Below are 457,500 nucleotides of genomic sequence, written 5' to 3' on the forward strand. Positions count from 1 at the left end.
CACCCCCCCCAATCCCCTCCCCCTCCCCCAAACCCCTCCCCCTCACCCCCCCCACCCCTCACCCCACCAATCCCCTCCCCCTCCCCCACCCTCAATCCCCTCCCCTCACCACTCCCCTCACCCCCAAACCCCTCCCCCTCACCCCTCACCCCCCCAATCCCCTCCCCCTCCCCCAAACCCCTCCCCCTCCCCCACCCCCCAATCCCCTCACCCCTCACCCTCCCCAATCCCCTCCCCCTCCCCCAAACCCCTCCCCCTCCCGTCACCCCCCAATCCCCTCCCCAAACCCCGCCCCCTCCCCTCACCCCTCCCCCTCCCCCTCCCCCCTAATCCCCTCCCCCACCACCGCCCAATCCCCTCCCCCTCCCCCCACCCCCCAATCCCCTCCCCCTCCCCCCACACCTCACCCCCAATCCCCTCCCCTCCCCCCAATCCCCTCCCCCTCCCCCCACACCTCACCCCCAATCCCCTCCCCTCCCCCCAATCCCCTCCCCCTCCCCTCACCCCCCAATCCCCTCCCCCCATCACTCACCCCACCCAATCCCCTCCCCCTCCCCCCTCACCCCCCAATCCCCTCCCCCTCCCCCCACGCCTCACCCCCAATCCCCTCCCCCTCCCCCAATCCCCTCCCCCTCCCCTCACCCCCCAATCCCCTCCCCCCCGTCACTCACCCCACCCAATCCCCTCGCCCTCCCCCCCTCACCCCCAATCCCCTCCCCCTCCCCCAATCCCCTCCCCCTCCCCTCACCCCCCAATCCCCTCCCCCCCGTCACTCACCCCACCCAATCCCCTCGCCCTCCCCCCTCACCCCCCAATCCCCTCCCCCTCCCCAATCCCCTCCCACTCCCCAATCCCCTCCCCCTCCCCCCAAACCCCTCCCCCTCTCCCTTCCCTCCCCCTCCCCCTCCCCTCCCCTCCCCCTTCCCCAATCCCCTCCCCTCCCCCTCCCCCCACCCCCCTCACCCTCCCCCATCCCCAATCCCCTCCCCCTCCCCCACCCCTCCAATCCCCTCCCCCTCACTCCCCTCCCCCTCCCCCCTCACTCCCCTCCCCCTCACCCCTCACTCCCCTCCCCCTCACCCCCCCACTCACACTCCCCCTCCCCCTCACACTCCCCTTCCCCACCCTCACTCCCCTCCCCCACCCTCACTCCCCCTCTCCCTCACCCTCCCACTCCCCCTCTCCCCCACCCTCACTCCCCTCCCCCTCAATCCCACCCCCTCCCCCACACTCTCACTCCCCCCACTCTCACTCCCCACTCCCCTCCCCCACCCACCCCCCCCACTCTCACTCCCCTCCCCCACCCACCCAACCCCCCCACTCTCACTCCCCTCCCCCACCCCCTCACTCTCACTCCCCTCCCCCACCCACCCCCCCACTCTCACTCCCCTCCCCCTCACATGATACAGGGCCCCGCCCACACACACAGCACAAACACGTCATGTACAGTAAGACAGGAAATAGCATCATTCACACACACACACACAGCGACTGTGGAGAATACATTCAGCAGCCAGCACATCACTTCTCTTTTTTTATTTCCCTCCCAGATAAAAGTTAGCTTTCAGTGCCCCTCTTTGCATCCCTCACACCCCACCCCACCCCACCCCACCCCAAACCCCCCACCCCAACATCTCTCACCCCAACCCCCCCACTCCACACCCCCACCCCAAGCCCCCCACTCCACACCCCCAACCACCAACCCCCCCCCCCAACCCGATCCCCAACCCCAACCCCCACGCCACCCCCACCCCCCCAACCCGATCCCCTTGGAGCAAAGCTTCATTGTGCCCCATACAGTGATACGGGAAGGTCAGCTCAAATCTCCCAGGGATGACACAGCATCCCAGAAAGCAGGAAGGAGCTGCTAACTTTGCACTGGGAGCAGCAGCAGCAGCAGCACTCTGGGTTGGAGCTGCTGCCTGCAGATTTCAGGATTTTTTTTTTTCTGTTCGTTTTTTGCGTGTGTCTGACATTTTCGCACATCTGCAAATTCAAACCCGAGGCAGTTGGGGAAAGAGCTGAGCCTAACTGGGCTAGTCTGTAATCTTCTTACACACACACACACACACACACACACAGACCAGCCACTCCCTCATCCCACCACCCGCTTCTGTTTAAGGACCTGCAGCAAATGTAAAATACAATTCTTCAAGATGGAGCCCCTATTCAGAGTTCATGTGCAGTATTGTGCATATTCTTTGGGGATCCCAACCAGCAACCCCCAACCCACCCCCCACAAAAAAAAACTAGTTTTGTTTTAAACACTGCATGCTGGTTCAGAGGACGCCCTTTATTTCACATTTAAAATTCATTAGATTTAAAAAGTCTTAAGTCAAGGGTTCCCAAACCATGGGTTGCAACCACCGCCACCCCCCCCCCACCCCCCAGTGGAGTCACAGAACAAAATTTTGGGGTTGCAAAGTCTGAGATCATAATGGCAGCCATGGAATGTCCTATTGGAACTCTTGCAATGAGCCACCTTGATAGAACTACAACTCCCCAACCTGCTCCCTGGCAAGATGCTCGCTAGTTATCGTGAGCTCTGCTCTGGAGGTGGCCTCCATTTTGCTGCTTTGAGATTGATCCAGCGGTATTGACTATACTGCCCTTGGGAGGGATGTGACAAGCGACAGTGTCAGGGAACGGAAGGGAGCCAACATTGTTTATGACTCTAGCATAAATTGCAGTCTGAATTTCAACTGCCTATTCTCTGGAAGCACATTATTTAATTTATTGTGCATTTATATGCGAAGCAAGACAGTGTGCATGCTCTGAGGTACAGTCCTTTTTCAAACATATCCACTCCATTGATAAAAGCAAAAAACTGCAGATGCTGGAAATCCAAAACAAAAACAAAAATACCTGGAAAAACTCTGCAGGTCTGCCGGCATCTGCGGGGAGGAACACAGTTAATGTTTCGAGTCCGAATGACCCTTCAACAGAACTAAGGGAAAATAGAAAAGGGGTGAATTATAAGCTGGTTTAAGGGGTGGGGGTTAGGTGGGGCGTTGGGACAAGAAAAGCTGGATAGAGGGCCAGTGATAGGTGGAGATAACCAAAAGGTGTCACAGACAAAAGGACAAAGAGGTGTTGAAGGTGGTGATATTATCTAAAGAATGTGCTAATTAAGGGTAGAAAGCAGGACGAGCAAGGTACAGATAGCCCTAGTAGGGGTGGGGTGGGGTGAAAGAATTGAGAAAGGCTAAAAGGTAGAGATAAAACAATGGATGGAAATACATCTAAAATAATGGAATAGGTGGGAAAAGAAAAATCTATATAATTTATTGGAAAAAACAAAAAGGAGGGGGAAAATCGGAAAGGGGGTGGGGATGGAGGAGGGAGTTCACGATCTAAAATTGTTGAACTCAATATTCAATCCAGAAGGCTGTAAAGTGCCTAGTCGGAAGATGAGGTGCTGTTCCTCCAGTTTGCGTAGAGCTTCACTGGAACAATGCAGCAGGCCAAGGACGGATATGTGGCCATGAGAGCAGGGTGGGGTGTTGAAATGGCAAGCGACAGGGAGGTCTGGTTTATGCTTGTGGACAGACCGAAGGTGTTTTGCAAAGCGGTCACCCAGTCTGCGTTTGGTCTCTCCAATGTAGAGGAAACTGCATTGGGAGCAACGAATGCAGTAGATTAAGTTGAGGGAAGTGCAAGTGAAATGCTCCTTCACTTGAAAGGAGTGTTTGGGCCCTTGGACGTTGAGGAGAGGGGAAGTGAAGGGGCAGGTGTTGCATCTTCTGCAGTTGCATGGGAAAGTGCCGTGGGAGGGGGTTGAGATGTAGGGGGTGATGGAGGAGTGGACTAGGGTGTCACGGAGGGAATGATCCCTACGGAATGCACCCGGGGGGGTGAAGGGAAGATGTGTTTGGTGGTGGCATCATGCTGGAGTTGGCGGAAATAGCGGAGGATGATCCTTTGAATGCGGAGGTTGGTGGGGTGATAAGTGAGGACAAAGGGGACCCTATCATGTTTCTGGGAGGGAGGAGAAGGTGTGAGGGAGGTTGCGTGGGAGATGGGCCGGACAAGGTTGAGGGCCCTGTCAACCACCGTGGGTGGAAAACCTCAGATAAGGAAGAAGGAGGACATGTCAGAGGAACTGTTTTTGAAAGTGGCATCATCAGAACAGATGCGACGGAGGCGAAGGAACTGAGAGAATGGGATGGAGTCCTTACAGGAAGCGGGGTGTGAGGAGCTGTAGTCGAGGTAGCTGTGGGAGTTGGTAGGCTTGTAATGGATATTGGTGGACAGTCTATCACCAGAGATTGAAACAGAGAGGTCAAGGAAGGGAAGGGAAGTGTCAGAGATGGACCATGTGAAAATGATGGAGGAGTGGAAATTGGAAGCAAAATTAATACATTTTTCCAGGTCCTGAGGAGAGCATGAAGCAGCACCGAAGTAATCATCGATGTACCGAGAAAGAGTTGTGGGAGGGGGCCGGAGTAGGATTGGAACAAGGAATGTTCCACATACCCCATAAAGAGACAGGCATAGCTGGGGCCCATGCGGGTACCCATAGCCACACCCTTTATTTGGAGGAAGTGAGAAGAGTTTAAGGAGAAATTGTTCAGTGTGAGAACAAGTTCAGCCAGACGGAGGAGAGTAGTGGTGGATGGGGATTGTTCGGGCCTTTGTTCGAGGAAGAAGGTGAGAGCGATCAGACCATCCCGGTGTGGGTTGGAGGTGTAGGGGGATTGGACGTCCATAGTGAATATCCACTCCATGACTCATTAAGTTTATATGTGACACTGGAACTGAACTGATTTTAATGCTGCCACTTCATACATCCCTCACATATGACGGACTTGGGTCACATCACTTGCAACCAACCTGACAACAATGCAAGTTACACAGCCCTAACCCCACCCCCTGCTCTCACAACTCTCAGCAAACAGCCCTCCTTGCTCCTCCCCCCATCACCACACCCCGACTCTCACTCCGGGGTCACATCAATTTACAAGCATGAAAATGGGGTCACAATGGGAATGAGTTTGGGAGGCATTGGTCTAAGTCAAATCCTGTGGATAGTCACATTGTACATTAAATCTGGCATTCACCATGTCAAAAGCACAGAGGAGCTTTGTGCTTTTGGGCTGGGGTTTAACCTAGAGAGATGCCATAAATACAAAATAATGTTTCAATTTAATGACTGCTCAAATGCTCTAAATTAATTCATATGTCTACAGCGTTATAAAATGCCTTTAAGGGATAGCAGCATGCCATCACATTAATGGAAGTGTGCCATGTGATCCAGCCTCAGTTTCATTTTGGCCTGGAGCAGGACATAACAGACACAGCACTGTAACTCTGATGTCTTCAAACTTTCTGTTCATGTATACCTGTTCACATGTGCCTAGAGTTAAATGAACCCACAATGTGTTTGCATAATCCCTTACGATCGGTGCCTTTATATCATTGTAACACACACAATATACAAAACCTCAGTTTATTTGCAAAATCTATGCAGAGTAAAACCATGTGACATGCAGAGCACAGTTCCAGTAATCTGCAATGCTCCACCAATGGCAAAAACAGTTCCTGTGCCTCTTATTGTTGCAGCTGCAGCATTCCCCAGTTCTTCATAAGAATGTTAATTCCACTGAAACATATTGGAGGAAATTAACTTAACAGATTTATGTTACTGCCACTAGCTTTTTGTTCATTAATAATAAGGTCCATAAGTATAAGGATAAATATGGTCCATACATGTTACCAACCAGCAACATTGTAATGTTCGCAAGTCGCCTCAGCTTCCGGCTGAATAGTGTTACCTGCTGCAGGTTTGCATCAGTTTTAGGCTCCATTACAATTCCACTCAAGAAATAGAGAACAGGTAAAGGATTAGCCTGACAAGATCCTCAAATGTTGCAAACAGCCTATTGCAAGCGCAAAATGGAGCTGGAACATTTAGCCAATTGACCTGGACATTTCATTTGGTTAAATTAGGATTTTATTGTACGGAATGGGTTTTGAAAACTTCAAAAAAAAAATTCTATGTCCACATGAAATGTATTAAGTCTTTAATATTCATGCAAAGTAGTGTTTAAAACAATTTGGGAGTAGGATATGTGGTATGCAGCTGTCTGTTTTCTCTCCAACAGGAAACAATTTCAGACATTCTGGATTTGAGCTTTTGCCCATAACACAGTATCCCTTACTTCCATCCATATGTCTTCCACTCAGTTTCTTCCCATCTTTTCCCTTCTAACATTCCATCTTCTCTCCATTCCTCCTCATGTGCTTCTAACATCTCTCCCTATACTTCTCTATTCCCTCTCTCCTCCCAACTCTTTTCTATCACTTGTCCACCATTTCCATTTCCTGGTCTTTAGAAATAACTTATACATCTATCAACATTGAGAAAATATTACCAGTAAGAGATTTCCAGTCACAAGCAGCTCATAAACTGTGAACACATGGGGTGTGGGGGAAATTGGGCCTCGTTGTACCAATTTGCAAGATATAAAATTGGGCGGTGAGGATCACTTTCAAGACGCACTATCTATGCCTAGGGTATAGGAGCTGCCATCTTGTTCAATATAACTGCTAGGGCATGTGTGGCATTAAGCTGGGGGGTGGTGGCGGTGGCAATGGTGTAGGGGTAATAGTAATGTCACCGGACTAATAACCCAGAGGCCCAGGCTAATGTTCTGAGGACACAGGTTCAAATCCTACTACAGCAGCTGGTGGAATTTAAATTCAGTTAATATATCTAAAATTGATAGTGACCTGTAAGTCATTGTCAATTGTCGTAAAAATCCACCTGGTTCACTAACGTCCTTCAGGGAAGGAAGCCTGCTGTCCTTACTTGGTCTGCCTTACATGTGACTTCAGACCAACAGCAATGTGGTTGATTCCTAAATTCCATCCGAAATGGCCTGGAAATTAAGCCACTCAGTTGTATCAAAAGGAATGAAACTGGACGGACTGCCCTGCATTGACTTAGGCACTGGAAACGACAGCACCAAAACCAGCCCTGTAAACCCTGCAAAGCCCTCCTTACTAACATCTAGGGGCTTGTGTCAAAATTGGGAGAGCTGTCCAACAGACTAGTCAAGCAACAGCCTGATATAATCACACTCATGGAATCGTACCTTGCCGGCAATGTCCCTGACACCACCACCACCATCCCTGGGCATGTCCTGTCCTATCTGCAGGACAGACTCACCAGAGGTGGTGGCACAGCGGTATAAAGTCAGGAGGGAGTTGCCCAACATCAGCTCTGGACCCCATGAAGTCTCATGGCATCAGGTCAAACATGGGCAAGGAAAGCTCCTGCCAGTTACCATCTGCCACACCCCCATAATCAACCCCCCCACCCCCCACAACCTGTAACTGATTAGTCCATACTGCTCCATGTTGAACATCACTTGGAGGAAGAACTGAGGATGGCAAGGCCAGAGAATGTACTCTGGGCGGGTGACTTTAGTGTTCATCACCAAGGATAGCTCAGTAGCACCACTACTGACCATGCCGGCTGAGTCCTGAAGGTCATAGCTGCTGGACTGGGTCTGCAGCAGGTGGTAAGGGAACCAACAAGAGGGAAAAACCTACTTGACCTTGTCCTTACCAATCTACCTGTCACAGATGCATCTGTCATGACAGTGTTGATGGAAGTGACCACTTCAAAGTCCTTGTGGAGATGAAGTCCCGTCTTCACATTGAGGATACCATTCATTGTGTTGTATGGCACTATCACTGTGCTAAATGGGATAAATGTTAAACAGATCTAGCAACTCAAAACTGGGCAACCATGAGGCCCTGTGGACCACCAGCTGCAGCAGAATTGTAAACGACCACAATCTGTAACCTCAAGGCCCAGCATATTCCCCACTCTACCATTACCTTGATAGAAGTTTACAAAATTATGAGTGGCATGGACAGAGTTGATGGTCAGAAGCTTTTTCCCAGGGTGGAAGAGTCAATTACTAGGGGACATAGATTTAAGGTGAGAGGAGAAAACTATAGAGGAGATATGCGGGGCAAGTTTTTTACACAGAGGTTAGTGAGTGTCTGGAATTCGCTGCCAGAGGAGGTGGTGGAAGCAGGTACGATAGTGATGTTTAAGAGGCAGCTTGACAAATACATGAATGGGATGGGAATAGAGGGATACAGACCCCGGTAGTGCAAAATGTTTTTAGATGACAGGCAATATGATCGGCGCAGGCTTGGAGGGCTGAAGGGCCTGTTCCTGTGCTGTACTTTTCTTTGTTCTTTGTTTGTTCTTATTACCACCAAGACAGGGGATCAACCCTGGTTAATGAAGAGTGCAGGAGGGCATGCCAGGAGCAGTGCCAGGCATACCTGAAAATCAGATGTCAACCTGGTGAAGCTAAAACACAGAACTAGTTGTATGCCAAACAACGAAAGCTACATGTGATAAACAGAGCTAAGCCATCCCACAACCAATGGATCAGATCTAAGCTCTGCAGTCCTGCATCATTCAGTCGTGAATGGTGATGGGCAGTTAACCAATTAACTGAAGGAGTAGATTTCACAAATAGCCCCATCCTCAATGATGGGGGAACCCAGCTCATCAGTTCGAAAGATAAGGCTGAAGCATTTACAACAATCTTCAGCCAGAAGTGCCAAGTGGATAATCCATCTCATCCATCTCTTGAGGGCCCCAGCATCACAGTTGACAGTCTTCACCCAATTCAATTCACTCTACATGATATCAAGAAATGGCCAAAGACACTGAATACTGCTAAGTCTATGGGCCCTGTCAACATTCCAACAAAAGTACTGAAGACTTGTGCTCCAAAGCTAACTGCACCCTATCCAAGCTATTCCACTACAGCTACAACACTGGCATCTACCCGGCTATGTGGAAAATTGACCAGGTATGTTCTGTCCACAAAAAGCAGGACAAATCCAACCTGGCCAATTACCGCCCCATCAGTCTACCCTCCATCATCAGTAAAGTGGTGGAAGGGGTCATCAACGGTGCTATCAATTGGCCCTTACTCAGGAAAAGGAGTAAGCAGGGGAGTCAATGGCGTAGTGGTATTGTTGCTGGGCTAGTAATCCAGAGACCCAGGGTAATGCCCTGGGGACTGGGGTTTGAATCCTGCCATAGCAGATGGTGGAATTTTAATTCAATAAAAATAAAAGTCTAAATGATGACCATGAACCATTGCCAATTGTTGTAAAAACCAATCACTAATGCCCTTTAGGGAAGGAAATCTGCTGTCCTTACCTGATCTGGCCTACATGTGACTCCAGCCCCACAGCAATGTGGTTGTCTCTAAAATGCCCTCTGAGCAAGGGCAATTCAGGATGGGCAATAAATGCTGGCCTAGGCAGTGACACCCACAGCCCATGAATGAATAAAATAATTAAATGCTCAGTTTGGGTTCTGCCAGGGCCACTCAGCTCCTGACTTCATTACAGCCTTCGGCCTAACATGGACAAAAGAGCTGAACTCAAGGGGTGTGGTGAGAGTGACTGCCTTTGACATCAAGGCCACATTTGACCGAGTGTGGCATCAAAGAGCCCTAGCAAGACTGGAGTCAATGAGAATCAGGGGGAAAACTCTCCACTTCAACTGTTTCATCCATCATAAGGTCAGAAGTGGGATATTCACTGCTGACTGCACAACGTTCAGCACCATTCGCAACTCCTCAGATACTGAAGCACTCCATGCCCATAAGCAGCAAGACCTGGACAACACTCAGGCTTGGACTGATAAGTGGCAAGTAACCTTCATGCCACACAAGTGCCAGGCAATGACTTTCTCTAACAAGAGAAAACCTAACCATCTCCCCTTGACATTCAATGACTTTACCATCGCTGAATTCCCCACTATCAACATCCTGAGGGTTACCATTGACCAGAAACTGAACTGGACCAGCCATATAAATACTGTGGCTACAAGAACAGGTCAGAGGCTAGGAATCCTGTGGTGAATAACTCACCTCCTGACTCCCCAGAGCCTGTTACAATCTACAAGGCACAAGTCAGGAGTGTGATGGAATACTCTCCACTTGCCTGGATGAGTGCGGCTCCCACAACACTCAAGAAGCTGGATACCATCCAGGACAAAGCAGCCCGCTTGACCGGCACCACATCCACAAACATTCACTCCGTCCAACACACAGTATCAGCAGTGTGTACCATCTTCAAGATGCACTGCAGCAAATCACCAAGACTCCTTAGACAGCACCTTTCAAACCTGCAACCGCTACCACCTAGAAGGACAAGGGCAGCAGATGCATGGGAACACCACCACCTTGCAAGTTCCCCTCCAAGCCACACACCACCCTGACTTGGAACTATATCGCCGTTCCTTCACTGTTGCTGGGTCAAAAACCTGGAACTCCCTCCCTAACAGCACTGTGGGTGTACCTACATCACATGAACTGCAGCGGTTGAAGAATGCGGCTCAGCACCACCACCTTCTCAAGGACAATTTGGGATGGGCAATAAAATAGCTGGCCCAGCCAGCAATGCCCACAACTCATGAAATTAATCAGCCTAACCCCTGTTTCAGGGTCCATTGAGAAATTCAGCAGTGCAAAGCAGAGAGGACATCCGACCTGTATTACCTCATCTGCAGGATGCCTAACCAGTTGTCCTTATACACAAGTTCTAAAAACAATTTAGTGTAATTTGGACTGGGGAGGAGCGCTAATGTAGGCTACTGCTGTTCTTTTATACCCCAGGACTTCCCCAAGGATCACGATTGGTGAGGCACATCGCCAAAATTGGATCCCAAAATGGAGAAAACTGACTCTGGAGACATGATGAACTCTTGTAGCTCACCGTTATTTTACAATGACTCCTGAAACTCAAATTTTCGCTGAACCATGGGATTCCTGTTTCGGGCACGCATAAGATGTTTGCGTAAGAGTTGTCCATCTAAAATTATAATGAATGAATCGTAATGAAATTCTAGTCCATGGACCATTGTTTATTTTATTGTCTGGATTGAAATGTTAAATTCTTCATTCAAATTGAGTTTGTCTCACTTTCAAAGATTGAAATTTGACAGACTTGGTGTAGGAGAGCAGATGCTGGGAGCACCACCACTGCCAAGTTCCCCTTCAAACCACATCATATTGACTTTGGAACTGTATCGCCATTCCTTCACTGTGACTGGATCAAAATCCTGGAACTCCCTTCCTGACAGCACTGTGGATGTACCTACACCACATGGACTGCAGTGGTTCAAGGAGGCAGCTCATCACCAACTTCTCAAAGGCAATTAGGGCTGGGCAGTAGCCAGAGATGCTCGCATCCCATAAAAAGGATTTGGAAAATCACCCTTCTCTGTTTTTCTTCCTTTCCCTTCATTGTTTTCTCATTTCACATGATTTCCATCAGCTTCTCACTGACTAGAAATTATTGTTAGTGAGGTCACCAAATAAATGCTTAATGCATTAGAGTAGTTTCTTCGATCACTTTCTCATCACAGGTGTTAATCCCAAATTTGACACAGCTTGTGTCAGAGTAGCAATGTTTTATAATGTGTTTGACATTCACATACTAATTCACAATCAGTAATTTGTAGGTCTTTATCTGTAATGACTTGAAGTACCAGACAGGTTTCAGAGAGCTTTTCAGGCGCTACTTGCTTGAACAGGGTCCTTGCCAAGAAGCCCTGTTCCCCCCCCCCCCGGGTTACCCGCACTTAGGGCTCATTGGCCAGAGCCTCCACAAACAATCACATGATCCCTGTTAAGCAGTAGGAAAAGCTATACCTTCAGTTCCTACACTATCATAAGAAATTTTCTCTCTCAAATTCAGTGTCTTTTTACAGATAATGTCAGTTTGCTTCATTTTGTAGATACCAAAATAATACTAGTCTCAACTCAGGTAATGCTCTAAACAAGTAGAATAATTTAGACGGTATAGGAAATAAATATAACCACTCTAAAACTGTCACCAGTCCTCTTTTCACATGTACTATTCACATATCATGCATGATCACACTGTAGTCAGCTTTAATACAAGATCTGCTATATGATTCTTTTGGTGGGTTTGGACACAAGAGGATGGAATGAATAAATGGACACGACCTAAAAACTGTTGGTAAGGTATCAGTGATAGCTTGATGACGGAAGTATTCCAGTTGAGTCGTGTTGCTGGTACATAGCAGTGCTAGCGTTCGCATCTGTGTGAAATTTGACATGTACAAAACAAATTACCGTTAGCTATGATAAAGTAACTCAATTTGAGATAAGAACTTCTTAAGCTGGTTTTCATATGCTTGGCCATGGACCATAAACATTTGTATACTGTCTTATTTCCTGTTGTGGTAAGGTAATATAAATTGTGTTTAGAAAATTGAAAATCTCATTGCGATAATTTATAGTAAAGGATTTTGCAACAAAACAGAAACACGTGCCTCCATCTCTCCCAATTTTAAATAAATGTTGTCTTATAAAGCAGACAAACAGCACTCTCTCAAGGTCTGGAGAAAACTATCACAACCCCCCCTTCAGTTCTCAGCCCTCTGCACTTCAACAGCTAATATCATATTCACTTATGTTACACTGTAACCGGTTGAGGCCAGAAAGAGATTTTTATTTTACCACAAACGCACATGGTTGCAAGTTAAAATAAACACGCGCACAATTCAATAAAGCTGGAAATGATCAAATGGTACTCCAATTTGTACCAATAATCCATTAGTAAGTTCCTCCATTTCAAGACCAAGATGCTTTGTTCAACAGTGCACAACTATATGCAAATGCTTATAGTGCTGGGTAAACAGAATCAACCTACCATGTTTCCAAAATTTTTAGGTGGTCAACAATTTGCTGATTATTCAAACATTTGTTGATCTGCAAGGCTGTTTGCAAAATGTTTTCCATATATCTCCTAATCCATACCGAACCATGACCTGCTCTAAGTTCAAAGGCAACATTGGGCAATGCCGACAGGGTATGAAACGAACCTACACAGTGGCAGATTCTCATCGTCACTGCAGATGTTGTCATCTGGCGGAGCAGATCATTTGCTCCTTTGTACAATCCATCTGATTTTTATTCAAGTGATCAAGTGGTTTTGATCAAGTTGTGCCTTAAAATAGCCATGAACTTCACTCTGCCAGTTTACTGCCCAGATGATGAAGAGGAAAACCTATCCCATAGTGAATAGGTGTATGAAATCTCTTTATGTCTTTTTTGTGCACCCTGGAACGCTCAAAAGTCAAACACAGTACATGGAACGGATGCTGCAAGAACATTGTTGTTGTGCAACGTGATATGCAAAAAAAGAACTCTGGTAAGATTGTTGTTCATGCATATTCACTGCAAAAAATATATTCATTTTATAAGAAGCTTATTTTCTAAACAAACTGTGGTCAGAAGGTTTTGTTTCCTCAAGATTTATTGCAGTTACCTGTAAGATATTCTAATCAGTTGCAAATAGTCAAATTTGGAAAGTAAGACCCAGTCGCATTCAAGTTGAAGTGTCTGCATATCATGGTTGTCATGGCATCAAGTATTGGTTGTCATGGCTCATTGGAGCACAAGCATGAATCACGAGGTTTTATTGTGGTACAAAACTATTCTTTCGTTGATAATTGATGCTGCGTGGCTCGGTTCTCATTGAAATGATAATGAAGACAGTGTTTATAGAAGGTACCATTTAAGATTTGTAAATATTTGGACGCAGTTGGGACATCTTACATACAAGCAAAATTTTAATTATGGAAGTTCTGGCAATATAATAACTGGGATGGAATTTTGTGTTGAATTGGGGAATTGACATAAAGTAGCAAAGTGTGAAAAAGGTTGCAAAAAGGTAAAAGACATGGGATGCATCAAGATGTCGTGTCAGGAAGATGCAAAACCTGGGTTTGTTAAAGTTCAGGAGAAAGCAATTACCGAAGAAGATAAAAGGCTTGATGTTAACTTCTAGGAGGGAACACGATTAAGCCAGTAGCATGCCAGCCTTCAGTGTGACACCAAGCTGGTTAGGCTGCGCTTTGTGAATGAATTTCTCCTCCTCTGGAGGAGTGTTTTCCCAGGAAAGGTGAGGCATCAATCCTCTAAAAGTGACATCAGGTCAGAAGTGTTCTTCTGGGTTTCAGCCAGGTGGGACTGAAGGTGAGCGGAGAATCCTCATGCAGCGGCCAGGTAAGTCATTAAGATATATAAATGGATCATTAAGTTGTATTTTAACCAAGGACTCTGGCTTCAACAGCCAGTGGACCTATTTCCCAAGTTGTGTGGTGGACACTTGGAGAGAGGGAAGAATGACTGCTGCTGTAAGGTGTGCTGTTCTGAGGAGTGCTGTGCAGGGGAATGCTGCGTCTGAAGTTTGACACCTGAAAGTGCTACGCCATTCACTTGTCCTGCCCTCCTGAGGTCCTGGATCTTCTTGGTTCATTGTCTCCAGGGTAAAGAGACTGCATTTCTACTGATGACTCCTGTGACCACTTCCATCCACTCCTGCTTGGTTAGAGAGGTTCTCCTTTCCCTGAGAAGGATCACCTCATTGCAGCCCCTCCGATCCCATGATAAGACCTCCAGGTAGGAATGAGCAGCAGTCTTCACAGGCTTCCATTTGCTGCAGTTGCCACAACCTCAAAAATCCATATGCAGGTTAGACATTGTAACACAAGCTGCGGTCCCTATGATTAGAAATCCTTCCTTTTGCAGTCCCAGTGCATCATCCTGCCTGCTCTCCCTGATTGGATAGAAAACTGGGAGGTGGGATGGTTAAAGAGTCTCAGCAAAGCTTGCCATAGCTGTCAAAGGTTCCTGACCCACTACATTTCCCATTGTTTCAGCAGGGATTAGGTTCAGAAAATGCCGTCCCAATGCATTGGGAGACTGTTAAAGGTTATGAGTTCTGAGAGCAGTTAGTTAAGGTTCCAGTGGTGCATAACTTTAGGCAAAAATCTGAGAAATTAAGTAACCATTTCAAAGCCTAAAAATGTGATCATGTATTAGGTTAAAGCTTTCAAGGTGGTCGATCACTGAGAGATTTTTTAAAAATTCCATGGTTCTAGAAGTGCAAGTGTGGAAACTAAAAGCTGATAGCAGGAAGGATGAGATAAATAAACATTTTTTAGAATGTAAGAAACAGGAGAATGACAGTCCATCATCTGCCATTCAATGTGACCATGGCTGACCTCCTGTCTCAACTCCACCCTTGTGGGCTGCAGAGACCAAATTTAAAAGGAATTATCCAAAGGCCATCTCCGTTTCATAAGCCAAACCTGGCCAACCAGAGCTGAGTTGTCTTTAAATGCTTAATTGTTGGAACATTAACAATCTCAGGAACCCAGACAAAGGAATATACACCCTTTGTTAAAGCCAAAGTGGAGAGTTGGGAGTCATGTGACATGGGCCTCCTAGATGGGAGAACCAGTTATGCTGTCTTGCCGTACCACAAATCAGTCTGCTGTCTTCTATCTACCAAGCAGTGGCACAGAAAAGGAGCTCTGTCCAGGTTTGAATGCCTGGCCCCCATCTACACTGTTTCTACTGGAACTTCTGAACTTCTATATCATTGCCTCCAAGACTATTTGATCTTTCTGTGCCTATCTCATCGTGGAAGTCATCTGTCCTGGAGAAGTGAATTATCCAGCATCTGCTTTCAACCTGCAAACCTCTGTGAAAGAATATACCATTGGACTTTGATTCTGAACTCTAGACTCATGTGAAACAATAATTATTTACTCTGTGGTCTTTACCATGTAAACCTTTCTTTCTCTATCCCTCATTTATTGTATGAATGCACTGGGGGGTGGGGTGGGGGAAGGGCTATACAGTGACACCCCCTCCCACATTTAGAGTGTATTAATAAAATAACCCTCTGAATGTACCCTATCTCAAGTTTGCTATCAGGTTATTGATAGAAATTGGATCACGCCAAAACTGAAGGGTTGGGAAATACGTCACCACTTACATGGGGGAAATCAAAATCAAAACACCTTTCTGTTTATGGATGGTGGTGAAAGGAGAAATTAGGGTTGTTTAAATTAAATCCCCTCCTGTCCTTAACACCTGAGAGACCAAATACCTGCCTTATATGACAGAGCATCCACAACTCTCTGGGGTAGAGAATTCCAATGAAGATTCATAACTCTTTGAATGAAGAAATTTCTCCTCATCTCAGTCCTAAATGATTATCCCCTTATGCTGATGAGATTGTGCCTCCATTTTCTAGATTCCCCAACCAGTGGAAACAATCTCTCAGCATCCATCCTATCAAGTCCTTTCAGAATTTAGATTTCAATGAGATCACCTCTTATTTGACTAAGCTCCAGAGAATATAGACCCAATTAACTCAGCCGCTCATCATAGGACAACCCTCTCAACACAGGGATCAACCTAATGAACCTTCACTGCACTGCCTCCAATACAAGTATATTCTTCCTCACATATAGGTACCAAGGGCTGAATTTTCATCTCCCAATGGAGCTGAGAGTCAGAGGTTCACAAAACACTGAAATTGTTTTTCATCGCTGGAAAAGCAGTTTTCTTTTGCCTTCCCAACCCAACACCAATTTTGTGTGGTCATTTAGAGGATTGGGAAGTACTTGGATGCAAAATACGCAAGCACCTTTTCCAAGGTCAAGGTTCCCATTGTGAGGACCACAGGAAAATTGCATTTTCACCCACAGACTATTTTTGTGAGCTGGTGTATGTTTTGGAAGACCTAAATAAACACACCTCCTTGGTGAGTTCATGACCACTTGGAGAAGCCTGCAGAGAATCGGGAACATTCTGAAAGTTAAGCATTTTGACACTTTCAAATGTTACTATTACATGCTGTATTGCAATGTAGATGTGTTTTTCATGTAATGATTCATTATAGGGATCTGTCCTGCATAGGTAAGTTGACCCTTACATACACTAGCCCAAAAATACTTTGACCAAATTGCATTACAGTGCTTTCCCAATTGTCAGAAGTGCTGTAATGCATTAAAAATGTAAAATAAATGTCCTGTCAGCCTCCCCTGTCACATTTGCATTGTGATTTACATCGGCTGACAGCTGTGGCTTTTTAAAAAAATCCCTGCTTTTGAAATTTGAAAATAATCTCTGCACTTGGCCTCCTCCATTGACTCACAGGGACTCTGCTTTGAAATTTTGGGGAGACGGTGTAGTGGTGGTAATGTCACTGGAATTTAAACTGAGTTAATAAATCTGCAATATAAAGCTGGTCTTAGTAATAGTGAACCATGAAACTATCATTGATTGTTGTAAAAACCCATCTGGTTAACTAACATCCTTTAGGGAAGGAAATCTGCCATCCTTACCTGGTCTGGCCTATACATGACTCGAGACCAACAGCAATGTGCTTGATTCTTAACTGCTCTCTGAAATGGTCCAGAAAGCCAATATAGGGCAATTAGGGGTGGGCAACCTATGCTGGCCTTGCCAGCAATTCCCATATCCCATGAAAGAATAAAGAAAAAATTGGAAATGGGTCACCATTCTGTTCTGACAGTTTCAGTTAATATAGCTGGAAGCTTTTGTTATGACAGCTTATTGTGATAAATTCTTTGCTGTGCTTCAAAAGCTAATAAATGGCATCTGCTTTGCAGGTGGTCTATTGAAATAAGAATGATTGAAACTTTTAGGAGGCTGTAATAGCAGTTATGCCATTGATGTGGTTTCTTGTTTGTTTACAAAACTAATAGGTACTTAAAGTGTTACTTTTTTTTAAGAGTTGTATTTCTTTCTTTCCATATCAATGATAGCGTCTTTGAATTCAGAGTTTTATTAGATTGTTAGAGGTTTAAGTTTTTTCCAAGGGCTTTAAAATAATTCTCACTGCCAATGCATGGCTCCTGAGGACTGTACATAATGGATACTGGGTGAATATGGAGGATACTTGGGGACGCATGAAGGGAGGCATGGGGATCTGAGGGAAAATGGGGTGGGTGGGGTGTAAGGGAGATCTCAGGGAGCATGGAGTGGCATGGGGGCTGCATGGGGGCTAGTGAGGAAAGTGAGGGATGAGCATTAGGGAGCCTTTAAATCCTGTTGGGAGCTGGGCTACTGTGTTGGAGAACCGATCGAGGTGGCCTTCTAACCGGTCCACCACTGCACCTGCACTCCTCACGCACTCTATTGTGGCTCACAAAGTGCATTACAAACTCAACCCCATGTACGAAAAGACAAAAATCCTAGCCAAATTTGCATACGTGTTGGAATGCATTTTGGAAAGTGCAAAAAGTGCGTAGCTCTGATTTTGCTGAACCCACACAAAAATCCAGGTCCAAAACTGCACACAGTATTCTAGATGTGATCTCATCAAAGCTTTGCACAATTGTAGCAAAATTTCTTTAATCCTGTACTCCAGTCCCCTTGCAATAAAAAAACAACATGCCGTTTGCCTTCCTACTTGCTTACTGTAATCTGCATGCTAACTTTCTGTGTTCCTTTTACGAGTACACCCAAGCCCCTCTGATTATCAACATTTACAAGTTTCACGCCTTTTAAAAAAAACTTCCAATTTTCTAAAAGTGAATAACCTCACACTTCCCCATGATATTCTCCATTTACCACCTTGTTACCCACTCACTTAGCCTGTCTATATCTCTTTGCAGCCTCTTTGTGTCCGCCTCACAGCTTGCATTCCCACCTTCGTATTGTCAGCAAACTTGGATAAATTACAAAAGCAAAATACTGTGGATACTGGAAAGCTGAATTAAAAACAAAAAGTGTGGAAAAACTCAGCAGGTCAGGCAGCATCTATGGAGAGAAACAGATGTTTCAAGTCAGGTGACTTTTTATCATTTATTCTCTGTCTTTTTCGTCCACGTCACTAAAGTAAATTGTTAATAGCTGAGACCCCAAGACTAATCCTTGTGGCACTCCACTTGAAAATGCCCCATTTATGCCCACTCTCTGCTTCCTGTCAATTAACCAATCCTCCATCCTAATTAGGACTAATATATTACCCCGACCTCCAGGAGCTCTTAGCTTGCATATTAACCTTCTCTGTGGCACCTTGTCAAATGCCTTCTTGAAACCCAAGTATTCTACATCTCCTGGTTGCCCTTTTTCTACCCTACTAATGACATCCTCAAGCAGTCTAATAAATTCGCCACAGCACCAGCAATCTTCCAAGGAAAAGGAAATATGAACTGGGATGAAAAGAGATTGAAGAGACAGAAGCCATGATTTTCTGGGCCTGTGGTGACGGGACCCACCGTGGGAGATTTGGTGGCCCAGCCAAAGGTCCATTGACTTCCAGCGAGACTGGACGATCCCGGCCGTGGGCCAGGCTGGAAAATCCCACCCGGAAAAACGTAGGGGTAAGTTTAAAGAATTGAGCTGGGCAACTAGGGAAGCTCCTTTATCAAGATAATTGGGGTCAAGATAATTAGGGTTATTTTCTCCTGCAGTGATACTTTTAGGCTTTTATTATATCTGTTAGTAGATGTTGAAAAAATGTTTCCCCTCCAATTATTTCTTAATTTTTTAGGAGAAAATAATCCAAAAATCAGTTTTTCTTTGGTAGAAATAGCAATTGCTCTCTCAAAAGTGTGGAATGGAGGATTTCTTTAAGCAACAGTAGATTTTATGAAAGGTACGGATAGGGTGAAGTTGGTTTGAATTGTTTTAAATTAAAAAAGACTCCAGAGTGCCAATTTTCCCCCGCCCCTCCATCTAGGTACACGTCATGTAGAGTTCACCCTGAATGTGCTCTGATTGACCTGGCCTGAACCCATCCATATTTGCAGCTGAAGATCAATTAAGTTAGCCCAATGTATCACAAGTCCAGACCTATTCCTTGGCGTGGCCTTACACCTGGAAAGAGGGGCAGTAATCATGCCACTTCTGCTAGTGCAAGGCTGTGGGGGGAGGGGGGCATTCTGGCTGTCATCCCAGAAGATGGTGTACAATATCAGCAATAAAACGTTATTAACCTTTATCCTGGCACCATATTTATGCTGACGATATCTTTTCAGTTCTTCTTAATCGAGTGGAGCTGGACACAAAGCTGAAAGGCTCAATTGTTCTGGTCACAGCTCCAATTCAAGATCAAAATAAGTGCGAAGTCTCATTATACCTTTCCAGCCTTCACAAAGCGAATGGAGACCTGTCATCACAGTTCTTCACACCTCTTCATCACTTTGCATCTGGGTACTGAGCATTTCCCAAGTTCAAAACAGAGGAAAATAAGGCATCGCACGTATTAGGCAATATGTTTTAAGGAGAAACAGTAGAACAACAGATAAGAATGAACCAAGACGTTGCATTATATGTGAAGAGAAAATGGAAGAATCAGGTATCAAAACACCACCCCCAACCTTCACCCCTGTGCCAGCTTAATGTCAGTTTAGGTGTGTAATTTGTTGCAGCAATTCTGAAAGAGGTAGATACAAAACTAATCAGACAAGGCCAGTATTGAGGAAACAGCATCAGAATTGGGAATAAGAAAAATTAAGGTCAGAGGGATTAGCTGATTTAGCAAAAAAATCATGGGTGCAGATGGGCTGATAGCAAGGAATAGATACTGCATACTGTGTCAGAGATTAAAGTGGGTTGTGCATCTGCAGATTCAGCCAACACATTGCTTGCAGTATCAGTGGAGAGAAGACACAGCAAGGTAGCAAAGATAGTACAAAAAAGGCTTACAATCTTCCTCGTATTCCTAGCACTGTCTTTGAGAGGTAGCATGTATCATATCCAAGATGATCCATCACTTGTCAAAAATATCACAATTCTCTCCTGCAGCTCGATCGAGTGATTCAGATTTCCAACGGAAATTAACGTGTGTCTTAATTTAAAATGGATCACTTGCTGGCGTACAAATTTATTCTGGCCATTTCCCATTCATGCGGTATGTGTCTCTGAAATCGTAAGCCATCCCTGAAATCATTAAAAGATCACATAGAAAGCTGATTAAAGACTCTTTTTGGAAGATTGCATTTGGAATCATTTATGGCACAAAAGGTGGCCATTCGACCCATCAAGTCTATGCCAGCTTCCTGCAGAGCAATCCAGTCATTCCCACCCCCGCTTGATTCACAGTATCCCACAGTAATACAGGGTATCAGGCTTGTGGGGGCTGTGTGGATGTTGTGTGTGTGACTAATTTAATTAAACTAAAGGCAATCAGAGGGCAAGGTTTAAATCATCAAATGGTTAGGTGTAAAGGCAAGCATTTTTGACCTGGAGATGGACAACATGAATAGAAATTTACTTTAGGAGATATATGAGGAGTTGAATTTTTAGCTGTTGAATTTCAAAGAGAAAGAAAAGGAAGTTTTACAACTGGCAAAGATCATAAACGAATAAAGTAGTTATTAACAACACAAAAGCAAAAATAAAAATACCTGGAAAAACTCAGCAGGTCTGACAGCATCTGCGGAGAGGAACACAGTTAACGTTTCGAGTCCGTATGATCCTTCAACAGAATTAAGGAAAAGTAGAAAAGAGGTGAAATATAAGCTGGTTTAAGGGGGTGAGGGGGTGGGTGGGACAGGTAGAGCTGGTTAGAGGACCAGTGATAGGTGGAGATTGCCAAAAGATGTCATAGACAAAAGGACAAAGAGGTGTTGATGGTGGTGATATTAGCTAAGAAATATGCTAATAGGTGACATTAAGGGTAGAAAGCAGGACAAGCAAGGTACAGATAGCTCTGGTGGGGGTAGGGTGGGGGGAAGGGATCGAAATAGGCTAAAAGGTAGAGATAAAACAATGGATGGAAATACATTTAAAAATAATGGAAATCGGTGGGAAAAGAAAAATCTATATAAATTATTGGAAAAAAGAAGGATCAGAAAGGGGGAGGGGATGGAGGAGAGAGTTCATGATCTAAAGTTGTTGAACTCAATATTCAGTCCGGAAGGCTGTAAATTGCCTAGTCGGAAGATGAGGTGCTGTTCCTCCAGTTTGCAATGAGCTTCACTGGAACATTGCAGCAGGCCAAGGATGGACAGTTGGGCATGAGAGCAGGGTGGAGTGTTGAAATGGCAACAGACAGGGAGGTCTGGGTCACGCTTGTGGACAGACCGAAGGTGTTCTGCAAAGTGGTCTCCCAGTCTGCGTTTGGTCTCTCCAACGTAGTTATTAAGTTTACTTTTCCCGAAAGTAGTGGCCATAAAGACAACATGAAAGATTTTTATATTCTAGGAGAAGTAACTTCCAAAGAAAGTTAAGAACAATGGGTTTAAAGATGAAAGAGAAAAACATATTTTCTCAAAAACATAAGGAAAGCTGTATGAGGTGTGGTCATGCGAAGTCTTGAAGAGTGTGCTGTTCAAGGACAGACCAGTGAAGGAAGCAGCCTCTAGCCATCCCAGAGAAGTGTCTAGTTACTCCGGAAAGCAAAGTCTTGTTACAAGCCTTGGATTTCCATTGTCAAGTAAGAGAGAGAAAGAAACCATGTGAGGCACCTCCCCTGTAGCAGCAGCAGGTGACTTGCAGTAATATTACTGGATGTCTTATAGATTAAGGGTCTGTTAGGATCTGTTGCCTGGACAAATGTGTTTATTTGTGAGTCTAGCTAAGTAGAAATCTTTTGAGAAATGTGATAAGACTAAATTTAATGATGTAACTCTCATCTTGTGTATTTAAGGTTACTTTTCTTTTGTTAATGAATGTTTTAATTTAATATTTAAAATCTCCAGAAGTGGTTGAGGAATCTTTACTTCTGATTCCAGTACATGTACCTTCTCATAATAAATAAATAGCTTGACCAAGTTTCCCTTTGGGATTTGATCAGCCCCAGCAATTACCACCTACCATATCATAACAAATGACTCATTGTTTCTGCACCTACCTTGTTTGTGGGCAGCAAACTCCAGGCCATTACCACTTGCTGCATAAAAATGTTCTTCCTCACACTCCTCCTGCATCTTTTTGCCCAAAATATTAAATCTGTGTCCCCCTAGTCCCTGTACCATCAACTGATGGCAAGAGTTTTTCTTTGTATATATTATCCAAGTCTGCCTTAATCTTGCACACCTTTATCAAGTCTCCCCTCAACCTCCTTTGCTCCAAGGAGAACAATCCCAGTGGAAAACCCCCATCCCTGGAACAATTCTGAAAAATCACCACCCTCTCAAGGACCTTCACATTTCTCCTAAAGTGTGATGACCAGAACTGGAGCTTTTTAAAGGTTCAGCATAATTTCCCTGCTTATTGTACTCAATACCTATATTGATGAAGCACAAGACCTCATATGCTTTGCTAACTACTCTCTCAACATGTTCTGCCACCTTCAAAGGTCGATACATAAGCACCGCCAAGGCCCTCTGTTCGTGGACACTGTTTAGAATTGTGCCATTAGGTCGATATTGCCTCTCCCTATCCCTTCTGCCAGAATGCATCACCTCTCGCTTCTCTGTATTAAATTCCACCTGTTACTTGTCTGCTCATTCTGCTAGCCTTTTTGTCTTGTTGCAGGCAATTTGTATCATCCTCACTATTTACCACTCCTCCAAGTTTGGTTTCAGTGGCAAAATTCTTATCTAACATCCAAGTCATTTATATATAACAAAAAAAGCATTACTCCGAGCACTGTCTAGCACCCTCTAGTCCAAAAAAAAAACCATCTACCACAACTCACTGGGCTGAATTTTCCCCCTGTCGGGGTGGGGGGGGGGGGGTGTAGTTGATGGGTGGGTGCGTTCGGGAGTGCTTCTGATTGGCGCCACTGATCGGAGGTGCGCTGCCATTTTATGTGGACGGGCCAATTAAGGCCCGCCCAGCGTGACGTCCACAGGGAAGCGCTATGCAACCCCTGTGCGGGCGGGGAAAGGGGGATTCTTAAAATTGAGAGCGTGCTCTTTTGCGCATGTGCATGACAGAGCGCACTCATCTCCCTGAAGCTAAGTGCAGCCTCAGGGAGATCGGCTGTGAAAAAGCTCAAAATAGAAAAATAAAATTTCCCTAACATGTCCCCTCACATGTGACAATGTCACATGACATGGGACATGTTCATAATTTCCAAAGAAACTTTATTAAAATTTTTAAAACCCTGCATGAAACCTCATACCGCTGGTGGATGAGGTTTCATGCTTTTTCTACTTCCCGCCAGGGCTCCTGGACTGCTCGCTAACCTTAAGGTTGGACGAGCAGGTCCACCAATTGCTTTAATTGATCTGTCAATGGCCTCAATTGGCCATTGACAGGTCGGCGGGCGTGCAGCTGATTTTGCTGCGCCCCCACCTTCCTGAAAATTTTAAATGGGGCGGGGTGATGTAGGGAGTTCCGCCCAACACCATCCCGTGTCATTTTACACGTTGGCGAGCGAGCCCCGAGTGGTAAAATCCAGCCCACTACTTCTGTCCTTAAGCCAATTTTTAAAATCCAATTGGACACTGACCTTTCTATTCCATAGCCCCCAATGTTATCAATCAGCCTTTTATTTGGTACCTTGTCAAACGTTTTCTTAAAAATCCATCTGGGCAACATCTGCCGTATTTCCTTCATCAACTTCCTCTGTTGCTTCATCAAAAATTCAATTAGTTTAGTCGAGCAAACAAATCTTTGTTGGCTCTCCTTAATTAACTCAAACCAAGTGCCCATTAATTTTTTTTCCCAGATTAAGGATTCCAAAACCTTTTGCACCACTGATGTTAATTAATTGGCTTGTAGCTGCTTGGACTGTCACCTTTTTCTGAATAAGGGTATCATATTTGCCACTCTCTAATCCCTTGGCAACTCCCACATATCTAGGGAAGATTTAAATATTAAGAGAAGCCCTTTGCTATCCCAACCCACCATTTCCTTTAGCAACCTGGGCTGCAAGCATGTGGACCAGGTTACTTAGCTAGCCAATCTTTCCAGTGATGCCACCTCTTCAATTTTCATAGTACCCATTGATTTCATTATCGCCACTTGTACCGATATTTTGGTCAGATTCTTCTTCCCTAGCAAACATTGATACAAAGAACTCATTAAGTATTCTAGCCTTGTCCTACATTTCTATGTATCATAGCATCACCATTTTTATCGCCAATTGGACCCACACCACCTCTTACTTACCCACTTACTATTTACTTGCTGGTAGAAGATTTTTGCCATTCTATTCTTACACTCTCTCTTTGCCTGTCTTATATTCCTCTTCATCTCCCCTCTCAACCTATTGTACGTGACCTGGTTCTTGCTTGAATAATTCGCCTGACATGGATCATACACCCTCCCTCTTTGTTCATCATAACATCATCATCCAAGGAGCCCTGTTTTTGGCTCCTTTACTTTTCACCCTTGTTCAAACATACCTAGCCTGCACCTGAAGCATCTCCTCTTTAAAGATCACCAATTGTGTCATTATAGCTTTTCCTGCCAATGTTGGGTTCCATATTATCTTGCTGAGAACTCTTCTCATCATATTGAAATTAGCTCTTTTCCAATTTAGAAGTTTTATATTAGATTGCTCTTTACTCTCCTCCGTTATTAATCTAAACCTTACAATATGATGATCACTGAAACCAAATGTTCCCACACAGACACTTGATCCACTTGGCCCACCTCATTTCCCAGCACCAGATTCAGCAATATCTCCTTTCTAGTTGGGCTGAGGACATACTGGTCATGGAAGTTCTCCTGAATACAGTTCAGAAATTCCTCCCCCTCCTTACCCTCTACTTTAACATCAATCAATATTTTGGTAATTAAAGGTCCCCAAATATTACCACCCTATAGTTCTTGCACATCTCTGTGATTTCCCTGCAGAGTTATTCTTCTCCTCTCTCTCACCATTTGGAGACCTATAGAATATTCCAAGTAGTGAGATCTTACCTTTTTTGCTTCTCAACTCTAACCAAATGGACTGTGTCTTTGCCCCTTCAAGGAAATCGTCTCTTTCCAATACAACACGGCCTTCCCTAATCAGTACTGCCACCCTACCTCCCTTTTTTCCTGTTCCATCTTTTCCGAACACTTCATATCCTGTATATTAAGTGCTGAGTCCTCACCATTTTTAAGCAATGTTTCCATTACTGCCACTACATCATATTCCCACATGGTTATTTGTGGTCATGCCTCATCCACCTTCTTCACCACACTTTGCGCATTTACATACATGTGTTGTAGTCCTGTCTTTGCGTTCCTTGTAGTCCTTCTTAGCCGACACCTATCTAATATTGTACTACATCCTTCTCTACTACTGTCCAACAATCTCACTTTATGCATCTTATTCTTCTTTTCTACTCTACATGCTGGTGCCCAGCCTCCTGCTAATTTAGTTCAAACCCTCCCCAACCACACTAGTGAACGTTCGCAGGGGACGTTGGTCCCAGTCCTGTTGAGGTCCAACCCATGCCTTTTGAATAGATGCCTTTTGCTCCAGAACTGGTCCCAATGCCCCGAGAATCTGAAGGCCTCGCTCCTGCGCCATGTTTCAAGCCATACATTTATCCTCCTCATCTTCCTGTTTCTACCCCGGCTAGAATGCGGCATTGGGAGTAATCTAAAGATTGTCACCCTCAAGGCCCTACTTATTAAACTTCCTCCCTAGCTCCTGAAAATCAGACCTCAGCACCCACCCTCTCTTTGTCGTTGGTACAAACATGTACCGTAACCCGAATCACTACCTTCTCCTTGCAGAATATTGTGCACTCTCTCCGTGATGCCCTTTCCCCTGGCACCAGGGAGACAACACAACATGCAGGACTCACAATGATGGTTAAAGAATTGCCTAACTGCAGTTGCCCTAAATAACAACTCCATTTCTACACTTTGCTTTTTCCTCCAGGACAGTCCCTTGCCCATTGGTGTCATTGTCTGGGATGCATTCCTTCAGGGTATTGTCACTTCCAGCAGTCTCTAATAATGAGTCTGACCTCCCGAAAACTCCTGCACTTTCTGACTCTTCCTACTTTTCCAGATGACCAATCGCCTACTGCCCCGACCTCTGACTGCTTGTGGGATGACCATCTCTTGGAAGGTACGATCCAGGAAGCTCTCATCCTCCTTGACGCTCCGCAGGGCCTCCAGCTGCTCCTCAAGCTTGGAAATCCTGAGCTTGAGCTGGAGCAGCTGATGATACTTCAGGAAAACATGGTCACCCAAAACACGTGAAGTTTCCTGAAGTTCCCACCTGGCAATTGATGGAATTTATATGCACACTGTCATTGTGTGAAGATATAATTTAAGAGGGGGTATTTTTCCCCTGCGAATTTGAAAAGAACAACCAGAAACAATGGACAAAATCTTGCTGAGGAGTGGGGGTCTTACCCACCGAACCACATTCCAACCAGGGAGTGGTGAGGCCTACCCTTGGAATCAAGACCCCGGGGTGGAAGTCTCACCTACTGAGAGCTGCTGACCAATCAGAGGCCGGCAGCTCTTGTGTGCTCAGCAGCGCCACTGGAGAGGCCTTTGCTGCTGCTGGAAGGACAGGCACTGGCGTCCCAGGATCGTGGAGTGACCAGGCCACAGTTAATTAATGTGGGGGAGGAGGGGGATTTTGCCATGTGGGGAGGTCACAGGGAGAGGGTGCAGGGAGGTTGGCAGCCAGGGCAAGGCGGTGGACCTCAGCAGATGCCCCCCCCACCACCCCCCACCCCCAATACCCAATGTTCAGTCCTTCGATCAGGGACTGAGTGCCTTTGATCGGGGCACCACTCCCCCCAAACTCTGGTTGTCCTGAGGTGACAAGCTGGCCTCAGGGTTTCAGAGCTGCTGTACAGGCTGCACAGTGACAGGCCCACCTGCAGCTGGGTTAATAACAGTGGTTGTGGGATGAGGCCCTTAAGTAGTCATGAACTGGCTACTCAAGGGCCTCAACTGGCAGTGGGGCAAGAAGGTTGATGATGGGCCTTCCCGCCCAGAACTTAATTCTGACAGAGTTAGGAAGACAGCAGGGTCCCGGTATGTCACCACCCCAGCTAAGGCTGCAGGGCAGGGCATTTACTGGGGCAGGATGGTGGTATACTGGAACCCCGTCGCCTTCCCACCTCTGCTAGAATTAAGCTCTCTCCAGGAAGGACAATGGTCAACTTTTCCACCCCTCTGCCAATTGAGGGCCTTAAGTGACCAATTAATAACCACTTAAGAGCGTCATCCCACTACCACTGGTAACCCAGCCACAGGCGGGCCTGACACCATACGATGTGCACAATGGGTAAACCGTCCGTCCAGTTTGTCACCTCTGGAGAGTGGGGATCCCTTGATCAAAGGCACTCTGTGCCTGACCGAGAGACTGGACATCGGGAAGCTGAGCGCTGCTGAGAGCCAACCGACCCCCTCCCGTTCCCCTCTTCCCCCACCCCCATATTGCTTACCCGTGGCCTGGTTCACTCCGTGATCCTGGGACTACGGTACCTGTCCTTTTGGTGGCAGCCACAGCCTCCTCAGTGGCCGGCAGCTCCCGGCAGGGGAGAATTCCACCCCGGAGCATTGATTCCAGGGGAAGGGCCGCTGCTGGACTCTCCACTGCCTGGTAGGCGTGTGGGGCCTTTCCAGAAAGAGGCAGAGTGGGTCTCTCGCTGGCTCTCCAGGAGGCAGGAAAGACCCCCGCACATCAACAAGATTTCACCCAATGTTAATGCCCTTGCCTCCTTCAAGCTCACCACCATCATGAGCACAAGATTCTGGTCAATGATGCTGGTCAATGACTGCAGTAATGCTTGTTGCTGTGCTGTTCATCCTAGTGATCTTCAGGTAATAATTTTACATCTGAACAATTAAACGGGTGAAACAAAAAATTGCAGTACTGTAGCATAGAAATTCAATGTACCATTGATCCCACCTATTAAAAACAAGCAATTTTTTAAAATATTACTCTTCAGCCTTCTAAGTTATTGATGTTTAGCAGATGCGCAGTAGATCTATGATATCTCTGTGTGCTGTAAAATTCTGCTGCTACAGCTTGTCCTGTCTCAGTTTTTAGTTAAGTTGGCCTGTCCATGAGTCCCACATGAGGTGAACTTGCTGATTCAAATGCTGACTTTTCTGTTTTGAAGCGCAGGGAGATTCAACCCAGTCAGAGCATTCCTAACATGTTCTTACATGAGTTTTCTGGCTACATGCAAGTAACTGTCACGTATAATAATGGGATAAACCTGTAATTTTTTTCCTTCCCAGGTGCACAGTGCTTCTTCTTGGTGAGCTAGTGACAAACTGGGTGAGGGAATGGCCTTAGGTGCAGGATATCACCCGGAAGGAACAGGTGAATCGGTGAGTGGCAGAAGTAAATATGCCAATGTGATAAAACTTTTATCCTGAAAGGTCAAAGTCGTTTTAATGATGCAAAACTTATTCCCAAATTAAGCATAATTTCAATGTTAGTTGAATTCCCCAAGGAGTCAGCACAGAGGATCCTGATGTTTCTTCTTCATGTAAACTTGTCAAATCTGATGACATATTAAGAGTAGATAAAGGAAACAGCCTTGTAAGTTTCAGACAGAAGAGTCCCTCATCTACTTACATTCCTAAATTCTGACACATCTTAAACTAATCATAGCTACTGACGATGATAATTATGGATTATATCAAAAGTTAATTTAGAATTGGTTTCAGTTTTTTAATATTCTTTCACTGCGTGTGTCACTGGCTGGGCCAGCATTAATTGTCCATCCCTAATTGCCCTTGAGAAGGTGGTAGTGAACCACCTTCTTGAACCACTACAGTCCACCTAGTGGAGGTACAGCAACAATTCTGTTAGGGAGGGAGTTCCAGGATTTTGACCCTGTGACAATGAAGGAATGGCGATGTATTTCCAAGTTAGGATGCTGTGTGGCTTGGAGGGGAACTTCCAGGTGGTGGTGGTGTTCCCACACATCTGCTGCCCTTGTCCTTCTAGATGGTAGCGGTCGAGGGTTTGGAAGCTGCCAAAGGAGGCTTGGTGATTTGCTGCAGTACACCTTGTAGATGGTACACACTGCTGCTGCTGTGTGTCGGTGGTGGAGGGAGTGAATGTTTAAGGTGGTGGAAGAGGTCCCAATCAAGAGGGCTGTGTTGTCTGAACAGTGAGTTTCTGCAGTGCATCTTGTAGAAGGTACACACTGCTGCCACGGTTCGTCAGTGGTAGAGGGAGTGAATGTTTATGGAAGGGGTCCCAATCAAGTGGACTGCTTTGTCCTGGATGGTTTCAAGCTTCTTGAATGTTGCTGGAGCTGCACTCATCCAGGCAAGTGGGGAGTATTCCATCACACTCCTGACTTGTGCCTTGTAGATGGTGGACAGGCTTTGGCGAGTCAGGAGGTAAGTTACTCGCTGCAGAGTTCCAAGCCTCTGACCTGTTCTTGTAACCACAGAATTTTTTTGACTGGTAGAGTTCTGGTCAATGAAAACCCCCAGGATATTGATAGTGGGGAATTCAGTGATGGTAATGCCATTGAACATTAAGAGGCGATGGATGGATTCCCTTTTGTTGGACAAGACACTTGCCTGACTCTTGTGTGGTGTGAATGTTACTTGCCACTTGTCAGCCCAAGCCTGGATATTGGCCAGGTCTTGCTGCATTTGGAGAAGGACTGCTTAAGTATCTGAGGAGTCACAAATTGTGCCGAACATTGTGCAATCATCAGTGAACATCCCCACTTCTGACCTTATGATGGAAGGAAGGTCATTGATGAAGCAGCTGAAGATGGTTGGGCCGAGGACACTACCCTGAGGAACTCCTGCAGTGATGTCCTGGAACTGAGATGATTGACCTCCAACAACCACAACAATCTTCCTCTGTGCAAGGTATGACTCCAATCAGTGGAGATTTCCCCCTGTTCCCATTGAGTCCAGTTTTGCTTAGGCTCCTTGATGCTACATTTGGTCAAATGCTGCCTTGATGTCGAGGGCAGTCACTCTCACCTCTCTCTGGAGTTCAGATCCTTTGTCCAAATATGGACCAAGCGTGTAATGAAGTCAGGGGTTGAAGTTATTTCCCTCAAGTACTCATTCAATTTCCTTTGAAGTCTTGATCATCTCTGCTTTGGCCACCCTAGTAGGCAGTGAGTTCCAAGTCAGTAGCACTCTGATTAAAAATTTCTTCCTCACATATCCCCATAGCTCTTGCACAAAACCTCAAATCTGCTTCCCCCAGTCCTTATACCATCAGCTAATGGAAGCAGCTTGATTTTGATAACCTATCTAAACTTGTCATAATCTGCACATCTCCATCAAATTTCCCCACAACCTTCTTTGCTCTTCAGAAGAACTCTGTTTCTCTCTCCACAGGTGCTGCCAGATGTGCTGAGTATTTCCAGCACTTTCTGTTTTTACTTAACTCCAACTGGTGACCTGGTGAAAACATGCAACTAAGATCAGAGCCTCATTCCAAAATGAAAATCATTTCCTTCTCATTATTTTCAGTTCCAATTAGAATCCCAGGTATTGCTCTGATATGACTGAAACCTACCAGGCTTAGTACAAGCTCATTGCCACTCTGAAGAGAGGAGACTGAGATCAGCAGATTCCATATGTCAGGTTACAAGCAGATTGAAAAAAAAAGCCAAAGGCTGATGTGGGAGAGAAATTGATGGTCATTGTGATATTTTTATTTCCTGCATTTCTGATACTACAGTGTAATGTGCGACATTTCACCTTCACAGTTGCAGTTAAACAGGATTCAGTTTAATGCATGATGTAAATCACACCAAACTGCCAACAGCTGGGACCTTCGATCACAGTGCAGAATGATAGTTAGTGTTGTGAATTAGTCATAGCTTCAAGTAAAGCTGCTTCTACTGGGGCTGCCGAAATAGATAAACATTTGCTACATTCTTGATGAATTTCTTGCTACGATCCATCGTGTGAAAATAAATTATTTATGTACAGTGTGCATTTTCACACGAGTCCAGACACTCCTGGACCATATGGATCAGCAGTATAGTCTAACTAGAAAGACTTGTTCTTGAAATTTTATGTCTCTGGCATAGCCAGTGTTTATTGTCCATCTCTGATTGCTCTAAGAAAATGGTGGTGGGCCTTCTTGATTAGTTATAATTACTTGCAGTTTGATCCAGGTGAGTGGCTTATTAGATCACTTCAAAGGATAGTTAAGAGGTCAACCCAAAGGTGTGGGACAGGAATCATATATAAAGGCCATCCCAGGAAAGGATGTCAAGGTGCTTCCCTAAAGGACATCCAAAACTCTTCTGCCTATATCCTAACTTGCTCCAAATCCCATTCACCCATCAGCCCTGTTCTCACCAACCTACACAGTCTCCTGATCCAGAATTGCCTCAATTTTTAAAATTCTCTTCCTTGTTTTCTGATGCTCCTATATCTCTGTTACCTCCTCCAGCGCTACCATCCTCCAAAATGTTTGTCCTCTCTCAATAAGGGCCTCTTGCTCATCACTGATGTGCCTTGTTCCATCTTTAGTGGCTGTGGCTTTAGCTGCACAGGCCCTAAGTTCTCAAATTTTCCCCCTAAAACTCTCCACCTCTTTATCCTCTTTGAAACTTTTCTCTTTGACCTTTTCCTGATATTTCTTTGTGTGGCTCGGTGTCAAATTTTGTTCAATAACCACTCCTGTGAAGTGCCTGGGATGTTTAACTGCTTTGAAAACACTAAGGCCAGGATTTTCCCCTTGACGATTTGGGGGCGGGGCCCGGTCACCGAGGGGAAAATGACCCGGGATGTGGTCGGGAGGAATCCCCGACATCATCCCGGTCCAGTTAAATTTTTAGGAAGCCGGGGGGACAGTGAAATCAGCTGTCCACCCACCGACCTGTCAATGGCCAATTGAGGCCATTGACAGGCTATTTAAAGTAATTAAAGGCCTGCCCGTCTAAGCTTGAGGCTGGCGGGAAGGCCAGGAGCCCCAGCGGGCTCCAGATTATTCATGAAACTTCATCCACTGGCGGGATGAAGTGTCATGTCCGTATTGTACAAAATTAATAAGGTGTATGTGTTCTTTATTAACACGTCCCATCTCGTGTGACATTGTCACATGAGGGGGATATGTTAATAATTTTTTAATGGTTCTATTTTTAATGTTTTTGACTTTGCCTCAGGGAGCAGGGTGCTTTTTCCTGCGCGTGTGTGAAAGAGTTCACTTTGACAGCTGGGGATTCCCTCCCACCCCCCGGAACAGGAAGTGCATAGCGCTTCCCATCGGGGATGCCGCTGGGCGGGCCTTAATTGGCCCGCCCACTCAAAATGGCGGCGGGCCCCTTTTTGGTGGTGGGGGTCAGCTGCCCGCCCACCATCCAAGGGCAAAATTCTGCCCTATATAAATGCAGCTTGTTGTTGTGAAGCAGTTTTATTTTGTTTTTCAGAACAATCCAACATGGTTACTTTTACTATCACCATTTTTAAATTACATTTCTTTTTAAACTGGATTGAGATCCTCATGCTGCAATATGGTTGGACTTAGACTCAAGTTCTCAGTCTGGGCCTCTTGGTTACCATTCCAGTAACATTAACACAATACCATACCTAATTTGCCCATACAGATTCATGCACTATAAAATAGAGGGAGATACCGCAAACATTTAAAGCTGAGGGAGAGTCATGTGGACTCGAAATGTTAACTCTGTTTCTCTCTCCACAGATGCTGCCCAACCTGCTCAGTTTTCCAGCACATTCTGTTTTTATTTGCTTTTAATAAACTGAGCAGTCAAGTTTTGTGATGTGATAGTTTAGGACTTGTGTACAAGATTCGATAATAATTAATCTCAAATTAAAATGTCACAAGGTGTTTCACAGGTGGATAAACTAAAGAAAAATTGTAAGGCTAAACAGTTTGTTATACAGTCTGCCCTTTAGGGAAGGAAATCTGCCATCCTTAGCTGGTCTGGCCTACATGTGACTCCAGACTCACAGCAATGTGGTCGACTCTCAAATGCCCTCTGAACAAGGGCAATTAGGGATGGGCAATAAATCCCATATCCCATGAATGAATAAAAATAAAAAAAACTATGGTATTAGCATTTACAATTACAGTTCAGAAATGCACAAAAACCAAAGGGGTGATACTACCCAAGGTGCTGCAGCAGAATCAACAATGCTGATACACAAACGAAGCCTTAAAGCAGCTGGCAACCTACACAAAAACCCGCACAGTTGACGCCAGTATTATTTCAACAATAATGTCAATGGGAATACAGTTGCTTTTCGCACAGAGTGAGTTTCCAGCATTTTCCAGCAGGGGTCACTTACAGTAAATGGAAAGAGAAAATTTTGGCTGATTTTTTTACTCCTTATAAAAGCCTACATAAATTCTTGCACTCCTACCCCTGCCCCTGTTGAATTCAGCCAACACGGTCCAGGCCCAGCCTTAACTGCTCTTATATGTCTTAGCCTCATACCAGGTAGAGCAAGTGAGGCAACAAGCTAACTCTTGGCTTTTTAAAATACATGGGCTGGATTTTGTGCGGGGGGGGGGGGGGGGGGGGGGGGGGGGGGGGGGGGGGGGGGGGGGGGGGGGGGGGGGAGATGGGTGTTGTGTTGGTGGAGGGAGTGGCCATTGACAGTGAACTGGCAGCATTTGCCATATCACCCTTCCGATACTGCAAGTTCAGGATGTTAGAAATGCGCAGACCTATTATTCAGTGCTCTGACAAAGGCTGCATGGTGGATGTCTCACTCCCAGAGCCAGCAATCACTGAAATCAATAAGAACTTTAAATTTCCCATCTGTAGCGTTGCTGTTAGAAGCCCCATAAAAAGTTACATCTTGCTCATTCAGGTGAAGTTGTGTTTTTAATGGTGATGTGAATACAAAAATTTGAAGATTAGAACTAGCACTGAGAAACTAATTTTCTAATCACAGAGAGGTGTTAAATGATCAAGTAGATCTTTTTTAAGCTATCTTTCATTTATTTTAAAGAAAAATCAGAATATTTTACTTTTTAACTTTACTCCATTTGTATGTCCCAATCTTTAATTTGTTCTCTGTAAACATTTGTGAAAGTGCTTTTATTCTTCTGATTTTGGTTTCCTGCTTGTCTGTCTGTGAAAATCCTTTAATGTGATTGACTGCTGCTGCTCCATACCAGGAATGCCGAGTAAAGAACTCCGCCATCATTTGAAGAATCACTGCATGCTGATAGAGATCAAATTCTCACCAAGATCATCATTAGATTTCTCAGCAAGATTTGCTCGTGGTCAGTGGTGAACACCTTGCTTTGTCACTGACCACAAACGTAGGGCCGTGGTTTCCACTTACAAACCAGGTATGTAACTACAATATTTCAATGATATTTGCAAACAGTAGCTAACAGTAACAGTCTATAAAAAAAAAGACAAGGAAATACACAGAATCTTTGTTTGTCTGATTTTATTCTGTTCAAATGACTTCCAATGCTAAAAGGGTATTTTCAGTCCCAACTAGCATTTGGCATTATAACAAGCTATATGACAGCAGAAAAGACTTGTTCTTAAACAAGAGAGAAAAATTATAGCCGATATGGACATGGTCAGGCTACCATACAAAATCTCAGTCAATTGCTATCACATCTCCAGTAAAACAGGCGCAAATGTTTGGTCTAAGTTAAGGCCATAACAAACAGTGTCAAAGAGAAAATACCGGTCTGCCACGAAATCTAATCACTTTACACCTCATTTGATACAAAGCTCATTTTTAACAGCACACGCAACAACTGGATATACGGCACAGTAACAGGCCATTCAGCCCAACCAGAAATTGTAGAAACAGAATTGTAATACATGAGTTGCACGCTGGAATATTGTCAGTTATTACAAAATAAGCTCAATAAATTCAAAACAGATTTCCCCACTCCAAAAAAAATCACATCACACCTTACACTGAACCAGTGGTTCACTTGTTTTAACTGTTCATGGTGAGAGTAACACTAATTCCCATGGTGTATCTGCACGCAGATGGCCTCACTGAATTCGGGAAGTCTATTTCAGTGTTACATTCAATTGTTTCCGGCAGGGGGGCAGATTCCTATTATGCCCTCCCAATGTAACAGACTTTCTGGATCACAAAAAGGTATCTTGCTGAGTTTCTACTTATACATCCCAATTCAGGTTTTTCATGCAGTTAACAAGATATTTGGGGAACTGTTAGAACAATCTTTGTCAGAGCAGGTGGCATTGGAACCAAACTCCCAGTTCTTGGAGTTTCCACTTACGTCCAGTTCAATAGGTTGCTCATGTTCACATTTCTCACTCCTGATCAATTTGGATAGCTTTTTGTACAAGAGCCTTCAACCACCTATATAAAACTTTGCATAACTCAGTGACACATTATATGTCAGTTTTTCAACATTTTAATAGTAAACAGCAAAGAATTAGATTAATCTAATCTTTTCTCAATAGGTTACTGCAAATCCATTTAGCTTAATTAAGACTATCGTGGTATTGCCAAATTTACAGATTTAAATGTGGCTCTTAATTCATCACAAATATTCGCATTTCTTTGAATGAATACACATTTTCCAATGCTCCAAATGAGAATTGGTCTAAGGTTTACCAACTCAAGTCATCACAATATGCTGTTGGAGTGGGCATCCCCTAATTATTGAACATTATCAGCTTGTTTTGTGACTATGTGCACCTACCTAACAGTGCCATTATGATACCAACTTAACCAGGCTCTTTGACAAATAAATCATTTGTAGCTTAAATTTGCCATTTGTTGGTTGGAGCATATTCTCCTGAGATAAGTAAGCATGCAGCAAAAGTGCATCTGGCACACAATGAGCACTCTAAGACTGAACAGTGAAACATACAACAGTTTGCAATACATACAGTCTTTGCTTTTTGGTGCTTTTGCCCAGAGGTATGATTAATTCCTGAGTATGTAAAGTCTCCTAGTATTGTACATGCAAACAAATAAATGCAGAATACTTACAGTTCTCTTACAGCAAAATTAGAACAGTGGATATCTCCCCATGGTGAAATCACAACCCTTAATAGAGTGGTAAAATTTTGGATTTGCACAATTAAAAGCAATCTAGGCCACAGCTGTGCCTTGCATTCTTTATTTTTTCTGTAAGTTGTTCTCTTTAACTATCTCAGACTGTTACTGCACTATGCCATAGGGAGAAGATGGACTGTTACTGTAGAGTGACAAAGTGCCAGTTTATTTTTCTCCCCACACTGGTCAACCAATTAATGATTAATTAAAGATTGATGGCTTGTCACACAACTGGTTGGTGGTTATCAAGTTCCGGAATAGTTCATTTGGTTTTAAATAGAAATGTCTAATTAATGAACCGAACCAGATTGTTGTAGTACATTATATAAATGACCAAGAGAAGACATAATTTTTCAGTTTCAATAAACTGCCAAAATTCTGGAAATACGTCACTACATGGCCGAACATAAGGACATCATTACTACTTCTTATGTTACACAATTTTGCTATTTATTCATATTTTGAAGAAAGATCATGTTCCCCAGTTAGTGTTGTATTCAGAGTGACTCCTCTAAATGTTTTATGCATCTACTAAAGTTTTCTCAGGATTTTGGATTGTCTGATCTTCCATTGAAATAGATCTGATCCACCTTACTAAAGTTAATGATTCCAGGACTGTACCACTTACTAAAAAGAAATATTCTTTCAAGTGTTCATTTGTGCATGAGATCACATTGTGTGAAAGATGGTCCATAACTACATTTGCATTAAAAAGTCTCATTTTTGATTTATTTTGTCAACTTTGTCACAATTGAATATCCCTGTAGCTTTTTCCTTTTCTAAATTGACATTACTCTGAAGGTTTGTTCATGTTGAGCTGAGATTCAATGCTCCACCTCATACTTGTTCTAGGATCTTACTTCTGATATAAGCCAATAAACTTCTTTCCCCCAGTAGACTGGCTGACTAAATGTCAGCTCCTGATGTTATTATTCTACTTATTCTATACAGTTATTCTAACCACCATCCCCCCACTACCCTCCCCACCCCAGCTACAAACATCTAGCACTAAAATGATTACAGTAAAACTTGAAAAATTCCGGGTATTTCATTAACTTTGCTTGCAGTTTATCTTGCTTTGTGTGTGTGCAATTACTTGATGGCATTCTAACGTGGCAAGTTACTTCACCAGTCTGTACAAAGCACAGCAGCATGGTGTTGACTACTTCAAGGACCAAGGAAAGAAAAAGCTGATGATTTCATTGATAATATATCTTAAATAGTTTCAAAAAGTAAAAAAAAACGTATTCAAACATAACTTTTGAAGTACAAAACATGTTGTGCTAGTTTTATAATCCATAAACAAATTGACAAAACATAAAACGAATAGAAAATGTACAATTTACAAATTATATTTGTCTTCAGCCGTTTACATTTTAACAATTTTCCCTTCAAAATGTTTACTAGTGAAAGTTGTTTCCTCATTTAATATATTTTTAAGGAGATTCCATGTATGAAAATTCCTATAAGTGCTCACCCACAAAGTATTCCTCTGTACACTTTTGCTTACATGCAACATATGCTTGTTTCATTACAAGTCTTAATATCATTGACAATATTTCTTGCTTGCACATCATAAAGAAACAATATTAAAAGAAAGGAACAATCTGCCACTATTACAAATCTGGCAAAAATACAAATTATTAATACACCAAACATCTTTATACAGTATTTACATTCTGGTATTACAAATAATACATCTCAAATTAAAAAGCACTTTGTGAAGCTGAACATTATCCAGTATGAAACATGCTCTAAATAGAATTAGCAATTTAAATCAAGAATGCTTATGAATTAAGAGAGGTTCTCTATTTGTGCTGTTTTAAAAAGCAGCGAGAAATGGCCTGCATGGACTATCATCTTTACAATTATTACAAAGTAATTATTCACATCTTTTGACATCTTAACCACGTTCAAACACTTGCAGATATTTTCTTTAATGGGTAATGCAATAAAGAATCCACTAATGATTTTTTTTTAAGTTCACTTATTTTTCTCTTTTCATTATTTTCTCCCAAACAGTGCATCTTGGCCAACATGTTACCTGCTCAGCAGGCTCCTGTTACACACATATTTCCATAGAATGGTTATGTGCGGCTCTTACCGAGGCTCTACAATAATTTCCTGTCCAGAAACATATAATGACTTCCAGGATTTGCAGCATGACCAAAGCAACTTTGGCCTTTTATCCAAAAGCCATACAGCAGCATTTACTGGAAGTATGAATTAGCAACAAAATCTAAAAAGAAAATTGTGCAGGCATTTAAATACGTACATTTCCAATAACATTCTAAAATTCGCCTCTTAATTTTTTTTAATCCATTCTATTTTTTTGTGAAAGGGCTTCATTGCACTTTTTTAAGTACCATCTCTCATGATCACACTTTCATCATATTGAAACAGAGATGATAAATAAAGAACATAACAATTTTGCCAGAAGTATTTTCATGTAAAATAACAATTTGGACTATTCTGCATTTAACTGATAGGGTGCAAAATATGAAAAAGGGTTTTAGAATTTTAGGGGCCATTTGCACTTTCACAGAATATTTGAGAAGAGAAAGGGTTCAAAGGATCTAATACTCCCAAATACACATTACACAGACAAAAACTCCCAACTAAGTTTACAGAACTTTTTGGGCGAGCAATCAACAAAGAAATAAAACATTAAAACAGCAAAGGTTAAGAGAAAATCTGATACTGATGTCCAAAATAGTGAAAGGTTTAGATGAGGCAAACATGGAAAAATAATCTCTATGATCAGTGACTCGGTAACTAGAGGGCAAAAATTTAAGATCATCCCAAAAAAAATGAAAGGGAAAGTTAGAAGATTTTGGCCTGGAGTTTTCTCTCGATGTACGTTGCGTTTTTGGGTGCAGTTCACCCAATATCAGCATAACTGAGCAGATGATCATAGAATGTTAAACCCAAATTGCATTCAGTGCAGTTTGGGTTTTTTTTATTCATTCATAGGATGTGGGCATCGTTGGCTGGGCCAGCATTCATTGATCCCCAATTGCCCTTGAGAAGTTGATGGTGAGCCGCCTTCTTGAACGCTGCAGTCCAAGTGGTGTAGAAATCTTTTACACTCGTTTTCAAAAGATTATGTCTAGAAGCAGCCCCCACCCACAAAACCGGCCATGTCCCCAGGGTGAATTACTCATCGTTGGGAGTTTCTGCTAATTGTGCTTGTTCAGGCACATGGTCACTGATAGATAGATCTTGAATGAATTTTTTAAAGTGCTCAGGAACTGACTGCTGTGCCCCAGTGTAACTAGAAAATTGTGTATTTCCAACAGTCAATTTTAGTAATTTAAAATTAGGTTACTTACAGGTGGTGATTCAACACTGTGATTTAGAATGCTTTTTTTATTGATGAAAACATTCTAACTGTATTAATCAAACAATATCGAATTGCCTTTATTAAGTATATTAATGAATCCTTTTCAATGTAATTTTATTTCCTTTAATTATTTTTAATTGCGCTGGTTCAATGCCGGCTTTGCTTTCAGCAAAATGCAATTGAATTGGATCTGAAACTTGGGGAAAAAACACTTATAAAAATAGGCACAATTTTGGGTGTAGTTTGCAATAGAATTGCCAATTGCACCACAGCAGGAATTCTACCCCATAATTATTGCGCAAAGGATCATTCGAAAATAAAATACCCTACCTAACAAAGACATTAATGGAAGCAGAATCCATAACAGCTTTTAATTGGGTCGTAGATAAATATTTGAAAAAGTAAAAAAAAGTAATGGAAAGGAATGCAACTACGTGGATAGTTATTTCAAAGAACAGTAAAAGTTGTGATGGGTCCTTCCATGCTGTAATCTGGAATTCTATGGAATGACTATATAAGCTAAGAATCTTTACATATCATAGAATGGCTACAAAACAAGACCATTCAGCTGTCCTGTCTGTGCTAGGTCTCTGAAGGGGTGATTCACCACAAGCCACTCCCCCACCTTCTCCCCATAGCCCCACACATTCCTTCTTTTTGGATAATAATCCAATTTATATTTAGCATTTGTGATGGTTTAAGGTGCAGCAACAATTGCTTCACCTGCTTAGATGAAAGGGGTGAATGTTGCAGAACTGTGTGTTGCTGGTGGAGCCTCAGCTGCAACCCACACAGATTGGAAATTGGCTAACCCTCAACATCTGTTTTTCCATCCATTGATTTCAATGGACAGAAAATTGTGTGCAAAGCAGCCAGAAATTCAAGATTTGTGCTGAACAGATGACACTTGGCAACAGAGCCTTAGAATACTTTCTACTATTGCTGGCTGTATGACGTACTCATACTGCTGACCCATAATAGGCAAGTCTTGCACAGCCAGTTACACTAAAGATGTGCCAATTGCGTCTGTTAAGGCTGGCTGACTCCAGACAGAAGATTTTAACACTCTTAACCCAATGAGAACCAGATGTAATGGAAGTTCAAAATTAAATGACTCTATTTGCCACGTTATTCCCATGCCAATTAGGATTACTACTGAGGTGGAGGATAAACATCAATGAAAATTAAAGACACAAACAGCCCAAATAGGTTTAATGATATTTCAAAAGACCAAGATATAGTTCAGGTTGAAACCTACTAGATGATTTCTTTAGTCCTGATTCAAAGCATTTATCTCAGTTTTACAACTTTGATAATGTAGTATTGCTGAATTTGAGCTCATGAATATTAAAGAAGCTAGATTCCAGTGGTGAAATTATTTCCTTTATTAAATTTCAGCCCTGTTTCTTTTAGTGTTGAAAGTTACTGTGTGAGGAAGCATTTTTGATAAAATTAATTTACTCTGTTATATCCCCCATATTCAAAATGTTTGTTCCCTAGAAGGATGGTACAAATAGGTTCCCTTGCTAGTATTACCTGAGTGCTTCATCATTAACTGAGCTGTGTGGTTCCACTCAAAGCAAGCCCCATCATTTTACTATTAATCACAGCTGAAATTATGGAAAAGGTTGTGTGAAGTCTTTCCCGGAATGAAACTTACAGCTTCAGATTCATCTTCAAGCAATCAAATTATACTGGAATCAATTATTCACGCTAGGCAAATTCGGTGACAGTTCCATCAGTGAAAAACATCCACTTAGATTGTGTGCAAGATATGAAGAACCCTTTCACAAAAACATTGCCCTTATCCAGTATTATTTTTGTAAAATAATGTGGTAAGCACTTTACACCAAGACAGAATGTTCCACACAAACCAACTCCCCCAAATACCTCTTTAAAGCTGTATCTTCTTCTGGTTACTAAGTTTTTCTTACATAATTAGGCATCTTTGTTGCCATGACAGCTGACTAAGAATCAAGGACAAATTATAGCAGCAACATTGTTCCTGTGTAAAGCCCACTTTAATAATGCAATGCATGTTATTTAAATAATTAAATGGATACTTCAGCCTTGGGTTTCATTGGAACTGAGTCCTTGATGGACCCATAATTCCTTGCAAAAAACACAATGTCATGACAACCAAGTGGTCTCAATAAATAAGTGCTGAAAATTTAATGAAAACTAAAAATCATTACAGTTGAAAAAGAAAGTGGGAGAAAAAGTGGGCAATGTAATGAAAGGGATATATTTAATTAATTAAAGTTAGTTCTCTTTTACCAGAATACATGAGTCACTTGTGGTTCTAAATTAACTACTAGAATTAACTATGTTAAAATTGCATGAACATTCAATGTGTCTATAGGATTTCCTTCTGTCTATCTTAATGGAGGTATTAATTTGTTAACCTGGATAAATGTCCTAAGTGGATAAAGGAATGTCATATGAGTTATATCTTTGTTAGCTATTATCATGAACAGTCATTCTGACCTTGTAAGCCTTATAACTTATTCAAGGATGTGCTTATATTGTTATAACAGAATCAAACCACAATATTTATGAAGCTCCGCTGAACAATCAAAATGATATTTTTCGATAGTTTTCAACCGGAATCAAATAAGTGCACCAAACAGTCAGCGCATTGTAATTTTGTACGTATTGCACAACTGCTTCATATATCATCCACCTGACAATGTAAGGGTGCAGCAACTGTCAGTTTATTTTATTAATTGCTGCAATGAAATGTAATTGAAGTAGATGGCAACTGAAATTGAAAGCTTAGGCCAGAGCGAGGATATGCTCCCAGGGCATGCGCAAAAACATTAAATTAAATATCTGCAGTATTTCACGAGCTAACAGATTAAACCAGCAATATTAAAGCTTCTGTGAGTATATGATATGAATCTGTGCCATTTACTGCTCACAGGCTCCAGCAATGTGAGGGAGTTAGCTACATAAAGAGACAGTATCCCCTATTTCAAACATGCTCAAAAGGGCATAGAGAAAAACCACAAAATTCCCACATTTTGGAAATGAAAGCTCAATGTGATATAAAAATAACCGAAACAGGCTGTAGGTATTAACAGCTCATTGAATCAAGCGTTGCTTTTGTATTGATAGTCGATTGCCCTTTCCTCCCTCATTTTCTCTTTCCTCAGTCAGCCATCCCTCTGCAGCCAAGATGCTTGGGCAAGCAATGCCTCCTTTTGTTGACCACCAGGAGGAATGGCAGTGGCATAAGAATGGTGAGAGTCATTCAATTTTGCCCCTTGCTTTTCTTCTCTGATTGAGTTTAGGAAACTTGGAAAACAAAGCGCTCAAGGCCAGGAGCTTGATAGCAGAATGGAAAATCCATTCTGAATCCAACCAATCCGGAACACCATGCTGCTTTGTAATTAGCACGATGCTAATAAAATCAAGTGACTTTCCATTACTGCTTTGCTAATAGTGACATATTTGCTAATTTTCATCTCCCATCTCGGGATTCTAACCTGGCCTTCCCACAGCTGTAAAGGTGAGGCAGTCAAAGTGGGCTTGGATAAATGTCTCCTGGTCTTCTGATGGAATACTTTAAGTATCGAAAAGTTCTATTCCAGAAGCTGTGGAAACTGACAACGCAATCCTCAGTCTAAGACACAGTACAACTTGAGCAAAAAGCTTCTAAATACTGCACAACTTTTGAATTCTTTCCCAAATCGCAGAAACACTGGGTTCTCTCCATAGTCTACTTTTGTAGCTTTTAATGCACTGTACATTCTACAATCAGAATTAGATTAACGCACCATGCGGTTACTTCTTTAGAACTGCAAAGCAACCATCTTAGCCTGGTAATAATGTCATGATTTCAGTAATACAGAATTACCAGTTTCTTCTGCTTTACCAAAATGCATCGATAGTAGTTGTTCGGAGCCGGCAGTTAGGAATCTCTGTGTTATAGTGTCGGACAAAAGCAAAAATATTACTTTGCAGATGGTCACTACGAACAATGCTCGATGCACAAGACAGGATTTTCATAATCAGCCTCTGCCTAGACAATTTAATTTGTATCACAACCTCAGTCTTTTAGTAAAAAAACATGAAGTCATGCAAATGCAAGTTTAAGTCCTTGAGTACATCGTATTTATTTTAATCCACAATAACGTAAAATACCCTCATTTTCAGTTACAACAGTACCTGTGAGTAAATATTTTGAAATTTTTTTTTGAAGTAACAGCAACATCAATTTAATTAAGAAACAAAGTCCAACAAATTTACAAAGCAACATTACTGTTTGTGGAAATAAACTTAGCACGCAATCTGCTGCATTCTGCCCTACAGAGCACATCTTCTTTCAGGTCAGATTCTCAAAGTAAATGGCATTGGACAGAAGGCTGTATTACACTGGAGAGAAGGGAATGAGCTTAAAGTCCAGCAAAATAAGAAAATAAATATGACAAATTATTCAAGCATTACTTCCGTTATGAACCAATTTCAAGGCTTGGTAGTGCTAACAACATTTGATTCTCATATTCTGTAACTTTTGATAAAGCCTGCACAACATGTTAACAAGTGTCAAAACATGTCTCTTCAATGCCTTGCACCATATTGAGTAAGATGTTAAACAATGCAGCAAAGCAGACAAAGGCTGATGGGAGGCTGTTGACACCAGTGGTATTTAGTGAAAATGAGAGACAAAACCCATTTACAGGGACATATTGGATGAAGGGAAGGAAAAGATAAAGAGTTAGAACAGGCACAGATATCACAGTAATCCTCATTGTGGCATCGTCCCATGTGCGTGAGGGAACAGCTGAGAGCCTGAAGCCAGTGAGGAGAAAGAAGAGGAGGAAGGTACTCGTCTCTCAGGTCTGGACCTGGAATACAAAAAGTAACAATTAATATAGATTTCATTTTTGCATGCTGCATTATCTTAATAAAATACAATTTATTCCAAAAAACTTGCAAGAATCCCACTTGCACACAATCTAGGCTGACACTCCAGAGCAGTACTTGCTTAAATGGAGTCCCTCCTGTCTTGTCCTTTCAGATGGATGTAAAAATCCCATGGCACTATTGAAAAAAGAGCAGGGGAGTTATCCCTCATGTCCTGGCTAATAATTATCCCACAACCAACATCACTTAAAGATTATCTGGTCACTATCTCAGCGCTCCTGGTGGGGTCTTGCTGTGTGCAAATTGACTGCTGTGCTTCCTACAGGAAAGGGACTACATTTCAAAAGTACTTCATTGGTCTAAAACGCTTTGGCAGTTCTGTTGAAGGGTCATGAGGACTCGAAACGTCAACTTTGCTCTTCTCCGCCGATGCTGCCAGACCTGCTGAGGTTTTCCAGGTACTTCTGTTTTTGCTTTGGAATATCTTGTGGCGGTGAAAGACATGTTTGAAACGCAAGTTGCCTCATTCTTTAGTTTCAAGATTATTAAAAAGGATATCCTGTCTTGCACATATAAGTGTTTCACTCCTTCAAGATTGCCAGTTCTGCTGGATTAAAAGTAACACTCTAGGTCTTTCAACTGTCTGATTGTACCTTCATGGGTAGCTTCTTCATGAAAATAGCTGACTGACAGGATCTGTGGAATAAAGTGGGAGGTGTTACAATCCCAGACCAGATCCCCAAATTTTGTTACAGTCCTGGATGGGACCTGCAATTTTGTCACAATCTGCTGAGGGACCAGTAATTTATTTCTGTCAAAGAATTGGAAATCTCACAGGATGAAGCCGCAAAATTCCAGTTTTGAACAAAGAAAAGAAATTTTACTATGCGCCAGTTAACAAAGCAGTCAATACTCTCTCTTATACTCTAACGTGCAGAATTAACACGAGGTAAACATTAATTAATAGGCAAACTGGGTTGTACACACCACAAACTGCATATTGAATGGCAAGCACAACCAAGACAGGTCACCCGAATTTCTCAGCAACCCACCCAGATGTCAATCATCACTGTGAGTCACAGTAATTCTTTAAAGACTCTGTCTTCCTCATGATGGGTTTCAGCTCCTCTCTTTCAAAGAGCAAGTTTGATCCCCAGCCGGCAGCAGCTCTGCTCCACCCAAGTTCCACGGGTATAATCCTCACCTAAAAGGCACACGATTCTAGACCTCTCTCAAACCTGCTCCCAGGTGCCTTCTTGGTCTCTTTTCCAGCTGAGCTGACTTACCTCCATGACTGCACTCACCTTGGATGGCCAGGTTACACTCCAGTGTCTAAACGCAGGCAAGGTCCCAACCACTCAGCCACACTGCTGCCAACAACGGCTTCTGGGCTTTCACAAGCCCCAGTCTCCTCAGCAGCACTGAGCAATCCCTGCTCTGGTCTTCCCTGTGCCCAACTCTTAGCCAAATGGAGCTAATGGCTCCCGGAGCTTCTCTGAGCCCCAGCCTAGCATTAGCATGGAACCGACCCTCCTTTTTGTCTGCTCACCATGGGCTGCTGTTTAATCTGGCCCTCGAATTGATCTAAATGACCTGTTGATGTCTCCCAACAGGATTCCACCCCTGTTCCTAGGTAGGATCAACTGTATCAACCCTTGTTAAAAGAATGTTAAAATCTCCAGTCAACCAAAGGTCAAGCGCCCCCCCCCCCACCCCCCCCACCCCGACAGGTGCTAACTTACACACACGCACACAAATCCAAAAAATATCAATTCCCTCGCAGAGGGAAGACTGTTGGAAGGAACGATACAAATGGGTCCATGGGACAAGACTGGACCAATTTTACGCAAAAGGCCTTATTGAGGGAATTTCTGAGTTTGGTTGAATGAGGACTCGAAACGTCATCTCTTTTCTTCTCCATCAATGCTGCCAGACCTGCTGAGTTTTTCCAGGTAATTCTGTTTGTGTTCAAACCAGGTCATTTGGATGCTAGATCTGGTTCAGAGGCTGGGAGGAGAGCTGGGAGACAGGAAGGGGAAGATCAGGGCTAATATGTCTCTGGAAACAGGAGGATTCAGTGAGAAGGTAGATAAGTAAAGTTGAAATCAAGCAAAAGGGTTAAACTTCTTGAACCAAATATAAAAACAAAAAAACTGCGGATGCTGGAAATCCAAAACAAAAACAGAATTACCTGGAAAAACTCAGCAGGTCTGGCAGCATCGGCAGAGAAGAAAAGAGTTGACGTTTCGAGTCCTCATGACCCTTCGACAGAACAGTTCTGTCGAAGGGTCATGAGGACTCGAAACGTCAACTCTTTTCTTCTCCGCCGATGCTGCCAGACCTGCTGAGTTTTTCCAGGTAATTCTGTTTTTGTTTTTGTTTCTTGAACCAAATGTTCTTTTCCAGATCCTAATTTATTTTATTTTCTCATGACTTGTGAAAACACTTCCTGGGTTACCATTACTTTTATCAAGATTAAAATGGTGATACTGGCAGTTCAGACAAGAATGACAAATATATCTTAAGGTAATGATAATTGTGACTAAATGCCTCAGCTTTTTGAGTGCATGTGAGAAACTTTTTTTCTTACCAAGAACTTAGAGAATTTTACTCTGCAAAAAAAAAACAACTGTTTAGATTTGTGAAGTTCTCACCATGATCTTGATTTCCTAACCCTTGCACTGGCTGACCGATCTGGGAAGATAGAACTGTGATGATGTAGCTCTCCTCCAGTTGCTCCTTGTAGTGACCTGGACCGTGGGATCTCCAGCTCAAACACTGTGGGTGTTGCCATGTCTAATTCCAGGAAAAGAATGTTTTCAGCCTAAACCAGATAGGAAACAGATTCACAAGTTACACTCCGATTCTGCATCACTTCTGAACTGCATCATCAGTGTCCCAAAAATATCACAGCTGTTCTAGCCTATTCCCACTGTAATTTTGACAGAAAAACACTGAAATGCCTAGAAACCCAGCCTGGCCTCTGATACACTGGACCCCAACAAAGCAGCAAGCTTTCTGGGAAGGCCAGAATCTCCAATTGTCCCCTTATAAAGACATCAACATGAAGGCAGGGGAAACTCTGAATGACCAGGGGTATACAGTCAGGAGGGAGTGGCTCTGGGAGTCCTCAAAATCGACTCCAGGCCCCACGAAATCTCATGTCATCAGGTCAAATATGGGCAAGGGTACCTCCTAGGTTTTTTTTTAATTCATTCATGGGATGCGAGTGGCGCTGGCTAGGCCAGAATTTATTGCCCATCCCTAATTGCACTTGAGAAGGTGGTGGTGAGTTACCTTCGTGAGCTGCTGCCGTCCATGTGGTGTAGGTACACCCATAGTGCTGTTGGGAGTGAGTTCCAGACAATTTTGACTCATCCGCTGCCCTCTCTCAGCTGACGAATCAGTACTGTTCCATATTGCACACCACTTGGATGAAGTACTGAGGGTGGCAAGGGCACAGAATATTCTCTGGGTGGTGGCATCAATGTCCATCACCAAGGGTGGCTTGGTATCAATATTCTTGACTAAGCTGGCTGCGCCCTCAGGGGCATATCTGCCAGACTAGGCTGGCAGCAGATGGTGAGGGAACCAACACGACAGAAAAACCTACTAGACCCTGTCCTCACTAATTTGTTGCAGGAGCATCTGCTCATGACTATATTGGTAGGAATGACTGCCACACAGTCCTTGTGAAGAAAAGGTCCCATCTTCACACTGAGCAGACCCTCCATCATGTTGTGCGGCACTACCACACATTTTGACCCAGCAACAGCGAAGGAACGGTGATATATTTCCAAGTCAGGATGGTGAGTGGCTTGGAGGGGAACTTCCAGGTGGTGGTGTTCCCATGTTTCCGCTGCCCTTGCCTTTCTAGACGCTAGAGGTCATGGGTTCGGAAGGTGCTGTTTAAGGAGTCTTGGTGAGTTCCTGCAGTGCGTCTTGTAGATGGTGTACACTGCTGCCAATGTGCAGCATTGGTGGAGAGAGTGAATGTTTGTGGATGTGGTGCTAATCAAGTGGACTGCTTTGTCCTGGATGGTGTCAAACTTCTTGAACATTGTTGAGGCTGCATTCATCCAGGCAAGTGGGGAATATTCCGTCACACTCCTGACTTGTGCCTGGTAGATGGTGGACGGGCTTTGGGAGTCAGGAGATGAGCTACTCACCACAGGATTCCTAGCCTCTGACCTGCTCTTGTAGCCACAGTATTTATATGGTTAGTCCAGTTCAGTTCCTGGTCAACAGTAAGCCCCCAGGATGTTGATAGTGGGGGATTCAGCGTTGATAATGCCATTGAATGTCAAGAGGTGATGGTTAGATTCTCCCTTGTTGGAGATGGTCATTGCCTGGCACTTGTGTGGGGTGAATGTTACTTGCCACTTATCAGCCCAAGCCTGGATATTGTCCAGGTCTTGCTGCATTTGGACATGGACGGCTTCAGTATCTGAGGAGTTGTGAATGGTGTTGAACATTGTGCAATCATCAGCGAACATCCCCACTTCTGACCTTATGATGGAAGGAAGGTCATTGATGAGGCATATGAAGATGGTTGGGCTTAGGATACTACCCTGAGGAACTCCTGTAGTGATGTCCTGGAACTGAGATAACTGACCTCCAACGATCACAACCATTTTCCTTTGTGCTAGGAATGACCCCAACCAGCAGACAGTTTTCCCCCTGATTCCCATTGATTCCAGTTTTGCTAGGGCTCCTTGATGCCACACTCTGTCAAATGCTGCCTTGATGTCAAGGGCAGTCACTCTCACCTCACCTTTTGAGTTCAGTTCTTTTACCCATGCTTGAACCAAGGCTATATGTCAGGAGCTGAGTGACTCTGCCAGGGCCCAAACTGAGTGTCAGTGAGCAGGTTATTGCTAAGCAGGTGCCGCTTGATAGCACTGCTGATGACCCCTTCCATCACTTTACTGATGATGGAGAGTAGACTAATGGGGCGGTAAATGGTCAGGTTGGATTTGTCCTGCTTTTTGTGGACAGGATACACCTGGGCAATTTTCCACATTGCCGGGTAGATACCAGTGTTGTAGCTGCACTGGAACAGCTTGGCTATGGGCACAGCTAGTTCCGAAGTGCAAGTCTTCAGTACTATTGCCGGAATATTGCCAGGGCCCATAGCCTTTGCAGTATCCAGTGCCTTCAGCCATTTTTTGATATCACCTGGGGTGAATCGAATTGGCTGAAGACTGGCATCTGTGCTGCTGGGGACCTCTGGAGCAGGCTGAGATGGATCATCCACTTCTTACTTCTGGCTGAAGATTGTAGCAAATGCTTCAACCTTATCTTTTGCACTGATGTGCTGGGCTCCCCTAGCACCGAGGATGGGGATATTTGTGGACCCTTCTCCTCCAGTGAATTGTTTAATTGCCCACCACATTTCACGACTGGGTGTGGCAGGACTGCAGAGCTTAGGCCTGATCTGTTGTTTGTGGAATCACTTAGCTCTGTCTATCACTTTCTGCTTATGCTGTTTGGCACGTAAGTAGTCCTGTGTTATAGCTTCACCAGGTTGACACCTCATTTTTAGGTATGTCTGGTGCATGCCCTCCTGCACTCTTCATTGAGCCAGAGTTGATCCCCTGGCTTGATGGTAATGGTAGAGTGGGGGACCTACTGGGCCATGAGGTCACAGATTGTGTTTGTGTACAATTCTGCTGCTGCTGATGGCCCACAGCGCCTCGTGGATGCCCAGTTTGGAGTTGCTAGATCTGTTCGAAATCTAGCCCGTTTAGCATGGTGATAGTGCCACACAACACTGTGGAGGGTATCCTCAGTGTGAAGACCAGACCAAACCACCACAATGACTGTGCGGTGGTCAATCCTACCGATACTATCATGGACAGATGCAACAGGCAGGATGAGTATGTTTTTCCCTCTAGTTGGTTCCCTCACCGCCTGCTGCACACCTAGTCTAGCAGCTATGTCATTTAGGACTTGGCCAGCTTGGTCAGTAGTGGCGATACTGAGCCACTCTTGGTGATGGACATTGAAGTCCCCCCCCAAAGTGCTTCCTTGTCACCCTCAGTGCTTCTTCCAAGTGTGTTCAACATGGAGGAGCACTGATTCATCAGCTGTGGTGGGGGTGGTATGTGGTAATCAGCAGGAGGTTTCCTTGCCCATGTTTGACCTGATGCCATGAGACTTTAAGGAGTCTGGAGTTGATGATGAGGATTACGAGGACAATGCCCTCAGATATGTTACCATATCTGCTGGGTCTATCCTGCTGGTGGGGCAGGACATACCCAGGCTGGTGATGGTGGTGTCTGGGACATTATCTGTAAGGTATGATTCTGTGAGGATGACTATGTCAGGCTGTTGCTTGACTAGTCTGTGAGACAGCTCTCCCAATTTTGGCACTAGCCCCCAGATGTTAGTAAGGAGGACTTTGCAGGGTCGACAGGGCTGAGTTTTCCATTGTTGTATCCGGTGCCTAGGTCGATGCTGGGTGGTCCATCCAGTCTCATTGCTTTTTGATTTTCTAGCAGTTTGATACAACTGAGTAGCTTGCTTGGCCATTTCAGAAGGCAGTTAAGAGTCAACAACAGTTCTGTGGATCTGGAGTCACATGTAGGCCAGGTAAGGGTGGCAGATTTCCTTCCCTAAAGGACATTAGTGAACCAGATGGGGTTTTACAACAATCGGCAATGGTTTCATGGTCATCATTAGACCTTTGATTCCAGATTTTTGTTGAATTCAAATTCCACCATCTGCCATTGTGGGATTCGAACCCAGGTCCACATAGCCTGACCCTGGGCCTCTGGATTACTAGTCCAGTCACAATAATGCTGGACTATTCAAGTGGCACTTACATAACACTAACCTACTCAATGATGTTCAGTTAGAGTTCTGCCAGGGCCACTCAGCTCCTGACCTAATTTTGTCCAAACATGGAAAAAAGAGCTAAACTCCAAAGGGGAGGTGAGAGTGACTGCCCTTGACATCAAGGCAGCATTTGAACTAGTGTGACAACAAGGAGCCCTGGCAAAATTGAAGTTAATGGGAATCAGGGGGAAAGCTCACCGCTAGTTGGAGCCATACCTAGCACAAAGAAAATGATTGTGGTTATCGGTGCCCAATCATCTCAGTCTTAGCTCATTATTGCACAAGTTCCTCAGGGTTGTGTCCTGGGACCAGGGTACGGGCTCCATATTTGACCCATCCTCTGGGTAGAGAGGTTCTTCCTGAATTCCCTAATGAATTTATTAGTGACTATCTTATATTTATAGTCTCTAGTTGTCATCTCACATTATAGGCTGGACTTAGTTGAGTCTGCCTGAGTGGGCACGATGGCTGGGAGTATTGAGCAGGAGTACTCACCTTGGATTCCTGATATTGGGAAAACTGTTCCCAATTAAGTTGGGAATGAGAGAATCCCACTCGCTGGCACCAGGAAGGCAATTTAGCTCATAAATGAGCTGTTTAAAGCCAATTATCCCTGAGCCCATCCAAACTTAGTGGGAGCTCAGGGACTTAACGAGATTCATACGACTCTCCTGTTGTTCCTGAAGGCTGCCCAGTGAACTCCTATGGGTTTACCTATGGACTTGTGGGAGGCCATTCCTTGTCGTGTTCGATCAAGGGACCCGGCATTGGGAAAGATTGATGGGGGTGGGGGGAGGTGCTTTGAAAGCCAATCCCTGTCCTCGCTTCCAAACTCCCTGCCATTGCCCGCTGGCAACCCTCTCCCCACTCACCTGTGTACTGGGGTCCAGGATCCTGGGGATGGGCCTCAGTATATTACTGGCAGCAGCCACTGTTCCTCTGATTGTCCAGCAGCTCTTGGGGGCGGTATTTCTGCCATACATGGTTTGATTGAGTGCAAGCCCGACGTTGAGCTGTTAAGTGCCCAATGGACGCTTAACTGCATTGGGCCTCCCCTACAGAGGTGACGTGGGGTTCCCGCTGATTCTCCAACCAGTGGGAGAGGCCCATTTCGTTGCAACAAAGTCCAGCCCTATGTCTCCTCTATGAAACCCCTTCATAATCTTCAACATCTCAGTCTTCTTTTTTATAGAGAAAAGAGCCTCAGCTTGTTCTCTCACTCCTGATAGGTATAACCTCTCAGTTCTGGTGCCATTCTGGTCAATCTTCCTTACACCTTCTCCAGTGCATCTCTGTTGCATTTGATCATCTATCCCGCTTGACCTGCTGCGAATTTCCAGCATTTACTGTTTATCATTCCCCTTTAATTGTCAGGTTATTTTTTTTGTTGGACTTGTACCACTCGCCACGTGTGCAATAGACCGAACAGTTCTTGGGCTTGCATTCTGTTAAACACAGGGCAAAGGCTCACACTGGAAAATTTGTGCTCAGCCCATCAACTGTGCTGGCAATGCAAGTGTTTCCAGCTGAATCCTATTTTCTCTATTAATGGAAAAATGTAGCCAAAGTCCAATAATCAGCAGAAATTTATCCCATTCTTAGCAGGTGGTTAGGCAAAAGTCAATGAAAGAAAAAGTTGGATAATTCTAAAATGTCAGAACTTCAAAAATATTAGCACCTATTATGTCATGAACATAGCATCGCTATTAATTGAAAAATAAATATTGGTAAAATATTCTCACGTCTGCATTTTTTTTCATCGTACTTTTCCGACTCTTCATCAGTTCCAATGTTTTGTTATTTTAGTAATATGCAACCTTCAGAATGAGTAACCATCTGAGCTTGAGTACAAATTAAAACAGAGCGGAATTTCACGTGCACCTAGTGGGCATGTTTCCCGCGGGCGGGGGGTGGGGGGGGGCATGTAAAATAGGGCGGGTGCCTACCCCACTGCCTTCCTGTCCACCCCCGAGCTTGCCTCCATAATATGGGGGGGAGTGGGAGGGGGGAACAGGCGGGCACCGAAATTGATCCTGATAATATGTTTGCCCACGTCACAAAAGGTTTGGAGTGGGCAGCTGGGTGGGAGCAGGAAGACTAATTTTTTAACTTAAATGTTTAAAGGGTGGAAAGGAAGGGGGCGGCACTCTTCAACGGCTGCCCTTAGCCGATCCCCTCTTCCCTCCTACCCTCTCCCTCACTTAAATCCACCGTCTCCCTAACCTACCCAAACCCTACCGGCCCAAGACCCCCGGACTTAACTACTCCAGGAATCCTTGGGCCTGGATCTTCCTTTCCTTTTGCAGTCCCGGCAGCAATCGCCGACATCTTTCTCGCGCTGTCCGGGGGCTGATGGTGCTGTTGGCCAATCCCAATTGGCCAGCACCTCCAGAAGGCGGGGCTTCCACCCTCATGAGGTGATGGAGTTCCCACTCAGCCCTCATTGGTTCCTGGGTGCGGGGGCGGGTCGGCATGGAGCACGTCGGTTCCACACTGTCATTGTTTCCCGGGTGAGGGGGGAGTGGTGGTGGGGGTGGGGGTGTGCCGTCTGCCCCTCCGTATTAATTATTCGGCCCAGAATTACTGTTCCTGGGGCAGGATTTTCCCATCGGCGAGTTGGGGGGGGGGGGGGGTTGGTGGGGGGTGGGGGCAGCTTGCCGACGTATAAAATGACACGGGATAATGTCGGGCGGAGCTCCCGACGCCACCCCGCCCCATTTAAATTTTCAGGTAGGCGGGGGCTCAGCAAAATCAACTGTGCGCCCGCCGACCTGTCAATGGCCAACTGAGGTCATTGCCAGAGTCAATTAAGTAATTAAAGGACCTGCTCGTCCAACCTTAAGGTTGGTGGGTCAGCCAGGAGACCCGGCGGGAATTAGAAAAAGCATGAAACCTTATCCACCAGCCGGATGAGGATTCATGTAAGTTTTTAAAAATTTAATTTTAAAGAAGTTATGGACCATGTTCCAACTCATGTGACTGTGTCACATGAGGGGACATGTCAGGGAATTTCTTTTCTATTTTTAATATATTTTACTGTAGAGACGCTATCCCTGAGGCTGCACTTAGCCTCAGGGAAATGAGTGCGCTCTGTCGTGCGCATGTGTGAAAGAGCACACTCTCGGGTTTAGGGATTCCTCCCCCCACTCCCGCCCTGCCAGGCGTCACGCTGGGTGGGCCTTAATTGGCCCGTCCATGTAAAATGGCGGCACGCCTTTGCGCACCTGCACTTCAACTCCCCACCAACCGCACCCCCCCCCCCCCCACCGCCCCCCCCGACGGGGGTAGAATCCTGCCCCTGCTGTTGGATTAAATTGCGTCAACTTTAAAATGTATTGAATGGATAGCAGGATGTTACCAGGCTGTAAAATCACCTAATTCCATTCTGATAACAATATTAAACACCAAAATATCCTGTACAATGTGCCACATTTCATTATTATAATACTGTAATAACTGGGCAGGACAATTTTGTGAGCTCATTATGGGAATAAACATTACAGCAGTTCTGCCCAAGAATAATGCTGATCAGTTTGCAACCACTCCAACTGGGGTACGTCAGACAATAGTCACTGATCCAAACAGCAAATTACTTCATCTCTTGACCTTAATTTGTAGCTCTTTTTCAGATTGTAGCTACTCAATGATTGCAGTGTCAGTCATTGCTCACCTTTTTAATTCATTCATGGGATGTGGGCATTGCTGGCTGGGCCAGCATTTATTGCCCATCCCTAATTGCCCTTGAGAAGGTGGTGGAACCGCTGCCGTCCGTGTGGCGTGGGTACACCCACAGTGCTGTTAGGAAGGAGTTCAATGACTTGCCTTTATTAGCCGAGGCATAGAATATAAGGGTAGAGCAGTTATGCTGGAACTGTATAAAACGCTGGTTAGATCACAGCTAGAGTAGTGTGTGCAGTTCTGGAATCCGCATTATAGGAAGGATGTGATTGCACTAGAGAGAGTGCAGAGGAGATTTACCGGGATGTTGCCTGGCCTGGAGAGTTTTTGCTATGAGGAGAGATTGGATGGACTGGGATCATTTTCCCTGGAGCAGAGGAGATTGAGGGGGGACATGATTGAGGTGTATAAAATTATGAGGGGCATAGATAGGGTAGACAGGAAGGAACTTTTCCCCTTGGTGGAGGGATCAATAACCAAGGGGCATAGATTTAAGGTAAGGGGCAGGAGGTTTAGAGGGGATATGAAGAAGAATTTTTTTCACAGAGGGTGGTGGGAATCTGGAACTCACTGCCTGAAAGGGTGGTAAAGGCAGATACCCTCATAACATTTAAGAAGTATTTGGATGTGCGCTTGCGATGCCATGGCATACAAGGCTGTGGGCCTCATGCTGGAAAATGGGATTAGAATGGTTAGGTACCTGTTTGACCGGTGCAGACTCGATGGGCCGAAGGTCTACAATCACTCTATGACTTTGACCCAGGGACAGTGAAGGAACTATGATATATTTCCAAGTCAGGATGATGAGTGGCTTGGAGGGGAACTTCCAGTTGGTGGTCTTCCCATGTGTCCTGCTGCCTTTGTCCTTGGATAGGAACAGTCGTGGGTTTGGAAGGTGCTGCCTAAGAAGCTTGGTTATTGGTAGCATACCTGCTTCTGAGTCAGAAGGTTCTAGGTTTAACTCTCACTCTAGGACATGAACACACATAAGAAGGCTGACACTCTGGTGTAGTACTGAGGGAATGTTACACTGCCATAATGGTTAAACCTCTCAAGTCAGATGTAAAAGATCCCTTGGCACTATTTCAAAGAAAAGCAGGGTAGTCCTAATCAACACTTATCTCCCAATCAACATCACAAAAACAAATTATCTGATCATTATCACATTGTTGTTTGTGGGCATTTGCTATGTACAAACGTGTTACATTCTGACAATGATGACACTTCAGAAGTACTTCATTGGCTGTAAAGCAACCTGGGGTGCCATGTGGTCATGAAAGGTGCTATATAAATGCAAGACGTTCTTTTAGTAAATTTTCTTTGGACACAGGCAGAATCATGGTTGCTTATAGAATATAGTCACTTACAAAATGACAAGTCACATCCATCAGCTTAACTGACCAGAAATCAGACCTCACTTCTTATTTTCTTTAATAGCGCAGCCGAACATTCTTCTTTGATCTGTTATACTCACCTCACGCCAACAGAGGGAGTTATTACATTAGTGAACACAGATTTGAGATCTGCATTGAGCGTGACCGAATATTTTTAAAATTTAGCACTTGCAGTACAGAGCTTTACTCAATGGGAAGGCATATTCGAAATCTGGGTGCAGAGGGCAATATGCCTAATTCATGGTCCGGTCTATATTCCATCCATTAAACTTCCAACCTCTTTCCTTCTCAAATGCTGACAGACCTGCTCTATTGACAGTATTTCATGTTTTCATCTCAGGTTCCCAGATAAAGCAGTTGATGCTGGTTAACGTGATTATACATTTTTTTTAAAAAGTTAAAATTATTCCAAGAACCGGCCTATCTCTGGATCAGTGGCCTGAATTTTCACGCAAATGGGAAGGCTCACCATCTTGGTGAAAATGGTTGCAGGGGCACGAATCCAGCAGCCCCACCCCCAACCCCCAAAACCCAAACCCCCAACACCCCCAAACCTAGCCACCCCATTTTCACAGGGGGTGGGGGCGGGTTCTAAATAGCGCATCTGTGGCTGAAGGAGGCAACTGCACATGTTGAAGTTCAGCTATCCAAAACATGACTTAACACAAGAAATTGGAGCAGGAGTAGGCCCTATGGCCTACCAAGCCTGCCCCGTCATTCAATATGATCATGACTGATCTTGGGCTTCAATTCCATTTTCCTGCCCACTCCCAATATCCCTTAATTCCCTGAGAGGCCAAAAATCTGACAATTCAAGCTTTAAATGTATTCAGTGATGGAGTAACCACAACCCTCTGGGGTAGAGAATTCCAAATATTCCCAACCCTTTGAGTGAAGTAATTTCTTCTCATCTCAGTCCTAACTGATTTGCTCCTTGTACTGAGACTGTGCCCCCACGTTTTATACTCCCTGACCAGTGGAAACAACCTCTCAGTGTTCACCTTATCAAGCCCCTTCAGAATTGTGTAGGTTTCAATGAGATCACCTCTCATTCTTCTAAACTCCGGAAAATATAAGCCCAATTTACTCAACCTCTCATCGTAGGACAACCCTCTCATCCCAGGGACCAATTTAGTGACCGTCACCATACTGCTTTCCAATGCAAGTATATATTTTATATCCAAACTTGCACACGGTACACCAGATGTGGTCTCAACAAAATCCTGTATAACTGTAGCAGGATTTCTTTATTCTTGTACTTCAACTCCCTTGCAATATAGGCCAACAGGCCATTTGCCTTCCTAATTGCTTGCTGCACCTGCATGCTCCTTGTTCCAGCACACCCAAGTCTCTTTGAACATCAATACTTACAAGTTTCCCACCTTTCAAAAAATATTCTATTTTTCTTTTCTTAAGACCAAAGTGAATAACTTCACACTTCCCCACGTTATATTCCATCTACCATCTTGTTGCCCGTTCACTTAAGCTGCCTATATCTCTTTGCAGCCTCTCTGTGTCCTCTCCACTGCTTACCTTCTCACCTAGCTTGGTATCGGCAGCAAACATTGATAAATTATTCTGTTTCTTTGCCTAAGTCTTTAATATAGATTGTAAATAGCTGAGGTCCCAGTACTGATCCTCATGGCATTCTACTATTCACTGCCTGTCAACTTGAAAAAGCCCTGATTATACCCACGCTCTGCTTTATATTCATTAACCAATTGTCTATCCATGCTAAAATATTATCCCCAATTTCATGAGCCTTTATCTTGCCTGTTGACCTTATGAATGGCACCTTTTCAAATACCTTTTGGAAATCCAGGTATATTACATCTCCTTTAGCTACCCTACTAGTTACGTCCTCAAAAAACTCTTAAAATATTGTCAAACAAGATTTCCCTTTAGTAAAATCATGGTGACTTATTCTAATCATACAATGCTTTTCTAAGTGCATTGTTAAGGCTTCCTTAATAATAGATTCTAGGGGCAGAATTTTTAAACAGTGACCACTAGTTCTAGATTCTCCCACGAGAGGAAACATCCTCTCCACATCCACCCTGTCATGACTCCTTAGGACCTTAAAGATTTCAATTAAGTCAACCCTTATCGTTCTAAATTCCAGTGGATACGAGCCTAACTTGTCCAGCCTTTCCTCATAAGACAACCTGCCCATTCCTGGTATTAGTCTAGTAAACCCGCTCTTAAATGCTTCTAATGCACTTACATCTTTCTTTAAATAAGGAGACCAGTACTGGACACAATATTCCAGATGTGGCCAATGACCTGTACAAATGAAGCATTACATCCCTACTTTTGTAATCAATTGCCCTCACAATAAATTATAACATTCTATTAGCTTTCTGAATTACCTGCTGGACCTGCATACTAACCTTTTGTGATTCATGCACTAGGACTCCCAGATCCCTCGGAACCTCAGAGCTCTGCTATCTCTCACCATTTAGATAATAAGCTTCTTTTTCATTCTTCCTGCCAAAATGACTGATTTCACATTTGCCCACATTACACTCCATTTGTCAGATCTTTGCCCACTCTCGTAACCTATCTATGTCACTTTGTAATCTCCTTATGCCCTGTTCACAATTTACTTTCCTACCTCTCTTGGCATCATCAGCAAATTTAGCAACCATTCCTTCGATCCCTTCATCCAAATCATTTATATAAATTGTAAAAAGTTGAGGCCCCAGCACTGATCCCACTTGTCACATTCTGCCAACCAGAAAAAGACCCATTTATGTCAACTCTCTGCTTCCTGTTAGCTTGCCAATCTTCTGTCCATGCCAATATGTTACCCCCTTCAACATGAGCTTTTATTTTCTGCAATAACTTTTGATGTGGCACTTTATCAAATGCCTTTTGGAAATTCATCAGTTCCCCTTTATCCACAGCACATGTGAATCCTTCAAAGAACTCCAACAAATTGGTTAAACATGATTTCCCTTTCACAAAACCATGTTGACTCTGCCTGATTGCCTTGAATTTTCCTAAGTGCCCTGCTATAACATCTTTAGTAACAGCTTCTAACATTTTCCCTATGACAGATGTTAGGCTAACTGGACTGTAGTTTCGTGCTTTCTGTTTCCCTCCCTTTTTGAAGAAAGGAGTTATATTTGCTATTTTCCAATCTAATGAAACCTTCCCCAAATCCAGGCAATTTTGGAAAATTAAAACCTGTGCATCAACTATCTCACTAGCCACTTCTTTCAAGAACTTGGGGTGAAGTCCATCCAGATCTAGGGATTTGTCAGCCCGCAGTCCCAACAATTTGCTCAATACCATTTCCCTGGTGATTGTAATTTTCCAGAGCCCTCCCTCTCTTCCATTTCCTGATTTACAGCTACTTCCAGGATGTTATTTATGTTCCCTATAGTGAAAACCGAAGCAAAATACCTGTTTAATTCATCCACCATCTCCCTAGTTTCCATCAATTCCCCATTTTTTATAGGATCAACACTCACTTTATTAAAATAAAAGCAAAAAACTGTGGAAGCTGGAAATCCAAAACAAAAATAAAAATACCTGGAAAAACTCAGCAGGTCTGACAGCATCTGTAGAGAGGAACACAGTTAACATTTCGAGTCCGTATGACTCTTCAACAGAACTAAGTAAAAATAGAAAAGAGGTGAAATATAAGCTGGTTTAAGGTGGGGTGAGGGGGTAGTGGGATAGGTAGAGCTGGATAGAGGGCCAGTGATAGGTGGAGATAGCCAAAAGATGTCACAGACAAAAGGACAAAGAGGTGTTGAAGGTGGTGATATTATCTAAGGAATGTGCTAATTAAGGGTAGAAAACAGGACAAGCAAGGTACAGATAGCCCTAGTGGGGGTGGGGTGGGGTGAAGGGAAGGAATCGAAATATGCTAAAAGGTAGAGATAAAACAATGGATGGAAATACATTTAAAAATAATGGAAATAGATGGGAAAATAAAAATTGATATAAATTATTGGAAAAAAGGCGGGGTTCGGAAAGGAGGTGGGGATGGAGTAGACAGTTCATGATCTAAAATTGTTGAACTCAATATTCAGTCTGGAAGGCTGTAAAGTGCCTAGTCGGAAGATGAGGTGCTGTTCCTCCAGTTTGTGTTGAGCTTTACTGGAACACTGCAGCAGGCCAAGGACAGACATGTGGGCATGAGAGCAGGGTGGTGTGTTGAAATGGCAAGCGACAGGGAGGTCTGGGTTATGCTTGCAGGCAGACCGAAGGTATTCTGCAAAGTGGTCACCCAGTCTGCGTTTGGTCTCTCCAATGTAGGGGAAACCGTATTGGGAGCAACGAATGCAGTAGACTAAGTTGAGGGAAGTGCAAGTGAAATGCTGCTTCACTTGAAAGGAGTGTTTGGGCCCTTGGATGGTGAGGAGAGGGGAAGTAAAGGGTGAGGTGTTGCACCTTCTGCAGTTGCATGCGAAAGTTTCGTGGGATGGGGTTGAGGTGTAGGGAGTGATGGAGGAGTGGACCAGGGTGTCCCGGAGGGAACGATCCCTGTGGAATGCCCCCGGGGTGGGGGGGGTGCAAAGGGAAGATGTGTTTGGTGGTGACATCATGCTGGAGTTGGTGGAATTGGCGGAGGATAATCCTTTGAATGCGGAGGCTGGTGGGGTGATATGTGAGGACAAGGGGGACCCTATCATGGTTCTGGGAGGGAGAGGAAGGTGTGAGGGCGGATGCGTGGGAGATGGGCTGGACATGGTTGAGGGCCCTGTCAACCACCGTGAATAGAAAACTTCAGTTAAGGAAGAAGGAAGACATGTCAGAGGAACTGTTTTTGAAAGTGGCATCATCAGAACAGATGCGACGGAGACGAAGGAACTGAGAGAATGGGATGGAGTCCTTACAGGAAGCGGGGTGTGAGGAGCTGTAGTTGAGGTAACTGTGGGAGTTGGTAAGCTTGTAACGAATATTGGTCAGTCTCTCACTAGAAATTGAGACAGAGAGGTCAAGGAAGGGATGGGAAGTGTCAGAGATGGACCATGTGAAAATGATGGAGGGGTGGAAATTGGAAGCAAAATTAATACATTTTTCCAGGTCCAGACGAGAGCATGAAGCAGCAACGAAGCAGTCATCAATGTATTGGAGAAAGAGTTGTGGGAATGGGCCGGAGTAGGACTGGAACAAGTGACTGGAACAAGGACTGGACTCAGTTTATTAACGCTTTTCTTATTTAACTATCTATAGAAACTGTTACTACCTGCCTTTATGTTACTCGCTAACTTTCTCTCATACTCTAATTTTTCTGTCCTTATTAATCTTTTTGTCATTCTTTGCTGTTCTTTATATTCTTTCCAATTTTCTGACCTGCCATCTGTCTTTGCATAATTATATGCTTTTTCTTTAAGTTTGATACTGTCTTTAACTTTTTTAGTTACCCACGGCTGTTAGTTAACCAATGTTTGCCACTGAACCTCTATTGACATATCCCTTAACCTCATTTGCCAGTTCACTTTAGCTAGCTCTGCTTTTGTACCCTCATAATTGCCTTTATTTAAGCTTAAAATACTAGTCTTGGACGCACTTGTTTCTCCTTCAAAATGAAGGTAAAATTCAATCATATTATGATCCCTGCTACCTAGGGGTGTCTTCACTATAAGGTTATCAATTAATCCTATCTCGTTGTTCAATGCCAGTTTTACTATAACCTGCCCTCTGGTTGGCTCCAGAATGTGCTGTTCTAAGAAACTATCCCAAAAACACTCTATGAAGTCCTCATCTAAGCTACCTTTGTCCATCTGATTTTTCCAGCCTATATGTAGATTAAAATCCTCCATGATAATTGCTGTACCTTTCTGGCAAGTTCCTATTATCTCTTCTTTTATACTCTGTCCTGCTCTGTAGTTATAATTACAGGGCTTGTACACCACTCCCCCAATGATTTCTTGCCTTTATCATTCCTCATCTCTTCTAGATCACTCTTGCCACTTTGATTGCTCTAGTCTATTTAAAGATTAAAATCCCCCACAATTATTACATTTCCTTTGTTACAGTCTCCAATAATTTCTTGCTTAATGTTCTGTACAATGGTATACCTACTGATAGGGGGCCTATAACCTCATCCCTCTGGGGTTTTCAGTCTCTTGCTATTCCTAATTTCCTCCCATACTGATTCTACATCATGCTCTTCTGAGGCCAGATCTTTTCTCACTAATGTCCTTATGTCATCCTTTACTATCAGAGCTACCCCTCCTCCTTTGTCATTCTGTATGTCTTTCTGAAATATTGAGTATCTTGAATATTTATTTCCCAACCTTGATCACCTTGCAACCATGTCTCTATAATAGAGATTGATCCTAATAATTTACCTCTATTTGAGCCACTCGTTCAGCAATTTTATTGCAGGTGCTTCATGCATTTAGATAAAAAACCACTAATTTAATTTTTTTACTTCTATTCCTTGCAGTGACCTTATTCGCCCATGTACAATTTTTGTTAATCTTTCTGTCCCTTCCTGTTCCACTCTGTTTGTCTTCACTCCCATTGCTACATGGACCGATGCCTCGACCCTCCTCCTTGGATTTCTAAGTCTCTCTTCACTCAAACCCTCCCTGCTTCTGTTACTTTAAAGCTCTGTTCACAGCCCTAGTTATACAATGGCCAGGACATTGGTCCCAGCCCAATTTAAGTGGAGCCCATCCCAACTGAATAGCTCACTCTTCCCTGAGTACTGATGCCAGTGACCTCTGAATTGAAACCCCTTCTTCCCACACCACTCTTTGGGCCACGCATTTCATTCTCAAGTCTTCTTGATCCTCCGCCAATTGACACATGGCTCAGGTAATAATCCAGAGATGATAACCTTTGATGTTCTGCTTTTTAATTTGGACCCTAACTCCTCGAATTCTCTTAGCAGAACATGGTTCTACATATTTCGTTGTTTCCCATGTGGACCACAGCAACTGGATCCATCTCCTCCCACTCCATGTTCCTCTCCAGCGTGAGGAGATATCCTTAAATGCTGGCACCGGGCAGGCAACACAACCTTTGGCGCTCCTGGCAACAGCTGCAGAGGACAGTATCTATCCCCCTGACTATACTGTCTCCTATCACAACCACATTCCTCTTCGCTCCCCCCACTTGAAAGGCATCCTTCACCATGATGCCATGCCTAGTCCACTAATCCCCTTTGCAGCCCTTCTCTTTATCCTAATGAGTTAGAAAGCACCTCGTCCCTGTTGGACAAAATCAGCGGCTGAGGCTCCTCCGTCACTACATGCTGATTCCCCATACCTGCATGACTTGCAGTCACACTCTGCTGTCTCTGATCATTGTGCATTTTAGATCTGGTAGGAGAAGGTCTTAACTTACCAGGTAAAGTGCCCTTTTGGATATGGTCCCTGGACACCTTTGAGAGAGGTCAGCTGCCCTTTGGGAAAGGTCAGCTGCCTTATGGGAGAGGTCTTGGGATTGTTAAAATAGATATGAATATGTGTAAGAAGTGCATAAACTCATTGGAACTGTCAAGAGAACTGTCAAAGGGAGCTGTGAAAGGAGCTGGCATGCTGTCAAGCAGTTTAAATCTCCTGCCCTTTAAATACTTGGGGCAGGATTTCCCCTTCGTTAGGTGGGCGCAGGAGTGGCCATGAAATGGACTGCCGCCCATGACCGGGCCCCGACCATGGTTTCACGTTGCTGGCCAATTAACGGCCAGCTAGCGTGAAACATGTGCTGAGAACCTCAGTGTTGCTGGGGTGGGGGTGGGAGGAGGGCAAGTGTTAAAGTCTGTGTATGCGCAGGGGTGCGGGCACTGAAAGCTCCCTAAAGGCACAGATCTGCCTCAGGGAGCTGAAGAATTTTACAATGAAAAATAAAGATTTTTAAAATAAGGGAAGCAGGCTCCCACATGTGACTCAGTCACATGAATAGGGATATATTAAAAACGATGGTTAAAATTTTTTATTTTTTTAAATTACTGTTGGAAACCTCATCCCGCCCGTAGATGAGGTTTCCTAAAAAGTGCAACGGCTGCCTGGCCTATTCGTCTACCCGCCAACTGTAAAGTTGGATCGGCAGCAAAAAATACAAATTAATTGCTAGTTTAATGGCCTTAATAGGCCTCTTAATTGTCGGCAGGCGGCTGCTGACTCTCGCGTGTGCCTGCTAACCGAAATATCACACGAGTGTGCGATGACATTGTGATGCTCGCCCAATGTCATCATGCACTATTTCACTCCTGATTGGGTTGAGTGCACGCCCGCCCACGGGATTTACGATTCTGCCCTTGAAATAAAACTCTGCAGTGTTTTTAAAAAATCAGTGCTTGCTATTTCACTCTTCAAGTTGAGCATTACCATTATTGGATTAATGCTGCATGACTGATTCATAACCTATCATTATCGCAATGGGATGCCTGTCAGTTCATAGTTTGATTGACAGCTCCATGTACTTATGAAGTCTTTGAAGTGGGAGTATGATTAAGGAAGTTAAGTGTAGTGAATGGTATTTATTTATATCAATGATAGTGTTTTTTTTAAAAATAGTGAATTGATCAATAGACCCTTAAGAACTTTATTTAATCTCAGCATAGGTCCTCGGGTCTGATGTTGATGGATACTGGGTGAGTTGGTATGGAAGGTGTAAAGCCAAAGGTTATTTTGCGTGGGTGGAATGGGTTAGCATGGAGGGTTTGGGGACCTTGATAGAGTGGGCGAGGGGCATAGGTTGGCATGGAGGGTGAGGGGCGATGGAGGTGGGTAGAAGGGCATGGGTTGGCATGGAGGGTTTGAGGATCCATGGCCATGGGGGTCAGGTGGAGTGCATGTGGTAGCATTGGTTGGCATGGATGGGGCACAGGGAGTTTGTGTGGGGTGGTGAGGGGGGGGCGGTGTGAGGAGTGAGGGCTGTTTTTTGTTTAATTTCCTCTTTTCAGGAACCTCTTTCCTAGCCTGTCTCTGCACTCAGCAGCATCTGAACTCTTTCTGAGGGCGCTGGGCATGCCTCGCACGTTCACAACCCCCCACCACCCTCCCAAACCAACTAGGAACGTAAATGTAAACTCCTGGAACGTTCTCTCCAGGGTTGCATTTGTGGGGCACACTCTGCACTCCCGACCTGGGGGTGAAAATTCAGGCCAATTTGTCAACCATTTTCAAAGCAAGCTGAAAAATTTGTACGCAATTTGTGTCCTTTAACCAGAGACCAGTGAGAGACAGAAGCTGACTTGCCAAAAATAAGTCCTACTTTTCCTGTGAGCAAGGCTCTGGCTTGCACTAAGCCTCTCTCCATGGTAGCTCACCACTAACCATCTGGCAAAGATATGAATCTGTTCCTGTGTCTCTGTACAGCTACATACTGTTACTGGGCACTTGAATGATTCACTGTTTGCAGATGCACATACAGCACATAATTTCTGAAGCAAGCCAAAATTTTATGTGAGCGAGTCACTGTTCAATTTTTTTTTTCAAATCTCATACAACATCTCGATACTATTTAAGTGACAGGTTGGTATTCAAACAGTGATGTGTGAATGGTGAGACAAGTGGAGCATGCCATGGCAAACTGTAAGATAACGAGGCTAAATACAGCAATACGGACATGTTTTCAAATTATTCTATATTATAAGAAGACGAAAACAACCAATCCACATTGCTGAAAGCAAAAAGAACAAATGTACGTTCAGATGAAGCTGACAGGTTTCAGGTTTGGTTTCAGATTGCTGAACTGCTGTGATGATCCATGCAGTAATTAGATAGTTTAATTGCACTTCACTGATTACAAATCCAATTTCTCATATTCCACCATATTGGTTCTCAGAGGTCACAATGGCCCAAGGTTATTCCAAAGTACGCCAAGTTTATAAAAGGATTCAGGAGCAAGATGCTGCAGATCTTATAGAAAACGCTGGAAATTGATTTGGACCAATGTTGGGTCCAGGCACCGCCTTACGTGATTACTCTGCGCCCAGTCTCTTTGAGGCAGATGGCACGCAAACTCTATGGGTACAGCTCTGAAAGAGCCCATTTCATTCAGCATCACCAAGAACATCCAGGATTGAGTCATAGAGTCATTTACAGCACAGGAAGCCACTCAATCCATCAAGTCTATACCAGCTCTCTATGGAGCAATCCGGTCAATCCCACTCTCCCGTTCAATCCCCTTAACCAGTAACTCAGTAACTTTATTTCCTTCAAGGGTCCATTCAATTTCTTTCTGAACTGATTGTTTCTGCTTCCGCCACCCTTGAGGGCAGTGAGTTCCAGGTCATCACCACTAGCTGCTTAAAAGAGTTCTTCATATTCCCCCCTGCATCTCTTGCCCAAGACTTTAAACCTGTGTCCTTTGTTCCTTTGTCAGGTCAAATAGTCGTAAATATATATGACTTGATAGTAATTACAGGGGCTTGGCTGCAAGGTGACCAACACTGGGACATGAATATTCAAAGGTACTTGACGTTTCGAATGGACAGGAAGCTAGGAAAAGGTGCTGTGGTCGCTCTGTTAATTAAAGATGACATTAGCACAATAGTGAGAGATGACATAGAGCAGCATTTTCCTGTCGGCAAGCTTTGGGGTGGGGGGGGCGCGGTTTTGCCGACATGTAAAATGACAGGCAGTGATATTAGGCGGGCACTCCAACATCTCCGCATGCCATTCAGATATTCAGTTCGACAGGCATGCAGCCAAATCGGCTGCGCACCCACCGAACTGTCAAAGGCCTGTAAAAAAGTAATTAAAGTAATTAACTGAGCTGCCCATCCAACCTTAAGGTTGGGGGGGGCAGGCGAAGAGCCTAGGCGGCCTTTGCATTTTTCATGAAATCCCATCCATGGGCGGGATGAGGTTTCATGAAGGGTTTATTATTTAAATAAACATTTTTGAAATAAACGATGGACATGTCCCAGCCCGTGTGACAGTTTCACATGAGGGGACATGTCCTTAAATTTTTTTCCCACCTTTATTCAAATTTCCATAACTTAAACAAATCTTCCTGAGGCACCTCTGTGCCTTAGGGAGATGTGTGCACTCTTTTGCGCGCATGTGTGAAAGAGCGCAGGGAACCACTCAGGGAATCCCACCTTGTCTGCACAAGGAGCGCTCAGCGCTTCTGGGCGCACATCACGATGGGCGGGACTTAACTGGCCCGCCCATGTAAAATGAAGGCACGGACCCGTTTGGGGGCGCTGATCAGGTTCGTGCCTGCCCCTGCACAACCACCACCGCCCCCACCCCTCCCCCCCTCCCCCACCCCTCTTGATGGGGGGAAATTTCTAAAGATCAGGTTGTAGAATAAGTTTGGATAGAGGTAAGAAATAGCAATGGGAAAAAGTCAATCATGGGAGTAGTTTTTGGACCCCCTAACAGTAACATCACTTTAGGATGGGGTATACAAGAAGGAATAATGGGTGATTTTAATCTACATATAGATTGGGCAAATCAGATTGGCAAAGGTAGCCTGGAAGATGAGTTCATAGAGTGTTTTCAAGGCAATTTCTTAGAGCAACACATTCTATAGCTAACCAAAGAGCAGGCTATTCTAGAGCTGACAGTGTGCAATGAGGCAGGATTAATTAATTACCTCATAGTGAAGCAGTTTTCATAACATGATTGAATTTTGCAATCAGTTGAGGGAAAGAAGTGTGGGTCTAAGATGAGTTTTTAAACTTAAATAAAGGGAATCACAAGGGTATAAAGACAGAACTGACTAAAATGAACTGTGAAATTAGGTTAAGGAAAAGGTCAGTAGAGATGCAGTGCAGACATTTAAAGAGATATTTCACATCACTCAGCCAGAAAGAAAGACTCTAGGAGATGAATTTACCATCCATGGTTAACTAAGGAAGCTAAAGATAGTATCAAATTGAAAGAACAAGCATACAATTTTGCAAGATTAGCGGTAGGTCAGAAAATTAGTAAGAATTTAAAAACCAGGAAAGAATGACTAAAAGAGTAATAAGGAGGGAGAAATTAGAGTATGAGGGGGAGCTAGCTAGAAATATAAAATCAGATAGTAGGAGTTTTACAAGTATTTAAAAAGGAAAAGAGTAACTAAAGTGAGCATGGGTCCTAGAGAGTAAGTCTGGGGAATTAATAATGGAAAATAAGGAAATGGTGGAAGCGTTGAACAGATATTCTGTGCCTGTCTTCACTGTAGAAGACACAAATAATATCCCAAAAAATACTTGTAAATCAAGAGGTGAAAGGGAGAGAGGAACTTAAAACAATTACAATCACCAGAGAAAGGGTACTGAGAAAACTAAAGGCTGACAAGCCACCAGAACCTGATGGATTTCATCCTAGGATCCTAGAAGAAATGGCAGTGGGGATAGTAAATGCGTTGGTTTTAATTTTCCAAAATTCCCTAGATTCTTGAAAGACCCCATCAGATGGGGAAATAACAACTATAACTCCTCTATTCAAGAAGGGAGTCAGGTAGAAAGCTGGAAACCACAGATTAGTTAGCCTAACATCTGTCACAGGGAAAATATTTGAACATATTATTAAGGAGGTTATGGAAGGGCACGTAGAAAGCCTTAATGCAATCAGGCAGAGTTAACATGGTTTTGTGAAAGGGAACTCATGTTTATTTATTTATTAGAGTTCTTTGAGGAAGTAACAAGTAACATGAATAAAGGGGAACCTGTAGGTGTGGTGTACTTGGATTTCTAAAAAGGGGTTTTATAAGCTGACACATCAAAGGTTATTCACAAAGTAAGAGCTCATGTTGTAGGGCACAACATATTATCATGGATAGAGGATTGGTTAGTCACAGGCAGCAGAGTGTAGGGGTAAATGGGTCATTGTTCAGGTTGGCAAGCTGTAACTAATCGAGTGCCACAGTGCTGGGGCCTCAACTATTTGCAATCTACGTAAATGACATGGACCAAACGTATGGTTGTCTTGCTGATGACACAATGATAGGTAGGAAAATAAATTGTGAGGAGAACATAAAGAGAGGACACAAAGGGATTTAGATAGGTTAAGTGGGCGAAAAATTGGCAGATGGAAAATAATTTGGGAAAATGTGAACTTGTTCACTTTGGCAGGAAGAACAGCAAAGCAGTATATTATTTAAATAGACAGCAGTTCAGAGGGACCTGGGTGTACTGGTACATGAATCACAAAAAGTTAGTATGCAGATTCTGCAAGTGATTAGGAAGGCAAGTTGTTGTTTACTGCTGGTGGAATGGAATATAAAAGTACCAAGTTTTACTGCAAATGTACATCTGGAGAATGGTGTAGAGTTTTGGTCTCCTTACTTAAGGATATAATTGCATTAGAAGCAGCTCAGAGAAGGTTCATTTGACTAGTTCCTGGGATGAAGGGATTGTCTTTCGAGGAAAGGTTGGGCAGGTTGTACCTGTATCCACTTGAGTTGACAAGAATGAAGGGTAATCTTCTTGTAACATACAAGATCCCGAGGGGGGCTTGACAGGGTGAATTCTGAGACTAGAATTACGGGACACAGTTTAAAATTCCCTTAAAAATAAGGGATCTCCCATTTAAGACAAAAATGAGGAGAATTTGTTTCTCTCAGAGGGTCATAGGTCTGTGAAATTCTCTTCCCCAGAGGGTGGAGGAGGCAGGGCCATCAAATATTTTTGAGGCTGAGTTAGATAGATTCTGAATTGACAAGAGAATCAAAGGGTATAGGGGTAGGTGGAATGTGGAGTTGAGGCCCCAATCAGATCAGCCATGATCTTATTGATCATGAGGGGCTGAATAGCCTACTCCTGCTCCTAATTCATACGTTTGTATGTCTGTCTGTACCATTAGCTAATGGGAACGGCTTTTCCTTGTCTACTTTATCTAAGCCTGTCATATTCTTGAACACCTCTATCAAATCTTCCATCAATTTCCTTTGCTCCAAGGAGAAGAACCCCAGCTTTTCCAACCTAACCTTGTAACTAAAACCCCCATCTCTGGAACCATTCTGGTAAATCTCCTCTGGACCCTCTCAAGGACGTTCACATCCTTCCCAAAGTGTGGTGACCAGAACTGCACGATATTCTAGTTTGGGCCTAACCAGAGCTTTATAAAGATTATGAAGCATAACATTGTTGCTTTTGTACTCACTGTCTTTGTTTTGCTAACCATTCTCTTAATATGCCCTACCATCTTCAAAGAGATGCACATGTATCCCCAGTTCCCTCTGTTCATGCACACTCTTTAGAGCTGTGCCATTAAATCAATATTGTCCTCCCTCATCTCACTCTCCTTTGTTGTAAATTCCATTTGGGACTTGGCTACCCATTCTGCTAGCAATAGGATATTGGATGTTCCTGTTCAATGTCCCTTCTCAAATCCCTGCTCACCTGCATCCTGCATTCTGCAGAGGTGTGAACATGGATTGTTTGCTTTTCAGCCCAACCTCCCCCTTCTGTGGCTCCAACCACCCCTTCTGAATATATCCTTTCAGCCACCCAAGATTTGTCACCTGGCCAGCCACAATAGCCTCCTGAGGAAGGATGGGAGCAGCACCACACCAGTGATAAAAATGCATCATCACTTGATCTGGCACTCAGTGTCACCTGCACTGGCACTGTGCATACTTTATAGGGTAGTATAGATGCATGATCAGCATGTGATCAGTCACCAGGCATGAGTGGGCTGTAGCCACATCTTGGGGAAAGGGTAGCGTGTGTTTACCAGAAGGGAAGGTCGTATATGAGTTTTGCTGTAGGGGCTCAGATGAGGATTTTGATGAGATGAGCTGGATTTGTAGTCACAGAGATAACATTTCAGGTTGATTAGCTTTTTTTTAAATCATTGGATGTGGGCATCGCTGGCCAGGCCAGCATTTATTACCTATCCCTAGTTGCCCTTGTTCAGAGGGCATTTAAGAGTCAACCACATTGCTGTGGGTCTGGAGTCATATGTAGACCAGACCAGGTAAGGACGTCAGATTTCCTTCCCTAAAGGACGTTAGTGAACCAGATGGGTTTTTACAACAATCAACAGTGGTTTCATGGTCATCATTAGACTTTTAATTCCAGGCTTTTATTGAATTCAAATTCCACCATCTGCCGTGGGGGATTCAAACCCGGGTTCCCAGAGCATTACCCTGGGTCTCTGGGTTCCTAGTCTAGCGGCAATACTGAAAGGTCATCGTTCATAAGAAAATAATCAGTTTGAAATAAAATCTTATTTTCTAGGCATACTGGAATGTATTTCCTGTTCTGGATGCAGTGGTGTTAATCCAGAAGGTGCACAAACTCAGGTCACATTATACATTAATGAGCCAGAACTCCCAACATTTCCCAAGGCCCAAGTGCTGGAAGGGTGCTGCCCCCATGGGTGAGATGTCTACGTCAGATTTTAAATGTAGCAGATGTGCATTAATGGGACACCCAGCCATCTAAGGATTGTCATTTTTGCTGCCTGCAATTGGCCTGCCATGGGATAAATGGCAGAAGGTGGTGCAAAGACCTGGGGGAGGTTTGCACCCTTTATGTGAGCACGTTCGGGATAATTCTGAGCGGGATGCTAGAAAGGAGGGTCAGGGGCATTTGGCTTAAATGTCTGTGGTCCCAGTGCTGCTTGGGAAGCAGCGACAAAAGGAGGTGAATGTACTTCACATATCTTGACCACCTCTCAGAAAAATTAGTGCAACTAGCATATCATTGACTCAAATTTTGGAAGGTAGAATGGAAAACATCAGTGTAACCTCAGAGCTCTTTAAATATACATCATTTTATGAAACTTTCTAGTGAAGGCTTGTCTCTCGGGATGCCTCAACATACTTGTTATCCAGATGACTGATTTAAGTTACCCATGCAGAGCCAAAAAGTTGGGAGGCCCACAGTGTCAGGCATGGTGCCAATTTATAACCCAGCAAAAGGAAGTAAAGAGCTACCTCTATCCCCCGAGCACATTTTGTGACATCCAGCAGTTAGCTTCCTAAATTCCTTCTCAACAACAGTTTGTATTTATATACCTCTAACATCGTAAAACATCCCAACCCACTTCACCGGAGCAATTCTAAAATAAAATTTGATACCGAGCCAGATAAAATATCAGGAAGGGTGATCGAACACTTGATCAAAGGAATAGATTTTAAGCAGCAGCTCAAAAGGAGGAAAAGAGATAGCGAGACGGAGGGGTTTAGGGAGGGAAGTCCAGAATCTAGGGCCTAGACAACTGAGATAGCAAAGAGGATTATAGTCATTTGACAGAACTTGAGTATTGCTGAAAAAAGAGGCATGTCTGAGCTTTTCGTCTTGCACTCACCAGGACACTCGCAAGAGGGCCAATATAAGGGGAAAACAACAATTTATACTGTAGGTGAAGAGTGTGTTGATTGGTTGGCAAGTGGCGTTGTCATGGAGAATGCACCAATGATGGTGACTGACAGTTAACTGCCACGCATTGTTTAAAATTTAAATCAGGTAGCTTGAACCTGATTGGTCAAGGCACTGCCCTGAGGAATGAGTCAGTAAACGAGTCACATTTTGTTTAGCTGAAACAGATGCAATGTGTGTACACATGTTCTTTCTGTCTGCAACGAACAGGGCCCTGTGTATTAATATATGTAGATTCTAGTACACGCAAATGCATTATACTGTGAACCTGACTGATGATCTTAAATTGGTTGTCAGCGTAATTCTGAGCACACTTAGGATTATTGAGCAAATGCTGTCCAATCACAGAATCACATCTAATGTTGGACACTGTGTTTTAAGTTTTGCCAGCACGGGCTGGTTGGGGACGGTCTGTACTCTGACCGTTGTGGACAGCGGCTGGTTTGATACAATCCACCAGACTTTCGGACAAATGGCCCATATACCTAGCATCACACTGGCACTGAAATTGATATACCACATTACTCATTTGTGTGATAGACAGAATGTCTTTTTGGCTTGACAGCAGTGGCGAATACCCCTCGTGTTGCTACTGCATAGTAGCAGCGTGAAACAGCTAGCTTCACCTGTTGCTCAAACTTTTGAGATACCTTGCCCTTCCAGGGTAAAATGAGGCAGACTGGGCACTTTTCAGGGCTGCAAGTGACAGCCTTAGGCCCGTACATGAGGTTGTGTGAAATATAGCGCGATATGATCTGATCAGGGTAGCCATTATCCTGCAGGATGTCTTTGATGCCCATATTTCAGCATCAAGCTTTCATGGTGAGCAAATGGCTCGGGCCCCATTTACAAGGTTGCCAATAAGGCCAATCTCATAGCGTGTGGAACTGTAAGAATCCCAACACGTATGTTGACCAGTGAAGATAGGTTTATGGTAGACCATGGTAAAGAAACCCCTGGCAGATTTCTCAACTGGTACGTCAAGGAAGGAGGGTTCATCTGAGTGCTGCATTTCAAAGGTGAATTTGAGCGCAGGATGGATCCCATTAAGACATGTAAGGAAATTATTACACGCTGCTACAGATTTAAATATAGCAAACATATTGGAAATATGTGAGGGGCAGGAGGTTAGGTGTCATTCCATCGAAGACATGTTTCTCATGGAACCTATCAAAGATGTTTGTGAGAGCCGGGCCTAGAGGGGATCTCGTGGCAAGACTACCTATTTGGTGGCTGGTCCAGGTCCCCGTGATATAGTGCTGGCTGTAACAATCATTTGCTCAATTCATGTTGTGCAGAATGAGTTATAGACAAGATGGGGCGGAGAGGGACATCGCTTTTGTGTGTCTTGGGCAGCCCATACATACACCGATAGCAAGCTGTGAGGACGAACCCTGACATAAATATCACGCGGTAGCTCAGTGCTCCTCACAGGTCGCCTTGGTTCCTGCACAAGATAAAGGCAGGTGTCTCATCCCAGGGCCTCTTCCCTGTGCAGCGTGTAACCTTCAGAGCAAAGTGATCGTCCGGCTTCAGACTCACTGGACACATCAGTGATGCCTGCACCTCGACGGTGCTGGTCATTGCTGCCAGAATGTCATGGACAGGCGTCACAGAGTTCCCTCATTCTCTCTGTGTGCGCTCAGCACCTTTGAGTTGGGGTTGGTCCCCTATCTCTTCAGCATCTGTGCCCAGCGACGCTGTGCTCCTGAAGGGCTCAGGTGCTGAAGGCTGACAAAGGATCAGGTGCATTTAAAGTTTCACGGCTGTGTCTCCATGATATGACCCTGATCAGAGTGCAAGCGAGCTGGCCTCAGACAGATAGGAGTCAGGTGCTCACAGAGGCTATAAGAAGATCTATGGAGTGTCCTCACTTCAGGTTTCATCACCCTCCTGGAATCTAGTGAATATTAGTTCCTCCGCTGCATCTCCATGACATGAGCCTGAATACAGAGGGTATGGGCACTGCCATCAGGCACACAGGAGTCAAATGCCTACAGATGCAAAGGGAGGATGTCAGGACTGTCCTTATTGCAGCTCATCATCATTCCCCTTGAACCTTGCGGCTATTGGGGCCTCATGAGTGCACCTGTCTCTACTGGCCAGGGCCTCATTAGCTGCATCCCCTTTGATGTCCTCCTGATCAGAGGAGATGTGCAGCTCTGATCTCCTCCTCACCCCAGTTGCAGCGCCAGGTTGCGGAGACTGCAGCAACCTATGATGATGCACAACACCCTCTGGGGATTGTATTGCAGTGCTTCACCGGACCTGTCGAAGCACCGGAACCTCCTTTCCAATGTGCAAATCATTTGTATATAGTCCAGGATGTGGCGTGAGCCTCGTTATTATTGTTTCTCTGCTGCAGTTTCAGGCCACTACATGGGCATCATCAGCCACATCTTCTGTGGGTAGCCCTGTCACCGAGAAGCCAGCCCTGTGGCCTCTGTGGACCCTGGAAGATGTTGTGGATGCTCCCTGGGAATCACGTGCAGACCTTCAGGGTGTGTGGTCGCAGACCAGATGACCATTTAGCTGGAACTGCTTGTTGCCACGGAGATCTAAGCACCACACAAGTACAGTCGATGGCACCCTGCACCTGTGTGACTCCTGAGATCTGGGCAAATCCCAGCACTCTTGCTTCATGGCTTGCCTGATCCCAGTTGAAATGCACAAAGTTGTGTGTCTTCACGAAGATGATGTCTGTGACCTCCTGGACACCCCTGTAGGTGAAAGCTTGCGAGGTCACACACAGGTCACCAGGCTCCATAATCTTGATGTTCTCCTCCTGCAGTATCAAAGAGAGAGATGCAAGGGCTAGCATATGTCTCCTCAGGACCTCTCTTGGTTAAGTCTCTGGCTCCGGCTGTGCCTCAAGTTCCCTTCACGCATGCCAGAGAGTGCTTGGATGGCCACCACTTGGATGGCTAGTGTGTAGTGTGCTTCATGGCTGTCCGAAACCCCACCCACCTCCGCCCCACACCACTGGACGACAGCTGCGGCCACTGGACTGCACACTGTGCTCTCAGCTCATTCTCCTAACCCGCACTGCAAGGCTGCGCTGTTAGCTTGAACCATGAAGGTTACTGGCCCAAACCTGAATAAATCGACTGCACAGGACTCTGAGCAGCTCCATCAGTGACTGCTCCAGTCGTCCAGTTGCTTCTGCAGCCCCCTAAAAAACTCCCATTAATTCACAGCCTGCGCGAAGGGGTGAAAAATTATGGAGCATTTGGTGGCGGCACATTCTTGCATTTGTGTTACTTGAGTGGGCAGAAATGCTTCACAGACCCGACTCCAAGCAAGTCAATTGAGCTTTTATTAAATATACATTCCTGGGATGTGGGTGTCTCTGGCTAGGCCCAACATTTATTGCCCTTGTCCAGAGAGCATTTAAGAGACAACCGCATTGCCGTGGGTCTGGAGTCACATGTAGGTCAGGCTTCCTTCCCCATGGGACATTAGTGACCCAGATGGGTTTTTAACAACAATCAGCAATGGTTTCGTGGGTGTCATCAGACTTATTAATTCCAGATTTCTTATTGAATTCAAATTTTGCCATCTGCCATGGTGGGATTTGAACCCAGGTTCCTGGAACATTATTCTGGGTTGTTAGCCCACTGACAATACCACCAACTCAGAAGAATGCTTATTTTTGACAAGTTTTCCAAGTGTGCGGCCACTTCCCGCACTCTTCCCCACCACCGACATGTGCTTGTGTACTTCCATCAGTCTGTGCTGCCTTGGCACCCCCCATCCCCCCACCCCGGGCACCACCCACACTGCAGCCCTTGCCCCGACACCACACTGAAAGTCAGCCGGGAAAAGGCAACTTTCCTGTGCTTCCCCCCCACCCAACCTACAGGATGCGCAGCACCTCTTGCTTGATGTCCAAGGGCGATCCTCACAAGCGCTGCTCAAGGCTGTGTGCACTCACCCTCTGAGTTGTCCTTGCATTTCAGCTCGCCAGGTGCACACCTTTTAAAGGCAGTCGCAAATCACGCCATTCTGAAGCCATGCTGACGTGGGAGGTAAACATGACACGAGGGGATGATTCCAGTGTGAGGGCACAATAATGAGATGCAAATGCATTCAAGTTCCTGAGGTTGGACAGCAGGAAACCTGGCCGGCCATTGACGGGCAGAGTGGATGATCACAACCTGGTTTCCCAATGGCATAAGACTGATTTTTGGCCTTCCTGCCATATTGTCCGTTCACACCTCCAAACGCGCCCATGGCCAATGGGAGCGGAAAAGTCTGCCCAAAGGATGCACAGAAAGATGAAGGAAGATGTAAGTCAGATACCAAAATGTGGGGTCTTGGAAGAAAGGTGTGTTGTGGGAGCCCTAGGCTTAGTCTACATTAGGTAGTTATGTAGCCTTAGTATAACTTGAATGGGAGCACTGCTTAGCAGCACTGAGCTGGAAGTATTGATATTTTTCAGGGCCGTGGAGGTCCTGGAGTTGGAGAGCAAGGGATTTCAGAGTACCTTGTTGGTGAGGGGTGAAAATGTCCTAGATTTAGGCATCACTGGTGATTGTTTGGGTTTGGCAGTAGTCGTTAAGTGTTTTGTGGTATGGGAACCATGAGGCTCTTGAGGATTAGATGGGGGGTGAGATAATTTGGTAAATATGAGGGCCCCTTGAAAGTAAAAGCAATGGAGGAAGCTCTGCAATGTGAGAGCACGGGGAATGATCTTAAGGCGTTAAGACACAGGAGAAGGAAGTCCCAGAACTTTTGAGTATTAGAGCAATGTCCAGGGATTTGCAATGAATGAGAACATGTCCTCAATTTTGGAGCAATGGTAAGGGCTTTTTGGGGGTGTTGAGCATTGGTGGGGGTGGGCAGAGGAATCCTGTGTCATGCAAGTGCTAGGGTTGACATCCTGAGGTATGGGTGCTACATGAGTGGTCTCCTTGGGTGTAAAGACCACTGGGATCAGAGCTTGGAATTTAGGACTCGCAGAGAGAAGTTCCAGGATTGGAGAGCATTGAGGTGGTGGAACTTTGGATTGGTATTGGAATTGGTGTTAATGGGCCCAAACAAGTGGCTGATGAAGCTTGTTGGATAAAGATTGACCAACAGGGCTGCTTTGGCCAACAACCAAAGTGTTTGCAGGGTGGTCATGATTTGCGGAGGAAGCCGTGCTCTGCAGCAGCTGCTGTTACTCCCGGCCTCACAAAAAATACTTTCACACTTATCTTAGCCGGGCTTCTTCTGCCCTGTCACCCATGGACATGGGGAACTTGATTTGCATGTCGAAACAGGCAGGCACTTTGGGTACCCATCATTGGGCCCAGTTCAACTTGGCGCAGCTGTATCATCAGTGTTCACAATGTTCGGTTTGGCTCCTGTCCCCATTTTGAGGTAGTTATATCCCAGCAACGTCAGATGTAGCGAGTGAAAATCAACCCTCTAGAATGGGGTGTGGGCCCATGACCTTCTGGCCCAGAGAAAGTGCAAGTTGAACTGGTTCCGCTTCAGATTCAGAGTCTGTAAACGCCTTCAGTATCCAATCAATAACTAAGCAGGCGCCGTACAATATCTAGGCAGGATCATTCTCTGAAAACAAATTTAATCTTTATGATGTAATATGACCAAATCAAAGAAAAATACCAAGGGACAATATAAGATTAAAATCAAGGGTGAGCTCATCCTGCATCCCAATAAACAGTGATAGTCTAAGGAAGCAATCTCCAAGATAAACAAACCCACACAATAGCTCCCACTGATTCCAGTTACTAGCTGGAGCATTAGTCATTTATTCCTCTTATAGGATATGAGGAGCAACAGCCAATCTAGTTCACAACAGGGCTGACACTGGAAAATAAATCGAGCAGGGTGGAGTTTTCTGATTTTGGGAATCCAGTAGGGAGGCTCATCCAGCGGGAGGACATGTTGGGGATTCTGCTGTTATTGATCACGTTGCTAGGTATTGAAGCAGAGGCCAGCTGCTCACAACAATCAGAGCAGCCTGGGTGAAATACAGTCAGCCCTCTTTGCGAGGAGGCCAAGCTGCTGCAGTATTATTTATTAATGCATATGTTTCATTAAAATATGCCAAGAGCCCATGAATAATAACTAGCTGGACCATTTTGAAAAAAAAGTCTTGCCTGCTCCCAATTCACCTGCATCAGCTTCTCTTTTAGCTTGAGAAATGCTATCCAAGGTTTGATTAAAATTCAGACAGTTCTGCCTTGAATAAAGTTACCAGAACCCAGCAATTTTTCAAGCTAATTATACAAGCTTGATTTTGTCATGAAGTTACTTCAACGGCAGTGTAATGGCTTGCAGACTCATTTTGAAAACAGCACTGGGCCGCTTTTATTTCAAGGTTAAATAGAACCACCTAGTGGTCAGAGATTGAATGGATGAAAAGAAACAGCACACATGCTCCGGAAAGGGAGCTAACTTCTTGAAACTGTGCTTGATACTTCTTGGAGATAATCTTCTCACAGTTACCATTAAAATATATGGCGGTTATAAGTGGTGAGTCCAAAAATCCACAGGCCTTCCAGTGCATTTCCACCAATAATCAGGCAAGAGCGCAGCAGAAAGTCTATGAATTAGGCCAAGACTAGCAGGTACGCCAAATCTCAGCCTCTGATAAGAGCATCTTTGGGACCTTATTAAAAGGTGGAATTTCCATTCATCCTAGACATCAGCCCCCAAATCAAATGTGGTGTGATTTGGGTAAAGGGCAGTCCAGGAGTTTCTGTGGTTTTGACCTAGGTTTTGCTAGGGACCTATATGCATAGTGAAATCAGGCACTCTCAGTTGTGAGCTGATGGAAGTGAATACATTTGGGAGAGGGGGCTTTGGGGAGGGCGTGGTGGGGGTGTAGGGTTGCTGATGAGGTTTAGGTCTGGACCTGGGCCTGATTGCCAGAAGAGACTGAAATCAAGTAGCAGCTTGGCCTCCTTGTGAAGGGGACTGATAGACCCTTAATGCTTCCCCCCCGCCCATCAATCTGCTGTGGTTGCCAATAGCAACGGGCCTCTGTGGCATTACCTGCAATATTTTGATGAGCATGTGAAATATACTCAATAATATGGGATCCTGCCGGTTTCATGCAGTTTCCTCTTGTCCCTACGTACTACTTTTGGATCAAGCACTGGAAATTTCAGTGTGCTGTGCCTTATGGGATGTAGCTATATAATGCAATACATAAATCCTTTTGTTTTCCGATGCTCCTTCTGAATTGCAGAGCATTAGTATCAAAGCTTCCCCGAAATACAGGGTAATAGAATTCCTGTGGGGCACTAAGCAATGTGAAATTGCTGCAGGGCAGGTTAGTTAAAGTGGAACTTTGAGTTACTGAAAATCAGTGCATCTGATAGGAATATAATTCAGCCACATAATTTCTGGTTGGTCAGAGAATATTGTACCATTTGGAAATATCACCATCATAGTTAACTTAACATGCACCTAACCTGAGAAGTGGATGTTCTGCTCACAGGCACTTCCTGAACCTTGCCATCTCGTGTAGCCTCTCCTCTCTCATGGTCTCAATCAATGACCTATCTCTGACCACTTCCTGGTATTCTTCACCACCCATCTCCCCTTATCCTCCTTTAAGCCAATTTTCTTCTGCATCCATCTGGAAGAAACTCTCCCAAGTGGTTCACAATTGTTTTCTTGACCTCTGTAGTGCTTTGGCTCTCCATGCACAAGAAGTGCTCCCAATCGGCTCTGCTTTTGATACCCTTATTACAAATACAACTTTCACCATATTCTAGTTAAGTAATTTCTTTTAATATGACCTCCATCTTTGTTCCCTCAGGTCCAAGAAATGCAAATTGAAGCAGCCTCAGTGCACACTGGCTTAAGCATTCAATGCCTGATCTGCCTTGACTACATTAATCATTACCATACCTTGCTTTCCTCGACCAGAATGGTCCATAACTTTAAGATCAATGTGGGAGGAATAAATAACCCTAAGCTTCGTTTTACCAGAACAATCATCTTCTTAAAACCCTTCCCCCACTTCCACTCTATCAACTATTGCAAGAACCTCATGGATTTCACTGCTGATCAGTTGCTTCCCCCCTTCCCAAGCCAAATCGCCCTGTCCTGTCCCTAACCCTTAATGGCTTCTCTGGCATTCAGTGTTGCATGAACTAACTTACTCCAACTAAAGAATGGAAAGATTGAAGGTCATCTTCAGTCCCCAATTACTCCAGCCCCCTGCATGGTCCTGTCTTAGGCTGAACTAGACAGTTCACAGTTTCAATGTCCTGTTCGACTCTGAGCTCTGCTTCCAAAACTCATATTCTATCATATGAACCACATCCACTGATCACCTAACCATGACCCTTCCACCTCCCTAGCCCATATGCCACTACAACCTTCATTCAAGCCTTTGCCACTTGCATGTATGCTCTCCAATATCTCTAAGCCACTCTTGGCTTGCAGGACAAAGTGCTGCATACATGAGGGAGGGGAGCAGACCAAGAACTTGAACAGCTCTCCCTCATTTTAAATGCTTTAGTCAGTATGAACAGATCATGGAGATAATGGAGGCATTCCCAAAGCTCAGGGTTAATCCCATCCATTCTTTGTTATCCATGCCTTTCTCTATGCATTCACTCACACTTCTACAGTGCAACACTTTTGTTATGTAAGCCTTGTTTCAGGGAGTGCATTTCAGCTGCCATGTTTGTTTCTCTGTTTCAATCAAAGACCCCAAAGAAACAGCAGTGTGGCCCTGTAGCACCCATCACCTCATAGTACTCAAAGCAGCAGCCACTCCATTTGTAGCGAATGCCCTGGATTCTCTTGTCACTTCGACATATGAATGTTCAGCAAGGAGACCAGTTGTTCACCATCTGGGTTAGTTTCGTCTTATATGTCTTGATTTGCAGATCCAATTACAAATATTACATATGAAGTCACTGGTGGAGGGTTAGGTGAAGTCATTGGCTTTGCGGTGTGCTTGCTCGTTCTATAGAGACCGCATATTTTCTCTCAAATGCTGAGAGTGCTTAATAACAGATACTTTCTCCATTTGGATCTGTCCAGTGTTTTATTTTCCCATGTAATGGGGTCCAGCCCACAGGCTCAGAGGTTGGCTTTCAGAATGTCTTCATATCTAAGTGTGGGTTCCCACACTCAGTTGGCTGTAGAATGCTGCCTTTGGTATGTGCAAAGCCTCCAAGCAAACCACACGGCCGACTCAACAAAGCTGAGTTCTGATGAGCGTGCTCGCGATACGAGGTACGATGTCGCACCTTGCAAGAACTTTGGTGTTCGGGATTTTGCCCTATCACTTGATGTTGCAAGTGGATCTTAAGCAGCAAAGGTGGAATACATCTGCTTGCTTTATGTGATACCATGATTCATAGCTATACAGAAGTGATGTCAGAACTGTTATGAGTTCAAACAGTGCTTCTAGTACAATGACTTTGTTGAACTGAATGTAAGATGGATCCCATCCCCCCCACCCTTGCAGCCCTGTACCACGTGACAGAGGTCACATGACTACATAAGCCAGATAGGACTTTTCTTACATGATTCCATTTCAAAACCCAAAGCAAAAACCACTGCCTGGTAGACTTTGTTCTTTGTTTTCAGACAAAGTCCATTCTCTCTCCAAAGCCTGTGGGTGAGCCTGCCGAATGCTGAGCTTGGTTTTGTCTGGTGATGGGAGATTTCATCATCCAACATGGTGTTGTTGGAGAGGATATTCCCAACAACAAACACCAGCACAAATATATCCGATTTAGGAGATTTAGGTGGTAAGTTTGAAGTGTGCCCACCAGGTGAATAATAGATTACCAGTGAATAGGAGCTGAGTAGCGGAAACCTGTTAACTGGACTAACAGCATATGTTCTTCAGCAGCTACAAGGTCTGGGTATTCAAACCATACTGGGGGCTCACCTTTAAAAAAATGATGCTCTCTGAATACCAACATTTTCTGTCAGCATTAGAGTGCACCAAGTACTTGCAAGCTCTGAGGCCAAGTGCGGAAGAGACAGGTTCCTGTGCAGTGCAGTCATAATCTGGAACTGCAGTTCACAGTGTATGTGGCAATCCCAGAAAAGAAACCAAAACATTTCCATTGATGTCCCTTGACATTAAGCACCGACAACAAAGGTAGTCTGGTACATGGTGTGTAGGTATCATGAGCAGCTTGTCAATATTGTTGAACGCATTACTCACAATGACAAATGTCGCACAGGAAGATCAAGGATGCATTAGGAGGTCAATGTTAGTAATTAGATTACTTCAGTTGAAGTGGGTGCAGAAGATAAGATACTGCACAATCAAAGCACCAGGGTATTATGAATAGAATATTTTCTGAAACAATTTGCAGTAAAGCTGTCCTTGACGAATAGAACATGTTTGGAATTGTTCGTAAGTTGATACTGGATGACCTATTTCTACTCCATCTTTATTGGGTTGGTAAATACTTTAATCCCTTTGTAGAGCTTATATTTTGAAAGCCTGTATACAATATTAATATTGATATTATAAATTAATTCTTATTTGTATTTAATGACAATGGAAACCTCTTAACGCACATGGTGAAACAGATTTTCTTCATGAAACAATTATTTTGCAAGTCTTGTTTATCACCTTCTGGGGAGGCATGAAAAAGGCTGTTTTTGTGTCATATTTAATGGTTTCTGCAGACCCGTTAATCTCTTAGTACATGATTTATTACTTACCCTGTATCTGGGATGAATACCCATTGCCATAGCAACTCTAGCATACTGACTGATTGGTCGCTTGTAGCCGACTGCAGACGTAGACCTTTTCTTCATTTGGTGACTGATAAAAAGAACATAGAGATCACAGAGGAACCGAATAATAAAGCAAAAAAAACAACATTTCTTCAGACTGCTCTGAAACCCTAAACCCCGTGCATTTTAATGAAGAACTTTCAGCGTAAGGCTTTCACAATATGATTTGCATTGTAACAATAACCGACAGATCTGTACTGATAGTATCTTTGCTCTACAATATTAAGGCAGTTCTTTAATTATAAAAAATTAGCTCAGTGAAACTGTATCAATAAACTCTGGAAATGTTACTGTTAAAATGAACAACATTTCTGACGACATTCTGATGAAGGACCCGCAATGTCGGGCGGGATTTCCTGGCCCAACCCAGCGCCAGGGTTGTCCGGTCTCGCCGAAAGCCAATAGGCTTTTGGCAGGGTCGCCGAGTCTCCCGTGGCGAGTCCCGCTATGACGGGGCCGAAAAATCCCGGCTGTTAGCTCGTCTGTTCATTCCGCAGATGCAGGTAGACTTCCTGTGCGCTTCCAGCATTTGCTGCTTTTGCAACCTGCCATAGAAATTTGAGCCCACCCAAAAATGGCCATGGTTTAGGCTTCCATTATTATTGAGCTGGCGAACTGTAAACACCAAATGGATATCCCCAGGCAGCTTCAGGGGAGAGGAGGATCAAAGATCAGGCTACTGCAACCCCCAGGAGCAGCCCTCAGCTGAGTCCATGGAGGGAACCAGGAAGGAGGGTAGCAGTCAGTGCGGATCGGGGAGGTAGAGATTGAGATCGGGGAGGATCTTTCAATTGTAGTCAATGGAAATGAAAAATATCAGAAGAGATGTGTGTAAGTGGTGGCTGAATCGATAACACCTGTTTCACTCTATCACCCAAAGTCAATATTACCACCAGTAACTGTGAGACGGTACATGGGGGAAGGCTGGATGATGTGAAACACAGAGATTTGAGGGCTTAAGTTCACAAGACATTAAAAGCATTAAATGGATAAGGCCATAAAAAAGCAAATAATGGCTTTTACAGCAAAAAGGTGTGGAATACAAACATTGAGATATAATGGTAAATCAATATAAAACCTTAGTTTTAAAAACTGTGCAATTTTGGACTCCAAAACAATAGGAAGAATACTGAGGCATTCTACCCTCGGTCGACATTTTTAAAAAATGTATTTATTCACGGGATGTGGGCTTCTCTGGCTGGGCCCAGCATTTATTGCCCATCCCCTAGAGGCCTTGAGAAGCTGGTGGTGAGCTGCCTTCTTGAACCACTACAGTGCATGTGGTGTGGGTAGACCCACAGTGTGGTTAGGGAGGGAGTTCCAGGATTTTGACCCAGCGACAGTGAACTCACGGTGTTATACTTCCAAGTCAGGATGGTGAGTGACTTGGTGGGGAACTTCCAGGTGGTGGTGTTCCCATCTATCTGCGGCTCTTGTCCTTCTGGATGGTAGTGGTCGTGGGTTTGGAAAGTGCTGTCTGAAGAGGCTTGGTGAATTCCTGCAGTGCATCTTGTAGATGGTACACACTGCTGCTACTGTGCACTGGTGGTGGAGGGAGTGAATGTTTGTGGATGTGGTGCCAATCAAGTGAGATGCTTTGTACTGGATGGTATAAAGCTTCTTGAGTGTTGCTGGAGCTGCATTCATCCAGGCAAGTGGACAGTATTCCATCACACTCCTGACTTGTGACCTATAGATGGTGGACAGGCTTTGGGGAGTCAGGAGTTACTCATTGCAGGATTCCTAGCCTCTGACCTGCCCTTGTAGCCACAGTATTTACATGGCTAGTCCAGTTTAGTTTCTGGTCAATGGTAACCCCCCCAGGATGTTGATAGTGGGGGATTCAGCAATGGTAATGCCATTGAATGTCAAGGGATGATGGTTGGATTCTCTCTTGTTGGAGATGGCCATTACCTGAAACTTGTGTGACGTGAATGTTATTTGCCACTTGTCACCCCAAGCTTGGATATTGTCCATGTCTTGCTGCATTTGGACATGGACTGCTTCAGTATCTGAGGAGTTGCAAATGGTGCTGAACATCGTGCAATCATCAGCGAACATCCCCACTTCTGACCTTATGATGGAAGGAAGGTCAGTGATGAAGCAGCTGAAGATGGCTGGGCCGAGGACACTACCCTGAGGAACTCCTGCAGTGATGTCCTGGAGCTGAGATGACTGACCTCCAACAACCACAACAATCTTCCTTTGAGCTAGGTATGGCTCCAACTAGTGGAGAGTTTTCCCCCTGATTCCCATTGACTCCAGTTTTGCTAGGGCTCCTTGATGCCACACTTGGTCAAATGCGGCCTTGATGTCATGGGCAGTCACTCTCACCTCACCTCAGGAGTTCAGCTCTTTTGTTCATGTTTGAACCAAGGCTGTAATGAGGTCAGGAGCTGAGTGGCCCTGGCAGAACCCAAACTGGGCATCAGTGAGCAGATTATTGCTAAGCAGGTGCCGCTTGATAGCACTGTTGCTGACCCCTTCCATTACTTCACTGATGATGGAGAGTAGACTGATGGGGCAGTAATTGGCTGGTTTGGATTTGTCCTGCTTTTTGTGTACAAGACATACCTGGGCAATTTTCCACATTGCCGGATAGATGCCAGTGTTGTAGCTGTACTGGAACAGCAAGGCTAGGGGCACAACAAGTTCTGGAGCACAAGTCTTCAGTACTATTGCCGGAATATTGTCAGGGCTCATAGCCTTTACAGTATCCAGTGCCTTCAGCTATTTCTTGACATCAAGTGGATGAATCAAATTGGCTGAAGACTGGCATCTGTGATGCTGGGGATCTCCGGAGGAGGCTGAGATGGATCATCCACTTGGCACATCTGGCTGAAGATTGTAGCTAATGTTTCAGCCTTATCTTTTGCACTGATGTGCTGGGCTCCTCCATTATTGAGGATGGGGATATTTGTCGAGCCTTCTCCTCCTGTGAGTTGTTTAATTGTCCACCACCATTCATGACCGGGTGTGGCAGGACTGCAGAGCTCAGATCTGACCTGTTGGTTGTGATATCGCTGAGCTCCGTCTATCACTTGGTGCTTATGCTGCTTGGCGTACAAGTAGTCCTGGTTATAACTTCACCAGGGTGACATCTCATTTTTAGGTATGCCTGGTGCTGCACCTGGCATGCCCTCTTGCACTCTTCCTTGAGTCTTCATTCTTCCCTCCATAAACTACACTGACCTACACTGGCTCCTACTCAAGCAACATCCTGATTTTAAAATTCTTCACCTTGTTTCCAAATCCGATCAAGTCCTTGCCCCTCACTATCTCTGTAATCTCCTCCAGCCCCTCACTGCACTCCTGTATTTCTGGCCCCTTAAGCACAAAGGATATTAATCATTCAAACGACTCTTCTAAAGAAGAGTCATATGGACTCAGTGTTTTGTTTTTATGTTAATCATGCCACCATTGGTGGCCATGCCTTCAGCTGCCCGGGCCCTTCTCTCCCTATAATAAAAGCAAAATTATATGTTTGCTGGAAATCTGAAATAAAAACACAAAATGCTGGAAAAACTCAGCAGGTCTGTCAACAACTACGGAGAGAGAAACAGAGTTAAGACGTTTCGAGTCCATATGACCACTTCAGGGCTGAAGAGTGGTAGAAATGTGATGGATTTTATACTGCTTAAGAGGGGGTGGAGTGGGTGGAGTGAAAGAGAAGGTCAGAGATGGGTGGGAGCTCAGGAGAGATTTGACAAAGATGTCATGGACACAAGACAAAGGGAGTGTAAATGGTGATGGTAAAGATTAAGACCGTGATTCTTTGGTCCCGTCGGGGTGGTCCCCACAATGGAAGATTTGGCTGCTCAGCCAAAAGTCCATTGACTTTCAGTGGACCAGATGAACCTGGCTGCTGGCAGGGCCGAGAAATCCCGCCCGGAAGACAAGGTGCTGATAGTGGTATAAAGATAAGATAGCAGAATGTGTAATAGCAGAACAAGGGTCAGCGTCACATCGTCTGCCTTAATTTCTCTGCTCCTCTCACACACTCTAACCTGTCCCCTTCTGAACTTGCTGCATTCTGTTCCCTTAGGTCCAACCCTGACTTTGTTATCAAACCTGCAACAAGGGTGGTGCTGTTGTTGTCTGGCGTACTGACCTCTACCTTGCAGCGGCTGAGCGTCACCTCTCACACAAATCTCCCTGGACCATGACTCCATCACCAAATATCAAGCCATGGTTTCCAGGGACTGTCACTAACCTCATCTCCTCTAGGTATCTTCCCTCCACTGCTTCCAACCTCATAGTTTCCCTACCCTGCACAGCCTGCTGTTACCTTCTTCCAATGTCCACAAACAGGACTGTCCTCATAGACCTATTGTGCCAGCCTGTTCCTGCCCCAAGGAACTCATTTCTTCCCACCTTGACTCCATTCTCTCTCCACTTGTCCAGTCTCTTCCCACCTACATTCACTATTCCTCTGACACCCTGCTTCATATCAACAATTTCCAGTTTCCTGGCCCTAACCGTCTCCTCTTCATTTTGGGTGCCCAATCCCTCTACACCTCCATCCCCCACCAGGACAGTCTGAGGGCTCTCCGCTTCTTCCTTGAACAGAGGCCTGAACAATCCCCATCCACCACCACTCTTCTCCACCTGGCTGAACTTGTTCTCTCATTGAACAATTGCTCCTTTAACTTGCCTTACTTTTTCCAAATAAAAGGTGTGGCTATGGGTAGCTGCATGCGCCCTAGTTATGCCTGTCTTTTTGTAGGGTATGTGAAACATTCCTTGTTCCAGTCCTAGTCAGGCCCCCTCCCACAACTTTTCTCCTGGTACATCGATGACTATATTGGTACTGCCTCATGTTCTCATCTGGACCTAGAAAAATGTATTGAGTTTGTTTCCAATTTCCACCCTTCTCTCACCTTGACATGGTCCATCTCTGACACTTCCCTTCCCTATCTTGAGCTCTCTGTCTCCAATTATAGTGATAGACTGTCTACCAATAAACATTACAAGCCCACTGACTCCCACAGCTGCTGCGACTACAGCTCCTCACACCCTGCTTCCTGTAAGGACTCTATCCCATTACCCCATTCCTCTGCCTCCGTCACATCTGTTCTGATGATGCCACTTTCCAAAACAGTGCTTCTGACATGTCTTCCTTCTACCTCAACCGATGATTCCTCCCCACAGCCCTCAACTATGTCCGACCCACCACCCACACCTCCGCCCTCACCCTTTCCCCTCCCTTCTGGAACCATGAAAGGTTTCCCCTTGTCTCATTTTTCAGCCCACCAGCCTCCGCATTCAGAGGATCATCCTTGGACATTTCTTCCATCTCCAGCACGATGCTGCCACCACACACATCTTCCCCTCACCCCACCTTGTCAGTGTTCCATAGGGACCGTTCCCTCCGTGAACTCCTGGTCCACTTCTCTATCACCCCCTACTCCTCACCCCCTTCCCATGGCACCTTCCTTTGCAATCGCAAGTGTACCCCCTGCCCCTTTACCTCCTCCCTCCTCACTGTCCAAGGCCCTAAACACTCCTTTCAGTTGAAGCAGTGCTTCACTTGAACCTCTTTCAGTTTGGTCTACTGTATTCACTGATCCCCATGTGGTCTACTCTATATTGGGCAAATTGGGTGACTGCTTTGCGAAACATCTTCGCTCAGTCCACAAGCATGGCCCAGGTCTTCCTGTCACTTGCCATTTCAATTCACCATCCTGCTCTCATGCCCACATGTCCATCCTTGGCCTGCTGCAATGTTCCAGTGAAGCCCAACACAAACTGGAGGAGCAGCACCTCATCTTCCGGTTACACACTTTACAGCTTTCCGGATTTAACAGTGAGTTCAACAACTCCAGACCATGAACTCTCTCCTCCATCTTGGCCCCTTATTCAATCCAATATTTTTCTCCAACTGCAACATTCCCCCTCCCCCGCCCCCAACACTACCGCGCCAACGCCCCCCCCGCCGCCACCCCCCACCCACCCCCCCCACCCCCCCACCCCCCCAACACCCCCCACCCCAAGGGCCATCTGTCACTTGTTCTTATGCTTTGCTTTGAAAGTGTGCTGACCCTTGTTCTGCTATTAACACATAGTGCTAACTTACCTTTAACCACAATAGGCACCTTCTTTAGTCTTTAACACTATCATTAACATTCCACTTATCCTGTGTCCATGACATCTTTGTCAAATTTCTACTTAGCTCCCACCTATCCCTGACCTTCTATTTTGCTCCACCTGCTCCACCCCCTCTTAAACAGTATAAAATCCATCATATTTCTACCTCTCCTTAGCCCTGAAGAAGAGTCATACGGACTCGAAATGTTAACTTTATTTCTCTCTCCCCAGATGCTGCCAGACCTGCTGAGCTTTTCCAGCATTTTTTGTTTTTACCCCTACTCTCCTTCTGCCTCTCCCCTTCCAAACTTCGCTTTCCTCCTTTAAAATAATCCTAAATCTACTTCTTTGACCAAGGTTTTGGTTATTTTATCTAATATCACTGTATGTGGCTATATATATACACACATACATACACAATGTTTTGTTTTATAATGCATCTGTAAATCTCTTTGGGACATTTTCTAACTATAAAGGTGCTGTATTCGATGAGTGTTAGCTGTGGCTCACTCTCACCTCTGAGTTACAAGGTTCAGGGTTCAAGTCCACCCCAAAGCTGGAATACAAAAATCAAGGCTGACACTCCAGTCCAGTACTGAAGGGGTGCTGCACTGTCAGAGATGCCACCTTTCAGTTGAGATGTTAAACTGAGGTTCTATCTGCTTGCTTGAGTGGATGTAAAAGATGGCAAGGCACTATTTTGAAGAACAGCAGGAGAGTTATGCCCAATGTCCTGGCAAATATTGATCCCTCAATCGACACTACAAAAACAGATTTTCTTGTCATTATCACATTGCTGTTTGTGAAAGTTTGCTGTGTGCAAATTGACTGCTGCGATTCCTACACTACAACAGTGACTACACTTCAAAAATACTTATTTTTTCTTTCATGGGACGTGAGTGCCGCTGGCTAGGGAGGGAGGTCCAGGATCTTGATCCAGCGACAGTGAAGGAACGGCGATATGGTTCCATGTCAGGATGGTGTGCGGCTCGGAGGGGAGCTTGCAGCTGGTGGTGTTCTTGTGCATCTCTTGTCCTCGTCCTCCTAATGGCAGAGCACATCTGTTTAGAAGGTGCTGCCGAAGGAGCCTTAGGTGACTTGCTGCAGTGCATCTTGTAGATGGTACACACTGCTGCCACCGTGCGTCGGTGGTGGAGGGAGTGAATATTTAAGTTGGTGAAAGGGGTGCCGATGGGCTACTTTATTCCAGATGGCATTGAGCTTCTTGAGTATTGTTGGAGCTGCACTCATCCAGTCAAGTGGACGGCATTTCCTCACGTTGCTGCCTTGTGCCTTGTAGATGGTGGACAGGCTTTGGGAATCAGGTGGTGAGTTAGTGACAAATTCCCGGCCTCTGACCTGCTCTCGTAGCCACAGTATTTATATGGCTGGGTTAAATTTCTGGTAAATGGTAACCCACAAAATGTTGTTGGTGGGGGATTCAGTGATGGTAATGCCATTGAATGTCAAGGGGATAGGGTTAGATCCTCTCTTGTTGAAGATGATTATGGCCTCACACTTGTGTGGCATGAATGCTATTTGCCACTTATCAGCCCAAGCTCTGTCAGGTAATGTTCCCCACTTAGGGGTGTGAAGTTGGAAGCATTATCCCCATGGCCTTACAAACTGGAGTTATAATTAAGATTAAGGGCAACGTTTACTATGTTGGATGTTTGCAATTGGCTTCCTTTTCTTTCTTCAACAATCCTTTATTCTGCATTTTTTTTTAAACATAAAGAGGACATGTTCTGAGACCATATTATTTCAAATCACACTCACTTTTCAGCAGGGACTAGAGGCAGGAATTTCCACTGATCCTCCTCACAGTCAAAACACAACCGGTTCATGATCTTGTTTTTCTCTTCAGGTGGAATAAAATTTTCAATTATCAGGTACCTGAGGAAGACAAAGGCATGAGATGAGCTGAAGAACCTTCTGAACCATGGGTTGTACAGGAGCAAACCTTGGGATAACTTTTATCGCACGAATTATGGGACGTAGCCGATGTAGATGATGAAATACCGATTATGGAGACAAAGGATAAGTTACAAACTATTTCAGCAAATATGTCAGCAAAACTTGTAACATGGATCAAAAATAAATGCAAGAAGACAAAGGTAAATCACAAAAAAGAGGACCCTCAAAATCTGACCTTGGAATGAATAATATGGACGTAGAGCAAGTCAAAATAATTGTTTACTTCAACAGTTTAATAACATCAGGTGGCTGAAGCAACAAAGAGGTTAAACAGAGAATAACAATCAGAAAAGAGACAAATGAAAGTGTATCTGTGCGGTCGTAATATTAAATTGGTGATAAGAAGTAGAATGATTAAGTGTTATATGTGCTCAACAACATGACACAGATGTGAAAACTGGACCTTGAATCCTGAAGTAAGGAGACTCGAGGCATTTGAATTATGATGCTACAGATACAGATTGAAAATTAGTTGGAACAAGAAGAATGAGATGATCCTTGAGCTAGAAGAAAAGAAAGAAATATGATACACTGTGGGGCACATTATTCAGGAGTCACAAGAAAAGTTGGGGTTAATATCTAGAAAAGGGAGAGATAATAGAGCAAGAGGTAGGACACAAAAATAAAGTGGCTAGATCACAAAATAAGTACCAATCGGTCTGGTCATTCACCATTTTTCTCATCCATGCTCCAATGTCTTCACTGTCTATCCTGCTGTTCTAAAATATTCCAGTTATTTTTGCCTCCAATATTTTGCTTGGAAATCCATCCAATGTGGTAACAACCTTTTGGGGGGAATCTTGTGGAATTGACAGGGTTCTTGTCCCCACCCTCCCCCCACCTCTTTTTGGGTAGTTCTGCCGCATCGTTTGCCAGCAGCAGGTTTTTCCCTGGGATCAAAACCCCCTCCCCGACTCTGCTCGCTGAGATCTGTCAGCCAATCAGAAGCCAGCAGCTCTTCTGGACTCAGCAGCGCCACCAGGAGGTGGTGGTTGCTGCCAGTATACCCATCTAAGGCCTTGGATAGAAAATGCAAACATTCTGCACAAGGCCCAAGGGATTTTAACTCCGGGCCTCATTTGCCTAGGTCCCACCAGTCTCCCTCCTGAACCCACAGTAAATAAGCAGGGGGAGGATTCAGGTGGGAGGAGGCTGCCGTTGGGACACTGGGGAATGGTCTCAGTTGGTGGGGGGGGGGCATCACAGTTCTGGGTGGGAGGGAAGCTTGGGGCAGAGGACACCCATGGTTTCCTTGTGGGGCTTAAACACTCCTGTTCCTCCTGGCCCACAAGGAAACTGAAAAAAAACTTTGCTACCTGGGTCTTTTCTGGCTCTGACTCCTCTTGCTGCCAGGTTGTCTTAGTAGGAAGAACACAACAGCTTCCCCACACAGGCCTGCAGTTAAAATTACAGTCAGGCCCGGATGATGGTATTGGAGCCTGACCTGCATATTTAGAGAATGTCCCCATTGTCTATTGGTGCAAGTTCCTCTCGCCCATTCAGAAGAGCAAACTAAGAGTGTAACCTGCATGGAGGCAAGTAAATTAGTTTTAAACGCCTGGCTGCTTGCCTGGTTTTTGCAAAGCAGGTGGGGTAGAATCAACTTTGTGGTTTATATTTGTGGATGATTTAAATGTGATTTTGTTGTTATAACGAACTAATTGGCATGAAATATTTTCACTTAACAAACTGTGTGAGTCACAGAGGACTGAGATGATGGACAGAATTGTTATCATTATTAGCATTGATGATAGCCAGACGCTAGCAGTGGCCTTTAATGTTGAGTCACAAAAATGATATCCTATTCGCTGGACTGAATAGTGTATCGTGTTTTTGTCTGGATTTCCATACCCAAATAGTGATATGGATGATTTTTCAGCATACTTATGGCATCTGCGACTATGTCTGGGCTAGAACCCTGGGTTGAACCTCTTGCACGTAAGGGCTGCTACTCCTGGGCCATTTCCCCAGTATGTAAGAAAATGCAAGGCAAGGATCAAATGATGTTCCATATCTGAAGTGATGGTAGAAATTACTTGAGTTCTGCTTTTAATGTGATAGGACTGACAGGGGAACGTCCTCCTGCGGATTACAATGGTGGTTCAAGGAAGTGAGTGCACAGCTGAATGATTCCTTTCATACCAAAATCTGATGCTACTGCTTCAATCCCAGAACTGCCCTGTCAGGGCTGAACTCTTCTGAACACTCTTTACTACTGCAATAACTTCATGACTGGGGCAGGTATGTCACTGTTGCTGCCAATGATCCTAATCAGACTGTTGGTGATAAGCCCATTTGATCGTGACCTTTTCAACAAAAACACTGAATTAATGACAACTGTCCCAATGGAAAGGCTTTTATTAGTGTCCCTGCACCAGGGCAATTTTTTCAAAACAACACTTCAGGGCTATAATTGTCACATGAATTTAATTCTTCATAGTCGAATTAGGAGAATCTTGTTCACAACAAGAAATTCTAATACCTTTAAATGAATTATTATAGGCAACTGGTTACAAACAAGGAACGAGATTAACAAATCTTTGCAGTTTTTGAGATGTGATGGTTTCCAACAGCAATATAAAAACAGGTGACCACTCTACATAAGTGTGCTCCATATGCTGCAAATGAATACATATTTTATCGGTGTGTACATATTCAATATTGAACTGTATATTACTCAGATTTATAGAAAATTAAATAAGCTGTTGAGTTTGATCACTATAAAGGATTAATATAGCCAAACCTTCCTCAGAAAATTAGGTTCCTATTCATTTTACTGTCTTAATTAGATGAGCTTTTAACCTGGCTCTGTTCCTTACATTGTCTGCCTTATTATTCAAACTTAATTATATATGCATTATTATTCATTAGTAAATATGTTGTTATTATTATTAAATTAATAAACAAAATAAAAGCCAAGTATATTTTTCTCGTAATAAGTCCAAAAATTGTTGGACATATACCGCAGGTCTAGCAGCATCTGTGTCGAGAGAAACAGAGTTAAATTTTCAGGTTAGCGACCCTTCATCAGAACTGACAGTTCTTAGGAAATTTAACAAGCCTTAAGCCAGGCAGCAAAAGGTGGGGTGCAGGTGGAAAGAACAAATGGGAATGTCTGTGATGGCTGGAGATATTAAATGGCAAAGCAAAAACAGGTGGTAATGGGACAAGTAAAGGAGTAAGAGATATATTTCGAGATGTAAATGGGAAGGCAGAATCACCACTAACAGCTGCCAACCAAAAAAGGCAGAGGTTATGACATCAAATTGTTGAGGAACAGCACCCCATCTTTCAATTCGGCATTTTATAGCTTTCTGTACTCAACACCGAGTTCAACAATTTCACTATCACCCCTTTTGTCATTTAATTTCTCTGCCTTCTACCCCATCACAAACCTTGTCCATTGGTTCCTCCCTCCCCTTCCCACTTTCCCTGCCTTGCTTAAAAACTGTTACATCTCTAAGTACTCTCAGTTTCGGCAGAGGGTCACCAACCTGAAATGTTCGAAGAGCTGAGGGCCGCCAACAAAAGTAGGAGATTGCAAGGACACCTCAACTTAGAGACGTCCTCTGAACACTTAAAATTGTTCAAAGTAAGTATGGCCAAAGCTGTCAGGCCATCACTGTGAAAGGTGATCTCATAGTCTGCGGCCGTGGCCTGATGATCATTGTAGCTCCTGGAGGGCAGGTTTAAAGAAGGTGTTGATGGCTCCCTGGCCTCATGCCTTCAATGAGCTAGTGACCTCGTGAAATGCGGAAATGGGGGGTGCTACTCCGGCAGTAGGAAAATATCAGGGACATCGCAAAATGGCTCCTAAATAGACCCTTAATTGCACAAATTGGTTGTCTGCCTCCCTGGAACGGGCAGTTAACCCTGTTACTAACCCACCCCTGGAGAAGTTCCCCGATGGTGGGAAGGCGTCGGGGAGCCATTTCGATGGCAGCTCCCCAATATTTTCCTGGCCCCCCCTTGTCCAAATCTGTCTCTCCACGGGACCAGTAAAATCCAGTCCATTAACTCTGTTTCTCTTCCCACTGATGTTGCCTGACCTGTTGAGTATTTCCAGCATCTTCTGTTTTAGTTTCAGATTTCCAGCATCCACAGTATTTTGCTCTTAGCAGCATCTCATATCAGCTTCTCTAAATCCCTGGCCTGGTGCTGAATAAAATTTAAATCAGTCGGACAATCTGGGTGAAGTGAATGTATCTCATCAAATAATACGAAAAGCTCTCTGGCGATTTGACTAATATTAGCAGGAAGGACAAGGGAAATGTTTGAGCAGCTAACACAGCAGTTATTTTGCAATGGCGGTGATAAAAGATATATTTTAATATTTTATTTTCCCCTGAGGCGCTATTCACGTTCTTTTCAAAGGCTGAAGTGAGAAATACTGCCAGCAGATAGAAGGGAAAGAAACATCAAGTTAAGTCATGGGTATAGGCTCAATACATATATGGTGCACAAATGGTTGAACCAGATTTGGCTTGAGCACATCAAACCGTATAGGGCCTTGTTCTCCACTGCTTTCTCCTTTCTCATCAAGCCAAACCTATCCCCAGGCTCCCCTATTCCTGAGCTTACATCTGTCTCGAGTTTTTCTCCCACTGCCTCTCATGACTTTCTTCAAGCTCATCAGGAAACTTATCTTCTCCTTGATCCCATCCCCACTAAACTGCTGACCATAAGCTTACTTTCCTTCTAGCATCCCCCCTCCACCCAATCCCCAGTGCCAATTGACATTCCTCAGCTACCTCTCAAAACCGCTGTAATTCCCACTCTCCTCAAAAAAAAAGACATTCCTGACCCAGCGTAATTGCAAACTACCACTGCACCTCCAAACTCCCTTGCATCTCCTACATTATTTAACCATATTGCTGCTTCTAAACTCCATGCCCACCTTTACTTTAACTCCCTGTTTGTATCTGTCCAATGAGGTTCCCGCACCTGCCAAACTCCCAAAGGAGACCTACTCAAAGTTTCAAATGGTATCCTCTGTGTAACCATGGTGCATTATCCCTCCTTGACCTCTCTGAAAACACTGACATGGTCAATCATACCATCTTGATCCAATGTCTCTCCTTTGTTGTCCAGTTCACTGCAGCTGCCCTCATTTAGTTCCATACTCACCTGTCCACAGTGGTCACCAGAACATGTCCAGCAAAGGTTAGAAGCTGCTCTTCGATGACATCTCAGATACAGGGGGTCGGATTTTCTGAGGCGCTGTGATCCCCAACACCGTCCCCCCCCCTCCGCCCCAAGCACATGGTTCCGTCAGCTGCCCAGCATTTAATGCGGGGAGCCAGGTTAATTGCTTTAAAACGAGACTACCGCCCTTATCTGGGGAGGAAGTCCCACCTTAGAGAGCTACCAGCCCATCAGGTTGGCCAGCCACTCTGTAGCCTCAGCAGCGCCAGCCAGGAGTGGTGGCCACTGCTGGCAGTACAGGTAGTCTCAGCGCACTGAGGAGCCCAGTTAAGTCCAGGGTTAGGGGCCTCAGCGACGGGGGTGGGTGGGTTAGGAGGCCGGGTTCAAGAAGCCAAGGGGATGGTTAAAGGCAGGGACAACCTTTGTGGGGGGTGCCTCCGAATGGACCCAGAGGGCCCAAAAAGTAGGCTCCCCCCACACCACCCCCTCCTCCCTTGCCCAACAGCAGCTCATGCAGCTAAAGCTGTTGGACTTCCCACATTGTATGGGCCTTCCCTTGCCATGGGTAAAATAGTGGCAGGATGAGGCCCTTAGCCGACCATTAATTAGCCACTTAAAGGCCTTCATAGACCCAAGAGTGGGCCAGCTACTCGACACCTGCCCCGGACCCTGTAAAATTTCAGGCAGGTCGTGGGCGGGCATGTATATGGAGGGAAATGCCATATTCCACCAATTGCACGTCCAGTCTCATACTAAATGCACCACACTCCCATCATTCACCTACCAACAATCGAACGGTCACACCTCATACCTCACATTCATAGCTTTTCCTCACACTCACATATTTAACACTACTGTAAGTCTCACATCATTATCCAACAGTCTGTGCACATTATTCGACCAGGACAGACAAATCATCCAAACCCTTGCACCACACTCACTGCCTTTCACTGTCAGGACAAGATGTTATGCAATCGCAAGAGCAACTGGTAGAAGACAGCTTCAGCAGCCAAGACTGAGGCTGTGGCCAATGGTGGGATTGAAAAACCATCAAAGGTGATGGTATATTTGTGCCTAATCCTCCTTTTCACATCCTACTTCCCTTTCATCCACCATGCCTTCTGACTAACAAGCTGCAGATGGTCTAAGCACACATCTCTTGCTTTCAACCCCATCCCGCATGACCCCACTACAACCCCATCCTTGTGCCTTTCTCCTCTCAGATACTTAACAACTGAAACCTGGCCAGATAGTGGTGCAACTTCAGTCAGGCAACTTCAGTCTTTTTGGCACATGAGGTCAGATTGCTGCCATCATGGTTGTGGATAACCATGTACAAAGGGACTTGCAGGGTTTCACAGCGATCTGCCCTCCAACATCTTATTAGGATTGTTGAAGTATTGCTGCAGGGAAGTGGCAGTAGCTCCGCATTAGGGTTAGGGTTAGGGTTAGGGTTAGGGTTAGGGTTAGGGTTAGAACGCTACTGTTCTCTCTCAGGATGACAGCACATGTCCTTCCATCAATGTCACAACGCTCTTGCTGTCACTTGTCAGCCAGCCCAGATTGTTGCCAACTACAAGAGGATGGTACAATCCAAAGTCAGGACTTCTGGATCCAGAGCTGCTTGGGTTGTCCTGCAAGTCCATCTGCAGTTTTCCCCACTGAAAGTCAGCAGCCTTCCGACAGCCACCCTCCAGCCACATCTAGCACTGTGCAAGAACGCCAGGGCAGGCAAAGGTACATGGAAGGCATGTACTAGGGAACGTATAAGGGTGATTAGTTGATTTTTATACATCGACCATCCAATATTCCATAGAGACCTGGTTTGGACTGTTTGTTTAGTGGTGACATGTATTTCAGCATTGTGACCATTATGACGGTCAGCAACAGAGGGAAGGCAAGGTGTGGGTTGGTGAATGAGGAATGGGTTTGCATTCACTGCTACTGCAGTCAATTAGGCCAATCACAGAAAGCTCGGCCTTCTCTCTTCCTCCTGCCAAAGGATCAAAAGTGATGTTTAGCAACTCAATGGGCTGCTTGATCACATATTGTGTGGCAGTATGGCTTGCATTCCACACATGTGTGGGCTGTGCAGCAGAGTTATAAACAAGGTGGTCTGTAGATAGCCCTTGTCACCCAGTGACCACCCTTTGATTTATCATAGTGGCTCAAATATCGATGGTACAGCAGATTGCCACAAAATAAATGGATCATAACTACTGATAGGGTATCAGTGCATCTTGCAGGTCAATGCCTAAGTATGGTTGCACACCTGCTGGACAATAAGGGGTTGGAATCCTTTCTGATTGGGGCATAGATCTGAATTTGCGTGAGGCACCTGCAAACTGTTGTGTGCCATCAATGGGACTCTGCACCATGGGCAGTTGCAAGCATTATAAAACCACGTGCTTGCTCTGCCTGCTTCTCTCTGGAAGAGAAAATGAAAGGTATTCATGTCTCCTTGTATACAAAGTGCCACAGGCCATCCTCAAGTAGCAATAGATGGCAAATCGGAGATATTGCAAATCCCGCCTGCTCCAGCCTGAAAGGAGCCTAATGCAAAGAAATTCATGGCTGTAGACACCTTCACAGGCATATGCAAAGCCTTGAACTCCAGTAGCATGGAAGGTTTCAATGAGTACCACCATTGTGAAATGCAGGCGTCAGACACATTGTTTATTGCTGAGACTGAGGTGAGAAAAATTCTTCCTGAAGACCCTGGCTGCATATGGTCCCGGCTGAGAACTTTTCTCCTGCTCCTCCTCCTCCCTCTTCGAGCTGTTTGTCCTCCATGTTGTGTCTGCTCATTCTCCCTGTCATGCTGCATGTCGAAGGGTATAAAACTACTGCAGCTATGACTGGGAGCAAGTGGCCTGAGCAGAAACCTTGAAGTCTCAACCAAGGCCTTCACCACATTCCACATCACACCCTGTAGACTTTGGCAACTTCAAATCACAGAAGAAACCATCAAATACTTCTCTACCTACTCAGCGCAGCCAGTAGAAATCAGACAGTAACAAATCTGGAAGTAGTTGATAATCTCTTTAAATAGTACTGGTCAGAGGTCCTTGCTGCTCCTGAACACATGTTCAGGAGTGCATGCGGTCAAGAAAAGATGTTAGCTGTAGTGTTCAGATCAAAAATGGCATAGGTGGCATCAAAGCAGTGTTACACCCTGAATGATATTATAATCTGCCAACTTTGCATACTTTCAACTCTCAGTCCCATCACCTGCGCCAATGACCTACCCAAAATGGCATCTGTTGCAGCTCATACCAGAAGTGAACATACACAGATGCCATTTTGGTACGAGAACTGCAGCTTTAGCACAGAGGTTACAGGGGCTCGACACAACTGAATGTTGCGGTCTATGTTTTTATATATTTTAAACTCATCAAAGTCGTTATCATCAAAGCACACTTGAAAGTGAAACATCAGGAAGAGCCAGTAATTACTGTTGAACTTATCATAACAGCATAGTACTGCTGCCATAGGTACTCAACAGCACATGATATACCGCACAGATCTTGGGGTAATATCAGAAGAAAAGAGATTCTATTAATATGGTCATTCCTCTCCCCATGCGCCCCCCCCTCCCCAGAAACAGTATTGCAAAGGAAGTCAGCATCTGAAGAGGTACTGTCACCAAAGATATTGTGACTTACTTGAGTTTAAGCTCTCTTGTCAGTTCATTCTGTGTATGCTCCAGGTCCTGTCGCTCCCTCACATGTTCATCCTGTAGATCCTGAATCTCGGTCTTCACTGCTTGAAGTTTTGCGAAGAGCTGTAGTGGGATAATGAGAATGGGAGAGATGGGAACCATTTTCACCAGTGTTCATTATTACATTACAAAAACGTCGTTGAGTCTAAAATATGAGACGATTCATCAAACTTTTCATCTTTAAATTTTACCAGGCAACAGGATACATAATTACAGACCTTGTTTGTAATAATGCTTACTTTTTAAAATAAGCTTTCGTATGATTTCCCCTACAGATGCACAAGCAATTAACTGTTGCTGATGAACTTATAGAAATGTAGCAGAATTTTGTTTGGCGGAATCACATAAAATCCTTCAATCCCTGATTGTAGATTCATTCCCAACTTTAGTGCCATATGCATGCTGCTCATGGATTTGATCTGTAAGAGAAAGCCAGACCAGCTGATCCTGGTCCTTTCAAGTGGAAAACTCATTTGTAAAATTGAAAAATGGCTTGAGTACTGATTTCAGCACTAACCAAGATAGATTACCCTCAAGAGTTTCATGTCCACATGGTAGCAACAGACAGTTGCACTTGTGCTATGTTAAGGCAGATGAGTTAATCTGATGAGCGCCTGTTATTTTATTAATCATTAAGCCTGTGTAACCACTGAGAAAGAATGACTCGTTTGGGTACAAGAAGAGTTGCGGCTACATATGTACAAAAGAAAGACTTGCGTTTTTTTGCACCTTTCATGACCACAGGATGCCCCAAAGCATTTTATAGCCAATAAAGTACTTTTGAAGTCTAGTCACTGTTGTAATGTAGGAAATGCGGCAACCAATTTACACACAACAAACTCACAACAACACCAATGTGATAATGATCAGATCATCTGTTTCTGTATGTCCCTTGAGGGATAAATATTGGCCAGTAGACTGGGGATAACTCCCTTGCTTTTCTTTGAAATACTGCCGTGGAATCTTTTAGATTCCCTTGAGAAGGCAGAGAGGACCTCGGAATAATGTTTCTTCTGAAAGATGGCACCTTTGACTGTGCAGCACTCCCTCAGTACTGCATTGGAATTAGCCTTGGTCAATGCTAAGGGATTAGTTGACATACCTATTTGAGATAGGGATGTCTTTAGAAATTTAATGAAATGTTTTCTTACTATTGAGACCATAATTCATTGGTCAAGGAAGCTTGGACATTTCGCAATACATCAAACAGGAAATTTATGATGCTACATTGTCTGATGAGCATGTTAAGGATATTAAAATATGGTGAAGGTTGCTTTACATCATTACTTACATAATGAGTATTTGTCTGCTGGACAGATGATGGATGACAGCCAAATGTAATGCAGAAATCTCCCAACTGTCAATGGTATGTGGGAAATTAATAAAAATGATTGCAATTGGTTCATTAGCAGTCAGACTGGTTGTAAGGAAAATTTAAAAGGACATTGTTTTACCAAGTTCACAGGGTGTGGGCATTGCTGACAAGCCCAGCATATATTGCCCTTGAGAATGTGGTTCTGAGCCAACTTCTTGAATTGCTGCAGTGCATGTGGTGTATGTATACTCACAGTGCTGTTAGGGAGGGATTTGCATGATTTTAACCCAGCAACATTGAAGAAACAGTGACGGTGTGTGACTTGGAAGGGAACTTGAAGGTGGTGGTGTTCGCAAACGCCTGTTGCCCTTGTCCTTCTAGGTGGTAGAGATTGTGGGTTTGGAAGGTGCTGTTGAAGAAGCCTTGATGAGTTGCAGAAGTGCATCATGTAGATGGTACGTGCTGCTGGCATGGTGCACCAATGGTACCAGTCTGGGGTATCAATCAGGGCTGGCAGCTTCTGGCACAGACTCAAATCCTTAATAGGGACTGCAGTTCCAGAAGCAGCCACTTAATTGACTGTTGCTGGCAAATTGTGGCCCAAGTCCCGCCAATGTGGGGACGCCCCCCCCCACTTTCAGTCATATGTGCAGGACTTCTGCCAACCCTGCAGAATGCTGGTCATAGAGTCAAAACGGCACAGAAAGAAGCCATTTCGCCTATCAAGGCTATCCCAGCTCCCATTCCCCCACTCTATCCTCGTAACCCCACAAGTTTATTTCCCTCAAGTGCCTATCCAATTTCCTTTTGAAATCATTGATCATCTTCATTTCCACCACCCTTAGGGGCAGCAAGTTCCAGGTCAATACTTGCTTTAAAAAGGTTCTTTCTCACATAATCCCATATCTCTTAACATTTCGAATCTGTGTGACTCTTCATCAGAACTGAGGAAAAATAGAAATGAGGTGAAATATAAGCTAGTTGAGGGGGGTGGGACAGGTAGAGCTGGATAGAGGGCCAGCGATAGGTGGAGGCAAAGAAGAGATTGCCAAAGATGTCATAGCCAAAAGGACAAAGGGGTGTTGATGGTGGTGATATTAGCTAAGAAATATACTAATGGTGACATTAAGGGTAGAAAGCAGGACGAGCAAGGTACAGATAGCCCTAGTGGGGGTGGGGTGAAGGGAAGGGATTGAAATAGGCTAAAAGGTGGAGATGAAACAATGGATGGGAATACATTGAAAAATAATAGAAATAGGTGGGAAAAGAAAAATATATATAATTAGAAAAAGGGGGATCGGAAAGGGGGTGGGGATGGAGGAGAGAGTTTATGATCTGAAGTTGTTGAACTCAATATTCAGTCCGGAAGGCTGTAAAGTGCCTAGTTGGAAGATGTTCCTCCAGTTTGCGTTGAGCTTTGCTGGAACGATGCAGCAGGCCAAGGACGGACATGTGGTCATGAGAGCAGGGTGGTGTGTTGAAGTGGCAAGTAACAGGGAGGTCTGGGTAATGCTTGCGGACAGACCGAAGGTGTTCTGCAAAGCGGTCGCCCAGTCTGCGCTTGGTCTCTCCAATGTAGAGGAAACCACATTGGGAGCAGCGAATGCAGTAAACTGAGGGAAGTGCAAGTGAAATGCTGCTTCACCTGAAAGGAGTGCTTGAGCTCTTGGACGGTGAGGAGGGGGGAAGTAAAGGGGCAGGTGTTGCACCTTCTGTGGTTGCATGGGAAGGTGCCGTGGGAGGTGTAGGGGACTCAGTTTCATACCCTTACGCCCTCACCTCAATGAATTTCGGGCTCGGCAAGATGCTGAATTCTTCTTCCACCACCTTTGTCTCCGTGCTCACTTCTTTGTGCAGCAGTCCTCTCCCCATTCAACGGATCCTTTTACCAGCCTCCAATATTCTCCCTCCACCTGGAACCCTCCCTCTGGATTCTTACCTGCTCTTGATCTTTTCATTGAGAACTGTCGGCATGACATCAATCGTCTCAATTTCTCTGCTCCTCTCACCCACTCTAACCTGTCTCTTTCTGAACTTACTGCACTCCGTTCTCTCAGGTCCAACCCTGACATTGTCATCAAACCCGCTGACAAGGGTGGTGCTGTTGTTGTCTGGCTCACTGACCTCTACCTCGCGGAGGCTGAACATCAACTCGCAGACACTTCCTCCTGCCTCCCCCTGGACCATGACCCTACCACTGAACATCAAGCCATTCTTTCCAGGACTGTCACTGACCTCATCTGCTCTGGAGATCTTCCCTCCACAGCTTCCAACCTCATTGTCTCCCAACCTCGGACGGCCCGCTTCTACCTCCTACCCAAAATCTACAAACAGGACTGTCCTGGCAGACCAATCATGTCAGCTTGTTCCTGCCCCACGGAACTCATTTCTTGCTATCTTGACTCTAGTGTCTCTTCCCTTGTCCAATCTCTTCCCACCTACATCAGTGATTCCTCTGACACCCTACATCATATCAACAATTTCCAGTTCCCTGGCCCCAACCGCTTCCTCTTCACCATGGACATCCAATCCCTCTACACCTCCATCCCCCCCTAGGATGGTCTGAGGGCTCTCCGCTTCAACCAATCCCCATCCACCGCTACTCTCCTCTGTCTGGCTGAACTTGTTCTCTCACTGAATAATTTCTCTTTAAACTCGTCTCCCTTCCTCCAAATAAAAGGTGTGGCCATGGGTACCCGCATGGGCCCCAGTTATGCCTGTCTCTTTATGGGGTATGTGGAACATTCCTTGTTCCAGTCCTACTCAGGCTCCCTCCCACAATTCTTTCTCTGGTACATCGATGATTGCTTCAGTGCTGCTTCGTGCTCTCATCTGGACCTGGAAAAATTTATTAATTTTGCTTCCAATTTCCACCCCTCCATCATTTTTACATGGTCCATCTCTGACACTTCCCTTTCCTTCCTTGACCTCTCTGTCTCAAATTCTGGTGATAAACTGTCCACCAATATTCATTTCAAGCCCACCGACCCCCACAGCTATCTCGACTACTGCTCCTCCCACCCCGCTTCCTGTAAGGACTCCATCCCATTCTCTCAGTTCCTTTGCCTCCATCGCATCTGTTCTGATGATGCCACTTTCTAAAACAGTTCCTCTGACATGTCTTCCTTCTTCCTTAACCGAGGTTTTCGAACCACAGTTGTTGACAGGGCCCTCAACCGTGTCCGGCCCATCTCCCGCGCATCCGCCCTCACACCTTCCTCTCCCTGCCAGAACCATGATAGGGACCCCTTGTCCTCACCTATCACCCCACCAGCCTCCGCATTCAAAGGATCATCCTCCGCCATTTCCGCCAACTCCAGCATGATGCCACCACCAAACACATCTTCCCTTCACCCCTTCTGGCTGCATTCCACAAGACTTGTTCCCTCCAGGACACCCTGGGCCACTCCTCCATCACCCCCTACACCTCAACCCCCTCCCACGGCACCTTCCCATGCAACCGCAGAAGGTGCAACACCTGCCCCTTTACTTCCCCTCTCCTCACCGTACAAGGGCCCAAACACTCCTTTCAAGTGAAGCAGCATTTCACTTGCACTTCCCTCAATTTAGTCTACTGCATTCGTTGCTCCCAATGCGGTTTCCTCTACATTGGAGAGACCAAACGCAGACTGGGTGACCCACTTTGCAGAACACCTTCGGTCTGCCCGCAAGCATTACTCAGACCTCCCTGTCGTTTGCCATTTCAACACTCCACCCTGCTCTCATGTCCACATGTCCGTCCTTGGCCTGCTGCATTGTTCCAGTGAAGCTCAATGCAAACTGGAGGAACAGCACCTCATCTTCTGAATAGGCACTTTACAGCCTTTCGGACTGAATACTGAGTTCAACAACTTCAGATCATGAATTCTCTCCTCCATCCCCACCCCCTTTCCGATTGCCCCCCCTTTTTTCCCCATAATTTATATAGATTTTTCTTTTCCCACCTATTTCCATTATTTTTAAATGTATTTCCATCCATTGTTTTATCTCTACCTTTTAGCCTATTTTGATCCCTTCCCTTCACCCCACTCCACCCCCACTAGGGCTATCTGTACCTTGCTTGTCCTGCTTCCACCCTTAATTAGCACATTCCTTAGATAATATCACCACCTTCACCACCTCTTTGTCCTTTTGTCTATGACATCTTTTGGCTATCTCCACCAATCACTGGCCCTCTATCCAGCTCTACCTGTCCCACCCCCCCTTAAACCAGCTTATATTTCACCTCTTTTCTATTTTTACTTAGTTCTGTTGAAGAGTCATATAGACTCGAAATGTTAACTGTGTTCCTCTCCGCAGATGCTGTCAGACCTGCTGAGTTCTTCCAGGTATTTCTATTGTTCAATCATTCCCTGTCAACAAAAAGCTGGGCAAAGGCCAGTCAGTTTAACATCAGTGGTGGGTAATATTCTAGAAACAATAATCAGAGAAAAAATCAGCAGGCTCTTGGAGAGGTTTGAGTTAATCAAGGATAGCCAGCATGGATTTCTAAAAGGCAGATTGTGCTTGACTAATGTGATTGAATTTTATGATGAAGTAACAGAGCACATTGATAATGGAATTCAGTGGATATTGTCTATATGGATTTTAAGAAAGTGTTTGACAAAGTACCACATAAAAGGCTGCCGAATAAAATTGAGGCTCATGGAATTGGAGGATCAGCGTTAGCTTGGATAAAAAATGGCTTGAGGACAGAAATCAGTGAGTGGCTATTTTTCAGATGAGAGAATGGTAGACAGTGGTGTTCCTCAAGGGTCAGTGCTGGGACCACTGTGTTTATGAGATATATATATATATATATATAAATGACATGGATATTGGAATTCAGAGTAAAATTTCAAAATTTGCTAATGATACCAAACATGGAGTTGTGGCAAACAGTGAGGATGATTCCAATTGATTGCAACAGATTAGGCAGGGAAGTGGCAGATGGAATTTGATACAGAGAAGTGTGAGGTGATGCATTTTGACAGAAGGCTAAGGAGAGGAAATATATACTTAATGGCACAGTTTGAAAGATGTGCAGGGACAAGAGGGATGGTGTGGGGGGCAGTGTTGGGTGGGGTTCATGTGCATAGATCTTTCAAGGTGGCAAGATATATTTAGACAGTAGTTAGCAAAGCATGTGGAATATTGGGTTTCATAAATAGAGGTATTGAACACAAAAGCTGGGAAGTTATGCTGATGTACTTATGTTTTATAAAGTCTGGTCAGAGTATGGGATCCAGTTTGGTCACCATAGTTTAGGAAGGATGTGAAGATCCATGAGAGGGTGCAGGGCAGATTTACAAGAATGGTTCCAGAAATAAGAGAGTTTAGCTCTATGTTTGGGGAGGAGAAGCTGGGGCTTTTTCTCCTTGGAGCAAAGCAGGTGGAGTGGAGATCTGAGAGAGGTGTACAAGATTGTGATAGGTTTTGATGAGGTAGACATTAACTGATGGTACAAGGACTAGGGGACACAGATTTAAGGTTTTGACCAAGAGATATGGGCTAAATACTGAGGATGCTGGAAATCTGAAACAAGAATAAAAATAGCTGGAAAAACTCAGCAGGTCTGACAGCGTCTGCAGAGAGGAACACAGTTAACATTTCGAGTCTGTATGACTCTTCATCAGAACTGTGGAAAAATGGATAAGAGGCAAAATATAAGCTGGTTGAGGGGGTTGGGACAGGTAGAGCTGGGTAGGGGGCCAGTGATAGGTGGAGGCAAAGAAGAGATTGCCAAAGATGTCATAGACAAAAGGACAAAAGGGTGTTGACAGTGGTGATATTATCTAAGGAGTGTGCTAATAGGTGACATTAAGGGTAGAAACAGGATGAGCAAGTAACAGATAGCCCTAGTGGGGAAGGGGTGGGGGGAAAGGATCGAAATAGGCTAAAAGGTGGAGATGAAACAATGGATGGGAATACATTTAAAAATAATGGAAATAGGTGGGGAAAGAAAAATATATTTAAAAAATATGAATTGTTGGAAAAAGGGGGATCGGAAAGGAGGTGGGGATGGAGGAAAGAGTTCGTGATTTGAAGTTGTTGAACTCAATATTTTGATAAAAACAAAAAAACTGCGGATGCTGGAAATCCAAAACAAAAACAGAATTACCTGGAAAAACTCAGCAGGTCTGGCAGCATCGGCGGAGAAGAAAAGAGTTGACGTTTCGAGTCCTCATGACCCTTCGACAGAACTTGAGTTCGAGTCCAGGAAAGAGCTGAAATATAAGCTGGTTTAAGGTGTGTGTGTGGGGGGCGGAGAGATAGAGAGACAGAGAGGTGGAGGGGGTTGGTGTGGTTGTAGCGACAAACAAGCAGTGATAGAAGCAGATCATCAAAAGATGTCAACAACAATACTACAATAGAACACATAGGTGTTAAAGTTAAAAACAAAAAAACTGCGGATGCTGGAAATCCAAAACAAAAACAGAATTACCTGGAAAAACTCAGCAGGTCTGGCAGCATCGGCGGAGAAGAAAAGAGTTGACGTTTCGAGTCCTCATGACCCTTCGACAGTTCTGTCGAAGGGTCATGAGGACTCGAAACGTCAACTCTTTTCTTCTCCGCCGGTGGTGTTAAAGTTAAAGTTGGTGATATTATCTAAACGAATGTGCTAATTAAGAATGGATGGTAGGGCACTCAAGGTATAGCTTTAGTGGGTTTTTTTTATTATAATAAAATAATATTATAATTATTATAATTATTATATAAAATAAAAAAAAAAATTAAAAAAAAAAACCCACTAGAGCTATACCTTGAGTGCCCTACCATCCATTCTTAATTAGCACATTCGTTTAGATAATATCACCAACTTTAACTTTAACACCTATGTGTTCTATTGTAGTATTGTTGTTGACATCTTTTGATGATCTGCTTCTATCACTGCTTGTTTGTCGCTACAACCACACCAACCCCCTCCACCTCTCTGTCTCTCTATCTCTCCGCCCCCCACACACACACCTTAAACCAGCTTATATTTCAGCTCTTTCCTGGACTCGAACTCAAGTTCTGTCGAAGGGTCATGAGGACTCGAAACGTCAACTCTTTTCTTCTCCGCCGATGCTGCCAGACCTGCTGAGTTTTTCCAGGTAATTCTGTTTTTGTTTTGAACTCAATATTTTGTCTGGCAGGTTGTAAAGTGCCTAGTCGGAAAATGAGGTGCTGTTCCTCCAGTTTGCGTTGAGCTTCACTGGAACAATGCAGCAGGCCAAGGATGGATATGTGGGCATGAGACCAGGCTGGTGTGTTGAAATGGCAAGTGACAGGGAGGTCTGGGTCATGCTTGCGGACAGACCGAAGGTGTTCCGCAAAGCGGTCACCCAGTCTGCGTTTGGTCTCTCCATTGTAGAGGAAACCGCATTGGGAGCAGTGAATGCAGTAGACTAAATTGAGGGAAGTGCAAGTGAAATGCTGCTTCACTTGAATGGAGTGACCTCACCCCATCCCCACTAGAGCTATCTGTACCTTGCTTGTCCTGCTTCCTACCCTTAATTAGCAGATTCCTTAGATAAAAACACCACCTTCAACACTTCTTTGTCCTTTTGCCTGTGACATCTTTTGGTTATCTTCACCTATCACTGGCCCTCTATACAGCTCTACCCCCCCTTAAACCAGCTTATATTTCACCTCTTTTCTATTTTTACTTAGTTCTGTTGAAGAGTCATATGGACTCGAAACATTAACAGTGTTCCTGTCCGCAGATGCTGCCAGACCTGCTGAGTTTTTCCAGGTATTTTTATTTTTGTTTTGGATTTCCAGCATCCGCAGTTTTTTGCTTTGACCTTAATGATTGGACAATGTTCCCCATTGTTGGGTAGATGCCAGTGTTGTACTCGTACTTGAACAGCTTGGCTAGAAATGGAGACAGCTCTGGTGCACAAGTCTTCAGCACTCCAGCTGGGAAGTTTGTCAGGCCTATGATATTTGGCATATCAAGTGTGCTCAGCTATTTCTTGATATCATGTGGAGTGAATCAAAATGGCTGAAGACTGGCATTTTTAATGGTGGGAACCTCAAGAGGTGACCAAGATGGATCTGTCCATTTGACCTTTCTGGCTGAAGATGATCAGCCTTGTCTTTTGCACTGATGGGCTGGGCTCCCCCATCACTGTGGACGGGGAGTTCATGGTGCCTCCCCTTCCTGATAATTATTTCATTTTTCAATGCCGTTCATGGACGGATGTGAAAGGATTGCAGAGCTTTGATCCATTCATTGTGGGATTGTTTAGTTCTGTCTACAGCATGCTGCTTAAGATGTTTAGCATGCATATAATCCTGTGTTGTAACCCCACCAGGTTGGCACCTTATTTTTAGGTATACCTGCTGCTGCTCCTTCAATCTTCTTTGATCTAAAATTGCACCCTGGCATGATGGTAATGTTAAAGTGGGGGATATGCTGGGCTGAACTGAAACATATAAGATCCTGAAGGGTCTTGACAGGGTAGATGTGGAGAGGATGTTTCCGCTTGTGGAAGAATCTAGAACTAGGCTCAATGTTTAAAAATAAGGGGTCGCTCATTTAAGACAGAGATGAAGCAAAAAAGTTTTCACCCAGAGGATCGTGAGTCTTTGGAAGTCTCTTCCTGGAAGGGTGGTGGAAGCAGAGTCTTTGAATATTTTTCAGGCAGAGATAGATATATTCTTGGTAAGCAAGGGGTTGATAGGTTATCGGGGGTAAGTGGGATGCAGATTTCAGGTTACTTTCAGATCAGCCATGAGCTTACTAAATGGTGAAGCAGGCTCGAGGGGCTGAATGGCCTACTCCTGCTCCTTGTTCGTGTGTTTGTATGTGTTACAGATTGTGGTTTAATACAAATCTGCCCCTGATGGTCCAAAGAGTCTCATGGATGCCCAGGTTTGAGCTGCTAGATCTGTCCTGAAGCTATCCTATTAGCATAGTGGTAATGTCAAACAACACAATGGAAGGTGCCTTCAGTGTGAAACTGGGATTTTATCTCCTTAACAATTGTGCAGTGGTCACTCTTATCAATAATGTGATGGACAGATGCATCTGCAACAGGTAGACTGGCAAGGACAAGGTCAAACAGGTGTTTCCCTCCTTTTGGTTCTCTAACCATTTGCTGCAATATGTTCTTCAGGAATCGGCCAGCTCAGTTAGTAGTGGTCTTGTCAAGCCATTGTTGATGTTCAACATGGAGTACTGATTCATCAGCAGAGGGAGGATGGTGGGTGATAATCGGCAGGAGGTTTCCTTACTCATTTTTGACCTGATGCTATGATACTTCAGGAGGACCAGAGTCAATGTTGAGGACTCTCATGGCCATTCTCTCCCAACTGTAAACCGCTGTGTTACCACCTCAGGGATGGTGATGGAGGAGTCTGGAACATTCTAAGGTATGATTCAGTGAGTATGACTATGTCAGGCTGTTGTTTGACTAGCCTGTGGGACAGCCCCACCAATTTTGGCACAAGTCCCCAGATGTTAGCGAGCAAGACTTTGCAGTTGATTGGGCTGTGTGTGCCTTTGTTGTGTCTGAATCAGACACTTCCTTAGTTATCAAAAGCTATTTATACCTGGCAAAATATATTTTTGTTTTGTTCAAGTTGAAAACATGACCCTATCTTCAGATCAAAATATGTGCGCCGCTGATTTGGAAGCAACAGGCCCTTTTGTATGTAAGAGTGGAGTGAATATTATAGGTGTTTTCATAGCTTCATTAGCTAAATATTAGCTACCTCATCTGGTAGTGATCCAGAACGATCATACACATAACAGAGATGAACCCCAGTTTGTGCTGGGATTGTGGTTGGAGAGTTATGATTGGGGTGTTACTGCTCCATAGATTAGGGAAGAGAAAAACAATCAGGATCCTTATGACTTTTACAGCTACTGGCTCTGAGATACTGATCCTGACATTCATATTTAAAGATAAAGACTAAAAATGCTCCAATTTTACTTCAGTGTTTCAGAACGCAAGTTCACTCCCATGGTAATCTTCTAACACGAGCTCTCTTTGTTCTAATAAGACCAAAGAGTTTCTCCATTGCAGCTGGAGGATGCCACCAATGCCACTCTGAGTCTGGTTTGTGTTTGCAGGAGTATGGCATGAGGAACATGAAATGATTCACTCCCTTTGAAATATTTTTTCACCTACAGTGCAGCTAAAAAGGGAAACCCAACAGATTAGGAGACCAAACCTATGGCAACTGGATCTTGATGCTGCAGGGAACCAAAGCACCACTGCACCTTGATAATGTTCTCCAACTAGCTGAGACCAGCAAAATATTGGTGGTGAAGTTATTATCTTCATTGCAAAGCTACTTCTTAAAATATAGGATTTCTGGTTATTCTTTCATCAAAGATTTTAATTAATTAATTGAATCAAAACTTATCATTCTGGGAAAAGCACCCGGCTCATGCCATCCCCAACCCCCATTCCTTTCATCCCTCCTATGCAATTCCCATCTCTCCCACCGATTCCATTGCATCCCTGATGGAGACAATCTCCACAGAGCAAAGCTCGCGATGGCTATAAAATCTCATACAAACGTTTCTCACTGGGATTTCAAGGTAGGTCTGACAGCAAACGTGGAAACATTCATTCATTTCAATAGTGAGAGCGGGTCGTACAATGAGAGATTTTGTCCTTCTCAACTTGGGTTAAGTCTGGAAAATCTATGGTGAAGGGTGGGTAGTTATAGACTTCTCACTGATTATTATACATAGCAAGAATAATTTAAAGTAGTGTAACACTCAAACATAGCATTGAAGCATCTTGAGTTCTGTGCACTATAGGCAAAATTGCATTGACCTGAGTTTGTTGAATCGCTCTAGAGGTAATTTACCCACCCCCCACCCGGAATGCACTGTAGAAAGATGCTAGACACAGCAGCAGTTGCTGCTTGGCTGGACTCCTGTTATTTTGCATACATGACATTCTCCGCTGATATATGTTCAGTCTGAAGCTCAGACACACTCTAGCAGATGTGCAGTCAGCTAATCATAATGACAGTTGTGTGCAACCCAGCATTAAATGCGCTGCTAAGAGACTGCACACCTCAGCTAGGGGCCTAGCAACTTGTGCAAAGCTGGCCCTACTTACAGCTTAAAGTGGCGGGGGTGGGGGGGGTTGTATTTGGCTGTACTGGAAGTGGCTGGGGAAGAGTTTCTGAGAAAGCAGAACAGTACAAATGGTGCAACAGAAGAAAGAGCGTGCTCCAAAGTTCTCTGATACGGCACTGGAGATGCTGGTGCAGGAGCTGGACAGGAAAAGAGAGGTCCTCTATCCAGGACCAGGACATCCTCCAGACATACACCGAGATGGTTGTGGGAGCAGATAGCCAGGATTGTCAATGCTAGCAGTCTAGTTTGAAGAGTTGGATGCAGTGCAGGATTCACCACCCCACCCCTAGCACCTACACTTAACTACCAACAGTCTCCATTGAGCGTAACTCATTTGTAACATTCATAGCCTCACCTCATCCTCATGCACATTGTACTGCTGCAAACCTCACACCTACAATACACTGCCAGCTATTCAATTGTGGCAGACACACTACCCAAATAAATTGCACCACAATCATTGACACACCTCCTTCTCTATTGCAGGACAAGATGCCACATACCACAGAGAGCAATACCTAACCAGCAGAAGACAGGCAGCACGACATGTCCTCACCCCCATGGAGGAGATGGTGTTGTCCATCAATGGAGTAGAACAATTGAGCCCACAGCCAGGGGTGGCTGGACTGAAACATTAGAAGGTGATGGTATGTTCCTGACCTGCACTTCTTACCTTCCCCTCGCTCCCTCTTCTCACCCTTAACTTTACAGATACTCAAGAACTGCCACAGGGACAAATACTGTTGAGAGAGTGTGAAATACAAGAGCAGCAGAACACTGGTGATGATGAAACACCGTCACTCACAACCACCAGCTCAGATACTAGCACTGCACAAACTTCAGAGAGCGCATAGAGGTGAGATCTGCAAGTGGTGAACCACTGGGCATGAGTGGCCTGCAGTCTTGACAGTGGGAAGGTTCAGGAAGGTGCCAGTTCCCAAGAGCGTGGGGCCACATAGAAATTCTGCTGCAGGAGACTCAGATGAGGACTAAAATGGGGCAGTTTACATAAAAAGGCTAGTGAGAATGCACAATGAATGCTTGGTGCATTTAGTTGATTGCCAGAAAGCCTGTTGGATTGCCAAGGAGCATGGAAGAGTTTGGCTTCAACTTGGAAAAGGTGCTTGCGAGAACACAAGAATTAGCGGCAGGAGGAGGCCATTCAGCCCCTCGATCCTGCCCCATCTTCAATAAGATCATGGCTAATCTGATCGTGGCCTCAACTTCACTTTCCCGTCTGCCCCCCATGACCTTTGACTCCCTTATCAATCAAAAATCTATATAACTCAGCCATGAATGTATTCAGTGACCCAGCTGCCACTGGTCTCTGAGGAAGAGAATTCCACACACTAACAACCCTCTGAGAGAAATAATTTCTCTTCATCTCAGACTTAAGTGGGAGACCCCTAATTTTTAAACTGTGTCTCCTAATCCTAGAATCCCCACAAGGGGAAACAACCATCTTGTCAAATCCCCTCAGGATCTTATATGTTTCTATCAGGTCACCTCTCATTCTTCTAAACTCTAATAGGTACAGGCACAATCTGCTCAACTTCCCAACATAAGCTAAACCCTTCATCCCAGGAATCAGTCAAGTAAACCTTCCCTGAACTGCTTCTAATGCAATTAAGTATTTTCTTTAGTAAGGAGGACAAAATTGTACACAGTACTTCAGATGTGGTCTCACCAAGGTTCTGTACAACTGTAACAAAACTTCCCTACTTTTATATTTGATTCCCCTTGCAATAAACGCCAACATTCCCTTTGCCTTCCTAATTAATTGCTGGACCTCCATGCTAACTTTATTGTGGATTATGTACCAGGACACCCAGATCCCTCTGTACCATAAAATACTCAAGTCTCTCTCCATTTGCAGTGCAAAGAGGTTCAACGCCATAGTCATCTGCCACTAGCAGCGTCATCCTTGCCCTGTTCTGAGGTTGCATGTCTACCTGCAAGAGGTAGTAGATTTCAGTGAGCACCTTCTTTGTAAAATGGAATCATCATACACATTGTTCTGGCAAGTGGTCTGGCCAGAACCCCTGAAGTTGCAGCCAAGACCTTCTGGACATGCAGCACCACCCTTATCAACTTCACCAACTTTAAACAACTTTGCAAACCACCAAGTACTTCTACAAATTCAGACAGAGCCAGCAGAAATGAATCATTAACCAAGCTGAGAGTGGTTGATGATCCCTTTAAATAGCATTGGCGGGGGTCCTTCCTCCTGCTGGACGTCTGTCTGTGTTTGAGAGAGGGTGTTAGCTGGCACTGCGAGGTTGAAAATGGTAGTGCTGGTGTCAAATCAGTGTTATGTGCTGACTGACAACAATCTGCCTACCCTGCATATTTCTAGCACATGCCACTGATGCCCATGTTACTAACCTTCCTGCTCACTCCAGAAGCGTGCAAGAGCTGCTGACTCCATTTTGGAGCCAAACAACACCAATAATAATGAAACCATGGGCACCACTGGAGCAAAATTTTGTGGCCCTAATTTAATTAGTTTTGTACCCTATGCTTCAATTTATAAAACCCAAAATAGCGATTTAAAATCATTTTAGCACCCACTTTCTTAGGGAATTACATATTTGAAGCCATTGATCTCTCCATTCAACACCGTTCAGCATCTTTTCATTACTTTTCCGACAATTGTTAAATAGAATTCACCTACGTTATCAGTTTATCTGCCCTTTGAATCTCTCTTTACACCCAACTTCCACCTTTATCTTTAGTTTTAATAACCCTAATTTTAGTTTCACTTTGCTCTCTATTCAATAATAAAAGTCTATTCTTTGATGCTCCCTCTTTTTGTCACACAGAAAAATATTTATTTTATATTCTACCAGTGTAAAATTAGAAGACTTTCCAGTTCTGGTATGAGAAGCTGTTTACATATTTTTCTGTCTAGTTAATTTAGGCCATTCACTTCTTATCTCCCTGAGCTTTGCCTCGTTTGAGCCTTGTACCTGTATCTTTGATTTAATTATCACAAAATCATTTTCATTTTTAATATTACTGAGCCACTAGGTGTGAAGTGAATTGTGAGAAATTCAAGGAAATTTCCCTGAAAAACAGCTGTCACCAAGAAGACACAAGGTGAGATTTTCCTGGACTCAGGAATCTTTCTTCCAGTTAATTGATAAAATAATGGCTACCGTTTGTCTGCCTTGCACTTACCCACAGAGTTTCTATGGAGTTTTGTGCAGCAAATTGCTGTCAGCAGGACATCAAAATGGCATGGTGTCCCCTGGAGGGCATCTGGTACCTTTATGAACAGGGCAAGCAACTATGTCTCTTTCATCAATCAGATTGAAAAATTGTTAATGAGCGGTGTAGAGTCTGAATCAGGAAGTGTAAACTGGGACAGTGAATTCAATGTCAAATTAGGTACAGAAATTGAAGCAAAGAGAAGGGAGCAAAGGCTAGATTAAGAGAGAAAGAGCGTTAAAGAAGACAGAAAGAAAAAAATTTAAAAATTATTTTTTACAATTTCCAACAATAATTAATCAACAAAGGAATGGGTGTCCACATTTGTATAAATTAATTTTCAGTGCCAGAGAGGTTATTTGGCAGTAGTTGAGACTCACCACACTATTTAAAGTGTATCTGGACTGGAATTACTTGGCTCAGCATTTTGTGGTGAGTTGTGTCTATTCTTGATGTCAGTGCAGGATCTTCATAACACTCAATACATGAAAATGGGGAACCAAACAGTGAGATGCCATCTTCAAACAGTTTATAGAACATTGGTGCCTTTCAGACAGCAACATCTGGATGATCGCATTTAACTGTACCTGTGTACTCGAGATAAATTGCTGTCTGGTTTGAACATAAATGCCAGTAAGTGCTGATAGCCCCTCTGTTATTTTCACAACAAAATCTAGCCCATTATGTCAGTCCTTTATGAAATACAATACCCTGAGTGGTCCTTTGTCACAAATTAATGGCTAATAATTCTAGTAGACTATTGGTTGATACTCAGACCGAGACAGGTGCAAATGCAGCATCTTTCTCTCTTTGTGAAAGCGAATGTACTTAAAATGAACGTGAGGCCCAGGTAGATATGGCGGTGGTGTCATGGTAATGTCACTGGACTAGTAATCCAGAGGCCCAGGCTAATGCTCTGGAGACATGGATTCAAATCCCACTACAGCAGCTGGTGGAATTTAAATTCAATTAATAAATGTGGAATTGAAAGCTAGTCTAATGTTAACCATGAATTGATTGTCATTAAAACCCATCTGATTCCCTAATATCCTTCAGGGAAGGAAATCTACTGGTCTGGCCTACATATGGATCCAGACCCACAAAAATGTGGTTGACTCATAAATACTCTGAAATGCCCTAGCAAAGCCTAAAAGGAATGAAACCAGACAGAGCAGCTGAATGACCAAAAATAACAACAGCACACCCAGCCCCGATGACTCTGCAAAGTCCTCCTTAATAACGTCTGGGGACTTGTGCCAAAATTGGGAGAGCTGTCCCACAGACTAGGCAAACAATAGCCTGATAAAAACAAAAAACTGCGGATGCGGGAAATCCAAAACAAAAACAGAATTACCTGGAAAAACTCAGCAGGTCTGGCAACATCAGCGGAGAAGAAAAGAGTTGAAGTTTTGAGTCCTTTTGATCATACCTTACAGGCAATGTCTCAGGCACCACCATCGCCATGCCTGGGTCTGTTCTGTTCCCACGACAGAGGTGGTATACAGTCAGGAGGGAGTTGCTCTATTAGTCCTCAACTGCGACTCTGGACCCCATGAAGTCGCAATGACATCTGGTCAAACATGGGAAAGGAAACCTCCTGCTGATTGCCAGCCCTCAGCTGATGAATCAGTGCTCCTCCATTTGAACACCACTTGGAGGAAACACTGAGGATGACAAGGGCACAGAATATACTCTGGGAGGGGGACTTCAATGTCCATCACCAAGAGTGGCTTGTTACCACCACTACAGACTGAGATGGCGAGTGTTGCTAGATGGTGTCTGTTGGCAGTTTGTGAGGGAGCCAACAAGAGGGAAAAACTATTTGACCTCATCCTCACTAATCGCAACCTGTTGGGATGGATCTGTCCATGAGATTATTAGTAGAAGAAAGTCCCGTCTTCACATTAAAGATACCCTCCATGGTGTTGTGTGGCATTACCATCATGCTAAATGGGATAGATTTCGAACAGAAGTAGCAACTCAAAACTGCTCATCCATGAGGCTCTGTGGGCCATGTGCAGTGGTAGAATTGTATACAACCACAATCGGTACCTCATGGCCCAGCATATCTACCATAACCATCAAGCCAGGTGATCAGAACTGGTTCAAAGACGTGTGAGGAGGGCACACCAGGAGCAGCTCCAGTCAAACTTAAAAATGATGTGTCAATGTGGTGAAGCTACAACTCAGGACTACGTGCATGCCAAATAGCAGAAGCAGCATGTGATAGACAGAGATAAGCAATTACACAACCAATGGATCCAATCTAAGCTCTGCAGTTCTGCCACACCCAGTTGCGAATGGTGGTGGACAATTAAACAACTCACTGGAGGAGCAGGAGGCTCCTCAATTATGGGGGAGCCCAGCACATAAGTACGAAGGACAAGGCTAAAGTATTTTCAGCCATCTTTAGCCAGAAGTGCCCAGTGGATGATTTATCTTGATCACCTCTTGAGGTCCCCAGCATCACAGATGCCAATTCAACTCACTCCACATGATATCAAGAAACGGCTGAAGGCACTGGAAACTGCAAATGCTATGGGTCCTGACAGTATTCTGGCAATAGTACTGAAGACTTATGCTCCAGAACTTGACCCGCTCCTAGCCAAGTTGTTCCAGTACAACTACAACACTGCTATCTACCCGGCTATGTGGAAAATTGCCCTGGTATATCCTGTCCACAAAGAACAGGACAAATCCAACCCGGCCAATTATCATCCTATCAGTCTATTGATCATCAGCAAAGTCTTGGAAAGTATCATCGACTGTGCTATCAAGTGGCATTTATTTATCGAAAACATGCTCACTGATGCTCATCTTGGTTTTCTGCCAGGGCCACTCAGCTCCCGACCTCATTCTAGCCTTGATCCGAACATGGACAAAAGAACTGAATTCAAGAGGTGAGGTGAGAGTGACTGCCCCAACATCAAGGCAGCATTTGAGCCAATTAGAGCAGCCTTCCTTCCTCAGCTTGTTCCCCAACAAGACTCCCTCAAAACAAGCAGGTTCACAACTTAAGTTTTTCTTTCTCACACCCATGGGATTTCTCGCAAATTATCAACCTCCCTTTTCTGTTTTGTTTTTCTGCATCAATTAAAGTGATTGCAGCTCAGAACAAACAACCAGATCCTTCCTCAAGTACCGTGAAGCTCAGTGATTTCTTGGGAGAGGCCTGCTTGTTGCCAGTTCCGAGGTGAATTTATGACCTTTTTAAAAAAAATCCCAGATTAGCATCCAAATGTCCAGGTCATGCCATGTCCTTCCATTTTGCAAAAGAAAAGTTCAGTCTTGTGAGATATGATTCTAACACTGATAAGTGGCAAGTAACATTCATATGACACAGTTGCCAGGCAATGGCCATCTCCACACAAGAGAGAATCTAACCATCTCCCCAAGACATTCAATGGCATTACTATCACTGATTGAAAATGGGAAAGTGGGAGCTGCACCATTTGGATAATCAACACCTGAACCATGCTGAAACCAGTGTCCTGGTGAATCTTATAACTAGGGTGGTAGAGAGGGCTTTAAACTAAATAGTGGGAGGAAGGGATCATGTGAGATGAGATATAGTAAAGTAAAGGGAAACAACAAAGTAATAGAGCATGGCAGCAATTTGGGTAATGACTTCCAGAGTCTGACAGGAAGGGACAGAAAATACAATCGTAAGAATGCTCCAACAGATGAAGCTGAAGATAGTAAAAAAAAAACAGAGTTTAAGGCCCTATATCTGAATGCAAATAGTATTTGTAACAAAAGGGATGAATTGTCAGCACTGATAGAGATAAATATGTATGACCTGATAGGCATTTCAGAGACATAGCTGTAAGGTGACCAAGGCTGGGACCTGAAGGTTGAAGGGTATTTGACATGACTGGAAGCGAGGAAAAGGTGGTTGGGTAACTCTGTCAATTAAGGATGGCATGAGTTCAGGACTGAGAGAAGACCTTAGCTTGAGAGAGCAAGATGTAGAATCAGTTTGGGTAGAGATAAGAAAATAGGAAAGGTACGAAGTTACTTGTGTGGGTAGTTTATAAGCCTCCAGCAGTCGTTACTTTGTAGGATACAGGAAGAAATAAACGGGGGGTGTAAGAAAAGTATTGTGATAATCATGAGTGACTTTAATCTACACGTAGATTGGGAAAATCAGATTGGCAAAGAAAGCTTGGAAAATGAGTTCATAGAATGTTCTGGGACGATTTCTTAGAGCAGTCCATTCTTGAGCCTGCCTAGGAGCAGGCCATCCTAGACCTGGTAGTGTGCAATGAGACTGAATTAATCCATAGCCTCATGGCAAAGGAGCCTCCAGGTGACAGTGATCACATCATGATGGAATTTTATGCTCAGTTTGGAATGGAGAAGTGTGGGTCCATGACTAGTGTTTTAAATATAAAGGTAACTATGAGAGTGCAAAGATAGGGTTGGATGAGGTGTACTAAGAAACTAGGTTAAAAGGTAGCACAGCAGAGTTGTAGTGGCAGCCTTTTAAGGAGATATTTAATAATGCTCAGCAACGATTTATCCCAGTGGGCAAGAAGGGCTCTTTGAGAAGGATGCATCATCCATGGCTAAATAAGGAAATTAAGGGTAGTATTAAATTGAAAGAAACACTGTACAAATCTGCAAAGATTAATAGCAGGTCAGAGGATTGGACAGATTTTAAAAACCAGCAAAGAATGGCGAGAAAGATAATAAAGAGGCAGAAAGCAGAGTATGAGAGAAATCTAGCTAGTCATATAAAAGTTTCTTCAAGTATTTGAATAGGAAAAGAATTACTAAAGCTGGTGCTGGTTCTCTGGAGAGCAAGTCTGAGGAATTGATAATGGAAAACAAGGAAATGGCGAAGGCGTTGAACAGGTATTCTGTGTCTGTCTTCATGGTAGAGGGCTTAGAAAACCTCCCAAAGATACTTGAAAATCAAGAGGCGAAAGGAAGGGATGAACTTAATACAATCACCATCACCAGGGAAAGGGTGCTAGAAAAACTATTAGACCTAAAGGCTGACAAGTCTCCAAGACCGAATGGCTAGTATCCTAGGCCTTAAAAGAGGTTGGGTACAGATAGCAGATGCATTGGTTTTAAGCTTCCAATATTCCATAGATTCTGGAAAGATTCCAGCGGATTGGAAATTAGCTAATGTAACACCTTTATTCAAGGAAGGGTGGAGGCAGAAAACAGGAAACTGTAGGCCAGTTAGCTTAACTTCTGTCCTAGGGAAAGTGCTAAAGTCCATGATTTCATCAGGCAGTGCTAGAACATATTACTAAGGAGGTTATAGCAGGATACTTAGATAATCACGATTTCATCAGACAGAGCCAACATGGCTTTGTGAAGGGGAAATCGTGTTTAACTAATCTGTTAGAATTTTTTGACAAAGTAAGATTCAAGGTGGATAAAGGGGAACCTGTAGGTGTGGTGTACTTGGATTTCCAAAAGGCATTTGGTAAGGTACCACATCAAAGGTTACTATACAAGATAAGAGAGTAGGGAGTAGGGGGTAATATATTAGCCTACCAATCATTTATTTATGCTAACAGGAAGCAGAGAGTAGGGATAAATGGGTCTTTTTCAGATTGGCAAGCTGTAACTAGTGGAGTGCCACAGGGATCAGTGCTGGGTCCTCAGCTATTTACAATCTATTTCAATGACTTGGATGAAGGGACCGAATGTATGGTAGCTAAATTTGCTGATGACATCAAGATAGGTAGGAGTGTAAGTTGTCAAGAGGAGGTAGAGAGCCTGCAAAGGGATATAGACAGGTTAAGTGAGTTGGCAAAAATTTGACTGATGGCGTATAGTGTGGGTAAAATGTGAACTTGTTCACTTTGGCAGGAAGAATAGAAAAGCAGTATACCATTTAAATGGAGAAAGTTTGAAGAACTTGGTAGTACAGAGGGATCTGGGTATCCCGGTACACGAATCACAACAAGTTAGTATGCAGGTATAGCAAGTGATTAGGAAGGCAAATGGAATGTTGGTGCTGATTGCAAGAGGAATGGAATATCAAAGTAGGGAAGTTTTACTACAGCTAAACAGGGCTTTGGTGAGACCACATCTGGAACACTGTGTGTATTATGAAAGTATAATAATTTTCATAATATTATCCTGGTTTATTGTCAAGTAGGTTTATGGGTGTGTGAGTGTAGATGGTTCTGTCTGGGTGATTTAATTATATTTGGAGTCAGGTACACTGCAAGCTTGAAATTATCAAAAGAAGTTAAGTGTAGAAGTGAAATTGAAATGCTAATGAGTAAACATGGATGCTGTCTTAGCATATAAGGTGTGAAGGAAATTTGCATTTTTAGTTAAGTGAAGGGGTTGTTTGAATTTCAAAGGGGTGTTAGGATGTTCACAACTAGCCAGAAAAGCGAGGCCAAACAGTGTGTTTATTTTTCCCAAAGGTTACTGACAATATTGGCAACATGAAAGATTTTATATTATGGGAAAAGTACATTTCAAAGCCATATGAAACAATGGAATTTACAGATTAAGGAGGGAGAAATGTATATAAAAGGAGAACAAAAGGTTATGTTGGGGGTCATTTAAGATCTCGCAGGAGAGTGTGAAACAATGCTCAGGAAGCCTCCAGCCATTTCTGCATAAGTCTGTTGAGTCTAGTAACTAAAGTTGGAGACAAGCTTTGGGATTCTGTTATCAAGTGGGTACTGTAGTGACTCATTAGCTTGCTTTTTAAATTTAAAATCTATTTTAGACTGTTGCCCTCAAGGGGTGTGTAACTTGGAGTCAGGTTAATTAGGAATTTTAGGATTTGTTATAGTATTAACTAATTGTAGCCTTATGTACGTTCTTCAAATCCTATATTTTGTTCATAAATATTTTACTTCATTTTTAAGATCTCTAAAGGTCTTAATGGACTCATTACTCCTGAATTCAGTGCACACAACTTCGTGTAATAAATACGAATTGCAAAATCATTGTGACGGTGTGGTCAAGTTTCCCTTGTGGATGTGGTCGGCCTGGCACACGTCATCTGCCACGTCATAACAGTGTAGATTTTGGTCTCCTTATTTAAAAAAAAAGATATAATTGCTTTAGAAACAGAGAAGGTACTGTAGACACGTTCCTGGAATGAATGGGTTGTCTTATGAGGAAATGTTGAACAGGTAAGGCCTATACCCATTGGAGTTTAGAAGAATGAGAGGTGATCTTATTGAAACATATAAGGTTCTGAGGGGGCTTGATTGAGTGGATACCCGGAAGATGTTTCCTCTTGTGGAGGGGGGAGACTACACTAGGGGACATAATTTAAGAATAAGCGGTTTCCCTTTTAAGACAGAGATGAGGAGAAACTTTTTCTCCCAAAGGATTGCTGGTGTCTGGAATTCTCCACCCAAGAAAGTAATGGAGGCTGGATCATTCAATTCATTCAAGGCAGAGTTAGACAGATTTTTGTTAGATAAGGGAGTCAAGGTTTATCGGGGCAGATAGAAAAGTGGAGCTGAGATCACACCCAGATTAGCGATGATCTTATTGAATGGTGGAGCATGAATTCCTCATTGTCAACATCCTGGGGGTTACCATTGACCAGAAACTGGATTAGCCATATACATACTGTGGCTACAAAAGCAGGTCAGAGGCTGGGAATTCTGCAGAGAGTTAACCTCCTGACTCCTCAAAACCTGTCCACCATCTTCAAGGCACAAGTCAGGAGTATGATGGAATACCTTGCATTTGTCTAGATGAGTGCAGCTCCAACAACACTCAAGAAGACTGACACCGTCTAGGACAAAACAGCCCATTGGCACCCCATCCAACAGCTTAAACATTCACTCCCTCCACCACTGATGTACAGTGGCAGCAGTGTGTACCATCTACAAGATGCACAGTAGAAACTCATCAAGGCTTCTTCGACAGCGCCTTCCAAACCCACGACTTTTATCACCTAGATGGACAAGGGCAGCAGATTCATGGGAGCACCACCACTTGGAAGTTCCCCTCCAAGCCACTTACCATCCTGACTTGGAAATATATTGCTGTTCTTTCACTGTCTTTGGGTCAAAATCCTGGAACTCCCTCCCAAATAGCACTGTGGGTGTACCTACACCGCATGGACTACAGTGGTTCAAGGTGGCAGCTCACCACCACTTTCTCAAGGGCAATTAGGGATGGGCAATAAATGCTGGCCTAGCCAATGAAGCCCACATCTCATGAATGGTACAGCTACATGGCAGACTTCACTGTGAAGTGGAGTCACTGAAGATGAGTCTTCTCACATACTTAGGAAGGACTTCCTGGATCATTAAATTTGGGTCCTGGGTAGATAATGTGTGAGGAATAGTTACAGCTGCTTTTTGCTCCTCCAAAATTAGGTGTGTCATTGCAACCTTAAAATTAATTCCACATAATATGCCAAAAAATTCTAACTTTGCAAGCAACAATGCAATATGCTATCAATCTTTAAAAGATTCAGCCCCCTCAAGCCAGGCCTTTCATTCATTGTTGTGACCATTTTATTTACGCACACTGAGCTGCAGGAGTGGAACTGGTGAAAATGTTGCTCAATCCAACATGGGTGATCTTTAAATAACTTTGGTAGATGTATTGAAGCTCGTACTGACCAATGGAGCAGACATCAACAACTTGGGAATTTTCTTTACCACAATATGTGGTATATTGGCCTGCATACAGCATGAGGAAAGTCTTGTGACATCGGGCATAAAAGGCACACTGGTTTGACTATCATAAAATACTATAAAAAGAAAATAAATTGCTGTTGATTGGTTAATGCTGACTGTCTGTGAAATATGACTGGGCAAATGGGGAAGCAGACAAAAAGCGTTACCAATGCAGAAATGATAAATAGGGAAGCAGGAGGACCAGCTCAAATACTTGTTGAAAATATTTTCAACCATCATTTTGCTTTGTTAGTTATCTAAGGAAATAGAACTAAAGATCATTTATAATAATTTCCAAAAAAGTTCTTCAAAACATCAACTAAGTAGTCCATGTCTTAAGACTTATTGCTTTCCTGGAACTTGCTTCACTTAGTCTAGTTTTCCCACCATCACTTTTGGGCCTCTGCACATATGTGGCCTCAGCGGCAAGTGAAATGTTCACCATTGAGCAAGCTATTGCAAGTTATGATATAAAGTGCCCTGAAGATATGACCAACATGGCTGGTTCCACACCTTTTGGCAGACCTGCCCAAATATTATTTTCAGAGAGACTTTGTATGTGTCTTCTAGCTTTGCTTCCTCCCTACTTCTGTGTTTTAGCACCATTTGTGGCCAGTAATAGTGAGCAATACATGGGATTCCTTCGTGGATATATATTCCCCATATGTTCATAGAAGGGAGCTAGGGGGGTCATTGAATGTCATAGTTCTTCAGGTTAGTTTTTTTAGTGTATCTTAATGAAGGAGGCTTTAACTCCTTTATACAATGATTTCCAATACATTTCAAATCAATAACATTTAATTGAAAATATATAGGTCAGAGTAATAGATAAAGAATTAAGCCATTTCTTACTTTTTTTCTCACCTTTTTCAGCTTCTTGGTTTTAATTTCTACTTCTTGCTGGAGTGAGGTGTATGTGTCTTTTAGTTCCATGGTCTCTTCATCTTGTAGCAACATCTGCTGTTGTATTTCTCGCTCTCTTCGTTTCTATTTAAAGGTAAAAGTAGAATATCTGCTGGTAGATATTGCATATTTTCCATTTCTGTATAAAAGGTTATTTCACAGAATTCTATATATTTTCACCTTACTGTAATTTTTGCCCTTTTTCTCAGCCTTTCATAGGCCTATTTTGAATGAAAAATAAATGATATACTGCTTGAAAAATGTTTCTGCTGTTTAGTGCCCAGTTTGTCTTACATTTCAGTGTGTGGTTTTTTTTTAAATGGCTTAATGATTTTCTTAAAATTTGGCAGGGCATTAACTTGTATGTTGTAATCAGTATACATAAGAACTCCAGAATTGTTAGAGAACTTCAATCGAGGATAAAATATCAAGTTTGTCATAGTTTTCATACTATTCTAAATAGTAACATTTATTTTAGTTTACATATATGGAATAAAAATGCTAACTTGTCGAAAACACCACCAAAGTAAACCCAATGCTTCCCTCTTCAAACGCACATGGTCCCAGAAATCATAAGCCCTTGTACGGAGTCATGATGGTTCTTGCCTTGTAAGAGTACTGAGGGAGTCAGGAAAGGCATTCTCTAAGTTCTCTTATCAATCTGCTCAAACTCTCTCTCATCTTCCTTCTCACTCTCTCATTCACATAAGCATACCACAGAACCATACTCCTGTTGTACATAGTATCTGCTACAACTGGAGCATTACATGAAAGCTGTTTTATTTCTCATCAGTGCGATAGCATGAATCCCATGCCAGTGGATGAGCGACACTCTCTCTCTCTCTCTCTCTGGAGGATAGAGTCACACTTCAGAGTCAGTTGGACTTTCAGAGCAGTTTTGGTTCCCACCATGTAAAGTGTGAATATATAATTCACCATTCTGGAGATATTGCAGATAATGTGCAGCCACAGAAGAGGTAACTTCATGCTTTAATACCAGTGAATCTAAGGGGGACAAAACTTGACCCTCCCAAAAATAACAAAAATCTATCACTAAAAAAAAGGGAGGATATGAAAGTAAAAGAGATAAAGAGATCCAAAAGAAAATCAGTGAAGAAAACCTTTGCCACTTTAAGTGCTCCTTTGTACATGGAGTTAGCATGTTCAGGTCTCCATGGCTGAATATTACACCAGGCACTGCCTTTACTCAGCAGGCCACTAATCAATATACTTTCAAGAATCTGTATATAATGACTGAATACAGGAGAATTCAAATGATTTATATGAACAGCAGCTTGTGCACACTCTGTTCACCACTAATTGCCAAGGATATCGTAAAATTTCTTCATTATTCATGAAGGTAATAGAGCAAAATGCTAAGATAATGCTTTAACATTACCAACCATAATGTCAATGAAAGAAACATTTACCTGCTCTGCAATCTCTTGCCTCTTCTGCTCCAGCATTTTTTGTTGTTCGTTGGTATGGTCCATGATGTTCTTGCCTCCAATGAGCAGCTTGCTTTCCATAGCCTGCAGAGAATAAAGAAGATCATCCATTTAGAATACATCATAGAATCATTCAACTATCCTTTTGAAATTCCAATTCTAGAGTAACAAGAAATATTTAGAGCATTAAAGCATAAATAATCTCTTAGAAAAAACAGAGGTCCAGAGGTCCCAAGCATCACAGGTGCCAGAGTTCAATTCGATTGCCATTGATATCAAGAAATGGCTGAAGGTGCTGGATACTGAAAAGGCTATGGGCCCTGACAATATCCCGGCAATAGTACTGAAGACTTGTGCTCCAGAACTTGCCATGCCCCTAGCCAAGCACAGCCAATTACCCCCACCCAATCTACTCTCCATCATCAGTAAAATGATGGAAGGGATCATCAACAGTGCTATCAAGTGGTACTTGCTTAGCAACAACCTGCTCACTGACGTTCAGTTTGGGTTCCACCACAGTCACTCAGCTTCTGACCTCATGACTGTTCAAACATGGACAAAAGAGCTTAACTCCTGAGGTGAGGTGAGAGTGACTGCCCTTGACATCAAGGCAGTATTTGACTGAGTGTGGTATCAAGGAGCCCTAGCAAAACTGGAGTCCATGGGAATCAGGGGGAAAGATCTCCACTGGTTGGAGTCATACCAAGCACAAAGGAAGATGGTTGTGGTTGTTGGAGGTCAATCAACTCAGTTCCAGGGCATCACTGCAGGAGTTCCTTAGAGTAGTGTTCTAGGCCCAACCATCTTCAGCTGCTTCATCAATGACCTTCTTTCCATCATAAGGTCAGAAGTGGAGATGTTCGCTGATAATTGCACAATGTTCAGCCACCATTTGTGACTCCTCAGATACTGAAGCAGCCCATGTCCAAATACAGCAAGACCTGGACAATATCCAGGCTTGGGCTGACAAGTGGCAAGTAACATTCGCACCACACAAGTGCTGGGCACTGACCATCTCCAACAAGAAAGAATCTAACCATTGCCCCTTGATGTTCAATAACATTACCATCTCTGAATCCCCAACTATCAACAGCCTAGTGGGTTACCATTGACCAGAAACTGAACTGGACTAGCCATATAAATACTGTGGCTGCAAGAGCAGGTCAGAGGCTGGGAATCCTGCAGTGAGTAACTCACCTCCTGACTCCCCAAAGCCTGTCCACCATCTACAAGACACATAATGTAATGGAATACTCTCTGCTTTTCTGGATGAGTACAGCTCCAACAACATTCAAGAAGCTTGAAACCATCCAAGATAAAGCAGCCCATTTGATTGGCATCCCTCCACAAACATTCACTCCCTCCACTACCAACGAACAGTGGCAGCAGTGTGTACCATCTAGAAGATGCACTGCAGAAACTCACCAAGGCTTCTTAGGCAGCATCTTCCAAACCTAAGATTTCGACCGACTAGAAGGGCAAGGGCAGCAGACAGAATCACAGAATTTTAATGGCACAGAAGTAGGCCATTCGGCCCATTGTGTCTGCACCAGCTCTCCAAATGAGCATTATGACCTAGTGCCATTGCCCTGCCTTTTTCCTATACCCCTGTACATTGTTCGAATAGAAAAAATCATCTAATGCCCTCTTGAATGCCCTAATTGAACCTGCCTTCACCACACTTCCAGGCAGTGCATTCCAGATCCAAACTGCTCGTTGTGTAAAATAGTCTTTTCTCACATCACATTTGCTTCTTTTACAAATCACTTTAAAGAGCTGTGCCCTCTCATTCTTGATCCTTTTATGAGTGGGAACAGCTTCTCCCTATCTACTCTGACCAGCCCTTTTATAATTTTGAACATTTCTATCAAATCTCCTCTTAGTCTTCTTCTCTCCAAGGAGAACAGTCCCAACCTCTCCAACCTATTTTCATAACTGAAGTTTCTCATCCCAGGAACCATTCTTGTAAACCTCTTCTGCACTCTCTCCAATGTGTTCACATCCTTCCTGTAATGCGGCATCCAGAACTGTACACAATACTTCTGCTGAGGTCTTATATAAATTCAACATAACCTCCTTGCTCTTATACTCTATGCCCCTATTAATAAAGCCCAGGATATTATATGCTTTATTCACTGCTCCCTCCGCCTGTCTTGCCACCTTCAATGATCTATGCACATATACGCCCAGGTCTTTCTACTCCTGCACGCCTTCAAAATTGCACCCCTTATTTTATATTGTCTGTCCATGTTCTTCTTACCAAAATGTATCACCTCATACTTCTCCACATTGAACTTCATCTGCCACCTATCTGCTCACTCCACCAACTTATCGATGTCCTTCTGAAGTTCCACACTGTCCTCCTCACAGCTTACAACACTCCCAAGCTTCACATCAACCTCAAACTTTGAAATTGTCCCCTGCACACCAAGATCTAGATCATTACTATATATCAGGAAAAGCAAGGGTCCCAATACCGACTCCTGGGGAACTCCACTACAAACCATCCTCCAGCCCGAAAAATATCCATTGACCATTACTCTCTGCTTCCTATTTTTCAGCCAATTTTGTAATCCATCTTGCTACTGTCCCTCTTATTCCATGAGCAATAACTTTTCCCACACAAAAACAGAATTACCTGGAAAAACTCAGCAGGTCTGGCAGCATCGGCGGAGAAGAAAAGAGTTGACGTTTCGAGTCCTCATGACCCTTCGACAGAACAAGTTCTGTCGAAGGGTCATGAGGACTCGAAACGTCAACTCTTTTCTTCTCCGCCGATGCTGCCAGACCTGCTGAGTTTTTCCAGGTAATTCTGTTTTTGTTTTGGATTTCCAGCATCCGCAGTTTTTTTGTTTTTAACTTTTCCCACACGTCTGTTGTGTGACACTGTATCAAATGCCTTTTGAAAGTCTATGTACACCACATCAACGGCATTACCCTCATTGACCTTTTCTGTTACCTTTTCAAAAAACTCCTGCAAGTTAGTTAAACATGATTTCCCCTTTAGAAATCCATGCTGGCTCTTCCTTATCAACCCATATTTTTCCATGCGACTACTAATGCTGTCTCGAACAATTATTTCTAGAATCTTGCCCACCACTGAAGTTAAACTGACTGGTCTGTAATTGCTGAGCTTATCTTTACAACCTTTTTTGAACAAGGGCATAATGTTTGCAATTCTCCAGTCCTCTCCTCTGACACTTTTAGTCTAGGGAGGGCTGAAAAATTATGGCCAGTGCCCCTGCAATTTCTACTCTTGCTTCCTTCAATATCCTTGGATGCATCTCCTCTGGCCCCGGTGCCTTGTTAACTTTAAGAACCGACACTTCCTCCTTATCAATTTTGAAACTTCTACTGACAGAGTTTCCTCATCCATCACCATTGCCTGGGTAGCATCTACCTCCTTGGCAAAGACGGATGCAAAGTATTCATTTAATATATCAGACATGGCCCCTTCACCCATGTGTAAATACCCTTTTAGGTCCTTAAATGGCCCTACTTCTCCTTTTACCACCATTTTACTATTTATATGACACATGGGAACACCACTACCTGGAAGTTCCCCTCCAAGAGGCTCACCATCCTGACTTGGAAATATATCACCGTTCCTTCACTGTCACTTGGTCAAAATCCTGGAACTCCCTCCCTAACAGCACTGTGGGTGTACCTATACCACATGGACTGCAGCGGTTCAAGAAGGCAGCTCACCACCACCTTCTCAAGGGCAACTAGGGATGGGCAATAAATGCTGGCCCAGCCAGCGAAGCCCGCATCCCATCAATGCATAAAGAAAGGTCTCCAGGTTTGTAATTACTCTGATAATAGAATGATACCAGCAATCAGCTCCACTGCAATGGTTGACATGTTGTCTCCAAGGAAAAGAGGTCGTAGGTTTCTTGTTCCCCGCTTGTAACAATAGAAAAAGGCTTCTGAAGTAGTCAAAGAATTACTAATTTAACCCATTAATTGGGCAATTGATCCAACTTGACTGGCCACAGCTTCAGTTACATGTACCAATTGACCTTCAACACAATTAAAACTGGTGCTAAGGGAAACATTCTTCACCAAATAGCAACAATACAGTCAAGTTGAATTTTTTAACCTGGTGGCTGCGGTCATTCCTTTTGGTAGCCGATGGTGGAACATCCTGGTCAGTTGCCCAGATTCCAGCAAAGTGGCGCCTTTGATTCTGAGGCCCTGGCTTCATTACAATTCGACCAGTGAGCTGCTCACACCAAAGCAGCAACCCATTGTAACTTGCTGGCTGGCTGGGATACAGGCAGAGACCTGCAGGTAGATTTTGGGGGTGGCAGGTAGTGGGTGTGCGACAAGGGCAGGGTGGCAGTGTACTATAGTATTTTCATGGAGACAGAATAAGCACTTTGGCTCCTTCCAGCTTCTCAAATTGGTAAAAGCTGGAAAATATGCATGATGGCTAGTTTTAACTTTATGCACTCTCGAATATTCACCAACCTTAGATTCACACACTATTGCATCAGGGGGAATGCCACAGTGTGCATCGCTAAACAACAACTTCTACGCTGCACAGAGTAGATAGAGGTTGTCTTATAGGAAGAGGTTGGCTATGATAAAGACTGGACATCTTCACTGGGAAATCTGTCAGATCCACATGTCAACTGCTGTCACTTCCTCATCCATTACATCATGGCAAGTGGCAGCAGAGAGACATCCACTTAAAAAGAAAGAATCATCAGGGTTTTCACTCGGTGAGGCACTGATTATTGGAAGTGAAAGAGATGAAGAGTATCACAAGGATACCTCAACTCAGATACTGACATGTTCATAGTTTGATCTGGAATGATCGGGGACAGAAAATGGAGGAAATAGGTCAGAGAGGTCAGTCAAGTCCCTCGGTCCTATTTATGAAGTGCATTGCACACCTGAGAAGTCTTTAATGGGACTGGTGCTTTTAAAGGAGGAGAATCCAACTGGAATTTCTCAGTTGTTGGTTAAACGCATTTTGCTTCTTTTGCAGCCCCAAATCTACTTCAAAACAGATGGTAGTTCGGGGGATTATTGAAACAGAAAGTATTCCCATAACCATTGCTAGAAACTAAACCCACAAGGATTTTAAATGGAAATTAATTATATATGAAAAAGAAAACATTCAAAGGGTATAGGGAAGGGGCAGGGGGATGGTATTATATAAAGGAGAAGCATAAGTACCTGTTTCTGTGGCTTAATTTCCATAAAACTATTGAGGGAAAGAGCAGGAAATAGGATGAGAGCTAGGAGCTCTAGATGATCAGCTGGGACAGGTATATGTGATGCACTAAATGGCCTCTTTCTGTTCTATGATCTGTACAATACTGTGAGTATGTGACTGTGGTAGTACATTTGGTGCTATTTTGGCAGCAGAACCATTGCTGCTGGCTCATGTGACTATGGCCCTGCAAACTGTTCACAGGAAATGTTGGAGGGGATCAGTAGCGCTCTTTGATGGCAGAGTGTCTAATCAAGCCATACTTGGAATAATTTATACATACGAGATCAACTGCTCAAAGTATTACTCACCCTGCATCTGGGACTTCATGTTCATGTCATTAACCATTGCTAGACCAGCTAAAAGAGGGATTTTGCTCCCTTTGATTTCCCTCCTGCATTGAACGTCCACGTTGGATTTCTTTCTGAATGCTAAGCTTTATTTCTTGAATAAATGAAATAAAACCAGCACAGAATAAAAATCTATTACAATACATTTTTTCTCAATGCTCCCTCCAGTTACAACTATAAGTGAAATTGTAACTTCACGGCAATAAACTACTGCATTCGTTTTATATCCTCATGATTTATTCGGAAGGTAACTGTTTTTGCAAATTTTGAAAGAGGTTCAAAATAGTTAGTTAAAAAAAGTCAAAACTTAATGATTGTATTTCTCCTAAACTGGTAGTGATTTTCGTACAAGAAACAACATCACACAGCATTTCACATCAAATAAACTCCTTTTTGAACATCAATCACTTCTGAGAGTACTATTTTTTAGGTAAACCAGCTCAGCACCCTATTTGGACACAGCAGGTACCACACAGAAAATGAGTTGAACTGTTACTGGTGATATGAGTCCAGGGAGAAATATTACTCATGATACCAGGGAAACATCCTGTTCTGTCCTGCCCTGGGATTTTAAATATTCACTTGAACAATTAGACATGGCCTGGTTCAATGCCTCAATCTAAAGACGATGCCTCCAACAATGCAGCATTCCCTCATCATTATAATGAAGTAACAGCCTAGATTATATGTACAAGTGACTATGCAGAGTGAACCCTTCTGGCTCAGAGGCACTCTAGTTGATCCAAGATGACACTCAAGTAATAAAAAAAAGTCACAACTGAGGGGTTAATTCGCTTTGTACTGTAAACTGATAATTGTGCAAGTGTGAGGTGCCAAATGGCCTCTTTCTGTGCTGTGGGCCTGAATTTTTCAGGCGGTGGGTGGGCTTGGCGAGAGCGGGTGGGGGTGGTCGTGGAGATGATCGCCGCCCACAATCGGCTTTGTGCCACCATTTTACATGGGCGGGCCATTTAAGGCCCGCCCAGCATAAGACATGAGCTGTAGCGCTGAGTGCTACCTGTGCGGGCGGTGGGGAGGGAGGAGAGGTGGTCGGGGCCAGCGCTCTTTCACACATGCGCGGGAAAGAGGCCTTCAATCGTGCCTCGGGGAGATTGAAACGGTTTTTAAATAAATAAATGGCTCTAAAGTTTATTTAAGCATGTCCACTCATGTGACCGTGTCACATGAGAGGGGACATATTTTTATCTTACATAAAAGATTTTTATTTAATTAATAAACACTTTAGGAAACCTCATCCCGCCCTTGGGTGAGGTTTCCTAAAAAACATGAAGGCCGCTTGGCCTTTTTGCCTGCCCGTCAATCTTAAAGTTGTTTGGGCAGTGTCAACAATTTCATTAATTACTTCCTTAATGGTCTTAATGGTCTGTTTAAATATCGGCCGACTCCACCGAACGAAACATGCCCATGTCATCCTGCGTCATTTTACACATCAGTGTGTCAGGCCCATCCCCTGCACGCTGACTTAAAAACCCTGACCATGACGCTGTGAATATGTGACTGTGTTAGTGCTCTCGGTGCTCTTCCAGTAGCAGTGCCACAGACAGTAGGCGGCAGATATGACTATGGACCTACAAGCAATAATTTGCCATTAAATCTTAATAATTAACTTTTGCACACGTCCTACACCAAGTTGCCATTATTGCTATTTATTAACCACTTGTTAAGCAGCAATTCATATGAAAACATATTCAGGGTTTACTTCCCTAAGACATGTTAATTTCTCCCACCTGAAGCTTGGGTTGCAGTACAGCATTCGAAAGGTGAAGAGAACGAACGCAGGAAAACTCATGCCACATGGCTGACTGCTTCCAGGTTGCTGCTCATTCACACCTTAATTGCCCCTGGGTGACCTAGGACTGATGATTACTTTTCAGCTTCAGTGCAGAAAGCTTCCAAGGGGAGGCATGTACAGCAGTATATTATCTTTCCAGGTGATGTAAATGATTTCTTTGGGTGTGAAAGGATTCAGATGTTTTACACAAGCTCAGCTCGAGGCTTTACTGGCAAAATATGGGGCTGATTCAAATCATGCTACCACCATGCTCCCATCCAAAAAATGTGCTGGTAGCGAGGCAAATATCACAGAAATAAAACTTTGCATTGTCTTCCTGTACACTGCAATTTTGATGGGGGCCAGAATTAGATGTCCAATAAGGCAAGCCTTATTGGTACATTCAGATCAGAATGTTATGAGGTGTTTAGGATGTCAATGCAATTCTGGTCTGTCACTGGATCAAGAGATCACTCAAAGCCACTCTAAAAAATTAAAGATTTCCTGAATGAATTACTCTATATTGGCCCATCTTCCTCGCTCCACTCATATTGTTCTGTCCATTGCCGATCTCTCTACCCCTCCCAGCATCAGCACTCCCCACCCCACCCACACCCAATTTATCTAAGCTGACTCTGCTTTGTGGAGGTTGTAAAGATTTTCCGCCCCACCCCACCCCCCCACCATTCGTCTCCCCCCCTCCCACCCCACCCCCTCCTTGCTATCACTCACCAATTTTATTGGAATAAGAACGCAACATCAGGCAGCCAGGGCAATGTCCGCGCCCACTTGATGCCCATCTAATTTGAAAATTGGCTCTACCCTGCAATGAGTTACATCATGTACATTTCGTCATCTACCAGGCAGATGCTGTATCGTGTACAACCAGGCCATCTTGCTTGTTCTGCGCCAGCGAGTACAAAGCAGCTGGGAGCCTTTTCTCACAAAGTGCTGTGAGTCTACTTAAAGAGCTATTAAGGTCTCCTGGACAATGCTAGAAAGTGAACATCATCTCAGAATATTTTCCTCTCCTTCACTTTCATGGCAGTTCTTCTGTCCGCAGGCAATACACAGGCCTGTCAAAGCCAAATGAGAGTTCAACATGAGCTTATTTGGTCCCCACTGATTTCTTTCTGTTTTGGATTTAAGGATGAGGATCAGCATTTAGAACTGGGAAGGAGGCTGCTCACTGCTGGTCTTAAGTTTGGCAGCCGAACCATTTGGCTATAAACCCACTGTGCCATTCCAGACTGAAGACAATCAACTTGTCAACATTGCTGTATTTTGACAACTTCAGGGTTCAGTTGGTGATACAAAGAAGCCTATGATGCTTGGTTATCAACGTTTCAATACTTCCATTTTTGAGTTCAGAAATACTTGATTAATGTACCAGCAAAACACTGTTAAAAGAGGCTGGGAAAAGGAAAAGTGGTTTATGCCTACGTACGCTCATTATTGGTTGTTCTCAAAGAGGAGACTGTTCAACTTTTTTTTTTTGACTACAAATGAGATTTTCTGCTCCTCTGTTTTCACATCATTTGCTGTCCATTTTCAACACTGCCGATCAGCATGCCTCTGAAATACCCCCCTAGCACCCTAAATTCAACTTTAAAAATGATGTGGCCTCAGTCTGGCTGCTAGATGCTTCCAATTAGATCCTCTTGCACCTGCTCCATGTATCTGACTTCTCTTGGTTTCACACTTCACTTGCCCAGATTCCTCTTCCCTATATCTCCAAGACTCCCCATCACCTTACACTTGTGGCTGCCAAGGCTAAGAATAGCCACGGACACTTAATGCTCCCTTTTGGCGAAGCCTCAGGAGAGTGGTCACGGAGACGGATGTGGGAGGAGTCACGGTGGTGGTCTGCTTGACTAATGTCACGCAAAGTGCTGGGGGAGAGTTTTCTCCCCGTCGTGTGGGCTGGGCGAGAGTGGGTGCGGGCGATTGCCACCTGCGATCGGCTGCGTGCCGCCATTTCACATGGCCGGGGTAATTAAGGACGGCCCAGCGTGACGCGCACCCGGAAGCACTCAGCACTACCTGTGCGGGTGGGGGGAGGGGTGGGGTGTGGGGGAGGTGGGGGGGGGGGTTAGGAGGAAGACTCGGGGCCTGCGCTCTTTCGTACATGCGTGCAACGGAACGCAGAAACCTCCCTGAGGCACGGAGCTGTCTCAGGGAGATTAAGTTCATTGTGAATAATGGAAAAAAAAAATTTAAAAAATCACTCAGGCAAGTCCCCTCGTGTGATAGTGTCACATGGGCTGAGGCATGTTTATGTATTTCAATAAAAATTTTTAATTTAGTTTATAAAGCCTTCATGAAACCTCATCCCGCCCGTGGATGAGGTTTCATGAGAAACGCGAAGGCCGCCTGGGCTCTTTGCCTGACCCCCACCCCCACCCCTCACCCCTCCCCCGCCAACCTTAAGGTTGGACGGGCAGCCCAGACAATCAGTTCAATTAGTGGGTAAATGGCCTTAATAGGCCTTCAACAGTTCGGCGGGTGCAGAGCCAACTCTGGTGCTGAACTGAAGATTGGAATGATGTGCGGTGACTTCGGGATGCACGCCCATGCTAGCAGCATATCTGGAGGTAAGGAAGCACATAAAATTGAATGGGCGGCTAGCCCCCTGTCTTCCGGCCCACCCCGAGCTATTTCCCCATAACACGGTGAGTGGGTAAGGCATCAGCCAGCTTGCTCACCCTCAGCCCTACTGAGGCCCTTAACTGGCCACTTAACGACCAGTTAAGGTCCTGTTTCTGTCTCCACCGCAATAATAAGTGTGGCCGGGGAAGGCAGAATGAAGGAGGTCAGCCCGATTTTCCACCAGCTTGGACTAAAAGGTGGGAAGGAAGTGAGGGTATCTCCTTTTGGGGGGTGCCCTGTGCCCCATGAGGCCCTTGGCCTCCAGAACCTGACCCGCCCAACCCCTTCCCCGCTCCCTGGGGTCACAAATCCCTCCCCGAACAAAACCCCACACTCACCTTTTCACCTGGCACTCACGTTCCTTTTCCTCGGGACTGCTTGTGGTGCCAGCAGCGGGTCACCAATGAGCTCTGGCGCCGCTGGGACTTCTCCGCTGCTGACCAATTTGATTGGCCAGCAGCTCTCGGGGGCTGGACTTCCCTTCCCTGAGGGACGGAAGTCCCACTCTCAGTTTGGTGAGGCTGCCCCCAGCATATTATCATTGGGGATCAGCCTTTTTTTAAAACATTTGTCAGCTTAAGACTGACTTAACTATTGGGGGTGGGGGTGCGCAATATGCCCCACCACCACCTATCCCCCCTCCCCCCACACCCATCCCCCCACACCCAGTAAAATTCACCCCGTGGTCACAATTCTGCGTCTCTGGCTGATGGCCTTTTTTTCTCTAAGTCCATGTTTTTTTTTTAAATTAGTATTTTGAAGGAATTGGCCCCATCACAAAGCGAAACCTTCCATTTATAAGCACATGCTACAGTTTAAAAAAACCTTGTAAAAAGAGTTTCATGGGGAAAGCCAGAAAGGTTAGCATGACAACTGATGCAGACTTAATTTTATGGGCAGTATCCTAACTAATATTGATAACTGTTAACCTTGCATTTACCACTAGAAAAAAAAAGGAAAGCAATGAAGTGATGCCTGGTATTCAATGCAAAGTGGTATTGTGATTCAGATCTTCCAGAGAACCCAGCGCACAGGAGAGTACGATAACCTCTCTAATAGCATCCCCAGTGTCATGAATATTGGATGAGATTTGCTGCTCCTTTGTCGAGCCCTTCTGTTTATTAATAGAGTGGAGGGCGTAGATGCTGCCCTAGATGGAACAAAGCAATTCACAGATGTTAGATTCTGAAACAGATGCCATTGGTTTTTCATCTCAGTTATTCCTGCAGCCACTGATTTCAGTTACTAGTAAATAATAGGTGATTGAATGGATCCACACCGGTTATTGTAAAATGATTAGTTTAAAATAAGTAGGACATGAAGAAATCGAAAACGTTAGCAACCTTTTCCATGAGACCTTTTCGAAATTTCACCCAAAGCTCCACGTTTAAAGGCTGCTGATGCCAACTCCCAACACCTGGTGCAGTCTGCTGCAAACAGAAAATAAATTTCTCGGGATTGTCACTGCTGGTGAAAGCACGGACACAAGCATGCTGTCGGAATGATTTTCAATGCGCGCTGCCTCTTGTTCAGAAATTATCTACGCAGTTGGTCTCTCGTGGCAATACAAAGGGGGAAATAAAAACAAAGTGTAGTCTTCAGGTTAAGTGGGATTAGAGGGGAAGCTATTAATCAAACAGGATGCAGCAATGTAATTCATTGACACATTTTAAAGTCCAATATTTTGCCTTTCTTTCACATAACATTATCAGAGGGGAATAGAGAAAGCTTCTGCAATTTCGAAAGCAAAAAGAGAGTTGGAGTTGGTTGAACTGTAGAAGTTTCTACAGTTGAGGAGCTGAGAGATGAAAAATTGGGACACTATTGCACCACAAGTTGTGCAAGGTTGTATCAGCAGGAGTACAAGTTTACATCAGCAGTTGTGGATATAGGAATTTATAATAGAATTGTGAGCAGATGTAAGATTTTTAATGGGTTATTAGTTGATCTTTCATGTTGTTTCGTGAAGTGTAGTTTTCAATTTAAGTGGAATTAGAGAATAAAGGATAATTTAGCCAAGGTATGTAGTCATTATCATATAAAAGAAAACACTAGTCAGTCAATCTCTTATTGGGTGAGACACAGGGAGCTGAATGTTGTGGCAGGCACGGGACCACGATGTTGGGGTGATAAGGTGGGGTCTTGAGCCTGCACTTGGCATCAAGGCACCCACCAGTGCAACCTTTGAAGAGTCGCCTCCTAATTTGTCACCTCCACACTTGCCATTCCATTGTGTTCCTGAGGTGGGAGGCCCAATCAGAGGGCCTACATCAGAGAACAGCCAACAATGCCCCTACAGGAATGATTTTGGCCACAGCTGCAGCCTCTCGTCCCAGCAACTCCTTCATTGAGTCATGGAGACTCTGGCTCCAATAGATCCCTGGCGAGTTGCCCTTGACTTTGCAAAACGGCCCCTGATAGGGCCTAAATTGGCCTAATTGGCTGCCCATCTCCATGGAGCCGGCTACCAGTTTTGTTCCAGCCCGCTCCTGGGAAAATCCCCTGGAGGCGGGAAGGTATTGGGGAGCCACTTATTTTCCTAGCTTCTCCCACCTTTGAAATCTGCCCCCCACTGGACTGGAAAAATTCAGTCCAAGGAGTCAACATTAAATTTAGTTTTTAGATAAGATGTGATGAGGGCAGAGGCAAGTGAACTACAACATACAGGTGTAACTCAGGCCCTATTTTGAAGTAATATATTCTGTTTTTATTTTTTACATTTCCATTATCACAATTATAAAGAAAACTCTTCATGTAAACACATTGTGCCCATTTGAACCTAGTCAAGGAATTGGGTGAGCCTGCCAACATTAATCAATCTCATTATCATTGCCGAGTGGCCAGTCCTTAAAAAAATTCTATCAACTTTAGATTGACCATATCCAGGACTTGTCATCTCTCAATGTTTCTTGAACTAATTATATGCCTCGGACTGGGAGTATAGAACCACAGGACACAGATTAGTCATTAACCAGCCTTAAATGTGAACTGAAATTAGGAGATTATTTTTTTCACGTATGCAAGACTCCCAACTGAGTCAGTTGATTCCGTATCAATTAATTCCTTCAAAAAAAAACTGGGAACAAAAATCTGGAAGTTAGTTTAAAGTTATTATAAACATAGTTGGTCAAATATTCACTGGTCAAGGTGATTCCTGTATTGTTGGAGTCAAGTTGGGGATGGAACAAGTGGCTGTCTCAACAATAATTAATTTCCTTGGCTTGAGTTTACATGTCACCCAGAGCATATTATGGCTCATTTTCAAAAGTTTTGTGCTTTCTATTTTTTTTTAAGTAAATGCTTCAGGTTTCTTGTAATCCTTTCACAGACTGTACACATTTCTGACTGTCAGTGAACTTCAATCAAGCAAGAAATAGAAGATGTGAAGGACAGGCTGGCAATGGCTGTGTAAACCACACCAATTATGGTGCTTGGTCATTGATCTCCATGATTTTAATTGGGATAAGCTTCAGTCCTAAGCTGATGACTCTCAGCAAGTGCAGCGATAAGGTCACTGCCTGATCAGTGAGCGAGAAAAAGGAATCCCCTGTGATTGCTTTCCAGTGTGACTATACTTAAATACATGAAAACTTGGACACCAGGGGCAGAATTTTCTGCCTGTCGGGCAGGCCCGACCCAATCTCCGGTGGGTGGGGAGCTGATCCCCTCCAGAGAAGTGGGCCCCACTGGCATTTTAAGTGGGCGGGTCAATTAAGGCCCACCCAGCGTGACATCCAGTGGGAAGCGCTATGCGCTCCCTGTGCAGGAGGTGGGGGGGGAGGGGGTGGGGCGGATTCCCCAAAAGCGAGAGTGCGCTCTTTCACGCATGCGCACGAAAGAGCGCACATCTTCCTGAGGCTAGGTGCAGCCTCAGGGAGATCACTGACAATTTGAATAATATTAAACATAATTAAAACAAAATTCCCTAACATGTCCCCCTCATGTGACAATGTCACATGAGATGGGACATGTTCATAATTTACAGATTAACTTTATTAAACTTTTTTAAACCCTACATGAATCCTCATCCCGCCGGTGGGTGAGGTTTCGTGTTATTTCTAGTTCCTGCCGGGGCGCCTGGCCGACCTGCCAACCTTAAGGTCAGACGGGCAGGTCCTTTAATTGTAAAACTGATCCTGTCAATGGCCTCAATTGGCCATTGACAGGTCGGCGGGCCCGCAGCTGATTTTGCTGCGTCCCTGCCTTCCTGAAAATTTAAATGGGGCGGGATGACGTTGGGGGTTCTGCCCCGACACCATCCCGCATCATTTTACGTTTGGGTGAGCGGGCCCCGCTTCCTGCTCACCAATGGCAGAATCCTGCCCCAGGGAAGGATGTGGTCAGGTTGAGCTCTGATGGGCTTTGCAGTTAAGAAATTGAGCAATACTCACTACGAAGGCTCACAAAAGCAGGATGGCTGCTTATTTCATTTCAGGTTAATGTCGCTTAAACGTTAAGTTTGTCCCAAATATCACAGCTTGTTGTTTTAATGACAGCATTAGTCTGTTCATTTGAAGCTTTGTTTTATGCAAATTAGCCACTCTTAAAATAGCAGCGAGAATAATTTGATCTGGATGTGCTAAGATTTCATAGAATCATATTGCAGTGTGATTTCCAGGCTTGGCTGTGGACTGCTACGGCACAGGATATTAATTGTCAGTAGAAATATAAATCCAAATATTTCTTAAAGCAAAAGCAGAATAGAAGGTACCATTTCATCAAATTTTATCTATAGGATCTTTCATACTCTGGCCTTAATTAGACATGTCACTGAATTGACTGGTAGTCTGAACTGCTTAATTAGATATCTCAATGGAAGAAATGCTTAGTAGGAGGGAAAAAGAACAGATGCCACAACATATTGCTTGGAGTGGGGGATTTTGCGATTCATAATATTCTAATTATTATAGAAAATATACAGACTGACAACTTCACTACGTCAAATGGCATCTCACCAGCATTCTTTAACAAGGATAAAAGCCCCAAAACATACCCTCAAGCACTGTGGGTGAGAGTTAAGAGAACCATTCTAGAGATATGCTCTGCGAATGAACATCTCATCAGTCATTTGAGAGCTATTCTTTATTCTGTGTGGCTGAAGGATCCTGAGAATATTAGTAGAGGATAAAAGGGACAATTTGCCAGGTTAGTAACAAGAGCTCAAGAGTATAATCAGAAACTTATTGCCATAAATTCAAAGCCCAATAGTAAAAAAATAAAATCAATGTAATAATGGTGTCTTTTACTAAGGTGCAGGATTTTCTGTGCTCATGACTAGCCACATTGTAAGTGTTCTAAAATAAAGCGCTTAGAATGTCATGAAAAATAGGGAACAGAGTGCACTTTTCTCTGAATTGGTCTGCACTGATATGCAGTTTCCCTAACAGTTCAGCAACAAAAGAATGACAACAGGATCGGAGGATAAGCGCCGTTGGCTTTGTGCAGAACTGACACAGTCTGAAAACCCAAATGGGTAGCAATGGTCCTCAATTTAATGTGGAAATGAATGTTAACAATGTGTGATCTATTTCAAAAAACAAAAACTGAATGTGTTGAAATAACAGTTAGTCAGTCAGCATGCGTGGAATCAACAAGCAAATTGGTATTTGAGGCTGTGCTGTTATTACCTTGTCCTTTTGTGAGGCTCTCAATGCCTTGGCTTTTTGGACATTTTGTTTCGCTAATTTCTTTAACCTCTCTTTCTATTGCTCGATTTAAAGATTATCTCAGTCGACATTCATTTAAACAGATTACAAGTCATTCTACGGATAGTTCCTTTCTGGTTTTGTTTATCATTTGAAAACATTTGCAGAGATTTGGGGAAAGGCAGTGGAGTGCGATGAGGTTAGTTGCTCTTACCGAGAGCTGACACAGTGGGCTGAATGGCTTTCATCTGTGCTGTAACCATTCCACAACTCAGAGTCTAGTTTCACTCCCATTCCTTTATTTTTTACTTTTAAAAAAAAATTAATACTTTATTCTAAAAAATTAACAACAATCATAATAAGTAACTGTACAAACAAAGCTTACAGTACAGCAATAATTCAATACACTTACATTTGGAAGAGAAAGAAAGGAAGAGAAGTAGAAGGAAGGAGGAGAAAAAGGAAAGAGAAAAAACCCCCTCCCCAGCCCCTTAAAATAAAATAAGAAAATCAACAACAATCGCAGATCAGGTATAGTTTCACCCGATACAATACATACAACCTAATTAGGGTCAGTTATATGAAAGTAGAGGTTCCTCAAAGTAATCTAAGGAAGGTTACCAAGCTACATCAAATCCATGGAGCCTCTTGTGGTGTACTTTATTTTCTCAAGTTTAAGATTCTGCATATGATCTTGTATCCAATTAGTTAAAGGAGGAGGGGCAGACTGTTTCCAATTTAATAGAATAATACCTTTAGCCAATAATGTTGAAAAGGCGAGTGCGTCAGTCTGAATTTTTATGAGGGATGCCGCTTGGTTTCGCATCAAAGGGTGCTGTAATAGCAGAAGGTTCAATGTTGCAATTGAAAATATGAGAGAGTGATCTAAAAAATTTTCTGTAAAACAAAGCCAATTTAGGACACGACCAGCACATATGAATTAGAGAAGTTGGAGCAGTATGACATTTATCACAGGTTGGATCAAAACTTTGATCATTTCATCTTGGATAGATGGATATGGTGTAAGATTTTAAACTGCAGCAGCCCATGGGCAGATTCGTCCCAGATTTGTCCTAAGTTTGATGGTGGGCGGGTAAAATGATGTTTTACTCGCCGGCTGCAATAGCGGCTTTTCATGCCATAATGTCCCAAATCGGCCGCATCAGTTATGCATTCCTGGGAAACGCACTGAGCAGAATTTTCTACCTGTCGGGGGTTTGGGGTGGGGGGGGGTGGTGTGGTTTGGGGGGGAGCGGGCACGGGCCTGATCGGCGCCCTTGATCAGGTTCACGCCGCCATTTTATGTAGGCGGGCTGATTAAAGCCCGCTCAGCGTGACGCGCACCCCGGAGCACTCCATGTGGGCTGGGGGGGTGGGGGGGGGCGGAGTTGCCTGAATTGGGAGTTACCTGAGTTGGGAGTGTACTTTTCGTGCACGTGCGCAAAAGAGAGTAGAAATCTGTGTGCCCCAGGGAGATCAGTTTTAAGTTTTACCAGTTCAATAAAGCGGTGAGAAAATTTTGATGACATGTCCCCTCACGTGGAACTGTCACATGAGCTGGGACAGGTGCATTCATTTCAATAAAAGTTTTTTGTCAAAATTTAAAATCCTTCATGAAACCTCCTCCCGCCCGTGGATGAAAAAAGCGAAGGCCGCCTGGGCTCTTCGCCTGCGCCCCCAGACGCGCCCCCCCCCTCCCCCGCCCCCCCACCCCAACCGCCAACCTTAAGGTTGGACAGGCAGTTCCATTAATTATTTTAATTACATGTTAAATGGCCTTAATAGGCCTTTCACAGCTCGGTGGGCGTGCAGCCGACCCGAGTGCACGCCCGCCAAACTGAAAGCCTGAATGACGCTTGGCGATGTTGGGACGCACGCCCGACATGACCCTCGGTGAGCAGGCCCCGCCCCTGTCCCTGCCCCCGCTCGCCAAGCGGAAGATTCAGCCCCATGTTTCAACCCTTCACGCCATCACCTCGCCACTTCATCGCAAAGGGTGCCATATTTAAAGTCCAGAGGTATGCACGCATCGGTGTTCCCAGCCCAGGACCACTGCGGGAAAGATGTCCACAAAAGGCAGTAAGACTGCGGCCCCCAAGGTTTAGTGACCTGAGCCCCATGGAGACCCACCACAATGTCCTCTACCCCAGCTCTGGCCGCAGGATGGGCAATGGTGTGACCAACCAGGCTTGGGAGGCGATGGCAGTGGTGGTCAGTGCCACTGCTGCACAGAGGAGGTTGGTCATCCACTGCAGATAGAGGATGAATGATCTCATCCGTGCAGCCAGGGTAAGACAACCATCTCATCACTCTAAACTCACACACTCAAGCCCATCACACATTCACTGGCATCTCACTCACTGCCAGCTCAAGGGATATCACCACTCACTCTCTCACACACACCCTCACATGCCCATCTGGCCTCATCTCCTCTGGAGACTGCCTCCTCCTCAACCATCTTGAGGCCACTTGCACAGATCAACATGTGCCCCCACACACACACCCTGAGATATCCACCTTCCCCAGTACAGCCCTTGTCCTGCAGCCTCTTCCCTTGTCTGAGGCCAATTCTCCCCCTTCCCCAAGCAAGCCCTTGCCCTGCAGCCATTGAAAAGCCACCCACATACGGCTGGTCTGGTAGGTAGAGACCTGCCATAAGCCCTCCTAAAAGTGATGTGGTGCTGCCAGTGAAGCCTGGCGCTGATGACTGCGAGGGCTGACCGAAGTAAGGTAGGCAAACAAACCTTAAAGTCCCGAGCGAAGTGCAGCCCACCAGGTGCTAGCGGTTTATGTGCTGTTGTGAAACACATCGGCGTGTTTTCCCACTGGTGTTTGAAGACGATCCGGTGGGGGTGAATGATTCCAGCGGGACAGCCTAATAATGTGGTTCCCGATGTCCAATGGTGGGAAACATGGCCCGCCATTGGCGTGCTGAGCAACCAGCGCAAACTGGTTTCACACCACCGAACATGCTTGACACCGGTGGGCACGGAAAATCCCGGCCCATGTCTTGCATAATCAGATGAGGAATGTACACTAGAGAGAATAGACTTCCAGTTACCTTCTGATAAGTCTGAATCAAAATCTTGCTCCCAAAGACTTTTTAAGGTAGAAAGCGAAGGGCAGTGTAGTGAAAAAAATTAGAGAATACAATTTGGAAATGAAATCCCTCCTAAATTTAATAAATTTAACATAATATCTATCGGTGATTTGGGGGGTAATAAAGGAAACTGGGCAATTTTCTTTGGGCGCAAAATCTCTGATTTGCAAATAGTGAAAGAATTATGTGTGACAGATCTTCCAAGAGAGAGTGTCAAAAGAAGCAAAAGTATCATCAATGTATAAGTTAGCGAGGGTTTTGATGCTTCTCAAGTGCCAAGACTTGAAAGGCAGAATCTCCTAATGAAGGCGGGAATAAATGATTTGCATCAATAGGGCTGCATAAAGAGAGAGATTGCAGCCCAAAGTGTATTCTGAACTGGGTCCAAATCTTAAGTGACTGTCCAACGATAAGGTTTGAAGAAAAGTGATTGGTTGAGAAAGGAATGGAAGAGCACACCAGAGCAGGCAGAGGTGTGGAATGACAGGAGGCTGCCTTCAATTGCACCCACGCTAAACTAGCCAAATCCGAATGAAGCCAAATAAAAATATTACGGATATTAGCAGACTAATAATAAAACTGAAAATTTGGCAATGCCAAACCACCTAAATGCTTGGGACTTTGTAGAAAAACTTTACAAATTCTGAGCGTTTTCTTATTCCAAATAAAGAAAGAAATTAATTGGTCTATTGCAACAAAAAAAACCAATTGTGAATAAACAATGGAATGCGCTGAAGTAAGTATAGAAATTTTGGCAAAATATTAATCGTTACAGAATTTATATGACCAACTAAAGAAAGGGGTGAGCTAGACCAACATGTTAAATCCTGCTTCGTACATTCCAACAAAAGTTCAAAGTTGAGCTTAGAAAGGTCTCCAAGGGATCGAGTGACTAAAATTCCCGAATATTTAAAACTGCTTACTGAGACCTTAAAAGGGAGGGGAGAAAGATGATAATTCTTTGCAATACAGTTAATAGGAAAAATTTCACTCTTTTGATTCCATTATTGCTCTTGTTTGTTTTCCTTATATCCATTTGTGTGAAATAACTCTGCGCATCAATGGAAATGCTAATCTTCCCCATTCATAGCGGAGACTTAACTAACCACATTCTGATTTTCTGCCACTATTTTCATGGGGCAAAGCCTTGCATAAAACATTGAAAATATATGTTTTTTTCTCAATTGTTAACAGCGTAATTTATCCACTTAGTTACTGTTCTACAAGACCAAAGTTTGCACTATTCTATGCTTTTTTTTCTCTTCCTCATTAAGACTCCTCCTCATTAATTAATGCGTTGTCTTGAGATCTTTTGTAAGTCTGAAAGGTACATATCCTTGTACAGCAAATGTCTTTCCTCAGATGGTAGCAATAGGAGGATTTGGGGTGGAGTTTGGAGACTTGAGGCACTAAAAATAAGAGGGAGGGTCAAATGGAGGCAATGTCTACCATAAATAACTCAATTCTCAAGAGTACAAAGAACAAGAAAATGAATGGAAAATCTGATCTGATTGACCCAGATATCACATAAAAGGAAAAAGAAAGTCTTGCATTTATATTACATCTTCGCAACGTCAGGATGTACTTTAAAATCAATGTGTTTTTGAACTGCAGTCCCTTGTTGTAATTTAAATGTAGCAGCCAATTTGCACAGAGCAAGCTCCACCAAAGAGTAATGTCATCATGACTAGAGAATCTCTTTTTTTTTTATGTTGCTGGTTGAGGACTAATTATTTGCCAGGACACTGGGGAAAACTTCCCTGTAAAGTAGAGCATGAGGCCTGGTCAGCGATGCCCACATCCCATGATCGAGTAAAAAAAAATTGAATTTATGAACTTAGCAACTCGTGCAGTCGAGTTCAGTATTAACGATACCATCAATGCCCAAATAGATGGTGTAGCCAATGGGGTCTCCTCTAGGTCCAGTGCTCACTAACATTTTCATTGGTTTCCACAAGAAATTCATTTTTAACTGAATGACTCCTAACCTCCAACTTCATGTATATTTCCGTTAGGTAGACAATTTGTTCGCAATCTTTGAATCTGCTGCAGTGTATAAGGATTTCCTTAAACATCATAATCTGCTCCATCCTGCACTCATTCACTTTTGGGAGTGAACAGTCTAATGAGTTCCCTTTCCTTGACATGCTAGTTGAGAAATCTGTTGATGATTCTCCACTGCTATCTATAGCAAGCGTACCTTCACCAGTCAATACACACGTTGGGATTCGTATAACTCCACGTGATATAAGCATGGTCTTATCTGCAATCTTCTAAACAGGGCTCTAGCCAATTTGCTCACTTCGCAAGCTTGAGGAATAATTGGAGCATATCAAAGATATCCTGCAGGGCAATGACTATCACGATCAAACCATTTATCACTGTGTATTGTGCAAACAGGCCAAAGGCTACCACTTTCAGACCTGAAAAGTGCCTGGTCTACCTCAGATTATCCTGGAAAGGCAAAGTATCTCAAAAATGTAAACAACAGGTTAAGCAAGCCGTTTTATGTTGCCATGATGCAGTGGCTATGTGAGTACTATTTACCACCAACGGGGTGCTGCAATTAGTCCAAAAAGATGTTTTGCCTACCATACAATTTAGCAACATCGTGTATGAATGTGCAATGCCAGGTATGTAGGCGTTAAGTCCCAACCACTGACTGATTGTTCAGAATAGGCAGAGTACAGGCCGTACTCAACCAGTCCACTCTTGTAAGAGCCAAAACAAAATGACTACTGTTAGATGCGATTCAGTGATTGGGCAGCACTTGCTGAACAATCCTGAGTGCTCAAATAGCTACACAAACAACCAATTTAAGATAAATAGTCAAGCTGGTAATATGGCTCATTTACACTTGCTAGAAGTGACATGTATTCATATGCAGGGACTCCTTCGCTGCAAACAAAAGGAATATATTCAAGTTTTGCCCTTTTTTTGAATTACCTTGGAGTTTGGCGAGCCTATAGTCCCCTGTTACTTTCTCAATGGCAATGCCTTGACCAATCAGAGTTGACTTGCCAACCAATCAGCACCCTTTACTCCTTTAGTATGTATTGTGCTTGTTTGAAATTTGACATTCTTGCGTTTGTCCTGATGAGTGTAAGACAAAGCTTCAGCAACATGTCTTTCTTTTCAGCAATATTCAAGAAGTGTTAACAGAAGTATTGCTGAAACTGAAAGGAAGAATCTACAAGACAATTGTGAGACTGGCCTTGTTATATCGTGCAGAAACTTGGGCAACATCGTGAAGGGAGGAGTAAGGACTGGATACTAATGAGATGCTGATGCTGAGATGGATGTGTGATGTAATGGAAAGGACAAGATCAGGAACGAGCACATCAGGGGGTCAAAGAAAATGGTGGGAGCACTGAAGAAAGTAGTTGAGCAGATTGAAATGGTCTGGTCACCTGTTGTGGAGAGTGAAAGGGGATGTGCTGAGGTAAGAGATAGAGATGGGACTGCCAGGAAGAAGGAGAAAAGGAAGGCCTAAGACCAGATGCAGTGGTGCGCGACTTAAATGCAGCAAGATTGGAAGAGGAATGTGTGACTAACAGGAGATGAAGGAAGATGATCAAGTACCATTGCACCGACCCCAAATAATATGGGAGAAGCCAAAAGAAGTGGTGGCTGTCCACTTATTTGCATGACTAAAGTTATTTAACACAAGATCTAATAATAGATAACTTATCTACACAATATAAGTTGTATTATGTCACTATCCATGCCTACTACAATATTTAAATCCATAAAAGGATATTTTAAATTCTGTGTAGGTACTTGAATAAACTGATTTAAAAAGTCAATGATCGTTGCTGTTAGAAGTCAGGTGGCCAGGCTGTGAAGGATAGAACTGAAACCTAATCTTTCAAGGCCTAGAAGCTTTTATTTATAGAAATACATATTACATGTCATGCACCTCCAAACCACCCACCACAGTTTCAGCCTGCTCCTATGTATACAACTCTTTTGATCCAAAAAGAAGATTGCCAATAACTAAGAGCTAAATGCCCCTAAGGGACCACTGATATACAGTAACAAAAAAAAAATCTTTTTAAAAAAAACTTAGCTAACCAGATTAAAGTGACAGTTCCAGGGGTGACAAGATACTCCCAGTCCTCCCTGCTCTTACATATATAGCATAGGGGGATCCCCAGTTAATGCCCATGTGTATATAATTGAACACCCAATTACTATACAATTAACAGTTTTAAAATAATATAAAGACATACAACCTGCCCAATGAAAAGATAATTACATAGAATGATATTACAGAGTATGAAGCCATTTAACCCATTGTGCCTGTGCCAGCTCTTTGAAAGAGTTATCTAATTAATTCTAAACCCCTGCTCTTTCCACATAGCCCAACAAATGTTCACCTTCAACTATTAATCTAATTCTCTGGTGTACCCCATTTCCACATTAAAATGGTAGAGGAATAGTTGAGGGAAGATCTGACAGTAAGATGTCATAGTGAAAGAAAGCAATTGCTTGCTATTACTCCTATTAGTGGTGCTGTATTAGTTATAAGTTCCAGTAAAGGCTGCCAGAGAATTTCCAAACCTGGTTGTGAAGAATGCTTTGGTAAAGCCTGTTTATTGCTCACTTTAACAACCCACACCTCATCCTGGATGATTCCTCTTTATATGCACATTGGAGTATAATTAACTAATCAATACCAAATACCTGTTCACCTAATTATTTTCACACAGAGGGTATTGAACATCCATCAACAGAGGCGTAGTGGTATTGTCGCCGGACGAGTAATCTAGAGACCCAGGGTGATGCTCTGCGGAACCCAGGTTTGAATCCTGCCATGGCTGATGGTGGGATTTGAATTCAATAAAAAAATCTGGAATTAAAAGTCTAATGTTGAGTGCTGTAAAAACCCATCTGGTTCACTAATGTCCTTTAGGGAAGGAAATCTGCTGTCCTTACCTGGTGTGACCTACATGTGACTCCAGACCCACAGCAATATGGTTGACTCTGAAATGCCCTCTGAACAAGGGCAAGGGCAATTAGGGATGAGCAATAAATGCTGGCCTAGCCAGCGACACCCGCATCCCACTGAATGAATAAAAAGAAAGAGAACCTATTAAATCCTAATGTAGGCATATGAGTTCTGCAGGAGACTTTGCATCAATTCCTGTCAGTTAAATCTACTCTTAAATGGGTGCAAGTGTCAATGTAATTTCTGCCTGAATGTGATTGCAACATTCGGCCACATAGCCACTGGTGCAAATTCCGTAATTTCTATACCCTGACAAGTGGAATTTGATGAAGAATTATGGTTGCATTGCGTTGCTGTTTAGTTAACTTGCACTGCTCATTGGAAGTAGACTTTTAAATGCGTTTAATTGGATGACTGAAATACTGAATATACTGGTAATGTAAAGCCTAATTGCTATCTGCTCTTTTCGAAACAAGTTTAGCAAAGAAAAGGAAAGTGCTGGGAACGTATAGATTGGTAAACATCTGTGAAGACAAAAGACAAGATCATGTTTTGGATGTGACCTGCCATCAAAATTTCAATATCAGTGCACAATAAAGGCTCTACTTCAGGGGGTTGTCTCTGCAACTGAGTGGGTTAGTATGGAGCAAGAAGCACTTTGCACTTAATGAGGGTTTACACTCTACTGGTATCTACAAACTCTGCATTTATACCAATGATCAATGGTTATTAGCTATTCACTAAACATCATGTGGTGTATCACATGCGTAGTTGATTTTCTCGGTTTGTTTTCTCATTAGTGCATTTTGCAAAGTTAGAAATTTGAACAATTTTACGATGTAAACACAGTACATAATACAAGACTGACATCGAAGGGAACACCCTTACCAGTAAGGTAAAAATGAAGTCATAGCTTGCTCAGATGTCACTGAATAAACAGATTAGGATCGGAAGAAGGGAACCTGTATTACATATGGTCACGAAAAGCTTCTTTTACTTCCAATCCCAGTTTGTTCTGCATTAGGTTTCTGGAAAACCGACACAGCAACTGAACCAGCACTTGAGGAAGTTTTGGTCAGTACATGATAAGTAACTGAAGGAAAGTTCAGGAGAGTAGCAGGAATGCCCTTACCCCTGACCAAAATCTAGAACTGCCATAAAACACTACGGATTGAGTGTCAGAATCACACTTTAGTCTTAGAAAAAATGATGCTCTTTAGTTTGTTGGTTCTTTGTCAAAAGGGACAGCCTTGGTGATCGACTCATAATGAAATTTAAAAAAACACTGTACATTAAACTTTGATTAGCAAGCTTTGTCAGGTGAACAGCAAAAGACGTATTTTCATACTGTACTTATACCACAGTTCAAACACTGGAGTTTTTAATTGAAGATAACCATTCAATAACAGAAGAACAAATCAGAACTCTGATTGCTTTTAAAATTTCTTGACATATCTGTGGGTGATACTCACAAAATGTTTGGTGACCTATTCATTAACCATTTCACACGCTCATTAAATCTACTATAGAAGGTGGGAGGGGAGGGGGAATCAAGAAAATAAATCATAGTCTGTGATGAGTTGAAGGTGAGAGGTTAAATGTGGGAAAGGATCAAAACACCTTCTTAAAGTAGCAGCAATTTGGTTAGCCATGTTCTGTGGTAAAACAGCACATGAACAAAGATCAAACTTGGAACAGCATGCAAACTAACTTCCCTTGAATGTAACCCCTGCCCAGTGACACAAAAATATTTGTACCAACGCATAAGATTGTCAACATTAGAAGAAACCACTGCCTTTGATTCAATAATGGAACTATTCAGCGGGGATTTGCTCGGAGCTTTTTTATGTTACTATTCTTGGATGGATACGTGATGAATTGAAGATGAGAGATTAAGTGTGGGTGAGGATCATAGCACCATCTTGAAGTGGCGGCATTTGGTTAACCATGTTCTGTGGTAAAACAGTTATTACAAAAATTGAAACTTGCTTCCATTTTGCACCTTATCATGTATTTTTTTATTCATTCACAGGATGTGGGTGTTGCTGGCTGGGCCAGCATTTATTGTCCATCCCTAATTGCCCTTGAGAAGGTGGTGGTGAGCTGCCTTCTTGAACCGCTGCAGTCCATGTGGTGTAGGTACACCCACAGTGCTGTTAGGGAGGGAGTTCCAGGATTTTGACCCAGCGACAGTGAAGGAACGGCCGATATATTTCCAAGTCAGGATGGTGAGTGGCTTGGATGGGAATTTCCAGGTGATGGTGTTCCCATCTATCTGCTGCCCTTGTCCTTCCAGATGGTAGTGGTTGTGGGTTTGGAAGGTGCTGTGGAAGGAGCCTTGGTGAGTTCTGAAAATGTCTCAGAAACATTTCAAAGCATTTCAAATACAATGAAATATGTTGAAGTACCGTGGCTGTCATTGTGCAAACAAATGTACATTGGCCTGAATTTTGAGTTCTGAGGTCAGGCATGTGCCCAACCTGAATGCATGTAAAATTGAGCGAAAAGACATCGGGCGTGCATCCCAACGTCATTAGGCACACATACGCAATATTCAGGCTGGTGGGCACGCGCAGGAGTCGGCGTAGCACTCACTGACAATTAAAGGGCCAATTAAGGCCATTAAAAAGCCTATTGACCATGATTTTCCATTGCACCTGCAATTTTTAGCTTGTCACATGGGCAAAACGGGTGGGCGGAGTTCATGTTTCAATCATTTCCTCATTCGCGGGAGGTATAAAAGGCCCCAGAGCAGCAGCACTTTCTCTGTCAGTGCCAGTCCTTTGCTGTGTGAGTACAGAGCTGTCCCAGAGTTTCTTGGCAACTCATTCGATAGTCAAGTCTGCCTTTCTGCATCTCAGGTCTTCATCTTCCCTGGAAGGTTCCTCTGAGTGTTGCAGCACAGAGCTCCTTCATTTTCAAGGCACTGCTCCCCTGTCTCCCATCTAATGGGGGTGGTGTATTCTGCTGGTGGAACCTCCGCTGAAGAGGAGGAGAGAGGCAGGAGGGAGAGGAGGCCAAGTGGGCGCAGGCAGCATCCCAGGGTCAGACCTTTAAGAGGAGGTGGCACAGGCTCAGTTGGTACAGGACCAGCAGGGAGGCCAAGGCAGGAGGGCACGCCAAAGATGTCACTACCCAGTGTCTCGAGTGTTCAGGCAGCACTCTAACTGCCTCCAGATGTCCGAGGTCCAGTGCCGCCTCTCCAGGGACACAGTGACAGCAATATGTCACATGATAGGTCCGGAAATCGCCTCCAACTGTGTGGGTGGATACCCCATGCCGGTGGCTTTGAAGGTCACAGTGACCCTCAGCTTCTCTGCCTCTGGCTCTTTTCAGGGCTCAATGGGGGATCTGTGCGGTGTTTCTCAATCAGCTGCACACAGTTGTGTCAAGCCCGTTACTGATGATATCTTCAGACACGTCCACACGTTCATCCACTTCCGGACAGACAAGCCGAGCCTGGTGGAGTGAGCATGAGGCTTCACTGTGATGGCTGAGTTCCCCTACACTCACGTAGCCATCAAGGCACCAGCAGGTGAGCCTGGAGTTTTCATAAACAGAAGGGGGTTCCACTCAATGAATGTTCAAATCGTCTGTGACCACAGGACACCCATTCTCCTAGTTTGTGTCCGTTACTCTGGGAGCTCAGACGATGCTTACGTCTTGCAGCACTCACAGGTACCAAGGCTGTTCATGGCTCCTGCGTGAGTGGATGGATGGCCCCTGGGTGACAAGGGCTATCCCTGGAAGAGGTGGCTGATGAGCCCTCTCTGTTACCCAAGAACTGAGGCCGAGGAGAGTTACAACAGGAGTCATGCCTCCACAAGGGCAGTGGTGGAGAGGACCATTGGGCTGCTGAAGATGTGCTTCAGATGCCTGCCCCGATCAGGGTGAGTATCGCAGTATCTTCCAGAGTGTGTCTCCCTCATAGCCGTCACATGCTGCACTCTGCACAACCTGGCTCTGGCAAGGGGGGACCCACTGGAGGCTGAGAAAAGCGAGGCAGCTCCACAGGCCATGGAGGATGACTCAAGTGATGGCTCAGAGGAAGAGCCTGAGGAGGCGCAAGGTGAGGACCTCGAGGCAGAGGACAGGAACCCTCATGGAGACAGGGACATCAGGGATGCTTTGATCCAGCGAACTTTCTGCTGGGCATCCAATATACCGATGCCTCGTCAAGCCAAGGGCACTGTCTCCTTTGCTAATAATCAATAAATGAGAACCCAACCCAGTACGCCAGCTCCACACAACACCATACTTTTACAAGCCTGTGCTGCATCTGGCAGCTATTCAAACCATCCAGCAAACTCAGCCCATTTAAATCAAATAAATGTTTATGTTACTTCACATGAACAAAGAACAAAGTGTCCATCCCTAAACCAAGAGTCAAAATAATTAATGCAAAAAATGTTACCCATGACACACACCTGCTGGGCTCAAGGTGCCTTCAACTCACGTCTGTGGGAGCTGTGTCTTGGTGCCCACGCACTCCCCGTCCCCCCTCGCTGACAGTGGTGTTGGAGGCAGTTGCTGACTCTGCTGTCCTGGTGGCCCTGATGACCTTGACAGTCGTCCTCTGGCCGCCTGAGCCAGAGCTGGCTCCACCTGTGAGGGTGCATCCAGCCCCATAGCTGGGCACGACATCATCAGATGCAGCGGCCACTGGCAGAGGGGTGGAGGAGCTGGTGCCCATGTCCAGAGGGCCCTGAGAGAAGCCCATAGAAACGACAGGCAGCTCGTCTGCCGGTGTGAGGTGTGTTTGCACCTCCCTGCTCACCATCGATGGACGGGGATCTAGCAGTGAGACTAGGTGCCTCATCCACTTCTCATACTGGCAGTGACCTCCTGAGGTCATTGTCTGTGTAAGGACTTGCAGGTCCGAATGCCAGGAACCCCTGAGTCGGCTCCTGAAACTGCCTCTCCATGAGGGTCGCTGCTCTCTCAATGGAGGAGGCTGTGCGCTCGGTGTTAAAGGTGAACGAAGAACTCATGCTCCACGTGGGCTCCTCCATGACGGAGATAGTGGTGCACAGACCCTCATGGATCTCAGCCAGTTCTCCCCACCCACCCTGCAGGACATCCAGCATCTGTCGTCTGATGGGCCACTCCAGAGGCTTGTCATCTGCCTCGGACTCAGCTTGGTCCTGGTCTCCAGCTGCGCTCCCACTGTCAGCTCCCTGGGACCTCTCTGTCCCTGACAGCTCCTCATGCGAGTGTGAATTACCCGCAGAGCTGAATACTTAATGTCCACTGATGTGTGAGTATCTGCGCTGGTGCCTGGTTCAGAGAGATGGTGTGACGTTGGTGCAGGTGTGATGTCTGAGCTCAATGGGGGGTCCTCAGTGTCGCAGTAGCTCCTGTGGATGATGTATCTGCAGGAGGAAGGCAAAAGATCAGTACATTCAATCATCAAAGTCACTCTGCATGCTGGGCGGGCCGAGGAGAGAGTGGAGACCTGCTGCATGGTACCATTTCCATTGGCGCTTCAGTGGGCTCTCTGGCTACGACAGTTCAGTTCCTGATGAGAGGAGTCCGTTATGTTTCCAGTACCTATCGCACACGCACCTGTCACCTGCACTCTTCATCCGAGACTCTGCCTCACCGTGACCGGAAGAGTGAGCTGGCCGTTGGCGTTCCAGCTCCAGTGCATCGCTCGTGCTTAGTGAGGAAGTGCAGATTTGGCTCCTCCACCTGTTCTGTGTTGTTCTGTGGCATTATGACTCCTCCTGACAGGGAATAATGGTGAATTGGCATTCACAGGCTTAGAGCCCTGAACATCCGAGAAATGGGCACCCAACTAAAGTTCTCCGCACAGGTCCATGTCATTTCTACACTTACACTTGCTGACAGTAGCATATCATTGAATCTTTTGCAGCACTGAAGCCGCGCCCAGTACTCCACGCCGTGCCACTGACCTGGGTGGCGACCTCTGTCCAGGCCTTCTTGGTCAGGTGGGGTGGCATTCTCTTGCCGCGCCTGGGAATTAAGATATGCCACCTGGCGCTGACCTCCTCAAACAGCACTTCCAGGTACTCATCCGAGAAACAGGGGGAGGGGGTGGGGGGCAGAGTGCCCACCCAACTTGCCCTCCCACGACCACCAGCGGCTGAGGCCGTGTCTGTACACCAGGTCACTTCTTCAACAGCTTCCAAACAGCCCCCTCAGCACCCCCCACAACTCCTGGCAGCCTTCAGGGAGCCGCCTCTTCCGATTTTGGAACACCCTGCCGAGTCCCCACTGGACCCGGCGCCCGACATGTTCCTGCCCCGGCACACTGAAAACACATCCGGTGGGCACGTTTCACCCTGGGCGGGCCTCAATTGGCCACCCGGTGTAAGATAGTGTTCACAGTGCGAACTCAGCCGGGAGTGGGTTTTACATCTGCTTCCAGCCACACTAACTTCGGGCACGCCTCGAGAGTAAAATTCAGGCCATTGTGTGTCTTTGTACACTACCCTGTGTTATTTAAGCATAAGCCTTTTATCTGGTGTCAGCTTCTGTTCATGGTTCACAACAAAGCGACTTTGGCTAGTGCTTTAAACGGTAAGCCTTCATGTTCTAGGAGTCATCCTTCTACTCATTGATTCCCTTCAAAAAAGCCCGGCAATTATGATTGGTGTAAAATAAAAGCACGCTAGAAGCTGTCGGGAAAGCAGGACCTTCGGACAAAGATCGATGAATCAGAACTGGTTTCATTTCTCCTGGATGACAGCATTATGGAAAGGGTCCTAACTCGGTTGCATGGATGAATCAATCACCTCTGAACTCTTGGAAAAGCCAGCAGCCAGGTAGACTGGCAGCCAACGCTCTCCTAAATAATATATTTGTCCCGTCTTCAAGGAGTAATTTACAATAATCCAGGTGACATTGCAGAAGTTACCCACTGCTGGTCTGGAAGGAACTGGACACTTAAAAAATTGATGGCTACCATGACCTTGACTACAATTGGCAGTGCCAAACTCCACAGCAGGAGTTGTCTTGAAGTCTTCCTGCAGAAGGTGGTACAGTGCGAGCAAACAAACTCACTGCTTAACCTCATCATCCAAAGGCACTGATGTTCACTCAATCACAGGCAACAATGATATACCCAATAGTTACCACAATAACAAGTCCAGTCAGTGTGACCTCATTTTCAATTCACTCAGGGAGGGAGCAATGCCAGGAGGGGCGTTGGGAATGATTTTTGGATGGAAAACCAGGATGACAGGCACGTCCTGTCGAAATTAACTGCAGGGTGTCTTTTAGATTTTTTTCAACAAACTTCCCATCTGTCAGTTAGTGCGGGGCCGGTTAGACTGGTCACATGGAGGTAAACTTACTGGGCTGGGATGAAACACTCCTGCTTCTCCTGGCAGATTGCAAGAGTTTTTTTTAGATATATAAAGGGTAAGAGAGAGGCAAAAGTGGACATTGGGCCACTGGAAAATGACGCTGGAGAAGTAGTAGTGGGAAACAAAGAAATGGTGGAGGAACTGAATAGGTACTTTGCGTCAGTCTTCACGGTGGAAGACACGAGTAACATCCCCAAAGTTCAAGAGAATCGGGGGCATAGGTGAGTATGGTGGCCATTACCAAGGAGAAGGTGCTAGGAAAACTGAAAGGTCTGACGGTGGATAAATAACCTGGACCAGATGGATTACATTCAGACCACAGTTAGAATATTGTGAGCAATTTTGGGCCCCATATCTCAGGAAGGATGTGCTGGCCCTGGAGAAGGTCCAGAGGAGGTTCACGAGAACGATCCCAGGAATGAAAGGCTTAACATATGAGGAACGTTTGAGGACTCTGGGTCTATACTCGATGGAGTTTAGAAGGATGAGGGGGGTTCTGATTGAAACTTACAGAATACTGAAAGGCCTGGATAGAGTGGATGTGAGGAAGATGTTTCCATTAGTAGGAGAGACTAGGACCTGAGGGCACAGCCTCAGAGTAAAGGGAAGACCTTTTAGAACAGAGATGAGGAGAAACTTCTTTAGCCAGAGAGTGGTGAATCTATGGAATTCATTGCCACAGAAGGCTGTGGAGGTCAGGTCATTGAGTGTATTTAAGACCGAGATAGATAGGTTCTTGATTGGTAAGGGGATCAAAGGTTACGGGGAGAAGGCGGGAGAATGGGGTTGAGTAACTTATCAGCCATGATTGCATGGCGGAGCAGATTCAATGGGCCGAATGGCCTAATTTCTGCTCCTATGTCTTATGGTCTTATGGCTCACAAATAGGGCAATCAAAGTACTTTCTTGGTGGATTTGCCAGAAACCCCAGCCTCAACGAATTAAAAAGTGAAACTTCAGTTGAAATGGCGACTCGCAGTCTCCTGAGTGACCGACTGCCTTCCGAGAGAGGCTCCCTCCCCCAAGCCGCCTCCATTAAAACCAGGAGTGGACGGGTTGGGTTTGAAAACTAACCATGGAGGTTATTTTTCTCTTGGGCCAGGATTTTTCGGATGGTGGGGTTTCCTTCCCCACCATCTAAGAAGTCGGCTGAGGACACATCCTCACTGGTACTGTCTGCCCTGCAGCCATTCCACCTTGCAACGAGCTTTAATTGACTGGGAGGGGTTTTCCGCCCCTCATTTGGGAGGAAACTACCGATTGGCTGGCAGCTCTATAGTCCCAGGAGCGGCAGAGGCTGCAATGGACAGGACTGGGGCTGCAAGCAGCCTTGACAATCTGAGTCCTGGGAGACCAGGACCGAGTACGTTTTGGGGTTCTCAGGCCAGGGTGGGGAGGTGAGGCCCAGGGGGGTAGGTGGGGGAGGGGGTGGGGGTGTTGGGGTGTTGGCGGAGGGGGCAGAGTGGGGGAGGGGGGGACCTGCAGGGGCCAGTCCTTTTGGGGAGTGTCCGATGTTTACAGGCTGCTGATGGAGGTGCCCCCAATTACCTCACCCGAGACCTGGACAGGTTGCTTTTCTGGTTCCGTCCCTGCACCTGAACTCCTCCCGCCACCTACAAGCCTTGCCTATCCCAGCGTAAGATTGCGGAGAGGTTGGGATGGGCAGGAACCCAATGGGAAGGCTATCCGAGAAATTTTACAGCTATCCTCCCCCCCAGCCTACAAACCCACCTGTGAGGAAATGTATAATTCTGCCCCTAGAATTTTTTCTGCTATGTGATATCTCTGGCAGGCCTTCCCTGTTCTTGAATTGTATTAGAGAGGCAAGCAAGTGCTAAAACCAAGTGCCTTGCAGTGTATCTGGAACCAACCGAAAGCAGTCATTGTTTTCTTAATGCAATAAGTGTTGCTGGCTCAACTACTGCCGTGATTCATATGGATGATCGGAATGCACTCAGTGAATGGCCATTACAATCTTGCATGACTTCCCCCGTAGTGAGTAACTGTTCCCTGAATAACAGGCTAAACGAATGTAACAAATCAGTGAGGGAAGCTTGTGCAGACAAACGTCTTTGATTTTAGAAATAATTTGAGACCAAGTCTAAGTCAATTCCCAAGTACAGGCTGGCGATCAGTCAATCTGCCAATATGCTCAAATAATTTCAATGCTAGGCTCAATACAAACAGTAATTTCTACACTTGTGCTTAAATATAGTTAAATTACATAACCAGTGATGCAATTAGTGTATTGCATGACCAAATGCACCTGATGCTACAAACATACTCACTTAGCCCGAGCTAAGATAAAATAAATAACTATTTTGTAAGAGATTGCTCTACACTACATTCAAAATCCGCAGAGATATAATATTTTCTCCAGGAGCTAATACAGTTTTTGGTATATATTGTTGGAATGTGGAATGGCTGCAGGGCAGGCAGTATATATACACATTCAGCAATTAACCCCTGATGAGCTAACTGGGTCCCTCTAAAGAAGGCTTTTCTTTGGGGGAAGATGTCTTACTTGTACTGGCTAACTTCATGTAGATCTTAACACATGCATGATCTAAATATAAACTTCCTCCAAACTGGACACAATAATATATTTTGGAGAAGAGCTAAAGGGAAACATTGTCTCAAGATGCCACGATAGCAATGTGTTCACAAAGCTAAAAATTTAATCACTGCAAGAAGTGCTGCTTGTTTTGAGTTTAATCTCTGGGTGGGGACTTCAATGTCCATCACCAAGAGTGGCTCAGTAGCACCACCACTGACCGAGCTGGCTGAGTCCTAAATGACGTAGCTGCTAGACTGGGTCTGCAGCAGGTGGTGAGGGAACTAACAAAAGGGAAAAAGATACTTGATGTCATCCTCACCAACCTGCCTGCCGAAGGTGCATCTGTCCATGACAGTATCAGTAGGAGTGACCACCACACAGTCCTTGTGGAGACAAAATCCCATCTTCACATAGAGGATACCCTCCATCGTGTTGTGTGGCACAACCACCGAGCTAAATGGGATAGATTTCGGGTCTAGCAACTCAAGACTAAGCAACCATGAGGCGCTGTGGGCCATCAGCAGCAGCAGAATTGAACTATCTGCAACTTCATGGCCCAGCATATCCCCCATTCTGCCATTACAACCAAGCCAGGGGATTAACCCTGGTTCAATGAAGAGGGCAGGAGGGCATGCCAGGAGCAACACCAGGCATACCTAAAAATGAGGCGTCAACCTGGTGAAGCTACAAGGACTACTCATGTGCCAAACAGAGCATAAGCAGCAAGCGATAGACAGAACTAATTGATTCCAAAACCAACAGATCAGATTTAAGCTCTGCAGTCCTGCCACATCCAGCCATAAATGGTGGTGGGCAATTAAACAACTCACTAGAGGAGAAGGCTTCACAAATATCCCTATCCTCAATGATGGGGGAGCCCAGCACATCAGTGCAAAAGATAAGACTGAAGCATTTGCTACAATCTTCAGCCAGAAGTGCCAAGTGGATGATCCATCTTGGCCTCCTCCGGAGGTCCCCAGCATCACAGATGCCAGTCTTCAGCCAATTTAATTCACTCCACATGATATCAAGAAACGGTTGAAGGCACTGGATACTGCAAAGGCTATGGGCCCTGACAATATTCCGGCAATAGTACTGAAGACCTGTGCTCCAGAACTTGCCGTACCCCTAACCAAGCTGCTCCAGTATAGCTACAACACTGGCATCTACCCAGCTGTGTGGAAAATTGCTCAGGTATATCCTGTACACAAAAAGCAGGACAAATCCGATCCATCCAACGTCAACCTGATCCCTAACTGCCCCAACAGTCTACACTTGATCATCAGTAAAATAATGGAAGGGTTCATCAACAGTGCTATCAAATGGCACTTACTTAGCAACAACCTCCACCCTACCTCTCAGTTTGGGTTCTGCCAGGGGCACTCAGCTCCTGACCTCATTACAGCCTTGGTCCAAACATGGACATAAGAGCTGAACTCCAGAGGTGAAGTGAGAGTGACTGCCTTTGACATCAAGGCAGCATTTGACCGAGTGTGGCTTCAAGGACCTAGTAAAACAGAAGTCAGTGGGAATCGGGGGAAATCTCTCCTCTGGTTGGAGTCATGCTTAGCACAACGGGAGTTGCTTATGATTGTGGGAGGTCAATCATCTCAGTCCCAGGACATCGCTGCAGGAGTTCTTCAGGGTGGTGCCCTAGGCCCAACCATCTTCAGCTATTTCATCATTGACCTTCCCTCCTTTATAAGGTCAAAAGTGGGGATATTCGCTGATGATTGCTCAATGTTAAGTACCATCTGTAACTCCTCAGATACTGAAGCAATCCATGCCCATATGCATCAAGACCTGGACAAATTCAGGCTTGGGCTAATAAGTGGCAAGTAACCTTCACATCCCCCAAATGCAAGGCAATGACCATCTCCAACAAGAGAGAATCTAACCATCTCCCCTTGACATTCAATGGCACTACCATCGCTGAATCCCTCACTATCAATATCCTGGGGTTTACCATTGACCAGAAACTGAACTGGACTAGCCATATAAATACTGTGGCTACAAGAGCAGATCAAAGGCTGGGAATTCTGCAGCCATTAATTCACCCCCTGACTCCCCAAAGCTTGTCCAGCATCTACAAGGCACAAGTCAGGAGTGTGATGGAACACTCTCCGCTTGCCTGGATGGCTGTAGCTCCAAGAACACCTAAGAAGCTCAACGTCATCCAGGACAAAATAGCCTGTTTGATTGGAACCCCATCCTACACCACTGATGCTCAGTGGTAGCAGTGTGTACCATCTAAAAGATGCACTGCAGCAACTCATCAAGGATCCTGCGGCAGCACCTTCCAAATCTGGGACCTCTACCACCGAGAAGGCAAGGGCAGCAGCTGCATGAGAATGACGCCACCCGAAAATTCCATTCCATGCCACACCCCATCCTGACTTGGAATTATATTGCCGTCCTCACTGGGTCAAAATCTGGAACTCCATCCCTAACAGCACCTGCACCACATGAATTGCAGTGGTTCAAGAAGGCAGCTCATACCCAGCTTCTTAAGGGCAGCTAGGGATGTGCAACAAATGCTGGCTTAGCCAGTGATGCCCACATGCTGTGAAAGAATAAAAAACGTGGACAAAAGGAAAGACCTGAACTGTATATTTTACATCACTGAGAGAGATTGCCCTCTATCCTGGGGTTGAGCAACTGTGAAGAGCTGCAGCTGACCTCAGTAAATCATGAGGTGAAGGAGGCATCACTAGAGATTGATGGTTGTACCCCCATTGAAAAGCACCCTCCAACCAGAAGCAAGAAACATTTGGTACTAATGTACTGAGAGTGTTTTAATGAGACGGCTGCATGCTTTGAAGACTTTGAGTATTGCATGAATATTGATCCAGTGATGAAACCAGTGATTCATACCCCACACATAGCACCAATGGAATGAAAAGGCTCCAAGAGATGGAAGAAAAGAAATCAATTGGCAGAGTCACAGACTCTACAAGTTGAGTAAATTCCATCGTGGTGAGAGAGGAACCAAAATAATGAGTTCTGTTGAAGGGCCATGAGGACTCGAAACGTCAACTGTTTTCTTCTCCGCCGATGCTGCCAGACCTGCTGAGTTTTTCCAGGTAATTCTGTTTTTGTTTTGGATTTCCAGCATCCGCAGTTTTTTGTTTTTACCAAAATAATTTGTCTGGATCCCAAAGATCTTAATCAAGCAATAAAGAGGAATTACTCCCCTATTCCAAAATCACACCAGCACTGACAGGGCAAAAATTTTCAGCAAAGAATGATAGCAGAAACAGCCACTGGAATGTGAAGTTTGAAAAGGAATCTTCGCCCTTGGCAACATTCAACACACCCTTTGGCCACTACAAATTCCTACAGCTACCTTTTGGTGATAAAGGATGCGTTCCGGCAGAAAGTAGATGTGACATATCGAGGATGTAAAGGAGCAGTTGGCATGACTAAAGATATCCAGATATATATGGTGCAGATGAAAAAAATAAGGACTGCCATCTACATGAAGCCATGGAGAGAACCAGGAAAGCTAGGATCAAGTTAAGCCCAGACAAATGCATTGTAAAGGCGATAGAATGCCAGTTCTTTGGAATGGTGTACACAACTGGCAGAGTCAAGCTATCTCCGAGAAGAAAACTCCAAGAGACAAGAAAGAGCTGAGAAATTTCCTTGGCTTGATCGAGTGCATGAGTTCTTTAGTACTTCACATGTCAGAACACACAGCAATCCTACAAGAGCTGATGAGAGAGGATGTTGCGTACAAGTAGTCAGTGTCACACAAGAAGAGTTTCAATAAACCCTAGGAGACAAATCTATTATATGACAACAGAAAAAAAACTGAGACTCTGCAAGTAGATGCTTTTACAAAAAGACTGTGAGCTGTTTTGGTACAAGGTGGAAAGCTGGTAGCATTTGCATGAAAACCCCAACATCAGCTGAGATCTAGACCAGCTATGCCAACATAGAAAGAGAGCTCTTAGCAGTCGTGTAGGATTGTGGGGAACTCTGTACGTAACTTTATGGGAGAAATTTCATAATGGAGAGTGATCCTTGTCCACTTGAGCAGATCTACAAGAAAAGTCTGTGTAAAGCACCAGCAAGATTGCAAAGGTTACTCTTGATGCTTCAGAGTTACAATTTCCCTCTGAAATACAAGCGGGGGAGAGAAATGGTGCTAGCAGATGCCCAATCTCAGTTGGCACCACAGGAGAAACACAAGATAAAAGATCTAAGTTTAAAGATCTATTACCTAGTGAATGTAACACCACCAAAACTGAGTCAAATTAGAGATGGGACCAGCAAAGACGAAGAGTTCCAGATACTCTCTCGTCAAGTGATCCAATGTTAGCCTGATAAGATACAGCAAGTACAATCAGCAAGATGGCAGTACTGGTCTATCAGAGATGACATCTTACATGTTCTGATGGCTGGATCCAGAATCAGCGTACCCAAAACACTGCAGAGAAATCTTCTCCAGAAGATACCTGAAGGCCATATGGAGGAGAGTAGGCGCAAAGGTCATCTGTGTACAACATATATAAAGACAGTGAAAGAAAGGTATATACCAACACATGGGCCTGAATTTTACCTTTGGTGGGCCCACACCATCGGCAGGCCCAGAGCGGTTGGGAAAGGGACTGCCGACAGCGATGGGCCCCTGACCGCGATTTCACACCGGCTGGCCGGTTAACAGCCAGCCCGCATGGAGGGCGCTGGAATGCTCAGCACTGCCGGAGTGGGGCCAGGAAAAGGGTGGGCGATAACGTCAGGGTGGGCTCGGGTGAGCGCTGCCAGGCAGCTGCCTCGGGGAGCCACAGATCGAAAAGTCATTTCTTAAAAACGGTTAAAAAAAAATGTCCATGCATCACAATTCCATCACCTGAAAATATAGCTGATAAAAATGCTAACCACAGATATTAATTTTGATTTAATTCCATAACGGAAATTTTGTCCCGCCCTTGGATGAGGTTTGATGTAAATACAAAGTCTGCCTGTCTCATTGGCCCGTCCGTCAACTGTAAGGTTGGACAGGCCACGAAAAATTGGAGACAATTGCGCCGTTAATGGGCTTAGTTGCCCTTTTAATTGTTCTGATTATTGCATGTGTGGGCCGAGCGAAAGATCACACGAGTGTGCGATGACGCCGGGATGCTCGCCTGCCGTCTTCTCGCACGATTTTAGGCCCGATCGGGTCTGGTACGGACCCGCCTGCGGGATGTAAAATTCAGCCCATGAACGTGGAGCAGGAGTAGGCCACTCGACCCCTCAAACCTGCTCCGCCACTCAATAAGATCATGTCTGACCTGATTGTAACCTCCCGCCTACTCCCGATTACCTCCCATCCCCTCGACAATCAAGAATCTATCGAGCTCTGCCTTAAAAATATTCAAAGGCTCTGGGTCCACTGCCTTCTGAGGAAGAGAGTTCCAAAGACTCACTACCCTCTGAGAGAAAAAAATTCTCCTCATCTCTGCCTAAATGAACAACTCCTTATTTTTAAACTGTGACCCCTAGTTCTAGATTCTCCCACAAAAGGAAACATCCTCCCCACATCCACCCTCTCAAGACCCCTCAGGATCATAAAGGGTTCAATTAAGTCATCTCTTACTCTTCTAAATTCCAGTAGATACAAGCCTAACCTGTCCAACCTTTCCTCATAAGACAACCCGCCCATTGTTGGTTTTAGTCTAGTAAACCTTCCCTGAACTGCTTCAAAGGCCTTTACATCTTTCCTTAAATAAGGAGATGCCTATCATACATAGCACTTCAGATGTGGTCTCACCAGCGCCCTGTGCAACTGAAGCAGAACTTCCCTACTTTTATAGTCAGTTCCCCTCACAATAAGCATAACATTCTATTAGCTTTCCTAATTACCTGCTGTACCTGCATACTAACCTTCTGTGATTCATGCACTAGGACACCCAGATCCCTCTGAATCTCAGAGCTCTGCAATCTCTCACCATTTAGATAATACACTTTTTTTTATTCTTCCTGTCAAAATGGACATTTTAACATTTGCCCAAATTATACTGCATTTGCCAAATCTTTGCCCACTCACTTAACCCATCTATGTCACTTTGTAGCCTCCTTATTTCCTCTTCACAATTTACTTTCCTACCTGTCTTTGTCAGTCAGCAACTTTAGCCACCATTCCTTCGGTCCCTCCATCCAAGTCATTTATATAAATTGTAAAAAGTTGAGGTAAACCGGAAATATAGGACCACACAGCAGAAAGCGAAAGTGATAGCGACTGAACTATCACCCAGATCATGGTGTACTGTGGGAGCCAATTTATTCACACACACTCAAGAACGGTATTTCATCTAAGCAGACTGTTACTCAAAGTTCCCTTTTATCAGAAAGGTGAATGATTTGAGAGCTCCAATAGCCATGTCAGCAGTACAAGTTCTGTTTTCTGAATAAGGGATTCCTGAAAGAGTAATATATGATAATGGAACCCAATTCACCTCCAGAGAGTTTAAGGAATTTGCTGAACCCTATGTTTTCAACATCATCACCTCATCACTACATAATCCAAGGGGGGACACAGTTCTATAGAAAGACACATCCAGACAGTCTGGAGAGCCCTCATGAAATGCTCAGAGACTGTTGATCCAAACCTTGCCTTCCTGTCACTCCCAACTACACCTCTCAAGGCTGACATGAAATGGTCTGCAGAACTACTCAATGGAAGAAAGTACAAGACAATTTTGCCAAGCCAGGTACACTCTCCAAATGACCAATAGGAAGTAAGACAATAACCCGCAGATGCATAAGTCAAAGGAGATCAACACTTCAAATATGTTAAATCTCTGCCTGAGCTGTTGAGAGGACCAACTGTGCATGTACAGGATCCTGGAACCTGGAGAAGGCGAGACTGCAAGGTCATACATCATCGAGACTGAAGCCAGTAAGCAAATGAAGGCCCATATTTGACCTGCACTTGAGCTGGAAAAGCAGAAAAGACCATCAGCAACATCAGCGACATCACTAACATGCGAGGCAACATCAACAACATCACCAACAGGCAGTGCAAAATCAATAACAAGCAACACAACATCAGCAAAAGCACGCACAAATCCTTCAACGTCAGGCAGAAGATCAACAGTACAGCAGGCCCACTCATCACTGAGAACAATAAATGCCAATTCCATGAGATGGAGACACAACATTCTGCAAACTAAGCAAAATGGTGAATAATGTTTTGGAAAAAGAAAAGCAATCTAGAAAAGACTCGTACGGCTTTCAGTTTAATTATAAATGTCGATTGTTAATCTTTAGCTTAGACTTAATATAAAAAAAGTCAATGCTTGGAACAGTTATATTGATATATCGAGGCATTATATTTTTTCAAAGAGGGATGTCTTATAGTTCTATTATTCATAAAGAGTTAGGAACTATATTTTTATGTGCGTGTATATTCAGAACGCTACATTACTCACCGATGCGCTACAGTCATGTGCTGAGCAGCAATGTATCAGGCTGCAACATGTGGTCCAGCATTTTTGATTATTTCAAACTTCTGGGAACCACAGGACATGGGTTGGGGGGGGGGGGGCCTTGAATCCTGAATAATGAAGCCATTTTTAAAAAGAATTAAAGGTTTGATCGTGGTCCTACATGTGAGGGGAGGCATCTCTGTTGTTTCTATGTTTTGGGGGGTATCCTGCACCCCACCCCTCAAAGGGCCTCGGCATTTACATCAGACTGTGATAAGACCTGCCCTATGGTAGGCGCTTACACTCAGCCCCGCACGGCACAAGGATTTGCCATTTGTTGGTTAATTAGGGAACCTCCCAAAGTCAAGGTTCATCACCACAAATTCTGAGTGTGGAATCATCTCTGCTGGCACAATCTTTGACTGTGGGAAAAAGTGTATTCGTTGTTCAGACTTCCTTGAACTGAGCCAGATGAACAAACAGGAATTGAAACATCATTTTTCCTTAGTGATTGAGCTATTATTTGCCACTGTAAACAAAATATGATATCTGATTTAACTGTCAGCAGTCCTTGCTTTCCTCTTTGACAATATAGCCAAGTTATACTGAGGTAAAAATGCATTGTATACTAAAATTGTATACTAAAAATTGTATACTAAAATCAATCATTGATACTAATCATTGTATACTAAAATCATTGTATACTAAAATCATTGTATACTAAAATCAACCATACAGTGCCTATTCAATATAGTCACATTGTGCAGCATATCCCCTGTCACAACAGCTTCTTGCCTGCCTGTGAGTTATTACTTCCTACTGTATTTGTACGCACAGCAGAGGACTTTTTAAATACATGAAGTGAGCATTTGTTACATTTATTTATACATGTAAATGTTAATGCTGCAGTTAAATTATTGCACTTGAAGATGAAGTCTCCTATTACATTTCAGGTTTTATGTGACCTCTGCATTAAAAATTCTGCAGAAGTCACGCTATGGACCTTTAGCGACAGGGTAAGGGTTGGAATTAACACTTTACATTTGGTCGGAAGGCGATTTTTGCCCCACCTGTTTGGAGGGGATTCAAATCTACACCTTAGAGTCAATAGGATACCACATATTGGTCTATTTGGAATATCAATTCAACCACATCATAACGCCCGTGGTGAGCAGATATGTTTTTGCAGGCAATGAGGTACATGATCCATTGTGTCTGAATTCTAGTAGTGATTCAAATCAAAAGAATTGCAAGGGATGTATTGAATGCTAGTTCACACAATATTGATTATATTGCTCTTTTCTTTAAAAAAACACACCTGACTCAGTTCCATATTTTCTTCAGGATTCAAAAATAATTTGCAGTTGAACAGTAACATGGACTGTTGCCATCAGAATCCATCGATATTGAGTGCTCTGCTGCATCCTAAATAAAACTAGAACTCCATCCTGTGCGTTTTGAAAACCACAACCGACAATCAAAATAATGACAACCAGTGAAGAAGATATCTGTACCTGAGTTTTGGATTGGAATTCAGCCCAAAAGATTTTCTTTGTGTCAATGCTGAGCTAGGGTGATTGGGCATATGTCATCAGACTTCCAGCACTTGCAATGCATTGCTCTTTCTCCTCATTAAATGCAACTTGGCACAACATAGCTGCAAATTTTAATTATTCATAATGCTGGAGGGAATGGCTCAGGACTTAGCAGCATTATATTCCTTGCCAGTGCTTCAGAATGAAAACAGGAATGAAAGCAGTGCCAGCAATACATGCAAACCTACATTTATTGTGCAGATAGCAATATCCCGTGTGTGAAAAGTGGCCATTAGCAGCAGCAATGCTTGATGCATCAATGTTAACAGTGATGAAAGAATTGTAGACAAAATGCTTTTTATCAACCCACATGCAATTTTTTTAATAAAACCTTCTACATTATAAAAGTAACTTGAGGGGATTGTGCAGAAGCACTAAGCGTCTAACGCTTCACAATTACTCTCAATAAAGAGACAAATTTTGCGGTCTTATAGTACAAAACAATGCTCTCTACTTTGCAAAATGCTTTGCAAGTAACTCTGAATGAGTAAAGACTGGGAAGCTTTTCTACACACTGACATGCTGCTGAACAGTCAGTTTGATTCCCTTGACCTTGCATGTTCCAGTGCTGCCCCTTACATTATATGGACCCATTTGCTAAACAGTGAGAATAAAGCCTAGGAAGAGCATTACTGCTATGCTCCGGATGTTGGATATCTGAATAAAAAAAACACACCAGCAGCAACAACATGAACATAATCCAGTTCAGTGCCAGTCAGTGCGGAAGCCAATCAAAGTATTAGACATGAATGTATTGCATCCCAACAATCACCAACCAGCGCCACCCCCCCAACAAACCCTGCACTGCCCCATCAGTGTTTGTCAATCAAAAATGAGTTTCTGCAACTGAATTATTTATTAATTAATTCAGCAGTATATTTCTCAATCAATCCCTAAGGATCCAAAGAGGCCACTATGATTATTTTGCTTTTCCTTAAATGGCCTCCTACTCTGTCTTTTTTTAAAATTGTGCTGCCTTGTGTAGTTTCTAATTGAATATCTTTTTTTTCTCACACCTCTGGGATCACCCCTCTCCAGAGGTTACTGAAGTAACGTAATTTATTCCTCTGCAGGTGGCAAGTTATAGGCAGCAGATTGTTCTGTGACCTTCCACGGTTAAATAAATCAAGGGTCAATGATAGCTGATGGGCTCAGCTTTCACTGTGACTGCTGCGTGTCTCACTTGAAAACATGCCTAATGTGGGGCAAAAATGACCTTTGCTGCTGAGAGATTCAAGATCTAGAATACCAACCTTCTCAAAAAGGACAACTGGTGCTGAAAATGACTCACCAACCACACAGTGTGGTATGGAACCGTATAACTCGGCTGGTAGAGTCGGCTTTAAACGAAATAGTATGGGGAAGGGACCGTGTGACAGGAGATGTAGTAAATCAAAGGGTTAACAACAAGGTACTAGGGCAGTGTAGAGATTTGGTTAAAGATAACCAAGAGTGTGGCAGAAAGGGACAGAGAATACAAAACTTAAGATTAGGCACCAGCAGATAAGGCCAGAGATTGCAAAAATCGTAAAAAGACAGAGTTAAAGGGTCTGTGTCTGAATGCATGCACCATTCGTAACAAAATGGATGAATTGTTAGCACAGGTAGAAATAAAAATATATGACCTGATAGCCTTCACAGAGACATAGTTGCAGGGTGACCAAGGCTGGGACCTGAATATTGAAGGATATTTGACATTTCAAAAGGATAGGAAGCTAGGTAAAGGTGGCGGGGTAGCTCTCTTTGTTTGGGTTTTGAAATAGAACAGCACGATATGTTCTATCTGGCTTGCTATAGTCACGCGAACCCTGCTATGAGGGCAGCTCTGTAAGCTGCCATCTCACAATCAGTTCAATATAGATGTCAGACTGAGAAGACGCTGCAATCTTTGAACATGAAACACAGTGTCAGGAAGTGGAGATAAAATCAGGTTTTGAAATCCTGGAAATGCTGCAGAGAAGGCACAGCTCAGAAAGACACAGGGAAATGTTCTAATCTGCTAAAAGCTGCTACAAAAAGGTCAAGGAAAGGCAAACATATACCGAAGGCGTGGCTGCAAGTAAAAACACCGGGTTGAGTGAACGTGACAGTAAACTTTCCGCTCCCAGCTCCTGTCAAAATGAGATACGTGGCAGAACTGGCAGGTTTTTCCATTGGCAATAACAAAACTAAGAGCTGGCAACAGATTTAATTAACAAGCTGGAACTGCTAAGAGTAACCACACTTCTAATATTGCTGGGCAGGGACTGCTACAAATTGCGCACCATCTTAAATCTAACTGATGAACAAAGAAAACAGACGAAATCAGATATTTGAAAGCCTTGAATGAACATCTTGAACAGTGATTGAATGTCACTTACGAATACTATGTATTCAACACTAGAGCTCAAGGTGAAAACAAGCCCATTGATCAGTACGTGACTACAGTAACACAGCTTGTAGAATCGTGTGAATTCTGATAGCTAAAATATCATCTTATTAAAGATAGAATTCTCTTAGGCCAATGAGACCTACTGAAAAAGGAGAAACTTGTGCTCAGGAAAGCGATAGACGTATGTAGAAATACGGAGGTTGTAAAACGTCAGTTAGAGTATGTGTATGGCAGAACAGACCAGGAGATACCATAGAACCAAACAACACTACAGCACAGAAAAACAGGTCATTCGGCCCTTCTAGTCTGTGCCGAATTATTCTGCTAGTCCCATTGACCTGTACCCAGTTCGTAACCCCCCAGACCTCTCCCATCCATGTATCTATCTAATTTATTCTTAAAACTTAAGAGTGAGCCCGCATTTACCACGCCAGATGGTAGCTTGTTCCACACTCTCACCACCCTCTGAGTGAAGAAGTTCCCCCTAATGTTCCCCCTAAACCTTTCCCCTTTCACCCTAAAGCCATGTCCTCTCGTGTTTATCTCTCCTAATCTAAGTGGAAAGAGCCTACTCGCATTTACTCTGTCTATACCCCTCATCATTTTGTAAACTTCTATCAAATCTCCCCTCATTCTTCTATGCTCCAAGAAATAAAGTCCTAACCTGTTTAATCTTTCGCTGTAACCCAACTCCTTAAGACCCGGCAACATCCTAGTAAATCTTCTCTGCACTCTCTCAATCTTACTGATATCCTTCCTGTAGTTAGGTGACCAGAACTGCACACAATACTCCAAAGTTGGCCTCACCGATGTCTTATACAACCTCACCATAACATCCCAACTCCTATACTCAATACTTTGATTTATGAAGGCCAGTATGCCAAAAGCTTTCTTTACAACCCTGTCCACCTGTGATGCCACTTTCAGGGAATTATGTATCTGAACTCCCAGATCCCTTTGTTCCTCCGCACTCCTCAGTGCCCTACCATTTACTGTGTATGTCCTACCTTGGTTGTCCTTCCAAAATGCAACACCTCACGCTTTTCTGCATTAAATTCCATCTGCCATTTTCTGGCCCATTTTTCCAGTTGGTCCAGATCCCTCTGCAAGCTTTGAAAGCCTTCCTTGCTGTCCACAACACCTCCAATCTTAGTGTCATCAGCAAACTTGCTGATCCAATTTACCACATTATCATCCAGATCATTGATATAGACAACAAACACAACCATGGTCCCAGCATAGATCCCTAAGGCACACCACTAATCACAGGCCTCCAGTCTGAGAAGCAATCATCCACTACCACTCTCTGTCTTCTCCCACACAGCCAATTTCGAATCCAGTTTACAACCTCTCCATGGATACCAAGTGTCTGAACCTTCTGAACTAACCTCCCATGTGGGACCTTGTCAAAGGCCTTACTAATGTCCATGTAGACAACATCCACAGCCTTTCTTTCATCTACTCTCTTGGTAACCTCCTCGAAAAACTCTACAAGGTTCATTAAACACGACCTACCATGCACAAAGCCATGCTGACTATCCTTAATCAGCCCTTGGTTGTCCAAATAATTGTATACCTGATCTCTCAGAACCCCTTCCAATAATTTACCTACTACTGACGTCAGGCTCACTGGCCTGTAATTACCTGGTTTACTTTTGGAGCCTTTTTTAAACAACGGAACAACATGAGCTACCCTCCAATCCTCTGGCACCTCACCCGTGGCTAAGGACATTTTAAATATTTCTGCCAGGCCCCTGCAATTTCTACACTAGTCTCCCTCAAGGTCCGAGGGAATATCATGTCAGGCCCGGGGGATTTATCTACCTTTATTCGCTGTAAGGCAGCAAGCACCTCCTCCTCTTTAATCTCTATATGTTCCATGACACTACTGCTTGTTTCCCTTCCTTCCTTATACACAATGCCAGTTTCCTGAGTAAATACTGATGCAAAACAACTGTTTAAGATCTCCCCCATCTCGTGAGACTCCACACATAGACGGCCACTCTGATCTTCAAGGGGACCAATTGTGTCTCTTACTATCCTTTTACCCTTAATATACTTGTAGAAACCTTTCAGGTTTACCTTCACATTATCTGCCAAAGCAACCTCATATCTTCTTTTTGCCTTCCTGATATCCTTCTTTAGTATTTTCTTACATTTTCTATACTCTACAAGTACCTCATTTGCTCCTTGTTGCCTATACCTGCTATACACCTCTCTCTTCTTCTTAACCAGATCGCCAATATCCCTTGAAAACCAAAGTTCCCTATGCCTGTTAACTTTGCCTTTAATCCTGACAGGAACATGTAAATTTTGCACTCTCAAAATTTCACCTTTGAATGCCTTCCACTTACTGAACACTTCCTTGCCAGAAAACAACTTATGCCAATCCACTCTTTCTAGATCCTTTCTCATTTCCACAAAATTGGCCTTTCTCCAATTTAGAATCTCAACTCGAGGACCAGACCTATCCTTATCCATAATTAACTTAAAACTAATGACATTGTGGTCACTGGACCCAAAATGTTAGCCTACACATACTTTTGTCACCTGACCTATCTGGTTCCCTAATATGAGATCAAGTATTGCATCCTCTCTCATTGGTACCTCTATATATTGATTTAGAAAACTTTCCTGAACACATTTGGCAAACTCCAAGCCATCCAGCCCTTTTACAGTATGGGAGTCCCAGTCAATATGTGGAAAGTTAAAATCTCCTACTATCACAACTTTCTGTTTCTTACATCAGTCTGCTATCTCTCTACAGATTTGCTCCTCCAATTCTCTTTGACTATTGGGCGATCTATAATATAACCCTATTAGTGTGGTCAAACCTTTCCCGTTCCTCAGCTCCACCCATTTGGCCTCTGTAGATGAGCCCTCCGGGCTGTCCTGTCTATGCACAGCTGTGATATTTTCCTTGACTAATAATGCCACTCCTCCCCCTTTCATCGCTCCCCCTCTATCACGTCTGAAACAACAGAACCCCAGAACATTGAGCTGCCAGTCCTGCCCCTCCTGCAACCAAGTCTTACAATAGCAATAATGTCGTAATCCCACGTACCAATCCATGCCCTAAGCTCATCTGCCTTTCCAGCAATACTCCTTGCATTGAAATAGATGCACCTGAGAACATTTCTATCACGTACAAACCATTGATTTCTGTCTAAAAATGCATTCCTCGCTTGACCTTTATCCTCCTCCACATCATTATCTGCTCTAACACTCTGGTTCCCCTCCCCCTGCAAATCTAGTTTAAATTTAAATTTAAATTAAATCTAGATACATTATGCTGCAAGACAACCCAGGCCGAAAGAGCAGAACAATCGCAGATAAAAGGCAGGATGCAAATACTCTGGCAACATCATACAAAAGAAAAGAAGCATAGCCCAGCATTGGGGAAAGCAGTGGAAGAAGCAGAATCATTTTGTATACAAGCGTTTAGCTAGAAAAAAGCAAAACATGCCTATACAGATGCCACCTGAAAGATATCAGCAGAAGAATCTGATGAAGCACTATTTACGATACAACAGGTTGATTTTGTCAAGTCTATATGGGATATAGATGATTTGTGACTGTTACAGTGAGGATTGCAGGAGAGTATCAAGTGAACAAAGAGTGCCAGATAGCCACTGGTGTGTGATGCAACATCATGACCCGCACATCATGACCTGTGCGAAGTGGCTCAACAAAGCAATCCAAAAATGAAACCCTTGAAAGTAAGGTTGAGGCTATATGATGGCACGATACTCATAACAAGAGGACAAATTAGTCTGAGACCCCAACGCCATGATAATAAGGAAGATCTAGGGTTCCAGGTCATGGATGGGGCGAAACAGCCATTCATATCAGCTGGAGCAAGTCCAAAGCTTGGACTGGTAACAAGGATTTACAACATGTCTTGGCACACAAAACCATTGACTGTCGAACAGATCCTAGAGGGGTACAAAAATGTGTTTACAAGGTTGGGATGTTTACCTGGAGAATATCATCTAGAAGTAGATGACAGCGTAAGGCCAATTCAGCATCTGCCAAGAAGGTTCCAGCTGCCCTCAAGTCGAGCCTAAAAAACGAGACAGAAGAGCTGGAAAAGAAGGGAGTAATCAAGAAAGTGACAACTCTTACAGTCTGGATTAGCAGCATGGTAGCAGTGAAACAACCTGGAAAGCTGTGAGTATGCTTTAACCCAAAGGATCTAAGTAAAGCGCTGAAGAGATCTCTCTACCCGATGCCAACCATTGAAGGAATTTTGCTGCAACTTGCCAAGGCAAAGATCTTTACTACCCGAGATGTGAAGGATGGTTACTGGTAAGTGAAGCTGGATAAAAGCAGGAGCTTCCTCACAACATTCTGGATGCCGTTCGGGAGATACAGATGGTTGTGCAGGCTGTTTGGCATTTCCAGGGCTCCAGAAGAGTATCAACGCAGACAGCATGAGGTAGGCAGTAATCTTCATAGAGCGGAAGCCGTAATGGATGATCTACTAGTCTCTGGATGTGGAGACACATTGGAAGAAGCCATAACTGACCATAATCAGAATTTAATATAACTGCTGGAGAGAGAGCTCACCAGATGAACCTGAAGCTGAGCAAAAAAAAAAATGTAACTGAAGATGCATGAAGTCAAGTACATAGGTCACGTACTGAAAGCAAAAGGTCTTTGCTCAGATCCTGACAATGCGAGAGCTACAACAGCGATCAACAGATGTGATAGCAGTGCAACGATTTGTTAGGTTTGTGAACTATTTTTGCCTAGTCTGTTGTTGGAATGTGAACCATTATGCAAGCTCACTGCCAATGAGGTGCAGTGATATTGGGACACAGAACAAGAAGCAGTGTTCACTAATATCAAGCAAATAGTGACAACAACACCAGTGCTGAAATACTATGACTTCAATGATTAAGTCACTTTGCGGTGTGATGCCAGTGAGAAAGGTCTTGGAGCAACCCTAATGCAGCAAGGACTACTGGCCACATTTGCATCTAGAGCAGTAATGCAAACGGAATGATGCAGCGGTCAGATTGAGAAAGAGTGCCTGGCTATTGTTTTTACTTGTGAGCATTCTTATCACTACCTGCTTGGGAGAGACAAAGTCACAGTGGAATCCGACCATTTTTCTCAAACCACTACTATCTTCTCCAAAGCATCAGCAAAGAATGTTACTTCATTTACAGACACATCATCTGGATGTGACATACAAGCAAGGGACACAGATGTACAGTGCAGACATGATGTTGAGAGCAGCACTTCCCATGCAGAAAGTTGAGGATGCTATGACAGAATGTAAAATCTTCCAGATTCAATGTGAAGCAGCAGCTAGACATGATCTGGAAGTGATCAACCCAGCAGAGACATTGAATCTGACAGACAAGCGCCTTTCTCAAATCAAGTGAACCACCCAACAAGATGCAACTCTCCAAGCACTACAAGAAGTGGTGATGAAGAGCATCAAGGACACACTTGTAGTCACAAGAGCATGTTGGGCATACTAAGATGAATTGACAGCCCAAGATGACATCTTGTACAAAGGGAGTAGAGTTATCATTCTTAAGGAGATGAGAGGAGGGATGCTGAAGTGCATCCATGCAAGCCATCAAGGAATTGAACTGACTTTGAGAAAGGCAAGTGAAGTGCTCTACTGGCCAAACATGTGCAATGAAATTAAAGACCACATAGGCCAGTGCGGTGCTTGTAACAAGGACCAAGCTAAACAAGCTAGTGGGCTGTGATTGATGCATGACATCCCAGACAGACCATGGATGAAGCTGGGAGTAGACCTTTACACTTTAGCAAGAACTGAAGACTTCATTGTAAACTACTATTCTGACTACTGGGAGTTAGACCAACTGACTTCAACGATGACAGGAGAAATAGTAGAATGCCTGAAAGCACACTTCAGTCCGTATGGCATTCCAGACATTGTGATGAGTGATGATAGTCCTTAGTTCACGAGTGAAGAATTCAGTCGTTTCACAAAAGATTGGGAAATTCAGCACCACACATCATCTCCACACAGTCCCCAGTTGAATGGAAAGGCTGAGAAGGCAGTGAAAATCGCCAAAGGACTCATTAAGAAATCGAGCAAATCTAGCACTGATGTATACAAGGCGATCTTTGAGTGGAGATACACATCAACTAAAGGTATGGAAAGTAGCCCAGTCCAAAGCCTAATGTCATGCTCCACCCAAACTACTCTTCTGATAGCAAAAACCTACTGAAACCAGAAGTAGTAACAGGCGTGAGTGAAAAAATCAAGGTGAAACAGCAGAAAGCTAAATTTTAGTTCGACAAGACCACTGCCAGGGCTGAGCATTGGAGAGACAGTCAATGCTCTCAACAGGAGTCAGACCATGTCAAAAAGTGGGACATGGATAGAGAAATTGTCACTGCGATCGTATGCATGGAAGTGAATGACCAAATATACCGGTGCAACTGCAGGCATATACACATAACTATTGAAACCGTTCCTTCACAGAAATTGACTAGTCAGGGAGAAGGGTTCTCACCAGCTGTACAGGGGTCCCCAGCAATGGCAACAGAGCAACAACAGTTACTACGGCAACAAGTGCCATCGGAGCGACACTTGCTGGACAAGGAACATCACCCAGACAAACAGCCAATGACAACGCGCATACGTACCATTAAGAGGCCTGCATGATTTAAAGACTATGTATGCAGTGCAGGGGCAGAGATTGACTAGTAGGGTAAACAGTTATCAATGCATGAGAACAGTGGGTGTATAGTGGGTAACTTGGGTAACTCACAACTACACATGATTGTGCATGTAAATGTGTCTTCTGTTCGTTAGGAAAAGGAGGATGTTTGGATCTTTTGTTGGTTATGAAAAGGGGGGTGTTTGGGCTTTGAAATGCAACAGTACTACTTGTCCTAATGAGCTTGTTGTAGTCATGGGACCTCTGTCATGAGGGAAGCTCTGTAAGCTGCCACCTTACAATCAGTGCCATAAAGACTTCAGACTGAGAAGATGGTGAGGTAGCACTGTAATCTTTGAAGAGGAAACACTGTTAATTAAGGATGCCATAAGTACAGTAGTGAGAGATGACCTTAGCTTGAAAGGGCAAGAAGTAGAGTCAACTTGGATAGAGATAAGAAATAAGAAAGGTAAGAGGTCACTTGTGGGAGTAGTTTATATGCCCCCTAATAATAGTCACACTGTAGAACAGAGTACACAGCAAGGAATAAATGGGGCTTGTAAGAAGAGTATTACAATAATCAGGGGTGACTTTAATCTACATGTAGACTGGACAAATCAGATGGGCAAAGATAGCAGGGAAAATGAGTTCATAGAGTGTATGTGGGACTTTGAGCAGTACATTCTAGAGCCAACCAGGGAGCAAGCTATTCTAGACCTGGTAATGAGCAATGAGACAGGATTAATCAAAAATCTCATGGTAAAGGACCTCTAGGTGACAGTGATCATAACATGATAGAATTGTATGATCAGTTTGAAGGGCAGAAGTGTGGGTTTAATACAAATGTTTTAAATCTGAATAAAAGGTAGTTATCAGGGTATGAAAGCAGCTAGCTCAAGTGAACTGGGAAACTAGTTCAAAAGGTGGGACAGTAGAAAAGCAGTGACAGCCTTTTAAGGAGATATTTAACAACCCTCAGAAAAGATTTATCCCAGTGGGAAAGAAGGGCTCTTTGAGAAGGTTGCATCATCCATGGCTAAATAAGGAAGTTAAGCGTAGTATTAAATTAAAAGAAGCACTGTACATACCTGCAAAGATTAGTGGTAGATCAGATGATTGGACAGATTTTAAGAACCAGCAAAGAATGACTAGAAAGATAATGAAGAGGGAAAGAGTTGAGTATGAGAGAAGACTAGCTAGTAATATAAAAACAAATAGGGTTTCTATGAGTGAATGTGGGAAATTGATGAGGGAAGACAAGAAAATGGCAGAGGCACTGAACAGTATTTTGCATCTGTCATCGCTGTAGTAGACTTAACTAACTTCCCAAAGATAGTTGAAAATCAAAAGTTGAATGGGAGGGAGGAACTTAAAACAATCATAAGGGAAAAGGTGCTGGGAAAACTATTAAACTGACAAGCCTCCAGGACAAGATGGCCTGCATCCTAGGGTCTTAGAAGAAGCAGCTGCAGGGATAATAGATGCATTGGTTATAATCTTCCAAAATTCATCAGATTCTGGAAGGGTCCCAGTGGGTTGGAAAATAGCTAATGTAACACCTTTATTCAAGAAAGGAGGGAGGCAGAAAGCAGGAAGCTATAGGCCAGTTAACTTAACATCTGTCATAGGGAAATTGCTAGAATCCATTATTAAGGAGGTTATACTTAGAAAATCATAATGTGATCAGGTTGGGTCAACATGGATCTGTGAAAGGGAAATCATGTTTAACTAATTTATTAGAGTTTTTTGTGGAAGTAACAAGCAAGGTAGATAAACAGGCAGCTGTGGAGCACTTGGATTTCAAAAAGGCAATTGATAAAGTGCCACATGAAAGATTACTACACAAGATAAGAGAACAAGGTGTAGGGGGTAACATATTAGAATGGATAAAGGATTGGTAAACTAACAAGAAATAGAGAGTTGGAACAAATGGGGTTTTTATTTTTGAATTGGCCAGCTGTAACTAGTGGAGTGTCACAAGGATCAGTGCTGGGGCCTCAATCATTTACAATCTACATCAATGACTTGGGTGAAGCGACTGAATGTATGGTAGCTAAATTTGCTGATGACACCAAGATAGGTAGGAGAGTAAGTTGTCAAGAGCAGGTAGAGATTCTGCAAAGGGATATAGACAGGTTAAGTGAGTGGGCAAAAATTTGGCTGATGGAGTATAGTGTGGGAAAATGTGAACTTGTCCACTTTGGCAGGAAGAATAGAAAAACTGTATATTAGTTAAATGGAGAGAGATTGGAGAACCCAGTGGTACAGAGGGATCTGGAAATCCTGGTACATGAATCGCAAACAGTTAGTATGCAGGTGCAGTAAGTGATTAGGAAGGCAAATGGAATGTTGGTGTTTAACGCAAGGGGAATGAAGTATGACAGTAAGGAAGATTTACTGCAGTTGTACAGGGCATTGGGTGGGGACCACATCTGGAGTACTGTGTACGGCTTTGGTCTCTTTATTCCAAAAAAAGATATAATTGCATTAGAAGCAGAAGAAATGGTTCACCTAACTCATTCCTGGGCTGAAGAGCTTATCCTATAAGGAAAGGTTGGAAAGGTTGGGCCTATACCTATTGCAGTGGAGAAGAATGAGAGGTGGTCTTATTGGAAGGTATAAGATCCTGAGGGGAATTGATAGTGTAGATACCAGGAGGATGTTTTCACTTGTGGGGGAGACTAGAATTAAGGAACACAGTTTAAGAATAAGAAGTAATTGTAAACAAGATGGGGGAGGAGGCCACTTGAATCAGCTTTAGTCATCTCTAAGCTACAGAGCCAAAAAATCAGCTCTGGTACCCAATACTCATAGCTACTTACTGACCACAATGACAAAGTGCACAATTTGGGGGCTGGACAAAGAGATGCATGGACTCATTCACAATGGCATACCCCCACTCAGATAGCTTCCCAACATCACTGCCTGGACTTAAACATTAAGAATGATACCAGAGGGCTCCAAATGGTCAGAGAAAAGGTGGCAGATTTAACTGCCTTGGTGAGGTGAGACTCTGTTCCATTAGGCCAAATGTCTAAACACTATTTCAGCTGATATTTATATATTACTGTTGTATTCTTTCTTCTGGGTTTAAAAGAAGTGCCAGACAATCAAACTTGGAACAAGCAGAGTAATACTAGAAAATAAATCTAATGTAAATAGACATTGTGGGCTGGGTTTTCACGCCTCCGTCTGGGTTGGAACAGAGGTGAGTGAGGTCGGAGCTCAATTATGTGATTTCTGCCAGCCCGCACACAACATGCCTGTCCTTGCTGGCTGCATTGCAGGGCTGGGCATTTCAAACCTTCAGCCTTTTAATGGAGCAGGGCCTATTCCTTTAGTAGCTGTGGCTCACAGTACCTCAAAGGAGTCACGAACGATGGGGAGATCCTCGTCCTGAATGGCCAATCAAAGAAAAGCAGCCATTTAACATTCCCTTTGAAATACATTTCCCCTCTTACCTTCTCATAAAGCTGTCAATCAATTGCAATCATTTTTGTTTCAATGACAATAAACTAAAGCTTACACTTCTTAATCTTAAACTCACACAGGTACTGTAAAACCACATCAAAGCAAGAACAACTTATTACAAGATAATTAAGATGCCAATCAAACAAAGCTTGTACTCCACTCTGCAACTGTGTCAACATGGCGTGCTGAGCTGAGTGAATTAGTCATTCTTGGAGCTTAGCGAAGCATTCATAATGAGGCCATCTGGCAACTATATAAACAAAAGCAGGCTGAACAGATAGTCAGTATGCTTTTCCAGAGGGCTGAGGGCTTGAAGGCCAGGCAGTCATGATTACATCTGGGCCAATGTCCCAGTGAGCAGAAAGGGGACCTTTTTTGCCTGCCGACCTCACCATCCTGCCTCTGGAGGCCGTGGTCCTGATTGCATCCTACCCCTGCCACCCTGGAACAAAAACATGCCAGGCACAGGCCTCCCTAACAGAGACAGGTTTGCGGGTTCGGAACTTTCCCGCTTCAACGCCTCCTGTCTCCTTCATGAAATTCCGGCCCTGTGAAATCAAGCAAGAGTGGAAAATATATATAGTATGGATTTCTGGTATGTGCATATAGAGCCCGGGTATCTTTACTGTTGCCAGCACTACTCCAACTGTGGAAAAATTGAGATACACGAGTGCAACCAGAGACAGGCGGCCCTCACAATTTCATCCCTATAACTCCCAATCATTTTATTCTCCATTGCAATAAATGGGGAATGTGCTGGGTGCATATGCTTTCAACAGCAGGTCTTTTCTCTCACTGTCAAAGCTTTACCACAATAATTCCGTTCTGAATTAGCTCTTATTCAGTATTATGAATCTAATGCCGGTAATTAATCCATTTTTAATTCAGTTTCTTGGATGAATAATGTAATCAGTATGTAATCATCAGAAACAATAACAGTTTTTTTAAAAACCTTCCCTACTGTTTTCTGTTGAGGTAACTATTAGGGCAAGGAACCAATTCTTTTAGTACGTTAAAAAATGATCTCCATGTATTACAATAATTTACAGCCACCACTGTTCCTTTTTTTCACTAGTCTCTCTTTTCCCCACCTCTTTTGAAGGTATAAATTGCATGTTCACAATACCATAGACATCAGCCATTCTCTTAGTGAAAATAGTGTTATTCAAATATGACATGGTTCACAGTGACTGTGAGGAAGATATTTCAAAATAGAGGGAGGGAGGGTGGGTATTAACACTGTCAAACTTGATCGTTTCCTGAATCAATATTAAAACATAGGCTTCTAAAGGCATTGCTGAAAAAAGAGACATGTCTAAGATTTTCATTTTGTACTCATCAGGACACTTTGCAAGAATACCAATTTAAAGGGAAAACAACAATTTATTCTGTATGTGAAGAGAGTGATGATTGGTTGGCAAGTGGTGTTGCCATGGAGAATGGACCAATGATGGCGGCTGACAGTTAACTGCCAAGCATTGTTTGAAATTTAACCCAGGCAGCTTGACCCTGATTGGTCAAGGCATTGCCCTGAGGAATGTGTCAGTGAATGGCTGTCACTTATTTTGTTTAGCTGAAACAGGCGCAATGTGTGTACATGTTCTTTCTGTCTGCAAAGCTGTGTATTAATGTATGTAGCTTCCACACTATGAGCCCAACTGACAATCTTAAATTGGTTGTCAGCATAATTCTTAGCACACTGAGGATTATGTAGCAAATATTGTCCAATCCCGGAATCACATCTAATGTTGGACACCGTGTTTTGAGTTTTTCAGGCACAGGCTGGTTGGGTACGGTCTGTACCCTGCCCATTGTGAGCAGTGCAAGGGACATGCTGTTCAATACCAACCAGCAGTTTCTGGGATGAACTGCCTACGTACCTAGCATCACACTGGCACTGAAATTCATATACCACATTACTTATTGGTGTGATACGCAGCACATCTTTTTGGCTTGACGGCAGCATCCTGTCAGTGGTGAATATCACTTATGTTGCTACTGCACAGTAGCAGCGTGAAACAGCTAGCTTCACTTGTTGCTCAAATGTTTGAGATACTTTGCCCTTCCAGGGTAATCTGAGGTAGACTGGGCACTTTTCAGGGCTGAAAGTGACAGCCTTAGGCCCGTACATGAGTTTGTGTGAAATACAGCGTGAAATGATCTGATCAGGGTGGCCATTATCCTGCAGGATGCCTTTGATGCCCCTATTTTAGCATCAAGCTTGCATGGTGAGCAAATGGCTTGGGCCCTATTTACAAGGTTGCTGATAAGACCAATCCCATAGCGTGTGGAACTGTAGGAGTCCCAACACATATATTGACCGGTGAAGGTAGGTTTGCGGTAGACCGTGATAGAGAACCCTCTGGCAGATTTTTCAACTCGTATGTCAAGGAAGGGGAGTTCATTTGACTGCTCCATCTCAAAGGTGAATTTGAGCACAGGATGGTACCCATTAAGGCATGTAAGTAAATTATTACATGCAGCTGTAGATTTAAATGTAGCTGATGTATCATCCACATATCGGAAATATGCAAGGGGTAGGAGGTTAGGTGTCATTCTATTGAAGACACGTTTCTCGTGGAACCCAGCAAAGATGTTTGTGAGAGCTGGGCTTAGAGGTTCCATGGCAACACCATCTATTTGGGCATACATGGCGTCATTAAAACTGAACTCAACTGTGAATTTCCAGGATAAGCTCAATGAATACTGATTTGCACAATGGTGCTGGATCTAGATTGCCATGATATAGGGCTGCAGCGCAAATATCTGTGGCTTCCTTAAGTGGAACATTGGTGAAGAGGCTAGCAAAGTCAAATGAGCACATGGACAGAGCATTGCTGTCGGTATACAAATGTGAAGGAGTTCTTTCCCCTGTATATGGACAATGTGGTCAAAACTGGTTGTAACAACTCACCCAACCCTTTGGCCAATTCATACTGTGTAGGACCCATGTAAAGGGGCAGCACTTTGTTGTGTCTCGGGTAGCCTGTGCATACGCGGACGTAGTGAACCGGGAGGACAAACCCTGTCATCTATATAGCTCATCGCTCTTACTCAAGTCTAGCAAGTGTTTTTTTCAGCTTACTTTCGAGCTGTCTGGTCATGTTGAACAGCAGGTCCAATAGATACGACTTTGGACCTGTCATTAAGAATGGCGTGCATTTTGTTGATCTAGTCACGCTTGTTAAGGATGACTATTACTGTCCCTTTGTCAGGTTTATTGATGTATATGCCCAGGTTGGTCTTAAGGCCTTGCAACACTGTAAGACACTCGCGTTGCATGTTAAAGACAGACAGCTCGTTTGAAATCCCGCAATATTTGTGCACTCGATCAGCTCGGCATGTTTTCAAGGATTCAGCATCTTCAGTGAATGCTGGTTTGTGGTGGGACAGTTGAGAGTAGAGGAGTTTGAAATCAGCAAATACCTCTTCCTCTTTGATTTGGGATGAAGGCACGCCAAAATTGGAACCATGCGCAGGAACAAACTCCTCGCTTTCTGAGAGTACATGGTCAGAGGGATTTGTTATGTATTTAGTGGCATCATTAATTGTTTTGCCAAGCTACTTTTGTTTAAGTGAATTTATGGTGCTGAAGCGTTTCAATCTGGTACTGTTTATGGTGCAGTCATCTATTGAAGCAATATAGCGGCATATATGGATCAAATAGAAAAGTGAAAGTAATTTGCGCACTTCAGCATAAATTGATAACCCTATTACCAATTTGTTCAATGTCATCCTGCACATAAACACTCGCTCCTGGCAAAGACTGTCAGACAATAATCAGGAACAGGAATTATGAATCTTAAACCTTAAAAGCCTCAGGTTCACAGCAAGATGTTTGTCCAAATAATTATTCTGTGACTCTCAAAATATGAAACTTTCTTCATGATATGGCTGTTGCAATGGACAAGATTCCCTCAACAGTCCATACCATCTGATTTGAGCTCATCATTCATGTGTTATTCATCATTTTCTTCGCTTGTAGAGTTAGTGCAGGTTTAATACCTACAGTGAGCAGTATCTTCTGTCCATTTCACCATAAACAATTTGCAGAAAAACATAACAAGCCTAGTTCTTCTGTGATTCCATCTGAAACAGGGATGGGATAATGGCAGAGAGTAAGCCATATCCAGCACTGTGGACTACGACTGCCAGGTTACCATGGTTTGAATTTCTCTCCCCTTGGCTGTATCCCTTTCTGAGTGCCCCTTTCCTGCCCTCCAGGTCCTGAAATTGTGGAGCTAGGCACCGGCAGGTCACCTCCTGGCAGCAGCAATCCTAAGGGGAACTTGGTGTGCGTACCCTATAACCTCTCACCAAAGAAAATGGGCTGATGTTGTGATGGAGTTGGAGAGGCAAGCTCAAGTCCTACCCTGGTGAAACATGTTAGAGGATTTTCAAGTCGCTTTGGCTCTTAGTCAAAAAGCTTCAGTTCAGGCCTGTCAGGTTGGACACGTAACCACAGCTGAAACCTCTTTTGTTTAGTGGGAACATATTTTTTTTTAAACGATGAACTATGATTCTAAAAAAACTGCAGCTACAGATTTGGTTGGCTATGCAATAACATAACAATTATGTGCTGTGTCACTGAGAGCTATCTGTCTATGATAAAATGTCACAAAAGATACTTTACCATGGCAACACTGCCCATTTAAATTCATAAATCACTGCATGCAACATTTTTAACACTCAATTTTTCAAATGTGCTACTTTCCTTTAACCTGAAATATTTCCTTGATTTATGAGGGCAGCTTCCTCATCAAGTCTTCATGCATAGCTACTGCTGAAACAAGGAGATCATAACTAGATTTCAAGCTGAAGAGTGCGCCGGTTCATAATTTTAAGCTGCAGCTGAAACAGAATCATTTCTTGTATTATCCATTATTGAATTGCGCAGAATGTCTCAATAGGGTCATTTTGCTGATGAGATGAAAACTGGAATGTGACTGTTTTACATTGAACCTTCAATGGCCTGATCGAGTGACACAACTTAAAATCCATAATTTCCTTAAAACACAGGATGAATGTCAAAAATATTTACGAGTTTGGTTAAAATGTATTTCAAATGCATATCACATTACTACACCACACATGCACACTACAGCACTCATAGTGACCTTTATGTGAAACAGAGCCAGCTCTGGCCGAACCATAAATTGTCCACTTTTGTCAATTGCCATACATTCCTGAAAATTACGCAATTCTGAATAATTAAAATCTTCTGTGTTAATTAAATACATAAGCTAAAATGTCTGCTACACAGGGATGTGATAATTATCTGACATACAAACTATCAATTGTAAATGTCATGATACAGGTTAAAGCATTGTATCACTTTGTATGTGCAACCAGATCATTCCTCAAAAATGGTCAGGATTGCAGCTCAGGTTGTTAAGCAGCACCCCTAACTATTTCCCCTTTACAAAATGCAAAGTTTGCATTTAGTTACAAAATTCCTAAGCTGTACCTTTTACCTGGTACCTATTCAGAAAATATGGAATTCCTTCAATCAGTGTTGCTTAAGGATCCTTTAATATGGAAAATTGAAGATTGTAATCATCTGGACGACTACCAATCCACATAAACACAGCAACATATCATTGGGGTATAATTAGAATTCTCCTCTCAGCCTGTTATTAATTTCCTTTCAGGCTTACAAACATCATGAAATCTTTCGTTCACAGGCAAAAATGTAATTTCAGACGATGACTTAAAAATGGCAATTTGAATAAAATATAACCTGACAAGCAGTTAGTGCCCCCACCACCGCCAACACCACCTCCCCGCACCCCCCCACCCCAACCACTACCAGGCCCCTTCGCCACTTAGAAATAGGCCAGTCTTGGTTCAAGACCCAACACTAAACTGGGTCTTTGTTCTGACCTTAGACATTTCCTCGGGGGATCTGCAAGCAAGGTTTGAAAAAGATTACAACATTTTCCCAGCAATGTAAATACTTCACGGCAGAACCATTACCAGAACCTGTCTGGAGAAGAATATGTCATGCAGTAATAGAATTAGCAAAGATGATTAAAGATATGTCATAGAGATGAGCTTTAAGATTTGTGAAGGTGGGGTAACAGGGTGAATAAAATGGGAGGATTTGGGGTGTGAGTTCTCGGGGTTGGTAAAGGTTTTGGGACCGATTAAAGGATCATCGAGACACGAGAAGCCTGATGAAAGGTCAGCGACATCAACTCTAATCCTCTCTCCGCAAATGCCTGACCTGCTGAGTATTGCTAGCATTTTCCACCTTTATCTCATTTTTGTCAGCATCAACAATATTTTTTTTGTTTAAAAATTAGCATAGAAGGAAAGCCAGATAGGACTTTTCACCTGAAGAGTAATACCATTGCGAAATATGTCACTGGACAAGGCAACTGAATCAGACAAGGCAACTGGGTTTAAGAGAGATATCGATGCATATGCAGAAAAAGGAGATGTTAAAGGATATGGTGAGAAAGAAATGGCGGCAATTAATCTATGAAAAAGAAATACAAGGCATAGGAAAAAGAAGCAAAACTGGACCATTTTGCCCCTCGAGCATGACTCAGCCATTCAGTAAGATCATAACTGATCCGATTGTGGCCTTAACTCCACTTTCCTGCCCCCATCACACCCCACCCCCACCCCCCCATAACCCTTGTAGATCAAAAATCTGACAAAAATCTCAACCTTGAATATATTCAATGACCCAGGCACCACTGCTCCTTGGGATAGAGAGAGAATTCCAAAGAATAAAGGCTCTGAAAGAAGAAATTTCTCCCCATCTCCATCTTAACTGGGAGGCCCCTTATTTTGAAACCATGCCCTCTAATTCCAAATTTCTCCCTGAGGGGAAACATCATCTCATCATCTACCCTGTTAAGTCCCCTCAGAATCATACGTGGTTCAATGATGAGCTTATTTGTGACTAATACTCTTTATTTCTGTTCTCACTATTTTGTTCTAATAGTAGGAATGATTCTTAAGCATAAGTTTTGGTATTGTCACAAGTGAATGTTTACATCACTTTTACTCAGAATGGATGCTGCTCTATACATTGGGATAGGTAGAATTGGTCTTATAGAATTTTCACAGCATATCAATGACCTGAGATATCTAATTTCACACTATTCCTAAAAAGATGGAATACATCTTTAACTACATTTTAAAATAGTTTAGATATATGCAGGTATCTGGGATGACATTCCCATGGATTTTTCATTGCCACCTAACTCTTCGATGATGAATAGTTACAACAGATATAGATAAAGTGCTCTGGAGAGAGAGGACGATGCAAAGGTTGGACGGGCAGCTCAGTTAATTATTTCAATTGGAATTTAAATGGCCTTAACAGGCCTTTGACAGTTCGGCGGGTGCACAGCCGACTCCGGTTCGTGCCCGCCGAACTGAACGTCTGAATGATGCGCGGTGACGGTGGGGATACACGCCTGATATCACCGTGTGTGTCATTTTACGACCCGAAGACTCTGCCCGTAGCATGAGATCACTCTAACGTTGCTTACTGAGCTGCAGGGATGTCTCCACATTTCTTCTTGAATATTCATCAGTTATTTGATTTTAAATTTCTATCAGCAATTGACTTTATTTCTGGCCGTTTGCCTGCCCTTTCCAGCCAGCTGCTTTGTCTCCAGTTTGTGCTGCATTATTCACAGAAATAGGTTTCAATCATGCTAGAACAGTATGGGATAAACTGACACACAGTGGGTGCTCTATGGATGAGACCTTGAGTGAGATATGTCTTGGTTCCCCACAGTCTCGAAGCTTCTTCAGCAGAAGACAGCTTTGAAAAGCTAAATGATTTAGAATTGTTTACGGGGTATTGCAAAGCCTCTATGTTTAGTTTCATTGCAAAGTGATAATTTTGTTCATTTGCTTCTGGCTCATTCTGGCCTGATGAAGGTGTTTTTTCAATATCTGGAAACCCTTCAAGGATACAATCAGATTCATTAAAGATATGAAACAACAGCTGCATATTACAGCATCCATCTCTGATGACCTGTGCACTCTAGGCTGCAATGTAAAATCCGGGCAACGATATTGAGAAAATGTTTTCAGAGAAGAATTTAAAATTGCTGTGAAAACTTCTAAACATTGATTCCTTGTTAGCTTATGGCTTTTTAAACCAAGAAAACATGATGTCAAGTTAAGAGCGATCACATACCATTCTTATGGGAACTGCTTCCTTCCTGTCCAATGCTGCTTTTACAAATTTAGGTAGGAGCTGACTGTTTCAGTTCATTGTACCAATGTTATGATATCAACACCTTCTCATAGTGTTATGGTGTTATCATATCCTGGCGCATAATGAGTTGATTTGCACCAGGATCGAAGGGCGGGCTAAATTGTGCTCCCAATAATTATGCGGAGAATTCTCTCCCTGTCAGGGTGGTTGTGTGTTGGTGGGCGCGAGTGGGCGTGGGTGGGTGTGCAGCCGATCGGCTGGGCGTTGCCATTTTACATAGGCGGGCCTTAATTGGACAGCGTGACACGTTCCCGGAATCCTGTTCGGGCGGCGGGTGGGGTTCCCTGACTTGGGGCCTGCGAATGAGCGCAGAAATCTCTCTGAGGCACAGAGCTGCCTCAGGGGGATTAGATAAAAATAGTTCTGTTGAAGGGTCATGAGGACTCAAAACATCAACTCTTTTCTTCTCCACTGATGCTGCCAGACCTGCTGAGTTTTTCCAGGTAATTCTGTTTTTGTTCAGGGGGATTAGTTTCACTTATGAAACATTGAAGAAAGGTTAAAAAACAAATTAAGGACATGTCCCCTCATGTGAAACTTTCACATGAGCTGGGACGTGTCCATTAATTTTATTGAATACATTTAAAACACTTCAAAAACGTTCATGAAACCTCGTCCCGCCCGTGGATGAGGTTCCATGATAAATGCGAAGGCTGCCTGGACTCTTCACCAGCCCCCCCGACAACCTTAAGGTTGGATGGGCCGCGTTGCTAACAAGTTTCATTGATTTTTTTAATGGCCTGAATAGGCCTTTGACAGTTTGGCAGGGGCGCAAACGCCTCTGGCGCACGCCCGCCCAACGCAATATCTAAATGACGCGCGGTGACATTGGGATGAGCGCCTGACATCACCGCTCATCATTTTATGTCTCGGCGAGGGGGTCTCCGCGCCGCGCCCCCCCCCCCACCCCCCACCTCCCCACCAAACTGAAGATTCTGCCCCATGAATTCATCTTTGTTGGAAATTTGGATGTCACAAAATGATCAAAGTTACGAAGGTTATGGTGGCACAAATGACTGCATTTCAATGGGCGGAATGGTCCCAGGTTTGCACTAAGTCCGCCAGCGGTCGTGAGAAAGGATGTTTTACCCGCCGGCTGCAATGGCAGCTTTTCGCGGCCAATTGTCCCAATCCTGCCTCGGTAATTATGCATTCCCGGGAAACATGCCGTTTCAATGGTGGGTGAGCTCTCATACAGCTGTCACACCATCACCTCGCTGCTTCCTCATGCCAGGCGCGCCATATTTAAAGTGCAGCCACGCAAACACCTCTCAGCGCTTCCGGCTCAGGACTGCTGCACAGAAGACATGGCCCCGAAAGCCAAGAAGACTGAGGTGCACCCCCCCTCCCCACCCCGAGATTTAATGACGTGTCCCTCAAGCCCCTTTTGGATGCAGTGGAGGCCCATTGTGAAGTCGTCTGATTCACCAGTCCAGCACGAGAGGTGATGGCAGCGATAGTCAGCGCCAACGTCCTGCAAAAGAGGACAGCCACCCAGTGCCACGACAGGGTGAATGGTCTCATCCGTTCCTCCAGGGTAACTCACTCATCTCATCGCTCTCAGCTCACACACTCACAAACCCATCACACACCCACAGGGATCTCACACCTCAAGGGACAACACCGCTAACTCTCACACACACCTTCACATCTCCATTAGGTTCATATCATCTGGAGGTCGCGTCCTCATCCTGTTCATGGTTCCACTCACCACACAAACGTTCCACGCAGTCCTGCTCTCATATTCTCCATCTGTTTTCATGCAGGAGAAGCTGGCTCACAACAGCAGGGAGAGGTCCCAGACCGGGGGTGGAGTGGCCCACATTAGGCCCCTCACTCACTTTGAGGACTGTGCCACCGCACTGACTGGTGAGAATGTGGACCGTGCACGTGGTAACAGTGATGCCAGCGGTGAACACCCAGGTGAGGATCCTGCACCACATCAGCCCTCTCTCAACACAACTGTGAGTGTCTCTCTCCTGTTTTTGACTCTGCTGCCAGGCACTAATTATCTCTACTTTGGTTCACAGGTAGCTCTGCCAAGTGACTGACACCCTCAGTCAGCCAGACCCTCAGCTCCATCCAGGTCCTCACCTCCAGCCAAGAGGAAATCTCCTCCATTGAAGAGCTGGAAATAAACAGCCTGGAAGACCCGTCACAGCGCTTACCCACACCTTGCACCAGCGCAGAGACACACACCTCACTGGGACCTAGATCTAGAGCAGGTTCGGGTTCACAATCTGGTGGTCACCACACGGACACATGTCCGCAGCAGGAGGAGGCAGGTTCAGCTGAGTTTCCTGGCACTCTGAGGACTGCTGGGGAAGAGGCATCTGTGAGTCCAAGTCAGATGATGAATCTCTAAGGTTAGGCCTCCCAACTCATCCTGGAGAGTCAGCAGAAGGCGGGGGAATGCAGAGCTGTTGTAGGTCCTCAACAGAATGGCTCGCGAGTCAAGAGGAGTGTACCTGCCTGCTCTCTGATGAAGTGCTGCCCACATGTGCGCATATGGAGGTCTCCATGGGGAGAATGGTGGATGTCCTGGAGACCCTGGTCCGGCAGAACATGGAGATACATGCAGACCTGCGCTGCATTGCGGGAACCATGGGTGAGCTAGTAGCAACGTGAGTGGGAAACTGGGCATCTCGATGCCCCCTGGTGCTCCTTCTGCTCAAGGAGTCAGGCCGGGGCCCTTGGGCATCCGAAGGGAGGAGGAGCAGCAGTTGGACACTCCTGGGTCACCCTTCAGGAATCTCAGAGGCTGTCCTCTCCCTCCGAGTCCCCTTTGCCTGTGAGCCCCTCGGTCTCATCCTCTGTCACTGTAGAAGGAGCAGCCGGCCCATGGATCATTCTGGAAAGAAAAGTGTGTGGGCCAGGACCTTTTGGAGCCTCATTCAAGCACTCTCCCATGCATGTGGATCTTTCCCACATCACGTTCATCTCAATGACCTGAGCATTTTCAATGCTGCCTGCTGGGGTTCACTTTCAGTTGTCGATCTGAGCCTGACCTGCATCTCCACCCACCCACTGATCACACTCCCATGCAGCACCTGATCTCACTCACCGTGACTCTCGTTTCACTTTTGATTTAGCAAGCATGATGCGTCTAACATTTTTATTCAGGTCCCCCATCATTTCCTCTCCCCCAGGCACCCATTTCCTTTCCCCAATCACTGTCGACCCCTCTGGCATCACTTTCCACCTCCCCCCTGTCACCTACCAGCCACAACCCTTTTCTTTCAGGGATGTCCAGGTGTGTGTGCATGTTCCCCTCCTTCCTCATTCACCTCCCCAACTTCTTCCTTCCCACCCCCAGGCTTTGTGTCAGCCTCCCAGTCTCCACCAACCATCCTCACTGTTCCTTCTAATGATACGTTCCACCCTATTCTCCCACCCTACCACCTCACTCTGCCCTTGGTCATTCTCACTATTCCCTCCTACCATGCCCACCCTCAGTTTGCTCCCCATGAGGTAGTCATGGACTCAGCAGAGCCCTCCCTTGCACGTTCACCTGGACATCCTCTTCTCTGGACTCCGTCCCAATTTGGAACTCCTGCCCAACTTGGAACTCCTTCCCACCACCACCCCTGAACTCCCCCAACCCCCAGGCTCTTCCCCCCCTTCATCCTTCCCCCTTCCTGACTCCTCCCTCCACACTTACTTCTTCCTCCAGCCTTACTCCTTCCCCCTTCCCGAATCCTTCCTCTGCCCTTATGTCTTCCTCTACTCTTACTCCCTCCCCTGGACACCTTCCCCTCTCCAGACTTCTTCTCCACCAGATTCCTTCTTCCCCCTGGTCTCCTTCCTCTCTCTGGACTCCTTCCCCCCTCCAAACTTCTTCCCTTACACCTACCTCCCCAGTTGCCATCTTCTACTCTATTACCCCTCCTCCCCTCATAGTCTGCCCGCACCCCCCCCAACCTCAGAGCCCCCGTCATCTTGGTTCCCCGTCTCCTAACCTCGTGCCCTGACATCATTGCTCCTCCACTCCGCTGACATGGCTGATGATCCAGCGGTGGGGAGGGGCGAGGGATGATTCTGGCTGGCTGAGCTTATAATGATATGCAGATGTATTACAATGAGGTTCCCAAGATCCGATGCTGGGAAATGCGGACCGCCGTTGACAGACAGAGCAGACGATTGCCAACTGCTTTCACAATGTCATGAAACCGATTTCTGGTCTTCTCACCATATCGTCTGCTCACATCACCAAACACGGCAGCGAGCAGGGAAAATTCCACCCTACATATTTTCATGACGTTTTGGTGACTGTGCTTGAGGCTTGGTTCAGTTCAGTGTTTTCTGTAGGCCTGACCCTTGTACCATTCCCCCTTTCACTCCAGGAAAGACAGAGAATCAGACACAAATTTGAATACAGACTGAAATAGCTCACTCCCATATCATGTCAAAATGTTTTATTGAACCTGCAATGCTTCCCAACATTAAGTTGGCACCTCAAAGGGATCGTATCCGACTATCTTTTCAGTTTGATCTATTTAGGTTATTGTTCAAAGCGATACTGGGCAGAAATTTTTTAAGATGTACACGTGCCAAAAGTTGTGCTGGCAGCAGTTTGGAAATGTGTCTGAAGTGGAGGCTGACTTTACTATGTCTCTTTAGCATTAGCAAGCTGTTCCCAGGTTCCCTGACAGAGATGGGGGGGGTGCGATGGCTCTACAAATCTGTATCTAGTGAAAGGACCCGCACAGGAATCAGACTGGCTGAACTACGCATGGGGCAGAGTCTTCGGTTCAGTGGACAGGGGTGGGGCCTGCTCGCCGAGGTGTAAAATTCTGTGGGATATGATGTCGGGCGTGCATCCCCACACGTCCCCACACGTCATTTCGATTTCCAGTTTGGTGGGCGCACAGCTGAATTGGCAGCGCCCCCACCGAACTGCCAAGGGCCTATTAAGGCCTGTTAAAAAGCAATTAAGGCAGCAGGCTGAGCTCCCCGTCCAACCTTAAGGGCGGGGGGCAGGCAAAGAGCCCAAGCAGTCTTCGCATTTTTCAAGGAACCTCATCCATGGGCGGGAAGAGGTTTCATGAACGATTTAAAATTTTCAGGAAAATTTTTATTAAAATTAATGCACCTGTCCCAGCTCATGTGACAGTTTCACATGAGGGGACATGTCATCAAAATGTTTTCAATACTTTATTAAGCTGTTTAAACTTAAAACTAAGAGAGGTACCTCAGGGAGATTTCTGTGCTCTTTCACCCCCGCCAGCCCGCACAGGGAGCGTACAGCGTTTCCGGGTGTGTGTCATGCTGGGCAGGCCTTAGTTGGCCCACCCCACCTAAAATGGCGGCAACCACGCCAACCCCTGCACAACGCACCCCCCCTCCATCAACGGGGAGAAAATTCCCCCCTTTATTCTGTGGCTTCAGGTATGGAATGGAAACCTAGGAAGGCTGCTCCACAAGGTCTTCCACTCTTACCTGGAGGCCCTACTGTGGAATCTGAGGAACCGAGATGAGGTGGAGTGTTAAAGACAGGAGGAAAAGGACAACCTCTCAAACCAAACAGGTATGGATGGAGGGAATTGGCCGAGGAAGTAGCCCCAGAGTTGCAGTCCCTCAAATTTGGAGACAGTGCCCCAAGAGGTTCATAGGCCTCAGGAGGACAGCAAAGGTGAGCTACATAGCATTTTCAGGTGCCAAACTCCAGCTTTCTCCAGCATTCTTCAGCATAACACTCCTCAGAACAATGCACCTTTCAACTGCATTCATTACTCTCTCTGCAGGCACCTCACATCGTCATCTGGACTGCCAACTCTCACCCTCACCCTCATCTTTGCACCTTTCATACCAATGCCCCAAATTAACCTTCCACAGACACTGTCACTTCACTCCACACAACCCGTTTCTCACCCTCACAACTTTCTGCTGTCTCTCCTTGCAGAAGAGAGTGTAGAATTCCAGAAAGAAGCCAAGAGCAATGGAAGGTGAGAGGGCAGATTGGCACTGCCTGGCCCCTAGTGAAGAGCTCTTGTTTCAGGAGGCAGCAGATATCAGCAGCAACCTGCTCTAGAAACCAGAGTCTCCTGAGGCACTGATGAAGTTCTGATGGAAGGTCATTGACATGAAACGCTAACTCTGCAGGTCTCTCCATAGGTGTGGCCTAACCTGCTGAGTATTTCCAGCAATTTCCGGTTTTGGCATCCTCTTGAGGCGCTGGTGCTTGCATATGCCGAGAGAGGTGATCCTCTAATCATAGAGTCTGTGTGGGGAGTCCCATCTCCTTCAAGCTGGAAACAAACCCACTGGGGGGACATGTGGCTGTAGAGAAGGCAACTGTTGCTGTGGCTCATTGTGCTGCAGCTGTGGCTGGCTGCTCCTCTTGTCCTTCATCATTCCTTGGCTGCATAACTTGCTTCAACGCTACAGTGAAGGCTGGCAGTGGGAAAGTTCAAATGAAGGTAAGTCAAGCCTCATTATGCAATCTTGGCTGAGAACCCAGAAATCCATTAGATTTCGCTCTGGCTCTCTGATCTCTTCTGTCAATGCACAATGTTTATTTACACAAGATAAAGAGGTTTCCTGTGCTTTCAGTTTCTGTTATTGGTACTTATCAGATGATTGACACTTTTATTGGCCTGTAATAAAATAGGTTTTCTTTGGAAGGTGAGAAGTTATCAATGAATGACTTTTTTTAAAGCTTTTTTTTTAACACATCCTATCATCACTATAGGGTTCAATGGCTCTTCGGTGTCTAGTGAGTGAATGAGAATGGAAATACCATAGCTTGGCGTAGGGGACATGAGGGGCCATTCGAGGTGGGTTGTGGGGGCATACCTTGAAATTGGAGGCACGGAGAGCCATGGGAGGTGTGTGGAGTGGCATGAGGCTCCATGAATGGGGCATGGGGAGTGTGTTGTGCGTGGGAGGTGAGAGGGTGTGAGATGTGACAGCTACCTTTTTCACTGTTACTGGGCCGAAGACCCAAAGCAACAAGGCAGGCCCGCATTTTAAACAACCTGCCTTGGCACCCAGAAGCCCGTGGTTGCCTCCGAGCATTTTCCTGGGGCCTCTCAGACCAACTGCGGCCTGTGCCCATGCCCCCAAATGACCCCCAGCCCCCAGGAATGAAAATCCTGTCTTTCCTGGCACTTTTTCCTGAGGAGGGTGGGGGAGGGCCGAGACAATATATCTCCTGATTCCCGCTACCAGCCTTGAAGAAGGAAATCGAGCCTTAGATTTTTTGAAGTGTGGCAATTGATCTATTCACGAATAAATTTGAATCTTTAGACGTGAAGACACTATAATCAATAAATCAGTAACTTTTTGTTTACTTCCCTCAGGCTTTCCTTCTCCTTCTAACAGCTCCAGACTTGTAAAACTGAAGTTGTGTCATCTAACTACTATTTCCTGACCTACTGCTTCTCGTTGACTGTTTTCAAATGAGATTGTGTCCTGCGCATTTGGCCTTAGCCCTTTCCCTGGGTATTCCAACAAAATCAAGCTGCACCACACCATTGTCCTTACCATCCTGCTACTTGGCACAGAATCCTAAGTCCATCGTAGGCACCACATCAAATCACCTGAGGCCCATCATGAGAATCAGATGGCGGGACAAAATCACAAAGAACGAGGACCCCCATCAAGCTGGGCTCAACAGCATGGAGACCACTCATTGGAAAAATCAACGGAGATGGGAAAGCTCTGTCTCCCATGTGGAAGGTTACAGAATCCCCGAGCAGACTCTGGGCAGAAGATTATGCTTGGCGTGCGGGCGCGTCACGAAATAAACTTCAGTTCATGGGTCAGCATGATTTGAGGGTCATCCACACCAAACTTGTAACATCCAAAGTACCCAGAGAAAAGCCAAAGGTAATGCAGCTGTAGAAAGTTCTCCCAGGCATCAATAGTGTCAACATGAACTGTCAATTCTGTGAATGTCCACATTGATCCAGGTTGGACTCTTCAGTCATGAGAGAACCCAGAGAAGACAATAAAATCACTTACAGGTTGGACATATTTGAACAACGAGAAGTCTACCATTAGCAATAAAAGTGACCTCAAATTTCCTTGGGACCGTGGGTGGAGTTCAATGGCTAAAGGAGCTGGACCTGGAAACTCCTGAAATCCAAGGTTGGGAATTCCACTGGAGGCGGGGCTGATGGAAGTTCCGTCCAATGCATTGAAGGTCTGAAAAGGCACTTTCACTGCTTGCACATGAACAACTCAGGCAACAGCAAGGTTAAAATAGGGAATAGGCCTTGGCCTACAGCACCCCCAGAACATTGGAGGGTGGCAAAATAAAGAAGGCCAATTTCCAGAGTTCTTTACACCTTCAGTTAATGTTATCAGTTCTTCCCTGAGCCACTGTTAAGTGCTTCATTTTGCACCCCTTCTAGTTATCACCCAAAAATGTGCCACCCTTGTGTAGGTGCCTGCTTGGTTCTTTATAACTACCAGACCACAGATATTTTGGCAGGGTCAGGCTTGATCAAAGCAGGGCGAAGATTTTGCTTTGCCAAGTTACAGTGGAAAAATGGGATTGGGGTTTTTGGTTCCTGTCTGTCACTGAATCTCATGGTACAGTTGTGTTAGATATAGTGTCCCTTTGGGAAATACATTATAACCTCTCCAGTCTGAAAATCCAAAATGCAGAAACATCAGTGCCAGTAGGGTTGGCACTTTCGGTTTGGCACATAAACTGAATCACAATATCAGCAGCGTTTAGGTGAAAATTAATGAGATTAATGCAACCATGAACTCAAACTGTACAAAAAGCAATGCTAAATGGCTATGTCCCCATGGGAACAGGCTCCCAGCCACCAGAGGGCGAAAATGTATAATGGAGGTGACCTCTTTCTCTCTTTCCTGTACATCAAATTCCCATCTCGTATTAGCTAAAAATGCCAAATATGTTAACAAGATGAATATATGAAAACTGGTGCTTCTTCGCATCAAAATTAACTCCCAGGTGAACGAAGGTGCCCATAAAATGCAGCATCATAAACATAGGAAACAAAAATCCAAACACATGCATAGGAATTGCAACAAACGGTATGCATACAGGGCATACAAACACATTTCACAGGGGCAGCTTTATGAGGAGTTAAGAGGGCTAATGTATTTCAATAAGAATGTTGATCGGTTGTTTTCGTTTTGGTTGATGACTTGGGATAAGATCCCCCCCACACCCCCACCCCTCCCCCCCACCCCACCCACCCCCAGTTCATGACTCTTCTGAGGTGCCATGAACCATGTCCACCAACAGAACAGGCCCGACTCCACTAAAATTAAAAGGGGTTGGCAGTGGAAAAGATTGAAACGCCCACACCCACGATGATGCTGGCAAGGGTAGGAGTGCCATGTGCAGTGGCTGGCTAGCCCCGCCCTTATGCTGTGCCAGCCAAAATTGCTGGAAATGGGAACAGGGGCAGGAATCCTGGATTCAGGTCCCACCCGCCATTTTTAAAGGGTCCGCACTCGGCTTACCTCCGAAAGCCCGGGCCAACCTTTCTGTAGTCCGCTGCAGTTTCTTTGCATCCTCCTCACCACCACCTTTCCCACCTAACTTTGTATTGCCAGCAAACCTAGACACATCGCACTCCGTTCCCTCATCTAAGTCATTATATACTGTGGATTGTAAATAGCTGAAGCCCAAGTACTGATCTTTGCGTACGCTGCTCAACCTGAAAATATTTCGTTTATTCCTCCTCTCTGCTTTCTCTCCATTAACCAATCCTCAATCTATACTAATATACTACCCTCAATCCCATGAGTTCTCATTTTATGTAAGAACCTTGTGTGTCACTTCATCAAAAGCTTTTTGAAAATCCAAATACACTCCAATCACTGGTTTCCTCTTGTCCTCCATTTACATCTTCAAAAAATCCTAATAGCTTTGTCAAATATGATTTCCCTTTCCATAAATCTGTATTGATTCTGCTTAACCCTATTTTCTACGTTCTGTCTGACCATGTCCTTCATAACAGATTCGAGCATCTTGCCTACTACTGACGTTCGGCTAACTGGCTTATAGTTTCCTGTTTTCTCTCTCCCTCCCTTCTTAAATAGCATGGTCATGTTTGCCACCTTCCAGTCTTTAGGAACTGTCTCAAAATCTAAGGAATTCTGGAAGATCAAAGCCATAATCTCTGCAGCTACCTCCTCTGAAATCCTAGGATGCAGGTTGTCAGGTGCTGGGAATTTGCTGCCACTTAGTCTCATTAATCCCTCCACTTCTAACTATTGCTTTACTCATACTGATTTTTGCAAGTTCCTTATTCTCGATTGACCCTTGGTTTTCCATTATTTCTGGATTTTTTTTTTACACACATCTAATCCAATTGTTCTGCAAAAAAATGATGATGCATATTAGCAAATACAACGGCTGATTCGCACTTCCAATTTTCAGATTCTTTGCTGTGCAATGACCACATATGTACCTGAATGAAAACATAACCTGAATAAACTGAGCACCATACAACAGCATGGCCATACTCTGCATTTAGCTAAAAAGTTAAAATAAATGCTTCACTGTAGATTTCATCAATTACAACAGGCTACCGACACAATAATAGATGGTTAAAATATTAATTGGAACATCCAGATTTTCCATCAGTGTTCCTGCAGATGTTTTTTTTCCTAATATCCATAACAACACAAGTGAAAAATAAGCTGGTTCCAATCATTATTTTAAACATCTTCAAAAAACTCAGGAATTGTGAAGTTATACACCACTATTTGTGACACAAGTTGAGTTCGAGCAATATTAAAGTATCAGCCCATTTGAACATCAGCCAAACATAAAACTTGGGGTAGAATTTTATGGTTCTCCACTGGTGGGTTTGCCCCCCCACCCCATCCACCCTCAGACTGCTCCCCTGACCTGTCCACAATTTTATGGGGGGGATGGGCAAGGCCTAGGGTAGCCCACCCACCCACCCTCACTCCAATTGAGGCCCTTAAATGGTCAATATTGTGCAAGTACACCCAGAGCGCAGTTAGGAAGAAAGTTTCAGACCCAGCGACAATGCAAAAACAGCGATACAGTTGCAAGTCAGGATGGTGCCTGACTGGGGAGTGAACTTGCAAGTGGTGGTATTCCCTTGCATCTGATACCCTAGCCCTTCAAGGTGCTAGAGGTCGCAGGTTTGGAAGGTGCTGTTGAAAGAGGTTTGGTGAGTTGCTGCAGTGCATCTTGATGTATCGTGCACACTGCTGCCACTGTGCGTCAGTGACGGAGGGAGTGAATGTTTAAGGTAGTGGATGGGGTGCCAATGGGCTGCTTTGTCTCAGATGGTGTCCAGCTTCTTCAGCGTTGCTGGAGCTGCACTCATCCCAGGCAAGTGGAGAGTATTCCATCACACTCCTGATTTGTGCCTTGCAAATGGTGGACGGGCTTTGGGGAGTTGGGAGGTGAGTTGCTCATGACAAAATTCACAGTGTCTGGCTTCCTGTTGTAGCCACAGTATTTATATGCCTGGTCCAGTTCATTTTCTGGTTAACGGTATCCCTCAGGATGTTGAAGGGGGATTCAGCAATGGTAATGCCATTGAATGTAAAGAGGCGATGGTTAGATTATCTCTTGTTGGAGATGGTCATTGCCTGGCACTTGTGTGGCACAAACGTTACTTGCCACTTATCAGCTCAGATATCACTATAATTACCGAATGACTTGATAAAATATTCATTGCTGTGTTTTCACTGTCATTTGATGTCTTTGGAGCATTCAACAACTACATTATGGCACATTCATTAAGCTTTGAAATGATATAAAGGCTAGGATCTCTCCTGCTGCAATAGTCTTACCTCACAGTCATAGCACCTGCTGTCAAAATCACTTGCTCACCAGTGCCCACTCTGCAGGAATGGGTCAGCTTTCCTGCTGATAATGTCAACTAGGATCATTTCAAGCCCGAAGCTTATGGCTGCAGAACGACCAACTATTATCCAAGTTTCTAAAATGATTAGTGATAACAGTAAATAGAGGCAGGCTAACCAACAGCTTTACTGTTATTAGTAACAACTAATAACTAATTATAATAACTTTACTCGTGCATCTTTCTTATCAAAATGGTTGAATCCTTCTGAATGAAAAATATCAGTGTTACAGTTGTGCAGATAAACTGCAGGTTTTTAAAAAAAACATTGTCATACATTCACGGGATGTGGGCTTCGCTGGCTGGGCCAGCATTTATTGCCCATCCCTAGTTGCCCTTGAGAAGGTGGGGGTGAGCTGCCTTCTTGAACTGCTGTGGTCCATGTGGTGTAGGTACACCCACGGTGCTGTTAGGGAGGAGGTTCCAGGATTTTGACCTAGTTATAACTTTTCTTTGTTTTAACATGCAACCCCAACCATACTTTTCAATCATTCATTAACATGAAACATAATTTAGGTATTCCAGAACTCACGCCCAAGGGAGCCGAAGGCTCAGCCACCAATGGTAGAGCAATTAAAATCAGGGATGCACAAGAGGGCAGAATTAGATGAGTGCAGATTATCTCCAAATTTAATCTGCCACTTGTCAGCTACCTGCCCCAAACAGGTGGGATGTGACGCCTGGTCAAGTGAGCGAGAGTGAAATTCCAGGTTGCAGGAGAACAACAGAGTAACGATTGGTACCTTCACCTGCCCTCACTACAAAAGTTAAAAAGAAACCTTTCTTAAATGGTCTTTCAGATCCTGGATCCTCTTACCTCTCTCTTCACCCGGCACAACAGCTCCCCAGCTCAGGCCACAGTTGCAATTGTAGTCAGGGCCCAATGGTATCATCAGACCATGATCTGGATAGTTAATGAAGGACCTCGCTAACTTCAGGCTGGTGATATTGTCGCCTGCTCAGGGGGGTGCAGGTTGAAATTAAAGATGGTGATATCCATAAGGGAGGTCAATGGGGAAATGCAGCTGATGATTCTTGCTGCCTGTCTGTCAAGTTTCCCCAGGTGGTTAGGAATAAAATCTCACATGATGGGACTCCTTGCTGGATTTATGCAATGCAGAAAACTGGGAGCCAATTAGAAGCCTGACTGACAGATCTTAATAATCTACTTTTTAAAGCCTGCAGTTGGAGTTTAATTGCTGAGTTCTGTCAAATTGCAGATTGGTACTCTTAACACTTGTGGAGTGCACATTCAGATCAGTGACTGTCATTAGATGAGCAAATGAAAGTAGAATTAGGATACTCATTTTGGAAACAACAGCTTTTGAAATAAATCGTGATATCTTTCTATATTTTGAAGTACAAAAGGATGATGCTCATGCTCAGTGAATTCCAGAAAGTTTTTATTGATTAGACTTTACTATGATATAATTTTTTACCAATGTACACTGAAAAATCTCCTTCCTCTAGATTAAGTTTCTTTCTTGCAGCTTAGACAGGGTAAACACATTCTTCTGTGAGAGCTGAGTAGTTAATTAGCTAACTGGTTGACTCTGGCTTCTCTAGCTCCTGTTTAGTTGGCTATAAATATAGGGCTCGTTAGTGAAGCCTTGGCAAACAAGTGCAGCTGAGGAAACTGAGTGCAAACCTCAGAGTTTGGTGAGTGGGGCAGTTTGGTGAAGCAGGAAGGAGGTGTTCATTTCCTTTTGCATCTCTACCTTTCTCACCCTGTTCTTACTCTACTACAGGGAAAGGAGCTAGTTGCTTGTTGAATATCTGGTAAGTGGTTAAGGTTTATTCTATTCCTAAGGTTTAAAACAGTATACAAATTGGTGGTAAAGTTACTAAAATATATTTAAAAAGCAACATAAATAATTGAACAATATGATTAAGTAATTAATTAAAGCACATTAAGAATGGTAGGACAGTTAATGTGTCAAGGCTGCAGCATGTGGGAGCTCCTGGATAACATTGTGATCCAAGGTAAACACGTCTGCAGTAAGTGTTTGCAGCTCGAGGAACTTCGGCTCAGAGTCATTGAGCTGGAGGCTGAGCTGCAGACATTGCAACACATCAGGGAGGGGGAAAGTTACCTGGATACTTTATACCAGGAGCAGTCACACCACTTAGGATAGGGTCTTTTGATTTGGTCAGTCATCAGGGACAGGAGAGTGTGACTGTGAGTGAGGCAGGTAAGGGGACCCAGAGGGCAGGAGTGCAGGAGTGTGAGCCTCTGCAATTGTCCAATAGGTTTGAGGTTCACTTAGTTTGTTTGGATGAGAGTGGGGGCTGCAGGGTGGATGAGAAAACTAACCATGGCACCATGGTACAGGAAGCCATTCAAGTGGGGGGAGAAAAAAGGAATGTAGTGGTAGTACGGGACAGTATAGTGAGTGGGGATTAACACTGTTCTCTGCAGCAAAGAACGAGAGTCCAGATGGCTGTGTTGCCTGCCTGGTGCCAGGATTCAGGACTTCTGCTCAGGGTTGGAGAGAAACTTGCAGTGGGAGGGGTAAGATCCAGTGGTCATGGTCCATGTAGGCACCAACAACATAGGTAGAACTAGGAAAGAGGTTCTGCATAGAGAGTCTGAGAAGCTAGGCACCAAATTAAGAAGTAGAATCTCAAAGGTTGTAATATCTGGATTATTATCTGAGCCGTGTGAAAATTGGCATAGGGTACACAAAACCAGAGAGATGAACACGTGGCTCAAAGACTGGTGTGGGAGAAGTGGGTTCTGGTTTGTGGGGCACTGGCACCAGTACTGGGGAAAGTGGGGGACTGTACTGCTGGGACAGTCTACACCTGAACCACATAACTAGGGAATTAGAGAGGGTTTTAACTAAATAGTGGGGGCAAAGGATCAGTTGTGGGAGGATGTGGTGTATCAAGGAGTAGAGACAAGGTAAGAGAGGAAAATAGTAATACAAGAAATGAGGGTCAGGGAATGGCAGGGAGTGACAGAGAGAAAAAAAACCTAAAACTGCACCAACAATCAAGACTAGATGTTACAAAGGTAACAAAAAGACAAAGCTAAAGACTCTTAATGTGTAGGGCATTCATAACAAAGCAAACAAATTGATAGTGCACATTGAAGTAAATAAATGTGATCTAATAACCATTACGGAGATATGGTGGCAGGATGAAAAGGATTGGGTGCTGAATATTGAGGGCTAGATGACATTCAAGAAGAGTAGGCAGCTAGGTAAAGGTGGAGGGGTAACACTGATAATCAAGGATGGCATTGGTGCAATAGAGATGACCTTGGTTCAGGAGATCAGGATGTAGACTCAGTTTGGGTGGAGATGAGGAATAGTAGGGGAAAGAAGTCATTAGTGGCCCCCTACTGGCCCCCTAACAGTAACCACAATGTAGGACAAAGCATACAAGAAGAAATATCGGGTGCTTGTGATAAAGGGACTGCAATAATGGGAGACTTTAATCTACAAATAAACTGGAAAAATCAGATTGGCAGTAATAGCCTGGATGAGGAGTTCATAGAATGTTTTTGAGATTCGTTCCAGAATGTGCTACTCTAAGAAGCTATCAGAGAGCAGGTTATATTAGATTTGGTATTGTGTAATGTGACAGGATTAATTAATGACCTCAGAGTAAAGGCACCACAAGGTAGCAGCAACTACAATATGATTGAATTTTACATCCAGTTTGAAAGGGAGAAGAGTGGGTCTAAGACAATTATTTTAATCTTAAATAGAGGCAACTATGTGGGCATGAACTAGGCTAGGGGATAGATCAATGGAGAAGCAGCGACAGATACTTAAGTGGATATTTCAGAATACTCAAAGTATATTTATTCTATAAAGAAAAATTCTAAAGGGAGGACCCACCATCCATGGTTGACTAAAGAAGTTATGGAAAGCATCAAACTTAAAGAAAAAGCATATAACTGCGCAAAGATGAGTGGCAGGCCAGATGATTGGTCAGAATATAAATAACAGTAGAGAATGACTAAAAGGTTAATTAGGAGAAAGAAATTAGAGTATGAGAGGAAGCTAGCTAGAAACGTACAAACGATAGCAAGAATTTCTACAGGTATTTAGAAAAGATAAGAGTAAGTAAAGTGAGTGTTGGTCCTCTGGAGAGTGAGAATGAGGAGTTAATAGTAGATAATAGGGAAATGGCAGATGAAATGAACAAATATTTTGCTTCTGTCTTCATTATGGAGGATACAAAAAACATTCCAGTAATAGCTGTAAATCAGGAGGTGGAGGGGAGAGAGGAGCTTGGTGAAATTACAATCACCAGGAAAGCGGTACTGAGCAAACTGATGGAGCTGTGGGCTGACAAGTCTCCAGGTCCTGATGGACTTCATCCTCGGGTCTTAAAAGGGGTGGTTATTGAGGTAACAAATGAGTTGGTGTTCATTTTTTAAAATTCACTAGATTCTGGAAAGGTTCCATCAGGCTGGAAAGTAGCAAATATAACCCCTCTATTCAAGAAGGGAGGGAGGCAGAAAACAGGAAGCTATAGGCTAGTTAGCTTGATGTCTGTCATGGGGAAGTTGTTAGAATCAATGTGAAAGAGGTTGTGGCTGGGCACTTAGAAAAACTCAAGGTAATTGGGAAGAGTCAGCATGATTTTATGAAAGGAAAATCATGTTTAACCAATTTATTAGAGGTCTTTGGAGGAGTAATGTGTGCTGTGGATAAAGGGGTGCCTGTAGACATACTGTACTTGGATTTCCAGAAGGCATTTGATATAGTGCCACATCAAAGGATATTGCAGAAAATAAAAGCTCACTGTGTGGGGGTAACATGTTAGCATCGATAGAAGATTGGCTGGCTGACAGAAAACAGAGAGTATGTATAAATGGGTCTTTGTCTGATTGGCAGGATGTGATGAGTGGAGCCCTGCAGGGATCTGTACTGGGGCCTCAATCTTTTACAATTTATATCAATGACTTAGATAGACATGGGGAGTGAAGGCATGGTAGTTAAACTTGCAAACGACACAAAGATGGGTAGCAAAGTATGTTGTGAAGAAGACTTAAGGAGTTTGCAGGCGGCTATAGATGGGTTGAGTGAGTGGGCAAAAATCTGGAAGATGGAGTAGAATGTGGGAAAATGTGACGTTGTTCACTTTGGCTGGAAAAATAAAATTCAGATTATTACTTAAGTGGAAAGTGACTGCAGAATTCCGAAGTGGGACCTGGGTGTTCTAGTGCAAGTGTCACAAAAAGTTAGTATGCAGGTACAGCAAGTAATTAAGAAAGCAAATGGAATGCTATCCTTTATTATGACAGGAATTGAACATCAAAGTAAGGATAAAAACAAAAAAAAACAAAAAAACCCCCAAAAAAACTGCAGATGCTGGAAATCCAAAACAAAAACAGAATTACCTGGAAAAACTCAGCAGGTCAGGTAGCATCGGCGGAGAAGAAAAGAGTTGACGTTTCGAGTCCTCAAGACCCACTCACTCAAGTTCTGTCGAAGGGTCATGAGGACTCGAAAGGTCAACTCTTTTCTTCTCCGCCGATGCTGCCGGACCTGCTGAGTTTTTCCAGGTAATTCTGTTTTTGTTATCAAAGTAAGGATGTTATGCTTCACTTATACAAGGCACTGGTGAGACCGCATCTTGAATACTGTGTGCAGTTTTGGCCTCCTTATTTAAGGAAGAATGTAAACGCTTTGGTTCAGAGAAGGTTTACTAGATTGATACCTGGAATGAGTGGGTTGTATTATGAGGATAGGTTGGACAGGCTGAGCTTGTTTCCACTGGAATTTAGAAGGGTGAGAGGCGATTTGATAGAACTAGATACGATCCTTAATGGTCTTGACAAGGTGGATGTGAAAAGCATGTTTCCTTTTGTGGGCTTCTTGAGTCCAGAACTAGGGGACAATGTTTTAAAATGAGGGGCTGCCCTTTTAGGACAGGTGGGTCAGAGGGTTGTGCAACTTTGGAATTCCCTTCCTCAGAAGGTGGTGGAAGTGAGGTCATTGTATATTTTTAAGGCAGAGGTGGATAGATTCTTGCCAGACAAGGGAATCAAAGGTTATCGGGGGTAAATGGGAATGTAGAACTCAAGACACAAAAGATCATGATCTTACTGAATGGCTGAGCAGGCTCAAGGGGCCGAATGGCCTAACTCTGCTCCTATTTCGTATGTTCCAACTGGAAAGATAAAATTAATGTGAAATTGGGATCATTCAAGGGAGAGCAGACTGCTTCATCAACATGTAGCACTGGATGAGCAGAAATTTCCTTCAACTAACTACTGGGAAGATTGAAGCTATTTTTTTGGTCCCCACTCCAAACTTAGTTCTCTATCTATCGACTCCATCCCTCGTCCTGGCAACAAACTGAGATTAAGCCAGTCTGTTAGTAACCTTGATGTCATATTTGATCTTGAGATGACCTCCCGACCTCATGTTCATGCCATCTCTAAAATCGCTCATTTTCATCTCCATAACATCACTCAACTTTGCCCCTAGTCAGCTCACCTACTGCTGAAACCCATATTCATGCTTTGTTACCTCTGGAATTGACTATTCCAACGGACTCCTGGCCGGTCTCCCACATTCTACCCTCCATTCACTTGAGGTCATCCCAAATTCTGTTGCCCATGTTTTAACTTATAGCAAGTGGTCACTAATGTCCTTTAGGGAAGGAAGTCTGCTGTCCTTACTGGTCTGGCCTACATGTGACTCTAGACCCACAGGAATATAGGAATGACCTGGCAGGCCACTCAATTGTATCAAAACCGCTTAAAGTCTACAAAAAGGAATTAAACCAGATGGATCATCCGGCAAAGATCTAGGCACCGGAAATGACAGCAGCTAACCCAGACCTGTCAATCCTGCAAAGTCCTCCTTACTAACATCTGGTGGGGGGAGAACTGTCCCACAGACTAGTCAAGCAACAGCCTGACATAGTCATACTCATGGAATCATACCTTACAGAAAATGTCCCATCACAACCATCACCATCTCTGGGTACATCCTATATCACTGCCAGGGGAGACCCCAAGAACTGGCAGCACACTGGGATACAGTGGGAAAGGAATTGCCTGGGAGTTTTCAACATCGACTCTGGACCCCATGAAGCCTCATGGGCATCAGGTCAAGCACAGGCAAGGAAACCTCCTGCTAATTACCACCTACCATATCCTCTCAGGGGAATCAATATTCCTCCATGTTGAACAACACTCGTAGGGAGCACTGAAGATATGTACTCTGGGTGGGGGACCTCAATGTCGATCACCAAGAGTGGCCCGGTAGCACCACTAATGACCAAGCTGTACCAGTCTCAAAGGACATAGCTGTTAGACTGGGTCGGCGACAGGCTGTGAGGGAACCAGCAGGAGGGAAAAACCTACTTGACCTCGTCCACAATAAACCTGTCACAGATGCATCTGTCCATGACATTTTTTTAAATTCATTCATGGAATGTGGTCTTCGCTGACTGCATTTATTACCCATCCCTAGTTGCCCTTGAGAAGATAATAGTGAGCTGCCTTCTTGAACCTCTGCAGTCCATGTGGCGTAGGTACATCCATAGCGCTGGTAGGAAGGGAGTTCCAGGATTTTGACCCAGTGACAGTGAAGGAACAGTGATATATTTCCAAGTCAGGATGGTGAGTGACTTGGAGGGGAATTTCCAAGAGGTGGTGTTCCTTTCAATCTGCTGCCCTTGTCCTTCTAAATGGTAGTGGTCATGGGTTTGGAAGGTGCTGTTGAATGTGCCTTGGTCAATTCCTGGAGTGCATGTTGTAGATGGTACACACTGCTGCTACGGTGCATCGGTGGTGGAGGGAGTGAATGTTTGTGGATATGGTGCCAATCAAGCGGGCCGCTTTATCCTGGATGGTGTCAAACTTCTTGAGTGTTGTGGGAGCTGCACTCATCCAGGCAAGTATTGGTAGGAGTAAACAAGTATTGGTAGGAGAAAATGCCACATCGTCCTTGTGGAGATGAAGTCCCGTCTTAACATTGAGAATACCCTGCATTGTGTTGTGTGGCACTATCACCATGCTAAATGGGCTAAAGTTCAAATAGATCTAGCAACTCAAAACTTGACAACCATGAGGCATTGTGGGCCATTAGCAGCAGCAGAATTGTACTCGATCACAATCTGTAACGTTATGGCCCGGCACATCCCCCACTCTATCATTACCATCAAGCCAGAGGATCAAACCTGGTTCAATGAAGAGCGCAGGAGGGCATGCCAGGAGCAGCACCAGGCATACCTAAAAAAATGAGGTGTCAATCTGGTGAAGGACTACTTGCATGCCAAACAGCATAAGCAGCATGTGATAGATAGACAGAGCTAAGCAATCCCACAACCAATGGATCAGATCTAAGCTCTGCAGTCCTGCCACATCCAGTCATGAATGGTGGAGGACAATTAAACAACTCACTGGAGGAGGAGGAGGCTCCATAAACATCCCCATCCTCAATGATGGAGCAGCCCAGCACATCAGTGCAAAAGACAAGGCTGAAGCATTTAGAATAATCTTTGGCCAGAAGTGCCTGGTGGATGATCTATCTCGGCCTCTTCCGGAGGTCCCCAGAATCACAGATGTCAGTCTTCAGCCTGTTTGATTCATTCCACATGATATCAAGAAATGGCTGAAGGCACTGGATACTGTAAAGACTCTGGGCCCTGACAAAATTCCAGCAATAGTACTAAAGACTTGTGCTCCAGAACGAGCTGCACCCTCAGCCAAGCTGTTCCAATACAGCTACAACACCGGCATCTACCCAGCTATGTGGAAAATTGCCCAGGTATGCTCTGTCCACAAAATGCAGGCCAAATTATCACCCCATTGCCTGAAGTCGCCTGCTCTGCTGTTACCTCATGGAGTCGAAGGTCCTGGCGCCATTTTTAAAGGACACCCAGACACATATTCACTCACTGCAGAGCAGGAGCTCCGCACTACCCCTCCAGAGTCCTTGCCACTGCAGCTCATACTGGAGAGACTCACAAATGTGAGCGTCTACATCCCAGGGCACCGAGGGTGCCTCTGGCATTGCCTTTCACTCATCTCTAGATAAGAACACCGCCAGCGATACACCCATGGCTGGACCAATGCTCGCTGTTGCAGTAGTCCTTGTTTGCCAGCATCTTGACCTTTATTGAAACTCCGCTGCCTCTTGCTGTTCAGGCCCTTGCTCCTCATGACCCTGTGCCAACTGGTGATGGGCCCTCCATCGCCTCGTCTGGATGAGAGCCATTGCAAAGGCAGGGATGCATACATAAATTCGTATGGAGACATTGCTCTTTGACCCAGGGTGATGAGAGCCATGTGCAAGAAGCCCCATAGCAGACACTTCTCCACTTGTCTCGACTACCCTCAAGACTCTATAGAGAGACCACTGCCTTGGCACAATAGAAAGACTAACCACATGATCCTTGTCAGCCGTGACCCTTCACCCAGGAGGATGGAGGTTTGGAGCCGTGAGTTGGCTACCCAGCATCAGCCATGCACCTTGGAGAGATCTCACCTCCCTTCCTCCCTTCATCCCTGCCTATGACTGCAGCCGATGGCAAATACCAGAGAATGAACGGCAATTCCACATCTTGCTGGGATCTCGATGTTATGTGACCCATGAGTCAGGACCAAACCTGCTGCAATACATGCTTCACCATAGGGATGGGAACATAACTGAACATCTTTGACATCCAGTTGCCTCATTACTATTATTAACCAACCTTTAGTTGGTTACTTGTGCTGACCTTGAACACTACCCACCCAAAAAGACCCTCCTCCCTCCTTGAGGGATCTCACTGACTGACTAACTGCGTGGTCAAGATCAGTTTGGAAAAATGGTGCACATCACCTTTCAAGCTTACTCCTCTTACCCTCTCCCTGTCACCCACCAACATCCCTCCATCATCATAGACCCACCCTCTGTCACTCTTGAACTTGGCCCAGTACTCTGGACCCCATCATGATCCACCTCCAAATGCCTTTCCTCTCCTCACAGCTGATACCTGTTACCATCCCAATGCCCACTCTGACCTTTACCCTCCCATTATCCGAGCCACCTGTCTTGTCCCCCTCCATGACTCACCCAATGAGACCTTCACCAACAAGTCTCTCACCCCTGGACCCTACCACATCTTACTCCTCCCTCTGACTGTGACTGTTTCCTCCTACCACCAGTACCCTGAGTTCGCCCCCCCACCAGGACTCCACCATTGACTACACCAACCCCACCCTCTAAGACACCCCTCCAACTTCCCTGGACATTTGCCCCAACCGCTTTCCCCAAACATTCCCCCGCCTTCCCCGGACACTTTTTGTCCCTCCTCACTTTCCTGGATATTCCCTCCCCCCTTCCCCGGACTCCCTAGTCTTCCCCCATAAGCCTACCTCCCCTGTCCAGCCTTCAATCCACCCTTCCAACGTAACCCCTCCAACCACCAACCTTCACCTGCCTCCCTTGTCCAGCCTTGGTGCGGTGTTTGCTACCAGCACTCGAATGATGTTATGCGAGGTCCCCAAGAAGGAGAAAGTAATGTCTACGGACCTCAAAGTCGTGGATGAGGTGAAGCTCATCAGGTGCACACCACTTATATACAGTCATATAACTGAATGTTCTAATTTCTCACTGGCAGGGAACTTAATTTGGAGGGCAAACTTAATTCTGGCGAGGTGGGCATTTAATTAGCATGCATGAGATGCTAATGAATGCAAATAGGGTTCCCGACATTATTCGCTGGGAATCTCGCCCCGCCTTTAGCCCACCTAGAAAGCCGGGAGAACAAAATTACAACAGTTTACCCCGCCTTCAAGAAACAGACTTTTTAACCTCTCACCAAATGAAGTGCTCCGCCTGCCACAATTCCCGCTGCTGGCGGGGGTTGAAACTCCTGCCCTCCAAATTCAAAGAGGTGAGACTATGCACCTGATTTTGGTTACCGAGGCAGGTAGCTCGAATTGTAAAATTTTCTGATTCACCAGACCCGCCTCGGTAAAAAATACCCCGAATATCTCATTTTCACCTTGGAGGGGCAGGTGGTCATGGGGGCAGAGCGAGTGTTGAAGCAGGCTGGTTAGAGGGCCCACTTTGGTTCTCTGGGACTTTATCCCAGTTGTTAGGCCCTCTAGCCCTCACCTCTCATACCATCTCACCTCCTACCCACCACCCCCCCATGCCCTCTCATACTCTCCATGCCAGCTCAAGGCCAACTCATTACCCCCACCTGCCCACCCCATGGCCCCTCATACTCTCTATGCCAACTCATGCCCCCACCACCCTCCCAAGGCCCCTAATACCCTTCGTACCAAGTCCATGGCCCCTCACCTAGTATTCACCATGGGCAGACCTCAGGAGCCATGTGGAAATGAAAAAAAACTTATAAGAACCTAATACAGTTCTTATTCCTCCATGCTTGATAGTGAAAAAAGAAACTCCCATTAAGAGAATCCATTCAAAGCTTTTAAATCTCAAGACATTAATCTTTTATAAAAACAAACTTCTATTCAGACCCCATAGCGAAGACAGCTAATCCTTTAATAGACATTTTAAACTGTCAATAAAGCTGTGAATTCAGAAAACCCTGCTGAGATAATTGTAGCTTTTGAAACTCATCCAAATATTTATAATGACATAATGTTATCCTTTGCAGAAATGTCCACAAAGAGCTCCATTGGAACTTAACAACCACATACGACTTTTTTTCTAACTTATGCCTGTCAATCAAAGTAGCCCAGCAGAGGGTTTTTTTTAACTCTCACTGACAGCTGCAGCCTGTTTTTTTTTTAAGTTTAAAGTTTAAGTTTAAAGAGCTGGGCATGTAACAACTTCAGATCATGACAGTTATACAGACCTTATTCGCCCTTCAAGAGTGTTTAGGTCCACTCCATTAATTTATGATACCCATACAATAGGTTAAGGCCCTTGCAACAGCCAAAATGTGGTCTGTTTGAACTCATTGCTGATGAGCTAGTAGTTATTACTAAACTATTCGTAATTATATTCATCGGCCAAAAACTAAGTTGATGTCTGCTGGACTGAAGGTATGTTTTGGGTAATCATTTTGCCAGCTTCTGAAAACCAAATTTTGAATTCCAGAGGTTTGCCATTCTCTGAAATCTGAATGACGGGGTTTGATACTGCACTTGCAGCTGTTGGCCTTGTCAGTCACTGCTACTTTTTTAACATTGCCAATTGGCACCGGAATGTATGCAGCACAGGGTCATAACTACCAGCAATCTGATTGAATCTTTGTGAACCCACTTCACTCAGGATGTGCATTAATTGCGAGAGAGCCGAGGCTTTCATCCCATTGGCTTGATTAACGTTGAACCAAATGCCAGGAAACAAAGATGCGGGCGATTGTCCATGACAAGGAATATTTTCTGATAGGTAAATGTGACACTAACATGAAGTATCAAAACAGTGTGGAAGTTTGTGGCTGTTTTCCTTGCATTAACAGTACATAAATGGTGCAGGTTCTTTTTAAATTAGGAAAATCAGTTGGACGCTGTTTCTTCTCATTTTGTTCGATTCAAACCCTTCCCTGCCCCCTCCCTTGCCAACCCTCTCAGTGCTTTTACAGCCTTCCTTTGACTTGCCCAAGCCTCCGCTGAATTTATTTGCATATATCAGAATGAAGGACAGAGTCTAGCACCCACAGCTTTCTTGGCTTGGTGCTCCTAATGCACATTGGGTAACTTAGACTGAGACATATGAGGTGTTTCAGCTACCAATAATACTTGATCAAGACAAAAGTGAGGGAGCTTTGAGCCTGAAGCATTTAAACGCTGATTTCTACTGCCATGGAACACTTATTAACAAATTTGTCCTTCAGATTTCTGAGTACTGCATTTATTTCCGACAGGGTTAATCCACCAGCCTGATTTTGGGACCCCACCCTCCACTCAAAGTTAGGGCACGGCAGGAGAAGGTATCGAATTCCTGTCGGGAAGACTGTTGGATGCTATCATTATGACAAAGGCAAAAGAGCAGCACAGGATGAGGCAAAGGAGAGTTAGGTAGCCTTCATGGAAGATGCAGCCTACCAGGTGTTGCTAGCCACCTATGCATCTTGCCTCCAAAAGAATTTACAGGCAGAACAGACCTTATAAAATTCTTTCACAGAAGTTGTGCCTAAGCAGAATGTGGTTCAGCAACAGGAAATTTTATCTCCCTGTGACCTGCTGCAAGAAGACGGCAAGCCATATTCATTTGTCCCCATTGCGCACTCATTAACTATGAAGGTGACCATCAACTTCAATATAAGATAAAAAGCAAAATACTGTGGATGCTGGAAATCTAGAACAAAAATAAAAAATACCTGGAAAAACTCAGCAGGTCTGACAGCATCTGCGGAGAGGGACACAGTTAACGTTTCGAGTCCGTATGACTCTTCAACAGAACGGAGGAAAAATAGAAAAGAGGTGAAATATAAGCTGGTTTAGGGCGGGGGGGGGGGGCGCGGTTGGTGGTGGTGGTGTGGGGGGTGGGGGGGTGCGGGGGGGCTGGGACAGGTAGAGCTGGATAGAGGGCCAGTGATAGGTGGAGATAACCAAAAGATGTCACAGACTAAAAGGACAAAGAGGTATTGACGGTGGTGATATTTAATATCTCTGGTTTGTGGGGGACCTATATAATATCAGCCAGAGTGTAGTAGGGTGGTACGTACCTCAAGTTTCTGATAGCCTTTACAGAAAAGCAGGTCAATTCATCACTTTTGGCATCACAGCAAGGCAGCAGAAAGATAGAAGCATACCGCTGTATGGAGTTGCAATCAATGGCATCCACAGAACACCCACTCGGCAAGGTCGAAAAGAAGGGTTTCACCCCCACAGTATTCAGATTATGTACGCACTCATAGTGCAAACCCAGGAAAAGCCCAACTGTTAACCCACTCTGTCATAAGCCAACAAAAGTGGGTACTCCAGTAACAAGAAGGCTCAAAAAGTGATAGAGAAATTGGGAGACCTGCTTTAATTGTGCGAAACAGGCTAAAACGACTTCCACCTGATTCCTTTGCCTAAAATTAATTCCTGTGTCACTTTTATCCACTAATATACTAAAAGCAGTTAGGAAATTCCACCCCCACCCCAACCCAGTCCTACCTCCACCACCCCCCAGAGTGTTCTCTGAAAGTCAGGATGTTAGCACTGGGGAAGGACATATCTTAACCCAAGCCTATGTAAACAGTAATATTCCTTAATACTCCTGTGTATGTATGAGATTCAGTAATTATATTTTTAGTTTCCTTAATACTGGTTAATCAGTGTGGTTTTTTTTAAACTATAGGTTTTTACTGGTTTTCGGTGCTGATTGCCATTTGACACTTCGTTTGCCTTCACTTTCAGCCCTGCATAATGATGGCAACCAAATAAGGAGTTTCTTTGAGTGTGTTCAGCAATAAGGTCATTAGAAACAGTTTTTTTTTGCGGTAATGATGCAGACTCCTCTGCAGCTGCTGTGAAAGTCTCATTATCTGACTCCACACCACAAAGACAGCTGTGTTGTGGATCAATTCAGACATTATGATCATTATTCTGCATGCTGTTGCAGAAAAAAAAATCCTTTCTCAGAGCAAGGAACTAGCATAACCTATGTCTCTCTGCATTATCAGAAGGGAATAGTTCTATGCAAAAATAAATTAACAGTTTACGAATGGGGCCTTGAAATCGTCAGTAACAATGGACTATCAAGGTGTGACTAACCCATTAACTAACTTTCACAAGTTAATGTTTTGCGTGTGGCACAAGATGGACGTTGGTGAGGATTTTATTTTAAACAGATCCGCTACAATTGCTATGAACTTTTAAGTTTGGGGTACATAATTCAGAAGATGGTCTAGCAAATATATTATTTTGATTTTTTTTGCAGACTGTTGCTACATTGGAGCCATCAGCTTTTTGGTTTTCTCAAAACATGAGCAAGCAGGAAAAGTGACTGTACTTCTTTAAGAAAAAGAATTTAAATAGCAAGAACTATGGGATGGTTGGAATATAGAACAGTTGGAAGGGACCAATGGCTCTGGTTGTGCAATGAATACTGTCCAACTCCAATGCAGATAGATTTCTACTTTAATGTAAAATCTTAACCACAAATCAAAAACTTGTAAAAATGAAGTGATGCTAAGCTTCCAAAGCTTCATTTACAAAGGTCCCTCATCAGTTGATTTGCCCTTATTTAAGTGGAGTCTAAAAATAGCCGTAACTCTACTGGCATCAATGTTCATTTGACATTACATGAGTGTAGGATGTGACATGAGGAAGCAATATGACAGATGGTATGTCATCAGATTGGGTAAGCAAACAATATGGTAAAAGCAAAAACAAAAATACCTGGAAAAACTCAGCAGGTCTGACAGCGTCTGCGGAGAGAGACACAGTTGACGTTTCGAGTCCGTATGACCCTTCATCAGAACTAAAAAATATAGAAATGAGATGAAATATAAGCTGGTGGGGGGGGGGGGGTGGTGTGGGTGGGACAGGAGAGCTCAACAGGGGGCCAGTGATAGGTGGAGGCCAAGAAGAGACTGCCAATGATGTCACAGACAAAAGGACAAAGGGCTGTTGACGGTGGTGATATTATCTAAAGGATGTGCTAATTGGGACATTAAGGGTAGCAAACTAGTGGCAGATGGCTCTGGTGGGGGTGGGGGTGGGGGGAAGGGATTGAAATGGGCTAAAAGGTGGAGATGAAACATCTCTGGCAGTCTCTTCTTGGCCTCCACCTATCACTGGCCCCCTATCGAGCTCTCCTGTCCCTCCCACACCCCCCTCTACCAGCTTATATTTCATCTCATTTCTATATTTTTTAGTTCTGATGAAGGGTCATACAGACTCGAAACATCAATTGTATCCCTCTCCGCAGGTGCTGTCAGACATGCTGAGTTTTTCCAGGTATTTTTTTTTTGTTCTAGATTTCCAGCATCCGCAGTATTTTGCTTTTATCTTAGTACGGTAAAAGCAGTCAGGCTACGTTTGGATCACAATTCACTCAAGGCCATTGGGACAAATAACGTTTTGCTGTGTTAATAGTGCTGTTATATGACTCATAAGACTGATCCTACAGTATTCCTTTCAATCATTGTGGTTTAAGTCCCTCCACTGCTTGACTCTAGTGTCGAGCATCAGGATCCACCATCCATGTTTGAGCTGACTTTCATTCAGTTCAGGTTTGGTAAGCCGGATCAGTTTTACTCACTAAACATGTTCAAATTCTCAGGTTTTAAGTTTTTTAAGGCATGCTACAATCTTGATAAAACTGTAAACAGACAAATTCAGTAACATGGCAGTTGTTTCAATTATCCTGTAAATGTTTGAAAAGATGTGTGCAATTTTAGCCTGACCTGTTTGGCGGGAAACTATGGGGATCAGGTCAGAAAGCCTTGTTATATTTTGCCTGATTTTCCTTTCCAATGATTTCAAGAGAAACAATAAAGAGAAAGAAGTTCCCGGAGTAAAAATACAGCAGCTGAATAACCAGTTTTCATAACAGGCTGGGCCCAAAGAACTCCAATTTGGCACAACGTCTCTTTAAACCTGTGAACCATATGTGATTTATCTGTCCGTAGGTGGAGTCCTATATCGTTATTGTCCTACTGTGCTAAAATTAAACATCACTTATTTTTAATTCACAGGCTTCCCTGGCTGGGCCAGCATTTATCACCCATCTGTAGTTGCCCTTGAGAAGGTGGTGGTGAGCTGCCTTCTTCAACTGCTGCAGTCTATGTGGTGTAGGTACACCCACAGTGCTGTTAGGAAGGGAGTTCCAGGATTTTGACCCAGTGACAGTGAAGGAACAGCGATATATTTCCAAGTCAGGACGGTGAGTGACTTGGAGGGGAACTTCCAGATAGTGGTGTTCCCATCTATCTGCTGCCCTTGTCCTTCTAGATGGTAATGGTTGTGGGCTTGGAAGGTGCTGTCTAAGGAGCCTTGGTGAATTCCGGTAGTAAATCTTGTAGATGGTACAAACTGTTACTGTGCATCGGCAGTAGAGGGAGTAAATGTTTGTGGATGTGGTGCCAATCAAGCGGGCTGCTTTGTCTTGGATGGTGTCAAGCTTCTTGAGTGTTGTGGGAGCTGCACTCATCCAGACAAGCGGGGAGTATTCCATCACACTCCTGACTTGTGCCTTGCAGATGGTGGACAGGCTTTGGGGAGTCAGGAGGCATGTTTCCTAGCCTCACTGAATGGAGTAAAGCATCTAAGCAGGGAGTATAGAATTTCTCAACATCTTTAATGGTGTAAGGATTGGGCTAAAGGTCGGTTTGCTTAATCATAAATGCAAAGCCTCAGTAGAGTTCACGCGGTGGGTGGGTGGGGCAGGGTGGTTGCTGTTTGGGTGGGGGGGGGGGGTTGTTGGGGGGGGCGGTGATTGGGCTGTCTGCTGTTGCTCCATAACTTAACCAAAACTATCAGAGGAATGATGGGTGGGAACAAAAAAATCATGTGGCTAGTGCCTGAGGACATTCAAAATGAAATAAAATGTGATCAAACAGTCTAATGTAGGAAAGGTGCAATATAAAAATACATGGCTTTAGTACTTATTTTGTTCTAAATAGAGCTACACTTCATATGATCTAGAAGCCTAAGTCACTAATTACTGTGCAAACTGACTTGTACGAAGTCCCATAAAAGGGTCTATAAAAGAATAGAATAAAATGGTTACAGTACAGAAAGAGGCCATTTGGTGTGTTGTATCGGTACCAACTCTCAGAAAAGCAACTCATCTACTCCCACTTCCCTGCCTTTTCCGAGAGCCAAAATTTTTTTCTCTTCGGATAATTATCCAATTCTTTTTTGATATCTACTGTTTGAATCTGCCTCTACCACGCTCTCATGCAGTGCCAGGTCTTAATCACTCACTGCGTAAAAACATTTTTCCCCATGTAACCTTTGGTGCTTTTCAGCTTCACTCTATAGGGGGATAAACTAGTGAAGTAGAGAATGTTCCCTTTGCAGGGGTCAGTAGAATTAAAATAAGGTGGGTTCTATAAAAAGCAGGCAATGCGGATTACTGTGCAGGCGGTGACGATGAAAATCTATCCCTTAGTGCTTTCTGAAACAGTGAGATAAAAAAAAACCCATCCCATTGCAGCATGAATTGCTTGGTACAGTAACACTAGAGTCATGTGAAGTATTATTACTGAGGCATGTGATAGTCAGCAGCATCTGCCGCCTAGCAGATCACCCCTCAACTCTGCTAGAAGAACAAAGCATAACTGTTTCGAGGCAGCTCTACAGGGTTAAATGAATTAATCTCACAGTTTATTACATCATTGACAAGTCTAGAGGTGTCGTTACCTTGTAAAACATTCTTTTCTAACGTGTCACCTCCTGGATTGAACACAGCATTATTATTCATTACAGTTGTCCCTCTAAAAGTGGGTTATTTGTTTTATTTGTGGTGCAATATGAGCTCAAGGGTGAACAACCTTCCCATACTTAAACATCAATCCAACAATCTCTGCTAATAATTGATGCTCTAGGTTTTGATTTAAGTGATGTCATGGCCTGCCATTTTATCTAAAGACACCATTGATGAATTCATTGTCAGTTGGGGCATGGCTTACATAGATTTTCATAAGGCATTTGATAATGCAAAACATAAGAGACTTGTGGCAAAGGCACACTAAACTTAAGGAAAATGGCTACTTGAAGATAAAACTGTTGGAGTGCAGGAAGCAAAGGATGGGAATAAAAGGAAGGCTCTTGGGCTGGAAAGGCGTGGTGCACACTCGTCCACAGGGTGTCTGTGCTGCTGCTATTGAAAAATGCTGGCAACATGAAATTGCAGTGCAGACAAATTGAGACAAGGGTTGTGAAAGACTGCAAGAGGATACAGACTAGCCGGATGGAAAACAGGCACGATTCAATATAGAAAAAAAGTCAAGTATTATATTTTGGAAATAGGTGTAGGCAAAGAAAATAAACTTTAAATGATGATCTTTAAAAGAGGCACAAGAAGAGAGGGACTTTGTCGTGCAGATATATAGGTCAACAAAGACGGCATACAAACAGATGAGACTAATAAAAGGACAAATGGAAATTTGATTTGCATCTACAGACACTGAATACAGAAATTAGATACTGTTGAATTTGTACAAGACTTAAGTTAGATCATATTTGAAGTCATGTGTGCAGCATTTTGGCAATGAGAAAAAAACAATTGAAAAGGTGCAGCCTGGATTCACAAGTAATGATGTTATATTTATGAAAAAAATATTGGGAAATTAGGATTTTTTTCACTAGCACTTAAAAGGCGACATGGTGACCTAACAGAATGTTCAAACTATGTAAGATTATGATAAGGTAAAAGCAATTGATTGCTTCTCTTGGTTGGTGAGATGGTAACAAGAGGGCAAAAAAAATTAAGAGAGTCATAAATATAACAAGATGTTGTGTAAAAAATCTTTACACGACATTGGCCAGGATTTTCTGGCCATTCATAATCTTATACTAAAGGATTGTCCAGGGAAGAGTGATCACAATATGATTCAATTTCATACTAAGTTTGAGAGTGATGTGGTTAAATCTGAAACTCTACTGAAAAAAATGGCACAATCACGGCTAACTAGAGAAAAAGGTACTACTGGGTTAAAAGAAGATGCTCACAATGTTGCCAAAAAAAGGAGTAGTAAAGCCTGATGATTCAGAAGAGGTTAAAAATCAGTAAAGGATGATCAAGAAATTGATGAAGATGGAGGAAAAAAAATTGAGAGCAAATCAGCAATTAGCATAAAATAGATTGCAAGAGCTTGTACAACTATGTAAAAAGAGAATAGTGAAAGTAAATATGGGACCCTTTGGGAGGGAAACAGGAGAAATTAAGATGGAGAATGGGGAAATGGCAGAGATGTTAAACAAATGTATCTGTTTTCACGTAAAAAGACAAAGAAAATACTGGAAATTGTGGGGAACCAATAGTCTGATGAGAATAAGAATTTACAGTTATTGATTAGTGAATAAAAAGTGCTGGAGAAAGTAATGGAACTAAAACCAACAAATCCACAGACCTAATAGCCCATATCCTAGGATTTTAAGAGGTAGCTGCAGAGGTGTTGGATCTATTGGTTTTGATCTTCCAGAATTCCCTGCATTCAAGAATGGTGCCTGTGGATTGAAAAGCAGCAGATATAATCCTACTGTTCAAGAAAGGAGGGATAGAGAAAACAGGGAATTATAGGCCAGTTAGCCTGACATCCACAGTAACCAAAATGCCAGAATCTTCATTAAGGGCATGGTAATAGGACATTTGCAATTCACAATACCATTAGGCAGAAAAAAAATTGTGTTTGACAATTATATTAAATTTTTTTCAGAGCAGAGTAGATGGGGGGTTGGGGCGGTGGGGGGGAACCAGTGGATGTTCAGAAGGCATTCAATAAGGTGTCAAGTTAAAATAGCGGTCATGGAGTTTGAGTAATATATTGCCAAAGATTGGTTCTGTTATGATCCCAGCTGAGGTTACCCCTGGACAAGCCTGATCCCAGAGTGGAACCCAGGTTGATAGATCCTAACTTTTATTTGTTTGTTTAGATACGGGGAGAGTAGCAACTGAGCAGTGGCACAGGAGTCAGTTGATGAACTTTGAACAAAATAATAAAACATTTATTCAACAAGAAAAGATGAACCATATTACAATACTCCTTCACCTAGAACTATACCTTTACAGATTTTTAAAGATAACACAAGTTACAAAAGCTATCTTATACTCTCATGATCACAGTAAATACACAGTCCATGTAAACCAATAGGCACCCTGTAGTCAGACACACCACACTCTGAAACCAAGTGATAGACGCCACCTTAACCAGATGCTATGGATCTCTCCTCAACTCTCCCCAGATACTAGTTACACCCTGAGCCTCATGCACTCTGTCTTTCACATGAGGGTTTCCAATCTCCACCTTCCAAGAACTTGCTTTGAAATCTTCTCCCAAACTGACACTTTCTCTCAGATTTCTTCCACAAGGGTTCACCTCCAGGGTTTTGAACTCTCCTTCCAATGTTTCTCTTTCCTGAATCACCACATGCATCCAAGCTGTCTTCCACGTACTCTCTCTCATTAACTCAGCTGTCAACAGTACACCACTGCTTCACATGCCCATAGCAAAGAGTTATAGGCCTTCAGTTGTCTCTTTGGAACATCTTGCCTCTTGCAAGCTGTTCTCGCTATAAATCTGCATTCTGCAGCTTTTGTCTCTTTAAATCTGAAGCTTGGAGCCTTTCTCTCTGCCCCTCACTCTTAACTTAATCAATAGGACTTTTTCCAGGTCCCTGTCCTTCCTTTAACTATAAGGTTTGCTTTGGATATTCCCCTCTTCCACTCCTCTGGATTTTGGGGTTTTCCTTAGCTTGGGACTGGCTTTCTGTCTTCTTCTATGTTATTTCTGCTTCGCCGCTGCCTTCAAACCAACTGAACGTCAACAGCTTCCAAATCAAACTGCTGTTTCTAGCTTTTCTGTGTCTGTGGGAGGGACCTGCCTCTTTGGGCCCCTGTTGCTAGGCAACAGCCCAATTCTTCCACCCTTGTTTGTTTACCTTCTCTTTAGAAGTTGTAAAACTCATCAGAAATGCAGGCACCTTTTTAAAGTAGAACTAAAACTCAATTTTACCTTTTCTTAACACACATACAGAAATGCAAATCAAACTTAAACTTATAAGCTAAAACTCATTCCTAACACCTATAAATACCAACATAACTTACTTAAACTATCTCTATTTCCTACCAGTTCATGGACAGAAAACAAGACAGTATAAATAAATGGGTCATTTTCTGGTTGGCAGGTGTATGCATACTTGGCTGAGGGCCCATACCAATAAAAGCATGAGCTCAGCAGGTACTCTGTTTTGACAAGTGAAGAGGATTGTTGGCATTGCTAGATTGACAACTTTATGTGATTATTAGATGTTGTTCTTTCTGTGATCTCTTTTCTCAATCTCAATGTTTATTTGGACAAAATTTAAGAGGGGTGAAGTGTTTGAAGCCTCTGTCATTGATATTTTAATGGTCTGTCTGATATACACTTTCATAGGGTGGTAGGAACAGCAGTTCCTTTTCCAAAGAACATTTCTGTATGTGTTTTTTTTTTCTTTCTCAACAGTTCCACATTTCTCATTGTCATTATATGGCTCATTGGTTAAGTACATGGTGAATACTGGGTGAACGGGCATGGAACGGGCATGAATCACAGAATCACAGAATTCTTACAGTGCAGAAGAAAGCCATTCAGCCCATCATGCCTGCACCGGCTTGCTGAATGAGCAATTCACTTAATGCCATTCTTCCACCTTCTCCCCATAACCCTGCACGTTCTTTTCAGATAACCCTCAAATTCCCTTTTGAATGCCTTGATTGAATCTGCCTTCACCACACTTCCAGGCAGTGCATTCCAGACCTTAACCAGCTTTTTTTCATATTGCTTTAGCTTCTGCTTTTGCAAATTACTAAAATCTGTGCCCTTGTCCTCAATCCTTTGACAAGTGGAAACTTTCTCCTTATCTACATTGCCCTCATGATTTTGAATACCTCTATCAAATTTCCTCTCAATCTGCTCTTCTCCAAGGAAAACAGTCTTAACTTCTCCAATCAATCTTCATAATTGAAGTTCCTCAACCCTAGAACCATTCTCCTAAATCTTTTCTGCACTCACTCCAATGCCTTCACATCCTTCCTGAAGTGTGGCACCCAGAACTGAATGCAGCGCTCCAGTTGAGGCTGAACAAGTGTCCTATACAAGTTCAACATAATCTCCTAAGGCTAGAATACTATATTCTTTATTAACCGCGGTCAGAACCTGTTCTGCCACCTTCAATGACTTATGCACATTTGCACCCTCTACTGCATTTAATAACAATTAAAATTAATGTATGGCAGCTTATAAAAATGGCTGACTTTCGGACAACTCTGGCTTTTGTTCGCCGGACTTGAGACACGGTACCTGGATATCAGTTGGCATTGAGTTGGCATGGAGAGTATGAAAGCCCATGGGGAGTAGCTGGGGGTCATGAGTTGGCACTGAACAGGCGTGGAAGGTATAACGGGCAAGTTGAATGGCTGGGGGTGCATGAAAATGACCTTTTGATCTTACCTTTCAAAAGGTTTCCACATCCAGACTATGATTCACAACACCTTTGAGAGGCCATGAACCATGTCAGGGAGATGGTGGCCCAACTCCACGAAAATTGTGAGGGCGCTAGGAGATGCCTACCCCCACAATGGAGCCAGCTGGGTTGGGAGTGCAGAGTGCAGGCTCATTACCCATAAACTTATGCCATGCCGGTAAAAATTGCAGGCGCTGGAAATGGGGTTGGGAATCCTGGTGGTCCGTGTGATATAGCGCTGTCAAGAAGGGATTTTGACCCAGCGACAGTAAAGGAACAGCGATATATTTCCAAGTCAGGATGGTGTGAGATTTGGAGGGGTATTTGCAGATGGTGGCGTTCACATGCATCTGTTTGTTGCTCATGTCCTTCTAATTGGCAGAGGTCGCAGATTTGGGAGTTGCTGTCAAAGGAGGCTTGGGTGATTTATTGCAGTGCATCTTGTAGATGGTACACACTGCTGTCACTGTGGGTTGGTAGTGGAGGCAATGAATGTTTAAGGTGGTGGATCGTTGAGTAGCCCTGGCAGAACCCAAACTGAGCATCAGTGAGCATTTTATTGCTGTCTAAGTGCCATTTGATGGCACTGTCAATGACCCTCTCAATCACTTTGCTGATGATCAAGAGTAGACCAGGCAGGAATTTGCCAGGTTGGATTTGTCCTGCTTTTTGTGGACAAGGACATACCTGGGCAATTTTCCAATTTGCCAAATAGATGCCAGTGCTGGAGCTATACTGGAACAGCTCAGCTAGGGTAGTGGCTGGTTCTGGAGCACACGTCTTCACTACTATTGCCAGAATGTTGTCAGGGCCTGCATTTTGCAGTATTCAGTGTCTTCAGCCTTGTCTTGATATCACATGGAGGGAATTGAATTGGCTAAAGACTGGCCTCTGTGATGCTGGAGACCTCAGGAGGTGGCCGAGATGGATCATGCACTTCTGGTTGAAGATAGTTTCATCGCACCACCTCCTACTCCTGTTTATTATGTTCTTATGTTACTTACCAAAAAATAGTTAACCAATTATTTTTGAAGATTTCGTGAACAGAATCAACAATTTTTACTGGGTTAAAAGCAAAAAACTGCGGATGCTGGAAATCCAAAACAAAAACAAAAATACTGGAAAAACTCAGCAGGTCTGGCAGCATCTGTGGAGAAGGACACAGTTAACGTTTCGAGTCCGAATGACCCTTCAACAGAACTAAGTAAAAATAGAAAAGAGGTGAAATATAAGCTAGTTTCGGTGGGGGGTGGCGGGGGGGACAAGAAGAGCTGGATAGAGGGCCAGTGATAATTTTACCCTACTTCTAAGATTCCGCTCAAAAACCTCAAGATCCTTTTGAAAGGTTAAAGTCAAAAATTGAGCATAATATTCTAAATATAGTCTTAACAAGTCAAGACTTGTTTGAATTATCGCCAAAGGAACTGAGTACAGGTCCTAATATTTTATTAGCTTTGTTAATATCCAACTGACAGTGAGAGGGCCCATTTAGTGAATGATCAATAATTATAAGTAATTCCTTTTCTTCGTCAACATTTCTTATTGAGATTTTATGCATTCCCTTACACTGAAATCTCTCATCACAACAGCTTCATTGGTTCAGATCTCTCTGGATGCTGTGTATTGCCTTTATATTATCACTTGGCCAAACAGCTCAGTATCATCAAGAAACAGCAACATGAAGAAGAATTTTTATCCTCAATATTACAGCAAATGTTTATAACAATTGATACAATATTTGGACTTTAAACATTACCTGATATATTCATTACATAACTGGTGACTCTAAAACAAGTACATGAATATCTTGAAGCACCCGAGTTTAATAAATTGCAAAAGCAATAATATATAAAAGAACCTGGAGTCAAGTTTGAAAATATTTGCTCATATAATTAAAATATCTGTGTAATATGTTACATATTAAATTGGTGGGTGGAACATTAAATGAGAACAGGCAAATTACTCCAATATCGAATGAGAAACACCCATTCTTGTCTTTGGAATCACCAGGTTCTAGACATACTTGTCGAAATGGATCATAAACTGTTGGAGATGCTCTGGAGAAAACTGCTCATGCATGCACTGCCTCCACTCCAGAAGTAAGTCATCAGGATCCTGGGCTATAGCTTGATGTCAGGTTCAAACCCAGAAGTCAAATGGTCCTATCAGACACGCTAAGCACACTGCCCAACCCTGGGAAAGCAGGCAACATACCACTTGATTTTCATGTGGACAAAGCCTTTGCAAACCTGGAGGCTGTCTACAATGTAGATCTCATGTGCTTTGGTCAAAACAAGAGAAAGGAGCTCCAGAGGGAGACTTCTCAAGAGACCATACTTAAAGTTCTGTGGCAGACCCCTTATAGAGGGTTGGCCCGAGACCATCAGGAAAACACTGTGGATCTGAGAATGTTTTAGTCATACTGGGATAAAATCAATATATCCAATGGGTTACTCTTCAAAGGACGCCAAATATTCATTCCACTGACACTCCAGTCTGATATACTTAGACAGCTCCACCAACTACACATGGGAATAGAGAGGAGATGACTTGCTCCTGAGTCAGTGTTCTGGCCCGACATCAGAAAGGACCTTGAAGGTGGTGAGATCCTGTGATGTGTATCAGGAACATCATACTAGTCAACAAAGAGAACATCTCCAACCATGTGACATATCATCATTACCACCGCCAAGATAGCGTTAACTCTGTGGGCTGAGATGACTACCTGCCACAATCACTCCAAATTTGCAGTTGTTCAGAAGCTTTGGGGCACATTGAGTGCAGCAATGGCTTGCGCTGTTGCCACAATCTTTAATCTCTTTGGTGCCCCAATGGAAGTGGTACTGAACGACAGTCCACAATACATGGAAAAGTCATTTCTAGATTTAATGGTTCATCGATGATATCACATCATCACCCCAATATTCTCATTTGAATGGGATGGCTGAACCTATGGTCAGGACAGTTAAATTGCTGATCAAGAAGTGTGCAGATACCAGGCAAGATATCCAATTTGCATTGCTGCAACTTCGTACATTAGATTCGGGATTTTCATTACCTGCTGAGAATCTGTTTGGTCAACCTGTGAGAAACACGCTACCAATCTATCATCCCACCAAGTCATCTTTGATGACAGACGGCTTACATCAGAAACAAGATGAAAGACACATATAATGTGCATGCAGGTGCAGAATTACCAACACTATATGTTAGCCAGAAGCTGAAGGTCCTACACCCACAAGAACAGACATGGATTTCAACTCTTTCTTGGACTCGAACTCAAGTTCTGTCGAAGGGTCATGAGGACTCAAAACGTCAACTCTTTTCTTCTCCGCCGATGCTGCCAGACCTGCTGAGTTTTTCCAGGTAATTCTGTTTTTGTTTTGGATTCTGGCACAGTTGTGCGAAGAACTATGTTTGTGTGAGTCAACAACACCAAATGGTGCACTACAGCAAGGGAATTGATCTCAACCCAAAGGATTGTCTGCCAGCCATGTGTGAGGTGACCAACCAGCATCATCTACCCACGCCCGTGTACGTTTTGCAGATGAAGAGACAAGCAGCAACACACCAACAACTGAGGACAATCCTCACAAATGCAATCTTCAGGAGGACAGAAAGGACAGTTCACGTGTCACACAAGGTCTGGTTGAGTCAGCCAATGACCAGAACGTTTCTGAAATTACTAAACATAGGCAACATCTTGAAAAGTGGCATTCCAAATGTTCCTGTTATGCGTTGAATGTTCCATGTTAAATCGTGTTGATGTTGTCATTTTTCATAAGGGTTGCTTATTCATATTCATATTAATGTTATACTATATGGAGTCGTTATTTAAGGGAAGGAGGTTATTGTGATAATGCAATTGTTAGTATTTTAAATATAATCATGTTTATGTAAATAGTTATGTCATCACACGGAGTGAGACATGTAGCAAGCATCTTAATCAATCTGTATCGTCAATATCACATGCAGGAGCAGCAAGAAGAAGCCTCCAATAAAGTTCTGTTTCCAAACTCTATGCCTGCCCTTCAGCTTTGTTTGTATTCATTGAGAACAAGATAATACAACAATGATCACCACATATCAAAGCAGAATTAACATCCAGTACAAGGAACCTATAGCATCAGAGGTTGCTGGGAAGCTCGTACAATTTTGTACGTGTCCAACCCTACGGCATTAGTTATATTTCAATTTTTGTCTGACATTTCCATTGACATGATGGACACTAAGAAAGCACTTCCCAAACTTTCTCATTCCACCACCCAGAAGGACAAGCGCAGCGGGCGCATTGTAATGTCAAGTTACCCTCCAAGTCCCACATTGTTTAAAATTGTCCACAGCACACCTTCGTCACTGTAGAGTCAATACACTAGGCCTTCCCACTTAACAGGTCGGTGGGTTGACCTTCACCACTTGGACTTCACTGATTCAAGGAAAAAAGTCCAACATGACATTCTCACAGGCAACACGTGATGCCCATAGCATGAGCAAGAATATAAAAAGACACTGATTTTATATCACAGGAAACCGAAATTCATATCAGACAGTTGCCCGGGGTGGATTTAGGGACAAGCCTAAAAGCCTGTGCCAAGGAACTCCAGCCAAATATGAAGCTTTTGGAAAAACCTACCAAAATGCAGAAAAACTGCATAAACCACTGCACCAAAATATCAAATGGTGTCGTTTTGGGGGAGGGGGGAGCACTTTGTTGCACTGGGGGCACAAACCAAGTGTTCTCTGTAAGCAAATATCAATGATAACCCACTACCATCGGGCCAGCCTAGTGCACTAGGCCCCAAGAATTTGCCATCTGTTTCTGTTGTTGCCTATTACACTGGAAATCATGGAAATTTCGAAAGGCAGTTATTCTGTACAGTGAATTTCAAATAAATATTCGTGCATTATCTACCTGCCTTTGGTAGATAGACATCATAATTATAAATACTCTGTTAAAACACTCAAAATAAGAATCGCACAGTAATTACGTTACAATCAATATTACTTGTTGGAAAGCTTCAATTCACTTTGGGGAAGCAAACGTAATTTTGTTGAGATATTTTAATCATTTTCAAAGTCATTTAATTATCGATGCGGTTTTTCTTTTACGTTCTGAACGAACACTAAGTAATCTTACCTCTTCGTCAAATAATTTCAAAATGTCTGAATACGTTTACTCAATTTATCTTTCTACTTATCCCCGTCATCCCCTTCTCCCTCTTATGCTTCTACTAGATTTTTCCTCTTTCTCGTGTTTTAACGTGGTCCTGCTGGTCCTCAAAAGCACTATTTCTTACACGAGCTCTTAGAAACAGGTTTTAGTGCAACAGCAAGATTAAACACGCTGCAAAAAGAGGAGTGAGATCCGTTATCAGCTTCCATCAGCCTTCTTCCCTTGGTTTACTTGCATCTACTTTTCCATTGAACTTTATGTGCAGAGGAAACCTTAAAAGGAATGGGAAGCCACCATGTCAGCATGATTATGGTTAGTTACTTGGCAACCAACAGACATTTCAGCCTCATATTGTGTCATGAAAATGATTTTCATTTTTTTCTTTAAATGACTTTCAATTTAAAAAGCAAATAAATAAAATGGCTATAAATTATTGATTGGGACTGCTCTGCAATATATGCAATTAAAAAATGAAAGCCAACAATAGCCTTGACTTATTATTCTATGTGTGATTAGACTCCCTCCATTTTTTTCAACATTTTCTCTATATGTAAGACTTGCAGCCAATGGTTCAAGAGGAAGGGTTGCCTCTATGCCTCCAATAGCACTGCTTTCAACTTAGCGCACAGTGGGTAACTCTCCCACTGACTGTCAATTTCTCCTCCACCAGCTTACCCATGAGGCAAGCATTCACCCTTCAGTTAACGCTTCTCCATAGCGAAGCAGCTGAAACCTTTTGCTTTCCAGCACAGTGGACTGATGCTCTGCTGTGCCAATTTGATATCACCTTACTTTTACACTTGATAGAACTACTAGGTATAAAATGAAAATATCAGAAGCAGAAAGAGATCGAGAGATATGTAGACAGGCAGAAGTCTTTAATTTCCATGAAAATATGGCCTGCTTTATAGAACAGATTTTAAAAACATTTCAGTCAATCCTTAAATGCACACCATTACAGCTAACCCTTCCTCTTTGACTATTCCTCCTCCTCCACAAAGGTATTTAGATTTCAACCCTTCAGCATTTTAAAGACGGGCAGGACTTTGGATCTTTTCACACATATCGCTTTTCACACATCTCCAGATATTATTCCCTGTCATCCCTGTAATAATGAATATAATAAAATAGAATTACAGAGAGCTACTGAACAATTTTGAGAGGACAATTGAATTGCAGGTAAGTGCCATCAATGATAAACATTTACTCCCGGGTCGTCTTTCTGTTTTCATTTTTTTTGTATGTTTTCTACAAACCTCTGCCTTTAGATTATGTTAATATTAGGTATGATGCAAAGCAGGTGCATCTCCTCCAACTCCTGATTCCACATTTCACAATGCATAGAGATCTACAGCACAGAAAAAGGCCCTTCAGCCTATTGAGTCTGCACCAGTCAAACAAGTACCAAACTATTCTAATCCCATTTTCCAGCACTAGGCCCATACCCTTGTATGCCATGGCATCGCAAGTGTACATCCAAATACTTCTTAAATGTTATGAGGGTTTCTGCCTCTACCACCCTTTCAGGCAGTGAGTTCCAGATTCCCACCTCCTGCTCCTTACCTTAAATCAATGACCCCTGGTTATTGATCCCTCCACCAAGGGGAATAGTTCCTTCCTGTCTACCCTATCTATGCCCCTCATAATTTTACACACCTCAATCATGTCCCCCTTCAATCTGCTCTGCTCCAGGGAAAATAATCCCAGTCCATCCAATTTCTCCTCATAACTAAAACTCTCCAGCCCAGGCAACATCCTGGTAAATCTCCTCTGCACTCTCTCTAGTGCAATCACATCCTTCCTATAATGCAAATTCCAGAACTTCACGCAATACTCTAGCTGTAGCCTAACCAGTGTTTTATACAGTTCCAGCATAACCTCCCTGCTCTTATATTCTATGCCTCGGCTAAAAAAGGCACGTATCCCATATGCCTTCTTAATCACCTTATCTACCTGTCCCGCTACCTTAAGGGACTGGTGGACATGCACATTGAGGTCCCTCTGATCTTCAGTACTTCCCAGGGTCCTACCATTCATCGTGTATTCCCGTGACTTCTATGGCCTGCCCAAGTGCATCACCTCACAATTATCCAGATTAAATTCCATCTGACCAGCCCATCTATATCCTTCTGTAATCTAAGACTATCCTCCTCACTATTTACCACCCCACCAGTTTTTGTGTCATCCCCGAACTTACTGATCAGCCCTCCTACGTTCAAGTTTAAATCGTTTATATATACTACAAACAGCAAGGGACCCAACACTGATCCCTGTGGAACCCCACTGGACACAGGCATCCAGTCACAAAAACACCCCTTGACCAACACCCTCTGCTTCCTGCCACTCAGCCAATTCTGGATCCAATTTGCCAAAGTGCCTTGGATCCCATGGGCTCTTACCTTCGTTATCAGTCTCCCATGCGGGACCTTATCAAAAGCCTTGCTGAAATCCATGCAGACTACGTCAAATGCATTGTCCTCATCTACACACCTGGTCACCTCTTCGAAAAATTCAATCAAATTGGTCAGACATGACGTCCCCTTGACAAAACCATGCTGACTGTCCTTGATTAATCCCTGCCTCTCGAAGTGTAGATTAATTCTGTCCCTCAGAATTGCTTCCAAGTTTCCCCACCACTGAGGTTAGACTGACTGGCCCCTCCTATGGCACAACCCCATGCCCTCGCAAAAGATGCAACACCTGCCCCTTCACTTCCTCTGTCCTCACCGTCCAAGGACCCAAACACTCCTTTCAAGTGAAGCAGCATTTCACTTGCATTTCCCCCAACTTAGTCTACTGCATTCGTTGCTCCCAATGTGGTCTCCTCTACATTGGAGAGACCAAACGTAAACTGGGCAACTGCTTTGCAGAACACCTGCGGTCTGTCCGCAAGAATGACCCAAACCTCCCTGTCGCTTGCCATTTTAACACTCCACCCTGCTCTCTTGCCCACATGTCTGTCCTTGGCTTGCTGCATTGTTCCAGTGAAGCCCAACGCAAACTGGAGGAACAACACCTCATCTTCCGACTAGGGACTTTACAGCCTTCCGGACTGAATATTGAATTCAACAACTTTAGGTCGTGAGCTCCCTCCCCCATCCCCACCCCCTTTCTGTTTCCCCCTTCCTTTTTTTTTCCAATAAATTATAAAGATTTTTCCAAGTCCCGATGAGAGCATGAAGCGGCACCGAAGTAATCATCGATGTACCGGAGAAAGAGTTGTGGAAGGGGGCCGGAGTAGGACTGCAACAAAGAATGTTCCACATACCCCATAAAGAGACAGGCATAGCTGGGGCCCATGCGGGTACCCATAGCCACACCTTTTATTTGGAGGAAGTGAGAGGAGTTGAAGGAGAAATTGTTCAGCGTGAGAACAAGTTCAGCCAGACGGAGGAGAGTAGTGGTGGATGGGGATTGTTCGGGCCTCTGTTCGAGGAAGAAGCGAAGGGCCCTCAGACCATCCTGGTGGGGGATGGAGGTGTAGAGGGATTGGATGTCCATGGTGAAGAGGAAGCGGTAGGGGCCAGGGAACTGGAAATTGTTGATGTGACGTAAGGTGTCAGAGGAATCATGGATGTAGGTGGGAAGGGACTGGACAAGGGGAGAGAGAAGGGAGTCAAGATAACGAGAAATGAGTTCTGTGGGGCAGGAGCAAGCTGAGACGATCGGTCTACCGGGGCAGTTCTGTTTGTGGATTTTGGGTAGGAGATAGAAGCGGGCCGTCCGAGGTTGGGCGACTATCAGGTTGGAAGCTGTGGGAGGGAGATCCCCAGAGGAGATGAGGTCAGTGACAGTCCTGGAAACAATGGCTTGATGTTCAGTGGTGGGGTCATGGTCCAGGGAGAGGTAGGAGGAAGTGTCTGCGAGTTGACGCTCAGCCTCCGCGAGGTAGAGGTCAGTGCGCCAGACAACAACAGCACCACCCTTGTCAGCGGGTTTGATGACAATGTCAGGGTTGGACCTGAGAGAATGGAGTGCAGTAAGTTCAGAGAGAGACAGGTTAGAATGGGTGAGAGGAGCAGAGAAATTGAGACGACTAATGTCGCGCCGACAGTTCTCAATGAAAATATCGAGAGAAGGTAAGAATCCAGAGGGAGGGGTCCAGGTGGAGGGAGAATATTGGAGATGGGTAAAAGGATCCGTTGAACTGGGAGAGGACTCCTGCCAAAAGAAGTGAGCCCGGAGACGAAGACGGCGGAAGAAGAGTTCAGTATCATGCCGAGCCCGAAATTCATTGAGGTGAGGGCGTAAAGGTATGAAACTAAGTCCTTTGCTGAGCACTGAACGTTCAGCATCGGAGAGGGGAAGGTCAGGGGGTATAGTGAATACACGGCTGGGGTTGGGATTGGAAGAAGGGGTGGGGACGGAGGGACAGGCAGGGCTGGAGGGTCCTAGATGGGTGTTGGTGTCGATGAGTTGTTGGAGCTTGTGTTCCTTAGCACTTGAGAGAAAGAGAAAAAGTTTCTTGTTGAGGCGTCGGATGAGCCGAAGGATAAAATGAAACTGGGGGCACGCGCAGCTTTGAAAAAGGGTACGGTGGTGCTGCTGGAGGGAGAGGTCGAGTGTGTTCATATGGCGGCGCATGGCACGGAGTGTGGATTTCAGAATGTGACGGGAACAGCAGTCCGAGAAACGTTTTATGTCCCGGAGATACCTGTAATCCTGGGTGGGTTCGAAACATGAGGGGTGGAATTTCAGTTGAAATCCATGTGGGGTAAGTCGGAGACGGAGACAGTCACTGAGAAAGGAGATATGGCTGTGACTAGGGACCTTACAGCCTTCCGGACTGAATACTGAATTCAACAACTTTAGGTCGTGAGCTCCCTCCCCCATCCCCACCCCCTTTCTGTTTCCCCCTTCCTTTTTATTCCAATAAATTATAAAGATTTTCCTTTTCCCACCTATTTCTATTATAAAAAAAAAACCCCCACTAGAGCTATACCTTGAGTGCCCTACCATCCATTCTTAATTAGCACATTCGTTTAGATAACATCACCAACTTTAACTTTAACACCTATGCGTTCTATTGTACTATTGTCGTTGACATCTTATGATGATCTGCTTCTATCACTGCTTGTTTGTCCCTACAACCACAAACCCCCCCTCCACCTCTCTGTCTCTCTATCTCTCCGCCCCCCACACACACACCTTAAACCAGCTTATATTTCAACTCTTTCTTGGACTCGAACTCAAGTTCTGTCGAAGGGTCATGAGGACTCGAAACGTCAACTCTTTTCTTCTCCGCCGATGCTGCCAGACCTGCTGAGTTTTTCCAGGTAATTCTGTTTTTGTTTTGGATTTCCAGCATCCGCAGTTTTTTTGTTTTTACCTAAAAGCAGTTGTTCCCAGTCCACTCTGGCCAGCCCCTCTATATCCTACTGTAATCTAAGGCTTCCCCAAATTTAGAACTCTGATTTCTGGTCCATCCTTGTCCTTGAATCTAATGGAGTTATGATCACTATCTGCAAAATGCTCCCCCACTGATACCTCTACCACTTGCTCGGCATCATTCCCTAAAATTAAGCCCAGGACCACCTCCTGTCTTGTAGAACCTTCTGCATACTGGCTTAAAAAGCTCTTCTGGATGCATTTTAAGAATCTGCTCCCTCTAAATCTACCACACTATGACTGGCCCAGTTAATATTGGGGAAGTTGAAATCCCCCACTATTACTACCCTATTATTTTTACACTTCTCTGAAATTTGCCTACATGTCTCCTCTTCTTTTTCTCTCTGACTGTTTGGGAGCCTATAGTACACTCCCAGCAATGTGATTGCTCCTTTTATGTTTTTCAGTTCTACCCATAGGACTTCATTTGAGGAGCCTTCTATGATGTCATCCCTCCTTACTGCTGTAATTGATTCCTTGATCAATATTGTGATACCCCCTCCTCTTTTACCTCCTTCCCTGTTGTGCCTGAAGACCCTATATCCTGCAATATTGCGCTGCCAATCCTGCCCCGCTCTCCACTATGTCTCTGTGACAGCAATGACATCATACTGCCATGTGTTAATTTGTGACCTCAACTCATCTGCCAGATTCATTAGACTCCTTGCATTAAAATAAATTCCATCCAACCTTGTCAAACTCCCTTGTGCCTTAACTGGCCTTTAATTTCTATGCCTTCCAGACTCACTTACTCTCTCTTCTAATTTTGGCAGTGCATCTCCCCCTGCTGAACCTCCTCACAGGATCCCATCTCCCTGTCAAGTTAGTTTAAACCCTCCATTTAAACCCTTCCCAACAGCACTAGCAAACCTCCCCGCAAGGATGTTGGTCCCATTCCGGTTCAGGTGCAACCTGTCCAAGTGTACCCTTGCAAAGGTTGCCTTAGCCACTCAGCCAGTGTAATGGACTATATTCTGATATGCTATACCAACCTGCTAATATCATGCTATGTGGGAGCTGATATGGGGGTGGCCAGGGTTTTGGGGATATGGAGGAGATGGTTGGTAATACACAGCAGATGCCATGAAATAAAGCCTGGAGGCTGTGATGAAACAATGAAACAAAGGAACCCCTATTTAATGACCGGCAAAGTGGAGGCATCTGCTCTGTGTGTTGGGTGCCTAGTACTCCAGGCAATCCTCTCCAAAGGACATTAGGAGCTGTGTATGGAAGGAGGTGGTGGCCAGTCTTAGCTCTGTGTGCTTTACTCAGAAAAGCTGGGAACAAATATAGTAGAAGTTTGCACGACGTAAGGAAGCTGTTAAGGTGAGCTCACTTGTTGGTTCCTTTGACCAAGTGTACACAACATATGTGCAAACCACAAGTGTTGCTGCACAAACTTTGCATATTTCCTGTTACTCTATGCTAAGTCTTTGCATAAACTTATTATGCACTCATTCACGTATACTCACCAACCCACTCACCCACCCACTCACCTATCCACACACCCACCTACCCACTCACCCACCTACCCACACACCCACCTACCCACTCACCCACCTACTCACTCACCTACCCACTCACCCGCCTACCCACTCCCCACCTACCCACTCACCCACCTACCCACTCACTCATCTACCTACCCACTCACCTACCCACTCACCCACCAAACCACTCATCTACTAACCCACTCACCTACCTACCCACTCACCCACCTACCCACTCACCCACCTACCCACTCACCTACCTACCCACTCACCTACCTACCCACTCATCCGCCTACCCACTCACCCGCCTACCCACTCACCCGCCTACCCAATCACCCGCCTACCCACTCACCCGCCTACCCACTCACCTACCCACTCACCCATCAACCCACTCACTTACCCACCCACTCACCTACCTACCCACTCACCTACCCACTCACTCACCCACCCACTCACCCACCTACCCACTCACTCACCTACCCACTCACCTACCTACCCACTCACCTACCCACTCACCCACCTACCCACTCACCCACCTACCCACTCACCTACCTACCCACTCACCTCCCCACTCCCCACCTACCCACTCACCCACCCACCAAACCACTCATCTACCTAACCCACTCACCTACTAATCCACTCACCTACTCACTCGCCTACCCACTCACCCACCTACCCACTCACCTACCCACTCACCTACCCACTCAACCACCTACCCACTCCCCACCTACCCACTCACCCACCTACCCACTCACCTACCTACCCACTCACCTACCCACTCACCCACCAAACCACTCATCTAATAACCCACTCACCTACCTACCCACTCACCTACCTACCCACTCACCTACCTAGGGTTGCCAACCTTCCAGGATTGGCCTGGATTCTTAAGGAATTGAGGAACAATTTCCAGGACATTGTTGTGTACAACCCTGGAGAAAAAACATTGGGATATTAGAAAAAGATTGTATTCTTCGAACATTTCTCTTTGCCAGATATAAAAATGGGAAAGATAGGCTGTTTGTCTGACAGTCAGACATCATCCAGTTGGGTAATGAATCTTTTTGCCTTCCAATTGGTGTAGGAAGGCCGTGTGTTACAAGGACAGATGTGTTGGCTGACTAATGGCTGGAGCGTGGGGGAAAGTCGTGTGATGAAACCTCCGGGAATACATTTAATTACAATTACCAACCCTACTTCATACCCACATCATCCACTCACCCATTCACTCATCCGTTCACTAATCCACACTCAAAGACTGTATCTTTGAACTTGCTGGCAGAATACGGCGGTTAGTGCTGGTAAAGGGGACGTGTTCTGTTTTACCCTGACTCTGCTCCAACGGAGATCCCCAGGCATCGCTGCGCTGAGCATTTCATTGCTCAGAAAATCCCAGAAGAAATGCTCAACAGCATCAAGCCAGGAGTGCACGATCATGGTGCGCACAGTATTGTCACTGCTCAGCAGATTCGGGCCATTAATTTTTCTATCATTTCCTTACTTCTAGGTGAAGGGATTACTCAAATCACCAAACTAGCTATGGCAGGAGCGACAAATGAGAAATATATTAAGTTAAATGGTGCAAGAAAGACAGCATCAAGGCAGAAGGACAGGTTAGGTTGTCCACATGAGGCAGAATTTTGCCCTTGATGGGTGGGCGGGCCCCACCGGCTCGACAGCGGGAGGGCAGCCAATCACCGCCGCCGAAATGGGCCCCGCCGCCATTTTAAGTGGGCGAACCAATTAAGGCCTGACCAGTGGGCCACCTGACGGGAAGCGCTATGCACTCCCGCTGTGCGGGGGGATGGGGGGGATTCCCAACTGTCAGAGTGTGCACTTTCACACATGCGCACGAAAGAGCTCACTGCTCCCTGAGGCTAAGTGCTGCCTCAGGGAGAATCGCTGAAAGTCTGGCAAATATGAAAAATAGAACAATAAAAAATTCATTAACATGTCCGCCTCATGTGAAAATGTCACACGAGATGGGACGTGTTAACGAAATAAACAAAAAACTCTATTAAACTTTTTAAAGTCCGAAATCAAACCTCATCCCGGCCACTGGATGAGGTTTGTGCGAAAATCACCTACCCGCCTGCCCGTTGGGCCCGTGCGCCAAGTCGAAGTTCGCAGGAGCACCTCAAAATCGTCGATGATTGGCAGGTTAAGGGCCTTAACGAGGCCTTTAATTAATGGCGGGTGTGTGTCCCGCTGCATAGCGCGCCCGCCGACTGAAATATCGCGAAGCCGCATGCTGACGTCGGGACGCTCGCGTGACAGTTTACGCATTGGTGTGGGGGGGTTCACCACTCGCACTCCAGCCAGAAGATTCTGCCCATGAAAATTTTATATAATAAAAAAGAGTGGTCCAGTGGCCCAAATACAGCTTAGAGGGTGTCACATGGTGTCCATTACTGAGATGTGGCTGAAAGATAGTCGTGTCATTTTACGCTTGGTCAGGTTGGGTGCGCGCCCGCCCACCGAGCTAAACATTTTGCCCATTAATTCAAACATTTGAGAGGCCTATAGCCAGAGCAAAGTTGTTTTGATGGAAGACTCAGGTTTTCATATAACTAGGCGAGAGCAGAGCTACTTAAATCATAAAGGTCATGAATTTCTTGAATGCATTCAAGATAAGTTTTCTGGAGCAACGAGTTCTAGAATCAGCAAGAGGGTAGGTAATGAGTAATGAGCCAACCTTAGTTGATAATCTCGCAGAAAGGGAACGTTTATCCAATGGTGATTACAAATGGGGTCAACTCAATGTTAGTTTTGAAAAGTTACTCAGGTTCTAGATTTTGGATTGAGGATGACAGTAAACTGGTCAAGACTGTTCTTGTGTAAAGCTATAGATGAAGAGTGGGAGGTATTCAAAAAGAATTTAGCTTAATATAGGACCAATGTATTCTTTCCCTAAGGGGAAAGAGCTCTACTTAACAAATAAAACAGCCATGGTTGACAGAAGAGGTGAGAGGTAGGAGAGGAGAAAGGAGAGGGGATATACAAGTACAAAGAATAGTGTAAAAAAAGAGACCTGGAGAGCTGTAAAGAACAACAAAGAAAGACAAAAAGATGTTAAAAACTGCAAAAGGGAATATGAAACTTGCAAAGGATATCAAGATCAAAACGCTTTTACAACTAGGAAGAGAAAAGGTAGTCAAGGGCCCTTTAAAAACAGGATGCAAATGAGAATAAGGAAATGGCAGAGTTACAGCAATTACTTTCTGTCAGTCTTCACAGTAGAAGAAGAGGATAATATACCTGACATGCCAGGGAAATTAGTAATGATTCAAAGGCTGGAAATCACTAAAGATAACATGAGCAAGAAAAAAGTGTTTGAAAATATAATGGCACTAATGACTGAGAAATCCCCAGGATCTGAAGGTTTACACTTTAAAGAAAGTAAGCGAGGAAATTGCGGATGCTTTAGCCAGAGGATTGAGGCTTAGGGTCTTGAAAGGAAATGATAGGTTAAATGGGGAGAAACTTTTTATGCTGGTGAGGGCCCAAGCTTTGGATTTCCCTCCCTAAACATCTCTGCCTCTCGACCTCCCACTCCTCCTTTAAGACACTCCTTAAAATTTGCCTCTTTCACCAAGCTTTTTGTCACCTTTTCAAACGTCAACTTAAGTGGCTTAGAGTGAAATTTTGTTGAATAATTGCTCCTGTGGAGTGCCGTGGGATGTGTTATGGTACGGTATGAATGTAAGTTCTTGTTGTTATCCTAGGGGGATATTCCTTGTTATCAGGCAGCATACAGATCTTAGTGGAGGAGGGTTTTAACCTAACACGTGTGTGCACAGTGAAACTAACCGTGCAAAGACTTAGCACCCTGATCCCGCCTGCTATCTCATTCTTGTTGGGTAGTCAATGTGCTGGTCTAACTCAGGCAGAAGCCCCAATTAAAAATGCAGGTTGGGGTTCCACAATGTCATTTGGACTGTGATGGCATTTTTACAACTTACTGAGTAGGGCAAAGCACAGAGGGGAAGAGCAGGCTGGTCTTCCCACCCCCAGAAGGAAGGTTTGGGCCTCTGTTGAGTCCTGGGCTCCCATTGTTCCCATTCATGAAACACTTCTCACCCTCCCTCCCCACGGCTCACTGGCACATTGACGAGTGGTTTCCACACCCTGGCATTTTGACTTGCTCGAAGCCAGCCACCTGCCTCTTTCTGGATGCAAGGTGAAGTCCAGGGGGAGAATTTTCTCCCCGTCGGGAGGGCCAGTCGGGAGCGGGTTTGGGCGGGCGCGGAGCCAATCTCTGCCTGAGATCGGCTGCCTGCCGCCATTTTACGTGAGCGGGCCAATTAAGGCGCTCCCAGCGTGACGTGTGCCCGTAAGTGCTCAGCGCTACCTGTGCAGGCGGAGGGTGGGGGGGAGGAGGGAGAGTCGCGGCCTGTGCTCTTTCGTGCATGCGCACCAAAGAGCGCAGAAACCTCCCTGAGGCAGCTCCGTGCCACAGGGAGATTAATTTAAGTTTTAAACTTGCAAAAAATAAAAAAATAAAATTATTCAGACATGTCCCCGAATGTGACACTGTCACGTGAGCTGGGAGACGTTCATGAATTTCCATAAATTTTTAAATTTAATTAATGAAACCTTCATGAAACCTCATCCCGCCCGTGGACAGGGTTTCATGAAAAATGCGAAGGCCGCCTGGGGTCTTCGCCTGCCCCCCACCCCCGCCAACCTTAAGGCAGCTTTCTCAATCGGATTAATTAGTTTAATAATGGCCTTCACGGGCCTTTGACAGTTCAGTGGGCGCGCTGCTGACTCAGGTGCGTGTCTGCCGAACGGAAGATCAGAACGACGCTCGGTGACATCGGGATGGACTCCCCGACCCCGAACGCCAAATGGAAGATTCTGGACCAGGAGTTACAACAGCCTGGGCTTCAAAGTGATAAAGTCTGATGTTTGTGGCGTCCCAACCTGCCCAAAACCTGTGTCTGGCCTGATTATGTTGGCAACAAAGTGGGGGCTGCGCAAATGGCCTTCCTGTTTCTTTTTGCTGGTGGGACTGTTACTAAATTAAGAACGAGGACCATCACAAGGTCTCTCACAAGGAAAAGGTGTATAAATAAAGAAAAATAATGCACATTACATGATGCAAGAGGGGTGTGGGACAATGTACAGGGAAACAGTTTCGAGATTAACCAGGTGAGTACCTGATATACACCTAATCTAATACGGTTTACTAAATTTAATTTTGGAACAGAAATACTACTCCAGCACTTGAAAGAGTTAACAGACTGATGATTGTAAAGATATGTGTGTGTGTGTGTGTGTGTGTGTGTGTGTGACTATGTCCGGGGGTGTAGAATATAATGTAACGTAGCTCTTACCACAATATCAGTTGTCAGCAGAACATAGAGTACCGCAATGAAATAAAGCTGCTTTTATTTGTAATTGTGTCACTATTACTGCAGTCATGAAATGTGATATCTTTGTTCAGTTCTAAATAAGAGGAGCATTTGGAATTCAGAAAGCCAACAATAAGACCAACAGAAGAAGCCCACATTAATCACTGCACCACCACTGCAGTGATCATAGACGACCACATAGCTCAAGGTAACATGGAATACAAAGGGATGTCTCATAGACATGATTTTTGTCTCCACTAAAAATGTTAGCTGTGGTAACATTCTGAAATGTTACCATCATTGTTACCACGTTGCTGTGCAATGCGATTATCCGTGAAATTATTGCATTGTGAATCAGTCGTTCTCACAAAACTAATTTCACATGAAGAAATTCAGTGAAATATCAATAGGTTCTCCCTCCCTGCCTTGTTAGGTGGCTCTTCATTTGACACATTAGGCAAACAGACAGCCATCTTCTCCAGAGATTCAACATCAGTAGTGTCAGCTGTAAAGGGCACATTACAATGGCTTAGTTTGGTGCCACGTTACCACATAAAGGTGCAGTTGTAAGGTATTTGTTCAAGGAAAGGCATTCGGTTAAAGTGGCTGATGGAAGGGCATAAGTCAGATTGCAGTTTAAGAGAAATGCCCTCTGTTTAAAATAAAGGCAGAGTAGTTCATTCCCCACCCCACCTGCTTCAGTTCACGATCAATTTAACTCCCAGGATTCAGGAGGCATTTGAGACATTAGCCACAGCCAAGAGTCTCATAGGTATGTAACAGGCAAGGTCCTATCATGCAAATGGGACCTTGAGGCAATTTTAACTTGACTAGTGCCAGAGGTGCCAGAGAAACTTGGCAGCAAACAGAGAGGATCCAAGAAGCTAAGATTTTTTTTTTTAATGATGGTTTCCTTACAGATCAGATGGAGCAGAAATGTTCCTTCCCCTGCCCCACATGATCACCTCCCAACCACCCCTTAGCCAACTAAGCTGGTCCAGTCAAAGCTTTCCTCCACTCACCAGCCATCAGCTGATTCCCACATTCGGCCCAGGAGGTGAAATCTCCCCCAGGCTCTTGTGGCACCATGATGCCAACTTCCTGCTCAACCTTTTGGCCCAAATTGGGCCTTGGTTTCAGTTGCGCTGCTGCGATAAGACAATCTACTCTTATTCCTGCCCCTAGTCTCCACAGTGCTGCAATATGAAGGGGCATTAACAATTCCAAAATGCTGTCACTTGGTGAAATACTGGACTGGATTTTAATGTGCAGATACACATGCAGCAGTGGCGTGGGTGGGAGGGGGTTGGCAAGGATGGGGAGGATAGAGGGTGGGAAACCCAGAAGTAAGTGAAGCATGTCTATCGATGACTGAGCCCTCATGATCAGTTTACTTCCCAGTTTCATATCCAATCAGTGTCCGCAGGCGCGACGACGATGCATATAACATGACTTCAACTTCAGTATTTAAAGGGGCACTCCAAGCATGCAAGCTGAAGGAGTTTGGAGTTGGTGTGGAGAGACCTCTTGCTATAGAGTTGAGAAGGAAGTGACTCCTCCCTGGATGTGCTGTCAGAAAGAGATTGGGACAGGATTGAGACAAAGAAGGCATGGTTCCAGATGAGGTCAGCAGCAGCAGCATTGTGGCATACTCCTGGATTCAATGCTGAAAGCAGTGTAATAACCTTAGCCAAGATCCTGGTGTGTACATCATCCTCCCCAATCTGCTTCTCAAGTCTACTCTAGGACATCATTCCTCGCACCAACTTACCTTGCAGGTAAATCCATCCCTCTCTATCTAATTGCACTTCCTCACCTCCCCATTTATCCACCACTGACACTCACCCTTATCTGAATGCAATGTATGCCTCTCCCTCATAATCACCCTGAACAAATGCTCTCCAGCCAACAGGTGAACATATTGCACTGAGGTCACTCGCAGGTCTCGCCTTTTACTCCTTGCAGACAGCAGCGAACATCTGCAGGGAGAGGCTCACCCGCACCTGTGAAGGAGCATCAGGACTGGAGGCAGTATGTTGGGTCCATTGCACCCAACTCCTTGGTCAGTACCCAACATACGGCCTCCCGTACCAGTGTCCCCTCATAGGTGCAGGTGAAGCAGTCTTTGGCAGGGCCGTCGTAGGTGCCAAGATGATGTCAGCTATGAGCATCTCGGCTGCTAGGAGCAGGAGTCTGAACAGCTCGTCACTACCCTCTGCTGAAGCCACAGGGTTTGCACTTTGAGTGCTAGAAGAAGGAATGCTAAAGATTAGTAGTTGCACAAGTGTATGCACATGGGTGAGTTACACATCATTAGATTAATGAGTTTGTGTTGTCTATTTGAACTGCATAAGTATTATTCTCTTCCATCGCTTTCTCATCTTGCTCATTCTTGGTTTCTGGGCTGGCAGTTGTCGGACGATGAATGGGAAGAGTTGACGCTGAGTAATGGGAGTTGTGAAAGGAAGGAACCTCAGTGGACCTCAGAGGAATCTGGGCATCTCAGGTAGCAATGTACATCACTGGTGGTGCACTGCCCACATCACCTTCCAGAAGGGTCAGACTGACTCGAAATGTTAACTCTGTTTCTCTCTCCACAGATGCGGTCGGACCTGCTAAGTTTTACCAGCGTTTTCTGTTTTTATTTCAGATTTCCAACAGTATTTTGGCAGTATTTTGCTCTCATTTTGCTTTTACCATTATCATATTTGCTGTGAAAAGCAGGCATCAACTTTAAAGTACTCACTGTGTGACAGTGCATTGTGGATGACACCCAAGTGGAAATTATGCTCCTTATTGCCACCCATAGCAGGTATGAGTAGGAAAGATTTTCACTTAAACACTGTTCAAAAGCTTCAATGTTCACTCAAGTTGCCATTATCCAGGAAGCATTTGTGTCACATTCATGAGGTGACGCTCCACAGTGCACGTTGTTAGAAGGAAAAGCAGAACTGGGCAGATGTTATGGAGACCAAGGTTAATCTCTGCATTTGTGGTTTCTGGCCCTCCTGGGAAACCCTAGATTAGGAGTGAAAAAAATGCAAATCAGAGTCCCCTGATGCACAAAGTCAAAGTCCACCTTGCCAGGTGAAGCTGTAGAGAAGCCAGCAAGGCCACTGAAGGTGCATTAAAAAACCCTCTCCTTCTTGTATATCGAAGGAGTGAGGTTACTCCAATTGGCCTCACAAAGCAAGTCTTCGCTCTCCCACTTCTCCCTCATCAGATCCTTGCAACAATGCTCACGTCTCCCTTCCCAGAATGAACAGGGTGCTGCCAATCCTCTTCTGATACTGCTGGGGTAACCTTTCAACTGCTGATCTTTGTCCTCCACCATGGGCTGTTTTCTTCTGGAAATGGGTGAGCAGCTGACCGAAGGCATTCAAATGAGGCCCGGTGGTTCAAATTAGTTTAGCCTCCAATTCAATCTCCCACAAAGGCTGTGATTCACACCGGCTTCCTACTAGGAATTAAAATTGCCTTTAACATGTTACAGGTCACGGATATTGTGTTAGACGATCTGTTGGGTACAATGGCTCTAGTCATCCTCGTATATGATTTGAACATCTGACACTTTGGGTGTGCCCGTACTGCCCAGAGTCTGTCACAAAAACAAAATATTGCGGATGCTAAAAATCTGAAATTAAAACAGAAAATGCTGGAAATGCTCAGCAGGTCTGGTAACCGTGGAGAGAAACAGAGCTAATGGCCTGGATTTTCACCAAGTCAGGATGACTCGTGAGCCCTTTAGAAATGGCTGGCCGGTCCCGACTCGGGTATTTCCAAACCCATTTCAGGCTGCCTGCCTGATTTTTGAGAGTGCGCTTAAAGGCTGATTCCTGTCAAAAGCTTGCATCTGACACTCCTGGCCTGGCTGGCTCCATTGCAGAGATAGACATGTCCCACTCCTCATTATGCATTGTTGGCAGGCAGCCCAGACATCCAGCAGAGTGCAAAAACATGTGACTCCGATAAAAATATTGCTTGATTGACAGCTCAGGATCTCTGATCTCTGCTGTCAATTTCACAATGTTTCTTTTAACGACATTAAGTGGTTCCAAGGTTTTGTGGTTTTTGATATTGATATTTTAAAGAGTCCACATGATTGACACGTCTATAGACATGTACAGAAATGATTCTTTTAATCAGAAAAGAGATTTATGAATGAATTACATTTCTTCAAAGCTTTTTTTTACAGATCCTAATGTCACGACAGGGTTCATTGGTTCTCTACAGTGTATAGTGGGTCAATAGGCATGGAAGTGTGACAGCTAGGCATGGGTGGCATGAGGGAACATGGGGGTGGGTGTAAATGCAAACATTGGCATAGGAGGCATGAGGGGCAATGGATGGGTTAGTGGAAGAGCAGAGCTGGCATGGGGGTATAGAGGACCATGGGGGGGATGGGGGGGGGGATTGGGTGGCATGGATGAGGCATGGAGAATGCTTGGAGGGCAAGGGGCATGAGAGGGAAGGGCTGGAGAAGCTTTGTGTTTTACTTTGACTGGTACGAAGACCCACAGCACAAGGCAGGCCTTTTAACCAGCCTGCCACGGCACTCAGGAATTACCCAACTCCTGCTGCCTGAATGTTTAAAATCAGTGAGGAGGGAGTCGGGAGCTTCACTGTTGAAAATCAGCGAGGAGGGAGTCGGATTTCACTGTGTAAAATCAGTGAGGAAGGATTTCGGAGTTGCACTGTTTAAAATCAGCAAGGAGGGAGTCGAGAGGTTCACTGCTTAAAATCAGCGAGGAGGGAGTCGCGAGTTTCACTGATTAAAATCAGTGAGGAGGGAGTCGGATTTCACTGTGTAAAATCAGTGAGGAGAGAGTCAGGAGCTTCACTGTTTAAAATCAGTGAGGAGAGAGTCAGGAGCTTCACTGTTTAAAATCAGCGAGGTGGGAGTCCGGAGCTTCACTGTTTAAAATCAGTGAGGAGAGAGTCAGGAACTTCACTGTTTAAAATCAGTGAGGAGAGAGTCAGGAGCTTCACTGTTTAAAATCAGTGAGGAGAGAGTCAGGAACTTCACTGTTTAAAATCAGTGAGGAGAGAGTCAGGAGCTTCACTGTTTAAAATCAGTGAGGAGAGAGTCAGGAACTTCACTGTTTAAAATCAGTGAGGAGAGAGTCAGGAGCTTCACTGTTTAAAATCAGTGAGGAGAGAGTCAGGAACTTCACTGTTTAAAATCAGTGAGGAGGGAGTCAGGAACTTCACTGTTTAAAATCAGTGAGGAGAGAGTCAGGAACTTCACTGTTTAAAATCAGTGAGGAGAGAGTCAGGAGCTTCACTGTTTAAAATCAGTGAGGAGAGAGTCAGGAACTTCACTGTTTAAAATCAGTGAGGAGAGAGTCAGGAACTTCACTGTTTAAAATCAGTGAGGAGAGAGTCAGGAACTTCACTGTTTAAAATCAGTGAGGAGAGAGTCAGGAACTTCACTGTTTAAAATCAGTGAGGAGAGAGTCAGGAGCTTCACTGTTTAAAATCAGTGAGGAGAGAGTCAGGAACTTCACTGTTTAAAATCAGTGAGGAGAGAGTCAGGAGCTTCACTGTTTAAAATCAGTGAGGAGAGAGTCAGGAACTTCACTGTTTAAAATCAGTGAGGAGAGAGTCAGGAGCTTCACTGTTTAAAATCAGTGAGGAGAGAGTCAGGAACTTCACTGTTTAAAATCAGTGAGGAGAGAGTCAGGAGCTTCACTGTTTAAAATCAGTGAGGAGAGAGTCAGGAACTTCACTGTTTAAAATCAGTGAGGAGAGAGTCAGGAACTTCACTGTTTAAAATCAGTGAGGAGAGAGTCAGGAACTTCACTGTTTAAAATCAGTGAGGAGAGAGTCAGGAACTTCACTGTTTAAAATCAGTGAGGAGAGAGTCAGGAACTTCACTGTTTAAAATCAGTGAGGAGAGAGTCAGGAGCTTCACTGTTTAAAATCAGTGAGGAGAGAGTCAGGAGCTTCACTGTTTAAAATCAGTGAGGAGAGAGTCAGGAACTTCACTGTTTAAAATCAGTGAGGAGAGAGTCAGGAGCTTCACTGTTTAAAATCAGTGAGGAGAGAGTCAGGAACTTCACTGTTTAAAATCAGTGAGGAGAGAGTCAGGAGCTTCACTGTTTAAAATCAGTGAGGAGAGAGTCAGGAGCTTCACTGTTTAAAATCAGTGAGGAGAGAGTCAGGAACTTCACTGTTTAAAATCAGTGAGGAGAGAGTCAGGGAACTTCACTGTTAAGTGGAGTAAAATCAGTGAGGAGAGAGTCAGGAACTTCACTGTTTAAAATCAGTGAGGAGAGAGTCAGGAACTTCACTGTTTAAAATCAGTGAGGAGAGAGTCAGGAACTTCACTGTTTAAAATCAGTGAGGAGAGAGTCAGGACTTCACTGTTTAAAATCAGTGAGGAGAGAGTCAGGAACTTCACTGTTTAAAATCAGTGAGGAGAGAGTCAGGAGCTTCACTGTTTAAAATCAGTGAGGAGAGAGTCAGGAACTTCACTGTTTAAAATCAGTGAGGAGAGAGTCAGGAACTTCACTGTTTAAATCAGTGAGGAGAGAGTCAGGAACTTCACTGTTTAAAATCAGTGAGGAGAGAGTCAGGAACTTCACTGTTTAAAATCAGTGAGGAGAGAGTCAGGAACTTCACTGTTTAAAATCAGTGAGGAGAGAGTCAGGAACTTCACTGTTTAAAATCAGTGAGGAGAGAGTCAGGAGCTTCACTGTTTAAAATCAGTGAGGAGAGAGTCAGGAACTTCACTGTTTAAAATCAGTGAGGAGAGAGTCAGGAGCTTCACTGTTTAAAATCAGTGAGGAGAGAGTCAGGAGCTTCACTGTTTAAAATCAGTTGAGGAGAGAGTCAGGAACTTCACTGTTTAAAATCAGTGAGGAGGAGTCAGGAACTTCACTGTTTAAAATCAGTGAGGAGGAGAGTCAGGCGCTTCACTGTTTAAATCAGTGAGGAGAGAGTCAGGAGCTTCACTGTTATAAAATCATTGAGGAGAGAGTCAGGAACTTCACTGTTTTTAAAATCAGTGCGGAGAGAGTCGGAACTTCATGATTTTAAACTCAGTGAGGAGAGAGTCAGGAACTTCACTGTTTAAAATCAGTGAGGAGAGAGTCAGGAACTTCACTGTTTAAAATCAGTGAGGAGAGAGTCAGGAACTTCACTGTTTAAAATCAGTGAGGAGAGAGTCAGGAACTTCACTGTTTAAAATCAGTGAGGAGAGAGTCAAGGAGACTTCACTGTTTAAAATCAAGTGAGGAGAGAGTCAGGAGCTTCACTGTTTAAAATCAGTGAGGAGAGAGTCAGGAACTTCACTGTTTAAAATCAGTGAGGAGAGAGTCAGGAGCTTCACTGTTTAAAATCAGTGAGGAGAGAGTCAGAACTTCACTGTTTAAAATCAGTGAGGAGAGAGTCAGGAGCTTCACTGTTTAAAATCAGTGAGGAGAGAGTCAGGAACTTCACTGTTTAAAATCAGTGAGGAGAGAGTCAGGAGCTTCACTGTTTAAAATCAGTGAGGAGAGAGTCAGGAGCTTCACTGTTTAAAATCAGTGAGGAGAGAGTCAGGAACTTCACTGTTTAAAATCAGTGAGGAGAGAGTCAGGAACTTCACTGTTTAAAATCAGTGAGGAGAGAGTCAGGAACTTCACTGTTTAAAATCAGTGAGGAGAGAGTCAGGAACTTCACTGTTTAAAATCAGTGAGGAGAGAGTCAGGAACTTCACTGTTTAAAATCAGTGAGGAGAGAGTCAGGAACTTCACTGTTTAAAATCAGTGAGGAGAGAGTCAGGAACTTCACTGTTTAAAATCAGTGAGGAGAGAGTCAGGAACTTCACTGTTTAAAATCAGTGAGGAGAGAGTCAGGAACTTCACTGTTTAAAATCAGTGAGGAGAGAGTCAGGAGCTTCACTGTTTAAAATCAGTGAGGAGAGAGTCAGGAACTTCACTGTTTAAAATCAGTGAGGAGAGAGTCAGGAGCTTCACTGTTTAAAATCAGTGAGGAGAGAGTCAGGAGCTTCACTGTTTAAAATCAGTGAGGAGAGAGTCAGGAGCTTCACTGTTTAAAATCAGTGAGGAGAGAGTCAGGAGCTTCACTGTTTAAAATCAGTGAGGAGAGAGTCAGGAACTTCACTGTTTAAAATCAGTGAGGAGAGAGTCAGGAGCTTCACTGTTTAAAATCAGTGAGGAGAGAGTCAGGAACTTCACTGTTTAAAATCAGTGAGGAGAGAGTCAGGAGCTTCACTGTTTAAAATCAGTGAGGAGAGAGTCAGGAGCTTCACTGTTTAAAATCAGTGAGGAGAGAGTCAGGAGCTTCACTGTTTAAAATCAGTGAGGAGAGAGTCAGGAGCTTCACTGTTTAAAATCAGTGAGGAGAGAGTCAGGAGCTTCACTGTTTAAAATCAGTGAGGAGGGAGTCAGGAACTTCACTGTTTAAAATCAGTGAGGAGAGAGTCAGGAGCTTCACTGTTTAAAATCAGTGAGGAGAGAGTCAGGAGCTTCACTGTTTAAAATCAGTGAGGAGAGAGTCAGGAACTTCACTGTTTAAAATCAGTGAGGAGAGAGTCAGGAGCTTCACTGTTTAAAATCAGTGAGGAGAGAGTCAGGAACTTCACTGTTTAAAATCAGTGAGGAGAGAGTCAGGAGCTTCACTGTTTAAAATCAGTGAGGAGAGAGTCAGGAACTTCACTGTTTAAAATCAGTGAGGAGAGAGTCAGGAGCTTCACTGTTTAAAATCAGTGAGGAGAGAGTCAGGAACTTCACTGTTTAAAATCAGTGAGGAGAGAGTCAGGAAGCTTCACTGTTTAAAATCAGTGAGGAGAGAGTCAGGAACTTCACTGTTTAAAATCAGTGAGGAGAGAGTCAGGAACTTCACTGTTTAAAATCAGTGAGGAGAGAGTCAGGAACTTCACTGTTTAAAATCAGTGAGGAGAGAGTCAGGAACTTCACTGTTTAAAATCAGTGAGGAGAGAGTCAGGAACTTCACTGTTTAAAATCAGTGAGGAGAGAGTCAGGAACTTCACTGTTTAAAATCAGTGAGGAGAGAGTCAGGAGCTTCACTGTTTAAAATCAGTGAGGAGAGAGTCAGGAGCTTCACTGTTTAAAATCAGTGAGGAGAGAGTCAGGAACTTCACTGTTTAAAATCAGTGAGGAGAGAGTCAGGAGCTTCACTGTTTAAAATCAGTGAGGAGAGAGTCAGGAACTTCACTGTTTAAAATCAGTGAGGAGAGAGTCAGGAGCTTCACTGTTTAAAATCAGTGAGGAGAGAGTCAGGAACTTCACTGTTTAAAATCAGTGAGGAGAGAGTCAGGAGCTTCACTGTTTAAAATCAGTGAGGAGAGAGTCAGGAGCTTCACTGTTTAAAATCAGTGAGGAGAGAGTCAGGAACTTCACTGTTTAAAATCAGTGAGGAGAGAGTCAGGAGCTTCACTGTTTAAAATCAGTGAGGAGAGAGTCAGGAGCTTCACTGTTTAAAATCAGTGAGGAGAGAGTCAGGAACTTCACTGTTTAAAATCAGTGAGGAGAGAGTCAGGAACTTCACTGTTTAAAATCAGTGAGGAGAGAGTCAGGAACTTCACTGTTTAAAATCAGTGAGGAGAGAGTCAGGAACTTCACTGTTTAAAATCAGTGAGGAGAGAGTCAGGAACTTCACTGTTTAAAATCAGTGAGGAGAGAGTCAGGAGCTTCACTGTTTAAAATCAGTGAGGAGAGAGTCAGGAGCTTCACTGTTTAAAATCAGTGAGGAGAGAGTCAGGAGCTTCACTGTTTAAAATCAGTGAGGAGAGAGTCAGGAGCTTCACTGTTTAAAATCAGTGAGGAGAGAGTCAGGAACTTCACTGTTTAAAATCAGTGAGGAGAGAGTCAGGAGCTTCACTGTTTAAAATCAGTGAGGAGAGAGTCAGGAGCTTCACTGTTTAAAATCAGTGAGGAGAGAGTCAGGAGCTTCACTGTTTAAAATCAGTGAGGAGAGAGTCAGGAGCTTCACTGTTTAAAATCAGTGAGGAGAGAGTCAGGAGCTTCACTGTTTAAAATCAGTGAGGAGAGAGTCAGGAGCTTCACTGTTTAAAATCAGTGAGGAGAGAGTCAGGAGCTTCACTGTTTAAAATCAGTGAGGAGAGAGTCAGGAGCTTCACTGTTTAAAATCAGTGAGGAGAGAGTCAGGAGCTTCACTGTTTAAAATCAGTGAGGAGAGAGTCAGGAACTTCACTGTTTAAAATCAGTGAGGAGAGAGTCAGGAGCTTCACTGTTTAAAATCAGTGAGGAGAGAGTCAGGAGCTTCACTGTTTAAAATCAGTGAGGAGAGAGTCAGGAGCTTCACTGTTTAAAATCAGTGAGGAGAGAGTCAGGAACTTCACTGTTTAAAATCAGTGAGGAGAGAGTCAGGAGCTTCACTGTTTAAAATCAGTGAGGAGAGAGTCAGGAGCTTCACTGTTTAAAATCAGTGAGGAGAGAGTCAGGAACTTCACTGTTTAAAATCAGTGAGGAGAGAGTCAGGAACTTCACTGTTTAAAATCAGTGAGGAGAGAGTCAGGAGCTTCACTGTTTAAAATCAGTGAGGAGAGAGTCAGGAGCTTCACTGTTTAAAATCAGTGAGGAGAGAGTCAGGAGCTTCACTGTTTAAAATCAGTGAGGAGAGAGTCAGGAGCTTCACTGTTTAAAATCAGTGAGGAGAGAGTCAGGAGCTTCACTGTTTAAAATCAGTGAGGAGAGAGTCAGGAACTTCACTGTTTAAAATCAGTGAGGAGAGAGTCAGGAGCTTCACTGTTTAAAATCAGTGAGGAGAGAGTCAGGAGCTTCACTGTTTAAAATCAGTGAGGAGAGAGTCAGGAGCTTCACTGTTTAAAATCAGTGAGGAGAGAGTCAGGAGCTTCACTGTTTAAAATCAGTGAGGAGAGAGTCAGGAACTTCACTGTTTAAAATCAGTGAGGAGAGAGTCAGGAGCTTCACTGTTTAAAATCAGTGAGGAGAGAGTCAGGAACTTCACTGTTTAAAATCAGTGAGGAGAGAGTCAGGAGCTTCACTGTTTAAAATCAGTGAGGAGAGAGTCAGGAGCTTCACTGTTTAAAATCAGTGAGGAGAGAGTCAGGAGCTTCACTGTTTAAAATCAGTGAGGAGAGAGTCAGGAGCTTCACTGTTTAAAATCAGTGAGGAGAGAGTCAGGAACTTCACTGTTTAAAATCAGTGAGGAGAGAGTCAGGAGCTTCACTGTTTAAAATCAGTGAGGAGAGAGTCAGGAGCTTCACTGTTTAAAATCAGTGAGGAGAGAGTCAGGAACTTCACTGTTTAAAATCAGTGAGGAGAGAGTCAGGAGCTTCACTGTTTAAAATCAGTGAGGAGAGAGTCAGGAACTTCACTGTTTAAAATCAGTGAGGAGAGAGTCAGGAACTTCACTGTTTAAAATCAGTGAGGAGAGAGTCAGGAACTTCACTGTTTAAAATCAGTGAGGAGAGAGTCAGGAGCTTCACTGTTTAAAATCAGTGAGGAGAGAGTCAGGAGCTTCACTGTTTAAAATCAGTGAGGAGAGAGTCAGGAGCTTCACTGTTTAAAATCAGTGAGGAGAGAGTCAGGAGCTTCACTGTTTAAAATCAGTGAGGAGAGAGTCAGGAACTTCACTGTTTAAAATCAGTGAGGAGAGAGTCAGGAGCTTCACTGTTTAAAATCAGTGAGGAGAGAGTCAGGAACTTCACTGTTTAAAATCAGTGAGGAGAGAGTCAGGAACTTCACTGTTTAAAATCAGTGAGGAGAGAGTCAGGAGCTTCACTGTTTAAAATCAGTGAGGAGAGAGTCAGGAACTTCACTGTTTAAAATCAGTGAGGAGAGAGTCAGGAGCTTCACTGTTTAAAATCAGTGAGGAGAGAGTCAGGAACTTCACTGTTTAAAATCAGTGAGGAGAGAGTCAGGAGCTTCACTGTTTAAAATCAGTGAGGAGAGAGTCAGGAACTTCACTGTTTAAAATCAGTGAGGAGAGAGTCAGGAGCTTCACTGTTTAAAATCAGTGAGGAGAGAGTCAGGAACTTCACTGTTTAAAATCAGTGAGGAGAGAGTCAGGAACTTCACTGTTTAAAATCAGTGAGGAGAGAGTCAGGAGCTTCACTGTTTAAAATCAGTGAGGAGAGAGTCAGGAACTTCACTGTTTAAAATCAGTGAGGAGAGAGTCAGGAGCTTCACTGTTTAAAATCAGTGAGGAGAGAGTCAGGAACTTCACTGTTTAAAATCAGTGAGGAGAGAGTCAGGAACTTCACTGTTTAAAATCAGTGAGGAGAGAGTCAGGAACTTCACTGTTTAAAATCAGTGAGGACAGAGTCAGGAGCTTCACTGTTTAAAATCAGTGAGGAGAGAGTCAGGAGCTTCACTGTTTAAAATCAGTGAGGAGAGAGTCAGGAACTTCACTGTTTAAAATCAGTGAGGAGAGAGTCAGGAGCTTCACTGTTTAAAATCAGTGAGGAGGGAGTCAGGAACTTCACTGTTTAAAATCAGTGAGGAGAGAGTCAGGAGCTTCACTGTTTAAAATCAGTGAGGAGAGAGTCAGGAGCTTCACTGTTTAAAATCAGTGAGGAGAGAGTCAGGAACTTCACTGTTTAAAATCAGTGAGGAGAGAGTCAGGAACTTCACTGTTTAAAATCAGTGAGGAGAGAGTCAGGAACTTCACTGTTTAAAATCAGTGAGGAGAGAGTCAGGAACTTCACTGTTTAAAATCAGTGAGGAGAGAGTCAGGAACTTCACTGTTTAAAATCAGTGAGGAGAGAGTCAGGAACTTCACTGTTTAAAATCAGTGAGGAGAGAGTCAGGAACTTCACTGTTTAAAATCAGTGAGGAGAGAGTCAGGAACTTCACTGTTTAAAATCAGTGAGGAGAGAGTCAGGAGCTTCACTGTTTAAAATCAGTGAGGAGAGAGTCAGGAACTTCACTGTTTAAAATCAGTGAGGAGGGAGTCAGGAACTTCACTGTTTAAAATCAGTGAGGAGGGAGTCAGGAACTTCACTGTTTAAAATCAGTGAGGAGAGAGTCAGGAACTTCACTGTTTAAAATCAGTGAGGAGAGAGTCAGGAGCTTCACTGTTTAAAATCAGTGAGGAGAGAGTCAGGAACTTCACTGTTTAAAATCAGTGAGGAGAGAGTCAGGAACTTCACTGTTTAAAATCAGTGAGGAGAGAGTCAGGAACTTCACTGTTTAAAATCAGTGAGGAGGGAGTCAGGAACTTCACTGTTTAAAATCAGTGAGGAGAGAGTCAGGAACTTCACTGTTTAAAATCAGTGAGGAGAGAGTCAGGAACTTCACTGTTTAAAATCAGTGAGGAGAGAGTCAGGAGCTTCACTGTTTAAAATCAGTGAGGAGAGAGTCAGGAACTTCACTGTTTAAAATCAGTGAGGAGAGAGTCAGGAGCTTCACTGTTTAAAATCAGTGAGGAGAGAGTCAGGAACTTCACTGTTTAAAATCAGTGAGGAGAGAGTCAGGAACTTCACTGTTTAAAATCAGTGAGGAGAGAGTCAGGAACTTCACTGTTTAAAATCAGTGAGGAGAGAGTCAGGAACTTCACTGTTTAAAATCAGTGAGGAGAGAGTCAGGAGCTTCACTGTTTAAAATCAGTGAGGAGGGAGTCAGGAACTTCACTGTTTAAAATCAGTGAGGAGAGAGTCAGGAGCTTCACTGTTTAAAATCAGTGAGGAGAGAGTCAGGAACTTCACTGTTTAAAATCAGTGAGGAGAGAGTCAGGAGCTTCACTGTTTAAAATCAGTGAGGAGAGAGTCAGGAACTTCACTGTTTAAAATCAGTGAGGAGAGAGTCAGGAGCTTCACTGTTTAAAATCAGTGGCAGAATCTTTCATTCAGCATGAGGGGGTGGGCTGGACACATCAATGCGTAAAATGATGGGCGATGATGTTGGGCGTGTGTCCCGACATCACCATGCGCCATCACAGTATTCTGGAAAGTGGGCGCACTACGAGTTCCGAGGTGTGCCCGCCATTAATTAATGGGCCAGTTAAGGCTCTGGAGGCAGCAATTGAAGACAATGTTTCGCAGCCCCTGCGATTTTCAGTGTGTCGCACAGGCGCAATGGGCAGGCCACATCCACGGGCCGGGTAAGAGGGGTGAGTGGGCTTGCTAATGCAAGTTGTTAGAACTTTAGCTTATTACTTGCTGATACTTGCTTGTGTGAACAGGATAACTTCATTTCACTTCAGAGCTGCTTTGACATAAGTTCAGGACTCTGGGTGAATCATACCACTTGGGGCCTTCCAGGTATCAGACAGCCTTCCCTTACCCTGGGAATAGAGATTGTGCTCTCCGCTGGAGTCACCTCCTCTGAGGAAGAGAGGGCCAGAAGGGGGAGGAGGCCAGGTTCCCTTTTCAGTCTCCAGGGGAGCCACCTGTGCAGGCTTAGGGCAACAGGAAGTCCAAGGCGGAAGGGGCCGCAGAAGACGCCACTATCCTGCTGCCAGGGTATACAGGCGGTGAAGCAGCTACCTCAATATGTCCGAGGTGCAGTGTCGAAGGAGGCTCTGCCTCTCAAGGGAGACAGTGACCTCCATCTGTCAGACGATTGGCCCTGAGTTCAGCTCCAACTGTGTGGATACCCCACACCAGCAGTGCTGAAGGTCACAGTGGTCCTCAATTTCTAGACCTCCTTCTTTTGGCAGGGGTCAGTGGGTGATCTTTGTGGAGTCTCCCAATCAGCTGTCCACACTTGTGTCAAGCTGGTGACAGACACTCTGTTCAGGCATGCATTGACCTTCATTATCTACCACTCAGATGAGGCCAGCCAGACACAGCGAGCCAGAGGCTTCACGGCCATTGCTGGCTTCCCCCATGTCCAGGGTGCTATAGACTGTACAAATGTGGCCATCAAGGTGCCAGCAGGTGAGCCCGGTGCCTTCGTCAACAGGAAGGGCTTCCACTCCATGAACGTGCAGATAGTGTGTGACCACAGGATGCTGATTCTACAAGTCTGTGCAAGGTACCCAGGCAGCTCCCACGACGCCTACAACCTCAGACACTCCCAGGTGCTGGGGCTCTTCAGTGCTCCAGCCCGGCTGGATGGATGGCTGCTGGGTGACAAGGGCTATCCCCTCAGAAGGTGGCTCATGACGCCTCTCCACCATCCAAGAACAGAAGCTGAGCAGTGGTACAATAGGAGCCACGGCTCCACAAGGGCTGTGGTGGAGAGAACCATCAGTCTTCTCAAGATGCCTGGACCGTTCAGGGGGTGCACTCCAACACCCCCCAGATCATGTCTCGGTGATAGTGGTTGCATGCTGCGCTCTCCACAATCTGGTGCTGGAAAAGGGGGGACACAGTGGAGGAAGAGGATGTTGACGCAACTGCTCTGGCAGCAGACGATGAGTCCAGTAGTGAGTCCGAGGACGAGCACGATCAGGAGAATGCTGAGGGGATAGACGCTGACCTGGGCAACCTCCAGGAAGGCAGGGACACCCAGGAGGCTCTGTTCCAACGATCCTTCAGCTAGCCTACCACAGATGGGCCTCCAACACATGCCAGGGCTGCAGGCTCCATACTTAATACCTGACAGGAACATTTGCTTGGTGAACAACATGTACTAGGTGCAATTTCAATAAAGCTCAATGACAAACAAGTTACTCATAACATCATGGGTTACCCTGCACCTGCAGAACTAATGAAACACCCAGAGGCTTGTTGAGAACCAACATATTTAATGATTTGCTTGACATACAGAAATCAAAGTAAATGAAAAGGTGTTGAACAGCACACCAACTTAACAGTAACTTACACGTGAGACAGAAGAAAACCACTATTGATAGGTCCATGTTGTGCCTAAGGTGCTTTCAGTTTTCACTTGTGGGTGCTACGTCTAGGTGCTCCCCCCTCTCGCTGGCATTGGCATTGGACACAGCCTGCTCACTCTGCTGTCCTGTTGGCCTTGATGACCTGGGTGGGCATCCTCTGGCCCGTGGAGCCTGTGATGGTCCCGAGTGGGAGGGAGCAGCCAGTGCCACAGCTGGCATCTCCCCAGTTTCTGCAGCTTCATCGAATGCCGCAGTCACTGGCAGAGGGGTGGAGGAGTTGCTGCCCTCATTCGGAGTGCCCTGAGAGGAGTCCGCAGAGACAACAAGCAGCTCATGGGCCAATGTCAGGTCGCTTTGGACCTCCCTGCTCACTATTGATGGATGGGCACCGAGCTGGGATAGTGGGTGCCCAATCCATCTCCCACACTGACAGTGACCACCTGAGGTCAGTGCCGATGTGATGGCTTGTAGTCCGAGTGCATCCCCAGGAAGCTCTGATTCAGCTCCTGGAGGAGCATCTCCACGAGAGTCGCCTCTCTCTCCATGGAGGAGGCAGTGCGCTCGGCCATGAGGGTCATTGCATTGCTCATGCTCTGCATGGACTCCTCCATCTTGGAGACCATGGCACACAGACCCTCATGTATCTCCGCCTGATCCTCCCACACACCCTGCTGGACTTCCAGCATCTGCTGCCTCAAGGATGACTCCAGAGGCCCATCATCAGCCACCGACTGAGCTTGTTCCTGGTCCCCAGCAGTCCTCTGACTGCCAGCACCCTGGGCACTCTCTGTCTCCGCCTGCACCTCAAGCGAGTGTGAAATGCCCTCACCACTGTGCCCCGGGACACTAGCTGACGATCTTATCCCCACTGAGGTGCTGATATCTGTGCTGGTGCCTGGCTGACTGAGAGGGTGGGACGCTGGTACGTTCATGTCTTCTATGCCCTCAGTGGTCAGTGGCTTTCCCTCAGCCTCCTGAGTCTGGGCTGCTCTGGTGAGACTGATAGGAAGAACAGAGACATTTGATGAGTTGAAGCCATTACACTGTTACTGTGTGTGCCTGACCCCCGGATCAGGATGTGCTCCTCCTTCCATAATCAATGGGGATTCCATGTTGAATGCTGAAATCAACATACAATCAACATTGGAATGGTTGCAATGACAGACATTGTGACCTCAGTGCACGGCACTCTTACCTACCCCTGGCATCCCAACCTCACCGCGGCCGGTTGACCTGGGCACATGGTGCCCCTCCAGCTTGAGAGCCTCCTGCTCGTACCTGGTGAACATGAGTATGTGGGCCTGCCCTCCGCCAGTCCACAGCTGCTCTGCATTATTGTGGGCTATCTTCTCCTGAAAGGAGAGAGGAGCATTGATTAGTCCACCCTGTACCTGCAGCCCCATTGCAGACTGGCCAACCCCACCTGAGGAAAACCTTGCAGGGGTCATCCGATTCGTGACCCTAGAGCTGCCGTACACTCACTCCAAGCAGCCAGGGCTGACCCCCTTGACCAGGTGCTGTCTCCATGACAGTTACCACTCTCGCTGTAAGAACTTCCAAAGCCACAAATGCTACCACCTGGAAGGACAAGAGCACCAGATAGATGGGAAGACCACCACCCAGAAGTTCCGCACCAAGTCACTCACCATCCTGACTCGGAAATGTTTCACCGCTCCTTCACCGTCACTGGGTCCAAATCCTGGAACTCGCCCCCTAACAGCGCCGTGGGTGTACCTGCAACAGATTCAGTGGTTCAAGAAGGCAGCTCACCACCACCTTCTCAAGGGCAACTAGGGATGGGCAATAAATGCTGGCACAGCCAGCGACACCCACGTCCTGTGAATGAATGAATGAATGAAAGAAAAAACAAAATTCTGAGCTGCCGGTGGGGTGGGGTGTGGGGGGTGGGGTGTGTGACCTAACTGCTGTGCTAAGTGACCCAGGCCAACATGGTACTCACCCTTCCCGATCACAGGAAGCAGGAAGTCACTAAACCGCTTGTGGCACTGCACCCTGCTGCGTCTCACCACATCGTAGGAGCTGACCCGTAATGCCACCTCCTCTCAGGCAGGTTTTGTTAGGTGGTGGGGGGGGGCTCCTCCTCCTCCCATCACTTGGTACCAAGACCTCGCGGTGTGCCGCCACCTCCTCGGGGAGGGCAGCGAGGCACTCGTCGGAGAACCCCGGGGCCGATTGCCCCGCCGACCTGCCCTCCCGCCTGGCCTGCTCTCCGAAGGCGTGCTCCATCATGGCGCTCCTGACCGAAATCAGTGGCAGGCTTAGGGCGGCTGCCTGCGCTGCTTTCGAATAGGCCGCCGGGTCGCCATTGGACCCGGTTTACATTGGCCTCCCCCCATCACCACCACCCACCCCCCCCACCCACCCGCCCCTTCCCACTGATCCCGGGAGCCGCGATTTACCTTTGGCGGGCCTTCATTGGCCTGCCCGCGTGAAATGGCAGCGCGCAGCTGATCGGCTCCATGCCCGCCCTTACCCGCTCCCACCAAGCCGGCCCGCTGTATGAAAAGTTCTGCCCCTGGAAGGAGGGAGGCGGGAGCTTCACGGGTTTAAAGCCAGTGAGGAGAGAGTGAGGAATGCAAACATTTCAGTTGCTGAGGAAATTGAGTGAGAAAAGCAACTGTGACTTCACAGGAAACTACTATGTTGATTGGCTAGTAAGTGCTTGGTGTAAGGGACGGTGTGTTAATAGCTCGTTTAGGGCACCAGGGTTAAGGTATATGTATAAATAAAAAGAAGTAAAACTTTAAAATTTAAGAAGTAAAAAATAAAATAATTAAAATGAATCCTTAAAACAATTAAGAAACGCGTAACATTTAGTTGCAGTTGGTACTAGCATTCAATAAGTACAGTATATTTTAGTATACACAGGAATCATCCTGAGTTAATTAAGAAAATAATTAAATTAAATTAAATAAATAACATAAGCAACAATGGGAGGACCGGTGTTATGTTGCAGCTGTGAAATGTGTGTGCTTTTGGATGTCCAGATGATCCAGGAGAAACACGTCAGCAGGAAGTGTAAGCGCCTAGAGGGATTCCAGGTTAGGATTATTGATCTCGGAGCTGAACTGCAGACTCCACGTAACATAAGGGAAGAGGAGAAATACCTGGACACTGTTCCAGAAGACGGTCACACCTCTTTGAATAGGGTCGTCTGTTTTGGTCAGCAGTGAGGGGCAAGAAGATGTGACTGTCAATGAGGCAGATAAAGGGACCCAGCAGACAGTAGGAAGGAGCCTCAGACTTTGCAATTGTCAAACAGGTTTGAGGTGCTCATAACCTGTCTGGACGAAAGCGAAGCTGAAGGTGGATGAGCAGACTGGCCAGAGCACCATGGTACAGGAAGCCATTCAAGCAGGATGAGCACAAAGGAATGTAGTGGTAGTAGGGGACAGTACAGTGAGTGGGATTGATACTGTTCTCTGAAGCAAAGTCCAAGAGTCCAGAAGGCTGTGTTGCCTGCCCGGTGCCAGAGGTCAGGATACCTGCTCAGAGCTGGAGAGGAACTTACAGTGGAAGGGGGAGGATCCAGTAGTCGTGGTCCATGTAGGTACCAATGACAAAGGCAGGACAAGGAGAGAGGTTCTGCATAGTCAGTATGAGGAGTTAGGCACCAAATTAAGAGCAGAACCTCAAAGGTAATAATCTCTGGATTATCACCTGAGCCACATGCAAATTGGCGTAGGGTAAGTAAATCAGAGGCTCAAAGGCTGGTGTGGGAAGAAGTCCGGTTTGTGGGTCACTGGCGCCAGTACTGGAGAAAGTGGGATCTCTACACCCAAACCATGCTGGGTTCTTGTGAGCTGCATAACTAGGGAAGTAGAGAGGGTTTTAAACTAAACAATGGGGTGAGAGATCAAATTTGGGAAGATGTGGTAAATCAAAGAATAGAGGCAAAGTAAGGGAGGAAGGTATTAATGTGAGAAATGATAAAGAGACTTCGACAATAAGGGAGAGAGAGTACAAACTAAGAGTAAATCAGCAGATAAGGCTAAAGGTTACAAAAATAATAAAAGGACAAAACTAAAGGCTCTTCACCTGAATGCGTTCAAAAAAAACAGATGAACTGATAATTCAAATAGAGATAAATAAGTGCGATCTGATAGCCATTACAGAGACATGGTTACAGGATAACTTAGATTGCAACCTGAATATTGAATGGTATGTGACATTTAGGAAGGACAGAAAGCTGGGAAAAGGTGAAGGTGTGGTTCTGTCAATTAAAGATGGTATTAGTACAATAGAGAGGGATGACCCAAGTTCAGGAAACAAGGATATAGAAGCGGTTTGGTTAGAGATGAGGAATGATAAAGGAAGGAAGTCACTTGTGAGAGCAGTGTACAGTCCCAAGGAAGAAATAATGGGAGCTTGTCAGAAAGGTATAGGGATTATCATGATTTTAGTCCACATCTAGACTGGAAAAATCAGATGGATGGAGGTAGCCTAGATGGGGAATTCATAGAATGTTTTCAGGATAATTTCCTGGAACAGCACATTTTGGAGCCAACCAGGGACCAGGCTATACTAGACCTGGGCCAGGATTTTCAGTGCCCGCTGACGTCGGGCGTGTTTGGTGATCAGTTTCATGATGGGGTGAGACCAATTTGCGATTGTCCGCTCAGCACGCCGATGGCAGGTTGCATTTCCCGACATCAGACAGTGGGAACCTCCTTGTAATACATCCGCACATCATTATTAGGCTAGCCCACCGGAATCCCCTACCCCGCAGCTGGAATGCGCTGAGGTGTTTCACAACAGCATATATAAGGCGTGTACTTGGTGAGCTGCACTTTGCTCGGGGATTCAAGGTTTGTTTGCCTACCTTGTTTCGGTCAGCACTCGCAGTCATCAGCTCCAGGCTTCACAGGCAGCACCACATCACTTTAAGGAGGACTTATGGCAGGTCTCTACCTACCAGATCAGCCATTTGCGGGTGGCTTTTCAATGGCTGCAGGGCTAGGGCTTGCTTGGGGGAGGGGGAGAAGTAGCCTCAGGTAAGGGAAGAGTCTTCAGGGCGAGAGTTGTACTGGAGGAGGAGGGTATCCCAGGGTGTTTCTGGGGGCACATGTTGATCTCTGCAAGTGGCCTCAAGATGGTGAAGGCTGAGGAGGTAGTCTCCAGAGGAGATGTGAGGGTATGTGTGTGAGAATGGGTGGTGATGTCCCTTGAGCTGGCAGTGAGTGAGATGCCAGTGAATGTGTGATGGGCTTGAGTGTGAGAGTTTAGAGTGATGAGAATGCTGCCTTACCCTGGCTGGACAGATGAGATCATTCATCCCCTATCTGCATTGGATGGTCAACCTCTTCTGTGCAACATTGGCACTGACCACCACTGCCATGGCCTACCAAGCCAGAGTGGTAATGTTGCTGCCCCTCCTACGGTCAGAGTGGGTGGGGGGGGGGGGTAGAGGACATCACAGCCGGCTGCCATGGCGTCCAAAAGGCGCACAAGAGCTGCAGTCTTCTTGCCTTTCGGGGCCATGTCTTCTTCGCTGCAGTCCTGGGCTGGAAGCACTGAGCGTGGCTGTACTTTAAATGTGGTGCCTGGCGTGATGAAGTGGCGAGGCAGGTGAATCGGAGCCCAACGTCGAAACAGAGTGTATCTCAAGAATGCATAATCAATGTGGTGGGTTTGGGACGATACGGTGTGACAAGCCGCCATTGCGGCTGGCGGCTAAAACATTGTTTTTCTCGCCTGCTACAGCCCTTAGTGCGAATCTGGGACGATTCCACCCCTGGTGTTGAGCAACATGGTAGGATTAATTAATGAAGTGAATTAATGATTAGTGAAGCCACCACCACCAACCTCCACCCCCCCCACCCCCCCACCCATCCCCTAGGTAGCAGTGATCGAATTTTACATTCAGTTTGAGGGAGAGAAGAGTGTGTCTAAGACTAATACTTTAAACTTAAAGAAGGACAACTTTAAGGGCATGAAAGCACAGCTAGTGAAAGTGAATTGGCAATAAGGGATAGGTCAATAGAGATGCAGTGGCAAACATTTCAGAGGATATTTCAGGATACACAGAATAGATACATTCCAACGAGGAAGAAAAATTACAAGAGGAACGATCTGTGGTTAACTAAAAAAGTTAAAAGATCATATCAAACTTAAAGAAAAAGTATATAACCGCACAAGATGGGTGGCAGGTCAGGAGACTGGGCAGAATATAAAAAAGAGCAAAGGATGACTAAAAGTTTCATAATGAGGGAAAAATTAGAGTGTGAGAGAAAGCTAGCTAGAAATATAAAGACAGATAGTAAGAGTTTCTATAGATAATTTAAAAAAGAAAAGAGTTAACAAAGTGAGTGTTGGTCCTATAGAAAGTGAGTCTGGGGAATTAATAATGGAAAATAAGGAGAGGCAGGTGAAGTGAACAGGTATCTTGCATCTGTCTTCACGATAGAGGATACAAATAACACCCCAGAAACACCTGTGAATCAGGAGTTGGAAGGGAGGGAGGAACTTAAGAAAATTACAATCACCATGGAAGTGGTACTTAGCAAATTGTTGGAACTGTGGGTTGACAAGTCCCCAGGTCCTGATGGATTTCATCCTGGGGTCTTAAAAGAAGTGGCTAGTGAGATAGTTGATGCATTGGTTTTAATTTTCCAAAATTCACTAGATTCGGGAAAGGTTCCATTAGATTGGGAAATAGCAAATGTAACTGCTTTATTCAAAAAGGTAGCGAGACAGAAAGCAGGAAACTCTAGGTCAGTTAGCATAACCTTAGTCATAGGGAAAATGTCAGAAGCTATTATTAAAGATAGCAGGGCTTTTGGAAAAATTCAGGGTAATCAGGCAGAGTCAACATGGTTTTGTGAAAGTGAAATTAACCAATTTATTGGAGCTCTTTGAAAAAGTAACAGTGCTGTGGATAAAGAGGGATAAAGCTGCCCAATATCTAACTATACAAGAGCATAGCCTATGAGGTGGAACAATAATATCCTTTTGAGATCTGAGCTGGATATTCATTTCTTTCATACATGTCCTCATGTGTCCCAGCAATGTACTATGGATGTACTGCACACCGCCCCCCCCATCCCACATAACAAAACATGCCTGGGAGGAGGTGGCAGAATGGGTCAGCTTTCATGATGTGGCGAGACGCACCCAAGTGCAGTGCCGCAAGCGGTTCAATTACCTCTTGCGATCAGGAAGGGTGAGTACCGTGTTGGCATGGGTCACTTAACGCAGCAGTTAGGCTGCCCCACCTCCCCCCCCCACGCCCCCAACTCCGGCACACCCCACCACCTCCCACTCCCTCGACTCAGAATTTTGTTTTCGTATTCATTCACAGGATGTGACCTTCGCTGGGTGGGCCGGCATCTTTTGTCCATCCCTACTTGACCGTGCAAGGGTGGTGCTGAGTTGCCTTCTGGATCCGCTGCATGTGGTACACTTACAACCACAGTGCTGTTTGGGGGAGAGATCTAGGACTTGGAACCAGCGACGGTGAAGGAGCGGTGAAACATTTCCAAGTCAGGATGCTGAGTGACTTGGAGGGGAACCTCCAGGTGGCGGTGTTCCCATGTATCTTCTGCCCTTGTCATTCTAGATGGTAGTGCTCGTGGGTTTGGAAGGTCTTAGAGTGAGAGTGGCAAATGTGATGGAGGCAGCACCTGGGCAAGGGGGTTAGTCCTGGCTGCTTGGAGTGAGTGTATGGTGGCTCCAGGTCACGAATCGGATGACCCCTGCAAGGTTTTCCTCAGGTGGGGTTGGCCAGTCTGCAATGGCAATCCAGGTACAGGGTGGACTAATCAATGCTCCTCTCTCCTTTCAGGAGAAGATACCACACAATAATGCAGAGCGGCCGTGGACTGGCGGAGGACAGACCCACTTTCTGATTATCACCAGATACGAGCAGGAGGCACTGGAGCTGGAGATGTGCCATGTGCCCAGGTCAACCGGCTGCGGTGAGGTTGGGATGCCAGGGGGAGGTAAGTGTGCTGTGCATTGAGGTCACAATGTCTGTCATTGCAACCATTCCAATGTTGACTGTATGTTGATTTCAGCCTCCAACATGGAATCCCCATTGATTATGGAAAAACGAGTGCATCCTGATCCGGGGGCCAGGCACACACATTAACAGTGTAATGACTTCAACTCATCAAATGTCCCTGTTCTTCCTTTCAGCCTCACCAGAGCAGCCCAGACTCAGGAGGCAGAGTGACCGCCGCTGATCCCTGAGGGCACAGAAGACATGAACATACCAGTGTCACACCCTCTCAGCCAGGCAGGCACCAGCGCAAATACCAGCACCTAGGTGGGAATAGGATCGTCAGCTAGTGTCCCGGGGCACAGTGGTGAGAGGGCACTTCACACTTTCTTGAGATTCAGGCAGAGACAGAGAGTGCCCAGGGTGCTGGCAGTCAGAGGACTGCTGGGGACCAGGAACAAGCTCAGTCGGTGGCTGATGATGGGCCTCTGGAGTCGTCCCTGAGGCAGCAGATGCTGGAAGTCCAGCAGGGTGTGTGGGAGGATCAGGCGGAGATACATGAGGGTCTCCATGCCATGGTCTCTGTGATGGAGGAGACCATGCAGAGCATGAGCAATACAATGACCCTCATGGCCGAGCGCAATGCCTCCTCCATGGAGAGACAGGTGAATCTCATGGAGAGGCTCCTCCAGGAGCTGAATCAGGGCTTCCTGGGGATGCGCTCGGACCTGCAAGCCCTCACATCGGCAATGACCTCAGGTGGTCAGTGTCAGTGTGGGAGATGGATGGGGCACCCAGTATCCCAGCTAGGTGAACATCCATCAATGGTGAGCAGGAAGGTCCAAAGCGACCTCACGTTGGTGCACAAGCTGCTTGTCGTCTCTGTGAGCTCCTCTCAGGGCGCTCCGGATGAGGGTAGCAGCTCCTCCACCCCTCTGCCAGTGACCATGGCATCTGATAAGGCTGCAGCGACTGGAGAGATGCCAGCTGTGGCACTGTCCGCTCCCTCCCAGTCGGGGCCAGCACAGGCTCCATGGGCTGGAGAGTGCCCACCATGGTCACCAAGGCCAAGAGGACAGGAGAGTGAGCAGGCTGTCTGCAATACCGGGGCCAGCAAGGGGGGAGCACCTAGACAGAGCACCTGCGAGGGTAAGCTTAAATTATCTTAGGCACAACATGGGCTTATCACTAATGGTTTTCTTCTGTCCCACGTGTAAGTTACTGTTAAGTTGGTGTGCTGTTCAACACCATTTCATTTAGTTTAATTTTTGTATGTCAAGAAAATCATGAAATATGTTGGTTCTAAACAATCCTCTGAGTGCTTCATTAGTTCTGCAGGTGCAAGGTAACCCATGATGTTATGTGTGACTTGTTCGTCATTGAGCTTTATTGAAATCGCACATTGTTCATGTTGCTGGCCAGGCAAATGTTGCTCTCAGGTATTGAGTATGGAGCCTGCAGCCCTGGCATGTGTTGGTGGTTCATCTTTGGTAGGCTAGCTGAAGGAGTGTTGGATCAAAGCCTCCTGGGTGTCCCTGCCTCCCTGGTGTTTGCCCAGGTCAGTGTCTATCCCCTCAGTGTTCTCCTTACCATGCTCATCCTCAGACTCACTACTGGACTCATTGTCTGTTGCCAGAGCATTGGTGTCTACATCCTCTTCCTCCACTGCATTCCCCCCTTTCCAGCGCCAGATTGTGGAGAGTGCAGCATGAAACCACTATCACCGAGACATGATCTGGCGGGTACTGGAGTGCGCCCCCTGAGTGGTCCAGGCATCGGAAGCACATCTTGAGACGTTGACAGGTTGGCAGGTGCACAGCTTATTTCACTGCGCCCCCGCCTACCTGAAAATTTAAAGGTGATGTCGGGAGTTCCCCCGACGTCACCACGCATCATTTTACGCGTCGAGAAGCAGGCCCCGCCCCCAATCACCGACGCATAAAATCCTGCCCATAAACTCTGATGCCCAATATCTAACTATACAAGAGCATAGCCCTTGGGATATAATAATAATATCATCTTGTGATCTGAGCTGGATACTCATGTCTTTCATACATGTACTCATATGTTTCGCCAATTTCTTGAAAGGCAGGCCAAGAGAACAACTGAAAGAAGAGACGAAATATGAATTGTTCAACTGTCTTATTTTAGAGCATGTGAACATTCAGAGCAATAGCTGTGACTGGATTCACTAATGACAAAATAAATACCATCCAGTGCTTTTCTACATTGGGTGAGTTCTACAATGAGGAAACCAGCCACTCCCTCAGTCTACCACCCAAGCACTGAAGACGAAAATTATCTCAGTATTTCCTAGCTGCTCTCCTGCTCTGTACCTCTGAGCTTATTGTGTGCCTATATCTGTTCCTTTAAATTCTCTCTGTCCATAATCAAAAAGTAACTGAGACTTCCCAACACAAAGGTTGTGAGGTATTTATCAATTACTGAGGTAGGCTAACAAATTGCTTCTTATTTACACCAAAACTAGATCACTAGCATCTTAACCACCTGCCGCCTCTGCACATTTAAAATTTTTTTTTGAAATATATTTGCTCTTAAAAAATGTAATAGTAATTCTTTCTTCTAAATTCTTTCTGTGGAGTCATCTGACCTCAAGCAATGACTTCAAGCCATAACCCATCTCTAATATTCCCCATTAGGGTTAGCAAATGGTGTCAGCGTTAATCACTTGCTCAGTGGTCTAAGGTTGCAGCTCTCTTCCATCATTGCATTATGGGGCTGGAGACACTATCAGTGAACAAGAAATATCTTATTGTTTAAATACCGAGTGTTGATTACTGAGGTCTAAGCTCGAGTGAGTTTCTAAGCCTAATGGCATGTCCAGCAACATATGCGCACTTGAAACTGAAGCACCCTACAGTTAATGATTCATCTCTCCGTTGATGTTGATTTAGCACTTTAATGCCACGCTACCTGCAACTCCAAGTCAGCTATCATCAAGGCTCATTTTGAAAGCAAAAATATGTATTTTAAACTACTTTAAAATTGAACTGAAATAATAGTTATTGATATTTTTTGTAATCTTTAAGAAATGGTACTCATGGCTATGACAACCTTTGACCCTGAAGCAATACAATTGGGAAGATTTGTAACTTCTTTCAAACGTCTGCAGAATCTGTAATTGTTTTTAAGGATGTTTGAAAAGTTTGAGAGTTTGCACAAATCGTAAAGGAATCAACTGTAGTTTTCTTAGATAACAAGAAATACTGGTCCATGTGGCCTGGGGGAAGTAGTACCAACAGGGAGGAAGTTAAGACCAGGAGCTATTGGCTGGCATACACAAAGAAGAGCTGGAGGCAGAAGGTGATCAGCACACAGATGCAGACAAAAAGAAGGGCTGCAGCAGGGCACAGTTATCAAACTCCTGGTGTGTATAGGAGTAAGCCAAGCTCCCTACAAAATGGTCAGTTTCCTGTTTTGCAGTAAGAAGTAAATTAGGGGGTGAATTTTCCCCCCATCGGGGGGGGGGGGGGGGGGGAGGGGCGGTGCTGAGCAGGAACGGGCGCGGGCAGGCGCGCAACCAATCACCGCCCACGATTGGCTGCACGCCGCCATTTTACATGGGCGGGCCAATTAAGGCCCGCGCAGCGTGTCACGCACCCGGAAGCACTGAGCGCTCCCTGTGCAGGTGGAGGGAGGAGGGACAGTCGGGGCCTGCACAGGCCATGGAGCCTCCTCAGGGAGATTACTTTGATTTTCATGAATTGAAATAAAGAAAAAGAAAAATATTCAGACATGTCCCCTCATGAGACAGTGTCGCATGAACTGGGACATGTCAATGAATTTTAATAAAAAAATTTATTTAATTTATAAAGCCTTCATGAAACCTCATCCCGCCCGTGGCTGAGCTTTCATGATAATGCGAAGGCCGCCTGGGCTCTTCGTCTGGCCCCCCCCAACCTTAAGGTTGGACGGGCAGCCCTGTTAATTACGTCAATTCGTTTTTAAAAAGCCATTTGGCAGTTCAGCGGGTGGGCAGCCAACTCTGGTGCACGCCCGCCAAACTGAAGATCGGAATGATGCGCTGTGACATCGGGACACACGCCCGACATCGCCGTGCGTCATTTTACGCCCCGCCCCCCCGCACTCCGACCCGAAGATTCAGGCCTAGAATTCCAGAGGCTCTTGGGGGAGCGATGAATGACCAAGCTAAAAAGGACTGAGTCCTAAAAGTGACGCGAATGGCTGAGGCATGAAAAAGAACTGAGAGTTGGCATCAGAGGACCAGGTCACGAACCAGGTATTGTTGGTGGGTCTCTGGAAATTTGCGCCATCAGGGCTGACATGGTCCAAGTGAGAGAGAGTTTGTAGACGTGTGCCTTGTTAGTGGGAGCTGTATTTGGGGTCTTTAGGTGGAAGGCAGCTGCCTGGTGAACGCAACTCAAGGGCTGGGTTGGTTGGGTGAGAACGTGAGAGACCCTGGGTACCAGAAGCTGAGCTGGAAAGATTGAGATTGCACATGGTACTACATTTGTGAGAACAGTGATGCAGGCGCTTGTAGTTGCATCGGATACATGTGTGCTGTATTGACTAGTTAAAGTGAAAGTTATATTTTTATGTGAAGTATCATTTGCCTGTTAATGTATTGGTCCTGATTCATGTTAAAGTAAACACTACAACTAGTAGAATCTTATTGGTAATTTCTTCATTTTGGTTGTTTTGGTTTATTGATTCCCCCACAGCTTTCATAACAATGACAACACTGTGTTCCATCGGCAAGTGTATCATTTTCACTCAAAAGTAGTTTTAAGTAGTTTAATTTCAAAACATCTACACAATTCAATAAGATAACAATCAACTTTTGTCCCATCAAACCATTCTCTCGCCCACCAAAACTGTAACTACATATTTCATACATCCAATAATTTCGGGCTGAACTCCAGCAATGCTTTAGGTCCAGCTTTGCTGCCCCATAGGCTTCTATGCAAGGTAACAACACAATGAAACTGCTGGCAGTAAAGGCAATATGGCAAACAATGGAACGGATTTAGCCATGGTCACAATAATGAGCAGATTAAGTTTGGCTTTTCTGTCCATAAATTTGCTCAGCTCTGGCAGTGCATCTATAAATCTTCATGCTTTTACTCCAAAGTGCTGACAGCTGCACACTTTTAATTACGCCCGCTTGCTCCCTCGTGCATAAAACTAATTAAACAGAATCTGAATAACAAGTAAAAAAAAACACAGTAGCTGCACTTAATTAGTAAAATACCCAAGCCATATTCACATCTCTACAGTGATTTCCCAATTGTGTCTATTTTTGCTTTTCGTTGTAGTATTTTTTAATATTTAAATTCCTGGTGGAAATTTTGGCTTATCCAGGTGTTAATTTTGAGTAGACATCAGGTCTGAAATCAATGATTTCTTAACTGGGCAATTCCCATGTCTTGCTTTAAGTCTGGCAGCAACAAAATATAATGTCACACAATTTGGGCTTTCAGGATATGATGACATCTATTATTTCTGAACCACCTAACAAATACTTTAATTTGTGATTGTACAAGAACAACAACCTTTATTTAAATGCGATACCTTTGTCATAGAAAAAGGTCTCAAGCTGCTAAACAAAGGTATAAACAGAGAAAAATAGACACCGAGCCAAAGGTGATATTGGGTGGTGTGTTTTAAGGTGAATCTTCAAGCAGGAGAGAGATTTGAGGCTCTGGAGCTGGGATTGCCGAAAGTAGGGACCTAAGCAGCTGAAGACATTGTTGGGCAAAGGAAAGTCAATGCACAACAGTCCAAAATAACGTTGGTGAGATTATAGGGCTGAAGTAGGTTCCAGTGGTAGGGAGGCTTGAAAGGATTTAAAACAAGGAATAAGAATTTTAAATTTGAAACATTGCAAAACAGGAAGGCAATGTTGGTCGATGGGTAAGAAGGGCTTGATGAGGTGGGTGCTCAGAGTTTTGGATGAGTTGAAATACCAAAGTACCAAATCCAGTAAGGTGGTAGATGGGAAGCCATGAAAGAGTTGGAATGATTGAGTCTGGGAGTACAAAGGGCTTGGATGGGTAGCTAATTGGTGGAGTCAGATGGAAGTAAAGCGCCATGGTGGTGGAACAGCTCAGTGGTTCGAAGCCCAGCTCAAAGTCTAACTTAGGTTGTTTAACAGTTTGGTTCAGCCTGAGACAGTGACTGGAAAGGAGATAGAATTGGTAGAATGGGTACAGAGTTACAAATATGACAATCTATTTTCAGGGAAATCTATACACATGCCCTCCCTTTCTCATCCCCACCTTAATCTCAAACTCAGGAGATTAGCATGACTTTTACTTTCTCAATGTTGCTGTGACCACTGTTTACCATCAATAGTCCACTTTGACCTCTAAAACATCAGCTGTGATATGCCAAACCTTCCTGTTTATTGAGGACAGTTATGAGCGCTGAACTCAAACGTACTGGAACCAAAATTTCTGTCGGGGCTTTAATTTGAAACTGTAAAGAATTGTCCAGTGGGTTATAATATGATGGAGAAATTAGGGATGATTGCATATTGCAGCAGTCCCAAGATGAAGTGACCCACGGGAATTGTACCTTAGGAAATTGTAGGGACACAGCGCATGATTTTCCAGATGGAATAAGAGCATTGAATTGCAAAATCACTCATGTGTAACTCTCTTTTGTGAGCACCTTACTCAAGCATATGCAATCAACCAGTTTTACGGTACAGCAAAAAAGAGTGGAGGTGCCTTAGGATAATTTCACAAATCACAGCTCCTGGTCGAGAGCACAGGGTGGGAAATCAAGGCGGGATTTTGCCTTGGCAGGGGGTGGGGATGTCAGGAAGCCGACCACCACCCGCGATCAGCACCGCACCGCTATTTTACACGGGCGGGCCAATTAAGGCCCGCCCAGTGCGGAACATGAGTGACAAGTGACAGCACTCAGCGCCGCCTGTGCGGACGGGGGTGGGGGGGGGGGAGGACATCGAGCGGACCTTCAGTGTGAACTTCACGCAAGCGCACGAAGGAGCACTTCAGTCTCCCAGAGGCACGGCGCTGCCTCACGGGAGGTGAAGCACTCTTTGACAAAAACCTAATGAACAAAATAAAAATGTCATAAAACATGTCCCCTCGTGTGACTCTGTCACATGAGCCGGGACATGTTTTTAATTCAGGAGTGAAATCTTTATTTTATTTTTATTTTTGCTTTAGGGAACCTCATCCCACCCCGTGGATCAGGTTTCCTAAAAAGTGCAAAGGCCGCTCGGCAGGACGGGCGGCGTAAAATTGAAATTAAGTGCCTTTTTCATGGGCCTTAATAGGCCTTTTAATTGTCGGCGGGCGCGCTGCTGACTCTGGTGAGCACCCGCCGAACGAAATATCGCAGGGCTACACAATGACATCGGGGTGCTCGCTCGACGTGATCACACGTCATTTTATGCTCAGCCCGGATGGGCGCACGTCCACCCGCCGAGCTCAATTTTCTGCCCTAGGAGCGCAAATTATAGAATGCGTGAGAAATCAGAGGTTGTGCAGCCACAATTCCTGCTTCCTGCTAGGACAGCTCCCCGCTGGGAGTGCCCTGTTACCTCCAATTTTCCTCCCTCCCCTCTTGAATATGGTTGTCTCCGCTGGGTTCGGGCCTACATACACTGGCAACCTTCTGCTGCCTGATCTCCGAGGCCAGGCTTTATGTTTGAATCTGGACTGCAAGCGTCAATGACCTGATCATCCGCTGGCTGTGACACACCTCGTCCAAGCCTTTCATTATCCGACATCCACAATGGTAAAACTGACGCAAAATTGGGGTCAAAGGCCTACATTGGCACTCTGGCAAAAGCAGGTTAATTTTAATCCGTAAAAGGCAGGCAGGAGTTTTTTTTTTAAAGTATATCTTTCAATGGATTCCCATTCTAACAGTGACCAGAAGGCTTGTTAGCTAGAAGCTTGAAAATAGCATTTAATAAATGTCCAAGTCAAAAATAGTTTAGACCTGCCAACATCGGCATTGGATGGCAAAAAAATGGTTCATTTTGGGAAGAAGTTGAAGATTACCATTAATGTTTCAATTTAACTATTTATGAAGTCTAACAAGTGATGGTAATCCTGTAAGCACATGTTTAAAAAGGCAGCACAATTTATATTTCATTCTGAAATCAAAACATCCTTCCTCCACTTCTGTTTTCTTCATGAAATGTTTTCATTCTTTTGTATTAACGTATGAATTAGCCCAATCTCAGGATGCTCACATCTTACAGACGAACAAAAGGAGTAGAAATCATTAGCTCACATTGGAAGAAAATCCGACAGGGTAATAAGAGAGATGAGCAATAGCTAGCATTTAAAAAAATATATAATTTGCAACAAATACACATTCCTTTACAATGCAAAAACCCCACAAAAAAGTGGTCCAACAGAGGCTAAAAAAAAAGAGCTAAAAATAGTATTAGATCAAAGTTAGAGGCTTATAAAGTTTCCAAAAAGAGTAGTAGGCCTGAGGATTGGGAGAATTTTAGAATGCAGCAAAGGAGGACCAAGAAATTGATAAGGAAAAGAAAAGAGAATATGAGAGCAGACTAGCAAGAGACATAAAAACAGATTGTAAACATTCATAAAGATTGTGAATAGCAAGGGATTAGTGAAAGTGATTGTGGGCTCATTCGAGGCAGTGACAGATGAAGTTAGAATGGGGGATGAGGAAATGACTGAGGCATTACTAAGTATAGTAGAAACACAAAAAATGTTTCAGAAATAATGGACAAGGGTCCAACGAGAATGAGGAACTTAAAAACTACCAGTATTATAATGCAGGTGGCACACCAACTTCATTTCAATGATTTTCACATCCGTTCAGCGCTAACCACACTGTTGAATGGCTGGACACATCAGCAGAGGGCTGACTTGGCGAGTGGTCAGCATGATTTTCCAGGTAATTCTGTTTTTGTTTTGCTTCTATCACTGCTTGTTTGTCCCTACAACCACACCCCCACCTCTCTCTCTCTCTATCTCTCTGCCCCCCACACACACACCTTAAACCAGCTTATATTTCAACTCTTTCTTGGACTCAAACTCAAGTTCTGTCGAAGGGTCATGAGGACTCGAAATGTCAACTCTTTTCTTCTCCGCCGATGCTGCCAGACCTGCTGAGTTTTTCCAGGTAATTCTGTTTTTGTTATGACTTAAAGCTAGTCTGCACTGTTTAAAGTTGTCCTGCATATCTATAAGGGGAGCTGCACTGTGACTGCAGTAGATGCTGGCAGTCACGCAGGAAGCGAATCTAACCTGGGAAACAGTAAGGATTGACACCACATGAGGGAGAGTGGGTTCAAGTCATCAGCAGTGTAGTCAGCAGTTAGCTTATGTTACCCAGTAGCTATGTTTTAGTTTTCTGTTGTGGCCCCAATGGCACAACAGACACCCCAGGATGAAGGCACCATGACTATTGTCAGATTTCAGTCAGGATATCCTTACTGAAGTGTAGACAACTCACACATTGACCCTCACTGAGGTTCATGGAGCAGAATTGCTTCCTGGATATCCTGGGTGGATATGGACTCCTGCTGAGAGCCCTCCACCCCTTCATCCTCCTCACTCTTCCAGCAGCATATCCTGATCTACATGCCCTCTGTTAATTCTGCATGCCTTACTCTATTTCAGTGGGAACACTTACTAGCGCACCCATATCTGGAAGCAAGTGCTTTGTGCAATAAATGCTGTGAGGTCAGCAAAAAGTCCTTCAGCAACTTCCAAACCTCCCCTGGTAGACCTTTGCAATTTGGAACGAGTATAGAAAGCATCAAATCCTCATAGGATTGCAGCAACAGGGATCAACCAGCAACAAGTCTGTCAGTGGTTGATGATCCCTTTAAATAGAGCTGGTAATGGATCCTTCCTGCTGCAGAATCCATATTCAGCTCTGCGAGATTTAAGGAGGGTATTAGCTGGAGCATTGGCTCCAAGATTGCACCTCAGCATCAGGCCAGCGCCACATGCTTATTCACGTCATGATGTTCTGACTCTGCAAACTCCCGGCAGCCACTTGCCAATGTGGCGTTCAGCGCAATTCACCATAAAAGTGTGTAGGGCCATGGATACCACTTTGCAGGTCTTAGTGCACTTCTGGTGCCCAAAAATGGACATAAGTGATCTCAATTCCGTGCCCTTTTCCACATTTAGCTGTAAAGAAAACAGCACAAAACACTGAAATATAAGGAGGAATTCAAACCACTCATGCCAACATTGTTCTCGTAAATACTTAATTCCATATCCAATCTTCAAAACACAAAACTTTCACATTTCCACACTGATGGATCCTGCACTCAACTGCTGACAGCCACTAGTAACATCATCCCCTGCTCCTTAATAAGATAGGGACTACAGCCAGTGTCTAACACATGACACATGTATCATACAAAATAAATAAGGATTGGTAGTTAACTAAAAGCAATAACCCTGTCTTGAGGCTCAGAGGACTTTAAACTGTTCAAGTTTCAAGTTTATATTTAACACCATCTAACATTGATGATGGAGCTGCCATCTTATCTCTGCTACCTGTCATTCTGTGGGGGATTTACTTCTTTAAACAAAATGAAGTTTAGCATAAGCTCTCAGCTATAAAAGCGAGATAGAAATGCATTTTGTTTTCCCGGAAGAGAAGAAACAAAGGGCTATTTTCCAATGTTGCCCTGTCGCTTGGGAGATTTTCCAATCAGCAGCACCTAGTGGAAACTTGAGTAGTAGGCAACTGGAGTTTTGATATGCATTCTTGTTAGGTGAGGTGTTGGTCTTCCAAACAATGACAAGCATGGAAAATATACCTATAACCTGGAATATGAGCTCAGATCCAGAAAGCATAGGCTGAGTTTTCCACCACAAGAGCAGAGGCAGAGATCGAAAATATTGACATTGGTGTGTCAATTTGCAGGCACCGTTCCTGGCGCCATGAATGTTCGCCGGCGCAGTAGGAGGACGGGTCAGGAATTCTGCTCTCCTCCCAATTGAGGCCAATTAAATTTGTTAAAAGGCTCACTAAAAGCTTGTTGGAGGGGACAATGGGATATTTAAAGGTGTGCATGGGTTTCAGTCACTATCAGTACCTGATCAGCTGAAGGGAGGCGAGTACAGAGTCGAGGGGGCTAGTCAAGGCTGCCCCAGGGCATCCCCTCCGAGTCCTATAAGAGGGCCAGTGGGGAAAAGGGGAACTCAGCACTTGATAAGGAGGTGCCCTTGGTGCTGCTTAGTTGACGGAGAGAGTAGACACTCTGTGCCTGGGCAGTGAATGGGGTACCCCCTAACATCATGGGAATGGAACAGCAAGGAGCTGGTGCCTTTCCAGGAGGAAGACTGCATCTGACAATGGGGGCATGATGGTCAGATTTTTGGCCCAGTGGCACTGAGGGGCAACACCCTCTGCAGGAAAGGCAGGGCCCTGGGCATCAGGAGGGCATGAGAGGGGAATGATGGGCAGGAAGGCAAAGGAGGCCATTCCCTCAAGGAAGATCTACTGCTGACGACAAAACTACCTGAAGGTGACCAGGATCCAAGAAGCTGCGACACACCAGGCAGATGGTCACAGACATCAGTGACCTCATCGCCAAAGACTTGCATCTCACAGCATTGGTTACCATGTCCTGCCAGTAACCAAAGTTACTGTGGCCTTGAACTTCTTCGATTCCAGCTCCTTCCACGGATCAGCTGCAGACCTCAGTGCCATCTCAAAAACAACTGCCTAGCTCTGCATCTCACAGGTCACTGATGACCTCTTTGCCAGGGTTGGGAGGTGCATTTAGTTCACAATATACAAGACCTCGCAGGGACAGAGGGTTTCACTGCCATCAGGTGCAGAGCATCCTCAACTGCACCTATGTGGCCATCAAGTCACCCAATGACTGCCCACTTAGATTTATCGTTTTATTCTTTTAGAGAACAGTAGAACAATTGGCCGACTGGACAAGTTGCAGAATCCCCTTGTGAAAGATGGCTGTAGTGCAGTCACTGATGGGGGTGCTCACAGCCCCTTGCAATGTCTTTATTAAGATTTGGATCAGTATCCTTCATGGTTCAAGTTAACAGTGCAGCCTTGCAGGTTAGGAGAATGCCTGTGCCTGAGCTGAGAGCACAGCATGCAGTCCAATGGGCAAAGCTGCAGCCAAACGGTCAAGTGGAGTGGGGCGGTGGTCGGTGGAGTTTCAGACAGCCATGAAAAGCACTACACACTGGCCATCCAAGTGGTGGCCAGCACTCTCCTGAAAGCATGAAGGGGCCTTCAGACTTAACCAAGACAGGTTCTAACCTATGCTAACCCACACTTCTCTCTCTTTGATCCTGAAGAAGGAGAACATCAGGATCATGGAGCCTAGTGATTTAGCGGTATGCCTATGGCTTACAGAGAGCAGAGAAGAAGAAGAGAGCAGTGGAGGCACCTGGCTCGGCAAAGGGAGGAGCACCTCCCTCAAAAAGAAGGAGTGGCAGGGCCTGCTGCACATGCAGCTGAAGATCCACAGAGGGCCATCGCTCGTAGGCGCTTCGGTAGACCCAGGGTCTACCGACAGTGCTCGTCATTCCTGCAGGTGACTGAGAACCAATGTCACTGAAGACTGTGCATGTGTAGGTAACTAGCTGGTCACATATGCCACCTGCTGCAACATTTGGTGGCATGGAGACATGGAGAGCATCCACTGCCAGTGGCCATGGAAGTGACCACAGCGCTCAATCTTTACACCTGTGGCTGCTTCCAGGGCTCTGCTGGTGACCTGTGCAGGATCTCACAAGCCTCCACCCACAGGTATATCCAGGAGGTCACGGACACGACCTTCACAAAAGCACACAACTTTGTGCATTTCGCCTGGTATCAGGAAAGCCAGGAAGCAAGAGCGCTGGGGTTTGCACAGAGCTCAGATCTCCCACAGGTGCAAAGTGCCATCGACTGCACTCACCTGGCGCTTAGATCTCCGTGGCAACATCAACCGTAATGGCTTCCACTCACTGGATGTTCAGCTGGTCTGCGACCACCACAAATGCATCCTACAGGCCTATGCACAATCCCCAGAGACCATCCACAACTCCTACATCCTTAGCAGCTCTCAATCCCTGACATCTTCCAGGGTCCACAGAGGCTGCAGGATTAGCTCCTCGGGGACAAAGGCTACCCACAGAAGACGTGGCTGATGACATCCATGCGGTGGCCTCTGACTGCAGCAGAGTAAGGGCACAATGAGGCTCCTGCCCCGATCTGGACTTCTCGATAGTCATCTTGAAAATGAGGTTCCGATACCTCGACAGGCCCAGTCGAGCACTGCAAAACAGTCCCAGAGGGTGCTGTGCATCGTCATAGCTTGCTGCGCACTCCGTAGCCTGGCACTCCAACCGGGGGGGAGACCTGGCTGCGGAGGAGATGGAAAAGCTGCACATCTCCGATGTAGGGACGTTGAAGGGGATGACAATGATGAGGCCCTCGAAGTTGAGGATGCCTGTGGTGAGTCCATCGCACTGGCCAGACAAGGCAGGTGTGCTTGTGAGGCCTTAATGGTCGCAAGATTCATGGAGGATGATGACGAGATGCAGCGAGGACAGTCCTGACATCCTCACCTTGCATCTGTGAACGTTTGACTCCTGTGTGGCGGATGGCAGCACACATACCCTCAGTGCTCAGGCTCATGTCAATGTCTTTTTTCCTGCCCACTACCGGATTTAGTGCAAACCTGGGATGATTCCACCCAATATATCTTAGAACCAACAGAGGGAAGACCATTTGTAATGAGCCGGATTCAGCTAACAACCTTATAGTGCATGAACATTTAACTGTAAACGATCATAATATAATGCGTCAATTGGCCAGCCAGCATGAAATCGCAGTCAGGGGTCAATCGCAGGCTGCGGGCTATTTACTGGCCGCTTCCAGGCCTGCCCACCACATCCGCTTGATGACCTCAAAATCCTGCCCAATGGCACTAAAGAGTGACAAGTCTCCAGGACCAGACGCTTTCCATCCCAGGATTTTAAAATAAATAGGCCAGATCACTGCAGATGTCATAATTATAGCCTTCCAAAGTTCCTTCAATTCAGGAACCATTCCTTTAAATGGGAACTTTGTACATCACTCGAGTGAGAGGTGAGAAAGGGAAACAGGGAAATTATAGACCAGGCTGCCTAACAGCTAGTGCTGGGAAATTACGAGAGTATATAATTCAGGATAGAGTGACTGAATACCTGGCAGGTTTTTACAGAGCCAGCATGGATTTGCACAGGGTAGATCATGCCTTCGGGACCTGAATTATTTTTTTTGAGTAAGTGGTCAGGACAATGCCTATGATTGTTATTTAAGGCACTGTTAGTTAAATTTAAAGTTTGTGGAATTGAAGACAAATTATTGATCTGGTTCAGAAATTAGTTGAGTGGCAGGCAGCTAAGAGTATGGATACCGTGTAGGTACTCTAAGTGGAAAAATTGGCAAGTGGTGTCCCACTTAAGTGGGGACGTCAATGATTTACCATATTTATTAATTACTTAGAAGTTGGGCTAGAAAACCACATATCCAAACTTGCTGATGGCACAAAGGCAGGCAGCACTGTAAGCTATGTATATGGAAGCATAAAATTCCAGAAATTTGATAGATTAAGTGAATGGGCAAAGTGTGGCAAATAGATTTTAATATAGGCAAATGAAAGGTCACCTACTTTGGGCTTAAAAAGGATATAACATGTTACGATCCAAATTGGAAAAAGCTAAAAACAGTGAAGAATCACAGAGACTTGAGGGTCCAGGCATACAGATCATTAATTGCCATGCACAGGTACAGAAAATAATCAAAAATGCTAGTGGTATATTGGATATCTAAAAGACCAGAACACCTGGGGGTAGAAGTCATGCTTCAGCAGTACAAAGCCCAGGTTAGACCAAATATGGAACATGTTCGCTTCTGGGCATCAGAACCTGAGGATCTGCCTGAGGAGGTATATCCTGGCTTTGAAGCCAGTGCAATGTAGATTTATTAGAATGATACCTGAATTCCAAGACTTAAATCACGAGGTGAGATTACACAGGCCAGGGTTGCATTCTCCAGACACAAAAACAAAAATTGCTGGAAAAACTCAGCAGGTCTGACAGCATCTGTGGAGAGAGAGGCAGAGTTAACGTTTTGAGTCCATATGACTCTTCTTCAGAACTAAAGAGAAGTAGCAATGTGGTGAAATATATACTGTTAAAGGGGGTGGGACAGGTGGAGCTGGATGATAGCCAGTGATAGGTGGAGGCAAAGGAGAGATTGCAGAAGATGTCATAAACAAAAGGTCGAATGGGTGTTGATGGTGGCAATACTGGCTAAAGGAGTGTTAATAGTGACATTAAGAGTAGAAAGCAGGATGAGCAAGTGGCAGATGGCCCTCCCCATGATTGCATTTTCCAGAGTTTGGAAGATTAAGGGGTGATTTGATTAAAGTTTTCAAGATATTACAGGAAACTGCTGGGATAGAGAGAAACTATTTCTGCTAGTGGATGAGTCTCGGATATTGGCTGGGATTTTCTTGCCCTGCCTATAGAAAAATCCTAGCCATAGTCTAAATATTAGCGCCAGGCCCTTCAGGAGTGAAATTAGAAAAAACTTCTAAATACAAAAGGTGGTAGAAGTTTGGAACTCTCTTCCTCAAATGGCAGTCAATGCTGGATCAGTTATTAATTTTAAATATGAGATTGATAGATTTTTGTTAACTAAAGGCATTAAGAGATATGAAGCAAAGGGTGGTAAATGGAGTCAGGTCACAGATCAATCATGATCCTATTGAATGGCAGTACAGGCTTGAGGGGCTAAATGGCCTACTCCTGTTCCTATCTTTCTATATTCCTGATGCAGTCACAGCTGTTCTGTGCAGATGAGGAAAAGGTTTACTAATATTATGAGGATAATGAAGGTGAAGGAACGTATACTTAGTATTACACACACTTCTTGAGGGGCTCATCAAGCTAGGCAGATAACTTGGTTAGGAACTGCTGCAGCCTCTGGGAACTACCAGAGAAAGCATTTTGCACAACTATTTTGCATTGTCCTGAACACATCTTTCACTTTGCAAAGGTGCATAGCATGTGATTGCAGGGGATAGCTATAAGGACCAGCAAGTAGCTGACCAGGCTTCCAACATAAGTCAGTCCTCTACTGTTGGAGGGTTTCTTAGGAAAGTCAGTAACCATGAATGCAGAGGTTAACCTTGATTTCCTAACAGCCATCAATCCAGATTTTATTTACTCTTAAGCAATGCAGGCACCGCGGACAACCATATAAAGAATGGGGCTTGAGTACTTCTGAGACAATGGCCATTTGAGAGCATAATAATGGGCAGAATTTTCCGGTAGGTGTGCGGAGGGCGGGCCCAACACGCCGAGGCGTAAAATGACACGCGGCGATGTCGGGCGTGCGTTCAGAGTTGGCTGTACGCCTGCCGGAAAGTAAACGGCCTATTAAAGGCCATTAAGTAATCAGTTGAGCCACTTGGGAACCCTGCCAGTCCAACCTTAGTGTTGGTGGGCAGGCAGGAAACCCAGCCGGCCTTCACGTTTTTCAGGGAACCTCATCCGTGAGCAGGTTGAGGTTTCCTGAAGCGTTTATTAAACAAACAAATTATTTTTCATAAATACAAAAACATGTCCCTACTCATGTGGCACAGTCACATGGCGGGGAGGGGACATGTTTAAATAAAGTTTTAAATCACTTCTTTCATGATTTTAATATACATTTAATCTCCCTGAGGCACGGAGCTGCCTCAGAGAGAGCGCTGACCCCGACTCTCCCTCCTCCCCCACCGCCCGCACCGGTAGCGCTGAGCGCTACTGGCCGCGTATTACGCTGGGCGGGCCTTAACTGGCCCACCCGCGTAAAATGACGGCACGGAGCTGATTGCAGGCGGCAATCGGCTCCGCGCCAGCCCCCACCCACTCCCACCCAGCTCACCCGCCTTAGGAAAAATCCTGCCCAATGTTTCTGATTTCTGTTCATGCCAAGAAGGGGTAGAAATGAGGAACCTAATTTCCACATGGATGCCATGTACAATGCCCCGCCATCCCGTGGAACTCACTGCCCTATGAAACTGATGCTTCCTTTTCACTGTGATGGTGGTGGTGGTTTTGCCCCTTGCAAACACTTGCTTGATATGTGTGCAGCGAACAGCAGACAGATGCAGGACTCTCTCTAAAAATGCTGGCAATGATGGTTGGTCTTCATGGGCAAGTTATGGCATGTGGGGAGGGGAGGTTTCGGGCGCTAGGGTACTAATGGCTGTGGACAAAACATCTGTGGGACCAATGCCTTTGCTGTCCCCTGATAAAATTGTTTTCTGCATTTAAATCATACAGCACTGTGGTAACCCCATTCTAACCACTATGAACGAAATGATAACAGTCATTAGGAATAATAAAGGACAGTGTTGGCAGGAAGGAAAACAAGCACACAAAAATGGCGATTACCCAGTAAGAACAACTAGTCCACGGAACAAAATTCACTGAAATCTATCTTCAAATGCGGAGAAAATTAAAACTTTCACAACAGCTGTTTATCTTCAAAAAGTACTGGATCAGACAAGGTGTCAGGCTTACTAAATACTAGCATATTCTACGTGCAAAACCTTGCACTGGGGACAATGACACAAAATCAGACAAATTCTCGCTATCCTCTCATTAGAAGGATTTTCTTGTCTCTAATGAGGTTTCACCAGCCCAGTAACAAAGCTTGCTTCAAAATAATGAAATTCTTTGCGTAAAATGGGGCAAAACTGCACTCAATAAGGGTCCCCTCGCCCAATTTTATGATTCGTTGTCGACCATAGTTTAGCTCCACTCCCAATGCAGAGTCTTGTTCAATCATGGTTTACGAATGTAAAAATCGCTCCGCAATTCGCAAGCCAGGCTACCAAAAATAGCCCAAAATTCCAAAGCAGTTTGTCAAAACATCCTGAAGAATTGGACAGGCAATTAAATCACCGTGGAAGCCTGCAGCAGATCAGCAACAGATCAACAAACGAGGGAAGTTGGGTCGGAGGATTGGTTGTCTTAAGCACCAACAGACCCTTGAAAAACCAGCACTGAGGGAAAAACGTAAAGATAAAAATATTGCAATTCCGGGAATGGAGCAAAATCAAACATGAAGATTTTTTTTTTAATTTATGGGACGTGGGCGTCGCTGGCTGGCCCAGCATTTATTGCCCATCCCTCACTGCCCTTGAGGAGGTGGTGGTGAGCTGCCTTCTTGAACTGCTGCAGTTCCTGTGGTGCAGGTACACCCACAGTGCTGTTAGGGAGGGAGTTCCAGGATTTTGACCCAGCGACAGTGAAGGAACGGCGATATATTTTCAAGTCAGGATGGTGAGTGGCTTGGAGGGGAACTTCTAGGTGGTGGTGTTCCCATCTATCTGCTGCCCTTGTCCTTCTAGATGGCTATGGTCGAGGGTTTAGAAGGTGCTGCCTAGGGAGTCTTGGTGAGTTTCTGCAATGCATCTTGTAGATGGTACACACTGCTGCTACTGTGCGTCGGTGGTGGAGGGAGTGAATGTTTGTGGAAGGGGTGCCAATCAAGCGGGCTGCTTTGTCCTGGATGGTGTCAACCTTCTTGAATGTTGTTGGAACTGCACTCATCCAGGCAAGTGGGGACTATTCCATCACACTCCTGACTTGTGCCTTGTAGATGGTGGGCAGGCTTTGGGGAGTCAGGAGGTGAGTTACTTGCCGCAGGATTCCTTGTCTCTGACCTGCTCTTGTAGCCACGCTATTTATATGGCTAATCCAGTTCGGTTTATGGTCAATGGTGACCCCCAGAATGTAGATAGTAGACGATTCAGCGATGGTAATGCCATTGAATGTGAAGGGGCGATGGTTAGGTTCTCTCTTTTTGAAGATGGTAATTGCCTGGCACTTGTGTAGCATGAATGTTACTTGCCACTTGTCACCCCAAGCTTGGATATTGTCCATGTCTTGCTGCATTTGGACATGGACTGCTTCAATTTCTGAGGAGTCGCGAATGGTGCTCAACATTGTACAATCATCAGTGAACACCCCCACTTCTGACCTTACGATGGAAGGACAGTCATTGATGAAGCAGCTAAAGATGGTTGGGCCGAGGACATTACCCTGAGGAACTCCTGTTGTGATGTCCTGGAACTGAAATGATTGACCTCCAACAACCAGAACCATCTTCCTTTGTGCTAGGTATGATTCCATTCAGTGGAGAGTTTTCCCCCAATTCCCATTGACTCCAGTTTTGCTAGGGCTCCTTGATGTCACATTTGGCCAAATGCGGCCTTGATGTCCAGGGCAGTCACTCTCACCTCACCTCTGGAGTTTAGCTCTTGTGTCCATGTTTGAACCAAGGCTGTAATGAGTCAGAAGCTGAGTGACCCTGGCAGACCCCAAACCGAGAATCAGTGAGCAGGTTATTGCTAAGCAAGTGCTGCTTGATAGCACTGTTGATGACCCCTTTCATCACTTTACTGGTGATGGAGAGTAGACTGATGGTAAGGTTGGATTTGTCCTGCTTTTTGTGTACAGGACATACCTGGGCAATTTTCCACATTGCCAGGTAGATGTCTGTGTTGTAGCTGTCCTGGAATAGCTTGGATAGGGGCACGTCCCATAGAGATGAGCAGCCCTACTCCTGAAAGACTCCTAAGGTGGTTCTATTGGCTAAGTGTATGGTTAAGTCAAATTATTTTTTCAGTATAGTTTAAATTTTTATGTTTTTGTTACCTTATCAATTTCTTTATCTAGTAACAAACCAAGATGGATACTAAATTATTTTGAATAAAATGTTTTGAATGATTTCATTGGCCTGTTGGTATATTGGTTGTACATTTGGTGCTTCTGATTCCTCATTGTATGTTTTAGTTTTGCTTATTGGTAGTTCTGCTACTTGTGTTTTAATATACAATTCGCATATTTCAGTTAAATTTGTTACCTCATTTATTTATGTAAGTCAAGGTTTTTCCATATTTTAACAAATGCAGGACAGGATGGACAAAATGGTGAATTTTTTGAAAAATATTTTGGCCATTTATCGTTATGATGGTCTTTGACCCAGAAGCATTGAGATTAAGGAGAATTTATAATTACTTTAAAATGTTTGGGGGATCTATAATTCATTTTTAAAATGTTTGAAAATGACTTTTCAGAGTTTGTAATAATTGTAAATGGATCAATTATAATTTTTGGACAATAAGAAATACCAAGTGAGTTGGCGACCTTTGATCTGGAAGCAGTACCAACAGGAAGTTAAAAATATAGAGGCCAAGTGGCTGAGGTACAAAGAGAAAAGGGAAGATCGGAGAGAGGACACGGTCTGGAAGCCAAGTCAGAGAACTGGATTTCTGAACAGTCGGAAAGCACGTTAGGACTGCTGCTGCTGTATGTTTTACTTCCGAGTGATTGAATGCCCAGAATTGACTAGATCGTGCGAAGGTGAAGGCAGTTCTGGTAGACTGGCACTCCCACAACTAATGAGAGCTGAGAGGGTTTCGGAAAGAAGTGCACCATTGGGTGGCAGATGGCACAGGTGGAACCCTGGGCAGGATTTTGCCCTTGGCAGGGGTGCTTGGTGGGGGCAGGTGCGACACCGATTAAGGTCCGCCCTGCATGGATCACGAGCAGCAGCGCTTAGCGCTGCCTGTACAGGCTGTGGGGGGAGGGGGGGTAGGAGGCAGAGCCGGGCCTGGCCTGCAGTTAGCGCATGCGCGTGAAAGAGCGCTTCAATCTCCCTGAGGCACCGAGCTGTTTATTAGCTTTAGGAAACCTCATCCTTTTTTTTTAGAGGTTACAGTTGGTAAAAGTTAGGGCAGACGTGTTTATTTCAGAGACAACATGAATTATTATTCTAGCTCCCTAATTCACCTTTTGAAAAATTTTATCCCCAATTTTTTTCCTCTCACAGGCTTTCAAGATGCAGTGTTCAGGTGTCAGGTTAAGGGACAGGAAGGGAATGTCCTCCAAAAATAAAATAAAAAATCATTTCAATTATACATTCATTAATCATTTAGCTAAGTTGCTGGAAAGATATGCTTTTGATATGCCCCTTGTTTTCTCCGTGGCAATACCTTAGCCAATCACAGTTGACATACCAACTAATCAGAATCCCTTTTCTCCTGTCATATAAATTGTTGTGATTGTTTGAAATTTGGCATTCTTGCATTTGTCCTGCAAGATAAAATACTTTGGCAACGTGTCTCTCTTTTCAGCAATATTCAAGTTCCATACTGCCAAGCCACTGATTTAGCAATACCATGAAAATGTTGTTTCTGTAAATAGATAAGGCTTGGGCGGGGTGGGGGTGGGGGGGGTGTCAGGATTTTAAAGTGCATGCAGAAGAGCTTTTTGAGCCAGCATGCAGAAAATCCAAAAGAAGGGGTGGTACTGTTCCTAATATTAGGGAATCAAGCCGGGCAAGTCATAGAAGTATCAGTGGGGGAGCATTTTGGGGATAATGACCATAACTCTGTAAGATTTAAGGTAGTTATGGAAAAGGATAAAGATGGATCGGAAATGAAGGTCCTGTATTGGAGGAAGGCCGATTTCAATATGACAAAACAGGATCTGGCCAAAGTGGACTGGGCTCAGCTACTTGGAGGAAAATCTACATCAGACGAGTAGGAGTCATTCAAAAAGGAAATAGTGAGAGCTCAGGGCCAACATGTTCCCATTAGGTGAAGGGTTGGACCAACAAGTCCAGGGAACCCTGGATGCCAAGGGATATAGAGGATTGTATAAGGAAAGAAAATGAGGCTTATGGCAGATACAGAGGGCTGAAAACAGCGGAAGCCCTAGAGGAGTATAGAAAGTGTAGGGGGTACTTAAAAAAGTAATTATGAGAGCAAAGAGGGGGCGTGAAAAAACACTGGAGGGGCATGATAAAAGGAAAATCCCAAAGCATTTTATAAATATATTAAGGCAAGAGGATAACCAGGGAAAGAGTAGGGCCCATTAGGGACCAAAGTGGCAATTTGTGCGGGGAGCCGGAGGACATAGGTAAAGTTTTAAATGATTACTTTTCATCTGTGTTCACTATAGAGAAGGATGATGTAGGTGTAGAAATCAGGGAGGGGACTGCGATATACTTGAGCAAGTTAGCATTGAAAGGGAGGACGTTTTAACGGTTTTAGCGGGCTTAAAAGTATAAGGCAAAGGAGGAGATAGCAGGGGCTCTAACATTCATTTTCAAATCCTCTCTGGCCACAGGAGAGGTGCCAGAAGCCAGGAGGACAGAGAATGTGGTACCATTATTCAAGGAGGGTAGTAGGGATAAACCCGGTAATTACAGGCTAGTGAGTCTAACATAAGTGATAAGGAAACTATTGGGAAAACTTCTGAGGGACAAGATTAATCTCCACTTGGAGAGGCAGGGATTAATCAGGGATAGTCAGCATGGCTCTGTCGGGGGAGATCATGTCTAACAAATTTGATTGAATTTTTTGAGGAGGTGATAAGTTGTGTAGATGAGGGAAGAGCAGATGATGAAGACTACATGGACTTCAGTAAGGCTTTTGACAAGGTCCCGCATGGGATCCAGGCCAATTTGGCAAATTGGATCCAAAATTGGCTTAGTGGCAGGAGGCAGAGGGTGATGGTCAAAGGTTGCTTTTGTGACTGGAAGCCTGTGATGAGTGGTGTACCGCAGGGATCGGTGCTGGGACCCTTGCTGTTTGTAATGTACATTAATGATTTAGATGTGAATGTAGGAGGTATGATCAGTAAGTTCACAGATGACATGAAAATTGGTGGTGTGGTAAATAGTGAGGAGGAAAGCCTTAGACTACAGGATTATACAGATGGGCTGGGCAGAGCAGTGGCAAATGGAATTTAATCCTGAGAAGTGTGAGGTGATGCATTTTGGGAGGACCAATACAGCAAGGGAATACACAATGAATGGTAGGGCCCTAGGAAGTACAGAGGATCAGAGGGACCTTGGTGTCCATGTCCATAGATCCCTGAAGGTAGCAGCACAGGTAGATAAGATGGTTAAGAAAGCATATGGGATACTTGCCTCCATTAGCCAAGGCATAGAAAATAAGAGTAGGGGGGTTATGTTGGAGCTGTATAAAACACTAGTTAGGCCACAGCTGGTGTACTGTGTGCAGTCCTGGTCGCCACACTATAGGAAGCTTGTGATTACATTGGAGGAGGTACAGAGGAGATTCACCAGGATGTTGCCTGGGCTGGAGCGTTTCAGCTATGAAGCAAGACTGGATAGGCTGGGGTTGTTTTTCTTAGAGCAGAGAAGGCTGAGGGGGGACCTGATAGAGGTATACAAAATAGTGAGGGGCATAGATAGGGGAGATAGGAAGAAACTTTTCCCCTTAGCGCAGGTGCCAATAACCAGGGGACATAGATTGAAGGTAAGGGGCAGAAGGTTTAGAGGGGATTTGAGGAAAGATTTTTTCACCGTGAGGATGGTTGGAATCTGGAACACACTGCCTGAAGGGTGGTAGAGGTAGGAACCATCACAACATTTAAGAAGTATTTAGATGAGCACTTGAAACACCATAGCATACAGGGCTATAGGCCAAGTGCTGGAAAATGGGATTAGAATAGATAGGTGCTTAATGGCCAGCACAGACATGATGGGCCAAAGGGCCTGTCTCTGTGCTGTATAACTCTATGATTCTGTTAAAAATTAAGTCAATACCTCACAAATCTGCCATAACTCTTACTCTCTATCATTGGTGATCACTCTTTCAGCCAATGCACTCCAGTCTTCTGAAGATCCCTCAAATCTTTCACCTTCCCACCTCTTTCCAGGTTTCAAGATCTTATCCTTTAAATGTGCGTTTACCCTGTCCCCAAACCTTTTCAATCTTTTGTGTTTCTATCTTTCTATTTGTCCTCAATAAAAACAAGTGTTGAGATGTGTTTCTGCACTTGAAGAGGGCTATAGAAATGTAAATTATTCTTGGTATCCAACAATGAAATTAATCTACAAAGAACTTGGATTAATTTCACTAAGTATCAGGTCATCTCAGCTGAGGTCACATCATCTCATGGCTCAATTTCTTTGCTATTGCGGCTAATTCTGTTCCTATATTTTCTTTTTTTTGAACTTGATTATGCATTTGCAGAATTACAGTCTCACAGAATTGATACAGCACAGAAGGAGGCCATTCGGCCCATTATGTCTACACCGGTTCTCCGAATGAGCAATTCACTTAATGCCATTCTCCCGTCTCCTCCCCGTAAATCTGCACATTCTTCCTTTTCAGAAAATCGTCTATTTCCCTTTTGAATGCCTCGATTGAACCTGTCCCCACCACACTCTCAGGCAGAGCAAAAAGACTTTCATAGTCACGGTAAGTCCAAGAATCGAACAAAATTCTGGGAACAAAATTGACTGCTTTGGATCCTGCCCTCACATTCTTCATCCAGCCTTGGTCTATATCATGGTGACCAGTGACATGATACAGCTGAACTTCCTAAACACTCATTGCGTGAAAAAGTTTTTCTCATATTATTTTTGCTTCTTTTGCCAATTACTTTAAATCTTTGCCCTCTTGTTTTCAATCCTTTCACAAGTTTCTCCCCATCAATTCTAGAACCCTCAGGATTTTGAATACCTCTATTGAACCTCCACTCAGCTTTCTTTTCTCAAGGAAAATAGTCCTAACTTCTCCGATCCGTCATCGTAACTGAAGTTCCTCATCCCTGCAACCACTCTTGTGAAGCTTTTCTCCAATGCCTGCATATCCTTCTGAGCGTGCAGTGACCAGAACTGGACGCTGTACTCCAGCTGAGGCTGAACATGTGTCTTATACGAGTTCAACATAACATCCTTGCTCTTGCATTCCACGCCCCTATTAATAAAACCAAGGCTATAAGCTGTATTAACTGTGCTCTCAACCTGCCCTGCCACCTTCAATTACTAATGACATAAACGCCCAGCTCCTTCTGCTCCTCCACCCCTTTTAGAATTGCATTTTATATTGTCTCTTCAATGCCTTGCTACCAAAATGAATCACTTTGCATTTCACCACATTGAACTTCATCAGCCACCTGTCCACCCATTTCACCAACTTGTCTATGTCCTTTTGAAGTTCTACACTGCCCTCCTCCCAGTTCACAAAGCTTCCAAGTTTCATACCATCTGCAAAAGTTTGAAACTGTGCCCTCTAGGTCATTAATATATATCAGGAAAGGCCAGGTGCCCAATGCTGACCCCTGGGGAACTTCGCTACAAACCTTCCTCCAGCACACAAAACATCCATTAACCATGACTCTCCGATTCCTGTCACTCAGCCAATTTTGTATCCATGTTGCTACTGTCCCTTTTATTCCATGATCTATAACTTGGCTCACAAGCCTGTTGTGTGGCACTGATTCAAATGCCTTTTGGAAGCCCATGTACACTACATCAAGAGCATTACCCTCATCAACCCTCTCTCTTACCTCATCAAAAAACTCCAGCAAGTTAATTAAACACAATTTGCCATGGGAACTTAGGACTTACGAGCAGGAGTAAGCCATTTGTTTCTTTGGGTTTGCTCCACCATTCAATAAGATCATGGCTGATATGATTATGGTCTCAACTCCACTTCCCTGTGCCCCCCCCCCCATAACCCTTGACAACATTGTCTATCAAAAATCTATCTAACTCAGCCCTAAATAACTTTAATGACCCAGTCTCCACTGCTTTTGGGGGAAGAAAATTCCACAGACTAATGAGTCTCTGAGAGAAAAGATTTCTCCTCTCATCTCAGTCTTAAAAGGGTAATCTCTTATTCTTAAACTGTGCCCTCTAGTTCTAGTCTCTCCCATAACGGGAAACATCCTTTTGTCATGAAACTATTAATGTATATAATATTTTGGAAAATATTTTTCTTTTACAAGAGGTTTGGTCTGTGGGTCTGTCTTAATTGGATTAAAGCCAGCTCGTCTGGATGCTTTGGTATGTACTAGTTTTGATAGCGTGCATTTGCATTTTTTTGAATAGAGCATTCAAGAAGTGGGGTGAAAACTTGATGCCCTTCTAACAGCTATCAAGCCATATGTTTATATTACTGATAAAATTGATACAATGAAAGGGGTTTTATTGTTAAAAGGTGGAGACAATGAGAATTTGAATTCAATCAGTGGTGGTAGGTATAACTTCAGTAGTTTTCGGGTGTGCAGGCAGAGGCAATGTGAGATCAAAAGGCAGCTGTAAGCCTCCAACTGGCTCCACAATGAAAAGCACCTCATTTTGGATTTGTAAGGTGAAAATACTTTGCCTGGTTTGGGTTAAGTCTATGAGTTGCTGTTGGAGATTAGTTTGGGAATTTGTTAAAAGTTATGATAGTAATAATTCGTAGCCATGTGTATATATTTTAATCTGTGTAATTAATAAAATGTTCCATTTAGTTTAATGTGAAACCTCGAGAACCAGTGGTCTGATTCCTGAGTTTAGAGTCGCATCTCAAACATAACACTTAAAATTATTGGTTATTACAGTTGTTTAAAGTTTCCCTCTGGGATTTTTAAAAATAACTCTGCTTTACCAACTGCATTGGTCATAACACTCATAGCATCCACCCTGTCAAGTCCTCTCAGGATCTTATAAGTTTCAATAAGATCATCTCTCATTCTTTTAAAACCGAATGGGTATAGGCCCAACCTGCTCAAGCTTTCTTCATAAGATAAACCCTCCATCCCAGGAATTGGTTGAATGAACCTTCCCTGAACTGCTTCTAACATAATTATATTATTTTCCAAATAAGGAGACCAAAATAATACACACTACTCCAAATGTGGTCTCACCAAGGCCCTGTACAGTTGCAGTAAAAAGTTGCTGCTTTTATATTCCACTCCCCTTGCAATAAATTCCAACATACCATTTGTCTTCCTAATTACTTGCTGTACCTGCATGCTAACTTTTTGCTATTCATATGCCAGAACACTCAGATCCCTCCAAACAACCGAGGTCAGCAATTGCTCTCCACTTAAATTATAAACTGTTCTCCTATTTTTTTCTGCCAAAGTGGCCAAGTTCACATTATCCCACATTATACTCCATCTGCCAAATTTTTGCCCAGTCACTTAACCTGTCTATATCTCTTTGCAGACTCTTTACCTCCTCTCGACAACTTACTTTCCTACTTAAGATAAAAGCAAAATACTGCAGATGCTGGAAATCTGAAACAAAAACAGAAAATGCTGGAAAAACTCAGCAGGCCTAACACATCTGTGGAGAGAGAAGCAGAGTTAACGTTTCAAGTCCTTATGATTTCCAGTATCACTATCATTAACACCCCTTTGTCCTTTTGTCCTTGACATCTCTGGCAATCTTTCCTTTTCCTCTATCACTGGCCCTCTGTCCAGCTTCACCTGCTCTACCTCCCCTTAAACAGTATAAATTTAATTACATTTTACTTCTCTTTAGCTCTGAAGAAGAGTCATAAGGACTCGAAACATTAACTCTTTTTTTCTCCACAGATGTTGTTAAACTTGCTGAGTTTTCCCAGCATTTTCTGTTTCTACTTTCCTATCTATCTTGGTATCATTGGCAGATGTAGCTACCATATAGTCAGTCCCTCCATCCAAGTCATTGATTGTAAACAGTTGAGGCCCCAGCATTGATCCCTGTGGCGCTCCTCTAGTTACAGCTAGCCAACCGAAAAAAGATTCATTTCTCCCTATTCCCTGCATCGTTAGCTAACCAATCCTTTAACCACGCTAATATGTTACCCCTACACTATGTGCTCTAATATTGTGTAGTAGCCTTTTATTGTCAAATGCCTCTAGAAATTCAAGTACACCACATCTACAGGTTCTCCTTTCTCCACCTTGCTTGTTACTTACCCAAAGGATTTTAATAAATTAGCTAACCACAATTTCCCTTTCATAAAACCATGTTGATTCTGCTGATCCCATTATGACTTTCTAAGTAGCCTGTCATAACCTCTTTAATAGTGGGTTCTAGCAATTTCCCTACGACAGATGTTAGACTAACTGGCATATAGTTTCCTGTTTTCTGTCTCCCTCCTTTCTTGAATAAAGGTATTACCTTGCTATTTTACATTAAGAAATCAATGCTGCCTTTCCTTAATTAACCCACGTTTGTCCATGTGTTTATTAAGTTTGTCCTGAATTATTGTTTCTTGAACAAGAGTGTAATATTTACAATTCTCCAGTCCTCTGGCACCACCCTACTCTAATATAGGCTGAAAGATTATGGCCAGTGCCACTGCTATTTCTATCTTCCCTTCCCTCAGTATCCTTGAATGCATCTTATCTGGTCCTGGTGCCTTATCAACTTTAAGTACAGTCAACCTATCCAATACCACCTCTTATCAATGCTAAACCCTTCTAGAATATGAACTCTCCCCTCTTTCACCATGGCCTGGGTAGCATCTTCTTCTTTGGTAAAGACGGGTGCAAATTATTCAATTAATGCCTCAGCTATGTTCTCTGCCTCCATGCGCAAATCCCCTTTTTAGTCCCTTATCAGCCCCACTCCTCCTTTTCCCACTCTTTTATGACTTATATGCCTCTGGAAGACTTTGGGATTCATTTTTATGTGGCTGCCAGTCCCTTTTCATACTTTCTCTTTACTTCTCTAGTTTGCTTTTTCACCTACCCCCCGCACCCCCCCCAACCCCCCGCACCCCCCATCTGAACCTTCTATATGTTTTGTTTTATATGTTGAGCCAAGAATTAAAATTATTTATGTAATTAGTGGAGCTACACTATACACAGGCCTTATCTATGACTTACTCAAGGAAACCTAAGAAACTTCCTCAGAGACTGGGAAGTACTTCAGAAGGGTCATTACCCTCAATCATCTTCTGTTGGTTAACAACAGACTGGCATTATTGTAGGCAAACAGGATGTCTTTATGTTGTCCTCTTGACCAAGAATGGTGGTTTGTGGAGAATTAAGGAGACATGTTTAGAATATAAGAAAATTAAACTAAAAGAGCACATATGCATGAATTAAGATTATTTGCAGTTTCAAACAGTTGGCGCATGCAAAATGGATGAAATAGCCTTCTTCTGCACTGTGTGACACTGTATTTCTATGAAATTCAAAACCAGCTGCTCAGTTCAGGGCTCAGTTGGTAGCTATAAGCAACTCTTGCTCAATAGTTGCAACCAACGATTTCCAATCCCTTTGATGTGGTGCTGCCTTAAAACAATGTCTTATGAATAAGTAGCATCACAGCATCATAGATTTTGCCAGCACAGCACAGCAGGAGGTCACTTGGTCCATTGCCCCTGTGCTGGCTCTTTGAAAGAACTGTCTATGTTGTTCCATTCCCCCAAGCCCTTTCCTATACAAATGTAATTTTTCTTTTTCAAATGTTTACCATTTGTCCTTTAAAAATTTATTGCGCTGGTTTCTGATACACAGATCCACACGTTAACAATTAAATATTGGGAACTCGAAGTAATTGTTTTCAGTGCCCACTCCAAACTCCACTGTCTAGCTACCAAATCCATCCCTCTCCCCGGCAACAGTTTGAGATTGAATTATTCTTTCACAGGATGCTGACATTGCTGGCTAGGCTAACATTTATTGCCCATCCCTAACTGCCCTTGCGAAGATGGAGGTGAGCCACCTTCTTGAACCGCTGCCGTCCATGTGGTGTTGGTACACCCACAGTGCTGTTAGGGAGGGAGTTCCAGGATTTTGACCCAATGACAGTGGACAAATGGCAATATCTAAGTCAGTATGGCGTGTTGATTGAAGGGGAACTTGCTGTTGTCAGTGTTCACATGGCATGTGCTGCCCTTGTGCTTCCAAGTGGTGGAGGTCGTGGGTTTGGAAGATGCTGTCGAAGGAGCCTTGGCGAGTTGCTGCAGTGCATCTTGTAGATGGTACACACACTGCTACCACTGTGCGTCGCTGGTGGAGGGAGTAAATGTTTAAGGCTGTTGATGGGATGCCAATCAAGCGTACTGCTTTGTCCTGGATGGTGTCAAGCTTCTTGAGTGTTGTTGGAGCTGCACTCATCCAGCCAAGTGGAGAGTGTTCCTTCACACTCTTGGTTTGTGCTTTGTCGATGATGTACAGGCTTTGGGGAGTCAGGGGGTGAGTTACTCGCCACAGAATTCCCAGCCTCTGACATGCTCTTTTAGCCACAGTACACTGCTGGCCCAGTTCACTTTCTGGTCAGTGGTAACCCCCAGGACGTTGGTCGTGGGAGATTCAGCAATGATAATGCCAGTGAATGTCAAGTGGAGATGGAGAGATTCTCTCATTTTGAAGATGGTTATTGCCTGGCACTTTGCGGTATGAATGTTACTTGCCACTTATTAGACAAAGCCTGAATATTGTCCAGGTCTTGGTACACATGGACACAGATTGTTTCGGTATCTCAGGAGACACGATTGGTGCTGAACATTGTGCAATCATCAGGGAACATCCCCACTTCTGACCTTCTGATGGAGGGAAGCTCATTGATGAAGCAGCTAAAGTTGCTTGAGCATAGGACACTACCCTGAGGAACCCCTGCAGTGATATCCTGGGGCTGAGATATTTGACCTCCAACAACCACAACCATTTTCCTTTGTTCTAGGTTGACTCCAACCAGCGGAGAGCTTTCCCCCTGATCCCCATTGTGATATATTTGGATTTCCAAAAGACATTCGATAAGGTACCACACATAAGGCTACTTAAAAAGATAAGAGCCCATGGTTTTGCGAGTAGTATTAGAGCATGGATAGAGGATTGGCTCACTAATAAAAGAGAGAGAGTTGGAATACAGGGGGCATTTTCAGGGTGGCTTCCTCTAACTAATGGAGTGCCACAGGAATCAGTGCTGGGGCCATAATTATTTACAATATATATTAGTGACTTGGATGGGGCAAGTGAATGTACTATCGCCAAGTTTGTGGATGACAGAAAAATGGTGGGAAGGCAAGTGGTGAGGATGGCACAAAGAGTCTACAGAGGGATATAGACAGGTTAAGTGAGTAGGCAAAAGATTGGCAGATGGAATATAATGTGATAAATTGTGAGGTTATGCACTTTGGCAGGAAGAATAGAGGAGCTGAATATTATTTAAATGGAGAAAGACTGCAGAAAGCTGCAGCACAGAGGGATTTGGGGGACCTCATACATGAATCCCAAAAAGCTAGCATAAAAGTTCAACAGGTAATAGGGAAGGCAAATGGAATGTTGGCCTTTATTTCAAAGGGAATGGAGTATAAAAATAGCGAAGTCTTGCTAAAACTATACAAGGCAATAGTAAGACCCCACCTAGAATATTGTGAACAGTTTTGGTTTCCTTATCTAAGGAAAGATATACTGGCTTTGGAGGCAGTCCAGAGAAGATTAACTTGGTTGAACCCAGGGATGGAGGGTTTTTCCTATGAGGAGAGGTTGAGTAGGCTGGGCCTGTACTCATTGGAGTTCAGAAGAATGAGAGGCAACCTCATTGAAACATATACGATTCTTAGAGGGCTTGACAGGGTAGATGCTGAGAGGTTGTTTCCCCTTGTGGGAGAGCCTAGGACTAGATGGCATAATCTCAGAATAAGGGGGTACCGATTTAAAACAGAGATGAGGAGGGATTTCTTCTCTCAGAGGGTAGTCAATCTGTGGAATTCTTTACCGCAGACGGATGTAGAGGCTGGGTCGTTAAGTATATTCAAGGCTGAGATAGACAGATTTTTAATCAGTAAGGGAATCAAGGGTTATGGGGAAAAGGCAGGAAAGTGGAGTTGAGGATTATCAGATCAGCCATAATCTCATTAAATGGTGGAGCAGACTCGATGGGCTGAATGGCCTACTTGTGCTCCTACGTCTTACGGTCTTATGGACTGCAAAGCTTTGATCTGTTAGATCCATTGGTTGTGGGATTGCATAGCTTTGCCTATTACATGCTACTTTCATTGTTTGGCATGCAAGTAGTCCTGAGTTGTAGCTTCACCAGGTTGACACCTAATCCTTTGGTATGCCTTGTACTGCTGTTGGCACACCTTCCTGCACTCTTCATTGAACCAGGGTTGATCCCCTGACTTGATGGCAATGGTAGAGTGGGGAATATGCTTGGCCATGAGGTTACAGGTTATGGTTGAGTACAGTTCTGCTGCTGCTGATGGTCCACAGCACCTCATAGTGCCCAATTTTAAGTTGCTAGATCTGTTCGAAATCTATCCCATTTAGCATGGTGGTAGTGCCACAGACCACGATGGAGGGTATTCTCAATGTGAAGACAGGACTTTGTCTGCACAAGGACTGTGCAGTGGTCATTCCTACCAATACTGTCATGGACAGATGCATCTGTGACACATAGATTGGTGATAATGAGGTTATGTAGGTTTTTCGCACTTGTTGGTTCTCTCAATACCTGCCACAGACCCAGACTAGCAGCTATGTCATTTAAGACTTGCTCAGCTCGGTCTGTGTTGGTGATAGACATTGATATCCCCCAACCAGAGTACATTCTGCGCCCTTATCACCCTCAGTGCTTCCTCCAAGTTGTGTTGAACATGGAGGAGCACTGATTCATCAGCTGAGGGGAGGTGGTAGGTTGTAATCAGTAGAAGGTTTCCTTGTTCATGTTTGATCTGATGCCTTGAGACTTCATGGGGTTCAGAGTCAATGTTGAGGACTCCCAGGGCAACTTCCTCCTGACTGTAAACTACTGTGCCGCCTCCTACTGTAGGATAGGACATACCCAAGGATGATGATGGTGGTGTCTGGGACATTGTCTGCAAGATTTGTTTCCATGAGAGTGACTATGTCAGGCTGGTGCTTGACTAGTCTATGGGACAGCTCTCCCAATTTTGGCACAAGCTCCCAGATTTTAATAAGGAGGACTTTGCAGGGTGGACAGGGCTGGGTCTGCCATTGCTGTTTTCCGGTGTCTAGGTTGACGCCAGGTGGTCTGTCCAGTTTCATTCCTTTTTAACTTTGTAGCAATTTGATACAACTGATTGGTTTAGTAGCTTACTACTGCACCTCAGAGGGCATTTAAGACATTGTCAGCCACATTGCTGTGGGTTTGGAGATTTCTGTCTCCAACCAATGAACTAGATGGATTTTACAACACTAATTTGAAGTAGTCATTTGGTAGTACAGAACCTGTGTATTGCAGGAAAAAGACATTTTGTCGAAGCTTTTCATCTTGCACTCATCAGGACAATCGCAAGAAAATACCAATGTCAGGGGAAGCAACAACTTTATACTGTATGAGAAGAGAGTGCTGATTGGTTGGCAAGTGGGCTCTGATTGGTAGAGGCATTGCCATGGAGAATGCGCCAGTTAATGGTGACTGACACTTAATTGCCAAGCATTGTTTGAAATTTAAAACAGCAGCTTGGCTCTGATTGGTTAAGGCATTGCGCTGAGGAATGAACCTGCAAATGGCTGTAACTTATTTTAAAGTGCATATTGATAGAACATCTGTAGCTATGTGCTCATTTGACGTTGCTAGCCTATTCACCTATGTCCCTAGGAAGCCATAGCTATTTGGACTACATCACTATGTCATGGTGATCTAGACCCACCACTCTTGTGTGAATCAGTATTCACTGAGCATATGAACTTGGCAACTTACGCAGTTGAGTTCAGTTTTAACAACACCACGTATGCCCAAATAGATGGTGTTGCCTTGGGATCCCCTGTAGGCCCAGACCTCGCAAACGTCTTTGTTGGGTTCCATAAGAAATGTTTCTTCGATGGAGTGACAACTAACCTCCTACCCCTTACATATTTCTGATCTATGGATGATACATTTGCTATGTTTAAATCCATAGTAGCTGCATGTAATAATTTCCTTACATGTCTCAATGGGCCCCATCCTGCGCTCAAATTCACCTTTGAAATGGAGCAGTCAAATGAACTCCCCTTCCTTGATTTATGAGTTGAGAAATCTGCCAGGGGGTTCTCTACCACAATCTACTGAAGCCTACCTTCACTGGTTAATATATGCGTTAGGATTCTCACAGTTCTACACGCTATAAAATTGGCCTTATCAGTAAGCTCGTAAATGGGGCCCAAGCCATTTGCTCACCATGCAAGCTTGATGCTGAAATAGGGCACATCAAAGGCATCCTGCAGAATAATGGCCACCCTGATCAGATAATTTCACGCTGTATTTCACACAACCTCATGTACGAGCCTAAGGCTGTCACTTTCAGCCCTGAAAAGTGCCCAGTCTACCTCAGATTACCCTGGAACGGCAAAGTATCTCAAAAATTTGAGCAACAGGTGAAGCTAGCTGTTTCACACTGCTACCATGCAGTAGCAACACGAGGGGTATTCACCACTAACAGGATGGTGCTGTCAAGCCAAAAAGACGTTCTGCCTATCACACAAATGAGTAATGTGGTATATGAATTTCAGTGCCAGTATGATGCCAGGTATGTAGGCTGTACATCCCAAAGACTGGTGGATTGTATCAAACAGCACGTCCCAGCTGCTGTTCACAATAGGCAAGGTAGAGGCCATACCCAACCAGCCCGTACTTGCAAAACTCAAAACACAGCGCTCAATATTAGATGCGATTCCATGATTGGACAACACTTGTTAAATAATCTTCAATGTGCTAAAAATTACGCTGACAACCGATTTAAGATTGTCAGTTGGGCTCGCTGTGTGGCACATGTGTGTGTACTGGAAGCTACATACATTAATACACAGGGCCCTGTTCTTTGCAGACAGAAAGAACATGTACACACATTACACCTGTTTCAGCTAAACAAAATAAGTGACAGCCATTCGCTGGTTCATTCCTCAGGGCAACATTTTGACCAATCAGAGTCAAGCTGCCTGGTTTAAATTTCAAACAATGCTTGGCAGTTAAGTGTCAGTCACCATTAACTGATGCATTCTCCATGGCAATGCCTCTACTAAACAGAGTCCACTTGCCAACCAATCAGCACTCTCTTTTCGTAAAGTGTCATATAGTACTCAAACAACAATTTTGTGTTTACCATTACCAGACCAGCTTTTTCAATATCAGATTTATTAATTGAATTTAAATTCCACCAGCTGCAGCAGTGGGATTTGAACCCATGACCCCACAGCATTAGCCTGGGCTTCTAGATTACTATTTCAGTGACTTTACCACCAGGCCATCACCTCTGTTCACAACCTTGGTGTCAGATTTAATCCTGAGATGAGCTTCCAACCTCATACTCATGCCATCACTCAGACTGCCTATTTCCACCTCCGGAATTTTTCCCCTGACTCAGTTCATTGGCTGCTGAAACTCACGTTCATCTCTTCATTACCTCCCAACTCAACTATTTCAATGCACTCCTGGCTGCTCTCCCCGGTTCTACCCTCCATAAACATGAGGTCATCCACAACTCTGCCGTCCATGTCTTAACCCGTAGTCAGTCCCATTCCCCTGTCACCACTCCCCTTGCTGCCTTACATTGACTCCCTGTCAAGCCACCCCTTGATTTTAAAGTTCTCATCCTTGTTATCAAATCCTCCATGGCTTTGTCCATACCTATCACTGTAATTTTCTCCATCCCCAAAACCTTCCAGGATATCTGCACTCATCTCATTCCAGCCTCACTCCACTATTGCTGGAAGTGCCTTCAGCTGCCGAGGTGCTAACTCCTGAAATACCCTCCCTGCACCTCCCTGCCTCTCTAGCTCACTTCCTTCATTTAAGAAATCCTTAAAACCTGCCTCTTGACCAAGCTTTTGGTGATCTGGCTAAATATCTCCTTTTGTGGCTCGGAGTTATACTTTGTCCTATAATACTCCTATGAAGCAACTTAGAATGTTTCACTCCATTAAAGACGGTATATAAATACAAATTGTTGTTACTCTTTGGATCATCATATGCTCGCTAGTTCTTGACTCACCAACCAACCAAACCTTTTCCCACCCTCCCTTCTCAAGCCCTTTCATAATTTTGCCTGTGGTTCCACAGCGAATGCACAATAGGGATGGACGCCCTGGTGGCATCCAGTTAATTGGCTGCTGCTGCTGACTAGTTTCAGCCACATACCACCAAAGCACAGTTAACCCCACTCTTGGGCCTTGGGCCTGCTTACAGGACCCCTGATACGATGACTGAATCCAGCTGGCACTTTCCATTACTTAATTATTTTACTTCAAATATATATCCAAAACATTTTATACGAAGTTATGGAGTCATGATGGTACACAAAGAGACCATTCAGCCCATCGAGTCCATGCCAGCTCTCGAAAGAGCAATCCACTCACTCCAAATCCTCAGCTTTGCTCTTGTAGCCTGAATGTTTATTTCCTTCTAGTGCCCATTCAATTTCCATTTGAAATCAGTGTCTCTGCTTCCACCACCCTCAGCAGCAGTGAGTTCCGGGCCATTACATTTGATGCTTTAAAAAGTTCTTTCACACATCCTCCCTGTATCTCTTGCCTAAAACTTTAAATCTGCATCCCCTAGCCCATGTACCATCAAAAAGATTTTCTGTGTCTACCTCATCTAAACCTGTCATAATGCTATACACCTCTATCAAATCTCCTCTCAATCTCCTTTGTTCCAAAAAGAACCCCAGCATCGTCAACCTAGCCCTGTTGCTGAAATCCCTCAACCCTGGATCTGTTCTGGTAAATCTCCTCCGTGCTCTCTTAAGAATCCTCACATCCTTCCTGAAGTGCGGTAATCAGAGCTAGGTGCAATACTATAGTTGCAACCGAACCAGAGCTTGACACAGGGTCGACATATCTTCCCTGCCTTTGTGCACAAATTCTCTATTTATGAAGCCCAAGATCCCATATGCTTTGCTAACTGCTTCCTCAATATGTTCTGCCAACTTCAAAGATGCATATGAAACCCCAGGTCCCTATATCCCTGTATACTCTTTGAAACTGTGCCATTTAATCTAAATTGCCTCCTCTCCCAGTCCCTTCTTTAAAAATGCATCACCTAACACTTCTCTGTATTAAATTCCCATCTGCCACTTGTCTGCATTTTCTGCTAGTCTATCCATATCCCATTGCAGTCAACTGGCATTATCCTCATTGTCAACCACACTTCCAAACTTGGCACCATCAGCAAATTTTGAAATGTTATCCTGCATACCAACATCCAAGTCATTCATGTGCATCAAGACAGCAGAGCAGCACTGAACCTTGGACAGCACCACTATTCACCACCCTCCAGTTTGAAAAACAACTATTTGCCACAATTCAATGTTTTCTGCCCTTAAGCCTATTTTTTTCATTCAACCTGACACTGACCCTCCCGGTCTATGAGCCTCAATTTTAATAATAAGAAACCGGTCTCTTATGTGGCACTTGGTCAAAGGCTTTCTTAACATCCATATAGACAACATCTATTATGTTCCCTTCATCAACCTTCTCTGTTACTTCAACAAAAAACTTAATTAGTCGAACACATTGTGCCTTTTTAGAAAATTATGTTGGCTTTTCTTCATTTATTCAAATCTCTCCAAATGCCTGTGATTTTTTTACCCCCTGATTATTTTTCTAAAACTTTACCCTTGATGTTAAACATTTCCCCAATATCTCCAGCAGCTGCTTTTAAAGCTATTTCTATTTGCTATTTTCGAAGTGGGTGAGCTGAAGGTTCCATTACTTTTCAGCTTCTCCTAAGCTGTTTAGTACATTGGGGGGTGATATGAAAACTGCATGCCTTTTCAACTTTTACACATTCAATCCGATTTATTTTGAAAGACCCAAAATAGCTGCAGCAATGCAACTATTGCAAGCTGATTTAAAAGCACAAAATTGGGACAAAGAACCAAAGGAGGGGCAATGAAATTACTGTTGTTTCTGTTGCAGATATATATATCCCCAATCAATATAAACAGTAGAAAAGAGACAGAAGAAAGAGGTCTCAAGGACAATTAGGGATGGGCAACAAATTCCTTTCCAGAAATGCCCACATCCCACGAAAGAATGAAAGAACAGACAGAACAGTCAAAGATAAAGATTCTTGGCTAAGCCAATTTCAACGTAATAAGAAGGGATCAAGCCCAGATAAATTGCAAAAAAAATATGGCAACTAAGATAGTGGACAAACAAGAGCAGGTGTTACATCTCCTACATTTGCACCCCGTCTCTCCTGACTGTCCAAGGCCCCAGGTGAAGCAGTGAAAGTACTTCTTTCAATCTAGTCTATTGTGTTTACTGCTTACAATCTGGTCTCTTCCACATTAGGGAAATGTTGTAAGGGTGGCAAAGTTGCTCCTATTGTTGAAGGAGTTGATCTGCAGGCACTTTTTGGGTGGAAACATTGAGCTTGTTTACAATGTACCCAGCAGCAACTAACGTGTGCTTTCAATTCCAACTCTATCTCTGCACTGACAGCTGAGGTAGCCGCATTACTCTCCTGTTGGTTACTACAGGTCATGTGATCTTCCTTAATAAGTATTATTCTTAAAGGTACATTACACACTAAACAAAACCATAATTACAACATTACTCCCCCTTTAACTCGGCTATACATATTATATTTACAAGTACAAATCATTCAAGACAACATAATATTTACACTGGGTAAGAAATTTACAAGTTCAGTGTTTCAAGGTAGTTTCCTGGTACGTGTGGAACGTCGCAGCTCCACAACTTTAGATTCTGTGTCAGGAACCTCCTTTTCTGGAGTTGCCTGAACATCAGGTGCTTCGATGGGCACTTGCAGTTCTGTATCCTCAACTCTTACAGGAACATCAGACATGTCAGTCTTGGGTTGAGGATCCTCAACAGGAAACGCAGACCCGGTCATGATCACTGGTGGAATCAAATCTTGGTGATTTGTCTGTCTCTTCCTTAAATGATCCACATGTTTAAGGATGCCCTGGCCTTTCACCTCCACGTGGTAAGATCGAGGTCCAGTCATCACTTATTTCATCTGATAATCGCTTTGGCCCTTCTCCGGGGTTCTTCACGTATACCGGCTCTCCCACAGTATATTTCCTCTCCCGACTATGCCAGTCGTGTCTAGTTTTCTGGCTTCCCTGACTCCTTTCCACCTTCCCCTCTAAATTCAGCATTATTAAGCTCAATCTTGCCCTGAGACGCCGTTTCAACAATAACTTTTAGGTGTGACACCTGTTGTGTGAGGGGTGGTCCTGTAGTGAAAAAGGAAGTGTGCTAGCTTGGTTACCAAGGAATCGTGCTTTTTCATGCCCGCCTTGAATGCCTGATCCGCCCTTTCAGACAGTCTGTTTGAGGGAGGCTGGTATGGTGCAGTTTTCACATGAATGATAACCATTGAGGCTGATAAACCGTTGAAACTCAGCAGTTAAAAATGCCGTCCCGTTATCGGAAACTACTACTTCTGGTAGTCCGTGAATGGCAAAACTTTGACGAAGTTTCTCAATTGTAGCAGCCGACGTTGGTGACTTCACCTCGTATATGTCCAACCATTTTGAATGGGCATGGACAATGAGCAGAAACATTGTTCCCAGGAAAGGTCCAACACAGTCAATGTGTAACCGTACCCAGGGACTACCTGGGCACTCCCATGGGTGTAATGCAACTGTCAGTGGCAACTTTTGCAGTTGCTGACATTACACACAGTGCTTCACAAAACTCTCTATTTTGCCATCCATCCCAGGCCACCATAGATAGCTGCGTGCTATGGGAATTCCTAGATGTGCACCGTGTAGTTCAATTAAAAGTGGCTCCCTCCCATTTGGAGGAACTATCACTCATGCTCCCCACAATAGGATGCCACCCTGGCTGGTTATTTCATGTCTTCTGTTGAAGTACAGTTTTGCTTCATCAGATACGGGCTCCTGTGACCAACCATGCAGCCCTTATTCTTGTACTTGAGATAGGACTGGGTCTCGACTTGTCCAGTCTCTGATCTGTTGAGCACATACCAGTGAGGAATCTGAGAAATTTAACAGTAAAACAAGTTCCTGTGGAACTAGGACGTGCTCATCAATTTCTTGTAAAGGCAAACGACTAAGGGCATCGACGTTGGTGATTTGATTGCTAGGCTTATGTACAAAAGTGTATTCGTATACGGCCAGAATTAAAGCCCTATTAGTATTTCTGTTTCTTCTTTCTACAAGCCTTCTACTTTCTAGCACAGACTTTAACCTCAGCCTTCCTTTTGACCTCACTATTGACCAAACTTCTCTCAGATGACAGCTCCACTTGTCTGATCTCAGTGGTTGAGTCTCCCAAAATTTCATTATCTGTCAGCTCTTGGAAAATTCCGCAACTTTTGCTTCCAAAGCCTCTTTGGTTTCATTTAACTGATTCTTCAGCTCTTCCATCTCTGTTTTGTATTTGTTTGCTGCCTCCTGGAAAATTGAGCATTGTTGTGTCTTCTCTGCCAACTCATTCTTCAGTTTGTTCGGAGAACTGCTGAATTTTTTCTGTTTCTCTTTCTACTTTTCCAGAGGTACAAACTCTGACTTGAGAGTATCTTGTAGTGTGTGAAGGTCTTTCAACAGGTTTTCTTTTTCCCTACGAAATCTCGAACTCTGTCATTAAGCAGGGTCTCTTCGAGTTTCTTCTGCTGTTCTTCCAGGTTTTGGCTCAGGACAGCCTGCAGTTCATCAGGTTGTTGAGTCCTTACAAACTCCTTTTTCAAAACAGGAATGCTTCCAGCTTCCTTTTGGAATCTCAGTGACCAATCAAGGTTGATTTCCCTTAGCCAATTTCGCCCTAGAAGGCTTGGTCCTCTACCTCTCAATACCAACACTGATAGCTTTGCCGATTGGCTTCCATAATGGACAGTTACTCTGCTAATGCCTTTTACTTGAATGTCTTCAACCATATATGTTTTGAGCTTGGCAGCTGTTTACTCTAAACTTAATTGATGTTCACCATTATTCAGATACCTGAAGGTATGTTTCCCAATTACTGTAGTGGATGCTTCCATGTCCACTTCCGTTCTAACAAGTTTGCCATTTACTTTCACTGTGACAAATATTGGTTCTGTCTTTCCAATTTTCAGATTAAACAATGAGTAAATGTTGTTTCAGGCTCTTCTACATTGTAGATTTCACTGGGCTTCTTCTTTTGTTTACAAGCCTGCCTGAATCTTTCCTTGCACTGCCTCATTATATGTCCATTTCTGTGACAATAGGAGCATTCGATTTTTTTAAACTTCCAATCGCTAAAAGATTGTTTGTTTCCACCTCGATTAATATTATTCTTTGACTTCGCTGCTAAATTATTTTTCTTTATTCTTCAGCTAGCGGGAGCTGTTTCCCGCTTCTCGGTAGAGTCTTTCATTTTCAAGCCCTTTTCAGCTGGAATTTCCCCCCAGTGTGGAGGACGGTGCCATTTTGCGCAACCTGTTTTGCTTTTGAATCTCTTACTGTGCTTTCCATGGCCAGCGCTATCTCTAGTGCCTTCTCGAAATTCAAATTCACTTCAGACAATAATCTTTTCTGAATAGAGTCCTCATTCACACCACACACTAAACAATCTCAGAGCATGTCATTCAGAATAGTACCAAACTCATAATGTTCCGTTAGCTGCTTCAAATTTGCCACATAGCATGCAATAGTCTCACGAATTGTTTTGCGAATTAAACCTGCACCTCTGTATCGTGATTGAGGGCTTTGGTTGAAAATGACCCTTCATGAGGTCTACCAATTCATCAAAATTTGTTGAATCTGGGACACCGGGTGCTGTCAAACTTCAAATCAGGCTGTAGGTTTTGCTCACACAATTACTTAAGAGGGTCGCTTGCCTCTTCTCTTCCCCCGTAATCTCGTTCACTAGATAAAAGAACATGAAGCGTTCTATGCAATGAGACCAATCATCTGTGGCTGGTTCAGAAGAATCAATTCTCCCAAATTTTGGCATTTTGAGAGAGGATTACTTCTTCAATTCTAATGGAGCTTGCCACTTACGATCACTGGGTGAGATACAGTGCTGATTTTTTTCTAAACTTGATTTCTTCTGTTCAATCCTGTTTTATCCTCATTGCCAGTTTGTTATAAGGGTGGCTGATTTGCTACTGTTGTTGATGGAGTTGATCTGCATTAGGTGGACGCATTAAGTTTATTTACAATGTACTCAGCAGCAACTACACGTGTGCTTTCAGCTCCAACTCTATCTCTGCACCAAGTGCTGAGGTAGCCCGCACTACTCTCCTATTGGTTACTACAGATCATCTTCCTTAACAAGTATTATTCTTAAAGGTACATTACACGTGAAAAACCATATTTACTACAGGAAACCAAACGCTGATTGGGTGACCGCTTTGTGGAACACCTCTGATCTGTCCACAAGCATGACCCTGAGCTGATGGTGGGGCTGTCATTTTAATTCTCCACCTTGCTCTCTTGCTGACATTTCTATCCTGGCCTGCCGCATTGTTTCAGTGAAGCTCAGCGTAAGCTTCAGGAACAGCATTTCATCTTTCAGTTAGGTACTTTACAGGGGAGGGGGGGGGGGGGGGGGGCGTGCCGCCATTTTATGTGGGCGGGCCAATTAAGGCCCGCCCTGTGTGACGTACGCCAGGAAGCGCTATGCATTCCCTGTGCAGGAGGTGGGGATTCCCTCAGCCGAGAGTGCACTCTTTCATGCATGCGTGCAAAAGAGCGCACGCATCTCCCTGAGGCTAAGTGCTGCCTCAGGGTGATCGGCGCCAAATTTAAAAATGGTCAAGGTGCACAGGCAAAATTTCTCTGACATGTCCCCTCATGTGACAACCTTAAGGATGGACGGGCAGGTCCATTCATTATTTCAATTACTTTTTACATGGCTTCAATTGGCCGTTGACAGGTTGGCAGATGCACAGCTGATTCAGCTACGCCCCCACCAACCTGAAAATTGAAATAACATGGGGTGATGTCGAGAGTTCTGCCCGATGTCATCCCGCGTCATTTTATGCCTCGGCGAGCAGGTCCCTCCCCCCGCCCTAGAGATCCTGGCCAATAATCTTTTGGATATTAGGGGCATGAAGGGGTATGGAGAGAAAGCGGGAATATGGTGTTGTGACAGAGGGTCAGCTGTGATCATATTGAATAGTAGAGCAGGCTCAAAGGACTGAATGGCCTACTCCTGCTCCTGGTTTCTATGTTTCTTTCTTCCCATTCCCCTTGGCCCTGGAGGTCTAAGTTTTTTTGTCATATAATCTCTGCTGAGTTCCAACCTATCACAATCCTTCCTTTTGTCCTTGTCCCATCAACCCCTTGCTCAAAACCTATTACATCTCTAACTTTTCCCAATTCTGATGGAAGGTCTCAATCCTGAAATGTTAACTCCGCATAGCTGCTACCTAAGCTGTTGAGTTTTTTCCTTGACAGGTGGATAGCTGTCATCCCCTGAAGCCACCTCCTTGAAAATAAGCCAGAGCTGGGAATATGGCCGCAGACAAGCACTCCAGGCGTTAGAGAGCCTGGGTGCCTCTGTGGCAAAATCCAGCTCTACATGCCAACATTTGATGGAAGGTACCCACATCTATGCCTTTTCAACAAAAACTTACTATTTAAAGTTCTTAATTGTTTTACATATTTACTGTCCTCGAATTTCTTAATCATTCTTTGTATCCTGCAGATAAATAATGGAGTCTGAATTCAATGAAAAATTGTCTTGTAATAGTATTGATCAACTGCTTTCCAAAGTACTGAAGGAATCTTTCACCATTATTTTGGGGGGGGGGGTCCAGTGGCACAGTGGTATTGTCACAGGGCTAGTAATCCAGAGACCCAGGATAAGGCTCTGAGATTGAATCACAGAATGACAGATGTGGAATTTGAATTCAATAAAAAATCTGGAATTAAAAGTCCGCAGTTTTTTGTCTTTATCTGCCATCCTTACCTAGTCTGGCCTACATGGTCCAGCACCACAGCAATGTGGTTGACTCTTAAATGGCCTCTGAAATGGCCTAGCAAACCAAGCAGTTCTCAAGGGCAATTAGGGATGGGCAATAAATGCTGGCCTAGCCGGCGACACCCCCATCCCAAGAATGAATTAAAAAAATACATTTCATCTTTTCATTTCAGAGCTGTGTAAATTAAGTATTGTGATGACATTTATGGCATGAAAATGTCAGCAATATATAATATAAAAGTGCTGAGGCACCAAAGTCCACTGACTTTATTATAGAACTGGTGGCATAACAGAGTCATATTTATGTATGAAGCAGATGGTACGACTCACAAATAATTAGTTCCAGTTTCCATATTTTTCTATATGCTGCAACTAACAAGATTAACATGAACACACATTACTAAACAAACAAGAAATGAAATAAGCATCAAGCAACTGGCATAGCAAGCTCTAAGTAAGAGTGGCATTTTCTGATGTACATTAGTTATTGCCTCTTACTTATTCCTCAATAAAATTTATGCTGCAGTTTTGTGATGCATAATCAGAGATCAATTCCAAGCCCCTGAGACCCTTGCAGGTAAGGGCATGTTTGGACAAGAAAATAGTCACTGGGGAGAAGCCTGCTTTTCAGTGCGAGCTTCCTGTTTGATTCTTAACCCAGAACAGAAAAATCACATGACATTTAATGGTAGATTAAGATTATTTTATGTCCTGTGGAATGAAGCAACGTTCTACCAGTAAATAAATTAGCCATTCGCAACAAGAACTCAAAGCTCAAGGCTATCAGGGATGCAACTTCTCTGATAGAAATTTTGAAAGTCAGCGGGCGGGATTTTTCGGTTCTGCCGAATTCCTGCCCAAAGTCAATGGACATTTGGCTGCTCTCCAAGGTTTCCGGGCCAAAATCCCATCTTGAGGCCCGGATAATTGCAGAGTTGTGAAGACTTACCACCTTATCCAAAATGACTTCTGGATCCAGAAGTCCTGTCCCCTATTTCCGACGGATCCTATTTTCGTTGGTAGGGGAAAGGGGTCGGGATGTGATTCTCACATATTGGGAAATCTGAATCCAGCAGGGCCATTGAACTCAGCGCTGAGTCCAACCACGCCCTATTTTTGCTGGAGTAAGGTTCGTTCACTGCAGTGTGCAACTTATGATTTTTAAGAGTAGATGTGAATGCTTGTAAATGGCAGATAAGGCCCATGGAACTGTCAAGGTATTTAAATCTCCTGCCCTTTAAATTTTGGAGAGAAAAAAAAAACAGCCTGCTGTGTCTCTGAGTTGAAAAAAATCAGTGCTTGCACTTTCAATAACGTTTTGGTGCCAAAACCTTAAGGGCTATCATTATAGTATTATTACTGCTTGACTGCTTCCATAACCATAATTATCACAGTGAGGGATTGTAAGTTCATTGTTTGATTGACATCACCAAGAGGCTATTAAAAGATTAGCTGTATTTGATCTTGGGCTATGAGCCCAAATGTTTGTTTTTATAAGGGATTAAGTGCTTATTGGGATTTAAATATATCGAATAGGCTTTTATCAATGAGGGGTTTTTTTGTATATAGTGAAGTCTGTAATATATCCTTAGAACTTTACTTTTTTCATCTCTGTATGGCTCCTGAGGTCTAGCCATGACGATACTGGGTGAGTTGGCATGGAGTATATAAGAGCAAAGGGTGGTGGGTGGGCATGTATTGGCATGAGTTGGCACTAAGGTGGCATAGGAGCTATAAGGACCCATGGAGATGAGTGGAGGGCATGGGTTGACATGGAGGGTATGAGGGGCCATGGAGGATGGGTAGGGCATGGAGTGGCATGGATGGAGTATGGTGGGGAAGAAAGGGTATGAGGAGTGAGGGCTGGAGGGCCTAATATTGCATAAGACAACTATGATGAAATCCCAATGCACTGAGGTGGGACTTTTAACCAGCCCACCTCAGCGACTGGCAGCCCTAGTGGCTGCCTCCAAACTGTTTCCAGAGGCAGTGGGCCAGACTCCAACTTGCACTTGCACCCACACACCACCAACCAGGCCCGGGTATAGCATTCACTTTGAAATCATGTATTAAATACATAACTGACTTCAGGCACATATACATACCTCCATAAAATCTTAATTTAATGATAAAAATATTTTCCAAAATAGAATGAACTTAAAGAGATGGCAGCCTCCTATTTACTCTAAACACTGCAGCGTAGGAAATATATGATACCATTAAGAGCTTGTCAGCTGCCCATATGGTGCATGGTTTGGGCCACAAATGACTGCCAGATCACTGCCTGAAGTCTCACTTATTAACACCTGATTAGGTTATTGCTCTCAAAAGTAATAAAATTCTCTTCCTCCCTACATCTTTGAAGTGAAATATTTAGAAGTTGGATCTCTTTAGGAGGTATATCAGGAAAAAAAATCTATAGATGTATCATCTGTAAAAGGAAAATCATACAGTAGCAGTTAATTTCTCAGAAGATAGGCATAACATGGTTACTATATGATATAGAATTCTATAGAAAGCATGTTTTGCTGTATGTTGTCTACTGTATTACTAACATGGGGAATCGTAATGTAACACAATTTGACACTGGCTGAAACCTGGGTTGTTAGAAGGGAAGGCATCCAGCTTTGTTGTTTTCAATCATTTGTCATGAAAATAGTTGCAGTAATAGTACATTATCAATCATAAACCACCAACTATTAACCACCATCTTGCTGAAATAAATGAAACACAATTTGCATTTTCCTTTATCCAAACAAATCCTATAACAATTTGAATCTGTATATCATTCTAAGACTAATTTACAAACATTAAAGTTGACAGAGCTCACTTTACTGTGCAATAGACAATAATTTGTGGGTGACTGTGATTACAGGAAAACAGGATCTATGAAGAATTGACCCAATTTCACAAACCCTGACCGTGGAGCTCCAGTACATTACCACCTGCACCTGAAGACGAATATTCGCATTGTCACCGCAGCATTACATGCATAATCCATCACTAAAGGATTACAAGATTGTTTTTGGAGATGGAATACTGCTGTTATGGAAACCACAGTATCTTCCACACAACATATATTAATTTCATTCACTTAGGTGGGCTCTGCCAAAAGGCGGGCCATTGTCCGCTGATTATACACCCCGAGCTGTTTTCTTGGCAGTTTTTGCCAGTGGTGTTTTGCCATTGCCTTTCACTCTCAGGGGCAGAGTAAGGAGGCAGGTCCCAAGTCTTACCTCACCTGGAATGGCTATTGGACCAATGTTGTTGTTATCCTGCACCGCAAGCTAGCCCTCTGAGCTAACCGGACCCTAATTCACATACGTTATACTATTTAAATGTCATATCCAATGAATGTACAACACTTGAAAAAGATCCCTACATTAGACATTGGAGACCCCTGTGAAAACAAATGCTGGTAAAAATGCATAGACATAAAACAACACTTTTTTTTTATGCTTCACTAAATTTGACATGGAATCTGATTTTAGTAAGGTTTATTTTTACTCAAGATCCAGTAACCTTGAAGAGTGTAACGCTGAAATCTAAAAGCACAGTTGTTTACTGGCCTACCTTAAATTTGGCTGCGAGCTGCTCAGTTGCCTCTTGCTCCTTCCTCAGATCTTCCATCATTTTCTCTTTCTCTTCTAACAATTTCTGTTTCTCTTCTGCCACCAAATTATGATCATCTTGTATTGCTACCTTCTCTTTCTCCAATGTCTCTTTTTGTTCTTTTAGATAATTTTCCATGTCTTTCTCTATGTTATCTTCCATCTCCTCTCCTTCCTCTGCAATATCTTCTCCTTCCAGAATGATTTTCCTTTGGCTTTTTCTTCTTTTCTTGCTCAGCATCCCTCTTCTCTCCAATTGGGCCTTCAATCGTGCAATCTCCTCTTGAAACTCTCTCAATAAAGCATCTTTGGGGTCTTCATTAATCCTTGGCTTGTTTTTAATATTCTTGGTCCTGTTGGCATACCTCAATGTTATTAAGCTCTCTTCATAATTGCAAGATGCCGGGCCAATTGTGGCCACCATAATTGTTTTAGCGTTACCACCTAAGGAGTCTTCCAACAGGCGGGTTAGTTTTGAGTCTCTGTAAGGAATATGAGTACTTTTACCATCCACAAGAGCAGAGATTACATTACCCAAAGCAGAAAGAGAAAGATTGATTTTAGTAGCTTCTTTTAGACGCTCTCCTTGGACTCCAGTTTTGCTCTGACGCTCACTACCAGCAAGGTCAACCAGATTCAACTTGCCCACTCTGATGTGATTTTCACCATCCAGTCCAAGCTCACTGCACTCCACGGTGACAACAAAAATTGCATGAGATCTTGAGCTGTACTCATTCATATTGGTAGATGCTACTGATCTGGTCTGATTTCCAACATTCATTACATGTTCTATCTCCTTGACATTCTTAGTTACGAAGGATGATAGGTCTGTAATTTAAGAATGAAAACATTTGACCAGGGTCCACTATTCATTATAGAAGAGACACTTTCCTAAATTACAAGGTTTCCCCATTTAACTTAAGGAGAGAGTTTAGAGGATTCACACTGGGGAAACATGCTGTTACAGACCTCACTTTCTTTTCATGTTTTAAACTGTGTGTCATCACTAATCTTGCCACAACAAAGGAGACGTGTAATGGGGACCCCTCCTTTCTAAAGAATCCTGTTCCATATCTAAGCTATCATTCCTGGATACACAAAGCAAACCAAAATAGTTATTTGGCACTTATTAAAAATAAACTCCGGATTGAAAAGAAAAATGCCCCATACTGGAGATGTATTTATCCCAATGTTTCTGTGAATTTGCTTTGATCTCCTGCAGAGAAAGATGTCAATCCTTTTCTGAACTATCACTTTCAGCAGGAACTCTCTCCAAAAATATGTGCATGTGAATGAGACAGTAAATATTTAGAATATGTACAGAACTTACACCAGGTCATGGATAAAGTTACAGTGTTGACAGAAGTTTAGATAACAACTAAGTGATTTTCATCCAAATCCTGCATAACACTATGGAGTTGATTTCACGTTTTTGTTCTGACTAAGTCAATGCTTATGTCAGTCTATCATAAATTTATTAAACATGAATGTGGTTTCTCATTTGGGCCTATACCACTCAGAGACAAATGAACAAATGAACCCAAGTCACCCATAAGCGTTAAAACAATTTGCCAAGTGAAGAATCGTGATACAAAAGCAAAATAACGCAGATGCTAGAAATCTGAAACAATAGCAAAAATTCTGGAAATACTCAGCAGGTCAGACAACATCTGCAGAGGGAGAAACAAGAAGTAATTTTTCAGGTCAACGACCTTTCATCAGAACTGGTACTGTTAATTGTTGGGCTTCTCTGCTTTCCTCTCACTCTAAGGCATTGGCAATGATGATGGACCAGTTTTCTGGAATCCCAGGAGAGGACTGTAAATGGGAGAATATAAAACTAAGAGAAATGAATTCAAAAACTCAGTCCAACTGCAGTTATTTGAGCCATTGTTCAAAATAATTGACAGTTCTACCGCTTACTGAAACATGTAATTGAAGTTAATGAGCCAATAGCGTTCATAATGATGTCAGCATTTTGCCGAGGACATCGAATTATATCGAATAAGTCTGACAGGAAATGACCGTCGTGAGTACCAACTTATTCAAATTGTAGTTTTCAGCTGATTCATGGCTGATTCACAGTGAACAGACTGAGAACTGGAAGTGTATTCCAGAGCTTGATTCGTCATTGCGGCACTGGAGGATGCTGGACATCATCTGAATACAACCAGTTACAGGTGCTCTGACCAACTAGATGCTTTAGTCATTTTGCTCCCTGTATATTACCATGTGTGTCTGACTAGTCCGTTATATGTGTATCAATGACAATTCAAAAAATCTGCAAAATCCTCGGGTGGAAAAAAAAATGGTGACTCAGAGATTAAGGTTTGTCCTGAAGCAAAGACAGGGATGATTTGGTATACTGGGTTGGAGTGGGATTATCGGCTTGTTTTTCAATTTCTCAACTAAATGTCAATGGTTCGATGAAACTGGCTCCTCCCACTCTCCCATCCTCCTCCCCCCTCCCTCCTCCCGTCATCTTGTGAAGAAAACAAATAAGAATCACTGGCCTTCATAACACACTCATTGTCAAATGCATCTTACTCGTCTGTTATGTACTTAATAACATGAACTGCTATTCGATTTGCAAATTTTAAAGGAGCGGGTTCATACTCTACCTTTAATGTAAACACCAGTTTCTGGTTTTTCTTTGAGCTCCAGTTTTTTGTTTTCATCCTTGTTCAGAAGGTCTCGAATCTCCTCTTGGTAGATCTCGAGATAGGAAGCCCTCACCAGGTACTGCTGGTCCTGGGATCGCGATATATGAGTGAAGATGTGTTCGAATGAATTAGGGATGATCCCTCTTCTCTCCGGTTCGGCCCATATCCCTTGCATGGTGTACGTTTTCCCAGTCCCCGTCTGGCCATAAGCAAAAACCGTCCCGTTGAACCCCTGCAAAACCGAGTCGACCAGAGGGCGGACTGTCTCGTCGTACAGGTCGCTTTGCTTGGAACTGCTATCATAGACGGCATCAAACGTGAAGGTCTTGGGGATCTCGGTGGGGATGGTTTTGGGGTTTTGAATAGACACCTGTCCCAGTTTCACATCCATGTCCACAATCCGGTCGCAGGCAGCCGCCTCCTCTTTCCCATTCATTGGACGGCACCTGACAACCACCTTCACTGATTCGCAAACCTTAGCTTTAGACATCTTGTTTTTTGTTTGTTTGTTTGGTTGGTTGGTTGGTTGGTTGGTTGGTTGGCCGGTTCCCCCACCACCCCTACCCCCACCCCCCCTCCTCCCTCCCTCCTCCTCGTTTGCTCAGAAAGCAGGCTTCTCAATGCAGATCAAATAGCCCACCAGCCTCACTGAACGTACTGTGTCTGCAATAAAGCAGTGCGCCCGTTACGCATCATCACTCCGTGCAACATGCAGAGAAGCAACAACGTATTCGGTCTGCATTAGCACCATACAAACCTAACCCCGGCTGCAATTCAAACCGGTGCTCTTCACGGGAGGGGCACGGGAGAGCGGATGCTTCGCGGTTGCAATTTTCGCCCCATTGGCAGCTGGCGACGCCTTGCTCATTTGGCTGACTTTTGTGCGAGTTGCAGCCGCTGGGCTCCCGCACAGACAGCCAGCGAGCAGCGAACAGGCTGGCCGCTGACTGTGGGGGATGCTTTGCTCCTGGTTAAGACCAGAGGAGGACGCCCAGTCCTGATGAGGATGCTCACACGGCGAGCCGACAGCGAGATGCCACAGTGACATCATGTCTGATCCGCCCCCACCACCCCCCCCCCCCCAAAAAAACAAGCTGTCAACACAGATTCCGGTGTGTATCGGGAAGTGTAGTTGGTGAGAATGGTGAAACTGCAGCCGGTTGGAGGTTCCCATTCGTTGCAAGCAGCCTGGTTGACTCCTCGTCCACAATGCGGCTGAACCGCAAGCAGTAATGGATGGCTGGTGCTGTAGATTGCGCCCAAGGACCTTAGAATATTCCTGAAACTAGTTTTTTTTTTAAAAAAAAATAAGATTTGGCAGTGACCCATAGAAGCCTCAATTTATAAAGAGATAAAAACAAAAAACGGCGGATGCATTTATTTCTTCCTTTAGTAATTAAACAACAAGCATAAAAGATATGGATGCAAAATGTAATATGTTTGTTGTTTAATTACTAAAGGAAGAAATAAATGGCAGTTGTATGTCACCTCAGCGTTGCCTTTTTGAAGTTGTTATGTTGTAAAATGCAGCAACCAGTTTGCGTACAGCAAGATCCCACAAGAAAAGAGGGGTCCGATAGGGATGTGTTTTCTCCCCGGATTTATTCAATTTGTACGGTGAAAATATTCTGAGAGATATTTAAGACCTTCCTGGATTATTAGTTGGAGGTTACAACTTTAATAACGTAAGAGATGCCAATGACACCATTCTTGTTGCCAACTCTGAAGAGAAACTGCAAAAGATTTTGGATAGAGTAGTGAGTGAAAGTGAGACGAAAAGGCTGAGCAAAAGAGTGTAAGAAAACGAAATGTCCAGTAGTGTCCAACAAGAAAGTCATACCAGAATGTAAGATAATAGTGAAGAATGAAAAGCTCAGACAGGGAGACAACTTTTGTTTGCTGGCAAGTATGTTAACATTGGAAGGAAAGTGTGAGCAAGAAATAAGACAAAGGATTGGAATGGAATGGAAATTGGAATGGAAAGATGCATTTCAAACACCAATTTTGACGGAATGGAAGTGAGTGTTGGATGATCACTGAAGCATTAGAGAGAAGACAAAACAAAAACAGAATTACCTGGAAAAACTCAGCAGGTCTGGCAGCATCGGTAGAGAAGAAAAGAGTTGACGTTTCGAGTCCTCATGACTCTTCGACAGAACTTGAAGTTTTTCCAGGTAATTCTGTTTTTGTTTTGGATTTCCAGCATCCGCAGTTTTTTTGTTTTTCTCAATAGAGAGAAGGACTGAGGCTGCAGAGTTGTGTTTTTTGAGGCAAATAATAAAGTTATCTTGGACAAATCACACCACCAATGACGAGGGGTGCTAGTAAAATCTGAGACCACAATAACTCTGCTGACCAAGATCAGGAAGAGACATTTGGAATTTCTTGGGCAAGAAATCATGATTTAGAAAGTCTGATGCTAATGGGAAACATTGTTGGTAAAAGGGATCAGGGTAGACAAAGAACAATCTTTCTAAAGAGCTTCGCAAACTGGATGAATATACCACCAATGAAGATGATCTGCAACTCCAGAGCAAGATTGCCATGGAGGTCCAAGGTCACACAGAAACATAGAAACTAGGAGCAGGAGTAGGCCATTCGGCCCTTCGAGACTGATCTGCCATTCATTATGATCATGACTGATCATCCAGCTCAATAGCCTGCTCCCGCTTTCTCCCCATACCCTTTGATCCCTTTCGTCCCAAGAGCTCTATCTAACTCCTCCCTGAAAACACACAATGTTTTGGTCTCAACTACTTACTGTGGTAGTGAATTCCACAGGCTCATCACTCTCTGGGTGAAGAAATTTCGCCTCATCTCAGTCCTAAATGGTCTACCCTGTATCCTCAGACTGTGAACCCTGGTTCTGGATTCCCCCACCATCAGGAACATCCTTCCTGCATCCACCCTGCCTAGTCCTGTTAGAATTTTATAGATTTCTATGAGATCCCCCTTCATTCTTCTGAACTCCAGCGAATATAATCCTAACCAACTCAATCTGTCCTCATATGTCAATCCTGCCATCCCAGGAATCAGTCTGGTAAACCTTCGCTGCACTCGCTCTATAGCAAGAACATCATTCCTCAGAAAAGGAGACTAGAACTGCACACAATATTCCAAGTGCGGTCTCACCAAGGCCCTATATAATTGCAGCAAGACATCCCTGCTCCTATACTCGAATCCTCAAAGGTTACCAAGGGCATGGTACCTGAAGAGAGAGAGGAAGAGAGATAACCAGATATTTTGGTAATGCAGGTTCAAGGAGAAATGTTGCTTAGGACACTGGGAGAATTCTATGCTCTTCTGGGATCTTTCACATCTACATGAGCAAACAGATCAAGATTTCTCTTAGTGCCTCATCAGTTCTGAAGGACGTGACTTCTTGTACCACTATTGTCTAACGGTACTGTGAAAGTTTCTCCAGTTTGGCCATTGTGTAAATGCTTTCATAACACTTTGAAATGTGATATGTGTTTCTGGAACCACATCCACAATAGGCAGTTTGCTGCTGTATAGTTATGCTCAAGTATCATCCCGTCAATGCCAATAATTCATCTCTTTCTCCTTTGTTTACAGGAGAAGACTACCCATAATAAGAGGGAGGGAAGCCACATAACAGTGGGACTCACCCCCCACCCCCCATCTCTATCCTTTGACACTCTTCAAGGAAGCAGCACAATATACCCATGCTAGTGAGAAGGTAGAGAAGGCTTGGGCTAGGGAATCTGGAGCTGTGATCCCTCAGGATTTTTGCCTAACTTTCTCATCCAATTCATTCATTTAATCTCACTCAATGGAACCAAAGTATATGGTGAAGAGCAATTCCTTTTGCAATCCTTGTGCAGAAAGAGAACCATGGTTGAGTTGCAATTCAAAGCTGCATCATAACCCTCATTGCTCTATTTGTCTCTATGTCACTATATGCATCATAGTTTAGGCCCAAGAAGGCACTAGAAGGAATTATACCTGGATATTGCACTGTCAGTTTAAATCTGCAAAGCATCAGTTCAGGAACATGCACCTCGGGATTTTGACTGTGATTCGGTGATACACAGGACACAAGCCAGCAGGAGGAGATGACAACGGCACAGGAGGAAAATGCAATAGTTGTTCAGAGGGTAAGCTCATGTCCATTCTCTGCTAAGAAGACATGACTTCGAAGAAGAAGGAAGTTTTCTAACATGAAAGATAATTGTAGCCATTGGAGTAGTACCTAGGAGTCTGCAGTAAATGGTGACTAATGTATAAGCTGCCATCTTCAAATGGCCTACTTCTCATTTACACTTTTCTGAAATGATAGGGTAAGCTATTAGATCAGGGATTTTTGGGTGTCAATTTACACTGTTTGCAGGAATTGCATATAGCCTGGGAACTTGAACAGTGCAGCTCTAAGGGGTGTTGATGTGTGTAAGGCTTCTACTGTTCTAAAACAGAAGAAACTCTGTGTTGAGTTTACTCTGCCATAAATGTATCCAAATAAACAAAAGTGCAAAGTTTCTCCATAATTTCTGCCTGATAATGCCGTATATGCTGCAAATAGTAAGAAATCTGGCTACGTAAACTATATTGTGTAGCAATAAGGGTCAGAATAAATGCCATGTATATGAATATATTTCTGGTATGCAGTAATAATCCAGAGTTAAGATAAAAGAACATTAATTTGTCAGTAAATGAATGAGGAAGGATCAATCATGATCAGTTTCAACCAACAATAACTTCACTTGTTTCATCAGACAAACCATGAAAATCATAGCCCTTGGTACCTTATTAAACACAAGCTAAATTCATGTGTGCATTCCCAGTTAATTGCTTTATTGCGTGTAATAGTTACTGGATAAGAATGCTCGTTGCTTGCTTCATTCTAAGGAAAAAGCACTTTGCACTGTTAAATTTAACAGAAGAACGGCATCAAACAGACCAAAAAGATCCTGGATAAATTATTTTGCTCAACATGTTACATTCTTTTTCTATATATCCTTCCTCTTTCTACTTTTAATCACTGTACACATTTTTAATTACTGATAAAGGCTTACAGTGCCTAATCTCTTTACGTTTCCAATACATACAGTAGCAATCAAGACAGCAGAAGTACTTATTTTCATTTCTCTGTTACAACTGGAACGTCTATAAAGTTCAGTGAATTGCCAAAATAAATTTTCTACTAATTATTTCTAATGCTGGACACTACATTATCTATTCAATTCACTGACGTGATTGAAACGAGCAACCCACAGGGAGTCTAGCTGAGTAAAAATTTGTGAAGAGATCAGCAGTATATTATATCATTAAAACATACAAACCTGATATTAACAATTGTTGCCAGTAATTACATGTTAGGTTCTGTTTCCTAGTTTAAGCAAAAATTATCAACAGCACACACTGAACCTATAATTGGTCACATTGTGCAGCTAATGAAGGTGGAGATGGGGCTGAAGTCAGAAGATTGTAAATTGCAGTGCTTCCATTTGTGAAACCAATGCTTCACAAGTGTGCATGTTTGGTAAATTTTATTTTAATAAAAGGAGGCAATGGTGCCACAGTGGGTACGGCCCTACCTCTGAGCCAGAAATTCCAGATTCAAGTCTCACTCCAGGACTTGAAGGCCGAAGGAGACGTGTTCATAGTGCGACCAAACAGGCATCAACTTGTAAATCCTTCCAACGTGCATCAATGGCAGGCAGTAAGAGCAGGAGAGATTCCTGATCAACCGTGTGATGGAAAGAAATTGGAGCCTCTACCATCACTATCCACAGCTCCAGACTACAACATGCATGTAAACGTGTATGTTGCCACAGCAATTCGGACTCCTTGGTGGGGGGCTGGTTGGCACAGATGGCTGGAAGGCCGGTGTGGATCAGATTAGTTCCAACAGCATGAGGTTTGATCGCTGCTCTGGCTGGGATGGATTTGGGACCAGCCTTCTGGCCCTATCCATGGTGGGGGTTGTAGTGTTGTGGGTCAGACCTGCCTTTGGGCAGAGAACTCAAGAAAAAGGTCCTAATAAGCAATCACAGTTTTCTCAACATTTTATTTTTGAAATAGGAACATAAAAAAGTTTAAGGATAAGGAAAGGTCATTATGCACAGTTGTTTGAGACCAAATATAGACCTGGGCACAAAACTGAAATGATGTAAAATCTATAATAATTTAGTTCTCAAAAGCCCAATCAACTTAGCAGTATCTGAAACTACCAACTTTGGTCAGTCTGATACAAATACAACCCATGAATAGTTTAATTATTTTTGAATTGCATAGTCTTTTTTTGGAGTAAGAGACAGATGCTTATGATTTGCAGCTGGATTGATATTTATGCCTCTGAGGTTCTTTAATGTGTTCATATTGGCTGAGCAACTTACTATTTTTAATTTTGTGGCACTTTTGACAATCATTGTAGCAGCATTTGGAGCAGATTAGAATATGTGTCTCAGAAATTCCATGGGGATTTTCCCACTCTCATAATGTAGCTCTGGCAGGAGATCAGTAGAACCCTCAGAGATTTATTCTATTTCTCTGAGAGCTCCAAGCAGGCCTACACCTTAATTTTGTCTTTATCTTTTCTGTTCTGTTTTCACAAGTAACCTAATTACTTGAGTGGGTGTTATGGTTTTGGGATTAGCACAGTTCCTGTAAACAGACCTTGTCTCATACGATACTTTTTCTTTTGTCCTCACAAATTGCATTACATGTGGGGCTGCCCCACCTGCAGTAACCTGCTTACTAGATTAAATATAGTTTTCTTCAAAAGTGGTGAACAATATCACACTGTGCTTTACAGACTGGTGCCGTTGAAATTACACTGAGGCACAATGGAAGCATGAGCTTTGCTGCAGCTCATTCCTCATTTCTGCTGTGAAGGGGAGGGGTGGGATTCTTCCCAAATTTTATAAGGCCCCTCATTCACATACCACTAATGTGTTCCCAACAAGGATGGTATCATGTTGGGACAACCAAGGCTAAGGAACAGGGCATCGGGTTTCCAGGGCTGGAATCAAAATGTGTAGATGCAGTTCGTTAAGGCAGCACTTACAGTTCTGTTTGCTCTGGGGCATTGAATGCAAGAGTAAGGAGGTCATGTTGAACTTTTATAAGACACTAGTGAGGCCTCATCTGGAGTACTGCGTCCAGTTCTGGGTGCCATACTTGAGGAAAGATGTGAAGGCATTGGAGAGAGTACAGAGGAGATTCACAAGAATGATTCCAGGGATAAGGAACTGTCGCTATGAGGATAGATTGGAAGGTTGGGACTCTTTTCCTTGGAGAAAAGAAGGCTGAGAGGAGACTTGATAGAGGTATTTTAGATCCTGAGGGATATGGACAGGGTAAATAGTGAGAAACTGATCCCACTCAAGAGAGCACCAATAACTAGAGGACACAAATTCAAAATAATTGGCAAAAGGAGTAAATATGATGCAAGGAAGACATTTTTCACCAGAGGGTGGTTGGATTCTAGAATGAACTTCTTGAAAGGGTGGTGGAAGCAGGTTCGATGGAGGTATTTAAAAGGGAATTGGGTTGCTACTTGAAAATAAAAACTGTGCATGGTTACGGGGATAAGGCAGGGGAGTGGGACTAGGTGGAATGCTCTTTCAGAGAGCCAGTGCAGACTTGATGGGCAGAATGGCCTCCTTGTGCACTGTAAAGATTCTGTGATTCTGTGAACTGTTTACTTTCACTTCTGCTGATTACAGTGCTGAGATGAAGCATGAGACTGCTAGTTCCCAGAGGCAAAGAGAGAACAATTCCCTTTCCTGAGGGACTCCAAGAGGTCATGTTACCTGAGAGGAGGAGGCAGAGCAAGTGATTGCACTTTCTGTGGTTAGGAAGAGCAGTCTTCAAGATGAAGGAGAAATTCAATCCCTCAAAAAAATTTGTCCAGATAAATAACTGTTGTTTTTACCTATTAATAGTGTACTGCCATGGTGTGCCTGTTTCCTTCAATGAGTTGATACTCCCATGAGATGCTGTCTCATCTTTGCCAACCCCTTTGTACACTCTAAGAAACACAAGGCAACCCATATATATGCATGACAAACTTTTCACCCTCCTTACAAAATTCTCACAATTGGAGGATGGGACCATGACTGACTCTCCCAATGCCTCCCACCCCCTCACAGTTGCCATTTGAAATTAGCTGTGGTAAGCATGCGAAACCATTCAGACATTTATCAATCTCTTATTGATTGCAGGAAAGGAAGCCTACAATACAAGGGAAGACTGAAAACTGGAGGGGGCATTGCAAATCTCTAGAATTTGACAAGCCTAGAAAGATTTACTCTGATATATAGGCTGATATCCATGTTTCCCTTTGAAAAACCTATGTCTGAGGGTTAGAAACATTCTGCCATTGTCCTCCTACCTCAAGGACTTTTACTCATGCATTCTACTTCAAGGAAATGTACCAGCCATCATTATATCATATTTGACATGTTGTGGCTCCCAAAATTGTTAGGAGTGTTTTTCAGATTTCAATTCAATTTTCCTTGTGTGATGAGAACTCCATCAGACTGATGAGAGAGTGGGTTTTAGTGCTTATCTGTCTCTGAGAGCACTCATATCAGCTTATCTTTAAGGATCGGCCTATTTAAGTTTTCTGTGCACTCTTGGTCATCCACCCACAGCTAGACAGTGAGGCAGAGGAAAATGGCTGCAGTATCAATTGTAGCGGAGGATATCTGGCTGTTATTTTATTTGGGTTTTGGAATGCTTTACCACAGGAAGTAGTTGAGGCACAAACCAGTGCAAGTTTTAAGGGAAGAATAAACGTCTGAAACAGAGGAAAAGACATGAGGAGAACAGGACAGTGGGATTAGCTGTAACGCTGCAACAAAATGCCAGTGCAGACAAAGGCCAAATGGGCACCGTTCTTGCAGTCAACTTCTGTCATTTCAAATGTGAAGCCACTGAAAATCACAGCTGCAAAATCACACTGAAAATCACACTGTCTCAATTGCAAATTTTTAAAAAATTCTTTCATTGGATGTGAGCATCACTGGCAAGGCCAACATTTGTTGCCCATCCTTAATTGCCTCTCAAAAAGGTGGTGATCCACTTTCTTGAGCCACTGCAGCCCAACTCTGGGGGAGGTGGTGGCATAGTGGTATTGTCACTGGACTATTATTCCGGAAGACCCAGGGTAATTCTCTGGGGACCTGGGTTCAAATCTCCACCACAGAAATAAAAATCTGGAATTAGAAGTCTGATGATGACCTCAAAACCATTGCCAATGGTCATAAAAACCTATCTGGTTCACTAATGTCCTATAGGGAAGGAAATCTGCTACCCTTACCTCACCAAGCCTACATGTAACTCCAGACCCATAGCAATGTGATTGACTCTTAAATGCCCTCTGAACAGGGCAATTAGGAATGGGCAATAAATGCTGGCTTAGCCAGCAACACCCACAGCCCATGAATGAATAATAAAAGAAAGCTAGTGTAGGTGCACTCATGGTGCTGTTAGGAAGTAAGTTCCATGTTTTTGGCCCAGCGACAGTGAAGGAGCAGTGACATAGTTCCAAGTAAGCCTGGTGTGTGGTTTGGAGGGGAACTTACAGGTGGTGATGTTCTATACACTTTCTGCTCTTTCCTTCTAGTTGGTAGAGATCATGGGTTAGTGCTGGATACCTGTAATGTCCCTGTAAAGGCTGTTCTGTCTAGGTGAGCTATCCTTGAATCAGGCAGTCCCAGGCATCCTGGGCAACGAGGTGTGCAGCTGCTAGTCCACTTGCCATATTATGCTCCATCCATTCCTGCTCCTCATGTTGTTCTTCCTTCTCTTCCTCCAAAGAGGCATTACACAAAGCATCTTTCTCCTCCTGGAGCTACTGTATTATGTTGTGCAAGGTGCAGCAAACCACTATCAGTCTGGATACCAAGGCTGGTGCGTACTGAAAGGTGCTCCCAGATTTGTCCAGGCACCTAAAGTGTACTTCATTGTCCCAACTGCTTGTTCTATCACAGCTTTAGTGGCGAGGTGGTTTCTATTGTTCCTTTCCTGGGCATCATTGTCTTGTCTCCTCACAATTGTTTTTAGCCATGTATTCAGAGGTTAGCCCTGGTCTTCAAGGAGCTTTCCTGCTTCTCCAAAGCTTCTCTGCTTCAAGATGTGAAGATCTTAAGGAACTTTGAATGGTGCAGGATGAAAGCATCATGGCAGCTTCCTGAGAACCTAACATTATCATAAATATGAACTGGATGTTAAAGGAGTGAAATGCCTTCTTGTTGATAAAGACCAGAGGGTGATCTGAGGGTGTCTTGGTTGCTACATATGTCCAGTCAATGACTCACTGGACTTGTGGGAATCCAGCCATAGTAGCAAATCTACTTTGCATGGAAATGTGGATGGCCTTTCGAGGCTGCCCCTACCAGTCAGCCATGTTGACACTGTTCAGAAAGACAACGTTAACTTTGCAGACGTGGAGAACATACCCATCACTTCAGTCCAAATCAAGAAAGCCATTCGAGTGGACCCAACCTTGTCCAAAGAGATGGACCTTGTGATGTAAGGCAACTCTTCCCTGAACTTCCAACTCTCAACTGACCTTCATCCTTCATTTCCAGGAGGATGGAGTTATCAGTCACTTCAGGATTTTTACTTTGGGGCACGCAGGTTATTATTCTACCAACATTGAGCAAACCAGTGTTAGGCCAACTCCATGTTGGACACTGTGGAATAGTTCACATGAAAGAGAGTGCAAGAAGCTACTTTTGGTGGCCTGGTCTGGACCAAGACATTGAAGTCAAGGCAAGATCCTTTCTTTCATGTCACAGTGTGAGAAACATGCCTCAATTGGCACCACTCCATCCATGGGATTTCGCTGGCCCATTTGAAGGAACAATGTTCATGGTGGTTGTGGATGCTCATTCCAAATGGCCTGAAGTTTCAGTGTTGTCCTCAACTACAGCTGAGAGTATAATTCAAAGGCTAAGAGAAATGTTCAGTCATTAGGGGTTACCAGGACAACTTGTGACTGACAATGGACCTCAGTTTGTCCCGCAGGAGTTTGAGAATTTTTTGAGAAGTAACAGAATTTATCACATCACCTCAGTACCATACCACCCAATGGATTAGCAACGAGATTTGTTCAAACCATGAAACACTTTAAGCTTGGCACAAGGACATTCTTCCGTTCAAAAGTACCTGGACGCATTTCTGATGACATACCGAAACATGCCACATGGTACAGCTAAAGCATCTCTAGCATTCCTGCTAATGGGACTTCAGTCTAGCTCAACTGAAGTTGAAGTCATCTCACCTACAGAGGCATTAGACACAACGTCAGATTCTGCTACAAGTCCTAAGTTGTCATCAGTCTCCAATGAACGTTACATAGAGAAGACTTCCTCGGCATCTGAGCTATAGTTAAGGTGAACCCATGTGTGTTTTTTTTGGGTGCAGGATAATTCCCAGGGTTCAGCTGGGAATAGAGGCAGCCTACCCTATTTCACAAGTTCAGAAAATGCTTTGTTAAACTGACATTACCAATAATGGGGGAGGAACATGTTATGAACTGTATGTCTTGTTTAGCTTGCCACACTTTGCAAGCCGGTGCATTATGGGATCACAGAATCTATTTTGTTTTGTTAGTTCAGTTGCTGAAGTAAAATAAATAGAAGCACAATGTTCCGCACCTACGTGAGTATTAATTAATCTTTAAAAAGTTATTGGCAGTACCAGTATTAAAACACAACACCTCCAGTTTATGTTGGGCTTCACTGGAACATTGCAGCAGGCCAAGGATGGTCACATGCGCATGAGAGCAGGATGGCAAGCGACAGGAAGATCTGGGTCATTCTTGTGGACTAAGCGAAGGTGTTCCACAAAGTGGTCACGCAGTCTGCATTTAGTCTCCCCAATGTAGAGGAGACTGCCGTGGGAGAAGCGAGTATAGTAGACTAAATTGAAGGAGGTTCAAATGAAGTGTTTCTTCACCTGAAAGGAGTGTTTGGGCCCTTGGACGGTGAGGAGGGAGGAGGTAAATGGGCAGGTGTTGGACCTTCCGTGATTGCATGGGAAGGTGCTGTGGAAAGGGGATGAGGAGTTGGGGATGATGGAAGAGTGGACCAGGGTGTCCCGGAGGGAACGGTCCCTACTGAAAGTTGACAGGGGGTGGGAGGGGGGCAAGCGGATGAGGGGAAGATGTGTTTGGTGGTGGCATCTGGAGTTGGCAGAAATGGTGCAGGATGATCTTTTGAATATGGAGGTTGGTGGGGTGAAAAGTGAGGGCAAGGGGGACCCTACAATGGTCCTGGGAGGGAGGGGAAGGGGTGAGGGCAGTGGTACGGGCGATGAGTTGGATACGGTTGAGGGCCCTGTCAGCCACAATGGGTGGGAAACCTCGGATCAGGAAAAAGGAAGACATGTCAAGAGTGCCGTTTTGGAAGGTAGCATCATTGGAATAGATGCGATGGAGGCAGAGGAACTGGCTGAATGGGATGGAGTCCTTACAGGAAGCAGGATGTGAGGAGCTGTAGTCATAAGAACATAAGAACTAGGAACAGGAGTAGACCATTCGACCCCGTGAGTCTGCTCCACCATTCAATAAGATCATGGCTGATCTTCTTGTGTTTCGATTTCCACATTCTCATCTAACCCCAATAACCTTTGATTCCTTTGTCTAACAAGAATCTATTTACCTTTGCTTTAAAAATGTTCAATGACCATCACCTTCTAAGGCAAAGAGTTCCAAAATCGCACAACCCTCTGAGAAAAAATATTCTCCGCATCTCTGTCTTAAAAGGTGATCTCTAATTTTTCAAAAGTGGCCCCTAGTTCTGGACCCACCCACAAGAGGAAACATCCTTTCAGCATCCACCTTGTCAAGGATCTTGTATACTTCATTCAAATCACCCCTCAATCTTCTAACCTCCAGTGAAAACAAGCCCAGACTGTCCAACCTTTCATCATGAGACAATCCACTCATTCCAGGTATCAATCTAATAAACCTCCTTTGAACCGCCTCCAACGCATTTACATCCTTCCTTAAATAAGGAGAACAAAACTGCACACAGTGTTCGAGGTGCGGTCTCACCAATGCCCTGTATAACTGAAGCACAACATCCTTACTTTTATGTTCAATCGCTCTTGTAAAAAGGATGACATTCCATTAGCCTTCTTAATTATTTGTTGTAACTGCATACTAACTTTTTGCAGCTCATGTACTAGAACAGCTAGATCCCTCAGCACCTCAGAATTATGCAGCCGTTCTCCATTTGAGTAATACTCTGATTTTTTGTTCTTCCTGCCAAAGTGGACAACTTCACATTTTCCCACATTAAACTCCACTTGTCAGATCTTTGCCCACTCACTCAACCTATCTATATCCATCTGCAATCTCCTCATGTCCTCTTCACAACATTCTTTCCTACCTATCTTTGTGTCAACTGCAAATTTAGCTACCATGTCTTCACTCCCCTCATCTAAGTCATTCATATAAATCATAAAAAATAGACTCCTGTGGGATGCCACTCGTCACATCTTGCCAATCTGAAAAAGACCCATTCAGGCATACTCTCTGCTTCCTGCCAGCCAGCCAATCTTCTATCCATGTTAATATGTGACCCACTACACCATGAGCTTTTATTTTCCATAATAATCTTTTATGTGGCACCTTATCAAATGCCTTCTAGAAATCCAAGTACCGTACATCAATAGGCTCCCCCTTATCCATTACGCATGTTACTCCTTCAAAAAACTCCAATAAATTGGTTAAACACAATTTTCCTTTCACAAAACCAAGCTGACTCTATGCAATTGCCTTGAGCTCTTCTAAGTGCCCAGCTATAACCTCCTTAATGATCGATTCTAATAGTTTCCTCAGGACAGACATCAAACTAACTGGCCTATAGTTTCCTGTTTTCTGCCTCCCTCCCTTCTTGACTAGAGGGGTTATATTTGCTACTTTCCAATCTGGTGGAACCTTTCCAGAATCTAGCGAATTTTGGAAAATTAACACCAGCGCATTGGCTACCTCATTAGCCACCTCTTTTAAGACCCCAGGATGTAGCCCACTGGGACCCTGCAGTTCCATCAATTTGCTCAGTTTTGTTTCCCTAGTGATTTCAATTTCAGCAAGTTTCTTTCTCTCGTTCACCTCCTGATTTGCAGCTATTACTGGAATATTTTTGTATCCTCTATAGTGAACACAGAAGCAAAATATTTGTTCATTTCTTCCATCATTTCCTTATTATCTACTATTAACTCCCCACTGTCACTCTCTAGAGGACCAACACTCACTTTACTTACACGTTTCCTTTTTAAGTACCTGTAGAAACTCTTGCTATAATTTTTACATTTCTAGCTAGCTTCCTCTCATACTCTAATTTCTTTCTCCTGCTTAACCTGTTAATCATTCTCTGCTGTTCTTTATATTCTGTCCAGTCATCTGTCCTGCCACTCATGCTTTTTCCTTAAGTTTGATGCTTTCCTTAACATCTCTAGTTAACCACAGAATCAAGGTTGCTGTGGGAGTCGGTGGGCTTGTACTGAATATTGGTGGACAGTCTGTCACCAGAAATGGAGGCAGGGAGGTCAAGGAAGGGAAGGGAAGTGTCAGAGATGAACCATGTGAAGGTGAGAGAATTTGAAAGCAAAATTAATAAATTTTTCCAGGTCCAGATGAAAGCATGAAGCGGCATCAATACAATCACCGATGTACCAGAAAAAGGGTTATGGGCGGGGGCCTGAGTAGGACTGGAACAAGGAATGTTCCACATACCCCATAAAGAGACGGGAATAACTGGGGCCAATGCTGGTACCCATAGCCACACCTTTTATTTGAAGGAAGCGGGACAAGTTTAAGGAGAATTTGTCCAGCGGGAGAACAAGGTCAGCCAGACGGAGGAGAGTGGTGGTGGATGGGGATTGTTCAGGCCTCTGTTCAAGGATGAAGCAGAGAGCCCTCAGACCATCCTGGTAGGGGGTGAAGGTGTAGAAGGACTGGGTGTCCATAGTGAAGAGGAGGCGGTTAGGGCCAGGGAACTGGGAATTGTTGATATGACATAGAGCATCAGAGGAATTGTGGATGTAGGTGGGAAGAGACTGGACAAGGGGAGAGAGAATGGAGTCAAGATAGGAAGAAATGAGTTCTGTGGGGCAGGAGCAGCCTGACATGATGGGTCTGCCAGGACAGACCTGTTTGTGGATTTTGGGAAGGAGGTAGAAGCGGGTTGTGCGGGGCTGGGAGACTATGAGGTTGGAACCTGTAGAGGCAAGATCCTTCAACTTTCAATCTCTCCAGCTCTGAAGAAGAGACATATGGATTCAAAATGTTAACTCTGTTTCTCTCTCCACAGATGCTGCCAGACCTGCTGAGTTTTTCCAGCATTTTCTGTTTTTATTTCAGATTTCCAGCATCTACAGGATTTTGCTTTTATCATTTGAGCAAAAGTCTTTCACTGGAGGTGAGGAAGCCAAGTGTGAGATCCGGAATTGGTGCTATTGAACTGTTTTATCCCACCCTTAAAATCCAGGTTTCCGTGTATCTTATGTGTCTTGTATTTATGTGTCTGTAGGGGTTTAAGAAGGGGTACAGTTTAGGTTATAGAGTTAGAAATTAGCAGTTCATATTTCTACCTTTTGCCACTGGTTAAAGGCAATTTGTTCAATAAACAGTTATTTACTTATTAAGTATCCGAACCTGGTGCTGGTATTCTGTTAACCTAAATTAAACAATTAGGTGGTTTGATCAAACTTTTTCACATTAGTCGTGGCTCAGGGAGCAGTGGTGCTGGTATTGCAGTGCGCTATCCCCAGTGAATCGTGACATTATGCGTTCCCGGGAAACACACCGTTTCGATAGCGGGCGGGTTCTCATTCGCCTGCCACGTCATCACCTCACCGCTTCATCACTCTGGCATCATATCTTAAGTGCAGCAGCGGCCCACATCTCAGTGCTTCCAGTTCATGACTGCTATATGGAGGATAGGAAGGCCCCAAAAGGCAAAAAGACTGCAGCCCCCCTGCTTCAGTAACACCTATTGATGCCCTTGAGGGCCAATTGAATGCTGTGGAGGTCCGCCATGGTGTCCTGTAGTCCCCTTCTGGCCGCAGGATGGGCAGATGCATCAGATGGGAGGTGGTGTCAGAGGTGGTCAGTGCCAATGCCCTGACAAAGAGGACAGAAACCCAGTGCCGCTGCAGGATGAATGGTCTCATCCGTTCCACCAGGGTAACTCGCTCTTCTCATTACTCTCAACTCACAAACCCATCACACATCCACAGGGATCCCACACCTCAAGGGACAACACCACTAGCTCTCAAACACACCCTCACATCTCCATCAGGCTCATAACCTCTCGTGCTTGCATACTCATCCGTCCACGTTCACCACACAAACATTCCACACAGTGCCGTGTGTCTTGCTCACACTCTCACCATCTGTTTCCATGCAGGAGAAGCCTGCTCACATCAGCAGGGAGAGGTCCCAGACCAGGGGTGGAGTGGCCCACATTAGGCCCCTCACTCACTGTGAGGAACGTGCCACCGCACTGACTGTTGAGGACGGGGACCATGACTGCAGCGACTGTGAGGTAGGCAGTGAACACCCTTATGAGGATCCTGCGCCACATCATCCCCCTCTCAACACAACTGTGAGTGCTCTCCCTCCTGCTTTTGACTCTGCTGCCATGCACTAATTATCTCTACTTTGGTTCACAGGGAGCTCTGCCAAGCGACCGACACCCTCAGCCAGCCAGACCCTCAGCTCCATCCAGGTCCTCACATCCAGCCAAGAGGACACCTCCTCCGTTGAAGAGCTGGGAATAAGCAGCCTGGAAGACTCAGTGAGTCACGACATTATGCGTTCCCTGGAAACACACCGTTTCGATGGCGGACGGGTTCTCATTCGCCTGCCACACCATGCTGCTGCTCACAACGGGTGATGGTTGAAGGGGTGTATAGGAAGGTCCAGCTGTGTTTGGGAGAGGGAGATGTACTGGTGGATGGGAGAGGAAGGTCTAGGATTAACTGAGAGAGGGAGAACTGTCAATGGGCGGGGTGCGGTGTGTGTGGTGAGGTTGGGAGGGGGAAGTTAAGGTGTCAGGGGGACATTGGTAGAGGGAGAGGGTGTATGGGAGCAGAAGGGGTAATGGGGAGAAGATGGAGATAGGTGTAGGGGGTGTGGAGGTGTAAGGGAAGGAATTCGGAAGGGGGGAGGAGTATGGAGAGGGGAGGGAGTCCGGGGGGAGGAGGGAGTGCAGAGAGAGGAGGGAGTCCAGGGGGAGGAGGAGTGTGGATAGGGGAGGGAGTCCAGGGGGAGGAGAGAGTGTGGATAGGGGAGGGAGTCCAGGGGGAGGAGGGAGTGCGGAGAGAGGAGGGAGTAAGGCTGGTCAATGTTTGTATTGCCTGCAGGTGTCTTAGTGGCACATGACGCATACCACCACATCCAGCTCTGCATTGACCCAAACCCTGTGAAGTCAGCTTCCAATATTTGGTACCAGAGAGATGCAATGTTACCTGCAAATACAGTTGGTGGTAAGTTAATAGGTACAGTCAGGCTTTTGCTGGCTGATGACAGTGATGATGGTGTCAACCGTGGCTCAGTTGGTAGCAGGCTCACCTCTGAGTCGTAAAGGTCATGGGTTCAAGTCAAAAGACTTGTGCACCAAAGTCTATGCTGACACTCCAATAGTGTTCTGAGGGGGTACTGTACTGTCAGATGTGCCGCCTTTCAGCTAAGACATTGAACTGAGCCTCCATCTGCTCTCACATGGACATAAAAGATCCCATATCACCATTTTGAAGAAGCGTGAGGGAGTTATCCCTGGTGTCATGGCTAATATTTATCCCACAATTAAGACCGCTGAAACCAGGTTATCTGGCAATTACCACATCACAATTTGTGGGAGCTTGCTGTGTGCAAATTGGCTTCCATGTTTCCCAAATTACAACATTGACTACAATTTGAAAGTGCTTCAGAGGCTGTAAGTGCTTTGGAACGTTCTGAGATTATGAAAGGTGCCATATAAATGCAATTTTTTTTTCTTTTATGATCATCCTGGTCACCCCTTTATACAGTACTGTTGAAAGCAGAGTATACTGTCATTTGTGTGCCTGTGGAGTACGATGCAACATGGCGGATCTTCAGTCATTTCACAAAGTGGTACCATTCACCCTGCTGTCTCAGGAATCAGAGCACAAACATGCACTAAAGTGAGGTCTGGGCATCTCTGACCGCAGATGCAAGTGTGTGTTTTGATCCACCTGGCATATCGCCAGTGCTCCAGCCTCTCTTCGTCTGGACACCATAAGCAGAATTATTGATTGCTAGCAGTGGCACTGAGAGCAACAAAATACATCAATTAGCACAGGTATTCCTGAGACCTTGAGTGCCAGCAGAAGGGCAAGGCCAATTAGGGATGGGCAATAAATGCTGGCCCAGCCAGCAAGGCCCACACCCCATGAAAGAAGAAATGAAAAAAGTGAGGAAAATAGTGCATGAATAGTCTTACAGCAGTTGAATGGGCCTTCTTTTTGGAGCCTGTTAACTTATACCTATATTAAGCTTATTACCTTGCAATCCTGAATTCTCATTATGGCTGTTTTGTTCTCACTCAACAAAGTGGAAAATTGCCCAGGTATAGCCTGTCTACAAAAAAAAAGGACAAATCCAATCAGGCAAATTACTGCCCAATCAGTCGATTCTGAATCATCAGCAACGTGACGGAAGGGGACATCAACAGTTCCATCAAGTGCCACTAATTCACCAATAACCTACTCAGTGATGCTAAGTTTGGGTTCTGCCTGATCTGCTCCAGACCTCATTACAGCCTTGGCCCAAATATACACAAAAGAGTTAGATTCCAGAGTTGAGGCAAGAGTGACTCCTCTTCACACCAAGGCAGCATTTGATCAGCTGTGGAATCAAGAAGGCTTAGTAAAATTGAAGTCAATGGGAATCAGGGGAAACCTTTCCATTGGCTGAAGTCATACCTAGCACAAAGGAAATGGTTATTGTTGGAGGCCAATCAGCTCAGCCCCAGGACATCACTGCAAGAGTTCTCCAGGGTAGTGTCCTAGGCCCAACCATCTTCAGCCTCTTCGTCAATGATCTCCTGTCCATCAGAAGGGGATGTTCGTTGATGATTGCAATGGCCAGTTCCATTTACAACTTCTCAAATTATGAACTAGTTCATGCCCACATGCAGCAAGGTCTGGACAAGTTTTAGGCATGGGCTGATAAGTGGCAGGTAACATTTGCATCTCGCAAGTGCCACATAATGACCATCTCCAATGAGAGATAGAGTCTAACCACCTTCCATTGAGATTCAATGGTATTATCATTGTCAAATTCCTCAATACTCTGGGAGTCAGCATTGACCATAAAATTAACTGGAACCACTGCTTAAATACTGTGGCTGCAACAGCAGGGCAAAGGTATAGCATCTTTCCTACTCCTTCCTATCCCAATGGCTGAGTCTGTCCCTGCAGAAGTGCAGATGGACTGTTGTTGGCTGGGCCTTCATGGGCTCTAAAACCCAGAGAATGTTGACCATGAGTATATGAGCAGTCAGTGCAGGGAGAGAAACAGCCTGCCTCTGGCTGTACTGAGGCCACAGGGGTAGCACCATCTAGGAGTACTCAGAAAAGGAGGAGAAAGAACTTAGTTGCACAAGAGTATTCACTTGGATGTTTAAATGGTGTTAAATTGTCACATTCCTGTTAAATGCTTATGAACCATAAAATTTATTTCAAAGCTCCATTGTCTCAAACTCCCCATTTTTGCATCAGATTGGCTGAACTGTGCCTGAATAAATCTGTCCTGGGCATTCCTAGCAGCTAAGTGAGCGACTACAGGTGCCCTCGCCATATCAAGCTTCTCCTCCTCTTCCTCTTGCTCCTCCTCTAAAGATGCAGAGCGGTCATTGTCTTCCTCCTCCTACAGCTTTAGTCCTTTCTGCTGCACTATGCTGTACAACAGCACAGCACTATCATTCTGGATACCCTCGCTCGTGCATACTGAAGGACACCCCCAGATCCGTCCAGGCACCTGAATCCTATCTTCAGCAACCCAATAGCTTGCTCTGTGCCAATTGTTGTGCTCATTGATCTTCTGTTGTACCTTTCCTGGTGGTCAGTGCTACAGACTCCCCACAGATGTCACCAGCCACACTTTTAGAGGATAGTCCTTTCTCCAGGGATCCATCCACTGACTCTATTCGGAGGTGTGAATACTCACGGGAGGTTTGACAGGCACGGAATGAAAGCAGCATGGCAGTTTCCTTAGTATCTTGCTTACACATGCATGGTAATTTTTCAGTGGTTATATACCAGCTGAACATGAATGAACATCAATTCCTTTCAATTTATGAAAATTTGCTAGCTGATCTGATGGCGCCTTGCTTGTCACACGTAGCCAGTCAATGATTCCTTGGACCTGTGGGAATCTAGTCAGGGCAGCAAATCCAAGGGCCTTCTCATTCTGACTGGTATCATCCAGCAAAATGGATGTAAGTGGCGGCCCTGACAAACATGGCGTCTGTCACCTGGGAGATGACTCATGCACAGCAGATTGTAAGGTTCTATAGATGCCACTAGCAAATCTCTGGTAGGAGCTGGAGGCAAAAAAATTCAAGGCTGTGGTGACTTTGACCACAAGAAGCAACGCCTGCCCATCAGGCTCACTTGGCAGGAGAACTTCTTCTGTGAGGCTGCAAGTGCCAAGAAGACGTCATGTGAAGGCCTGAGCTTCCTGAGACACTGGTACTCTGTCGTGTACAAAAAAGCTAATCTGACTACATAGGTTAGAACAGAATCTAGGGTTAAAAACGCACCCAATTAACTTGGCATTCTTAATATCAGACTCACCTATGAGGTCAGCTATGGGGATTTGCTCACACGCTATCTAACAAGCTTGAGTTAAATGTCGAAGTTGGTGTGTTCCCAATACACCAGTTTTTTGCTTTCAACCTGCAACACACACCCACCCTGGCAGGTGAAATTCCCTCCACACTAACACTACCGAATGAACGCATGTCAAAATGCATATCCTGATCAAAAGCCAACTGAAATGAATCACCATTGATTTTCATCAGAAATGTAATCTTTAATGAGCTCATCATCTTTGTAAATCCAGTAATAGATATATATGAATCCGGGAGCAATTTTCTGTCATGAGATTGTTAGTGTTTCGCCTGAATCACATACTGCCTGAGACTTGCTTTACTGTTTACAAAGTGTGCTGGTTTCACCTAGAGGCAGTTAAATAGAATTGCAAGTTTAAAAATAAATCACTGTTCAAGCTATCCCTGTTTTAAAATGCGTTCCAATAGCGCATTTCCATTTTAGTACAGTTGGTAAATTAGGGATGTTCCCCAGTTGTGCTGCCACCCGTTTTGTTTTAGTGCAGTTACTAAATATGCTCAGTCTTTTTAAAAAACAAATTGCTGCTTCACCGGCCCTTCTGATCATACCCCCACCAACCTCAACTCACCAACCCTCCTTCTTGCCAACCCTCCCACTGGCCAAGCCTCATGCTCACCGACCCTCCCGCTTGCCAACCTTCCCACTAGCCACTTCCCACCCTGACCCTCCCTTTTGTCAATTTTGTCCTCCACCCTTTCGCTTGTCACCTCCCTCACCAACCCTCCCGCTTGTCCACCCTCCCACTCACCACTTCCCACCCCATCCGTCCCCATCACTGACCCTCCTGCTGCCCAATCCTCTCACTAGCTGTCTCCCTCCCTGACTCTCCCATGTGCCCATCCTCCCATTTGCCACTTCCCACCCAACCCTCCCATTTACTGACCCTCCCACTCCCTGACCCTCCCGCTCACAGCCTCCCTCCCCCATGCACAGATTCCTTCCCCGGTCCTCCCCCTCCCTGGTCCTCCCACTCACTATCTCTCCCCAACTCTCCCACTCGCTGCCTCCCTCCACAACCCTCCTGCTCCTCTCTTCCTCAAACCTCCTCTTTCTTCCCCCCCACTCCTAGCTCCTCTCACTCCCTCCCTCTTGCTGCCCCTCTCCCGGTTCTCACTCAAAGTGAGGGGTCAGGAGAGGGAGGAGGAATGTCGAGGAAGAGGGAAGTTGTGAGTGGGGAGATGTGGTGCGTCAGGAGGATCAGCGAGCTGGAGACACTGTGACCAGAGAGGTAGCAAGCTGGAGGTAGTAAGTTATTAAGTGTTAGTAAGTTAGTTATTAAGAGTTAGTAAGTTATTAAGTGTTAGCAAGTTACTTCGAGATAGTAAGAGTAGTCAGAGGATATTTGGACCAGTTAGGTCCAAGGCAGCCATTAGGGTTTTAAATGTAGAAGTTACAGGTCAGGAACTTAACCCACCCTGATTACATGATTCTTATGGGAAAGTGCTTTTGTTTAGCATGCTATTTTTAGGAATACATTAGGAGTGCTAAATAAGGGATAACAGTATTGAAAATATTGCCACCATTCTGTAAATCACTCTCTGACCTGAATGCTAATAGAAAACCTTTGGAATGTTTTTATTTAGATAACAATAGTTACATGAATGTAGAGGTTGAAGGAGATATATGGTGGCAAAGCACACTAATGTGATGGACTGGGACACGGAAAGGTAGATATGTATGTGTCCATGATTTTTCCAGACTGTAATATTGCTCTGTTATATCACCAATTAAAAGTCATCAATTAAAGCCAGGCATTCTTCCATTTGAATATAGATCTGTTAAGCTATCAAAAGGGATTTTAAAAACCCAATGAAAGTTGTTTTGGGTTGATCTTCTGCTCTCCATCTGTCCAACTTTGGGTGGGTCAGGGCAGAAAATCAGACAGGGAAGGTGTTCAATCCGCCCACCTCCAGTCATAACCAGTACTGGGATTTTTCTTCCAGAAGATGCTGTGTCTAAAGAACATGTCTGTCTCAATATAGGCATTAATGTTCAAGCGACGTGTTGATGATGGGACAATGTCATGCAGCACATTTCCTGTCATTGTTTTCACAGTGATATTGGGCTGCAGCAATGCTACTAGTGTTGCCATCCAGCACTGTAATGGTGACTGGCCGCCCACACATTGGCCCTACAAGAGTATAATTGATTGCAGACTGAGTCCCCACCCTTCTATAGCCCCAGGCTTGAATTGTTTTTTAGAAATGAGTTCTTCTTCAACTGACCTCACTCTGTTCCTGCACCTGCCTATCCCAGCTCCACCCATTCCCACAGCAATTAGGAGAGCCGACCAGAATTATTTAAATTAGGCTGATTTGAAAGACCTGCTGGGGTCAGCCGATGGCTAAACACACGGGTGCAAAGCTCAGCCTAGCCAGATACAGTGGTCTGGATTTTCTTTTCTCAAGAGCGGTGGACAAAGTGAAGTTTGTTACTATTGAGGGATACAATGGCACAATGGTTTCCAACAACTTCATGCATGAGGCAATCTGGAAGTTGCAGTGCGGAGCTCATGTTGATGTCCTACCATACCTATTCTTAAAGTGGCAGGGACCATTCGTTCAAAAACAAATACTTGTCTGCACTCAACTTTCACAGATTCCTCTGTGCAAAAAGCCAGGGCTCATAATCACAGGGGAAGCAGCTAAAAATTTAAGGAAAAGTAAACCTATCAGGCAGGGTAGATGAAAATCTCAGCAATAAAATCCATTGCTTTGTTGCTGTAGGCTGTTATCATTGGCAATAGAAATATTTTTCATGATTCCCCCCACTCCTCTCCCACCACAACCACCAACCACCCCCCACCCGCACCCCCCTCCCCCCCCACCTCTCCACCGCACCCCCCCCACCCTTCCGATGGCAGAAACAGCACTTAATGGGAGGAGAAGACCTCAGGTGGTTTTGCTGGGGTTTTGGAGGTGGGGAGGTGGCAGTGGGGCAGGGAGAAGGGACTGAAGGACGGGGGAAAGAGGAGCTGGGGAAACACGGGGCGGGTGGAAGAGGTACAGACCCCAGCGGACTTTTACAAGTGATAGAAGCGTTAAAAGTATTTAAAAGTTGATCATGGTTTTAAGAAGTGCCATAACAGTTTTAGAAACATAGAACATAGGAGCAGGAGTAGGACATTCAGCCCCTTGAGCCTGCTCCACCATTCAATATGATCATGGCTGATCCTCTATATCAACCCTGTGCTCCCGCTCTCTCCCCCTGCCCCTTGATGCCTTTAGAGTCTGGAAATCTATCGATTTCCTTCTTAAATATCTTAAGTGACTTGGCCTCCACAGCCTCTGTGGTAGAGAATTCCACAGGTTCACCACCCTCTGAGTGAAGAAATTTCTCCTCATCTCATTCCTAAATGGTCTACCCTGTATCCTGAGACTGTGACCCCTGGTTCTAGACCCTCCAGCCAGGTGAAACATCATCCCTGCATCCAGTCTGTCCGGCCCTGTCAGAATTTTATACGTTTCAATGAGATCCCCTCTCGTTCTTCTAAACTCCAGTGAATACAGGTCTAGTCGACCCAATCTCTCCTCATACGACAACTCTGCCATCCCAGGAATCAGTCTGGTGAACCTTCGTTGCACTCCCTCTATGGCAAGTATATCCTTTCTTAGCTAAGGGGACCAAAACTGCACACAATACTCCATGTGTGGCCTCACCAATGTTCTGTACAGCTGCACTAAGACATCCTTGCTCCTCTACTCAAGTGCTCTCGCAATGAAGGCCTGCATACCATTTTGCCTTCCTAACTGCTTGTTGTACCTACATGCTTGCTTTCAGTGACTGGTGTAGATGGGCATTCAGGTCCCTTTGTACGTCCACATTTCCTAATCTATCACCATTTAACTAATACTCTGCCATTCTGTTTTTCCTATCCAAGTGGATAACTTCACACCTATCCACATTATACTGTATCTACCATGTATTTGCCCACAAAATTGTCTAAACTTGTCTAAATCACCTTTACGTCCTCCTCACCACTCACATTCCCACCTAATTTTGTGTCGTCAGCAAACTTGGAAATATTACATTTGGTTCCCTCATCTAAATCATTGACATATATTGTGAATAGCTGGCACCCAAGCATTGATCCCTGTGGTACTAGTTACCGTTTGCCATTCCGAAAAAGACCCATTTATTCTTACTCTCTGTTTCCTGTCTGCCAACTAATTCTCAATCCATTGCCAATGTATTACCCCCAATTGCATGTGTTTTAATTTTGCATACTAACCTCTTATATGGGACTTCATCATAATTAAATCATTTTAATTAAATCGTTAAAGTATTTAAAATTGTTTTAAAAATTAATCTGTCATTGAGCTGAAGAATGACCTCACAGGGCACGTATTCAACATATGATGTCACTGAGAGTGTAGCCTCACCAGCAATGCGCCACACTGGGAGCCCTCTTGCTGTTTGTGCCGGCACTCAGCCCTACTGCAACAAGAAAAGGAAGTTTTCACCTTTTGGAAGTTTGCAGCCTATGATCCAGGTAGGTATGGGTTTTTTTTGTGCATTCAGTGGCGAATCCCGCTGCTTCATCGCTAACAGGAAAATTCTGGCCAGCGTGTTTCCACCAAAGTGAAAAGTCCTGCAAGTTGTCCCATACATTCTCATGTTTCTTACAGAATTGTTTTACCTCATTGTGGTTTTATGTTAATTCCAACAAACAGACCCGGTCTGCTAAGATTCAAAAGTTGCACATCTACCAATAATCTGTCCTTTGCAGTTTTATGCCTTGAGGATTAACAATGAACCATTTTATAGTAATCGGCTACTTGATTACTTTAGTAGAGTTTCACTCTGTACTATCAATTAGCCTAAGATAAAAGCAAAAAACTGTAGATGCTGGAAATCCAAAACAAAAATAAAAATACCCGGAGAAACTCAGCAGGTCTGGCAGCATCCGTGGAGAGGAACACAGTTAACGTTTCAAGTCCACATAACTCATGCGGACTCGAAACGTTAACTGTGCTCGTCTCCATGGATGCTGCCAGACCTGCTGAGTTTCTCCAGGTATTTTTGTTTTTGTTTTGCTATCAATTAGCCTGATGGATATTGTGGTGTAAAGGGTTCATGTGGATATGTAAATGAGACAGTTCGCATCATCTTGGGGAAGTGATGTAAGATCACATTACCATTATGATCGCGTTCTCTCTTGCAGTCTCATGGCAAGGATGAAATCTCATTCTGGGTGTTGTATTTTTTTGTTGTATTTTGAATAAAGTTAAGCTCTACCTCAGAAGACTCCAACAATAGTTATTAATAACACCTCAAACATAAGAATATTAGAGATATCGAACACATATCAGACTGCACAGGCTAAAATAGCCAACAGCTAAATAGAAATCTGAAACATGAAGGTACAACCAATACTAATAGCACAATGTGAGCATAAATAGTCATACATTGACTTAAGTCCACAATGGGACAATTACCTCTTCTGAGGGAGTACAATCATCCTTTCTATTCTAAAAATCAAAGTCTTGTTTGTTAGACAAACAAAATCTGTAGTTTTATCTTCTCGTACCATTTCTGTATTGGGACAATGTGACATGATGAACAGTCTCGACACAGTCAAGACACAGAGAAAGTCAAAGAGAATCAGAGTGGGACCAGCTGTGGTACTGAAGAAACAAAGCACAAATTTAATCATATCATTTTGAAATATGGATGTTTTTTCCGTGCATATTATCCTGGAAAGCTTACTTCTGAGTGTCTTTACATTTTCCTCCTTGAAAGACATGGAATTTTGAAAATTTCAGTTAAGCAGAGAAGACTAATTACTTCACTCATGTTTTAACCTTTGAGAAGCTAATTACAATAACGCTATTATTTGCCAGTAAATATTCTGATAAATGACAACTATATTAATGGAATAAATGCAACAAGAGGATTCAAGTACATGCCACATTTAAAACTGGTAACATGCTGCGAATTTGGTTAAAAATCATATATATTCAGGAACCTAGAATGGACTTAGGGTAGATCAGCACAGATTGTCCTAAAATACCACTCTCCCCGTACATCTCTACATCCCTCAATATTGCAGACTTCAGACTCCTTTGAAAGCAGACCCAAACTTGGACTAGATTAAGTGTGCTCTAGGACCCTGACATCTCATTCTGCAGAGCCACTAGAGTTCTAGAAACCTCTTCCGGTGCCCACAAACTCCAAGGACCAGTGCAACCACTTCCTGGGGGTGCCTCCTGCCAGTTTTCCCATCAGTTGGGATCTGCTTTCCAATTCTCCCAGATGTTAGAATGTCTGTTTCAATGTTTGCAGACCCTATTTTCCCACTCCTGCCAGTGTTTCTAGGTCCTGAGACTCCAGCTGTGTTTCCAAATACCAAGACTCTATCCCCAGTTCTGCTCGCTCCAGTTTTCAATGCAGAAATCTGCCTGACTGCTTACTCTTGTGACCAGAAATTTTGACCTTGGAACAAAATCTCTGCAGTAGCAGCCATTGTTTGGACAATGTTTAAAAATGTGACCAGCATTCCTAATAATATCATCTGGAAAAATTGATGTCTGGCCATCAGTTCACAAATAGCCTCATTATGAATGCTTGGCTGAACTCCAAGGCTCGCTAATAGATTAGGTCAGTAGGATCTGTTTTCACAAATGGAAGTACAGTGTTTGCTTTGATCGATATCTTTATGAGGTTAGAATAAGTTATTCTTTCTTTGAACTGTTTATTTCAATGTATATTTATTTGGACAAGATTAAGAGGTATGAAGTGAGATAAAGCATTTTTTTTTACATGAGATGTTGGTGTCACTGGTAAGCTCAGCATTTGTTGCCCAACCTTAATAGTCCTTGAATGGCTTGCTAGGCCATTTCAGAAGGCAGTTAATGGTCAATCACATTACTGTGAGTCTGGAGGCACATGTAGACCAGGCCAGGTAAGGATGGCAAATTCCCTTCTCTAAAGGACATCAGTGAACCAGATGGGTTTTTACAACAATTAAAGACCATTTCATGATAAATACAGATTCATTAACTGAATTTAAATTCTACCAGCTGCAATGGTTGGGTTTGAACCCATGTCCCCAAAACATTAGCCTGGGCCTTCGGATGACTAGTCCAGTGACATTACCACTACCTCTTCTTCCATTATTGATGCCGTAATGGCTCCGGCTGATTGACACTCTAATAGGGTTCTAAGGGCAGCAGTTTTTATTTCAAAGCAGATTTCTGAATGGGTGGTTTTTTTAAGCGCATTTGAAGACTTACTGTTGTTATTATATGGCTCATTGATTCTATCGCGTATACTGGGTGAGTGGGCATGGAGGATGCAGGGGGGCCATGGAAGGGAGCATGGCGGCATGGCCTGAAGGGGGCAAGGGCATACCTTTCAAAAGGTTCCTGAATCCAGATTATGGCCGGGATTTTCCATTCTGGGCCTAAGTCCCGTGGTGGGGGCAGGGGCTGGGAGTGTTTCCCACTGCAGAGGTTGGGGTGGGGGGGAATTCTCGCCGAATCGCACCATGTTGGTCTCATTAATTATGCGGTGGTGGGTTTCCCGATGTATTGTGCAGCGGTGGTGGAGGGGGGGTTGTTGGGGGTGGGGGGGGGGGTGGTGGGGGTGCTGCTGGATGATGGGTGCCCTGCCATCACAACTAGCACTATATTTAAAAAGTGCCTGGGCATCAACTTCTTTGTGGTGAACCCCCCTGTTGAAGAAGGAGATGGCCCAGCAATTCCAGAGCCCCCAGTTTCCCTAAAGGTGCTGCTCAGCACTGTGGAGGGCAGGAGGGGCACCCTGTACCCTGAGGAGCCGTGTGGCCAACTCTGCATGGGAGGAAGTCTCCAGGGCCACCACCAGAGGACTGCCCCTGCAGCACCGGAAACAGATGAGTGACCTCATCTGCGCTGCGAGGGTAAGTGAACCCTCAACTTCTCCCACGCGCCTCACCTCATCTCACATGGGACTCAGTGGCAAAAGCATCGTCCGTGTGGCTCATGCATAAAAGAGCTTTGCAACGTGACATGGCGATGCCTCATAGCCCCACTGCTGTTCATCTTAGTCTGCAGGCGGAGAGGCCACTGCGGGTCCCTGATCTTTCCACATGGAGGCATCAGGTGCTGTCTAGGTCACGGGGTTGGCGGGGGTGGGGGTGGGGGAGGAGGTGGGGGGTTGGGGGGGGGGGAGCGGGGGCGTTGCGATGGTGGAAAGTGGGGTCAGGCGTTGAGGGCACCAACAACCACTGTTGATGACATGCCTCTGTGAGCCTTATCCTTCTACCTGCACGGGCTCGCTGCTCTGCAGGGTGCTGCCCCAGAACCCTGTGGACAACCTGCAGTGCATCAATCACATGGCACACAATCCAGCGGGTTACCTTTGTAAGACTGGAAGCAGTAGAAAGATACCTGAAACTCAATTGCTCCAAACCCCATCTTCACTCTTTGAGCTGCAAAAACAGGAGAGAGAGAGAGAGAGAAGGCGGGAGGAAGGGTGGGGGGGTGGGGGGAGTTGGGGTGGGAGTGGGGCCCGACAGGAGGAATCTTATAGAGTTCAAGAAGCAGGGAGGAACCGGACCAAGCGGGCGACCTCCATCCAGTAAGGATCCATGCACAATGTGGTCACATAGAAACCTAAGGGTCATGTATTCCTCCATGTTGGAGGCAGCTGATGTGTCACTCGCTCTTTCCGCTCTCAATTGCAGGTGCCAGCAGCAGGAGGGGAGGGCCAGAAGAAGAAGCCCTGACCAGCAGGTCCTCCAGCCCACAGAGGATTGAAGGCATTGGGGAGAAGGAAGAAAGTGCACTTGCAGAGCTGTCACAGCAGTCACTTGCACCCTTCCCCAGCGCAGAGACACAAACCTTGGCGGGTATTAGATCTGGTGCAGATAGGGTCTCACATTCTGGTGGTCACTGCATGGACACGTGTCCACAGCAGGAGGAGGGCAGGGTCAGCCAATCTCACCGGCACTCAGACTGGTGGGGAAGAGGAATCTGCAATGTCCAAGTCAGATGATGAGCCTCTGGGATTGGCCCTCCCTGAGATGCTGGAAATGCTGAGAGAGTTGGGAGGAGCATCACGCAGAGGTGATGGAAGCCCTTAACAGAGTGGCATGTGAGACGGAGGAGTCCGTCCAGCTATTCTCTGATGAAGTGGTTCCCATGTGTGCATGTATGGAGGTCTCCATGGGGTGAATGGTGAATGCCATGGAGAACCTCATCCAGCAGATTGCCAAGTTTCTGTCAGAGGTGTGCACAGACCTGCATTCCATCGCTGTGGCCATGGGTGAGATCTTGCGGTGGCTATGTCAGAGGGGAACGGGGCACCTTGGCCTCCTCCAGGTGCCCCTTCTCCTCAAGAAGTCAGGCAGGGACCCTTGGGCAGCCAAAAGGTGGAGGAGTGGCTGTTGGACACCCCTGGGACCTCCGCTCAGGACTCTCTGAAGTTGTCCGGCCCTTCAGAATCCCCCTTGTCTGTGACCCCTTCAGCTTTGGCCTCTGTGACTGCAAAGGGAGCATCTGCCCCACAGCAGGACAACCAAATATTATGACAGAGCTGTTGGTAAAGGCTGAGTTGTTCGAATCCCAGAGGCAAACTTGAAGCGACTGTCATAGCCCATTTTTGGCAATTTGTATGTTATGTATGTAGGCTTTGCATTCAGTAGTAATAAGACCACCAAGCCTCAAGAGGGTTTTTTTTAAAACTAAATTAAACATACATTAATACAAGAAAATTGTAAACACACACATATGTCTACAAAATTACTACTGTAATAACTACAAAAATCCCCTAGTTAATCTGATTCTCAGTTAGACCTCCGGTAAGGCAACAGTAAAGCACATGGGGCAGGACTTTTCTGTCGGTGTGCAGGGGTGGGCCTGACACGCTGACGCGTAAATTGACCCGCGATGGTGTCAGGCGTATGTCCCGATGTCATCGTGCGCCATCACGATATTTCATTCGGCGGGCGCCCGCCCACCAAAATGTAAACCGCCTATTAAGACCGTTAAGAAATTAATTGAAGCACTTGTGAATATGCTGCCCATCCGACTTTAAAGTTGGAGGGCAGGCAAAAAAGCCCAAGCGGCCATCGCTCATCCACAAGCGGGATGAGGTTTGCTGAAGCTTGCTTCAGATAAATAAATACAATTTCATAAATTTTAAAACATGTCCCAACTCATGTGATACAGTCACATGACGGGACATGTTTAAATAAATTTTAAATCGTTTGTTGAAATGTTTTAATATCCATTCAATCTCCCTGAGGCAGCTCCATGTCCCAGGGGGATTGCTGTGCTCTTTTGCACGCATGCACGGAGGAGGGCTGGCCCCAACTGTTCCTCATATACCGCGCCCCCACCCCCCCCCCCCCCCCCCCCCCCCCCCACCCCCACCGCCCGCACAGGTAGTGCTGAGCGCTACCAGCCGAGTATGACGCTGGGCAGGTCTTAATTGGCCCACCCGCGTAAAATGGCAGCACGGAGCCGATTGCGGGCGGCGATTGGCTCCACGCCAGCCCCCCACCCGCTCCCGCCCAGCCCACCTGCCATAGGAAAAATCCTGCCAATAGGTTTAAACAGACACCTGGCAAAGCACGCCCTGGACAGTCACATTCAAAATGAGCTTCTTTCAGCTCTGGGTCCTTGCAGACAGCAACTTGAGGCTTATAGGCTGGAGGCTCCTCACACTTGTTGGATCTTAAAATGCCTCTGCCTTACCCACAATCTCCTTTCTCCTTTATACATATCTTTCTCTTTGAATGTAAGTTTTCCATTGTATCGCTAGGCTTTTAATTTTACCTCTCCTAACAATAACAGCCTTTCATTCCACCAATTTTATTAGTGAGCTGAAAAAAATAAGCACGTTGTTTGGCATCTTCTAGCTAGGTGCAAGATTTCACCCATCCTTTTGAATGGTTTATTTAAAAATGCAAATTGTCCCCTTGTTTACCTAATTACCATTTCAAACCTACATGGAAGCCTCAGACCAGCTTGCTTTAATCCAATTAAGACACACGCACATACACACACCTAGATACAGCCACCACTAAATGAGGTTTGATGTGGTTTAATTGTGAATTCTAGTCCTTAAGCCTGTATGTGCCCCCCCCCCCCCCCCAACCCCCCTGAACTCCGCAGCCTTCAGGGAGACAACCCAGGCTGGGTCTATGTTCTCTGGAATCATGCATGTGTAAGGAGACAAGGATCTTTGCCAGGGTCCTTGTGAGCCATGTGCAAGGAGACTCTCACTCACTCTAAGCCTTTGACCCTCATCTATTGAAACACCTTAGCATTGTCAGTGTTACATGCTGGGTTCCCCTGCAGTTGTCCAGTTGAGCTGGCCTGCTGCTCCACCCATCCCCACTGACAACTCCCATGCAACATCTTGAGATCTCCGGCTCGAGGCTCTATACTGTTGCAAGTGGCCATGGTACATGTGACTTTTCAGGTTGAGTCCAACGCCTTTCAACCTCCCCCTGGGACTCACACCCTCCCACCCCATAGCCATTGACCCTCCTGGTGTGTCTTCAACAAACCTCAGCGTCCATTCAACCATCATCACAGGACCTTCACCCTCCCAACCTGCTGGTTCACACTGTCCCCTTTATCCCTCACCATCCTCAGTATGCCCCTCAGGACTCATCAGTTGACACCATGGACCCCTCCCTCTGAACTCCTTTCCCCTGTTTCCACCCCATGTCCATTCACACCTGCACGTCCTGCCGTCCCCACCCCCGACAACATCCACAGTCAACCACGGCCCTTCCCATCCTCCCACTCCATACCAGCTCACCCATTCCACAACTCCGCAGCATTTCTCTCTTTGTCCTACCACCCCAAACCTCCCCCACCCTCTCAAGACCTCCACACCTACCTCACCTCTTCATTCCTCTCCTCACTATCTAATCCTCCCCCCAAAAAGCAAAGACCATTGCTACCCAACAGTACCTCATGCAGCCCACCAGTTGTAGCGAGAAGATCCATGTACTGGACACTCCTGCAGCCCTAGGGTCCTAGGATCCACGTCCTGGAAGCTCCTGCAGTGCAATGATCCATGTGGTTGATGCTCCACCCACCCACTGCTGCATGTGGTGTTCCAGGATCCTTGTTCGCTGGAGGCCTCCATCTTCCAATCTCCGAAAGCTGCTCTAGGGCTTCTTCCTGGTAAGCTCTAAACATGTGCATGCCACACGGGTCCGGACAGGTTCCAGACTAGCGTGATATCCCACTGGCAGTGTGGATAATTCGATGGTGGGGGGGACAATTCCAGTCAGGGCTTCATCTGCACCCCATTAATGGGATGCAAAATGGCTTCATGCCGGCCTCTGGTAGGAGTGATGACCCGCCATGATGGGCAGGAGCATGCATCCCTACTGTCATCTCACACCAGTGGGAAGCCAATTCTTCAGCTCCCACCGCATTGTCCCTCCCTGCCTACCATTAAACCCGCTGCTGTTGGGAAAATTCTGGCCTATGGCTCACAACTCCTCAGAGGGCCCCTGAACCTAGTGCCCTCGAGATGTTGGCCCGCCTCCATGAAAATTGAGGGTGGTAGTGATGCCTACCCCTACAATGGAATTGGCCATGTTGGGAATACAGGATGTGGGCCTCACTACCAACACTCTTTTCCCATGCTAGTGAAAATCGCCAGTGCAAAGAATGAAGGGCAAGAATGCCAGAATCGGATCCTGCCCATCGTTTTTTAGAGGTGTCCAGAGTTGGCCTGACTCTGTGGAAATCTGGCTCAAAGTCTGCAAAGAACAAGATTATCTTATTCTGAAACAGAAATACCTGGAAAACTCGGCAGGTCTAGCAGCATCGGCGGAGAGTAGTTGACAGTTGACAGTTGAAGGGTCATGAGGACTTGAAACATCAACTGTACTCTTCTCCACCGATGCTGCCAGACCTGCTGAATTTTTCCAGGTATTTCTGTTTCTGTTTTTGTTTTGGATTTCCAGCATCTGCTGTTTTTTTTATATTATTATCTGATTCTGCCTTTGTTTTAAGGTGTTAAACAGCACACTCGACCTGGGCACCCGATCTCCATAGTAACCAAGCCACACAGGTTTGCTGTCAGACGGAACTTATAGCCGTACACATGACTCGCTTCACTGCTTCCTTTTACCTTAAATTAAAGAGGCAGTTTAAATCATAAGCATCTTACAAAACCTTACATTCCTAACACTTTTCATCAGAACTTCTGAATATTTCCAGCATTTTCTGTTTTTCTTAGCTGAACATTCCTGATATTATGGAAAATCTATTTCTGTTATCCATTTTTTATTTCTATTTTGTTTTCCCTTCTTGTGCCATTGCTTGTTCCTGGTGTAATGGAAATACCACAGCTGTTAATGTAGCGGTCAACATCTGGTTCGACAATAAGCTGTTTGTGTTCCATCCCTGTCCTGTGCTCAAAATTGGCCTAAATGCATTACAGAACTGCAAACATTATTCTTTCACTGAATGGGCAAATGGCCTTTGCACAGAAATAACTTGCTAATAAAAACATTTTCATGACAGCACAACAATTTTGAAGTAATCATATTGATGGATATGCACAAACAAATTACCATTGTAGTTAAGTGAAAATGCAAATAGCATTGTCCTGGAGAAACAGTCAGGTGTTCCTGAATGGACACTAATCATACAAAATAGTTGAGTGATCTTACCAAGGAGAATAATATTGCAGTGAGACTGAATTGAGTAGGATTTGATGTCAGCTGAATTCACCCTAAGGGCTGCAGTTAATTACATCCAGCTAATGATCCATGTGGCTTGCTCACAATATTAACATGTAATGGTTTGAACAGACAAAGTAGATGTTATACAGGTGGCCAACAATCAACAAATCCACAGGATCTGTAGTGACTCTAATTCATTTAAAGTTTGAAATCATTCTTTCACTTGAAAAGGATGTGTTAATGGTAGCTTAGGGGTGTAACGTTGCACTGCTGGATCAATGGAACTTTGACGGATTGCAATTTGAAGGATTGAAATCCCATTGGAAAAATTCATTACTCATAAATACTAGGTGAAATTCAAGTAAGACCATAAGACCACAACATGCAGCATCAGAAGTAGACCATTCGGCCCATCGAGTCTGCTCCACCAGATTCAATGAGATCGTGGCTGATCAGATAATCCTCAACTCCACTTTCCTGCCTTTTCCCCATAACCCTTGATTCTCTGACTGATTAAAAATCTAACTATTTCAGCCTTGAATATACTTAATGACCCAGCCTCTACAGTCCTCTCTGGTAAAGAAGTCCACAGGTTCACTACTCTCTGAGAGAAGAAATTCCTCCTCAACTCTGTCTTGAGTGGGTCCTAGACTCTCCCACAAGGGGAAACAACCTCTCAGCATCTACCCTGTCAAGCCGCCTAAGAATCTTATATGTTTTAATAAGGTCGCCTCTTATTCTTCTAAACTCCAGTGAGTACAGGCCCAACCTACTCAACCTCTCCTCATAAGAAAATCCCTCCATAGCCAGGATCAACCTACTGAACCCTCTCTGGACTGCCTCCAATGCCAGTATATATTTCTTTAGATAAGGGGACCAAAAATGTTCACAGTATTCTAGGCATGGTCTAACTAGTGTCTTGGATAGTTTTAGCAAGCCTTCCCTATTTTTATACTTTATTCACTTTGAAATAAAGGCCAACATTCCACTTGCCTTCCTTATTACCTGCTGAACTTTTGGGATTCATGCATGAGGACCCCCAAATCCCTCTGTGCTGCAGTTTTCTGCAGTCTTTCTCCATTTAAATAATATTCAGCTTCTCTATTCTTCCTGCCAAAGTGCATAACCTCACATTTTCCCACATTATATTCCATATGCCATGTTTTTGCCCACTCACCTAACCTGTCTATATCCCTCTGTGGACTCCTTGTGTCACCTTCACCATTTGTCTTCCCATCTATTTTTGCGTCATCCACAAACTTGGCGATAATACATTCACTTCCCTCATCCAAGTCATTAATATATATTGTAAATAATTGAGGCCCCAGCATTGATCCCTGTGGCACTCCACTAGCTACAGGTTTTCATCCTGAAAATGCTCCCCTTATCCCAGCTGTCTGTCTTCTATTAGTTAGCCAATCCTCTATCCATGCTAATATACTATCCCCAACACCATGGGCTCTTATTTTGTTAAGTAGCCTTATGTGCGTTACATTATCAAACGCATTTTGGAAATCCAAATATATTTTATCTACTGGCTCCACTTATCTATTCTGCTTGTTACCACCTCAAAGAATTCTAATCAATTTGTCAGGCTTGATTTTCCCTTCATGAAGCCATGCTGATCTCTGCTTGGTTATATTATGCATTTCTAAATGCACTGCCATTACATCCTTTCTAATGGAATCTAACATTTTCCCAATGTCAGGTGTTAAGCTAACTGGCCTATAGTTACCTGTTTTTGTCTCCCTCTCTTCTTGAATAAGGGTGTTACATTGACAGTTTTCCAATCCTCTGGGACTTTTCCAGAATCTAAGAATTATTGGAAGATTACTACCTGTGCATCCACTATCTGTGTAGCTTCTTCCTTTATTATCCTAGGATGCAACCCATTAGGTCCAGGGGATTTATCGCCCTTTAGCCCCATTAGTTTCCCTAGTACTTCTGCTCTAGTAATAGTTATTGTATTTATTTGCTCCCCCACCTTTTGCCTCTTGTTTATTTAGTATTTTTGGAATTCTATTAGTGTCTTCTACCATGAAGGCTGAAGCAAAGTATTTATTCAATTCCTCTGCCATTTCCTGGTTCCCCATTATTATTTCCACAGCCTCATTCTCTAAGGGACCTATGTTCACTTTGGCCTCTCCTTTCTTTTTTATATATTTAAGAAGCTCTTACTGTTTGTTTTTATGTTACTTGCTAGTTTACCCTCAAAGTTTATTTTCTCCCTCTTTATTATTGTTTTGTCATCTTTTGATGGTTTTTAAAATTTTCCCAATCCCCTGGATTACCACTAATCTTTGCCACATTGTATGTTTTTTCTTTCAATTTGATACTATCCTTAATTTTCTTGGTTAACCATGGTTGGTTTATCTCCTTCCTAGAATCCTTCTTCTCACTGGGCTATACCTTTGTTGTGAGTCATGAACTATTTTCTTAAACGTCTGCTGTTGTTCATCAACCTTCTTTTCTGCTAAACTCCTTTCTCAGTCCACCCCAGCCAACTCTACCCTCATTCCTTTGCAATTACCCTTACTTAAGTTTAGTACAGTTGTTTCTGGCCCAGGTTTCTCACCCTCAAACTGAATGCTAAATTCTACCATGTTATGATCACTGTTTCCTAGGGGATCTTTTACTCTGGGATCATTTATTAAACCTGCCTCATTACGCATTACCGGATCCAAAATAGCCTGATTGGATCCCTGGTTGGATCCACAATGTATTGTTCTAGGAAACCATCCCAAATACACGCTATGGGCAGGATTTTCAGGTCATCAGGCCACCATCCACGATCACTCAACAAAACATATTGAGGATTAAAATTCTGCCCAAACATTTTTATTTTTAAAAAAAATATTGGATACCTCATCCCGCCCTTGGATGAGGTTTCCTCAAAAATGCAAAGGCCACCTGGCCAATTTGCCTGGCTGCCAACCATAATGTTGGACGGGCAGCAGGAAATCCAGATCAATCGCCACATTAATGGCCTTAATAGGCCTCTTAATTGTCGACGGGCACTCTGCCAACTCTCGCGCACACCCGCCAACCAAAATATCACGCAAGTGTGCAATGGCATCAGGACATTCAACTGACGTCATCACGCGCTATTTTACGCCCGATTGGGTCAGGTGCACACCCACCTGCAGGACTTAAAATTCTGCCTTATGAATTCTTGCTCATGTCCACCTCTGCTAATTTGATTTTCCCAATCTTCATGAAGATTAACGTCACCCATGATTAATGTACTGCCTTTTTTACATAGCCTCATTTTCTCCTGATGTATTCTCTGTCCTACAGTATAGCCTCTGTTAGGGGGCCTATAGTCTACTTCCACCAATGTCTTCTTCCCCTTGTTATTTCTTACCTCCATCCATGTGGATTCTACATCTTCTGATCCAAGATCCTTTCTTGCTATCATCCATCTCGTACTAACAAAGCTACCCCACCACCCTTTCCTTCCTGCCTGTCCTTTCACACGTCTCTGAATATTTAGTTCCCAGCTTTGATCACGTTGTAACCATGTCTCCTTAATGGCTATAAGATCAGACCCATTAACCTCTATTTATGCCATTAATTTGTTTATTTTGTTTCGAATACGACGTGCATTTAAGTAAAGAGGCATTAATTTTGGCCTTTTACCAATTTTTCCTCCTTTGACCATACTTGCTGCTGTTTTTTTACATTTGTACACTCTGTCCCTTCCTGTCACACTCTGGGTATCATTACCTAAATAGTTCCCCTGCAATGATGCCATATCCTTTCGCTTTGTAAACCTACATATCCCCTCTCCAGAACCCTTCCCCACCTCTATTTAGTTTAAAGCCCTCTCCACAGCCATGGTTATTCAGTTTGCCAGGACACTGGTCCTAGCACAGTTCAAATTAAGACTTTCCCACCTGATCAGCTGCCTTCTACTCCAGTACTGGTGCCAGTGCCCCATGAACTGAAACCCATTCCTCCCACACCAATCTTTGAGCCACACATTTAACTCCTTGACTTTATTTACCCTATGCCAGTTTGCTCGTGGCTCAGGTAGTAATCCCGAGATTATTACCTTGGAGGTTCTGGTTTTTAATTTAGCTCCTAACTGTTCAAATTCTTTCAGCAGAACCTCCTTTCTAGTCCTATCAATGTTGTTGGTACCAACGTGGATGATGACAACTGGATCCCTCCCCTCCCACTCCAAGCTCCTCTCCAGCCCTGAGGAAATGTCCTTAACACTGATACCGGGCAGGCAACACAGCCTTCGGGACTCATGCTCATGGCTGTGGAGAACAGTATCTCTTCCCCTAATTATACTGTCCCTACCACTACTACATTCCCTTTTCCTCCCACCACTTGAATGGCTCCCTGTACCATAGAGCTATGGTCAGTTCCCTCATCCTCCCTGCAGTTCCCACTCTTGTCCACATAACTTGCAAGAAGCTTGTAACTGTTGGACAATTGCAGGGGCCGAGGCTCCTCGAACGCTACCCCCTGGGTCCCCATATCTGCTTCACCTGCAGTCACACCCTCCTGTCCCTGATCACAGGCCAAATTTTAATTACCTAATCTGAGGGGTGTGACCACCTCCTGGAGCAGAGTGTCCAGGTAATGTTCCCCACTCCTTGATGTGGCGCAATATCTGCAGCTCAGACTCCAGTGCCTTAACTCGGATCCGAAGTTCCTCAAGCTGCAAACACTACAGATGTGGTCATTCTGGATCACCTTGGTATCCAGCACCACCCACACGCTGCAGCAGCAACACATCACCCATCTTGTCATCACTATCGTATCCCTGCTCTTTACACTTGAAGAATCCCCCACTCTTTGCACTTTATTGTAAGTTTATTTACACTAGTGTCGATCTTATACTTAACAAGTTATTTTTCAGAAGAACGGAAAAAAGACTAGAGACTTAAACACAAACTAAAGGTCTTACTTTTACTCACCAATCCCACTCAGCAATCAGCTGTTTTCATATTGTGGTTCGTGATGTCACTTCGCCACTGGTCTCACGTGAATGCTCCCCTCTCTTTTTTAAATCAAGTCTCCCCACTCCTTTTTAAATTGAAGTCTCCTCGCTCTTGGTGTTCTTTTTAAAATGAAAAATATATGACAGAAAATAAAATGTTTCAACTTGTTTGTTGCAGCAAGTTTCAATTTGTGAATTAAAATAATTCTATGCATAACATTGGAGAGAAAATCCTTTTGCCACTAAATCCATTCAATTGTTTTAATCACTGTCGGGTCTTTATTCTCTTTATAGATCTATTACAGATCAATGCTTTTACTTTCCATTAATCTATCAGAATGTGTTTACAGGCTTCAGTTACATTATAATTGTTCTGTTGATGCAAAGTACATCAAAGTTTAATCAATGCAAAACAGCTCCAGAATTGCAATCTTTCTCTGGAATACACTAAAGCAAAGTGTTGTGAAATAATGTTGTAGAGGTTACTTGCAAACACTTGGGCTTAGAAATATGTGGACTCTGACTCTACAGCAACATGAAGGTGGTTTTAACAAGTGTCACCACAATCCACTGGACAATGTTATAAACTTGCTGCAGAGTCACTTTACTGTTAATGTCCATATTCTTCTAACATTAAATTACATGCACCAAAGAAGTGCAATCATGCATGCAAACAGTCGGCAGTTTAACCAGAAGTTTACCAACTGCACTTAACTCTCAAGACAGTTCCAAAACTCATTCTATTGTATGGAGTTAAAAATGACCCTGTATAAGACTATAAAGTTGAACAAATTAGTTATCTATTTCTTACATTTCCAGTGCTTTCAAGTTCCCAGATATTTCTAAGCAAAATAAATTACTTGGAGGGAAGCTTGACTTTATAATTTATTTATAAATTACTTGGAGGGAAGCTTGACTTTATAATTTATATTTTATATGAAATTAAATATTTGGAAAAGTTATTAAGCAAAATTGATTGTTTCCAAAAGGTAACATTTCTATTTATGAACATATTAAGGGAACAAGGCCAGCAACCTAAATCAGCAAGGTGAGCCCTGCTAAGCAGCCCCCACCCCACCCCTTCCCAAGGTCAGTACAGAAGAAACTCCAAATTCTTAAAGCCCCATTTTGAGGTAGGTGGAAAGGAAGTTTCCCTCTGTGGAAAAAAGAGAGAAGAAATCATAAAGAATCATACCATTTGCCTGAATAACGTCAAAATAACCTTAAGGCTTAGAAAAATTGGTTATAAAAAGACGAAGAGTCTGGATGTGACCCGGTCCCTCCAATAGTGAATAAATCTGACAGCTCTCTTGACATGCTGGGGAAGTGACTCAAAGGCACCAAGGGATAAGCAGCAAAAGCCAGTCTTGCAGCTGATGTCCACATCCCAACAATGAATTTTCAATAGGGCCTTTATTAAAATAGCAGACACAATAACGTAATTCAAAGATATTAAGAACTCTTGTGCAAATATAACACATTGAATATTAAAAGCGGTTTGAAATTATGGGAGTTTTCAGCTGAAATTTAAAGACAGTTGAATGATATGTAATATATTGCATTTACTGCTCGCAATGTGGAAGCCAAACGCAGCTTGAGTAATTGCTTTGCGGAACAGCTTCCTTCAGTTCACAAGGATAACCCTGAGCTTCTGATCATCTGTCATTTTAATTGTCCATCCCTCTCCCACTCTGAAAATAAAAACCGAAAATGCTGGAAAAACTCAACAGATTTGGCAGCGTCTGTGAAGAGAGAAACAGAATAAACGTTTTGAGTCGGTGAGGCTCTGTGGGCTGGGTCCTTTAGCAATCCTCCGCCTTTGGTGGATGCATTGCCAGCAGCTGCCACTACTCAGTGGTGCTTTCAGGCTATGGAGAACTTATCAGGGAGGAGGTGGTGCTGTACTGGTATTGTCACTGCGCTAATAATCCAGAGGACCCAGAGTAATTCTCTGGGTGATCCCAAGTTCAAATCCCATCATGGCAGAATTCAAATTCAATAAAAAATCTGGAATGAAAAGTCTGATGATGATTACAAAACCATTGTTTATTGTCTTTAAAACCCCAACTGGTTTTATGCCCTGTAGGGTAGGAGATCTGCTCTGGCATACTTGTGACTCCAGACCCACATTGACTCTTAAATGCCCTCTGAACAGGGCAATTAGGGATGGGCAATAAATGCTGGCCTACCCAGAGATGCCCATGAACAAACAAAACAAAAACTTGGCTGAACTGCTGCTGAGCTCTGTATAACCCATATTAACATTTTTTTTTAAATTAAATCCACTAAGTTCCTCTGTTTGACAGTTTATAGATTCCCTTTTACTGCTGGTATTTTGCTCTCTTCCTCCACCGTGAAAATGGGCACAAACTATCCATTGGCGGGTCTGCTATTACCATATTATCTATTATAGTCTCACCTACTATTATATTTAATGTGATGAAGTGATTCAAAAGGGTAGATAGGGAGAAACTGCTTCATAGCATCTGTGAAGAGAGAAACAGAATAAACGTTTTGAGTCGGTGAGGCTCTGTGGGCTGGGTCCTTTAGCAATCCTCCACCTTTGGTGGATGCATTGCCAGCAGCTGCCACTACTCAGTGGTGCTTTCAGGCTATGGAGAACTTATCAGGGAGGAGGTGGTGGTGTAGTGGTATTAATTTAAATTTAAAACATTTTTTTTCTCTTTTTTTTCACCCGGGACAAATAAAACCAGCTTTTTTTTTACAAAAAAACCAATATCCCCGATATGGGGGCAAACCATAACAAAGGGGCACATGTCTTAAAATTGGAGCCAGGCCATTAAGGAATGACATTAGGAGACGGTTTCTTTACTCAAAAGATATTGGCGGGGATTTCCCGTGCCCACCGTTGTCGGGTGCGTTCGCTGGCGTGAGCGGACAATACGGCGCGATCGGGCTCACCAGTTTGTGGTTGTCCGCTCAGCCCGCCAATCGTGGGCCACGTTTTGCGCCATTGGATGTTGGGAACCTCATTGTAATAAATCTGCATATCATTATTAGGCAAGCCCGCTGGAATCGTACCCCACCACCGCCACCACCCCCCCCCCCCCCCCCCCCCCCCACCCCGACCCCCTCCCGCTGGATCGTCCGTCCACATCGGTGGGAAAGCACATCGACGTGTTTCACAACAACACATAAAAGGCCTGCACTGGGCGGTCTGCACTTTGAGGGGAACTTGGAGGTGAGGTCACAGTAACGTTGTGCAGTGCTGACCAGGGTCGCCTCTTGGACTTCAAGCTTGAGGGGCGTTGTGGGGGGGTTGGGGTTAAGGGCAGCCCTGCCATTGAATATAGCGCACAAGCATTCGGGGTCGGGGTCAGGGTCGGGGTGGGGGTGGGGTGGGGTGGGGGTGGTGGGGTGGGGGGGTGGGCGAGGGAAGCAGCCACGCATTAGGGAAACCTGCATAAAAGGACCATTCCTTGGCAGCTGAAACAGTTCAGGCGCAGCCATTGATATAATTGGAGTCGGGCATTTAGCTTATCTGCCCACTCAAGCAATACAGAGACATCTAAGTGCTCCAAAGCTTCCCCCCACCGCTCCCTCCCCCACACCCGCCGCCACCACCGCCCCCCCCCCCCCCCCCCCCCCCCCCCCCCCCCCCCACCCCCCCCGCCCCAATCCCCAGCACAGACTGCAAAGTCATAAGCATTTTAGTGGACTGCAGAACATTTGGACGACTGCACACATTGTACAATCTCCTTGCTAAAGCTGGTCATGGAGCAGTCACTGGTGAAGGTGCTCACAGCCCCTTGCAATGTCAGGACACTGGTTTGGACTAGTCTTCCCCATGGTTGAAGCTAACAGTGCAGCCTTGCAGTGTGGGTTAGGAGAATGTCTGTGCCTGAGCTGAGAGCACAGCCTGCAGTCCAATGGGCAAAGCTGCTGCCAATCGGTCAGGTGGAGTGGGGGGAGGTGGGTGGGGTTTCCGGCAGCCATGCAGCGCACTAATCTCTGGCCATCCAAGTGGTGGCCAGCTCTCTCCGGGAAGCATTAAGGGGCCTTTAGACTTAACACTTAAGACTTGTACACCCACGTTAACCACTTGTCTCTCCCTTTCATCCTACGGGAGGAGTACATCAGCACCTTAGAGCCTGATGAACTAATCAAATGCCTGATGGCCTACAGAGCACAAACACAATGGAGGAGAGATCGACTGAGGCTCCTGGCTGCACAGAGGCAGGAACAGCAACCTCAGGAAGAATGGACGGCTCCCTCACACACCGCAAATACCCTCAGTGAGAATGTTCCTGTCATGGAATGTGAGGCTGGACCATCACTGTGGTCTGAAGGCTGTACAGAGCACAGGGAAGAGTCCCTGGACTGAGATACCTGCCTTTATTTTGTGCAAAAAGGTTTCACATCTGAGTGACAAGAACACTGCTCATCAGAACAAGGAGCCATGGGCAGGGAGACATTCGTGAGAGTTTATTGACAATAGTGAACAATATGTACAAGTGATTAACACCCATGCCCAGGCTGGGCAACTAGTTCTTCTTAACTTCACTAACTCTGCCGCTACGTCTTGGCACTCCCTGAACATCCACAGCGGAGGTGGAGGCAGCCTGCTGACTGCTGGGAAGAATGGGATTAATAAACAAGATAAAAGTGAATGGATTTTTAAGGACGTTTATGCCACTATTTTTTCTTGGCTTGTTCTCTGAATGCATTTTTTCCACTTTAAATGCTTGCTCTTCGAAGTATATTGCTTGTTTGTATAATTTACAAGGATTGTATCTAATATACAAAACTCATGTCAACAGTTCGATTTCAATAAAACAGTGCTAGGTTTCAACAGAATACAAAAGTGGAGACTGTTACATTGGAATAAAGGAACGTTTCTTTTTATTGCTTAAACATAATTGAATTTATTTGGTACAGCAATGTAGTGTTTATGTTTCTTGGCTAGTAAGCCAGTGAACTTGAGTTCAAATCCCACTGTGGCAGTTTGAGAATTTGAAGTCAGTTTTTTAGAATCTTGAAATATAAATCTGGTGTTAATAAAATTGACAATGAAGTCATCAGATAATCTTTAAAAACCCACCTGGCTACACTAAAGTATTTTAGTGACAAACACATGCCACTTTATCCAGATCGTTGACCATCTGACCAAGATCTGACCAAAGTGTAGCATGCTGTGCTTTTTGGACTATGTACTCTACCAGAAAAAAACAAAAGATAAAGCAGTTTCCTATGCTGTCTCCTTTATTATCACGTATGCTGCTTCATACCACAACTATCAGGACTACTACGAATGCTAAAGGCAATACTCCTACATATGTTTTTACAAGAAAAATTACTTGACTATGTTAATGAACATAGTGTTAATGTTTCAGGATTATGGTCTATGATAGTCATAGACATTCCGAACAGCCATCCTGTGTACCCAGAATGAATACTCACTATATAAACATATCACGACCCATTATGCATGAGGAAGGTCACTCAGCCTATCTTAATTAAACCATCTAGGATGACCTGAAGTTCCCCCATTGTTGCTTTATCTGAACTTCTATCCCCCTGTGTCGATCATTTTCTGTGAAGCTCCTCCAGACATCAATTCAAAATTTCCCTTTAACAGTTTGAACCTCGCTCGACACCCACAGTTTACATTTATCTTTTCCATTCCAACATACCACCTCTGTAAGGCTTTTTTAAAAACAAAATAAGGCTTCATGTAAGTAACCAGTCTGAGTCTGATGGCTGGTCCCTTGTGTAAATGCTCTTATGATAGGCGTGTGCATGAGAAAGTTATTTTGCCTGAGGTGAGATTTTTTTTCTCGCCTTGCTATGTTGTTGCAGGCTGCAATGTGTTCAAATACCTTTTTAATTGCCTTTGGTTCAGGCACTCAAGTTCAAATTTATTCATTGAAAAGAACTGTGAGGCATTTCTGAGAGAATAGATGTACATAAATGCAAGCCTTTCTTAAATATTCTTGTGCCATCTCAAGAACAAAAAAAAACATGGATTCCAAAAACCTAAGTCTACAATTCTGTTCCTGGAATGCAGAGCTGGACCTAGTATGGTGACAGAAGCTGGCACACAGACAGGTCATCCATAATCTGACAGTAAAATAAATGCAAGTTCATTGAAATTGGAGAAAGATGCATTTTTGAGTAAACAATTCAATTAAAAGTTGTGAACAATAATTACATAATACAAGGGTTTGAAGACAATTACACACATGTAGCAACATCTGCAGCCTAATCCAAAAGCCTCAGCCAAACCTGAAATTCTGAAGAAATCTGAAGTTAGTCCCCCCATCAGCTTAAACTATTACCCCAACTTTCCACAATAGGAAACCATTTCTTACTAGTCCTCTTAACCAATGACATTGTTGCATTATCAACCAGTGCCCTGAGTAAGGGAAATGGACAGGCTGTCACCAAGGCATGCTGAACCTATATGTACTAGGCCTGTGACAAATTTCACTTCAACAAGTGGTTTGCAAAAAAAGTCCACAAGGGGGGATCACAGTATTGTTTTGATGCTACAGGGGCACTTTGAAAAAGAATCCTGAACATCAGTCCTCGCGTTCATTGTCATTTTCCAAGACATTGGCCCAAATCTTCCGGTCTCCAGAGTGTTGGAGACTGGATGTTGGATCCAATATGTGCAAGGGGACTCTGTGGAAGTCCTGACACACTGACCTCCGTGGGAATTACCCAGGAAGTTTAAACTTCCAATGGGTAATTCTGCTGCTCCCTGGGACCCTCCGCAAATGTCTCCAACTATGAGCTAAAGCAGGAGACTTCAAACAGATCTGCGGGACTTACCTGGATAATTACCCAGGGATTTGTCAGACATCTTAAAATCTAGTTTAAGCTTCAGGGTAACTACACAACTGACCCCCAATCACTCACATCGACCCCCGACTACTCTCTGACCTCTCGGCTACCCCAACTAGTAAGAATAGTAAAACGCTGTTAAGTAATGTAGAAACCTGGGCCTTTAGTTCCCAAAACCTTATTGAAGGAACCAACTTCAGACAGTCATGCACTTCAGGTTCAAATATGAAATTGTCATTTGGTACAGGGGCTGACCACAGGTTGCCCATAATCAAAAGCATCTACCCACCCCATTACTATTAGTGAGGGAAGACCAGATTAGGGAAGAATAAAATAAACAAAAGGAGAAAAATGGAAGAGGTCACTGAGAGCATCAGAAAAGGCAAAGGAGAAGAAAACACTCTCTTTCATAAAAGAAAGTCACCAATCTATCAATAGAGGATTCAGAAGAAACTTCTTTCCCCAGAGATTGGTCAGAATGTGAAATGCGCCACTATATAGAACAGTTGAGGCAAATAGCCTGGGTGCATTTAAGGGAAGCTAGACAAACCCATGAATGAGAAAGAACAGAAGGGCCTGCTGATGGGGTTAGATGAGGTAAGGTGGGAGGAGACTTGTGTAAATTTGATGCTCGTTGACAGGGAGGATGAAGGCACGATTTAAAAGTAAGCTTGTTATCTTGCTCAGACAAGATGGATGGCCACTGGACCACAAACAAACTGTAGGGTACATATCATCAGTGAAATTACATGCCAGCAGAATTCAACACTTGAAGAAGTGAGAAAAGGGGAGAAAGTTGAAGGGACGTGGAAAGGAATCACAAGTAAACATCAAGCTAGCTGAACAAGCAAAACATTCTAATGTAAAATTTATACAGTGTCATTAACATTCCATGAATGGTTTCACAGGAACGTGGAGTGGAACTTGCCATCCAAAACAGAGAGAATGCAAATCCTATTTTCACTCTGGAACATCTGGCAGCTCCAGAAAAGGCAGAGTTGAATTTCTCTTCAGTTTTGTCAGCAAACTGGGCAGGCAGCAAAGGAAACTCAGGCGAGGATTAAAAAAAAACTGAAATTTAACATATATGTGCATTTTTCATTTTTTTTTAAGAAATGCCCACAATTTATTCCCCACCTTCACCTGAGGCACTCAACCTCACCATATGCAGCCCTGATGCTACCTAACTTAGGATAATTAGCCTGACACCAGGAAAGTGGCTGGGCTTGGGTCACAGGCATGGGAGTGGGTGTAAGTCCTACTTATGTAGCTCTGCAACCATTGCAGCAAGGAAGAAAATCCCATCTGAGGCACCGTTAGAAAAAGTATACCTGCTCTGTCCTGTCCTTACCCAAGCCTGGGCGACCTTTTCCAAAGCTGGATATGGGATCAGTTGCATAGTCGGGTCAGGCCACCAGCACTTGCAAGGATATGTGAGTAAATGGCTGTCTCTGGAATTCTTTACCTTATAACAGTGAAGGTTTGGGCGCTTTCAAGAGCCTTGTGCTGGATCTCCACAGGTGAAAATTCCATTGAGGTCTCTCAATGTTGTAAGTGTAGAAATTTGCAGAAGAAATGCAAGGACGTGCTCCTTGGAATCCAGCCCCAGCCCATCACCAAAAATTCAAAGTCCACTTGAAAAGTGGTGGTAGAATCCTGGAAGAGCCAGGATCCAGCTCATACCCCTAGGCTTTCCACACGTGTTTAGCTGCTCCTTAGGCTTCCTCTAGCTCAGTAATATTTGGGTCCAGGTTTGACTGCTCCATTGATGGTCCAGGTGGCAAAGGCAGATGGTCCCGAACTTGATTTCTAGTCTGCGATCTCAATCACTGCATCAGTAAGAAAAATACAATTGGCCTCTGCAAACTTGGGTCCGAAAGAGAAAAAAAAAAAATCACCTATAGTTCCTGCTCTCATCATTACCTCTATGAGGTACATGGACTTGATTTTATGCCTGAAAATTGGGTGGGCCACCCACCTGCCCGGACATGAAATCGGATGTGATGATGTAGGGTCAACAATACGCCCAGCTCCAAAATAACGGAAGGCCAGTGGGCGCTGAAATTGGCGGCTCATCCGCCATTTTGAAATGACTAATTAACAAAAGCTACTGAGATCGAGACTCAATCGCCTGCAATTTTTCGTTGCCTGCTCCATTTCTCGGGCGTGGCTGTGAAAACATTTGGGAGTGTTTGTACCGCAGCTATGATGAGGTGGCACAATGGCGGATGAGGGGCCTGCCAATTGGAGCATGTCTGAATGTAGCAGCGGATTCTGCTGGTGAAGGTGGCTGCGTCTGCACGTTGCTTCAACTCAATATTGAGCTTTTTAGGGCCTTCAGTAAAAAAATAAAGAGACATTCAGAGAGCAGGGGGGTTCTTTAAACTTGCAACCGTGAGATGATGTGGGCAGAGGCGGGACCAGTGCACCACTCGGTTTCAATTCCACCTACATCACCCGCCAAAAAAATGTAAAATCCAGTCCAGGTGTGGGCCACAAGTGAGAACAGGATCAGGTTCAACTACGGCCCTCCCATTACTGACTCACCAGCTTCAATCATGACGTGAGTCAGTGCCTTCGAGGGGGAAGGAAAAAAACTGGAGAGAAGGAAAGTGTTATTTTTTTAAAAATCTAACGTGTATGAGAGACTGAAAAACCAGAGCAACACTCATCGCTTCTTTGGGTGCTCCCACACCGTCAGTCTGAGGAGCTGATGTCCTTTAATTTTGTGAGTTAAACCTGTTTCCTTCATTTGATTGAAAAACATGCACCAAGCAGCTGGGTCGGGTATCTTACCCGCCATAGGGTTGAAAATCTGAGCTGCAGTAAATTTTTAAAGCCTTCTCATCTCTTAGAGGGGAAAATAATATTTTGTTCCTGTGATCAGTCCTAAATCTGCCTTTTACTCGTTTAAACCTTGGCTTTCTCTCTCAACGTAAATTACGGTAATTTCCTCGATTTACCAGCATTGCTTGATCCCACTGACCCTCCTAGTTTGATGTTATCTGCAAATTTGACCAAACTGCAGGTTTCCAAGTCCAAATCATTGTTGGAACAGAAACAGTAAGGATTCTCTGCCCCTAACCCTCTTCTCTCCGGCACAACTGACCTGGTGAAGGTAGGCGGAGGCTCAACTTTACAAAATTCCACAACACCAGGCTAGGACCCGGTATGTCAGATCCTAACCCATTTTCCAACCCTCCTCCCACACTACTGCTGGATTTACTGTGACAAATCTTAGGAAGGACAAGGCCTTTTGGCCCTTTGGCTGCAGTCAAAGTGCACATCAATCCCATACAGTTTCGTGATCAATTTTAATGTTTCTTCTACCTGAGCTGGGAACGAGTATATCCCATTATGGCTGTGCCGTGAAATTTATAATTTGCTCACCAATAAGACAGGATACAGGAAGCTAAGTTTCAAATGACAAAGGAAAGCAACATTTTGGGCAGGATAGATCTTCAGCAATTTGTCTTCTTCCACCAATCATATAACTTCAAAAGTAACTGATTGACTATGAAATCATTTGGGACTTCCCTTAAGCACAGCAAGGCCTTGTATAAATGCAAACCTTTGACCCTCTGCCTGCCTACCGTGCACTAAGTGCAGTGGTGGACAGGAAAGCTGGCTTTTTCCTCACTGACCACAATGGGCACGTTTTCACACCTGATTATCTGCCTCTCGCCTCATTAAGTGTCCATCAGATGGAAACACACCGTTTAGCTGGCGGGTGCCTATGGTTCACCCACCCTGCCATGAACTGAACGATCCTCACTCCGAAGTGCCATATTTAAACAAGATCAACACACAAATCTTTCAATGTCTGCAGCCAGGACTGCTGCAGGTGAGAGATGATCCCCAAAAGCAGGAAAAGTGCAGCCCCAAGTTTGGTGATGCCTTGCTGGGTCACCTTCTAGATACTATTGAGGCCCACTCTGACCTTCTCTACCCTGGGGATGGCTGGCGGAGGTTCAACAAGGTCACTAACCTGGCTTGGGAGGAGGTGTCTGTGGTGGTGAGCGTCACCCCAGCCTGTAGGAGGACAGCGATACAGTGCCGCAAACAGATGAATGATCTCATCTGCACAGCCAGGGTAAGTCAACCTTCTCATCCCTCTCAGCTCACGTTCTCACAAGCTCCTCACACATTCACAGGATGATAGTCTACAGGGATCTCACACACTATCAACACAAGGGACATCACCACTCACCCTCCCACACACACCCTGACATCTCCATCTGGGCTCACATCCTGTGCCATTTGTGTCCTTGCCCCGTAAACGGTTCCATTCAGCATCCACACAAGGTAGGCATCTTTATCAAATGCCTTGGCATTCTTTCTATCTGTCTTCATGCAGTCCAAGCTTCGCCACAATATGAGGGAAAGGCTCCAGACCGGTGTCAAGATGCCAGGGATCAAGGCCCTCACCCGGTATGAGGATCATGCAGTACACCTAGCCGGAGAGCACCGTGACCGTGCCTGTGGTGATGGTAAGGTTGGTGGCGCAAACCCAAATAAGGACCCTGAACCAGCTGATCCTCAGGCAATGAGGCTGTGAGTGCGATGTTATGTCTTGGAGTCTGCTACCATGCACTAATCATCTTTACACTCTTTCATAGGCACCACAGCCAAATGCCCCAGGGACACTGGGAGCCAGCCCCTCATCTTCACCACTTAAGACACCTCAGGTGAGGATTTTGAGGACTCACTTATTGAAGACCCATCACAGCACCCACCCACACCCTCCACCAGCGCAGAGACACATGCCCCGACGGGACCTCGATCTAGAACAGGCTCAGTGTCACAATCTGGTGAGCACAGCACAGATTCTGCTCCACCGCTACTCGGAGAACTGCTGAAGACCAGGTTTCTGATGAGTCCCAGTCAGATGACGAGCCTGTGGACTCAGTCTTAACACAAATGTGCAACAGACACGGGAATATCAAGCAGGGTTGTCAGTTATGTTCCACAGATTGAAACATACGATGGAGGAGTCGGTCTGCGTTCAGTCTGAGGGTGATGCCAGCACACTGAGGTCAACATTGGGAGGATGGCGGCTGCCATGGAGACCTTGGTCTAGGAGGTAGCGCCTGTGCTGCTCCAGGAGTTGACCTCCATCGCTGTAGGGATTGCTGGCATCTATTAGTGGCTACGCGCGAGGGGGCCAGGGCACCTAGATCTCACTCCAGGTGCCCCTTCTCCTCAAGGAATCAGCTAGGGGCCCTTGGGCACCAATAGGGACCAGGACCAGCAGTGGGACACCCCAGGGCCAACCACCCAGGTGATTCCAGGAGTGTCCAGCTGATCCAAACCCTCTCTACCTGTGACCCCATCATCTCCAGCTCCACTGGCTGGGGCCTTCCAAGTCTCAGCCCTCCAGAGGACACCTGCCCAAGTTATCACAGACAACAGGGCATAGCAGTCAGCAGGCTGCTTCCACCTCTGCTGTGGATGTTGGGAATGCACCAAGATGTAGCAGTAGGATTAGGAAGATCAAGAAATATTAGGAGCTCCACGGTGGCATGGGTGTTCACCACATATAGATACTTTGTACCAATGTAGATATAATTGTACCCATTCCACATCTCCTCTTGTGTATGCCCCCTCTGTATGCTAAGTTGTGTTGTGCTCAATCAAATGTCACATGATGTTCCCTACCCCCACTTGTCGCAGATTGTACATCATGTGCCTCTAGTCAATGTTGTGTGCTGCCAACTCATCACAGTACGTGTCCCTTCTCAATTCATTACTGGCACCAATGATATCTCACCCTCAATGTAAAGTGTGCTTGTGCAAGGCATCCCGCCAACATGCATTGCAGGTTCAACTGATGTTCATTCTTGGCTGTGTAAGATGGAGGCTCATGTAGTTCCCCTGACCTGTCTGCATTGTAGGAAGGTGAAGGTATCGTGTAGAAGGAGAGATGTAGATGCACGTGGAAAATGGTCATCTTTCCTTGAACTCCATGCTCTTTGTCGTCTGTAAGGGTTTGCAGTCTATAAGCCCACGCTCAGAGGTGCCAGTCTTGCACCTTGTCGACTCTACGAGCGTACATCTGCTGAGCTGACCAATAAGTGTGCACACCCTCAGTGTGCTCGTGCTCACAGCTACACCTTGGGATTGTCTGCATAGCGCCGTCAAGGCTATTGTCAAAAAGAAGGGATGCAAAGCTGGCCCATTCATTCTGCTTAACCTCCCCTCCCCTAAACACCCACCAAGCTCAGCGATGCTACCTCCATATGGAGATGTGTTGCACTCATTGGAACCGTTGAGCAGGGTCTCGATGCTCATAAGTTAGCTTTGATGGGAAGACAAAGAGCAGGACAGAAATGGGTGGGAGCTAGGATGTGACGCGGCTGATGTGTGCTCTTTATTATCAACAAAGCAGAACCTTGAGGGCTCAATGGCGTGTCGGCATTTTTAGCGGGCCCAAGGGCCAGGACTAACCATTATGGAAAACAGAGGGTGTTGGAATTTTCCGCTGAGCGACAGGCACACACCCGGCCTGCTCTAGTGTAAGATGACGCACGATGACGTCGGGTGAGTGCCTTGACGTCATTGAGCACTCGCACAATATTTCGGTTGGTGAGCGCATGTTGGAGTTGGGAGCACGCTCCCCCCACCCCCAGACCCCCAACAATTAACAGGTCTATTAAGGCCATTAAAGTGTTAATTGAATGCAATTTTTCGGCTGCCTGTCCAACCATTTGGTCAGCGGGGCAGGCGAAAAGGCCGAGCGGCCTTTGGATTTTCTTATGAAACCTCATCCACGGGCGGGATGAGGTTTCCAACAGGAATTAAAACTAAAATAAAAATTTTGGAAATATCATTTATAACATGCCCCTGCTCATGTGACAGAGTCATGAGGGGACATGTTTTTAAACATTTGTAAATCCTTTATTTTTGATTTTAAAAATCTTCAGCTCCCTGAGGCAGCTCTGTGCCCCCAGGGGGCTTACGTTGTGCGCGTCCGCAAGCATTGCACAAACCTTGGCGCCAGCCCTCCTCCCACAACCCCCCCACCCCCCCCCCCCCCCCCCCCCCCACCCCCACTTCCCCACCCCGGCAGCGCTAAGCTTCGCAGCGCGCGATTCATGCTGGCCGACCGTTAATTGGCCGGCCGGCCAGCATGAAATCGCTGTCAGGACCCAATCGCGGGCAAGGGTCAGCTTTGCAATAGCTCCCGGGCCCGCTCTCTGCGCCCACCCGCCAGGGTAAAAATCCTGCCCATGGCGTCAAACAGGTGGCTTTTTCATACCTGTCAGGTAAATGTGTGAAGATGGGCATCGTAGGTGATCTATGTCCATTGAAAGGTTCGGTTAACTGGAGCGCCGCATCCTGAACTGATAGTGGAGGATCTCAATGTAATGATGGTAGAGATAGGGCTGGGGACTGAATGCTTTGAACAGGTATTAACCCTCGCCTACCTTGGCCCAAGTCTAACCTTGCTGTATCACCACCAAAGTGATACATAAGACGTTTTCTCGTTGCTGGAGATGGATCTTTGTCAGACTGAAGGTATACTGCCATGAGTTCACTGAGGACTACAGTGCAACTCCTGCCTCTTGTAGGCTGCCTTAGTGGCTGGGTCACTGGAGAGACATTTGAAGAGGCAGTACCTTCTGTCAAGTGATCCCAGAATGACCTCCTGCATTTGGTATTCATCACAGCGAAGGATGAGGACGTGAGGAGGAGAATGTGCAAATACTCGATCTCAGAATGAAGAGGATGGTTGAGAAGACTAGCCATGCTGCTGGTGGTGGTGTAGGCCCATCATAGAGGGCACTTGTACGACAGGATAACCACTGCTACATGGTATCATCCTGCTGGAATCTGGTGTCTATGAGCACCTCATGTGCATGCCTGCCTCATCTGGCCCATGCTATGGCTTCTTCCTTTGCAGCCTTGGCTTCCTCAACCATATTGCCCTCATCCCTCTCAATGTCCTCCCCATCAGAGGAGACGTGCAGCTCCTCCATCTCGGCATCTGGCAAGTCCTCTCCCCTTTGCAGCGCCAGGTTGTGCAGGGTGCAGAAAACCATGATGGTCCGTGAGACCCCCCCCCCCCCACCTCTGGGAGTGTACTGGAGTGCTCCGCCAGATTTGTTGAGGCATCAGAATCACATCTTCAAGATGCCAGTGGTCTGCTCTACCAATGTTCATGTGGCAGAATGAGCATTGTTGTACCTTCTCTCAGCTGGAGTTTGTGGCCATTGGACGGGCATCATCAGTGACGTCCTTTGCAAGTAGCCTTTGTTGAGAAGGAGCCAACCCTGGATGTTGTGTGGTCCCTCAAAGATGCTCGGGATCTGCGATCTACTCAAGATGTACGACCGGTGCAGCTTCCTGGGTATCTCGCACAAACTTGCACGATTATTTCTGGTGGTCACAGACCAGCTGCGCAGTGAGTGAGTAGAAGCCTTTCCTGTTGATGTATTGCATTGTCTGATGAGCAAGGGGCAGCAGGGCCTCCACCGGACCCAGAGGATGAGGCTCACGGAAATGCTGTGCCTAGGTGCGTTGCCAGGGAGCTCTTAAGGGCACACGTGTGCAGTCGATGGCACCCTGTGTCTGTGGGGATCCCCAAATAGCAGCAAAGCCCAATGGCTCTGGCTGCCTGGTGAACTGGATCTCCAATGAAGTGCACATAATTGTGGGCCCTGACAAAGAGGGCGTCCGTCACCTCCTGTATGCACTTGTGGGTGGAAGCTTGAGAGACCCCACAGAGGTGCCCAGTGGAGCCCTGGAAAGAGCCAATCACGTAGAAGTGAAGAGCTGCGGTGACTTTCAGAGCCACTGGCAAAGGATATCCTCTGAATTCCTGCAACGTCACAACTCATGGAGAATGTGGCAGGTGTGAATCACCAGATCCCTGGGCATGGGAGGTGTCAGCGATACTGTCTCTCGCTCATCTTCAGAAAAGACATGTGTCTTCTCTATTCCCTCATCTTGAGAGGTGCCTACAGACATTGTTTTTGTGAGCTTCAATCTCTGGGTCTGGAGGGGGCGCTGCTGCCCCTTGCTCATCAGGTTGAAGCTCTTCACTTTGGTAAGACTGGTGAGGCCATAACACTCTTCTCTGCCTTCCCTTCTGCCAGCATACAATGATGCAGGGCACATTAAATGCATCCTCCATCTCCCTGATGGTTCCTCTCTGCAGGAAGACTGAAAGAAAATCATGACTGAGAATCGGCTTCCAATGTTTCGCTTTCTGTTGCTGACTCATGAGTGACTGTTGGTTCAAGGGCTTGGTTACAGTCTAGGCACCTATTCGCCAATACAGTCCTGGCTATCGCAAAGACTGTTCTCAGTGTCACAGTAAGCTTTCCCTGCCCCCGCAACCCCTCCAAACCAGCTCTATTTCATTGGATCTACTGCTATGAGATGGATTTGGCCAGGCACTTTGATGTCCTGCATTTATTTGAGGTGATTAATTACCCATTCGGTGGAGTCTTTGACTACAGCCTTTGGAATACACATGAGGGGACCATGCTCTGTGAGGGGATGAGGTTCTTTTAGGGGGGCCTGGGATTTCCCATCTCTGGACCTGGCAGCTGCAAGTTTCTAGGGTGGGGTCTCCAAGAGGCTTCTCCTGTTTGTCCAGGTGCCCGTTTGTTTTTGGAGTCATTATCACGCTGGGGAATTACCGTGGTTGATACAATGGGTTATTGCCGGGGGGATTGATGATTGGAACATATTGGAATTAATCTCGTGTGATTACGCTATTACATTGAAGGCTCCCGATTGCCTCTCCAGTTACTGAGACGCTCCTAACATGTCAGCTGTGCATTGCTCATGTGGTAATACAGGTTCCAAATGGGTGTGCCTTGAATTGGCCCTCTAGTGCTGCAATCCACGCCTCCCAGCAGCCCAAACAGCACTCCCTCCAGCAGCAATTTTCCTTAGTTTCACTTTCTGCTGCGTCATTGCTTGAGGTTCCAGGATGGTGGTTCTCAGATTTTATTTCCAGACCAGCTTCAATTCTCCCTGTGTGACTGTGGAAATCCCTCCCATCATCCTGGAGGAGCATAACATTCAGGTTTCCCTCCCTCTGATTACCCACTGTCCTCCCTGTAATCCTTGATCCCTTTGTAATTATGGTTGATTCCTCTGTGTTACCCCCTGAGTTATTTGAGGTGGATTTGCTTATGCCCCATGTAAACCTTACCCTCCCCATCTTGAGAGCTACTGTACCGTCACATATAGGGACCTCCCCCCATGAGACCATCGAGCGCCCATCTACAGACTCAGGTGCCTCTCCTCACTGTGACTGTACCATCTGTGGCCGAGTACTATGCTAGAAACCCCCCAGATCACCATGCATGAGGTGATGACCACGTCCTGTGCACACTATGCTGGGCATGACTGAGATGCCCACCTCGTCCCTGGACTGGGACAAGGGTTGTCTTTGGAAGCACAGCAATATAAGCTGAAGCATTTCTTTACTCTGCATTCCTCCCACTCTGGCCCCGACTCGCTTATGTCCTTCAGTAAGAGACTCTCTCCCAATCCTGGCCCAGAGGACACTTGCCCCCACTGTCATGTGTCAAGGCGCGCCCTTCCCCAGTCTCCCTTCTCCTGTCATGTGTCTGAGTGCAACTTTCCCCAGTCTTCCCCCCACTGCAGTCGAGTACTTGCCCTCCAGCCCCTTCCCTTGCCTCTGTCATAACATCCCCCCACTGCCAGTTAAGCCATTGCCCTCCAGCCCCTCCCCTGGCCTCTGTCCTGTCTTCCCACACCCCCAATTTGAGCACTTGCTCTCCAGCACTTTCCCTTGCCTCTATCCTGTCTTCCCACATCCCCAATTTGAGCAATTGCCCTCCAGCACCTTCCCTTGCCTCTGTCTTATCTTCCCCCCAACCCCATTTGGGCCCTTGTCCTCTAACCCCTTCCCTTGCCTATATCTTGTCGTCTTGTCTTCCCGTCCCTCCCCCACCAGTCAAACTCTTGTCCTGCAACACATTACAACCCATACCCCGCCTTTCCACTGGTATGGTATATCGAGCCTTGCCTCTGTAGCCCCATCCCTTGAAAGCAAAGTGGTGCTACCTGCGAAGCCAGCATGGAGTCCGAGGTGCCACAAGTGTTGTACGATGCAAGGTCGGCCAACAAACCTCCAAGTCATGAGTGCAAGCTGTCAGGTGCCCGTAGCTTGTATGTGGTTGAGAATCACGCCAGTCTAATTAGAAGCTCACCTTGCCTTTTGATCCAACTTGGCGTTGTGATTCCGGTGAGCTACCTCGATAATGAGCATTCATGATATTCTAATGTATTCAAATAGCATCCCCAACATGGCACATGAGAAAAGTGTGCTGCTGTCGAGGACGGGAGCGGATGAGCGCAACCTGTTTTCACACTGATGGGAAATTGACTTTTTGCGCTCTGGTGATATTTTCCTGTCCTGCCCACAATTACACCAGCTGTGGGTGGGACCAGAAAAATCACAGCCTTTCTCCCACAGACTGGTAATACACACTCATTAGTGTTGATTGCATTCCCAGTTCAATTTACTACATTTTCCTGAATGCATTAGTTGTTTTTGGCTGGATGGGAAAGGGGGGATCGCTGCCAATTTGGGGCATTTTGTTGACAATGCTTTCCTTCGGTAGTCTTGATTGCAGCAGACGTTTTGAATGCACCAAACAAAGTTTGGGCACCGACATTTCTCTCCTGGCTTCTGAGCAGTTTAAAGGGTCACCAAATGAAGTGGCTACATACCAGCACTCATCACTATCCTGGGACCTGTATTTACAGACACTGTCGCATAGATCTTAAAGATGTCAGAGAAAAACAATATTTACTACTTCCATGTCGCAAGACAGACGGACACAGTTGTACCATCTGCTGCGGGATGATCTGCAGAAAGCATTTGGAACGAGGACAACACTTCCTGTAGATGTAAAGTTACCCAAGCTTAAAAATGTTCTGCTACTAGATCCTTCCAAACCACCAAGGAACATGTGACACCTGAGACAGTCTGCAGTACATGTCTGTCTTAAACAACTGATAGACACAGTATTTCCAAGGGGAAACATTGTCACTTTCCCTGTGTAGGTCCAGGTGGACAAAACGCAGAATGCTCACCAAATGATAGGCTGCCCTCAATTACAAAGAGGTTGCAATTGTCCTCCATATGAGCATTGGAGTTCCTAATATAAGTCTGATTGGCTATTACTATCAATTTATATTCATATGGGTATCCGACCACAGAAATATCACTATGTACATCAGAAACTGTTATCCAGGAAGCAGCTATGATGCTTTCATTTGAAGTTACACGGGTCTGAATCTTTGCCTGACACACGAACACTGAGGGGTGAGGGGAGTGGCACAAAAGGGATAATGAAAGAAACCACCCCCCCCCCCCAACCCAAAATGAAGAGGAAGGTCTTGGATAGAAACTAATCAGCTGCTTCCACTGCCAAGATGTCTTTGGCACAATGAAAAAATCTGTGCAGAAGTGCCAGGATTGTATACAATGCTTAAAACGTTAGCTCTCAGAGTAGGCAGGAATTTGCAACTTAGGGTTCTGCTGTGCTTAAAAACAAAAAAACTGCAGATGCTGGAAATCCAAAACAAAACCAGAATTACCTGGAAAAATTCAGCAGGTCTGGCAGCATCGGCGGAGAAGAAAAGAGTTGATGTTTCGAGTCCTCGTGACCCTTCGACAGAACTTGAGTTCCAGTCCAAGAAAGAGTTGAAATATAAGCTGGTTTAAGGTGGGTGGGGGGGGGGGTGTGGAGAGAGAGAGAGAGAGAGAGAGAGAGAAGTGGAGGGGGTTGGTGTGGTTGTAGGGACAAACAAGCAGTAATAGAAGCAGATCATCAAAAGATGTCACCAACAATAGAACAAAAGAACACATAGGTGTTAAAGTTGGTGATATTATCTAAATGAATGTGCTAATTAAGAATGGATGGTAGGGCACTCAAGGTATAGCTCTAGTGGGGGTGGGGAGAGCATAAAAGATATTAAAATATTTTGAAATAATGGAAATAGGTGGGAAAAGAAAAATCTATATAATTTATTGGAAAAAAACAAAAGGAAGGGGGAAACAGAAAGGGGGTGGGGATGGGGGAGGGAGTTCAAGACCTAAAGTTGTTGAATTCAATATTCAGTCCGGAAGGCTGTAAAGTGCCTAGTCAGAAGATGAGGTGTTGTTCCTCCAGTTTGCGTTGGGCTTCACTGGAACAATGCAGCAAGCCAAGGACAGACATGTGGGCAAGAGAGCAGGGTGGAGTGTTAAAATGGCAAGCGACAGGGAGGTTTGGGTCATTCTTGCGGACAGACCGCAGGTGTTCTGCAAAGCAGTCACCCAGTTTACGCTTGGTCTCTCCAATGTAGAGGAGACCACATTGGGAGCAACGAATGCAGTAGACTAAGTTGCGGGAAATGCAAGTGAAATGCTGCTTCACTTGAAAAGAGAGTTTGGACCCTTGGACGGTGAGGAGAGAGGAAGTGAAGGGGAAGGTGTTGCATCTTTTGCGTGGGCATGGGGTGATGCCGTAGGAGGGGGTTGAGGAGTAGGGGGTGATGGAGGAGTGGACCAGGGTGTCCTGGAGGGAGCGATCCCTACGGAATGCTGATAGGGGGGGGTGAAGGGAAGATGTGTTTGGTGGTGGCATCATGCTGGAGTTGGCAGAAATGGCGGAGGATGATCCTTTGAATGCGGAGGCTGGTGGGGTGATAAGTGAGGACAAGGGGGACCCTATCATGTTTCTGGGAGGGAGGAGAAGGCGTGAGGGCGGATGCGCGGGAGATGGGCTGGACACGGTTGAGGGCCCTGTCAACGACCGTGGGTGGAAAACCTTGGTTAAGGAAGAAGGAGGACATGTCAGAGGAACTGATTTTGAAGGTAGCATCATTGGAACAGATGCGACGGAGGCGAAGGAACTGTGCTTGATGGGCAAGACAAAAAAAATGTGCAAAGAGGAGAAACACATTCACGTGCCTTTCTCCAGGAAACGTCTTCATCATATCGAGTCAGGAGCAGCAGACATGGGGTAACTGCATGGGCTCAGCCAGTAGCCTTCCTTGCTGCAGTTTACAACTGGGCTTTGACCGGATGGTGGTCTTCAGACACAAATAGAATCACTCTCCTTGCGATCATTTATGGCAAGTGGCCCTTTTACTCTTCAACAAGAGATGGAGCTTTGCTGCCCACACCTCATCTGTAGCATTACGCACCCACGGCAGCTTGCATTTTGATGACTAACTGCAAACCTTGAAGAGTTGCTGTGTTTCCAGATTTTATGATCCCCATCCAAGTATGCAGCATGTCAAGTTCTCTGGCCAAGCTTTCCTCATGATTGTAGCCTATCCAGATCAGGCAGAGGAGTTCCGATCAGAAAATTGGGCCAAGCCAAATCGGCCCTCTGTGCTGCAAACACAGGCGAGCTTTTGTGCTGAGACAGTTGTTGGAAGACAGGGTCTTAAGTGGATTTGTGGGGAAAGCATGAGACAAAGAATTGTTTGAATCATCAGTTTTTTTCTAACAAAACACCTTTGATTTGCTTCGTAAGGGCTTAATGACCTTCTGAAGCATTTCAATATCTTTGTAACATAACGCTGTTATTGTGATCAGCTGTTTGCAACTTTCTTGCAAAACTGAAATTGATTGACCACAACTGAAAGAGATAAAAAGAGAAAATCTGAGTGGTAGATAAACTATAACAAAAGATTGATAACTACAGCTGCTGGGTGGACATCTACTTGTGCATACTTTGTAAGATGGTTCTCGTTAGATTTTCACTTCCACAATTTGTGGTAACTGGAAATTGAAATCCTGTTTCCACACTTTTGAATTTCAGTTAATTAACTAACTAAGCTAACTAACTTGTCAGCCTGTCTGGTCATCAAAGATATACACAACAGTTTTGTCCCTTGGTATTTGTATGCTTACATCAGGCATGCTAAATTTAGAATCCATTGAATAGAACTAAGGTGTAGAAACAGCAGATAAATTTGATGAATCTTCAATTTTTGTGGTGTTTATGTGAAGCAAATGAGTTAGTAGAGATCTATTTTAATAGAGAAATAAATATGTGAGACATAGCCAGCTCAACAAACTTAACACTTAGAGCCTGCTAGAGGTGTGGATGCCATGGTTTGCAGTGTGTCTTCTGAGATTAAGGTAGGTAAGACAAAATTTGCCTATCCATCTTATCCAAATGGTTTCAGTGCTAATTCCTGTGCCCCAGTGTGCCACTGTCTCCTTCTCTTTCTCAACACTGCCCTCGATGTCTTTACACAACAGGAGGCTCAGGTAGCATTGCTGCAGATTATGTGGTGCTGGCAGCCTGCTTTTTCTTAAAGGCAGGCTGTGTCTTACAGAGAAGCCGCACAGAAAAGATTGCTGCATTGGTCATTCTTGCAAACTGGCTGTAGTCGGGGGGGGGGGTGCAGAGGGATTCAGACTGATGGGTGCAGCGCTAAAGATGTTGGTGGTGCAGGTGGGCAGGGCGTTTTAAAGTAATGAATTGTGTTAACTTTGAAGTGAATTGTGTGTGCAGCACTTGGGGTGTTTCTGAAAGATGAAACAAGGTGCTAGAATATTTCCTTTTTCCAGATGATACATAAATTGTGAAGAGATTTCAGCGGCCAGCTGCTGATTGTATTATCAGCCTCTTTTATGAGGTCAGGTTTAGAAAAGTTGCCTTTCCTCTTTCTATCATACTCTATTAATGATTAAAAGGAGACTAAAGAAATAACCATTTATCTGCTGGCCCAAAAGCAAGTCAAAGGAGAAAAGTAGTCCATAGACAATGGTTCAAGATAAAGCAAGCAGCCAAAACTGTGTTCATAACAGAACCGATGCACCTTTCTTTTATTTAATCAAGTCCATTGTTGAGGTGGAAAAGAAAAACCAGAGGCAGCTCATGTGAGTTCACATCAAACTCAAGCATCTACCCACATAATTTGAAACTAAAAACAGCAACAGTGTTGTTCATGAAACATAAGCGAAGGCCTTGAAATTCTGATCAGAATTGCAAGAACAGGAAACGTTATGCCTGAATTCTTAAAATAGACAGCTTGCACAGAGAAACTAATAGTGCAAAACACAGATATCAACCAACAAAATACACTAATACATAAATAGAACCTAACAAGTTTCTAGTTTACGAAAGTTGACAACATTTGGTAGAAAGAGAAAGCCTTTGCTGTTTATTGAGTATTGATAAGTACAACATCAGTATCTTCACATTTCTCCACAAGAATAAAAAGTTTATCAATAATTCAATATAATCTAACAGCGCAACTTCAACATGACATAATGCTGTTCATATATAAAACCAGGATTATTTTGAAACTAATCAAATTCGGATAATTAACATATCAGTTATTTTAAACTAATCTTTGTACCTGTAACATGTTTATCTTCTGATTGGGTGTTCTCAATACAAACTACCATTTCATTCTAAATTTGATAGTTGTTAGAGCTGATGTTTCAATTTATCCCCACTCTTATCAGGATATTCTAAAATAATCCACAAGAAATAATCCAATGCCAGGGTCCCATAATTGGAAAAGGATGGAGGGATCTTAAAAGTTGCCAGGTTAAAAACTGTGGGGACATTTCTGATTAATAGATAAGCTACGCATTCAATAAAATTACATTAAAGCTTATAAATTGGCTCAGGATATACTTATAGATGAATATGTAACGACTTGAAAACTGCTGTGTTAGGCCAACAACTGCACCTGCTGTTAGTTAGAGTTGCCCGAGCCCACTTACTCGATACAGTATTTGGCACACTGCTGTAAGTATGAGATGGAAACAATGCAGCACCTTCAACAGGGTAAAGCAACTGCATGCCTCCTTAACCAATCAGAATGAAGTAGTGTGAAATATACAGTATAAAGTCTAAATAAGAAAGTGTAGGTTAGAAGGTGAATTCAATGTCAAATCAGGAACAGAAAAATAAATAAAAAGAGGGAAAGAAGGATTGGATTGAGAGAGAGAGAGAAACAGAAAGAAATGGTAAAAAATAATTTCACTTTATTTAAAAAAAATCTCAAACCTAAAGATAAAATATGCCACAAATATCATTGTTCATTTTCAGTGCCAGAGAGGTTGAAATGCAGTGATTAACATTGATTACTTTGCTGAAAAGCTACTTAGACTTGAAATGACTTGACTTCACTTTCTGTGGCAAGTTTACTTTGTGTCTACTGTGCAAATACAGCACCTTCAGGACACTCAATGCATTTCAATGGTGAGCCAGGCTGTAAGAAGCAGTTTCTTCAAAGCTAGTAGTGGACAATTTTCAAATTTAATTGTACATCTGCTCTCACCTGAAGTTACCATAACATTTACGCATAAATCATGGTGAGCAGCATTAACCTCCCTGTTGCTTTGACAGCAAATTTTGGGTCACTACGTTTGTATGGCATTCTTTTGTCTGTTACTTCAACACAGACGTTAACCTATCATTCCAAATGGGTTAATGCTCCACTACATTACTGGACAGTGCACACTCATACAAATTTGTTAAACGTCCATCTGTTAAGATTGCAATTACTCACTCACTTTTCAAGAACGGCTTCGTCCAATTCAGGGTTGCGGAGAGTCAGTGCCTTCCCAGCCGGCAGTGGGCACTCAGCACAGGACACCAAACTCATGAACGTTGCTGAGGGACAAGTTACTGTAGCTGATCTACCTAACCAGCGCATCTTTAGACGGTGGGAGGAAACTGGAGCATCCGGAGGGAAACCCGTGCAAGTTCCACACAGGCAGAGGCCCAAGGTCAGGATCAAATCCAGGTCCCCTGGAGCTGGAGCTTTGAGGCAGCAGCGCTAATTACTGAACCACCATGCCACCAAGATTGAAATCACTTTGTGCTCTATAGGTTTCTATTTACAAATTGCTCATGTGCTTTAACCCGACAGAAAATGTGAAACAAAAACAGAATTACCTGGAAAAACTCAGCAGGTCTGGCAGCATCGGTGGAGAAGAAAAGAGTTGACGTTTCGAGTCCTCATGACCCTTCGACAGAACTTGAGTTCGAGTCCAGGAAAGAGCTGAAATATAAGCTGGTTTAAGGTGTGTGTGTGGGGGGCGGAGAGATAGAGAGACAGAGAGGTGGAGGGGGTTGGTGTGGTTGTAGCGACAAACAAGCAGTGATAGAAGCAGATCATCAAAAGATGTCAACAACAATAGTACAATAGAACACATAGGTGTTAAAGTTAAAGTTGGTGATATTATCTAAACGAATGTGCTAATTAAGAATGGATGGTAGGGCACTCAAGGTATAGCTCTAGTGGGTTTTTTTTTATATTTTATATAATGGAAATAGGTGGGAAAAGGAAAATCTTTATAATTTATTGGGAAAAAAAAAGAAGGGGGTAACAGAAAGGGGGTGGGGATGGGGGCGGGGACTCACGACCTAAAGTTGTTGAATTCAATATTCAGTCCGGAAGGCTGTAAAGTCCCTAGTCGGAAGATGAGGTGTTGTTCTCCAGTTTGCGTTGGGCTTCACTGGAACAATGCAGCAAGCCAAGGACAGACATGTGGGCAAGAGAGCAGGGTGGAGTGTTAAAATGGCAAGCGACAGGGAGGTTTGGGTCATTCTTGCGGACAGACCGCAGGTGTTCTGCAAAGCGGTCGCCCAGTTTACGTTTGGTCTCTCCAATGTAGAGGAGACCACATTGGGAGCAACGAATGCAGTAGACTAAGTTGGGGGAAATGCAAGTGAAATGCTGCTTCACTTGAAAGGAGTGTTTGGGTCCTTGGACGGTGAGGAGAGAGGAAGTGAAGGGGCAGGTGTTGCATCTTTTGCGTGGGCAAGGGGTTGTGCCATAGGAGGGGGTTGAGGAGTAGGGGGTGATGGAGGAGTGGACCAGGGTGTCCCGGAGGGAGCGATCCCTACGGAATGCCGATAAGGGGGGTGAAGGGAAGATGTGTTTGGTAGTGGCATCATGCTGGAGTTGGCGGAAATGGCGGAGGATGATCCTTTGAATGCGGAGGCTGGTGGGGTGATAAGTGAGGACAAGGGGGACCCTATCATGTTTCTGGGAGGGAGGAGAAGGCGTGAGGGCGGATGCGCGGGAGATGGGCCGGACACGGTTGAGGGCCCTGTCAACGACCGTGGGTGGAAAACCTCGGTTAAGGAAGAAGGAGGACATGTCAGAGGAACTGTTTTTGAATGTAGCATCATCGGAACAGATGCGACGGAGGCGAAGGAACTGAGAGAATGGGATGGAGTCCTTATAGGAAGCGGGGTGTGAGGAGCTGTAGTCGAGATAGCTGTGGGTGTCGGTGGGTTTGTAATGGATATTGGTGGACAGTCTATCACCAGAGATTGAGACAGAGAGGTCAAGGAAGGGAAGGGAAGTGTCAGAGATGGACCACGTGAAAATGATGGAGGGGTGGAGATTGGAAGCAAAATTAATAAATTTTTCCAAGTCCTGACGAGAGCATGAAGCAGCACCGAAATAATCATCGATGTACCGGAGAAAGAGTTGTGGAAGGGGGCCGGAGTAGGACTGCAACAAGGAATGTTCCACATACCCCATAAAGAGACAGGCATAGCTGGGGCCCATGCGGGTACCCATAGCCACACCTTTTATTTGGAGGAAGTGAGAGGAGTTGAAGGAGAAATTGTTCAGCGTGAGAACAAGTTCAGCCAGACGGAGGAGAGTAGTGGTGGATGGGGATTGTTCGGGCCTCTGTTCGAGGAAGAAGCTAAGGGCCCTCAGACCATCCTGGTGGGGGATGGAGGTGTAGAGGGATTGGACGTCCATGGTGAAGAGGAAGCGGTAGGGGCCAGGGAACTGGAAATTGTTGATGTGACGTAAGGTGTCAGAGGAATCACGGATGTAGGTGGGAAGGGACTGGACAAGGGGAGAGAGAAGGGAGTCAAGATAACGAGAAATGAGTTCTGTGGGGCAGGAGCAAGCTGAGACGATCGGTCTACCGGGGCAGTTCTGTTTGTGGATTTTGGGTAGGAGATAGAAGCGGGCCGTCCGAGGTTGGGCAACTATCAGGTTGGAAGCTGTGGGAGGGAGATCCCCAGAGGAGATGAGGTCAGTGACAGTCCTGGAAACAATGGCTTGATGTTCAGTGGTGGGGTCATGGTCCAGGGAGAGGTAGGAGGAAGTGTCTGCGAGTTGACGCTCAGCCTCCGCGTGGTAGAGGTCAGTGCGCCAGACAACAACAGCACCACCCTTGTCAGCGGGTTTGATGACAATGTCAGGGTTGGACCTGAGAGAATGGAGTGCAGTAAGTTCAGAGAGAGACAGGTTAGAATGGGTGAGAGGAGCAGAGAAATTGAGACGACTAATGTCGCGCCGACAGTTCTCAATGAAAAGATCGAGAGAAGGTAAGAATCCAGAGGGAGGGGTCCAGGTGGAGGGAGAATATTGAAGATGGGTAAAAGGATCCGTTGAACTGGGAGAGGACTCCTGCCCAAAGAAGTGAGCCCGGAGACGAAGACGGCGGAAGAAGAGTTCAGTATCATGCCGAGCCCGAAATTCATTGAGGTGAGGGCGTAAGGGTATGAAACTAAGTCCTTTGCTGAGCACTGAACGTTCAGCATCGGAGAGGGGAAGGTCATGTGATATGCTCGGTGTGTTCAGGCGTACCTTGGCTTTCGTTGCTCTAACAGCCTGACTCCAACTGCAAACTGACCAGAGTTCTTGAATGGACCATTTTCTGTCATCGGCCGAGCTTCAAAGAGTTGAAAAAAGACACAGGAATTTAGATTTGGTGTTTGTGTTTTCTTGCCCACCTCCTCCTCCCATTCCTCCTACCCTGCTTTCTCACTGCTTGGGCAGGATTTTCCAGTCCCTGCCAGTAGCGGGAATGGCAGTGGGTGGACACAAAATTTGGCACGATGGTAAAAGTCTGTTTCCCGTCGGCGGGAAAACTAGTTGGAATTTTATGCTCCAGACTTGCCCGCTGCTTGATGTCGCGAACCACATTCATTTCCCTTTGTAAGTATTAAATGCTCGTTGTAAAACCCAGCTCACCGGAATCCCATTCTGCCTTCAAGTCTAATCACCCTGATGGCGGATAATTAGACTGGTCTGATTCACAACCGGATATAAGTGGTGTGTGCCTGGCAATCTTTACTTCACTCACAACTTCCAGGTTTGTACACGTACTGTTCGCCTATCTTTCACTGCACTGCAGCCATATCTCATGGTTGCTCTGACTCAGTGTCAAGGCAGTCAGGCAAGACCAGCGGGAAGGCAAGGGGTGGAGGGCAGAAGCATGACTCGGGGGCTTGACTTGACAGAGGGAAGCGAAGGGAATGGAAGGAATGGAAGAAACGCAAGGCTGGGGCGGGGGGTATGGGGTGACTGGAGGAAGGGAGGGAAGGGTGGGCAGAGACACATGACTGGGGGAGGGGTCTAAAGGACGATGGGGGGAGAAATGTGAGTCAGTCCTGGGGCTGTGCAGTCCACATTGTCAGGGTCAGAATTTAAAGGCAGTCCTGGGGCAGTGTGGACCATGCTACATGGCCATGGCTGGCACACATGTCTCGGGTCCCGGTCCAGGGAAGGGGAACGCCTGCCTGGGCAGTGTTGGTTGTGAACCTCATGTGCAGGGTGTGGTCAGTCCTGCACACATTTGGGTCCTCAGGGTTGATGACTTGGTACTGGGCAGCAGATAGCACTGTCATGGTCAGAGGTGGCATCTGCACCCTGTAAATGAGGAACTGGTTAAATAAAGGGGGGTGTAGTCGATGGTCTCATGTGGGCTGGGGGAGGGGGTGTTGGTATTGGGGGCTGTAGGTAATTGTGCACAAGGCCTCATGATGGGAAGGGGTGAGGTTGGCATGGGGACATTGGCAGGAAATGGTTTGGGGGGGGAGGACGGGAATATTGACAATGATGGTGGATTCCAGGATTAAATGGGGAGTGATTGGAGGAAATTTGGACATGGTGAGCTGCACCGAGGAGGGCAGGAGGGATTTGAACAATAACAGGAGGAAGGTGGAAGCTGGGCTTGAAATAAAATCGGAGAAGCGCCAATTTGACAGTCAATGCAATGACGCAGTAGAAAAATAACTGGGAAAAAAAAATCACCATGAGAGGAGTCTGAGGATGTGCGGGAGGAGTCGACTACTACACTGTTGGGCTGATTGAAGGGGCAGCCTAATAATTACTTGTTCACAACATGGAGATCAAGGCTCAGCTGAGGGGTGTCAGGAACAGTCAAGTGCCAACCGAAGGATTTGGACACTTTAACTCATGGCGTGCATTCTTGCAAGAATCCATTAGGGTTTGGGGCAACATTTCATTTGGTCTGATTGACCATTTCTTCTTCACAGAGGAATGTGGAAAGGTCAGGAGGATCAAACAGTTAAGGGGCCAAGGCTGACAGTAGCTATGCAACATGATCCAGCCAACCCTGCACATTGTAGCCGGGACATTGAGGGCTTACAGGGCACAATGCGTGCATTCATTAAATTAGAGAAAGGCTGGGCTGTCGTCTACTCAAAAGAATGCAGCCTGACAGTGCCCCCACTGAGGTTGATAGCACAGGACTGTACTCACCCAAATCCAACCCACTTTGTGAATGTGCTCTCATGCCTGGTTGGGGGTTGGGGGGAAATGGGTGAGGTTGAGGGGGATGGGTGAGGTGGGGGGGGTGATGGGTGAGGTGGCGGGAAACCTCAGCGACCTGGGATCCTTCAGGATGTTCTTCAGCTGCAAGGGCAGACCTGGGGGTGGGGGGGGGGGGGGGGGGGGGGGGGAGTGGGGGGGGGGGGGTGGAAGTGGGGAGGTGGCGGTAGTGGGGGGATGTACAGAATCAGGGCAGCCCGACAGCTTCACAATGGCTCCCTGGATTGGTGATGGAAGGTGATCATTACAGGGTAAGGCACAAACATGTCTCTGATCTATTTTGCCACAGAAACCAGGAGGACTCCAGAATGCAGGCAGTAGGCAACACTGCCTTCTTGATGGCTTTGATGCAACTGAGGAAAAGAAGAAGGGTCAGTCAGCGTCGGGCAGGCCAAGGGAAGAACCTCGCCCTGAGGAATATGGGCCCGCGGGTTCCCATGAAGACCCAGACGCTGAGGAGGGAAGGCCAATTCCATGGAGGCATTTGGTGCAACCTAGGGTCTACCACCAAAAACACCTCTCACATTTGGAGATGAGCGAGAGACAGTGCCACAGACGCCTTCGCTTGTCAAGGGATGTGGTGGCTCATATCTGTCACATTCTTCGGGAGGACCTGATGCCGTACATACTGGGATGCCATCCCTTGCTCGTAGATCTAAAGGTGACCACCGTGCTCAACCTTTTTTTGCAGATGGCTCAATCCAAGGATCCACGGGGGTCACCTGCGAAATATCACAATCCCCCACTCATAAATGGTTATGGAAGGTCACTGGGTGCCCTTTTAAATAAGGTTTGAAACGACATCCAGTTCTCCAGGCTGCCAGAACAGTGGGATTTTCAGCAACCTCCAGCTTCCCACACGTGCAGGGTGCTATCCACTGCACACCTGGCCTTAAGAACTCCTTGGCCGCAGCCAGTAAGATTTACCAATAGAAGAGGCTTTCACCTTCTGAACATGCAGCTGATGTATGATCACCAAAAGCAGATCACAGAATTTCAACAGCACAGAAAGAGGCCATTCGGCCTGTTGTGCCTGCACCAGCTCACCAAACAAGCATTATGACCTAGTGCCATGGCCCTGCCTGTTCCCCGTACCCCCTGCACATTGTTTCTATTCAAATAATCATCTAATACCCGCTTGAATGCCTCGATTGAACCTGCCTGCACCACAATTCCAGGCCGTGCATTCCAGACCCAAACTACTCATTATGTGAAAAAGTTTTTTCTCACGTCACATTTGCTTCTTTTGCAAATCACTTTAAATCTGTCCTCTCTCATTCTTGATCCTTTTACAAGTGGGAACAGCTTCTCCCTATCTACTCTGTCCAGCCTCCTCATGATTTTGAACATCTCTATCAAATCTCCTCTGTGTCTTCTTCTCTCCAAGGAGAACAGTCCCAACCTCTCCAATCTATCCTCATAGCTGAAGTTTCACATCCCTGGAACCATTCTTGGTAACCTCTTCTGCACTCTCTCCAATGTGTTCACATCCTTCCTATAATGTGGCATCCAGAACTGTCCACAATACTCCTGCTGAGGTCTAACCAGTAGTTAAATAAATTCAGGATAACCTCCTTGCTCTTGTACTCTATGCCCCTATTAATAAAACCCAGGGCACTATATACTTTATTAATTGCTCCCTCCACCTGTCCTGCCACCTTCAATGATCAATGTACATATACACCCAGGTCTTTCTGCTCCTGCACCCCTTTTCAAAATTTCACCCCCTATTTTATATTGTCTGTTCACGTTCTTCCTACCAAAATGCATCACCTCACACTTCTCCACATCGAAATTCATCTGCCACCTATCTGCCCACTCCACCAACTTGTCTATGTCCTTTCAAAGTTTACAACACTCCCAAAGCTTCATACCATCTGCAAATTATGAAATTGTCCCCTGCACAGCAAAGGGAGAATTTTTCCCTCGTCTGACGGGCTCGGCCGGGAAACGGACCACCACCCACGATTGGGGCTGTCTTACACTCACGTGCTGGCAGGTCAGTGAAGGCCCATCCAGCAGGAAATGCCCGTGGCAGCGCTGCCTGTGTGTGTGTGGGGGGGGGGGCGTGGGGGAGGAGGGCGAGAGCGCGAGATCACGCATGCGCATGAGCGCCCGCTGGAAAGACCCCCCCCCCACCCCGAGGCACGGACCTGCCTCAGGGAGATGAAGAGTTTAAAACATTAAAAGTAAAGATTTTAAAAACATTATAAAACATGTCCCCTCATGGGACTCTGTCGCATAAGGAGGGTCATGTTATTAATGAAATGGTAACATTTTTATTTTACTTTTATTGGCTGTTGGAAAACTCATCCCGCCTGTGGATGAGGTTTCCTAAAAAATGCAAAGGCCGCTTGGCCTTTCTTGCCGGCCCCCCCGACCGTGAGGTTTGATGGGCAGCGAAAAATTTCTTTCAATTCTAACTTTAATGGCCTTAGTCGGCCCTTTAACTGTCGGCGGGCGCGCTGCCGACTCCGGAGCGTGCTTGCCGGCCGAAATATCACGCGAGTGTGTGATGAGAATGGGACGCTCGCCCGACATGATCGTGCCTCATTTTACGCTCGGTCGGGTTGGGCATACGCCCGCCTGCACGACAGGCGTTATATTCTAGGTCACTAGTGTACATCTGGAAAAGCAAGGGTCCCAATACTAACCCCTGGGGAACTCCACTGCAAACCTTCCTCCAGCCTGAAAAATATCCATCGACCATAACTCTCTACTTCCTATTTTTCAGCCAATTTTGTATCCATGTTGCTACTGTTCCTTTTATTCCATGAGCAATAACTTCTCTCACACATTTGTTGTGTGGCACCTCAACAAATGCCTTTTGAAAGTCCATGTACACCACATCAACGGCATTACTCTCATCAACCTTTTCTGTTTACTCTTCAAAAAACTCCAGCAAGTTAGTTAAACACGATTTTCTCTTTAGAAATCCATGCTGGCTCTTCCTTATCAACCCACATTTTTCTTTGTGGCTACTAATTCTATCCAGAATAATTATTTCTAGAATCCTGCCCACCACTGAAGTTAAACTGACTGGTCAGTAATTGCTGGCCTTACCTTTACAACCTTTTTCGAACACGTGCATAATGTTTGCAATTCTCCAGTCCTCTGACACCTCCCGAGTCTAGGGAAGACTGAAAAATTATGGCCCTGCAATTTCTGCTCTCACTTCCTTCAATATCCTTGGATGCATCTCGTCTGGTCCAGTGACTTGTAGGTTTTTGTGAGGTACCCTGGGAACTTGCACAAATCTTATACCTTGAGTCAGATATTCAAGAGCCCTCAGCACATTCATGATCGGTGATAAAGGCGACCCTCAAAAGACATGGCTAATGAAGCCCGTTCAGCAGCCACAGAGTGCTTCAGACAGGTATATGCGGCTCATTCTACAACACAGTCCTTAACTGCACAGACCATTGGCATGTTGAAGATGCGTTTCAGATGACTGGAGTGATCAGGCAGTGCTCTCCAGCACTCTCCACAGATGATGTCCCACATCATAGTGGTTTTCTGTGCCCTACACAACCTGGTGATCCAAAGGGGGATGAATTGCCACATGGAGAGATGGAGGAGCTGCATGTCTCCTCCGATGAGAAGGATGCCAAAAGGGATGACACTGAAGAGGAAGGACAATGGCGCCCCCCCCAGGAAGAGGCCATTGTATGGGCCAGACATGGCAAACATGCCTGTGAAACCCTTATAGGTTCCAGGGTGATGAAGGTTAAGACTAGCTCATAGGAGCCTATTTCACCTGTCCCTTTGATGCAGGGTGGACAGTAAAACTTTATTTGTAATCCTCAATTTCTCAATGAAGGACATCAATCTCAGAATGAATGGTCACAATCTTGAGTAACAATGGATTAATCCTTGGAGGGCTAAGCAGCCTATGGAGCATGTGGCCATTCTGTAATAGGATAAAAACTCCACCAGCGCTCAATCTGAAGCAAGTAGACATGGTGCAGTCCTTTCAAGCATAGCACCAACATTTCACTGCCAATGGCAGTGTTGAAGACGCAGGAACAGCACTGTAAACATCAATGCACTCATGACAGCATGCCTGGAGCATTGCAAGGAGGACAGCCATCAGCCACTGGTTATCACTTGATTGTCTGAGGACTGGTCTAAATCTGGCAGCAGCATCTCTCCAAGGTCACCTCTCATGAGTAATGTTCAGGCCTCACCCTGATACTGTGTTCCCAGGATGAGATCACTCGTCAGCGTGCTGTGATCTGTCACTCGACATCATGGATGTGAGTCAGGTCACCTTTGTGTGCACAGAGACTGCTTCAACAGCACTATTGTCTGATCATTGACAAGCACTCATGACCCAACCTTTAGCAGGAGCTTCCCAAGTTCACGTCCAGCATTGTCTTGGCACTTGGGAGAGATGTGGCCCAGTCAGTCTCAACAAAGCATTTAAGGATTATTTTGCAGTTTCGTTAATACTAAGGACCACTCAGGAAATGTGCAGGAGTTTCGCTCTCATCCTAATGCAGTCCTCCACATTTTCATTCTACCTGACTACGACATGTACAAGGAAGCCTAATACACTGATGGCATTGTCATGATCAGAGAGCCATGTTAATTGCCCTTATGAGAGTTAGGATTCTATCAAGCCATGCTAGCCAGGCCTTCAGGAGAAACCAGCATCCTTGCACGTAATAGGCCAGCATCATGAGGCTAGGCACACACCTAAAACATCACCATAGTTGTGGCCATAGAGCAGGCATTTCAAGACTCACCAAGTGAAATCTAGGTCCATTGCTCTGCATGAGGCAGGTGGAGAAAGGGAAATAATATAGGGGTCACGTTTAGCCATTAATGAGTTTACTTGACTTTAGGAGTTAACATTGTAGGCCGGCAGGACAGGCTAAGGTCCCTGATGATTACTTAAACTGTAACCTACACCCAAACCTGACAGTGGTTACATGGAGGTCATTGAAAAGTGCACTTGATTGGAATGACTAATAACACGTATCACAGTAAATACCTATAACATATGACAGACTTCACTGCAGCTGCATCAGGGTAATAAAGAAACTTTCCAATACCCGAGGGATACGATGGGTGATACTTGATGGGGAGGGGCATCTTTTACACTTGGGTGACCACGAAACATTGCATCATATGGAAGAGCCATAGTTGAGATTTTGAGGCAGAAAAGGAGAATATATTTACACATGTGCTAAGTATATACAATGAGTGGGCACTCGTGCGTTCATTGTGCTCTCAGTACTTCTTAATTTTTCTTAACCTACTGCTACATCTAAGTGCATCCTGACAGCTGCAGTAGAGGTGGAGGGAGCCTGTTGACTGCTACACCCTGTTATGTTCAATAATCTTGGCGTAAGCCCCTTGGAGGCCCAGGGCCTGGAGGATCCCAGCCTGCTAAGTGTCTCCTGCACTGCAACAGGTTCATCCTCCTCAGCCTGACCTGTTGAAGTGGATAGGATCACAGGCAGAGGGAATTTGGGGTGGTTGGGCACTCTTGAAGTGTCTTGTGTGGAGGCCCTGGGGTGTCTGGCTGACACTTCTTTTCCCTGTAGGTGACCAAGGGTCCCTCCCTGGCTCCTTAAGGAGAAGGGGTGCCTCAATCGAGGTGCCCTGTCCCCCTCTTGCCTAGCCACTGATGGATCCCACTCATGGCTAAAGCATTGGCGTTCAGGTCCCAGCGCATATCCAGAAGAAACGGCTGGACCAGGTCTCCATGTCAGATGCTACCCATTCAGTAGTGACCTCGATGCGCTCACATGCCAGAGCCATGACATCAGACAGAACGTGGATGGACTCCTCCACCCTTTGTTCTAATCTGCTGATGGCCTCTGACAATCCTGCCTGATGTTCCCCTGCCTGTCTTTGCAGCTCCAAAATTTCCCTGAGGACTGATTCTAACGGCTCATAATTTAGAATCGGACTCGGCAGGAGCCTGGCCTCCAGCAGTTGTCTGAGTGTCGGAGGCCTTGGCTGTCACTATCTCCACTTTCTGTGGAGCCGTTTCTATGCTGAGCTCACTAGATAGTGACCCTGAACCTGCCCTGGAACTAGGTCCCACCGAGGTGTGTGTCTCTGTGCTGATGGAGGTGCAGGTGGATGCAGTGATGGGTCTTCCTCAGATGCTTCCTCAGGATCCTCATCTGAGATGCTCTGGGGCTGGGGCTGATGACCTGGCTGGTAGTGTCCTTCCGCCTTTTCTTGCTGGTGGCAGTAATAGAGAGGAGTGATTAGCTAGGCTGCCACCCACACTCAAGATCACTCAGTAATTGTCTGCAGGTGGCCGATGACTACTACATAGATCTTCACTATCTTGCTGAGAAATGTTGATCTTGCCTTCCATGCAGGAGCGATCTCTGTCCTTGCCAGTCAGCTCTGCCACCTGCTCTTTGTAGGGAGTGGGTGACCTCAAATCCAGCGTCCCCCCCTCCAGTCTGGGATCTTTCCCTCTTGTTATGGGTGATCTTGTGAGCACAATGGATGAAAGAGCAGATCATAAGCATGTATGCCTGCTGCGTGCGCTGAGTTGTCCCCAGTAAGGGCTGAAGATGTGACTTGTGCAAGATGTTACAAGAGATGATGCTGTTAAAGTGTCTGTCAGACAATTAGTGGTGATGTCCCTTTGGCTGGTAGTATCTGAGATCCCTGTGGACTATAACCCTTCAGATGTCTGATGGCCTAATGAGAGTGAGAGTTTGGATTGAGGAGAAGGTTGACTTACCCTGGCATAGTAGATGAGGCCATTCATACTCTTTCTGCACTACACAGCAGATCTTCTGGGATCCACTGACCTCCTGAGCGGCCTCCTCCCAGGTTTCTGTGGTGACGTTGGTGAGCCTGTGGCTTCCATCCTGGGAATAGAGGACCTCCTGCTGGCCCTGGACTGCCTGGAGGAGTCTCTCCAGGGAGCTGTCGCCGAACTTGGAGGCAGGGGGGGGCTTGTTTCTTCTCAGGGCCATCACTCACCATAGCAAGTCTTGGACTGCACGGAGTGACTGTGTGTGTGGGTGCTGTAGAAACTGCTGGGGGAAGCCCAGACCCAAATATACGGTGTGATGATACAAAGATAGGTGGAGGGACAGGTAGTATTGAGGAGGCGGGGAGGCTGCAGAAGGATTTGGACAGGTTAGGAGAATAGGCAAAGAAGTGGCAGATGGAATACAACATGGGCAAGTGTGAGGTCATGCACTTTGGTAGGAAGAATAGAGGCATAGACTATTTTCTAAATGGGGAGAGAATTCAGAAATCTGGAGTGCAAAGGGACTTGGGAGTCCTAGTCCAGGATTCTCTTAAGGTTAACTTGCAGGTTGAGTCAGTAGTTAGGAAGGCAAATGCATTGTTGGCATTTATTTTGAGAGGACTAGAATATAAAAGCAGGGATGTGCTGCTGAGGCTTTATAAGGCTCTGGTCAGATTACATTTAGAATCTTGTGAGCAATTTTGGGCCCCGTATCTCAGGAAGGATGTGCTGGCCCTGGAGAGGGTCCAGAGGAGGTTCACGAGAATGATCCCAGGAATGAAAGGCTTAACATATGAGGAAAGTTTGAGGACTCTGGGTCTATATTCGATGGAGTTTAGAAGGATGAAGGGCGGATCTGATTGAAACTTACAGAATACTGAAAGGCCTGGATAGTGTGGACTTGGGGAAGATGTTTCCATTAGTAGGAGAGACTAAGACCTGAGGGCAGAGCCTCAGAGTAAAGGGAAGACCTTTTAGAACAGAAATGAGGAGAAACTTCTTTAGCCAGAGAGTGGTGAATCTATGGAATGCCTTGCCACAGAAGGCTGTGGAGGCCAGGTCATTGAGTGTATTTAAGACCGAGATAGATAGGTTGTTGATTGGTAAGGGGATCAAAGATTACGGGGAGAAGGCGGAAGAATGGGGTTGAGAAACTTATCAACCATGATTGAATGGCGGAGCAGACTCGATGGGCAGATTGGCCTAATTTCTGCTCCTAAATCTTATGGAATGCAAGTCCTCTTCAGAGCATTGTTCTTTTGTATGATATTCACTGGAGTGGAACACAATGTTACATAAAATCATGTTCTACATCTCTCACTCTGCTTTTAAGCTACGGATCAAAATTATACAAGTGGCAACTGAGGGGTGTCAGTACTGTAATAGTACTTGTTTCATCATTTTTAGCCTTTTGGATTATAGGGAAGTTCAGTAGAATATACTTCCCCTTTAAGGACACGAAGTAAAACTAGTCACAATGAAACTACTGAGGAAGAATCAAAAGTAATCTGTCATTACTATTTAGTTTGAATGTACAGCAGCTGCTATTATTAAGATTAACTGTGTTGAAACCATCTTCCAGAAACCACATGCCTATGATTTCCCAATATGTGCACTCCTGCAAGTGTTGTACTCCACAATTGGAATAACAAAAAGACAATCATCCCTTTTGGTAATCAGGTGGCACAACATTGATAATAAAAGTTATGAAAGTATCTTTTTATCATCATCAACTCCTTTCACATTGGATTAAATGAGGCCCAGATTGATAACAGGACCTAAAGGGTTAAACTATGGGGACAGTTTGCATACTGTAGGTTTGTACTGCCTTGATGATGGAAGATTATGGGTCCTAATTGAGATGTTTAACATGACTAAAGGAGTTTGTAGTGCAGATAGAGAGAAACAATTTCCTTCCGTGGGAAAGTTCAGAACAAAGAGGCATAACACTAAAATAAGAACCAAATACACTCAGTGACCTGGCCTCATTCAGGGATGATGCCAACAAGCACTTCTTCACAGAAGGGGTAATGTAAATCAGGAACCTCCTCCCTAAGAAGCAGTTTAGGCTGAAGGTCAATTGAAATTTTCAAAACTGAGATTAATATATCTTTGCTATGCAAGGGTATTCAGGGTCATAGAACCAAGATGGCTAGAAGGAGTTAAGAAACAGATTAGCCATGATCTAATTGATTGGCGGAACAAGATGTTCGACCCCTCATGGCCTATGTTTATTCTGAGGTTCCTATGTTCCTGGAGACATTGGATTTGTGCAGCTACAGGAATCCTAAAACAAACCTGCCAGATTTTCTAAGACAAGTAACTGGAAATGAATGATTCATTCCGATTGTTGGCTTTGGGATTGCCGTCAGCTAAGAGCGGCCAATGCTAAAAATATTGCAAAATATCTTAGGCTTAGCTTATGTTACCTACCTACAGAACCACTTGTAAAATCTCATCCCAGTTCCCAGAGGAAGTGAGCAACAAGTTTTGACTGAGTTCTGCCAATTTACTATCTGGGGCACCCATATGCAACTCAATGTTGCAACAATTTATGAAAGCTTTGACATGAACTCGATGCAAATCCCTGTTCTGGATACTTCAGCAGAGGAAGGTCAACTCATCTTATTGATTTTGAGAATGATGTTACACTGAGTCAATAATCTTAATAGGTTATAAGGACAAAATAAGTGAAGAAGGTAATGTTAATTAAAAAGGACTATGCCTTCAAACCACAGAGCTCCTGATATTTTCAATCACCAAGGTCAAACATTCCAGCCTGAATCTTCCATGAAGTGGTAATCATCGTTGCATTGTTGCTCTGCATGAACTTTTCCACGTCTAAACGCTGCTCCACCTTTCTTGTTGGGTCTTCTGAGCCCGGCTTCTCCAGAAATGCAAAGTACAATCTCCCTCTGAGAGCTCTGTTACAGTATTGTAGCATCGGGGGAAGAGAAGACACATCACGTTATAAGGCACTAACTGCCATATGGTAAGTCTAAAGGTCCAGCTTGAATGGTGAATGGATGAATTTCATAAATGGATGAATGTGTGAATGGGTAGTGTAGTAGGGTGGGTGGGTGAGGTAAGTGGGCAGGGTGGATGTAGTACTTATAGTTTTGAGAAACGTAGGACTATGGCTTTAAGAATAATCCTGTGTTGTAAGATCACATGATCTGTGTAAACCAATGAGTTAGCAGCACGGGAACCTCAAGGAGAGAGTTCTTCTTTAGTTATAGAGTTAGATGCATACATGTAGCTGCTGCTGTCTTGTGAATGAAGCTAAATGTGTCCATCAAGGAAAGTTGCCTGGCAAATCAACTCTATAACAAACTCGTCACCAAAGTGATGAGGATAAATCAGATCCAGTGCTGTACCTCGCCCAGCGATTGTAAGTATCTAAGTTCATTAAAAAGAAAGGAAGATATACTCATCCGAGATGCCACAGTTTGGCAGAATCGATTCCTTTGAACCAGCCACAGATGACTGGTCTCAATACATAGAATGTCTTGCGTTCTACTTTCAAGCCAACAAAATCACGGGGGAGGAAAAGAGGAGAGCGATTCTCCTGAGTATTTGTGGGAGCAAAACCTACAGCTTAATTCGAAGCTTGATGGCCCCCAGTGCCCCAGATTCAAAGAACTTCGGTGAATTAGTAGACCTCGTTAAGGGACATTTCCAACCCAAGACCTCAGCCACAATGCAGAGGTTCAGGTTCAATTCATGGAATAGAGCCCCAGGGGAGACCATTGCTACCTACATGTTGAAATTAAAACACCTAATAGAATATCATGATTTCGGTGAAACCCCGAATGACATGCTCAGGGATCATTTGGTATGTGGTGTGCAAGAGGATCCTATTCAGCAAAGATTGCTGGCTGAAGTGGATCTTGATTTTAAGAAAGCGTTAGAAATAGCACTTGCAATTAAAAAGTGCCAAAAGGGATTCAAGTGGTGCAAAATGGCATCGTTCTTCTAGTTGGGCTGGAACAGTCAATGGAAAATGGCGTGAAAAGCTGGACTCCGCCGCAAAATGGGAAACAGCCCCCGCTAACCAAAAATTTAGAAGAAACAGCTTAGCAGCAAAGTCAAAAAATAATTTTTATCGACATGGAAACAATCATACTCCTAACAATTGGCAGTTTAAAAAGGTAGAGTGTTATTTTTGTCACAGAAGTGGACAAATATTGAAACATTGCAAACTGAGATTTAAACAGGCTTTTAGACAACAATCGAAGTCCAATGAATTCTATAGTGTAGAAGAGCCAGAAACAACCAATTCTGACATTTATTCATTATTCAACATGAAAGTTGAGAAGAGAGCCAATTATTGTCACAGTGCAAGTGAATGGTAAACCCTTAAAAGTGGAAGTAGACACAGGTGTTTCCACCACTGTTATAGGAGAACGCACTTTCAGATATTTAAATAAAGGTGATCAACAATTAAATTTGGAACAAACATCTGCCAAGTTGAAAACATACACAGGCTAAGAAATCCATGTAAAAGCTCTCACCAGAGTTGCTATAAATTATAGACACCAATCGGCACAGCTACCAGTGATGGTGGTAGAAGGTGAAGGGCCAAGCCTTCTAGGTTGTGATTAGTTGAAAGAGGTGGTACACTGTTAAACTCCTCAGATTGTTCTGGCTTCTCTACCAATCCACTGAAATTTTATATCTGTTAAAATTTAATCATGGATGGAAAATATAGCTTTCCTTAAGGCCTACAAATTCTTATATACTTCATATTTTAAAGAAACACTACTTTAGATTTGTTCCTTATACATGCATTGCTGCCAGTATTTATAGTATGAGGCATTGAATCCCCTTGCATCAAATTTACTGTCTCCTAATTAAGTAACATCGATAAAATAATTCAGTCATTTACAGGCTAATAAATGTCTCCTGCACAGTGAACAAATACTGAGGACAAGGCTTCAGCATTTATTAAGGCACAAGACATTGACTTAGCAAGCTTACTCTCGGATTTTTAAGTTTATTATGCTATCACCTGTCATGAAGGAATACATGCTGGAGATGTATGCTTGATAGAAAATCCCTTTTTTTTATTTTTACTGTATTCCAGGTACTCCAATATGTACTTAAGTTGTATCAGTTGATAAATTGTAATCTCCCAGTCCCATGTCAGGAAATCAGACAATAAGAAGGCTTAAGTTAAAGGCAAAATACTGCGGATGCTGGAAATCTTAAACAAAAACAAAACTTCTTCTGGAAGAAGAGTCATATGGACTCGAAACATTAACACTGTCTTTCTCTCCACAGATGCTATCAGACCTGCTGAGTTTTTCCAGCATTTTTTGTTTAAAAAGGTTTAAATTCCACACTTGGACCTTCACAATGAACATGCTGTTCTCATGCAATATCATGACATGGTTTGATAATGATTTTATTATTTACCAAATGATGTCCGTTGACATTATGTTGATAGCAGTTAGTTGCATTTGCTTATATGAAAATGGAAGCAAAATTAGTTACCTTAAAACATGAACTTGTGTTATCTAATCACTATTTCTTTACTTCCTTTGTCTTCCCTCCTACCCGCTTCAATTCTAGTGAAGTCTTGCTCCATGAGGCTTGACCCTTCAAATAGATTTCTCAACCATCCAAAGCACTTCAACTTATATATTTGTGATTTTCTACAAATCACCTGATGCTTATTTGTTCTGCTTGGCTCACAATTACATCATCCAGGCAACAACAGATAATGACTGATTTCGCTAACGTTCTAGTGCTACATTCCATTAATTAGAATGTGTGAGACAACAAAATATTTCAACTTCTGTGCTTCAAATGTGTTATTGTCAGAAACAAGAAGTTAAATAAAAGTTATTTAAAATAATTAAATTCGAAGCTAAGTTACACAGAAGCAAAAAACAAGTTTTTTGCACTCTTGGAAGAGTCCAGAGGCAAGCTGCATTCATGTACTGCAGCGGTATCAGCTGGTTTTAAATGAAAACAATAGAGGTCAGCAAGAGCCTTTGTTGCAAATGACCATACGATTTGAAATCAAAGATCACAAAATTAATTAAAAAATAAACTACGCAGGCCTACCCACAGAGCTGTAGTAAAGGAGGCACTACTGGCCGCTTCCCATTTAGTCTGTGCTACCTGAAGCAACTGGACCGGTGCTTGCAGGGAACACGCTTGTGTGTGCCCGAAGTCACTAAATGTGTGCAACCTGGCATCAGTGACATTAATGAGCTAATGCAATGCAAAAATTCTAAAATTGGACAATGAATGCACGGGGATAGTTTCCTTGTTGGAAATGGTTGCATAGTGGTTATGCTACTGGGTAATTCAAAGGCCTGGAATAGAGCTCTGGATACAGACCTGTGGAACCTAATTTCAATTCATTAAATAAATATGGAATTAAAAAGCTAGATTCAGTAACAATGACCACAGAACTACTGATTGTCATAAAAAAAAACAATCTGGTTCACTCATATGCTTTTGGGAAAGAAATCTGCCACCCTTACCCAGTCTAACCTACATGTGACTCCAGACCCACAGCAATGTGATTGACTCTTAAGCTACTCTCTGAAATGGCCTTTCCAGCCACTCAGTTGTATCAAATGGCTATGGAAAATTCGAATAAGAATAAAACCAGACGGGCACCCAGCATTGACCTAGGCAACAGAAACAACAAAGACATACCCTGTCCAGTCCACCCTGAAAGCTCTCCTCACTAACACCTGGGAACTTATGGCAAAACTGGGACAACTGTCCCACAGACGACTCAAACAATAGCATGACAAAGTCATACTTACAGAACCAAACCTTTCAGTCAAGATGTCTTCTCTCAGGGTGACAGCATTTATCCTCTTCATATTGTCAGTGCCCTGTGCATTGCCTGACCAGCCACTCAGCCCAGGTTGCTGCCACCCATGTTGTGATGGTTCAGTCCAAAGTTGCTCAAAGTTGTCCTGTAAGGCCATCTGAAGCCTCCGCCACAATAAGTCAGCAGCCTTCCACCAGCCATGCTGCAGCAACTGGACTAGCATTGCCTATGGGAGCACTAGGACAGGCAAAGGCATGTGAAAAACAGGCACTAAGAGATTGTACGAGGTTGATAAATTGATGTAAGAATGGGTTACGGCATGCTTTGATTTAGAAATTTATGCTAATGGAATGTTTAGCTGTAGTGACCTATAGTTTTGCACTGTGGTCGAGCAGATGCTGTGATGGTCAGTGACAGAGGGTTGATAAGGTGTGCAACCGTTGGTGAATGGGGAATTATAGTTGTGGTTACTGGTATCGCAGTCCAATAAGTTGATCATGGACAGATCAGTCAGAAAGAGGCTGTGTTTGTTGCCTCCATCCTTCCTCTTCCTTCTTCTGTTCTGCCACCTGCTCCTCCTGGTATTGCTGGTAGCAAGGTCTGTGCCCTCATAATGGTGAGGTGGTGCAGCATGTGGCACACGGCCAGGAATCTTGACATGCTTTCCACTGAGCATTGCAGGGCTCCTCCAGAGTGGTCCAGGCAGTGGAAGCATCGTTTGTGCATCCCAATGGTCTGCTGCAGTGCGTCTTGTGTGATAGCATGGCTGTCGTTAAATGTGTGCTGCCCACGCGTGCATCTGTTGCAGATGGTGGTCAGCCACCATGGTCGTTAAAGAGTAGCCCTCATCACCCAAAAGACACCTTGTGGTTTGTTGCAGTGGATCAAATGCAGCTGGCACAGTGGACTGCTACAGAATGAAGGCATTGTTAACACTACCAAGATATTGGGCATTGTATGATTCACTGTGTATGTTAGCACACTAGCTTTACCTTAAGGGAACAAATGCCTTTCATTTTCCTCAGGGTTGACGTGCAGAACCTGCAAAGTTATGTGTATACTATCAATAGCACCTTCACGATGACAATCCTCGGTAGCCACATGCTTGCTCTGCCTGCTCTTTCTGGGAAGACAGAATGAAATGAATTCAGCTTTCTTCAAATACAGAACCTCAGTGGCCTCTCTTATGCAATTGTGGGATGACAAACGGAGATGCTGCAAATCTCCGCAGCTTGAGCCTGGAAGGAGCAAGACAGGTAAAAATTTTGGCTATGCTCAACTTCGCAGCCACGGGCAATGCCATCCTTGCCCTGCTCTGAGGCTGCAGCAAGTGACAGATTTCATGAAAACATCCTTATTGAAGTGGAGCTGTCTGGCACACTGTTCCTCTCTGAGGAGAATTGCTCTTTGAACACCCAGGGTGGGCATGGCCTCCTGCTGAGAATCCTTCTCCCTCCAACTTTCTCCTAACCGTTCTAGCAGCATGTTCTGCTCTGTGTCACCTCTGCATGTTCCCCCTGTTCTGTGGTAGTCCAAGGAGATGCAAAATACTGCGCCCATGTCAGGAAACCAGTGTTTGCGCAAAAAGCCTTAACAGTATGTGCCACTCCAATTCCTGCAACTTTAGCAAATCTAAAGAACTCAAAAAACCAAAAAAATACTTCTACAACCACAGCAACAGTCAGTAGAAATCAATCAGTAACTCAGCCTTTAAATAGCACTGGTGGGGGCAGGCAGCAGGGGTCTTTCTCGCTGTTGAATGTGTGTTCAGCTGTATAGGGTTAAGAGATGATGTTGGAGTCAAATCAACATTACACTTTGATTGAGGCCACAACCTGCCAACTATGCATACTTCTGGTGGATACTCCCCATGTGCACACTAACGCACTCACTAAAATGGCATCCGGTGCAGTGTTTGCATGTGCCATGGAAGCTATTTTAGAGGAAAAAACAGCATTTACAACATCGTTTTTAGTGGGGAGGGGCACATAAAATATGTTGGGTGGCTAGCCCACCACCTTCCCACCCAACACCGGCCTGGTCTCCATAGTATAGGGGTGGGTGAGGTCTCCACTAGCGCCAGCCTGCCATTAGGCCTATTTAGAACCTTAAGTGGCCAATTATTGCCCACATAAGGCCCTCAACCTGCTGCCATTGCCATAATACACTGGGCAGTGGCAGGGAGGTGAGAGCGAGAAGGCATTGTTTAGCAACTTTGGTGAAAAAGTAGGAACATACAGACATACGAATTAGGAGCAGGAGTAGGCCACTCAGCCCCTCAAGCCTGCTCCTCCATTCAATAAGATTATGGCTGATTGAATTGTAAGCTCAACCCCACATTCCTGCCTATTCCCGATAACCTTTCATCCCCTTGTTAATCAAGAATCTATCTAGCTCTGCCTCAAAAATATTCAAAGACTCTGCTTCCACTGACTTTTGAGGAAGAGAGTTCCAAAGACTCACAACCCTCTGAGAGAAAACATTTCTCCTCATCTCTGTCTTCAATGTGCGACCCCTCATTCTTAGACAGTGATCTCTAGTTCTAGATTCTCCCACAAGAGGAAACATCCACTCCACATCCAACCTGTCAAGGTCCCTCAGTATCTTAAACACCTCTAACTCTTACTCTTCGTCTCTTACTCTTCTAAATTCCAGTGGAAGGAAGGGTAACCCCCACACCAAGATGTTGTTCCCCATGCCCTTCCCCCCCACTTTGTGCCTCCCTGTGGGCTTACCTGGTCCAGTGTTTATCTTCGATCTCTGTGAGTCTGCTTGCAGTCCCTGCAGCACTGACTACTGAGTTCTGCTGCTGCTGGGATTGGTAGAGCACCTGGCCAAACAGACTAGTCGGCAATTCTCAAGGGTGGGACCTCCTCCCACTGAAGAGTGGAAGTCCGGTCCTCATCTCTTTATTGCCACCTGGAGTGTGTTATCACTGCCGGGCAGCCTTTTAAAGTTGGTTGGCTTGGAACCAATTTTCCTTCCTGGCAGAGGGTGGGATGGGGGGTAAGCAGTATGTCCCCCTAGTCCCCCCTCCCCGTAAAATCTAGCCTATAATTTTTGTGAAATTATGAAGAATTTAGGTCACTAAAGAAGGATTTTTTTTTCAAAAGATCGAAGATTCACGGGATCTGGGATTCTCTGGCTGGGCCAGCATTTATTGCCCATCCCTAGTTGCCCTTGAGAAGGTGGTAGTGGGCTGCCTTCTTGAACCGCTGCAGTCCATGTGGTGTAGATATACCCACAGTGCTGTTAGGAAGGAAGTTCCAGGATTTTTATCCAGAGGTAATGAAGGTACAACAATATACTTCCAAGTCAGGATGGTGTGTGACTTGGAGGGGAACTTCCAGGTGGTGGTGTTCCCATGTCTCTGCTGCCCTTGTCCATCTAGATGGTAGTGGTCGTGGGTTTGGAAGGTGCTGTCTAAGGAACCTTGGTGAATTTCTGCAGTGCATCTTGTAGATGTACACACTGCTGCTACTGTGCATCGGTGGTGGAGGGAGTGAATGTTTGTGGATGTGGTACCAATCAAGTGGGCTGCTTTGTCCTGGATGGTGTCAAATTTCTTGAGTTTTGGGAGCTGCATTCATCCAGGCAAGTGGAGAGTATTCCATCACACTCCTGACTTGTGCCTTGTAGATGGTAAGCAGGCTTTGGAGAGTCAGGACGTGAGTTTCTCATCACAGGATTAGCAACAGTATTTATATAGCTAGTCCAATTCGGTTTCTGGCCAATGGTAAACCCCAGGATTTTGACAGTGCGGGATTAGTGATTATAATGCCACAGAACTTCAAGGGGTGATGGTTAGATTCTCTCTTTTTGGAGATGGCCCTTGCCTGGCACTTTTGTGGCATGAATGTTACTTGCCTCTTGTCAGCCAAGCCTGGATATTGTCCAAGTCTTGCTGCATTTGGACATGGACTGCTTCAGATCTGAGGAGTCATGATTGGTGCTGAACATTGTGCAATCTTCAGCGAACATCCCCACTTCTGACCTTATGATGGAAGGAAGGTCATTAATGAAGCAGCTGAAGATGATTGGGCCAAGGACACTACCCTGAGGAACTCCTGCAATGATGTCCTGAAGCTGAGATGACTGACCTCCAGCAAATACAACCATCTTCCTTTGTGCTAGGTATGACTCCAACCAGCGGAGAGTTTTTGTCCTGATTCCTATTGACTCCAGTTTTACTAGTTGAAAGGTCAGTGGCTATGAGTCATCCATTGAAACTTGTCATTTAGAAAGTTTGGAAAGAGGTTGTGATGATTTCTGGTGGAGCAGAGAATGCCTTGCCACAGAGTGTGGTTGCTGCAGAAACCATAGTATCTTTTAGGGGATAAACATTGCAGCCAATTAAGGTACAGAGCAATAGGCAAAGAGCGGGTTTGTGTGATTAGTTTTGGATTATTCTATCAAAAGGGTGGTACAGATACAAAGGGCCGTATGATATCCTGCTGTGCTGTAAACGTTATTGGTTCTAACTCCTACTTTTATAAAACTCTTCTCATGGAGGACTGGATAGCATCTTTGAGAGAGGGTCTGTCTGTCTGAATGAAATGTATAAATAGTGCAAAAAAGCCATCTTTACTTTGAAAGCATGGTATCATTGCAAATAAACAGGGATGCAGTGCTGCTGGAGTGCACCAGAGCACTGCTCTGGCACCTCCAACCAGGGTGAGGGGGTGAAATTTAATTTTTTGATGCCAGTCTGTCAGGTCAATTTCACTCATTGCTGCACTGCTGCTGGGGAAGTTGTGGAGTGGGCGGGGAGGGCGGTTACAGAGGTGGGGTTGGAGATTGGGGATGTGGTGTTTGGGGGTAGAGAGGGGTGTTGGGGATAGGGGTTGGGAGTGTTGGGGGAGGGGTGTGGGAGAAGGTTAGAGGTGGTTGGAGTGGAGGGGGAGGTTGAGGGGAAGGCAGGGGTGGGAAAGCAGGGGTGTAGTGCTGCCAGGATTGGCCATCCATTAAATGCCCCCACTTGATTATTCTTTCCATGGATCTCAGTGGAATCGACTCTATTAATTGTCGAACTGGATCTTCAGTCTGTAAGATTGGTGTTGATTTTTATCCTCACTGCCTTCAATATTGAAGCTACTTGTTTCCAGGAGTAACACATGCAGGGGGATTTGGCTCATTCATGGCAAAAATCAGAACTGGAGAGAAATCCTGTCACAACTATGTGGGGCTATGTGACTTGTGACGTAGAATTGGCCAGTGAGGGGACCATGTCGAGTAATTCTACCTACATTAATGGGCCATAAGCTCCGAACTCCCCAGCGATGGATTTAGGGTTACCCCAAGGATGAGCTGGGGCATCTCTCTTAGAAGTTGTAATTTCCCAGAAGTGCCCACTTCGTCTGGACAATTGCCACGCGCTGGGAACCATCTGAAAATGCAGTTTAAATCGCAAACTTTGGATGGTTCCACCAGGGTTACACCAATAGTTACCCAGAAAAGGTTAGAAGAATTAAAACCTCTTCTTACTTCTGGATAACTATTGTAAAGATCCAGACCCCAGGTGACTCCCCCCACCCCCAATAGCCTCAGCTCCCCCCCTCACAGGGCTCCTCCCACACCCCTCCCCCTCCCCCATAGGACTCCCCCCACCTCCCCTGCTCCGACATCCTCGCCCCACCCCCAGCCTCTCAGTCCCCCCACCCATGACCTCCGATTCCCCCACCGCCCCCACTCCTGACCGCCGACCCCACAACCTCCGACCTCCAACACCCCTACTCCCCAACCTCCTATGGCCCCAGCCCCTGACGTCCGACCCCCTCACCCACTCCCAACCTCGGACCACCTCACAACAACCCCTGGAACTCCAACCCTGCTCCCCCCACCACCACACTAGTCCTCTGGCCCTCCACCACGCCAACTACCGGACCTTCGACCAACGCCCCCCACCCCCCGACCTCAGACACCCCTGCACCCCACCAGACCTCCGACCCGTCCACCCCACCCCCCCCCAGACCTCTGACCACACCCCCCCCCCACCCCACTTGGACATCAAACACCCCCGACCCCCTTTGATCCCACCCTACTCCTCCCAGTCCTTTGATCATCCCCACCCTTACCATCCATTCCCCCGGACCTCTGACTAACCTTCCCCTGCACCCCCACCCCTCAAACCGACCCACTCTCTCACACCACTCTACGCCCGGAAACCGCCCCCATGCACCCCCCAGATTCCCCGAACACCTGAAGCTCCCAACCCCCAAATCTTATCCACTTACCTTAGATACCCTCTCCCTGGCCTGACAGTTTCACTTGCCTCTTTAAACTTACCTGCTTTATGACAGTCAGTGCCACAAAATAAGGGGGCATGGACTCTTTGAATCCCCCAGAGCTACACTATGCTGGGGCCTGCGAGGAGCCTTTCGAGGCAGGCCCCAAGCAGCTCCAGAGAACAGAAGGGTCAGCGTACTTTTCAAGACCAGGTGTGCATTCGTTTCTTCTAATTCCTGTGGGCCAGCACTTCCCAATGCTATTCGGAAGTTACCGCCCATTATGTGGGGCACAAGGGCAAGTTTGGCCATGAGTTTTTTTTTTTATTCATTCACGGGATGTGGGCTTCGCTGGCTGGGCCAGCTTTTATTGCCCATCCCTAGTTGCCCTTGAGAAGGTGGTGGTGAGCTGCCTTCTTGAAACACTGTGGTCCATGTGGAGTAGGTACACCCACGGTGCTGTTAGGGAGGGAGTTCCAGGATTTTGACCCAAGTCAGGATGGTGAGTGACTTCAACAACCCCAGCCATCTTCATTTGTGCTGGGTATGACTCCAACCAGTGGAGAGTTTTCCTCCTGATTCCCATTTTGCTAGGGCTTCTTAATGCCACATTCAGTCAAATGCAGCCTTGAAATCAAGAGCAGTCACTCTCACCTCACCTGGAATTTGAGTTCAGGCTGGACAATAAGAGTTGAGCAGGATATCTGGAGAACGTGGTGTAGCTGTGAATCTGGGGCCTGGGGAGGTTAAGAGGTGGCCCAGGTGCTGGGCCTCACACTGCTGCTGCAGCTGAATGTCTCTGAGCCAATGTGCAGCAGCAGCAACAGCAGTCACTCTCCTGTGCAGCTCCGACTGTAAATAATACAGACCTTACAACTCCCTGCTCACAGCTTTCTCATAAACAGGCATTTCAGGGTCTTTTGAAGCTCAAGGTTCCCAGGATTTAAAGCAGCACCAACATCCCCAAACACCCTGCTGCCTTTGCCGACTGAACGTTAATTCCTGGGCTGTGACGGCCTGAGGATGTGAAACACAGTTATAGTGTTTGTATTCCCTGCTGGCAGCTTTACCTGGAATTTACAGCCACAGAAACAGGCCCTTTGGCCCACCTCATCTGTGTTGTTGTTTATGTTCCACACAAGCCTCCTCCCACCCGACACCTCAAAATTTGGCATATGCCCCTGCAAATAATGAATGAACTTGCACTTATATAACACCTTAAAGAAACCTCAGGATATTCCAAGCCACTTCACAAACTGCTGCCACTACTTGTGGCTCCTCCTGCCACGATATCTGCTGTTGTGGTATGCCAGGTTCGTCTGTCTTTCACCATCCTCGCACATCCACTATCGCTCATCTGCAACCACTCTGTGAGATGCATCATCCAACTACGCCTAGGTCAACCCTTCTCTCTGCTGCTCTCCACTTTGCCCTCTGGAAAAGATCTCTGTGGTCTTTCAGCTCTTATCAAACGGCTGAGTTATGGCATCTTCTTTTCTGGATGTCACCTTTTAGAGTTCTTTTTGCTCCTGCTATTTCAAGTAGCTCTTCTTTTTGTCTTATGGTCTTTATGTGGAATTTTTAGCTTACATCTTAGCATTCACATTTCAAAGGCCTCTGTTTTCTTCCACAGATCTTTATTTATCAACTGGGTTTCTGAGACATACAGGAAAGTCAATAGAATATATCATCTTACGCATTTTTTTCCTTGTTACAAGCTTGTGTGTTCTTGGTATTAACTAATCCTTCAACTTCACAAAATTATTTCTGGCTCTCTCTATCCTTTTTCTAATTTCTGCATCACAATTTCCATCTTCTGTTATCATTGTCATAAATACACAAACTTACCGACATGTTCCTGTGTGACACCACCCATTTCAATGTACACTCTAGTTTCATATGATGTATTTCTTCCAACTCTCTTTGTTTTTGTTGTTTTGGTGTTCATACTCAATCCATATTCCCAACTTCTAGATTTTACTTGATTTACGATATTTTATAGGGCTTCTTCTGATTCTGCAAGTAGCACTGTGTACTGCAAGTTTATTATATTCTCGTCTCCAGTTTTTACCCCTGGAAGTACATCTAATTCTCTGAATATTTGTTCTGTGTACAGATTGAACAATTTTGGTGACAATACACAGCCTTGTTGTACTCCTCTATTCACTTGAAACATATCTGATTGACCCTCTTCTAGCCTAATGCTCCCTTTTTGGTCCCAATATAGGCTCTGAATAAATCTCACATCTCTACTGTCAATGTCACATTTCAGCATCATGTCTATTAGCCTTTGGTGATAAACACGATTGAATTATTTTTCATAGTCTATGAAGCATATGTAAATGTTTTGTTTACTTCGAAATATTTATTGAAGATTGTTCTTAGATTAAATATTCCCTCCCTTTTTGCTACGCTAGATCAAAATCCAGACCATGTTTCACAAATTTCTGCTTCAAATGTGTTATTATTCTTTCTATTATGATTTTCAAGATGATTCTAAGCTTATGGTTCTAAAATTATTACAATCCATTGCTTCAGGTTTCTTAGGTTATTTAATGAATAGTCACTGTCTCAAGTCACTTGGAATGTATCCTTTGGTATATATTTGATCACAAATTTCAGTTATCACTACCAACTCTGTACCTCCAAGAGCTTTTAGATGCTCCGTTGATACTCCATCTATGCCTGGAGCCTTTCCTGTCGTCACCAATTTCAAAGCATAGTGTTTGGTCACCTAGTGATAGGTGATTTGATAGTTAGGGGAACAGATAGGTATTTCTGTGGTCACAGATGTGAATACAGGATGGTTTGTTGCCTCCCTGGTGCCAGGATCAAGGATGTCACTGAGTGATTGCAGAGCACCCTGAGGGGGGAGGGTGAACATCCAGCAGTTGTGGTCCACACTGGTATCAGCGACATAGGTAGAAAGAGGGATACAGTCCTGCAGTCAGAACTTAGGGAGCTAGGAAGGAAATTAGCAAACAGGACATTAAAAGTAGTAATCTCCGGGTTACTCTCAGTGCCATGTGCAAGTGAGTACTGAAATAGAAGGATAAGATAGATGAATATGTGGCTAGAAAGATGGTGCAGGAGGGAGGGCTTTAGATTTTTGGGACATTGGAACTGGCTCTGGGGGAGATGGGGCGAGTTGGACGGGTTGCACCTAAACAGAGCCGGGACTGAGTTCCTTGTGGAGGTGTGCTACTAATGCTGTTGGGGAAGGCTTACACTAACTCAGCAGGGGTGTGGGAACCAGTAGAAAATATCAGGAGAAAACCTGTAGAGGAATACCAGGGTGCACAAAATACTAGGAGAGACAGATAGCACTAAAATAGAGAATAGTAAGTTAATAGGTGGGGTCAGAGTAAGGGAGAAAGTAATAGAGTTTAAATCAGGGTTATATTGCATGTATGTGAATGCAACTAGTGTGGTAAATAAGATTGGTAAGTTATAGGTGCAGATTGCCATGTGGAATTACGATGTTGTGACTATAACAGAGACTTGGCTTAAGAAAGGGCAAGATTGGGTACTAAATATTTCTGGATCCAAAGTGTTCAGGAAAGATAGGAAAGGAAGAAAAGGGAGAGGGGTGGCAGTATTGATTAAGGAGAGCATTGCAGTGCTGGAGAAAGAGGATGTCACAGAGGGTCAAGGACAGAATCGATTTGGCTGCAGCAAAGGAACAAAAAAGGTGCAATTACATTGCTTGGTGTAATCTATAGGACATCAACCAGTGGGAAGGATGCAGAGGAACAAATCTGCAAGGAAATTACAGAGAGGTGCAAAAATTATAGAGTAGTTATAATGGAGAACTTTACTTATCCAAATAAAGACTGGGACAGTGGTAGTGCAAAGGGTAGAGAGGGGCATGAGTTTCTTGAGTGTGTTCAGGAAAATTTTCTGCAGCAGTATGTTTCCAGTCCAATGCAAAAGGAGGCACTGTTTGTCCTGGTTCTTGGAAATGAGGTGGGCCCAATGGGAGAACATTTAGGGGACAGTGATCATTGTGTCATAAGGTTTAGGATGACTACGGAATAATCCAGAGTAAGAATAATTAACTGGGGGAAAGCCAACTTCAATGGGTTAGAACGGATCTGGGACAAATAAATTGGGTCAAAAGTTGGCAGGAAAAATGGTAGCTGAAGAATGGGCTACCTTCAAAGAAGAGATGGTTTGAGCATAGTCAAGGTATATTCCTTCAAAAAGGAAAGGTAGGGCAAACAAATCTAGAACTCCCTGGATGACAAAAGAGGTAGAAATTAAGATAAAGAAGAAAAAGTGTGCTTATAACAGGTGTCAGTTAGAAAATACAATTGAGAACCAGGCAGAATACAGAAGGTTCAGGGGGAGTGGGAGGTGAAAAAACAAATCAGAGAGAAAAGAGGGATTATGAAATGAGGCTGGCAGCTAACATAAAAGGAAATACCAAAGTCTTCACATCACATGTCTTTCTTCTGTCTTCATCCAGGGAAAGCTTGCCAATAACAGGCATGAAAGAGCGCAAACCGGGGAAGCCACGGCTAACATAATTACCCTCAATGAATTTGAGGAGACTGCTGCCGAGGTCACTAGGGAGGACATGGATTGCTCCTGTGGGGAAGGGGAGATTGGATTGTCTTAGCAACCTAATATGGATCACACCTCCATCAGTTCATCACGTCCTGACAATCACGGTGAGTGACATGTAGTCTTCTAATCAGCATGCTCATCAAATAAAACTCTTCTCTATCTTATAGGTACCAGCAGATCGAGGCTCACAAGGCTGCTCACCATAAATCCAAGTCCTCAGACCACATCCGAAGAGGAAGCTGAGGAAGAATCACCATAGTGCTCACCCACACCCTCCACCAGCGCAGAGGTACACATCTCAGTGGGGCTTAGCGCTAGATTAGCCTTGGGCTCACCGACTGGAGAACACCTCACTGACACCTTCCTGCAGTAGTTCCAGGTAGGGACAGCCCAGGTCTCCAGCACTCAGGTGCTGCTGCAGACCAGGCATCCACTCAGTCGAGTCAGATGATGAGCCTCTTCAAGCGGCCACTAACTCAATGCTGGAGATGCAACAACAGGTGGCAGAACATCAGGCAGAGCTTCGGCAGTCATTCAGCAGACTACAGCGAAGAAGCTGAGTTACTCACTGCAGGATTCCTAGCCTCTGGCCTGCTCTTCTAGCTACAATGTTTATATGGCTAGTCCACAGGTCTTCATGAAGAACATGACAGATGTGATCCCCCAGAGTTGGAACAAGTGAAGACCTCCGCGGCATTGTATCTTACTCATTTGTAAATAGTCTTCTTCAGCATACACTAGATTTGGCGAGTAACCTCTGTTGTCTGGGACTCTCCTCCTGACCCTCTTGCTCTTGCTGTGGCTCCCCTTGAGCCTAGACCTTAGGCAGGACCTCCTCCTGTAGCTGCACTTGGCGTTGCCTCTCCCTCCTTCACCTGCTCCATTGCATTAGGACACTCAAAAAGCCAGCTTTGAGCCGTGGGTCCATTTTTCCTTTAACCTTCTCTTGAAATGAAAGATTGAACATATTAATGATTAACAGGTCAAGATAGTGAAGTTCACAAGCTGTTACCTATAACAACTGTAATGGTCTGTGGTGGCTTCTGCCTTACTTGCATTGTTGCTGATGCAGCCTTGTCTCTGAGGTACTCACACATATATTGAGGTGGCCAAGATGCCATCCCAGAAACTTAACACCTGAATCCCTCAGTGGTATGAGAAGGTTGGAATGACAAACGCTACCTAATCTAGCTCTGTATTCCCATCTTTCATCTGGCATACTAATAAATAATAAGTGCTGATGACTGGATGCCCTTTGGCCCATTATGAATGCCAATTCTGGAGGGCACATGACATGCCTCCATTGATGGAATGCCATATAGGCTGCACCTGTGCCTCCTTATCGATTACCTACACTCCCAAATTTTATATTCTGATGCGTTATTGCTGAGATGCAGCAACTGTGATGTTAAACCACTAACGTCAGAATATCCATATTACAGCACCAATGCTTTCCTCCGCAGGGAGGTCTTCCTCCTTTCTCTCTAATGAGAATCCAGTTTGCTCTTGTGGCATCAACCAATTAGAGGGCAACCCCAAAAGGGGTCCCTTAGTCCAGTGGTGCACTCCTCCCACACTGCCTCAGACCCCTCCGATTCAGAATGGCTTCCGCTTTTGATTGAGAACTGTGCCAGAACTCCGATAGACCAAGATGGTGGTTCTGCACTACTATTTTGAAATCAGCTTCGACGCTTGCTCTCTCATTGTCCATGTCCCAGAAATCAATCTGGAACCTCACGATATGAGGGTATTGTTCCCTACTGTTATTCTCCAGCCTTGCCCAGTAAAACTGGATCCCAGTTTTTGTGGTCGATATTCATACACTCCCCTGAGCCATCACTACTGACATGCCCATGCCCCCACATAGACCTCTATCCTCCCCATCTAGAGGCTGTGTGCATGGTCACCTATTGAGGTGAAACCGCCGCGCAATCCCCAGGAAAGCTTCACATACCCCCCACCCTTTATTATGTGTTCCCCAAATACAGGCTGAAGGTGCATCCCATAATCATCACCATACCACCTGAAGCCCAGTACAGAGACAGACAAGCACATGGACAGTGACTGTGAAACAGCCCTGCACACCAAACTGTGCGTTGTTATCCTTGCAAAGCCTTCCTTCCTGATTGTACCCTGGTGTGTTCTTCCTTCCCCCCAACTCCCCCTCACCCCACCCAGGTCAAAATGCTGGTTGCTGAATGTTCAGCCAGTATGAGTACTGCTGCACAGTGGTGTCCTTCACAACAACAGTGGCACCCACCTGGAGCAGGCCGCCTCTACATCACCACCACCCCGCCCCCACCACCCCCGATCACAATGGTGGGTCTGTGTCAGAAAGTTGATCCCTGCCTGAGTACTGCTGCCCAGTGCCGTCCTTGTGACCACGGAGGCAACCACCGGGAGCAGACCAACCCTACAGCTCCAGCAGTGTGGTGTTCCACTGGCATCACTACGGGACCAGTGCAGCACTCTGGCAGTTATGCTATGTATGTTGCACTCACCTCGAAGTCGGAAGTTAAGTGAGGTCCGACCAGTGCATGCCACTCTTTTTAAAATGAGGTCCAGGCTGATGTGTGTAGTAACCTGATATGTAATACACCTTTAATGCAAGTGTTGAAATATAAGATCACATGATCGTAATACCCAATAGTAGAGTAGCGCGGGCTACCACTGTGAGAGAGTCTTGAGTTAGACACTGAAGCGTGAAGACAGAGTTTTGAGCTGTGAGCATACAAACGTAGCTGCTGAGTTTAGATTGTAAATAAATAGCATTTGTTTATCTTACCAATGATCTCCTGATGTCCTCTGTCTCTGTACCGACTTGGTCACCCTGAAACAAAGTATGCAACCCAGGTCCTTTAGCCCCAACAAACCAAGGGCACCGCATCCAACAAACTGGCGACGAGAGTAAAACACCAAAAGTAAACAAACTGGTGATGAGAGTAAAAGCATGAAATACCACAAGAAAAAGGTAAAAAGTGAGAAAGAACAAAGGAAATCAGAAGAACCGAAATTGGTTCTTTCTTTCTCAATCATCGAAGTAATCCCCTCAGACCGTGCCGCAATTTGGAAGATTGGAGCCTTTCGACCCAACCTCGGTTGGCTGGTCTCACTATGTTGAATGCCTCGTGTTCTTCTTCCAGGTGAATGACATTGCCGGGGAGGAGAAGAGGCGAGCAATCTTTCTGTCCATGTGTGAGAGTAAGACATACAGACTAAATCAAAATCTGTTGGTGTCCAGTGGCCCAGACTTGAAAAGTTTTGATGACTTAGTGAGCATCGTAAAGAATCATTACCAGTCCAAGCCGTCGGTGACCATACAACAGTTTGAATTCAACTCAAGAATTAGAGCTGTGGGGGAGAAAATTGCTTATTATGTGTCGAGACTGAAGCAATTAACTGAATATTGTGAGTTCGGTATTTCTACCAATGATATGCTTAGAGATCGTTTGGTGTGCAGTCTAAACGAAAATGCGATTCAGAAGAGATTACTGGCTGAAACAAATTTAGATTTTCAGAAGACATTGGAAATCGGTCTGGCAATGGAAGATGCAGTGTGAGGTTCAGACACCATATGAGGAGCGCAAAATAGTGCCGTCCTCCATGTTGGGCAGGAAGCCTCAACCAAAAAGAGCACGAAAGTGCAGAGCTTTATTCAGAAGCGGGAAGCAGCCACAGCTAGCAGACAAATTTGTAATGAACCACAGTTTGAAAAGGTCGAATGTCTCTTCTGCCATCGATATGGACACCTCATGGGACATTATAAAGATAGAATCAGGCAGACTGGCAGACAAAAACAAAAACCCAATGAGATAAAACAGTGTTGAAAAGCCTAAAGTAATAGATCCTGATATCTATTCGATATATAATTTAAAGATAGAAAGAACAGCGCCTATCTATGTAACCATGAAAGTGAATAAGAAGCCTATCAGAATGGAGGTAGATACTGGTGCAGCTACTACGGTGATCGGTGAGCATACCTTTAAATACTGGAATCATGCAGAATGTCAGCTGAATTTAAAAGAAACTGATGATAAATTAAAACCACGTAGGGGAGAAAGCATACAAGTCAAGGGCATATGTGAAGTCACAGTACATTATGGAGCTCAAACAGTGAGATCGTCTTTGATGGTAGAAGCAGGTGAGGGACCTAGTCTCCTCGGATGAAACTGGCTGAAACAAATTAAATTGGAATGGACAGAAATCTTCCAACCGGGAACTAATGGACTTTCAGAGCTACAACAAAAACGTGCCTCAATTTTCAAGAAAGAACTTGGAAAAATTGAAGGACTACAAGCAAAAATTCGTGTGGATCTAGAGGCAACACCAAGATTCATGAAGGCAAGGCCAGTACCTTATGTAATGCGGGATAATGTAGTTGCAGAACTGGACAGATTAGAAAAACTGGGATGATACAACCAGTACAATTTTCAGAGTGGGCAGCTCCAATTGTACCTGTTCTCAAACATGACTGAAGCATTCAAATATGCGGGGACTATAAATTAACAGTCAATAAAGTTGCAAAATTGTTTAGACACCCCATACCTAAAATTGAAGATTTCTATGCTAAATTGGCAGGTGGAGCAGCTTACACAAAGTTAGATTGAAGGCACACCTACCAACAATTGGAATTAGAGAAGGCACCCCGGAGGCTTGTCACCGTAAATACACATAAGGGATTGTACGAATACACCCATTTACCTTTTGGCGTATCCTCTGCTTGCACCATATTCCAAGGAACCATGGAAAATTTATGACAGGGACTGCCCCCATGTTGTATTTTATTTGGATGACGTTCTCATGATTGGACTCACTGAAAGGGAACATTTGATGAACTTGGAAGAAGTTCTGAAATGTTTTTCGCAGGTGGGTTTGAGATTGATAAAGGAGAAGTGCACATTCCAGGCAAAAGACGATGCACCGGAGCACAGTAGCAGCAGTGTGTACCATCTACAAGATGCACTGCAGGAATTCACCAAGGCTCCTTTGACAGCACCTTCCAAACCCATGAGCACTACCACCTAGAAGGACAAGGGCAGCAAATAGATGGGAACACCAACACCTGGAGGTTCCCCTCCAAGTCACTTACCATCCTGACTTGGAAAAATATCGCCGTTCCTTCACTGTCACTGGGTCAAAATCCTGGAACTCCTTTCCTAATAGCACTATGGGTGTACCTACACCACATGGACTGGAGTGGTTCAAGAAGGCAGCTCTCTACCACCTTCTCAAGGAGCACTAGGGATGAGCCATAAATGCTGGCCCAGCCGGTGAAGCCCACATCCCGTGAATGAATATAAAAAAAAGAGGTAACTTACCTAAGCCACAAGGTAGATTCACAAGGCCTGCATCCACTTGAAGAAAAAGTGGAAGTCACCAAAGAAGCCCTATTACACCCCTGGGAGTGGCCAGGAAGGCCATGGGTATGAGTACACATCGATTATGTGGGACTTTTTATGGGAACAATGTTTCTACTTGTAATAGACACTCATTCAAAATGGATGGACATATACGAAGTGAGGTCCCCCACATCTTCAGCAACGATAGACAAGCAACTCTCAAAGTTTTGCAATTAATGCGCTACCTGAAGTGCTCGTATCAGATAATGGAACATTATTCACAAGTGCTGAATTTAACCAATTTACAACCCTCAACGGTATTGTTCATGTGAAAACATCTCTATATCACCCTTCTTCAAATGGACTCACTGAGAGAGCAGTTCAGACGTTCAAATTTGGTATGAAGAAATTGTCTGGAGATTCAATAGCGACTAAATTAGCATGATTTCTATTCCATTATAGAACCACCCCTCATTCGGCAACAGCTGACAGCTGTCACACCAGCAGAATTGTTAACGAAGCGCCGTCTCCAATCAAGACTGAGCCTAATCATGCCAAACTTGGGGGTGAAGGTAGAAGGAAGGCAGCAAAGTCAGAAAATGGGACATGATTGTCACAGTCAGGACAAAGCATTTAATGTAGGAGGGAAAGTATTTGTAAAAAATTTAGAGAAGGACCAGATGGACCTCTTTCCTACCATGTGAAAGTCAAAGGTCAAGTAATTAGGAGACATGTGGATCACATAAGAAGAGGAGAAACCAAATATCCAGAGTTGATTCCACAACTGTTCGAGACTGAATTGATATTTCCTGTTGAAAGAACTCAACCAAGTTCAAGTGTGTTTGAAGGGCCAACTGTACCTGAAAGAGTCGAAGAAACAGATTTACAGGTACTTACTCAGGAACCAGATGTTCAGACAACTCCAGTAAATGAGGTTCCATATCAAACTTCAGAAGCTGTAGAGCTGGGACGTTCTACATGCATAAGGAAACCCCCCAGAGAGATTGACTTTATAAATAATTGGTCGGTGTAAATAGCTTGATCTATTGAAAAATTGTAAAATGTATTTTTCAGTAAAGGGGGAGGGATGTAGTAATCCGATATGTTATATACCTTTAAGGCAAGTGTTATAATGTAAAATCACATGATCTTAATACCCAATAGCAGAGTAGCGCAGGCTACCTCTGTGAGTGTGTCTTCAGTTAGACACTAAAGAATGAAGGCAGAGTTTTGAGTTGTGAGCACACAAGTGTAGCTGCTGAGCTTTGTTTGTAAATAAACAGCGCGTATGTTCTCGGTCACTGTACCGACTCAGTCACCCGGATTTAAACGTGCAACCCAGATCCTTTAGCCCCTAACAAACCAAAGGACATTAAAATCAACAATGTGATTTCCCACTGGCAAGATTGGAAGGCAGCACGTGATTCCGGTGAGCAACTGATTTAATGAGCATTCATGAGATGGTAATGAATGCAAATGGCGTTCATGCCACTAATAAGTGGGATACCCCAACCTGCCACTAACCTGCCATCAGGAGAATTGCAAGCTGCTTTCACACTGGCGGGTTTCTGATTTTTTTGGCTCCCGCTAGATTCTCAGCTCCCGCCCGCCACAAAACCTGCGGTGGGCGGGATGGGAAAATTCTGGCCATAGACTAGACTTTTCTAAGTGTATATGTGGCCCAGTGCAAACTTTGGAAAACCACCCATATTTCACCAATTTGATATTTTTTCTATTTCCCACAATACCCATCCTATGGTCCCTCTAGGTCAGATGAAAGACCACTGTCTCACCCACTGCACTATCCAGTTCCTCAGACCATCTAATTACATTATTATCTTCTAAAGAAAGCCATGCATTACAACTTGGTTGCTTTCTGGTCCCTCGTGCAAAGCACACTTCCACAGGGAAACCCATATTTCATGCAAACCGAAATATGACTTTACTCAAGAAGTAATTTGGGAGGTAGGGTGCCCACGGTGAACCAAGCCCTGTCTATCATCAATACATGCACCAGACACAATAACTACCAATCTGTCTGACTGATGGAGAAGTAACACGATGACAGGTTACAGCTATGAATTATATTTACAAAATAAAATTAGCTAAATAAAGTGAAACCAACATCAGGATAATTCAGTTTTTAACAATGAACCTATTAAACAACAATAAAATGTCTTGTAGTTATGAGGATAGATTGGTGAGATTGGGTCTGGAGTAAAGGCGGCTGAGAGGAGACTTGATAGAGGTCTTCAAAATCCTGAGGGGTATGGACAGTGTAAATAGTGAGAAACTGTTCCCACTAAGAAGGACATCAAGAGCTAGAGGGCACAGATTTGAAATAATTGTCAAAAGGAGTGAATGTGATGTGAGGAAAATTTTTTTCACCCAGAAGGTGTTTGGAGTCTGGAACAAACTTCCTGAAAGGGTGGTGGAGGCTGCTTCGATCGAGGTATTCAAAAGGGAATTGGGTTGTTACCTGAAAAGGGAGAATGTGCAAGGCTACGGGAATAAGGCAGGGGAGTGGGACTGGGTGGAATGCTCTTTCAGAGAACCAGTGCAGACTCAATGGGCTGAATGGTCTCCTTCTGCTCTGTAAAGATACTGTAGAGCTCCCATAAATATCAGGAAGTAACGCGCTTCTGAAAGTGTCCATAATGTAAATTTTATATACGAAATTGGATATTCACAGATTTTTCCACTTATTCCAGCTCCATAATTGCCTAGAAAAGCAGTTTTTCTGAATAACTCATAATGAAGAGTGAAAACCTTACCCCTTTTTGTTCTACAGACTGCCTGAGAAACTTTCGGAATTTAATGCTACACTGATAAAACAAGGTTTTTCTGAAACAGAGAGTGATAATTGGTTAAGAATGGTATTTACAGTTATTTGAGATACTCATTTAGCAAGCCACCTAGTCAGGGTCACTTAACCCCTTTGAATTGGCCATTACTTTGATCAAGCTGTGCAGTTTTCCCCATGCAGAGAAGTGGGAAAGTTTTGCGGTAAGTAAAGGAGACCATTAGAAAATGTCCTGTTATGAACTCCCATCAATAAATACTAAGATCTAAATTGGATCCATCTGAAAATAAGCCTGAGAATTGTGATGAGCAATTAACCACACCCTTCTTACTGCCTGCTCATTTCCATGATCTATGTGAGAAGCCAGCACTAATCTTGTTACTCACTGGCTGGATGTAACTCTTTCAAGTACAAACCCGTTTCCATCTGTTTCAGATGAAGTTTCATAGTTTGCCATTGTGAGATTTGAACTCTTGATCTTGGGGTTACAAACCCAGTACCATAACCACTTGGCTATTTAGGCCAAGCCTGGCTAGATGTATCAGCATGGGCGGTGACGTCAGTATCATGAGTGATCAATACCATTTGCCTGTACTGCTTGCAACATAGCTGGAACAGATTTTGGGAGTTGTGGTTGAAGGAAATCTAACCTGGGAAAGAATGTATTGCATGACATGAGAGAGAAGGCTCCAAGATTTTCTAATTCTGCAATGGAGGCCTTGGTGGAGGAAGTAGAAAGGAGGAGAGGTGTCCCATCTCTGCAGAAGAGCAGGAGACCCTCCAGACTCACACCCAAAAGGCAGTGGGAGCAAATAGTCATGGTAGTTAACGTCAGGAGTCAAGCTCCAAAGACCTTGATGCCGTGCCCTAAGAAGTTCTATTGCTTCACATGAGTAACCAAAGTCAAGGAATGCATCTTCAAATGCCATATTCTCCCCAACTGCACTGCTCGCCTCGCCTCAGATACTGCTCAATGAATAGAGAACCTCAGTGACCTACTTTACACAACAATGGATGAAAAACTGCGAAACGTGGCAAATATCTCCAGTTCTAGCCTGGAAGGAAGAGGTGCATAAAAGTTAGGTACCACAGTCACTGGCAATGCCGTCTTTGTCCTGCTCTCACGCTGCAGTTGTGATGATGTCCTTACCAAAGGATAAACCTCTTACATATCTTTCCTTACCAAGGATCAGGTAAGGGAATGGTTTCCTGAATATCCTGACCAGATAAGGTCTTCTGCTGAGAACCCTCCTTCACCAACTGCCCCACCCCACCTGCCACCCTCTTTCAGCAGCTTTTCCTGCTCTGCTTGCCCTCTGTTCATCCTCTATGTCATGCTGTATTCCGAGGGAATGTACAACAGCAACAATGTTTGGGAGGAACCGATTCATGCAGCAACCTTTAAGTCAGCAAAAACTCCTTCAGCAGCTGCCAAACCACTTCCTGTAGAATTTGCAACTTGAAATAATTATAGAATGCACAAAACACTTGTAGAATTGCAGCAACATTAAAAATTAATCAACCAGCAGCTAACCTGTGAGAAGCTGATGATCCATTGATATAGCATTAATTAAGGTTCCTTCCTGCATGTAGGTTCAGCAGTGCGATGTTAAGAGTGGGTGTGGCTACAGCGTTGAGCCATAAAACAGCACTGCTCGCATCAAATCAGCATTGCTCACTGATTGGCATCAAGATCTGCCTGCTCCTCGTACCTAGGTGGACGTCCATTGCATGCGTGCTAACATTTTCACCAATATGGCATCTGGTGCCATTCACCCCACAAGTGTAGGGTTGCCAACTCTGGCTGGATCTATTCCTGAAAATGTCATCAATTGAGCAACTGCCCCACTGGGTGAGAATCAACTTTATTTCCCCATCTCCTGTATTTTGATACCAGTAAATGAAATTATTGAAAGAAATTGAAAAATAAGGCAATTGTTTTATTGCTGAAAAAAAGACATTTTTTGTTAACAACAATTTATGCTAAATGAGAAGAGTGTGCTGATTGGTTGGCAAGTGGACTCTGACTGATAGAGGCATTGCCAGGGAGAATGCACCAGTTTATCATGACTGACAGTTAACTGCCAAGCATTGCTTGAAATTTAAACCAAGCAGTTTGACTCTGATTGCTCAAGGCCTTGCCCTGAGGAATGAACCAGTAAATGACTGTCACTTATTTTGTTTAGCTGAAACAGGCGCAATGTGTGTAACTTGTTCTTTCTGTCTGGTGAAGCTATAAAACAGGACTACTTGCTTGCCAAACAGCATAAGCAGCAAGTGATAGGCAGGGCTAAGCAATCCCACAACCAAGGGATCAGATCAAAGCTCTGCAGTCCTGCCACATCCAGTCGTGAATGGTGGTGGACAATTAAACAACTCACTGTAGGAGGAGGCTCCACAAATATCCCCATCCTCAATGATGGAAGAGCCCAGCACATCAGTGCAAAGGATAAGACTGAAGCATTTGCTACAATCTTCAGCCAGAAGTGCCGAGTGGATGATCCATCTCGGCCTCCTCCAGGGGTGCCCAGCATCACAGATGCCAGTCTTCAGTCAATTCGATTTGCTCCTGGTGATATCAAGAAACAGCTGAAGGCACTGGATACTGCAAATGCTCTGGGCCCCGACAGAATTCTGGCAATAGTACTGAAGACTTGTGCTCCAAAACTTGCCACGCCTCTAGTCAAGCTGTTCCAGTACAGCTACAACACTGGCATCTACCCGGTTATGTGGAAAATTGCCCAGGTGTGTCCTGTACACAAAAAGCAGGGCAAATCCAACCCGGCCAATTACCGCCCCATCTGTCTACTCTCCATCATCAGTAGTGGAAGTGGTTATCAACAGTGCTACTGAGCGACACTTGCTTAGCAATAACCTGCTCACTGACATCCACTTTGGGTTCCACCAGGGCCACTCAGCTCCTGACCTCATTACAGCCTTGGTTCAAACATGGGCAAAAGAGATTAACTCTCGAGGTGAGGTGAGAGTGACTGTCCTTGACATCCAGACCGCATTTGACAGGGTGTGGCATCAAGGAGCCCTAGCAAAACTGGAGTCAACAGGAATCAGGGGGAAAACTCTTCACTGGTTGAAGTTATAACTAGCACAAAGGAAGATGGTTGTGGTTGTTGGTCAATCATGTCTTTCCAGGACATCACTGCAGGAGTTCCTCAGGGTTGTGTCCTCAGCCCAATCATCTTCAGCTGCTTCAACAATGGCCTTCCTTCCATCGTAAGGTCAGAAGTGGGAATGTTCGCTGATGATTGCACAATGTGCAGCACCATTCGTGACTCCTCAGATACTGGAGCAGTCCATGTCCAAATGCAGCAAGACCTGGACAATATCCAGGCTTGGGCTGACAAGAGGCAAGTAACATGTGACAAGTGTCAGGCAATGACTATCTCCAACCATCACCCCTTGATGTTCAATGGCCTTAACATCACTGAATCCCCCACTCTCAACATCCTGGGTGTTACCATTGATGAGAAACTGAACTGGACTAGCCATATAAATACCATGTCTACAAGATCAGGTCAGAAGCTAGGAATTGTGCAATGAGTAATCCACCTTCTGACTCCCCAAAGTCTGTCCACCATCTACAAGGCACAAGTCAGGAGTTTGATGCTTGCCTGGATGTGTGCAGCTCCCACAACACTCAAGAAGCTTGACACCGTCCAGGCCAAAGCAGCCCACTTGATTGACGCTACATCCGTAAACATTCACTCTCTCCCTCTGCAAGATATGCAGGAACTCACCAAGGCTCCTTAGATAGCACCTTCCAAACCCATGACCACTACCACCTAGAAGGACAAGGGCAGCAGATAGATGGGAACACCACCACCTGGAAGTTCCCCTCCAAGCCACTCACCATCCTGACTTGGAAATATATCACTGTTCCTTCACCGTCACTGGGTCAAAATCCTGGAACTCCCTCCCTAACAGCACTGTGGGTGTATCTACACCACATGGACCGCAGCGGTTCAAGAAGGCAACTCACCACCGCTTTCTCAAGGGCAACTAGGTATGGGAAATAAATGTTGACATTGTCGTGAGAGACATGTGAGATAAAACAATCAGTCAGTTTGTAGTACGGAACTTGAGTATCCCTGAAAAAAGAGACATTTTTTTCTCGACGCTTTTCGGCCCTGAAAATGCTCCAGTCTACCTTGGATTACCTTTGAGCAACAGGTGAAGCTAGGTGCTTCACGCTGCTACTATGCAGTAGCAACACAAGTGGGATTCACCACTAACAGAATGCTGCCGTCAAGCCATAAAGTGGTCTGCCTATCACACAAATGAGTAATGTGGTATATGAATTTCAATGCCAGTGTGATGCTAGGTATGTAGGCTACATATCCTATAGACCATCACGGATCGTATCAAACAGTATGTCCCTCCCACTGTTTGTAATGGGCAAAGTACAGACTGCACCCAACCAGCCCATACTTGCAAAACTCAAAACATAGTATCTAATATTAGATGTGATTCCACGATTGGATAGCATTTGCTGAATAATCCTCAATGTGCTAAGAATTACACTGACAACTAATTTAAGATAGTCAGTCAGGCTCGCAGTGTGGTACATTTGCATATACTGAAAGCTACATATATAAATACACAGAGCCTTGTTCTTTGCAGACAGAAAGAACATGTGCACACTTTGCGTCTCTTTCAGCTAAACAAAATAAGTGACAGCCATTTGCTGGTTCATTCCTCAGGGCAATGCCTTGACCCATCAGGGACAATCTGCCTGGTTTAAATTTCAAACAATGCTTGGCAGTTAACTGTCAATCACCATCAACTGGTCCATTCTCCATGGCAACGCCTCTATCAATCAGAGTTTACTTGCCAACCAATTGGTACTCTCTTCTCATACAGTATAAATAGTTGTTCCCTTTTCATTTGGTACTCTTGCAAATTGTCCTGATGAGAGCAAGATGAAAAGCGTCGACAAAAAAATGTCTCTTTTTTCAGGGATACTCAAGTTCCGTACTACAAACTGACTGATTGTTTTATCTCACATGTCTCTCACGACAATGTCCTAAAAGATGGCTCTTCAATTCCTGGAAAATTCCAGGGCAATCCTGGAGAGTTGGCAACCCTAATAAGCATACCTGTGCACAGTGAATGCCATTTTGTAGCCCTAAGGCACTCGTACCATCCAAAAAAACATATGACAACATTCTTAGCACTGATATTTTTAAGATTTGAAAGAAGGCAGATCTCTAATCTGTCACATATAAGCCATGTTGCAGTAAATTGCTAGTCAGTATAGTTGTTTTCTTTAATATTGCGATCCAGTGCCATGAGAATGATCACCGTTAATTGGATGAGATATCTTCCAGACATCATTGCTCCCTTTCCTACACGAAGAGTAATTTACTGAGAAACACTAGGTTTCCAACACTAATGCAGACGTACAGAAGGAAGAACTTTTATAGTGAAACTGCCTCTCATTGTGAGAAATGCACTTTTGGGCTTTTGTCTTTAGAATTTCAGTTCTCATCTCAAGCTTCCGATTTGTTGTTATTTTATTAATGGGTGTTGCTTCAATTTATATTTACACATCTTTATTTTTCTTCAGTACCAGCAGAGATTGGGATCCATTTACAATAGTTCCCATCCAAGCAATGCGAGTTTTTTTTTAAACAAAAGAAAAATCAACTCTATAGGCTATGATAAAATTTTAGCCCAGTCCTATTATCATATTATACACAAAAATAGCAGCATGTTATAATTTGTCACTAAAAGTTTATTAATTAGAATTTAATGGACTAGAACTTGCTGTAAAAATAATGGTGTGTAAAGGATGCAAAGCATGATTAATATACAAGTTGGCCAGCAAGTTTAAGAGATAAGCCATAAGTTACAAATCTCTAGAACCTATTGGTCAATTATGCCTCACTGGCAAGCATCATCTTGCCCTTCGTTCCACTGTTGCATTTGCACATTAAGCACCTATTAAACTTGCACAGAAAGTTAAGTCTGGTAATTGTAAGTACCTTTTTAACAACGTGGTAGTTATTAATGTAATGCCAAACAATTTCTCTGGTTCTAAACGGGGACAGATCAAACTGTTCAACTCATTCCTGCATGTAGCCAATTGTTGTTAAAGATTTTCACAAGGTCAAATTTCAAGTTTTACATTTTATTCTTACTTTTCCTTTCTGTTTCTTATCTCTTACGCTCTCTTAATTCAATATTTCTTTCTCAGCAGGTCTGGCAGCATCTGTAGAGGAGGCTAAATGCAGACTGGGTGGCCGCTTTGCAGAACACCTTTGTTCAGTCCTCAAGCGTGACCCAGACCTTCCATTTCAATACACCACCCTGCTCTCATGCCCACATCCATCCTTGGCCTACTGCAATGTCCCAGTGAAGCCCAATGCACATTGGAGGAACAGCACCTCATCTTCTGATTAGGCACCTTACAGCCTTCCAGACTTAACACTGACTTCAACAGCTTCAGACCATGAACTCGCTCCTCCATCTTTACCCCCTTTTTTATTAAATTTTTTTTGTCTTTTTAATTTTAATGGTAATTTTAACTTTTTATTTATTTATTCAGTTTTTATCCTTTTCCCCAACAACCACCACCCCCACCCCCTCTGTCATTGGTTTCTAAGTTGTGCTTTCACAGAACGCTGACCCTTATTCTGCTATTAACACATTCTGCTCTTACCTTAATGGCACTATCAGCACCTTATTTAGCTTTTGCCACTACCATTTACACCCCCTTTTTCTTATGTCAGTGGCATCTTTGTCAATCTCTCCTTAGCTCCCACCTATACCTGACCTTCTATCTTGCTGCCCCTGCTCCACCCCCTCTTAAACAGTATAAAACCCATCGCACTTCTACTCATTAGGTCTGAAGAAGAGTCATACAAACTCAAAACGTTAACTCTGTTTCTCTCTCCACAGATGCTGCCAGACCTGCTGAGTTTTTCCAACAACTTTTTGTTTATATTTCACCCTCCTTCTCTGTTGTATCTCTGTTTCTCAATGTTTAAATCTCATTGGTTAAGATTATGTTTGCGTTTGTCCTTCTGTCCGCTACATTCCCAAATGCCCCGTTGCTCTGCACTCTGCTACCAGTTTGAACTTCCAGCATAGTACTAAACATTTTTTGAGCGGAAGGGTTCAGTAAAAGCCCTAATGGGACACACTTTGCAGGAAGTTAAGCCCCATTCCAGCAACATCTGGCCCATTGTTAGCAGCAACCCAACACATTACACGTTTGAAACACAGCTGCTGGCACAGTGATTACTTGGCGGGAGCAGACAACATTCCCATGTCAAAGGGAAGTCTTTAAATGGGTCGTTCCAGTAATTGCAAGTTTTCCAACATTTAAGAGAGAGTTAAAAACCCTCCCTTAAATAATCCCATTATAAACAGAAGCAAAATCATTCCCCTGAAACAGACAATGTGGTGGAAGGCATATTATTAAAACAAAGGGGTTTTTGGATCCAATGGGCAAAGTTTTATTTCTGCTATTTATAATCGCTAAGGATGAATTAGAATCATAATTTATGTCTGTTATTCAACATCACAATGCATAAACTCTAAGTGAGTTTATATTTATATTAATGAGCTCACTTTAATGAATTTAGCTTCACATCAGTGCACTGGAAGTTAGACTGAACTATTTCAGGCAAACTAATCTCACACATTGTTAGAATTTTAAATGGGTAATTATGACCTCCAGACCCGATGTGCCAAACTGACTGATCACTAAAAAGAAATCAAAGTGACTCCAACATGGTTAGAACCCCAAGCCATATTAAGTAAACATCTTCTCCAAAAATCTTTATGAAGCATATCACGGTAATATCAACAGAGAATCACTTAAGAAGTCAGGGCTTAATAATGTGATAAAATCATTAAAAAGCGATCTTAATTACCTTACAAGGGTTGCATTAACATGAACCTTCACCGTGCATGTCAGAAGATTTCTGTATTTGCACTACTGGTGTTAGATGAAAGAATTGGGGACACAGTTCTTTGGAATGTAATCTTTTCAACAGGGTTTAAATCCAACTAAAACCAATGGGATGAAAGCTTCCCGTTGGCTGGAATTGATTTTGTACCACTTTGGGATGTTCATGAACCTTTATTACAATAAATATCCAAACTCTGAGTATTTTGACAATTTCTCTATAGGACATATTGATGGCTTTGTGGAAAAATCCAGTCATGAGCAATTTTCTGAGGCTGGGATTACAGCACATTGCTTTAATTGAGTGCAGGGAGCTTTACACTCCTCCGGTGGTCCCCAGCATCACAGATGCCAGTCTTCAGCCAATTCGATTCAGTCCACGTGATATCGAAAAATGGTGAAGGCACTGGATATTGCAAGGGCTATGGGCCCTGATAATATTCCGGCAATAGTACTGAAGACTTGTGCTCCAGAACTTGCTACATCCCTAGCCAAGCTGTTCCAGTACAGCTATAACACTGGCATCTACCCAGCAATGTGGAAAATTTCCAGTTTGGTCCTGTACACAAAAAAGGAGACAAATCCAACCTGGCCAATTACTGCCCCATCAGTCTACCCTCAATCATCATGAAAGTAATGGAAGGGGTCATCAACAGTGCTATCAAATGGCACTTTCTTGGCAATAACCTGTTTACTGATGCTCAGTTTGGGTTCTGCAGGGTCACTCAGCTCCTGGCCTCATTTCAGCCTTGGTTCAAGCATGGGCAAAAGAGATTAACTCCAGAGGTGAGGTGAGAGTGACTGCCCCTAACATCAAGGCTGCATTTGACTGAGTGTGGCATCAAGGTGCCCCAGCAAAACTGGAGTCAATGGGAAACAGGGGGAAAACTCTCCAGTGGTTGGAGTCATACCTAGCACAAAGGAAGATGGTTCTGGTTGTTGGAGGTCAATCATCTCTTTCCAGGACATCACTGCAGGAGTTCCTTAGGGTGGAGTCCTAGTCCCAGCCATCTTCAGCTGCTTCATCAATGACCTTCCTTCCATCATAAGGTCAGAAATGGGGATGATGATTGTACAATTTTCAGCACCATTTGCAACTGCTCAGGACCTGGACAATATCCATGTTTGGGCCAATAAGTGGCAAGTAAAATTCGCGCCACACAAGTGCCAGGTAATGATCATCACCAACAAGAGATAATCTAACCATTGCCCCTTGACATTCAATGCCATTACCATCACTGAATCCCCCATTATCAACATCTTGGGTTTGCTATTAACCAGAAACTGAACTAGGCTAGCCATATAAATACCGTGGCTACAAGAGCAGGTCAAAGGTTAGTCTTGTGGCGAGCAACTCACCTCCTGACTCCCCAAAGCCTGTCCACCATCTACAATGCACAAGTCAGGACTGTGATGGAATACTCTCCATTTGCCTGGATGAGTGCAGCCCCAACAATGCTCAGGAGGCTTGACACCAACCAGGACAAAACAGCCCGCTTGATTGACACCCCACCCACAAACATTCACTTCCTCCACCACTGACGCACAGTAGCAGCAGTGTGTACCATCTACAAGATGCACTGCAGGAATTCACCAAGGCTCCTTAAGCAGCACCTTCCAAACCCACAACCTCTACCATCTAGAAGGACAAGGGCAGCAGAAACATGGGAACAACCTGGAAGTTCCCCTCCAAACCACTCACCATCCTGACTTGGAAATATATCGGCTGTTCCTTCACTGTTGCTGGGTCAAAATCCTGGAACTCCCTCCCTAACAGCACTGTGGGTGCATCTACATCACATGCACTGCAGCGGTTCAAGAAGGCAGCTCACTACCACCTGCTCAAGGGCAATTAGGGGATGGGCAATAAAAGCTGGCCTAGCCAGTGATGCCCACATCCCATGAATGATAAAAAACACTGCATAGGTGTTAAACTATATTTGACAGGCCAGGGCTTTATGGCCCCACCGCGGTGTGTCTCCCCCTGGTGGATGCAGTGAGCTATTTAAATCTCCATTTAGTTTGGCGGGACCATAATATTCCACTGGGGGTGGGGCGTAAAATCTTGGCCTTAGTGTTTGATGCTGACAGTGGGAGGCCAAAGTACAGATATTACTGTATTACTGTGGTTGTGATCCTTTATGTGATTCCTAATAAGTACTCCTTTAGAGAAATTGTGATTAAGCGTGAATATAATAGTTCAGTTCTGAATAAAAGTCATATTGGACTCATAACGTTAACTCTGTTTCTTTCTCCACAGATGCTGCCAGACCTGCTGAGTTTTTCTAGCACTTTCTGTTTTTATTTCAGATTTCCAGCATCCGCAGTATTTTGCTTTCAATAAAATAGTTTAACTGTGATCTCAATAATGTATCACACAGTTAGTGACACATTCTTGGACTTTGACTTGTACCTTCTGGTAAAACACCCAAACATTCTATTTACCTTATTAATCATGGTTGCATATAGAAGGAACTTTTATTAAAAATACCCGCAGTCACTCTTCAATCTTTCTGCGCCGCCCTTTTAGCTACATTTTATTCATCTTCACAATCCTGTGAATTTAGGCATATTATAACATCAGTGTGCTTTCCGCAAAAATGAAAATTCAGCTCTTAGTCAATCAAGTCTAGATGTTGGATAACATTATCAGTCACCACTTCACAAGTTCGATAACATACCATATGAATTGTCACCTTAAATAATATCCTTAATATAATAAAAAGGTTAATCGTCACCTTAAATAATATCCTATATGTAGGATTTTGTCAAATAAATGTTGGAAAAATTACCTTCAGTTATTAATTTGGTTACAATCTTAAAAAAAAACACGAATTCACTTGCATTTGTATCGTGCCTTTCCTGTCTGCCGGACATCACAAAGAGCTTTACAACCAATGAAGCACTTTTGAAGTGTAGTCACTATTGTAATGTAGGAAACACAGCAGCCAATTTGCACGCAGCAAGCTCCCACAAACAGCAATGTGATAATGAGCATATCATTTGTTTTTTTGTTGTGATTTTGCTTGAGGGATAAAGGGATAACAAGACAGCAGGGATAACTCCCCTTCTCTTCAAAATAATACCAAAGGATATTTTACATCCATCTAAGAGTGCAGACAGGCCCTCAGTTAACATTTCATTCAAAAGACAATGGGTGGAATTTTCCGCTCTGGAGACTAAGTGCAGTGGCAGGTGGGATTAGCGATGAGTTTCCCGCTGATGGGGGGGGGTCAGGATCTCACGCCTGATCTTCTGCTCGAAACCTCATTAAATATACATAGATGAGCTGCTTACTGGATCACGTGGCGTGGCAGGCACTGGTTCGTTCAGCCAACGTCACCTCATGGGATCAATGGCACCAAGTTTAAACGCCACCTGAACACACACATTACTCTCTGCAGCCCAGCTGTGTGGTCGGAAGTTCTGGAGACAGCCCTGAGGAACTAGAAGAGGGTGCCAAGGTGGCTTTAATTAGGGGTGTCCACTAGCACTGGGAGGATCCAGGAGGTCCACTGACCTCATCCCACCGGCCTGGGAGGCAGTCATGAAGGAGGTCAGCTCCGCAGGCAATCGCCAGAGAAATGCCATCCTGCGCAGGGAGAGGGTGAATGAGCTCATCCGCACCGCCAGGGTAAGTCAGCCTTCAGCTCACTCCGAACTCACACTCTCATCATGACATTATGCGCTCAAAGGGTCACACAGCTCAGGGGTCTCACACAATATTAGCAGGGGAGATATCAGCATTGAAAGCCCATTCACCAGCATCTCATCTATGATCCTGCACCGGCAGCAGCTTCAGCCCTTACTGGGGAGGGCTCAGCACACACAGCAGGCATGCATGCTTCCCAATCTCTGCTCCATCCCTTCTCATCACATCCCATCCATTTGTCAGGCCAAGCTTGCCCACAACAAGAGGGAGAGATCCCAGACTGGAGCAGGGACGGCCAATATCCAGGAGCTCTCCAAATTCGAGGAGGATGTCACCAAGTTGGCAGGGGAGGACCGAGGTTGATCCTGTGGTGAAGGCGATATCGGCCTCTCCCAGCAAGCCAGTACAGATGACCCCTCCAAGAGTTGATCGCATCCTGACCTTCACAGTGAGTGACATGCAATATTCAATATTCAGCCTGTTCGTAAACTAAATTTATCTTTTATCTCTTACAGCCAGCAGCAGGTCCAGACAGGCCAGCACAGGCAACATAAGCCCCAGCCCACAGGCCACCTCAGAGGAGGATGGCGAGTGTTCATCTGAAGAAGACGCGTCAATGCATTCACCTGCACCCTCCACCAGAGTAGGGACGTAGGGACACACACCCCCGTGGGTCATAGTTCTAAATTAGGCTTGGGGTCACTTTCTGGAGTACATCTCACTGCCACGTCTCTGCAACAGTTGGAGGCAGTAACAGCTCAGGTCTCTGGCACTCAGAGGACTGCTGGAGAACAGGCACCCGCTGAGTCCCAGTCAGATGATGAGCCTCTGGAAACAACCGTCGCAAACATGCTGTAGATGCAAAGACAGGTGGCAGAACATTACGCAGAGTTGTAACAGGCAGTCAACAGACTAGAGCAAAGGATGGGGAAGTCTGTCCACATTATGTCTGATTTTGTGGCTCTGACATGTGAGTGCCTTGAGGTCTCCGTGGGAAAGGGTGGCGGCCGCCTTGGAGACCTTATCCAGCAGGTTCTGCCAGATTTGTGCTCGAACCTTCACTCCATTGCTCGAAGCATAGGTGGGATCCATCAGTGACTAGGCGAGAAGGGGTGGGACACTAGACCTCCCTCCAGGTGCCCCTGCTCCTCAAAGAGTCAGGCAGGGGCCCTTGGGCACCCACAAGGAGGAGGACAAGCAGCTGGAGACCACAGGGCCATCCACCCAGGTGACTCCAAGAATGTCCAGCCAATCTCAATCACCACCAGCTACCTAGGCCCTCTAGGGGATGCTCGCCAAGGTCATCAGAGACAACAGAGCGCGCAGTCAGCAGGCTGCCTCCACCTCTGCTGCGAATACCGGGGATGCACCTAGACGTAACAGTAGGATTAGAAAAGCTAGGAAATGTTGGTCTTGCTATATATGCACGGGTGTTCACTCACTGTATATATAATGCATCTTTGTAAATACATTTGCTGCTCATGGCAATGGCCTCATCATTTGAATGCGTTGTTCATATGCCTCTTTGTGCTTTCATATTGCGAGAGTGGCCCAAGCTCCCACTCATGAATGGCTGCCTTTGCGTGCCTCAGATTTGTGTGATGTTTAGCGGGATGATGTTAGTTACTTGCCCCTTGTGTAATGTCAGGGAAATGTGTCCAGCTCCTTCCTGAAAGTGACTGCACTTTGAGTGTGGAACTTCTATTCCTCACAAGACACCATGGAGTTATGTGTGCTCATGCACATTGGGCAGTTACCAGTAACGGTGTCTCATTGATAATGAGCTGCCATTATTGCTTATGCCAAAGCACATGACCTGCATCTATGATGGTATCTCTAACCATATTCACATCTCTATCACTACAAGAAATGTCTCATTCAGGTGGCTGCGACTGCATCAAGTCTGATAGATGCAGGATTTGAGCTGAAGAGCTGCCTTCCACTTCCCAGAGTGGCTACATGCAGCTTCGGATGCTGACCTTTCCAAAGAGTAGGGCCTGCTGATACATGAGGGTTGCAGGGCCAAGGCAGTATGCAGACCTTGCTCTCGATGTCACTGCTTGTAAGGGCCTTTCCAAGCACTAGCATGGCACTAAGGAACATGAGATATGCGTTGTTACCCTTGCATGGACCTTACTCCGCCCAGACCCTCGTGGTTATCAATGTGTCACGGACACGTCTTCCGCATCGTGCTGCTTCGAGGGCATCGTCACGTGGAAGGTGACCTGCATCGGCCTCTTCAGGTTCCTGCCCTTCCAGGTCCTCATCGTGTGAGGAATTCTCAGCTTCCTCCATGTCTCCCGCTGATAAGTGATCTCCCCTTTGAAGTGCCAGGTTGTACAGGATGCAACAGACCACAATTATGTGGGTCACCTTCTGTGGAAAGTACTGCAGAGCCCTACCTGAGAGATCTAAACATTGGAAGTGCATCTTCACGATGTCAGTGGTCTGCTCTATGATGGATCTTGTCACACAGTGTGCCAAGAGGTATCTCTCCTCTTAGGCACTTTGAGGATGATGCACAGGGTGTCATAAGCCATCTGTTCAGCGGGCACCCCTTATCACCCAGCAACCAACCCTGTGGCCCCTCAAATATCTGTGGCACCTGGGAGTGTATCAGGATGTAGGAGTCGTGGGAACTCATGGTACCTGGCATAAATTTGCATGATCTTCTGATGATCCCACATGAGCTGAATGTTGAGCAGAATGGAACCTTTTCCTGTTAATGAAGATCTGGGGCAGCTACCAAGGAGCTCTTAAAGTGACACGTGTGCAAACGATTGCTCCCTGCATTCTAGGGCAGCCTGAGATAGCCGCAGATCCAAAAATCTAGCAGCCTGGCTAGCGTCATCCATTGTGAACTTCACATAATGATAAGCCTTACTGTAGAGGGCATCAGCCACCTCCTTGATACATTTATGTGTTGAGGATTGAGAGATGCTGCATAGGTCCCTGTGGATCCAAAGAATGATCTGCAGGCAAAAAAAATGAGTACGGTCATGACCTTTAGGGATACTGGTACAGGATGACTTCCCAGTCCATGCAGCATTAGATGCTCCCACAGAATGTGGCAAATATGAGCCATCGTATCATAACATAAATGCAAAATACTGTGGATGCTGGAAATCTGAAGTAAAAACAGAAAATGCTGGAAAAGCTCAGCCGGTCTGACAGCATCTGTGGAGAGAGAAACGGAGTTAACGTTCCAAGTCTGTATGACCCTTCTTCATACAGACTACTTGCCTTTGCCTCTTCCAGTCTTATAGCTGAGGTGCTACTTCACAGATCTAGGTGCCTAAGAAGCCACCCCAGCAACCACACATCTCAATCCCATTGAGATTGGAAAGGCTTGAACACAGCCATGCAAAGTTCACCCTCACTTAAGGCACTCACATGGTGTCTGATTTGGTATACTGATGATGCCAAACTTGTACATATGGAATGAGTGAATACTCTTTTGCCCATGAAACATGCCAATTGAACAATGCATTTTACAGGGTTTCAGTGATCACCTTGCGGATATCCAGCAGCTGTGCTCCATTAATGGTTGGCTGCATCTCCCCTTTTTGCATTCCTCTATTTAAATGCTCACATTGATCACTTTTAATGTGACTCCAATGATTCTTGCAGTCTCGCCTTAAAGCACACCGTATGTCAGTGGTTCCAAATCTACATTCTCAATGAAGTATTCATGAGTTCTATCAGGTGAGATTTCACCTCCATGTTGAGAATCTATTTCCAAGGCCCACGAGTCCAGCCGTGGGCTCCCCCAACACTGCCTGAGGGCCCTCCTGTAGAGAATTCTTTCCAGTTTCGATTTTAAACCACGTCATTACTTCGGGGGTCTGAAGATGATGGTGCTGTATTTCTATTTTGAGACCAACTTCAACCCTTGCCCTGTTACTGTTCATGTTCCTGTGATCATCCTGGAACCCCATCACGTGCAAGTAGGCCTCCTCCGATTATTCCCCAACCTCTAGCAGTGACCCTGAATCCCATAGTTATTGTTGTGGACATTCCTGCCCTCCCCACTAAGTCCATCACTGTTGATGTCCCCATGCCTCATGTGGACCTCACTCCTCCCCATCCTGGGGCTGTGTGTATGGTGAAATATAGAGGCAGCCCCACCACAGGAGAGTTTTGTGTACCCCCAACGTCTTACTTTTTCCCCATTTACAGGCTGCAGATGCCTCCCATGAACATGACCATCCCGTCTGCAGCCCAGTACTCAGCCAGACACCTCCAGGACACCGGGTGTGAGGTAATGACCATGCCCTGTACACCAGGCTGTGTCTAATCCCTATTGAGCACATAGGCCTTGCCTCTCCCTGGAGTGGAATCATGATATGTGTGCCATATATGGCCGTATTACATGGCCCACAAAGCTCCAGGACAGTCTTTAATCTCTCAGCCTGACTATGTGGTCCCACAGAACCTCAAAACAGCCTTTAATCTCTCACCCCGACCTTTTGGCCTCAGTCCCTGGATTATGACTGTTCGTCACTCAGCTCCATGGTTTCTTCAGGATTGACCACAACACCGTCTCCTGCCTCTCCCCCTCCAAGGTGTCTCTGTGCAACCCATCTCTCATGTGCATTCCTTCCCCCCACACACCACTCATGAGTCTCTGTGCAAACTCTTCCTTCGTGTGCCACACTAACCGCCCCTCCTTCCTGCTCTAGAGTTTGCATTCATCCCCTCCCATTCCCACAAAATGAATCCAACCCATGCCCCTTCTATGTCTGAGTCCTAGTCTTCCATGTCGGGCTCAAACTTTCCCACCCCCAGTCTGCCATCGTTCCCCAACCACCCTCCCCCAACCCAACTTAGACCTCCCTCCCCTGCACCCTTCACCCTCATGTCTCTGTCATTTCCACCAACCCTCACACACCGCCCCCCCCCGCCCCCACCCCCTCCCCCCCACCAAGCCGTTTGCCTGCTTGTCTCTGTTTCAGAATGTAGACCTGCCTGAGACCCTGGGCACACCACGAGTGCTCTCCTCCAGGAGAAGTGCAACAACTAACATAAGCTGCTCTACTCCACACCTGAGGCACCGACCATGAAGAACCCAACCATAGGGGGAGGCAATAGCGTAGTGGTATTGTCGCTGGTCTAGTAGTCCAGAGACCCAGAGTAATGCTTTGTAGACCCTGGTTAGAATCCCTCCACAGCAGATGGTGGAATTTGAATTCGATAAAAAAAAATCTGGAATTAAAAATAAAGTCTAATGATGACCATGGAATCGTTGCCGATTGTTGTAAAAACCCATCTGGTTCACTGATGCCCCTTAGGGAAGGAAATCTGCCGTCCTTACCTGGTCTGGCCTACATGTGACTCCAGACCCACAGCAATGGTTGACTCTTAAAAAGCCCTCTGAACAAGGGCAATTAGAGGATGGGCAATAAACACTGGCCTGGCCAGCGACGCCCACATCCCATGGGTGAATTAACAATAAGACACCCCCACCAGTCTGGATGCAGCTTTGGCATTGCTGACCCGGAGCAGCGCTGTCGCAGGTAGGCTTTGAATGATGCACTCACCTCAAAGTGATGAGCGAGGAAATGTGGGCAGCTGCATGCCACTTATATCTGGTCATTATTCAGACCCAGTCTAATTTCCCGCTGGCGTGGCACATAATTGGGAGGGCTATTCTGGTGACTTACATTTTTAATGAGTGATTCGTGACATGCTAATGCATGATGCTGACTCATGCAAATAGTTCCCGACGTGGATCAGCAGGAAATCCGACCTGCCATGAATGCAGTGAGGGGGAAATTCCGACTTGTTATCCCGCCAGCGGAAATTCGACTTTTGGCCTCCCTCCAAATTTTCCACTCCCGTCTGCCCGCCTGCCAGCCAGCCACAAAACTGGCCACTAGGGGGACCAGAAAATCCTGCCCAACATCTTTGACAGTGCAGCACTCACTCATTACGGCACTGGAGCGTCAGCCTTGATTCTTATGCTCAGGTCCTCAAATGGGGCTTGAACACTACACCATTTGAGTCAGAGGCAAGACTGTTACCAACTGAGTCACAGCTGGCAAACACTACTGATGTCCATTCTTTCTGAACCTACTCATGAGCATTAAGCTTATCGACTTACCAGACAATTTCCTTTGCACCTCTTAATCAGTATTATGTGAATCAATTTCAAGTCCCAGTGTCTTTCCTTTTTTCAACAGATGAGTGAATATTACTGCCTGAGTTTCCCTACTTTCCTCTATTCATGAAAGTGCTCCATAAGCATTCTGCTCACAGTACTTTGGCTCATTTCAATACCTTCAGGCCTAGCTTTAATAATATCTATCTTCCTTTCCTAATGTTTGTCATCTCCATGTAGAATCATGAATGATACAATTGCTAACAGCAATGTAGAATGTAATCTAAATAGACTTCCTTCTTCTCTTTAAAGAAATAGCACATGTAAATTTTGAATTCGTGGTAGAATTACTGACATTGCAATTCTACTTCACTCTTTTGCTGTTGCTGCAATTCTACCAGAGTTATGAACTTCATACAGCACGAACTGAGTAGTCAATAACTATAGGTTCATGCCTTCTGCAATCTGATTCTGCTTCTTAGTTACCATATTGTACTAGGGTTGATATGGGAGCCCACTGTAGATATTACTGTGTATGAGCCAAGGACAGGATTGAGGGAAGCTTTTGCTGGGAAGTTTTTAAATATAGTGGCTGGTCTAATGTAGTGTTACTTTTGGATATACTGGATCTTCATGCGTGATTTCTGATTTATTGTAGGACACCAAGGCCAGGATCCCCCTACTCCTGCAATCTCACCCCCGACGCCTTCATTCCTCCGCCCAACCTTACCCCACCCAACATCTTAATTCCCCCTCCCCCAACCTCACCTGCCCTACATCGCTTCCTCTCCCAGTTGATCTTAGACCTTGTCCTCTCACCCCCTGCGACCATCATCCATTGTGAGCACCAATGGTGATTTTCCAACTGTCGTGAGCCTGCTTCGCAGCAGAGCCATGTCCATGGGAAACAATATAAGTCACATACCAGGAAGATGAGTTTCTTATGAAACTTGTGTCTTCTGCTGTGAAGACAGACACAAAATATTTGATCAATACCTCTGCCATTTCCTTATTCACCAAGATAATTTATCTTGTCTCTGCTTCCAAGGGACCAATGTTTACCTCGTTATACCCTTATAAAAGCTCTTACAACCTGTTTTCATATTTCTGGCTAGTTTACACTCATAGGCCTAAATTTTATCCTTAAAGGCCAACCAGCATGATACTCACGCTACAAAGCTCGGCACTGCCGGGGTGGGAACGGGAAGAGGGCGGGCAATGATGTCACCATGGGCATGGGTGAACACTGCGAGAGAGCTCGCCTGCCCTCCACCCGTCCACAGCTCAGCAGCACTGAGCTTTTCATTGGCCGTTGAATGGCCAGCCAATGTGAAATCGTGGTCAAAGGCCGATCGTGATCGTCTGTCTATTCCCTGATCGCTCCCCGACTCGCCGATCGTACCCGCCCACTGAGCTGAGAATTCAGGCCTATACCTCATAAAAAAAATACTGTCCACAGATATTTATTTTTATTTTATTTCACAACGGAGATTTCATCCCACCCTCCGATGAGGTTTGATGAAAATTGTAAAGGCCGCCTGGCTGATTCGCCTGTCCTCCTACTGTAAGGTTGGACAGGCCACGAAAAATCAGAGACAACTGCCCCATTAATGGGCTTAATTGCCCGCTCTATTGTTAGCGGGCGCACCTCCAACTTTTGCGCACGCCCATTCAGCGAAATATCACGTGAGTGCGCGATGACATCAGGACGCTCACCTGACGTCATCTCGAGCAACTTTACACCTGATTGGGTCAGGCGCATGCCCGCCCGCCGGTTGTAATATTCTGCCCATATTGTATTTTTTTCCCTTACCAACATTTAGGAGGCCTTTTGCTAGTTTCTAAAACACTCCCAATCCTTGGACTTGCTACGTCTTTTTCACAACATTATAAGCCTCTTTTTCAATCACAGATGGGTAATTCTTGGTGGGTTTTTGCTTTTCAATGGAATGTATTTTTGTTGAACATCTTGAATTGTTTGTTTAAATGTTTCCCACTGTTCATTTACACCCATACCTTTTATTCTATTCCCCTATCAACCTTAACTAGTTCTCCCCTCATACCCATGTAAATTATCTTTAAGTTTAAGATTCTTGTTTGTGATTGGAGTAAGTCATATATTCTATAAACTCATCTTCTAGACCACTCTTGCCAATTTGATTGTCCCAGCCTATTTGAAGATTAAATTCCCCCATAATTATTACATTTATACTTTGTTCCAAGGTCCAATAATTTCTAGCTTAATGCTCTGCCCAATGGTATAACTACTGATAGGGGGCCTATAACCTCCTCATAGCAGTGTTTTCTGACTCTTGCTATTCCTAATTTCCTCCCATACTGATTCTACTTCACGATCATCTGAGGCCAGATCCTTTCTCACACATATCCTTATGTCGTCCTTTACTATCAGGGCTATCCCACCTCCTTTGCCATTCTGACTGTTTCTTCTGAAATATTGTGCACCCTGCAACATATATTTCCCAACCTTGATCACCTTGTAACCGTGTTTCTGGTCATGGTGATTAGAGCTAAAACACTGACCTCTATCTGTGCCAGGGCCTGGGAGATGGGGGTTACACAAGGTACAAAACACCGGGGCCCACAGGATAGGGGGTGCCCTGGCTCATTGTTGCAAATGGAGCTCCCGTAAGTGGAGGCTGAGCAGTGAGAGCCCCGGGCCTGAAAGATTGGCTTGACAGTTCTCCGTTTTTCAAGACCAGTCTTTCAGGTCAGTTTCACTGCCAGTTGCTTCTGACCTTCAGGCAGCTTTGTGGTTCCAATTTTTTTTCATGGCCCTCCAGAAAACCACAAAGCTGCCTGAAGTTCCTACTACCCGTATCAACTGACAGCGTCACTGGAATGATCTTGGTTTAAAATCTTGTCAAAAAATGGACAGTGTGAAATCCCTGGAATCATTTTAGAACCCATTGGATTCTGTGATGGAGTGGGGGACTTTTCAGGTCATTCTGGATGGATGAGATGAGCTGGGCTGAATGGCTTTTGTCATCCATAATTATCTTGTGAAAAGAACATGGAATCATGGCTGGAGTTCTGTTTATTTTGAAATGAATGGAAGTTTACTGAGCATGCTTTGTGGGGTGAAATTGCCAGATGTGCGTAACGGGCTCATAGTGAATCAAATAACTTGTTTTACACTGCATATGATTTTCAAGAATCTTTGCCATTGACTTCAATCTTGTCCTATTTGACTGCTTCCCTTATTATCCCATTCTATCTCGGTGCTTTTATGAGTTTTTTGAGATATTGAACTATCATGATAAAGTTGTGTTGCATAGTAAGTTTTACAAATATATTGTAGTGAGAAGCAGCAATCAACAGAGGCTTCAGTCTTGCTGATCAAGAAAACACAGATACAATTTTGAACCATTCAGTCTTTGTCCTCTGGCCTCTTAATAGTTGTATTGTACAGAGACACCTGAGGCCTCCAACACTTTTCACTGACTGTGAAGACCTAAGTTGTTCCACTTTGTTGCTCAGGAGTCATTTAGTTCTTCTACCCTGTGAGATTACTGATTAAATAGAATCCAATTACACCCCTTGTATGAAATAACCATATTGAATAATATCATGCGCATTTGCAGGAGAAAGTCTTCTACTACTTCTACAGAATGGAAAAGATCTTGTGCAGGTTAAGTAGTCTGAGTAATTTGAAAATCAGCTGTCACTGTGTAGTGAATGGCTCCCATTAAATTCATACTGTACTCTGCAAAAGAGCCAAATTTATGCTTCATAACAAGGAACAGATTGTGACTTAGACCATCAAGAACACATCACCAGTAGAATTCTGGGTTTACTTCCCCCGAACTGAAAGATTTCTAAATGTGAACAGATTAGGAAGATCCTTACGCAAAGCGCAACACGAGACAGGCGAGGCACTCTGTCAAGGTGGAAAAAATCCTTTGTCACAAAATGTACCTGGAGGTGGCACATTTTAAATAAACAGCCATCCATGGATAAACAACTGGGAAAGCAGTGTTCAGAACATGACTTATCCACCTCCTCAGAGGTATGCAAAGCTTTAAGATATTCTCTCAGTAAGGGCCCTGAAATTAGCCAAGCAGATATATAGGCCCCACACTGTGTTATGAATTCAAACTTTTCTTCTCAGCAAGGGCAGAGGTTGGCAACTCCAAATCCTGACAGACCTCAGAGTTTACGCATATACGTGGACCAGCACTGGGCTGTGCATGCACAATTCATAATTTTAAGTTCTTGGGGCTGAGGACTACAATCCCAGGCAAGCCATGAGTTTCGGTGCATCCGCAGTGGGTGGCAGCAGGTCTGGCCATGCATACTCTGTTCCTTGTTTCTCCTCCAGCAGTTAAAGGGCTCAGCCATCCTGACACGAGTGTGACTGTGTAAGAGAGAAACAGTGCAAAACCCCAGGTCATGTGACCAGGAGCAGAGCACATTTGCATACATGTATTCCAGTCAGGGGACAGGGAAAAGTCTCAAAGGGAGAGGTCCCAAAAGGGGAGCCCCAGGCAGGGACAGGGGCAGGGGACAGGAAAAGGTCCCAGTGAAATTAAGAAGGGAAAGGAGCAAGGGGAGAGGCTCCAAACAGAAACAGGGCTGCCGTTGTCAGACTAAGTGGCAAGGGCTCAGGAGAAGCACTGGCAATTGAAGAGGGCTCAGGAGAGGCCTTGAAGATCTAAGGAGGCAGCAGGAGTTTGGTGACTGTATCCATACTGTGGGCCGTTGTGTTGAAGGTACCCCTCTGGAGCAGTAGTACTCTGCTAGGCATGGCCCATGACCTGAAGTTGTGTTTGTGTGTTGGTTCTTGAGTGCATACTTGGGAATCCAGGAGAACGGAATCTTGGGTCACGAGATTGAAACCCTGCATGGCGGGCTCTCGTCGATGCTGGCTGAGTGGGGACAACATTTGGAAAGAATTCCATGGTTAGATCTTCGAAGGTGTAGGCTAGAGTCCTTTGTGAGACAAAGGTTCAAAGAGATTGGTTGACTTGCAGTGTTTGCTGACATTTGGGTGGGTTGTTGGGAAATCCATGGAATCTGGCTTGGTTGCCCCTGCCATTTTTTGTGCAGTGTGGTGTGTTCGATCACAGTTTCCTGCTAATTCACACGTACCTCAAATTTACCCTGAATGTTGGAGTAAAAGATAGATGGCCTTGTATCGTAAAGTTTATGTTTGTTTGTTCAAAACCGGTAGAATCTTGCAGCTTTATTCTCTTAGCAGGTGTCTTGAATCCCAAACTTTGTCTACTTTAAACAAAATATTATTGGTTCCTAACCGGAATTTACCAAAAACTTGTGGTTCTGGTCCAAGATCATAACAATTGCATTCAAAAATCTGTTTCTTAAATAATGAGTCAAGTAAAAGAGATTACCATCTGTCATCAACCACCCAAGAGATTATGAAACACAATCAAAATACTATATTATATATGTGATCCATTTGTATTTCTCGAGAGAGAGTGAAAGAGGGAGAGATGGTAAATGTTGGTGCAATTTCCTGCAGTCGGATAAAAGAAATCTGACAGTTCTGATTTTAAAAGCTGTCAACCTCGAAGCTGCCCAAAGGTCTTTCCTGCTCTCAGCAGCTAAACAAATCAGTAACTATTAATTAAACTGACAGCCGCTGAGAATGGGAACTGATAGAAGATCAGCGATTGAAGGAGCATCAGACGCAGGAAAGATAGAGCTGCTCCTCCAATCACAGATTCTTTCTCTCTCACGCTGGACATATGCAAGCTCTTCCTTTCATTCTTTAATTTCTGGCTTTCCAGTGGCTCTGCTATCTATTCCTCTCTCCCTTGTGCTGATTGGTCTGTAAAGGATGGCTAGCAATGCACTTCATTTTGTGTATAAAAAGTAAATGAACAAGTTATAATTTATGAACAGATCCGCAGGCGTGTGTACTTCTGACAGTTTTCTTTTGAAGTTCTCATGTTATCTTTCCTTTAAGTTGCTAAGACCTGTTGAGTGCAATCTATGGGGGAAACCAATTAGACAAAACAAGACTGTGCATTCCATGCTCAAGTTAGTCATTGCTCCAGTTCCTCCAATCACAGGTTCCCACCTTCCTGCTCTTGTCGCTCCGCCGGTTATAGAATTTATGAGTGGAGGAGCAACAAGGGCGCAAGAGAGGGAATTTATAATTGGAGGAGCTGGAGCAGTTATTCTGGCTGTTCCTACTGGCCATCGTGCAAGAGTCTTTCAGATGAACTGAACAATTTGTAACATCATCTCCCGGGAGGCCAAGAGGAAGAAACAGAAAATGAAAGAATAGGATAGAGTCTATGCCAGTAATGAAGCCAGAGCAGGCCGGGGGACCTATTACTCAGCCTCGCGCCAGGACTGACCTGGCTCTTGTCCACATCCACATCACTCTCAATGAACTGGAACTTTGTTTCTAGTGATATTGAGTTATCTTGAGCGAGGTGAGTGAATGCTGTGTCAATGTATCCGGGGAGGGAGGAGGCAGCTTAGGCAGCAGCAAGTGAATGGGACTGGCCCCTCTCATCCTCCCCTCCCTCTCTCTTTCCCTTCTACAACTCTCCAACAATGAAACAATGCGAGTTGCAACATAGAGATGGTCTTTTCAAGACGGAACATGCTTTCAAAATATATAAAATAAAACCTGAAAGGTTTTCCTGCAATCTGGATTGCAAGTATTGAATCTTTCTCAAAAATATGAATTTACTGTTACTGTGTACATATGGTGCAATGTACAGAACTAGTTGGTGAGAGCTGAGCCAGTCAACAAAATGAGTCAAACAAATCACCTGCACAGTGTTATAAATAACCGATGGGATATTTCCGTCAAATTAACAATATTGCATGATGCTGTTAAAATAAAATTTGCACACTCTGGTTTGTTTAATAGCTGTGGGGGGGATCATCTATAGGGCGTACACAAACTAACACCAGATTATATTGTTGCTGCTCTTAACATTAATGACCTATGCTGCCTATATATCAGATGATATTTGTAACCAGATGCCAACAATGGGCATTATCATTTTACAAGGATCTTTGTGATGATTTGATGAATTGATTGGTGAATCTTGAAAGGGGAAAAATATCATGCATGATTAAGAGGGAGGGTTAAAAGAGCGGGAGGGGAAAGAAGGGAAGAATAAGGGGCCCTGAAACAGTAGAAGCACGAGGACCCATGATTTCTCTCCCTGAAGAAGTCATAAGGACTCGAAACGTTAACTCTGTTTTTATTCTCTCCACAGACCTGTTGAGTTTTTCCAGCATTTTGTTTTTGTTTCAGATTTCCAGCATTTGCAGTATTTTGCTTCTATCATTTCTCTCCCTGGCCCTGATTTGTGCCATTAATTCATCCATCTTATTGCAGATGCTTTGTGCAATCAGATAAAGAACATTTAATTTCATTTTTTTACTTATATTCCCTGCAATGACCTTATTTATTGATGTACAATTTTGATAAACGCTCTGTCCTTTCCTGTCCCACTCTGCTTGTTTCCTATCACTACCATGTTCCTTCTCACTCGCTGTACTTGAAGTAGAAATGCAGTGTAGTCATTTAAGGAGATATTTCATAACACTCAGCAAAGGTACGTTGCAGCGAGAAAGAAAAACTCTAGATGAATGCATCTAAGATGAATGCAATAAGGCTAATTAAGGTAGTTAAAGATATCCAATTGAAAGAAAAAGCATCCAATTCTGCAAAGATTAGTGGTAGGTCAGAAGATTTTATTTTTAAAACCAGCAGAGGATGACTAAAAATATAACAAGGGAGAAATTAGAATATGAGAGAAAGCTAGCTAGAAATATAAAAATAGATAGCAAGAGTTTCTACAAGTATTTAAAAAGGAAATGAGTAACTAAGGTGAGCATGGGCCCAGGAGGGAGTGAGTCTGGAGAATTAAAAATGGGAAATAAGGGAATGGCAGAAGCATTGAACAGGTATTTAGTTGAAATAAAAGCAAAATACTACAGATGCTGATATTTTGTGTCTGTCTTCATTGTAGGGAACATAAATAACATCCCAGAAATACTTGTAAATCAAGAGATGAAAGGGAGAGAGGAACTTAAAACATTTACAATCACCAGGAAAAGTGTACTGAGAAAACTATTAGAACTAAAGGCTGACAAGTCACCAGAACTTCATCCCAGGATCCTAAAAGAAATGGCTGCAGAGATAGGTGCATTGGTTGTAATTTTACAAAATTCCCTTGATTCTGGAAAGTTCCCATCAAATTGGAAAAAAGCAAATGTAACTACTCAGTTCAAGAAAGGAAGGAGACAGAAAGCAGGTAATTATAGGCCAGTTAGCCTAACATCTGTCATAGGGAAAATGTTAGAACCTATTATTAAGGAGGTGAAAGCAGGGCACTTAAAAATCTTAATGTAATTAGGCAGAGTCAACATGATTTTGTGAAAGGGAAATCATGTTTGTCTAATTTATTAGTTCTTTGAGGAAGTAACAAGTAACACGGACAAAGGGGAACCTGTAGATGTGGTGTACTTGGATTTCCAAAAGGCATTTGATAAGGTGCCACATCAAAGTTTACTCAACAAGATGAGTACATAGTGTTGGGAGTAACATATTATCATAGATAGAGGATTGGTTTGTTAACAGGAAGCAGAGAGTAGGGAGAAATTGATTTTTTTGGGGGGGGGGGGGGGCAAGTTGTAAATAGTGGAATGGCCAGGGATCAGTGCTGGGTCCTTGACTATTTACAATCTATGTAAATGTCTAAGATGAAGGGACCGAATATATGGTTGCTAATTTTTCAATGATACAAAGAGGTGGGAAAGTAAATTGTGAGGACATAAAGTGCTTACAAAGGAATTTAGATAGGTTAAGTGAGTGGACGAAAAATTGGCAGATGGAGTATAATATGGGAAAATGTGAACTCTTCTACTTTGGCAGGAAGAATAGAAAAGTAGTATATTATTTAAATGGAGAAAGATTGCAAACTCGGCTGTACAGAGAGATCTGGGTGTCTATGTACATAAGTCACAAAAGGTTAGGATGCAAGTACAGCAAGTGATTAGGAAGGTAAATGGAACATTGTCGTTTATTGCCAGAGAACTGACAGAGTGAATGCTGAGAGGATGTGTCCCCTAACACATTTTAATAATAGTGGGTTTCCCTTTTAAGATGGAGATGAGGAGAATTTCTTTCTCTCAGTGGTTTGTGAGACCTTGGAATTCACTTCCCCAGAGAGCAGTGAAGGCAGTATCAGTGAATATTTTTATGGCTAAGTTGGATAGATTCTTGATTGACAAGGGAGTCAAAGGATATAAAGGTTGGGCAGGAAAGTAGAGTTGAGGTCATAGCCAGATCAGCCATGATCTTGTCAAATGGCAGAGTAGGCTTAAGGGGCTGAATGGCCTACTCCAGCCCTTAGGTTTACATACATACAACCATACATATAAATTAAGTATCCAGAGTACCACACTGCAATGTGCATTAAACTAACAATGTATCACTCCACAGCATACAATGACTGCAACGGTTCAAGAAGGCAGCTCACCTCCACCTTCTCAAGGGCAACTAGGAATGGACAATAAATGCTGGCCTAGCCAGCGAAGCCCAGATCCCGTGAACAAATCAATCAAAAGCATTTGAGGAAAGTTCCAGCACTTCATGTCCAAAAGCGTGATTATTTTGAACCTCTGGGCACCAGAAGATAACTTTGGCTTGGCTTTTCTTGTGAAATTTAAACTAATGATTATACTTAGGTGAAAGCAAAATACTGTGGATGCTGGAAATCTGAAACAAAAATACCTGGAAAAACTCAGCAGGTCTGACAGCATCTGCGGGGAGGAAAACAGTTAACATTTCGAGTCCATATGACTCTTTATCAGAACTAAGAAATATAGAACTGAGGTGGAATATAAGCAGGTTTGGGGGGGGGGGATGGGACAGATAGATTATACTTAGGCCCTGCGGATGCTACTCCATTCCATACCGTAACATTGACCAAGAACGAACTGCAAAACTTTTAACGGCGTACAGAATTGAAAATACATATTTTAACCATCGTTGCCCCATAACAAGCTTCAATGACACCTAATTTAAAATGTAATACAATACCACAAATTTCAAACAGGGAACGGCGTGGGCCGGATTCACCGACGAAAGCAAGGCGATTAAAAACGACATCGCCCATCAGCTGACTTCAGTGGGGCCGGGAAGTTGATGCTGGCCAGGTGATGTCCCTCTCTCCAGCTCTACCTGCCCCACCCCCGCTCTCCCTCCCTTCAACCAGCTTATATTCCACCTCATTTCTATATTTCTTAGTTCTGATGAAGAGTCATATGGACCGGAAACGTTAACTGCGTCCCTCTCCGCAAATGCAGCTGAGTTTTTCCCAGCTGGTTTTTGTTTTCAGATGCTTTGAATCAGGTATCTCCCCCACCACCCACCCCCTCCTCCCCCCTCCAGCCCCCACCCCTCCCCCCCCACCCCCCTCCAGCCCCCACCCCTCCCCCCCACCCCCTTCCACCCCCACCCGCCCCTCCAGCCCCCCACCCCCCTCCCCGCCCCCCCACCCCCCTCCTCCCCTCCACCCCCCTCCTCCCCCCCTCCACCCCCCACCCCCCCTCCAGCCCCCACCCCCCCCTCCCCTCCCCCTCCCCCCCCCAACCCCCCCCTCCCCCTCTCCCCCCCCACCCCCCCCCCCCCCCCCTCTCCCCACCCCCCCCCACCCCCCCTCCAGCCCCCACCCCCCTCCCCTCCCCCCTCTCCCCCCCCCACCCCCCCCCCCCCCTCTCCCCCCCCACCCCCCCTCCCCACCCCCCCCCCCCACCCCCCCCCCACCCCCCCCTCTCCCCACCCCCCCTCTCCCCACACCCCCCCACCCCCCCCTCCCCCTTCCCCCCTCTCCACCCTTCCCCCCCCTCTCCCCTTCCCCCCCCTCTCCCCCCTCCTCCCCCTCCTCCCCCTCCCCCCCTCCCCCCTCCTCCCTCTCCCCCCCTCTCCCCTCCTCCCTCTCCCCCCCTCTCCCCCTCTCTCCCCCCTCCTCCCCCTTCTCCCCCCTCCCCCTTCCCCCCTCTCCCCCTTCCGCCCCTCTCCTCCCCCTCTCTCCCCCCTTCCCCCCCCTTCTCCCCCTCCCCCCTCCTCCCCCTTCTCCCCCCTCCCCCTTCCCCCCTCTCCCCCTTCCGCCCCTCTCCTCCCCCCTTCCCCCCCCTCTCCCCCCCTTCCCCCCTCCTCCTTCCCCCCCTCCCCCCTCTCCCCTCCCTCCCCCTCCCCCCCCTCCCCCCCTCCTCCTCCTCCCCCCTCTCCCCTCCCTCCCCCTCCCCTCCCCCCCTTCTCCTTCCCCCCCTCCCCCCCTTCTCCTCCCCCCTCTCCCCCCCTTCTCCTCCCCCCTCTCCCCTCCCCTCCCCTTCCCCCCTCTCCCCTCCCCGCCTTCCCCCCCTCCCCTCCCCCCCTTCCCCCCCTCCTCCCCCCCCTTCCCCCCCTCCTCCCCTCCTCTCTCACCCCTCCCCCCCTCCTCCCTCCCCCTTCCCCCCCCTCACCCCTCCCCCTTCCCCCCCTCACCTCACCTCACCTCACCACACACACACCCCGCCATTTTGCTCGGCAAAAGGGGGGGGGGGTGGGGGTGGGGAGAAGCCGCGCATGCGCGCTCGGTCACGCCCCAATGACATCATCTGTTCCGACAATAGGCAGGGGAGGGGCGCGCGAGGAGCCGCGGCCGGGATGATTGACGAGACGACTGACGTCAACCGACGCGGTATGGACGAATGAGAGAGCGAGCGCGCGCGCGTGCAAAAAAAAAAGTGGGCGGGCTTTCCGGTGGCACCCGGGTGTCGTTGGGGGGGAAGAAGAAGAAGAAGAAGAAGAGGAGGAGGAGGAGGTTAAGGAGGCGGGGAGGGGGGGAAGGGCAAGAAAGGAAAGGAAAGGAAAGGAGGCGCAGGGCCTGGGGGTGTGTTGAGCTTCTCCGAAGGAGGTGGAGGAGGGAAGGCGGCGACGGCGATGTATTGACGTTGAATGAAATTCTTTCTGCGGTTCCCGAATGTCTTGGCGAAGTTAAAAGCGAGAGACAAGAGAAAGGAAAAGAAAAGTTTAACGAAAGCGGAGGGGTGACGGTGGCCCGGCTGTGGGGGGTGGGGGTGTGTGTGTGTGTGTGTGTGTGTCTGAGAGAGAGAGAGAGAGAGAATTAACCAGGCCCCATCAATGGAAATTCATGGCATCTAACTTGTTGCGGCCGGAACGGGTGTTAAAGTGAGAGCGAGAGGGAGAGACTGAGGGAGAGACTGAGGGAGAGGCGCCATTTTGTTCCCTTTTTTTCTTCTTCTTTATTGGCGGGGGCGGGGGGGGGGGGGGGGTTTGTTTTAAAAAAAAAACTCTTCCCTAGTTCACAGCCCCAGCGAGGGTAGGGTAGGGTAGGGTGGGGTTGGGGGGTGGGTGTGTGTGGCGTGGGTGTGGGTGTGGGGGTGGAAATTATGGCGAAGAAAACCTACGATTTACTGTTCAAGCTGCTACTGATCGGAGACTCCGGGGTGGGGAAGACCTGCGTCCTTTTCAGGTTCTCGGATGACGCCTTCAACACCACTTTTATCTCCACTATAGGTGAGTGAATGAGGGAGGGAGGGAGGGAGGGAGGGACGGGCACCGCGGTCATTGCTGCTGCTGCTGCTGTTGCTGGCCCAGTTTTATTCAAGCTGCTGGCTGGCTGGCTGGCTGGCTGGGTGGGTGGGGGCTGAAGTGAAGAGTTTGGGCCCTTGTATATTATATTACAGCCACCCCCCCCCCCCCTCTTTTTTTTTGTTGTTGTTGTTGTTGTTGCTGCTGTTGTATATAAACAGGGTCTGTGTGTCCACTGTTAATGTAAGTGGAGCCTCGGCCAAGAAGAGAGAGGTGGAGGGAGGGGTGGGGTGAGGGGGAAGTGTGACATGTCTTTTTTTAGCTGTTTAATGTGTCCCTCATTAATTGTGCTTCCTCATGATTTAAAAGGGCATTCGGTAAACCTCTCCCCTACCCACCCCCACCCTCCCAGCAGCCGAGGTTCGTATGTGTGTGTGTGTGTGTGCGGAAGTGATAATGCGGAGCCGTTTTTTTTTGTGTGTGTCCGGTGCTTGTGCAAAACGTTCTCAAAATGCGGATGTGATGGCCATTGATTTCTGGAGGGCTGGTTGCATTTTTAAACCGAGTTGCTATTTGTGCTCAAGCTACTGGTTAATGTCGCCAAGGTCTTTTCTCGTTTTTGGGCGTTTACAGCAATGCTGTCTCTTTTTTCTCTCTCTTTTAAAACGATGCTTTCACAAAAATGGCCCTGCTTATTGAAAATCCAGCTCCTTTAAACTGGTTTAGGGCATGATTCTGAGAAAAGGTCAAGTTTCAGTGGTAAATAACTTGCCAAATAGTAGTCAGAGTACATCTGGAGGTTTAATCTCTGGATATGAATCTGTACATGTCATTATAAATAGTACTGAAAATTTCAAGTTGTTAAACCATGTGGTCTATTTAAATATAGTTTGCATTTAAACTTTTTAGTTAACTAACATGGCCTCATCAGAGGAAGTGATAAATTCTAAGCATACAACCTCGTTATCATAACTGGATTGTTAATTTGATTGTGGGTGAGGTCCGTCATAAACAAGGTATTCTAGATCATATCCGCAGTTTGCCATTTAGCTCCTTGAGCTTGTTCTGCCATTCAGTGAGGGACCTGACTCCATATCACACAATTGTTACAGAATAAAAGGGGGGCACTCAGCCCACTGTATCTGCAGGGATTTCTGAATGGGCAGTTTGCCAAGTGCCATCCCCGCCTTCTCGCCGTAATCCTGCACATTCTTCCTTTTCAGATAACAGTCTAATTCCCTTTTGAATGCCTCAATTGAACCTGCCTCCACCGCAATCTCAGCACATTCCAGACCTTAACCACACTGCGTGAAAAAGTTTTTCCTCATGTCGCTTTTACTTCTTTTACCAGTAACTAAATCTGTGCCCCCTCGCTCTTGATCCTTTCATGATTGGGATCCCTTGATAGATTAAGGTATAAGACTCACTTTTAAATCTAACAATTAATCTGTGTTGGCAGAAGAGAATTCTAAACATCTACCACCCTTTGCATGAGGAATTGTTTCCTCATTTCATTCCTGAAAGGTCTGTCTCTAATTTTTGGCATTACCTCTGACTCCTAGACTCCCCAAACAATGGAAACCGTTTCTTTCTAACCATTCTATCTGCTCTCTCTTTAACATCTTAAACTTTAATTAAATAACTCTTTACCCCTCCAAATTCCAGGGAATACAACCCTAATTTATGTAATCTCTCCTCCTAGTGGTGTCCAGTTATCAATCTAGTAAATTTATGTTGCACTTCCTCCAAGGCCATAAATCCTCTGAGGTTTGGTGCCCAGAACTGCTCTCAGTACTCCACATATGGTCTAACCGGGGCTTTGTATAGCTGTAGCATGACTTCTGTTCCCTTGTATTCTAGTCTGCCTAGATTTAAAGCCCTGGGTTCCATTAGCCTTTGTTTTTCTTCAGGACGTTGTTCATAATCTCTTCGGATCTCTTGTTTCTAGTTTCTTATCATTTAAAAAGGATAGAGTATTTTTCTAGGTGAAAAGTCAAGAGTTCATGTTTGTCAATACTGAAATTAATTTGCCACAATTTTGTCCAATGAATTAAAATTACAAACAGATAATAGATAATGCTTCCACCTATGTGTTCTTGCCAAGCTTGGATATATGGCTTTCTCCTGTCAGCTAAATTGTTAAGAAAGACAGTGAGTAGTTAGATCCCAACTCTAATCCTTGTGGAATACCAGTAGTCACATCCTGCTAATTAGAGTTCCTGCTCGTTATTCCAACTTTGTCTCCTGCTTCCTTTTCCAATTCAATAATTTGCCTTCAATTCCATGAGCTTGCAGTCTCTTTGGAGGGGCTTTATCAAATGGCTTCAGGAAGTCCATATAAGGGACCACTGTGTCTCCTGCCAATACAATATGGCTATGCAAGAAGGCTGCTGATACCTAGTACGTGCATGCGCAGAAATCCAATCCCATCACTGCTGGAGCCTGCAGACTGGAACTCAGTGGCAGAAGGGGGAAGAACAAGGAGAGCATATAGTGGTAACAGTCACAATCCACTTACATTTCTGGGATAGTGAGATAGAGTTTAGAAACACTGACCAACATGACTGCAGCAAAATATCCCGCAAGAAAAATATTTCACTTTCCCATCTGCATATCATTCCCTTCTAACCCCCTGTATCAGGGGTTTCCAAAATCCATCTCAGCTCAGGATTGAAATTCACAACATTCTCTCCCACTCCCTGGGACAGGATCATGGTGAATGAGCCCTGCTGCACATTGAAGATGATGGCTGCTAACCTGGGTGTACCATCAGCATACAACTGTGCATGCACAGTGTTGGCAGAAAGTGCAGCCATAAATAACATTTCCTTCTCATTTTCTCTTGTTTTTAAGATGTTTCTTGAACCTACCTCTTTGAACAATCCTTTGGTCACCTGCCCTAATGTTGTCTTGTATGGCTCAATAAATTTTGCCTGTTATTGCTCCTGTATAGCACTGTTATCTTTTACTATGTTTAAGATACGATAATAATGCAAGTTGTCCCAAAAGCCTCCCATCATCAAGATTGTCATTATGAAGTCAATGTAACCTAGCCCTTCCTTGGCTCTGAAGAAATTGTCACTCGGTCGTTTAAACGAGTGAGTTTAAGCAGAAGATGAGTATTATGTACCAAAATGATTGAAGTGCTTAATCCAGGTTATTTTGTAAGGGTTTGGGTAAAGACGTTTTCTGGCCATGGGGTGTAGTGTTCTTTGAGGGTGCTGAGTGGCAAGTTCATCTGGGTTGGAGTCCTTAGTTTTTGTAAGCATTTGTATCATTTGCCACAATCCAACAAAAGCTTGATTGTGACTCTTGTCCTGAAGAAAACTCCTATTTCGCACTGAAGGGCCATAAAGGAGACACAGTAAAGAACTGCAGATGTTGGATACCTGAAATGAAGAAAAAATGCTGTAAATGCTCTGCGGGTCAGGCAGTATTTGTGAAGGGAGGAAGAGTTGATGTTTGAGGTCAGTCTTTCACCAGCACTGGGATAAGTTTAATATGTAATAGGTTTTAAGCAGATAAAATTGGGGAGGGTGGGAAAAGAACAAAAGGGAAGGTCTGACACAGGTTGAAGACCAGAGCCCTCCGTTATTGTTGTGATAAGTGTATTTATGTCAGTCAGTACTCATGAATTTCTTTCAATCATATATGGTGCTGCTGGACAAATCTTGGCTCTTGCCACCATAACCTACTGTTTAACCTGTATTTCATGCGGCAAGTGGAACATTGTCATGTCGGGATTTGCGTTTTGAAGAAATAGAAAGGTTGTACTTTGGCCCAAAGCTAGAAACATGGGTGATGTTAAACTGAGGCCCCACGTGCCTCTTTAGTTGTTTGTAAAAAATCCCATGGTATTATTTTCAGTAAGGGAAGAGTTCTGCTTCATGTCCTGAACAATATTTTTGCCTCAGCAATTAACTGGTCATTATCTCATTGCTGTTTGGTGCTTGCTTTGTGCAAATTGGCTGCTGTTTCCTATATTACAACATTTCAATAGTACTTCATTGGCTGTGAAGTGTTTTGGGGCATCCTGAGATTGTGATTAGGTGCTTTATAGTTTATGGAGGCGAGTAAGGCAGTAGATGATATTGAATGGGTAAGTCCAAAAATTACTTAAGTAGGAAAAGGTATCAGGGTTCAAATTAGCTTGGACTGCTTTATACTGAAGGTGGTGATAGTTTGATATGGACTGTTGAGAAAGCTGGGGGCCTTCTGCATTAGAAAATTTAATAACGATTGAATAAGTAAATGATTTAACTAAAAACTGACCTGGGAATGTTTTTCTTATTATGTGTGGTCAAATGGGCTCCAATGTTTATTTCTAGTCATGTATATATTTTCTATATTAAGAGAAATTTCAGACCGTTAATGGGATGTTTTTCACAACTAATACGAAATGGACTTACAAATTGAACGTTCAAGGTGGTAGAAATTTTGTTGTTGCACTGGGATGTGTCTGTAGCCTTCATCTATGGATGAACTAAGGTGGACTCAATTGCATGGATTTTGTGATTAAAAATCCAGGAGTCAACCATGTGAGAACCTAGGCTGGAGCCCCAGGACAAGCCTTTGTATGTAGGCCCCATATATCCTTTGGCTGTCATGCCTGGGTGAAATTGAGCCTGTTGTGTTTGGACTTCCAGCAGTTCAGATCTGCATGCTGTTATGATTCATATAACCTTTTAAACAGCTACCGATGCCAAGTTCTTTAATGGTTTTTGGTCTCTGGAGGATCCCCTTGTGTGTAGGCAAGTATTTGCATTCTAGAGTACTTGGAATCAGCACAGAGGAATGAGATCCCATTAGTCACCTTTAGAACAGCTTCAAGGTTAGTCGTTGATTTTTGGCGTTGAAGATGATTGCCATTTTTAACTCGTGTTAAAGCTACTGTTTAAAATATCAAGCAGCTATACCATTAGTTAGAGAATATGATGTTGAGCTCACTGTAATCCACTAAACTGGTTCATCAAAGCATTCTATCAATGCAAAATTGCATTTCAGACCCTTTATTATAAGAATGCCAGTGAAGTGCTTTCTTCAGATCTTGTTGGCCCTAGACCTGCCAGACAATGGCATTGGCCTAGAGGATTCCTTTTGAATCTAATGGATATATTTCAACCGAAGCTAATTGTAGAATAGTTTTATGCAATTGTGAACATTGTGGATGAATACAGCCTGTAGACATTTTTGGATGAGATTCGGCTGCTTGTCTTTGGCCATATTCTCCGATTAATATTTCAGTTCATGAATTGACTGTGAAAAGCAGGGTTTTTCCAACCTGTTTTAATCAACAGCTAATCAAAGTGGATGTAGCACACAGACACAAGTATTCCACATTTATCACACCCTGTTGGGGATCGGATGAGGGTTTTGCAGACTTGTGTGACAGGAATATAGCATAATAATTTGGGTTACTTGGGATCTGTCTTTTAAGGTTAATACTGTTTTCTTTGATTGCCTTCACCAAAGTCTCTAATGTGCATTTGAAGTTTTTAAGAGAAGCTTCAGTCTGGAACTGAAATGACAGATTTGTCTGAGTGCTCAATTTTAGTTGATGTCATGCAGTTTTGCTTATCCTGATGCTTAAAAATTTTCATCCTTGCATTTGTTTATTTTACAGGCTTCCATCTGCCACATGGGCATGGAAGACAAAATTTTGAAGTTGGTTGTAACTTTCTGAAGTTCTGTCAGGGGTTATATGTTATGCCACTGAGGCCTTACCTTGAATTACTGCCATCATGTGTTTTCCATGTTTCAGCCTGTCAGGGGAAAACCATCAGTGCATTAGCTCATGAGCTCTGTGTTCATTTACAATGTTGTTGGCAGGATTTGCTGAAAGCTGAAACGGGCCTGAAGGTGTCTAATGCAATTTAATTTGGATCAGCTACACTTCATAGTTTGCATTGGTCACTGTTCAAAGTTATGGTGCGAGGGGTTAATATGAAGTGTATTATCTGTATCATTATGCTGTTAACTTCTGGCGGGTTTGGTATAATTAAATCGAGCAATGTGCAGTCAGACTCTGTCATGAAAGTTAAGTTTAGGGGGAGGCAGTGGCATAGTAGTATTGTCACTGGACTAGTAATCCAAAGACCCAGGGTAATGCTCTGGGGATCCGGGTTCGAATCACGCCATGTAGATGGTAGAACTTGAATTCAATTAAAAAAAAACAATCTGGAATTAAAAGTCTAATGACCATGAAAGCATTGTCGATTGTCATAAAAGTCCATCTGGTTCACTAATTTCCTTTAGGGAAGAAAATTCTGCTGCTCTTACCTGGTCTGGCCCACATGTGACTCTAGGCCCACAGCAATGTGGTTGACTCATAAATGCCCTCTGAAATGGCCTAGCAAACCACTCAGTTGTATCCAAACACTGTCAAGTCTATAAGGAATGAAACTGAACGGAACCATCACGCCATGGCATTCAATGGCATTGACATCACTGAATCCCCCACTATCCCCATCTTGGGGGTTACCATTGACCATAAACTGAACTGGACTAGCCATATAAATACTGTGGCTAGAAAAGCAGGTCAGAGGTTAGGAATCCTACGGCTCGTAACTTGTCTCCTGAATCCCCATCCACCACCTGAGGCACACGTCAAGTGTGATGGAATACTCTCCATTTGTCTGGATGAGTGCAGCTCCAATAACATTCGAGAAGCTTGACACCATCCAGTACAAAGCAGCCTGCTTGATTGGCGCCACATCCACAAACGTTCTCTCCCTCCTCCACTGAAGCACAGTGGCAGCAGTGTGTACCATCTTATTTCGAAATGGGACAGCCTTTGAAACCTTTCAGTAAAATCTTAAAGTATTTGAAGGAAAATATCCGGAGGTGTATTGTGCAACTGAAACCAAAGTCACACTTTCAGGTTAAGAAAAAGCACCCTAGTGGGTAAATGAGGGAAATCTTATTCTGTGGTTATTTTGTGTTGAAACCACTTTATGACACTGTATTGCATGGAACCATCACTACCTTTTTTTCACCTTGTTTTCTTTTGAAATGGTAGCTTATTTTATTGAATAAACAAATGAGAAAAAGCTGGGAGAGGGTGATAATTCAGTAGTGTTGGGTACAAAATTTTAACTAGTATACTAGAACTTGAGACATATTACAGAAGAAATCAATGGAGGGATTGGAGAGTTGACAAAGCACTGTCCAAGGTTTTGAGGAGGCTTCAAGAAGAGCAGAGAAATAGTTCTGGGGTGAGGGGGGGATTTTCAGATGGGCTAGGAACCAGGAGGGTGTAAAAAAAAAAAACCTGTGATGCAAAGAAATTGGGAGGCTGGTGAAGAGGGAGTTGCAGTGTTGCAGAAGTGTGGTTTAAAGGTGATTTCCAAATTCCATCATTAAATTACTGGAAAGTCCAAGAGTGTATGTGTTTTTACAAAATTTCCTGTAAGTGCAATGAAAAAGTATTTTTTTTTCTGCAAAGTATTTTGTCATGCTATAATTTTGATCACACTTGCAGCTCTGGACTTATGCCAAATTTTAAGGGTAATGCTCATTTTAAGTTGTATCCAAAAGAACTAGTACGGCACATTGAATTTGGAGATTGCAAGCTTAAAATGGTTTACATGTCATTTTAGGAAAACATCAAACACAATTGAATGCAAGTTAAATTGTGATGAATGATATAAATATTAATCCTTTTTCTAAACAAAATACCTTGATAAAATGCAATCGGTTTGTAAACTAACAATCAAAGTAAATGGCTAATTACCAGTTGTAAACGATTGTCAAAATAGTCAATTTCAACTAATATAGATCGAATATATGGGGCTGGTTAGTTTAGGTAACTAGCCTGTAGTTCAGAAAAACACCAACATGGGCTCAATTGCTGTTCTGGCTGAGGTCTTGGGGCTTGCCTCTTTGCCTTCCATTCTCAGGGGTAGAGCAATGACAAATCACTGCTGACAAAGGCTACCCAAGAAAACTGCTCGGGCTGAAGCATCAGAACACAATGAGCCAAGGACCTGCCTTCAAGCAGAGCACAAATGAAATGAATGAAGATAGGATATATGCAGAGGGAAGATTTTGATTTTGTACGTTTGAATTTTCAATGGACTTAGAGTGCTTTGTGCATCTGATTTTAAACTTGCATGTTTTTATCAAAGTAGACCACGTGTAAATCCATTCATTTCTTTTTATTGACATATTTTACAATTGAACGGAAAACAGTGTTGCTGATCAGTTTGAAAGTTGCGCTGGTATGTTCAGTTTTGTCAGAAGGTTGTGATTTGAAGTTCCTGTTCCAGGATTTCAGCAACATAATCTAGGCTAACACTGCACTGCATTACTCTGGGAGAGCTGCACGGTCGAAGGTGTTGCCTTTCAGATGAGTTCTTAAATCCAGTCCAGTTTAGGTGTATGCAAAAGGGAGGGATTAATCAGTAAATAAGGGGCAACAACCAGAGGTCATGGATTTGAGGTAACTGGCAAAAGAACCAAAGGCACTGCTTGGCACTAATTAATGAGAAACAGAGTTCTACCAATGTCCTGGCTAGCACTTACACAGTATTTGCATTTTTTTCTCAGTTGGCCAAAGCATTGTGCAAAAGAAGGCCATTTGGACAGCATTCTTGCTTCAGCTTTTTCGTGCAGCTATCAAATTAGCCCCATGCGCCTGCTCTTCCTCTGTATGCTTGTGCTTTTTCAACCAAAAAATTCCTTCCAAGTGTTTATTCAATTCTCTTCTATCTATTACTATTGAATCTGCTTCCAGTGTCCTTTTTAATAGGCAGTACATTTGAAATCCTTACCACTTGCTTAAATAATATTTCCTTATGTTGCCTTTGGTTCTTTTGCCAGTTACCTCAAATCCATGACCTCTGGTTGTTGCCCCTTATTTACTGATTAATCCCTCCCTCCCCCACTCCCCTCTCTCTCTCTCTCTCCCCCACTCCTCTCTCTCTCTCTCTCCCCCACTCTGCTCTCTCTCTCTCTCCCCCACTCTTCTCTCTCTCTCTCTCTCCCCCTCTCTTCTCTCTCTCTCTCTCTCCCCCACACTTCTCTCTCTCTCTCTCTCTCTCCCCCACTCTTCTCTCTCTCTCTCTCTCTCCCCCACTCTTCTCTCTCTCTCTCTCTCCCCCACTCTTCTCTCTCTCTCTCCCCCCACTCTTCTCTCTCTCTCTCCCCCCCACTCTTCTCTCTCTCTCTCCCCCCCACTCTTCTCTCTCTCTCTCTCCCCCCACTCTTCTCTCTCTCTCTCCCCCCCACTCTTCTCTCTCTCTCTCTCCCCCCCACTCTTCTCTCTCTCTCTCCCCCCCACTCTTCTCTCTCTCTCTCTCCCCCACTCTTCTCTCTCTCTCTCTCCCCCACTCTTCTCTCTCTCTCTCTCCCCCACTCTTCTCTCTCTCTCTCTCTCCCCCACTCTTC

General features: G+C 44.6%; 2 protein-coding genes across 2 annotated transcripts in view; one reads left to right on the forward strand and one right to left on the reverse strand.

Moving 5' to 3' along the window:
• Positions 1-44,152: 44,152 nt before the first annotated feature.
• Positions 44,153-317,074, reverse strand: LOC121278104 (kinesin-like protein KIF3C). Its single transcript, XM_041188173.1, has 9 exons — positions 316,527-317,074; positions 313,868-314,733; positions 127,316-127,417; positions 125,847-125,969; positions 100,695-100,813; positions 91,687-91,803; positions 83,746-83,848; positions 47,577-47,746; positions 44,153-44,903 (listed from the first exon to the last, which is right to left on the reverse strand). The coding sequence occupies exons 1-9, from the start codon at positions 317,056-317,058 to the stop codon at positions 44,804-44,806; spliced, it is 2,232 nt and encodes a 743-aa protein (XP_041044107.1). The 5' UTR covers positions 317,059-317,074; the 3' UTR covers positions 44,153-44,803.
• A 130,862-nt stretch (positions 317,075-447,936) lies between these two features.
• The window catches only part of rab10 (RAB10, member RAS oncogene family), a 76,556-nt gene continuing 66,992 nt past the window's right edge, over positions 447,937-457,500 (forward strand). The window contains exon 1 of the mRNA XM_041187819.1: positions 447,937-448,098. Coding sequence (XP_041043753.1) covers positions 447,972-448,098 — 127 coding nt within the window. The 5' untranslated portion in view covers positions 447,937-447,971. The remainder of the gene's footprint in view (positions 448,099-457,500) is intronic.

This window comes from Carcharodon carcharias, chromosome 5 (genome assembly GCF_017639515.1).
Source record: "Carcharodon carcharias isolate sCarCar2 chromosome 5, sCarCar2.pri, whole genome shotgun sequence".
Lineage (NCBI taxonomy): Eukaryota > Metazoa > Chordata > Chondrichthyes > Lamniformes > Lamnidae > Carcharodon > Carcharodon carcharias.

Bases quoted from the DNA above. Each gene is read 5' to 3' on its own strand.
- LOC121278104 (XM_041188173.1), bottom strand. From the start codon at position 317,058: ATGTCTAAAGCTAAGGTTTGCGAATCAGTGAAGGTGGTTGTCAGGTGC. The intron at 127,418-313,867 runs GTAGGCCAGTAA...TATTCTCTGCAG, and splicing joins AGCTCGCAGCCAAATTTAAG to GCTATGGAAAGCAAGCTGCT. The intron at 47,747-83,745 runs GTAAGTAATAAA...TATCTGGTTTAG, and splicing joins GTATTCATCCCAGATACAGG to GCTGAAAACATTCTTTTCCT.